At 42.5% G+C, this 445,105-nt stretch overlaps 9 protein-coding genes across 23 annotated transcripts in view; 4 read left to right on the top strand and 5 right to left on the bottom strand.

Annotated features, from left to right (window-relative positions):
• The window catches only part of LOC118391753 (dihydropyrimidinase-related protein 3), a 35,794-nt gene extending 27,885 nt beyond the window's left edge, over nt 1-7,909 (bottom strand). For 2 of the 4 annotated variants that reach the window (XM_052457623.1, XM_052457622.1), the window contains exon 1: nt 2,261-2,443. In XM_052457623.1, the coding sequence (XP_052313583.1) occupies nt 2,261-2,308 (48 nt within the window). In that variant the 5' untranslated portion in view covers nt 2,309-2,443. Of the gene's footprint in view, nt 1-2,260; nt 2,444-7,500 lie in introns of those variants that run through there. The other 2 variants (XM_052457621.1, XM_052457620.1) reach the window with 2 other exon arrangements.
• A 9,916-nt stretch (nt 7,910-17,825) lies between these two features.
• LOC118390883 (janus kinase and microtubule-interacting protein 2-like) lies at nt 17,826-56,050 on the bottom strand. Of its 4 annotated transcripts, none has more exons than XM_035781605.2 (22): nt 55,427-56,050; nt 41,361-41,583; nt 40,370-40,867; nt 37,275-37,520; nt 35,229-35,327; nt 34,803-34,949; nt 34,263-34,409; nt 33,819-33,875; nt 33,557-33,679; nt 33,049-33,177; nt 32,713-32,796; nt 30,757-30,819; nt 30,411-30,509; nt 28,093-28,194; nt 27,922-27,975; nt 27,764-27,829; nt 27,577-27,645; nt 27,179-27,256; nt 26,574-26,777; nt 21,592-21,657; nt 20,420-20,496; nt 17,826-19,944 (listed from the first exon to the last, which is right to left on the bottom strand). In XM_035781605.2, the coding sequence occupies exons 2-21, from the start codon at nt 41,487-41,489 to the stop codon at nt 20,446-20,448; spliced, it is 2,511 nt and encodes an 836-aa protein (XP_035637498.1). In that variant the 5' UTR covers nt 41,490-41,583; nt 55,427-56,050; the 3' UTR covers nt 17,826-19,944; nt 20,420-20,445. The 4 variants fall into 4 exon arrangements, with proteins under 4 accessions (XP_035637498.1, XP_035637499.1, XP_035637496.1 ...); XM_035781606.2 differs by having other exon boundaries at nt 37,311-37,520; nt 55,427-56,049; XM_035781603.2 differs by lacking the exon at nt 20,420-20,496.
• A 15,147-nt stretch (nt 56,051-71,197) lies between these two features.
• LOC118391754 (sodium- and chloride-dependent GABA transporter 2-like) lies at nt 71,198-89,641 on the top strand. Its single transcript, XM_035783242.1, has 14 exons — nt 71,198-71,441; nt 71,766-71,900; nt 72,704-72,844; nt 73,804-73,891; nt 74,015-74,147; nt 75,856-75,990; nt 78,604-78,707; nt 79,325-79,449; nt 84,958-85,070; nt 85,348-85,485; nt 87,417-87,519; nt 87,659-87,759; nt 88,847-89,017; nt 89,486-89,641. The coding sequence occupies exons 1-14, from the start codon at nt 71,246-71,248 to the stop codon at nt 89,639-89,641; spliced, it is 1,839 nt and encodes a 612-aa protein (XP_035639135.1). The 5' UTR covers nt 71,198-71,245.
• Nucleotides 89,642-106,888: 17,247 nt separating this feature from the next.
• On the bottom strand, nt 106,889-117,335 carry LOC118391755 (prolyl 4-hydroxylase subunit alpha-2-like). Its single transcript, XM_052457628.1, has 14 exons — nt 116,820-117,335; nt 116,547-116,643; nt 115,870-116,027; nt 113,972-114,103; nt 110,079-110,318; nt 109,682-109,869; nt 109,291-109,467; nt 109,131-109,201; nt 108,746-108,845; nt 108,573-108,623; nt 108,434-108,493; nt 108,263-108,331; nt 107,807-107,903; nt 106,889-107,298 (listed from the first exon to the last, which is right to left on the bottom strand). The coding sequence occupies exons 1-14, from the start codon at nt 116,905-116,907 to the stop codon at nt 107,228-107,230; spliced, it is 1,599 nt and encodes a 532-aa protein (XP_052313588.1). The 5' UTR covers nt 116,908-117,335; the 3' UTR covers nt 106,889-107,227.
• Nucleotides 117,336-119,772: 2,437 nt separating this feature from the next.
• LOC118390885 (prolyl 4-hydroxylase subunit alpha-2-like) lies at nt 119,773-152,465 on the bottom strand. Of its 4 annotated transcripts, XM_052457626.1 has the most exons (16): nt 152,298-152,465; nt 137,869-137,971; nt 135,146-135,242; nt 134,790-134,941; nt 131,762-131,899; nt 130,808-131,047; nt 129,577-129,776; nt 129,079-129,255; nt 128,792-128,862; nt 128,572-128,671; nt 128,294-128,347; nt 127,175-127,228; nt 127,047-127,112; nt 125,603-125,671; nt 123,609-123,705; nt 119,773-120,283 (listed from the first exon to the last, which is right to left on the bottom strand). In XM_052457626.1, exons 2-16 carry the CDS (start codon nt 137,951-137,953, stop codon nt 120,213-120,215), a joined length of 1,671 nt encoding a protein of 556 aa, XP_052313586.1. In that variant the 5' UTR covers nt 137,954-137,971; nt 152,298-152,465; the 3' UTR covers nt 119,773-120,212. The 4 variants fall into 4 exon arrangements, 3 of the variants coding, with proteins under 3 accessions (XP_052313586.1, XP_052313584.1, XP_052313585.1); XM_052457624.1 differs by lacking the exon at nt 127,175-127,228; XM_052457625.1 differs by lacking the exon at nt 127,047-127,112.
• A 34,722-nt stretch (nt 152,466-187,187) lies between these two features.
• LOC118391648 (solute carrier family 22 member 2-like) lies at nt 187,188-314,812 on the top strand. The gene is made up of 16 exons (XM_052457618.1): nt 187,188-187,534; nt 207,999-208,150; nt 227,123-227,210; nt 238,994-239,256; nt 239,981-240,156; nt 248,908-249,061; nt 249,723-249,912; nt 263,204-263,377; nt 302,970-303,073; nt 303,176-303,586; nt 303,758-303,884; nt 310,831-310,931; nt 311,046-311,260; nt 311,347-311,529; nt 311,668-311,803; nt 311,896-314,812. Exons 1-16 carry the CDS (start codon nt 187,442-187,444, stop codon nt 311,963-311,965), a joined length of 2,637 nt encoding a protein of 878 aa, XP_052313578.1. The 5' UTR covers nt 187,188-187,441; the 3' UTR covers nt 311,966-314,812.
• An 8,719-nt stretch (nt 314,813-323,531) lies between these two features.
• LOC118390889 (long-chain-fatty-acid--CoA ligase 6-like) lies at nt 323,532-402,505 on the top strand. 2 transcript variants are annotated; one of them, XM_052457634.1, is made up of 22 exons: nt 323,532-323,680; nt 356,755-356,831; nt 370,504-370,724; nt 371,348-371,465; nt 372,409-372,473; nt 373,163-373,264; nt 373,490-373,589; nt 374,377-374,555; nt 377,838-377,870; nt 378,874-378,925; nt 380,344-380,417; nt 380,715-380,792; nt 384,012-384,146; nt 384,375-384,509; nt 385,537-385,632; nt 385,787-385,859; nt 394,812-394,900; nt 396,129-396,245; nt 396,469-396,612; nt 399,756-399,857; nt 400,109-400,180; nt 400,320-402,505. In XM_052457634.1, exons 3-22 carry the CDS (start codon nt 370,521-370,523, stop codon nt 400,458-400,460), a joined length of 2,109 nt encoding a protein of 702 aa, XP_052313594.1. In that variant the 5' UTR covers nt 323,532-323,680; nt 356,755-356,831; nt 370,504-370,520; the 3' UTR covers nt 400,461-402,505. The 2 variants fall into 2 exon arrangements, with proteins under 2 accessions (XP_052313594.1, XP_052313593.1); XM_052457633.1 differs by lacking the exons at nt 323,532-323,680; nt 356,755-356,831 and adding an exon at nt 359,522-359,946.
• Nucleotides 341,423-345,934, bottom strand: irf1b (interferon regulatory factor 1b). The gene is made up of 8 exons (XM_052457635.1): nt 345,770-345,934; nt 344,325-344,416; nt 343,980-344,079; nt 343,599-343,810; nt 343,005-343,239; nt 342,850-342,884; nt 342,584-342,713; nt 341,423-342,110 (listed from the first exon to the last, which is right to left on the bottom strand). The coding sequence occupies exons 2-8, from the start codon at nt 344,409-344,411 to the stop codon at nt 341,971-341,973; spliced, it is 939 nt and encodes a 312-aa protein (XP_052313595.1). The 5' UTR covers nt 344,412-344,416; nt 345,770-345,934; the 3' UTR covers nt 341,423-341,970.
• A 4,090-nt stretch (nt 402,506-406,595) lies between the features above and the next one.
• On the top strand, nt 406,596-441,311 carry LOC118390892 (folliculin-interacting protein 1-like). 5 transcript variants are annotated; one of them, XM_052457653.1, is made up of 20 exons: nt 406,596-406,751; nt 406,843-406,908; nt 407,328-407,414; nt 422,610-422,739; nt 425,367-425,513; nt 427,212-427,312; nt 427,721-427,795; nt 427,970-428,061; nt 429,268-429,351; nt 430,183-430,254; nt 431,350-431,485; nt 432,006-432,207; nt 433,082-433,167; nt 435,062-435,208; nt 435,649-435,818; nt 436,320-438,048; nt 438,229-438,394; nt 438,547-438,747; nt 438,857-438,972; nt 439,278-441,311. In XM_052457653.1, exons 5-20 carry the CDS (start codon nt 425,391-425,393, stop codon nt 439,354-439,356), a joined length of 3,579 nt encoding a protein of 1,192 aa, XP_052313613.1. In that variant the 5' UTR covers nt 406,596-406,751; nt 406,843-406,908; nt 407,328-407,414; nt 422,610-422,739; nt 425,367-425,390; the 3' UTR covers nt 439,357-441,311. The 5 variants fall into 5 exon arrangements, with proteins under 5 accessions (XP_052313613.1, XP_052313612.1, XP_035637509.1 ...); XM_052457652.1 differs by lacking the exons at nt 406,596-406,751; nt 406,843-406,908; nt 407,328-407,414 and adding an exon at nt 408,119-408,327 and having other exon boundaries at nt 425,370-425,513; XM_035781616.2 differs by lacking the exons at nt 406,596-406,751; nt 406,843-406,908; nt 407,328-407,414 and adding an exon at nt 408,120-408,327.
• The last annotated feature ends 3,794 nt before the right edge of the window (nt 441,312-445,105 follow it).

Here is a 445,105-nt window from a genome sequence, read left to right on the forward strand (position 1 = left end):
GGGCGGGCAGGCCGAGACCAATGGAAGGGGAAAGCCTTCCTGCTGCATGCGCGCCAGTGCCTCTGCTTCCCTCAGCCGTGTTGCTTAGTGACAAAAATATTGACTTTTCGCTCAAAAGCACATGATTAATTTCTTTCTGCAGAAAAGTCCAAACAATAGGACATTTCAATTGAAATAAATTGCCTAGCCACCACATCACAGAGGCAGGTCTCCAGCAGTGTGATCTTGTGATAGGCCAAAGTACACTCAAATCTGGTTCCGATTGGGCCTGCCCACCATCTCCTTCCAGAATGGGAAAATGGCCTCGTGTCAAGAGGCTAGAGCTAGGGAAACAAGGTTAACCGAGGTGCTATGTCTCTATGCAGGTTACCATGGAGAGTGGATGGCAATAGCTGGGTGGTTACTGCAGGATGTTTTGATTGCAGTCAGGCCCACTTTGCAGACAGTGTGGGGATGGAGGCGCCCTGTTTTGAGGTGCCGGTTGGGGGGAATCGTGTTTTTTTTCTGGGTAAGGCCTGTCAGTCCTGCCCACATATACAGGTTCCAGCTGGAGGGGGTTATTGATGACATGCACGGCACTACAGTGGGCTACTGTGAGGACATGGAAAAACCATAACCACACCTAGAAATCTGACATGGCCTCCACTGTTCCCAGACATAGGGAAACAGCTGGAATGTAGGGGGTAGAAATAAACGAGGAAAATCATTCCCAATACAATATCTTTGTCAGATTGTCAGGCTATAGCCTACATGTAATTGCACTGTAAAGAACTGTCTATTAATAATTGTTTAAAGGATATTAGATTCTCCATTATGTCAAGTTGGTGCTATCACACATTATTTTGGAGTCAGGTAAATATTGTACATATTGTACAGTAGGGTAAAGTCATAGGTCTACAAGAAGGTAGATATATGTAGAATTGATGATAAAGCATAAAATAATGCCCCCAGGGGCCAGTACAGCCTGAGGTCCTAGATTTAGCAGCAGGTGTATTACCTTTACAGGCCACACAAAGATGTTCAAAGCCCCCACAAAATAAAATATGTAAAAAAAATATACACATAGAAAACGTGCACAAACGGTTCCTAAAACATTATCGTGGGTGCTGATGCTTTACATATGAGAGGACCGCTGCAAGCCAGCCGGCATCCACCCCCAATCAGTCAGTGATATCAGACGAGACAAAGGGCGTCTCTCCTGGAATAAAACATCACCCTTAGCCGCAACAATGAACACGCAGCCATTTCAGACATACCCAGAGCTGTGCTGCAGCATCAATCCCGGCCACCACGTTGCTTTTGCACCGATTTAAACTCCCAACCCCTTTAAGCACCACACCGCACCGGCGAATTCTGTTACATTATGTTCTAGTGATGCAGAATTCGAAATGACCCATTTTACAGGCGGGTTATCGCATCTGATCACACATGGGCGTGGGAGATTCTTTTTTTCTCTCCCTGCACCAGTCCAGACGCTCAGATTGCCTACAGCTGGACAAATACATATGTATTTAACAGAATTGGTGTGTATAACGTGGTTTATTATGATACATAATTAAAGTTATTCAATAATGAAAACGAATAGGCTATATATTTCCTCGATTCACACAGTTATAACTTGTTTATTCCTTTGTATTCGTTTTTTCTTATCATAGGAGGCCGAGTTTTCAACATATTTGGCCCTGTAGGCTACAAAAAAAAGAATCCAAAACGCGATAATGTTATTTATTATTTATTTGAAAAAATAATATGATTTCCTACAGCATTTTCTCTCTTTCCTCAATCGTTCCAGTTGCCACAATTTAGTTTAAAAAAAACGAAAGTTCTAACAATTACAGTCCAGTGTGAAGATGTAGGTTATTTGATTTATTTCATTATATATCTTGCACATGAGCCACATGCACTGCGCACGGGTACCATGCCATCCTCAACAAAGAAGATGCAAGTTACCTTTAAGAAAACGCCTTGTTCTGTCTCTCCGGCTGTCACTATTGTGGCCAATCATGCCACCTCATTCCGCACTACTTAGCACTGTATTTCATTTTCCAGCGGCTATGTTCAATAGACTATCATAATGGTTAGGAAAATATTCCAAACGGATGAGAAAAGCCTGTATGCATCGGCCCATTAATTACTATTGCCACAGCTCTGAATAGCGGTTACATTTAAAAAAAGGAAAGACAAAACCAATGCACTGATTTGCATCAATCAAGCATGCAAGTTTCAAGAATAATTGAGGCAGATATTACTTTCTACTTACTGTGATCTTTGGAATATTCTTTTTGCCTTGATAAGAATGCCCAGACATGATTGCGACTGAAAACTGATTCCACCTCTGAACAAAGCCTTGAAATATTCCCCTCTGGATGCTTCTGCGGCTACAGCCTGGATGGGAAAACTAGGGAATGGTCGCCTCTCTCTGCAATGTAAAGTGCGCTTCGTAGTGAGCAAGAAAGTCTACTCTGATCATCCGGTGGACTCCTCCCTCAAAATACAGTCTAATTTGTAAAGCTGCAATGCTCAAATCATTCCACAAGAGGACGCTCAACAGCAGGTGTTGGCGACCACGATGAGCTCGCTACTTTATAGCTTTGTTGTGTAAACTCAATGGTGTGTTCAACATGCTATGCATGCAGCGCTGATAGATCCCAGCAGGCCAACAATGCACTAGTTAATTCACGGCTGAATTGATCATAAGAACCGGTGCGGCCGTGGATAGCCAATGGGCAGAGCATGAAGGTACCACGCAGTAGACTCGGCCTATATACTGTATTCTCTGTGGAGCTGAGACAAGAGGGGCGTGGGCCTGACAGGTTAGACTACTGTACCAAATGAGCTAGAGGAGGGTGCAACTGAAGCTAAGGATGGGGCAGGCTGTCCTATCTGCTTCAGCTGTGTAGTCCTATTTCTAAGCTGAGCAAGTGACAAATCCACTTTTTTTTTTAACTGGAGGTTGGTGTTTTCACTGTAAAGCAACTTATGTCAAGGGATCTTTTTTTCCAGCCAAAATAAAGTAGAACGGCTCTCAAATAGGCCTACCATTTATATTATTTTACTGGGAGTGGTCTAGCCTTCAGACACCATACAAATGGTTACCCATACACAATAGAATGGACGACTTCCGGAGTATCCACAATCCACCAATCATGTATGATTTCATGTAAAGGCAATGCACGAGTTTCTTCAGTGTCATGTGATAACTAGGAAACACTCTAGAATTCCCCACTTTTTCCATGTTTTATGGGCTACAAAAAAAATGAGATGCAGTATTTCAGGGAGAGCTGATATCTGTGTCCATGATCTCGGTAATTATTGGGCTAGACTGGTCGACCTGTTATTATGAACAAAGAGGGTGGAGCTTGCTGGCGAGTAACAGCTGTCGGACCCACAGAGCCTGTCACTGTCCCCACCCTGCCATGTGTCTCTATTGTCTGGGCCTCAGTAGAGCAGACCCCCTTCCCTAATGTACCGATAATGAGGTTCTGTGAATCAAAAACAACACTGTGTGTGTGTGTGTGTGTGTGTGTGTGTGTGTGTGCGAGCGCGTGCGTGCGTACATCTGTATGGTGTATGTATCTCAAAGTACCAATTGATTATCACAAGTTTAAAAGGGGCTATGAGAGATGCAGTGTACATTAGTCCAGTAAATATCAGTACAATATAAACAAGAAAACCGAGGAGGAAGTCATTTAGTGAGGAATGATAAGGTGCTTCCTAATAGCACACCGTTGACATGTCCGTTCATGGATGTGGACAGACCATTTATTACTTCAGCATGTTACTATCCCTGGAGAATGCATCAACAAAGCACTTAAAGTTGGCTGGATATTTCCTCTGCAAGCGCAGAAGCCACACTGAATGACACAGATGGAAATGTATGATATTCCCATTAAAATCCAAATACAGTAATAGACAGTAATTATTGTCTTTGATGTTCTGAAAGTAATGCACTAGAGCATACTCATAGGTACAGACAGGAAGCTGGGTATCATGTACAGGCCAGCCACAGAGGGGTGTAACAGACAGGAAGCTGGGTATCATGTATAGGCCAGCCACAGAGGGGTGTGACAGACTGGAAGCTGGGTATCATGTACAAGCCAGCCACAGAGGGGTCTGACACACACCTTCCACCCTGTGGGCCAAAGGGGATTAAACCCCCTAACCCCTATCCCCCTATAGCCCCAACCCCCTGGGCCGAGCCCCTAACCCATTACCACCATGACAGGAATTTCACGGATGCTGGGGGAGTGTGGAGAGAAAGGCCATCCCTGGAGCATTACCCTGACGAGCAGAGGACAAAGAGAGGGCCCTCCCATGGTTTGGCCACCTCCCTGAATCGAAGACAAGGCAGGGCACGGAGACTCTCCATCCCTGGTTGTTTGTATGAAGAGGTACCTACCGTTCCACTGAGACACAAGCCTTAGTGATGTTGCTTCACAAATCAAGACGTTCAATGGAGTAGAGAAAGGGGATTAATTCCCAGTGTGCTCATGTAAAGTTTAGGCGTGTCACAGGAGACTTAAGAGCTGCCGAAAAAAAAAAAAAACATTTTATGAAGATGGTTATAAATTCTTAAATATGCATTCTTAATAAATATTGTATTGTGAGGCTTCATACTCTGGCCTCATGTGGTAGGGCATGATTATAACTTCATAATGAAACATTGATTATATAGGGTACTGATAGGAGTGCACATTCGTGTGAAACAGAACTTGCATTAGCTCGACGTTTCAGCTGAAGTTCCATTTGGCAATTCGCTTGCATGAGAGGGCAGAGCAGAAAGAAGCTCCCAGGTTTAATTTGGCTGACATTAGTTGTCAGACTGATATGTCACCACCACAAGATGGGAGCAACACAGGACACAGCAGACTCAGATCAGACGGTCAGATCAGGGCTGCAGCATTGCAGTTCCACATCGGTCCACATGGGGACCCTAGCAGCCACAAGAGGTATGTCATGGCTAGATGCAGCTGATTTATTATTATTATTATTATTTAACATTTTAGATAACCTCGACTCTTTTCCTAACCTTAAACTAATTATCCTAACCTGCTACCTTTAATCCTGACTTGCTACGAAAAGTCCATTCTGACCGTAGCTGTATACCATCTAGTCAAAACCGCATATCAGTCTAGGATGACACACCACTATTCCTCCCCGTGATGCCTGGATAGAAATGTCGCCTTGATTTATTATGCAACAGGAGACAATCTGCCGTCACAGCACAAACTGGCAGAGAGTGAGAAGACACTTCACTGCGCTGAATCAGCGCCTCACGGAGTGCAGTTAGTGACCTTGGTTTTGCTTGGTCTGTCTCTTGTTCCGTGCTAACTTTGGGTGTGTGTCTAGGACTGACTGACACAGCTATGACTATATAGTAATCATCCTCACTCAACCTAATGGATTTTCTCATCTCTGAGCCAAAGGGATTACGGTATAGCAGGGCAGGATACAGTGTCTCAGCCCCAAATGGCACCCCATTCCCTAGTGCACTATAAAAGGGAACAGGGTGCCATTTGGGAAACACACCGTGAATCATCACTTTGTGTGGCCCACAAGCTCAACTGAAGTATTCAAATTGAAATATTAATTAAACCAACTTTATGAAGGTTTAAAGGACAAGTGATGTTATACTGTAATTTCCCACCAATTGCATTATAATAGGAATAAAAATGACTTCAGACACAGGATGGATTCATAACTCACATCACCTAGTCTATATTAACCATCTGAACTTCCTCACTCAGCACGAGACAAAAGAGAGACTGTTGTTGCTTGCTAGTATACCAGAAAGTGTCCATCCTGGTACACCTCCAACATCCATTCTAAGAATTAGTGCACAGATTCCAAAAATAACAGTGAGAGATATTTGAAACCCTTCAATGCTTTAATACGTTGTATTCATTGCTCAAACCTCAAATAAACTCCACGCCGATAAGTTCTGAAAGAGATGTAAAGTGGAACATATGACATAAAAAAAATTAAAAACTCACAGAATAATTCCTCAAAAAGATCCTACTGGATTCCTTTTATATGCTCCTTGTAACCTGCAAGGTCGATGTATGATCATTCAAATGCATTTGTTTTTATTTGAGACGAACAATCATCACATATGTGGCTGATATACGATTGATCGGACTTGGCTAAATGTGTTCATTTGTGTTTTGATTGGAGTGGCGTGAGTTGGCCACAAATCATAAAGGCTGAGAAGTAAAGGGAGAAAGTACAAGTTGTTTGTTTATTCCATGAGACTAAAGACTAACGCCAGGCTCAACGTGCGTTGGCAGCATTGTAAGTGGTCAATTGAGTAAAGCATTTCACATGACCAACTGCTCTGTGTCCCTTTGTGTGTGGCCAGAGTGAAGCAACCAAAGGATGAAAGGGTTCTTATGTCTCCCGCAGGTGATCCAGAACCACAGACCAATCTAATCAAATGCAACCAGATTTATACTGCAGCCTTCATCAAATTCCAGTATTTATAGCATTTCATTATCTTTCAGATACCTCTGCATCCCAAACATGTCCCATTGATACTGGTTGTTCCAAGTTCCCTTTTACAACGTTGTTAACTTTCCACAAGCCTGTTGAGAGGCAGAATCACACACGCACGTACACACACACTTGTTCTTCCCACACACATATAAAATACTTTATTTGAATCCACAAATCACATTACAGTCGAGAAGGATTAAAACATTTCCTAGTTCATAGATATATGGACACTTGTGGATCCAGAAAGCACCTTTCTCCATACAGCAAGGCTGCCCATGGCCGCTGACACAGAGCAGTAGCTACCTCACTAGCTGCGTTGCGTATGTCCTACGCAGGCCTGCAATCTGAAGGCCACTTACTGTCAGCCTACAGTATGTACCTGGCCGAGACTCCCAAATATCAGCACAAGTTTGCGCTCATAACCAAGGCTGTTCAGGCTTGACACACATGCAAATATTGTAACAGTACAACATTACCATCATGCAATTTATGTAAATGGGTGACACGTGGAAGTTTGTCTACACCGTGTGATGTACATTTTAAGCCGTTTAAACTGGATAACAAAAAAATAATTTGAGGAAAGCTAAGTAGATAGGCAATTAATAGTCAATCGCTAAAAAGAGGGAAGGAAACGTGATTGAATATTTCGCATAAACCTGTAATTCGTTGGATTGCGTATTGTGCTGTATTGATACTTTTAGAGTGTCAAACTGACTCCTTCTTACATCATTCATTATCCGGATGCACTTACAATGTAGTTGGCATAAACCCAACCAACCATTTTAGGAAGACAAGTTTCTCAAGGAGCCCTTTGATATGAGGAAGAACAATTTGTCAAATGTCGGTTGCCATGACACAACATGAATTCATCTGTATGCTCCTCTGAATTTAGAGTTGTGTCAGCTGCTGTGCGTCTCTTGTGTTGTACTGTATTTAGATCACTATTTTTTAAACTGACGGGTACATTGATTACTGCAGACATCTGTGGCACGCAAGAGTAGAACTTACCTTTTCATCACCCAGGTTCTGTAGGACTTCCTTGCCTCTGGTACATTTTCTCTCTGTGCCAGAGTCTCTCATATCGTGCCAAATTACACTTTCTTTACATGGAGACCTCTCACTTGTAGGGCTCCTCGCCTCCTGCGCGGTCTCCGGTTTAGCAGTCCTAGGGGTTCTGTTCCCACGCTGACCGACGCTCAGAGCATCAAAATCAATGGTTTTGCTCTCGTATGCTCCCTCAACGTTGCAAAACATACCTCCGTATTTTTGCCGGGGTACCTGGTCGGCCGTTCCGGGACGGGCGAGATACACCGGTAAGTCATCATTCTCCTCCCTGATCCAATTCTGCTTACGCTCGGCCATAGTGCGCTGTAGTGAAAGGAAAGAAGGCGAAAGTAGTTCTGAAACTGTTTTAGTGTGTAGCTGCACAGGGCAGGAGGAGGCAGGGGGAGTAGGCGCGAGTCTCCAAACCAGAGGTGGCAGTGCTGCCCTGGGTCTCATGAAAACAAAGTGATACTACAGTGCTACCTTTTCACCCCCTCGTGCTGTTCAGTCACACATTTGAGATGTTAGCTTACCACAGACGCACCAAACATCTTCATTGCATCATCGAGGAAAATAACTGCACCTGATATGGTTTTTGTCTAGGCAACTGCCATCTCCTCTAAATAGGCCTATATTGAATATCTTAAGACAAAATATCTTGCTTGTTATATTAAAACCTTAACTGATTACTGGGTATTATTTTGTACGGGAGTAGCCTAAGATAAGCAATTTATTCAGGGACACTTATTCAGGCAAGGGTTGTTTCTAATATTCACGTGTTTTGGCCACACCCATCTTTGGCGCTGTCCTTTCAGCACCATGCATGCTACCAGGCCAATAGCGCCTGTGATTGTCGTGGCCTCATTGCTTTTATCTAGGTCTACACGACATGGCGGTTCAACTTTCAAGCACACAATTTACCTCCATCACCCAGAAGAAAGGGACTATATCTTTAAGCTTCTCCTGAGCCTGCAGATGACAGCGTCACTGTTCTCAGACACTGGCCTGATTACTTAGCAGAAATTAGACAGACAGGGGCCTGCAGGAAGACAGTTTCTAGCACGTCTCAAAGTGACAAAGTGCTGAGTGCTGAGACAAGCGCAGGCAACAACTGAAGGATCAGCTTCAAACCTCATTCAACTGGCTAAGTAGAAACACACAACCGTTGGTAATAGTCCCTGACACTCTCCCCAGCCGGGAGACACACAGCAGTTTCTCACAAGGTCTGTTTGGGGGCTTTCAATTGGATTTGACCTACTTAGAAATACATTTACTGAGCCAACACAAAATACTTTCTGCTGGATACAATGATGCCATGCCGAGCTGTATAGCTGCATCCTCAAGTCCAACCTGGTCAGTCATTCCGTCTGTAAATCGAAAGCACTCCATATGTTACGTTTAGTATGTCATGTATTCGTTTTGTGGAAGTCCACCAACCATTTCGCACGATATGTTATGAGTTACAATCTATATTACGTGTATACGTTGCGATTTTGCAAAATGTACAATAGGTTAATCATTTGTACAAATTCTAGCTAACATCTCAGTCATTTAGCAGACGCTCTTATCCAGATTGACTTACAGGAGCAATTAGGATTAATGCCTTGCTCAGACAGATTTCTCACCTCATCTGCTGAGGGATTTGAACAAGTGACCTTTAAGTTGCTGGCCCAGCAATCTTAACCACTAGGCTACCAGCAGCCTTAACTGCAGCTAGGCTAGGGGTTAGGTTAGGATACCAAGCAAGTTGTCCAACTGAATGGATTCACCAGAAAAGTGTATTCTGAATTGAACCCAAACCCCTCTGAATGAGAGAAGTGCAGGGGGCTGCCTTAATCAACAACTACATCTTCGGCACCCAAAAGTTTGGACACACCTACTCTTTCAAGGTTTTTTAAATGTATTTGTTTATATACAGTATATTTTCTACATTGTAGAATAATAGTGAAGACATCCAAACCATGAAATAACATATGTAGTCAGCTGCATACCACCCTGCATCCCACTGCTGGCTTGTTACTGAAGCTGGGTTGGTCCTGGTCAGTCTCTGGATGGGAGAACTGGTGGTGTTGGAGGGCTAGTAAGAGGCACCCTTTCTTTTGATCTAAAATATCCCAATGTCCCAGGGCAGTGATTGGAGACATTGTTCTATGTACTGTAGGGTGCCATCTTTCGGATGGGATGTTAAACAGGTGTCCTGACTCTCTGTGGTCACTAAGGTCCCATGCCACTTATCGTAAGATTAAGGGTGTTAACTCTGGTGTCCTGGGTAAATTCCCAATCTGGCCTTCATACCATCATGGCCACCTAATCATCCCCAGCTTGCAATTGGCTCATTCATCTCCTCTCCCCTGTGACTATTCCCCCAGGTCTTTGCTGTAAATGAGAATGTGTTCTCAGTCAACTTACCTGGTAAAATAAGGATTAAATAAATGTAGTAACCAAAAAAGTGTTAAACAAATCAAAATATATTTTATATTTGAGATTCTTCAAAGTAGCCACTCTTTGCCTTGATGACAGCTTTGCACACTCTTGACATTCTAGGGAAGAAAAAGCAGCCAACAAGTGCTCAGCATATGTGGGAACTCCTTAAAAACGGTTGGAAAAGCATTCCAGGTGAAGCTGGTTGAGAGAAGAGTCTGTAAAGCTGTCAAGGCAAAGTGGCTACTTTGAAGAATCTAAAATCTAAAATATATTTTTGATTTGTTTAACACTTTTTTGGTAATGATTCCATATGTGTTTTTTTCATAGTGTTGCTGTCTTCACTATTATTCTACAATGTAGAAAATAGTAAAAATAAAGAAAAAGCCTTGAATGAGTAGGTGTGTCCACACTTTTGACTGGGACTGTATGTAAATAAGGTATTCATGTAAGGTATTAATTTGCAACATTTCTTAATAACCTGCTTTCACTTTGCCATTATCGGTTATTCTGTGTAAATTGCTGAGGATTTTTATTTATTTAATCCATTTTAGAATAAGGCTGCAACATAACAAAATGTGGAAAAAGTCAAGGGGTCTGAATACTTTCTGAAGGTACTGTACATCAGAGTGTTACTGAACCTACACTTGGCAACCAACTATAGGGTATAGTTGATTAACTTTGGTTTGGTTACAACTCAATGGACATGATACTGTACCTAAATGTAATAGTCAGTAGATTTTTTCCTCAGTCCCATTAGAAATGACACATGTGGCTGTGCAGCGGGATTCACATTACAGTTGCAAAAACAAGGATGTGTGAGTAGAGAGACAACTCTGGCTCACCCTGGTTCTAGCCAAGTGAGATCAAACAGACTGTGAAATGACACCCTATTCCCTATGTAGTGCACTACTTTTGACCAGAGCCCTATGGGGCACGATATAGGAAATATGGTGCCATTTTGTGTTGCTTAGACATACTGTGTACAGTCACCAATCTCATGACATGAGAATGCTGAACAGGGAGCACATGACAACAGAGATACTATACTGTAAGATGCTTCAAAGCCTTAGATCATTTCCACCGTTTAAACTCAATCCGACGTGTTTTTTCTTATTCAACTTCTAAATGCAGTTTTCCTCAGCTCAGTTGCATATTTGCCCACAATTCTTGGCAGACTATTGTCAAACATTCTTAAAAATGCAATTATCCCCTGTACCAGTAAGTTTAGCGAAAAGATTACATTTAGCCCACCGACATGTACGAACGAGTAACAGTGTTTTTCTGTCACATGCATGTAATTAAGGAATGAAGATTCTAGAAAAAAAAAAAAGCAAATAAAACATTATAAATTTTTTTTTTTTTTTTAAATCCTCCTGTTCTGACCGCTAACTGTTTCCTCTCTCACTTAGCATTACGTCATTCTGTTTCTGGGAGTTATAGTATAGTTGGTGTGACGTCATGGCTGCAGAGCTAACAGATCTAAATAAACGGCGCTGGATATTACGGGCACGTCAGAATGAATGACAAGAATGGTTCTGTCGGGATTATGTGGAGTACACATAGCCCTGAAGCATATACAGTAGGTTGCTCAAGTCCCATTACAATGCGTAAGTCTAATAATAAATATTCCCGTCTGATGATATATTCAGATGATTTATCAGACTTTTCCACATGAATCATGAGATCACTTTTTGTCATTTCGACTTCTATGGATGAAATATTTGAACGTCGTACCTTTAAGCCAACACAGCCCTAAAACATGCAGAATTCCATTTGGCACGTTTTCAAGGACACAGCGATGGCTGCAAGATGCTATTGTATACTCAGTGAGGCTTTTAAGCATGAACACGTGCCCACATGGTAGCATATGGAGTGTTATCAGCTATCATACTATTTAAAATGGATGAGGGGGCTTTTGACATGAATGCCCCTAAAAAGATAACAGGTCACATGTCTCCAGGGCCCTAAGTGCATATTCGGTTAGGCATGGTACATCGATCCCTGATAACACAATGCACAGTCAATCCTCTTCATGCCTCTTGGCACCTACATTTACATATGTCATTCAGCAGACACTGTTTTCCGGAGTGACTAAAAGTAGTAGGTGCGTTCAAGTTAATGCTAGTAGCAAAAGCCATTTAAAAAACAAAATATGCTCTTTGAAGAGGTAGGGTTTCTGACGTTTTCGGGAAGATGGGCTGGGACTCTGCTGTCATACTGTATCTTCAGGGGGAAGCTGGTTCTACCATTGGGTGCCAGGACAGAAGAGCTTTGACTGGGCTGAGCGGGAGCTGACCTCCCGTAGGGGTGGGAATGCCAAGAGACCAGAGGTGGCAGAACAGAATGCTCAGGTTAGGATGAAGGGTTTGAGCAGAGCCTGAAGGTAGGGAGGGGCAGTTCCTCTTGCTGCTCCGTAGGTAACCACCATGGTCTTGTCGTGGATGCAAGCTTCGACTGGAAGCCAATGGAGTTTGCGGAGGAAAAATCAAATCCAATTCAATTGTATTGGTCACGTACACATATTTAGCAGATGTTATTGCAGGTGTAGCGAAATGCTTGTGTTCCTAGCGCTAACAGTATCTAACAATTCACAACAATACACAAAAATATAAAGTAAAAGAATGGAGTTAAGAAATATAAATAATAGGATGAGCAATGTTGGAGTTGACATTGACAAAAATATAGTAGAATTGAATACAGTATATACTGTACATATGAAATGAGTAAAGTAGTATGTTAACATTATTAAAAGTGACTAGAGTCCAATTATTAAAGTGACCAGTGATTCCATTTGTCACGTCCTGACCTGAGAGAGCCTTTTTATGTCTCTAGTTTGGTTTGGACAGGGTGTGATTTGGGTGGGCATTCTATGTTTTGTTTTCTAGGTTTCTTTGTTTCTATGTTCTGGCAGGGTATGGTTCTCAATCAGGGACAGCTGTCTATCGTTACCTCTGATTGGGAATCATACTTAGGTAGCCCTTTTTCCCTCCTTTGATTGTGGGTAGCTAACTTTGTTTGTGGCATTAATGTCCTGTAAGCTTCACGGTTGTTGTTTTGTTGGCAACATTTTAAATAAAAAGGGAAATGTACGCTCACCACGCGGCACCTTGGTCTTCTTCCAGCATCGGCCGTGACACCATGTTTATGTACAAAAATCAAATTTAATCAAATCAAATGTTATTTGTCACATACACATGGTTAACAGATGTCAATGCGAGTGTAGCAAAATTATTGTGCTTCTAGTTCTAATATCTAACAAGCAATCTAACAATTCCTCAACAACGACCTAATACACACAAATCTAAAGGGGTGAATGAGAATATGTACATGTAAATATATGGATGAGCGATGGCCGAGCGGCATAGGCAAGGTGCGATAGATGGTATAAAATGCAGTATATACACATGTGATATGAGTAATGTAAGATATGTAAACATTATTAAAGTGGCATTATTTAGAGTGCATTATATAAAGTGACTAGGACAGCATCCTCTAAGGTACAGGGTTGAGTAACCGGGTGGTAGCCGGCTAGGGATGGCTTTTTAACAGTCTGATGGCCTTGTGATAGAAGCTGTTTTCAGTCTCTCTGTCCCAGCTTTGATGCACCTGTACTGACCTTTCCTTCTGGATAGTAACGGGGTGAACAGGCCGTGGCTCGGGTGGTTGATGTCCTTGATGATATTTTTGGCCTTCCTGTGACATTGGGTACTGTAGGTGTCCTGGAGGGCAGGCAGTGTACCCCCAGTTATGTGTTGGGCAGACAGCGCCACCCTTCTGCGGTTGCGGGCAGTGCAGTTGTCGTACCAGGTGGTGATACAGCCCGACAGGATGCTCTCAATTGTGCATCTGTAAAAGTTTGTCAGGGTATTAGGGGCCAAACCAAATTTCTTCAGCCTCCTGAGGTTAAAGAGACGCTGTTGCGCCTTCTTCACCACACTGCGTGTGTGGGAGGGCCATTCCAGATCGTCCGTAAACACTCCAGCCAGCTGGTCTGTGCATGCTCTGAGGATGCGGCTAGGGATGCCATCTGGGCCAGCAGCCATGCTGCAAGTTTAAATGTCTTACTCACGTCAGCCACCGAGAATGAGAGCCCACAGTCCTTGGTAGCGGGCCACGTCGATGGCACCGTGCTGCCCTCGAAGCGGGCAAAGAAGGTGTTTAGCTTGTCCAGGAGCAAGATGTGTGTCCGCGATGTGGCTGGTTTTCCCTTTGTAATCTGTGATTGTCTGTAGACCCTGCCACATACGTTGCGTGTCTGAGCCGTTGAATTGCGACTCCACATTGTCTCTGTATTGACATTTTGCCTGTTTGATTTCCTTATGGAGGGAATAACTACACTCGTTGTCTTCGACCATATTCCCAGTCACCTTGCCATGGTTAAATGCGGTGGTTCGCGCTTTCAGTTTGGCGCTAATGCTGCCATCTATCAACGGTTTCTGATTTGGGTAGGTTTTAATTGACAACATCCACTCTATACTTCCTGATGAAGTCAGTCACCGTGTCAGTGTATATGTTGATGTTATTCTCAAAGGCTACGCAGAACATGTCCCAGTCCGCATGATCAAAACAACCTTGAAGCATGGATTCCAATTGGTCAGACCAGCATTGAATATACCTTAGCACAGGTACCTGTTTGAGTTTCTGCCTATAGGAAGGGATGAGCAAAATGGCATCATGATCTGATTTGCCAAAGGCAGGGCGGAGGTAGCAGTTGTAGAGTATTTTAGAAGTGCGAGTAGTACAGTCAATGTGTTGATAGACTTCGGTAGAATTTTCTTCAAATTTGCTTTGTTAAAATCCCCAGCTACAATAAATGCGGCCTCGGGATATGTGGTTTCCAGTTTGCACAAAGTCCAGTGTAGGGCTGTCGTGGTATGGGCTTGAGGGGGAATATTCACAGCTGTGACTATAACCGAAGATAATTCTCTTGCGGAGGTAATACGATCGGCATTTGATTGTATACTAGGTCGGGTGAACAAAAGGACTTGAGTTTCTGTACCTTATCACAATCACACCATGAGTAGTTAGTCATGAAACATACATCCCTGCCTTTTTTTGTGAGAGTTCTTTATTCCTGTTTGCGAAATGTTACTGAGAAACCAGCTTGCTGTATGGACGGGGACAGTATATCCGGAGAGAGCAATGTTTCCGTGAAAAACAGTATGTTACAGTCCCTGATGTCTCTCTGGAAGGAGATCCTCGCCCTGAGATCGTCTGCTTTATTGTCCAGAGACTGAACATTAGCGAGTAATATACTGGATGGTGTGCATGCCTCCTGAGTCGGACTAGAAATCCACTCCAAATACCTCTTGGAGCAGCCTCTGGGATAAGTTCAATTGCCCTAGGAGGTACGAACAAAGGATCCAATTCGGGAAAGTCGTATTCCTGGTGAGTTACGGCCACTCTGTATGTATATTTAATTGCCTTTCAATGGGGAATGGTAGTAGCTGCCAGGAGCACCAGTTTGAGTAAAGAACTGCAACGCTGCTGGGTTTTTCATGCTCAACAGTTCCCCGTGTGTATCAACAATGGTCCAGCAACCAAAGGACATCCAGCCGACTTTACACAACTGTGGGAAGCATTGGAGTCAACATGGGCCAGCAACCGTGTGGAACGCTTTGGACACCTTGTAGAGTCCATTCCCCGACGAATTGAGCCTGTTCTGAAAGTGTTCCTAATGTTTAGTGCACTCAGTGTATATTTTCACACTACAAGGTTAATGAGAATAATACTGTGAAGTTGTGAAAATGCACTTTTAGTGTAAGAGCTGTTTGAAAATAAAATTACAGCCTATTTTGTTGGGGTGGAGTTTTGGCCTGCCTGGTGTGATGGAGTGATGAATCACGATCCACCAACTGGCAGTCTAATTTTTTCAAGATCGGTGTGGAAGAATGGCCTGCAGAGCCCTGACATTAACCCCATCGAACACCTTTGGGATGAATTGGAACGCTGACTGCAAGCCAAGCATAATCGCCCAACATCCGTGCCCGACCTTACTACTGCTGTTGTGACTGAATGGAAGTCCCCACAGCAATGTTCCAACTTCTAGTGGAAAGCCTTCCCAGAAGAGTAGAGGCTGTTATAGCAGCAAAGGGGGGGACCAACTCCATATTAATGCCCATGATTTTGGAATGAGATGCTCGACAATCAGGTGTCCACATACTCCTGGTCAAGTAGTGTATTTTTGTCACAGTAAGGTACTTAATTGTTACACAGAAATTATTTGATATTGAGATTTAAAAAACTACTGCATGTCCTTTAACAATGTTTTTCCATTTCTCCTGTCACAAGGGGATTTAAGATGAAATCGTCAACCCTGTTATGGTCAAACCTGTTAGATTATTTGGCACTTAATATGCTCTTACCACAGTAATGTTTGTATTTAACCTCTTGAGATGGGAAAACGTTTATTTCTATTTTTATGAAGTGGAACATAATGCTCTCCGTGACAGAATGTTTTTTTTAACCAAACTGCACATCTCAAAAGTCACCAAATTATGGAATAACCCACTGCAAGATCAAATGGCTGTTTGATTATTTTTGTCCAAGAAATCATTCAAATAGGACACACCCTTTACAGGAGGAGTGCATCAAAGTGCATATTCATCCATTTCTCCCATCCTATTTGACTCTCAGCTCCTCCCACACCTGAAGGACTGGCTGGGGGTGGGGATGACTGATGGATGTGCTGACACACCATCATAACCTGGGCGGAGAACAATGAATACTGAGGCCATTCATTCATAGGGATCCTGCATAGAGATGAGGGCAGCTGCATCCGTTTGTAACGGCAGAGCCTGCAGAGCTGCTGGGACTGAAATCGAGTTAGAATATTGGTAATGACATAAGTGACTCCCGGGACACTGTTCTGGCCAGCAAACCGGGAGTTCAGTTTGGTCTGGAGATGACCTTTCTATAAAGCACATCCTTGTTCATTCCCAGCATGAGGTGCAGCTGACAAATACGTCTGTTTATACACAGCAATACGTTACCTGGGATTTCGTTACGAGCTGATAACAGCTCTGCAGAATTAAGCCATGCTGTTTTTTATACCAGCTCTGTCTCTGTGAATGACCTTTCTTTCATTGAGAGTACATGCTGAAAGGTAGATGGAGAGAGAGAGAGATTAAAGTTTACTCATTGGCAGATAGCCTCTGGCAGAGGTGTACGTCCAGAGCTCTCAGTGGTTCCATTCGATTCTGGCAGAGCTTGGGACAGAGTGGATAAGTTAAAAGACTGACTCTTAGCCTGGATTGACTTTGTTCTGTGTTGAGATGGCCAAGGTATAAACTCAGTGCCAAGGAGCTGAAACATCTCCTTTTTCTATTAGTGGGAGAACAGGGACCTTTACCTCTGCTTGGGTGAAATGCCCAAAAGCACTTGTTATTCCCATAATGTTACGTCCTCAGTAACCAAGTCAACTGGGTTTCAAAACACAAACAGATGTCAATTGTTTACCTATTCAAAAAAGCAAAAGGGTCAAAATACACAAAGAACATCATCCAACAAAAACACATGTACAGTACGTGAGGTTGATCATGTACAGCAAATAAAAAGAAACAATTGTGTCCCTAACTTACAGGTAGGTAGGTAATGGCTACAGTATGAGGGAAATGTTTTGGAAACCCTTGCCAATTGATGGCCCAAGTGTAACATATGCAGAGCACATCACACACAGTAATATGCCTTAATGACCAGACCCTATTTTCCTTCCCCACCTCAGTCAGTGCCATAGGATTCCATGAGTCCTATTAGTTGAGCTGGAGCAACTGAAACACGCTGCAAAGACAGGTCACTGAGAAGTCAATCGCCACCGAAAATGACATTCGGAAACAAGGTGGCACCGAAACACAGACACTTAAAACTGAACTCCATTCACTTTTATTTTCATCATGATCCCTTTTTTAAATATTGTTTTTTTATATACTTGAAAGAAGAGGAGGGGGTTAAATTCTCATTGGAAAACAGGAGGGTAAAGATTTACAAAACAATGTCCTCGGTGAACAGAAATGTACAACGTTACATAATCATATGAACGGGACCAAAAACATAATCATTAAAAAGTAAGTACAAATTGATGGGGATAGCGCATTTAAGGCAATTGCTAGTTCGCGGAGTTTGCTCCAAAATAGTGTCAATCATTCCCCCTACATTGTAACGTAACAGAAGTGGGCCACGTTCATGTATGTACAGGTATGTAATGGGATGCCTTAGGTTCCTAGGCCTCTGAATAGGGTCGGGAGGGGAAGTTAGCTCGGGTGGATGTGGGTGAGGCGGTTGGACGGGATAGGTAGTTAATATTGCAGCACCAGGACATAGTCAGGGTGAAAGGAGAGAAGCAGAACCAGGCAGGTATACATTGCATCAACTTTCTCCTATTTCAGTTTGGAGAAGGGGGGGGGGGGTAGGAAGGTTAGAACCAACCCCTGTGGTGTCCATGGTGCTGAAAAAGGTGTTAGTGAAATAGAGCAAAGCAAATGACACGTCATTGCTGCAAGAGGTCCTGTGCAGTATTCATGGTCACTTTGCTGAGATGACAATGACCATAATCAGACAGAAAGCTGTTTAGGATGTTAGTAGGTAACCAGGATGTAGAATTTACAGCTTGTTCTGTTCTTTTAAAGGGAGCGTTAAACGTCATTCAGTATAAACCACGAACCTCCTGCTGGTGGGCTACAGTTGATTATCTTGAATTATGATTATCTCCAAAATAGAGGGAGTGTGACAGGGAAAAGGGGGGAGGAAAATATTATTATACCAATTCTTTTAAGTTCAGTACAATCGAGGAAATAGAGTTCATTTGCAGCTGTCGCCACAATAAACAGAGCAATTCATACGCTGTGGTACTTAGAAACTGCCGAGCAGCTCTACTGTAGAGGGGACTGCGTTCATATTCACAGAAGGAAGGAAAGAAACGACAGGAAATCATCAAGACACAATGTACATATCAACACATGTATATAGAGAGGGTCTTTTTTTCTCCGTGGAAATCTTGGTACATGGGGATCGACTGGGACCGTTGGTTTGTTCCGAAAGGAAAAGAAGTAGAACCAGAGATGTCCACTCTGTCCGCCGGTTTAAAACAAAGAAAGTGAAGGTCTCAAAACAGAAGCCCGGTCAGTGTGTGAGCACATAGTGGATCCTCTCTCTCCCATCCTTCTCTCTCGCTCTGCCGTCCCCTGATCTGCTTCCGACCAGAGGAGACACATTGTCCTGAGTGTCCCATGTCCCGCGTCTCCTGGTCAGAGAACAGTCAGTCAGTCACCATCAGATCAGTCAGTCACCATGCTCACAGGCCCTGAGTCAGGTCTCGTCGCTCCTGTGAAGGGGTGCGTTCACACATACGAGTGTCTGTTCGGGTTTATAAGAGGGAGAGGGGAGGGAGGGAGTAAGGACTCTGTAGTCTGGTGAGGCCTATTGATGAAGCCTACAGCAGCCTTTCCTTTCCTCTCTTGTCTGAAGTCTGGGTGTAGTCTTGGTGTAGTCTGGGTGTAGTTTGGGTGTAGTCGGACGGTGGTAGGTGGTGTAGCGTTCCCCTGCATGGCAGAGATAAGATCTCCCGGAATTTGGTTTCCACGATGTCTGTGAGTGAGTTTGGTGTGTGTATGTATGTGTGTGTGTGTGTGTGGGGGCGCGCACATGTGATGTGTGTGTGCCCCTGGTCTGCCTGTGTATGTGTGCTATATTTGTGTGTGTGTGTGTGTGTGTGTGTGTGTGTGTGTTTCCAGTATGTTTGTGTTAGCGTGTCCAGTGTATATGAGTATATGAGTTCCAGTTACCCCACTGAGTTTAGGGAAGTTCCATGTTCCAAGGACCAGGACAGTGCAGCATACATGGTGTGTATCTCCAGAGTGAGGTCCCAAATCAAAGAGGTGTGAATTCCCAGCCATGTCCATTACCACTCACTATTACAACACGAGCCAAAAAGATGACTCGCTTCACCAAAAAATGAAAACCACTGCGGCCACAAACACAATCTCCAGGCTGCAAACAAAGAGAGAAAGAGAGAGAGAGACATAGAGAGACCGTATGAGATCAATGTAACAACGGCGGTAGCATTATCCATAGGGAGAACTATGAAGCTGAAATGGAGCTGGTAGACCAAAACGAAGCTTGCATGCCAAGGACACAAAGTCACAGTCTGACAAAGGTAAGCACTAAAGTAATGCTGTTATTCATAACTTTTAAGGAAGAATGGGTTGGCTCCCAGGGAATAATGGCTTCCAGTGTCATTAGGAAAATGATTAGCTACATATAGCATGATTCCCTAAACAACGAAACTCTATGAATCACAACTGTGAAAAGACATGTTGGCCACACAACATAGATGATTCCACTCCTATGACTATCACAGGTCCTGATGGTCGCTAGGGAGATGGAGAACAACAGGGGAAACAGACAAGAGTGCAGAGAGGAAGAAGGGAAGATTCTCTGTGTTTGTCGACCAGGACAGACTTACCTCTGCTGCAGGAGATGTCAACGACATCAAGGCCAAATGATAAAGGCAAGAGAAAAGAATAAGAACAGAAACAAAAACTGCAGAGAGAGAGAAAGAGAGAAAGAGAGAGAGAGAGAGTGAGTCGGGAAAACAGAAGACGTGTTAGCCACAGTCAGGAACAAAGGAAGCTTTAGGAAGTTACAAAGACACTGTGCTACTAAGTAGGGGGGAACTAGTCCGGATAATGGCTAGCCTTAGCCTCTATGGTGAATAACAGAGCCTAGCTATAGCAGTACTATAGTAGAGCTTGGGTTACCTGGGAATGTCTGTGGACTAGAGCATAAAACACAATCTGCGTCTCTGAGTCGTGTACATTCTCGACAGTTTTTACCCCCAAGCCTCCTGAACAGGTAATCAAATGGCTACGCGGACTATTTGCATTGTGTGCCTCCCCCCTCTTTTTACGCTGCTGCTACTCTCTATTTATCATATATGCACAGTCACTTTAACTATACATTCGTGTACATGCTACCTCAATCAGCCTGACGAACCGGTGTCTGTATGTAGCCTTCGCTACTTCTATAGCTACTGTATATAGCCTGTCTTTTTACTGTTGTTTTATTTCTTTACCTACCGATTGTTCACCTAATACCTTTTTGGCACTATTGGTTAGAGCCTGTAAGTAAGCATTTCACCTGTTGTATTCGGCGCACGTGACAAATAAACTTTGATTTGATTTGATTAAAACTTTAAAAGTCCTGGCATAACTGAACCACTCATTTCCCTCAGTGCTGTGCATCAAGGGAAGGAGAACTACAGGCCACGCCTCATTATGTTTGGCTCGTTAACCAGTCAGTGATGTGGGGTTCAGAGAGGTCTGCCTGATGCGTGACTATAAGGAAAGGGTCGTCTGAGTGTCAGTCAGCGTGAAAACCTTAGAGACAACCACACATTATATTACATCTTTTAACAGACCCCTTCAGGTCACAGAAGCATCACAGGGCCTGAGTCCCAAATGGTACTCTATTTTCTTTATAGTGCTCGACATCTGGTCAGGGCCCATTGGGCTCTGGTCAAAAGTAGTGCATTAGATAGGAAATTGGATGGCATTTGGGATGTAGTCGGTTTATAGCCGACGGGAGAGGAGAGAGAAAAACCTTTCTGACGGTAAATATCTCTGCCGGCCATCTTACCTTCTCCTCCAGATCCTTAATCTGTCTCCTCTGGATGTCTGTCTTATCCTCCAAGTCCCGGATTCTCTGAAAAGATTGTAAAGCAAATATTGTTGTTCCCTTAGCGAAGATACAAAATCTATTCAACAGTAACATTGCATGCTATAGCTCAACTGTATGCCAAGCCAACACAAATATGCTCCATACATTTATATTTTACATAGATTTCTGAATCAGCACTGGGAAATATAAATAAATGTTTGAGAAAACATTAGGAAAACAGTCATGTACAGTTGTATTTTCAGTATTACAGTTTTGGTGTATCAGTAAAGATTATTTAGGTACATTTCGCATTTCATTGGAGCATCTGACTGTGGCATGGTTTATTGAAACAATACATGTTTTCTGGGGAACCATGGGACTGGTGATGCTGACAGCTTTGCCCTTGGAGTGGCCTGGTAAGTGGTTCACCAGCTGGGTGCGTGTGAGAGGCTGGCACAGTGCTGCGACCCCTGGAGTGACTCAGTCAGTGTAAACTGTAAATAAATGGAGCATCGCCCTCTTCTGTAGCATTGAGGAACTGCAACAGCAGCATCATCTCCCAGCCTGCTTTGTTCCAATGTTAAAAACTACAATTTAGAATTGAAACACCTTGTGTTTCATTCAAGTAAACATATGATGTGTTCTATTAAATGTTTCAACTGCTGTTTCAACTGAGTATCAATATCATGTCAATGTCAGGTGTGAGTGTGTGGGACTCTGTTTTGAACAGACGTTCGGGGTCTGTGAAAGTCCTGTCATCCAGCTGTTCTTAATGGACATATTTTGGCCGGGTGCAGGTGTGAATCCCTCAAGTTAAATTATCAAAGGGAGTTTATGCCATATGTTGACTTATACAGGTACAGTGCCTTGCAAAAGTATTCATTGCCCTTGGAGTTTTTGAATATGGCACCACCACAAATCTGCCAAGAGAGGGCCGCCCACCAAAACTCACGGACCAGGCAAGGAGGGCATTCAGCCGAGTGGCAACAAAGAGACTAAAGATAACCCTGAAGGAGCTGCAAAGCTCCACAGCGGAGATTGGAGTATCTGTCCATGGGACCACTTTAAGCCATATACTCCACAGCGCTGGGCCTTATGGAGGAGTGGCTTAAATTAAAAAAATAAGCAAACACATTCAGTGTTCGCCAAAAGGCATGTGGGAGACTCCCCAAACATATGCAAGAAGGTACTTTGGTCAGATGAGACAAAAATTGAGCGTTTTGGCCATAACGGAAAACGTTATGTCTGGCCCAAACCCAACACCTCTCATCACCCCGAGATGAGAGGCATCATGCTGTGGGGATGTTTTTCATCGGCAGGGACTGGGAAACTGGTCAGAATTTAAGGAATGATGCCTGGTGCAAAATACAGGGAAATTCTTGAGGGATACCTGTTTCAGTCTTTCGGAGATTTGAGACTGGGACAGAGGTTCACCTTCCAGCAGGACAATGACCATAAGCTTACTGCTAAAGCAACACTTGAGTGGTTTAAGGGGAAACATTTAAATGTCTTGGAATGGCCTAGTCAAAACCTAGACCTCAATCCAATTGAGAGTCTGTGGTATGACTTAAAGATCGCTGTACACCAGCGGACCCCATCCAAATTGAAGGAGCTGGAGCAGTTTTGCCTTGAGGAATGGGCAAAAATCCCAGTGGCTAGATGTGCCAAGCTTGTAGAGAGATACTCCAAGAGACTTGCAGCTGTAATTGCTGCAAAAGGTGTCTCTACAAAGTATTGTCTTTGGGGGTGAATAGTTATGCACACACAAGTTCAGTTTTTTTGTCTTATTTCTTGTTCGTTTCACAATAAAAAATATTTTGCATCTTCAGGTAGGCATGTCCTTTTAATTCCAGGTTGTAAGGCAACAAAATAGAAAAATGCCAAGGGGGGGGGGGTGAATACTTTTGCAAGTCACTGTATGAAGGTGCAATAGGCCAGGGTTCTCCTGGTGTAACCGCTACCTTGGCGTAACCAGCAGGTATCGACCCTGGGATGTTTGTTTGACTCAGAAATGTCCACTGAGCTGGACATTAGCTCTGGGGACTAACACAAACTTTCAGGGCTAAAGTGTCAGACAAGGCTACTCATCGAGCAAACATATATTTGGGTGGTTCCACGAAATAAGTGCCTTTTGCATCCCTCTGATATTCTAAGTAGAAATTGTGCACCATTATCGAATTGTAAAAGCCAGTTATATTTAATTAAGTGAAATTTAACCTCTTGAGATGGAAAAACATGTTTTTCATTGAGCTTGCCCATGTGCTCTTTATGACAGAATGTTAAAATGAGGTGAAATGAACATATATATATATTTTTTTACCAAGTTACACATCTCAAAAGGCACTGAATTGTTGGAATGACCAAGTTCACTGAACCACTTTATCTACAAGTCCAATTGGCTGGAAGCACCTGTTGAGTCATCCCTCATGTTAAGTCATCAAATGGCGTGTGCAGTGGTTCCTCTTTTAAAAGTTGCGTCATACCGCAGCACAGCTTGCTGGATGCCGCGCTCTGGTACATGTTACAGTGCATGACGTCATAGTATTTTATCGTTGCCGTTGATGCTCGTTTGAAACCACCAAAGGACATCTTTGAGGGCGTCTTTCATGAAGCTTCTTGGCGCTTGCTTACTTACTCCCAAATAATCCTACAGAGGTCCATGCAGAGGTCCTTCCTAAACAAAATATTAATGGATTTCTTTGTGATTGTGTATATGAAATTGATTTAATTAGACTGGCGGCTATTGGCAGGCTACTCGTTTTTAATTTTACTGCTAATATGTATACCGCGCAGCAGACCTTCATGGCGCTTCGAGGATTAAATGCTCAGTAAGTCTTTGTCTTTTATGATATGCATCATAATGTAGGCCTACTGCTGGAGTGTAAAACACACATATTCCGGTAAATTCAGGGACATGTGGGTTAAACGTTTTTCTTGAAATGACCTGGAGCGGTAGGACTTAAGGGCCCTGTTTACTGTAGCTGTCTTAACAGAACTTACATATATATTGTCCCAAAGGCCTACTTCAATATATCAATCCGATCATTCGTGCATTTGTGCATGTCATCACCCCAGGCAGCACACTGTGCATCTCGCCCCGACTTCTGCCCGATGTATACAAAATACATTGGGCCGATGTAGTATGGAGAGCGTTTGCACGTTGTCAAGACGTCGCTCGAGACGTCGGCATTAGATCGTCCTTCAGCCGTAATTTGGACGATGCATGTCAAAGCTGCTAAATCACACTGCCGATAATAGAACACAATATGATTGACTTTTTTTTTGTTGTCATTTAGCAACTTGCAGTAGCAAAAAAATGAAGGGAGATGAGTCGAGTTAATGTGACGTTTAATAGGCTATCGCTATACCATCAAATTCTTAAAAGCACTCCAGCACAGAGAAGAGAGCCGTGAGTAAATAAACAACACAAACAACAACAACATGTCAGCTAAAGAAATTGAATTCAGGAATGAATTCAGCTGTTTTTAAATCTTGGCTCCACTAAAGACTTTAAAACCTTTTTCGTCAGAACGGGCTATATAGGATTGATTATAATTTGTTTGTAAATTATTATTGTATTTGTCGTGTTCACGCTGTTATACGAAATGGTCAGAAAACCGATTAATCGCACGTACTGGCACGTACTGTAATAAGCACGCAGAGCTTGCTCCTCCCACCCTCCGTCTTGATCTCCTTCGCCATGTCATTGTCATTAGTAGGCAAACATCCATTAATACATGTCCAAGTCCTTAAAAATAGAAATCAACTTGGCAAACGTCTATTATCCTTCTAATAGCCCATCATGTGTGGACTCGTTAACTCTGTCTTTAAATGCTTTTTGTTAGGGTTGCATCACTCATGGACAGAAACTTCTGAGACACAGTATTCAGAGTTGCAAAGAAAAAGCCATATCTCAGACTGGCCAATAAAAATAAAAGATTAAGATGGGCAAAAGATCACAGACACTGGACAGAGGAAATCTGCCTAGATGGCCAGCATCCCGGAGTTGCCTCTTCACTGCTGACGTTGAGACTGGGGTTTTGCGGGTACCATCTAATGAAGCTGCCAGTTGAGGACTTGTGAGACGTCTGTTTCTCAAACTAGACACTCTAATGTACTTGTCCTCTTGTTCAGTTGTGCACTGGGGCCTCCCACTCCTCTTTCTATTCTGGTTAGGGCCAGTTTGCGCTGTTTTGTGAAGGGAGTAGTACACAGCGTTGTACGAGACATTCAGTTTCTTGGCAATTTCTCATTTCTCAGAACAAGAATAACCTGACGAGTTTCAGAAGAAAGTTATTTGTTTCTGGCCATTTTGAGCCTGTAATCGAACCCACAAATGCTGATGCTCCAAATACTCAACTAGTCTAAAGAAGGCCAGTTGTATTGCTTATTTAATCAGAACAACAGTTTCAGCAGTGCTAACATAATTGCAAAGGGGTTTTCTAATGATCAATTAGCCTTTAAAATTATAAACTTGGATTAGCTAACACAACGTGCCATTGGAACACAGGAGAGATGGTTGCTGATAATGGGCCTCTGTACGCCTATGTAGACATTCCATTAAAAATCATACTTTTCCAGCTACAATAGTCATTTACAACATTAACAATGTCTACACTGTATTTCTGATCAATTTGATGTTATTTTAATGGACAAAAAAAAGTGCTTTTCTTTCAAAAACAAGGACATTTCTAAGCGACCCCAAACCTTTGAACGGCAGTGTAGCTCTCCAGTAGGTGCAACAAAACATTCACGGGCCATTCTCTCAAAAGTGGGGTTACAAGTTTATCAACTTTCAAAGCAGAATGACTTTCTCACTGATCCTCAACTGCAGTGTATGTTACATGAAATGTTTCTAGCTCGGAGTCTCTAGTTTTATCCAATGTAGGAACACAGTATTTCAAACGTTGCTACATAGGAACGGACCCAGGTGGTGGCTCACATATGATTGTATATTGTACCTGATGGGCCTGGTGGAGCAGCTCCATCCTCTCAGCCAAGACCTGACAGTCGAACTCTCGGCTCTTCCTCAGCATCTGCCTGCGTAACTTCTCCACGGACGTACGAAGCTCATCCTTCTGCATGTCACTGAGAGGCTCGCCGTATCCGATCACCTTATCCTGCTGCAGTGCGTTGTACAGTGTAGCCTCCAGCTCCTGGATTTGCTGCGGGGATGGGGGGGGGGGTAAAGGGCGGTAGTTAGCTACAGTGACGATAATGATACGTGTAGATATTCATCATTTATAGTAAGTCGGTACTGGCTAGGGGAGATGTGTATGGATTGCATGCACGAATGCACAAACGCATGCACGCACACACACACACACACACACACACACACACACACACACACACACACACACACACACACACACACACACACACACACACACACACACACACACACACACACACACACGCACACACACAAACACACATTTATGTTACCCTCACAGTATGTTCAAACCGCATATTAAATGTAATACCTTTGAGGCCAATAAAAAAGTAAGCCTGTATTTAAAGGTAGGTGGCTGAATGAGTAGGAATGCATCTGGGGGGCACTAACCACGTAGGCCTGATCCAGGGCTGACTTCCTGTAATCCAGCTCCTCCTCCAAATAGCCTTTCTGCTTGCAGAACATCTCCTGTGGAGGACAGTTCTCTCCGGTCAGTGCTCTGATCTCAATACTGTGGCTGAAGAACTCCGCTACCAACCTCACCGGTCAATAACATCACACAACAGTTAGTGATAGGTAATGTCGTCTATACGCCTTCGAATTCGGAAGTCTTTTTTTGTACTTATGTACGACGCAGGAATTACAGTTCCCTCGAGCATCTCTTCCATCGTGTTGTGCACAGACATCTGGCACTTTCATTTCATGGAACCGAGTAAACACTTCTCAAGTCAAGCCCAGTCCGTGTGAAGTGACTGTGAGTGAGGGATGTGAACGGAGAAGGGACTCACCATCTCTAGCTCCAGATCCATCATCTTCTGGTGCAGCGCTGCCTCTGTGCCCTCGATCTGTTGTATCCACTAGGGGGAGACAAAGACAACAAAACGCAGATAAGAAACAATGCCATACAAAATGGCTATTCTATTGCTTACAAGTGACTCTGAACTAAGCATCAATATTTGTACTGTATTTGCATACCTTTTCAGCAAGAGAGAGGACAGTGCTAGCTTGAATAATGGCCACTTGCTCCTCATTTCGCAAGTTCTAAAAAAATAAAAAATAAAAAGGTTAAAAAGGAGGAGTGAATTTTTACTTGCAAAAGCATCAGTATTAACATCCCTTCCAAGCAGGCTTACCCCGTTATCACCCAGAATGTCTAGCAGCTTGATCAGGTCAGGTATACAGACATCCTGGGGAAGGATCAAAATGAACAATCAGCATCGTATTTCACCTCAAAATTGCTTTAGCAGAAAGACAAAATATGATGTCTTGTAACACTAATGAGATACTATTGATTCGGGTTATACCTTCACTCCTTCCTTCATGCAGTAGATCTGCAGGGCGCTGACACCCTCGGAGAACGGATGCATGCGGAGATGATTAAACGGAGGGGATTTCCGCTCACGCTCCTACAGGAGGAACATGTCATTTACTTAATCCGTTAACAGCATTGGTTAAATTGATTGAATGGTTGGACAAAGAAGGGACATTTCCTGCTGTTTTATTCTCTGTCCAGTAGATGGCAGCACTGTTATTTTGGGGGCTTATTGCAGTATCTGCACTGCAGCACAGAATGCACAAAGCCCTGTGTTCTGAGCCTGTCTGAGACTGGCCATGGGGGGAAGGGGAGGAATACAGAGATCCCAGAGACAAGACTGATATTAATGCTGAGCGATTAGTACTTTTTGAGGTCGGTTCGGTTTCAGTTCGATTATTTTAAAAACTATCACGGCTTTCAATTTTTTATTTTTTTTATTTTGGAGGGGGGACATTAAATGCACTTTGCATTATTTGGGTTGAATGTTGTAACAACATAGAATGAAATAATGACTAAAAGTCCCATGATGGTAGTGACTGCCCATTACTGCTTATCACTTATTTAACATTTATTCACATTGTGTTTCTTACATTTGTTTTAGGCCTATTTGACGACTAACATTTAATTCCATCATCTCATCTCCAAAGAGCTGCTACCTATGTTGTCTGATAAAATCACGATTTAGTAGTTCTTCAAATTAAATAAGGCATACTTGATTGACTGCTGAATACCAACTATGAATCGTAGATCATGTATTTTCAGATAAAGATACCTCACAAAAGCAACTGCTCTCCATCCCTCTTAATCGCACATTCTTCTGTCTGTTCTCCCAGTCTCAGACAGGACAAGGAGTCGCGCAATTGATTATGGTCAATGTAATTAAATTGGAGGAAAAACCTATCTGAAAACCCCACCTCAAACTTGTATCTCAAACAGACTGTTTAAAAAAAATTATTGCTATTTCCTCATAGAGCATGATGTCATACTCCTGAGGAGGATGAGGTGGCCAATCGGTGGTCTACTCTCGTGAATAATTTTAATAACCGGTATTCGCCCATTCTGTTGTTGGGGTACGCCCACATCCTTCCAACACGAAAAGGCTGCTTTGTAACATACTTAATTACAATTTTTTTGGAAGGAAGACTGTTTCACTCATGAGTGAAGTAATTATATATAGGTCATATTTCATAGAGATCTGGAAACACTGGACAGTTACATAAAAAAATGATTGTTATAAATATAATGTATATTCCTAAAACATGAATTGAAAATTATACTGTTGCTACTTCCTGTTGTCATGGATTTTTCATTTACAGTCCAGTGTCAAAATACTGGTTTTAAATGTCCAAATTCATAATAGTCTGAAATAGGTCATGAAACATAAAAATTACCCCGTACACATACGTGTCACACTTGTGCTCAGAGTATTTGTATTTTTTTTCTAAATGAGTACCTTATTAACTACACGCACCAGCATTTTCCAAGCGTTCTCAAATTGATTAGCATGTTTTATTGTAATCAATAGTGCACGCAAATTAATCGCGTAGATATTGTATTGAAATCAATGGAACTGGGACAATAACCACAGTCACATGTACCATTTGTGCTCTTCTAAAAGACAAACCACAACAAACTTGTGTATATTACATATACCTGATGATAGATGAGAACCTATAGTAGCCATGTATCAACTAATCTGTTTACGGTAGATGGCCAATACGAAAAGGAAATGCAACACTTTTTTGACTGGATCATTTCAACGAATCGTCACCTCACATCCGTGTATTTGTTTGTGGTCATTGACTTTTATACAGAGATTGCTCCGAATGATTTATTGCTCCGATATTATTTATTTATTTGAGTTTTCTAAGTCATGCGACAGACAGGCGTGTATGATAAAACCGACAGTACCAGACCAAAGATATCGTAGCATCAATGTAGCATCATCTCGATGACTAAACTTATATTAAAATCACTAAACTGAGGTAAAAAAAACGATGTGCGATTCCACTAAATATTATGTTTTGAAAATGCAAGCGCGTGTAAGTAAGGTAGTAACACAAATTGTCCACGTTAGGTAAATAAGCAGTTTAAAAATATATATATATGGACAAATATAACAACAATTCAATTTAAGATGACAGTATATGTCGCCCACTCACAAACCATTCCAACAATGACATCTATTTCTCACTCATTTAACCATTTAGAGTTTTAAAAAATGCATTGAAACACAATTTAAACGGGCATTCTAGACTAGAGCTTCCATAGTGTCTGTGCAGCAGCCTAAACGTTCGACGTCCTCACCTCTAGTTCCAGTATTCTGAATTCCAGGAGCTCATTCTGGTCCTTAGAGTCTTGCAGCTCCTGTTGCTGTCGACTACATTTTCCATCCAACTTCTCCACCTGCAGAAGACCAGAGGGATAGCATGAAGGTCAAAGCCTGCCAGTAGCATGGACTTCCATACCCTATACAATATCAAGTGGTGCATGGTGAATGTTCAGATCCAAAATGACTACCGTGTATCACCCTTCCTGCTAGCAGACATTGGTGGAGGACAAAGTGAGTTGACTTTAAAATACAAAAGTAAATAATGATGCATAGTGTAATGCAATATTGCTATCATATCGATGATATCATAGCAGGACAGACCTTATCCAGCAGCTCCTGGTTCCTCCGGAAGAACAGCTGTTTCTCCTCTACCCACTTGGAGTCCTGCGAGAGGAGAACCAGGTTTCAATGAGGGAAAAATGTTCTTCTCTTGCAGATGTACTTAACTAGATCACTCTGTTGTCGAAAATATCATTTTTCTGCGCTGCGGGAAATGTAAACCTGTAGTGTTTTCGAGTTTTACAAAGTATTGTAATTCCCACTTTAACATTTCGGACTTGATTTGCTCATATAATTATAACACACAGAATAATTCAAATGTCCTGTTGCTGCTGTGAGAAACTGGTCAAATTAAGATAGTACATCTATACGTGCAGCCATATAATTAGAATGAGTGTACCAATGAGTTTTCCAGTCAAATTGCCATGGTCAGAGGTTCTATGCCAATTCTACTCATTCTATTTCTATGGTTACAACATACTAAAATGCTATACAAAATCTAACATATCCCGCAGATAGATATCACAGCTATCCCATCATGGATAGCATTTAAGTTTGTTAACTTAACTGACCCACACTGTATTAAATACTAGCGTCAATCACAACCCAAACTCAAAATTGTTCTTCACTGTTGTGCGGCAACAGAATCAAAACCATTCGTTGACTTTTCCTCTGTCCCCAAGACTAATCACTATTGACAGTCCAACTCTGGAGTTGTAATTACATTTTCACAGCCCCGTTACATTTGGTACTCCTAGTATGTAAATAATTGCATTATAACTATGGTCACATACAGTGCAAGCCATCCATGTGCAGTTAGAGACTGGGACATTGTGTATAGCCTTCCTCTATGTCGTAGGATGTGTCCCAAATGGCACCCCATAGTGTACTTCTTTTGACCAGACATAGCCCTATGGACCCTGGTCAAAAGAAGTACAGGAGGGATGCGTCACTTGAGTGGGTTGAGTCACAGACCTGAACTTCCTGTCTTCGATGCAGTGGAGGGGAACTTTGTGGGCTATACTCGACTTTGTCTCAGGGTGGTAAGTTGGTGGTATGTTGATATCCCTCTAGTGGTGTGGAGGCTGTGCTTTGGCAAAGTGGGTGGTGTAATATCCTGCCTGGTTGGCCCTGTCCAGGGGTATCGTCGGACGGGGCCACAGTGTCCCCCGACCCACCCGTGTCTCAGTCTCCAGTATCTATGCTGCAATAGTCTATGTGTTGTGGGGTTTGGGTCAGTCTGTTATAATTGCTGTAATTCTCTTGTCTTATCTGGTGTCCTGTGTGAGTTGAAGTATGCTCCCTCTAATTCTCTCTCTCCCTCCCCTCCCAGAGGACCTAAGCCCTAGGATCATGCCTCAGGACTACCTGGCCTGATGACTCCTGGCTGTCCACAGTCCACCTGGCCGTGCTACTGCTCCAGTTTCAACTGTTCTGCCTGCGGCTAGGGAACCCTGACCTGTTCACCGGACGTGCTACCTTGTCCTGGACCTGCTGTTTTCGACTCTCTCTCTCTACTGCACCTGCTGTCGACCTCTGAATGCTTGGCTATGAAAAGACAAATTACATTTACTCCTGAGGTACTGACCTGTTGCACCCTCTACAACCACTGATTATTATTTGACCCTGCTGGTCATCTATGAGCGTTTGAACATCTTGAAGAACAATCTAGCCTTAATGGTCATGTACTCTTATAATCTCCACCCTGCACAGGCAGAAGAGGACTGGCCACCCCTCATAGCCTGGTTCCTCTCTAGGTTTATTCCTAGGTTTCTGCCTTTCTAGGGAGTTTTTCCTAGCCACTGTGCTTCTACATCTGCATTGCTTGCTGTTTGGGGTTTTAGGCTGGGTTTCTGTACAGCACTTTGTGACATCTGATGATGTAAAATGGCCTTTACAAATACATTTGATTGATTGATAGTATATAATATGAAATAAGGGTGCCCTTTGGAATGCAGCCCATGTCTTAGTGTTGGTCTGTGGGACAATGTCATTTACCTGTCCTTTGTGGGCAAGCTCCTTCTCCAGGTCTTCTATCTTGGCCTTGTACCTGAGAACGTCTGCATGGAGCTGCTCCTGAGCCTGTGACCCACAACATATCCACATTAACATCAACCGTTGGATACAGCCGTATGTGACGGATGCTGTTGTTATAGAACACATGGGCAGTGATAGTTGTAGTGGAGTACATAGTCTGTATGCAGTCTTATACACCATTTTACTGAATACAGAAACAAATCTGGCATGACTGCATCCCAATTGCCCCAGATAATGCAAAAATACAATCTTATGCGGGTGACATTTAACTGAAAATGAATGGCAGGTCTACTGTACCTTAGCTTCCATCTCAGCGTCTAGGAGGCCCCCTTGATGTTCCTGTAGCAGGGCGTATGCCCTCTGTAAGGCCTGGTACTCTCTGGTCAGCTGCCTGAAGCGCAGCTCCGACTCCTCGTTAGCCAGTCCCTGAGTTGATGGACGGACCCCAGGGTTAGAGAGAAGGCATTGGGAACAGGAATGCCAGGATGAGAAATGATAGATAAGAGAGATTAGAAACACATTGGTTCAGAAAGACAGAGGTGAAAGTACATGACGTGGTGAAGACCATTGGGCCGCTAACCGAAAGGTCGCTGTTTCGAATCCCCGAGCCGACTGGGTGAAAAATCTGTCAACGTGCCTTTGAGCAAGGCACTTAAACCTAATGGATAAGAGCGTCTGCTAAACTACTAAATATTGCATGGATGCTGCTGGTGCTGATGCAAAGGTTATTGATCACTTATCGTAAATAAGGTTCCCTCCCCACCCAGGGTCTGTGTCTATTTCCTGTGACGTGAACAGGTCTCACCTCATCCAGGTCTTCGTCGGGAGTGGCTGGGGTGCGGTCCATGCGAAACGAAGCCACGGAGGACGTCTCCGAGTCCATGGATTCCTCATCGTATCCGAAGAAGGTGTCCACTACAATGTGCCTCTGCGTAGGGAGAGATCATAGGATTGTTTGGAAATCTGAGATTTACCACGGCAGATGACTGTATTATGGTATCGATCTCGTTTATTTGGTCTCTCCTATGAGGAGAAACACATTAGCGTGCAAACGTGGCTTCCTCTACCTTTATTTGCCTGTTGCTTCGTTTATGCCTCTTCTTCCGCAGGAGCTTCTCCCTGTCCTGAAAGACACAGAGTATATCAGGACGACCAACAAACAAACATACAACATTAGCAACCATGGATGTGTTTCATTTGACCATTTGTATCTGGCAAAGAACAAATACTGCGTGTACACCAGTTCTCTCAATGCTTCATTTAGATAGTACAGCAATTGTCTCTTGTGACAGACTGCTAATATACAGCAAATGTTATCTGGCCAGTACACACAACTTTTGGTTCTGGGTACCACCGAGATTAGTAAATCAACACCTTTGATCGTTTTAGAAGTGCAAGCCTATTTGACTAAATGTATTTGCACGATTTTTCCATTGAAAAAAAAAAAGTGAACATCCCCAAAATAAACCTATTGTTGGTGGCGAAGTCATATTTCTAAAAAGACAACTCACTCTTGTCAGCTCGTCGATGATGCTCTGCTGCTCCAGTACCTGCAGCTTAAGGAACTCAATCTCCTGGTCGTCGTGTGCCTGGTCCAGGTCATTCAGAGACTTACAGTTGGATTTCTTCAGTGGTGGGTGGGAGCTGATCTTCTCCTTCTACACACACAGAGTGGAACCAGTTGTTGCGGGAGTTAGAACCTTCTCTATCTCTCAGTATGTGCTCATCATGAATAATGAATACGTGTGGTGGTTAGGGTACCGAGGCCCAAGCCACAATGTAATGCACTTCTAAATCTACAAGACTAATGCAGACCTGAATGCTTTGGTTCCATTTACTTGACTTTGACAAGGACTGTAATCATAGCCAATGTGTTGCAGATCGTCTTTGTTAATACAGAGCTATTGAGGCATGCTATTCTTGTACTAAACTATTGGAGCCCTGGTTGTGTTGAGATCTGTGTGATGATGACACTCGACATATAGAATTACTCGAGTGGGAATTCCCCCATTTAAGTCAATGGTCTGTAATTCTATTTCTATGCCACTCACCATCTCCAGGTTCTCCTTGGCCAGGCCTTTGAGTTTCTCTTCCATGCGCTGCAGGGTCTGGCTGAGGTCATCGTTCCTCTTGTTCAGCATCTTGTTCTTTTCCAGCATGGGCTTGCACTGCTTCTCCGACTCCCGCACACGCTTTAGCTGAGAGAGAGGGGGGGGGGGGGTAGAGAGGGAGAGAGAGAGATGGCAGTGACGATAGAATAGAAGGGGAGGGAAGAGAGGAGGAGGCATAAAGAGTTCAGCTCAGTCCAGTGTGTCAACTTGGCAGGGGACTCCATACTGTATTTGTAACCCCTTAGCAGGTAAATTCATTGCATGTTTAAGGAATCCAGATTAAGACGGATTGTTATTGTTCAGTGATAGGGGATTACGATGTGATTCTCTGCCAGGCATGGAGAGTTCAGAGTGACCAGGTCATACCAGTTCATTCCTCTCATCCACTAGCAGTGAGTTGCGGTCCTCCAGCTTGCGGATGGTGGAGTTGAGGTCAGCCATGCGTCTCTGGTTCCTGCGCATGTCCTAGGTTGTTCAAACCGAACGCACTGTTAGCTCACTGGTATCTTGCAACACACTACATTCACTCTTGGATGCAGTTTTTTGGCCCAGCGACACAACAGTACAAAGTTAGACTGTGTTCTATATATAATATATAATATTATATCTCTAATATAATCAATTATTTCAACGACATGTATTACACATTGAATAATAAGATGTTTGTGGCATTTCTTCAGGGGAATTAAGTGTGATCATTTTGTACGTTTCTGGGACATTTATTTTCGGAGTTCACTTATTGGGTAATTCTTTCTATTCATCAAGTCACATCTCTCTAGAAATATTGGACAAAAGCAGTTGTTTTCGGTCATGTAGTGATTTTCAAGGAGACCACTAACCCAGAATGTGAGACTGCATTGAAACCTCACAGACTTATTGACTGACCAGCAGCCTTCAGAAACAATGCTCTTCCGAGCCCTTCCTTCAGTTCTTTGTTCAGTACCAGACAGAAGCTTGTTTTATTCTAGCAGGTAGGCCTCTAAATACTTGTTTGTTGTGGTTTTCATTTGATAAAATATCTAGTACTACTGTTTTTGTCATGTTTTATTGCTCTCATAGAAAGCAATTCCTTGAGCACTACACATGTAGCATAAAAAAGTGATATTTGCACATGAAGAAATTAAGGGATGCATTTGCCCTACATTTAGAATTTTGTTGGTGGGGCACTATGGAGTAGACGTCTTCACGGGTCCAAAAAGTTGGACCTGTTCCGAAATGGACCTGGGGCTTTCCCACCCGAATCCGATATTCATATTGAACTGACCTAATCAGACCCGGTCCGATCCGAGTGAGGGAAGCAGCATAAAGGTCATTTTTTAAAGCTACTTTAAGCTACCAGAGCTGATAAAGCGGGAGAGGAGGGAGAGAGAGAGGTCCTGCTCTAGCATGCGGGGGAAGGGCCATACTGTGAGTGAGGGAAGGGATGAGGGAGGAAGAGATGAGAGACAAGCAACCAACTAAGCCGACTCGCACTATAGTAAACTAGTAGTTGCCATAAATAGGTTATTTACCATGATATATGATTACGTAATATCTGTCTTGACAGCATCAACCCAGGTGAAGCCAGTTAAGCTAGCTAACGTTAGCTAGCTAGGCTAACTGAGGCTGCAGTGCATGCACTTTCTCATCCTACAGTTACAAATAACAACAACTCCATTCAGAATATTAAGTAGCAGCCTCCCTGTTGGCTCTTGGTCATTGTAGCCTATCTTTCTCCTTTAACTTTTTAATTCCGTAATTTTACCTTGGGATTGGCCAACAACATCAACAACAACAAGCTACAGTACATGCACCACGCTCCACTCTTGTGAAAAGCAAGAACCGCAGCATAAATGATACAAATTATCTCTCCTGTAGCAGTAGCGTTCGGATCTGAACGGCCTTTCAGACAAGTGAAAATAACACATACCCGAGCCCCGTGACAATCATATCAGATCCGACCCAGACCCGTGACATTGTTTAGATTTCTAGATCCGCGGATCGGGTTTCGGGTATCCGGGTACAGGTGGATCTGTGAAGACTTCTACTACGGAGTGCGGCTTTTGGTAGTCAAATTGTGGTATTATATGAGCGATACAACTTTCATGTAGAGAACGGCCACAGCCAAACTGCGTTTGTTTGACGCTGTGTGAAAGCAGTTTGATCATTGTCCTGCAATGTGCAAAGACCATGTCGCTCTGTGTGGATGAGGTGATCGGCGTGATTCGAATTGCAGGCTAATTTAATCCTGTCCTTAAAAGTACATTTCTGACCACTTATTCATGTCATTCTTGTTAAGCTTTTTCTACATAAGCTGCGTAAACTAGTGTAGGCCTACAGTATTTTACCGCTCATTATCGGTTAATTGTCCCATTAATTTCCATTTGCTTTTGGATTGGCTTCATTATTACATTTCTATAATCTGTTTAGTACCATTTCCAAGTTCCCCTCTGCCTTTCTATGTCGTACCGGGCTGCCACAGTGCTCCGCCCCGTCCCCAGCCCGCCCGGGGATCTCTCTCTTGGGGCTGCCCAGGTTACACTCTGCCTCCTTGACCAGGAATAGCTGGTCATCCAGGGCATCCTTTTGCATCTGCATCTTCTGCTGCAAGCCAATGGCATTCTCCAGCTCCTTCTCCAGAGAGAAGATGGTGCGCTCTTTGGATTTGATCTCATCCACCTGAAGGAGGGCATAGCAAACAGGAAACTCCGAGAGTGGTTAATGAGACACAGAGAGATGGACAGGAAGGATGGATGGATGGATGGATGGATGGATGGATGGATGGATGGATGGATGGATGGACGGACAGACAGACATGTGCACAGTTCCTTACAAAAGAGCAGGGGTGAAAGTAGATTTAATGTATTCATGGTACGGGACAACCTATGTGTTCACGCACTTGCGGCTGACCGGAGATGATGATTAATTACGGTGTACTAACCTACAGTTTTCTTGTCATCTTTGTTTTAATTATTGTGATATGCTCGTGTTTTAGCGGTACGCTGTACCAGCACAATTTTTTTGTCAGGTACTCCATACCGGACCGTATTGGCTTACTTTGACCCCTGCAAAAGAGTAGCACGTGAAAGAATGATGTATCATATCGTGTAACATATGTCATTTGATGATGACCATCACAACTAGCAAGAAAAGGTCAATGGATCATTCCACGAAATGAGTGCCTTTTGCATCCCTGATATTTGAAGAACAAATTGTGCACCAATATTGACTTGTAAAGCCTTTTGTATTAAATTAAGTACCTTTCAATATAGACCACATGGAGAATTCAATAAATCAAATCAAATTCAGCATATTGACATGGCCCTCCATCAACCATGCGTCACTTATAGGAAGATTTTAAACCACTTAACCACAAACCTACTCAAAGTTTTCACCATCATTGTAAAGCACTGGTTATTTTGTTGCTTTGTCAAAGTAATTTCTGAAGATCATGATTTATTTAATGTGATTAGTGATTCATTTACACTACCGTTCAAAAGTTTGGGGTCCCTTAGAAATGTCCTTGTTTCTGAAAGAAAAGCACATGTTTTGTCCATTAAAATCACTTCAAATTGATCAGTCATACAGTGCAGACATTGTTAATGTTGTAAATGACTATTTTAGCTGGAAACGACTGATTTTTAACGGAATATCTACATAGGCGTACAGAGGCCCATTATCAGGTGCTGCAGGGTAGCCTAGTGGTTAGAGCGTTGGACTAATAACCAAGAAAGAAAGGTTGCAAGTTCAATTCCCTGAGCTGACAAGGTTGTTCTGCTCCTGAACAGGCAGTTAACCCATTGTTCCTAGGCCATCATCAAAAATAAGAACTGACATGCCTAGTTAAATAAAAGTAACAAATCAGCAACCATCACTCCTGTGTTCCTATGTTAGCTAATCCAATTGTATCATTTTAAAAGGCTAATTGGTCATTAGAAAACCCTTTTACAATTATGTTAGCACAGCTGAAAACTGTTGTCCTGATTAAAGAAGCAATAAAACTGGCCTTCTTGAGACTAGTTGAGTATCTGGAGCATCAGCATTTGTGGGTTCGATTACAGGATCAAAGTGGCCATAAACAAAGACTTTCTTCTGAAACTCGTCAGTCTATTCTTGTTCTGAAAAATGAAGGCTATCCCATGTGAGAAATTGCCAAGAAACTGAAGATCTCGAACAACGCTGTGTAGTACTCCATTCACAGAACAGCGCAAACTGGCTCGAACCAGAAAAGAAAGAGGAGTGGGAGGCCCCGGTGCACAACTGAGCAAGAGGACAAGTACATTAGAGTGTCTAGTTTGAGAAACAGACGCCCCACATGTCCTCAACTTGCAGCTTCATTAAATAGTACCCAGGATGCTGGCCTTCGTTCCTCTGTCCAGTGTCTGTGTTCTTTTGCCCATCTTAATATTTTATTTTTATTGGCCAGTCTGAGATATGGCTTTTTCTTTGCAACTCTGTCTGCAAAATGGTCTTCTAATGATCAATTAGCCTTTTAAAATGATAAACTTGGATTAGCTAACACAACGTGCCATTGGAACACATAAGTGATGGTTGCTGATAATGGGCCTCTGTACGCCTATGTAGATATTCCATTAAAAATCTGCCACTTCTAGCTACAATAGCAATTTACAACATTAACAATGACTACACTGTATTTCTGATCAATTTGATCTCATTTTAACGGACGTAAAAATGTGCTTTTCTTTTCAAAAACAAAGGCATTTCTAAGTGACCCCAAACTTTTGAACGGTAGTGTACATCTGTCCCTCATTTTAATGTCCGCCCTGTTACATGAACTTAACTCTCAATTTAAAATGGTGAAACTATTCCTTATAAAATTATTTTTGAAATAACAGACATTAAACATATAATAGTCAAATTATAAAGTAAAAGCAGATTGTTCTACTCTTTTTGGCAATTTGATGGTGTTTTATGGTGGAAAACTGAGCGGGTCAAGCATAACACATCCACCCTGTTACCCATAGATATGTTTTTAAAAATTCATTTTTGGGGGGTGAAGCTTGCAATAAATTGCCACTCCCTGTTGCACACAACAAGCTTCCATTCCCCCTGTAACAAGGGGATGTATGGCTGATTTAAGAAGAAATGGTCAACCCTGTAACTTTATTTGGCACTTAATAAGCACTTAGTATAAACCATTTTTTATTTAACCTCTTGAGATGAGAAAATGTGTTTTTGATGAAGTTGAACATGTGCTCTTCATGATAGAATATAACAATTTGGCACCAAATTGGTGGAACGACCCCAATGTTCTGCAGACTTGCATAATTGGTATGACGTAATCCATAGAGACATCACTCCGTCTCAAAAGACTGAGACTCTACTAAACTACTCTATATGCTGCTCAGAACTTCTCTGACAGATGATTTTCCTGGGCCAACTATCTGTATGGAGCAATGAGATGTATAGACCAGCTACGGCTACGTCTGGTATTCAGCAAGACATGTATCCATAATCAGACCCTCTGCTCTACCCTCTACCCATCCTCCAGTCAAGACAGTTGTTACCAGTCTGCGGATGTCCTTCTCGCTGTCCCACTTGATCTTGGAGATCTGTTCCTGATGCATCTGATGCTCGGAGCGCAGATCCCCGGCCTTCATCTTATCCGCCTGAATCATGGTGCTGAGTGCCTCGTCCGTCTGCTTTTTGTTCTGCTTGAGCTCCGAGATCTCTTGTAGCAGCTTGACCCTCTCCACGTCGAAAAAGCGTCGTGCCTCCTCCTTGGCCTCTAGGGTCAACGCCGTGCGCACCTTCTCTCCGCTGCCGTCCCGCATGGCGCTCAGCGCCGCCTTGAGCCGCTGGTTCTCCTGGTCCTTGATCTTGGCCACCCGGGCCTGCTCCTGCTCATGCTGGCGGACCAGGTTCTCCCTGAGTGCCTGGAGCTCTTTTTGCTTCTCCTCGTGCCATTTGGCTCGCTGCTCTGTCAGCGTGGCCGTGTGCCGGTGCTGCTCCTGCTCCCGGATCCGCTTGCACTCTTGCACCTTCTCACGCTCCAACTTACTCACCTAGGCCCCGGGAAGAGAGGGAGAGTAGACAAAGAGAACTGGGTCAACATCATAAAAGCAGCAAGGTTAGAGAGATACTACAGACAGCCTGAGGCCATTCTCTTCATCTAGCACCTATTACGTAGATAAAAATATGTAATTACGGTGTCAGATATAATTCAAAACAACAGATAATGGCAGATAGGGCCAAGCAGAGATCTCGATCTGCCATCGTAGAGCAGGTGAATGTACAACAACAGCCATAGCCTACATCTACTGTGTGCCAACTGTGAAGGGGGTATACCTCAGCCAGACCAGGTCAATATATAACTCAAAACATCACTGTACATCTAGGTGAAACCTTGTAAAATGTTGAAAGCGAGCTGTATGTCAAAGGTTGTGTGTAGTGACTATAAGTTCAATGCCACACCTCATCTGCAGTTGAAACCCACTGTGACAGGTGCATTTGAGAAGGGACGGTTTACATGCAACGTAGTGTTACAAAATGGCCTACCTTGCATTTCTCTTGATGCAGTTCTATTTGAATGTCAGTCAGTTTGGACCTGAGATCTTCGTTAGCCGCCTGTAGGGCAGAGATGAGCGCTTCGGGCTTCTCGCCCTTGGTACGGCCCTTCTTCGCCATTGAGTCGAATACTACAGCTCCTCCAATGCTTTCATAGAGACTTCCCGAGGTTTCCAGTTCTTCCTCTTCCTCATTATCTTAGTAGACAGTAGAGCTGTGTGTGGGGAGGAATAAAATAAAAAAAACATTTTTGACAATCGTAATTGAAGGATATGGAGCTCAACTCAACTTAACTGTTTACAAACATTGATTGCTCAAGTATAATAGTAAAGCAGTTAATTGCATGGTGCCGGCAATGTACCGTACAGTATTGGCAGTAGCCACTGGTCAGGAGTGGCTCATTGACTTAGACAGGTCAGGCAGCTGCACAGTGAGTAAACATTGACCAGGTTTCCATCCTCACAGATGACCACAAAGGGACAGTGTCAGCCAGTGGTTTTCGATGCCAAATGTTCCAACCTGTTAAGACTGATGCAGACCAGCGCACATAATTGAACATCAGCATGTGGAAGAACCGGTAGGCTACATCCACAGCGCGTTATACATAAGGTGAGACGCAACTTGATGCGACAGGGTCTAAAGGAATTGTATTTAAAGAACATAGTTTGTCTGATCTGAGCGGTCTAGTTTTATAACGTCTCGTGTCGTCGGCTGGAGTTTCCAAGATTCAACATGTCAAATCTTTAGCTATGGATCTTAATTTGATCACTCTTTTGTTGCTGAGAATTTTCCTGCAGAAAATGCAAACTTGTAGTGTATTGGAGGTTTTAAAAGGCTTCTAAAGTTTGTAATTTCCACTTTAAAATGTCAGTCTTGATTTGCCCTTATGTCAAACCCAACAACAACAAAAAATCCATGAATTATAATCCACATAATAAATCACATTTCCTGTTGCGACAGGATTATTTTCCTGCCGTAGGAAACTAGCTCAAATAAAGATCCTACCCTGTAGATTGCTGATATTTAAGTGTGTATAAAAGTGTACCCTGTTTCTGGTGCCTATATTTCTTAACACTCGATTGCTACAACACCTTGCTACAACAAGTGGCAACTTTGTTTTAAAGTTTCATCACGTCATTGAAAAGAGGCACCGTTACCGTGGAAACGGTCTCACCCGAACGTCTCTTCTCCTTGATCTGAATGCCCCGTCTTTAGTCAGCTGTTATGCAACACAACATTCTAAAACGGGCAAGTTTAAAAAAAAAAAAAATTATCTCGCCTCATCTCATGACAGCTGTTGTATCTGAACTGACTTTAGAGGTGAACATTCTGAAAAGTCACTGTTGAAACAACTTTCTTTGTCTAACTGTACAAATCATGTGGTAGTCATGGCAATTTGATGTATGGCACTCTGCATGTGTTATACATGTTGTTTGATGAGAAAAGAGTAGAGAGTGGGGGAGTGGGGGAGAGGAAGGGCAGCTGTATATACACTGGTAGTGATGCATAAAGTAGGGCTGCATAAGGAGATATATCCTAATGGAAAAGAAACACCTGAAACTAGATTCCCTACATACTGGTCTTGACGAGGAGAGAGACAAAAAAAGTTGGGGGAGGTTCTCTTCAGAATCTCTCTTTTTTTTTAAAAAGGAAAGTGGAGAAACACTCTCTTCATATTTTTGGATGCTATGTTGACAGACAAATGGGAGTGAGGTGGGAGAGAGGTGTAGGGAAGTCACATTGAGAAAAGAGCACACAGAGATTGAACCGCGGTCCCCAAGGGGAGTCATATTTGTGCATGGAGCCAGGAGTGTCACCACCGGACCACTGTAGCACATAGCCGAAGTCTCTAACGAAGACTGTATAACCCATGCCCTATAATCTCAGCGGTTGTACACACACCGTGCCATAACCCCCTTGCATCATTTCCTTATCATCAGAGACAGAGGCCTAATGATGATTCAAATATTACACTAAGATTTCAGATGAAAATTACAAGGTCACGTCTCTTCCTCGTGCGCTTATCAGTCCACTATTGCTAGGCTTTTTAATCGCTGGTGAGTGTTGCTCATGGCTTCTGACCAAAGGACCATGGCTTGTTTTGTTGAATTACTGTTGATATTATTTGCAGAGTGTGAATGTGCAGACAGCAAGAGACAATGTCTCATCCACTGTTCAAAATCATATCAAAGTCATATAGGCTATTCTCTGGAGTCTTTACGACCATAGCAAATGGGTCTGTTCTGGAACATTTGATCCTAAAAGAAAAAGGAGGACATGGCTAGAATAACTGTGGTTCCATGCCACATCAGAATGTCAGAAGGCGTAACGCAACCTAATAAACGTGCCCGAAAGTCATCCTAGTTGTTGTCTGAAAACATTATGGAATCCTAACTTCTAAATACAACGTATTAAACATTGTTCATTGCGGGCTAATCAACAGTTACAAGCACGGATGCATGCGAGACAGATTCAAGGCACTAGTTTTGTTCAAAGCACTTCTGGGCAAGGGCAGGAAAGCGTACACGAGTAGGCCTACTATTCACCGAAAGTGTTGTAAAATAATTTAAAATAATCGCAGAGAATTAGGTATGTATGAAACGCAAAACTAATGTAAGGGAAGTCAATGAAATGGTATTGAAATGAATGCTGACAGACACTGCTACAAGGTCCACTAGTATTGTGGCTGGGTGAACACATGCAGATACTTTTTCAGTGAAGGGCTGTCTGGCTCCAATGTCCTCCGTTACACTCTGTTGCAAACTCCAGATTTAACGTGCATTATTAACATTTAGTGTAATTACTGAGTTGAAAACCATTCATAGGATTTTAGGTAACAATCAATAGCTCAATAATGTAGGGCTGGATGATACTGACAAAATATAAAATCACAATATTTTTCAAATCTTTGACGGTATGACAGTATTTGACGGTATTTTATGTTTTTAGAATAAATGTGCTAAATGTGATTCATGAATAGTGCATGACCTTAGGGTGGAAACAAATACTGTACATCCTAAATGTTTTTAATGGGGCTTTTCATTCTTCTGATTGTTCTACACATTTTGCTCATGGATCCCACCATGTGGAACAAACCAATTATCTGTCGGCATTTATAAAATTACCCTCGAAACTTTCCTGTTTCCTGTTTCCATCACAGCTGTCGTGATTTTTTTCTTATATGACTTTTCGCATAAATACTGTGGTTAGTGACCATGTATTTTCAACAGATTCAATGGCAGTTCTTACTAAAGCCACAGGGTGATTCTGGCACCCGAACTGCCACACAAGTAAGTTTCATTCCAAAAAAGTATATGTGCCAGCGCTGCCTCACAGGCACTAGTGATGAGCATTCAGATTGTTTTCAATGAGGCGGATCTTTTGGCTCTGTTCATCTAAAAGAGCCATTCACTTGGCTCCCAAATGGCTCTTTGTTCAGTAGAGCATAGAAATGGATGAAAATAACCATGAAAAATGTACAGTTCTGTGAAAATGTATTTGCCCCCTTTCTGATTTTCTCTACTTTTGCATATATATTTTAAATGAATGTTTTCAATGGTCGTGTTACTTGTTCATTCAGGTTTCCTTGATCTAATATTAGGTTGAACATATGATAACATTCAGCATCAAAAATAGTTTTCCTAATTTTGTTGTGATTAAATTGAGATGTTGTGTCACTGGCCTACACACAATACCCAATAATGTCAAAGTGGAATGATGTTTTTAGAAATGTTTACAAATTAATTAAAAATGATGTGCTGAAATGTATTGAGTCTAACTATTCAACCCCTTTGTTATGGCAAGCCTAAATATATTCAGGAGTGAAAAATTGCTGAACAAATAATATGTTTTTGAATGACTTCCTCTGTACCTCACACATACAATTATCTGCAAGGTCATTCAGTCGAGCAGTGAATTTCAAACACAGATTCAACCACAAAGACCAGGGAGGTCTCCCAAACAGACATTGAATAATATACATTTGAGCATGGTGAAGATATTAATTACACTTTGGATGGTGTATCAATACACCCAGTCACTCTCCATATTTTCAAGCATTAGTGGTGGCTGCATCATGTTATAGGTATGCTTGTATTCGTTAAGGACTGGGGATTTTTTTCAGGATAAAAAAGAATGCAAAATCCTAGAGTAATAGGATGGCTCAGTCTGCTTTCTACCAGACACTTGGGGATTAGTTCACCTTTCAGCAGGACAATAACCAAACACACAAGGCCAAATCTACACTGGAGTTGCTGACCGAGAAGACAGTGAATGTTCCTAAGTGGACGAGTTACAATTTGGACATAAATCTACTTGAAACTTGAAAAATCTATGGCAAGAACTGAAAATGGTTGTCTAGCAAAAATCAACAACCAATTTGACAAAGCTTGAAGAATTTTGAAAATAATAATGGTCAAACATTGCACAATACAGGTGTAGAAACCTCTTAGAGACATACCTAGAAAGACTCACAGCTGTAATCGCTGCCAAAGTTGCTCCAACAAAGTATTGACTCGGGGTGTGAAACTTATGTAAATGAGATATTTCGGTATTTTATATTCACTACATTTGCAAACTTTTATAAAAAAACACGTTTTCACTTTGTCATCATGGGGTATTTTGTGAAGATGGGTGAGATACATTTTGAATTCAGGCTGTAACACAACAAAATGTGGAATAAGTCAAGGGTTATGAATACTTTCCGAAGGAAATGTATCTGGAAGGCCTATGCCAAAACGTTTCAACCTCCTGAGGGGGAAGACGTGCTGTCGTGACTTCTTTGTAACTGTTAGCGTGTGAGAGGACCATTTGAAGTCATATGTGACTTGGACACTGAAGAACTTGAAGCTCTTGACCAGCTCCAACCGTTTTACACTACACTACACACGAGGGCTAATGCTGCATTAACCCAGTAACTAACCATGCTAGAGGAATGCTGCGGTAGATTACAATCGGTCAGAACCAGGTGGCGACGGTTAAACGAATATGTAGACTCGTAAATCAGATTATTGTCCTATTTCATATTTGGTGATGGGACATAATCCCAGCTCACACGTCAGGGAAAAAATTATATTATTGGGTCACACCCAGTATGTGTGTGCCACATGCTGGGTTTACGAAGCATGTGACTAATTACATTTCATTTGATAGACTATTGGCATCAGCTCCCTTCCTGACATGTGACACAGAGAATGTGTGAGCATTAGGCTTGGGCGGTATCCAGATTTTCATATTGTCATACCGTCCTTCTCTCATCCCGGGATTTACAGTGTTACCGGCATAGCACACAAGGGGATGCTAAAACGCAAGAAAAGCCAATTGGGCATCTATTACCAGAATGCTAACAAAGGTAGCACAAACTAATAGCAAAATCATATGGACACTTTTAGCTAAATGCTAACAAATGAAAAGGAACAAAGTCATTGCAAAGACAGGCAAATCCAGCTCATAAAGTTATACAAGCACAGCTAGTAGCTACAGAATGTCATTTTTGGTGAGTGTGGACATTTACAAGCGGAAGTGAACGAGAGAATTTGTGCCACTGATCAAAGCGTCCTGCATGCTGATGAATTGTTTTGTATTATTACGATGTGTTAATAATAAAGTAGTTAAGTCTCTGATTGGTTCGGTTACAAAAACAGTTACAGTTATTACAGTATAGTAACTACGTATAAGGGCCAATATATATAACTGCATAGTTTCCTAAGGACCTGAAGTGAGGCGACCATCTCTGTCGGCGTGTTACCAACATCAAGGGTGTTACCATAGGTTACAATGGTGTAACAATCAGAAACAATATAGTGTAACAGTAACATAACAAAACAAAACATTAAAAAAGAAAGGGCAAAAAAAATAAAAAATAGTACAAATATTAGTTAGTTGCCCAACTCTCTGCACAGGCACACACCTCACATTTCACCAATAAGCGTACATTTCGGCATCCCCTCACTCCCTTTACACTGAGTTAAGGTTGACATTTCGAGCGCCAAGCCTCATCATCTCTGCCCCTCTCTAACAGGTCAACGAAATCTCTAGGCAAATGCTCCAGCATCAGCTGCCACACTCAGTTAGTATAAAAGTTTTCATTTCCTTTCATCCTGCTAAAACCTAGCAGTGTCCCGGACACATTTTGCATAACCGAGGCATTCAAACAAGGCTGCAATGAAAGCTAATGGGACTGTAGAGGCTGTGTTGGCATCAAAACCTGGGTTGTAAACTACGTTTCTATTCGAGCGTTGACGTAGCAATGGACCAATAGTTCTCGAGCAAAGATGGGAAAAAAACTGACCCCTCTGGCTTCACGTTTACAACGCACGGCACGCAGTATGCGACCCATTGTGTGCCGTACAGCGTCTTCAGCCCCCTGCTTCTGGAGACTGTGTCCCACCCCTGAGATAGTCTTGCATCCATTCAAAAATGGATGCAAGGTATGGCATGCCCAATTGAAGTTCAGCATATTGGGCAGAGCTAACCCGCCTGTGTCTTTGGGTAGATGTAGCGTCCTCGTTTTAAGTCTAGCTCTTTTACCACACCAAACGATTTAGAGAGGTCCGTCTCTACACTCTTCACCATTTTTCTAGTGAAATGTCCTCTTATTTCATTAATCAAATCTCAGGGCCAGTTAGAGTGCAAGTAGTTAGGCTCAAACAAGCAGTAAGAGAATAGGTCTATCTCCTCGTAGCACATTCTGGCATTAACACATCTTCCCACTGGATTTAAGCCTGAAGCAGAACTCCAAGACATAAGGCAAGTAAAGGCTTATGAACAATGAGAAAGGGGAGAAGGCAGTGAGGTTCCCGCAGCAGGAGTGGCCTGTTTCCCAGCTCTGATGCATGGTGAGGGTTGAACACAACATCATTAAGCACACTGGCATCATGACCCACTTAACTCTCCACTGAGACATCAAATCTGTGTCGCTACCGGATTCTGCAGATGATGCATTGTAGCTGCCCGCCACAGTCATGAATAAAGATTTCTGGTGTTCGAGTAGCATTTGACCAATTTTCGCTTTTGATAGAAAATGTAGGCCGTGTATTACGCTGTGTTGAAGTACTCATGTCATGTTTGTACGGTAAATTCCTAAGCACCACTGCTGTTTCATACCACTTTGTTTGTGATAGTAATTCCTAATTGAAGAGTTTCCAAAACACGATGTATACATTTTCCGAAATTTTAGCAAATCCGCTTTTTTTTAATGGGAATTACGTTTTTTTTGACACATCTAAATTATGCATTGTTAACTGACGGACATGTTTGTTTGAAATCTATCACTTGACGGTTTCTTTTCAGAGACAAACAATCATGTTTTTTTCCCTAAACGAGATATATCCACATCACTCTCATAGAAAAAGGTAGTACCGCAAGGATTTACACAGTCAAACGTGACAAATAATTACATTTTGTATTAAAGAACTGTACAAATGATACATTTGTGACATTGATATATATATATATATATAAATATACATTTGAAGTTGGAAATTTACATACACCTTAGCCAACTAGATTTCAACTCAGTTTTTCACAATTCCTGACATTTAATCCTAGGAAAAACTCACTGTCTTAGGTCAGTTAGGATCACCACTTTATTTTAAGGATGTGAAAAGTCAGAATAATAGTAGAGAGAATGATTTATTTCAGCTTTTATTTCTTTCATCACATTCCCAGCGGGTCAGAAGTTAACATGCACTCAATTAGTATTTGGTAGCATTGCATCAAATGTTTCGGGTAGCCTTCCACAAGCTTCCCACAATAAGTTGGGTGAATTTTGGCCCATTCCTCCTGACAGAGCTGGTGAGTCAGGTTAGTAGGCCTCCTTGCTCGCACACATTTTTTCAGTTCTGACCACAATTCTTCTATTGAATTGAGGTCAGGGCTTTGTGCTGGCCACTCCAATACCTTGACTTTGTTGTCCTTAAGCCATTTTGCAACGACTTTGGAAGTATGCTTGGGGTCATTGTCCATTTGGAAGACCCATTTGCGACCAAGCTTTAACTTACTGACTGATGTCTTGAGATGTTGCTTCAATACATCCACATAATTTTCCTACCTCATGATGCCATCTATTTTGAGAAGTGCACCAGTCCCTCCTGCAGCAAAGCACCCCCACAACATGATGCTGCCACAGTTGGGATGGTGTTCTTCGGCTTGCAAGCATCCCCCTTTTTCCTCCAAACATAACGATGGTCATCATGGTCAAACAGTTATATTTTTGTTTCATCAGACCAGAGGACATTTCTCCATGTGCAGTTACAAACCATAGTCTGGCTTTTTTATGGCGGTTTTGGAGCAGTGGTTCTTCCTTGATGAGCGGCCTTTCAGGTTATGTCGATATTGGACTCGTTTTACTGTGAATAGAGATACTTTTGTACCTGTTTCCTCCAGCACTTTCAACACGTCCTTTGCTGTTGTTATGGGATTGATTTGCACTTTTCGCACCAAAGTACGTTCATCTCTAGGAGGTACACCTCCAATTGACTCAAATTATGTAAATTAGCCTATCAGCAGCTTCTAAAGCCATGACATAATTTTCTGGAATTTTCCAAGCTGTTTAAAGGTACAGTCAACTTAGTGTATGTAGACTTCTGACCCAATGGAATTGTGATACAGTGAATTATAAGTGAAATAATCTGTCTGTAAACAATTGTTGGAAAAATTACTTGCACAAAATGGATGTCCTAACCGACTGGCCAAAACTATAGTTTGTTAACAAGAAATTTGTGGAGTGGTTGAAAAACGAGTTTTAATGACTCCAACCTAAGTGTATGTAATCTTAAGACTTCAACTGTATATATAACCTTCCAGAAGGACAACCATCTCTGCAGCACTCCACCAATCAGGCCTTTGTAGTAGAGTGGCCAGACGGAAGCCACTCCTTAGTAAAAAGCACATGAAAGCCTGCTTGGAGTTTGCCAAAAGGCACCCAAAGGATTCTCAGACCATGAGAAACAAGATTCTCTGGTCTGATGAAAGCAAGATTGAACTCTTTGGCCTGAATGCCAAGCGTCACATCTGGAGGAAACCTGGCACCATCTCTATGGTGAAGCATGGTGGTGGCACCATCATGCTTTGGGGATGTTCTTCAGCGGTAGAGACTGGAAGACTAGTCAGGATCGAGGGAAAGATGAACAGAGCAAAGTTCAGAAAGATCCTTGATGAAAACCTGCTCCAGAGCCCTCAAGACCTCAAACTGGGGACGAAGGTTCACCTTCCAACAGGACAATGACCCTAAGCACACAGCCAAGACAACACAGGAGTGGCACTGGGAAAAGTATCTGAATGTCCATGAGTGGCCCAGCCAGAGCCCAGACTTGAACCTGATTGAACATCTCTGGAGAGACTAGGGCTGTGGCGGTCACAAACTTTCGTCAGTCTGTGATTGTCAAGATAATAATGGCCGGTCTCACGGTAATTGGCTGGTAATTGACATAAACACATTTACCATCTCCTGGCTTCCACAAATAACCTACAAGCCACTGATGCAGACCTTTGGAAGGCCAGCATCCGGGGGTTGCCTCTTCACTGTTGACATTGAGACTGGTGTTTTGTGGTATTATTTAATAAAGCTGCCAGTTGAGGACTTGTGAGGCATCTGTTTCTCAAACTAGACACTCTAATTTACTTGTCCTCTTGCTCAGTTGTGCACCGGGGCCTCCCACTCCTCTTTCTATTCTGGTTAGAGCCAGTTTACGCTGTTCTGTGAAGGGAGTAGTACCCAGCATTGTACAAGACCCTCAGTTTCTTGGCAATTTCTCGCATGAATAGACTTCATTTCTCAGAACAAGTATAGCCTGACGAGTTTCAGAAGAAAGTACTTTGTTTCTGGCCATTTTGAGCCTGTAATCGAACCCACAAGTGCTGACGCTCCAGATACTCAACTAGTCTAAAGAAAGACAGTTTTATTGCTTCTTTAATCAGGACAGTTTTCAGCTGTGCTAACATGATTTTAAAAGGGTTTTCTAATGATCAATTAGCCTTTTAAAATGATAAACTTGGATTAGCTAACACAGCGTGCCATTGGAACACAGGAGTGATGGTTGCCGATAATGGGCCTCTGTATGTAGATATTCCTTAAAAAATCTGCCGTTTCCAGTTACAATAGTAATTTACAACATTAACAATGTCTACATTGTATTTCTGATCAATTTGATGTTCTTTTAATGGACAAGAAATGTGCTTTTCTTTCAAAAACAAGGACATTTCTAAGTGACCCCAAACTTGAACGGTAGTGAATATATATATATATATATATATATATATACACTACTCAAAAAAATAAAGGGAACACTAAAATAACACATCCTAGATCTGAATGAATGAAATATTCTTATTAAATACTTTTTTCTTTACATAGTTGAATGTGCTGACAACAAAATCACACAAAAATGATCAATGGAAATCAAATTTAGCAACCCATGGAGGTCTGGATTTGGAGTTACACTCAAAATTAAAGTGGAAAACCACACTACAGGCTGATCCAACTTTGATGTAATGTCCTTAAAACAAGTCAAAATGAGGCTAGTAGTGTGTGTGGCCTCCACGTGCCTGTATGACCTCCCTACAACGCCTGGGCATGCTCCTGATGAGGTGGCGGATGGTCTCCTGAGGGATCTCCTCCCAGACCTGGACTAAAGCATCCGCCAACTCCTGGACAGTCTGTGGTGCTACGTGCCGTTGGTGGATGGAGCGAGACATGTCCCAGATGTGCTCAATTGGATTCAGGTCTGGGGAACGGGCGGGACAGTCCATAGCATCAATGCCTTCCTCTTGCAGGAACTGCTGACACACTCCAGCCACATGAGGTCTAGCATTGTCTTGCATTAGGAGGAACCCAGGGCCAACCGCACCAGCATATGGACACACAAGGGGTCTGAGGATCTCATCTCGGTACCTAATGGCAGTCAAGCTACCTCTGGCGAGCACATGGAGGACTGTGCGGCCCCCCAAAGAAATGCCACCCCACACCATGACTGACCCACCGCCAAACCGGTTATGCTGGAGGATGTTGCAGGCAGCAGAACGTTCTCCATGGCGTCTCCAGACTCTGTCACGTCTGTCACATGTGCTCAGTGTGAACCTGCTTTCATCTGTGAAAAGCACAGGGCGCCAGTGGCGAATTTGCCAATCTTGGTGGTCTCTGGCAAATGCCAAACGTCCTGTGGACGTTGGGCCCTCATTACCACCCTCATGGAGTCTGTTTCTGACCGTTTGAGCAGACACATGCACATTTGTGGCCTGCTGGAGGTCATTTTGCAGGGCTCTGGCAGTGCTCCTCCTGCTCCTCCTTGCACAAAGGCGGAGGTAGCGGTCCTGCTGCTGGGTTGCTGCCCTCCTACGGCCTCCTCCACGTCTCCTGATGTACTGGCCTGTCTCCTGGTAGCGCCTCCATGCTCTGGACACTACGCTGACAGACACAGCAAACCTTCTTGCCACAGCTCACATTGATGTGCCATCCTAGATGAGCTGCACTACCTGAGCCACTTGTGTGGGTTGTAGACTCCGTCTCATGCTACCACTAGAATCAAAGCACCGCCAGCATTCCAAAGTGACCAAAACATCAGCCAGGAAGCATAGGAACTGAGAAGTGGTCTGTGGTCGCCACCTGCAGAACCACTTGTTTATTGAGGGTGTCTTGCTAATTGCCTATAATTTCCACCTGTTGTCTATTCCATTTGCACAACAGCATGTGAAATTTATTGTCAATCAGTGTTGCTTCCTAAGTGGACAGTTTGATTCACAGAAGTGTGATTGACTTGGAGTTACATTGTGTTGTTTAAGGGTTCCCTTTATTTTTTTGAGCTGTGTATATTTATCATCAATACAGTAATATGAGATCTGGGCTCTGGTCAAAAGTAGTGGGAATAGGGGTGCCATTTGGGACGAGTCCTAACTATAACCAAACGCTAAAGCAAGAGGCTAGATTTATGATGGGTTGAATTTATGCAGTATGTTAAACATACAGGATACGCACACTCCTTTCAAGCTAAACAATGGATATATGGCATTTTGCAACAAACCCCATTTTGATACACATCTAAAAATATATTTGTAAAAAAAATCTTAGAACAATAATATGTTACACACACATACATATAGCCATGAGCAATCATTTCTGATCAAAAACCACAACTGTGAACAATTGGTGGATATAGCGTTTCGGAAATAACCTCTTCAAATTCTACTTTTATACCAAAGACTACCCTTCAGGTAGGAGCAGCAAATGTATGTCTGTCTGTTCGCAAGGCATTGGCAGGTGTCCAATTTCACCTTCTGCTCACAACAACTCAAACAACTTTATTTCCATTCTGACATAAACAATGACAAGTAATAAAATATATACATGCCACATAGTATACTATACATCATATTGATATAACCATTCTATTCACATACAGTACATTTCATTGCATACAACATATACAATTGCAGCTTGTTTTGCAAGGCTCACTGCATTTGCCAATGCATATATTGTTCAGATTGCATGCTGCTGGAATATAATACATTTCCCAATGCCAAGCCTAAACAAGTTGGATTTCAGTTCGCTCCAAATTGCCCCTGTCGAGTTATGCCCATGTCATTTCCTGATAAATATTACATTTTGAGACACATTTCTAAAGAAAATCCAGGTTATGCAATCTTTGCAGATGGTGCAGTTGGGCCACTCTTGTGTGCACCAAATGACCCCCTATTCCCTTTGCGCCCTGGTCAAAAGTAGTGCACTATATAAGGAACATGGTGCCATTTGGAATACAAGCCTCTGACTCCAGTGCTGGCTGTGCCACAGGACCTGGGGTTTAATCACTGGGGTTTAACATTATCCTTCCTGTCTGATTATTTGGGCTGGACAGCACTTGTCATTGGATTACCACTGTGCCCCCCTTTCCTTTTACATCATTATTGTTAGTATTCACTGTACTCAACATACTATTTCCATGTGAACTATTAGATCCATATGAACTATTAAGATCTCTCTGACCAGGATTGATGAGAAAGCAGACCTTTGCTCTGAGGGTCGGCTGGTATGGACTGGGCCTGTATTAACATCTAATCCCCAAACTATCAGCCATCCACAACAATGACCACAACATCCCAATGGTTGTGATCCCACAACAAACTGCTCTCCAGATATTGAGGCCTATTACACAATGATTTGAAAAAGGATGTTGTGCCCAGTATTGGATAACCTAGCGGATGGATTGTGATATATCTAGGCCTCCGTGCATGCATACAAACACTGTAGTACGCCTAACATGTCATATGGTTATGTTGTATGTACATAGTTGACACGCTTATTACAAATGTCTTCAATCAGATTGGTTTCATTTTTGAGAACACAATTCCAGATCTTGTTAGATCTTGTTTTTATGGTAACTATTGTTCTTATGGCTATATGGCTATGAATATAATGGGCCTAGTCCTATGTGTTGTCATATCAATATCACACACAACAATAAGCATACCAGATGGGACAGGTAGCCTAAATTATGGAGACAACAGCACCGTAGCACTAGCGAAAAAAAGAGCAATCCAAGTCGGTTTTACCCACGGCACTTCAACAACTGATGATGATTTATCCAACGTGTGATTAGCAGATGTCAGTTACAGTAACTAACAGAAAGACAGATGTTGCCAATTCATCGTGTGAATTCATAGTTTAAAATGGCCCTGGCCATAATATGCCTAAGCACCCAACAGCAATTTCCTCTCCATCTTTGAAAGGCTGCATGCTTCCTTGTGCGCAGGCCAATACTGTAACTTCCGACAGTTAGCTACAGCTACACGCTCATTTAAAAATGCCTACATAACAATTACCCGACGCATGAACTGCGAAAAGCATACAATTACATATAAACTCACCCATTTATAGATGCACTGCAATGCCCTGACATAAGATTGATAATAACGACAGTAACAACACACATATGACGCTTGCGCTTCATGATAATTCCTATCAACCTGCTGCAAAAGCAGATACCTCTCTCCTATCGCTCTATTAGTCATACCTTGTCAAACAGTTTAAATAACATATGAAACCAATAGAAACAGAGCATTCTTACCGTGTAATTAATCTCCACGATGTATTAAGGCCTAAGGTTTTTAAAACCGTATCCATGGCCCTGGGTTTTTTTTTCCTCCTCCGCTACTGCTCAGCATCAGCAGCCGACATACAATGAGAGCGCTGATGCTACGAGACCCCGCCCTCCGTCCCTTGCAGAGAAAATGAGCTCTCGTGTCCGTCTTCAGTACCGGGAACTGCGGTCTCTGCTGCTCCACCTTGTATTCGCCGCCGTCCTGTGCGCTACGGCTATACACGAAGAGAAAGCTATTGCCCTCTATTTCTTTCTCATTTTCAGCTCTCTGTCCCCGTTCAAGGAAACGGTGTCAACCGCTCAGACAAAGGAATGATAAGCCCACAGTGTCGTTCGTTGAAGTGTATCCAGCCGTCACTGTCGTTTTCAGGCACAAGGAAAATGAACGATATACATATTTAGGCTAGGATATGCCTTAGCTGGGGAGATTCCCTAAAAATACGCCACTTCGATACAACTACGTCTTTTTCGTATCCGTTTATGAGAACGTATGCAGCAGGTTAGCATAATACACGTAGCAGGTTAGGATAATTAGGTTAAGGTTATGACAAGGTTTAGGGTTAACGAAAATGCTCTCCTAACCCACACTGTTACAAAGAGTCACTTTGAAGTGGCGTGTATTTAAGGAGTCCCTTAGCTGGGTTTCTCAACTACACCATAAGTACATATCAGAGGAGTCATGTTGTGACGACTGTGTGGGCGGAGTGTACCTCCGACAACATCAGTTGTTGTCAGTCAATACGGGGCAACAGTCAGAACAAAAGTTTCATTAAAAAGTATGGATTTCAGCAAATAAAAGCACATCGCTACAGAGGACAAACATAGGTACTGTACATGCAATGGTTTTAAAGTAACTGTCGAGGGTTTCCAGATTTCTATGAAATATGACCTGTAATTAAAACAATATGAGTGGAATAGTTGTCGGATAATCATGAGAAGTGAATACTGATGAGTGAGAAAGTTACAGAGGCACAAATATCATAACCCCAAAACATGCTAACCTCTCACCATTACCAATAACAGGGGAGGTTAGTATATTTGGAGATATGACGAAGTCATAAGTCAGTGACAAGTCATTGCGTGCTAGGAATATGGGACCAAATGCTAAACATTTGATTACTTTAATACATATATAAGTGAATTTGGCCAAATCCTTATGACACCTTCAAATGTGGGGACTAGATACATAAAGTGCTTTAATTCCTAAACGGTAAAACAGATATCTATGAAAATAACCTCAAATAAAAGGTGGCATTATGTACTGTAGCCTCATAACAAACATTTGATCTCAAATTCAAAATGTTGGAGTATACAGTGCATTTGGAAAGTATTCAGACCACATTTTGTTACGTTACAACCTTATTCTAAAATGGATTAAATAATTATTTCCCCTCCTCAATTTACACATAGTACCCCATAATGATAAAGTGAAAACAGGTTTGTTGAAATGTTTTCACATAGGGCCGTGGTTCCGAGGTGGGAACATAAATCAGCGGAAATTTCAAGTGCGCCACGTATAGTTTTTGATGAAACTCAAACTTTCATTAATATGCACATACAATATACTGAATTAAAGCTACACTCGTTGTGAATCTATCCACCAAGTCAGATTTGTAAAATGCTTTTCGGCGAAAGCATGAGAAGCTATTATCTGATAGCATGTATCCCCCAAAATACTTCAACGTCACCTAACGACAGATTTTGCGATAGCCGGGGGCTACTCAAAACGCAGAAATAAAATATAAAACATTCATTACCTTTGACAAGCTTCTTTCTTGGCACTCCTATATGTCCCATAAACATCATTTTGGGTCTTTTTTCGATTAAATCGGTCCATATATAGCCTAGATATCGATCTATGAACACTGTGAACAACGGAAGAAAATAGAGTTTTCTAACGTAACGTCATTTTTTTTTATTAAAAAAGTCGACGATAAACTTTCACAAAACACTTCGAAATACTTTTGTAATGCAACTTTAGGTATTAGTACACGTTAATAAGCGATAAAATTGATCACGAGGCGATGTCAATTCTATAGGTGTCCGTCTGGAAATGCTGTCCTGATAAATCTCAACCAAAATATCCGGTCGGATACAAGAAGAAATGGCTTGTCTCTTCTTTGTTTGACCAAGAAACAAATCGTAGGCAAATGACAAGACTGTTGACATCGTGTGGAAGCTGTAGGTATTGCAACCTCGACCTTATTTAATCCAGTTCACCTTTAACAATCCTTGGAGGTGGCGCATTGATATTTTTTTCCATTTTCAGTGATCAGATTTTCCTGCACTTTTCGATGAAACGCACGTTCTGTTATAGTCACAGCCGTGATTTAACCAGTTTTAGAAACGTCTGAGTGTTTTCTATCCACATATACTAATCATATGCATATACTATATTCCTGGCATGAATAGCAGGGCGCTGAAATGTTGCGCGATTTTTAACAAAAAGCTGCGAATTTTCGCAGCTTCCCTAAGAGGTTTTTAATTAATAAATATAAAAAACAGAAATACCTTATTTACATAAGTATTCAGAACCCTTTGCTATGAGACTCGAAATTGAGCTCAGGTGCATCCTGTTTCCATTGGTCATCCTTGAGTTGTATCTACAACTTGATTGGAGTCCACCGGTGGGAAATTCAATTGACGGGACATCATTTGGAAAGTCACTTAGCGTCTGGCCACTCTACCATAAAGGCCTGATTGGTGGAGGGCTGCAGAGGTGGTTGTCCTTCTGGAGGTTCTCCCATCTCCACAGAGGGACTCTGGAGCGCTGTCATAGTGACCATTGGGTTCTTGGTCACCTCCCTGACCAAGGCCCTTCTCCCCCGATTGCTCAGTTTGGCTGGGTGACCAGCTCTAGGAAGAGTCTTTGCTGCAGAAATGTTTTGGTACCCTTCCCCAGATCTGTGCCTCTTCACAATCCTGTCCCCGAGCTCTACAGACAATTCCTTTCGACTTCATGGCTTGTTTTTTCCTCTGACATGCACTGTCAACTGTGGGACATTATATGCAGTAGACAGGTGTGTGCCTTTCCAATCAATTTGTCACATCTGCTCCTACAACACCCCCTACTGCTCTTCCTGTGTCTCCTTGACCCGCCGCCTCCCCCAGTGCTCTTTCCCTCTCTCTCTTTCTGTATGTGTGTGTGTTGTTGTGTGGGCGGAGACATGTGTGCTGGATTCAGAGCAGATCCCCACCAGCTGCAACCTGTTCCATAATCAAGACCTCTACTAATACTAATCCTCAGCCCTGCCACTTTCAATTTCTGCCCACTCTGACTTTGGTCCCTGTCTCCAGTCCCACGTCTCGTCATCCTGCTACTCTGTCCTGGATTCCCCACTCTACTACTCTCTTGGATTCCCCTCCGGACCTGCTTACCCTGTCTCAACCCCTCTCACTCCAGCCTCAGCCTCACACCTGGTTTACAGCAACCCGCCCAAGCTTCCCCTGACCTGCACTCCATCTCCCCCTGTGTGTCAATAAATACCTTTCTTACTTCATCTCAGTCTCCTCGACCGAGTCTGCTCTTGGGTTCCCCTGTTCCACTCCGTGTAACAGTACAATCTGGCCAGAGAGATGAACCCAGCAGACTCTGCTACTCTCCACCAAACCCTTGTCGGCCAAGGCACCCTGCTCGAGCAACATGACCCAGACCTGAAGACCCTTTTGGAGCACATCAATCAGTTTTCACAGAGCCTGTCTGACCCTTCGCCCAGAGCTCACAACCAGTTCCAAATACTTTTCCTCTGCTCTGGGAGCCGTTTGTTCTGACTCCCTGTCACGTTATGTCCTTTATTTCCTTTGTTTTGTATTCATTATTTAGTATGTTCAGGGCGTGAGTTGGGGTGGGCAGTCTATGTTTGATTTTCTATGATTTGGGGATTTCTATGTTTCGGCCTAGTATGGTTCTCAATCAGAGGCAGATGTCATTAGTTGTCTCTGATTGAGAATCATACTTAGGTGGCCTGGGTTGCACTGTTTGTTTGTGGGTGATTGTCTATGTTGATTGCTTGTTTCAGCGCAGTTCGCATTAGCTTCACGGTTGATATTTAGTTTATTGTTTTTGTATAGGGTTTCAGTGTTCAGTGTTTTCTTTATTAAAATTAATGATGAACACATACCACGCCGCATTTTGGTCCTCCGATCCATCTCGCCTCTCCTCTTCAGATGAAGAGGAGGACGACCGTGACAATGTCTCGACACCGGTTTAAGTAGTCTCCCTGCCCTTGACCTAATACGACCCAGAAAACCTTCAACTACACATGGGGTGACAGTGACATGTGCTGTGGTGTAGAAGGTGCGTGTGTAGCTGGTCAGGTAAGGAATGGTCAGAATTTGGTATGTCAGTATGGAGACTGGTCAGTGTGCTCAGTCACTACACTTAAGTTCTTGGGCAGTCATGAGGACTCTCTGATTGAGGCAGGCCCTCAGGCTGTGATACAGCTTGAACAGAATCAAGGGGTGGAATGTCCTGAGCATCCAAGCATCGCACATCATCCTCCAGGCTCATGTCATCTGTTCCTTCAGAGGGAAGCTCTGACACCCACACTTTTGTTCTGTACTCAGCATCAATATTATCATCATCATCATCATCATCCACTGCAGCATCTATGGCAGCTGAGGTCAAAAGGCCATCATATATGTCCTTTTAATCCAGACATCGGTTCCATTATTGGAGGCAGCATGGGGAAGAGTGAGGAAGTTGACTGGCATTATCAGTTTGCGATGTGCCGTTTTCTCCTGGCCAGTGGAGCTGTTCTGAATCTTAAAGGTGTGACTGTCAGCATTCATTCCAGTGACAAGGTAGATGGTATTCTCCCAGCAGTCAGCGATCTTCTGCTTTCCACGCTCCTCCTTGTTGGCCAGCAACACTTGATCACCAATCTCCACTGGTGCTCCTCTGACTCTTCTGTCGTATAGGTCAGCATGCCTGTTCAACTGCTTCACTGCAGATGCTTGTGCCTTATCCATGGCCTCCTTCAGATCTCTCCTCAAGGACCGAACATAATGGTCATAGTTGACAAACTCCAAGGTACTCTAGGAAGGAGCTAAAGTCTATATCGACAGGCAGTCTTTGCATTTTCCCCGAACATCGGTCTCATGGATTGTACAGTTGTATGCAAATGTGAGAGACTTCAGCGCCTGAAGCCATCTGTGCTTTGCTCTCACCGGCAGGGCCCGGATTCTATTCCTCGTTTAACAGGACCCGTTGTGTGGGACTGGATGCCTGCAACGCTCAAGAGCTCGGCAAATAGAGTGCTCTTAAAGTTGGCTCCCTGATCTGAGTGTATACGGCGAGGCAACCCGTAGACACAGCCACAGATTTAGCAGACTGGTTCGGACTCAAGAAGGCATGAGCCAACATGGTAAAGTGGTCAGTAATAATGAGCACATCCAGGGACTTGTTTGTGGAATCTTCTGCAGACCAAAAGTAAATGCATACTAGTTTGAGAGGCTCAGTTGTGATTATGCTCTTCAATGGAGCTCTGGCCTCTGAATCAGGAGTCTTGCTCTTGACGCATCTCCTGCAGTACCGCACATACTCCTTGACATCCCTCTACAGACCATACCAGAAGAACCTTTGTCTTGTCAGGTACATCGTCCTCTGTTGTCCAGCTTCATCACGGACACCCTTCAACACCATGGCTCTCATACAGACTGGGACCACATACAGGGATGTTTTTCCTCTTTGTAAACACGTTCTTAGAAACACAATACGTACTGTACCCATCGTAATGGTCAACTCGTTCCAACTTCTCAGAAGACGAGAACCGAGACAGACTTGTGAGGATGCTCTCCTCATGACAGTCTTCGCCCCCTCTCCACAAAGAAGATCACTCTGCTCATCACATCGTCATCACGCTGCTTACCCATAATTTGGTCATGTGGCAGGTCATTGACATTGGACTGCTCTGATGGCATCCCAGCCTGTAGAAGCTGTGGCAACAGCAGTGCATGGGTACTCACATCCCGCACCCAGCGCCTGTGTGAGTGAAGAACGACAGCAACTTCCTGTCTTAATAAAGCACAAGATTTGTATTTTTTCTCATCTTTACCTAGCAAAGACTTATAGATGACCTGGAACCTTTATTTAACTAGGCAAGTCAGTTAAGAACAAATTCTAATTTTCAATGACGGCCTAGGAACAGTGGGTTACTGCCTGATCAGGGGCAGAACAACAGCTTGGGGGTTTGAACTTGCAACCTTCCGGTCACTAGTCCAATGCTCTAACCACTAGGCTACCCTGCCACCCCGATGACCACCTCATTGGTGTTAGAGGCTTTGTCAAAGGAATGAGTGGACCAGCGAAATAAATCTTGCACTCAGTCTGTGGGCACAGCGTTAGCTTCGGTTAGTAATGTCTCGTACTGAACCCTCGTCAGGGGGTGGTGTGCACTGGGTTGTACGAAGGGCTCTCTGCTCGTGTATCTGCAATGACATTTTTGGGACCAGGGATATACTTGATATCAAACTTGTACCGTGCCAGCTTGGCCACCTATCTCTGCTCACAAGCATCAAGCTTTAATTTTGTCAGGATGTATGTCAATGAATTATTATCCATCCATATGGTGAACTGCTGGCCCCGTAGCCAATGATGGAAGTTGTCGCAGATAGCCCATTTCATGGCAAAGAACTCAGGCCTGTGTGCAGGATACCTTGACTGTGCATAACTGGGTGACTTTACTTTATTTATGTGATATTGGTTTAATGGGTAGATCAGCATTAATAGTGCAGATATGGAGTGACTTCTATATATTGTGCATTCGGAAAGTATTCAGAATCTTGACTTTTTCCACATTTTGTTATGTTACTGCCTTATTCTAATATCTACACAAAGATAACTGTTTTTACAGCAGATGCTGTCTGCTGTGAATTACAAATATCTTTCATACAAATCCTAACCTTGTGACGCATTCTATACATCTGTTGTTTGTCATGTAGGTTGAAAGGGGTGTATCTTGAGTATAAACGACCTGTACTTTTGTCTCGGGACTTTAAACGAATCATCTGAGGGTGATTCTTCGACCAGCCTTTATTATCATAGAGTACTCAATCGATTCACTTTATACTACAGTTAAAATCGGAAGTTTACATACACCTTAGCAAAGTACATTTAAACTCAGTTTTCACAATACCTGACATTTAATCCTAGTAAAGATTCCCTGTCTTAGGTCAGTTAAGATAACCACTTTATTTTAAGTATGTGAAATGTCACATTAATAGTATAATAAGAGAATGATTTATTTCAGCTTTTATTTCTTTCATCACATTCCCAGTGGGTCAGAAGTTTACATACCGTAATTGCTGGACTATAAGCCGCTACTTTATTCCCACACTTTGAACCTCGCGGTTTATACAATGACGCGGCTAATTTATGGCTTTTTCCCGCTTTCACAAGACAAGCATTTGTATAAGAGTATTGATAGCTAGCATAGCATTAAGCCTAGCATTCAGCAGGCAACATTTTCACAAAAACAAGAAAAGCATTCAAATAAAATCATTTACCTTTGAAGAACTTCAGATGTTTTCAATGAGGAGACTCTCAGTTAGATAGCAAATGTTCAGTTTTTTCCAAAAATCTTATTTGTGTAGGAGAAATCGCTCCGTTTTGTTCATCACGTTTGGCTAAGAAAAAACCCCAAAAATTCAGTCATCAAAACGCCGAACTTTTTCCAAATTAACTCCATAATATCGATAGAAACATGGCAAACGTTGTTTATAATCAATCCTCAAGGTGTTTTTCACATATCTATTCGATGATAAGTCATGCGTGACAGTTTGGTTTCTCCTCTGAATCACATGGAAAAATACATGCAGCTGGAGATTACGCACCAATTTCGACGGAGGACACCAGCCGGACACCTGGTAAATGTAGTCTCTTATGGTCAATCTTCCAATGGTATGCCTACAAATACGTCACAATGCTGCAGACACCCTGGGGAAACAACAGAAAGTGTAGGCTCGTTTCTGGCACATTCACAGCCATATAAGGAGTCATTGGAACACAGCGCCTCAAAAATCGGACTCACTTCCTGTTTGAAGTTTCATTTTGGTTTCGCCTGTAGCATTAGTTCTGTGGCACTCACAGACAATATCTTTGCAGTTTTGGAAACGTCAGAGTGTTTTCTTTCCAAAGCTGTCAATTATATGCATAGTCGAGCATCTTTTCGTGACAAAATATCTTGTTTAAAACGGGAACGTTTTTCATCCAAAAATGAAATACTGCCCCCAGAGGTTCAAGAGGTTAAAGCCTATTTATTTTTGTTACAAGCCGTGTTTCGTTTAAAGGCTGTGTAAAGTTAATTTGTTTCAATGTACCGGTAGGCACCTGCGGCTTATAGACATGTGCGTCGTATTTATGTACAAAATACATATTTTTTAATAATTCAATGGGTGCGGTTTATATTCAGGTGCGCTTAATAGTCCAGCAATTACGGTACACTCAATTAATATTTGGTAGCATTGCCTCTAAATTGTTTAACTTGGGTAAAATATTTTGGGTAGTGTCACGTCCTGACCTTAGTTCCTTTTTTATGTCTCTGTTTTAGTTTGGTCAGGGCGTGAGTTGGGGTGGGCATTCTATGTTTTGTGTTCTATGTTTTCTATTTCTATGTGTTTGGCCTGGTATGATTCCCAATCAGAGGCAGCTGGCAATCGTTGTCTCTGATTGAGAACCATACTTAGGCAGCCTGTTTTCCACTATGGGTTGTGTGGGTGGTTGTTTTCTGTGTCTGTGTTTTTACCATACAGAACAGTTTTGATTTACGTTGTTTCAAGTTTGTTATTTTGTGTTCATTTGAAATAAATTGAGCATGGACGCGTACCACGCTGCATGATGCCATCTATTTTGTTAAGTGCACCAGTCCCTCCTGCAGCAAAGCACCCCCTCAAAATGATGCTGCCACCCCCATGCTTCACAGTTGGGATGGTGATCTTCAGCTTGCAAGCCTCCCCCTTTTTTCTCCAAACATAACGATGGTCATTATTGCCAAACCGTTCTATTTTTGTTTCATCAGACCAGAGGACATTTCTCCAAAAAGTACAATATTTGTCCTCATGCGCAGTTGCAAACCGTTGTCTGGCTTTTTTTATGGCGGTTTTGGAGCAGTTGCTTATTCCTTGCTGAGCAGCCTTTCAGGTTATGTCGATATGGGACTCGTTTTGTACCTGTTTCCTCCAGCATCTTCACAAGGTCCTTTGCTGTTGTTCTGGGATTGATTTGCACTTTTTTTAAAAGTATGTTCATCTCTAGGAGCCAGAACACTCCTTCCTGAGCTGTATGACGGCTAGTTTGTTATTTAACAAGAAATTAGTGGAGTGGTTGAAAAACAAGTTTTAATGACTCCAACCTATGTGTATGTAAACTTCCGAAAAATCTTGCATATCTTAATTTATTTCCACAATTAACTAATAATATGTCTAATGATGTAGGCACTTCCTACGAAGGATTGTTACCTATAACCAGGACTGGCACAACTAAAATTCAATTTTTGGCAAGCAGTTATTGTGATTCAACCTATACTGCCCCTAACATCATTACCCCATAGCAACATATGTTGTATACATACATGCACTCTCCCCATCCTTTCCCCACAAACAAACACAAGCTCAGATGTTCAACAGTTGTTCCATCCCAGAGCCCAACTCAAGAGAATACTTGATGTCTGAATGTGTGTACAGTTGGAGCTGTTTGAGAAGGCATTCCAAATTTGACAAGAATGGGGAGATTTGATTAACCAATGTCTAGTTTTAACGGATGGAGCTTGGATACACCCCTATCCCCCGAAACACACACACACACTGGTCCCCCATTGTGACCATTTTCCCAAGCACCTCTGTGCAGCCAGACCACTCTATTATTTTGTGCCACTAGGGTCACAATTTGTCCCGTCTTATTGTCCGAGTGTGACCCCCCTCCCCATGGGTCCACCGGAATCCCCACAGGCTAGGTACAGAGGTCATCAAGGTTCTCATTAGCAGCTTTGAGAAATTCCTTCTATATTATGCTCATCCATCCGTGGGCTTCGGCTTTGTTTTATCAACCCTGCCAGACAGGCTCAGACTCTTGAGGGGGCAGTGCTGCTTTAGTGGGTCTCTGATCGTGTTTATCTTTCTGTCTTGGCTGTGTATAGGCTACTTGCAGTAGGCATTTAAAACAAATAAGGACTTCTCCTTAGTTTGTGGATCTCTCAGGTGGGTGTTTAGGATATAGGGTTGGGGACCATTCCATCATGATAGGACAATACATTTATTTAAAATGTACATCCCATATCTGCACAAATTGAAAACTCTCTCTCTCTGTCACAACTCCTGCTCGCGGACACACATGGGCTCTGGCTTTTGCAAGCATTTTCTTTTTCACACTTTTTCAATCACACAAACACACACTCCATCGTCCGTCACAGCCACAGCCTGAATTGCTCGTGAAGGCTATTGTTCTCACTGTATATCCCCCTTTTTGTACCCGGGACAGCACAGCACCGAAGCCATTGCTGGACGAATCCACAGACAGTAAGAAGTGTTTGTTGAAGTTGAGGTGGCCCATTAAGACCTTGTCCAGCAAGGCTTGCTTTAACTGGAGAAAGGGCTACTTTTCCAGTCAGCCGAGCGTCACTGCTTCATTGTGCAGCGTGGAGCCTTGTGCCCAGTTGTCAACCCAAATAGAGGCTTTGCAATGGTTGCGCAGCTTTTAATGAACTGTTGGTAATACACCACCATCATGACCTCAGTTTCTTCTGAGAGGGGATGTCAATTCCGTCTTCCATCAGGTCAGCTTCCATCGGCCCTTTACCTTTTCAGGAATCTTAGCTATGCCATCCGCACTGATGACATGCCCCAAGAACATCACAGACCTTCGCAACAAGTTACACTTTTTTTGGATCCAGCTTTAGGTTGTGAGCCTTAAGATGTTCAAAGACCAGGTCTTCAGTGGCCACATATACCAAGACATCATCAAGGTAACACAGCAGGCTTCTTCCAGACAAGGACAAGGGGTGAGGCAAAATCACTACTGGACTTCCTTATGATTTCACATTCCTCCATCTCATTAAATGCTTGCTTGAGCTTCTCATGCTGATTAAGTGAAAAGAGTGGGTATGGCATCCAAAAGGGTTTCTCACCACTGAGTCGGATGCAATGAAAACAGCCAGCAGCTTTTCCACAATCCAACTTATGCCTGGAAAAGATGGACTGGTACTCAGCTATGAGCTGGATAAGCTTCTCCTTACCAGCAGGAGACACTTGACAGGAGTTGACGTCAAAATCAGTCAAAGGTAAGTCACGTAAAACTCCCAAACTGATTGAACTCTCAGGTCCGTCAGTATCGTCAAGTCGGCTGGAACCGTCATCAGTCAGAGTCAAGTCATCTTGACGGTCAGTGAGTATGTCAGTCGCTCTCTGCACATGCCGCTGCAAAGCTGTTGGTGAATCATCAGTCACGCGCAAACAATCATAGGCCTCTAAAGCCATGCAGGATAGGACATTGGATAGCGTGGCATTTTGTCTCAATATCACTGCCTTCTGAGAATGGTTGATCACTCTAACAGGAAGCCACCCATCCCCCCACAACATAGCTACAGTCCTCGCTACCATGACATACCTTGGTGTTGTACTTGAACTGCTGGGCTCGCAAATGACAGCACTGCCAGGTTCTGAGTGTTTCGTAGTCTGCCCCAGACTAAGTGCTCTTGCGTAAGCTCTAGCGTCCCAGTCCCTTAAAGTCCCGTAGTTCCAACTTTGTCAGATACTTCACTGTCTGTCCATCTCTCCACATTAGCCATCATGCTGATTAGCTAGCTCTCCTCACCACTGATACTCTCCGGAGTGAAAACCATCTTGCACCGGTATCCACTTGTCTTCAGCTAATGAAGTAAGTGCTTTAGGAGATTACTGCCTAAGACGATTTCATCTCTCTGGCCCTAAACCACCAGTGTAGGCACGGCGACACTACAGCCGTACGCCTCCAGCTCACATCCTCCTGAAGGACTCGTCTTCGACCCACCACAACCAACCAAAACCACCTCTGTGGGACACAATGAAGGGCTTTTCAACACTCCTCCATGCAATAGCTCAGGTAAGACACTAGAGCTCAGGGTACAGGCCATCAACCCACTGTCAAGCATAGCTCATACTTCCACTTTGCCTCCGATTAACACATTAGTATAGAATAAATTATCATAGGGAAGTCTCTGTGTGTTCTGCATTATGCTGCTCTGCTCCATCTTAATTCCATCACAAACACTGTTATATACTGACTCCAAATCAACATATTTCACTGATGGGGACTCCACAAAAGGCCCAACACTGTTAGAGTTTACATAGCTGGCCATAAATGGATGTTGCATTTTACTTGATGGGTAATGTACGCTTCTTCTAACCCATTGCTTTCTACTTCAATAGGATTAGGCTATATCTTTACATTAAAAACCAAAGTTAGTCCGATATCCAGTCGTTCTAATGAATTAAAATGTCCCTTGATCTTCAAGAATAGGACTTGGACATATTGTTTTACCTGATCATAACTACAAAAGGACTTATTAGCCTACTCTGTTTATGATTTTGTAGACATGGAGCACTGATTGGGCTCATTGCTTTGAGTTGCTTCTCTCATGAAATGATCTGCTTTGAGCTCTACTGAAAAGTGCTATTTGCATGTGAAAAATGAATGCCATATGCTGCATTTGCTATCGGCCCACTGTTTACGTTGTTGGTGACGCTTTGATATCTTGATAATTTGCAGCTGTTTAAGTCTATCAAAAAGTGTGTGAGTTTAAGCATGTGTCCATTAGGCATATGTTTAAAACATTTCATCAGCATAAATTAGATTGAGCAATAAAACAACCAAGCATGCAAGTAATCCAACACTTTGACACTCGAGTTTCTGCTTTCACCTGCCCATTGGAGGGTGCAGGAAATACTCGGGGTACAGGCAGGGTGTGACAGAGTACAGGAAAGATACAGAGTAAGGAGCAATGATTTCTGGCTACAAGGATGGACCCTGGAACATCACTTCCAACTGCGGATGAAGGGCATCATGGCAAAGTCCCAGAACTGGAATGTAAGAATTTGGTACCCTTTAAATCACATACTTAGATGCAGTGTAATTGACTGTTGGTTAATTTGGACCATTTTAACATTATTTTTCATTTAATTGCCTCTAGTTTGACATTTATACTTTGTGCTGAAGAATGATAGATGGCGCTAAATACTGGGAAAGTCTCGAGGGAAACCTGTTTCAGTCTTCCAGAGATTTGAGACTGGGATAGAGGTTCACCTTCCAGCAGGACAATGTCCCTAAACATACAGCTAAAGCAACACTCAAGTGGTTTAATGGGAAACATTTAAATGTCTTGGAATGGCCTAGTCAAAGCCCGACCTCAATCCAATTGAGAATATGTGGTAAGACTTAAAGATTGCTGTACACCAGCAGAACCCATCCAACTTGAAGGAGCTGGAGCAGTTAGATGTGCCAAGCTTATAGAGACATACCCCAAGAGACTTGCAGCTGTAATTACTGCAAAAGGTGGCTCCACAAAGTATTGTCTTTGGGGGGTGAATAGTTGTGCGTGCTCAAGTTCTGTTTTTTAAAGTCTTATTTCTTGTTTGTTTCACACAAACAAATATTTTTTCATCTTCATAGTGGTAGGTATAAATCAAATGATTACAACCCACCCCCAAAATCATTTTAATTCCAGCTGGTAAGGCAACAAAATAGGAAAAATGCCAACGGGGGGGAATACCTTCGCAAGCCACTGTAAAAGCGGATTTAGCTAATTCAGTGGAGACGAACCTCAAGAGTTAACCAATCCTGTGAACGTATTTGGTATCTCGTGTTTGTGTAGGTGTAATCTGTTGTAAACAAAAAGGAGTAATGAAGGGATCTACGGGAGTTTAATGAGGACCAGCCAACCTTTTCATCATATACGAACGCACTCGTGAGTATTAAAACTGTAACCTGTGATAAAACTAATGGCGTTATGGTAGATGACATCCAAAGGTTTAGGAGTAGTGGTTGCTGCAATCTGGTAAATGGTGTCACCATAGTCAGGAACTGGCAGGAAGGCTGACTATACAATTTGCTTTCTGGTATTTAGGGAGAAGCAAGATCTATAAAAAAAAATAAGCCCACTTTAAACCTTTGATTTTTTAAACATGAAATCTTTGTCAATCCAAATGCCCAGATATTTATATCGATGGTATCAATGGGAGAACCATCCAATGAATAAATATGTAGTCCATGTGATTTTTTTGTTGTTGCGAGAATTAGAGAACAACATGTATTTAGTCGTCTTGTCCGAATTAAGTAGAAGGAGTAAACCAATCAGTGCTTTTTGTAAGGCAACAAGGTCATATTGCAGCTCTCACATAGCCTGGTCAACCGTTGGGGCACATTGTCTGGATACAGATTAATATTACAAGTTTTAACAGATCGAAGTCTTAATGTAGTCTTTCAGAGTGTTTCAGACAAGACTGTAAATGACAATGTAATTTATATGACATTTAAATATGGCAAGATATGTTTGGCAAATCAAGTGGTTTCATCACTTTTCATTAGCATTTATTGAAACCTCATCTGTACGTTTTCCTTGTCTTCCCGTGACAGATGATCAAACCCGAACGATTACTTGGATAGGATTTTACAAAACATGTTATAATGATAATAAATATATGTATTTATATAAAACAATAACTATTTATTTACAACAAAAAACTTGCTTATCAAAATTAATCACATTCTCATGTTTTATGTCAAATGTATGCACACATGACTGTAAGTCGCTTTGGATAAAAGCGTCAGCTAAATGGCATATATTATATTATTATTATTATTATAAATTGCATAATAAGAAAATGGACAGATTTGCCAATGTTGTCTACTAATGCGTTTGTAGCCGTGCACAAGCCAACAACACAGATATGCATACCACTGTAGACATACACTTTATGGAACGGTGGGGACTGTGAAGGGAAACACACAAAGGCCCAGACATACGCACTCTACACACACGTACAGTGCAATATTGTTGTAATGTTGGTATTATACATTTTGTATTGTAGATATGTAGTGGTGTAACAATGTTAAATGATGTACTGTTTAATATTTTGTTATATGTAAGTGCTTTAATGTGGTTGGACCCCAGGAAGAGTAGCTGCTGCCTTGTCATCAGCTAATGGGGATCCCTAATACATATGAATACAAATACGGTGATTCTCTCAGAATACACATGAAATACACATATACACATGTGTATTTGGAGTGTATAGCCAATATTGGGGACTGTGACATCGTTTCCCAGGAACAGAAACTGACATTCAATCTCGGTTTTTACTCTTTACCACAGCCACAAAGTAAAAATTGTCCATATCGTATAAATGCATGAAAACAAAAAGTGTGGTTGAAATCACATTTTAGGAAGATAAATTGTAGAAATAGGTGGGCTTTATGACTCGCCCTATCTCTTCTCCCCGCTCTTTTCACCCCCCCTCCTCTCTCTCTCTCTCTCTCTCTCTCTCTCTCTCCCTCTCTCACACACATAAGAAACCACACTCCCTCAGCCCCCTCTCTCGCCACTGCTCTTTCGATCTGCCAGTTTCATTCATATGAGGATTGGTCCTGCACAGTTTTCCTCTAATCCCACCCTTGACCCCATTTAGGACAGGATTGGTGGGTTTGGTTTACACACATATCCTGTCTATATAGCCTTCCGACAGTGCCAACATCAGCTACAACTTCTCAAATCCAAGGAAAACTTGACTTACGCATCCTAAAAAGTATCGGGTACCACCATGAACTACAACGAGAAGAAAGACCCCAAACTGCAAATGATGCCCAGCACAGCCAATAGCCAAGCAAAACTAAAGGAGCTGGAAGTGCGGGGAAACTGGGGGAGTAAAGCCGAGTATATTTTAACGGTGATGGGAGCTATAATTGGACCTGGAAACGTGTGGAGATTCCCTTACTTGTGTTACAAAAACGGAGGGGGTGAGTGAAAACGGTTGTCACCAGTTACCACAGCCACAAATTCATAACCCCACCTATTTCTACAATTTATCTTCTTAAAATCTAATGTTAAACCTAACTCTAAACTTAAATTAAGACCAAAAAGCACATTTCAGTTTCATTAGTCTTTATGGGAAGCCAATTTGGACTTTGTGGCTGTGGTATCTAGTGGAAACCAGTAAAACTCTGATGTCGTCCAAACGTCGGTCATTGCATTAGAGCAATGCATTTGATACACTGTGCGTAATTTCATTAACAGTGACATTGGCGCATATCTTGATTGAGCTGATTCTTCGTGTCTGGCAGGTGTGTTCTTCATTCCATATGTTTTGTTCTTGGTGACGTGCGGGATCCCGCTATTCTTCCTGGAGACTTCTCTGGGACAATACACCAGCCAGGGAGGAATCACATGTTGGAGGAAGATGTGTCCGCTATTTGAGGGTAAACCTTTTTATGTTGGCGCATGGGGAAACATCAAATACTTATTTTCTAGTTATCCTAACTATTCTTATTTTCTAGTTATCCTAACTATTCTTATTTTCTAGTTATCCTAACTATTCTTATTTTCTAGTTATCCTAACTATTCTTATTTTCTAGTTATCCTAACTATTCTTATTTTCTAGTTATCCTAACTATTCTTATTTTCTAGTTATCCTAACTATTCTTATTTTCTAGTTATCCTAACTATTCTTATTTTCTAGTTATCCTAACTATTCTTATTTTCTAGTTATCCTAACTATTCTTATTTTCTAGTTATCCTAACTATTCTTATTTTCTAGTTATCCTAACTATTCTTATTTTCTAGTTATCCTAACTATTCTTATTTTCTAGTTATCCTAACTATTCTTATTTTCTAGTTATCCTAACTATTCTTATTTTCTAGTTATCCTAACTATTCTTATTTTCTAGTTATCCTAACTATTCTTATTTTCTAGTTATCCTAACTATTCTGTCATTTACCCACAAAGGCCCATCGGTGCTCAAGAAAATGCCTAACCTATGCACAGGTTTCCCAAGTCAGGACCCCAATGAATGACGTACAACTTATTATATGCATTGTATGAACAGTAGAAAGTATAGCACACAAACTACAGTGTTGGTTTTGGACAAGTTAAACCCTACATTTAATCTACTTGTACGTTTTGATTAAATATATGTACCGCTACAACCATTTTGGGACAATTAAGATTTTCACAATCTGTATTAAAATGGTGCGGAGTGCTAAAACATGTTCTTTTCCACAGGTATGGGCTACGCCTGTAACCTTGTCATCTCATTCAGTGCCATCTCCTACATTGTGATCTTGGCATGGGCCTTTTTCTATCTCTTCTCCTCCTTCAGTGCAGAGCTACCCTGGGCAAGCTGCGGAAACTGGTGGAACACTGGTAAGAGACTCACTGACAGTTGTGGCTGCTATGCGTGATGTATTGTTGTCTCTATCTTCTTGCCCTTTGTGCTGTTGTCTGTGCCCAATAACGTTTGTGCTGCTACCATGTTGTGCTGCTACCATGTTGTGTTGCTACCATGTTGTTGTCATGTTGTGTTGCTACCATGCTGTTGTCATGTGTTGCTGCCATGCTATGTTGTTGTCTTAGGTCTCTCTTTATGTAGTGTTGTGTTGTCTCTCTTGTTGTGATGTGTGTTTTGTCCTATATTTTTATTTAATGTATTTTTCTTTTCATTCCCAGTCCCCATCCCCACAGGAGGCATTTTGCCTTTTGGTAGGCCGACGTTATAAATAAGAATTTGTTCTTAACTGACTTGCCTAGTTAAATAAAGGTGAAATAAAAATAAATAAAATAAAACAAGGCATGGGGAGAGGTCATAAGAGGCATGGGGAGGGGTCAAAGAGGCATGGGGAGGGGTCAAAGAGTTTGAGTTACCAGTGTACAACATTAATTAACAACAGAGAGGGGCCATAACTGGCAGTTAACCAAAGTGAATTAGGTGGACCATTCCTTTGTGATTATTACATTTGTTTATTAAAGTTTAAGCTGTTGTACCCTGTTATTTTATTACACCAACTTGTTATCTCATTACCATTAACTATTGCCAAGGAGGAGGTACAATGTAAGGAGGGTCAATCAAAAAGTTTAATTGTCCATTTCCAATGTGTGTTACATGTACCAAATCAACTGGCCACCCACATAGCCTGGTTCCTCTCCAGGTTTCTTCCTAGGTTTTGGCCTTTCTGGGGAGTTTTTCCTAGCCACCGTGCTTCTACACCTGCATTGCTTGCTGTTTGGGGTTTTAGGCTGGGTTTCTGTACAGCACTTTGAGATATCAGCTGATGTACGAAGGGCTATATAAATAAATGTGATTTGATTTGATTTGTCTGCCCTAGACTCGTGCATGGACGACAGCAAGCAGAATCGCAGCACCAACCTGACATCAAGAGAGAATACCACACTACCAGTCATGGAGTTTTGGGAGTAAGCAGCCCCCCTTACTTTACGCATGTGACGTGTTGCGCAGGATTCCCAAACCTTCACTCTCGTATTAAGTTCCCCCTTCCTCACTCTCTCTCACTCACTCACTCACTCACTCACACACAGGCGCAGGGTGCTGAACATTTCCGGGGGGATCGAGGAGATGGGCAACATCAGATGGGAGCTGGCGCTGTGTCTCCTTCTCACCTGGGTCATCTGTTACTTCTGTGTCTGGAAGGGAATTAAGTCCACAGGCAAGGTGAGAATCAATTAATACTAACCGACCTCTATGAACATCCCCACTCTATTTCCACAGTGGCATTGTGTGTGATATCCAGTATCACACTATTGTAACTACTACATCTACTGGTTAGAATGTGGTATGGTTATTTTTTTTATCTACGTTTTATCTACGTATTTTGTATGTGCAGTAACTGATGCAACTGATGTCCTTGAGCCCCCTGCTTGTACCTTCCCAGCAAACATGACCCAATTAGCCCCATGTGGGTATTATTTGGGCACGGGCTAGCCCACGCCAAGCCCACACCAACCGATACTGATTAGCCCACACCAATCCCACATCAGCCCAACATGGACCCTGTTCTTTTTATGAATGGCTCTGCCCTGGTGTGAGTGGTCAGCTCCACTAAGACTCTGTTCAGCTCCAGTCAGTTACGTATCACCATAAGAGAACACACTGTGACTGGCGGTGGCTGTAACACATAATGAAAAGTGAAGGCTGTCACGACTGCCGAGGCGACGTATGCATGGTACTCCATTCACTGTGTGAACAGCTCCAAACCCGTGTGAATGTTTGTTCCTTTTTTTAATAAACAACTCCACCAGCATGAGACCCACTTTGAGAGACCCACTTTGAGAGACCCACTATGAGAGACCCACTATGAGAGACCCACTATGAGAGACCCACTATGAGAGACCCACTATGAGAGACCCACTATGAGAGACCCACTATGAGAGACCCACTATGAGAGACCCACTATGAGAGACCCACTATGAGAGACCCACTATGAGAGACCCACTATGACCCACTGGGTGGAATCTGAAACATATTACGATAAACAAAAGTGGATGTATGTGTAATGTAGCGTTATTAAGCATGGAATGTTAGACTTAAGTGCATGAAAGTGTGAATTCTGATTTTAAATTCAGTTTTGTGCTGAGCTGTATCTCCAGAGGTTTTGTGTAAGTGTATGAAAGTAAGTATTCTTATTTTAAATCTATGCCGTTTTGTCCTTAAGTTGTTATTGTCTATTACTGTTCTGTATTATGTCATGTTTTATGTTTTGTGTGGAACCCAGTTTGAGTAGCGGCTGCGTTCATATGTCCAGAGAGGACGTATAAAAAATATTTAAAAATAGTTCACGATCACGACATAACAAAAGTTATTTTGTCGAAATCACAATTTGTTTTTTCTTGTGATCACGACATAACAAAAGTTATTTTGTCGAAATCAATGTTTTTTCTTGTGATCACGACATAACAAAAGTTATTTTGTCGAAATCACAATATGTTTTTTCTTGTGATCACGACATAACAAAAGTTATTTTGTCTAAATCACAATTTGTTTTTTCTTGTGATCACGACATAACAAAAGTTATTTTGTCGAAATCACAATATGTTTTTCTTCTGATCACCACATATTGTCAATCTATCGTCAATGCGTTTACTCCTATTGATAGAGTTAATCTCATGGTCTCAACAAAACAACTTTTGTTAAGCCGTGATCATGAGAAAATGATCTTGTGATCTCGATAAAACAGCTTTAATGTACATATCCGTAAGTTTATCTATAATAGTGCACATTATGACTTGTTGTCTTACTCAATGACTTCACTCTGACTGCATATAGTCTCCACCAATTCAATATGACCATAACTACCTCTACAAACTGACAGGGTTGTGTAGATTACAATGTACTAAGTTATTTCTGTTATCTCTCCTGTCAGGCTACTTACTTTACGGCCACATTCCCATATGCCATGCTCCTGGTCCTGCTGATCCGCGGTGTCACTCTGCCTGGAGCCATAGACGGCATCATCTTTTACATTTACCCTGACATCTCTCGCCTCACAGACCCACAGGTAGACCAACAGTACATGGCTTGATACACTCCACACACAGAAACACACACACCATCATTATAATCATCATCATCACCGGCGATCTCTCGGGGTCGAGTATGATTGTTCTCCTGGTGGATCCTGCTTGTGGGTCTTCAGATGGCTGAAAATGCCAATCCGGGAGCCGCACATTTTGGTGCGGCTGTGGGCAGGGTTGAGTAGTGGTGGTGGATGGCGGTTGGGCCTTCTTGATGGAAATGTTCTTCTTTCGAAGTTGCCGCTTGTCATATGCTGCACGGCGAAAGATCTTCATAAGTGCTTCTCCCTCATGGAGAGTTTTCCTCCATTGTCGACCTGTCTTTCTACAGTGTGCTCCCAACTGGAATATGTCTTGATGGCACTTTTTCAGGTTTGTTTTGATGTTATCCTCGTACCGCTTATTTTGTCCGCCCAGGGGGACTCTTCCCTTAGTTTAGTTGTGAGTACAGCACCTGTTTCTGGAGGCAGGAGTTGGGCATCTTGACAAAATGGTCAGTCCATCTGAGCTGGTTTTGGGTGGTGGTGATGCTCTTCGTGTTCGGGCCACCTCCAGGAAACTGGTGTTTTGTGCGCTTGTCTTGAGAATGCTCCACTGGCACAGCTTAGATGGTGGTGTATTAACCAGTTGTGTCAGTGTTATTTCCTGGTAGATGCTGGTTGAAAATACAATACATACTACACAGGACCTTCTTTTTGAATGGGCGTCAGTTTCGGGTTTTCATGGTGATGGTTAATAGACCAATAACAAAGAGGGTTCCATACATCTATGCAAATAACATATCGTATTAAGTTCCCCCTTCCTCACTCAGACCACTCCCAGACAGTCCTCGCAAAATTCTTGCTTGAGAAATAGCTCTTTGCTAAAAAAGCTATTTTTGTCAATTTTAATTAAACTATTACAGTAAGGTACTTACTTCATTGTTACCCATAAATTATTTGATATTAACATACAGTAAAACAAATACTGCATTTTGGGCCTTTAATGTTGAAGAGTATGCTGTCTATTCTGTACAGCATTTAGACTCACTGAGGCAGATTTTGGCCTGTGAGGTGGAGGATGGCAGCGATGAAGTTAGGGGAAAGGGTGGGTGCAATGATGCTGGAATTTTGCATTGTTACTGAGCACTGTTGCTGACATGTCATACATCAGCTGCAGTATTCTGGTGGATTTGTCAGGGCAGACACATTTTGAAAAACATAATCAGCATGATGGTTCACAGAGTCAATGGCTTTTGTAAGGTCTTTACAGTGGTTGCTTCTTGCATTTGCCACGCAGTGAAAAATCATGTCCATTGGTGACTTTGTTGGGCGAAAGCCACACTGACAGTCTGGGAGGATTTCTTCTGACAGGGAAAGGAGTCAGTTGCCCAGGATGCGGGAAAGTGTTTTTCTGGTGGTGGACATGTCCACCCAAAAATTGTGATGATTAGGGTGTCCCTGAGTTCTGCAGGGATTTCCTCCTTGTCCTAGATCTTAAAGAGCAAGGCATGTACTGTATGTGATCTAGGAGATGTGGCCCGCTTTCCTTTAGGATTTTCTCTGGAATCCTATCAGGACCAGCGGCCTTGTTGTTCCTCGTCTTCCTGATGGCATCTTGCAACTCCTGCAGGCTGGGTAGTTATCCCATGTCCTCCTTTGTGCTTCACTCTCAACTGCCCTCTCAACCGTTGTTTTTCTGTTGAGGAGCTCTTTGAAGTAGTCTTTCCAATGGGATTGGATGGATTCGTCATCCTTTAGCAGCTTTGGCCCACCTTTGGAGGGGATTGGTTTTAGGCCGCGGTAACTGTTAAGTTCATGTTTTAAGTATCCCAATATTTCTGTTTACGGGGCTATCACTCAGTCAAGAGTGCGCATGCGCAGGAAGTCTAGTCGGTGATGGACTTAGCCTCGAGTGTAATGGCGACCTTTGGTGGTGTTCATACGGTTTAGTAAACTTTGTTAAACTGGAACCTTGTCATTTCGAGTTAACAGTAACTGGGTCCACATACCACCTTCATGGAGTCGAAAAAGCCCCCGGAATGTCCAGAGTCTGCTAGTTGCTGGATCTCCAACGCCTTTCCTGTCCATTTGTTCTTTAGTTCCCTTACCCGGTGTTCTTTAGTTCCTTCTTCCCCATGGCGTGAGCTTCTCTTCTGGCTCTGCAGTTGATGTCGTTCTGCCAGGCGCAGGAGGTTCTCCGCTTGGTGTTAATGAGCTGTTCAATTTCTGAGTCCTTCTTCATCATTAGGGTGTTCTTGCAGGTATTGAGGATGGTGGACTTGGTCATGCTCCACTGTGTTTCAGTATCCTCATATTCTTTGGGCAGTTTTGCACTGAGAACAGACTGGAGGTGTTGCCGTTTGGTGGCGTCACCCAGACTTTCGATGTCAAGCCTTTGCCGGCTCAGCACACACACACACACACACACACACACACACACACACACACACACACACACACACACACACACACACACACACACACACACACACACACACACACACACACACACACACACACACACACACACACACACACACACACACACACAAACAAGAATCATAATATCTCCATGAATTGAATGTTATGTGTAATATACTATTCATCCCATCTAAGGTGTGGATGGATGCAGGCACACAGATTTTCTTCTCCTATGCTATCAGCTTGGGCTTTCTCACATCCCTGGGCAGCTACAACAGTTACAACAACGACTGCTACAAGTGAGTCATTGGCATAGGGATGTATAGAGGACACACATGCCACAAACCTCACTTTTTTAGTATGGGCAGCACAATTGAAGTATTTCAGCATTTTAAAGTAGTCAACCGGGTGGGACTTCCTATGTGGGATCACAGGTCAGTAGGAGGGATCAGCCAATGACTTCTGGGGCGGCAAGGTAGCCTAGTGGTTAGAGTGTTGGACTAGTAACCGGAAGGTTGCAAGTTCAAACCCCCGAGCTGATAAGGTTCAAATTTGTCGCTCTGCCCCTGAACAGGCAGTTAACCCACTGTTCCGAGGCCATCATTGAAAATGAGAATTTGTTCTTAACTGACTTGCCTGGTTAAATAAAGGTAAAATAATAAAAAATAAAAACATTCCTGCACTACAGGTGGCAGTAAATCACCAACCTTAAAGCTGCCCTCTGCCCTGCACTCACAGAAGCAATACATACAAAGATCTTTCCAACTCTATGGTCTCCGGAGTGTCAGTGAAACCCACCCCCAGTCTGACTGCTTGACACTGACTAAAAATAAATACTGCAAATTTATAAATTATCTCCAGGCCAAAGATAGATCACTATTTCCCCTAACATGTAATTTGGTATTTTTTTCCCCAGGGACTGTTTTTACCTGTGTCTTCTAAACAGTGGCACCAGCATCGTGTCAGGCTTCGCAATCTTCTCTGTTTTGGGCTTCATGACCTATGAACAGGGGGTGTCCATTGAAGAGGTGGCTGAGTCAGGTAAACGTTGATACTGTAACAGACAAGAGAGATGGATTTTACCATTAGAATGTTTGACATTATTCCATAGAAGATCATAATGCGGTAAAAGCCAAAGGTCGCAGATAGTTCACACCAAATTCATCCACAATGACTGTGAAAACTTCTTATAGTAAGTTATCTTCTTTAACTAAAAAACGTTTATTTGGTTTCTATATGTGACCGACCACCTCGATTTGGTCTTATGTAGCAACATTTGAAATGGTTGGAAACTCAGAGCTACAAAATGGCATATCATACACAACAGTTGAGGAACAATGGGAAAGTAATTCTGCTTTGAAAGTAGATTGATTTTTAACCCCACTTTTGAGAAAATGGCTCTTGAATGTTTTTGGTACACCTACTGGAGAGCTCTTCTTCGTCTACACCTATTCAGCATCGTTCACACCCTCTTAAGCCTTAGCTCCACCCATCTCTTTAAGGATTCACATGTCAGGCCATGTGCTAAACAGAGTGAGTAAGGAAGTGTAGTAAACAACCAAAGATGTGAAGACTAAAAGTGGTGAAAGAGCCTACAATAAGGAAAAACTCCAGGAAAAAATGCACTTTATCTAGTCCTTGGCCTATATCCTAATCTGACTTTGGTGCAGGTCATGTTGTTCTTCACATTACCGTTTCTAGTAAACACACACTATATCAAATAAAATCAAAGTTTATTTGTCACATGCACATGATACAGAAGGTGTAAATGGTACAGTGAAATTGTTACTTGTAGCAATATCAATAATAGAAAGTATTAAGTATTAAGTATTTTAAGATAAAAATATTGTATAAATATTTGATCATTATTAGAAGATGCTTGAATAGTGTCATAAATAATTGCTATAGGCACCCCCCAGCCACATCTAGCTAACTGGATGGGACACTATTGTCTAGACACGTTCATGAAATACAATAGATGGCCGTAATCACCCCCAGATACACCTGGCTAACTTGATGGGTCATGTAGCAGGCTCGCTAACATTAGGCTATAACTAGCAATGCCAATGGATTTCTGAGATACAAATAAAATGACAACACATCATACATGTAACATTAGCTAGCGAGCCAGCGAGCTATTTTCGCTAGTTAGTGAACAGTATGCTTTACCTTGCAATTAAAGTGACTTTCTGGTAAAATTAGACTCGTAATTTAATAATTTTATTTGTATTACAGATGGCATTCAGGTTTGTAATTAAGGCACATGAAAGTTCACATGTGCCAAAAGGTAATTCGCATTTTGATAAATAATAAAAAATAATTACGTTCAAATGCCTCTCCTGTGAAGTAGTGACGTGCGACATATGCCTAGCTTCCTGAAACGGGTCACGTGTGTGTAACGGTTTTCCTCCTCTTCTGAGGAGGAGTAGGAAGGATCAGACCAATAAGCAGCGTGGTACGTGTCCATGTTAATATTGATTTAAACTGAACACAAAAACAAAATAACAAGAGAACGAATGAAAACGAAACAGTTCTGTCTGGCAGACACAGAGACAGAAAACAACTACCCAAAAATCATAGTGGGGAAAACAGGCTGCCTAAGTATGGTTCTCAATCAGAGACAACCATAAACAGCTGCCTCTGATTGGGAACCATACCAGGCCAAACACAGAAATACAAAAACATAGAACACATAGAATGCCCACCCCAACTCACGCCCTGACCAAACTAACATAGAGACATTAAAAAGGAACTAAGGTCAGGATGTGACAGTGTGTTTGTTTACTGAGCCATTTGTGTAACAAATTGGACATACAGTATATCATTTCTGAGGATAATATTTCCGCAATAGAGTTAACAAAAAAATGTGTCCATTTGTGTGTGCCCATTAGAGTTAAATATTTCCCGTTATTTTACAAATGTTCCATCCCGGGAATACATCCCTTTTCTCCAAGGTATTTCCCTCAAACCGGGAAGTGTAATTCAAAAGCATTATGAAGCATATGCAGTTCCTTCGGAAAGAATTCAGACACCTTTACTTTTTCCACATTTTGTATTGTTACAGCCTTTTTCTAAAATGGATTCAGACCCTTTGCTATGAGACTCGAAATTGAGCTAAGGTGCATCCTGCTTCCATTGATCATCCTTGAGATGTTTCTACAACTTCATTGGAGTCCTCCTGTGGTAATTTAAATTGACTGGATATGATTTGGAAAGGCACACACCTGTCTATATAAGGTATCTTAGTTGACAGTGCATGTCAACTAAGCCATGAGGTCAAAGGAATTGTCCGTAGAGCTCCGAGACAGGATTGTGTCGAGGCAGAGATCTGGGGAAGGGTACCTAAACATTTCTGCATCATTGAAGGTCCCCAAGAACACAGTGGCCTCCATCATTCTTAAATGGAAGAAGTTTGGAACCACCAAGACTCTTCCAAGAGCTGGACGCCCATCCAAACTGAGCAATCCGGGGAAAAGTGCCTTGGTCAGGTAGGTGACCAAGAACCCAATTGTCACTTTGACAGAGCTCTAGAATTCCTCCGTGGAGATGGGAGAACCTTCCAGAAGGACAACCATCTCTCTAGCTACCAACCAGGCCTTTATGGTAGAGTGGCCAGACAGAAGCCACTCCTCAGTAAATGGCACATGACAGCCCCCTTTTAGTTTGCCAAAAGGCACCTAAAAATTCTCAGACCATGAGAAACAAGATTCTCTGGTCTGATGAAACCAAGATTGAACTCTTTGGCCTGAATGCCAAGCGCCACATCTGGAGGAAACCTGGCACCATCCCTACGATGAAGCATGGTGGTGGCAGCATCATGCTGTTGGGAAGTTTTTCAGCGGCAGGGACTGGGAGCCTAGTCAGGATTCAGGCAAAGATGGAGCAAAGTACAGAGAGATCCTTGATGAAAACCTGCTCCAGAGCGCTCAGGACCTCAGATGAAGATTCATCTTCCAGCATGACAATGACACTAAGCACACAGCCAAGACAATGCAGGAGTGGTTTTGAGACAAGTCTCTGAATGTCCTTGAGTGGCCCAGCCAGAGCCCGGACTTGAACCCGATCAAACATCTCTGGAGAGACCTGAAAATAGCTGTGCAGTGACGCTCCACATCCAACCTGACAGAGCTTGAGAGGAACTGCAGAGAAGAATGGGAGAAACTCCCCAAATACAGGTATGCCAAGCTTGTAGGGTCATACCCAAGAACACTCAACGCTGTAATCACTGCCAAAGATGCCTCAACAAAGTACAGAGTATAGGGTCTGAATACATATGTAAATGAAACTCCAACAGGCTCGAGAGGTGAAGGTTGAGTCTTGCGTCCTCCGAAACATGACCCGCAAAACCACACTTCTTAACACCTGCCTGCTTAACCCAGAAGCCAGACACACAATATGTCGGAGGAAACACTGTTCACCTGATGACGTAAGTAAGCCTGCAGGCACCCTGCCCGAAACAAGGAGTCTCTAGAGCATGATGAACCAAGTAAACCCCTCCAGCCATACCCTCCCCTAACCCGGATGATGCTGGGCGACTTGTGCGCCGCCCTATGGGACTCCCGATCACGGCCGGTTGTGATACCGCCCGAGATCGAGCCAGGGTCTGTAGCGATGCAGTGCCTTAGACCGCTGCACCATTCGGGAGCCCTTTGATTAGAGCTTTGATCAAACATTTTATCCTGATGCTACCTGAGCCTGATGAGCCATATATTAAATACATTTTATGAGCCCTACATTACAGACATTTCATGAGCCCAAGCCCAAAAAAGCCCAAATGATTGTGCCATTATCCAATACATACTGTATATGTTATATTGGCAAGTGCACATTAAGCCTAGAAAACCCCCATAAAAAGAAACATAAAAGCCCATAGATGGAGCTAGCTATATGCTCTCTTGGTTAAAAACATTTAACAAGCTCCAGTCGGCTGATCATTTTTAGTGTGAACTGTATTACTGTAATGTATTATACTGTATTATATGGACTGGAATTACGCACCTCGTTTAAAACCATTAAAAATAAAGGAAAGAACATGTGATTCTGGTGCAGCTCATGTGGTTTACAAAATTACAAGTATAGGCTAGCAAATGTGATTTTAATTTTGAAATATAATGGAGCCTATTTGTATAATTAGTAGGCTGACTCATATATACCTTTCATAATATTTCCTCCAATGTTATTAGCCGACCTCCTTTTTCTCTCTCTAGTGTTGCTTCATGCCTTCCTTGCTTTCAACAGTTAAATGAAATACGTTTTGTTCTTATCTGCATAATTCTAGTGACATCCTTGAATAATATAGGACTAGGATGAGATGCAGAAGGTTTTCACTTCTCTTCACAAATATTGAATGGTTATGGGTCTGAATAAATAACTGTTATTATAGCCTACCGCCATCGCGGGTTCCCTCTTCTTTCAAACTACCCGAGAGTTCTATTGGCTGCTGTATTTAACATTCAGCAAACAAGAGCTTGCGTGCCTCTTCGAATATTCAAGAAATGCTCCAAAAAAAAAGAATGTCCAGCAAGCTATTCGAGTCTAGCTTTTCCTGCATGGGACTCCAAGAGCTAAGGATCGTTTTTTAAGGAGAGAGGCCAGAGGAGCACATGTGCGTGCGTATTGCGCCATGGACAGAGGCTATACATTAGAAGTTTATGTCACACCCTGGCCATAGAGAGGCTTTTATTCTCTATTTTTGTTAGGCCAGGGTGTGACTAGGGTGGGCATTCTAGTTTCTTTATTACTATGTTTTCTGTTTCTATGTTTTGGCAGGGTATGGTTCTCAATCAGGGACAGCTGTCTATCGTTGTCTCTGATTGGGAATCATACTTAGGCAGCCCTTTTTCCACCTTAGTTGTGGGTAGTTGACTTTGTTAGTGGCCTGTATAGCCCTAGTAAGCTTCACGGTAGTTTTTGTTGTTTCTTGTTGGCGACGTTCATAATAAAGAGAAATGTACGCTCACCACGCTGCACCTTGGTCCGGTCATTTCCCTGATGATGTTCGTGACAGCTTATTATGCATTATATTACTGTATCATAGGCTACCTGTCAAAATAAAAAAAGTTACCATGATGAGATGATAGGTCTACCTACATGCATTGTGAACTGCGTTCCACACGGAGATAGGCTGTCTGTCTCCAACCTGTGCGTTGATGATTCATCATGCATTAAGCAGAGAGAAGGCCATAGAGAAGCCAGATTTATATTTTAACAGTTCAATTTCATGTCATGCTGTTCATATAAATAATAATATTTTACCAATTTCTCGCAGTTATTTTTCCCGGGAGAAGGAAATGGTTTTGGGTGGTTAATATCTGTAAATCTTGGCAACCGGGTTCCCGCCATTCATCCCTAGTGAGCATGCCTACATGCATGTGTGTGTGTACGTTACATGTACATGCTGGGCGAGGCCAGTCAAGGGTGAGGTCAGGTTTAGGCCATGTGTTCAGTCAGTGTGTGCAGTTATGTGTAGTCAGCGTGCACTGTAGTGACACAAATTGCACTGTGTGCAGTGATTGAGTGTACTCAGTCAGTGTTCCTATCTTTGTACAGGTCCTGGGCTGGCATTTATTGTGTACCCTCGAGCAGTAGCCATGATGCCCATGTCTCAGATCTGGTCTGCCTGTTTCTTCATCATGATCATCCTTCTGGGTCTGGATAGTCAGGTAAGTGTCCCTCTTGCACACTGAAGCTTTTTCTAACAACATGAACTTAGTCATTGTCAACTGTTTGGTCAAACGTGGCTTAACAGGTCTGGGCTTAAATTCCGTTTCAATTCAGGACTGAAGTCAACTCCAATTGTATTTTGTTTCAATGTGTTTACATTTTAAGGAGAAAATGTAAGTTTGTCTTTAATTGAAATGGAATTGACCATAACGGACATAAACTCAAACTATACATCTGGTCTCGCTCTCCCTATATTTCTCCCCTCTCCCTCTCTAGTTTGTTGGGCTGGAGTGTTTGATGACATCTGTTGTGGATCTGTTCCCTACCTATCTGCGCCGTGAGTTCAGGAGAGAGCTGCTGTTGCTGGCTATCTGCACAATAGGCTTCATACTGGGGCTTGCCCTGGTCACAGAGGTAAGAGACCAATGCATCACCCATACTGTTAGTCTATGACTAGTGCCCGGTGTTTTACCAGGGGTCGTATTCATGAAGTGTCTCAGAGAAGGAGTGCTGATCTAGGGATCATAAACTGATCCAAGACACAGGCCCTTGACAGGTCTTGTTCCTGAACATGCCCAAACTGTATTCATACACCTACACATGTTGTTGGTTGGTATATAAGGTTTGTGAGTAGTGACTATAAGTGTGTATAGGTACAATGCAGTCGCTAAGTATTCAAGTCCCTTGACTTGTTCCACATTTTGTTATGTTACCTTATTCTAAAATGTATTAAATTGATTTTTTCCCCCTCAATCTACACACAATACCCCATAGTGACAAAGCAAAAACAGGTTTAGAAATTTTACATATTAAATAAAAAAAAACTGAAATATCACATTTTTATACAGTAAGTATTCAGACACTTTACTCAGACTCCCCTTTTTTCTACTGTGTTATTGACTTGTTAATTGTTTACTCGGTGTTGTCTGTTCACACTGATATGCTTTATCTTGGCCAGGTCGCAGTTGCAAATGAGAACTTGTTCTCAACTAGCCTACCTGGTTAAATAAAGGTGAAATAAAAAATAAAATAAAAAATTACTTTGTTGAAGCACCTTTGGCAGTGATTACAGCCTTGAGTGTTCTTGGGTATGACGCTACAAGCTTGGCACACCTGTATTTGGGGAGTTTCTCACATTCTTCTCTGCAGATCCTCTCAAGCTCTGTCAGTTTGGATGTGGAGCATTGCTACAGAGATATTCAAAGTCCAGGCTCTGGCTTGGCCACTCAAGGACATTTGGAGACCTTTCCAGAAACCACACCTGCATTGTCTTGGCTTTGTGCTTAGGGTCGTTGTCCTGTTGGAAGGTGAACCTTCGCCCTAGTCTGAGGACCTGAGCGCTCTGGAGCAGGTTTACATCAAAGGAACTCTGTACTTTGCTCTGTTCATCTTCCCCTCGATCCTGACTAGGCTCCCACTCCTTGCCGCTGAAAAACTTATCCACAGTATGATGCTGCCACCCCCATGCTTGACCGTAGGGATGGTGACAGGTTTTCTCCAGACGTGATACTTGGCATTCAGGCCAAAGAGTTCAATCTTGGTTTCATCAGACCAGAGAATCTTGTTTCTCATGGTCTGAGAGTCCTTTACGTGCCTTTTGACAAACTCCAAGCAGGCTGTCATGTGCCTTTTTACTGTGGAGTAGCTTCCATCTGGCCACTCTACCATAAAGGCCTGATTGGTGGAGTGCTGCAGAAAAGGTTGTCCTTCTGGAAGGTTCTCCCATCTCCATGGAGGTACTCCACGGCCAGCTCTAGAAAGTGTCTTGGTGGTTCCAAACTTGTTCCATTTAAGAATGATGGAGGCCACTGTGTTCTTTGGGACTTTCAATACTCCAGAAGTGTGTTGGTCCCCTTCCCAGATCTGTACTTCGAAACAATCCTGTCTTGAAGCTCTACGGACAACCTTCGACCTCATGGCTTAGTTTTTGCACTGTCAACTGTGGGACCTTATATAGACAGGTGTGTGCCTTTCCAAATCATGTCCAATCAATTTACAATTTACAACAGGTGGACTCCAATCAAGTTGTAAAAACATCTCAAGGATGATCAATGGAAACATTGTGCACCTGAGCTCAATTTCGAGTCTCATAGCAAAAGGTCTGAATCCTTATGTAAATAAGATATTTCTGTTTTTATTTGAATAAATTAGCAAAAATGTCTAAACCTGTTTTCAGTATCATTATGTGGTATTGTGTGTAGATTAATGAGGATTTTTTAAAAAGTTTAATACATTTTAGAATAAAGCTGTAACGTAACAAAATGTGGAGAAAAAAAACATTGGGTATGTTGAAGTGTTGTGTTTGGTGTGGGTAAAGTCATGACAAGGTTTTGTTTTTACTCCAGGGAGGGATGTACCTGCTTCAGCTGCTAGACCACCATGTGTGCAGTGGGACCACCCTGCTACTGCTGGCCATTTGTCAGTCTGTCTGCATCGCCTGGGTCTATGGTGAGTCGTACACTGCCTATAGGTCATAGCAACGTACTCACTTTAGAATAACGGCATCTGTCTGAAGGCAATAGGGAATTCAACCAATGGTGACATGGTGATTTGTGACTTTTTGTGACGTGCCCCCTTTGAACTATAGGTGCTGAACGTTTCTATGGTAACATCAGTGATATGATTGGCTACAGACCTCTGCCTTTGATGAAGTACTGCTGGCTCTACATCACTCCTACAGTGTGCACAGTAAGGATTCAGTAATCAAAGGGCTAATATTAATACTATGCATGCCAATATCACTTCTTGTTTTTATAAGAAACATTCATTCCAAATTGTATGCCTAGTCAACTGTCATGGAAATTCAACACCAGGGACAGCTGAAGTCAATATTAAATGAATAATTATGTATTGTCAGCAAGCTGGAGAGGTTCCAACAAACGTAGTGCACCATAGTACAGGTCGGTCAGGAGCTCTGTCGGGGCAGTCCCATTGGTTCTCTTATATACTGCTTACACAGACACGTTATATTAGCATGATTTACAATATCCTTTATTCATCGTTAATTCATCAAACATTTACTTGGATCGACTTCAATTTTGGACACTGTTCCACGTAATGGAAACAGATTATTGTTTTAGATGACATTACGTTCATACTTAAATCACTGGTGTTAACCCAAACTATAGAATTGAGTAATAATAATTTGAAATGGTTAAAAAAAAAATTATCTTATTAAATTATTCATACAGCACACAGCACTGACATGCACACTTACCCCACCAGACATGCCACCAGGGGTCTTTTCACACTCTCCAGGTCCAGAACAAATTCAAGGAAACGTACAGTATTATGCAGAGCCATGAGTGCATGGAACTCCTTCCATCTTATATAGTGAAAGGAAACAGAAAACCTGGTTTCAAAAAACAGAGTAACACCTCACAGCACAATGCCTCTCCCCCATGTGACCTACTTGTTGTGTGTATGTACTGACATGTATGTGTAGCTGATAGATTCACACACACACACACTACATGTTCATGTTTTTAAATGTATGTAAATTGCAAAGTCTTTTGTCTGTAATGTCTTTTTCGTTACGTGTCGGACCCCGGAATGACTAGCTGTCTCCATTGGCGTCGGCTAATGGGGATCCTCATAAATCAAAACACTGTCTCACTGTCTTGTCTCGCTTTCCGTAGCACCTCACTCTCTGTGTTTCTCTTTCTGCTTCTCTCTCTAACACGCAGACGGTCTTGCCTCATGTCAGATCTCTAAGTTGAGAGCGTGAGTGTTAATATTGTTTTGTAATGAGTTGCTTTTCTCTCCCAAACATTAGGCTACCTTCATCTTCTCCATAGTCAAGTACTCACCATTGAAGTTCAGCAACACATATGTTTATCCTGTCTGGGCTAACATCATTGGCTGGTTCATTGCCACTATCTCCCTCTCCTTCATCCCGCTATGGATGGTCTACAAAATGGCCAACAGCAATGGAACCCTGCGCCAGGTGAGCTCAAGTCAATACATTTCAACATCTTTAGACAGGCTTGTCTTGTCTAGTTTCGGTTAGACTAGTTTATAGTCCCATTCTTTCACATGCGCCCCTATTATGATCCTGCAAAATGATTTTCCTGCTGTGAGAAGCAGGGTCAAATTAAGATCCAAATCTGTAACAGAACAGAACTTAAACCAGTTGGACATGTCAGTAATAGCGATTCGTCAAGCTACACAAATATGACACAAACATGTTGGGGCTGTCTATTCAATTCTTAACACATACATTGTTTCTTATCATGGAGTATAAATAATTGTAATCAACCACTTGAAACTCATGGAAACAGTGAATACTTTTTCAGTTGGGTCTGCTATTTCAGATCCTCATTTTAAGTTGTTTTCTTTTCTCCCACCTGTATGAGCTGTTTGTCACCCGTCTCATGGTTCGACAATATCAGTTTACTGTCTTTATACTTCTCAGCGGTTCTCTGTGCTCTGTCGGCCTGTAGACGACCTCCCCGCGAACCACACATGCAGAACAGATGGCCCTCTTCATCTGGCGACCTCTGACGTCATGAGCTCCAGCATGGAGCTGAAGCCTCTGTCCTTCACAGCGGGAGATAAGGACGCACTGTGAACTCTCACAGGGAGATGTAAATCTTTAGTCCATTGGCGGTGCCAATGTATAATGTTTTGCACATGCAAAAAAAATACACGTTTCTTTGTGCTTAGTCTTCACATCGGCAGTGGCGCCATCCAGAAACAGCCACCCTCTTCACCCACACATGCCTTGTTGGATTTTAGTTTGACGTTTGCCTATACAGAGTGATGTGGAGAACACAGACTCAGAGTCATGTATAGCATCTCTGAATGCAGCCTTTACCTGCACTGCAATGCATCAATGGGACATTGTGCTCGTATTCGCAAGATTTCTGGCTCTCACAGACCTGTAACTTCTTCTTTAAAACCTCTTGATATTCCCCATCCCGGATCCGGGAGCGTAATCATCGCCTGACAATAATTAGCATAACGCAACGGACATAAATATCCCTATTCATGAAAATCACAAATGAAATATATTGAGACACAGCTTAGCCTTTTGTTAATCACCCTGTCATCTCAGATTTTCAAAATATGCTTTACAGCCAAAGCTAGACAAGCATTTGTGTAAGTTTATCGATAGCCTAGCATAGCATTATGCCTTGCTGGCAGCAGGCAACCTTGTCACAAATCAGAAAAGCAATCAAATTAAATCCTTTACCTGTGATGAACTTCGGATGTTTTCACTCACGAGACTCCCAGGTAGATAGCCAACGTTAATTTTTTCCCAAAATATTATTTTTGTAGGCGAAATAGCTACGTTTGTTTGTAGGCGAAATAGCTCCGTTTGTTCTTCACGTTTGGCTGAGAAATCGACCGGAAATTGCAGTCACGAAAACGGCGAAAAATATTCCAAATTAGCTCCATAATATCGACAGAAACATGGCAAACGTTGTTTATAATCCATCCTCAATGTGTTTTTCTAATATCTATTCAATAATATTTCCGTCGGGACAATTCGTTTTTCATTAAGACCGATTGGAGTAATGGCTACCTCTGTATTTTACGCGAGAATCTCTCTCGGAGCCACCATGTGACCACTTACGCAATGTTGCCGCTTACGGCTATTCTTCAACATAAATGCGTAAAACTACGTCACAGTGCTGTAGACACCTTGGGGAATACATAGAAAGCGTAAGCTGGTTCATAGCATACTCACAGTTCAATAGGGACTCATTGGAATGCAGCGCTTTCAAAACCTGGGGCACTTCCGGATTGGATTTTTCTCAGGCTTTCGCCTGCAACATCAGTTCTGTTATACTCACAGACAATATCTTTACAGTTTTGGAAACGTTACAATGTTTTCTATCCAAAGCTGTCAATGACATGCACATTCTAACATCTTGTCCTGACAAAATATCCTGTTTAAAACGGGAACGTTTTTTTTCGCAAAAAATAACCCCTAGCACCAAGAGGCTCCTATGTCCTCCAATCGTTACCTGTATTAATGGCACCTGTTTGAACTTGTTATCAGTATAAAAGACACCTGTCCACAACCTCAAACAGTCACACTCCAAACTCCACAATGGCCAAGACCAAAGAACTGTCAAAGGTCACCAGAAACGAAAGTGTAGACCTGCACCAGGCTGGGAAGACTGAATCTGCAATAGGTAAAGCAGCTTGGTTTGAAGAAATCAACTGTGGGAGCAATTATTAGGAAATGGAAGACATACAAGACCACTGATAATCTCCCTCGATCTGGGGCTCCACGCAATATTTCACCCCGTGGGGTCAAAATGATCACAAGAATGGTGAGCAAAAATCCCAGAACCCCACGGGGGGACCTAGTGAATGACCTGCAGAGAGCTGTGACCAAAGTAACAAAGCCTACCATCAGTAACACACCTAGGACTCAAATCCTGCAGTGCCAGACGTGCTTAAGACAGTACATGTCCAGGCCCGTCTGAAGTCTGCTAGAGAGCATTTGGATGATCCAGAAGAAGACTGGGAGAATGTCATATGGTCAGATGAAACCAAGATATAACTTTTTGGTAAAAACTCAACCTGTTGTGTTTGGAGGACAAAGAATGCTGAGTTGCATCCAAAGAACACCATACCTACTGTGAAGCATGGGGGTGGAAACATCATGCTTTGGGGCTGTTTTTCTGCAAAGGGACCAGGACGACTGATCCGTGTAAAGGAAAGAATGAATGGGGCCATGTATCATGAGATTTTGAGTGAAAACCTCCTTCCATCAGCAAGGGCATTGAAGATGAAACGTGGCTGGGTCTTTCAGCATGACAATGATCCCAAACACACCGCCCGGGCAATGAAGGAGTGGCTTCGTAAGAAGCATTTCAAGGTCCTGGAGTGGCCTAGCCAGTCTCCAGATCTCAACCCCATAGAACATCTTTGGAGGGAGTTGAAAGTCCGTGTTGCCCAGCAACAGCCCCAAAACATCACTGCTCTAGAGGAGATCTGTATGGAGGAATGGGCCAAAATACCAGCAACAGTTTGTGAAAACCTTGTGAAGACTTACAGAAAACGTTTGACCTCAGTCATTGCCAACAAAGGGTATATAACAAAGTATTGAGATAAACTTTTGTTATTGACCAAATACTTATTTTCCACCATAATTTGCAAATAAATTCATAAAAAATCCTACAATGTGATTTTCTGGATTTATTTTGTCTGTCATAGTTGAAGTGTACCTATGATTAAAATTACAGGCCTCTCTCATCTTTTTAAGTGGGAAAACTTGCAGAATTGGTGGCTGACTAAATACCTTTTTGCCCCACTGTTTAGAGGAATAGTGATTCGTGGGCCAAATATTTTATTACTCTGTCTTCTACAATGTATTTGTATTTTAAATGTATAACGCGGATCAATGTTTGTCAAATCAATCATGTAAACTACTCTATGGACTACCCGCTAACAATATAATGCTCAACGATTACTGTATAAAACAAAATGCCACACAATTCAAATGTCAGCTTAGTATTGTTGGCATCTTGTCCTGCTTCACTGCACAAACACTTGAAAGGTGGCCAGCTGAGGCCAAGGAGAGTAACAATGGGGAAATGTGCAGCAATGTGTAGGTAAACTGAGGGGAGAATCCATCCTGGCTCCAGTCTCAGTCCATCTGGGACAAAGAGCATCTTCTCCTGAACTCCTGTCCGTGGACCCGCACTCATTTATTGGCAACTAAAGCCAGGGAAGAAATAAGAGTCAAGTTCTGTGCATTTCATTTTTTGTAATCTCTCATTTACCCATTATATTATCTAATTATCTTATTATCTTATCACTTTATACCATTTTCCCTTTATTATGTACTGATCAGCTGATAGGTTGTTTTCCCATCTGACTGTAATGCTGTTAACATACAACAGATGTTATGGCTCAAGTTCTCTGTACCCTTTTGCTTTAAAGTACCATCAATGTACTCTACTTGTATTTGAATACTTTTGTTTTGGTTATTATATCTCAATATGTCTATTATTGATTCTGTTGTTATTATATGGATTATTAGGTCTTCATTTCAATAAAATTGTTATAAAAAGTGATGAGATATTGTCTTTTGTCATTACTGATAATGATTTTCAACCTTTTTTTATGTAATTGTCCAAGCACTACTCACATGTTTACTGGTTTAGGGCAGAGATGCACAGCTCCAGTGCTCATTAAGGACCACCTATAGCGTATGAGACTGATTTCTACCTGAGAAACTGGGTACATGTACTGTCCTGCAAATCAGTGGCATTAATCAACCAGTTCAGGGCCAGGGAAAACCATAAAGCTGCGGGCCTGAGTTCTGCATCGCTGGCTTTTGGACAATGCACATGGACACCTGTATTGTTTAACGTTGCTGTCACTAATGTTGTGACTTTACTGATGACTGTTATTCATCGAATCAACTAACTACGTTGAATTGTTACCCGATTAAATTAGTCACTTAACAATTGACTCATTAGGAATTGGGGCACCATGAGAGCGGTTGTTTAAAGAGTTACCATCTTTAACCATCACATCCATAAATCAGTCAATGTATTAATCATAACCTCTTATCATATTATCATTCTGAACAGTCATAACCTACATCATCTGCAAAAACCCCAGCCTTACTTATGATTCAGTACTACAAAAATTGGTTTATTTATTTATTAGCTAACTTAATGATAACACAGGATAACATACACACTTAATACTCCAGGAAAAGGTCCCTAGCGGCATTGAGAGGGAGGGGGAGAAAGAGAAAGAAACACTTAAATGTTGATAGATTTGAGAAACTATTCCTCACTGTAATTATATACTTTGCACACGAACCACCACCCGTTTGGAGTAAGAAATCAGTCATGTATTTACGTGTTAATGCCTTCATTCGCCGTTTATCTCTGTCGGAACCAGCCCTCCTTAGGACGGGTGATAGGCCTTTCAGCGCCACACTTGTAATGCTCTGATTGTCCGAAAGGGTCCGGACCCATCTCTTCTACTGTTGTTCACTCTGTTCGATGCTCCTTTTGAAGATAGGCTAGCCAGCCATGTTGATTGTTCCCATTGGGTAATGAGAGTAGCATACTACAGTGATTTGAGAAGAGTAGTACAGTGGTACCACTTACATTCACTTTTCTAGATACACTTCTTAGGATAGCTAATCAGCTGTACCAGTGATTCTCTGAGAGGGGATTTTTCTTCTCCAAATCGTGTTGGTATTCAGGGTTCAAACCTGGCAATATTCTGGTCTATGAGATTCAGTATTCAAACCACGTGGGCTGCAACTCCCCTTCTTTCTTTGTCTAAATGTTCATTTCTTTACCAATCCTTTTATGCACTCTGGTTGAAAGGGAAAGTTCCACCAGGCTGACACGCTCTCTGACCTCACTCGGGACGTGGCTACTTAGTATGCATAGTTTATATGAGACAAATGATCTCAAAACTCCTAAAATCGCATCCATATCTTATCAAAAGTACTTTCATAATTTTAGCAAATTTCATGTACAACAGAGGATGGAGACTTCGTACATGTAGTGCATATACTTTTCAAGTTACAGTATTTCCTTTATAACACTTTATATGACATCACAAAATAAAAAAACAATGTGACATTCGTTTTCTATAGATCACCACTGACCATTCCCCACGTTCTCTGTTTGGAATATTTTTCCAGTATTCCCTTTTTGAACGTGGTAGATTTTCAGCGTGAAAGGTCTATTAACAAAGTACATTCCTTTGGTTAATACTGGGGGGGAGAGAGAGTCTTCTTCTCCTTTAATTTACAACAGGGTGTGAGCTGTAAACCCGGCAGTAGCTCCCTCCTCTCCTCTACTGTGGGTGAGAGGGACTGGTTACTGTCATCCATTGCCAAGCTGATCTGACCCATTCGGATCCCCTCAGGAACGTCATGACACTAACTATATAACACTGAATGATGATGAATCAACTTTGACTGTACCTTGTGTGGTCATAAAGCAGCCACCTATATCAGCAAACACAGTTAATCCACCCACTTCTCGCATAGATCAGAGGAGAGAGACATTATATATAACACAGTCACATGTTTCAGCACTGTGTCACATTTTAACCAGAGATATCGATATAGGATTTAATATTTTCCTGGTATTTAAAAAAAATGATATCCTGAGAATAAATCACTTTTCTTCCCAGGAACCCGATATTTCTCACCAAAAATCAGAAGTGTCATTCAAAAGCATTATAAAGCATAAAAATATGTCTGGATTTGATTAAACATTTGAGCAGGAAGAAAATCAAATCCTGATGCTACCTGAGCATAATGAGCTGTATGTTAAATGCATTTTATGACACCTACATTAATTAAAGACATTTAATAAGCCCCCAAAAAAGCCCAAATGATTGTGCCGTTATCCAATACATAGGCTACTAGCACATTATGCACAACAGAAAAAAATAAAAACCCACAGATATAACTAGCTATATGCTCTCTTAGGTAAATTAATGAAACTACTAACAGTAGGCTAATCTTTTTGGGTGTGAACTGTATTACTGTTTTGTATAGTATCATACTGTATTATATGGATGGGAATTATGCACTTTGTTCAAACCATGATAAAGACAGAGAACATGTGATTCTGGTGCACCACATGCAGCCTACAATGTAAGAAGTACAGGCTAGCGAATTTGATTGATTCATTCATTTTTAAATATAATAGGGCCTATTTGTATAATTAGTACGCTGGCTCACATATACATTTTATAACATTTCCCCTAATGTTATTAGCCTACCTCCTCTTTCTCGCTCTAGTGTTATTCCATTACTTCCTCACTTTCAGCAGTTAAATTAAATATGTTTCATTGTCCTTATCTTCATCATTATAATGACATTATTGAATAACATAGAACTATAATTAGATGCAGAAGGCTTTACCTTCTCTTCACAAAGATTGAATGGTTATTATGGGTCTGAATAAATAACTGCTATAGCCTATCGCCATCAACCGTTCACTCTTCTTCCAAACTACCCGCGAGTTCAGTTGGCTGCTGCACTTAACATTCAGCAAAAAAGAGCTTGTCTCCCTCTTTGAATAGTCCATTAGTATAAGAAATGCTACAAAAAAATAATGTCCAGCAAACTATTCTAGTCTAGCTGTTTCTGCATGGGACTCCAAGAGCTAAGGAGCATTTTTTTTAAGGATAGCACAGGTGCACAGGTGCTTGCGTATTGTGACAGACGCTATACGTTAGAAGCTTATTATGCATAACACATCATTAATTAGCTAAATATAAAGCTAATAGTGCATTGAATGTATTACCTGAAAAGGGTAGGCTCCGAAATCTATATATAGGGCCATACAGTGCTTCCAGAAAGAATTGCGAACACTTTACTTTTTCCACATTTTGATACATTAATTACAGCCTTATTCTAAAATGTATTAAATAAAACAAAATCCTCATCAATCTACACACACCTAATGACAAAGCGAAAACACATTTTTAGAATTGGTTGCAAATGTACTGAAATACCTTATTTAGATAAGTATTCAGACCCTTTGCTATGAGACTCGAAATTGAGCTCAGGTGCACCCTGTTTCCATTGTTTCCATTGATCATCCTTGAGATGTTTCTACAACTTGATTGGAGTCCAACTGTGGTAAATGAAATTGATTGGAAAGGCACAGACCTGTCTACTGCATAAAAGGTCCCACAATTGACACTCCATGTCAGAAAAAAACAAGCCATGAGGTCAAAGGAATTGTCCGTAGAGCTCAGAGACAGGATTGTGTCCAGGCACAGATCTGGGAAATAATTCTTAAATGGAACAAGTTTGGAACCACCAAGACTCTTTCTAGAGCTGGCCACCATGGTAAACTGAGCAATCGGGGGAGAACGGCTTTGGTCAGGGTGGTGACCAAGAGCCCGATGGTCACTCTGACAGTGCTCCAGAGTTCCTCTGTGGAGATGGGAGAATCTTCCAGAAGGACAACCATCTCTGCAGCACACCACCTATCAGGCCTTTATGGTAAAGTGGCCTGACAGAAGTCACTCATCAGTAAAAGGCACATGACAGCCCACTTAGAGTTTGCCAAAAGGCACCTAAAGACTCTCAGATCATGAGAAACAAGATTCTCTGGTCTGATGAAACCAAGATTGAACACTTTGGCCTGAATGCCAAGCGTCACACCTGGAGGAAACCTGGCACCATCCCTACGGAGAAACATGGTGGTGGCAGCATCATGCTGTGGAGATGATTTTCAATGGCAGGGACTGGGAGACTAGTCAGGATCATGGGGAAGATGAATGGAGCAAAGTACAGAGAGATCCTTGATGAAAACTTGCTCCAGAGTGTTCAGGTCCTCAGACTGGGGTGAAGGTTCACGTTCCAACAGTACAATGACCCTAAGCACACAGCCGAGACAACACAGGAGTGGCTTCGGGACAAGTCTCTGAAATTCCTCCCCATCCAACTTGTCCGAGTTTGAGAGGATCTGCAGAGAGGAATGGGAGAAACTCCCCAAATACAGGTGTACCAAGCTTGTAGCATCATACCAAAGAAGACTCAAGGCTGTAATCACTGCCAATGGTGCTTCAACAAAGTCCTGAGTAAACAGTCTGAGTACTTACATAAATGTAATTTTATACATTTGCACACATTTCTAAAAACCTGTTTTTGCTATGCCATTATGGGGTATTATGTGTAGATTGAAATAAAGCAATTAAAAAAAATAAAGCAATTTAATCAATTTTAGAATAAGGCTGTAATGTAACAAAATGTGGAAAAGGTCAAGGGATTTGATTACTTTCCGAATGCACTGTGTCAATCTACATCAGCATTCAATTTGAATGGAGTTGATGGAGAGAGAGAAAGATTGCGAGAGAGTGCTCATGCATGCACAAATATTCAAGTGATAGGCTGTTTCAAAACTTTGCAGCTTCAAATAAAAAATTAAAAAATCTTTACAATTAAAAAACAAGGTGACCCCAAAAGCCAGATGGAGATGGGTCAATTAGACGTGCATTCGGTATTTATATGACTGTATATTACTGTATATTACTGTAGCATAGGCTATACTGCAGCAAACCTACCTGTCATAAGAAAGAGAAGTGACCATGATGAGATGATACAGTAGTAGGTCAACATACATTGTGGACTGTGCTCCATCCTGAGATGGTCTGTCCCCACCTTGAGCGTTGATTCAACATGCAGAGGACGTAGAGAAGACATATTGAGACATTGCATATAATTTAACAGTTCCATTTCACACCATACTGTTCATATAAATGATTAATTATAATTGACCAGTTTCTCACAGTTATTTATCCCGTTGAAAAGGGAGTGGTTTTCAGCGGTAAATCTCGGCAACCGGGATCCCGCCATTCAACCCTAGTTGCGATCCTGCCACCCCTCGTCATGTAGTCTGTGTCATTGGTCAGCTGTGGAGCATAAGAATATTACTTAATATGCTTGTTGAACCAACAACACATACCATTATCAAATTATTTTAATGCTTACCTTGTTGTCGAAGTGTGGTTCATATTGGCCCCCAATCCCATAATTAGCAACCTGAAAAAAATCGGACATTTGAGACATTTGAAAAATTCCACACCCTAATCCCTTAACCCTATCCGTATCCTCCAGCCAACACCCGGGCTTAACCCTGAGCTCTGCCTCCAGCTGTCACCTACCTGGAGCATCTCTGCTGCCTCCATGTCCAGCCCAGTCAGGTCAGCCATTCTCTGGGTAACACGGGAGATGACAGGGTTGTCCTCGTCAGCCAGCCATGCACTGGCCACACAGCACAATGGGTTTAGATAAAGTCATAGGGTCACATAAGGTCAGAGGATATCACAGAATCGTTGGTCTGTGATCGATCCTGATTGTCAAGCTTCACAAGTGGAACTTGCAAAAATAGAGGATGTGTAGAAAAAAACAAAGGCTTTATTGTGTAAACAGTAAGTAGCTATTCAAATAGAAGTTACACATTACATCCTGTCTGCTTAATGCATAGTGGAATTCAATACACTAATCAAAAGGCACTATTTTATAACATAAACAGAACCAACCTTTTAGCCACGCAGGTTTCAGCTGAAAATCTTGGTCACAATGCACAACACAGAATTGAGTAATGGTCTGATTTACCAGAGTGATTATTTACCAAATGTTCCTAGACGTACAGTTCCCGGTTTAGTCTCACCTGACACATCCACTGTAATGATTTGCAGTTGTCTGTATATATCCTGTAGACGTATAAGACCCAGTGCAACCCCATCCATGTCCTTCTCACTGGGGAGCCGCTGGGAGACCAATGATACATTAGCCAGGAAATCTAGATTTATGGAAAGGTTTAAACACGGCAGGAAAAAAATGGAACAAGAGTTAATGGACACTGGGTCTAGTCACTTTTAACACGTTCATATCCAAGCATAGACAACTGATTTAGTAATGGAGTTGTGTAAAGGTTCAATAAGTCTGCGTACAAAATGCCACACTGTTCCCTAGCGCACTGCTTTTGACCAGTAGTGCACTATATTAGGAATATGGGGCCATTTGGGACAGAACTTGGGTCTTGTAGTCACACTTAAAATGTCATGACCAAGCATAACTGGTTTTAGTAAGGGTCTTGTGTAAGCTTGAGTTAGTTTGAACAAGGTTATTTAAGACACACTTATACAACCAATAATTATAATAAGATGAACATAGATTCTATTACAAGCCTTGTAGATCATATCTGTGATATTTAAAGAAAAGAAGATCACTTTGTGGAGGACGCCCTATGTGAGGGGACCCCTATACCGGTGGTTCCCAACCAGGGGTATTAGGACCCCTAGGGGTAATTGGCCTAGCCATAGGGGGTACTTGAGAAGACTCATGAGACCACAGGCTTACTGGTAAAATGCACATCAGGGGGTACTTCAGTGGTACACCAGGGAGAGCCAAATTCAGTTGATGGTAGAGTAAACAAATAAGATTGGGAAGCACAGCCCTATACAATGGGATACATAAATACTAACATTGGGTATTAAAAGTGCCATAGCGGAGGCCTGTGGGATTTCCAGTGTAAAGTATAGTACAGATCTCAAGCAGTGTGGGAGAGGTGCAATTCATATTTTGGGGCGAACAAGTACCCATATTGTGGGCCAGAATCAGCCGAATTCACCCCTCTCTGTCGGTCTGAACTATATGTCAGAAGCACATGCTCAAACTGCATGCAGACCAAGTCAATAAGTAATGGCAGCACTCTTGTTCTTCATGTCCAAAGAGGAGGCCGTGACATTGAGCCATGAAAACATGAAGTTGTACTAACACGCACACGTACACACTGAAAATAAAGACAATCCCTCCTAAAGTCAAAGCTTAAATAAACAGTGGAAGAGTGTATATCAAGCAGAGTGTATATTGATATATGAAGAACATGTCCTGGTAACTTGTTCCACCATGTTCCACTACAGCCTCAGTCTCCACACAAGCTTGTATGCAGTGAAAGGTTTGCTGATGTGTTTTTCCAGACACTCTGGGAAGTCTCCAGAGGCATTTTCACAGGCTTCAACAACACTGTGTTTGATTATTATAAAATATGATTAACTGAAAGCCCATTTCTAAGACCAGCAGCAGAGTAGATCTGTGGCACCGGAGGCCAAAATAAAGAAAATTAAAAAAAGAGAGAAAAATATTTCAATACAAAACAACCAAGTAACTCCTAGATTACAGTTGGAAAATATTAATTTTCTTTCAACAGCCACGTACTGTATCTACATGTCCATCTACCATGGTGAAGGCCAGAATGGGGCTGAAACACACAGGAAGTTATTTTTAAAAGTAATCCGAGAACTAATCATCTAGTTTTTCAAAAGGAACAGGATCCGGCCCTGTCCTTTTTGGACTGTTTAGATATGGGACCTGATTGGCCGGATCCGGTACCTCTCATGGCATTAAAAATCATTTTCACATTCTGCAATGTAAAACTTTGAGTATAAGTGAACAAAGTTAATTTGAGTTGCATCTTTGTGAGTTATCCTAACCCCCCCCCGCCCTATGGGATCAAAATCATGCCATGTATTTGTAAATGTAAATCACTTTCCACAAATGTAAATCACTTTCCACAAATGCAGGATTTCTTATAAGCTTCCGGGTTAGAGTCCCGCTCCTTGAAAGCGGCAGCTCTAGCCTTTAGCTCAGTGTGGATGCTGCCTGTAATCCATGGCTTCTGGTTGGGGTATGTACGTATGGTCACTGTGGGGACTACATCATCGATGCACTAATTGATGAAGCCAATGACAGATGTGGTGTACTCCACAATGTCATTGGAGGAATCCCAGAACATATTCCAGTCTGTGCTAGAAAAACAGCAATGTAGCTTAGCATCTGCTTTTTAATTGATCTAGTCACTGGTGCTTCCTGCTTTAATTTTTGCTTGTAAGGAGGAATCAGGAGGATGGAATTATGGTCAGATTTGAAAATGGAGGGTGAGGGAGAGCTTAGTTTGCATCTCTGTGTGTGGAGTAAAGGTGGTCCAGTTCTTTTCCCTCTGGTTGGACAATTAACATGCTGATACAGCTACAAAGAATATAGATGAAAACTCTCTCGGTAGTTAATGGGGTCTGCAGCTTATCATGAGAAACTCTACCTCAGGCGAGCAATAGCTCGAGACTCCCTTAGATATCGTGCATCAGACCTCCGCCACTTGCCTCATCAGACACCGCTGTTCTATCCTGCTGGTACATCGCATAACCAGCTGGCTATATGTTGATATTGTCGTTGTTCAGCCACGACTCCGTGAAGCATAAGATGTTACAGTTTTTAATGTCCCGTTGGTAGTTTAATCTTCCCAATAACTTGCCCATTTTATTTTTTACAAAGATTTCAAGTTTGCTAGCAGAATTGAGGGGAGTGGGGGTTCAGAAGGCAGCCCGCCCTTCGGCCTCTCTTTCTATGCCTCCTCTTCACGCAGATCACTGGGGTCGGGGCCTGTTCCCGAGGGAGCCGTATATCCTCCGCCTCGGGCTCGTCAGAGGCATGAAAGAAGAAAAAGGATTCTGCTATTCCGTGGTGAGTAATCGTAGTTCTGATGTCTAGAAGTTATTTTCGGCCATAAGAGACGGTAGCGGCAACATTATGTACAAATAGTAAAAATAGTTTAAAAAATAGTTTAAAAAAAAAAGTTACAAACAACGCAGATAAACGAACAAAAAAACACAATTGGTTGGGGCCCATAAAACGTCTGCCTTCTGCTCTGGCACCATCTTATTTGGATTATTGATGGATTCAAGACAAGGTCGTTTTATTGATCTCAGATTCTCAGTGTCAAAGTAGCCTGTCATTTCAATCATTTGTTTGGAATTATGGTGCTTTCATGACAACTGGGAACTCGGGGAACAAACGAGGTGGAATAATGACGTCAGTGATCTTCAGGTCTAAAAATGTCGGAGCTCTAGACAGAGGCCTGAGTTGAAATTCCGAGTTGAATAATCGTTCAAAACAAATTTTCCCAGTCGGAGCTAGTTTTTCCCAACTTCCCAGTTGTCTTGAATGCACTGATGTCGGAAGTTGGAGATTTCCCATTCCCGAGTTCCCATGTTTTGAATGCGGCATTCAAAAAGATTATGCTAAAGTCCCCTGTCATGTAAAATTACATAGCATTGCATGAAATGCGTTTATAAAAGGCCACAAAAAATCTTCTCCATGTGTGCAACTTCTCTAATTGCCTCTACTCTACTGCTCTATGCCACTATGCAAATGCGATGATATATGCATGCAATTCTTTATTATAAAGATGATTTTTCTGTTACCTCAGAGCTCGCTAGATTACCACACTCTCGCACTCACATTTTGCTCTGGCACCTCACGATTTACATATTAAACACTGCTGTAATCTGATTACAATATTTTTGCTGTTAACATAACAGTTTAGGTACTGTTTTTTAAATCAGTTAAATGTCTCCAGGCATCAGTAGTGTGAGGCTAATCTCTCCCCCAATTAATGCAAACTATTCACATACGCAACATGTTCCTTGAAGCATATCTTTTTGCAAAACTGTACCAGATTGGCACTTATCTGCTGATGCCAAGCTGCAGCCATACAATATACAACGGGGCAAAAAAGTATTTAGTCAGCCACCAATTGTGCAAGTTCTTCCACTTAAAAAGATGAGAGAGGCCATAGGTACACTTCAACTATGACAGACAAAATTATTTTAAAAATCCAGAAAATCACATTGTAGGATTTTTAATGAATTTATTTGCAAATTATGGTGGAAAATAAGTATTTGGTCACCTACAAACACGCAAGATTTCTGGCTCTCACAGACCTGTAGCTTCTTCTTTAAGAGGCTCCTCTGTCCTCCACTCGTTACCTGTATTAATGGCACCTGTTTGAACTTGTTATCAGTATAAAAGACACCTCTCCACAACCTCAAACAGTCACACTCCAAACTCCACTATGGCCAAGACCAAAGAGCTGTCAAAGGACACCAGAAACAAAATTGTAGACCTGCACCAGGCTGGGAAGACTGAATCTGCAATAGGTAAGCAGCTTGGTTTGAAGAAGGAGTGGCTTCGTAAGAAGCATTTCATGGTCCTGGAGTGTCCTAGCCAGTCTCCAGATCTCAACCCCATAGAAAATCTTTTTGGAGGGAGTTGAAACACAGTTTTCATGTTGTGCTTTTGTTTTGTGTCTAGGTGGGATGAAAAGGCCCTAGCAGCAACATTCAGTGCCAACAAAAAAAATACAAAATAAAATAAAAGCAAATGGAGCCAATTATTTGATGCATAAATAAGAAGTTTATTTGAAGTTAATACACTGAGTGTACAAAACATTAGGAACACATTCTCTTTCCATGACATAGACTGACCAGGTGAATCGAGATGAAAGCTATGATCCCTTATTGATGTCATCTGTTAAATCCACTTCAGTGTAGATGAAGGGGAGGAGACAGGTTAAATAATAATTTTTAAGCCTTGAGACATGGATTGTGTGCCATTCAGAGAGTGAATGGGCAAGACAATATAATGAAGTGCCTTTGAACATGGGTATGGTAATAGGTGCCAGGCACACTGGTTTGAGTGTCAAGAACTGCAACGCTGCTGGGGTTTTCTTTACACTCAACAGTTTCCAGTGTGTATCAAGATTGGTCCACCTATCATGACTCAGGGTATGACCCAGATGCAGACACAGGAGGCAGATGGTTCAGCTCTCAGATCATTTATTATAACACGGGGAGCAGGCATCGGGCAGGTTGAGGACAGGCAAAGGTTCGTAACCAGAACAGAGTCCAACAGGTATAGGACGGAAGACAGGAAGAAGTTCATAAACCAGGTCAGAATCACCCAGGTAAAGAACGGCAGGCAGTCTCTGGGTGGTCAGAACCGGAAAAGCCAGAAACAAAAAAAACTAGACAGCAGGGAAAACCAGGAAACACGCTGGGACAACCTGACAATAGAAGACCAACTGGCAGCAGACACACAGAAAGCGCAGGAATAAATACAGGGGAAAATGGTGAAACAGATCAGGGTGTGACACCACGACCCAAAGCACATTCAGCTAACATGACACCACAGTGGTTAAGCATTGGAGTCAACTTGGCCAGCATTCATGTGTAATGCTTTCAACACCTTGCAGTCCATGTCCCGATGAATTGAGGCTGTTCTGAGGGCTTAAGGAGGTGCAACTCAATAATACAGTAGGGCGGTGTTCCTCAGTGTATTTATGGGACAGTATACAGATACATGACACTTTGACACTCGAGTTTCTGCTTTCACCTGCCCATTGGAGGGTGCAGGAAATACTCGGGGTACAGGCAGGGTGTGACAGAGTACAGGAAAGATACAGAGTAAGGAGCAATGATTTCTGGCTACAAGGATGGACCCTGGAACATCACTTCCAACTGCGGATGAAGGGCATCATGGCAAAGTCCCAGAACTGGAATGTAAGAATTTGGTACCTTTTAAATCACATACTTAGATGCAGTGTAATTGACTGTTGGTTAATTTGGACCATTTTAACATTGTTTTTCATGTAATTGCCTCTAGTTTGACATGTATACTTTGTGCTTTGGGTCATTTGAAAGCTGGCTGTTTGTTAGATTGCTCAGGTGGTTGAAGGCATAGTGCTGCATGACAGCGTCGATTAAATTCCTGCATTGGGCTTCAGAAGGTAAATATGTTTGTAAACCATCAATCACTTTGGAAACATGAATCAAACTCGTCAGCGACCATTGTTTTGCTAGTTGTAGTGTAGCCTGTCATTTTACACAAGACATTCTCAGATTTATTCATAGCTTTTTTTTTGTCAGGTTGCATAACAAGACAGATAATGTGATTCTCTCAGCCCTAATTAAAAATTGTATTCGAAGTGTGTAGCCAATAGTGAGGACTGTGACATAGTTTCCCAGAAACTTAAACAAGGAAATTGCCAATTGCCATTCAATCTCTCTCTCGCTCTCTCCTCCCCTCTCTTTTCACAGCAAGTGGAACTGGTGGAAACCAGTAAAAATGGATGATTTGTCCAAAGTCGGTCATTGGGTTGCATCAGAGCAATGCATTTGATTTCATGGGCGTAATTTGAATGGGACGATGGTGATAAAAACAACTAACAGTGCCATTTGCGCATGTGTTGAATCACCTGGTTTTGCTTGTCTGGCAGGTGTGTTCTTCATTCCATATGTTTTGTTCTTGGTGACGTGCGGGATAAACTTGGATTAGCTAACACAACGTGCCATTGGAACACAGGAGTGATGGTTGCTGAAAACGGCTATGTAGATATTTCATCAAAAATCTTCCGTTTCCAGCCACAATAGTGATTTACAACATTAACAATGTCTACACTGTATTTCAGATCAATGAGATGTTATTTTAATGGACAAAACAATGTACTTTTCTTTTAAAAACAAGGACATTTCTAAGTGACCCCAAACGCTTGAACGGTAGTAGAAATACATTAGGCTATAGGCCTATTTCAATCATATTGAAATACATTTTAATGTTATATTTAGCTACTTATTGGCTACAGTCTGTAGTCTAATTGGTCTCGATATAAACTACATGACCAAAGGTATGTGGACACTTGCTCGTCAAACATCTCATTCCAAAATCATGGGCATTATTAATATGGAGTTTGTCCCCCCCTTTGCTGCTATAACAGCCTCCACTCTACTGGGAAGGCTTTCCACTAGATGTTGGAACATTACTTGCTTCCATTCAGCCACAAGAGCATTAGTGAGGTCCATCACTGAATTTTGCCGATTGGGCACGGCACGCAGTCGGCGTTCCAATTCATCTTAAAGGTATTCCGATGGGGTTGAGGTCAGGGCTCTGTGCAGGCCAGACAAGTTCTTTGTCTCTCCTTCACAGTGGAGGACGAGAATATACTGTGTAGTCTCAGAGAAATATGTAAATCTCTGGTGCGTCGGCGGCGCCAAAAGCACGTGCAAAAAATGTTTGTTTGTGCTTAGTCTTTACATCGGCAGTGGCACCATCCAGAAACAGCCACCCTCTTCACCCACACATGCCTTGTTGGATTTTAGTTTGACGTTTGTCTATACAGAGTGATGTGGAGAACACAGACTCAGAGTCATGTATAGCATCTCTGAATACAGCCTTTACCTGCACTGCAATGCATCAATGGGACATTGTGCTCCTTTTGTAACCTGGTTCCAAATCTGTTAGTGCTCTTGTTAACTCCATTGCTGTCATTTTCATGCCAAAAATTCCATTAGGCATGAGAGCAGAAACAGACATAGTAGCAATTCCTCTACATTAGTTTTTACCTCTTCTATTTTCTCGTGTGTGTGTGTGTGTGTGTGTGCTGCAGATTAAGTGGATGCTAAAATCAAAACAGCAAGCAAAATATATTCTGTAGTATGTATAGAGGAACAGTGATTCTTGGTCCAAATATTTTATTACTCTGTCTTCTACAATGTATTTTAAATTGATCATGCGGATCTAATCAATCACGTAAACTACTCTATGGACTACCCGCAAACAATATCATTTTCGACAATCACTGTAAAAAAAAAAAAAATGCCACACAGTTCAAATGTCAGATTGGTATTGTTGACATCTTGTCCTGCTTCACTGCACAAACACTTGAAAGGTGCTTTCGTGTGATTCAGTGAGTCCCTCCCCCAGGTGGCCAGCTGAGGCCAAGGAGAGTAACAATGGGGAAATGTGCAGCAATGTGTAGGTAAACTGAGGGGAGAATCCATCCTGGCTCCAGTCTCAGTCCATCTGGGACAAAGAGCATCTTCTCCTGAACTCCTGTCCGTGGGACCGCACCCATTTATTGGCAACTAAAACCAGGGAAGAAATAAGAGTCAAGTTCTGTTCATTTCATTTTTTGTAATCTCTCATTTACCCATTATATTATCTAATGATCTTATCACTTTATACCATTTTCCCTTTATTATGTACTGTTTTCCCATCTGACTGTAATGCTGTTAACATACAACAGATGTTATGGCTCAAGTTCTCTCTGTACCCTTCTGCTTTAAAGTACCATCAATGTACTCAATGTACAATCAATGTACAATGTACTTGTGTCTTGGCAAATTATTATACCGGTTACTTACATTACAATATATTTTTTTTAATTATTTGAATACATTTGTTTTGATTATTACATCTCAATATGTTTTTAAATTCTTCTTTTTATATTATATGGATTATTATGTCTTAATTTCAATAAAATTGTAATAATAAGTGATGAGATTTTGTCTTTCGTCATGACAAACTGTGTTCTAACTTTTTTTCAAATGTAATTGTCCATACTATGAGGCATAGGTTTTGATGGGAACGTACCCCATTTATTGCCCACAAATACAGGACATGCAGCGTGTAAGGTCCTCGCGTCCTCCTCTCCATTCTGCAAAAGGTTGTACCACAGCACCGCTGAACCCTATAGCAGATTACACAGGTAACAATGAGTTCACAGATATACCTCAATCCAGATCTATAAGCACTACTCACATGTTTACTGGTTTAGGGCAGAGATGCACAGCTCCAGTGCTCATTAAGGACCACCTATAGCGTATGAGACTGATTTCTACCTGAGAAACTAGGTACATGCACTCTCCTGCCAATCAGTAGCATTAATCAACCAGTTCAGGGCCAGGGAAAACCATAAAGCTGCGGGCCTGAGTTCTGCATCGCTGGCTTTTGGACAATGCACATGGACACCTGTTGTGTTTAACGTTGCTGTCACTACCCATGTAACCATGAATGATGATGATGATGATTAGTCAGCTTTGAATGTACCTTGTACGGTCGTAGAGCAGCGCCTATATCAGGGAACACAGTCGATCCACCCACTTCCACATCACTCATCTGACATGGGATCAGAAGAGGGAGACATTATGTACAACACAGTCACACGTTTCATTACTTTGTCACGTTTTAACCAGAGATGTCGATATACAGCAGTCTTACATAGATTAAGATCGTTGCGATCCTGCCACCCCTCGTCATGTAGTCTGTGTCATTGGTCAGCTGTGGAGCATAAGAATATTACTTAATATGCTTGTTGAACCAACAACACATGCCATTATCAAATTATTTTAATGCTTACCTTGTTGTCGAAGTGTGGTTCATATTGGCCCCCAATCCCATAATTAGCAACCTGAAAAAAATCGGACATTTGAGACATTTGAAAAATTCCACACCCTAATCCCTTAACCCTATCCGTATCCTCCAGCCAACACCCGGGCTTAACCCTGAGCTCTGCCTCCAGCTGTCACCTACCTGGAGCATCTCTGCTGCCTCCATGTCCAGCCCAGTCAGGTCAGCCATTCTCTGGGTAACACGGGAGATGACAGGGTTGTCCTCGTCAGCCAGCCATGCACTGGCCACACAGCACAATGGGTTTAGATAAAGTCATAGGGTCACATAAGGTCAGAGGATATCACAGAATCTTTGGTCTATGATCGATCCTGATTGTCAAGCTTTTACAAGTGGAACTTGCAAAAATAGAGGATGTATAGAAAAAACAGAGGAAGACTTTATTGTGTAAACAGTAAGTAGCTATTCAAATAGAAGTTACACATTACATCCTGTCTGCTTAATGCATAGTGGAATTCAATACACTAATCAAAAGGCACTATTTTATAACAACACGAAAACAACCAACCTTTTAGCCACACGGGTTTCAGCTGAAAATCTTTCCCCTGTCACATGGTCTGACACCTTTGCTCTGTCAAGCTTGGTGACGATGCACAACACAAAATTGAGTCCAAAAAAATAGACACTTGTGAATATATTCTTAGTAGTTTAAAATCAAGCTACAGTACCTTTGATCGGGATAGGTGTTTTATGGTCTCAATCTCCCTTTCAGATACAAGGTCATGATAGCGTATTATTAGTGGATGGTCCCATTCCTGCTCCTCTTTTATAGGTGCATAGATGAGTCGAGGGTTGCCTCTACCAGTGCTGTACCTGCACCGCAATGTCCTCTGTCTCCTCGGGGTCTGACCATCACAGACACAGCATCTTTTATTCATACACTCACAAGACAGGTAGACAATGAGTATAGAATTCATGGAAAAGTTCATGTTGGCACCTCAGAAGCAAATCTTGTGTGAACGCTGAACTATGGCCAGCTTTGTTACGGGATGTTAAGGACAGACTGTTCATTTACATTCATGGTATGTTGCTATTTGTAATTGAGTACGAGGGACTTGCCATTTTGACGCCCTCCCCTCTGCAAAGAGATTCGTATGAGGTTTCGCTTGCTGGTTTGATTAGTGTTAAGATGTCCACTGGTGCATCTAATGGCAATGAGGGTGTTTGTGTCTGGCTCCCACACCGGATGCTCTCTCTCAGGGTTCTGTAGTAGGCCAGGTGCACCTTGGTCTGCATGCAACTGGGGTCTAAGGGGAGGAAGTGTTTTGACAGACACACACTGTTATGGAGCACATCTTAGCTAACTCTCAAACTTGAGTCCAGATATCAAATTAACATGGTAAAATACTTCACAGGAATTTGGGTTCACTCTCTAGTGATTAATGATCACTGTATTGTTTTTGAAACCAGTGCATAAGAGAAACAACTGCTCCTTTATGTAACACAGGCCACATACCCAGTTCCTGCAACTGTTGCGTTAGCTCCAACGCTAAAGGCAGGTTACCCATCTGAAAGGCTAGGGGACCCAGGTAGGTCAGAACCTCTCTCCTGGTCACCAGGGCGGGAATGCCATCCTCCAGCTGCCTGAAGGTCTCCTGGAGCCAGAGCAGGGCATACTGAAACTTGTGGTTCTGCAGGGCCACCATGGCAACGTGGAAGGAGTCATCTGGATCCAAGGGTGTCACATTTACCTGTCCTGTGAAGCAAATCATGCTACATTGTATTTATACAGCACTTTTCATTTAAGACTGAACACAGCAACAACCTTCAAAATGTTTTTTTTATTTTTTTTAAGTATTTTATTTAAAAGGATATTGGTCAGATACTGTACAAGAAACACAGACTATTGGAGGCAGCATAAGACTAAATGGCAAAACTTTAAAAAACGTAACCCCTGTAGATCTACGCTCTTTGATCGCAATATCGACTTAGCTAACGTGGAATTGCTTTATGATGGCTGTAAAATGTATCATTTAGCTATTTGATTTGGAATTGTAGGACCCCTATAAGTATGGTGGTCCTTCTGTAGCTCAGTTGGTAGAGCATGGCGCTTGTAACGCCAGGGTAGTGGGTTCGATCCCCGGGACCACCCATACGTAGAATGTATGCACACATGACTGTAAGTCGCTTTGGATAAAAGCGTCTGATAAATGGCATATATTATTATTATTATTATAAAAAAAAATTATACAAAATAGATTGATGAAATTTTGAATTTGGTCCCACATGTTTTGAGCCACTCATATGGCGGTGCTGGCCTTTTTTCCATGTTATTTTGCAAACAATGTAAAAAATAATCTATATATCATTGAGTTAATAAAGCCTCATACAAACATGGTCTCTTTTTTGTTTTCTTGAGTAAAGTAGCTCCAAAATGCAGATGTTTCAGCCTAGCTCAGTGCTTTCTGTGGTGATGGGGCAAGTCAGCAGAAAATATGGAGAGTTGCGCCGTGATTGGCTCAGAGTTCTGTCACTCATGGGGACTTTACGTCACTGCCAAGCGTAAGAAGAGTCCTTGAACATTCTAGCCCTTCGGGGTCTGCCATAGAGTTACATTAAAAGTGCCCATCCAAGAAGGCTCAAGGTCATTGGCCACAAATAAAATGTCAAATCACGTTATATCTACAGTAGCTTTGATTGGACTGATCATGTCAACATCATACTTTCACAATCTTAGCTAGCAGTCATCATCATGAATCAAGTCAATAATCTACTGGCAAACCATTTTTAATCCTTGTCATATGAAGAGAAATAATGAAGTGGTTTGGAAGGAATCAGTGACAGTGACTGTGTGGTCCCAAATCTGGGATTAATGGGCTCATTTCCAAATTTAAAAATGATAAACATTCAACATTGGCCCTGCTGTCAATGAAGCATGATTTGTGCCACGCTCACAACAACTGTTCACCTCGGAACTGCAAAATCTTGAACTCAAGTTAACTGGGAAGTCAGGAATAAACGAGCTCCGACTGGGAAAATACGTTTTGAATGGTCATCCAACTTGGAATTGTAAACCCGTCCTCCAGTTGTTTTGAAAGCACCATAAATCCAGACAATGCCGGACTTTGAAGACAAAATTTGCCCCACGAAGGACAGGCACGCTAACTTCCTGTCCAAGACCAAAAATGCATTGTATGCTGCTGCATAAATTATGTAATATGCAAGGAAGATATGTATACTGTAGCTAAGAAAGTAATACTAAATGTATGTTCTCTGTATACATCAATTATGTCGCTCTTGCTGCTGGTGAGTCTCTGATCCACCTCTACGCAGACGACACCATTCTGTATACTTCTGGCCCTTCTTTGGACACTGTGTTAACAACCCTCCAGACGAGATTAAATGCCATACAACTCTCCTTCCGTGGCCTCCAACTGCTCTTAAATACAAGTAAAACTAAATGCATGCTTTTCAACCGATCGCTGCCTGCACCTCCCCGCCCGTCCAGCATCACTACTCTGGATGGTGCTGACTTAGAATATGTGGACAACTACAAATACCTAGGTGTCTGGTTAGACTGTTAGCTTTCCTTCCAGACTCACATCAAACATCTCCAATCCAAAGTTAAATCTAGAATTGGCTTCCTATTTCGCAACAAAGCATCCTTCACTCATGCTGCCAAACATACCCCCGTAAAACTGATCATCCTACCGATCCTCGACTTTGGCGATGTCATTTACAAAATAGCCTCCAATACCCTACTCAATAAATTGGATGCAGTCTATCACAGTGCACCACTGTGAACTGTATGGTCTCGTTGGCTGGCCCTCGCTTCATACTCGTCGCCAAACCCACTGGCTCCAGGTCATCTACAAGACTCTGCTAGGTAAAGTCCCCCCTTATCTCAGCTCGCTGGTTACCATAGTAGCACCCACCTGTAGCACGCGCTCCAGCAGGTATATCTCTCTGGTCACCCCCAAAACCAATTCCTCCTTTGGCCGCCTCTCCTACCAGTTCTCTGCTGCCAATGACTGGAACGAACTACAAAAATCTCTCGAGGGCGTTGTATTTTTTGGATTGTGCCATACCTGTGTTGGTGGACTTGCCAATTAAAGTACGCTTCTCAGACATCTCTGCTCTCCTGCGCCCGACTCCTTCACCTACCTAGGTCTGCGTCCGTGCATTGATTATAGAGGTCTAAATTCCATCAGGGTGGGGTTTAGTTACCCACTACCTCTTATCGCCACAGTGGTGGTATCATTTCACGGGGCGCATTTCTTCACAAAACTGGACCTTAGGAGTACGTATAATTTGGTGGGTATCCGGGAGGGAGATGAGAGCAAGACCGCGTTTAGTACCACATTTGGCCATTTAATAAAGTCCTGAGGAGGATAAACGAGGTGTGTTATAGGTTACAGCTTCCTACTTACTATCATATTAACCCCTCGTTTCATGTGTCTCTCCTCAGGTCAGTGGTGGCTGGTCCCCTGCAGGACGGTGAGGTGCCTGAGGTCCCTCCACCCCCTCTGGACCGCAGGGGTCCCCAGTGTACACAGTACGTGCTATTCTGGACTCGAGACGCAGGATGAAGGGCCTACAGTACCTCGTGGACTGGGAGGGGTACGGTCCGGAGGAGAGGTTCTGGGTACCAGTGGGGGACATTTTGGACCCTTCACTTCTGATGGACTTCCACCACCTCCACCCGGATCACCCGGATCACCCGGCGCCTCGCCCCCCGGATCGCCCTCGAGGCAGGTGGTGGCGCGCTGTGGGGGCCGTGCATGGTATAGTCACGACTCCCACCGAAGGTGCCTCCCCTGCCTGTTCGGGGCGGTGCTCGGCGGTCTACTAGCCGCCACTGGTCCCTTTTCCTTTTCTGTTAGTTTAGTCTTATTAGTTGCACCTGTTCCTTTTTGTGTTTCTGGATTTTTGTCTACTTAAACCTGTTAGGCCCGGTTAGGTTTGTGCGGGATTATTTTGTTACTCTGGTGGTTGTGGATGTGTTCTCGTTTTGTTTTTTGTTTTTGGGCTGGTCAGTGGTATGCGCCCTGTAATTTGGCGTGACCGTTTGTGCTGGAGAATAAATAATTACATTTCACCAAACCCTCTGCTCTCTGCGCCCGACTCCTACCCAACACTCCTAGTGATAAGCCCAATGTTACATTAAAGGAAAGATACTACTAAAATATGACATCTTTTCTTTTGCCCAATAAAGCAAAATAATGATTAATCTTACAGAAATCATCAAGCAATTGTGGCCATTGGATGATCATTTTAGGTATATTGCTATCAAGAGAAAATGCCTAGAAAAATGACTATTCATAGGAGGCTTAAATTGCAATGGTCTGATTTACCAGAGTGATTCTTTACCAAATGTTCCTAGACGTACAGTTCCCAGTTTAGTCTCACCTGACACATCCACTGTAATGATTTGCAGTTGTCTGTATATGTCCTGTAGACGTATAAGACCCAGTGCAACCCCATCCATGTCCTTCTCACTGGGGAGTCGCTGGGAGACCAATGATACATTAGCCAGGAAATCTAGATTTATGGAAAGGTTTAAACACGGCAGGAAAAAAATGGAACAAGAGTTAATGGACACTGGGTCTAGTCACTTTTAACACGTTCATATCCAAGGGGCCATTTGGGACACAACTTGGGTCTTGTAGTCACATTTAATATGTCATGACCAAGGGTCTTGTGTAAGCTTGAGTTAGTTTGAACAAGGTTATTTAAGACTCACTTATACAACCGATAATTATAATAAGGTGAACATACAGTTGAAGTCGGAAGTTTACATACACCTTAGCCAAATACATTTAAACTCTGTTTTTCACAATTCCTGACATTTAATCCAAGTAAAGATTTCCTGTATTAGGTCAGTTAGGATCACCACTTTATTTTAAGAATGTGAAATGTCAGAATAATAGTGGAGAGAATGATTTATTTCAGCTTTTATTTCTTTCATCGCATTCCCAGTGTGTCAGAAGTTTACATACACTCAATTAGTATTTCGTAGCATTGCCTATAAATTGTTTAACTTGGGTCAAACGTTTCAGGTAGCCTTCCACAAGCTTCCCACAATAAGTTGGGTGAATTTTGGCCCATTCCTCCTGACAGAGCTGGTGTAACTGAGTTTGGTTTGCGTGCTCAAACACGCTTTTTTCAGTTCTGACCACAGATTTTCTGTAGGATTGAGGTCAGGGCTTTGTGATGGCCACTCCAATACCTTGACTTTGTTGTCCTTAAGTAATTTTCCCACAACTTTGGAAGTATGCTTGGGGTCTTGTCCATTTGGAAGACCCATTTGCGACCAAGCTTTAACTTCCTTACTAATGTCTTGGGATGTTGCTTCAATATATCCACATCATTTTCCTTCCACATGAAGCCATCTATTTTGTGAAGTGCACCAGTCCCTCCTGCAGCAAAGCACCCCCACAACATGATGCTGCCACCCACGTGCTTCACGGTCGGGATGGTGTTCTTCGGCTTGCAAGCATCCCCCTTTTGACAATGGTCATGACAATGGTCATTATGGCCAAACAGCTCTATTTTTGTTTCATCAGACCAGAGGACATTTCTCCAAAAGTATGATCTTTGTCCCCATGTGCAGTTGCAAAACGTAGTCTGGCTTTTCTATTGTGGTTTTTGTGCAGTGGCTTCTTCCTTACCGAGCGGCCTTTCAGGTTATGTGGATATAGTTAGGGTTAACCCATCCCAAGGATGAACCAGACTTGTGGTGGTCTACAATTTCTTTCTGAGGTCTTGGCTGATTTCTTTTGATTTTCCCATGATGTCAATCAAAGGGGCACTGAGTTTGAAGGTAGGCCTTGAAATACATCCACAGGTACACCACCAATTGCCTAAAATTATGTAATTTAGCCTATCAGAAGCTTCTAAAGCCATTACATAATTTTCTGGAATTTTCCAAGATGTTTAAAGGCACAGTCAACTTAGTGTATGTAAACTTCTGACCCACTGGATTCTGACCCCTATTATTGGAAAAATGACTTGTGTCATGCACACAGTAGATGTCCTAACCGACTTGCCAAAACGATAGTTTGTTAACAATACATTTGTGAAGTGGTTGAAAAACGAGTTTTAATGACTCCAACCTAAGTGTATGTAAACTTCCGACTCCAACTGTATCTGCATCATCAATCCATAAAAACATGAGGTTGTATTAACAAACGCACATCAACAGCTGAAGTGTGTCTATCAAGCAGATAGATAATATGTGGATACTGTATACTGTGGATACTGTATCTAATGATGTTCATTTCAATTGAAGATATTTAGATCACTACCTGCAATATATGAAGAACATGTCCTGGTAACTTGTTCCACCATGTTCCGCTCCAGCCTCAGTCTTCGCACCAGCTTGAATGCAGTGAAAGGGTTGCTGATGTGTTTTTCCAGATCCCCTGGGAAGTCTCCAGAGGCATTCTCACAGGCATCAACAACACTGTGTTTGATTATTATAAAATATGATTAACTGAAAGCCCATTTCTAAGACCAGCAGCAGAGTATGTAGGAGTTATGGCACCAGAGGCCACAAAACAAAACAAAAAAGAGAAAATACATTCTGTTTTGAAAAACCAAGTAACTTGGTTGGAAAATGTTCATTTTCTTTCAACAGCCACATACTATATCTACATGTCCACCTACCCTGGTGAAGGCCAGAATGGGGCCGAAACCACACATGCAACATTGAATTTTTTTTTCATAATATGAAGATTTCCGACAGCAGTCTAGGAGTATTCCGTTTTTTTCTCTTTATTGCCAAGAAGATCAATAAAACAACTAAAATTGATTCCAACTCTCTTTTTAGAGGACTTAGACTAGATGACTGTGCCAAAAGATATAACTTTCAAGTCAGAAACTGGGTACTTCTGATTCCTTAATGGATAGATGAGGTTAATTGCTGAATATTATGTGACAAAGTGGAGATTTCCCATAAACCCACTACCCTCTGCACGGTCACCTGTTAAATCGGTCTATGCATTGTTTCTGTGCTGTGATGAAATCTCTGAGGCTCTGGATGAGACTCCGCTCAATGACAAGCAGTTCCATCATGTGATCTGTCAGGAAGGGGAAAATGCCGTTCCCAATGAATGTCATCTGACGCTCATAGACACAGAGGTGCACATACACTAACAGTGAATCCTCTTTAATCAAAAATCTGTGAATTACCTCAATCCTGACTTTAAAAGTTTTGATTCAGTGAATGTGCATCTAAAAAGTAACATAACTTTACCTGTGGAGGAGTAGAACTCAGTCTCTTCAGCACAGAAAGTCCAGCCTATCAGCAATAATAAAATCACACGAAGACAATTTGATTCCATTTCCTGGCCAGTCGCACAGCTCTCGCCCTATTTTAGTAAAACTCCAAATATACCCAATGTATATGTTATATATACATTAAGGAATACCCAATGTTGATGTTGAACCAGCAAATACAATCGTATGCTTGTCAGATTCCAAGACGAGAGTCCAACGCAGAAATGATGTGGTAAAACACAACGACTACGTTCTGAAAGACACTACTCCAAAGTCAGCCTAGAAGCCAAACATGTCCACGTCAACGAGTCTTGTCAAACCCTTTACATCTCGAGTCACCTGCACCTACAGTTTTCATAAAGCACAGTCATGGCAAATAGAGGATCTTTTCATTCGCACTAATCTCAATTGAGTAACCTACTGTACAGTTTAAGGCCACAGATTATGGCACTAATAAGAGTGTGATAGCCACATTGTCTATCTCTTGTCTACAGTATTTGTAAGAGAGGTAGTAAAGTGCCAGGAAGTTGTGCAAAACCATGTAGGCGCTAAATCCCTACTACTGTAACTCCCTGATGGCCTATGTGTCATAACACCTAAGTAGAAGTGCGTTTAGTTTAACTGCGTATTTAGCGTTGAACTGAACCAGGGTTATGGAGATACCACCAAGGGCTTCTGTTAATCCTTTAATGACAGGGTGTGGACATGGCTTCATTTATGGTGAAACACCAGAAGACATAAAGCCATGCTTAGCAACATGAATCATAGGCTGAGTCCCTCTTACACAAACTCTTCAACTCTCTTACCCAACACATTTACTCTGTTAGGGTGTCATCTGTTTGTCTCAAATGAACCACAAAGTGCACCCTCATCAACATACAAACCTGTCATGAGAGGATCTCTAGGGAATTTTGACAGCAATTTGACATAATAGCCAAACAAGGCTAAGGGAGCGGTAGAGAGAAAGGTATTTATGAGTGTGGAGGGACAGTAAATTAGACTTGTGCGGTAAATTAACTTTCCTGTGTTCAGTCAATACTAAAATAAAAGCACATGGTAAGCTGCCCCACAGTCATAGTAGGGTAAGGGAAAGTTATGGAACAAGACAGCTTGGCGATATCATGGCAGAGAAGAGGGAATGAGACCTTTACCTGTAGGCCCACAGCTGATCTCATCTATGGTACATGGGTTCCCATATACACTGAGTGCACAACACATTAGGAACACCTGCTCTTTCCATGACATAGACTGACCAGGTGAATCCAGGTGAAAGCTATGATCCCTTATTGATGTCACTTCTAATTCAAATTCAAATCAGTGTAGTTGAAGGGGAGGAGACAGGTTAAAGAATTATTTTTAAGCCTTGAGACAATTGAGAAAACAATTGTGTATGTGTGCCATTCAGAGGGTGAATGGGCAAGACAAAGATTTAAGTGGCTTTGGATGGGGTATGACAGTAGGTGCCAGGCGCACCAGTTTGAGTGTGTCAAGAACTGCAACACTGCTGGGTTATTAATGCTCAAAAGTTTCCCGTGTGTATCAAGAATGGTCCACCACCCAAAGGATATCCAGCCAATTTGACACAACTGTGGGAAGTATTGTCAACATGGGCCAACATCCCTGTGGAAGGCTTTCACCACCTTGCAGTCCATGCCCTGACGGGGTGCAAGTCAATATTAGGAAGGTGGAAATGGAAAATGTTGACACCAACACTGCTGTAATGAGTTACAGGGTAAAGGCTGAGATGTTACCAAATCGCAGTCTGCTCGGAAATGTGTCCCTGTCCATGAGCTCTTGTCAGAGCATTCTCAAACAGTGTTTTAAATAATCAATGTGACATGCGGAAAAACACTCAATGTTTTCAGTGTGGTGCTTAAAAGGCTTCACATTTTAATAGTGAATGTCTGACTTGACTTTCGCAAAGTGAGAGGCCGTGTTTGAGAGTGTCAAAACCGTGATGTAGCATGGGTAAATTGTGACTGACTGATTTACAAATAATATTGAATAGTTATTTTGTAGGTGATTTGACTAGTCAGTCTTGACTCGTCTTTAAATTCGACTGCAATGTTGAACACGCCCATAGAGTTTGGTCAAGTTCCCCTGCTCAGACATCGCATCCATCCACCAATGGTTGCGTACCAGGTCATCAACTTTCCTGTTGGACACCACATTGCTATAACATATGACACTTAAAATACCTATCCAGGCGTTGTAAGATCTAGCATGCATCATCAACGCCTGGGCAGAGGAACACGCCCCATGTGTCGGAAAAATGGCACCCTCATCACCGCTTTGCTACAATTCTCTGTTGTGAACAGTTGGGATGTGTTCATCTGGAAAAAATGTCATCCTTACTAGATGGTGGCATGGCTTTACATTTAAAAAAAAAAAACATTTGATTTATCTAGGCAAGTCAGTTAAGAACACATTCTTATTTACAATGACGACCTACACCGGCCAAACCCAGACGACCCTGAGCCAATTGTGTGCCTCCCTATGGGACTCCCAATCACGCCCGGTTACATACATGAATAGCCTTTCTCAATGGTGGAGGTGATGACATTATGAAACAGTAATGTTAAACAACTTTGTTCACAAGGTTACAATATAGGCCTTCCAATGTAGCCTGGTCTCACATCTGTTTGACAATGACTGACAAGGAGTTGGCAGGATAGCACAAACAGACTGACCCTCTAGTGGCTAACTCCTGAAGTGGTTCATATCGGATGATGACTAGTCCTTTTTTCTTGCACTTAGATCATGCAGGCAACGTTGATGGGATTTATCAGGCAGTCCGATTTAAATCATGAGCCTTAGCCGATTTTAGGCTAATTTAGAAAAATGTCATAAAATAGGTTAGGGCTCGGCAAAACCTCATAACAACGTACATTTGACAGAGCCGTCAAGAGATCAGCCATCACAATAGTGAATGTAGGCCTACTGCACTTTTAATCAAATACACCGTTTATTCTGCTCCACATTTTCCATCTTTTAAAAATGTCACAATCATACAGTGTAATAATTTAAGAAGTCTATAAATACAAAATGTAAATGGACAGGAATAAGATGAAGCAGTATGTTCTGATAGGGTTGTGCAGTCAGTATGTGGTTATGCATAAGTCATTTTTGTATGAAACATCTGAATGCTAAACAAACATGTAAACAAAACAAGAAATCAGAGACTTTAATGCTACATATCCATTTCTCTTTATCTGCATAGTTACTGCAGACTCCCAAGCTTCAGATCATTGTTAAAAGCCATAATGGATACCACAGTAGGTGTGTGTGTGTGTGTGTGTTCAATCAAAAGTTCAGGCACTGCAGGTGGAGTGTACTCCTCCAGCCAGGGGTCAGGGGTGAGAGGTCAAGTTCAGTCCACTTCTGTCAGGCCACATGGCCTCCTGAACTCCTGACCTCGTTCGTGGATCCATTTGTTGGATACTGGCAACAGATAAAATAAAAAAGTACAGTATGTCAATGTCAGTCTCAATTCAGTGGAAGTCTCAAGTATCTCCAATGTGTGAGATTAGGGCTCTGTTAAAACCCACAACTACCAGGAAGACTCCACTCACAGGTAGATGCTTCCTATTCCAGAAGTACAGTGCCTTCAGAAAGTATTCATACCACTTGACTTATTCTACATTCTCTTGTGTTATAGCCTAAAATCCAAATGGGCAACAAAAAAAAAAAAAGAGTAAAATCTCACCCATCTACACAATACTCCATAATGACAACCTGAAAACATGTTTTTAGAAATTATGGCAAAGTTATTGAATATGAAATATCTTATTTACATAAGTATTCACACCCCCCGAGTCAATATTTTTGGAAGCACCTTTGGCAGCAAATACAGCTGAGAGTCTTTCTGAGTAAGTCTGTAAGAGCTTTTCCACACCTGGATTGTACAACATTTGCCCATTATTCTTTTCAAAATTCTTCAAGTTCTGTCAAATTGATTGTGGATCAATCCTAGACAATAGTTTTCAGTATACTGAACAAAAATATAAAACGCAACAATTTCAAAGGTTTTACTAAGCTACAGTTCATATAATTAAATTAAATCAATTTAAATAAATTTATTAGGCCCTAATCTATGGATTTCACATGAATGGGAATAGAGACATGCATCTGATGGTCACAGATACCTTAAAAAAAAAATGGTAGAGATCAGAAAACCAGTCAGTATCTGGCATGACCATAATTTGCTTCATGCAGCGTAGAGTTGATCAGGCTGTTGATTGTGGCATTGGAAGGTTGTCCCACTCCTCTTCAATGGCTGTGCGAAGTTGCTGGATATTGGCGGGAACTGGAACATACTATTGTACACGTCGATCCAGAGCATCACAAACATGAAACATGAGGTGATGGCGTCGGATGAAGGGCACGACAATGGGCCTCAGGATCTCGTTATGGTATCTCTGTGCATTCAAATTGCCATCGATAAAATGCAATTGTGTTTGTTGTACGCAAGTTATGCCTGCCCATACCATATCCCCACCACCACGGGGCACTCTGTTCACAACGTTGACATCAGAAAACTGGTCTCCCACATTACGCCATACACTGCTATCTGTGCAGTTGAAACTGGGATTAATCCGTGAAGAGCACACTTCTCCAGTGTGCCAGTGGCCATGGAAGGAGAGCAGTTGCCCACTGAAGTCGGTTACGACGCCAAACTGCAGTCAGGTCAAGACCCTGGCGAGGACAACGAGCATGCAGATGAGCTTCCCTGAGACGGTTTCTGACCATTTGTGCATGAATTCTTCAGATGTGCAAACCCACAGTTTCGTCAGCTGTCCGGGTGGCTGGTCTCAGATGAACCGTCAAGTGAAGAAGCCGGATGTGGAGGTCCTGGCGTGGTTACACGTGGTCTGCGGTTGTGAAGCCGCTTGGACGTACTGCAAAATTCTCTAAAACAACGTTGGAGGCAGTTTATGGTAGAGAAATTAGCATTCAATTATTTGGCAACAGCTCTGGTGGACATTCCTGCAGTCAACACCCCAATTGAACACTACCTCAAAACTTAAATCGTCTGTGGCATTGTGTTGTGTGACAAAGCTGCACATTTTAGAGTGGCCTTTTATTGTCCCAAGCACAAGGTGCACTTGTGTAATGACCATGCTGTTTAATTAGCTTCTTGACATGGAACAGCTGTCAAGTGAATGAATTATTTTGGCAAAGGAGAAATGCTCACTAACAGGGATGTAAACAAATTTGTGCATAACATTTTAGAGAAATACGCTTTTTGTGCATATGGATAATTTCTGCTATCTTAGATTTCAGATCATGAAACATGGGACCAAACTTTACATGTTGCTTTTACATTTTTGTTCAGTGAACACTTTGTATTCAGGACAAATGGTTAATTGCTTTGCCACAATTTTTTTGCAGACTCCATGCAACTTATTATGTGACTTGTTAAGCAAATGTATTTAGGCTTGCCATAACAAAGGAGTTATTTATTGACTCAAGACATTTCAGCTTTTCATTTTGAATTAACTTGTAAAAATTTGAAAAACGTAATTCCACTGACATTATGGGGCATTGTGTATAGGACAGTGACAAAGAAAATCTGAATTTAATCAGGCTATAACACAAAAAAGTTATTTCTGAAGGCACTGTAAGTGTATGTGCAGGCAGACTTTCAAAAAACAAACACTGCAGGTCATTCCATGTCATTTCCACAAGCCATGAAACCCACCGTCTCAGATAAGATAAGCATTCCGATAATTTGATCTTTGAGAATTTAAGCTAACTGATTATACATAAATTGGCCATTTTATTTGATAGAATTCATATATTATTCAATAAATATAGTACCCAACCTCCAAATTGGACCAAACTTCTTCTTACCAATAAGTAAGACATGAGGAATCCAAAAATGGTTGCTAAGAGAATATCAACAACATCTATTTCATGTAGAACTGTCTTGACTTGTAGGACCAGATCATTTACAGTATTTTTACCATGAGCAATTCCTTTTCTACCCAAAGGTGCAAAGAAAATGTTGTGATCCATTTAATATATACAAGTGACCAGCAAAATTAGTAAAAAGGTGTGACAGTATAGCTGGAACAGAACCATCTAGTGGTCAAAACCTGGTACTTTCACAAAGTTTAACAGGAAATAAGGCAAGTGACTTCACTGACTAATTTCTCTGAACAGGGGGAAATAACCGTCACCAGATTCACAGGGAATACATTACCTAGTATGAATAAACAATACTCCAAGATGCAGCTGCATACTACTTGTCAAACACAGAGAACTGATTCTGAACACTGGTTGCTGGGGTGGGATTGGTGTGAGGTGTGGGGATGGCTTTCGTCATTTTTTGGGGATTCCTCGTGGCTTTCTCATTGCTTGGAAGAATGTAGGTCCAAAACAGATATCTATTGAATATTATATGAATCATATAAATTAAAATGGCCAATTTGGGTGCAATCAACTGTCTTCAATTCTCAAAGACTAAATTATATTTTGACCTAATGTTTCAGGAATGCAAATCCTACCTGTTTCTAACTACAGAAACTATTTCAAACCAATCTGATATGGTGGGTGTCAATCTTCTTGTGTTTTTTGATGTGGAACGACCCTGAGGTAACATTCCTATGAAGGTTTGATTGCAGCCTATGTGAGAGATACATACAAGGAGCACCGACTAGGAAGTAGACAAAGAAACACATCAAATGACTGACACCAATTAATTGATTGATATTGAGATTAGACGCTGCTTGTGAGTTTGGATTAAACTCTCCATCCAACTCACCCCATTTACATCCCACTAACACAGGACAGGCAGCGTGTCTGGTCCTGTAGTCTCCCTCTCCACTCCTAAAGAGGTTGTACCAGAAGACTGCAGTTCCCTGTAGACACATATAGAGGAGACATACCTGTTCAGTACATGTAAGTCACCACTGCATCGACATGATGGCCCACTATAAGATAGTGTGTGCCATCTCAACCCAGGGTTACATACAGTGCCTTGCGAAAGTATTCGGCCCCCTTGAACTTTGCGACCTTTTGCCACATTTCAGGCTTCAAACATAAAGATATAAAACTGTATTTTTTTGTGAAGAATCAACAACAAGTGGGACACAATCATGAAGTGGAACGACATTTATTGGATATTTCAAACTTTTTTAACATTTCAAAAACTGAAAAATTGGGCGTGCAAAATTATTTAGCCCCCTTAAGTTAATACTTTGTAGCGCCACCGTTTGCTGCGATGACAGCTGTAAGTCGCTTGGGGTATGTCTCAATCAGCTTGCACATCGAGAGACTGAAATTCTTTCCCATTCCTCCTTGCAAAACAGCTCGAGCTCAGTGAGGTTGGATGGAGAGCATTTGTGAACAGCAGTTTTCAGTTCTTTCCACAGATTCTCGATTGGATTCAGGTCTGGACTTTGACTTGGCCATTCTAACACCTGGATATGTTTATTTTTTAACCATTCCATTGTAGATTTTGCTTTATGTTTTGGATCATTGTCTTGTTGGAAGACAAATCTCCGTCCCAGTCTCAGGTCTTTTGCAGACTCCATCAGGTTTTCTTCCAGAATGGTCCTGTATTTGGCTCCATCCATCTTCCCATCAATTTTAACCATCTTCCCTGTCCCTGCTGAAGAAAAGCAGGCCCAAACCATGATGCTGCCACCACCATGTTTGACAGTGGGGATGGTGGGTTCAGGGTGATGAGCTGTGTTGCTTTTACGCCAAACATAACGTTTTGCATTGTTGCCAAAAAGTTCAATTTTGGTTTCATCTGACCAGAGCACCTTCTGCCACATGTTTGGTGTGTCTCCCAGGTGGCTTGTGGCAAACTTTAAACAACACGTTTTATGGATATCTTTAAGAAATGGCTTTCTTCTTGCCACTCTTCCATAAAGGCCAGATTTGGGCAATATACGACTGATTGTTGTCCTATGGACAGTCTCCCACCTCAGCTGTAGATCTCTGCAGTTCATCCAGAGTGATCATGGGCCTCTTGGCTGCATCTCTGATCAGTCTTCTCCTCGAATGAGCTGAAAGTTTAGAGGGACGGCCAGGTCTTGGTAGATTTGCAGTGGTCTGATACTCCTTCCATTTCAATATTATCGCTTGCACAGTGCTCCTTGGGGTGTTTAAAACTTGGGAAATCTTTTTGTATCCAAATCCGGCTTTAAACTTCTTCACAACAGTATCTCGGACCTGCCTGGTGTGTTCCTTGTTCTTCATGATGCTCTCTGCGCTTTTAACGGACCTCTGAGACTATCACAGTGCAGGTGCATTTATACGGAGACTTGATTACACACAGGTGGATTGTATTTATCATCATTAGTCATTTAGGTCAACATTGGATCATTCAGAGATCCTCACTGAACTTCTGGAGAGAGTTTGCTGCACTGAAAGTAAAGGGGCTGAATAATTTTGCACGCCCAATTTTTCAGTTTTTGATTTGTTAAAAAAGTTTGAAATATCCAATAAATGTCGTTCCACTTCATGATTGTGTCCCACTTGTTGTTGATTCTTCACAACAAAATGCAGTTTTATATCTTTATGTTTGAAGCCTGAAATGTGGCAAAAGGTCGCAAAGTTCAAGGGGGCCGAATACTTTCGCAAGGCACTGTATATTTGATGAAAAGGGCTAGGAGTTTTCCCTGACCATGTGACCTGACCAGGAAAATCTAGAGCCTTTCATCTAGAGTTTTTCATGACCTGGTGACATGGCCCTATAGTGATGAGGGCTGTACTTGTCTAAGAGTAGGTGAATGGTTTATCTCTCACCTTTTTGGGATAGATAGCTGCTCCAAAGTCTGGGAACACAGTTGCTCCCCCCGCTTCAACATCACTCATCTGTCAGGGAAAACACAACCCTGTCAGCTGGCTTTACTGATATACAGTTTACTATACTGTAAGAAATGTGTACTGCCTTTAAAAGGATACACTGTTTTAACAGGCGCGTAATGATACAAGTTACTGGCGCCCAGTGTGGCAGTCCCCTGCTCCAACCTGTACATGTGTACTTGTGTCTTTCAGAGGGGTTGGGATAAAGCAAAGTGACATTTCTATTGGACCATGTGACCAATGGAAGAATAAAGTGATCTTAATTTTTTTTTAAATAACATGTAGCAACATAAAGACTACTGACGATCTAAATAAAATAAAAAAAACATGTAGCAACGTAAAGACCACTGACGATCTAAATAAAAAAATAACATGTAGCAACGTAAAGACCACTGACGATCTAAATAAAACAATAACATGTAGCAACGTAAAGACCACTGACGATCTAAATAAAACAATAACATGTAGCAACGTAAAGACCACTGACGATCTAAATAAAACAATAACATGTAGCAATGTAAAGACCACTGACGATCTAAATAAAACAATAACATGTAGCAATGTAAAGACCACTGACGATCTAAATAAAACAATAACATGTAGCAACGTAAAGACCACTGACGATCTAAATAAAAAAATAACATGTAGCAACGTAAAGACCACTGACGATCTAAATAAAACAATAACATGTAGCAATGTAAAGACCACTGACGATCTAAATAAAACAATAACATGTAGCAATGTAAAGACTACTGACGATCTAAATAAAACAATAACATGTAGCAACGTAAAGACCACTGACGATCTAAATAAGTGTCTTGAAAGTCTTGAAACTATGGCAAATTGTTCAATGACACTAAACATAATGTTTATTACACACCATTATACAGCAACACCAAGTCCATAACAGCCAGTCATTCAATTATACAGAAGTGCAGCAGAAAACTAAGTGATCCAAAAGCACTGTAGTTTTGCAAAGCGTGGCATTCTTCTTCTATTTACACTCACATCACACATACAGTATTAAGCATGGACCAAGAAACAAGGGAGCATGTTGTGGGGTGGGGGGGTACAACACGACGCAATATGCACTGAAATTGACTGACAGAGACTCCAAGGGGAAAATGTCCTGTTTTTGATCACCTTTTTTCCCCGACAACCATCAACTAGGTTAGTGATGGTATGAGTATGCGGTAACACGGATTGTCAAATGGTTGAGAAACATGGAAATGTCAATCAATTGAAGTCCAATATTCAAATAGAGTTCATGGATCTGCCAAAAACAATAATTATGCAAAATGGAGACCCAAAAAAGAAGAGTCAAAATCTAAAATCAGTAACTGCTACTGTAAATTGACGGCAGCAACTGGATTCGCATACTTACGTAATTTAAAAAAGTAGCCACGCGATTTCCAGTGCCTAATGTTTTGAAAGCATCAGGTTCATCTTTCTATGAAGATAAAATTTGAGAGTAAAACACACATTGGAAAAAACACAGAGACATGTACTTACGTAGTTCAGGAAGGTAGCAAGTCTATTTCCATCGACCATGATGTCCTGAGGACGCTGCAACAAATGTGTATAACTTTTAACCCAGACTGAAATGAATAACTCTCGGATCCCGCCACTAGGGCACTAAATCAATCATCTATAACTAAATAGATTATTAACAACTGTTTGACTTGTTAACATAGTCATTGAAGAATTTGTGAGGCCTAACCAATTTCACACAATATGAGCTACTACTGAATATTTAGCATATTGAATATAATATAGAATAATGTAGATCATTAGATTTGATTAATATGGATATATTTAAATGAAGTTAATTGATACTTTGTGCACTGTCTACAAATGGGTGGTGGCCCCGGGAATCTTGCGTTGCACAGTCTGAAACCTTCCAGACAGAAGAAACCTACACACATTACTCACGATAAAACCTTAAACTGTGCCCGAGTTTAAAAATGCAATCTTCATCCTGCTGTGATTTTTTGTGTGCCAGAAACATAAAATAAAACAACTTCTGACCGTGTATTGAATGTGTTTTTAAAGACTTCCATAACTCAATCACCACATATCAAAGCCAGCATGCATGGACAAACTTGATCATGTCCAAAAATGTGATGATTTTCTAAATTACAATTGTATATTATTACTAGAGACTCTTCTCCTTATAGGAAGATGCACTCGGGGGTTATGGACATGGTTGAACTGTGACTCAACCCTTCATCTAGGGCCGCGTCCAAGAGCCCTGGTCAAAAGTAGTGCACTATATAGGGAATATGGTGCCATTTGAGATAATACCTAGGTCTCGTTTGTCAATCTGCCATATAGGAATTCAGGGCCTCTCTTAGATGACACTATTCTAGCAGTGGATGATGGTCAATGAGATGGAGAACCCCCGACAAAACGTTATAGGTCTACATTTGTCTTAGACAATGTCTTGCATGTTGACTGCTAACACCGTAAACGTGTGTGCTACGGAAGTCATTTTTTTTAGCACAGGTCAACATACAAGGTAAAAACATACTTTCTCCATAGAACCCAGCAGGATAAACCATTGCGTGCCTGCTGCATCCCTTCTCAGATGCAACAGAGAGCAATTGTAGGCCGTCTAGAGGTTACCCTTACCCTGGAGAAATCAAAATGTGGCTCATATTGTCCTCCGACCCCATAGTTAGCAATCTGTTCAGTGAAAAGAGAGAAGAAGCTGAATTATTTAACAACATCTGAAGCTTAAGACTAGTCACACAAAACCAGGTGTCTGTTAAGATTGTCAGTATAGTTTCAAAGAGTGAACAGGGGTATTCTTGCAGTGGGCCACCACAAAATAGTATCCAGTGTTAGGTAATATGCGTGTCTTAACAGGTAGAATGCATGTACAGTCTTTTATAGTATGTGGTGTGTACCTGGAGTAACTCGGCAGTCTGCGTCGTCAGGCCTGTGATGTCCTCTATCCTCTGGTTGACACGCTCAATAACAGGGTCCTCCTCCCCCTCCAGCCAGGCACTGAAGGACAACAGATCCACTGACTCGACACGACAACACTACTCATTCACCCAGACATGAAGCATAGCTAAACATGAACCACAGAGGGCGCCAATACCCTGCTTACCCATAATGACTCACCTTTTTGACACCCTGTAGTTCGCTGTGGTCAGAACGCCTGTTTTGGGGTCTCGAACAGTCGCTCTCGCAAGCTATACAAAGATTTACAGACAAGTAGGAATAAATATTGACATACAGCACTTGTAACATCTCATTTTCCCTTGGACATTCACCATCTTATGATACAATGTTTCAATACTACCACTGAAACACACAGTAAGTACAGTGTTATATCTAAAAAATATATATCATCTGTGAGGTAATAGTGGCCCTGCTGGTCCGGTTTGCTGCTACTCTGCTCTTCTCACCCTGGGCTTGGCCAGCTCCTTAATCTTCTCAATTTCTGAGTCTGAAAGGGCGTTGAGGTAGCGGACGATGTGTGGGCTGTCCCACTCGTCCTCCTCCTTCATGGGCTGGAGCAGCAGGCGAGGGTTCCTGTTCCCGTCATGGTAGCGGCAGTACAGCCGGCTGCGCCTCGCACTGGTCTGGATGGGGTGGGATGGGTCGAGGGTGTGGGAAGTTAGACTGGAACTCACAGCTCCTCTCCAAAACCCTGTCAAATTACCGCACCGCTCTAAAAGTTCCCTCACAATAACTGTCTCTTTTAGACATCACCCTTTTGACACCATCTCATTTAGCTCCCCGTCTGCTTCTGCTCTCTTCTCAACTCCATGTCACTCCTTGTCACACCATGACAACGAGTGACAAGGAGTTGACATGATATCACATACTGGGAACAGGCTACATCTCATGCTCCTTACTTTTAAAAACACTGTCTGTGCGTTATAAGAGTCAGTCGGTCTCACCATTTTGACTCCCTCTCCCCTACATAGGCCCTCGTAGATCTCCCTCTCAGGTAGGTAGTCCTTGGGTCTCTTGTAGGTCCCCAGCTGGATGGGCTCCTCTGTGGCCGGCTCCTGGTCCTCTTGGTTCAGCTCCTTCAGCTGCTTGGATAGCAGCTTCTCAAAGTAGCGCAGGTTCCCTCCTGCCCTCTGGTGGCTAGAGTCTGTAAGGACACCATGGGTAATGCAGTTCGGCAGATTAACAGGACATGGGGGAATATGAGGGAATTGTGTGACGGCACGGCACGGCACGGCACAATTCAACAACATTTAACTCTCGTCAATGGTTTGAGTGAAAAGGAACTGTCTCTCTCTCTGTGTGATGCTACTTCAACCATACAAAATGAATCCGTTTTGAGTATCAAGGGAAATAGGCCTAAACACGAACATTGAATGTCTGAAATAAGATGCGGTGTGGTGTTTGGAGTCAGTCGTTTCAAAATTGCCATTACATGTTATGAGATGAGAGACATGATAAAGCATTTAATTCAGTATAGCAAAAAGGCATTCAGCTACTTTAGTTAGATCCAGTTGTCTTTTCAGTTTGAATTACAGGAACCTCTAAAACAAAAATGTTATACCATCTCCCTAGTACGGTATTTCCCTTTGTTAACTTCAAAGGCTTTGAAGAGTTAAAAGTAGCACTTTTCCTGCCACAATCACACTGGGGATTGGGGGTCACAGACAGCTGTAAAAAAAGATACCCAAAATAGAGACAACTACCCAACAATATGTTGCTCTAGCTAACTACAGCAGCTAATGTTATTATTTTAAATCTGATTCTTTACTTGGTAAATATGCTGGTAGATCTTAGTAGTTGTTGACCTTGGGTTTGGTTCATTGAACTTCACATTTAAGCAAAGTAACCAGAACTCCATAATTGCAGCCTTTAACAAACAGCAGCATTCCTGATGCAGCTCAAATTAGCAAACCATGAGCACTCAGAGTTACACCCTGTAACTCTGGACAAATACGAGAGGTTTTGAGAGGGTGATTATGTGAGAATGTGCCAAAATATGACAGTATGCGAGGGAGAGCGAGTGCGTGAAAGAGAATGTGTGAGGGAGAGTGAGAGTAGAAGAGATTGAGAAAGTGAGAATGTGTGTGAGAGATGGTATGAGAGAGTAAGACGTCTCTCCTGTTGTCAAACACCTCAAACACAAGAAACAGCGGAAACAGGGCGTGTGAGTCCTACCGATGGCCACTAGGCGGCGTGTCAGCTCGATGGCACGGGGCAGGTCTCCCATCTGGTAGACGGAGTAACTGAGATAGTCCAGGACGTCGGCCTTGGACACCACGTGCTCCTCCCCTGCATCCATCTGCCTGAGGGCCTGCTGCATCCACAGCACCGCGTGGTAGTAGTCTGCCTCGTTGTACGCCGTCTTCCCCATGTCGTAACAGTCATCCACTGTCAGGATGGCGTTGTGGTGCACACCTGCAGGTATGGTATAGCATAGTATAATGCACCCTTTTGGCAATACAGCACCATTCTGCTCTGTTTGAGGTCTCCTGGTAGCATGTCATAATAACATCCATTAATAAGGCAGCTGTTTATGAGCAGTTTATCAACTGCTTACGAGGTTACGACATAAGAGTGCTCCATAAATCCACAATGGTGTTATGATACTGTAGTGGACGTTGCTATAGCAGCAGTAAGAGGGTCATATCAAAACACGTTGCTTTTGCAACCTTTTTCTGACAGACCTCCCAGACATGGTGGGGTGTGCAATATTAGGATAAGATGCACATTTGTCCTAAAATATATACATAGTGAATGTGTGGCCACAGCATTTGCTCCCGGTATCAAAACTGTTCTGTTTGAGCTTGCATTTCTGGAGAGGGTAAACATCTGGCTGGATGAAAGAGCAACCGTTCTCTGCAGTCTGGTAGTGGTGGAAGGGCAGGCTGAGAAATGCTCAGCTCACACAACGTCTACATCCCAAATGGCACCCTATTCCCTACATAGTGCACTACTTTTGACCAGCGTTCTGATCAAACGTATTGCACTACGTAGGGAATAGGGAGCTATTTGCGATGCAACCACTGTGCTGAACACATCTGGAGGCTTCTGGAATCTTCCATGGCAGAGTTTCAGTGACTGTTCACACACAAAGAGTAGGGATGTGTCAAGGAGATGATAGAGCCTCACCAGGCAGTTTGCCCTTGGAGAAACTCTCTGAATCCAGTTTGTACGTGTCCTGGAGACGCATCAGTGCCTTGGCAGCACCTTTCTCATCCTCCTCGTCAGGGAAGTACTGCCTGTGTACAGTCATGTTGGAGATGAACCCTGAGGAGGGAACACAGTGATAAGGACACAGAGTGAAGCAGTGAAAAGGTCCCAAATACCACACTACCCACTACTTTTGACCAGGGCTTTGATAGGGACTTTGGTCAAAAGTAGTGTACTATATAGGGAATAGGGAACCAAACAATGAGTCGAAGGCATCAGAGCACAGAACATCTGCATTGGAGTTGCCTGGTGTGCACTGCTATAATGTGTGATAATGTAGTGTGAGGTCAAGACAACTAGAGAATGTTTTTATTTATTTTTTATTTAACCAGGTAGGCTAGTTGAGAACAAGTTCTCATGTACAACTGCGACCTGGCCAAGATACAACAAAGCAGTGCGACAAAAACAACAGTTACACAAGAGTTACAGACAAACAAACGTACAGCCAATAACACAGCAGAACAATCTGTGTACAGTGTGTGCAGATGTAGTAAGGTGAGGGAGGTAAAGCAATAAATAGGCCATAGTGGCAAAATAATGACAAGTTCACATTAACACTGGAGTGATAGATGTGCAGATGATGATGTGCAAGTAGAGATACTGGGGTGCAAGTGCAAAAAATGTATTAACAGTATGGGGATAGTGTAGTTGGGTGTGCTATTTACATATGGGCTGTGTACAGGTACAGTGATATGTGAGCTGCTCTGACAGCTGATGCTTAAATTTAGTTATGAGTCTCCAGCTTCAGTGATTTTTGCAATTCGTTCCAGTCATTGGCAGCAGAGAACTGGAAGGAAAGGCTGCCAAAGTAGGTGTTGGCTTTAGGGATCACCAGTGAGATATACCTGCTGGAGCGTGTGCTATGGATGTGTGTTGCTATGGCGACCAGTGAGCTGAGATAAGGCGGGCTATACCTAGCAAAGAATTATAGATGACCTGGAGCCAGTGGGGTTGGCGACGAATATGTAGCGAGGGTCAGCCAACGAGAGCATACAACGGTGTGTAGTATACGGGCTTTTGTTGACAAAACGGATGGTACCGTGATAGACTACATCCAATTTGCTGGGAAGAGTGTTGGAGGCTATTTTGTAAATGACATCGCCGAAGTCAAGGATCGGTAGGATAGTCAGCTTTACGAGGGTATGTTTGCCAGCATGAGTGAAGGAGGCGTTGTTGCAGAATATGAAGCCGATTCTAGACGTACATTTTGGATTGGAGATGCTTAATGTGAGTCTGGAAGGAGAGTTTACAGTCTAACCAGATACCTAGGTATTTGTAGTTGTCCACATATTCTATGTCAGAACCATCCAGAGTAGTGATGCTGGACGGAAGGGCAGGTGCGGGCAGCAATCGGTTGAAGAGCATGCATTTAGTTTTACTATTTTAAAAGAGCAGTTGGAGACCACAGAAGGAGTGTTGTATGGCATTGAAGCTTGTTTGGAGGTTTGTTAACACAGTGTCCAAGGAAGGGCCAGATGTATACAGAATGGTGTCATTTGCGTAGAGGTGGATCAGAGAATCACCAGCAGCAAGAGTGACATCATTGATATATACAGAGAAAGAGTCGGCCCGGGAATTGAACCCTGTGGCACCCCCATAGAGACTGCTAGAGGTCCGGACAACAGGCCATCCGATTTGACACAGTGAACTTTATCTGTGAAGTAGTTGGTGAACCAGGCGAGGCAGTCATTTGAGAAACCAAGGCTATTGAGTCTGCCGATAAGAATGCGGTGATTGACAAGAGTCGAAAGTCTTGGCCAGGTCGATGAAAACGGCTGTACAGTACTGTCTTTTATCTATGGGGGTTACGATATCGATTAGGACCTTGAGCGTGGCTGAGGTGCACCCATGACCAGCTCGGGAACCAGATTGCATATTAGGGAAGGTACGGTGGGATTCTAAATGGTTGGTGATCTTTTTGTTAACTTGGCTTTTGAAGACCTTTGAAAGGCAGGGTAGGACAGATATAGGTCTGTAACCGTTTGGGTCTAGAGTGTCTCCCTCTTTGAAGAGGGGGACGACCGCAGAAGCTTTCCAATCTTTAGAGAAGTCAGACAATACGAAAGAGGTTAGAACAGGCTAGTAATAGGGGTAGCAACAATATCGGCTTGTAATTTTAGAAAAAGAGAGGGTCCAGATTGTCTCGCCCAGCTGATTTGTAGGGGGGCGGGCTTGGGCAAGTAGGTGCGGGGGGTGCAGAGCTGTTGGCCGGGGTAGGGGTAGCCATGTGGAAAGCATGGCCAGACGTAGAAAAATGCTTCTTGAAATTCTCGATTATCGTAGATTTATCTGTGGTGACAGTGTTTCCAAGCCTCAGTGCAGTGGGCAGCTGGTGCTCTTATTCTCCATGGACTTTACGGTGTTCCAAAACTTTTTGGAATGAGTAAACTGTGATGCTAGTCACGCAGTGGCTAAGAGCTCTCCAGGGACACACAAGGGAGACTAGCTGATAGAATTAAGCAATAAGGCACGATGGGGTGTGGTATATGGCCAATATACCACGGCTAAGGGCTGTTCTTATGCACGAGGCAACGTGGAGGGCCTGGATACAGCCCTTAGCCATGTTACATTGGTCATATACAATTAGAAATACATTTGATTTGATATACCGCAAACTCTGAGGTGCATATTGCTATTATAAACTGGTTACCAACGGAATTAGAACAGTAAAAATAAATGTTTTGTCATACCAGTGGTATGCGGTCTCATACACTGCAGACGTGGCCAATGTCAACAGAGGAAAGATGCAGCTGCACATGAAAGACGACAGCCTGTGTTCTCTCTCAGCTCCACTCTACTCACACCAACTCTACTCTGCAGATGTCGGGGAGGAGCATGATGGATCAGAATTGGCCTCACACCTTCTTTTCCACAAGCCTCCTCACACCCACACACAGAGGAGCTATATAGAAGCTGTAACCTCTCCCTCCCACCGACCCTATCTTACCATCTGAGGGGTCCTGCAGCACAAGGCTCTCCAGCTCGGACCACTCGGTGTTGAGTCTCTTCATCAGCTTGTAGGCGTTGACGGGGTGGGCCAGGTAGACCTCTGGGTCTGAGGTGGAGGCAAGCGTCAGTACATCCAGCTTGTTAGCCCAGCTACAACACAGCACAGGGGGGGAAAAAAACTGTCAGGTTCAGTATAGTACACAATGATCTCTTATCGTGCTACAATCTGATTATTGATAATTCCTCAAAATGGGCTTATTCTGTCTAGTCTTATTTTGGCAAATTAACATAATTGAATACATGGCTATCAAAGTGGCCTTTATTAGCACTATGGTTACAGAGTGCCGTGTTCACCTTTTCACAGCAGCAAGCTTGGACTCTTCTGCTTGAATATATTCTTTCAAGGACTGAACCAACTCCTTCTCTGTGTATATCAGGTCTGTCATTTGACCTAATGGAAAGTGGAAAGAGAAAAAAAGGGCCATGCTGAATATGAAACTGGAGATGACTCATTAAATACACTGAAGCTTTTGTGTTCTGTGTTATAGACTACTGCATCTATGCAATAAATGTGTTCGGCAACCAGATCAATTATTTTTCCATGATCATCATTTCCTGGAGGGAAAGTGGAGGACGTAGAATATGCTTTGGTTTCATTGTCCGGAAAATAAAAGGTTTCCTCACACAGACTTCAGTAAGTGAAAAGTTTCAACCTGTATGTGATTGTATAGAATTACCGGTATGTGTCCAACCACACACACACCACTCTAAATACCCATGGTTCTTGGGGTAAGGGGGTGGGAATGCTGCTGTTTGCAGAATTCAATTCCATAGCAACACTAAACAGTCAAGAGTGAACTCAATGCTGTTGCCAGAAGGAAAGCGAAACGGCTTCACGCAATATTTATATCTTAGGGTAGTGGCAGCCAACGTAAGTATATACATGACACAGATTACTTTAACTGACATTATGCAGGCTGATGGTGCCACTTTCAGTGAAATTATGCTCACCGTGTTATTTTAGAAATTGGACGAAAAAAATGAACTGCTGCTACTTGCTTATCCTGTAAACTATCCTAAGTCTTGTCTATAGCAGGTGTTTCCTTCATTTGACAGCTATACAGATGTGAGGCGAGTTCAGAGACTTCGCTAATTGTTTTCCAGACACTTTTTAGAAGCCTGTTGAACACTGGAGGTTTGGCGAGAGAAAGAACGTCAGTCAACTCTAAGACAAAGAAGCTCTCTCTTCTCAATAGCCATACTGGACACAGCAAATACAGCGTCATCAACATGCATGGAAAAAGCAGGAATCCTGAATTCAATATCCTATAGACTTAAGAATTCTAAATGAGATGATTTATGACAGGAATTGGGTCATGCAGAAACTAAGGTTGACTGGTGTCATGTCAGATATACAAGGGTAATGGTATAGGCCTACTTATAGATGTGTAATGGTAAAGGGTACCAACAGAGCCGTAATGGTAGAACCATTGTGGGTACACACATCACACACTACCATTCAAAAGTTTGGGGTCACTTAGAAATGCCCTTGTATTTGAAAGAAAAGCACATTATTTTTTGTCCATTAAAGTAACATCACATTGATCAGTGTAGACATTGTTAATTTTGTAAATAATTATTGTAGCAGGAAACAGCTTTTAATGGAATATCTACATTAGGCGTACAGAGGCCCATTATCAGCAACCATCACTCCTGTGTTCCAATGGCACGTCGTGTTAGCTAATCCAAGTGTATCATTTTAAAAGGCTAATTGATCATTAGAAAGCCCTTTTGTAATTATGTTAGCACAGCTGTCGTACTGATTAAAGAAGCAATAAAACTGGCCTTCTTGAGACTAGTTGAGTATCTGGAGCATCAGCATTTGTGGGTTCGATTACAGGCTCAAAATGGCCAGAAACAAAAGCACTTTCTTCTGAAACTCATCAGTCTATTCTTGTTCTGAGAAATGAAGGCTATTCCATGCAAGAAATTGCCAAGAAACTGAAGATATCGTACAACGTTGTGTACTACTCCCTTCACAGAACAGCACAAACTGGCCCTAACCAGAATAGAAAGAGAAGTGGGAGGCCCCGGTGCACCACTGAGCAAAATGACAAGTACATTAGAGTGTCTAGTTTGAGAAAGACCCCTCACAAGTACTCAACTGGCAGCTTCATTAAATGGTACCCACAAAACACCAGTCTCAACATCAACAGTGAAGAGGCGACTCCAGGATGCTGGCCTTCTAGGCAGAGTTGCAAAGAAAAAGCCGTATCTCAGACAGACCAATAAAAAGACAAGATTAAGACGGACAAAAGAACACAGACACTGGACAGAGGAAGATTGGAAAAAAAGTGTTATGGACAGACAAATCTAAGTTTGAGGTGTTCGGGATCACAAAGAACATCAGAAAAAATGAAAAGATCCTGGAGGAGTGCTTAACGCCATCTGTCAAGCATGGTGGAGGCAATATGATGGTCTGGGGGTGCTTTAGTGGTGGTGTTAAAGTGGGAGATTTGTACAGGGTAAAAGGGATCTTGAAGAAGGAAGGCTATCACTCCATTTTGCAACGCCATACGCTGTGGATGGCGCTTAATTGGAGCCAATTTCCTCCTACAACAGGACAATGACCCAAAGAATAGTACCAAACTATGCAAGAACTATTTAGGGAAGAAGCAGTCAGCTGGTATTCTGTCTATAATGGAGTGGCCAGCAGTCACCGGATCTAAACCCTATTGAGCTGTTGTGGGAGCAGTTTGCCTATCAAGCCAATCCAACTTGTGGGAGGGGCTTCAGGAAGCACGGGGTGAAATCTCTTCAGATTACCTCAACAAATTGACAACGAGAATGCCAAAGGTATGCAAGGCTGTAATTGCTACAAATTGAGGATTCTTTGACAAAAGCAGTTTGAAGGACACAATTATTATTTAAAAAAAAATGTAAATCATTATTTATAACCTTGTCAACATCTTGAATATATTTCCTATTCATTTTGCAACTCATTTCATGTCTGTTTTCATGGAAAACTAGGACATTTCTAAGTGACCCCAAACTTTTGAACGTTAGTGTAGGTTTACCTATAGAGGTGTAGACTTCAGCCTGAATGCCCCAGAAGCAGCAGCAAACCAGAGCCAGGGCTGGGAGAGACAGGTGTTTCCTCATTGTACTGGTAGATAAGACCTGCAATGACATCATACAATCACATCAATTAGTCATTATATTTAATTCAATACAACTTTATGTATCCTCTCATGGGCAATTAAGACAGTCAAGTCAGTCGGTCATATCCATTTTAATGATCCACACTGGCTACTGTACTATCAGAGATGTGATGTTGAAACAATTTTTAAAAAACAGGTCATGTCTTCATCATGAAAAAGCTTGCGGTGCTGTGTGTTCATAGTTTCCAACAGGCTTTTTACTATTCTGTTAGCCATTACCCACCAGCTGGGAGGCCCTGTGCAGTCTGGTGGTTTGTCATCCGAGTCTAAAAATGGCTGCAAAAGCAAAACCGAGGGCTGGGCCGCCACATGACTGATGAGAAATGATGACTCATAGGGTGAGTCTATAAATCAGTCTTTTCTGATCATAGGATCTTAATTTGTTCACCCTGTTGCAGGAGAACTTTCTTGCAGCGCAGGACATTTTTAACTTGCAGTGTATGAGGTTTAAAAAGAGTTGGAAAGGTCCACTTCGAAATCTCAAGACTTGATTTTCCCCTTACGAAAAATTGGTCAACGCATATAACAATTTTTGTTCATTATAATCCGTATGATTCACATTTCCTGTTGCTGCAGGATGATTTTCCTGCTGTAGCAAACCGACTCAAATTAAGATCTTACATCTGTAGCAGAGCATTGGGTGAAGACTCACAAATTCCCTGCTAAAAGGCGGCGGGTAGCCTAGCGGTTAAGAGCATTGGGCCAGTAAGCGAAAAGTCGGTGGTTCAAACCCCGAGCCGACTAGGTTAAAAATCTGTCAATGTGCCCTTGAGAAAGTCACTTAACATTAATTGCACCTGTAAGTCGCTCTGGATAAGAGTGTCTGCTAAATTACTTAAAATGTTCAATGGAAAAGGTCTGGTTACCAACTATTGTATGTCTGGGTCATGGGTTAGGGGACAGGGCAGAGTGTATTATTAGAAAGCAGTCACATCTGCTTCCTTAATGGTTAAGAAGTCTGTAAACCTGTCTGGCTCACACATACAGAGAAATTACAGTACTTGATTGATAGAAGTAGTCTTTCGACCAAAGACAAAACAACCTTTTCCGCTTTCTCTTTCCTGTATAAAATCCCAAATACTGTTGACATAGACACACATGACATAGTTCAGAGAGGGAGTTTACAGTGAGGTTATACAGGGCGTGAAGCAGCATTGCACAGAGTGTCTAAACTCTCCCCAGCTGCTTCACCACAACATTCCTCAGTGAGGACTGTTTACCCGCAGGTCTGTCTAATTAAGCACAGCTCACTTCACACTCCGTCTGAACCACTGTACTCCTAGCTTCTCCTTAATCCAACTCTAATTTTGGATTATCGCCAACGACCTGCTGAAACACAGTATGATAGATACCCAACTGTCAAAACTACCTCATTTGAAGCATAATTGCTAAGTGATTGTCAGGTTTTTACAAAGTTTTGACAATAGATTTAAACATTCTTAAATATTTGTCACTAGTCCTACATTATGCTTCAAATTGTTTACACTGACTGTGGAGAGCAGAATGTATAGATTTATGTGTGGAAAATGCCATGTTTTGGCAAATCATAGTTTTTTAAAATCTAAATAAAACCAATCCCTTGAGCCTTTCCAGATGAGTCCAACATCATTTTTTTGTGAGGAATGGAGGGAAACAGTCACTTCCCAGAAAAAAGAGATCTTTCTGGGACAATGACAGATGCTATGAGAAAGGGGAGAGGAGGAGGAACAGAAGTGACTTCGAGCTAAAGCACTACGTAGGTGACTGTGGCAGTCTTTCAAATTTAACAGATTAAAAGAAATGCAAAAAGGTAAAGCAATTGTGGAATTTGATACATTCATGATAAAGGCAGATATTTGGTTAGAGAACAGCTTACCAGTACTAAATGGTATTTACCAAATGTCCGAACTAGTGTGTAGATGTGGAATTGCTGAGTAACTGAATACTGTGCACTGTGAATTCAGCACCATCATCCCACGCCTCGAGTTCTTCTGACTTCCCACTCACAGTTTTGCTAGTCATGGGTTAGTCCTGCAGTTCTGACCATTGGCAGGGTTTCCCCCTATATTCATTTAGCAGCTACTGCTAAACTGTTGCCTTGCCACCGCTACAAAGAATATGATGTCATTATTGCCACCATTGGTATTGAAAGGACAGAGGACAACGTGTGCAGTAGGAGCTTACTTTGGAGGACATAGTAAAAGGTTTCTGACTGAGAAATCAGGAAAAGTTTACTTAGCAGATGCCTCCATCTGGGGCATGTTCTAATGCTGTTGGAGCTCAGCTGAAAGAAGTTCCATGGAAGAGCATCTGGCTTGTACAAGCAATGGTTGTCTATGGCCAGTCAGATTCCAGTAGGGGAAATCTCCAATTCACAAGTCCAATTAGAGAGTAAATAATACACTACCGTACTCTTTGTGTACTGATACAAGTGAAAATACTACAGTACATTTTGCATTAACACAAACAGGCTTATACTGTATCATATTTCTTTCAACTTAACATTGTCCTCGGGCTGGGATGAACTCACAGTGAAACTGTTGTGTAGAAATATATCATCAGCTTAAGTGAATCAGTGAAGCTGGATAAAAGGGCATGATCATACACAAACACACCACCCTCCCCAGGCTGAGATAATGCAGAGACAACCCACCCAAGCCTCAGACTTCACCTTTCCAGATTTCTGTCATAGCCTAATGTTAACTCATTCCTCACAACACACTGCTAGAACATACATCCCACAACCCCTTTCACCTAAGGAGGTCCCAACAGGGAGGCCCGACTGATTTCTCCCTTCCATCTCTGCAGCACACCGGTCAAATTTGTCATATTTTTTCACACTTTCTAGGTGTTACTTGAGTTGACAAGAACACATCTCTGAACCATTCCAGAGCAGGATAGGGTAGTGAGTGACCTTTCCAGTATTTATTATGAGCTGAGATCCAGTAAGCCCCAGGGGTTAAATTCGTCCAGGACCTGGTACGTATGATCCAAATTGAGAGCCAGGCCGAGCTAAAAACATTTCAAATGTTGTCCACACAAAATTTTCCACAGCCAACAACACGAGTAAGCAACAGCGGAGTCAGACAACTCCATAGTAGAATAGTTGACCTATTCAATTGTTCAGCCTGTCACATTCTGCGCGAGAACATAACATTCCTCTCGAGGTGTATTCAAATTGCGAGTGCCGAATAGGGAGAGAAATGTGCATGCCCAGTTATTGTAGCCTATAACATTATGAATGCAGTCGAGAGAAAAAAAAAACACCTTTGAAAGCTTTTTTGATGGCCACTGTTAAAAGAGGAGGATTCACTGAACTTTCTTATGGATGCCCTGAAGCACAAGGCAAAAAAATAAGTCACTTAGACTCTAGGAATTATTTAGTTAGTATCTGGTTTGAGCAACTTAGTAAAAATATATTTTTTTAACTAAATTGTTCAAGATACTAAGTCGTTTGAATGACTTATCTTGTTTGAATGACATAATTGTTGTTTTATCTATATTAGGCATCTTTTGTTATGCGGCTTGTCAGACCTTTTAATGGTTGCTGCAGCCATTCATTCACTGATTCTATTCATTGACATGAGTTGGCTGCTTTTGGATGCCAGAGCATGTAGGTGGGCGAGTGTGGAGCGAGGAGCAGAACAGAATTTCAGCAGATTTTTAAAAAATGGTCTCTTCCGCTCCAATTTCCCTTTGGGCATGCTCTGCCGAGCATTTTTTATTTCCTTTGTCACTATTCTTTGAATTACTGTGACCCCACCCACAGTAGCCAATGTCTAGTTTATATTCTACCATCAATATATGTAGTTTATATTTTGAAGGACTTAAAATGTATTAAATTATGTTTTAGCTAGGCAATACATTGGCTACTGAAAATATTACTTTTTTCTTTGAATACAAACACCATATGTAAATCAATTTAATGGAGCCAAAATCTCATGAACACCACATTCATGTCAATAGGAATAACAGTAATTCTGTCTTCCATTTTGTATTCTCTCACTATTGAAAAATGATTAACACGCAACAACAAAAAACCCTAGTGTATTAAAATTAGTAAATTTGACTAAATTACTCACTCAAAATGTACCAAGTAGAATATATTATTATTTATAAATGTTTAATGTGACCAAAGGACAATATTCAGAAAATATTTCAAAACCCACACAACGCAGGCTATTTGATTGACAACCATTCTTAATGTAAAAATGCTAAATACTATTTAAAAATGTAGGTAACCTCTCTCAATAAGATTTAGTACAGACTAGGCCTTACACAAAATGTTATAATAATAGCCTGCTTTGACAACAATTCAGTGAATGCAAAGAGTATTAGATAGAGACCGAATAAAGAGAGAAGATACAAAACACAACAACTGGTCAGAGACCAAATATTTGTAGGACAAATTCATATTTCACACAGTCACTTTAGTGTTTGCATTTAGCCGACAACATGTCATGGAACTTCTGGAAGCGCGGCCCCATCCTGTAAAGTGGCACAGAACACATAGAGTGCACAAAGGTTTCTACACATCTCCCAGTCTTTGCCCTGCGTCCACTCCGAATGCACACCACACACCCTCTCTTGCACCTTTCAAACTGTGAGGATTGAAAATATGCTTGGCCTATCATGAGGGTGTCTGTGTATGTTAAAAGCAACATTTTGCAATATATGGTGTGACTAGCGGAAGGGCTGTGGCTGGCCTTGAGGTGTAGGCAGCTATCATGAGTTGTGGGAGACACGTACAGAACGTAGGCAGTTAAAACAGACTGTCTTTTGTTAGAACTCAAACTTAGCAGTAACAAGAACCAGATGTGAGATAACGGTATTTAGGGTATGAGCGCATAGATATTCTGCCCAGCAACAACTACACCTGTCAATGGGAGCGCCCGGGGGCTGGGACCAGCCTGGGCGCCAACAATCAACATAGGTTGAGTAAGTTTAAACCACACTTGATCTCTACTCTGACAGGCCAGATCGGAAGCAGGAACTACTACTGTCAGAGTATTTAAAGAAGATATCTTTAGGGTGTTGGCCAGTTCTCTGTTCTACCCTGCGTGGTGTTATAGCAGACCCATATATACGAAAATTGCATTGACCATTTATTGATTAGCTAATAAAAAAAACATAGTATACAATCGGTGACTCAGTGTAATATTTATCCTGATACCAGATTCGATTGACGCAACCCTTTACAAAACTTCACCTGCTTTCAAATGAGCTACAACTCGGTCCACACACCCTGGTACCACACTTTTGCTTCCCCTCTTTCTGCCACATCAGAAAGTGAATGCACAAGCTGCATTTGAATGCCTTCAGGGACCAGCGCCTGCGGTTTCTGGTAGAGGGCCTTTTTGCAGGGGTTTCCCACACAATGTGGACATTTACGATGGCCATGTTGAGCCTCCCCCAAAACACATACTTCCACCATTTTCCACCTGTGCATCCTTGTAAATAGCTCCTCAGTTGGTCAACCCCACCCATTTTCCTGTTGTAATCCATCACAAGCACAGGAACAGATATAAATTACTACCACTTTTAAGAACAACTCCAAAACTTCTGCCTCTGTCACTTTAGGCCCAGGCGGTGTGGTACAAGGGTGAATGCTGGAACTTGGGGCAGAGACAATCCATGGAAATGTAGGCTCCCCTCTTGGATGTGCTCTACCTCTCCCTCCACTTCCTCCTCTTCTCCCTCCACTCTCGTCTCCCTCTTCACTCTCCTCTTCCTTTATCCCTCAATTCAATGGGCTTCATTGGCATGGGAAACATATGTTTACTTTGCCAAAGCAAGTGAAATAAATCTTAACCTTTCATGTTCCAAATATCTCCAACGGTCTCCCCAGCGTGAGTTTTTTTATGCACGTGATGTTAGAACGTTCTCTCCTTTTCAGAATGTAATTGTTACGCAACAGTACATTTAAATCACATTGAACTGTGCAAATTGTTTGCGCAGTTCAAGTCTGCAGACACTTGCACATGTCCCATCAGAATAGGATCTGAACACGTGTTCAAATGTTCCGTTTGTTGCCCGCATAGCAGTCATTGTTTTCGTTACCGATAACAACTTTGGAAATGTGTACGTTTCTATCAAAGTAAGTGCCTTATTACGTTATTATAACATAATAAAAACTATTATAATAGTTTGTCATTTCTACTGTAGCTCACTGTATGTATGGAGCATAGTATATTTGTGTATATTCCTTATAACCACGGACAGGCGAGGTAACGTTACTAATTTCATAACCTTTATGGTGTTATTTTCAATCGTGCTTATGTAGCTAGCTACATTATTCTATTAGCTCTGTAAAACAATGCTAATAGCATCAGAGAAGTATTAGCTTGCGTTGTATTTTAAAGCTACCCTGGCCTTGGCTCCCAAGTAGTACAGCGGTCTAAGGCACAGCATCTCAGTGCTAGAGGCGTCCCTACAAACACCCTGGTTCAAATCCAGGCTGCGTTTCTGTCAAAGTAAGTGACCTATTGCGGTAATAGTTTCTGTATGTGATTTGAATGGGAACTGTATATCTCTTTACAAAAAAATACCATTTTCAGTAATCATCTCACCTGCTAGTTGGACTATGTGGCCATTGAGGGCAGCAGCGATCAGATTGAAAAATATCTTCTTATACCACTTGGTCGTATTCCAAGTGCGTCCCACAAAGCTGTGTATCATGTCCACCTTATCCACTGCCCCCGTGTTGAGGTTATAGTCAAGCACACAGTCTGGTTTGATTTTTCTCTCTCCCGTCAGGTGGTCCACCTTCCCTGTGGCCAACATGGTGGCTGTATGGACAGTGGAGGACATGGACGTCTCGCTTGTCATGCCACTTTACTGCCAGCTGTTGACCGTTCTCCTTGAACTACACCTACCCTCTCTGCATCTTCCTGCCTCCGAATGCCGGCATCCCCTTCCTGTTGGACCTGACTGTGCCACAGGCCCCTGTGCTGTTGAAGAGCAGATGCTGGAAGAGTGTGGGACTGCTGTAACAATTGTCCACATACAAAGTGTGTCCATTGCTGAGATGAGGAGCCAGCGTGGTCATCACCACGGACCCAGACACCCCAAGCCGCTCATAATGTTGGATGTCAGTGGTGGACCCTGTGTAAGCTATAATGTCCTGGACAAATCCTGTCTTCACGTCGCACATGAGAAAGAACTTGACCCCAAACCTGTGCTTTTTGGAGGGAATATATTTACGGATCGCCAGCCTACCTTTCCCTAACAATCAGGTACTCATTAATGCATAGGTTCTTGTATGGTACAAAGACCTGACCAAATACTGATGTCAGGCTGGTAAGAACATTTCTTATTTTTGATAATGGGTAATTTAGGATGGAAGTAGCATTGTTGACGAAATGCAGGCATCGCAGCAGAACTAGGAAGCGTTCTTGGGAATAGAGGGAGGCAAAGAAGGGAGTTGCAAAGATAGGATCTGTGCTCCAGTATTCTCTTAGGGAGTTCTTCTTTACTATCCCCATGAGAAGGACTGTCACCAGGAAAGTACATTTTTCCGGTTTGGATGATTGTTTTATGCTTTAGATACTTCTGTGAATGTCTGAACATTGCATCCAAAACGAAACTGCTCACATTCTGGACATAACTTTGTAAGGACGGTGTCTGTGTAAATAGTTTCTGAAAAAAGTGTTGATTGTTGCGTCATTCGAAACTGGCCATTCTAAATAAGTGTTCTAATCACACCGGTGTGATCGTTAATATACCACTTTGTGGTTAAAGGATTTCCTGCCTCAGGCTCCTCCATTCCTCTGTCACCTGACCCATGACCACCTGTTCCCCTTCACCATTGTCAGTCATCCCACCTGTCTGGCTACACACACAGATTCCAATAATCTTTCAATGGTCCACCTAGCTAGATGATGACTGAATAAAAGACAGGTGAAAAGGAAATGGAGGAGGAGAAGGAAGAATTGTCTCCACTGGAAGGGAGGAAAGATGAGGAAATAGCAGCTGAGGCTAAAGTCCTGGAATTAATAAAAAAGATTCAGGAGCTAAGCCTAAAGCACCGAAGAAAGATTAATCCTCAACTACCAGCGTCACCAGGAGAACAAACGAGCAGACAACTATCAGGTTATTTGAAGGATTATGTGGTGAGGTTTCTGCTACCAAAGGGCAAGCCCACTAAATCAACTGTTATTGGTTACATTCACATGATAAGCAGATGTTATTGTGGGTGTAGCAAAATGCTTGTGTTTCTAGCTCCAACAGTGCAGTAATATCTAACAATTCACACAATACACACAAACCTAAAAGTATGGAATATATAAATATTAGTGGGGAAAAAAACTGTTTCAGCTACAATAAATGTGGCCTAAGGCTATGTGGTTTCCAGTTTGCAGAAAGTCCAGTGAAGTTTTTTGAGGGCTGTTATGGTATCGGCTTGAGAGGGAATAAACAGGAATTATTTTGGGAGGTAATATGGTTGGCAGTCCATTCTGAATACCTCTTCTCCGCTGCCAGCAGTGTTTTGGATCAGCCTCTGGAAACAGTTCAATTGTCCTGGGGGGAACGAACAAAAGATCCAATTCGGGAAAGTTGTATTCCCGTTCATAATGCTGGCGAGTTACCATCGCTCTAAAATCCAAACGATCTTTCCAGCCGTATGTAATAAGACAAAACATTTCCTGGGCTAATAATGTAAGAATTAACACATAAAAAAATGAAATACTGCAAAGTTTCTTAGGAGCTAGAAGCAGAGCTGCCCTATCTGTCGGCACCATCTTGCCATCTCATCACAAAGGCTCAAAGCAGCGATGCATAAAACTGTATGTTTCAGCCATAAAACATCCCGTCCAAGCTAAAGACCGGAAACTGCTTAGGAACAGGAGGGTGGTCTACTGGGAGAACCCATGGAAGAGGTAACTCCCACAGCACAGTTGGACCAGCTCTCCAAGGTGGGGTTCGCTCAACCCTCAAGTCATGGGAAATCATTGAGGCACTCTAGATGGTGTGACTCAAGACGGAGTGAGAGTTCGACCAGTGGATACCCCCTTTGGAAGTGGCCCTGCCAGCCTCCATTCACTAGATTCACAGACCGCTGTCCTACAAGAGAGAATGAAACTACTAGCGTTGGAGGAAATTGAGGAGGAACTACAGACTGATGAATGATGTCACCTATTGGACGTGCAGGCCCGTAAAGCTATACAGGAACAGGAATTGTCAAAGACTTGGCACAGCAGCAGCATCAAGCAAGAACAGAATTGGAGGCACGAATAGCCTCATCTGTCCTGGAGAGGAACAAACAGTTCAGAGGTGCCCAACCATCCTCTTCTGTCAATCACAACACGGGCTGTACTTCCACTACTCCGTGGGACAGAATGGTGACTCCTGAAGAACCCTGAGATTGCTGAAGTTCATAAATGGGAGATTCATAACCTTGTGAAGGCAGGATGTCACCAAAGTTACCGCTCATGAAGAGGGAAACCCACCCAGTGAATCCTGGTATCTCCCTCCCCATTGGTATTGCTGGATAATATGGTAAGTACCGATTTGTCTTCAACTGTTCATTCCAGGATGCTGGTCAAAGCCTAAATGACTGTCTGCTGCCTGGACCAACCTTTGGTCCTTTCTTGCTCGGTGTCCTTCTCCGGTTCTGGCAGGACTCCACAGCCATCAGTGGAGACATCAAAGCCATGTTTATCTGATTTGTCTGCTGCCTTCCGACACCGCACTGCCGACACCGCACTGCTCTTGTCGGTGGTCCTTCTGTAGCTCAGTTGGTAGAGCATGGCGCTTGTAACGCCAGGGTAGTGGGTTCGATCCCCGGGACCACCCATACGTAGAATGTATGCACACATGACTGTAAGTCGCTTTGGATAAAAGCGTCTGCTAAATGGCATATATTATTATTATTGTCCAAAGGGGGATTCGAGGCCTGACAGAGGGCAAGTAACACAGCAGAGGTTATCCAGCACCTCCCGCCACAAGCTAGGACAAGTAGCATTGAAGTATGGCTGTCACAGTCTGGCACCAATCCACAAAAGCCCACTCTAGGTCTGAGATGGAGCTGCACACCGGATACAAGTGCCACTCAGCCCTGAGCACCAAAATCCCTTCAGGTATATCTTGCCTTACACAACCCAGGCCAAAGTCTTAGTCCAGGATCTGTGGCAGACCAACAGGGACTGGGATCAACCAATCCACCCAGCTGACCTAGTAGAAAGATGGATATGTTGAGAAACAGTTGTCGGCGCTCTCCAAAGTCCAGATGCCAAGGTGTTATGTCCCACCCTATGATGACCAACTAGGTCCAAGCCAGGAACTTCATGTGTTCTGTGACACTTCAGAGCAGGATTATGGAGTGGTTTCCTATCTCTGAGTGGAGGATGATGCTGGCCAGACCCATGTCTCCTTTGTCATGGCCAGGGTCACACCCAAGAAGCAGTTGTCAATGCCTAGGCTGGAACTCAGCGCTGCCCTTTCTGGCACCCAGTTGGCCTCCACCTTGCAAGCAGAGGTCACCTTGCCAATCCAAAGGGTAATCTACTAGGGTAATTCGGCCACGATACTGACATGGCTCAAGTCGGAGTCCTACAGGTATAAGGTGTTTGTCGGAACTTTTGGAGTTCAATGACTGGAGGTATGTTGATAGCGCAAACAAGCCTGCTGATGACACCACTAGTGGTAAAACTCTCCAGGAACTGGCTCAACCCCATGGCCGGTTTCACTTTGTCATTATGGAGTTCTGTGTGTAGATTGATGCACACTTTTTTTCTCATCCATTCTAGAATAAGGCTGTATTGCAGTTAAATGTGTAAAAAGTTGACCAATGGAAACACTTTCATTGGCATAGACAACACCGTTCAGTCAAGAGTGTCTAACCCAGAGCTCTCCAACCCTGTTCCCAGAAAGCTACCCTCCTGTAGGTTTTCAATCCAACCCCAGTTATAAGCTGAATCAGGTTAGTTACAACCAGAAAATTATTAATATCAGGTGCGTTAAATTAGGGTTGGAATGAAACTTTTTGACACACCCACTCCTTTCAACACAGCCATTACTCCGAGACCAGTCCAGGACACAGCTACCTATATACTCGAGCTTTGCTCCTAATGTGAGGCACTGAGGCTAGCTAGGTTAGTTAGCTAGTTACCTATACCGTTAGACTACAGTATATTTTAGGTATAGCAAACACAGCTAGCTAACTAGGTTAACTTTAATAGCTTGGTTTGTAGTGGTACTAGCATGTCCCGTTGTGTTCGAAACAATCACCAAATTGTACTCTACAACACTGCTTAATTTAAAAGATACCTTATATTGCTAGCTGCAGACAGCAAAACAACTCCTGGTCCAGCTGGTCTAGGCTGGTGCCTCTGCTTGCTGGTCTCGCAATTATTTTTCCTCGCTGTCTGAACTCCTTTTCAGTTTATTCCAGCTCAAATTAATTAGTCTGTATGTGAAAGACAATCTAAAAATGTTTCGTCATCCAGCTTATCTTGGAAAGAGGAATCATCAGAAGCAGCCATTGTAGCTAATTATTTAGCAATCTCGGATAGACAGTACACAGTAACATAGACTGCATTCGAGGGTGAGAACAAGGAAGAAGGGGTCCCATCAGGCTGTACAAATTCCCGTCTTTACAAAGCCAGGGGAAGTGAGTAAACCTAGATATCCTGCAATGTCCTGGCAGATAGGAACATCGTCGAGACCAATGGCTCTATTGAACAAGGACAACAATATCTATCGTTGCCAACGTGACCGTGCAATCAGAGAAGCACAAAGGCCACAATAACTGTTACAAAACATGCATGAGACAGCAGTCTCAATCAACCAAAGCGAGGTCCATACATAAATGGTTTGTTAAGATCGGTGTGGAAGAACGTGACTGGTCTGCACAGAGCCCTGACCTCAACCCCATCGAACACATTTGGGGATGAATTGGAACGCCGACTGCAAGCCAGATCACCGTACATTAGTGCCCGGCCTCATGAATGCTCTTGAAACTGAATGGAAGCAAGTCCGCACAGCAACATTCCAACATCTAGTGAAAGCCTTCCCAGAAGAGTGGAAGCTGTTATAGCAGCAAAGTGGGAGGCCAACTCCAAAATAATGCCCTTGATTTTGGAGTATATATCATTTGGAGAGTAGTCCAAATGTCACTTTCCTATGGCCGGATATGGACTCATTCGATATCCAGAGATGTGTAACATCCTATTTTCCCTCTTCATGTTGACAAATATCCACTGTATATTCAAGATAAGAAGCTATATTGAGTCAAGATATGCAGAGGTCCATATCTGGATCTTGCAATTATTTTTGATAGGCTGAAAATAAGTATGATTTCTGAGTTATCATATGAAATCCATATTTTTCTTTCATGAACATATCATTTTTGAATTCCCTCCGGATATCATACATGGTATGGCCGGATAAGGACTCGATAGATAGACCTATGTGGACATCTTATTTTCTAAATAAGGACAATGTGATGCTTATTTGAGTTGAGGACATGCTAAATAATTTAACAAATATTAAATCCATATAAATCTTTCTGACACTATAATGTTTTATTCCCTCTGGATAAAAATGGTCACTATTTACCCCAGCCACAAAATTCTAAACCCGGCTATTTCTAGAATTTCCCTTCTTACAATCTGATTTTAAACCTAACCTAAAGCACACTGTCAAGCGTATGCCTAACCTTAAATTAAGTGGTAACTAGCAGGGGTTGGTACCGGTTCAGGGGACAGAACCGAAAACCGGAAAATAATTTTATTTTTCTAGGAACTGAAACTGAAACTGAAAAGAAAGGGATCCACACTGTTCCGAAACAGAACCGTTATTTTAGAAGCATGGGAACCAGTTAATAACGATATTTTACGTTCCAGGCATTTTTTTTCTAGTGTTGGGATTGGAACTCTGGATTTGCTATGCTGCATTTATTTAAATAGAAAAACGAGATGAGTTTTGGAAGTAGCAACTTGGATGGAATAGGTTGCCTTTTTGTGCCTTGTATAGCCTACTACTGAAAATGATGCAATGTATGCTCAGATGTCACCTTCATGTCAAGAATTGCGTTGATTTCCGGTGCCTGAACAATGTCCATCACACAAATTATTTTACATTTCATAAAATCAGATTTAGCCTATTTTCGATCAGACATACAATGATGAAACATTAAAATATCTATGATCCACATTGATTCACATATCATGTAAGGATATATATTGAAATAAATCAGGTCAGGTAATGATTACAGATATGATACATTTCTGAAAATATGTGGATTCGTTCATGCCTGAGTATAAAGGCTTAGACATGTCAGCATGTTGACACATACCCTTTCCGGAGTTAGAATATTCTACTAATATGCATCAGGCGCGTGTCTTGAACCTATATCACTCCAAATCTCCCTGGATCCATATGGTAGAAAGGATAATTCAAATCCAGATTACAGAGAATATTCTAGCTCTGTATTATGAAATTAAGGACATGCTTATCTGGAGTAGTCTACTCCTTTCGTGTAATAAAATGTCAGAAATATACTGATAAAAATATCCCAAAGGTATTGACCCTTTTCACTCAGTCTTCCCACTGGGCAAAAACTGGTTGAATCAACGTTGTGTCCATGTCTTTCAACCAAAAAAAAATATATATATATATATGATGTCATTGAACCAACATGGAAAACTGACTGGATTTGCAAAAAGTAATCAATGTAAGGGCATTTCATATTTTTTTCACATTGAATTCACGTTAGCTGGCAACAAATCTAGACGTTGAACTGACGTCTGCGACCATGGGTTCTTGCTACAGTACTTTACTCGGTTACAATGCCTGAGACGTCAGCCAAGACGGCGACTATTCTATAAATCCCCGTTTGAACACATATCAGGGTCTTTCTTGTGAAAAAGTTTTTTGAAAAAAATAATGTCATAAAAACAGTTGAGAGAAAGGTGACTGCCAATGTTACGTTCTAAATACATATTGCCTACCTACCCCTCAAAACTCTGAAGTTATAATGGAATTCTGTAATGTTGGCTAAACCTTCCAAAACTTTCTGTCAGTGTTGATATGTTGTTGCTGCAGCTACAGTTGCCAACAAGGCATGTAAAGCAAGCGAATGCGCAAAATAAGAGCACGCCAGTATAAGGCCTACCCAATTCACGAGTTCATTAAATTATTTTGCTGAAATCACAGGTTTAACAACAAGAATGTCCCAAAAAAGGGGTCAGTTGTTATTGACAACAATAGGCCTACACATCATGTTACAGGAATTACATGCTGCGCTCCTCTGTGCAACACACAGATTTAAAAATAGATTTGACAGTATGCATATGTACGCTTACCTTTCGTTCCCTTGTGATTGTAAAATAATCCTACACCTTTAACAGTATGTGCAAATCTATTGTAGACGCCCGAGTTAGTGATCTGCAGAGATTTTTTCTCTGCCACGTACAGACCCTGGTCAAAAACCTTCTACGAAATGCGCACTTCATTCTGGTACCCCTCAGCTCAAACCGTCGTCTTTGCAGTAGGCTAAATCAGAGCCATATATCTTGGCTACTGTTGGCAACCATAAAATAAGGGCTATCATGTTGCACCTAGTAGGCAGATCCTTATTACCAAAGTTATGTATTATAAAACAGAAGGCCTACCGAGTGCATCAAACTACATTTTGACACTATCTGTGGACATGACTAAATTCCTATTGGAACTTGTCTGTACTTGACATTTGTCCGAAGCCAGTTAAACTGGAATATTCTGTACAGAATGAGTTCGACACGTCTTGGAGGAAGAAATACATTTGGGTATATTATGTTACATGATGCAACCTTCACAAATGTATGATGCTCTCTGGACCGAACGTAATTACGGTAATATAATAATCAAATCAAATCAAATTGTATTAGTCACATGCCGCCGAATACCTTACAGTGAAACGCTAATTTACGAGCCCCTAACCAACAAAGCAGTTTAAAAAAAAATACGGTTAAGAATGAGAAATAAAAGTAACAAATTATTAAAGAGCAGCAGTAAAAGAACAATAACGAGACTATATACAGAGGGGTACACCCTTCTGCAAGTTTACAATTTTATATACAGTTGAAGTCGGAACTTTACATCCACTTAGGTTGGAGTCATTTTTCAATCACTCCACACATTTCTTGTTAACAAACTATATTTTTGGCAAGTTGGTTAGGACATCTACTTTGTGCATGACACAAGAAATGTATCCAACAATTGTTTACAGACAGATTATTTCACTTAGAATTCACTGTATCACAATTCCAGTGGGTCAGAAATGTACATACACATACACAATGGTCCAATTCACACACATATTTACAGACATTCTTCTTCAGAGGAACTGCATACACTTTCATAGTGGTCCCCGTGGGACTCGAACCCACAAACATGGCATTGCAAGCGCCATGCTCACAACTGAGTCACACAGGATTTATCTAGAAAACATCCCTAGTTATTGCTACTGGCTCTGATCTGCCGGAGTCACTAAACACAAACACTTTGTTTATTAATTATGTCTGAGGTATGGAGTATGCCCCTGGCTATCCATATATTAAAATAACAAGAAAACTGTGCCGCCTGGTTTGCTTAATATAAGGAATGTGAAATGATTTATACATTTACTTTTGATATTAAGTATATTTTAGCAATTACATTTACTTTTGATACTAAGTATATTTAAAATCAAATACTTTGAATTTTACTCAACTAGTATTTTACTGTGTGACTTTCACTTTTACTTGAGTCATTTTCTATTAAGGTATGACAAAGAGTCACTTTTTCCACCACTGCATTGTAGGACTATAAAGTGCCAATCTCATAAGTCATTTGGTTAATGATGATTAATTGCTGACCCAGTCATGAAGTGATCAATTACAAAGGACGGATTCAGATTATCCAAACCAACCACTCCACTCACTGGACTCTTTTGATCACTCGACTAAGGATGCCTCTCCTTAATGTCAATATGTCTTGTCCATTGCTGTTCTGGTTAGTGTTTATTGGCTTATTTCACTGTAGAGCCTCTAGTCCTGCTCACTATACCTTATCCAATTTATTAGTTCCACCACCCACACATGCAATGACATCTCCTGGTTTCAATGATGTTTCTAGAGACAATATCTCTCTCTTCATCACCCAATACCATACCTTTGTCTGTATATTATACCTTGATGCTATTTTATCGCCCCCAGAAACCTCCTTTTACTCTCTGTTCCAGACGTTCTAGACGACCAAATCTTATTGCTTTTAGCCGTACCCTTATTCTTCTCCTCCTATGTTCCTCTGGCGATGTAGAGGTGAATCCAGGCCCTGCAGTGCCTAGCTCCACTCCTATTCCCCAGGCGCTCTCTTTTGATGACTTCGTAACCGTAATAGCCTTGGTTTCATGCATGTTAACATTAGAAGCCTCCTCCCTAAGTTTGTTCTATTCACTGCTTTAGCACACTCTGCCAACCCGGATGTTCTAGCTGTGTCTGAATCCTGGCTTAGGAAGACCACCAAAAATTCTGAAATTTTAATTCCAAATTACAACATTTTCAGACAAGATAGAACTGCCAAAGGGGTCGGTGTTGCAATCTACTGCAAAGATAGCCTGCAGAGTTCTGTCCTACTATCCAGGTCTGTACCCAAACAATTTGAGCTTCTACTTTTAAAAATCCACCTCTCTAAAAACAAGTCTCTCACCGTTGCCGCCTGCTATAGACCACCCTCTGCCCCCAGCTGTGCTCTGGACACCATATGTGAACTGATTGCCCCCTATCTATCTTCAGAGCTTGTGCTGCTAGGCGACCTAAACTGGAACATGCTTAACACCCCAGCCATCCTACAATCTAAACTTGATGCCCTCAATCTCACTCAAATTATCAATGAACCTACCAGGTACCCCCCCAAAGCCTTAAACACGGGCACCCTCATAGATATCATCCTAACCAACTTCCCCTCTAAATACACCTCTGCTGTCTTCAACCAAGATCTCAGCGATCACTGCCTCATTGCCTGCATCCGTATTGGGTCAGCGGTCAAACGACCTCCACTCATCACTGTAAAACGCTCCCTGAAACACTTCAGCGAGCAGGCCTTTCTAATCGACCTGGCCGGGGTATCCTGGAAGGATATTGATCTCATCCCGTCAGTAGAGGATGCCTGGATATTTTTTTTAAATGCCTTCCTAACCATCTTAAATAAACATGCCCCATTCAAGAAATTTAGAACCAGGAACAGATATAGCCCTTGGTTCTCCCCAGACCTGACTGCCCTTAACCAACACAAAAACATCCTATGGCGTTCTGCATTAGCATCGAACAGCCCCCGTGATATGCAGCTGTTCAGGGAAGCTAGAAACCGTTATACACAGGCAGTTAGAAAAGCCAAGGCTAGCTTTTTCAAGCAGAAATTTGCTTCCTGCAACACTCACTCAAAACATTTCCGGGACACTGTAAAGTCCATGGAGAATAAGAACACCTCCTCCCAGCTGCCCACTGCACTGAAGATAGCAAACACTGTCACCACTGATAAATCCACCATAATTGAGAATTTCAAAAAGCATTTTTCTACGGCTGGCCATGCTTTCCACCTGGATACTCCTACCCCGGTCAACAGCACTGCACCCCCAACAGCAACTCGCCCAAGCCTTCCCCATTTCTCCTTCTCCCAAATCCATTCAGCTGATGTTCGGAAAGAGCTGAAAAATCTGGACCCCTACAAATCAGCCGGGCTAGACAATCTGGACCCTTTCTTTCTAAAATTATCTGCCGAAATTGTTGCCACCCCTATTACTAGCCTGTTCAACCTCTCTTTCGTGTCGTCTGAGATTCCCAAAGATTGGAAAGCAGCTGCGGTCATCCCCCTCTTCAAAGGGGGGGACACTCTTGACCCAAACTGCTACAGACCTATATCTATCCTACCATGCCTTTCTAAGGTCTTCGAAAGCCAAGTCAACAAACAGATTACCGACCATTTCGAATCTCACCATACCTTCTCTGCTATGCAATCTGGTTTCAGAGCTGGTCATGGGTGCACCTCAGCGACGCTCAAGGTCCTAAACAATATCTTAACCGCCATTGATAAGAAACATTACTGTGCAGCCGTATTCATTGATCTGGCCAAGGCTTTCGACTCTGTCAACCACCACATCCTCATCGGCAGACTCGACAGCCTTGGTTTCTCAAATGATTGCCTCGCCTGGTTCACCAACTACTTCTCTGATAGAGTTCAGTGTGTCAAATCGGAGGGTCTGCTGTCCGGACCTCTGGCAGTCTCTATGGGGGTGCCACAGGGTTCAATTCTTGGACCGACTCTCTTCTCTGTATACATCAATGAGGTCATCTACAAGACCCTGCTAGGTAAAGTCCCCCCTTATCTCAGTTCGCTGGTCACCATAGCATCTCCCACCTGTAGCACACGCTCCAGCAGGTATATCTCTCTAGTCACCCCCAAAACCAATTCTTTCTTTGGCCGCCTCTCCTTCCAGTTCTCTGCTGCCAATGACTGGAACGAACTACAAAAATCTCTGAAACTGGAAACACTTATCTCCCTCACTAGCTTTAAGCACCAACTGTCAGAGCATCTTACAGATTACTGCACCTGTACATAGCCCACCTATAATTTAGCCCAAACAACTACCTCTTTCCCAACAGTATTTAATTTATTTATTTATTTTGCTCCTTTGCACCCCATTATTTTTATTTCTACTTTGCACATTCTTCCATTGCAAAACTACCATTTCAGTGTTTTACTTGCTATACTGTATTTACTTTGCCACCATGGCCTTTTTGCCTTTATCTCCCTTCTCACCTAATTTGCTCACATTGTATATAGACTTGTTTATACTGTATTATTGACTGTATGTTTGTTTTACTCCATGTGTAACTCTGTGTCGTTGTATCTGTCGAACTGCTTTGCTTTGTCTTGCCAAGGTCGCAATTGTAAATGAGAACTTGTTCTCAACTTGCCTACCTGGTTAAATAAAGGTGGAAAAAAAATACAAAATTATGAGGTCAATAGTGTGCAATGACGGCCTATCAGGGAACAGTGGGTTAACTGCCTTGTTCAGGGGCAGAACGACAGATTTTTACCTTGTCAGCTCAGGGATTCAATCCAGCAACCTTTCTGTTACTGGTCCAATGCTCTAACCACTAGGCCCCAAAAACCTGCTCACAAACTAGTAAACTGTTTGCAAAAGTATCATATTGACAATGACATTAGGCCTTATTCATCAGTGCATGTTTATTACAAAAACCTGTAATAATCTACTGATCATAACCAATCTGTACATTAATAATTAATAATTCAATGAACAAAATTAAAATGTTTATAAAACAGCTTATTTGAAAGGAGACTTTCAAATGAAGTATTACTTTTTTCTTGTGCAGTTTAGGTTATTTCCATATAAACATCTACATGGGATCTATACATAATTTACATCTGAAATAAAGATATGTTGTCTCCCCTGAATTACTTATAACCCTTTAAAAAGGCTTGTTGTCAAATAAACTCAGCAAAAAAAGAAACAACCCTTTTTCAGGACCCTGTCTTTCAAAGATAATTCATAGAAATCCAAATCACTTCACAGATCTTCATTGTAAAGGGTTTAAACACCGTTTCCCATGCTTGATCAATGAACCATAAACAATTAATGAACGTGCATCTGTGGAACGGTCGCCAAGACACTAACAGCTTACAGACGGTAGGCAATTATGGTCACAGTTATGAAAACTTAGGACACTAAAGAGGACATTCTACTGACTCTGAAAAACAGCAAAAGAAAGATGCCCAGGGTCCCTGCTCAGCTGCGTGAACGTGTCTTAGGCATGCTTCAAGGAGACATGAGGACTGCAGATGTGGCCAGGGCACTAAATTGCAATGTCTATACTGTGAGCCAGCGCTACAGGAAGACAGCTGATTGTTCTCGCAGTGGCAGACCACGTGTAACAACACCTGCACAGGATCGGTACATCCGAACATCACACCTGTGGGACAGGTACAGGATGGCAACGACAACTGCCCAAGTTACACCAGGAACGCACAATCCCTCCATCAGTGCTCAGACTGTCCACAATAGGCTGAGAGAGGCTGGACTGAGAGCTTGCAGGCCTGTTGTAAGGCAGGTCCTCAACAGACATCACCGACAACATTGCATATGTGCACAAACCCACAGTCGCTGGGCTAGACAGAACTGGCAAAAAGTTCTCATCACTGACAAGTCGCGGTTTTGCCTCACCAGGGTGGATTGATGGTCGGATTTGCGTTTATCGTTGAAGGAATGAGCATTACACCGAGGCCTGTACTCTGGAGCTGGATCGATTTGGAGGTGGACGGTCCATCATGGTCTGGGGCAGTGTGTCACAGCATCATTGGACTGAGCTTGTTGTCATTGCAGGCAATCTCAATGCTGTGCATTACAGGGAAGACATCCTCCTCCCTCATGTGGTACCCTTCCTGCAGCCTCATCCTGACATGCCCCTCTTGCATGACAATGCCACCAGCCATGCTGCTCGATCTGTGTGTGATTTCCTGCAAGACAGGAATGTCAGTGTTCTGCCATGGCCAGCGAAGAGCCCGGATCTCAATCCCATTGAGCACCTCTGGGACCTGTTGGATCGGAAGGTGAGGGCTAGGGCCATTCCCCCCCATTTCCCTCACAGCAAGAACTGGCAAATCTGGTGCAGTCCATGAGGAGGAGATGCTCTGCAGTACTTAATGCAGCTGGTGGCCACAACAGATACTGACTGTTACTTTTGATTTTGACCCCCCAACCCCTTTGATCAGGGACACATTATTCCATTTCTGTTAGTCACGTGTCTGTGGAACTTGTTCAGTTTATGTCTCAGTTGTTGAATGTTGTTATGTTCATACAAATATTTTACACATGTTAAGTTTGCTGATAATAAACGCAGTTGACAGTGAGAGAACATTTATTTTTTGCTGAGTTTACTATCCTTATCTATGGACATGTCAAACTGTTATATTCACTGGTATTTATTTTATTCCTCTCTTCAATAGTTCACCATTGACTTAAGAGTTCATGTTCCGTTTTTGAGAGAAATGCATTATCTTTGCGATGTTCTGTGTCCAGTAGGCGTCACTTTGGTTCCTCTGAGTGCATCCTCCTTAGCTGTAACCTCATTTAGTAGGCGTAAAAAGACAGCAGCGTTGTACTCCAGCAGAGGGCATATTGTTCTCACCGCTAGCTCAGGACGATATCAGACAGTCAAAGTTTTATGACAGTAGATGTTTTAAAACCTTTCCTTAGTGTTTCCATGATTTGATAGATGTAATTCAGTGTTTACCCCAGATTATTTTCCAGGCAGGGGCAAAGATCCCCAAAGCAACACCCAGAACTGCTGGCACCAAAACTGTCAATTGAAACCAGTTGACCACAGTGGATGCTTAGCTAGATAGTACTGTAAGACTTACCTTACCTTTCATCAAAGTTAATCAAAGTACCACAATCTCTTCCTGTCCAACAGTAATAGGGGTAGAATAAAGTACAGCTATATAGCAGTATCTCCCCACACAGAATCAGGCCATTATTAATTTATGTCCATTAGGTGTCAGTAATGTTCTTTGTATGAGAGAAGACTTATACCTGAAATGGTCAGTCATCTCTCAAGTTAAGGACCATGTTCTTTCCCAACTGTAGTGGGAGTAAAGCTTTCCATCATGGTATTGGTTATTTACTTTTAGTTTTTTTTTTTTATGCGTAACGTAGGCTATATAGTATGAGTTGTAATCTGTGTCAGTGTGATTGTATTGAGCGGTTAACAAGTAACATATTTGTAATAATTTATTTACATAAGGCCTCGTCTTTCGGGATTTCTCAATGTGCCGATGTACCATGAATCACAGCTCGTTGTAACAGTTGTTTAATTTATTCTAGCGAAACACAAAGGTGTTCAGTCACCTCTGTTGGATTTGAACATGCCATTGGGCATTCATTTTTACACCTGAGCAGAGGCACTGAAAGCTCTGAGACGTTGTGAATGCATGGTATGTCACGCATAGTGACATACAGAAACCAATTACCACAGGGACGTGAATGTAGAGAATCGAGACTGTGGAATGTGTCAAAGCTGATTGCTATAGTATGTTCCATCATCTGATGATGATGCCTTTGTCTACTTTGGCATCTGGTAGCAGAGTACTGTGCATATGGTGACAGAATTTGCTCGAAAAGTGGCATCCCTTCCACCCATTCATTTATACTGAAGTTAAGTTTTTCCAGATGTGCAAATGGTTCCAGACGCTGTTTTTTTTTTAGTTTGCCTGGTTAGTCATGCACAAGCAAGGCCAAAAGGTCAAAGACGCACTCTGCTACAGAGTCAGGAATGATGATTGAGGAGGGACACACAGCCAGCATCAGGTTTCAGCCACTGTAATCAACTTACGTCAGTTGAACTGAAGGTACTTGAAGGTATGTATACCTCTACTACTCCAGCACCATTTCTCCAGAGCTGATTGTTCTGCCTTGGCCTCCAGAACACGGAACAAACCAGAAAAACAAAAGGCAGGGAACAGGGAGATTTAGGCTGGGGTATTAGTGTGTCCAGGTGCCCAGCCATGGAATGACTCAAGGGCGATCCCTCAAAGAGGAGGATCGGGTTACAAGCTGCGCCAGTCATCACAGCCAAAATGAGCTCCCTGGGGAAAGAAGTGACAGTGGTGTTCACACTCTCTCTCCGGCAATAGGGCTAATAGTTTTGTTGTTGACGTTGAGCTGGTTGATTCCTTCAATCAATTGGTGAAATCATAAATAAAGTAAGATTTCTGTGAATGTGTTCATATGGTGAGCAGACTTTTCTGGTCCTGGTGCTAGTACTTTTATCTGGAGTACTTATATCTGGAGTGTTTGCGTGTGTGTGTGTGTGTGTGTGTGTGTGTCACTTGAGTACGCCTCACTGCAAATCAATTTGTGTGTGTGTGTCACTTGAGTAACGGCCCTGTCACACAAGCATCCCTTACTGTTCAACGTATCACTGAGTTACAGCTTCACTAATATTGACTCAGTTCTTTCCTGAAAGGACATGTAGCTAAACCAGATGTAGAAGCAGGTTGCCACCCATTACCGTGGTGAGATACGGGTGAAAACAAGGGGAAAGGCTTGTCCTTATACCAGAATAACCACTGTGCACTGACCCAGGTCAGAGAAGAAGCTCCCAGTAGGGAGCAGCTCTCAGAACGAAGCCTCTAATTCAAAAGCCTCTAATGAAAATGTTCCCGAAGTGGTTTATAGTGGGAAGAACACCTAAGGCAGAGGACCCAAGAATAAGAACATGTGCTTGGAATAAGACAACCTAAAGAGACTCTGGAGGGCCACTCAAGTCCAGCCGGGGTGCGCTCACTAAACGCTAGTACCACACAAGGATTGGAAACCACCCTTCTGGCATCCCCAGAAGTCTCCCCACAGCAATATAAACAATGAATGAGAAAGACAGATTGACAGGCACTGCTGAACAACTGCTTTTCTTTCTGACTCGCGTATGGATAATGGCAAAAATCTTGACCTTAGGTTTGGTGCAGGCACTTATACCTTCAAATTACATCTACGATATGTGGCTATTCTCTCTTGGAACGAGTGCTTGACTAGCAACACTCAGGGAGTAATAGAAAAATATACTTCCTGAGACATGTGCTGTAGTAATCAGCAGCCAAGAGAAGGCATGGGCAGCCTTTCAAAGAGGAGCTTAGAGAGGGAATCCAGACCCCCAGGTCTTCTGTGCATTTCACTCTAAATCGTATTTGACCACTTAAGACCAGAAACCATGTGTATCCACAACCTGATATAAAAAGCCAATGTAGTTCCTTCCTGAGTGAAAGATTCTACCACTCGGCACAAAACCCTTAAGGCCTGCCACTCAAAACAAACATGCTATTGTAATACGTTAAATGACTAGCCAATTCTACGATACCCAAGCCAGCACACCGCAAATTGAAGGGAAATAAACGTTTCAGAGATATTGCTTTGGGCTTTTGTTTCATTGGCTGCCTAATGTGAAACATACCAAGACATGTTATGTCATACCTACATGAATAAAATATGTAAAGTACTGTACCTGAGAGAATAAGCAGAACGTAATGGCAAACATTTGTGCACCTATAATTACATTTCCTTTGTATGCAGTAGCGGATATTAGATTTCCACAGATATTGAATATAGCATTTTACCAAAGGGTTAGACGAGGACGGTACAGTGGACAGATTTTTGAAGCTCATCTGTTCGAATCTCTGAAGTTGGCCATAAAAGGTTGTTGAGGACGTCTCTCACTGAAGATCAACTCACTGATGTTCCTTGACAGAGGAATGCAGCTTAACGAGATGGAAAAACAGCCGATAGTCTGGAAGTAATTATGCAAAGAAGGTGAAGGCATTGACCTGCAAACTTCCCCTAAAGCAACAAAAGTCCTTCCGTAACTGGAGCCTGAGGCCACAAATAAGGTACACAGCTGCATACCTTTCCATCAGTCAAAGATACCTTTGGCCTGTGTCTTAAATGGCATTCCCTATAATTATAGTGAAATATTTTTGTGCAGAGCTCTACTTTTGTACTGCACAACATAGGGAATAAGATGCCATTTGGGTTGCAGCCTTTGAGTAGTTCTACCACCCATACCCAAACACATGGCAGAAGGAACCGACAACAAACTGGAGACAAGCTGAGCACCAGCAAACAAACAAACCCATTGAGTCTGGAGAGCATCAGTGAAAGGCTAGCGGCTCACAATGGACAACGTGTGGAGGGGGGGGGGGGTCTCAATAAGGGAGATTGATTGCCCAAACCACATTAAATAACAAACAGTGTATCCTTTCTTTCTCTGTCCTCTGTTCTCTCTATTTAGAAATGAACGCACTTGTGGTAGCCTACAGAACAAAATTAGGCCACTAGCAAGGTACAGTTAATTCCTCTGAAGCACAGTTGGTACTCGTAACATAGTAAATGTAAATCCGGGACACAATTAGTATGGTATGTTACATTTCATATGGTTTGTATTAATTTGCGGATGTCCATCATCCACTTCGTAAGATATGTTACAAATGACAATTTGGACAATATGTTACAAATTACAATTCATGCAATATATTGCAAATATTCAAAAACGTATGATGTTACAAATTCCAACATGTATTTGGTCAGTTGGCTAATTCTAATGTTAGCTAAATGGCTAACATTAGCTAGGCTAGGGTTTAGGGTTAGGGGTTAAGGTTAGGGTTACATTTAGAGTTAGAAGTTAGGTTAAAGGGTTAAGGTTAGGGGAAGAGCTAGCTAACATGCTAAGTAGTTAAATATACTGTGTCTGTAAAATGTATATGATACGGTTAGGGGAAAATAATAAAGGAAAAATATATATATATATATATATACAGTGCCTTGCGAAAGTATTCGGCCCCCTTGAACTTTGCGACCTTTTGCCACATTTCAGGCTTCAAACATAAAGATAGAAAACTGTATTTTTTTGTGAAGAATCAACAACAAGTGGGACACAATCATGAAGTGGAACGACATTTATTGGATATTTCAAACTTTTTTAACAAATCAAAAACTGAAAAATTGGGCGTGCAAAATGATTCAGCCCCTTTACTTTCAGTGCAGCAAACTCTCTCCAGATGTTCAGTGAGGATCTCTGAATGATCCAATGTTGACCTAAATGACTAATGATGATAAATACAATCCACCTGTGTGTAATCAAGTCTCCGTATAAATGCCCCTGCACTGTGATAGTCTCAGAGGTCCATTAAAAGCGCAGAGAGCATCATGAAGAACAAGGAACACACCAGGCAGGTCCGAGATACTGTTGTGAAGAAGTTTAAAGCCGGATTTGGATACAAAAAGATTTCCCAAGCTTTAAACATCCCAAGGAGCACTGTGCAAGCGATAATATTGAAATGGATGGAGTATCAGACCACTGCAAATCTACCAAGACCTGGCCGCCCCTCTAAACTTTCAGCTCATACAAGGAGAAGACTGATGATCACTCTGGATGAACTGCAGAGATCTACAGCTGAGGTGGGAGACTCTGTCCATAGGACAACAATCAGTCGTATATTGCACAAATTTGGCCTTTATGGAAGAGTGGCTAGAAGAAAGACATTTCTTAAAGATATCCATTAAAAAGTGTTGTTTAAAGTTTGCCACAAGCCACCTGGGAGACACACCAAACATGTGGAAGAAGGTGCTCTGGTCAGATGAAACCAAAATTGAACTTTTTGGCAACAATGCAAAACGTTATGTTTGGCGTAAAAGCAACACAGCGCATCACCCTGAACACACCATCTCCACTGTCAAACATGGTGGTGGCAGCATCATGGTTTGGGCCTGCTTTTCTTCAGCAGGGACAGGGAAGATGGTTAAAATTGATGGGAAGATGGATGGAGCCAAATACAGGACCATTCTGGAAGAAAACCTGATGGAGTCTGCAAAAGACCTGAGACTAGGACGGAGATTTGTCTTCCAACAAGACAATGATCCAAAACATAAAGCAAAATCTACAATGGAATGGTTCAAAAATAAACATATCCAGGTGTTAGAATGGCCAAGTCAAAGTCCAGACCTGAATCCAATCGAGAATCTGTGGAAAGAACTGAAAACTGCTGTTCACAAATGCTCTCCATCCAACCTCACTGAGCTCGAGCTGTTCTGCAAGGAGGAATGGGAAAACATTTCAGTCTCTCGGTGTGCAAACTGATAGAGACATACCCCAAGCGACTTACAGCTGTAAGCGCAGCAAAAGGTGGCGCTACAAAGTATTAACTGAAGGGGTCTGAATAATTTTGCACGCCCAATTTTTCAGTTTTTGATTTGTTAAAAAAGTTTGAAATATCCAATAAATGTCGTTCCACTTCATGATTGTGTCCCACTTGTTGTTGATTCTTCACAAAAAAATACAGTTTTATATCTTTGTTTGAAGCCTGAAATGTGGCAAAAGGTCGCAAAGTTCAAGCAGGCCAAATACTTTCGCAAGGCACTGTACATACACACACACTGAACAAAAATATAAACGCAACTTGCAACAATTTCAAAGATTTTACTGAGTTACAGTTCATATAAAGAAATCCGCCAATGGAAATAAATAAATTAGGGTCATTTTCAGCTTCCATGAACTGTATACAGATCCTGGCAAAATGGGGCCGTGCATTATCATGCTGAAACATGAGGTGATGAATGGCACGACAATGGGACGGTATTTCTGTGCATTCAAATTGCAATCGATAAAATGCAATTGTGTTAGTTGTCCGTAGTTTATGCCTGCCCATACCATAACCCCACGAACACCATGGGACACTCTGTTCACAACATCAGCTAACCTCTCGCCCACACAACGCCATACACGCTGTCTGCAAACTGCCCAGTACAGTTGAAACTGGGATTCATCTGTGAAGACCACACTTCTTCAACGAGCCAGCAGCCACCGAAGGTAAGCATTTGCTTACTGAAGTCGGTTACGACGCCGAACTGCAGTCAGGTCAAGACCCAGGTGAGGACGATGATCATGCACATGACATTCCCTGAGACGGTTTTTGACAGTTTGTGGAGAAATTAATTGGTTGTACAAACCCACAGTTTCATCAGTCCGGTTGGCTGGTCTCAGACAATCCCGCAGGTGAAGAAGCTGGACGTCGAGGTCCTGGGCTGGCGTGGTTATACGTGGTCTGCAGTTGTGAGGCCGTGTGGACATACTGGTATAGAAATTAACATTCCATTTTCTGCACATTTTAGAGTGGCCTTTTATTGACTGTGGCACATGGTGCACCTGTGTAATGATAATTCTGTTTACTCAGCTTCTTGATATGTCACACCTGTCAGGTGGAAAGATTATCTTGGCAAAGGTGAAATGCTCACTGACAGGGATGTAAACAGATTTTTGCACAAAATTTGAGAATAATAAGCTTTTTGTGAGCCTGGAAATGTTCCACATTTCAAGAACTTTGAACGTTTCTTCAAATGCATTCGCAAAAACCATCAAGCGCTATGATGAAACTGACTCTCATGAGGACCGCCACAGGAAAGGAAGGCCCAGAGTTACCTCTGCTGCAGAAGACAAATTCATTAGAGTTACCAGACTTAGAAATTGCAGCCCAAATAAATGCTTCACAGAGTTCAAGAAACAGATACATCTCAACATCAAGTGTTCAGAGGTGACTGCGTGAGTCAGGCCTTTATGATCGAATTGCTGCAAAGAAACCACTACTTAAGGACACCAATAATAAGAAGAGACTTGCTTGGGCCAAGAAACACGATCAATGGACATTAGACCGATGGAAATCTGTCCTTAGTCCAAATGTGATATTTTTGGTTCCAACCGCTGTGTCTTTGTGAGACGCAGAGTAGTTGAATGGATGATCTCTACATGTGTTTCTCTCCGTGAAGCATGGAGGAGGTGGGATGGTGTGGATGAGTGTGATGGTGTGGGGTTGCTTTGCTGGTGAAACTGGCATTGATTTATTTAGAATTCAAGGCACACTTAACCAGCATGGCTACCACGGCAGTGATACGCCATCACATCTGGATTGCGCTTAGTGGGACTATCATTGTTTTTCAACAGGACAATGACCCACCAAACCTCCAGGTTGTGCAAGGGTTATTTGACCAAGAAGGATAGTGATGGAGTGCTGCATCAGATGACCTGGCCTCTACAATCACCCTACCTCAACCCAATTGAGATGATTGGGATGAGGTGGACCGCAGAGTGAAGGAACAGCAGCCAACATGTGCTCAGCATATGTGGGAACCCCTTAAAATACTGGTACTGTATATATGAGTTCCTTCGGGAAGTATTCAGACCCCTTGACTTTTCCACATATTGTTACGTTACAGACTTATTCTAAAATGGATTAAATAAAAAAAATATCCTCAGCAATCTACACACAATACCCCATAATGACAAAGCGAAAACATAAAAAAACTAAATACCTTACTTACATAAGTATTGGACTAAAAATTTAGCTCAGGTGCATCCTGTTTCCATTGATCATCCTTGATGTGTTTCTACAACTTGATTGGAGTCCAGCTGTGGTCAATTCAATTGATTGAACATGATTTGGAACGGCACACACCTGTCTATATAAGGTCCCACAGTTGACATTGCATATCAGAGCAAAAACCAAGTCATTGTGTCAAGGCACAGATCCGGGGCAGGGTACCAAAAAATGTCTGCAGCGTTGAAGGTCCCAAAGAACACATTGGCCTGCATCATTCTTAAATGGAAGTTTGGAACCACCAAGACTCTTCCTAGATCTGGCTGCCCGGCCAAACTGAGCAATCAGGGGAGAAGGGCCTTGGTCAGGTGACCAGGGAAGGGCCTTGGTCAGGTGATCAGGTGACCTTTAACCCGATCTTTAACCCCATTAACCCATTAATCCGACCCATTAACCCGACAGAGCTTTAGAATTCATCTGTGGAGATGGGAGAAACTTCCAGAAGGACAACCATCTCTGCAGCACGCCACCAAAAAGGCCTTTTATGGCAGAGTGGCAAGACAGAAGCCACTCCTCAGTAAAAGTTCCAAGATTCTCTGGTCTGATTAAACAAAGATCGAACTCTTTGGCTTGAATGCCAAGCGTCACATCTGGAGAACTTGGCACCATCCCTACGGTGAAGCATGGTGGTGGCAGCATCATGCTGTGGGTATGTTTTTCAGCTGCAGGGACTGCGATACTAGTCAGGATCGAGGCAAAGATGAATGGAGCAAAGTACAAAGAGGTCCTTGATGAAAACCTGCTCCAGAGCACTCAGGACCTTAGACTGGGGCGAAGATTCACCTTCCAACAGGACAACGACCCTAAGCACACAGCCAAGACAACTAAGCAGTGGCTTTTCGACGAGTCTCTGAATGTCCTTGAGTGGCCTAGGCAGAGCCCGGACTTGAACCCGATCGAACATCTCATTTACAGACTTGAAATAGCTGAGCAGCGACTCTCCCCATCCAACGTGACAGAGCTTTAGAGGATCTGCAGAGAAGAATTGGAGAAACTCCCAAAATACAGGTGTGCCAAGCTGGTATTGTAGCATCATACCCAAGAAGACTCGAGGCTGTAAACGCTGCCAAACGTGCTTCAACATTAGTACTGAGTAAAGGGTCTGAATACTTATGTGATATTTCCGTTTTTTATTTTTTATACATTTGCAAAAAAAACTATAAACCTGTTTTTGATTTGTCTTTATGGGGAATTGTGTGTAGATTGATGAGGGGAAAAAAACTATGTAATCAATTTTAGTATAATGCTGTAATGTAACAAAATGTTGAAAAGTCAATGGGTCTGAATACTTTCAGAAGGCATATATTTACAAAGAACATGTATGAGGAATGATGCAGACAAATACATTTGTAAAGCCACAATCTATCTGCAATATTGAAGCTATTCTACCCCTAAATATGTGTTTTTAAATCAAATTAAAACGTGCTAAGTAGTTGCAAAGGAGCATGTTGTAGAAGGTATCCGTGATGAGATTTGAATCAGGAACAATTGGATTACTAGACATTCGCATTATACGCCTACCCATCCACCTCGACCAACCACCCTACTTTTATTTTTGTGGAGAAGTAACCTTCTGTATTCACATCAAACACAACATATCATACTAATTTGAGTGTCCCATATGTACATTTACTATGTTACGTGTAGTTTATGAGACCAGGCTCGTCGGTGAGGCAGGTACGGTATCCCAAAAAAACTGGATTGTGGAAATAAAAACACCAGCCATTTCCTGTATGTGTGTAACTTTGGCAGACCCTTTGTTCCTTTCTCACAAGTGCTGTTTGGCCTTTCTGAGGAAGACTAGACCAAAGGCTTGGGCATGGAGAGGATGAATGCCTCCTCCTTGAGATAGCTATTGTTGACCGTGGCTCCTCGGCTGGAGCCTGCCCTGTGTTATCGGAGGATAGAGAGGGACACTAGGATAAACAGAGAGACAGTGCTTTTTTCAGCCTCACAGTTGTTGTTTTTTTTCTTCTTGTTTCAAACCCTCTCAACTGCTTTGTCTTTGAAAGTAGGCCGGTGATTTCACAGATGGTTTTTAAAATATATCTGGGAGAAAAACAAACCTTGTTAACCGTGATTGGCTAACACCAAACTCCTTGTCTAAACAGGGACCTCTCACTGGTTTAACTAGTCCTTTCCCTGTTGTTCTGTTCTCTCTCCTTCATCTGCTCTTTTAAAAGTGTCAGTATTCCAGTATTCCGGCAGTATTTCATCCAGTGTTGTAGACCAGGTGTCTGCTGACTGCCCATCAAAGGTATGCTCTCACATTATGGACAAAGCTAAAGCTACTGTACCAGCCATTCATACACACACAGCTCCGGTGGAAAAGACATGACCTGAGGGGAAGTCACTACTAGCTAACAACCTCTGTTATGGCTGGGCCTTGGAGGTAACATGACTCCTGTTTGCGGACATTGTCCTGCTCTCCTCTCATAGGTGAAGAGCTCTCACTCTCAATGAAAGACCGTGATTCTGCCTGGCCTTCCTGCTAAGTCTACCGTATAATCTCAAATGCAGGACTAGACTTGTGTCAAACACCCTGCTGTCCTGTCCTGTGTCCTGTGTGGGTGGGCACTTCACTTTAGATTGGTTAAGATGGAGCTGAGTCTGGCTGACTACTGTGATAACTGTTATCCCACTTCCATTCTAACTCTGCTTTGTCAGTTGCTTTGTCAGTTGTGGATTGTTGGGGTGACTTAAAGGGGAGGGGACTAATGATGCGTGGGTTGGGCGGGTTTAGGGTCATGAAATATTGTGTGGATGAAGGGCAGGTGGGTGGCGGGCATTAAAAATCCACAAGTGTATAATGTTATGCAATTCATACCTATAGGGTGCATTGAGGTTTTTCTTTCATAATGTGTACAGTATCTGCCATTAGTGCATAGCCTAAACCTAAACTTTAGGGCAAGGGTTCGCCAACTGTCGCATATTTTATTTGGCCCCCCCATGTTTTCTGAGCAAAAAATACATTTTATTATTATTATTAAATTCTTGCGGTGAATTTGCAGTCGACAAAGTATTTGTAATTCAATTGAAAATCAATAGAAGCGAAGGCTAGTACAGTAGTCTAATGTTTGGGAAATATTTGGTGAAGTGGTAAAAGAGAATGATATCAGTTCCGGATATGTTATGTGTGATGATTATGAGGGGCATAAAAAATAGACAGTCGCAAGATGGGGACTTCAAATGGTCACTTTAAGGGAACTGTACTGTTCAAATGGGTTAAACGTCCACACCAGAAGAAATCCACCTTTTCAAGCTGAAAGACGATGGCCAGAGCTTACCCATTAACTCAAATGGTACTCACATAACTTTCATTAGCTGGCTAAGGTTAGCATGCTAGCTAGTTACACTACAGCTGTCAGTCTGTGCCCTATTTGTTGTTATTTCTCTGCTACATGTGGAATTCACCCCAACACCCCCCCCCCCCCCCCCCCAATTCCTGAATATGTATTTGCAGCCTGCGTCAGTCTTTGAGGTGGAACCTAAAACAAGAATTTCCGCTCTAGGACAAGAATTTGACTTGAAATAGGAATTTTTATTTATTTTTTATTTTATTTCACCTTTATTTAACCAGCTAGGCTAGTTGAGAACAAGTTCTCATTTGCAACTGCGACCTGGCCAAGATAAAGCATAGCAGTGTGAACAGACAACACAGAGTTACACATGGTGTAAAGAATTAACAAGTCAATAACACAGTAGAAAAAAAAGGGGAGTCTATATACATTGTGTGCAAAAGGCATGAAGAGGTAGGAGAATAATTACAATTTTGCAGATTAACACTGGAGTGATAAATTATCAGATGGTCATGTACAGGTAGAGATATTGGTGTGCGAAAGAGCAGAAATGTCACGCCCTGGTCGTAATATATTGTGTTTGTCTTCATTTATTTGGTCAGGCCAGGATTGTGGTGTGTTTTGTCTTGGGGCTTAGTGGGGTTATCTAGCAAAGTCTATGGCTGTCTGGAGTGGTTCTCAATCAGAGGCAGGTGTGTATCGTTGTCTCTGATTGGGAACCATATTTAGGCAGCCATATTCTTTGAGTGTTTTGTGGGTGATTGTTCCTGTCTTTGTGTTTGCACTAGATAGGGCTGTTTCGGTTTTCATCGTTTCTTCATGTATAGTTTTTTCCTTCATTAAAATATCATGAATCATCATCACGCTACATTTTGGTCCGACTCTCCTTCTTCGACGGAAGAAAGCCGTTACAAGAAAAGTAAATAAATATAAACAGTATAGGGATGAGGTAGGTAAAATTGGGTGGGCTATTTACCGATAGACTATGTACAGCTGCAGCGATTGGTTAGCTGCTCAGATAGCAGATATTTGAAGTTGGTGAGGGAGATAAAAGTCTCCAACTCCAGCGATTTTTGCAATTTGTTCCAGTCACAGGCAGCAGAGAACTGGAACGAAAGGCGGCCAAATGAGGTGTTGGCTTTAGGGATGATCAATGAGATACACCTGCTGGAGCGTGTGCTACGGGTGGGTGTTGCCATCGTGACCAGTGAACTGAGATAAGGTGGAGCTTTACCTAGCATGGACTTGTAGATGACCTGGAGCCAGTGGGTCTGGCGACGAATATGTAGTGAGGGCCAATTACTTGAACGTCCTCCGAGGTGGGCCTTTAAATGAAATAGTTGCCTAACTAAAATCTGGACACTGACTGGACACTGACTCTCACTGATATAATATCAACTACTGCAGAATCAAGCATTTCTTGCAGTAAAATTATATCCCAAATGTAGATTTTGACTCAGGAACAGGAGTGGAGAAATATTATTGATATATTTCAGCATATTGAGAGAATGAATGAGCAGTTAGGTGGCAGCCTGTAAAGGTGGTGGTGATATCCTTATCAGTGTCATTAAAGCTGATAGTATTTCAACCATATAAAATATGCATCCAAGCCAAACTCAAATCTTACCATAAACATGTTGGGTCGTTTTAACAGCTTTTAGTTTCATTAAAACCCTTCAAACTGATACCATTTGGACATTTTGCACTGAAAATATTCAAAAAAAAAAATATATATATATATATATATATATGTATATATATATAATTGCATTTTATCGCCGGTCCCTAAATGTGTTTGTGGTGTAAGAGAAGCAGAGATGAAAAAGGAAAGAACTTTACAAATCTCAACTGGATTGAATCATTTATTCTATCGAATTCTGACATTATTCTGGTGATTATGGGTTTATTTAGTCTTCTAGGGCAACAAGTAATGACAGAAGTGAAGCTGCATGTAAGTAATTATAGACAAGTTGACTAACAAATAGCCTACCAAAATAACGGAAATTGTCAGCAGAAACATAGGCCTGTCTAAAAGACCTGACTGTGTTTTCTTTTTGCGGGTCAGGGTCGGGTATGGTCCTCACTTTTGCACTTTATCACATATAGTCAGGTGGTTGCAGCTGGGTTATTAGCAATTGCAGGCGGGTGCGGGTGAACAAACCAGCCAGGTCACCCATGATACAAATCAGTATTCGAAGTCACCCCGCTATCATCCAGAAGGCGAGGTCAGTACAGGTGCATCAAAGCTGGGACCGAGAGACTGAAAAACAGCTTCTATCTCAAGGCCATCAGACTGTTAAACAGCCACCACTAACATTGAGTGGCTGCTGCCAACACACTGACACTGACTCAACTCCAGCCACTTTAATAATGGGAATTGATGGGAAATTATGTAAATATATCACTTATAGCCACTTTAAACAATGCTACCTTATATAATGTTACTTACCCTACATTATTCATCTCATATGCATACGTATATACTGTACTCTATATCATCGACTGCATCCTTATGTAATACATGTATCACTAGCCACTTTAACTATGCCACTTTGTTTACATACTCATCTCATATGTATATACTGTACTCGATACCATCTACTGTATCTTGCCTATGCTGCTCTGTACCATCACCCATTCATATATCCTTATGTACATATTCTTTATCCCCTTACACTGTGTATAAGACAGTAGTTTTGGAATTGTTAGTTAGATTACTTGTTGGTTATTACTGCATTGTCGGAACTAGAAGCACAAGCATTTCGCTACACTCGCATTAACATCTGCTAACCATGTGTATGTGACAAATAACATTTGATTTGATTTGATGTCTGAGGACATCGGGAGATTACATGGAAACCGGTCACTAGGGGCAACAGTGAGCACTGTAACTTTAAAGTAGGTTTCGGTTTTGCAAGAACATTGTGGATTGGGGTGGCAAATGTACATAAGCACCTGATTCTAAGGATTGCAGGTTCAATCCAGCAACAGAAATGTGTTTTTTGAGATTTTAGTTTTAAGCCTATCTCAACCCTTAACCTTTACCAGTCGGAGTTAATGACTAACCGTAAGATTTCGGACTTAAAAGGGAATTTTACCCTGGCTCTGCCACGGCATATAGAGATGACTATATTGTCAACTTTAACGTTCTTATCATAAACATCATAATCTAGAACAAGCACGTTTTCAATTCACTGATAGGATCATTAAATTTCGACTCCATTTTTGAAATCTTTATTTAACTAGGCAAGTCAGTTAAAAACAAAATCTTATTTTCAATGACAGCCTAGGAACAGTGGGTTAACCGCCTTGTTCAGGGGCAGAACAACAGATTTGTACCTTGTCAGCTTGAGGATTTGAACTTGCAACCTTTCAGTTACCAGTCCAACGCTCTAACCACTAGGCTACGCTGCATAGTGGTTAGAGTGCCAAGTCTAGGACCAAAAGGCTCTCAACAGCTTCTACCCCCAAGCCATTAGACTGCTGAACAATTCATATAAATTGACATTGACCCCCCCTCAGTGGCTTGCAGCTATCAAGTATGATGGGGTGACCAAAGATTATCAGAGTGATTTTCAGGCTGAACTGATGGAGAATCTATTTAGACGACAGCCTAGAAGCGACAAGAAACCAACCATTTTTTTCCTTCACAATATTGTGAAATATTCTCAGTTAGAGGTAACCTATCGTTAGCTAGCTTGCTAGCTTAGATAGGTATGTTAACTAGCTAGATAACGTAATCTGTCAAAGTCAATGGGCTGGGGGAGGTTTACAGACAATACTTTGAGATGAGCAAGGGGTTTTTGGTTGTGCTTAGGCAGTAAATGTATTGTTGTGTATGAGAGTGATTGAGGTGCCATTTCTCCTCAATCGCCCATATGCAACAATTCATACTGTGTAAAAATTGCCTTCCTAAGACTTTTCATACCTTCTTTAGGCCCCCTAGCCCATTCACTTTGTTGACTAATTTTTCTCCTCAAAAGCAGCTCCCAATGTGCCCTAAATGTCCCTAAATAATATGGTTTTATTCAGTTGATACCTTTACCAACAAAAGTGTGTTGCCCTACGTCCCTTCCACAAAAATGGTAAAACAATTAACACCACAACCGTGTCTTTCCAGGAGACACGCAGTACCAGCATATCTTCTGCAAGAGGACCAAACCTCAGAAATCCTACTCCATGTTCATCGCAGAGAGGACAAGCCGTCGCCATAAGCACAAAGAGTCTCAGCTTCCCCAGCCCACCATGCCAAACACCATTGCCAGTGTACCAAAGTTGGATAAAGGACAATGGCTGTGTTTACACAGGCAGCTCAATTCGGATCTTTTAGTGGAAAATAAATCGGAATTGGCTGCCTGTGTAAACGCAGCCAGTGTGGCTCAGCATAAGACCCTGTAAAACATAAGGGCAGACAAAGTTAGGAGATCTATAGAAAATAGCCATATTTATTTTATGGTGGTTCTACATCAGGGCTCTCCAACCCTGTCCCTGGAGAGCTACAGTCCTGTAGGTTTTCACTCCGTTCCCCATTGTTACTAACCTGGTTCAGTTTATCAACCAGCTAATTATTAGGATCAGGTGTGCTAGAATAGGGTTGGAGTGAAAACATACAGGACTGTAGCTCTCCAGGAACAGGGTTAGAGAGCCCTGATGTAGAACCCCCATATCATAGCTGTGCATTTATTGGCTGCAATGACTGCCAATTTAATGAATATGATTTTAATACAAATATTAACTGGTAGAACAGAATAATCTCAGAGAAGAATAAGGGAAGGATTTAGTGGTACCGTTATATTAGTGACCTGTGATAAGATCTGATTAATGTCTTTCCAATAATTGCCTCGTTCAGGGCAGGACAAAAACATAAGAATAAGTGTTCCCACTGCCGTTTTACATTGGGCAAAATGGTGAATATTTAGAATTGATCTTATACAGTCCCTCTGGTATAAAGTAGACCCTATGTAAATTATTGAATTGCATCAACTTGTGCCTTGTGTTAAATGAAAGACGCCGAGCATCTAAAAAAAAGCTTTCCCCATTTCTCATCCTTAACAATGAGACCAAGGTCATCATGCCACTTCATGCATGATTTCAGAGGTTCATCGTTCCCCAACAGAGTTTGAAGCCTAGAGTACATGCAAGAAATGAAACCTTTCACCCCTTTCCTTTCCAGCCACAGTTGATCAGTTATAGGTTTACTCATGGGCTAATCCTACCTCCCTGCTGAGTGGCAATGTAATGCCTAACCTGTAGCTACTTGAAGAAATGAGTTTGAGGTAACTGAAAATGAGATGCCAGTTGTTGAAAGGATAGTAGTTCAACTCCTCTATAGAGATTGTTTTAATTCCTTTGTTGAACCAACAAAATGTAAAACCATCTCTCAGTGCTTTGGGTAAGATGGGGTTATTATAGAAAGGTGTTCGTTCATATATAGATCTAAGCCCTTCTGTTTGTTTACAGACTTCAATCCATATATTTAAAGTGATTTTAATGAAAGGGTTGTTTATGAGACCTAGCAAAGCTTTAGGTGGGCTAATATAAGGTATAGGCAGGTAGCCTAGTGGTTAGAGTGTTGGACTAGTAACCAAAAGGTTGCAAGATTGAATCCCCGAGCTGACAAGGTCAAAATCTGTCCTTCTGCCCCTGAATAAGGCAGTAAACGCACTGTTCCTAGGCCATCATTGAAAATAAAATAGGAATCTTAACTGACTTGCCTAGTTAAATAAAGGTCAAATAAATGTAGCAGGGCTCAGATACTCCTCCTCTATCTGTCTCCAAGAGGGTGAACTTGTTGTTGTATCTTGCCATACCCACATCGCCTTTAACTGAGTGAGGTAAAGCAAAACGTCATCGGATAGCAAGACCAGATGTTCACTCCCACCAATACGAACACGATGGATGGATGGATGGATGGGATCATAAAGCTTCTGTCAGTGGCCCTACAGCCAATGAAAAAAGGAGAGGACTTGAGGGACAAACCTGTCTTGTGCCACAAGGTCCAATATTCATCCTCTGTAAAACTTCAAACAGGTTTCTATGCGGTCAAAAGCTTTTTCCACATCTGATGAAGCCGCCACTACAGATTCTTGGTCATTCTCTACATAATGCATAATATTAAATAATCTTCTGATATTATCGGGAGATGAGTGGTTTCTTACAAAGCCTGTTTGGTCCATATCAACTAAGTCCAGAAGAACCTTATCCAGTCTAAGAGCTATGAGTTTCACAAGAATGTTATATGAAGTGTTCAATAGAGATATTGGTCTATACGACCCACAAAGCAGAGGATCTTTCCCAGTTTTTAACAAAACTGTGATCAGTGCCTGTTCAAGTGTGTCTGGGAACTTTTCTGTCTCTATGGCATAATTAAACATACTGCAAAGAGGCTCAATTAGTTTGGGTAAAAAGGATCAATAGAATTCAATAGGGAATCCGTTTAACCCTGGTGATTTTCCCCCAGCAGTGTTTGAAAATGGATTCTCTAATTTCCTCTGATGTAATCTCTTTTTCCAAGTGCTCTCTATCCTCATCAGTTAAAGTTTGTAAATTGAGTTTGTTCAAAAACTCAAGCATTGTGACCTGGGGCATCCCCTTCAGACTTATATATAATGTTTCATAAAACTCCCTAAAGACTCGATTAATTTCCTCAGGACTGTGAAGACCTGTGTTATTGGGCAAGCAAGCAACTTGCTTTATCTCCATGTTCATAGTAGTTTTGTTTTGTTCTCCTAAGAGCATTTTCCACTTTATGGGTCGTCAGAGGGTGTTGTATTCCAATCGCTTTGAGTCTAATTTTTGTAGTTGAGTTGTCAAATGTTACACTATGTTCATTTTCCAGATCTATGATTTCATTCTCCAACGAATCTACTTGAGCATTATACATCTTACGAGCACTCAAACTAAAGGATATGATCCCCCCCCCCCAAGGAGAGCTTCCCATAAAATTAGGGGGGAGGCAGAGATGTTATTTGTGCTACAAAATATGTTTATATGAGGGTTCAGAAATGTTACAAATGTGGGATTATTTAGTAAGTATGTGCCAAACCTCCATCTTCTTGAGGGTGGTTGTGTTTTCCTGACTGGTACTGAAGCCAGCAGGGCAGAATGATCTGATATACATCTTGGTAAGTACTTACACACAGTAGTTAAACTTCCCTTGGCTGCATGAATAAGAAATAAGTCAACTCTAGAGTAACTGCTTTGGACAGGGGTGTACAATTAGTATTCGTTAACCTTTTGGTTGTGAAATCTCCATAAGTCCACAAGTCCAAAATGTTTCATTTCTGCTTTTAAAATTGTAATTGTCTGTGTGAGGTTGATACTATTAGAGGAAGATCTATCACTGGATGGGTCCAGTACCAAGTTAAAATCCCCTGCCATTATTATCTCTGATGATGGGCATGTTAGCTTCAAAAAGATGTCTTAGTAAAATTTAGAATCATCATGGTTAGGCCCATACACATTCACAATGGTAATGGGCTCAGTGTTAATGAAACCTTGAATGATCACAAACCTACGGGGGATTTGTCTTTAATCTGAGATTGTATCTGAAAGGGGCAATGCTTATTAATGGGTATGGCCACCCCTTTTGCCCGAGAGGTGAAAGATGAATAGTACAGTTGACCCACCCACTCTCTCTTCAGTTTATCATGCTCAGAGTCAGTCAGGTGTGTCTCCTGAAGAAGAGCTATATCAACCTTATGCTGCTTTAGATCATTCAGAATGCGCTTGCGCTTGACTGGGCATTTAGTACCCCTCATGTTAATTGTCATAATGTACAGTTATTAGGTGCCGACATCTTTGAAGAAAATAAGAAATAGGGAAAAGGAAAGAAACAAAATTGCGATGAGTGTATACAACTTGTAAAAAATGAAATGATAAAAGTACAAAGTAGTAAACATCTCGCGAGCTAATACCCTGACTCTACCACAAACCCACCCAACCCCCTCCCCAACTGAGGGAGTTAAAGAACCCATACCCTTAGATGCTAGTCTTTAAGCTAGATGTACCTGCTATGCATAGCATCGCTCGACTTAGGTTCATTCTAAATTATATGTATATGGAATTAGAAGTACATTGACTGTTCCTTGTAGCATGAAAATATTATTAGTCAAGTAACAAAATACAATTTGATTACAACAATAATGACCGGGAAACCTTGAAGTCTTAAATTCGAGCGTCTTTGAAAATGTTCGTAATCTAATTTCTCCTCGAGTTTAGAGATGGCGTCTTCCAACTTCTTGTATTTTTGGTCCACTTCCTTGCGGACGTCCAGGATGGCAGCCTGGTCTTTTTCTAACTTTGTCACTCCATTTGTGACTTTCTGGTCTTCGTCGAATTTATCGACCAGTACAACAAATTTTGCTTAGGTATTCAGAAAGTGTCTCTTGGATTTTTGTTATGCCCTGGTCCATCTCCATTCTGAACCATGCTGGTGCTTCTTCTGAGCTAGCATCCGTCAAGGCCAAAGAAGGGCTGTCAGAGAGGGAGGGGCATTTTTCCATGACTTGGGAATCTTTTGCTTCGGCAATACAATAGATGTTTTTACTTCCAACTCACTATTAACAAACAAGTAAACTGTGTCAAAATGCCTTCAAATTGTTCGAAAGTTTGAGGACGCTACGCAGATGCGTCTTGTTAGAGCTTCACCATTGCATGAAGTCTAACCTTAAACATTTTGAGTTCATGACTAAACTTAACCTTACACACTTTCAAATTTGATGTTCAACTTCTAATTATGATATGAGACTGTAAGAGCTAGTTGGAACAAACAGTTGACCTGTGCATCACTAGAGTCACTTTTAACTTTAGCATTACGATTTCCTGAAATCAGCTACTTTTTAAAAATGTATCAGAAAATAACCTCTATAGTACTTTAACCACGAATTCCCTGTAAAATATTCACATCAAGCACTTCCTTTTGGTTTGTAGCCTGTATAATGTATCATCTGTAGTGCTCTATCCGGCGCCGACAGAGATGGCCGCCTCGCTTCGCGTTCCTAGGAAACTATGCAGTTTTTTTTTTTTTTTACGTGTTATTTCTTACATTAGTACCCCAGGTCATCTTAGGTTTCATTACATACAGTCGAGAAGAACTACTGAACATAAGAGCAGCGTCAACTCACCATCAGTACGACCAAGAATATGACTTTCGCGAAGCAGATCCTGTGTTCTGCCTTTCACCCAGGACAACGGAATGGATCCCAGCCGGCGACCCAAAAAAACAACTTCGTAAAAGGGGGAAAAGGGGGAAACAGCGGTCTTCTGGTCAGACTCCGGAGACGAGCACATCCTGCACCACTCCCAAGAATTCTTCTCGCCATGTCCAGTCTCTTGACAACAAGGTTGATGAAATCCGAGCAAGGGTAGCATTCCAGAGGGACATCAGAGACTGTAACGTTCTTTGCTTCACGGAAACATGGCTCACTGGAGAGACGCTATCGGAATCGGTGCAGCCAGCTGGTTTCTCCACGCATCGCGCAGACAGAAACAAACATCTTTCTGGTAAGAGGAGGGGCGGGGGCGTACGCTTCATGGTTAATGTGACGTGGTGTGATCATAACAATATACAGGTACTCAAGTCCTTCTGTTCACCTGATTTAGAATTCCTCACAATCAAATGTAGACCGCATTATCTACCAAGGGAATTATCTTCGATTATAATCAGAGCCGTATATATTCCCCCCCAAGCAGACACATCGATGGCTCTGAACAAACTTTATTTGACTCTTTGCAAACTGGAATCCATTTATCCGGAGGCTGCATTCATTGTAGCTGGGGATTTTAACAAGGCTAATCTGAAAACAAGACTCCCTAAATTTTATCAGCGTATCGATTGCGCAACCAGGGCTGGAAATACCTTGGTCACTGCTATTCTAACTTCCGCGACGCATATAAGGCCCTGCCCCGCCCTCGTTTCGGAAAAGCTGGCCACGACTCCATTTTGTTGATCCCTGCCTACAGACAGAAACTAAAACAAGAAGCTCCCGCGCTGAGGTCTGTTCAATGCTGGTCCGACCAATCTGATTCCACACTCCAAGACTGCTTCCATCACGTGGACTGGGATTTGTTTCGTATTGCATCAGACAACAACATTGACGAATACGCTGATTCGGTGAGCGAGTTCATTAGAACGTGCGTTGAAGATGTCGTTCCCATAGCAACGATTAAAACATTCCCAAACCAGAAACCGTGGCTTGATGGCAGCATTCGCGTGAAACTGAAAGCCCGAACCACTGCTTTTAAAAAGTTCATACCATATTTTAAAGACCCACTGCAGGCAAAAATGTGATTTCCCGTGTTTTATAGTTTATTAGGTACACCCAGTTTATTAGGTACACCCAACTACTACTTGGTCAGACCCCCTTTGCCTCCAGAACAGCCTGAATTTTTCAGGGCATGGAAATGTTGCTCAATTGGTATCAAGGGACCTAACGTGTGCCAGGAAAACATTCCCCACAGCATTACATCATGGCTACCAGACTGTACCGTTGACACAAGGCAGGATGGGGCCATGGGCTTATGCTGCTTACACCAAATCCTGACTCTGCCATCAGCATAACGCAACAGGAACCGACATTCATCGGACCAGGCAATGTTTTTCCACTACTCAATTGTCCAGTGTTGGTGATTATGTGCCCACTGGAGCGTGTTTGTGGCCCGCTTGCACGATTCTTGACATTCTCCTTTGACCTCTCATCAACAAGCTGTTTTGCCCACAGGACTGCCGCTGACTAGATGTTTTTTGTTTGATGCACCATTCTCGGTAAACCTTAGACACTGTTGTGTGTGAAAAGCCCAGGTTCTGAGATACTGGAACCAGCGCACCTGGCACCACTGATCATATCACATTTAAAGTAGTTTATGTCACTCGTTTTGCCCATTCACACGTCCAATCAAACAGTAACTGAATGCCTCGATGCCTGTCTGTTTACTTTACATAGCAAGCCATGGCCACGTGACTCACTCTCTGTAGGAGCGAAACATTTTCGTGAACAGGGGGGTGCACCTAATAATCTGTGTATTTCCACATTATGAGGTTGGAATAATACTGTAAAATTGTGAAAATTATGATAATGTATTATTATTTTTTTACTGCTGCTCTTTAATTACTTGTTACTTTTATCTCTTATTCTAATCCATATTTTTTTTAACTGCACTGTTGGTTAGGGTAAGCATTTCACTGTAAGGACTACCTACACGTGTTGGATTCGGCGCATGTGACTAATACAATTTGATTTGATTTAGTATAAGAGTTGTTTGAATAGACCGCCTGAAATTTCACCATGTTTTGGTGGGATGGAATTTTAGCCTGTCTGGTGACATCACCAGGCGGTAAATTAGTTAATAGACCAATAAGAAAGAGAGTTCCAAACTTCTCTGCAGATAACAGCAAGTTTTCTGTTTTCACCTCCCCACTCAGGCCACTCCCAGACAGTCCTAGAAAAGTTATTGCTTGAGAAATTGCTTTTGGCGAACAAATTATTTTAGTTAATTTTAATTTAAAAACAATCCCAGTAAGGTACTAAACTGTTACCCAGAAATGGTTTGATATTGATATAAAAACAGCTGCATTGGGCCTTTAAGCTATGCCTTATTAATGTTTAACCACTGATTGTTAATGCTTATTATGAGATTTAGAAAGTTTACTGTACTTAATCCCACTGCCTGCTAATTGTTGTAATTGTAAAATGCTTTGTTGGTTTACAGTAATGTTACTTAGGCCTACTCCTAATTTTCCATTTGGTGCAGTGTATCATGTATTTGTAATGTCAAGTTCACTGGATTAAACAAGTGTTACCTAACAAGCTTTGTGTACACGTAATGGAAGCTAAATCAGCATACATACTGTGTCTGTTTGTTTATGAAAACTACTGTTTGACCTACCTCTAAAATTGACCTGATTGGCAAAGATAATAATGACATAATTTCCTCTCCTGTCCTCACCCCTCTATCTGAGATGTCAGTGGACATTATACAAGTCCCAATCCAATGAATGACCTACTGTGGTGTTTGTTAATCAAATGATTAACCACAGCTCTTTGACCACCAGCTGCTACACAATCTGTTTGGATTACTCATTCAAGATGGCCACCGTTGACGAGCGAGGGAGAGAGCTGGCATCAGTGGCACTCAGTTGTATGGTTTTGAGGGAAAAACAAAGCAGTGAGAATCCAACACCGGGGGTGGTATATGTATATGTATGCGTGCGTGCATGTGTGTGTGTGTGTTAGCCAGAACCTGCATCATAGCCAAGTCTAGTCTCGTCTATATGGTTCTCCCTCCATCACTAACAAGGGTTTATTTGAAGCATCCACAAGCGGGAGGTAATGAGAAGGCTTGGTGTCATTAAACATTTATATGGTGACCCGGGAGAGATGCAGCTGAAGCCAAGACAGAGGTTATCAGAGCACAGGGTTCAAATGAACTCTTTAGTATACTATTCAAGTAGTGTATCTTACTATGCATGTATAACTAGTTTGTGTATAACTAGTGTGTGTGTGTGCGTGTGTAGTGTTTACAGTGATGCCTGATCCTCGGGTTAAAACAAACACATTGATGCATGACCTTGCTCTTACTTCCATTTGATTAAATAAAACATTAATGTGCATGCTCAGAGATCCACTCACACCTGTTTATTGTTCCGGGAACCTTAACTAAGCGCCACGTTAAACATTCAACTGGAACACCTGGTGTGTGTATGGGTGACTGAAAAACACAACTGTTTGATTAGATATGAAGAGTTTATTTCCAAAATGCTATATCCATAATGTTTCACATTTGTGTTTTTTTCTCAAAAATGATTGCTTATGGGTACCTTCACGTGTGTGTGTAAAATATATATATATATACATTCTTTAGCTGGAATGGAATGTTATGCTGTATATTTGACAGGTACAGTGCAGTATTCAGACCCCTTGACTTTTTCCAAATTTTGTAACGTTACAACTTTATTCTAAAATTGATTGAAATATTTTTTTAACCTCATCAATCTACACATAATTGCCCATAATGACAAAGTAAAAACTTTTTTTTTAGAATTTTTTTGCAAATTTATTGAAATGAAAAAACGTAAATACTACATTTACATGAGTCTTCAGACCCTTTACTCAGTACTTTGTTGAAGCACCTATGGCAGCGATTACAGCCTTGAGTCTTCTTAGATAGGACGCTACAAGCTTGGCACACCTGTATTTGGGGAGTTTCTCCCATTCTTCTCTGCAGATGCTCTCAAGCTCTGTCAGGTTGGATGGGAAGTGTCGCTGCACAGCTATTTTCAGGTATCTCCAGAGATGTTAAATCGGGATCTAGTCCAAACTCTAGTTGGTCCACTAAAGGACATTCAGAGACTTTTCCCGAAACCACTCCTGTGTTATCTTGGCTGTGTGCTTAGGGTCATTGTTCTGTTGGAAGGTGAACTTTCATCCTAGTCTGAGGTCCTGAGCGCTCTGGAGCTGGTTTTCATCAAGGATCTCTCTGTACTTTGCTCCTTTCAGCTTTCCCTCGATTTTGACTAGTTTCTCAGTCATTGCTGCTGAAAAACATTGCCACCACATGATGCTGCCACCACCATGCTTCACCGTAGGGAGGGTACCATGTTTCCTGCAGACGTGATGCTTGGCATTCAGGCTGAAGAGTTCATTCTTGGTTTCATCACTCCAGAGAATATTGTTTCTCATGGCCTGAGAGTCTTTAGGTGCCTTTTGGCAAACTCCAAGTGGGCTGACATGTGCCTTTTACTGAGGAGTGGCTTCCGCCTGGCCACTCTACAATAGATGCCTGATTGGTAGAGTGCTGCAGAGATGGTTGTACTTCTGGAAGGTTCTCCCATCTCCACAGAGGAACTCTAAAGCTCTGTCAGAGTGACTATCAGGTTCTTGGTCACCTTCCTGACCAAGGCCCTTCTCCCCTGATTGCTCAGTTTGGCTGGGCAGCCAGCTCTAGGAAGAGTCTTGGTGGTTCCAGACATTTTCCAAATAAGAATGATGGAGGCCAATGTGTTTTTGGAGACCTTCAATGTTGTAGATGTCACGTTTTGACCTTAGTTCTGTTATTATATCTTTGTTTTAGTATGGTCAGGGCGTGAGTTGGGTGTGTTGTCTATGTTCGTTTTTCTATCATTTGGGATTTCTGTGTTCGGCCTAGTATGGTTCTCAATCAGAGGCAGCTGTCAATCGTTGTCCCTGATTGAGAATCATACTTAGGTAGCCTGGGTTTCACTTTTGAGTTGTGGGTGTTTATTTTCTGTGTTTGTGCCACACGGGTCTGGTTTGTTTGTTTCACGTTGTTTGTTTTGTATTTTGTAGTGTTCGGTTTTTCTTATTAAAGTATGGACACTTACCACGCTGGAAATTGGTCCGATCTATCTTACTCCTCATCAGAGGAAGACGACGAACATTACAGTAGAAATGTTTTGGTACCATTCCCCACATCTAGGCCTCACCACAATACTGTCTTGGAGCTCTACGACAGTTCCTTCGACCTCATGGCTTGGTTTTTGCGCTGACATGCACTGTCAACTGAGGGACCTTATATAGAAAGGTATGTGCCTTGCCAAATCATGTCTAATCAATTAAATTTACCACAGGTGGACTCCAATAAAGTTGTAGAAACATCTCAAGTGATGACCAGTGAAAACAGAATGCACCTGAGCTCAATTTTAAATCTCATAGCAAAGGGTCTGAACACTTATATAAATGAAGTATTTCTATGTATAAATTAGCGACGTTTTCTAAAAACCTGTTTTGGCTTTGTCATTATGGGGTATTGTGTTTAGATTGATGAGGGATAAAAATGATTTAATACTTTTTAGAAAAAGGCGGTAACATAACAAAATGTGGAAAAGTTAAGGGGTCTGAATACTTTCCGAATGCACTGTCTCATCCTAGCTATCTTAAGATAAATGCACTTACTGTAAGTCACTCTGGATAAGATCATCTGCTAAATGACTAAAATGTCAAATGTAAATATTTTACAAACAGATTTCATATTATTGTAAAAAAATATAAATAATATTGATGTCCTAAATCATGTCCTTTATTATTTAGTTGAAATTATGTGGAAACAACATTGATTTAACCAGTGTGTTCCCAGTGGGAAGTGATAGGTTTGAAGCAAATACATGTCTGTCATTGATCAACCCCATGCCATGATTAGATAGTGAAAAAACACACACATCTTTCATAATGTCTTTAAACAATAAAAGCTCATTTACCAATATTTCTGAAAACTGATATATAACATTTTGAAATGAAACTCTTCAAATACAGTGATGGATTGCAAAGTAAATTGACCATCAGCAGGCAGGGAAAAGCTGCAAATAGTTTATTTTCATCTTTACCATCATCACATTCCTATTCATTGTCACTCTCACCATAACTCACTCTCCTGACGAGTCGTGGCTGATGGGCACATTGTATAGACCTACTCTATAAACTGAGGTTAACTAGAAATAATTTGGCTCTGTGGTTGTCAAACCATTACATCTGCTTCTAATGTTCCACTCAGCATTTTCTAACCACATGAATTAAACTGCATCATTTCCATAAAAGTTTTAATTTCCCTATGGGACCTTTAGACAGTGAATTTGTAGTGCCACCATTGTTCTCACTGTCTGTAGTACTGTCTCATACTGTACCACGAAGCATCCGCAACGCTGGCGACATACATCTCTCAAATAAGCTGAGACACAAAGACAAACCTTCGATTTTTTACTTTACCGAAAATGTTACCTATTGTACATCTGCAGGCCATAGACAAATCCTTAAACTGGGGGTGTTGAGACATTTCAACTGTGTTTAAAAGAGAAGAATGGGCATAATTTACATATATTGTTTAGAAACAGAAAGGCTGTTGACCAATAGTTTGTGCAACACTTGCATTGACAGAGATTCTCCAGACACTGGCATTGCGATAGAGCTGAACAGCTCCAGGTTGCAACACAAATGACTAATCTCAGTCTCTTACAAGTGTACTATGGCTCCTTAGTATGTAGGACACTTGGTTGGAGAGGCTCTCATTGACAATCGCATTCCTTTTAATCAGTGTGTATACCTTTCAAACCCATTGAATCATATTTGATTGAGAAAAGAGACAGAACAGCAAAATGCTGCCAACGGTTGTGATCACAGACAAACTCACGCACGCAAGCATGCACACACGTACGATACCATTCCAAATGTTATCATTAGACATCAGTTACATCAGTCCCTTGTATACTCTGAGGCAGGTATAGATAGATATGTTTCCCTCTGACTCACTCTGACTCAATAGTATTCACCAGTATACACTGAGACTCATCTTCACTTCCCATGTCTGTTTTGTTCGGAGACAGGGCTAGCCTAGCCATGCTGGAATGTCTATGAGGTCATAGACTCACACACAGAAATCATACTCTGTGAGTCACTGTATAATCGCCTGAGGAAATGAGGGAAGAGACCAGATGATCCCACAATAAATTGACATGGTGTGTTTTTGAATGTATCCACATTGTCATTTTTTTCAATCAATGTCAGCTGCTGACATGATCATTTTTCAGTTCCATCTATTGTTCAGTTGCTTTATCTGGATAGGTTATAGTCCACAATGGATTTTCTCTCCGTAGTCTGAGTAATGGTGATGGTGGTGTTTTGAACAAATAATGCTGTCCCACAATCTCACACACACACACACACACACACACACACACACACACACACACACACACACACCTAACTGGACCCTGGGAACTGTTTTATAGTAGCCATCCCAAACATTTACTTTTCTTTAGTTAAAAAAATACAGTAGGTACTTCTAGACTAGAGTGTCTGTCATCCTCAACCTATAAAGAGTGGACTTGTTTCCATAGAGCCGCGTTTGCCTGGCTACACATCCACATCACTCCGGTCAACTGACGTTTCTTTGTAACGATCGATGGAGCAGCGGAATTAAATTCAGGGTGAGTCGTCAGGCAAGCGTTTCGTTGCACTCACGTCCCTCCCATTCAGTCAACTCTGTACGAGGCGGGCAGTCAAGCGTCTTCACCGTGCAAATCCCCATCACACGTCAGAGACGACATCATTATCTAAGGTTGAATCAAGTAGGGAAGAAAGTTTTGCGACAGACAGTGTTGCCAAGCAGCTCCTAGGTAGTGGACCTAGTTATTTCGCCCAGTTTATCGCCCAGTTCTTACGGATATTATTTTTTATAGATCAGCAATGCCCCACACCGTGACATTGAATGGACCCTCACCGTGGGGTTTTCGACTGGTCGGTGGAAGGGACTTCAGTACACCGTTAACTATTTCGAGGGTATGTAAATGTATTCCCATGTATTTTTTCTCATGTCGAAATAGGATTGCTTTACCCTCATAATGCGTTTGGGCTAATGTCTTTCATCTAGCCTAATTTGGCACCACCGCATAGGGTACTAGGGGGTAACTAGCCCCACCTAAGAACAATGTCTAATTGCTGACACAAAAAAAAGCAACGTTTGGAAAAAAAATTGGTATGTGGTTAGGCAAATAAACTATAAAGGGAAATAGATGGCTACAGTTTACACTTTCTTTGTTTTTTCATGAAATGTTGTTTTAGAAAAGGGGCATTTAAAAAAAAAGAATTTCTAAGTAAAACTGATTAAATGGATTTTAACACACTTGTGTGAAACCCTATGCCATAATCCTCTACCGGGGTAAATCATTGGAATGGAATATAAATAAAACCATTAAATGACATTGGAATATAACATTTAATAACAATAGCTTAACTCAGTGTTACATTGATGTGGCAACTCTCTTATGCTCTGCTATTGCACAATTGTAATTTGTACCTGTAGGTCACAAGTAAAGCTATCCCTAGTAAAATTGGAGCACAACTCATGAGCCCACATCCTGCACTGCTCACACCTTATCCAGTCCCCACTTGTCACTGAAAACAGGGGAAGAGATGCCAATTGAAAAGCTCTCTCTTAAAAATGTAGGTAGCTAACTAGCTATATGACATCAAATACTTTGTAAAATAGCTAAAAGGCTATAAAGTTGCATTAACTGTAAAGCTATCCGTCACTAATGGAAACATTTACAACTGAAATTAAGTTGTGTTATCTTTTTTAATGTATTTTACCTCAGACGATCTGGAAATAAGATTGCTAGCTAGTACTCCTAGCATATTATGCTAACTAGCTAGCTGGCTAGCATTTACTGCTAGTGAAGTTGCTAGCTAGCAAGTTAGCATAAACTAGCGCTAACTGGGCTAGTCATTTTCTAAATTACAGTTATAAACAGGGGCTAGTTGGGGTGTGTGTGTGTGTGTGTGTGTGTGTGTGTGTGTGTGTGTGTGTGTCTTAAAGCGTTGCTTCTTGTATATTAAAAACAAGTTATAAATCTAATCTCATTGGAATATATCTGCAAAAAAAATGATAAACTTATCACAAAATTGTGTTGTTGAAATATCTCCAAAAGTTGTGATGACACAGCGGACATACCCTAATTGTGAATTCAGATGGCTATTTGCCATGGAATAATACCAAAATGTATACAAATGGGGATCCACGTAATGCTTACCAGTCTAATGATCTAATGCACTCCTTCAAATTGAATAATAGAATATTAGTTTACATTTCTCAAGTTCTCCATTTTCTGATCCACTTGTTCAAATTTAATAATGGAAAACTGTTTTAAAATTCAAATTTTTCTACACTGTAAAATTGAGATTTTAATCGTTTTCAATTTAATTTTGAATCGTTTGTAAAATATATATATTTTTATTGGTGTGGCTGGGGAAACTGATGCTTTCTAAGTATGTGGTTCATTTGGATGCTACCACTTCAGTTTGGGGGGAGATTAGCCTTGCCTACACTATACAATAAAGTGGTAAATTAATGTGGTCCTTGGAGCACGCACGCACGCACGCACGCACGCACGCACGCACGCACACACACACACACACACACACACACACACACACACACACACACACACACACACCAGATATCCCCAAAGTAATGCTATGCCATTCTAACGGCCATGGTCCGGCCACCAAATGGAGTTTACTCTCTTCTTACTGTCACTGACTGGGAACACATGGAGTTGTGTGCATCGGTCCCTGCAGGCTGCCCTTCAAATTCGCTACAACGTTATCCTCAATCCCCTGTGCCTATACCAACACTTTGCATAGAGAGTCTAACAGCTAGGCCTAGCCTATTATGTTGAAACGAAAGGTTAATTTACAAATCTGTGCAAAATGGCATGGTCTTTTATGTACATTTCCAGTGAAGTAGCCTCATAGGTCTAGGTTTATTATCTTGTTAATGTAGCCGAATGCACAGATTGCATCGAGAAGAATTGTGAGTCCCTGTCTGGCTCTCGGGCTACCCCCGAACCATTGTGATGGAAGACACCTTGCAGCCTGCATAGCCACGTCTGAGACAGTAATTTTACGGTCCATTATCATAGCCTGTTATAGGTCTAGAGTTGACAATAGCCTCTATATGATGATCAAGTAGCCTAAGCTTGCGGTATAGCTGAGACAAAGGCAAGCCTATAATCGAGACTATGCCCCTGTTTTGAGATAACCTGTGCATCCTTCATTCGTCCCATCCTTGAAGACATCACCGATAGATGTGTGAAAGGAGATATTGCGCTCATCATTGATCTAATATATACTGTATATTTAGATCAATGATTATTTCAAGAATGGGAGAATCCACCCATGAATATATTTAAATGGCGCCTATATGCTGCTTTGTAGGAGTGATCCATGAGTTGCCTCTCCTTCCACAGACACTTAAAATCCCTGCTTCTCTCCTCTCGCAGCTGTTGGATAGGCCGACAGGCCTATAATGCCGATATGCTATAGTCTAATTTACTTTCACTTGCCCACTTTAACCTACTGTTAGTCTACGGGTTATGGGTACTCAATCTAGTGGACGGCTGTAGGTTTCATCTTGGATTATAATGGGCTGCAAAATAGCGGTGTTGTAGAAAATTTGGAGGGTCTCCAGGATCACAAGATAATTAACCTACAATCGTCAGAAGGATAGTTGCCAGGGGGGAATACTGTTAATAAAGCACCATGGATAAGGTCCTTAGTATCTTTTACACACAGATGTTTTGTTCCCCCCCTATTCTGAACGTGCCTCTCGTCATGTAGACCTAGCTGTTAGACTTTTTAAGCTACTGTAGGCTATGCAAGGTATTTGTCGAGGCTACGCAGCAGAACTATGCAGCGAATATGGAGGGCAGACTGACAGGGGCTCAGTCTCAGGTCTCTTCACGGTCAGTGACAGTGCCAAGAGAGTTTCTTCATTTGGATGTGCTCATCGTGTATAATGTCCATTTTGAGTGTACGCCTGCAGTCTGAAGTTGCCAGGAGGGAACTTGGTGTGTGTGTGTGTGCGCACAGGGACACCTGTTTTTGCAACACAATCTCGCACTCAATTCTTGCAAATATGTACGAAAAGTATTTCAGCAGATTTTGTGCATTCTTGTGCGTTTTGTGTGACTTAATTCGTAGAAAAATACATACATTTATGTGTGACTTCATTTGAAAAATTAAGGGGGCAAACTTCGGAAAAATCTTTTGAACGTTTTTGGAGCAACGCATTTTGGGCAATGGTGTTCTTTGTTTGTGTCCCACACGTATTTATATTAACAAACACGCGTGTTTACAACCCAATATTGTTAATCAACCAGGTTGTCACTGAAATACATATAATATAGTAGCTTCACATTTCTATTTTTGATTATTAATGCCAATGCTCTTTTCCATTCTTGTTTTTGCTTAATACTTTGGGATACTGGTGTGGTGCAATGTCGGATTTTATGAAGGTTGCCAGATTGGATTTTTTTGTTGTTAAGATGAAGATATTTGATTGGGGATGCATTTTCACGTTGGGGAATTAATTCATCAATAAATGTGGGGAAACAGAAGTCTTACAAAAAAAATCTGCCTGGTTTTAATTTCCCTGGTGTACCTGCATGGTATTTGCAACTATAACAAGTCAGGACTATGATCAACTATCAATATCATTGCAGTTAAACAGGTTAATGTAAAATCATGTATTATGTTGGCTTGCACTTACGACACTTCCAAGGTCGTTTCATGATGATTATTACGGTTGTGTCAATCATGTTATATACTTAAGCTGTTGTAACAAGGTATATGCCAGCATTGTATGCCTACTGCCTCTGCCCAGAGGCCTACTGCCTCCGCCCAGAGGCCTACTAGGCTTTCATGACAACGGCCATTAGAGCTCACTTTTCCACGCATGAGCCCTGGTTCCCTTTTGCAGCTTTCACTTTCTTCTTCTACACTGATGGCAGGGTTGGGATCACGTCCAGCTAACGTCTAGTTATGTGATCTGTGCTTTTATTAGATTTTTATTTCACCTTTATTTAACAAGGTAGGCCAGTTGAGAACAAGTTATCATTTACAAATGCGTCCTGGCCAAGATAAAGCAAAGCAGTGCGACACAAACAACAACAAAGAGTTACACATGGAATAAAAAAAACATACACTCAATTAAACAATAGAAAAAGTCTGTATACAGGGTGTGCAAATCAGGCAAGATAAGGGAGGTAAGGCAATAAATAGGCCATAGTGGCAAAATAATTACAATTTAGCAATTAAACACTGGAGTGATAGATGTGCAGAAGGTGAATGTGCAAGTAGATACTGGGGAGCAAAAATAAATACATTATTAACAGTATGGGGATGAGGTAGTTGGTTTGGCTATTTACAGATGAGCTATGTACAGGTGCAGTGATCTGTGAGCTGCTCTGACAGCTGGTGCTAAAAGCTAGTGAGGGAGGTAAGAGTTTTTGCAGTTAGTTCCAGTCATTGGTAGCAGAGAACTGTGGTGATCTGTGAACTGTTCTGACAGCTGATGCTTAAATTTAATGAGGGAGATATGAGTCTCCCGCTTCAGTGATTTTTGCAATTCGTTCCAGTCATTGGCAGCAGAGAACTGGAAGGAAAAGTGGCCAAAGGAAGAATTGGCTTTGAGGGTGACCAGTGACATATACCTGCTGGAGAGCGTTCTACGGGTGGGTGCTGCTATGTTGACCAGTGAGCTGAGATAAGGTGGGGCTTTACCTAGCAAAGACTTATAGATGACCTGGAGCTAGTGGGTTTGGCGACGAATATGAAGCGAGGGCCGGACAACGAGAGCATACAGGTCGCAGTGGTGGGTTGTATATGGGGCTTTGGTGACAAAACGGATGGCACTGTGATGGACGGCATCTAATTTGCTGAGTAGAGTGTTGGAGGCTATTTTGTAAATGACATCACCAAAGTCAAGGATCGGTAGGATAGACAGTTTTACGAGGGTATGTTTGGCAGCATGAGTGAAGGATGCATTGTTGCAAAATAGGAAGCTGATTCTAGATTTAAGTTTGGATTGGAGATGCTTAATGTGAGTCTGGAAGGAGAGTTTACAGTCTAACCAGACACCTAGGTAAGTCAGAACCATCCAGTGGAGCGATGCTAGGCGGGCGGGCAGGTGCAGGCAGCGATCGTTGAAGAGCATGCATTTAGTTTTACTTGCATTTAAAAGCAGTTGGAGGCCACAGAAGGAGAGTTGTATGGCATTGAAGCTCATTTGGAGGTTTGTTAACACAGTGTCCATAGAAAAGCCAGAAGTTTACAGAATGGTGTTGTCTGCGTGGAGGTGGATCAGAGAATCACCAGCAGCAAGAGCGACATCATTGATGTGTACAGAGAAAACAGTCGGCCCGAGAATTTAACCCTGTGGCACCCCCATAGAGACTGCCAGAGGTCCGGAAAACAGGCCCTTTGATTTGATACATTTGATACATACTGTCTGAGAAGCAGTTGGTGAACCAGGCAAGGCAGTCATTTGAGAAACCAAGGCTGCTGAGTTTGCCGATAAGAATGTGGTGGTTGACAGAGTCGAAAGCCTTGGCCAGGTTGATGAATACAGCTGCACAGTATTGTCTCTTATCGATGGTGGTTATGATATCATTTAGGACCTTGAGCGTTGCTGAGGTGCACCCACGACCAGCTCGGAAACCAGATTGCATAGCGGAGAAGATACGGTGGGATTCGAAATGGTCAGTGATCTGTTAATTTGGCTTTCGAAGACCTTAGAAAGGCAAGGTAGGATAGATATAAGTCTGTAGCCGTTTGAGCCTAGACTGTCTCCCCTTTGAAGAGGGGGATGACCGCGGCAGCTTTCCAATCTTTGGGGATCTCAGACGATATGAAAGAGAGGTTGAAAGAGAGGTCTAGTAATAGGAGTTGCAACAATTTTGGCAGATAATTTTAGAAAGAGAGGGTCCAGATTGTCTAGCCCAGCTGATTTGTAGGGGTCCAGATTTTGCAGCTCTTTCAGAACAGCAGCTATCTGGATTTGGGTGAAGGAGCAATGGGGAAGGTTTGGGCTAGTTGCCGTGGGGGGTGCAGGGCTGTTGACTGGGGTAGGGGTAGCCAGGTGGAAAGCATGGCCAGCCGTAGAAAAATGCTTATTGATATTCTCAATTATCGTGGATTTATCGGTGATGACAGTGTTTCCTAGCCTCAGTGCAGTGGGCTGATGGGAGGAGGTGCTCTTATTTTCCATGGACTTCACAGTGTCCCGGAGCTTTTTGTAGTTTGTGCAACAGGATACCAATTTCTGTTTGACAAAGCTAGCCTTTGCTTTCATAACTGCCTGTGTATATTGGTTCCTTACTTCCCTTCTGTATACCACCCCTACCTTGTCACAACACAACTAATTGGCTCAAAAATGAACTTTTAACAAGGCACACCTGTTAATTGAAATCATTCCAGGTGTCTATCTCATGAAGCTGGTTGAGAGAATGCCAAGAGCATGTGAAGATGTCATTAAGGCAAAGGGTGGCTTCTTTGAACAATCCTTGTATAAAATAGCCTTTAATATCCTTGTATAAAATGCCATTACGAAAGAAATGGTGTAATGTACACTAAAAAGTGAGGACCTTATATTAAAAGTATTTAGAAGAAAATGGAGTAATGTAAAAAAAATGAAATGCTATAATATTATAACTATTTTGGTGACAACCTGGTTGATTAACAATATTGGGCTGTTAACCCATTTGTTTCTTTATATAAATACATGTGGGAGACAAAAAAGGCAGTGTAGAAGACCATTGCACATTGTGCATTGCTTGAATAACTTTCAAAAGATTGTTCCGAAGTTTTTCACCCCCAAAATCATTTTCCTATGAATGAAGTGGAAATTGGTGTATTTTTCGACAAATTCAGTCGCACAAAAATGTGTCTTTTCGCACCAATTAAGCCACACAAAAATGCACTAGATCTGTTGAAATACTTTTTGTACATATTTGCACAAATTGAATGTGAGATTGTGTTGCAACTGTCCACCAGCTCATGCTTCAAAATGTATTGAAGTGTGCCAGACACACCACTTTGTTATGGCTGCTGTTTGTTAGCCCAAACACCCATAAAGTCTGAATCTATTAGGTGTTCTGTTCACTTTCCATTTATTATACAATTTGAAGTGGTGAGGCCCTCTCGCATGGGAAAGTAGCCTAGTGTTGAATGAATGAAGTGTAGCGTGCTGCCATGCTTTCATTGTGAATTGTGACCGTTACCACATAATTCTGCTCTGTCAAGAAGTCCCAAACAAACCTGATACATTTTTGCTACATGACACAGGACAGACTGTCTATGTTGTCATATCTGTTGTACTTTTTTCAACACCCACATTATGATGAGGCTACTAACAAGACAATAGCTTACTGTGGGGGTCAAATTATATCAATATAATAAGCTTTAATACAGTATAATATCAATTTATAATACTATATAATACATATATATTTATACATTTTCATAACTCACTAAAAGCTCATCAACAACCTTACTTTACCTCAAAATATGAGTCATATGGGTCAATTTCTATGGTTCTGAAAGAGTCAGGGGGCCAGCAGGGGACTTGGCATTAGCCAATAGTCAGTCAGGGTAAACAGTTGTGGCGTCCTGGAGTGTGCCGGGCGTTGACATTTGTTTTTCATCAGAGATTGTGGTGCTACTGAGGGATTCCAGGTGTTGTCTCAGCTGCAAGCCTCCAGACTCTTTAACTACCACTGCAACCATGGGTGTAATTGTTAGATTCACAAGGGGAGACTGACTCAAGTTCACTTGAAATGGCATATTTCATGTTCTAGGCCAGATATTCCCAAACTGGGAATATCTTCACATTTTCAAACCATCCATTTATATTTTCCGACGGTGCTAGACATTTGGGTGAGGTTTTTTTCTCCCCTGTGTAGCATCGTTTCACTGGAAAAAATCCCCCAAATGAAACCATCTAGTGTTCAGAAAAATAACAACACAATGTCAAATAGAGGTAGACTAGTCAAATAATTAACATCCAATCGTATTTACCGTTACTCGCTCACTGGAATTCCACTAACGGTCCGTATGTAGCCAAACGTAGCTGCTGCTCATTCCGTTTGCTCGATAATGGATAAATGGTCAAACAAAAAAAAGTAAGGCCCGCGTCCATAGAGACACATACCAGCTCTACTGGTATTACTGCTACTACCAGCGGTACTACACCTGCACCTGTCGATGACACAAGTTGCTCTGCTTCCACGAGCACGTCCAATGCTAGCATCAGTAATTCTACGTTTGTTGTTAGCCCAGCTAGTATGGACACTGACAGTTGTGAATCTGATGCAGCCGAAGAGCTACTGCCCACTTACCCGGGAAAGCACAGAACAACAGACAGGGATGTTGGACCAATGAAGAGGTGCAATTAGGATGAGAACTACATTGATTTGGGTTCACTTATGTTGAGAGTTGTGCCTTTCCTCAGCCACAGTGTGTTATATGTTCAAGTTCAAGTACTATCTCCCAACTCTATGAAACCTTCACTCGTGTGCAGACATTTAGAAAGAAAGCATGCCAATTTGAAAAATTATCCACGGGAGTTTGAGTGAGAATTAAGATGATTTTTGAGTAGTAAAACATGTATAAAAGCAACAGATACCATTAATAAGAAGGGGCTGGAAGCGTTTTACATGGTGAACTACGATATAAGGAGGACTTAATTCTTCCTGCTGCTGCGGATATGGCTGGGACAATCCTGGGGGAAAAGGCCAAAAAACTATACGGACAATGTCTTCGTCAAACAACACTGTTTCATGACATATCAGTGACATGGCAGGAGATTCTGAAACAATTACTGCTTCAATACAAGCCAGTGAATTCTATGCGTTATAGCTGGATGACGGACAATGTCAAATGTGATATAGTTTGGTGTGCAATTACGCAGGTACTTTCCCGAAACGGATGACACAAACAACTGGATTCGTTATCCCTTTCATGTTCTGCCTCCAGTCCACTTACCGATATCTGAACAAGAGAGCCTCATCGATATTGCAACAAGCGGTTCTGTGAAAATTGAATGTCCACTGCCATATTTCTGGATTGGGCTGCTCTCAGAGTATCCTGCCTTGGCAAATCGCTCTGTTAAGACACTGATGCCCTTTGCAACCACGCACTGTACCTATCTGCCCTCACTAGCATGAAAACTCAAAACAGGCACAGACTGTGTGTGGAAAATGATTTAAGACTGAGACTCTCTCCAATACAAGCCAACATTGCAGAGTTATGTGCATCCTTTCAATCACACCCTTCCCATTAAACCGTGGTGAGTTATTCACTATTATCGATTAACAAATACAGTTTTATATGTAAGATGGTCAAATAAAGAGCAAAATGATTGATTATTATTTATTTGTGCCCTGGTCCTATAAGAGCTCTTTGTCACTTCCCCCGAGCTGGGTTGTGACAAACTCACACTCATTCTTATGTTTAATAAATGTATCGTAAAGTGTGTGTGTGGCAGGCTTACAATGATGGCAACAAAACAACATTTGAGAGTGCGCTGAGGGGGTACGCAGCTCGAGGTTGAACGTTTGAAGGGGTACGGGACTATACAAATTTGGGGACTACTGTTCTAGGCCATTGACATCCTTGCTTAGCGTACATAAAAAAATAGCTTTCAAGGGTTTACAGTACCATGACTTTGTGCAGTGCAAGTGCTGATCATCTGATATCATGCTTGTGGATTTTATTGTACAAAGACATTATTAGACAAGGCTTTCTATGAAAAACTTCCTTTGGCCAGTTAGACCCATACCCAAACTGCATCGCTGGCACTATAAAAAGTCACTGGTGGCATCCCAAATGACACCCTATTCCTTATGTGGTGCACTACTTTTGATCAGGGCCCATAGGGGTCTGGTCAAAACTAGTGCACTATGGGAAAAGGGTGTGATTTGGGACGTGCCCACTGACGAATCACAGGGTGGCAGGTAGCCTAGCGATTAGGAGCGTTGGGCCTGTAACCAAAAGGTTTGCTGGTTCAATTCCCCTAGGTGAAAAATCTGTCGATGTGCCCTTGAGCAAGGCACTTAACCCTAATTGCTCCAGGGTCGCCATCAATAATGGCTGATCTCTGACCCCTCTCTCCATTCCATTGTTTCTGCAACCTCACCATAACAAGCAAAGTTTTAAATGTGTTCTTTCCTCTTGTTGCATTGAGTCTCTAGTGACTCTTGTCAAGGAATGAAGTTTAAAGAGTGGGATATGCAAAAAACACATTTCCAAATCTCACTTGTACATGTGTGAAATATGACAAATGTAAGCACCTAACATCTTATCTACAGTGCTTAAAATAACATCAGATCCACTCCATATCAAATCAAATCAAAGTTTATTTGTCACGTGCGCTGAATACAACAGGTGTAGGTAGACCTTGCAGTGAAATGCTTACCATAACACACAATGAAAGTGTCTAATGTAGTCATCTCCAATTTAAAAAACAAGGAAGGAATCCAGCTTGGATCCAGCTTGGATCACCCATGGGGCTAGTTACAGTGCCTTCGGAAAGTATTCAGACCCCTTTACTTTTTCCACATTTTGTTACATTACAGCCTTATTCTAAAACGTATTTTAAAAATAATCCTCAGCAATCAACACACAATACCCCATAATAACAGGTTTTTCAGAAATGTTTGCAAATGTTAAAAAAAAAACAATCTAAACATAAATACCTTATAAGCAATACGTATTCAGACCTTTTGCTATGGGACTCAAAACTGAGCTTGAGGGCATCCTGTTTCAGTTGATAATCCTTAGATGTTTCTACAATCCACCTGTGCTAAATTCAATTGATTGGACATGATTTGGAAAAGCACTGACCTTTGTCTGTATAAGGTCCCACAGTTGACAGAGAATGTCAGAGCAAAAACCAAGCCATGAGGTCGAAGGAATTGTCTGTAGAGCTCCAGGACAGGATTGTGTCGAGGCACAGTTCGGGGGAATGGTACCAAAAAAATGTCTGCAGCATTGAAGGTCCCCAAGAACACAGTGGCCTCCATCATTCTGGGGCGGCAGGGTAGCCTAGTGGTTAGAGCGTTGGACTAGTAACCGAAAGGTTGCAAGTTCGAATCCCCGAGCTGAATCTGTCGTTCTGCCCCTGAACAGGCAGTTCACTGTTCCTAGGCCGTCATTGTAAATAAGAATTTACAAAACTGGGCAACCGGGGGAGAAGGGCCTTGGTCAGGGAGGTGACCAAGAACCCGATGATCACTTTGACAGAGCTCTAGAGTTCCTCTGTGGAGATGAAAGAACCTTCCAGAAGGACAACCTTCTCTGCAGCACTCCAACAATCAGACCTTTATTGTAGAGTGACCAAACGGTAGTCACTCCTCAGTAAAAGGCACATGACAGCCCACTTGGAGTTTGCCAAAAGGCACCTAAATACTCTCAGACCATGAGAAACAAGATTCTCTGGTCTGATGAAACCAAGATTGAACTCTTGAGGAAACCTGGTACCATCCCCACGCTGAAGGATGGTGGTGGCAGCATCATGCTTTGAGGATGTTTTTCAGCGGCAGGGACTGGGAGACTAGTCAGGATCGAGGGAAAGATGAACAGAGCAAAGTACAGAGAGATCCTTGATGAAGACTTTCTCCAGAGTGCTCAGGTCTCCAGACTGGGGCGAAGGTTCACCTTCCAACAGGACAACGACCCTAAGCACACAGCCAAGACAACGCAGGAGTGGCTTCGGGACAAGTCTTTGAATGTCCTTGAGTGGCCCAGCCAGAGCCCGGACATGAACCCAATCGAACAGCTCTGGAGAGACGTGAAAATTGCTTTGCAGCAATGCTCCCCATCCAACCTGACAGAGCTTGAGACGATCTGCAGAGAAGAATTGGAGAAACTCCCCAAATACACCTGTGCCAAGCTTGTAGCCAAGAAGACTCAATACCCAAGAAGACTCAATGCTGTAATCGCTGCTAAAAGTGCTTCAACAAAGTACTGAGTAAAGGGTATGAATGTGATGTTTCAGTTTTTATTTTTAGTACATTTTAATTTTTAATGGGGCGGCAATACATTGTGGAGTATTGTGTGTAGATTGATGGGGAAACATGTTTTAATCAATTTTAGAATAAGGCTGTAACGTATCAATATGTGGAAAAGTCAAACGGTCTGAATAAATTCAGAAGGCTCTGTATAAACCACAGTAGTTGCAGAGAGTCAAAGATCATATCCCCCAAGACATGCTGACCTCTAAACATTACAATAACAGGGGAGGTTAGCAGGTCTTGGGGGTATGATCTTTGACCCTCTGTAACTTTCTCACTCAACATTATTCACAATTTATTCTGGATTGTCCGTAATCATGGTAGCATCCGCATGAATGTAGAAGTGTTTAGAAACATATTCTGTTCTTATTTACAATAAAAGTTACTCCAAAATGACACGATAATTTTTTTACCATTCACTTCTATTGGGCACAAAATAATCTGAAACACAACTAAAACCAACTGGAAGTGCACTCAACAAGTTTATAGAGTCACAAGCTTGTAGTCATTGCGTGTTAGGAAATATACGACACCATAGTTATAAGAATCTTTAGGGGTTTCAATCATTTTGACCCTTACCCTTTTTTGATTAAAAAAGTATGACTATATTTTTTTCTGAGCAGTTTAATTCGTATAAAATAATATAATTTCTGTTTTTTTGGCATATAGCTCAGTATTTGAATAATGTATTTTATAGAGTCATTATTGCTCATCTTTGTTAAGGTTTTAAATCATTTCAATCCAGGTCCTCGGCAGTCCTCTATTTTACACAGACTGCAGATATGCCTTTGCGTATCTCTGAGTTAATGATCTAGAACACCTGCATTCTTATACAATGAAATACTGGGTCCCAGTACACCATCCTGATTGCAATAGCTGATTTGTAGGTGCTAATTAGGCTTGAGATGTGAGTCTGTGATCTAAATTGCCAACCAAGGGAGCCAGCCAGATCTCTGATGTAATTGTCAAAGCATTTTGAAGGGATGTGCAGAATATATCAGTTAGGGGATAAAACCTTGTTAAATCAATGTCAATTCAACTCCCATATGCAAGAGGTGACATAAGTCAAGAACAGCTAATGGTGCTAATTCATAAACAGAATTCCTCTTGGACAGTAGTTCGCAACGCCATATCATGTCAAATAAAAAACTAAAATGTGTTTGTCGTTACGGATTTTTTTACGAGTTTCCTTTAAAAGGCTCCAGTCCAAGCTGTATGTCCTGTTGTGTGGTCCTGAAAATGGATGATTTCCCTAAAGATTCTCCTTTGGACATTTGACAAATAAGTTTCTCAAAGTGTTCTGCATACCAACATTAGCTAGGAAGGCTATACAGTAGTAGGTGTATACTCTTATGCCAAGGTCAGATCCTGTGCATACGGTTTATCAAACCTTTTCTATATATTTGACATTTCAATCGATGCTCATATGTATTTTCTCTACTGAATGGGGTCACTGATGTTTACTTTATCAGATACATATTATCTGAACAGTTAAGGCGTCTTCTGTATTTGGAGTCTTCTGTATTTGACTCCCAATGTCTGAGTTTCCTTCTTTCAAATGCAAGGAGAGATTTACTTCACCGACATTTGGACTCTGTTATATTTTCCTTTCCTCTGAAGTTATCTTTTATCAGAGAAAGGAATGTATCTGGGTCCTTCTATGAAATGAGTGCCTTTTGGTAGAATTTGTGCACAAATATGTTATATTAAATCAGGAATGGGCAACTTCAGTCCTTGGGCCTGATTGGTGTCCACCTTTTTTGCCCCAGCCCCAGCTAACACACCTGACTCCAATAATCAACTAATCATGACCTTCAGTTTAGGACGCAATTAGTTTAATCAGCTTTGTTTGCTAGGGATGTGGAAAAGTGACGCCACTTCAGCCCCTGAGGACTGGAGTTAGCCATCCCTGTATTAAATTAAGTGCCCTTTAAAATAGACCACATGGAAAATTCTATAAATCTGTATAAAACAAAAACAAATCAACAAAGACTTGCTGAAGTGCCAAAATTCTTCCTTTTGACGTGTCCCTCTAAGGATACTCTGTGACTTCTAGGAAGATTTTACCCACTTCACCACAACATTTCTCAGAGTTTTCACCATCATTGTAACGCTCTACTTATTTTGTTGTGTTGACCAAGTCATTTCTGACGATTATTGTTTATTTCATGTGATTAGTGATTCATTTTAAGGTTAAAAAACAACAACCCTGTCTCTCATTTTAAGGTCAACCCTGTTATGTGAAATAAACTCCCGTTTTAATTGATGGGTTGGTTGTTTAGCAACTAAACCAATGTGGGTGCAACTATGGGGCAAAACAGACAGGGTTGGCTTAGACTGTTGACAACATGTAAACTATATTTAGTCTCTAAATGTTTATTGAAAACATAAATCAATTTGCACAATGAGCAATTGTCTCTCAGATACAAAGTTTCAGTTGTTGGTTAGCTAGCTAGCTAATTTGAGCCATATTAGCATAGACATTACATCAGTCAAATCACCTCAAAACAAGACCTGGTACTTGTGTGCATGGCCAAAGAGCTCTATTTTCATGTCATCCAACAAATGTAAATGCCTGGTATTTGCTAAATGGCATTGGCACTTGGATTGGAACCGGTGCTTTGGTCACATGACATGAAAATTTACCCAGTACCAGGACATTTTGGCCCAAAACATGGTTACCTCTGCCAGGAGGCTGAAACTTGGCCACAAGTGGATCTCCCAGCAAGACAATAACCCAATTAACACTTCAAAATCCACAAAGAAATGGTTAATTGGCCACAAAACATTTTGCGATGGCCATCTTAATCTCCAGACTTGAAAACCCATTGAAAACCCGTGGTTTGAATGGAAGAGGGCAGTTCATATGTGCAGAAAATGGATATCAAGAATCTAGCAGGATTTTGTGTTCTCCAAATATTAAACATTTTTGAAAAAGGCTCAGTGCCATTATCCTCGCAATTTAAATATTTAAAGGTATTGAAAACAGGGGTGTCAATCATTTTGATCCCTACCATTTTGAGAATGTTTTTTTTATTGTTTATACTTGTTAAACAAAATATAGAAAACAAATAAAAATTCGGAGCAATTTCCCCATTATTTGAACATTCAATATATACTGAACAAAAATATAAAAGCATCTGAAGTTACAGTTCATAATAAGGAAATCAGTCAATTGAAATAAATTCAATAGGCCCTAATCTATGGATTTCACATGACTGGACAGGGGCACAGCCATGGGTGGGCCTGGGAGGGCATAGGTCCTCCCACTTGGGAGCCATGCCCGCCCACTGGGGAGCCCGACCCAGACCCAGACCCATCAGAATTAGTTTTCCTACACAAAGGGGCTTTATTACAGACAGAACTACTCCTCAGTTTCATCAGCTGTCCGGGTGGCTGGTCCTGCAGTTGAAGAAGCCAGGATGTGGAGATCCTGGGCTGGCATGGTTAAAGTGGTCTGTGGTTGTGAGGCCGGTTGGACATACGGCCAAATTCTCTAAAACGATGTCAGTATGCCAGTTGCATGCTCCCTCAAAACTGGAGACGTATTGTGTTGGGTTAAAAAGCTGCACATTTTAGAGTGTACTTTTATTCTCCCCAGCACAAGTTGCACCTGTGTAATGATCATGCTGTTTAATCAGGTTCTTGATATGCCACACTTATCAGGTGGATGGATTATCTTGGCAAATGAGAAATGCTCATTAACAGAGATGTAAACACATTTCTGCACGTCATTTGAAAGAAATAAGCTTTTTATGCCAATGGAAAATGTATGGAATCTTTTATTTCAGCTCATGGACCAACACTTTACATGTTGTGTTCATATTGTTGTTCAGTATTCAGTAATTCAGTATTTGAAATATATATTTTATACAGTCATTTTTGCTCATCTTTATTAAGGGTGTCAATAATTCCGGACCCCACTGTACAGTAGATTATTCCTTTTTCCTCCTAGTTCCTCCTAAAATTAGATTTACAGGCCTTTCTCGTTCCCTTGCTGTTTTATGATCTGTGCTTCCCTAATACCATAGTGGTGAACACATTGTCCCTGTGCCCCAAAGTTTTCTGTCTGTCACTGTGCCACATATCTAACAAGAGCCATGTGACATACAGCCAAATGAGATTTCCTTGTTGTCGGCCAAGGCGTTCCTGCCGCCACTTCCTCCAGGTTTGAAAGACGTGACATGAGAACCTCTAGAATGAGGCACAAATAGCTGCCACTTCTATCAGCACTTAACGCGTTTCATAATGGTTTCAATTACCTTCAAACAAATGGCAAATGAATGTATACAATTCAGGCACATACTACCGTATTACTCAGTGAAGTGTCACAAAGAAAGGAGATGGATATTGGTCAATGGAGCGCAGAGGAGTGGACTTTCACTTGCAGAGGAAGGAACAGACATTCAGCTACACAAATTAGATTCAGAACATTACACGCAATGACTAACGCCGCGGTCATAATGGGCGACGGCATTCTTCCTCGGCTGCATTGAAGATCAAGCAGGCTCTCCCTGGCCTTGCCTTCTCATTAAAGAAAGAGCCAATGCATTTACTCGACAGCTGCTCCATTGTTTATGGCACTGGCACATTTGAACCTCTTTGTTAGAGTGCAACAATCAAACGGCGTTGGGAATTTTGTAACCTAAAAAGTAATGATTTTCCCCAAATGTCCTCAAGGCCAAGGCAATAACCTTAGTTTCCATCATCCAACAAGCAAGCAAACAAAAGTGGTTGTTTGTCCGGTTGCCAGCATTATTCCTCTATTGCACCATGTGAGCCTGTATACAGCAAAGTATGTAGCCTTGCCTAACAGCCAATCGGGACCACAGAGTTAACGGTTCAGATGAATTTCGCCTGTATTTTGGCACACGATGATGACATGACACAATACTATGACCCTGCCCCTTTTCACATCCCACCAAAACTGTTAATCTTGCAGTATCCTAAAAAAAAAAAAACATACTGTATGTATTTTGGGTCGGAGCTCAGTCTTTGGCAGGCCCCATGGCTTATCGGTGTGACATTATAATGTCATATGCTAACCACCGACAGAGTGTGTTACTGATTAACTGTGTCATTCTGTAAAGGGACCACCTCATAGAGTGACTCAGATTGTTTAGATTGCTCCAGCAACGCACTGGATCATGATGCAATCAAAGTCAGTTAAATATGCCTAAGAAGGGGTCTGGACTCTGAAATGTTTTGTATTGCCGATAATTAAAGGCCTGTTGTGGAGATTTAGTGAGGGAACGTGAGTGAGTCACGTCTGGATGGCCATTCATGGCCTGACCCGTAGGTGGTCTTTGTCTCTCTGCAATAACAACACAACCTCCTACACTATGACACAGCAGCAAAGCCACATCATCTACAACATACAGTGCATTCGGAAAGTATTCAGGCCCCTTTACTTTTTCCACATTTTGTTATGTTACAGCCTTATTCTAAAATGGATTAAATAAATAAAGTCCCCATCAATCGACACACATTACCCCATAGTGACAAAGTGAAACCTGTTTTTTAGAAATTATTGCAAATGTATTAATAATTAAAAACAGAAATACCTTATTTACATAAGCATTCAGACCCTTTGCTATGAGACTCGAAATTGAGCTCCGGTGCATTCTGTTTCCATTGATCATCATTGAGATGTTTCTACAACTTTATTGGAGTCCACCTGTGGTACATTCAATTGATTTGACATGACTCGGAAAGGTAAACACCTGTCTATATATTGGTCCCACAGTTATCAGTGCATGGGAGAAGGGCCTTGGTCTGGGAGGTGACCAAGAACCCGATGGTCACTCTGACCGAGCTCCAGAGTTCCTCTGTGGAGATGGGAGAACCTTCCAGAAGGACAACCATCTCTGCAGCACTCCACCAATCAGGCCTTTATGGTAGAGTGACCAGACGGAAGCCACTATTTCAGTAAAAGGCACATGACAGCCCACTTGGAGTTTGCCAAAAGACACTTAAAGGACTCAGACCATGAGAAACAAGATTCTCTGGTATGATGAAACCAAGATTGAACTCTTTGGCCTGCATGTCAAGCATCACATCTGGAGGAAACCTGGCACACTACGGTGAAGCATGGTGGTGGCAGCATCATGCTGTGGGGATGTTTTCCAGCAGCAGGGACTGGGAGACTAGTCAGGATCGAGGGAAAAATGAATGGGCAAAGTATAGAGAGATCCTTGATGAAAACCCTGCTTCAGAGCGCTCAGGACCACGGACTTGGGTGAAGGTTCACCTTCCAACAGGACAACGACCCTAAGCACACAGTCAAGACAATGCAGATTTGGCTTCGGGACAAGTCTCTGAATGTCCTTGAGTGGCCCAGCCAGAGCCTGAACCCGATCAAACAACTCTGGAGAGACCTGAAAATAGCTGTGCAGCAACGCTCCCCATATAATCTGACAGAGCTTGAGAGGATCTGCAGAGAAGAATGAGAGAAACTTACCAAATACAAGTGTGCCAAACTTGTAGCGTCGTACCCAAGAAGACTCGAGGCTGTAATCGCTGCCAAAAGTGCTTCAACAAAGTATTGAGTAAATGGTCTGACTACTTATGTAAATGTATTTTTTATTGCAAAAATGTCTAAGAACATGTTTTTGCTTCGTCGTTATTGGGTATTGTGTGCAGATTGATGAGGAAAAAACCCATTTTAATACATTTTAGAATTAGGCTGTGATGTAAAAAAAAGAAGGAGAAGAAGAAGAAGAAGAAGTCAACAGGTCTGAATGGTTTCCAAATGAACTTTAGCTCTGTTTACTCAGACCTAGTCAGATCCCATGCCAGTGACCCCTCAGTTTACCGAAACTGGGACTGCCTGTGACTGAGAAGGGAGTCAGAGACTGTACATTTCGCATTTAACACTGAAACACATCTCAACGATGAGTTTTTCATGGACAATGAATTGACGTGCATTTCTTCATATTAAAGCAAAGCACTGCTCAGTGTGCCAGCCTACTCCCCTGTTGCAGAAGCACTTTTTCTCTGTAGATAATGCGAGGTGATGTCGATAATCTTCAGGTCATTCAGCAAATTTAATTTGCATAATGTGAGACATTAACATTGTTTTCACAGTTCATGTACTCAAATCGTTAAACAGTTGGCTGCCATTTATTTGATGTATTTTTGTCAAAATGTTCTTTTAACACAAAGTTGTGTTTCAACCATTGGTTCCAATGATAATACATCCTAATGTCACTTGCAGACAGCATCAGGGTAATAGGCCATATTTGTTATGAGATCGCGTTGTGATTGCTCTTCTATAAAGATGAATGGCTGTGAGACACTTGAAGACATTGATTACAGAATAGTGCGTCTGACATTTTAACAAACTGGAGCTCCATTAGTTGTATGACCGGTTATTAAACCTCTTCCTTCGGCCTGATGTATAGATTGGTTTGGGTTCGGTCCAACGGAAAGTTTACATGTTGCAGGGGAGGTAAAAGAATCCATTCATACGGGCAGGTCATAGAGTAAGACTGGCCTGGTTGTATGAGGGGACGGAACATTGTGATGCTCTTGGTGGTTTTGTTTTACTGCCAAATCCAGATGTCCGGTGATGCAGGCACAGAAAGAGAAGGGAGGATGGCGGGAGGGAGGGGGATCGTTATGGAAAATTGCTGTCATGTGTAAACAATTGTTTCTGTAAAAGGTACAATGTACCCAGAGGAAGGAAGATAAATCTCTCTCTCTCTTCCCCCCGCCCTCTCTCTTTCTACCCCGCCCCTCTTATGGGGCCCAGAAAGACATCCACAGGGGCTTTGTATATATCGGGAGTGAGAGATGACGGAAAGGAACCTGCAATGTATCTCCTAGTATTAGACAGAGGCTATGTGTGTGTTCTGATGGACAGCACTCATGGGCTTAGTGCATCTCAAATGGCACCCTATTTTGTATACATTGCATTACTTTTGACCAGAGCCCTATGGGTCATAGTAGTACCCTATATTTAACTAAGCAAGTCAGTTAAAAATACATTCTTATTTACAATGACTGCCTACCGAGGAACAGTGGGCCTTCTTCAGGGGAAGAACAACAGATTATTTTTTACCTTGTCAGCTCGGGGATTCGGTCCAGCAACCTTTTGGTTACTGACCCAATGCTCTAACCACTAAGCTACCTGCCACCCTGCTATCACTGTATTAACACTCACTTCAATGTTGTCAAAATTAAAAGAGTTCGAACTGCCAGGCTTACCAATAACGCTTTAAGTGTCTGCTTTCTAATTTTGCTGTGTCACTCACTGCAACTGGCAATAGAAAATGTAAACCTATAGTTCTGGGGTGGGTCACATTACAGACAGAATAGACTGGCTGTATTATTGTATTTTGGCTGGGTGTGGCACTTCCACCCTAATATTTTCTCTTTTGTTTGGTGGTAAGGTGACACCGGGCAGTAAGGCAGCACAGGGGGACCTGTGTCCTGGAGACACCATCCTGGTCATCAATGGGGACAACACAGAGACCATGACACACATGGAGGCCCAGAACAGGATCAAAGCCTGCATTGGGGAGCTCACACTGGCCATCTGCAGGTATGTCTATATGGGAGTGTGACTGTGGACTCTATTTGAACAAACATAACGCCATGGTAAATCTATGCGTAGGTTCAGGGCAAACATATTTTTGCTATTATCACTATAATCGGTGCACTTGCTGGTGTTGGCGCAAAAGGGCTGGGTTTTAATGAATAAACAAGTTGTGGGTGGATTAAGGCTTGGCCCCTCACTGGCCAATCAGAACATGCTCCATGGTGAAATATATATACTTTTTTTAACTAGGCAAATTAGTTAAGAACCAATTCTTATTTACAATGACGGCCTACACGTCCCAAACCCGGTCGACGCTGGGCCAGTTGTGCTCCGCCCTATGGGACTCAATCACTGCCGGTTATGATAGAGCCTGGATTCAAACCAGGGTGTCTGTAGTGACACCTCTAGCACTGAGATGCAGTGCCTTAGACCGCTGCACCACTCGGGAGCCCAAATATCTGGCTGCTTCAGGTTGTGTATTTATGGTCTTATGTATGGTCTTGAAATCAACTCCATTTCCAATGTTAGTCCGTTATAGTTTGCGAAAAATGGCGTAAAGAAATGAAATAACAATATCTAGACCTATCCCATTTTTGCTAAATAGGTTCATTTGAACCCATTTGCAGTCCACTTTGTTCTAAGCAATTGCATGGTTTCAATAGCATTCGCACTGATATAGTGGCTATGCCTACTGTTAATTGCATTATGGCTGAGCATGGACATGCCAAACATTGTCAATAAGCAAGGTTAAATTAACGATTGATAAGGCCTAAAAAGAGAATTCTAATCTAATTCTATTCAAAACTAAATAACAACTTGTTTTAAATAGGCTATGTCACACTTATAGGCACCATCATTTCTCCCCAAAGAGAAATGCATAGATAAAAAGGGAATGTCAGCTCACTGTTTTACTCCTCTCAAACTTGATATTTTAATAAAGCTTTGGTTATTACGATTTATTTCCAAGTGGTCTCAGGAGCCAAACCCTTTATCGACAGTCTTGACTACTTTGCGATTGCATTGGGCAGACAAATAAATGCCTAAATTGAGAGCCTTCATTTAAATCCTCTGTCCAGTATCTGTGTTCTTTTGCCCATCTTAATCTTTTTTTTTTATTGGCCAGTCTGAGATATGGCTTTTTCTTTGCAACTCTGCCTAGAAGGCCAGTATCCCGGAGTCGTCTCTTCACTGTTGACGTTGAGACTGGTGTTTTGCGGGTACCATTTAATGAAGCTGCCAGTTGAGAACTTGTGAGGCGTCTGTTTCTCAAACTAGACACTCTAATATACTTGTCCTCTTGCTCAGATGTGCTCCGGGGCCTCCCGCTCCTCTTTCTATTCTGGTTAGAGTCAGTTTGCACTGTTCTGTGAAGGGAGAAGTACACAGCGCTGTACGAGATCTTCAGTTTCTTGGCAATTTCTTGCATGGAATAGCCTTCATTTCTCAGAACAAGAATAGACTCATGAGTTTCAGAAGAAAGTGCTTTTGTTTCTGGCTATTTTGAGCCTGTAATCGAACCAACAAATGCTGATGCTCCAGCCACTCAACTAGTCTGAAGAAGGCCAGTTTGATTGCTTCTTTAATCAGTACGACAGTTTTCAGCTGTGTTTAGCATATTTGCAAAAGGGTTTTCTAATGATCAATTAGCCTTTTAAAATGATAAACTTGGATTAGATAACACAACGTGCCATTGGAACACAGGAGTGATGGTTGCCGATAATGGGCCTCTGTATGCATATGTAGATATTCCATAAAAAATCAGCCGTTTCCAGCTACAGTAGTCATTTACAACATTAACAATGTCTACACTGTATTTCTGATCAATTTGATGTTATTTTAATGGACAACAAAATGTGTTTTTTTCTCTCTCTCTCTATATTTATATATATATATTTATACATTTATATATATATATATATATATATATATATATATATATATATATATATATATATATATATATATATATATATACTGCTCAAAATAATAAAGGGAACACTTAAACAACACAAATCAAACTGTCCACTTAGGAAGCAACACTGATTGACAATACATTTCACATGCTGTTGTGCAAATGGAATAGACAACAGGTGGAAATTATAGGCAATTAGCAAGACACCCCCAATAAAGGAGTGGTTCTGCAGGTGGTGACCACAGACCAATTCTCAGTTCCTATGCTGATGTTTTGGTCACTTTTGAATGCTGGCGGTGCTTTCACTCTAGTGGTAGCATGAGACGGAGTCTACAACCCACACAAGTGGCTCAGGTAGTGCAGCTCATCCAGGATGGCACATCAATGTGAGCTGTGGCAAGGTTTGCTGTGTCTGTCAGCGTAGTGTCCAGAGTATGGAGGCGCTACCAGGAGACAGGCCAGTACATCAGGAGACGTGGAAGAGGCCGTAGGAGGGCAACAACCCAGCAGCAGGACCGCTATCTCCGCCTTTGTGCAAGGAGGAGCAGGAGGAGCACTGCCAGAGCCGTGCAAGATGACCTCCAGCAGGCCACAAATGTGCATGTGTCTGCTCAAACGGTCAGAAACAGACTCCATGAGGGTGGTATGAGGGCCCGACATCTACAGGTGGGGGTTGTGCAGGAAGTTTTTCATTTGCCAGAGAACACCAAGATTGGCAAATTTGCCACTGGCGTCCTGTGCTCTTCACAGAGGAAAGCAGGTTCACACTGAGCACATGTGACAGACGTGACAGAGTCTGGAGACGCCGTGAAGAACGTTCTGCTGCCTGCAACATTCTCCAGCATGACCGGTTTGGCGGTGGGTCAGTCATGGTGTGGGGTGGCATTTCTTTGGGGGGCCGCACAGCCCTCCATGTGCTCGCCAGAGGTAGCCTGACTGCCATTAGGCACCGAGATGAGATCCTCAGACCCCCTGGTGCGGTTGGCCCTGGGTTCCTCCTAATGCAAGACAATGCCAGACCTCATGTGGCTGGAGTGTGTCAGCAGTTCCTGCAAGAGGAAGGCATTGATGCTATGGACTGGCCCGCCCGTTCCCCAGACATGAATCCAATTGAGCACCTCTGGGACATCATGTCTCGCTCCATCCACCAACGCCACGTTGCACCACAGACTGTCCAGGAGTTGGCGGATGCTTTAATCCAGGTCTGGGAGGAGATCACTCAGGAGACCATCCGCCACCTCATCAGGAGCATACCCAGGCGTTGTAGGGAGGTCATACAGTCACGTGGAGGCCACACACACTACTGAGCCTCATTTTGACTTGTTTTAAGGACATTACATCAAAGTTGGATCATCCTGTAGTGTGGTTTTCCACTTTAATTTTGAGTGTGACTCCAAGTCCAGACCTCCATGGGTTGATAAATTTGATTTCCATTGATAATATTTGTGTGATTTTGTTGTCAGCACATTCAACTATGTTGTGGCAGCGAGGCAGGTCGTTATTGCGTTGGACTAGTTAACTGTAAGGTTGCAAGATTGGATTCCCCGAGCTGACAAGGTGAAAGTCTGTCTTTCTGCCCCTGAACGTGGCAGTTAACCCACCGTTCCTAGGCCGTCATTGAAAATAAGACTGTGTTTTTAACTGACTTGCCTAGTTAAATAAAGATTAAATAAAGGTGTAAAAAAAAAAAAAGAAGGCAAATCGTCGCCCAAATATACCGGTTTCCGATTGTTATGAAAACTTGAAATCGGCCCTAATTAATCGGCTATTCCGATTAATCGGTCGGCCTCTAGTTGGAACATTACTGCCGGGCTTCCATTCAGCCACAAGAGCATTAAGGTCGGGCACAGATGTTGGGCGATTAGAGGTCTTAGGCACTGCATCACAGTGCTAGAGGTGTCACTAAAGACCCTGGTTCGATTCCAGGCTGTATCACAACCGGCTGTGATTGTGAGTCCCATAGGGCAGCGCCATCATTGTATTTAGGAATTTGATCTTCACTGACTAGCCTAGTTAAAAAGGGTTAAATAGAATTTTAAAAAATAAATTATTTGACCTGGCTCGCAGTCGGCTTTCCAATTAATCCCAAAGGTGTTCAACAGGGTTAAGGTCAGGACTCTGTGCTGGCCAGTCAAGTTTTTCCACACCGATCTTAACAAACCATTTCTTCATGGACCTTGCTTGGTGCACGTGGGCATTGTCATGCTGAAACAGGATTAGGCCTTTCCCAAACTGTTGTCACAAAGTTGGAAGCACAGAATCGTCTAGAATGTCATTGTATGCTGTAGCGTTAAGATTTCTCTTCACTGGAACAAAGGGGCCTAGCCCGAACCATGAAAAACAGACCCAGTCCATTATTCCTTCTCCACCAAACTTTACAGTTGGCCCTATGCATTCGGGCACGCAGAGTTCTTTTGGCATCTGCCAAACTCAGATTTGTCTGTCGGACTGCTGCTGAGCTCTCCAGGAAGTCCATTATACTGCCAGTGTTTTCCTATGGAGATTGCATGGCTGTGTGTTCGGTTTTATACACCTGTCAGCAATGGGTGTGGCTGAAATAGCCAAATCCACTCATTTGAAGGGCTGTCCACATAGTTTTGTAAATATTGTGTATAATGCTATTTTCAATCACTCGTGGAAGCCAGTCAAAGTGATCAATTCTCTACCCCAACAGAGCACCCGTGCATCACATTCAGTAAGGCATACACATTGTGGCAGAGCATGGACTCCTACATGGACCGTTAGATTGATATTGTATATTCAGCAGCTTATGATGGGTGAAAGGGCTTTTTCCACTGCTTACAGCAATGCATAATTCTTAGTTCAGGAACATTGGGGATGAGTCTTTGGTATTGGAGAGGACAGGAGCATTATGATGTAATGCAACACAGCAAATTCTCTATTTCAATGGAAATCGTCAGTCTAAACAGCCAGTTGCCATTTAGAAGGGAGAACTCAGACATGGAATTGAAGCAGAGTGGAAGATTAGTATTTTTCTCAGCTTTCCAATAGACAGTTTGAAACTCCCAGATGAGAAGAGTAGCCTACTGCGGTTTGGAATAGGTTTGGGATGACAACAGATCCAGGATGAAAATGTCCTCTTTCCTTCTAGGGTAGTGAAGTGAACATTAGACCCAGAATGGTACTAATCGTCAGCCTGCAGCAGACTTTGCACATGCAGTGGAAAGGAGAATCAGCCTGATTTCCACATCCATGGGTAACCTGATCCATCAGACGAGCAGGAGACATGGAGTTGTGTTTGAGCTCAACGTTTTATCCTGTCAGAAGAAACTTTCCGTTTTTTTGTGTAGAATCCAGATTGTGCTTTCCCTCTAAATGCTCCGGCCTCTCTGTGAAGCGGTCCGTAAATCAGAATGAGCGTTAAGTGGTACAGTATATCCACATAGGAATAGGACATTTATTTAAGGATACACGAGGTTGAGTTAAGTGCAATCTCGAGTGGGAACCGAAAGGTCCACTGCTGTAGAGAGCCACAACACAAGGTAAGCGATGTCGAGTTTACATAAAGGTACTTTCATGCTTTTAAACGGATCTTGACTGATCTTGAATCATAACCTGCATCAATCAAAATGTATCTTTATTTTATTAGCCTCTACCTCATGAAATTCATGCACTTTTCAATAGGTCATGAGCAAATGATTAGGGAAACCATAACTGGAGATTAGAGATGGAATGCCAGCCAACCACTCCGGCAGGAGCAAAAAAGTTAATGCTTTTTCGCATTCTTTACTATTCTCCACGGCGTAATGAGAACATGTGAAATTCAGGTCACATGACGGCATGGTGAACACAGCAGCAGCCCCGGTATTTACTGGTATGTGACCTTTTTCACTACACCATTGGGTAATTGCTGTTGGCCTGGGCTGCTGAATCCAGGGAGTGTGTGTTGCGCAGATGAGTATGTACCCTTTGCTCCAACCCCAGATGCTAGCATACATGTGCAGTTAGTTTCAGTGAGAGGTATGAGGGAGTGAGCAAGGGAGTGAGGGAGCGAGAGCAAGAGAATCCACTTGGGCATAAGAATGTTATTTTGCGGCCCAGATTTTACCTGTGTGTGTAGATGGAAATTCAATTACATAGATTGCATGCATCATGTAGCTTAGCTTTGGATTTCTGTCCGAGGCCTAGAGGATATAGGGCACTTCAAGTCCTTCACTTTATGTCATGTAAAAAAAATATATATATTTTAACTGCATGTAACCTCAGTCAGTTGGAAGACGGAAGGGAAATTCCATTCACACTTACAGTAAGCACAAGGGAGGGGAGATTTTGCGTGTCTCAATGCGAATAAAGATGACTTGATTGATTTCTTGACAACAGGAATGTTGTGCTATATGTATAATGACTGATAATGAATGATAATGTTTCCTGGAGAGTATTGAACTAGTGCAACCAAAATGAAGTTGTATTTTTGTTTGGAATGACCAGAAGAGGCAGGGGCCAAGTTGACTTACCCAGAAAATAATATTTTTGAGAACAACAGACCAAGCCTTCATTAAAAGTCTCAGCTATGAAGGACTCAAACTGTCAGGCTGCTGAGGCCTGTACTTTCCTGGTGCTGCCATTGGATAAATACTGTATATAAGCCTACAGGTCTGCTTGTGAACCCAAATTACATTGGTTGCAGCGGAGCTTGAGGCACTTATGTACAAGAATGTCTTACTTACGCCACTGAATTCATTACTTTCATTACCTTATTTTTGAAATACTTTTTTCATAACCCGTTTTTTAAAGCAACTATGAGCCCTTGGTAGCTGACCAGAGAGCCTCATGAAAGCAAGAGTCAAATAAATAAATGTTCAAAAAACCTGGGCTTGGAAGAGCATCTGTTTTTTGAAATGACACTGCCTCTGAATCAAGAAATGGTGTTATTAATGCATTTGTCACACAGCAGTTGGAAGAAGAGAGGAGGAAGAGAGCAACAGGCCAGCTTTAGTAGAGCTTGACACTGAGTCACCACTTCAACCCATCCAACTTTGCTGCTCCATTTCCAGTCCTTGACAGGTTCCCTCGGGCCTGCGCTGTGAGGTCAAATGGCTCTGCTAAGTTCGGCAGCCTGATCAAAAGGTTGTTTCTAAACAGGCCCTGCTCCAAGTTCAGGGTGGTGTCAGCGCCCGGCGGACAGAAACCCAGCAGGCCAGGGTCTTATTGAAACATGTCACGTTTCCCTTAGATGGCCTGTATATCTTCGGCCTATTGAGTCTCAATGAAGACATGGACCGGCTGTGGCGAATCTCACCTCCCAACCCCTGAGTCTTCCCTCCTCACGCCCACACTCCTCGCCTCCTTTTCCTCTCTGATCCCTCCTCACGCCCACACTCCTCGCCTCATTTTCCTCTCTGATCCCTCTTCACGCCCACACTCCTCGCCTCCTTTTCCTCTCTGATCCCTCTTCACGCCCACCCCTCCCTCATTTTCCTCTCTGATCCCTCGTCACGCCCACACTCCTCGCCTCATTTTCCTCTCTGATCCCTCTTCACGCCCACACTCCTCGCCTCATTTTCCTCTCTGATCCCTCCTCACGCCCACACTCCTCGCCTCCTTTTCCTCTCTGATCCCTCTTCACGCCCACACTCCTCGCCTCCTTTTCCTCTCTGATCCCTCCTCACGCCCACTCTCCTCGCCTCCTTTTCCTCTCTGATCCCTCTTCACGCCCACACTCCTCGCCTCCTTTTCCTCTCTGATCCCTCCTCACGCCCACACTCCTCGCCTCCTTTTCCTCTCTGATCCCTCTTCACGCCCACACTCCTCGCCTCCTTTTCCTCTCTGATCCCTCCTCACGCCCACACTCCTCGTCTCCTTTTCCTCTCTGATCCCTCCTCACGCCCACACTCCTCGCCTCATTTTCCTCTCTGATCCCTCTTCACGCCCACACTCCTCGCCTCCTTTTCCTCTCTGATCCCTCTTCACGCCCACACTCCTCGCCTCCTTTTCCTCTCTGATCCCTCTTCACGCCCACACTCCTCGCCTCCTTTTCCTCTCTGATCCCTCTTCACGCCCACACTCCTCGCCTCCTTTTCCTCTCTGATCCCTCTTCACGCCCACACTCCTCGCCTCCTTTTCCTCTCTGATCCCTCTTCACGCCCACTCTCCTCGCCTCCTTTTCCTCTCTGATCCCTCTTCACGCCCACTCTCCTCGCCTCCTTTTCCTCTCTGATCCCTCCTCACGCCCACTCTCCTCGCCTCCTTTTCCTCTCTGATCCCTCCTCACGCCCACACTCCTCGCCTCCTTTTCCTCTCTGATCCCTCCTCACGCCCACACTCCTCGCCTCCTTTTCCTCTCTGATCCCTCTTCACGCCCACACTCCTCGCCTCCTTTTCCTCTCTGATCCCTCTTCACGCCCACACTCCTCGCCTCCTTTTCCTCTCTGATCCCTCCTCATGCCCACTCTCCTCGCCTCCTTTTCCTCTCTGATCCCTCTTCACGCCCACTCTCCTCGCCTCCTTTTCCTCTCTGATCCCTCCTCACGCCCACTCTCCTCGCCTCCTTTTCCTCTCTGATCCCTCCTCACGCCCACTCTCCTCGCCTCCTTTTCCTCTCTGATCCCTCCTCACGCCCACTCTCCTCGCCTCCTTTTCCTCTTTCCCTTGAAGAAAGAAGTGGTGGTTGCAAAGAGCTGCGAGACAGACAACGGTTATTCGTTTCCACGAGAGCCTGTGGAAAGAGCCCTGCTGGGCTGGCAGGTTCAACATAGAGAAGTAATGAGACCTGAGGAAGGAGAGAGACTGTAGGGAGATTGTTATTTAATGCTGCTCTTTAATTGTTTATTCTTATCTCTTACTTTTTTTTGTGGTATTTTCTTTAAACTGCATTGTTGGTTAAGGACTTGTAAGTAAGCATTTCACTGTAAGGTTGTATTCAGTGCATGTGACAAATAAGATTTGATTTGATTTGAGAGAGAAACAAAGAGAGACAGAGAGACAGAGAGAAAGATAGCCTGGTGGAGGTGCCTCTGTTTCCCTGGTCTGACTGCCTGGACAGTGAGTCAGAGCTGAGGAATTATGAATGGGACAGGGATTGTAAATATAGTACTCCTACTAGGAAAGAGAAGAAAAAAAACAGCCAAAGATAGGGAAAATCCCTCCCGTCCTCCACTTCTGTTGTGGTCGTAAATGGCACATCAAGGGAGCCAGTGGAGTCAGGAGGGGAGGCAACAGCTCTGCTGCAGTCATTGATCTTGTCATCTCACAGACCAACAATCTACTAAGTGACCGCCAGGTCTGGTGAGAAGACCCCATACGTGTGGTTTTAAAAACCACTTTGTCTCCCGAGACCAGAGACGACATTTGATCTCGTCTCATATTACACCAATAACGAAGTAGCAGCTTGATGGTTTTGATTTATAACAGTGTATTATTAAAAAACTGGTTTCAGTTAGGGATCAAGAGGAGTTGAGATGCATTTGATAACAACAGGGAGGCCTCAATCTGGCAAGAGGTAATGCTGTTGATCAGCATCTTGGTCTGAGGGTAGTTTCTCCCCTTTAGTCAATGCAGCATGAAATCCCTGCACAGCCAAAATAAACCATCCACATCCACCGCCTCAACCAAATCAGGAAATTAAAAACCAGCAGAGTCAGACAGCGGAAAATCTGACCGAAGGGAAGGTTTGTCGAAACTCATAATGATACCCTGACACTGGGCCATTTCATTTGAGAGACTTCTCTCGTCTTTATTCGACAGTGATATACACACACACACTCTTATTTATGAGCAAGGGGAGTAGGAGAAGGATATTCAATTTGACGTAAAATAAAAGCGTGCTCATTGACCAGTTGTCTCTTGGCACTGGAGGCCAGCGAGGAGAGAGTAAAAGGCCATTGGTCTGCACGGCTCTGATCACTCGCAGACCGTCTCCACTAATCCCTCACACACTGACTCAATATTGGAGGGACACGCTAAACTGGATCACGAAAAACAATATGCTCCATTGTGCCTGTCCTATTGGTGCGTATCAGATTGTCTGCTGCCTACTCCGTCAGTCTCTCTGCCTCTCAAACGTTTCCACTCATAAATCTACACTACATGACCAAAAGTATGTGGACACCTGCTCATCATTCATCACTCCAGAGAACGTGTTTCCACTGCTGCAGAGTCCAATAGTGGTGAGCTTTACACCACTCCAGCAGACGCTTGGAAGTGCGCATGGTGATCTTAGGCTTGTGTGCGGCTACTCATCCATGGAAACCCACTTCATGAATCTCCCGACGAACAGGTATTGTGTTGACCTTGCATCCAGAGGCAGTTTGGAACTCGGTAGTGAGTGTGACAGATGATTTTTACATGCTTCAGCACTCGGTGGTCCTGTTCTGTGAGCTTGTGTTACTTACCACTTCGTGGCTGAGCCGTTGTTTCTCCTAAATGTTTCCACTTCACAATAACAGCACTTGTCTATGGAGATTGCATGGCTGTGTGCTCAATTATATACACCTGTCAGCAACGGGTGTGGCTGAAATAGCCGGGTCCCCTTATTTGAACGGGTGTCCACATACTTTTGTATATATAGTGTGTGTCCTCCTTGACATGTTCTATGGTTCCTTGTATTAAAGCAAATGTAATGTGCCACCAATTGACTTGCTCAATAGAGCATTCATAATATGAATTCATATTATGTATCCAAGGAAACAAACATCCTGGGATATAAAGTGTTGTATCCTTGGAAAAGAGAGAGGGTTGGATGGATGTCCTCGGCATAGATCGTCCCACTCTGTCTGCAGCTCATCCATCAAACACTTACCCATAAAGCAGCCTTGATACGAACACCTCTGCGATCATTTCTGAGGCATTGCCTCACCCGCCACAGCCATGCCAGCTGAATCCGGAGTGACCTCATCCTTCAGTTGTGAAATTTCCACTAGTGGAGAACTCAGAGGCCTCATTGTTGCCTCCTGCTCCAGAGGCCTGCCTGCGTTCACGTACGTAGGTGAGACTACTGACCGACTGATCAGGTGAAGGAGTGGAGGGAAACACGTCTTTGTTCCTCTACACACGCACATTGCACTCTGCTGCCTCGCTGGGGCCATTGTGATGTCATGGCATTGCCCTTTTGAAAGCTGAGCGGTTGGCCCATATACTGTCACAGCAAATGGTCTAGCAACGAGACACCCCCCTTCGACATGATTCAGGAATTCCAAAAAAGCATTAAAAACTCCCTCAGAAGTCTGTTTTTCTATGTGGAGGCGAGAGTCATTTACTTCCCCCTTCCCAACGGTGTGCCATTAAGCAAGCTATATAATGCCATTTCATTTGTATTGCATATATTTTTACTCCCCTATGGTTTCATAGGAATCTTGCTAAAGCAATTTTCTCTCCATGTCTGGGGTGTGGAGCACAGGCCATACATTAAGACTAGTCTATTGTATTAACACAGGAAAAAAGTACAATACAGTATAAGAATTGCAAAATATTTTGTATTTACAGTACATGGATTGGCCCAGCCATGATAGGCAAACTACTTTGTGATGAATGAAAGACAATGGGGTTTATTGTACAAAGTCACCTGACACAGAGCACACAACAATTTTTGACCCCTTTACCATCTTGTTGTTCACTCGGATGGCTGTCTCAGCATGGTGAACTAAACTAATAACAAGGAATACTGTGGGATTATGCTACAAATATCTGTGCCTGTATTCGTGTTAGACACAGTACAGGAGATTGGGACTAAGATTCTCTCTGCATTTTTGTCAAAATTGAGTTATTGTCATAGTCTTGTTCTGTTCAATGTTATCTACCTTCAGTGCCTTCAGAAAGTATTCACACCCCTTGCCTTATTCCAGATTTTGTCACTGGCCTACACACAATACCCCATAAAGTGAACGTGGAATTATGTTTTTAGAAATGTTCATAAATGTTCAAAAATTATTTTTAAATGAAAATTGAAATGTCTTGAGTCAATAAGTATTCAACCCCTTTGTTATTGCAAGCCTAAATACGTTCACTAGTAAACATGTGCTTAACAAGTCACATTATTGTAAGGTTCTGTATTTATTTTCTTAGTCAACCTTGTGTTCTGTTTCTTTGTGTTCTTGAACGTAGCCTGTTACTTTGTGTTCTTGAACGTAGCCCTGTCTTTAATTTTTGTTCATTGATTTCACCTGTGTTAGTTACTCACCTGGTCTCATCAGCTGCTATTTAGTTCAATTCATTCTGTTTGTGCCTTTGAGGTATTGTTCGTTTTGACTCTACTAAGCATTTTCGTAGCTTGTTTGTGAGAACCAGTTATAGCCTTCAGTCCTAGTTTTGATTCCCTGCCTGTTTGCCTACCTGTGTATGACCATTGCCTGCCTGTGACCATGATTCCTGCCTCCTGCGAAGGCAAAATCAACACCTGCCACGCTCTGTGCGTGAATCTACAAATTTTTCTCCCTGAGTATTCATTACAGAATACCTCACCTAAAGATGGAATGGATTCAGCGGAGCTACAGTGGCGCCTAACCCAGCAAGAGGAGCGTATGGTGGAAATCTGCCTTCTTCTCTGCCAGCCTATCCCTACTCCTCCGATGCCAGTTATCGTAACCCATAGCCCTCCTCCATTCATATCCATGCCTGGAAAATATGACGGTTCACCTGGGAAATGTCAGTGATTTCTGATACAATGCAGCAAATATATTGAGCACAACCCCACTAACTTCGCCACTGACAAGAGCAGGTTGGATTTTGTTGTCTCTAATCACAGGCAAAGCCCTGGATTGGGCCACCACCATATGGACTGCCAACAGCACAGAACTCGGATCCGAGACCCATTTCCACACTCTCGTCAAAGAGGTATTCGCTCACTCTCCCTCAGGTCGTCCTATAGGAGACCTCCTCATAGAACTTCAACAAGGATGCAATTCAGCTGCTGAGTATGCCCCCGAGTTCCGCACCATGGCTGCAGGGAGTAGATGGAGTGAGGCTGCTTTACTTACTGTCTACTGACGAGAGCTCAACAGGGAACTTCAGACGGAGCTGGCCTGTGGAGTCGTTCTTCAGGATTTAAATCAATACATTCCTATGACCATCTCCATCGACCACTTCATCGCCAACAAACTCTGCCACCCAGGAACCCGAAACCTTCTCTTTCCATGATTTCTCCTGTCCGAGTCTTCCAGAGCCCATGCAGTTGGGCCATGCTCCTCTCCCATGTATCGAACGTCAAAGGTGGATCCAAGAAGGGCTCTGCCTATACTGTGGAGGGAAAGATCATCTACTCAGCCGTTGCTCTGCCACCCACCCACAGAGAGATGAGAAGGGTCCCTCTGCGGCCATGCGGGTAGGCGTGTCCTTACTTCCAAATATCTCCCAGAAGCAATTCTCCACCCCAGTATTGATAACCATGAAGGGGGTTACTAACTACATAGATGGCTTGATAGATTTGGGAGCAGCAGGTCATTTTATCGATTACCAGCTCGTACAAGAGCTTACATTGATCTAACACGGTCACCCCTCCTTTAAGGATTAACACCCTGGACAGGCAGCCATTGGGCACGGGCTTCATTATACACCTGACAGTGTGTCAACCTCCATACCATCTGAATCCACCCAGTACAGCAAAATGAAGGGCTCCACTCTGCCACCACATCACCCAGGGGGATGAGCTATTGACTTACTTCCTGGAGTGTACCCACCGAAGGGCTGTGTTTACACCCTATCCTGGAAAAGGAGGCAAAGGAGAACTACATTGACACACTCAAACGGTTTCATTCGTCCTCCTTCCCCGGCTGCGTCCAGCTTCTTCTTCGTTGGAAAAAAGATCAGTGGTCTCCGTCCATGTATTGATTACCTTTCCCTGAATTACTTCATGATCAAGAACCGATTCCCTCTTCCTCTGATCCCAGCGACCCTTGAACAAGTGGGCCGCGCCAACATCTATACACAACTCAACCTGCGACGGGCATATAACCTTGTCCGTATACGTGAAGGCGACAAATGGAAGACTGCCTTCATCACCGCACAAGGGCACTACGAATACCTGGTCATGCCCTACGGCCTTACTAATGCCCCCCACTGTCTTCCAATCCTTTATGAACAAGGTTTTCCAGGATATGATCAACCGCTCCTTGAAGGAACACTTGCGGCATGTGCAAAAGGTTCTTCAACGGCTCCTTGACCATAACCTTTGAATACTGAAAAGAGCACCTTCCATGTAACCTCTGTAAACTTCCTCGGTTTCGAACTGACACCTGGAGGGGTCAGCATGGATGAGCACAAAGTCACCGCCATCAGTAACTGGCCGACACCCTCCACCGTTAACCTCGCTAGGGTATGTGGGACGCTAGCTCATTATAAAAATTCAGAAAACAAAACATATTTTACATAGGTTTAAATATTAAGTTCTTGTTAAACCAACCACAGTGTCATATTTCTAAAATGCTTTTCGGCGAAGCATACCTAGCCCAGAACATACCTAGCCCAGAACATACCTAGCCCAGAACATACCTAGCCCAGTTGACAAATTATTACAAACCGTAACCAGCCAAGCAGAAGCGTTACAAAACTCAGAAATGGAGATAAAATGAATTCCTTACCTTTGATGATCTTCATATGGTGTCAATCAAAAGACATTCATTTACTCAATAAATATTCCTTTTGTTTGATGAAGTCTCTGTATATTCAAAAAAAAAGTTTTGTTAGCGCGTTTTCTTCAGTAATCCACAGGCTCAAACTCAGTCAAAACAATCAGACAACAAATCCAAATTGTATCCGTAAAGTTCATAGAAACATGTCAAACGATGTTTATATTCAATCCTCAGGGTGTTTTTAGCTTAGTAATATTTCAACCGGACAATAACGTCGTCAATATAAAAGGTAAACAAGAAATGCACATGCGCCTGAAAAAAAAACTCTGGTCTTACTCCCTCATTTATAAGAATACAAGCCTGAAACGATTTCTAAAGACTGATGACATCTAGTGGAAGGCATAGGAACTGCAAATGGAGTCCTAAGTCAATGGATACTGTAATGACATTGAATAGAAAACTACAAAAACAAAACTACTTCCTGAATGGATTTTTCTCAGGTTTTCACCTGCTAAATCAGTTATGTTATACTCATAGACACTATTTTAACAGTTTTGGAAACTTTAGTGTTTTCTATCCAAATCTACCAGTTACATGCATATCATATATTCTGGGCCCGAGTAGCAGGCCATTTAATTTGGGCATGCTTTTCATCCAAAAATTCAGAATGCTGCCCCCTACCCTAGAGAGGTTAAGGAACTCCAACGTTTCATTGGGTTATCCAACTACTATTGCCGGTTCATTCGGAACTTCAGTTCTACTGCCACTCCCATCATTGACCTTAGCAGACCCCGGACCCCACCCTGACTGCTTTCAACAACTTGAAACACCTCTTCGCCTCAGCTCTTGTCCTTCGCCAATCTGGTCCAACCCTTCCTTTCACACTGAAGGTGGATGCCTCTGGAGTAGGAGCCATAATCTCTCAGTGGGTGGGAACACCTCAAATCACATCCCTGTGCCTTCTTCTCCAGGAAGTTATCCTCCGCTGAGAGGAATTACGATGTGTGGAAAAGAACTCCTCGCCATCAAGCTGTTCCTCATGGAGTGGCATCACTGGAGGGCACACAACATCCCTTCCTCATCCTAACAGGTTGTACTCTAGAATATATCAGAGGGGCCAAGAGTTTAAACTCCAGACAAGCTCGCTGGGCTCTTCACACGCTTCCATTTTCATGTTACTTACATCCCTGGAAAGAGAAACGTAAAAGCTGATGCGCTCTCCCGCCAGTTTGACCTTCCGACCAGTAACTCAGACCCTACATCCATTCTTCCTTCCTCTTGCATTATGGGACCGGAACAGTGGGAGATTCACTCTGCCATACAAGAAGCCCTAACCTCAGACCTGGCTTCTCCTGAGACACCAGCTAGGAAGAGCGACGTACCAGCAGCTGTTAGACCCCCAACTGATGCAATGGTGGCACACGTCCTTGGAGTCAGGACTTCCAGGCATTACACGAACCACGAACTTCTAGCTAGTAACTTCTGGTGGTCCTCACTGGCATTTTGAAGTAAGGGATTACGTACTCCTGTCCAGTCTGCTCCCAAACCAAATCCCTCGTCATCTCCCTTCCGGTAAGCTTCAGCCTTTGCCAATCCCTTACAGACCCTGGTAACACATAGCTGTTGACTTCATCACAGACCTTCTGAATCCTCTGGTAACAGCACCATCCTTGTCATAGTAGACAGTTTTTCAAAAAAGTGTCTGGTTCCTCTGATGCACTGAGGTAAAACTACAAAAAATGTAGCGAAATTCACTGTCCTGAATACAAAGCGTTATATTTGGGGCCAGCACATCACGGAGTACCACTTCACATTTGCATGTTATGGGTATGCTTGTCATCAGCAAGGACTATGGAGATTTTTAGGATAAATGTAATAAAGCAAAGTACAGGCAAAATCATAGAGGAAAACCTGGTTGTCTGCTTTCCAGCAGATGAGATGAATTCACTTTTCAGCTGGACAATAACCTAAAACACAAGGCCAAATATACACTGGCGTTGGTTGCCAAGATGACATTAAATGTTCCTAAGTGACCTATTTACAGTTTTGACTTAAATCAGCTTAATCTATGGCAAGACTTGAATGGCTGTCTAGCAATAATCAACTAACTTGGCAAAGCTTTAATTTTTTAAAATAAATATTGCAAATATTGTACAATCCTGGTGTGGAACTCTCTGAAACTTAACCAGAAAGACTCACTGCTGTATTCGCTGCCAAATAAATTAGCAAAAATGTCAAATATATTTGAACTTTGTCATTGTGCGTACATTTGGAATAAGGGGGGTATGAATACTTTCTGAAGGCACTGTAGTACTCTAAATCCCCCAATTTATGTTAAAGAGAATGCAAGATAAAAAAAAAATAGCTGACACCATTCAAACCAATGAGGGTTTTGGAACTTTAAAGACAATTATCTCAAGATAGAACCTTATAGTCCCAAGTTTCATGCTTGACGAAAGACCGGCATACAGCGAAGCTATGTTTTGCTATATTACACTTGTTCTTTCATGAAAATTAAATATTTTTAGTAATTTAATTTGAATTTGGTGCTCTGCAATTCAGCAGATGTTGACTATAATGATCCCGCTAACGGGATGGGTGCATCAAGAAGTTAATGTGAGTCTGGAAGGAGAGTTTAGTCTAACCAGACACCTAGATATTTGTAGTTGTCGACATATTCTAAGTCAGAACCGTCCAGAGGAGTGATGCTGGACGGGTGGGTAGGTGTGGGTAGCGATCGGTTGAGGAGCATGCATTTAGTTTTGCTTGCATTTAAGAGCAGTTGGAGGCCATGGAAGGAGAGTTGTATGGCATCGAAGCTTGTTTGGAGGTTAGTTTAACATTGTCCAAAGAAGGGCCAGAATTATACAGAATGGTGTCGTCTGCATAGAGGTGGATCAGAGAATCACTAACAGCAAGAGCGACATCATTGATGTATACAGAGAAAAGAGTCGGCCCGAGGATTGAACCCTGTGGCACCCCCATAGACTGCCAGAGGTCTGGACAACAGGGCCTCTGATTTGACACACTGAACTCTGTCAGAGATGTAGTTGGTGAACCAGGCGAGGCAGTCATTTGAGGAACCAAGGCTTTTGAGTCTGCCAATAAGAATGTGATGATTGACAGAGTCGAAAGCCTTGGCCAGGTCGATGAATACAGCTGCACAGTATTGTCTCTTATCGATGGCAGTTATCATATGGTTTAGGACCTTGAGCGTGGCTTAGGAGCACCCATGACCAGCTCGGAAGCCAGATTGAATAGCGGAGAAGGTACGGTGGGATTCGAAATGGTCGGTGATCTGTTTGTTAACTTGGCATTCGAAGACCTTAGAATGGCAGGTTAGGATGGATATAGGTCTGTAGCAGTTTGGGTCTAGAGTGTCTCCCCCACGGCAGCTTTCCAATCTTTGGGGATCTCATACGATACGAAAGAGGTTGAGTATGCTAGTAATAGAGGTTGCAACAATTTCTGCGGTTAATTTTAGAAAGAGAGGTTCCAGATTGTGGCCTGGCTGATTTGTAGGGGTCCAGATTTTTCAGCACTTTCAGAACATCCGCTATCTAGATTTGGGTGAAGGAGCAATGGGGAGGCTTGGGCAAGTTGCAGTGAGGGGTGCAGGACGGTTGCCCGGGGTAGGGGTAGCCAGGTGGAAAGCATGGCCAGCCGTAGAAAAATTATTATCGAAATGATCAATTATCGCAGATTTATCGGTGGTGACAGTGTTTCCTAGCCTCAGTGCAGTGGGCATCTGGGAGGAGGTGTTCTTATTCTCCATGGACTTTACAGTGTCCCAAAACCATTTGGAGTTAGTGCTACAGGATGCACATTTCCGTTTGAAAAGGGTAGCCTTTGCTTTCCTAACTGGCTGTGTATATTGGTTCCTATCTTCCCTGAAAAGATGCATATCGCGGAGGCCATTCGATGCTAATTCAGTGGGCTTGGTTCAGTCCTAAAGTATGTAATCAGAGACTGTTATATTGAGTGGTATTGAAGTGAATAAAAAAGGAATCATGAGAAATTTTTGCCAAGGGTCGTGAGTTCATGCCATAGTTTTCCTGTTGATGTGCAGTAGAGATGACATTATCACTAAAGTGTATTGGAATGTGGCCCGTGTTACGCCTGCTAAACACAAACACATGCTGAGAAGAAACCTGACCCTTGATACTGTGTAAAATGAAGAAGTGAAGCTTATTTTGGAGCACAGTCAAATATTTCATCCCCGGATCATATCCCGGTAATATTTAGCAGTGGTTAGTGATATTTAATACGAAAGTTCAAGTCATCATCTTTTTTTCGCTTACTTAACTGTATTATGGTGTATGTGTCATGAGTTTAGTCCATTTTCATTCCACTCCAGCATAATCATATCCAGTAATAACAGAATTTAATAGCATCTTCTTAGTGACTGCTGTGAGCAAATGACCTGTGAACACAAGTTGATACGAGCAGATATGACGGCTTTAAAAGCCCCTTAGTATTTTATAGATACAAAGTCCTTGTTTATCTAACCCTAGCCTCTCTTTCCTGGGTATTGTCTTTCAGGTCAGGAGACAAAGTCTGGTCTCCAAATGTTATTGAAGATGGCAAGACAAGTCCATACATGGCCACATTGGAGTCTGAGTCACCACAGGTATGAGCTGCACTTGTTTACATGCAAATAAGAGCCATAGATACGATTATATACACTGAACCAAAATATAAATGGAACAATTTCAAAGATTTTACTGAGTACAGTTCACATAGGGAATTCATTAGGCCCTAATCTATGGATTTCACATGACTGGGAATACAGATATTGATCTGTTGGTCATAGATACCTTAAAAAAAGGTAGATGGATGGATCACAAGTCAGTATCTGGTGTTACCACTATTTGCCTCATGTAGCGTGACACATCTCCTTCGCATAGAGTTGATCAGGCTGTTGATTGTGGAATGTTGTCCCACTCCTCTTCAATGGCTGTTGCTGGATATTGGCGGAAACTGGAACACGCTGTCGTACACGTCGATCCAGAGCATCCCAAACATGCTCAATGGGTGACATGTCTGGTGAGTATGGAATTATGTACAGATCCTGGCAACATGGGGTTAAAACATTAGGGTATGGCACGAATGAATGGCACGACAATGGGCCTCAGGATCTCATCACAGTATCTTTGCATTCAAATTGTGATCGATAAAATGCAATTGTGTTCGTTGTCTGTAATTTATGCCTGTCCATACAATAACCCCACCGCCACCATGGGGTACTCTGTTCACAACGTTAACATCAGCGAACCGCTTGCCCACAGAACGCCTGTGTAGTTGTTTACGACACCGTACTGCAGTCAGGTAAAGACCCCAATGAGCACGCAGATGAGCTTCCCTGAGACGGTTTCTGACAGTTTGTGCAGAAATTCTTTGGTTGTGCGAACCCATAGTTTTATCATCTGTCTGGGAGGCTGATCTCAGACAACGCAGGTGAAGAAGCCAGATGTGGAGTTCCTGGGCTAGCGTGGTTACACGTGGTCTGCGGTGTGAGGCCGGTTGGACCTGCTGCTAAATTCTCTAAAATGATAATGTAGAGACGGCTTATGGTAGATAAATTATCATGACATTTTCTGGCAACAGCTCTGGTGGACATTCCTGCAGTCAGCATGCCAATTGCACGCTCCCTCAAAACTTAAGACATCTATGGCAGCGTGTTGTGTGACAACTGCACATTTTAGAGTGGCCTTTTCTGCTTCCTAGCACAAGGTGCACCTGTGTAAAGATTCTGTTTAATCGGCTTCTTGATATGCCACACCTCTAAGGTGGATGGATTATCTTGGGAAAGGACAAATGCTCATTAACAGGTATGTAAACACATTTTTGCATGAAACTTGTTTTTTTGCGCATGCAACATTGCGCATAAAACATGTGACCAACACTTTACATGTTGTTTATATTTTTGTTCAGTGTAGATTATCTTCTGATACACTGCTGCCTCGATGGTTCCCAAAATAAATGGTCCAGAAGCCGAGGCGTGCCCGGTGAACTTTGCAGCGTTTTCTGATACTGAATAGAGGGTGAAGCAAAGTGTAACCAAAACAAGCAGACAATGAGCGTATTGTGGCTGGGACTTCTGAGAAGTGACCATTAATCTCTTATTGTTGCCATTGGTTGTCATGTTGGGGCGCTTTCCCATGTCCCAGTCTCTTCAGTGTAGCGATCCCTGTAAACTGGGCTGACTGGTCACACAGAGGCCTGAAATGATTCCGTCACTTCATCAATTGAATGTTGACGCGATACACAGCAGACAGATTTATTGAGTTCCGCTTCAGTAGGCAGGCTGGTGGACATGTTGAATGAACGAGCTATACGAATGGTGGAAGGTTCAATAAGAGAACAAGTTAACTCTATCCCTGATGTGCATACGGTGAATGTTTTTTTTCCATGTAGCTGCGCCTAAGTTTACATCGTCTTTTTTTTTGTCTTCAGAAAGCAGCATAGACATTTTATTGCTTTAACACGCGTGACATCTAAGTCAAAGCCACTGATCCTTATCCTAAATATTCCTAATGTTCTTGGGTTACATGGTTGATATACTGCTCTTGTAAGCGTGGTAGTCATAACATATACGTCTTCCTAGTGATAAAGGAGGTGAAAGACCAACCCATTACAGCCTTCAGGCAATCCAGTGAGCCAGGCAGATTCCCTGAGAGGGGTCCTGGGGATTGGGAACGTTGTATTTCACCGTCTCGACACAAGCTGAAGTCTGAGCGAAGGGGGAACTATCAACTCAAACTCTGTATGTAAACGGAGACAGGCATGCTAGCAGTGCCTCCTGTGTGCGTATAATCGGAGAATGCTGCTCTACCTCCTGGATAAGTTAGAGGGAGGTTTGGAAACCTTGTATCCACTCTCTGCTCTCTACTGAAAGACTATCTACTTTTTAATAGACTTAAAGTTGAGAGCTAGAAACGGCAGAGTGAGTAAGTATCATTTGCTTTTGCTGGAGGCGTGTTAACATGAAAGGGAAACAGTTGGTTGGTCGGTCCCTTGAGCTAGGCTAAATGAGGACCTGAAATGGTCTCACCACACCAAGACCGTGGTGACGAAGGCGCAACAGCGCCTATACAACCTCAGGCTGCGGAAGAAATTTGGCATTGCCCCTAAAGAGCCTCGCAAATTTCTACAGATGCACAATTGAGAGCATACTGTTGGGCTGCATCACCACCTGGTACGGCAACTGCACCAACCTCAACTGCATGGCTATCCAGAGAATGGTGCAGCCAACGCAGCTCCGGGGCCCCGCTGCCTTCCCTCCAGCACTCGTGTCAAAGGAAGGGCAAGAAGATCATTAAGGACCTCAGCCACGAACTGTTCACTCAGCTACCGTCTGGCAGACGGAGACAATACAGGTGCATCAGAGCTAAGATGGAGAGACTAAGAAACAGCTTCTATCTCCAGGCCATCAAACTGTTGAACAGCCATCACTTGGTGATGCACACTCATTCACACAACACACACACACAAACTAGCACACACACACCTCGTACTCACAAACACATGCACATACACTCACACACATCACTCGCACAGTCACACACAGTCACACACAGTCAACGCTGCTGTCCCGTATTGTAGAGACATTAAACCACTGGACACTTCCCGTTTCACACTGTGTTTATATACACTCTGTATTCTCTAAATGGCTCTAATATATCTACTTCTGTACATCGTCATTCTTGTGTAAATTAATCTGGTGTATATACGTAGATTACATTTGGATTACTGTTACAGTGCTATTTGGGGTTTTAATTGAGGTCGTTACGACACTATTTATTTAATTGGATTATTTGCGTACTTGTTTCACATTTTACCGCATTTAGGAGCTAGTAACATAAGCATTTCACTGCACCTGCTATAACATTTGCTAAACTGTGTACCCAACCAATAAACATTGATTTGATTTTGATTCGATTTTGATATAAATGACCATGGTTGTTTCCTCCTCCAGGCTTGTTTTCTGTAATTTACCTTGAAAGAGATTACCGGCATCTAACAATGCTGATGGTGCTCCAAACACATTAGACACAACATGTGAACTCCCTACCAGCATATGGGAGTTCTCGCTAGCAGAAAGTAACACAAGGAAGTGGTGGGATGTTTCCTTGAACAAGGGGAACGTGGGAGATTCTCATACAGTTGAATGATACATTTTTGGATCTAAACCTGAACAGTTACGAAACTAAAGCTATTTGTGGCGTCCTCGTACTGGAAAGAGGTGAAAAACAGGAGGAAGATATTGATTGTTTCCATGTACTTATCTTACTCATCAACAGACTAGAATATTGTAAGATTACCAGAGAGGATCATGACTAATTTTGAAATTATTATTAGAATAAATAAGGGAAAATAGGCCTGTGGTCTATAGTATGTTAAAGTAGGTCTACATATGGCTACAGCTAGCCACTGTATGCTATTCTGCATATTTCCTCAGGCTAAATAAAATCACCATTGTGTCTTTAGCAGGGGCCTTGGAAACTATGGCGCTTTAGAATGCCGGAAACGCTGGAACTCACGTCACTAAGGTTCCATTCTCAAGCCGCACTGCCAAGCTGGCAAGAGGGAGAGGATTATCCTTCCTGGAATTTATGAGAGCTGACAGTGAGGATCCACACATGGCTTAAGACTGTCAATTTTTTCTTGGAATTAGTTTCACTTCATAGAATCCGTTTGATACAGAATCTGTTTTATGAATGGAACAAGTCCACTGGTTTTCCAGTATACCTGTCAGATTAAGATCGTCTGCCTGAAAAATAACATTACAGAACCCTGACAATAGAGTCTAATTGTGACGTGCTTATAGGTTATTTTTCTATAGTGATTGTGTGCTCCGTTCCATAGAGGTCATGCTCTACCCTCTGTCAAATATGTTTAGCGGTTCAATTAAAACATTGTTCTCTGTAAACAAATATATATATGTATATATATATCCAATCAACACAGTGCCATTGAGAGTTCACATTCACTGCACCACATTCATCCAGGACTTCGGATCATAAGCTTGTGACCCAACTTATTTAGTTGTTTGTTTCCAGTCCTGGGTGAAGTAGTACCAATCAGACGGTAATGCCCAGAAATGTCCATCTATATTTGGGTTGTCCCAGAGAGGTCTCTCTCTCCCTCTGTCAGCACGCTGTGGAGCGGATGGGGCCCCTTGGCTGTCTGCTTGCTTCCAGCCAGCCCTGGACCCACCATCCCCGGGCTTCTCTTAGCCCTGCACTCCGGGATAGGAACAGGGACAATAACGAGCTGGTTTGTTTGGTTAGTGGTGCAGAGCGCCATGTGAAAAGTTGAATTGCCCAGGTCTGGGGATTACTGTGAGAGGGGGAGGGGAAGTTGAATCTGAGAGAGAGAGGAGAGCTTTAGGGCCCAGTCAGAAGCAAGCATATGGTTTCAATTAGGCTCCTCTTTCTCCTCCTCCTCCTGCTTTTCCTCCTCCTGCTCTCCTCCACCTCTCCCCCTCCTCCTTCTCCTCCTCCTGCACTCCTCTACCTCTCCCTGACCAAATTCTGCAGTCTGTCGACTGAGGTAGCAGCAGTAAATCTCCTTCCCCCTCCCCCTCCTTTCTCGGCGCTTATTATTACGAGTAGCTTTAAGTCAGGCTGATTTCCCCAGGAGTCCTGTGGTTCTGTCTAAACGGGCCCCAGTCTAAAGGCATAACTCCAACACAGCTCCTCCCCCCTGGCTAGGCACACAGGCTCAGCATCCAGTCACCCAGAACCAAGGGCCATGCTTGGCCACCATTGTAAAACAGGTCAGTGAAATCTAATGACGGTCTAAATTTACGAGCAGACAGAACTGCTTCTCATAAATACTGCTTTCTCCAAGTCTTTTTTTTTTTTTTTTTTTTTTGTCGTAGTCAAGGCTCAAAGAATGTGAGAGTATTTCATAGATTATCTTCTGACAAATGTTTTTTTTCTTCAGCAGTCGTTCCCGTTTTGGAACTCTATGTGAGAGACTCAACGAGTGACTGGTCATAATATAGCAACATTAGGTTTGATTGCGTTAGTTTGAAAAACAAGATAAGGTTACTAAGTGATTTATCTGGTGATTAGATATGATTTAACAAAGCACACACTATATGTGGAAGGAACTCTTTGTGGAAGGAGTGTCACCAGTCGCTACAGTTTCCATTAAATATATTTTATGTGTGCTGTTTTAAAAACACCACTTCAGACCGGCATAGGTACGATAAATCAGTTTAATGGGACAGTCTGCTTACTGTGATTTATTTAATGAAAATAATGGTAGCCTCCATACATACCTAAGAGCAACTTGAAAGCACTTACAGGTCCTGAATGTTACCAAACTGGCACTTTTAAAAGCTATTCACCAGATGTACTGCCTTGTAAATCTGCCATTCACTGAAAGCAAATACTGTATCTATTTGCTGCAGACACAAGGCCAACAGTGTACATTATGGAAAAGTGTGCCATCTTAAGTAGTCTCTGCACTCAACTGAGACAGAAACACGCAACAAATGCGTGCCAAGCAGGGCTGGCTTTATGGGGGAACCTTAGGGGGCCCATCCTTCCAAATAAAATGTTGAAATATGGATCAGAAATGTGGACATAAGGACACATCAATCTCAGATCAAGCATCCTAGCAAATTGAACAATGTGATGATGTTTGGACAAAAATAGTATGGCATGTCGTCATTTTTAGCCAGACAGCATCAGATACATGGGCTACATGTACATTAGTAAAACAGAGGGGTCGACGTTTTGCTCGCTCGGATGCTTTCTTCAGTGAGCTCATTTCAGCAGAGAGGAAGCGGGAGGGCTCGCTCTCACCAAAATCTATCCAGAATAAGCCCAATGCATTTCTATGGGCTTTATATGTAGACCTAAGCTTGCCCGCCTGCCTTCCCGCCTTTGGGACAACGACTCCCATTGTTAGGGCAGAGACGTCATTATATATAGATCTCTGGTTTCAGGGGAGCCACTTGCGAATTGGAAAGGAAAGTTGACATGTGCACCCAGCACTGTTCAGATCATGGCTTACCCTACAGTGAATTCATGTTTTGACAAATTTATATAATTACTCCTGACTAAATAAAATCATCAAAAAGACTTGACCAGACAGCATGACGTAGCCACAGAGAATCATTAGCTTCTTTAAAACAAATAGCTGTGGATAGTTTCACAAACGCATAGGCCCATGAAGCCCGCGTGGCAATAGACCGAGCTGATTATTTGCGACTGTCAGTGAAAAGCATCTAAAATATGTGTGAAGATAATGTGTCTTGAGTATAATTTTGGCGAAGATATGCCGCAGCTCTCCAGATTTCATGCACTCAGCTCTCCAGAATGTGCTCAGTTGTCTCCCACCAATTCGTGCCTATTCATTGTTTTGTTGTGTGAATTGTTTGCCCTTTGAGTGTTTTGGTAGGCCTATGAAGTGTACTTAATCCCGTCATTTGGTGGTTTACAATTCTGTTAATTAGGCTACAGTCAATTACCGTTCTCATTCTTGGAATGGAAACGTTGTTTGCAGAGTTCACAACCTGCTACACTTGTGAGAAACACGTTTTTTGGTTTATTTCATAAACATAAATGACGAGTTTTGTCAATTTTTTTTCATTGTCTTTTGTTTGGAGTGCTGCATGTGAGCAATGAGCATGTCTCTGGTTTCTCTGTCCTGATAATATTGATGGAGCGCTCGCCTGAGCACACATAGAAATAGCCTACCTGCCCTGAGCACAAATGTAGGAAGGTGCCCATCTGGGGACGTCAGCAGCTACTCTTCATGGAGTCCAGCAAAATTAAGGCAGTTGTACATTTTTAAAACATTACCATAAATTCACAACAGATTTCACAACATGTTAAGTGTTTGCCCTCAGGCCCCTACTCTACTACCACATATCCACAACACAAAATCCATGTGTATGCGTGTGTCTGTGGCTATGTTTTGTCTTGCTTCACAGTCCCCGCTGTTCCATGAGGTGTATTAAAAAAATATATGTTATTATTTTGTACTTTATAACCCTTTTTCTCCCCAGTTGGTAGTTAGTCTTGTCCCATCGCTGAAACTCCCGTACGGACTCGGGAAAGGCTAAGGTCGAGAGCCGTGCGTCCTCCAAAACACGACCATACCAAGCTGCACTGCTTCTTGAAACAATGCTTGCTTAACCCGAAAGCCAGCCGCACCAATGTGTCAGAGGAAACGTACAATTGTAAATAAGAGATTGTTCTTAACTGACTTGTCTAGTTAAATAAAGGTTTAAAACATTTTTATTTACATCAACAACATAGGAATTGCTACAAAACTTATTGTATAACCTTGTATAACCAACTTTTGGATCTTTGGTTTTCCTAAGCTACTATATTGTGATCAATATATAAAATGGATTTGGATACGGCTTTCAATCAAATTTCTGCAGAATTAGTAAAGATGTGATCAATACATGTTGATGATTTCATTGCGGTGCTGTTTGTAACTACCCTGGTATGTTGATTGAAAACCTGAAACAGGTTGCAGGCACTAGTGGGCAGCCTGATGAAAGCCAGTCAATATTTAAATCACCCAGAAAATATACCTCTCTATTGATATCACATACAAGCCTTTCACACATGCTGTCCAGATACTGACTGTCAGCACTTGGGGGTCTATAGCAGCAGCCCACCAGAATGGGCTTTAGGTGAGGCAGGTGAACCTGTAGCCATTTTCCTTTGACGGCATTTAACATTAGATCCTCTAAGCTTTACAGGAATATGGTTCTGAATATAAACAGCCACACCTCCACCTTTGGCATTTCTGTATTTTCTGTAGATGTTATAACCATGTATTGCTACCACTGTATCATCAAAACTATTATCTAAGTGAGTTTCAGATATTGTCAGAATATGAATGTCATCTGTTACTAGCAAATGATTGATTTCATGAACTTGTTTCTTAAGCTACTTATGTTAACATGGGCAATTTGTAATACTTTTCTGGGTATCTTAATCACTTTTCTTGCTTTACTGGGAGGCTTAGCAGAGGTAGACATGCACAGGCTATTTATGTTAGTGCAGGGGGAGCTGCACACAGTGGACTTCCTGCTATGGCACACCACCTCCATGCTAACAATATAACTCTGGTTCATAGGCATATGATTATGAGCTGCTCCTCATAATGTAATTCGACCCCACATGAACCATGACAGTATCAGCCCCCAGTGACTGACGCATAGCCTCGGGAAGCAACCTGTTGATATTATTAACTTTTGTCCCAGGAAAACACAAAGGTACAGGTATATGCCTTACTATCGAACTCCCTATCACAATAGCCAGAATGATCTGGCTTCTTCCGTGTCTCGATGTTGATTACGAGGCCAGAGCCACAGAACTCACCTGAGAAGAAGGCTGCTGAGATGCCGGCTGCGTGCAGGCCACAACAGCCAAAGGGACAGAGCTCTGAACCAGAGAGCACGGCCCAGCGGAGGGTGGCCACGGTGGTCCAGGCTGTGCCCAGGCAATTGATTGACTAGGATAGGGAGAGGTAGCTGAAGGGATATCCACAGCCATGGAGGGAACACCCAAGTCCCTGGCAGAAGACAGCTGGTACAGGTGCTCAAAGTGATTTGAAAGTCTTAAGTCTGGACACGGGGGAAGAAGGCAGGCGGCCAAGAATGATTCTTCTTCTTCTTTCTGGTTCCAACACGCATCAATTTACGCTCACCTGGAGTCGAACAATGAGCAGCCATTTTCTGGTTCAAGCTAATGGAGGAGTGCAGTAGCGGACAAGATGCCGATATTCTCATGGAATCCTTATTCCCTTCCAGGTGCTTGGTCAAATGTTTCTTTTTTCTTCATGAAGAGTAATAATTATTTCTTTAGCTGCATCAAGATCAATACATTTTTCACAAATGAAGGTATCCATCGGACCTTTCCCCGTGACAACAGGTCGCTTGCTGTTCCTTGCTACACACCGGCCGGCTGCGTGTTAGCATTTGGTGTAGCCTCTTAGAGCTGTGTCGGAAGTCTATGTAGTCTTGGGGGATACAAAACATACAGTTACAGTATGTACTGGCCAACGGTTGGAGTCACACTCACACGCTGGATGTAAGGACTTAGTTCTATTGTAGTTCTATAGAGACCGTTGTATGAGTTGAGCTCTTGGTAGCCTGGCTCGGTTGTTGGGATCCAGGTACTAAAGCGTCCGGGGTGAAAAAGTTGAATGGAAAAAGTTGAGCGTGGAAAAAACTAAGACGTTGGTAAATGTGTTAAATGAAGAGTTTTGATTGGACCGTTAACAGTAACAAACTAAGTTTGGCAGGTAGCCAAGTCGCACCAAACAGCACAGCAGCATGATAACGCGGAGGTGTGACCTTTTCCCACGTGAGACTGTAAGCTCTATAACATGCTTCGTCATTCCAACAGAAACACGTGCAACAACAGATAGTATTTTGGGGGCTTCTGAGGCTTGTGGGTGCCCTAGAGCAAAACAGAGAATGACATCGTGTTTGTGACAGTCTCAACTTTCAATAGAATGGTCATAATACTTTGTAGCCCAAACCATTTGGACACTACAGGCAGAAGATAGCAGAAGAGGCTGTACCGACTTTAGACAAGTCTTGTGAGGCTTGTAGGCATCCTAGAACAAAACGGAGAACGCCATCGTGTTCATAAGAGTCTCATATTTCAATAGTGTCCATAAAACTTTGTAGACTGTTTGAACACTACGGATGTTTTTGTGAGAAGATAGATTTTCAGGAAGTCTCATGGTCTGACAAACACTATTCTAGCTCTGCCACCTTTCATCACGGATGCGGAAAGGCAATATTGGCGGATGCAGAGGATTGAAATGCAGCCATTTGCAGAAAAGTCATTAAATACCTGAACATGTTTCCCTTGCACAAAAACAGCTGTCTGTCCAGAGCTCACTGGCGAGAGAACTAGAATACAGGGCCCAGAATACAGTTCCATTTTCTTAGCCGCCAATGGATCACGGTTTATCAATGTGTCCATATGGCAGAGGTTAGTGCTCTCACATTAGTTTAAGTTTTACTTTTAGATTTGAATCATTTTAATTCAGATTTTTATGATTAACCACTTGACAATGACTTTCAAAAATGAAAAGGTTGTTATTGAAACGAAAATGCACATGTGAAAACCATAATTGGCACGCAGATTGGTAGAAATTGTAGTAAAAGTTGTAAACTTTCCCCAACTTGAAATGTGTGCACAAGCAAGCGCATGCACACATGGGAAGTCCAGTGAAGAAAACATGCCCCCTATGGAAATCAAATAGCTGTCCAACTGATTCGTTCTGGCGCCGGCCCTTGTGCCAAGGATTTGAAGCAGGCTTTTCTCTCTACCTCTCCCTAGCTCCATCTGTTTATGTGAAAACGACCACTCTACTGTAAATAGGCAACATCAAAACGTTTGTGTTAATTTGCCGTGCTTGACACAGCAAATCATCACTGATGTTATCTGCACTCACTCTCATTAGGGTACGGTATAGCCAAGGTGTTTGCCAAGCCTTTCAGCAGTCCTGTCACTCTTCCCCTTGGTGATCTCAGGGCTCTGTGGCTCCTATTGTAACTGTTTGAAGGAGGCGCTGGAATCCATCCACACGTCGTAAAAAGGCCAAGTTTACTGTCGCTGCAGGAACACTTGGTAATACAATACACTCAAATGTTTGCTCTGCCTCTCTTTTACTGTTGTTGCCGAGAGGGGACACGGCTTGGAGTAATGGACCAAGCCCAGGGTTGGCGAAGCAGCTTGGGGTAGGGCTGTGGGGTGTGGGATCAAGGGCTCAGCAGAGTGGTGATTAGCGATGGCCCAGGCATGGGTGGTCTGGGCCAGGGAACAAAGACCAGGCCATCTGCTGCCTGCCTGCCTGCCTGGAGAGTCTGTGAACCTCTGCTTCCTGGGACCAACCACTCAAACTAACCCACCACTCAATGTGCACACACAGGTTAATCAACAGGCTAGCTGTGAGGGATGACAACTTTGTCTCCAGTACTCTCATTGCACAACCGTTAAACAAGTCACTCCAGTTTAGATTACATATTTACAGAGGAGCTAAGATTGTGTGCAGCCCACAACAGCCTTTAAATAACTATATTTTGGATGACAGTCATACCACTAAAACCAGCCATTAGAAAAGTGATGACGTAAACAAAATGTTTGCAACCCATCCTTATCTGTGGCTTGGCTGGAGAGATGACCACGCATGTCACACGCAATATACGGTCGATTACCAGTGTAGTTCATGGATGTCTGCAGTTAATATTTGTTTACTTCATTGGATAGCTGACGCAGGTCCATGCAAAATGTTTTTGCCTCTGTGCAAACAGTCACCTTAATGTTGCCATGAATAGACTATGACAACGACATAGAAGTGCATTGGGAATCATCATACTTTTCTTAATGACTCCTCTGCTCTGTCCTTCTCTAGAATTTCCGACCCATTAGCACTGGAGCAATGACCAGTGGTTACAGCAGCAGCTACAGCAGGGGGAACAACAGCAGCGGTTACAGCCGAAAACCCTCCTACACTCCCGAGCTGCCGCACCTCAACAACGGCACCTCCAAGCAGTCCAACCATGCGCAGTACAACAACCCAGCCAGCCTGTACGCACACAACAACGGCAGCAACGGAGACAGAGACAGGGTCTTGCCAAAACAAATGAGCGGCCTGAGCCTAGGGTCTCCTCACAGGTAAGGCATGTGGAGTGGAAAATCCATTTGTTATCGCGTGGTCTCTCGGATGTGTGATAAATGTGTGTGTTCTCCTAGGCTACAACCTACAGCGCCCAGAGATGTCCTCTGGGCCCTGCTGTTTGTGCTGACTGCACACGTTTCCCCCTCCCAAGGCCTCCCAGGGCCTCACAGTGAAGTTTACCTTGTAGGGTCCCTCCGGAGTGGAGGAAGACCGGGATCAGAAAATATAGATCAGCCGTGCTGATATTCACAGAGCAGTGCTTAATGTTATGCACTATTGGCATAATGGAGCTTGAGGATTCTTTCTGGTGGGTTTTGTGGAAAGACTGTGAACAGCAAATGGGGTCTATCTCCTGTTTGGACTAGGAATACCAAGGTGGAATGGATGAACCTGCAGCATAGTTTACTTCAATGGAAAAAAAGGACCTGAGACTACAGTCATTTCAAGATATTCTGGTAGATGTACCATGTCAATGTGAATATGTCAGTGTGAGGACCACATTGGAAATACGTGTTGTATCATGTTTTCATGTGTTGTACTCTAGATCTCAGTACTACTGACTAGGCATCCCCTTTTCCCTTTCCCTTCTTTAAACTGCATTTGTTTTACCCCCAAATCAAGTCACAGCATTCACAAATTAAATCAATGAACAGCGCAGCTGTTGGTCACACTGAATTCAAACTGAAAACAACTTTATTTGTTTGTCTTCGTCTCTTTCAGCCCTGAGCCTCCGATGCGTTCTCCTATGGGCCGTAATGGAAACGGTCATAGTTTTGAAGTCACCACAGAGTCAGATGTGTACAAGATGCTGCAAGACACAGAGGAGCCAGTCTCCGCACCCAAACAATCAGGCTCCTTCAAATACCTACAAGGCATATTGGAGGCAGAGGATGGAGGTACCCTTATTTGTTGCTCTATACGAGTCTCCATTCACCCAACAGTTTACCTAAACAACATGCTTGTTTATGTATGTTAAATATATGTTTAAACATTTGAGCTAAATAAGTTTTCTGCAAGTGGAGCGTGTGATGTTTTCCAACCTCATGACTGTGTGTGCACTGTAGCACGTGTTGTCCCTGAGAGGAGAGGGAGTGTTGGCATAGTTTTCCTTTTATAGGCCCGAGAGAGGTGAAAGTCAAATGATAAAGCGGGGGAAGAAAGTTTACCGCAACACAGCCTTATGAAAGACAATAAAACAGAGAAATATGACTTCCTGGTGTTTCTTTCAAACTTTTTTCGCCGTTTTCCTTAGAAGTAATGCGTTGTGTTTTCGTCAGGGTCGTGGACACATCTGACCTCTTCAAGGAGAACCCAAACAGACAGGCTTATCCCCAGGAACAAGTCATGCTGTCTGTTGGGGATTATTGAGATCGTTTTGTATCAACACCAGTACCCTGTTATTCTTTGAATTTGGTGCTAGTCACTTGCAGGTGTGAAAAGGGATTAAGGAAGAGCAAAAAGACAATAACGGTTTTAACAGAATTAGATTCATCGGCACCGATTCGTCTCCTGCACAGTTGTTATTTTTTTCACGACCGCAAAAGGCGTCATGGACACTGGGTTTTAGCTTCTGGTGCGATGCTTACACACCTTGGGGCTTATACAAGACTCGCCGTAAAGCTCTGTCTGCCTGTTTCTGGTTGTTGCTCTCCGTCTGTGGGAATGCTTGCATTATCTTCTGCTGAAGGAGTTTTTTTTCTCTTTCTCAGCTCAGCTTTTGACATTTAGAAGGAGAGGGGCATTTGACTGCATGTGATATTGTCAATCCTCATCCTTTAAAAGGAAGACGCTCTTGTTTTGAAAATGTCGGCTGTTATGATATAGCCCCACAGGCACTGATTTGACCATCTGTGGTGTCAGACAGTGCGAGGGTGAAAACAAGAGGAGGGGAGACGTTTGCATGATGAGATTCCCAGCTTATTATTACACTGAACTCCCCAGCTATACCAATCACCGAAGAATCCACCACTTATAGTGGTCAAAGATACTGTCGAAGACAGAAATCGGAGGGAAGCGATCATGTATTTACAATGTGCTTTACTTTTGAGGATGAGCAGATGTGATGAGCACATTGTACTGCCTGTAGTTGAACCCCCTGTAAGAAAATAAGAAATAAAGACAAGGTTACAGCATGTTTATTTTGTTTGTCTGTTTATCCAGAAATGTGACCCCCATTAGCCATTGCGGGTAGCTATCTGTTTTATAAAAAGCTGCTCTAATAACTAAGATAAATGGGTGGAAACTCCCTTTTTAGTACAGATTAGGGTCGATCGCATGCTATGAACTTTATTCATATAGACTTGTAGTCTTTGTGACTGAAGCTAGTTTAGCCTACTCAAATACCCGGCTCAAAAAGAGAAGGATGCTATGTTTAGCTAGCTGGCTATGGTTATCCAACACGGGAACTCTTCCACGTTAAGGTTTTATTAATTTATTGCCACCGGGCCCCTCCGGTGTAACTGCTAAATTGTTTGCTGCTAACTGAACACTGTAAAGCATGATTGTAGCGTGTTAACTAACGCATTAGTTCTAATAGGTATGTTGACAACGATGTAAGCTGTGTGTAGTATTTACCGATTACGATATGAAGGTTTGGCTTGGAAAGGTTTTCTCACCTGGTCACAGACAGCTGATGTGTTGTGCACAAATCAATTTGTATTTGTCACACGTGCCGAATACAACAGGTGTAGATCGTAGCGATAAATGCATACTTACAAGCCCTTAAAAAACAACAAAATAAGAGATAAGGAAATATTTAGTAAATGAACTAAAATAAATAAACGTACAAAATAAAAATAACAATGACAAGGCTATATACTGTGGGTACCGGTACCGAGTCAGTGTGTGGGGATATAGGTAGGTCAAGGTAATTGAAGTTATATGTATAAGGAGGTAGAGGTAAACTGACTATGTGTCCATAATAAACAGTGAGTAGCAGCAGTGTAAAAATAAAAGGGGGGGGCGTCAATACAAATATTCCGGTTAGCCATTTGATTAATTGTTCACCAGTCTTACGTTTTGGGAGTAGAAGCTGTTAAGGAGCCTTTTGGACCTAGACTTGGTGTTCCGATACCACTTGCCGTATGGTAGCAGAGAGAACCGTCTATGACTTGGATGGCGGGAGTCATTGACACTCTTTTAGGCCTTCCCCTGACACTGCCTAGTATAGAGGTCCTGGAAGGCAGGAAGCTTGGCCCCAGTGATGTACTGGGCCATATGCACTACCCTCTGTAGTGCCTTATAGTTTGATGCCGAGCATTTGCCATAACAGGCGGTGAAGCAACCGATGGTGCAGCTGTAAAACTTTTTGAGGATCTGGGGACCTCAGATCTTATCAGTCTCCTGTTGTGTCTTCAGCAAACTTAAGGATGGTGCTAGAGTTGTGCTCGGCCACGCAGTCGTGGGTGAACAGGGAGTACAGGGGGGAAATAAGCACGCACCCCTGAGGGGCCTACGTGTTGAGGAACAGCATGGCAGATGTGTTGTTGCCTACCCTTGCAGAGTGCAGAGTGAGGTGTTTAGTACCAGGGTCTTTAGCTCAGTGATGAGTTTTGTGGGCACTATGGTGTTGAACGCTGGGCTGTAGTCACTGAACAGCATTCTCTCGTAGGTATTCCTTTTGTCCAGGTGGGAAAGGGCAGTGTGGAGTGCAATAGAGATTGCATCATCTGTGGATCTATTGGGGCGGTATGTGAATTGGATCTAGTGTTTCCAGGATAATGGTGTTGATGTGAGCCATGACCAGCCTTTCAAAGCACTTCATGGCTATAGACGTGAGTACTATGTGGCGGTAGTCATTTAGGCAGGTCACCTTGGCGTTCTAGGGCACAGGCACTTAGTGGTCTGCTTGAAATATGTAGCTATTACATTGTCAGTCAGGGAGAGGTTGAAAATGTCAGTGAAGACACTTGCCTGTTGGTCCACGGATGCTCTGAGTACGCGTCCTGCCCCGCGGCCTTGTGAATGTTGACCTGTTTAAAGGTCTTACTCAAATCTGCTACGGACAGCATGATCACACAGTCATCTGGAACAGATGGTGCTCTCATGCATGCATCAGTGTTGCTTGCCTCAAAGCGAGCATAAAAAGCAATTAACCCGTCTGGTAGCCTAGCGTCACTGGGCATCTCGCAGCTGGGATTCCCTTTGTAGGCTGTAATAGTTTGCAAGCCCTGCCACACCCAATGAGGGTCAGAGACAGTTTAGTAGGATTCAATCTTAGTTTTGTATACAGTTGAAGTTGGAAGTTTACATACACTTAGGTTGGAGTCATTAACATTTGTTTTTCAACCACTCCACATATTTCTTGTTAACACACTATAGTTTTGGCAAGTCAGTTGGACATCTACTTCGTGCATGACACAAGTAATTTTTACAACAATTGTTTACAGACAGATTAAGTCACTTATAATTCACTGTTTCACAATTCCAGTGGGTCAGAGGTTTACATACACTAAGTTGACTGTGTCTTTAAACAGCTTGGAAAATTCCAGAAAATGATGTCATGGCTTTAGAAGCTTCTGATTGACTCAAATGATTTTAATTAGCCTATTTGAGGTATACCTGTGGATGTATTTCAAGGCCTACTTTCAAACTCAGTGCCTCTTTGCTTGACATTATAGAAACATCAAAAGAAATCAGCCAAGACCTCAGAAATAAAATTGTAGACCTTCACAAGTCTGGTTCATCCTTGGGAGCAATTTACAAATGCCTGAAGGTACCACATTCCTCTGTACAAACAGTAGTACGCAAGTATAAACACCATGGGACCACGCAGCCGTCATACCGCTCAGGAAGGAGATGCATTCTGTCTCCTAGAGATGAACATACTTTGGTGCGAAAAGTGCAAATCAATCCCAGAACAACAGCAAAGGACCTTGTGAAGATGCTGGAGGAAACGGGTACAAAAGTATCTATATCCACAGTAAAACGAGTCCTATATCGACATAACCTGAAAGGCCACTCAGCAAGGAAGAAGCCACTGCTCCATAAGCATAAAAAAGCCAGACTATGATTTGCAACTGCACATGGGTACAAAGATTGTACTTTTTGGAGAAATGTCATCTGGTCTGGTGAAACAAAAATAGAACTGTTTGGCCATAATGACCATCGTTATGTTTGGAGGAAAAAGGGGGATGCTTGCAAGCCAAAGAACACCTTCCCAATCATGAAGCACGGGGTTGGCAGCAGCATGTTGTGGGGCTGCTTTGCCCCAGGAGAGACTGGTGCACTTCACAAAATAGATGGCATCATAAGAGTGGAAAATTATGTGGAGATATTGAAGCAACATCTCAAGACATCAGTCAGGAAGTTTGTTCGCAAATGGGTCTTCAGGAAGCTTGGTCACATGGGTCTTACAAATGGACAATGACCCCAAGCATACTTCCAAAGTTGTGGAAAAATGGCTTAAGGACAACAAAGTCAAGGTATTGGAGTGGCCATCACAAAGCCCTGACCTCAATCCTATAAAGAATTTGTGGGCAGAACTGAAAAAGTGTGTGCGAGCAAGTAGGCCTACAAACTTGACTCAGTTACACCAGCACTGTCAGGACGAATGGGCCAAAATTCACCCAATTTATTGTGGGAAGCTTGTGGAAGGCTACCTGAAACGTTTGACCCAAGTTAAACAATTTGAAGGTAATGCTATCAAATACTAAGTGAGTATGTAAACTTCTGACCCACTGGGAATGTGATGAAAGAAATAAAAGCTGAAATAAATAATTCTCTCTACTATTATTCTGACATTTCACATTCTTTAAATATAGTGGTGATCCTAACTGACCTAAGACAGGGAATTTTTACTAGGATTATTTGATGGTTTGTCTGAGGACATTGAAGAATTTCTTATATGCGTAGCTCTAGCCTGCATGGTGCGGATGTTGCCTGTAATCCAGGCTTCTGGTTGGGATATGTACGTACAGTCACTGTGAGGATTATTTCATCGATGCAGTTATTGATGAAGCCTGTGACTTAGGTGGTATAGTCCTCAATGCCATGGGATGAATCCCGGAACATATTCCAGTCTGTGCTAGAAAAACCGTCCTGTATCTTAGCGTCCACATCATCTGACCACTTCCATATTGAGCGAGTCACTGGTACTTGCTGCTTTAGTTTTTAATTGTAAGCAGGAATCAGGAGGATAGAATTATTGTCAGATTTTCCAAATGGAGAGAAAGGAGAGCTTTCTTTGTCTCTGTGTGCGGAGTAAAGGTGTCTGGATGTTTTTTCCCCCTCTGGTTGCATGTGACATGCTGGTAGAAATGAGGTCAAACTGATTTAAGTTTTCTTGCATTAAAGTCCCCAGCTACTAGGATTGCCGCTTCTGGATGAGCATTTTTTTTGTTTGCTTATGGCCTTATACAGCTTGATGAGTACAGTATTAGTGCCAGCATTGGTTTGTGGTGGTAAATAGGCAGCTACAAAAAATATAGATGAAAACTCTCTTGGTAGATAGTGTGGTCTACAGCTTCTCATTAAGTAATTTACCTCAGGCGAGGAAAGCCTCAAGACTTCCTTAATATTAGAGATTGCGCACCAGTTGTTTATGACAAATAGACCACCTCCACTCATGTTACCGAAGGTACTGTAGCTGTTCTGTCTTGCCGATCCACGGAAAACCCAGCCAACTGTATATTATCCATGTCATCATTCAGCCACGACTCGGTGAAACGTAAGATATTACCGTTTTGAATGTCCAGTTGGTAGGATAGTCTTGAACAGAGCTCATGGGTCGAGGGAAAATTAGAGTATCATGTGCTAGCCTAAAGCTATCGATGTTACATTGATTTGGGTGAAAGGAATATTAATTACAGTCATCCAATATGCTTTAATCAAAATAAGGCGATGCTCATCATTTCTTTTTTAAACGTCCTCCCTCCACTGGTATAGACTGTACAAGTCTTATGACTAAACCTCCCTTGTACAGTGTTTGTGAGAATCTCATGAGAACTCCTGACTAGGTCTTGGAAGAGACTGCAATGATTACTAGATACTTAGTAATACAGTAACCTGGACTCAACCTGAACGTAGTAAATGTAAATCCGGGACACTCCAGTTAGTATGATCCGCTAAGTTTCGTATGGTATGTATTCATTTGTGGCTGTCCATCAACCATTACCTATGATATGTTATGAATTGCAATTATTACAATATTTTATGAATTTCAAATCATACAATATGTTACGAATTTGTACAATATGTTAACGAATTTGCAAAAAGTATGACATGTTATGAATTCAATTTTTTTGTCGCTAACATTTACTAAGTGGCTAACATTAGCTAGGCTAGGGGTTAGGGTTAATGGTTAAGTTTAGGGTTCAATTTAGGGCTAGGAGTTAGGTAAAGGGTTAAGGTTAGGGGAAGGGTTAGTGTTAGTTGAGAATTATCTGTTAATTGAATGATTAGAATATTCCGCCCTGAAACATATAATTGTATGGAATTGATTAGAATGTATAAAATCATAATCAATAAATGTGTAGTCCTAGTCAGAATTAGGCTAAAACAATATGTCTTTATGGTATTGTATACATAGACTGTCTGAGCTTGGTGCCGACCTGACTAGAGGTTTGGGAGAGAACGGGGAATACGTCTCAAGGACAAGGTCACTAATCTCTGTCGGCTGGGTAGTGAGGCAGTTTGTGGGTAGCAGGACATTGTGTGCGTCTGTTTGTGTGTATGTGTGTGCGTATGTTTGTGTGTATGTGTGTGTATGGTTGTGTGAATGTGTGGGCGTGAGAAGTCAGTATAAAATGAATTGTTTTGTATTCTTGACTTTAGAACGTTCCCGTGAATAAACCTTTTTGACTATTTTAGCTGGGCCTCCGTCTGTTTCATTCGACCAGGATCTTACAAATTCTGGTTTTCGGACTGAGTAATACAATTAAATTGGGTTTATGTACCTTGAGTACAAAATGATCTTATCAGTTAGCTAACATGCTACAGTGGTTCCTCCTTTAAAAAGTTGCTTCACACTGCGGCACACTCATTCTGTGGCACGTCATTTAATTGTCAGACATTTTTTTCTGTTACTGCATGTTAATCCTAGTTTGACCACCAGAGGGCATTTTTCAGAAGCGTTTGATAGTATTCCGTATTGGCATTACCAGAGAATGTAAAACTTTTTTTGTAATAACATAGTAGACGGGATTGATTTTTTTTTAATGGCTTAATTAATTTGATTAATATTACGGTATTTCTCTTCAGAGGAAAAACAAAATGGAATAGGATGGAATTGAATATATGGCACTGTACAACGTGACAGTCGGGAGTAGGCTACAGGATTGTAAATTGTTTGCCTTCATTAGACAACTTTGTTCCAATATTTCTGTAAATAAGTGATATTTATTTATTTTATTTTATTTTCATAGTAATTTGTTATGGATCCATAACTAAATCAACATCTGCATTTTGAAAAATTACATTTTATCATTATTTTATTAACGAAATGTAGTTGCAAAGTTACTAAAAGTACTAAGTAGTTGTAAAGTTGCTAATGCTAAAGATGAGATTCAAACATGCAACCTTTGGGTTGCTAGAAATTTGCGTTATACGTCTACCCATCCCCCCCGACCAACCACCCTACTTCCATTTTTGCCTTAAGTAAGCATCTGTCTTATGTAACCATACCAAATATAACATATACTAATTTGAGTGTCCCGGATTTACATTTACTATGTTACGTCTAGGCTATGAGACCAGGCTGAATACAGCGATTATTACAGTAAAAATAGACCCCGTTATTACTCCAACCTTTTAAACGGTCAAAGCATTAGTGTTTAAGTGTTGGAGAGATGTAAACTTCTTTGTGCCAGATAGTTCACCAGTGTGATGGGTAGGCCATGCCAGAGCCAGAGCCAGAGGCAGTGGCATGCTGGGTCAATGGAGCCTGCTGGCACCTCATCACTCCGTGGTTCAGGGAGAGTGTGATTGTGGCACTCTGGTGTGATGATGATCTGCTCCTTAATGTGAAATATTTGCTCTGCCAGGCAGCTGCCTCTCTCTCCTCTCCTAATTGATGTGTTCCTGCTGTGTGCCAGGATCTCACATCAGCCCTGGCATCCCTGAAATGTGAATGGAGGGAGATAGATAGGGAGTGAGAGGTAGAGATAGGGAAAGGAAGATAGAGGTACGGGGAGGGGGAGCGAGAGAGAGGGGAGGGTATGGTAGTGAGAGAAAGAGGTAGAGAGGCTGACAGCGTGTGAGCACCACCCTGGCCCTCTGCCTGTACCCCTGCCATGCCCTCTGAGGTTAACACACACCAGTGAAGGTAGTGCTTACTGAGGAGTGATGTCTCTGTTGTGGCCAGTAGCTGACCTTGGTGCCGCCCTGAGCCAAGTGTGAACACCATTCATTCCTCATGCTTCATGCTTTCACCCATGGCTGACTGCTGCCTTTCTAGCTTAGGGTATAGGGTGAAGTTGCCCCTAATTCTTGGGTCAGTTTTGCATTTTATCCAACTGATATCGTAGATTAGGATTGGGGGACAGGAAGCTGATCCTAGATCTGTACCCAGAGGAAACATCTCCCCGGTGGAACTAAGTTGATTTACAATATCTAAACGTGTCTATGTTGAATAAATAATAATGCTAATTATAAAAATGTGTTTTTTTTTAAAACTGAGGTGTTGTTATTTTGTGTGTCTGTGTCCACAGGTGTGTCCCCTACTGACATGTCTGGAGTGAGAGGCCTTAGGACCCCGGACCGATCCCCAATCCCTAAACTGGGCAGCCCCATCCCCGGCCACATGGGCCCCATGCCCGGCCTACAGAAACTCCCCCAGTGCACGCGCTGTGGCAACGGCATAGTGTAAGTCATAAAAAACAGAGATGACTCTGCACACTAGGAGTGTGTCACAAATGGCACCGCAGTCCCTATATAATGCACTACTTTTGACCATAGACTACAGGTGATACAGGGTGCCATTTGGGATGCTATCTAGTCCTGCTCCAACAGGCCCAAGCTAATAACAGAGAGGGAAAATGATCTCCATATATCACTTTGAATGAATAAACCTCTGTGCCACGCCCTCCTCCTCAGGGACCCAGAGATGCCGGTAATCCCCACACCGTTAAAGCACCATGGGTAAACAGCGATGTCATTTGGACAAGAGACTGTTGTGGAGGCTTAGTACCTTGGATCTGTTATATAGACTGTTTACACAGGTTTTTTTTAGGCAGGGCACTAAAGCATTTACCTACTGTTATAAGCAGTAGTGGTTAGGATAAAGGCCCGGATACAGGGGATATTCAAATTCAACCAATGAGTTCTGGCTGTTGTGAAGCTATGTAATCCTTATTGGTAATGCAAATACCCACATCCATGAATAGAATACTGGTCACTTGAATGCACCGTGACATAGTTAAATAAGAAAATGAATGCTAATCCAATAGCTCTTTATTTACATAACCTTGAAAACCACTTATCTTTGACATGACACTAACAACCTGGTTATGTTCTGTCCGTATAGGGGAACCATCGTGAAGGCCAGAGACAAACTGTACCACACAGAGTGCTTCATGTGTGATGACTGTGGCATGAACCTCAAGCAGAGGGGCTACTTCTTCATCGAGGAGAACTTGTACTGTGAGACCCACGCCATGGCCCGCGTACAGCCTCCTGAGGGATATGACGTGGTCGCCGTCTACCCCAACTCCAAGGTTGAACTGGTCTGAAGTTGTCTGACTCTCACACAGCCCCCCCCCTCAGACATGTGCCTGCAGTCTTATCCACAGCTCCCAGCCCGTATAGATGTGTTCCATTTCCAATGCACTACATGTCCAAGCTGTTGCCAGGAAGTATCAGTTTAGAGTTGGATACTAGAGAGTGGGAAAATGTAGTTTCCAGAGGTTTTAAGTCTCTCTTTAATTCTTTCACACTTACAGCATACTCTTCCTATTTTGGACGGATTAACATTTTTACACCTGCTGAGTAAAAAAAAAAAAATGTTTTAATCAACCAATTAACTACAATTGAGGGCTTTTCTTTGTGTCAACAGCACTTTTAGATTATGTTGAAACATAAGCAATATTCAACCGAATGACCTCTCACATCTTGGGATGGTTTTCTATTTTTTTTTTTTTTTAACTCTGCCAACTACAATACCGTTAGCGGAATGGAATAGGGTCAAGCACCTGACTGAGAATGGAATTCATCTTTCACTGCTTCTCATACTGTTACTGCTACAATTAAAGAACCCCAGCTTTATTACATCTGTTGAAGTGCAATCCAGTGCCACGCGAGAAAGCCTTTTGTCTCTCCACTGTAAGCAGCTTTTAAAAAGCTGTGGGGAGCAAAGACGCAGGACAAGGCCATGGAAAATATCGAAATCCAGCCGGTGAATCTAGAAACATATGGGAATAATATACATTTGTTTAGTGTGGGTTTTTTTGGGGCACATTTGGTTGAAATAGACAGTTGTTTTTGGCTAAGGGAACATATTTGAAAGAGTTTGTCGCTTTTTTTCCTTATTTGATTTGAACATATATCTAGTCACAACCAGGTCCACTGAATGAATCACACTTCCACATTTCGAGGGAGGGAGGGAGGGAGGGAGGGAGGGAGTTTACAGTACCAGTGAAATGTTTGGACACACCTACTAATTCCAGGGTTTTCTTTATTTTTACTATTTTCTACATTGTAGAATAATAGTGAAGACATCAACACTATGAAATAACACATTATTTTGATCTAAAATATCCCCATGCCCCAGAGCAGTGATTGGAGACATTGTTCTATGTACTGTAGGGTGCCGTCTTTCGGATGGGATGTTAAACAGGTGTCACTTATCGTAAGATTAAGGGTGTTAACTCTGGTGTCCTGGGTAAATTCCCAATCTGGCCTTCATACCATCATGGCCACCTAATCATCCCCAGCTTACAATTGGCTCATTCATCTCCTCTCCCCTGTGACTATTCCCCCAGGTCGTTGCTGTAAATGAGAATGTGTTCTCAGTCAACTTACCTGGTAAAATAAGGATTAAATAAATGTAGTAACCAAAAAAGTGTTAAACAAATCAAAATATATTTTATATCATAGATTCTTCAAAGTAGCCACCCTTTGCCTTGATGACAGCTTTGCACACTCTTGGCATTCTCTCAATCAGCTTCATGAGGCAGTCACCTGGAATGCATTTCAATTAACAGGTGTGCCTTGTTAAAAGTTAATTTGTGGAATTCCTTTCCTTTTTAATGTGTTTGAGCCAATCAGTTATGTAGTGACAAGGTAGGGGTGGTATACAGAAGATAGCCCTATTTGGTAAAAGACCAAGTCCATATTGTGGCAAGAACAGCTCCAATAAGCAAAGAGAAATAATAGTCCATCATTAATTTAAGAGATGAAGGTTAATTTCAAGAACTTTTAAAGTTTCTTCAAGTGCAGTCACAAAAACCATGAAGCGCTATGATGAAACTGGCTCTCATGAGGACTGCCACAGGAAAGGAGTTACCTATGCTGCAGAGGACAAGTTCATTAGAGTTACCTGCCTCAGAAATGAAATGCTTCACAGAGTTCAAGTAACAGACAAATCTCAACATCAACTGTTCAGAGGAGACTGTGTGAATCAGGCCTTCATGGTCGAATTGCTGCAAAGAAACCCTTACTAAAGGACACCAATAAGTAGAAGAGACTTGCTTGGGCCAAAAAACACGAGCAATGGGCATTAGACTGGTGGAAATCTGTCCTTTGTTCTGATTAAAGATTTCAAATTAAAGATGTCCATGACTTTGTGACACGCAGTGTAGGTGAACGGATGATCTCTGCATGTGTGGTTCCCACCGTGAAGCACGCAGGAGGAGGTGTGATGGTGTGGGGGTGCTTTGCTGGTAACACTGTCTGTGATCTATTTGTAATTCAAGGCACACTTAACCAGCGTGGCTACCACAGCATTTTGCAGCGATACGCCATCCCATCTGGTTTGCACTTAGTGGGACTATCATTTGTTTTTCAACAGGACAATGACCCAAAACACACCTCCAGGCTGTGTAAGGGCTATTTGACCAAGGAGAGTGATGGAGTGCTGCATCAGATGACCTGGCCTCTTACAAACACCCGACTTCAACCCAATTGAGATGGTTTGGGATGAGTTGGACCGCAGAGTGAAGGAAAAGCAATCAACAAGTGCTCAGCATATGTGGGAGCTCCTTCAAGACTGTTGGAAAAGCATTCCAGGTAAAGCTGGTTGAGAGAATGCCAAAAGTGTGCAATACTGTCATCAAGACAAAGTTATTCTACAATGTAAAAAAAAAATATGAAAAAAAATATAAAAAAATAAAGAAAAACCCTTGAATAAGAAGGTGTGTCCAAACTTTTGACTGGTGCTGTATGTGCTTTTGGAAGTGACAAACATATCTGTGTTAGGAGCAAAAAGTCTCTACCCCTGAAAGTGTTGGATTAATTATGATCACTTACATGTGTCATGCAGCCTTAGGGACAGCAAACAGTGAACTGAAATAGTTGCATGAAAAGTGCTTTTTTAAATTTGAATGAAAAACTCAATCTCAAAGTGCTTGTTATTTCGATATCCACCGTGACCCTAATGTTTAGCTACTGCAATGCCAACTAGGACAGTAGTTCTTTGTAAATTATGTGAAATGATGTTGTCATGATGTTGGTGTTTTAGTTCTAATTGTACATATTTGTTTCGTCTTGGCTGTTTAACAAACATGTCTTGTCAGTCTGCCTTCACACGTCTGTGTCATTTAACAGCTTACCGTGTTTAGTCACAGAATTACCGTGTTTAGTCACAGAATCCTCTCATTTTTAACTTATTGTTTTGTTGGCACATTTTGTTTTGGTTTCTTCTATTTCTTTTTTAGCATATAATAAAGTGAAAAAAGTTATTAAAATCATACCCATGATTGAACATTTCTTTTACAGGCATGCTGTATTTGTTGTGAAATATTTGGAGAGTAGTACTTTAGCTTGTCTGTGGACACACTACATAGATATAGGGTTCCATTTTGTGGATTTCTATATCCTGGCTATGACAAGGCACTCTACCCACAGCATGTACTCAGACCTACAGCTCGGAGTCAATGCCCTGCGTTCCAAATGGCACACTATTTCTTACATAGTGCACTGCTTTCCCACTGGTCACCGACGTCGAATAAACTTCTCTTTCACGTTGGTGCAACGTAATTTCATTGACATGACGTGAAAACAACGTTGATTCAAACAGTGTTGTGCCCAGTGGGTTGGTGCCATTTTGGATGAACACAAATTGACTGATCCAAACCCAGAGACATCCACTTCCTAGGGCCTGTGACAACAAGTACTCCATGTTTCAATTTGTTACAAGCAGACATTGAACACAAAACTGCCTTTTTTGGATTATGTTCGAAATGTGTCATCCAAAACCTACACATAATGATTTTCTTCACATTTTACCCCCACAAAATGTTTTTGGAGAATATTGTGTGGCACTTGATGTAATATGAGAAGTTTGTGGTTTGTTTAAGATCAAATGTCAAGTTTACCATACAGTTGTGATGTATGGCTGAGATTCAATGGTTAACTATAATCAGAAACAGAAGGCAGGAGCCCTTCATACCCCATTAAATATGTCTTAACACCTTAAGAGAGAGAGCAAAAGGGGGGGGGGGAGAGAGTGCAAAAGGGGAGAGAGGGAGAGCGAGAGAGCGCAAGAGAGAGAGAGAACAAAAGGGGAGAGAGGGAGAGCGAGAGAGCAAGAGAGAGAGAGAGTAAAAGGGGAGAAAAGGGGAGAGAAGGAGAGAGAGCAAAAGGGGAGAGAGAGAGAGAGAGAGAGAGAGAGAGAGTGCAAAAGGGGAGAAAAGGGGAGCGAAGGAGAGAGAGCAAAAGGGGAGAGAGAGAGAGAGAGAGAGAGAGAGAGAGAGAGAGAGAGAGAGTGCAAAAGGGGAGAAAAGGGGAGAGAAGGAGAGAGAGCAAAAGGGGAGAGAGAGAGAGTGCAAAAGAGGAGAGAAGGAGAGAGCAAAAGGGAAGAGAGAGAGAGAGAGAGAGAGAGTGCAAAAGGGGAGAAAAGGGGAGAGAAGGAGAGCGAGAGAGCGCAAGAGAGAGAGAGAGCAAAATGGGAGAGAAGGAGAGAGAGCAAAAGGGGAGAAATGGGGAGCGAAGGAGAGAGAGCAAAAGGGAAGAGAGAGAGAGAGAGAGAGAGAGAGAGAGAGAGAGAGAGAGCAAAAGGGGAGAGAGGGAGAGCGAGAGAGCGAAAGAGAGAGAGAGAGCAAAAGGGGAGAGAGAGAGAGTGCAAAAGGGGAGAGAGGGAGAGCGAGAGAGCGCAAGAAAGAGAGAGAGCAAAAGGGGAGAGAAGGAGAGAGAGCAAAAGGGGAGAGAAGGAGAGAGAGCAAAAGGGGGGAGAGAGAGAGAGAGAGTGCAAAAGGGGAGAGAGGGAGAGCGAGAGAGCGCAAGAGAGAGAGAGCAAAAAGGGAGAGGGAGAGCGAGAGAGCGCAAGAGAGAGAGAGAGAGAGCAAAAGGGGAGAGAAGGAGAGAGCGAAAAATGAGGGGAGAGAAGGAGAAAGCGAGAATTAGGGGAAGAGAGATACAGAGGGAGGGAGAGAGAAGGAAGAGAAATTGGTCTGTTTTTGGAGTCCCAGTCATTAATTGAAATGATTCAGTAAATATAAGAGTGATGTGGTTTAGCAACGTGGCCAACAGTGAGTGACTAATCCAAGGCTTTGAACACTCATCTTAACAGGCAATAGGGTAACATTTTCCACATTGGTGACACATATGTTATGCTGCTGGTCACAAGTCAATCCCCAAACAGCTGCAGCAAGGAACATGGCGTTTAGGAAGTCGTCTCATACTGTAATCAAGCATGGAGAACATGATAAAGACTGACAACTTTGTATAAAAGAAAGCTTTCACAGAAGCTTAACATTTTTCACCATTACAGTTGAAATGCATTACTCTTTACATTCATATATTTGCAATGCACAGTAGCATGTACAATTAAGTGGAATCTATTTTAATGATAGAGATACTGGTCATCTCTGTATACCTGTCACAAGACACACTGGTTGATATTTATTTATTAACCCCCCCCCCCCTAGCTGAGAAACAAACTGCAGCCCTCATCCTCCACATACAACACCCATTCTCCCAGTCACATTCTGTTCAATGTCTCTAAAGCACACACATCCCTGGGTCGCTCCTCTTTCAGTTCACTGCAGCTAGCAACTGGAACAAGCTGCAAAAAATCACTCAAACTGGACAGTTTTATCGCAATCTCTTCATTCAAAGACTCAATCATGGACAATTTCTGATGTATGCATGATGTCTTATTGTCTCTACATTCTTGCCTTTGTGCTGTTGTTTGTGCCCAATAATGTTTGTACCATCTTTTGTGCTGCTACCATGTTGTGCTGCTGCCATGTTGTGTTGCTACCATGCTTTGTTGTCATGTGTTTCCGCCATTTGGTGGTGTTGTCTTAGGTCTCTCTTGATGTAGTTTTCAACTCAAATTTGATTTCTTTCATGCGCCGAATACAACAGGTAGACCTTACCGTGAAATGCTTACTTACAAGCCTTTAACCAACAATGCAGTTTAAGAAATAGAGTTAAGAAAATATTTACTAAATAAACTAGGGTAAAAAAATTAATACAAATAAACACAATAAAATTAATAACAATAACGAGGCTGTATACAGGGGGTACCGGTTCCCGAGTCAGTATGCGGGGGTACAGGTTAGTCAAGGTCATTTGTACAAATAGGTAGTGGTGTCTCTCTTGTCGTGATGTGTGTTTTGTCCTATATTTTAATTTTAGTCCCAGTCCATGTCCCCGGAGGAGGCCTTTTGTCTTTTTGTAGAGGGTCATTGTAAATAAGAATTTGTTCTTAACTGACTTGCCTAGTGAAATACAGGTTAAATAAAACAAATATAAAAAAATACCAGAGGCACATAAACACTAACTTCGGAAACTATTCAGACCCCTTGACTTTTTACACAATTTGTTAAGGTACAGAATTATTCTAAAATGCATTAAATAGTTTTTCCCCCTCATCAATATACAGTACACACAATACCCCATAATGACAAAGCAAAAACAGGTTTTTAGAAATGTTTAATAATATATTCAAATAAAAAAACTCATAACACATTTACATAAGTATTCAGACCCTTTACTCAGTACTTTGTTAAAGCACCTTTGGCAGTGATTACAGCCTCGAGTCTTCTTGGGTATAATGTTACAAGCTTGGCACACCTGTATTTGGGGAGTTTCGCACATTATTCTCTGCAGATCCTATCAAGCTCTGTCAGTGTGGATGGGGATTGTTGCTGCACATCTCCCAAAGCCACTCCTGGGTTGTCTTGGCTATGTGCTTAGGGTTGTTGTCCTGTTGGAAGGTGAATCTTCGCCCCAGTCTAAGGTCCTGAGTGCTCTGGAGCAGGTTTTCATCAAGGACCTCTTTGTACTTTGCTCCATTCATCTTTGCCTCGATCCTGACTAGTATCCCAGTCTCTGCCACTGAAAAACATCCCCACAACATGATGCTGCCACCATCATGCTTCAACATAGGGATGGTTCCAGGTTTCCTGCAGACGTGACGCTTGGCATTCAGGCAAAATAGTTCAATCTTGGTTTAATCAGTCCAGAGAAGATTGTTTCTCATGGTCTAAGTGGGCTATTGTGCCTTTAACTGAGGAGTGGCTTCCGTCTGACCACTATACCATAAAGGCCTGATTGGTGGAGTGCCGCAGAGATGGTTGTCCTTTTGGAAGCTTCTCCCATTTCCATAGTTGAACTCTAGATCTCTGTCAGAGTGACCATCGGGTTCTTGATCACCTCCCCGACCAAGGCCCTTCTACCCCGATTGCTCAGTTTGGACTGGTGGCCAGCTCTCCAAACTTCTTCCGTTTAAAAATGATGGAGGCCACTGTGTTCTTGGGGACTTTCAATTCTGCAGAAATGTTTTGGCACCCTTCCCAGAACTCCCACATAATCCTGTCTCGGAGTGCTACGGACAATTCCTTCGACCTCATGACTTAGTTTTTGCTCTGACATGCACTGTCAACTGTGGAACCTTATATATATTTTTCAATTTCACTTTTATTTAACCAGGTAGTCCAGTTGAGAACAAGTTCTCATTGACAACTGCGACATGGCCAAGATAAAGCAAAGCAGTGGGACACAAGAAACAACACAGAGTTACACATAGAATAAACGAACGTACAGTCAATACCACAATATAAAACATCTATATACAGTGTGTGCAAATGATGCAAGATTAGGGAGGTAAGGCAATAAATAGGCTGCAGTGGCGAAGCAATTACAATTTAGCAATTAAACACTGGAGTGATAGATGTGCAGAAGATAAATGTGCCAGTGGAGATACTGGGGTGCAAAGGAGCAAAAAATAAATAACATGGGGATAAAGTAGTTGGATGGGCTATTTGCAGATGGGCTATCTACAGGTGCAATGATCTGTGAGCTGCTCTGACAGCTGATGCTTAAAGTTAGTGAGGGAGATATGAGTCTCCAGCTTCAGTGATTTTTGCAATTAGTTCCAGTCATTGGCAGCAGAGAACTGGATGGAAAGGCGGCCAAAGGAGGAATTGGTTTTGGGGTGACCAGTGAAATACGCCTGCTGGAGCGCGTGCTATGGGTGGTGGCTGCTATGGTGACCAGTGAGCTGAGATAAGGCGGGGTTTTACCTCGCAAAGACTTATAGATGACCTGGAGCCAGTGGGTTTGGCGACAAATATGAAGCGAGGGCCAGCCAACGAGAGCATACAGGTCGCAGTGGTGGGTAGTATATGGGGCTTTAGTAACAAAACGGATGGCACTGTGATAAACTGCATCCAGTTTGCTGAGTAGAGTATTGGAAGCTATTTTGTAGATGACATCGCCGAAGTCGAGGATCGGTAGGATAGTCAGTTTTACTAGGGTAAGTTTGGTGGCGTGAGTGAATGAGGCTTTGTTGCGGGATGAGGCTTTGTTGCGGAATAGAAAGCCGACTCTTTGGTTTTAGATTTGATTTTAGATTGGAGATGTTGTGATATATACAGAATGTCTGGAGAGGTGGATCAGGGAATCGCCCGCAGCAAGCAACATCAGTGATATATACAGAGAAAAGAGTCGGGCCGAGAATTGAACCCTGTACCCCCATAGTTGAGGTCCGAACCAACTGAACTCTATCTGTGGATGCCAACTTTGCTTTGCGAAATAGGAAGCTAATTCTATATTTAATTTTGGATTAATGGGAGTCTGGATGGAGAGTTTACAGTCTAACCAGACACCTAGGTATTTGTAGTTGTCCACATATTCTAAGTCAGAACCGTCCAGAGTAGTGATGCTGGACTGGTGGGCAGGTGCGGGCAGCGATCGGTTGAAGAGCATGCATTTAGTTTTACTTGCAGTTGGAGGCCACGAAAGGAGAGTTGAATAGCATTGAAGCTGGTCTCGGGGTTAGTTAACACAGTGTCCAAAGAAGGGCCAGAAGTATACAGAATGGTGTCATCACCAGCAGCAAGAGTGACATGATTGATGTATACAGAGAAACGAGTCGGTCCGAGAATTGAACCCTGAGGCACCCCCATAGAGACTGCCAGAGGTCCGGACAACAGGCTATCCAATTTGACACAGTGAACCAGGCGTTAGTGAACCGGGCGAGGCAGTCATTTGAGAAACCAAGGCTGTTGAGTCTGACGATAAGAATGTGACGATTGACAGAGTCGAAAGCATTGGCCAGGTCGATGAATACGGCTGCACAGTACTGTCTTTTATTGATGGCGGTTATGATATCGTTTAGGACCTTGAGCGTGGCTGAGGTGCACCCATGACCAGCTTGGAAACCAGATTGCATAGTGGAGAAGGTACGGTTGGATTCGAAATGGTCAGAAATCTGTTTGTTAACTTGGCTTTCGAAGACCTTAGAAAGGCAGGGTAGGATAGAAATAGGTCTGTAACAGTTTGGGTCTAGAGTGTCTCCCCATTTGAAGAGAGGGATGACCGCGGCAGCTTTCCAATCTTTGGGGATCTCAGACGAAATGAAAAAGAGGTTGAACAGGCTAGTAATTAGAGGTTGCAACATTTGCAGTGGATCATTTTAGAATGAGAGGGTCCAGATTGTCTAGCCCAGCTGATTTGTAGGAGTCGAGATTTTGCAGCTCTTTCAGAGGTTTGGGTGAGTTGCTGTGGGGGGGTGCAGGGCTGTTGACCGGGTTAGGGGTAGCCAGGTGGAAAGCATGGCCAGCTGTAGAGAAATGCTTATTAAAATTCTCAATTATCGTGGATTTATCGGTGGTGACAGTGTTTCCTAGCCTCAGTGCAGTGGGCAGCTGGGAGTAGGTGCTCTTATTCTCCATGGACTTTACAGTGTCCCAGAAATCTTTGGAGTTTGTGCTACAGGACGCACATTTCTGTTTGAAAAAGGTAGCCTTTGCTTTCCTAACTGCCTGTGATAATTGGTTCCTTACGTCCCTGAAAATGTGCACACGCGGTGGCTATTCGATGCTAATGCAGTATGCCACAGAATGTTTTTGTCCTGGTCAAGGGCAGTCAGGTCTGGAGTGAATCAAGAGCTTTATCTGTTCCTGGTTCTATTTTTTTTTAATGGGGCATGCTTGTTTAAGATGGTGAGGAAAGCACTTTTAAAGAATAACCAGGCATCCTCTAATGACGGAATGAGGTCAATATCCTTCCAGGATAACCGGGCCAGGTCGATTAGAAAGGCCTGATGGCTGAAGTGTTTTAGGGAGCGTTTGACAGTGATGAGGGGTGGTTGTTTGACCGCAGACCCATTACAGATGCAGGCAATGAGGCAGTGATCGCTGAGATCTTGGTTGAAGACAGCATAGGTGTATTTATAGGGCAGGTTGGTCAGGATGATATCTATGAGGGTGTCCGTGTTTACGGATTTGGCGTTGTACCCGGTGGGTTCCATGATATCTGTGAGATTGAGGGCATCAGGCTTAGATTGTAGGATGGCCGGGGTGTTAAGCATGTCCCAGCTTAGGTCAGCTAATAGTACAAGCTCTGAAGATAGATTGGGAGCAGTCAATTCACATATGGTGTCCAGAGCACAGCTGGGGGCAGAAGATGGTTTATAATAAGCGGCAACGGTGAGAGACTAGTTTTGGAAAGGTGGATTTTTAGAAGTAGAAGCTCAAATTGTTTGGGCACAGACCTTGATAGTATGACAGAACTCTGCAGGCTCTCTCTCTGCAGTAGATTGCAACTCTGCTCCCCTTGGCAGTTCTATCTTGTCGTAAAGTGTTATTGTTAGGGATGGAAATTTCAGGATTTTTGGTGGCCTTCCTAAGCCAGGATTCAGACATCTGGGTTGGCAGAGTGTACTAAAGTAGTGAATAAAACAAACTTAGGGAGGAGGCTTCTAATGTTAACATGCATGAAACCAAGGCTTTTACGGTTACAGAAGTCAACAAATGAGAGTGCCTGGGGAATGGGAGTGAAGCTAGACGCTGCAGGGCCTGGATTAACCTCTACATCACCAGAGGAACAAAGGAGGAGTAGGATAAGGGTACAGCTAAAGGCTATAAGAACTGGTCGTCTACTATGTTCGGAACAGAGAGTAAAAGGAGCAGGTTTCTGGGCACGGAAGAATAGATTCAAGGCATAATGTACAGACAAGGGTATGGATGTGAATACTGTTGAGGTAAACCTAGGCATTGGGTGATGATGAGAGAGGTTTTGTCTCTAGAGACATCATTTAGACCAGGTGAGGTCACCTCATGTGTGGGAGGTGAAACAAAAGGGCTAGCTAAGGCATTTAAGCAGGGCTGGAGGCTCTACAGTGAAATAAGATAATAATCCCTAAACAAAACAGCAATGGACAAAGGCATATTGACATTAGGGAGAGGCATGCATAGCCGAGTGACCATAGGGACCAATGGGTAGCTAGGCGAGCTGGAGACACGGCGATTCAGACAGCTAGCGGGCCGGGGCTAGCAGGCTAGCAGAAGGGCCTCAGGGGGACGTCGTGATGAAAGAAGTCTGTTGTAGCCCCTTCGGACGGTTACGTCAGCAGACCAGTCGTGTTGGATCGACAGGGCTCCGTGTAGGTAGTTCAAGGGTCCAGGCCAATTGACAAAATAGTTATTGTAGCCCAAGGAGTGGCTGATGGACCTCTTCAGCTAGCCTCCCGGCTGATCTAGCACAAGGCTAGTTCCAGGCTCACTGGTGCTTGTTTCGGGACAGAGATGTTAGCCAGGGGTTAGCTACTCAGACAGCAGCTAGCTAGCTGGAATAATCCAGGTGAAAAGGTTTAGAGCTTGCGGTAGGAAACCGGAGATGTGGAGAAAAAGCAGTCCGGTATGATTCTAGGTTGATTCGCGCTGTGCAGACTGGCAGGACTTGACCGGGCTAAGGTTAGCTGATGACCGCTAGCAGTGGCTAACTGACTACTAGCTAGTAGCTAGTTAGCTGGCTAGCTGCTGTTGTGGGTTCCGGTTCTAAAGTATAGAAAGTAGCAGATCCATACCACATTGGGTGAAGCAGGTTGCAGGAGAGTATGTTGAAACTGGGGTTAAAAATATAAAAAATATATACGAAATATACACAGAGGAAAAAAATATATAAACACGAGACACGACAAGACAAAGACGTCTGGACTGCTACGCCATCTTGGAAATTGACAGGTGTGTGCATTTCCAAATCATGTAGAATCAATTGAATTTACCACAGGTATCTAGTTGTAGAAACACGTCAAGGATGATAAATGGAAACAGGATGCACCTGAGCTCAATTTCGAGTCTCATAGCAAAGGGTCTGAATACTTAAGTAAATAAGGTATTTATATTTATAGTTTTTTATTTTTTAATACATTTGCAAAAATGTCTAAATCTATTTTTGCTTTATTATTGTGGTGTCTTGTGTGTAGAATGCTAAGGATTTTAATCCATTTTAGAATAAGGCTGTAAAAGTAACAAAATGTGGAAAAAGTTGAGGGGTCTGAATACTTTCCGAAGGCACTGTATGTAGTAATGAAGTTACTTTACGTGACAGAGAGAGAGGGAGAGACATAGAGTGAGAGACCTTTACTCCATGGAAATAATACTGAGCTCCAGTGTTTCAACTCATCTCAGTTCTACTTTAAACACTGAGCCTGAGCTGAAAATAAAACACTTCATGTCTCTCAGTAACCGTCTGTGTTGTGTATTGTGGCCAAAATCACTACTTCAGCATCAGCTAGCTGACTGTCCATCAGAATAAACTTGATGTGAGGAGTGTGTTCTGAGAGCTTCAAACTTAGCGACAAAATGACCGGCTTGGCGCATGGCGCCAACAAAACACCTGAAAATGGCACCAACAGACAGGGCAGCCGTGCGTCTAGCTCCTAGGCAACATTGCAGTGTTTCGTTTTTTATGTGTTATTTCTTACATTATTGTCCCAAAAATCTTGTTATTACATACAGCCGAGAAGAAAGCTAATGTTCAGTCTTTGGATAATAAAGTTGACGAGCTCAGGGCAACGATTTCCTTCCAGAGAGACATCAGGGATTGTAACATACTCTGTTTCACGGAAACATGTCTCTTTTGGGATATACCGTCTGAATCTGTACAGCCAGGTGGGTTCTCAGTTCATCGCACAAGCATGAATAAATAATTATACGGGAAGAATAAGGGCGGGGGTGTGTGTTTCATGATTAACTACTCATGGTGTGATTGTGATAACATACAGGAACTCAAGTCCTTTTGTTCACCCGACCTAGAATACCTCACAATCAACCATATTATCTCCCAAGAGAATTCTCTCCGGTTATAGTCACAGCCGTGTATATTGCCCCTCAAGCCGTTACCATGACAGCCCTCAAAGAACTTCACTGGTCATTTCAACAAAGCAAGTTTGTATAAAATGCTACAGAAGTTCTATCAACACATTGACTGTAGTACTTGCGCTGCTAAAACACTCGACCACTGCTACTCCAACTTTCAGGATGCCTTCAAGGTCCTCCCCTGCACTCCCTTCTGCAAATCTGATCACTACTCCATTTTGCTCCTCCCTTCCTACAGGCAGAAACTCAAACAAGGACGGTTCAATGCTGGTCTGACCAATCAGAATCCACACTTCCAAACTACCAGCCCTCCAGACTCCTACTGAACCCGATGTCACAGGAACTCCAAAAAGAACATCAAGGACAACAACCACCCGAGCCACTGCCTGTTCACCCCGCTATCATCCAGAAGGTCAGTACAGGTGCATCAAAGCTGGGACCGAGAGACTGAAAAAAAGCTTCTATCTCAAGGCCATCAGACTGTTAAATAGCCATCAGTAGTACCTTAGACGCTGCTGCCTACATACATAGACTTGAAATCACTGGCCACTTTAATAATGGAACACTAGTCACTTTAAAATGTTTTACATATTTTGCATTACTCATCTCATATGTACAGTATATCACAGAAGTGAGTACACTCCTCACATTTTTGTAAATATTTGAGTATATATTTTCATGTGACAAAACTGAAGAAATGACACTTTGCTACAATGTAAAGTAGTGAGTGTACAGCTTGTATAACAGTGTAAATTTGCTGTCCCCTCATAATAACTCAAAACACAGGCATTAATGTCTAAACCGCTGGCAACAAAAGTGAGTACACCCCAAATGTCCAAATTGGGCCCAATTAGCCATTTTCCCTCCCCGGTGTCTTGTGACTCGTTAGTGTTACAAGGTCTCAGGTGTGAATGGGGAGCAGGTGTGTTAAATTTGGTGTCATCGCTCTCACACTCCCTCATACTGACTGGTCACTGGAAGTTCAACATGGCACCTCATGGCAAAGAACTCTCTGAGGATCTGAAAAAAAGAATTGTTACTCTACATAAAGATGGCCTGGGCTATAAGAAGATTGCCAAGACCCTGAAACTGAGCTGCAGCACGGTGGCCAAGACCATACAGCGGTTTAACTGGACAGGCTCCACTTAGAACAGGCCTCGCCATGGTCGACCAAAGAAGTTGAGTGCACGTGCTCAGCGTCATATCCAGAGGTTGTATTTGGGAAATAGATGTATGAGTGCTGCCAGCATTGCTGCAGAGGTTGACGGGGTGGGGGGTCAGCCTGTCAGTGCTCAGACCATACGCCGTACACTGCATCAAATTGGTCTGCATGGCTGTCGTCCCAGAAGGAAGCCTCTTCTAAAGATGATGCACATGAAAGCCCGCAAACAGTTTGCTGAAGACAAGCAGACTAAGTACATGGATTACTGGAACCATGTTCTGTGGTCTGATGAGACCAAGATAAACTTATTTGGTTCAGATGGTGTCAAGCGTGTGTGGCGGCAACCAGGTGAGGAGTACAAAGACAAGTGTGTCTTGCCTACAGTCAAGCATGTTGGTGGGAGTTTCATGGTCTGGGGCTGCATGGGTGCTGCCGGCACTGGGGAGCTACAGTTCATTGAGGGAACCATGAATGCCAACATGTACTGTGACATACTGAAGCAGAGCATGATCCCCCTCCATTTGGAAACTGGGTCGCAGGGCAGTATTCCAACATGATAACAACCCCAAACACACCTCCAAGACGACCACTGCCTTGCTAAAGAAGTTGAGGGTAATGGTGAAGGACTGCATGTCTCCAGACCTAAACCCTATTGAGCATCTGTAGGGCATCCTCAAACGGAAGGTAGAGAGGAGTGCAAGGTCTCTAACATCCACCAGCTCCGTGATCACGTCAAGCTCTGGTGAACTCCATGCCCAAGAGGGTTAAGGCAGTGCTGGAAAATGATGGTGGCCACACAAAATATTGACACTTTGGGCCCAATTTTGACATTTTCACTTAGGGGTGTACTCACTTTTGTTGCCAGCAGTTTAGACTTTAATGGCTGTGTGTTGAGTTATTTTGAGGGGACAGCAAATTTACACTGTTAAACAAGCTGTACACTCACTACTTTACATTGGTAGCAAAGTGTCATTTCTTCAGTGTTGTCACACGAAAAGATATACTCAAATATTTACAAAAATGTGAGGGGTGTACTCACTTTTGTGATATACTATATATACTGTATTATATTATATTCTACTGTCTTAGTCTTTGCTGCTCCAACATTGCTCGTCCAAATATTTATATATTCTAAATTGTGTGTGTGTATTGTTGGATATCACTTGTTAGATATTACTGCACTGCTGGATCTGGAAACGCAAACATTTCACTACACCCACAATAACATCTGCCAAACACGTGTATGTGACCAATAACATTTTGATTTGATGCATATACAACATCTAAGCGAATGATCTTCCATTGAATCAAGTGATATTGTCTTAGATTGATTCAGCTGGAGGGTTCTAACTTCTAACACCTAAAAAAATATATATATATATTCTTCCAAGGTTCAGAGGGAGATTAAAGTGCTGTATCTGGAAAGCATTAGGTGTGTGGTTCCCTGTCCTCTCCCTCCACATTCCCCTGGTGTAATTGATGAACAGGATCAAATGGGAACGCAGCTCCTTCACTTGATGTGCAGGATTCCTTTCAGTCCATTGTGCTTATGGAGCCCACTGTTAGGCTTTGTTCCATTTAGTGTCTGAAACCAGGCCTCAATCATTCACTCAGTCACTCCATCTCTCCTTTTCTTCAGTCCATTCCTCTCCTCCCCTTCCATATGGTACCAACCTGTTTTTTTTTCTAACAGTTGTGATTTGTAGTGAGTTATTGGATGGGTGCCTGTGAACAGCCTGGCCTCAGAGCCATACAAAATATACTTTACCTATTTCTGACAGTATGTTACTGTACCTACCAATGGTGTAGTCACTTGAGACAGAACCAAAAATAAGGAGGTTGGTTTCAAGAGGATGGGTGGGCGTAATCCGTGACAGTCGAGCAATCCAAAGGTTGCATGTTCCAGTTGCAATTGGCTCAACTGTAGCATTTTATCTAACCCTTCCCCGAACCCTTATTCTAAATGTAAACCCAATTCAACCTACCTGTTGCGTAAATTCACCTAACTTTTGTTGTGTATCGTATCGTTACGTGTCTATGTGTCCATTAGTAATTATCCTTTGTAGCTACAGCGCAACAAGCAACCTGGTCTCAGATAAAGACGTGCATTACTATACATCCTCCAAGAGGTATGATAAATGACATCATCCAATTCGTATGATATTCTACGGCCGGGTCAGACGTATGATACTATACGTCCTCTAATTTGTATGATTTTGTATGACCGCTATTCCCTTCATAAGGTAACCTAACGTAAACTATTATATTTGTCACAGATTTACATACATAATAATAGGAATTGCCCTGAGGTCACATTGCTGTGAAACCTGGGGTTAAGCGCTCTAGATACTACGGGTATTAAAGAGTGGTATGTTTGTTATTCCCAATCTACCATCAGAACAATGCAGCTTGAAAGATGAAATCGTTTCTAATGAGGTGGAATCATCTTAATCTGTGATCATTCTTTGAAATAGTTAAATTTCCAAAATGATTGAAGTGAATACGTACAGTAATGTAATGGTGTGTAAACATAGTTTGGTTGACGAAGAGAGAGGTTGTAGATATGAACTATTTCTCTCTCTCTGTCTCTACAGTATCAGAGGACATTTCTGAGAAGCAACCAAATTCCATTCCAATACACCTGTCACACAACATAAGAGAGCGCTTGCTTATTTGATACTTACACACAGCCTTGCAAATAACACTTCGGTTTCGATTGCGTTATTGTGCAATGCAAGAACGCAATAATAACAAGGCTGGAGGAGCATCATTCCCCATCTTGTGCATTTGGCTTGGTTTTTGTAACCATGTTTATTCCACCCACTGCTTTATGAGGATTTATAAAGGACCCCTTGAACCTCCAAATGTTTGGCTAGTTCTTATTGGCGGGGAGCTGTGCTCTTAGACTCATCAAAATGGGATTGAGAATAAAGAATGTCCTGGGTTTGAAAACGTTCACAGGCCGGGGGATCTTGACCTCCCTTAACGCTTGGGAAAAGAATCTACATTACCAGAGAAGAAGAAAAGAACGGAATGCTGTCCATCAGTGGAACAAGCATAGAATGCACACGGTATTTTGGCATTGTTAAGGACACGTTGATCATCCGTTGCCCCGTAGTTAATATGACACAGAGGGAATCTATCCTTGGGAGTTTGTTTACGTCCAGCGCGAGCAGCCAAGATCTGAGAGTGGCTGAGATCCATCTATGAGATGAGCTATGTGTTTATAAACACATGCAATACACTAAATATCCACCTTCTTATAGTTATGTATATAAAACTGGATATAAAAACTAAACAGATGGCTTTAGGTTTGAGAAACATGTCAGCTCCACCAAAATTGGCTAAAATCCGAGGAAATTTGTCAAATGGGATGACACCGAACACATCCTCTCCTGTGGAGTACCTTTCACCAAAACATCCCATTCTCATAGATCATCCCGCTTGTTGTTTCTCCTTTTCCAATCTATGACAACACTGCTTAGATAGAGTAAACCATAATCCAAGTGCTATCAAACAAGTACAATATATCCCAAAAATTAATTTTAATTCACTGTAATTCGAGAATAATTTAATATTTTGGTATCGAAGTTGTACATTTATCAGTGACAATGTGCAGTCTGATTCCTGGTCAAACATACACATTAGAGAGCATAGATACTTTCATTAACCTTTGAAACAACTACCAGGGCAGACTTTCCTTCGGTCTTTTTTGGTCATTATTGTTAGAGTATGAGTCAGTATTTTCCTCAAATTCCTACAGATTGTCTAAGGGGGTGGCCAATGGACTGATGGAGACAGGAAACAGGAAAGACCAGCTCAGCTGTCCCAAACATTAGGCCAGAAAAGACTGTCCGGCCGGAGGTCGCCTCTCAGGAACAATACTGGCAGGAGCTTCTCTCTCTCTATAATTCTCTCTCTCTATATGTCTTTCTCTCTCTGACTCTTTCCTGTAACAGCTCGCCCTCTCTTTCAATCTCTCTCTCTCTGACTATCTCTTGTACAAGCTCTCTCTCTCTCTCTCTCTCTCTCTCTCTCTCTCTCTCTCTCTCTCTCTCTCTCTCTCTCTCTCTCTCTCTCTCTCTCTCTCTTTGCTTGCACCCCCCTCTTTCTGTTTTTTCTTTCACGCTCATACACTCGGCCTCTACCCCTCCACTCTCTCCTCCTCTCCCTTTCTCTCTCTCAGAGCAGCGGGTGAAGTGTTTTAGTGGTGTCCATAGCAACTCCATGAAAAGTGCAAGACAAGCGGGCACTGAGATTAACAGGCCAACCGTGGGACTGCCACCTTGGCCTCTCTGTGAGAAATGAGACAAGGCTTCCCTTTCCATCAACAACTTGGCATCAACTTCATGAAAGAAGATAGCTGTGATACAATTGCCTGTGCGGTCATGTCTGGACTAATTATGTCTGGGTTTTTGAGTGGCATAGCAGTCTAAGGCACTGCATCTCAGTGCAAGAGGCGTCACTACAGTCCCTGGTTTGAATCCAGGCTGTATCACATCCGGCCGTGAATGGGAGTCTCATAGGGCGGCGCACAATTGGCCCAGCGTCATCCAGGTTTGGCCGGGGTCGGCCGTCATTGTAAATAATCATTTGTTCTTAACTGACTTGCCTAGTTAAATAAATAAATAAAAGTACAGCAGGGAGTGTCTTCGATCTTAAAGACAGAGGAAAGAGAAAGAATGATTATGTAATGCCTTTGTCATTTTGCCCCTGTTGACACAATTGGACAAGTTCCGACTTCGCGTACTTGAAGAGTAAGGGCTCGATTCAGTCAGTATGGCAATTTACAGTTGAAGGTCATTTCTGATTGAGCCGACATTTGCAGCGTTTGCTATGAATGCAGTCTCCGCGAATACGGAAGCAATGTCTTTACATTTCAATCCCTCTGTACTGTGGATCTTTGGCACTAGGTATTGAATCTAGGCCTTAGTCCAATTTAGCCTCGCTTTTTATTCATGAGATTTCCAAGCTGCACACCACTGATAAGAATGAGCACATTGTCTTTTTACGTGGAACGTATGCAGCTTCCATAAGATTTTGCAAGCATCATTATTCGTTCTTGGTATGACTACTACGTTATTCTCTCTCTTCCTGATTTTTGCAGCAACTGAAACACTGACCACGATATGAAGTTCATGAAAAGGAAAACTCTTGGACGTACATCCAGAACACAAAAATCCCCAACATTTCTCATCCAGAGTGCTATTCTTCGAAATGACATGAGTGGTGTAATTATAGACGAGTTAATATGACATAATGGCCGAGCCCTCCGCAGATGTGCTGGGTTTCCTAAAGACAGCCTGAGTAAAACCAAGTCAGTATATTAGGTTGTTAGAAAGCATGAAGTCATTACCAGCCAATGGCAAAATGTGAATCGCAGCCCTGGGAGACTGAAAATGTGAACATTGAGCAAGAGGGAGAGGGAGAGTTTGCTGAAACAATGAGCCGTTATTGTGAGAATGCACAAATCATGGCATGCCAGTAGAGAGGATGCTGCAATACCCTGCAGGGTAAATATGAGGTGGCTGGATTAATAGAACCAGAACCAGAGCATGAAGGCAGGGATCCAGACATGCTACTTGGGCACAGACTCCTGGCATGGGACCCTGTACTGAGCCCTGAGGAGCACCCAGCCAGGCTCCACCTGTTACTGCAGGTGTTCCACACACTGGTTCAAATTTCCCTGGATCTACTTCTTTAATATGTCGACATATCCTGGTGCCACATTGTTCATATCTGCTACGAATCAACATCCTGAGAGACATGTAACTTATACCATCACCCCCTCTAACTCCATCTCCCCCCAGTGCTGCTTGTGTAGCCTTGCTGCTTACAATGGTAAAGACATTCCGCTATGCTACTATTTAAAGAGTAAAATGAATACTTGGTCCATGGCTTTCTTTCCCAGAAGGGGACAGAATGTATTTTTGTGTTGGCCGACATTATTTTACCAATTAACTTATTCACCTAAATTTAAAAAACAGGACGGGTCTATTTTTTGCATTATGCTTTTTATATGGTCAAGCATTGTGTTAGCAAGTCTACACCAGATGGTTGTATATAAAATCAGCTAGTAGACTAGTGCTGTCTACACTACTAATAGTTTCTACTAAGCTCTGTACCAGGGGTGGGCAATTCCATTCCCATGGAGGGCTTAGCGTCTGCAGGTTTTTGGTTTTTCCTTTCAATTAAGCCCGAGACAACCAGGTGTGGGGAGTTCCTACCTAATTAGTGACCTTAATTCATCAATCAAGTACAAGGGAGGAGCAAAAACCCGCAGACACTCAACTCAGCCCTCCCATGGAATGAGTTTGACCCCAGTGTCATATGGAAACCATTTTAGTGCCTCTGAAGAACCCTAAATGGGATTGTTCTTTGAAGACTTGTGAAGAACAGGAAGGCCAGCACACTGTTTATGCTCCCAATTCACTGCTTTATTTGTCAAGTCAAGGTTTGGCGGATGCCAGGAGAACGCTGCTTGCCGACTGCAAACTAAGATTTGGTGGAGGAGAAATAATGGTCTGGGCTGTTTTTCATGGTTCGGGCTAGGCCTCTTAGTTCCAGTGAAGGGAAATCTTAACTCTATAGCATTAAATGACATTCTAGACGATTCTGTGCTTCCAACTTTATGGCAACAGTTTGGGGAAGGCCCTTTCCTTTTTCAGCATGACAATACCCCTGTTCACAAAGCGAGGTCCATTCAGAAACGGTTTGTCGAGATGGGTGTGGAATAACTTGATTGGCCTGCACAGAGACCTGACCTCAACCCCATCAAACACCTTTGGGGTGAGTTGTAACGACGATTTGAGCCAGGCCTCAGTGCCCAACATCAGTGCCCGACCTCACTTATGCACTTGTGGCTGAATGGAATTAAGTCCCCACAGCAATGCTCCAACATCTCGTGGAAAGCCTTCCCAGCAGCAAAGGGGGGACCAAATCCATAGTAATGCCCATGATTCTGGAATGAGATGTTCGACGAGCAGATGTCCACATACTTTTGGCCATGTAGTGTACATACAATTTGGTCCAAGTTAAGACCTAGGCAACAATAAAAAAAATATAATGCTTCAGAAACTGTTGGAATACCGACGCATATAACCATTATGCGCAGAACACAGATATAGATATAATTAGATATAATTATAGTTTCAAAAACAACTAACACATGTAGTATTTACAGAAAGTCTAATATATACAAACTGACCCAGTGGATTGCAGAACAAATCTACATATTCATGTAACAAATGCTCTGATATTAAACCTTTGGTTTAGACCTTTAGGAGACATAGCGGTGAATCCAATACAATTCTCGTCTCAGTATAGATTCTTTATTTTTTTTTACCCCTTTTTCTCCCCAATTTTGTGGTATCCAATTGTTTTTAGTAGCTACTATCTTGTCTCATCGCTTCAACTCCCGTACGGGCTCAGGAGAGACGAAGGTTGAAAGTCATGCATCCTCCGATACACAACCCAATCAAGCCGCACTGCTTCTTATCACAGCGCATCCAACCCAGAAGCCAGCCGCACCAATGTGTCGGAGGAAACACCGTGCACCTGGCAACCTTGGTTAGCCGCAGGAGTCGCTAGTGCGCGATGAGACAAGGACATCCCTACCGGCCAAGCCGTCCCTAACCCGGACGACGCTAGGCCAATTGTGCATCGCCCCATGGACCTCCCGGTCGTGGCCGGTTACGACAGAGCCTGGGCGAGAACCTAGAGTCTCTGGTGGCACAGCTGGCGCTGCAGTACAGCGCCCTTAACCACTGCGCCACCCAGGAGGCCCTAGTATAGATTCTTTGAAGAACCATACAAAAATCCAAAACCAGAAACGTTTCCGCACTCCAGGAACTGAAATGAATAGCCCTGCTGTAGGGTTTTAAGAAGGCCTCTGATAACTCAGTATATTGTCCATCCTGGTTCATTCTAAATGCTTAACTAGTACTTTCCCAGGAGGGCGTTGTTGAGACATCGTGATGTATTGATGAGATAACATTGCTTCGTTTCACAGTAAGGGTGCAAAGATATCTTTATATGTAATTTGGCAAGTCATTCCAAATGTGATCTCAAAAGAAAAATAAACAGTTACCAGAGGATGACATAAGAAGTGTGCGGGCGTTTGGATCTGATTTGATTCCATTCTTACCTTACATTGTGATTGTCATCATTGCTCATTGTCTCATCATGTCGTTCTGCCCCTGAACAGGCAGTTAACCCACTGTTCCCAGGCCGTCATTGAAAATAAGAATATGTTCTTAACTGACTTGCCTGGTTAAATAAAGGTAAAAAAAAAAAAAAAAAAAATGCTCTCGTGCTATTGACTACTACTCCCCTCCCAACTCACTTCTGGATCACGATCGCCATCTAGTGGAGAGGGTGTGCTGTTACAAATGTCACCTGACTCACCAGCATCTCTAAGAAGCATCGTCTTGTTGTCTGTACCTTTGTGCGTGTCTCTTCACAGCCCCCACTGTTCCATAAGGTATATCTTTATCTGAATTTTAAATCTGATTCTACTGCTTGTTATCAGTTACATGATGTGGAATAGAGGTCTGTGCAGTTGCGGGGCGGCAGGTAGTCTAGTGGTTGGATCGCTGCTGCTCCAGTTTCAACTGTTCTGCCTTACTATTATTCGACCATGCTGGTCATTTATGAACATTTGAACATCTTGTCCATGTTCTGTTATAATCTCCACCCGGCCCAGCCAGAAAAGGACTGGCCACCCCACATAGCCTGGTTCCTCTCTAGGTTTCTTCCTAGGTTTTGGCCTTTCTAGGGAGTCTTTCCTAGCCACCGTGCTTCTACACCTGCATTGCTTGCTGTTTGGGGTTTTAGGCTGGGTTTCTGTACAGCACTTTGAGATATCAGCTGATGTACGAAGGGCTATATGAATAAATTTGATTTGATTTGATTTTGATTTAGAAACCGAAAGGTTGCAAGATCGAATCCCTGAGCTGACAAGGTAAAAATCTGTCATTTTGCCCCTGAACAAGGCAGTTAAACCACTGTTCCTAGGCTGTCATTGTAAATAAGATTTTTTTCTTAACTGACTTTCATAGCTAAGTAAAGGTTTTTAAAAAAATGATCAATGTAGTACTGTGCACCTCCCATAGTCTGTTCTGGACTTTGGGATAATTTTTATTTTACATTTACATTTACATTTAAGTCATTTATTTCACCTTTATTTAACCAGGTAGGCAAGTTCAGAACAAGTTCTCATTTACAATTGCGACCTGGCCAAGATAAAGCAAAGCAGTTCGACACATACAACGACACAGAGTTACACATGGAGTAAAACAAACATACAGTCAATAATACAGTATAAACAAGTCTATATACGATGTGAGCAAATGAGGTGAGATAAGGGAGGTAAAGGCAAAAAAAGGCCATGGTGGCAAAGTAAATACAATATAGCAAGTAAAACACTGGAATGGTAGATTTGCAGTGGAAGAATGTGCAAAGTAGAAATAAAAATATTGGGGAGCTAAATAAATAAATAAATAAAATAAAATAAATACCGTAGGGAAAGAGGTAGTTGTTCTGGCTAAATTATAGGTGGGCTATGTACAGTTGCAGTAATCTGTGAGCTGCTCTGACAGCTGGTGCTTAAAGCTAGTGAGGGAGATAAGTGTTTCCAGTTTCAGAGATTTTTGTAGTTCGTTCCAGTCATTGGCAGCAAGGAACTGGAAGGAGAGGCGGCCAAAGAAATAATTGGTTTTGGGGGTGACCAGAGAGATATACCTGCTCGAGCGCGTGCTACAGGTGGGAGATGCTATGGTGACCAGCGAGCTGAGATAAGGGGGGACTTTACCTAGCAGGGTCTTGTAGATGACATGGAGCCAGTAGGTTTGGCGACGAGTATGAAGCGAGGGACAGCCAACGATAGCGTACAGGTCGCAATGGTGGGTAGTATATGGGGCTTTGGTGACAACACGGATGGCACTGTGATAGACTGCATCCAATTTGTTGAGTAGGGTATTGGAGGCTATTTTGTAAATGACATCGCCGAAGTCGAGGATTGGTAGGATGGTCAGTTTTACAAGGGTATGTTTGGCAGCATGAGTGAAGGATGCTTTGTTGCGAAATAGGAAGCCAATTCTAGATTTAACTTTGGATTGGAGATGTTTGATGTGGGTCTGCAAGGAGAGTTTACAGTCTAACCAGACACCGAGGTATTTGTAGTTGTCCACGTATTCTAAGTCAGAACCGTCCAGAGTAGTGATGTTGGACAGGCGGGCAGGTGCAGGCAGCGATCGGTTGAAGAGCATGCATTTAGTTTTACTTGTATTTAAGAGCAATTGGAGGCCACGGAAGGAGGGTTGTATGGCATTGAAGCTTGCCTGGAGGGTTGTTAAAACAGTGTCCAAAGAAGGGCCAGAAGTATACTGAATGGTGTCGTCTGCGTAGAGGTAGATCAGAGACACACCAGCAGCAAGAGCGACATCATTGATGTATACAGAGAAGAGAGTCGGTCCAAGAATTGAACCCTGTGGCACCCCCATAGAGACTTCCAGAAGTCCGGGTAACAGACCCTCCAATTTGACACACTGAACTCTATCCGAGAAGTAGTTGGTGAACCAGGCGAGGCAATCATTTGAGAAACCAAGGCTGTCTAGTCTGCCGATGAGGATGTGGTGATTGATAGAGTCGAAAGCCTTGGCCAGATCAATGAATACGGCTGCACAGTAATGTTTCTTATCGATGGCGGTTAAGATATCGTTTAGGACCTTGAGCGTGGCTGAGGTGCACCCATGACCAGTTCTGAAACCAGATTGCATAGCAGAGAGGGTATGGTGAGATTCAAAATGGTTGGTAATCTGTTTGTTGACTTGGCTTTCGAAGACCTTAGAAAGGCAGGGTAGGATAGATATAGGTCTGTAGCAGTTTGGGTCAAGAGTGTTCCCCCCTTTGAAGAGGGGGATGACCGCAGCTGCTTTCCAATCTTTGGGAATCTCACACACACAACACAGCACAGCTGGGGGCAGAGGGTGGTCTATAGCAGGCGGCAACGGTGAGAGACTTGTTTTTAGAGAGGTAGATTTTTAAAAGTAGAAGTTCAAATTGTTTGGGTACAGACCTGGATAGTAGGACAGAACTCTGCAGGCTATCTTTGCAGTATATTGCAACACCGCCCCCTTTGGCAGTTCTATCTTGTCTGAAAATGTTGTAGTTAGGTATGAAAATTTCAGAATTTTTGGTGGTCTTCCTAAGCCAGGATTCAGACACAGCTATAGCATCCGGGTAGGCAGAGTGTGCTAAAGCAGTGAATAAAACAAACTTAGGGAGGAGGCTTCTAATGTTAACATGCATGAAACCAAGGCTATTATGGTTACAGAAGTCATCAAAAGAGAGCGCCTGGGGAATAGGAGTGGATCTAGGCACTGCAGGGCCTGGATTCACCTCTACATCACCAGAGGAAAAGAGGAGGAGTAGGATAAGGGTACGGCTTAAAGCAATGAGAATTGGTCGTCTAGAACATCTGGAACAGATAGTAAAAGGAGTTTTCTGGGGGCGAGAAAATAGCTTCAAGGTATAATGTACAGACAAAGGTATGGTAGGATGTGAATGCAGTGGAGGTAAACCTAGGTATTGAGTGATGATTAGAGAAATATTGTCTCTAGAAACATCATTGAAACCAGGAGATGTCATCGCATGTGTGGGTGGTGGAACTAATAGGTTGGATAAGGTATAGTGAGCAGGACAAGAGGCTCTACGGTTAAATAAGCCAATAAACACTAACCAGAACAGCAATGGACAAGGCATATTGACATTAAGGAGAGGCATGCTTAATCGAGTGATCAAAAGGGTCCAGTGAGTAGTGAGGTTGGTTGGGGTCACGGCGATTCACACAGCTAGCCGGGCCATCGGTAGCTAGATAGCATAGTATGGAGGTCTGTTTTTAGCCACCTCGTGCATTTCCGTCGGTAGGATTAGTGGGGTTCCGTGTGGTAGAAACAAATAGATATAGTTAGAGGCCCAAGAAAAAAAAACAAGAAAAAAAAGAATATTAATTGTCCGATAGATCTATTCAGATAGCAGCCGATAAGACAGCTAACGATTAGCAGGCGTTCAGGTAACGTCACGACGGAGGAGCCAGCTGGATAACTCCCTCGGGCAGATAACGTCGGTAGTCCAGTTGTGAAGGCCCGGTGGGGCTCCGCGTTGGCAGTAAAACGGGTCCGGATAGGTGATTGTATCCCAGGAGTGGCTGATGGAACTCTTCAGATGGCTTGCTCCGGAATAATTGATGTTTGCTCCGGGATAGACGTAAGCCGATCGTCACACGGATAGCAGCTAGCTAGCTGCGAGATCCAGGTATAAATGTCCAGAGCTTGCGGTTGAAATCCGGGGACATGGAGAGAAAAATAGGTCCGATATGTTCCGGTCTGAGCCGCGCCGTACAAAACTGGTGATAGATTTTCGAGGTAAAGGATAGCTGATGACCACAAACCGTGGTTAGCTGAATACTAACGATTAGCCAGTAAAGAAGCTAACTAGCTTCTGGCTAGCTTCAGGCTAGCTTCTGGCTAGCTTCTGGTTAGCTTCTGGCTAGCTTCTGGTTAGCTTCTGGCTAGCTTCTGGCTAGCTTCTCGCTAGCTTCTATGGAGCATTACAGATTGAGGTAAATAATACTTTCTTTTGTTTTATAAATTGGTGAAGCGGGTTGCAGGAGAGTGTTTTGAAGTTGAGTTTATGGAAAAAATATATATGTATGAAAAGGTATGCGAAGAAAGTTGTAAATATATATGTATATATACGGGACACGACAAGACAAGGACAAAAGACGTCTGACTGCTATGCCATCTTAGTGACAAATAATGAAGAGATGTCTGGTGGCATGTCTTGAGGGGTATGCATGGGTGTCTGAGTAGTTTAAACAGACAGCTTGGTGCATTCAGCTTGTCAACACTTCTTACAAAAACAGGTTGTGATGAAGACAATCCCTCCTCCACTTTGAGCCATGGGAGATTGGCATGCATATTATTAATGTTAGTTCCCTGTGTACTTTTAAGGGCCAGCCGTCCTGCCCTGTTCTGAGCCAATTGTAATTTCCCTTAGTCCCTTATTGTGACCCCTGACCACACGACTGAACAGAAGTCCAGGTGCGACAAAACTAGGGACTTGTTGGTAGTGTTGTTAATTAAGAAGGCAGAGTAGCGCTTTACTATGGACAGACTTCTCCCAATGTTTTGACCATGACAGTTTTACAATGAAGGGTTACTCCAAGCAGTTTAGTCACCTCAACTTGCTCAATATCCACATTATTCATTACAAGATTTAGTTGAGGTTAAGGGTTAAGTGAATGATTTGTCCCAAATATTTGAAATATATTAAGTGTTAAGTGTTGCAGTCATTTCAGTCGCTGTAGTAGCTGACATGAATAGTGTTGAGTCATCCGCATACATACAGTTGAAGTCGGAAGTTTACATACACTTAGGTTGGAGTCATTAAAACTCGTTTTTCAACCACTCCATAAATATCTTGTTCACAAACTATAGTTTTGGCAAGTCAGTTAGGACAACTACTTCGTGCATGACACATGTAATTCTTCCAACAATTGGTTACGGACAGATTATTTCACTTATAATTCACTGTATCACAATTCCAGTGGGTCAGAAGTGTACATACACTAAGTTGACTGTGCCTTTCAACCGCTTGGAAAATTCCAGAAAAGGATGTCATGGCTTTAGAAGCTTCTGATAGGCTAATTGACATCATTTGAGTCAATTGGAGGTGTACCTGTGGATGTATTTCAAGGCCTACCTTCAGACTCAGAAGAACAGCAAAGGACCTTGTGAAGATGCTGGAGGAAACAGGTACAAAAGTATCTATATCCACAATAAAATGAGTCCGATATTGATATAACCTGAAAGGCTGCTCATCAAGGAAGAAGCCACTGCTCCAAAACTGCCATAAAAAAAGCCAGATTATGGTTTGCAACTGCAGATGGGGACAAAGAGCATACTTTTTGGAGAAATTTCCTCTGGTCTGATGAAACAAAAATATAACTGTTTGGCCATAATGACCATCGTTATGTTTTGGAGGATAAAGGGGGAAGCTTGCAAGTCGAAGAACACAATCCCAACCGTGAAGCACGGGGGTGGCAGCATCATGTTGTGGGGGTGCTTCGCTGCAAGAGGGACTGGTGCACTTCACAAAACAGATGGCATCATGAGGCAAGACAATTATGTGGATATATTGAAGCAACATCTCAAGACATCAGTTAAAGCTTGGTCACAAATGGGTCTTCCAAATGGACAATGACCCCAAGAATACTTCCAAAGTTGAGGCAAAATGACTTAAGGACAACAAAGTCAAGTTATTGGAGAGGCCATCACAAAGCCCTGACCTTAGTCCTGTAGAAAATGTGTGGGCAGAACTGAAAAAATGTGTGCGAGCAAGGCGGCCTACGAACCTGACTCAGTTACACCAGCTCTGTCAGGAGGAATGGGCCAAAATTCCCCTTACTTATTGTGGGAAGCTTGTGGAAGGCTACCTGAAACGTTTGACCCAAGTTAAACAATTTAAAGGCAATGCTACCAAATACTAATTGAGTGTATGTAAACTTCTGACCCACTGGGAATGTGATGAAAGAAATAAAAGCTGAAATAAATCACTCTCTCTACTATTATTCTGACATTTCACATTCTTTAAATAAAGTGGTGATCCCAACTGACCTAAAACAGGGAATGTCTACCAGGATTAAATGTCAGGAATTGTGAAAAACTGAGTTTAAATGTATTTGGCTAAGGTGTATTTGAACTTCCGACTTCAATTGTTTCTGATATTGGCAGAAAGCTTAAATTGTTGTTAATCTGACTGCACTGTCCAATTTACAGTAGCTTTCACAGTGAAATAATACCATGCTATTGTTTGAGAGAGCACAATTTTGAACATGAAAAGTTATTAGTAAACAAATGAGGCACATTTGGGCAGTTTGTATTATCTTTTACCAGATCTATTGTGCTATATTCTCCTACATTCCTTTCACAGTTCCACAAACTTTGAAGTGTTTCCTTTCAAATGGTACCAATAATATGCATATCCTTGCTTCACAGCCTGAGCTACAGGCAGTTAGATTTGGGTATGTCATTTTAGGCAAACCACTTTTAAAAAAGAGGCTAAATTAACCAGCCGGTGATTCCCTACCACCTCCACTTGTGTGGTGGTAACCCCATCTCTTGCTGTTAGTTTGGCACTACAGCGTTCTTCACTAGTGATAGGCTTAAGGCCACAAAGGCACTCAGTGTTATCCCTGACGAATGGTTTGCTAGGGCAAAGGTAGTGGACGTCTTTGGTTGGAGTACACATTAAAACCTATTTGGGATAGGGGGCAGCATTTTCAGTTTTGGATAAATAGCATGCCCAATTTCAACTTCCTGCTACTCATGCCAAGAATATAAAATATTATTAGTAGATTTGGATAGAAAACACTCTGAAGTTTCAAAAACTGTTTGAATTATGTCTGTGAGTATAACAGAACTTATGTAGCAGGCAAAACCCCAAGGACTAACCATTCAGAATAAAAACATGCTTCGGTCTCTGTCTGTTCAGTGACTTCTCATTGGGAAACTATATTTTTTAGGCACTTGTTTGCAGTTCCTACCACTTCCACTGGATGTCTCCAGTCTTTGGAATTTGGTTGAGGTTATTCCTTTGTGCAATGGAGAAGTATGGCCATCTTGGAATTGGGTAACGTTATGTGTACTGTTGAGAGTTGCGCAAGTCTTGAAAAGTAGCGTTGGTTTGTGATACTCCTGTATTGAAAACAGATAGACCCGTCTTCAATTTGATCGATTATTAACGTTTAAAAATACCTAAAGTTGTATTACAAAAGTAGTTTGAAATGTTTTGGCAAAGTTTACAGGTAACTTTTGAGATATTTTGTAGTGACGTTGCGCAAATTGGAAGCTGTTTTTTCTGGATCAAACGCGCCAAATAAATGGACATTTTGGATATATATCGATGGACTTAATCGAACAAAAGGACCATTTGTGATGTTTATGGGACATATTGGAGTGCCAACAAAAGAAGCTCGTCAAAGGTAAGGCATTATTTATATTTTATTTCTGCGTTTTGTGTGGTGCCTGCAAGGTTGAAATATGTTATTGTCTCTTTGTTTACTGTTGTGCTATCATCAGATAATAGCTTCTTATGCTTTCACCGAAAATCCTTTTTGAAATCTGACATGTTGGCTGGATTCACAACGAGTGTAGCTTTAATTTGGTATTGTACATGTGTGATTTAATGAAAGTTTGAATTTTATAGCATTTTCTTTTAAATTTGGTGCTCTGCATATTTCCTGGCAATTGACCAGGTGAGACATTTGGGTCCCGCCTATCCCAGAGACGTTTTAACAGGCTAGGGGTGAGATTAAAATCTGGATTGTTTTCTTGATAAGCTATGAGTGGTGGTGTGGGGATTTTCACGTGGGTGTTGTCGCACCAAAATCCTTCATTTAGAACCCTTTCAACCTATAGATGTTCTCTAACAATTGGCAGCATCAGTAAAAATCCCACTTCCTTACGATTAACATCAACGTGTATTGGAATTGCAGACCCCAGACTATAGACCAGGTGTGACTGTAATGGCTTTATTGTGGTTGTGGTAGCTGAGGTCAATGTATTGTGCACCATTGAAAGGGGCACTCAATATGAGGGGATTCTATTAATTGCCAGGTGATCCATAGAAGAGCTAACATCACAGAGATAATCCTCCAACAACAAGCGAACCAATTAGACATGGGCATAGGCATGGTTCATGACCTCTTCTAGCTTTCCTACCGACAGGAGGGTTTTGTTCATGAGAGTAACGTGCATATTTACCACCAGAATAGTGTCCTGGAGAGACCTTCCCACATGCTTGAACACAATCTCGTGTGGTCCAGTGGGGCAGGATCATTTTGACGATGCCCACAAGTTTAGTGTACATGTAGTACCAGACCTTATTCCCGACCTCAAACTCCTGGTGTGAGGCCTTTTTGTCATAATGGGTCTTGTCACCTTTTGCACCTCTTTCCATCTTTCCTTGAGCAAACACAAAGGTAGTCTGGAGATGGGTTTGCAAGTCAGCCACGTATTGATGAGCCGTGTATGTGGTGGCTGCGGCAACATCTCCCGGTTGGTACAGGAGATGCAATGGAAGCGTCTTCTCGAATGATGTTATTCCTGTAGACCTATTGTGTGTGGCTCTGATTTCCATCAATACCAGTGGGAGTTTGAGGTCCCAATCTTTGTTGTTGGCTGCCACATATTTCCTCAGGATTCTGACGATTGTCTGATTGCTCCTTTCTACTCTGCTGGAGCGATGCGTACCACCCTAGGAGTGCCGTGAATTGCACCAGATTTCGGTATGGTCGTTGCCAAGTTTGTCACAACCAGGTGATTTGGAGTGTCCCTTGACTTTCTTCTAATGCACCTGTAGGTTGTGTTTGGTTATTAGGTCGTCACAAGCTCGAATGAGCTCTATGTTCTTTACTCCTTTACCACTTCAAGTAGTCATGTGCTTTTGTTTCCAAAACAGCAAGTGGCATAATAAAGTGAGTCTGGCATAGTTTGAATCAGTGCAGATTGCAAGTTCTGACAAGTCGTGTTCCACAGCAGTTTGCAGGGTGATAAGTCCACCAGTAACTTCTGCATATTGGCTGGTCTTTTTGCCTAGCTGAAATTGAAATGGTTTGCATGGAGCAAGTCTCCCAAGCCAGTCTCTTCTTATTATTGGTGTCTTTAGAAGTGGTTTCTCTGCGGCAATTCAACCTTGAATGCCTGATACTTCCGGCGCTGACAGAGATGGCCGCCTCGCTTCGCATTCTTAGGAAACTATGCAGTTTTTTGTTTTTTTACGTGTTATTTCTTACATTGGTACCCCAGGTCATCTTATGTTTCATTACATACAATCGAGAAGAACTACTGAACATAAGAGCAGCGTCAACTCACCATCAGTACGACCAAGAATATGACTTTCGCGAAGCAGACCCTGTGTTCTGCCTTTCACCAAGGACAACGGAATGGATCCCAGCCGGCGACCCCAAAAAACTACTTCGAAAAAGGGGAAAACGAAGCGGTCTTCTGGTCAGACTCCGGAGACGGGCACATCGTGCACCACTCCCGAGCATTCTCCTCGCCAATGTCCAGTCTCTTGACAACAAGGTTGATGAAATCAGAGCAAAGGTAGCATTCCAGAGGGACATTAGAGACTGTAACGTTCTTTGCTTCACGGAAACATGGCTCACTGGAGAGACGCTATCCGAGACGGTGCAGCCAGCTGGTTTCTCCACACATCGCGCCGACAGAAACAAACATCTTTCTGGTAAGAAGAGGGGCGCATGCTTTATGGTTAACGTGACATGGTGTGGCCAAAACAACATACAGGAACTCAAGTCCTTCTGTTCACCTGATTTAGAATTCCTCACAATCAAATGTAGACCGCATTATCTACCAAGGGAATTCTCTTCGATTATAATCAGAGCCGTATATATTCCCCCCCAAGCAGACACATCGATGGCTCTGAACGAACTTTATTTGACTCTTTGCAAACTGGAATCCATATATCCGGAGGCTGCATTCATTGTAGCTGGGGATTTTAACAAGGCTAATCTGAAAACAAGACTCCCTAAATTTTATCAGCATATCGATTGCGCAAACAGGGCGGGAAAAACCTTGGATCATTGCTATTCCAACTTCCGCGACGCATATAAGGCCCTGCCCCGCCCTCCTTTCGGAAAAGCTGACCACGACTCCATTTTGTTGATCCCTGCCTACAGACAGAAACTATAACAAGAAGCTCCCGTGCTGAGGTCTGTTCAACGCTGGTCCGACCAATCTGATTTCACACTCCAAGACTGCTTCCATGACATGGACTGGGATATGTTCCGTATTGCGTCAGATGACAACATTGACGAATACGCTGATTCGGTGTGCGAGTTCATTAGAACGTGCGTTGAAGATGTCGTTCCCATAGCAACGATTAAAACATTCTCAAACCAGAAACCGTGGATTGATGGCAGCATTCGCGTGAAACTGAAAGCGCGAACCACTGCTTTTAATCAGGGCAAGGTGACTGGAAACATGACCGAATACAAACAGTGTAACTATTCCCTCCGCAAGGCAATCAAACAAGCTAAGCGTCAGTATAGAGACAAAGTAGAATCTCAATTCAACGGCTCAGACACAAGAGGTATGTGGCAGGGTCTACAGTCAATCAGGGATTACAAAAAGAGAACCAGCACCGTCATGGACCAGGATGTCTTGCTCCAGGCAGACTAAATAACTTTTTTGCCCGCTTTGAGGACAATACAGTGCCACTGACACTGCCCGCAACTAAAACATGCGGACTCTCCTTCACTGCAGCCGACGTGAGGAAAACATTTAAACATGTCAACCCTCGCAAAGCTGCAGGCCCAGACGGCATCCCCAGCCGCGCCCTCAGAGCATGCGCAGACCAGCTGGCTGGTGTGTTTACGGACATATTCAATCAATCCCTATCCCAGTCTGTTATTCCCACATGCTTCAAGAGGGCCACCATTGTTCCTGTTCCCAAGAAAGCTAAGGTAACTGAGCTAAACGACTACCGCCCCGTAGCACTCACTTCCGTCATCATGAAGTGCTTTGAGAGACTAGACAAGGACCATATCACCTCCACCCTACCTGACACCCTAGACCCACTCCAATTTGCTTTACCGCCCAAATAGGTCCACAGACGATGCAATCTCAACCACACTGCACACTGCCCTAACCCATCTGGACAAGAGGAATACCTATGTGAGAATGCTGTGCATCGACTACAGCTCGGCATTTAACACCATAGTGCCCTCCAAGCTCGTCATCAAGCTCGAGACCCCGGGTCTCGACCCCGCCCTGTGCAACTGGGTACTGGACTTCCTGACGGGCCACCTCCAGGTGGTGAGGGTAGGCAACAACATCTCCATCCCGCTGATCGTCAACACTGGGGCCCCACAAGGGTGCGTTCTGAGCCCTCTCCTGTACTCCCTGTTCACCCACGACTGCGTGGCCATGCACGCCTCCAACTCAATCATCAAGTTTGCGGACGACACTACAGTGGTAGGCTTGATTACCAACAACGACGAGACGGCCTAAAGGGAGAAGGTGAGGGCCCTCGGAGTGTGGTGTCACGAAAATAACCTCACACTCAACGTCAACAAAACTAAGGAGTTGATTGTGGACTTCAGGAAACAGCAGAGGGAACACCCCCCTATCCACATCGATGGAACAGTAGTGGAGAGGGTAGAAAGTTTTAAGTTCCTCGGCGTACACATCACAGACAAACTGAATTGGTCCACCCACACAGACAGCATTGTGAAGAAGGCGCGGCAGCGCCTCTTCAACCTCAGGAGGCTGAAGAAATTTGGCTTGTCACCAAAAGCACTCACAAACTTCTACAGATGCACAATCGAGAGCATCCTGTCGGGCTGTATCACCGCCTGGTACGCAACTGCTCCGCCCACAACCATAAGGCTCTCCAGAGGGTAGTGAGGTCTGCACAAAGAATTAAAGGAAAGAAATTCCACAAGTTAGCTTTTAACAAGGCACACCTGTTAATTGAAATGCATTCCAGGTGACTACCTCATGAAGCTGGTTGAGAGAATGCCAAGAGTGTGCAAAGCTGTCATCAAAGCAAAGGCTACTTTGAAGAATCTCAAATAAAAAAGCCTCAAATATAAAATATACTTTGATTAGTTTAACACTTTTTTGGTTACTGCATGATTACATATGTGTTATTTCATAGTTTTGATGTCCACTATTATTCTACAAATCCCTTGAGTGAGTAGGTGTGTCCAAACTTTTGACTGGTACTGTACGTTCTCTTCGAAGGAGTGATGGTTCGAAGGCAACGCCGGAGCTACGTCAACTGTGGACGATTTGAAGTCGGTGTCATCATCACCACAGCTTTGACACACCGCCAATGCCCCACCCAAAGGCAGGTATTTCACTTTTGCGTAGTTTACTATCACATCATGTCTCTGCAGTGTCATTCGCCAAATCCGCAATCCTGTTGTTGTGTACCGCTCCCTCCTGAAGTTGTTGGCTCGTCAGAAATTTCACCGGGTGGTGACATGTTTCTATGATCAATTTGTGTCCGCCAACTTAACTGGTGAAGTGCTTGACTGCCCAGACTATCGACAGCAGCATATTTCTACCTTTGAGTACCTATTTAGGATAAATCACCATGAAGCGATTGATATTCATAACCGTACTTATAGATTTCTGTGTAAAGCTTTCCGTTGCCGTGGATTTGCCCTTAGTAGACCTTCACGTCATAGGAATTTCACCTCTCTGCTTTTAATGCCGTCCTTAATCTCCCAGGACATCGATAGGACCACTCCACCATTAGTTCTCCACTCTTGCAGTTACTAGAGACAGAGACACCATGGAACTGGACTGCCACTTGTCAGGAGGCCATAATGCCATCTGGAAAGAGCTGGCCTACATTACCCTCATACATGTACGTACCCATGACGCTACCACCCATAGTGTAGCTCTGGGCTTCCCAAACTCCCCAACTGCCCAAAATAAAGGTTTTTTAAAAACTCGGTCCTGGGGTCACCCCTGGACCCTAACACAGCTGATTCAAATAATCAAAGCTTGATAATGAGATGGTTATTTGAATTATCTGTGTATTGCTAGGGTTATGCCAAAACGTGCACCCAGGGTGGGCCCCAGGGACAAGTTTGGAAACCCCTGCTGTAGCTGTTGGAAACGGATCACCCCACGGCCCAAAAATCCAGTCAAACAGGAAGGATACTGCACTTGTCTCTACAGTTTGCCCAGAATGACCAGTTACAGCCCCTTTGCTGCACTCTTCTGGAAAGGTTTTCCACTAGATGTTGGAACATTGCTGCGAGGCCTTGCTTCCATTCAGCAACAAGAGCATTAGTGAGGTTGGGCACTGATGTTGGGCAATTAGGCCTGGCCCAATTCATCCCAAAGGTATTCGATGGGGTTGAGTTCAGGGTTCTGTGTAGGCCAGTCAAGTTCTTCCACACCAAACTCGAAAAACCATTTCAGTATGGATCTCGCTTTGTGCACAGGGTTATTGTCAGGCTGAAACAGAAAAGGGCCTTCCCCAAAAGTTGGAAGCACAGAATTGTCTAGAATGTCATTGTATGCTGTAGCATTAATATTTCCCTTCACTTGAACTAAGGGGCCTAGCCATGAACCATGAAAAACAGCCCTAGACCAATATTCCTCCTCCACCACCGAACTTTACAGTTGGCACTATGCATTGGAGCAGGTAGCGTACTCCTGGCATCCCCCAATCCCAGATTCGTCCATCGGACTGCCAAATGGTGAAGTGTGATTCATCACTCCAGAGAACGCATTTCCAAGATATCTTTGTTTCTTCATTTTTATTCATTTTAGATATTTTCTATACATTTTATTTTACTTTGAAAATGTGGAGTAGGTTGTATTGATCATTAGGAAAAAAAATGTTTACATCTTTGGCAGCAAACTGTGAAAATTCTGCAAAACTTTCACTAGGCAAAGCTGTTTGAGTGTATTCATGTTGGTCAAATCGGATTCAGAAAACAATTTATTTACACCAAAGCAGTCTTTATGGGAGGGCAATGTACACAATTCTGAAAAAATGCCTAATCTACAAAATTCATATTTACACTTGATTTAACCTCCAACAAATGGTATTATGGCAACCATATTGGATTTTGGACTCTATATTGGATATGGGGAAAAATCTAGGGTGGCCCCAAAATCAAACTGTGGTGTCCCCCTGACTTAATTGCAAGAGTAGGGGTTAAAGATACAAAATCCTTCAACCATAACCTTGGACCCCCAAAAATTTAATTTATATATATATCTGAGCCCACTTGTTTTCCTTAGAGCCAACAAACACGAGCAAAAATACCATATAAAATAAATACTGAGCTATAAAAATACTGAGCTATACAGTATTGCATGGTCAAATAAATTGCTCAGAGAAAGACGTTTTATTGAACAAATCTATAAAAGATAGGGGTCAAAATTATTGCCACCCTTTTTTTCAGGACTCCAGCACCCTCCCCTTGCGAGGATAACGACACTGAGCAGAAAAATGGTTTATGAGGTTGGAGAACACATTGGAAGGCATCTTAGACCATTCCTCAATGCAATACTTTTTCAGTTATTAACCATTTCTTTGACGATGTTGATGTGTGCTTGGGGTTATATCCTTGCTGGAAGAGCCACTTGCAGCCAAGTGTCAGCCTCCTAGCAGAGGCAACCAGGTTTGTGGCTAAAGTCTCCTAGTACTTGATAAAGTTCATGATGCCGTTGACCTTAACAAGGACCACAAGACCATTGGAATCAAAATAGCCAATGCACCCCCATCTTTTACCATAGGTACAGTATGAGGTACTTTTCTGCTTATGCTTCTGTTTTTCAACGCCAAATCGACCAGTGGTGTGCGTGGCCAAGAGCTCTATTTTCATGTCATCTGACCATAGCACCACCTGGAGTTTGATAAATGGCATTAGCACTTGGATTGGAACTGGAAGCTATGGTCAGATGACATGAAAATAGAGCTCTTTGGCCACGCACACCACTGGTGGGTTTGGTGTTGAAACACAGAAGCATACACATTCAGGCATTATTCTTCACTTTTTAAGTTGATGGGGTGTGTCACAATATCTATCAATTTAACCACTTTTTCCCCAAAAATATTTTTTTACACAACCATTATTTTAATAAATAGGAGCCATGGTTGTGTTTTATGTTCTGACTCCGGTAGGGGTGTCAAACATTTTTAGGGGCCTTACCACTAGCCTATTAGTAGGTATAATACGTCTTGGAGGTGCTCAGAAATACATACAGTAGGCTATGTTTTGTATGGCTTTGAGCCAGGCTGACTGTTGCTATGGTGAACAATATGTCACATGATCATTCATCGTCTTGTTATAAATTGCAAAGGAGAGTTCAATACACTTTTTTTTCATTAAAAAAACTAGCTAGCTATATATAAAATTATGTGCACCCACCTTTATCTCCTCCTTCAGTAGTTTGACTACTCGATATGTCCCGAGTAATATCAAAATGCTGCAGGATTTGTGCTGGAATTTACTTGGTTGTGCAGCAATTGTCAGGTCCTGCAGGAATTGCCAAATCATGCAGGAAATATCAAAATCCTGCAGGTTTCGGTCCTGCATGATTCCAGCAGGGATTGTCATGGTTGTACAAGATTTTCAAAAATTCTGCAGGACAAGTCATACTAATGCAGGAGTTCTGCAGGAGCATCAGGGACTTTTCCTGCAGGATTTTGTCAATCCTGCAAGATTCCTGTGGGACTTTTTTGTAAGGGTACGAACAGGAACATCGCTTCCCAGAATTCTCAACCTCTCATGAGAATGTCATCTCCTCTGTGATAAATGCAAGTATCAGTAATTCTATATTCGAACATTCCCTTTGATGCTTGACAAGATTGAAGTGTGTATTTAAAGACCATGAAAGCAAAGTGTGCCAAATCGGTTCGGGACTCTATGAAAACTGACTGGGACAACTGGCAGCAGAGCTTGGAAAAAGGGGCAGTTTTGGCAGTACATACAACAGTCCACTGGCAAAACCCGGACTGGAACAGAGGGAAGTGAAACGTTGTTAATGCTATTGGACTGTGGAAGGTCCGATCTAGCATGGAATAGCTTTCATTTCTCAGAACAAGAATAAACTGACGAGTTTCAGAAGAAAGTTATTTGTTTCTGGCCATTTTGAACCTGTAATCGAACCCACAAATGCTGATGCTCCAGATACTCAACTAGTCTAAGGAAGGCCAGTTTTATTTCTTCTTTAATCAGTATGACAGTTTTCAGCTGTGCTAACATAATTGCAAAAGGGTTTTGTAATGATCAATTAGCCTTTTAAAATGATAAACTTGGATTAGCTAACACAACGTGCCATTGGAACACAGGAGTGATGGTTGTTGATAATTGACCTCTGTACGGCTATGTAGATAGTCCATTAAAAAATCAGCCTTTTCCAGCTACAATAGTCATTTATAGCATGAGCAATGTCTACACTGTATTTCTGATCAATTTGATGCTATTTTAATGGACAAAAAAAATCGCTTTTCTTTCAAAAACAAGGACATTTCTAAGTGACTCCAAACTTTTGAAAGGTAGTGTGAATACAAAAAAAATGATATATCATATATATACTCGGAAACCATGATGGCATGTTATTAAAGATGATTACTTTAATTTATGACACAAAAATAAATGCACATCATTTCTAAAGCATTCTATGGGAATTTAGCCACCCTCTGAAGTCACGATAAAAACACTTCATCCAAGACAAATGTATTATGTATGGCCAAATATTTACATTTTTATATGGTGTGTCGATATAGGAAACAAACATTTGGATATGGTTTGGTCAATTTTCACAAAATATATCAGTCTTTTTTTATCTCAGGGTTTATATTTTATTGTGTGCATAGTAGTAATGCCACGACATTAAAAAAAATAACAATGAGTAAAGTATTAAGTTAGTAGCATTTCCGAGTACAAGTAGCTAGATTGATACCGTAACAAAGGAATATGTAGTCTGTCCTGCTGCTCGCATACACTAAAAGCTTGGTTGCATTCATTTCACAACGTAATTGCAATGGAATATATGTTCCATACCTTCCACATACCCACACAACCTCCAAACTGCTATTCAGATCTTAGCACAGACATTTGATTTTGTAAGTACTACAATACTCCAGTTCTGTTAAATTGGTGGTATTTGTTGATAATCACAGATAAAATGTGTATCTCTGACTCACAGGTGAGATGAGGGAAGTGGGAAGGTAGGCCACTAAATGGTGCCTGAGGAAGACTCTAGTAGTACAGGGAATTCAGAAAGTATTCAGACCCCTTGACTTTTTCCACATTTTGTTAAGTTACAGCCTTATTCTGAAATTGATTTGTTTTTTTCCCTCAAATCTACACACAATACCATATAATGACAATGCAAAAATGTAAGCAAATGTATATATATAAATATATATATTACATTTACATAAGTATTTAGACACTTTACTCAGTACATTCAGGTCTCTCCAGAGATGTTTCGATCAGGTTCTGGGCTCTGGCTGGGCCACTCAAGGACATTCAGAGACTTGTCCATAAGCCACTCCTGTGTTGTTTTGGCTATGTGCGTAGGGTTGTTGTCTTGTTGGAAGGTGAACCTTCGCCCTAGTCTGAGGTCCGGAGCAGGTTTTCGTCAAGGATCTCTTTGTACTTTGCTCCGTTCATCTTTCCCTCGATACTAACTTGTCTCCTAGTCCCTGCCACTGAAAAATATCCCCACAGCATGATGCTGCCACCACCATGCTTCACTGTAGGGATGGTGCCAAGTTTCCTCCAGACGTGACGTTTGGCATTCAGGCCGAAGAGTTCAATCTTGGTTTCATCAGACCAGAGAATCTTGTTTTCTCATGGTCTGAGAGTCCTTTAGGTGCCTTTTGGCAAACTCCAAGCAGGCTTTCATGTGTCTTTTACTGAGGAGTGGCCACTCAACTATAAAGGCCTAATTGGTAGAGTGCTGCATAGATGGTCGTCCTTCTGGAAGGTTCTCCCATCTCCACAGAGGAACTATGGAACTCTGTCAAAGTGACCATCAAGTTCTTGGTCACCTCCTGACCAAGGCCCTTCCCCGCCAATTGCTCAGTTTGGCCAGGTGGCCAGCTCTAGGAGGAGTCTTGGTGGTTCCAAATGTCTTCCATTTAAGAATGATGGAGGCCACTGTGTTCTTGGGGGCCTTCGAGGCTGCTAAAATATTTTGGTACCCTTCCCCAGATCTGTGACTTGTCACAATCCCTTCTCAGAGCTCTACAGACAATTCCTTCAACCTCAAGGCTTGGTTTTCGCTCTGACTTGCACTGTCAACAGTGTGACCTTATATAGACAGGTGTATGCCTTTCCAAATCATGTCCAATCAATTGAATGTACCACAGGTGGACTCCAATCAAGTTGTAGACATCTCAAGGATGATCATTGGAAACAGAATGCACCTGACCTCAATTTCGAGTCTCATAGCGAAGGATCTGAATAAAGTATTTTTGTTTATTTTTTATATACATTTTCAAACATTTCTAAAAAAACTGTTTTTGCTTTGTCATTGCAGGGTAGTGTGTGTAGATTGATGAGGAAGAAAACTAATTTAATCAATTTTAGAATAAGGCTGTAACGTAACAAAATGTGGATAAAGTCAAGGGGCCTGAATACTTTCTAAATTCAATAGTTCACTAAAGTGTATTGCAACGTACTTGTCGTCTACTAGTCTTCCTTCTAAAATCTCTGACTAAATTGTTAAAATGTCTGTCAAATTTGACTGCATCCATATAATGTATACCACATTGTCAGTAAGTAAATGTTCAATGTTTACAGTATTATGTTCAATAGAATCCACCAGAATCTGAGGAGCTTTTGTCATCCAGCGTTTGTCAGTACATTTACATTTACATTTAAGTCATTTAGCAGACGCTCTTATCCAGAGCGACTTACAAATTGGTGCATTCACCTTATGACATCCAGTGGAACAGCCACTTTGCAATAGTGCATCTAAATCTTTAAGGGGGGGTGAGAAGGATTACTTTATCCTATCCTAGGTATTCCTTAAAGAGGTGGGGTTTCAGGTGTCTCCGGAAGGTGGTGATTGACTCCGCTGTCCTGGCGTCGTGAGGGAGTGTGTTCCACCATTGGGGAGCCAGAGCAGCGAACAGTTTTGACTGGGCTGAGCGGGAACTGTACTTCCTCAGTGGTAGGGAGGCGAGCAGGCCAGAGGTGGATGAACGCAGTGCCCTTCAGTAGGCCTATTCTGTTGTTTTATGTACTCATTGAATATGACATCACAACACATGCTGTTTTATATGTTACAGGATAACAGATTAGTAAAATATTTGTCTTGGATTAAGTGTTTTTATCCTGGCAAACTTCAAATGGAGAAATTATGTGACTAAACTCAACAAAAATAAAATATCAATTATAGAAATTGGGGCAGAAAGACAAATTCAACTACATCTTTCATCGAATCAGATGGAAATGATGTTACCAATTATTTGAATGATTACTTCATTGGCAAAGTGGGCAAACTTTATTATAATGAAAGAAAAGTATTGTACGTTTGCATTTTTCAAAGTTAGTGTGGGAGAGATGGAAAAATGATTGGTATCGATCAAAAATGACAAACCTCCTGGCATTGACAACTTAGATGGAAAGCTACACAGAAAGGTACTGCTGTAGATAGCCACTCTTAACGGCCATATATTTAATCTGAGAAAAATGCTTTCCTCAGGCCTGGAGGGAAAACAAAGTAATTCCGCTACCCAAGAATGGTAAAGCGGACTTTACAGGTTCTAACAGCCGAACTATCAGTTTGCTGAAAGGTCAGCTGTTGGAATAACACATATGGAATCATGTCGTAACCAGAAAAGTGTTATATTTTAGATTCTTCAAAGTAGCCAACCTTTGCCTTGATGACAGCTTTGCACACTCTTGGCATTCTCTCAACCACTGTCATCAAGGCAAAGGGTGACTACTTTGAAGAATCTATAATATTAAATATATTTAGACTTTTTTGGTTACTACATGATTACATATGTGTTATTTAATTGTTTTGATGCATTCATTATTATTCTACAATGTAGAAAATAGTCAAACTAAAGAAAAATCATTGAATGACTAGGTGTGTCAACTTTTGACTGGTACTGTACATTTTATATTTGGTTAATTTACACATCTGCATTTTCCTATTTTCTGTATATTTGCCTGTCTCTAAAGCATAATAACTGTATGTAAAGTAACTATTAATGCATCCATTCCATAGTCTACGTGTTTATTTTTGATAATCCACTCCGTTTTTGTTTAGAATTCCAGGTTATTTAACCTAAATCTATTAGTATTTCCAATATGTCCATTTTCACCATATTTGACCTTTGACCCATTAAAAATGGCCTTAAAAATCAACATTTCACGGGACATCAGGCCTAACTATGTGTACCACCTCATAATTGTTTTTAAGAAGCACATTTTTTTCAAGCACTTTTTCTCTGTTGACTGGTCATTATCAGGCCCACTCAGAGGAGTGGACAGAACCAGAGTAAAACGTGGAGTGGAGCTGATGTGCAGGCTGCCTGAGATCCCCCATCCCCTAGAACAGGAGAAACACAATTTTTCCCTTTTTGTGGAATTGATTTCCACCCTAAACCCTTTAGTGGATGACCTACATCATTTAGCTACATTTCCAATATACCATAATTTTGATACATTTCCAAAATAAATTTGTTTTTCCTTTTTGTTGGAATCTTGCCACTTTGTGTTTTATGGTTACAGTGGTTCCCAACTGGTCACTGCTAAATGAACCTGAAGTTATTAAGAGTCAAGGTGCTCTGACCCTCCACCGGGTGGTGTAGTCGGTACTTTGTGACATATGTTAGTCCTGCTGTTTTTCATATTTTATAGGTTTAACAAATTTGAGCTCCAGCACGTAGTACCTTTTTCTCCAGTCCGTACATTCTAATTGGTCATTTCAGTCCATTACCGTGGGTGTAAAACAATTCTTCAAAGGCATAACCATACAGCCATCTAGTTACAGGTATTGTCCTCTGATTCACTGTTGGCCAGGATTCTGTGAACCACACTTGAACACAGTTCAGAAAGGGAATTGTAATGATTAACCTTCACTTTTAATGGCCTTCCAATACATTAGCACTACGGAGTGGAGTAATTCAAGATGCGTTAATACTGTATGTTATCTTAATGCCTCCAAGTGAGGGGATGGCCCATAAAAGGAGAGAGCTCTGATGTTTAATGTCAATGTCAGATGGGGACAGATGCTATCCAACAACACTACAACAACCTCCGGAGCAGCTATATGGTTCAGGCAGTTTGCTTTAAGTAAAGAAGTTTCTTGACTATAAATAAAGGTTAACTGAACACAGCACCAATATGAGAGATTACGATGGAATTACAGCTTTCTTGGGAACATGGGGACCCTTTCAGCAGACAATCTTCTTGGCATTGGCCATCAGCATCCTGCCCAATGGATTTACTGGTATTTATATAGTGTTTGTAGGTGATACCCCGCCACATGAGTGCTTTATTCCTGAGGATTATAATGTCAGTGACATGTGGAGAAATGTGACCATCCCCATGGTGACAACGAATGGTGTGTCACAGCGTAGCTCGTGCTCAAGACTCAAACTGGAGACGGTTAAAAACTACTCTCGCCTGAATATCAATCCAAATGTGGATATCAACGTGAGTGAAATTGAGCTGGAGAGTTGCTTGGACGGTTGGAAATACAGCAAAGAGGTCTACCAGTCAACATTTGTCACGGAGGTGAGAAAAAATGTATTGCAAATCACTGCAAACATGATTGACTATTACCAAGCACCTAAAAAATGTGTGTATGATAAAAAAAAGAGAATGAAATGATAATATGATATATATATATATATGATTTAAAAAATGATGATAATGATAATGTGCATGATAGACATCCAATGCTTACAGAAACAAAGATTTGCAGTTACAGTCAGAAAGGTGCAGCTATACATCAAAATGTATCTTGATACAAATACAAGATACTCTAAATTCAATTTTTATTCAACCAAAATACAATATACTTTTGCAAAGTATTGTATTTACATAAAATACAGGTATGTTGAGGTATTTTGTCATTTCGAAAAACACAAAATAGATTTGCATTCACTACAGCAACATTCTCAGTAACAGTAAAAAATAAAACACTTTTTATTTGCTATGACTGTGAAATGTGCTTGTATGACAACCTTAGTTGAATGCACTGACTGTTAGTCACACTGTATAAGACCCACTGGGCTAAAAACTGGTACACGTCATTTCAACAAATAAAATCGGTGTGATGATGTTGTATCAATGTGGAAAATTGATTTGGATCAGGGACATCAGGGAATTGTATTTTTTTCTATCCAACTCTTTAACCTAAAACCAATGACATGGTGACATTCTGCTGTGACCAAAATGTAAATGTAAAAATGTACAATTGCTGTCACGCCCTGGTCGAAGTATTTTGTGTTTATCTTCATGTATTGGGTCAGGCCAGGGTGTGGCATGGGGTTTTTGTATTGTGGTGTGTTTTGTCTTGGGGTTTTGGTGTTGGTATTGGGATTGTAGCTTAGTGGGGTTATCTAGCAAAGTCTATGGCTGTCTGGAGTGGTTCTCAATCAGAGGCAGGTGTTTATCGTTGTCTCTGATTGGGAACCATATTTAGGCAGTCATATTCTTTGAGTTTGTCGTGGGTGATTGTCCTTAGTGTCTTTGTTCCTGTTGCTGTGTTAGTTGACAAGTATAGGCTGTTTCGGTTTTCGTTACGTTTTGTAATGTTTGTGTTAATTCGTGTTTATGTTTGTTGATTAAACATGGATCGCAACCTACACACTGCGTTTTGGTCCGACTCTCCTTCACCACAAGAAAACCGTTACAATTGCACACTGGGTATTATTATTGACTCATTCACATCCTAGTGCCATCAGACTTCTGATACCAATGCAGGGTGAAAAGGGGCCACAAAATTGTGAATCACAAAAAAATAAATGGTATAGAAAATGATTTTGTATTTTCAAATACAAATTACAGGTCTCGAAAGTATCTTGTTTCAAAATACATTGGATTGTAGTTCATACAAATACAATGACAAAATGATCAAGTGTAATTTTAAATATGTATTTCAAATACATGTAACAGAAATACTGTTTAGAGGTCGACCGATTAATCGGAATGCCCGATTAATTAGGGCCAATTTCAAATTTTCATAACAATCGGAAATGGGTATTTTTTGACACCGATTTGGCCGAATTATTATTTATTTTTTTTACACCTTTATTTAAACTTTATTTAACTAGGCAAGTCAGTTAAGAACACATTCTTATTTTCAATGACAGTGGGTTAACTGCCTCTAGGTGGGTTAACTGCCTCTAGGTGGGTTAACTGCCTCGTTCAGGGGCAGAACAACAGATTTTTACCTTGTCAGCTCGGGGGATTCAATCTTGCAACCTTACAGTTAATTAACTAGTCCAACGCTCCAACCATCTGCCTCACGAGGAGCCCGCCTGTTACGTGAATGCAGTAAGAAGCCATGGTAAGTTGCTAGCTAGCATTAAACGTAATCAATCATAATCACTAGTTATAACTACACATGGTTGTTGATATTACTAGATTATCTAGCGTGTCCTGCGTTGCATATAATCGATGCATTCGCGAAAAAGGTCTGTCGTTGCTCCAATGTGTACCTAACCATAAACACCAATGCCTTTCTTAAAATCAATACAAAGAAGTATATATTTTTAAACCTGTATATTTAGCTAAAAGAAATCCAGGTTAGCAGGCAATGTTAACCAGGTGAAATTGTGTCACTTCTCTTGCGTTCATTGCACGCAGAGTCAGTGTATATGCAACAGTTTGGGCCAGCCTAATTTGGCAGAATTTTACATAATTATGACATAACATTGAAGGTTGTGCAATGTAACAGGAATATTTAGTCTTATGGATGCCACCCGTTAGATAAAATACCGAACGGTTCCGTATTTCACTGAAAGAATAAACCTCTTGTTTTCGAGGTGATAGTTTCCACATTCGACCACATTAATGACCTAAGGCTCGTATTTCTGTGTGTTATTATTTCATAACTAAGTCTATGATTTGATAGAGCAATCTGACTGAGTGGTGGTAGGCAGCAGCAGGCTCGTAAGCATTCATTCAAACAGCACTTTCGTGCTACATTGACACAGTGAAGAGGTAAAAACGACCCAACAAACAAGTTCTGTCACTCATGTCATCATCAACTATGACCTCATGAGGTTGAAGCCCATCTCCTGATCCTCTCTACAGAACCACCTGACTTAACTAAGCAACAGGGTTTCCAGCAGCTCTTCGTTGTGCTTCAAGCATTGCGCTGTTTATGACTTCAAGCCTATCAACTCCCGAGATTAGGCTGGTGTAACCGATGTGAAATGGCTAGCTAGTTAGTGGGTTGTGCGCTAATAGCGTTTCAAACATCACTCGCTCTGAGACTTGGAGTGGTTGTTCACATTGCTCTGCATGGGTAACACCGCTTCGAGGGTGACTGTTGTCGATGTGTTCCTGGTTCGAGCCCAGGTAGGAGCGAGGAGAGGGATGGAAGCTATACTGTTAACACTGGCAACACTAAAGTGCCTATAAGAACATCCAATAGTCAAAGGTTAATGAAATACAAATGGTATAGAGAGAAATAGTCCTAAAATTCCTATAATAACTACAACCTAAAACTTCTTACCTGGGAATATTGAAGACTCATGTTAAAAGGAACCACCAGCTTTCATATGTTCTCATGTTCTGAGCAAAGAACTTAAACGTTAGCTTTCTTACATGGCACATATTGCACTTTTACTTTCTTCTCCAACACTTTGTTTTTGCATTATTTAAACCAAATTGAACATGTTTCATTATTTATTTGAGGCTGAATGGATTTTATTGATGTATTATGTTACATTAAAATAAGTGTTCATTCAGTGTTGTTGTAATTGTCATTATTACAAATACATTTAAAAAATCGGTATCAGCTTTTTTTGGTCCTCCAATTTTTGGTCCTCCAATAATCGGTATCAATATCAGCGTTGAAAAATCATAATTGGGTGACCTCTAATACTGTTACAGCACAGTACATTGTAGTTACAGTCCCCTAATGTATTCATTTGGACAGTGAAGCTAAAACGTTTCATTTGGCTCTGTACTCCAGCATTATGGATTTGAAATAACATGTTTCATATGACGCAACACAATCTGTGGAGGACTCGTTTAAAGAGAGAGTGATGAATCTGCATAGAATAACTGAGGGAAATTAATTGATTCTCCACAAACGATCATGGGCTACACAAGATTTTTTGATGATCATCCATGAGGTTTTCCTGAACTTTCTAATACCTTTCTGATGCAAATCATACCAAAGCATACTTCCTTCGGGCTCACATTTGCCATTACCTGATTTGACATACAGTATATTGTGCTATAACTTTTATTGAGATTATAATAGTGACTAATAAAGTCAGATTCGAAAGATTCGTCAAATTATTTTACACATTTGTTTCTGATACCCCCAGGTGTCCTAAAATAGAAAATCAGATAATCAAATAGCTTGATGGTCTATGTTAATGGTATCTTAAATATGAATCCATTTTATATCATGTATGAATCTATTTGACTTTGTGACTCCTCAACCCCCCTTCTCCGAAGGGTATAGCGGCTCACCCAGTGATATTGTTTTACAAAAGCGGCTCCCTCTGTAACGACTTCCGCCGAAGTCGGTCCCTCTCCTTGTTCGGGCGGCGGTCGATGTCACCGGCCTTCTAGCCACCGCTGATCCACTTTTCATTTTACATTTGTTTTGTCTTAGTCTTACACACCTGGTTTCACTCACCAAATTACCTGTTTATTATTTAACCCTCTGTTCCCCATGTTTGTTTGTGAGTGATTGTTTATTGTATTTCCGGTCCATCATTTTGTGTGCTTGTGATGTTACTTTGTACATTTGTCATTTTGAGTAAAAGTACGTTGATTACTCATATTCGCTGTCCTGCGCCTGACTCTCTACACCAGCTACACACAGGACACTTACACCCTCAGAAATACTACAGACTACCACTGCCCTACAGGTACAAATCAAAGGATTCTACCTTAAACAGTGCGCCCAAAGAAACAAATGACAGAACTCTGTAACCGGATGGTTCTTCATGACCAACATCATATCGTAGGAAAACGTTATCCTGTCATTAAAGCTTCTGTCAATTGGGCATGCTTCTAGCAAGGCTTTGCGGTGCTAATTGATGCTTATGTCAAAGATGAGCATCAACCCATTAATACTTATGTCAATACATTGCATTCAATATGAAAAGTCTCAACCAATTGACGCGTATATGAATACATTTGCAGTCAATGGATGAGTGTCACGAGGTTAACACTTATGTCAATATATTGCATTCAGCTAGCGGCCATATTGAATGACGTTGGCAGCAAAAACGAGGCGCAAGGAAAGAAGGGAAGACAGTGACGACGCTGGGGTTCGCGGCCTCAACGAAAGCCCAAAGAACAGCACCAAGAAAAATAAATTGGGGGGCACTTGGGGTGGTCGGCAGGGCCGAGGAGTGAACCAGGGCCAATCTGGGTGAAGATGGAGAAATTGGAGGAGAGTGAACGGAGAGTGAACGGAGAGAGTCAGAGACCGTCAGTGAGTTGATGGAGAAATTGGAGGAGAGAGAAATGAGAGAGTTGTTGTGTTGGTGTATGTTGCACGACATTCGCCCTAAGGAGCGTGTCATCAGTTTGATGCCACCTGAGTCAGCTCTCTGTACTCATCCTGAGGAGCGTGCTAACAGTCTGTTATAAAATGTGCCGGCTCCATGCACCAGGTCTCCAGTATGCCTCCACAGCCCAGTACGTCCTGTGCCAGCTCTCCAAACTCGCCTTGAGGAGCATGTCACCTGTCCGATACCATGTGTGCCGGCTCTATGCACCAAGTCTCCAGTACACCTTCACAGCCGAGTATGTCCTGTGCCAGCTCCCCGGACTCGCCGTGCGAAGTGTGTCATCGGCGCAGTTCCAAGGCCGGAGCCTTCCTCCAGGCACGGCGTCCAGTCCTGCTCCACGGCAGGAGCCTCCCTCTGCGCTGGTTCCCAGCCCTGGTACTGTGTCCAGTCCAGCTCCATGGCCAGAGCCTTCCTCTGTGCCGGTGCCCAGTCCAGGCATGGCATCCAGTCCAGCTCCAAGGCCGGAGGCTTCCTCTGCACCGAAGTCCAGGTTAGGTCTGGTGTCCAGTCCCGCTCCATGGTCGGAGCCTCCCTCTGCGCCGGTACCCAGTCTAGGCACGGAGTCCAGTCTCGCTCCATGGCAGGAGCCTTCCTCGGCACCGGTGCCCAGTCCAGGCACGGCATCCAGTCCCGCTCCATGGCAGGAGCCTTCCTCTGCGCCGATGCCCAGTCCAGGCACAACGTCCAGTCCCGCTCCAAGGCCGGAGCCTTCCTCTGTGCCGGTGCCCAGTCCAGGCATGGCGGACAACTCAGCTCCATGTCCGGAGCCTTCCTCGGCGCCGGTGCCCAATCCGGGTGCACTGATTATCCGTTGTTCGGTTCTGAACCAACAGAGTAAAAACTCAAACGGACGACTAAGAAAATCTCAAACCAACTTTATTCATCCACTGGGCCATACAGCTGCAAAGACAAAGACAATTATATATATTTATACCCTCCTACTAGGCGGAGTCAACTCCTTGCACATCTAGACAGCCAACACATCTCTGTTGCTAGTCAGGAACTTAATTGGTTCCTCTCACTATAGTATAGTCATGGCTCTGCCTGATGCTAGAACCTTCGTGGGCGTGGAGGTATACTGTATGTGTGTGAAATAGAACTGTTCCTTCTTCATCTGACCTGACCTCGGGCCGAATTCCTCACCTCTCCCTAATCTACAAATGTCCTACCTTATCAGTGACTGAAACCAGACTGTTGCCCCTTGCCTCCCTCCTTGGGAGCCATGAGATTTAACAATAACATGTTTTGACAGAAGTTAAAACGTTCTGCACTCCCCCTTGTCTCACTCAGTAAAAGTAATCAATACATTATAGTATGATAACAAGAATTACTCAATTTCAAGCTAGAACCCAACAGTCCCTCCTTTTTTAATAGTAACTCCATACTGTTCAACTATATATAAACTTCTAAACTTTGAAAAAATGAACCATATTCTCAGTTGATTTGTATGTTTACACCGCTGAGACTTATAACTTATGACTTACTATGTACACTCTTATTCCCCTCCTTTTATACAACTGATCATGATATTTCAGCTGGAGCTTTTGACTTTCTCTTCCTAAGAGAGTGATAACAAAAGACTTGAAAATAAATAAAAACAAGTATTAAAAACACAAAACAAGTATTAGTAAAGCGTTAAGCTATAATCGTATATGGCAAAACACTGAAGTTTGATAACAGGACGATTCCTGCACTCCCTTAGCCTGACTCCATACCTTTGGGATACTGTTCCGCTGGGGTCCACAAAAATGAAGGCTCTATACACCCCACGCTTGTACCCAGACTTCCTCTTCTTCCTCAGGCCACCTTTGTTCCTGGCCTCTGGCCTTTTTTTAGATGTAACTTTTATTTAACTAGGCAAGTGAGTTAAGAACAAATTCTTACTTACAATGACGACCTACACCGGCCAAACCGGATGGCGCTGGGCCAATTGTGCGCCGCCCTATGGGACTTCCAATAACGGCCGGATGTTTTACAGCCTGGATTCAAACCATGGGGTCTGTCGTGACGCCTCGAGCACTGAGAGGCACTGCCTTAGACCATTGCTCCACTCAGGAGCAAAGATCATTCCATCTAACCCATAACACATTAATAACAACTGTTAGGTCACTTATAAAGTTATAAATGTACTATAACGTTTTCAAGTCAATTAGTCAGTTTCCCCCAAAAAAACTATTACGAATTCCTGCGCCTGTCTCCAATCATTTATACAACGTGACAGAATAACTGACCCTAAATGGAGACAGCTGGAACTGGCCCATCTGACGCAACTTCGGCCGCTGTAACTGGCACATCCGAAGCCGCCGCAACTTCGGCAGCTGCAACTGGCCCATCCGACGCTGCTGCAACTGGCCCATCCGACGCTGCTGCAACTGGCCCGTCCGACACTGCTGCAACTGGCCCGTCCGATGCCGCCTCAATTTCGGCAGCTGCAACTGATCCGTCCGGTGGCGCCGCAACTTCGGCAGCTGCAGCTGGCCCTCTGATGCTGACACAACTTTGGCAGCTGCAACTGGCCCTCTGATGCCGACACAACTTCGGCAGCTGCAACTGATCCGTCCGGTGGCGCTGCAACTTCGGCAGCTGCAACTGGCCCTCTGATGCTGGTCGTCCTCGAGGCCCGTGTCGTCCCGCTACTGGTGCAGCGCGTCAGGGGAGGGGTACGGCCCAGAGGAGTGGTGCTGGGTTCCTGCGGTGGACATCCTGGACACTTCGCTGACCAGGGATTTTCACCATCAGCTCCCTGACCGACCCGCACTATGACCGTGTGGTCACCACGAGGCCAGTGGTCACCCACACCGCATCCCTGTTGTCATCCCCGATTCCGTTCACGTCCGCTGCTCTTGCAGCGTGTCGGGGCAAGCACCAGTTCCGGAGGTCTATGTCACCAGCGTCTAGGCATCACTGAACTGTCTCATTACGCACACCTGATTCCAATTCCCCTGATTAGTAATTAAATGTCTCTGCCCTCTGTTCACCATTGTCTTGTCGGTTATTGTTCCCATGTCCGTTGGTCTGTGAGTACCTGTGCTTTGTTATTTCGGCTTTCGTGCTGCATGTATTGTGCACTTGTTATTATGGGTCTCGCCCTGTGTACTGTATTGTGAGTCTCGTTCCGTGTATTTATTAGAGTTTTTTCCTCGCTCTTCTGTTTGGGTTACTTCGATGTGTTTTTGTATACGCGTTTGTTTTGGGCTTCGTCCCGTGCCTTTTCGTGGCATGTTGTATATTTTGGGTGGATTATTAAACCCCCCTATTACGAATTCCTGCGCCTGTCTCCCAATCATTGATACAACGTGACAGGCAGTGTATGTTGCAGTTGTACTGCAATTACTGCATCCAGAAACTAACTGATGTGTTACTATGTTGTCTTGTCATCATTTTGCAATTATACTGTGATTATTTTTGCAGTTACAGCATACGACAGTTACTGGGATTCAGAATAACAGTTACTGTACTGTAACTGCAGTTTCACTTTTTGTAAAGGGTAGATAAAATACATTTGTGTAAATGTGGAAATATGTGTATTTTGCAGTGGGATGTGGTGTGTGATAACGCGTACAAAGTTCCTTTGACCACATCAATTAACTACTTTGGTGCGCTTGTGGGAACATTCATCTCTGGCCAGATGTCCGACAGGTCAGTACTGTATCCTGTCATACTGTATACTCTCATACTGTGACCCTCAGTGCTAATGGAGAATCATGTGAGACGTGACCTTGCATTCTTTTTCATCAATAGGTTTGGAAGAAAGCCAGCACTCTTCACTACTATAATAATCCAGGTTGTGGCCACATTCGCACAAATATTCTCCCCAAACTGGGAGGCATTCAGTATTATTTTCTTCTTTGTTGGTGCTGGATCAGTCTCCAACTATGTCATAGCGTATGTTCTTGGTAGGTTGAAAATAAGCATTCCTTGTAAGTACTGTATCTCTTGTACATTTGGTGAATTTACTGAACTTGCATATCTGGTCCTAGGGACAGAAATACTGAGCCCTGGAGTTCGAGTGGTATTCTCCTCTCTCGGAGTTTTCCTGAGCTCTGCGATTGGCTACATGTTAATGTCACCTGTGGCATACTTCATCCGTGAGTGGAGGTGGTTGCTGGTGCCCATGGCAGGCTCTGGACTCATATACATCCCTCTATGGTGGTAAGCACAATTTATCCCCACAAAAATGTATTTCCCGCAAAACCTTCTACTTAGTCAATGATCTGTGGCCTCTTCTTTCAGCAAGGTGCATTACTTCTTGCATACTTCATTAGCCTGACTGCACAAAGGGCTTCAGTTTAGTTTTTTATGACTGTGTATGAATTGGTATAGGGTCATCCCAGAGTCTCCCAGATGGCTGCTCTCTCAGGGAAGAGTTGAGGAGGCTGAGGCCATACTGAGAGACGCTGCCAGGAGGAACAGAATTGAAGCCCCAGAGGTCATCTTCACTCCCTCAGAGGTGAGCTACCTTACTTAGCTACAGTTTAGCTTACGTCATTTCATAAGATAAACTTCCTATGGATATGGAGTAACAAAAACCATCCACAGAAGAATTACAAAAGTGTTTATGTATTTGAATCTGATGTCAAATATATATTTTAGGTACCAATCCAATTGAAGTCAAAGTCCGTTTTTGCTGCAGTACATAACCTGAATGAAGTAGATCAACCAATGGTAAATCATTTGAGAGGCTAATGCATTCCTTCCTGTTTTATGGCGTAATCCAGGTCATTCATCAGAATACTCTAGTTAAGGTTTCTGATGTGTTTTAACCAATGCAGTGAATCACTGCAGAATAACAAACGTGAGATAGATGGTGGACTCTGTGCTAACGGAGATAAAGGATATGCAGGTGATAGAATGCAGGGGCAACCTTCCCATTCATCACCATCTCTAAGACATGTCTTGAGACATATGAATGCGGCTGCCACTGTATTGAAGACATTGTACGCAGTGTATCATAGTGCACTGCGCTTTATTACGAGCGATATGTTGGCTGGCCCTCTTTGAAGTCTCATAGACTGATGCATTCAACTGTTGTTGTTGATAAAGCCCCGCTGCATACATTTCTGCCTTAACTTTCTTCATTGTTAACTTAAAGACGTTCTGTACAGGATACCAGACCCGGTCTCAGGGATGACTAACTCTGGAGATCCCCCTTCTATTTCCAATGAGTTTGGTATATCTGCTCTTAGTAAAAGAAATTGCATCATTGTCACGCCCTGACCTTAGATATCTCTGTTTTCTATATATTTTGGTTAGGTCAGGGTGTGACTAGGGTGGGTACTCTAGATTTTGTATTTCTAGGGGGGTTTGTATGTCTATGTTGGCCTGATATGGTTCCCAATCAGAGACAGCTGTTTATCGTTGTCTCTGATTGGGGATCATATTTAGGTAGCCATTTTCCTCATTTGTGTTGTGTGATCTTGTCTATGTATAGTTGCCTGTCTGCACTATTTGTATAGCGTCAAGTTCCATTTGGTTCCGTTTGTTGTTATGTTAGGTGAGTTTCAAATTATGTGGAACTCTACTCACGCTGCGCCTTGGTCTCATCATTATGACGAACGTGACAATCATGTGTGGAATGATCTCCAACGTTCTTAAACATTTTAGGAATTGGTGCCTCTAGGGTGTTTCAGAAAGCTGTTGGGGGACGTTTTATCTTGAAGAATGTGTTTTTTTTATGATTGTATTTTGCTTTTTGTGTATTGTGTGTAATTACGTGTATTTTGTGTATATGAATGTGTAGTTTAATGTGTACATTGTATTTTTATGTGTATTGCGGTGCTATACAGGGCTTATCTGGAATAGAGACCTTGGTCTCAGCATTGACTCCCTGTCAATGTAAAGGTTAGATAAATCAAAATGTAAAAAATGTAAAATAAGACATCTTAGAAATAAGACATTAAGACACTAACTCAGTTACATTTTTTATTTGGGGCTATGGCAGTCAATTGAAAAAACAGTATTTCTGTCTTCTCAACTCACTATCACATACTTTTAATGTGGGGCTAAGACAGTCAATTGCAAATTAGTCTTACATAATGTCTCATATCTCACCACTACTAATGAGATGGGTGCGTTTGATGCATGTCGGGTCGGAGCTTCTCAAAGTCAGGGGGCGTGGTCGACAGTACGCACCTCATCTCTGCTGTCACATTCAACCTGGATTGATAATTGGTTTTAATGCAGACGAGAGCACTGGATCCAGCTTCACACAGATACTGTATGAGCCGACGAAGGGTACCAGGACTTTTAATGCTCACAAGGAGACGGCAGGGTATTCCCTTTGAGTCAGGAACCAAAACTCCTCTGTCGTGACCCGTGAATGTGTCATAAAGTAACCGCCACCGCCACCTGGTGGAAAGTTTGCGCACCAGGACTCTAAAGATTCAGGTTCAGACTGGCCAGTTGGGAACCACATCAGTGACCAAAAACACAAGGAGGCAGAGCTTCAACAAACAGTATAGATTGTTGGGGGGAACAGAGGTAGGTACAAATTTAGGCCACACACAAATGGCCGAAAGTGAAATTTTATTCCACAAAAAGAAAAAAAAGTTATTTCTTCAGTTTAGGGGGTGGGGAAATCCATTCATGGTTTTCCTTCTGCTCTGTCCATTCCAGAAACACCCCCGGTGGGTTAGGCCTGTAAGCACAAATAAATGATGTGCAGTACAATGCTACACATTTAACTTTGAATATATGGTTAGAATAAACCAGAGTCTACTCATTAAAATGAGAAATCCGTTCATTAAAATCCAGTCCAATGGAAAAGAGTTAAACTGTGAACGCCCCTGTTACTCCAGTCTGTGTTTTCCATCAATGTGGTCAGAGCTCCGCCCCTTTTCCAGTTTCTGAGATCCTCCCCCTTAACCCATCTTCCTCTACTTTCTTCACTGCCTCAGCATATGACAACTTCTGCTCTACTCTAACCCTGGAAACCTCAACCTGCCTCTCTTTTGCACGAGACATTTCTGATCCCAAGGTCCATGGGCACCCCTACAATTAACACATTCCACTACTTTCCCCAATACTACACATTCCTTTGTCTCATGCCCTTCTGCACATTGCTCATACCTTGGACCTTGAACCCTCCCTCCTACACACTGCTGCCAGTACGCTTGAAACCTGTAACATCTTAATGTATTTGGCACATACGCTCGTATAGGATAACTTATATCCTAACTTCACCTTGTCAGGCAAAGAATCAACTAAAGAACATACATTGACTCTTCTGTTTCCCCACTCTCGCCACCCTGTCTGTGTCACATCAAACGACGAGCATCACATAAACAGGGAATCTTTGCCGTAAGCTGGTCAACGTTTATATCTACTGCTACCCCAGTTATCTTTCATTGGTTCCCTTTTCTTGCCCCCATTTGTTCGAGCGCATTCTTCCTCTGCCCAACAGAAACACAAATCACACAAAATGCGCACACACAAAAAAAGAGTGAGAGCAAGCCATTTCCTGGTAGAATTCAAAACATTTTATTTAGTCATATCATGACTCTCCACTTTTCGCCGCCTGTCCTCGGGTGCACTTTGCAACTACTTTAGGCCCATGTATTTTTCTCACTGTTGGAGTTGGGAGGGTTGTCTTCCCATGTTCCTCCTTGGTGACCGTCTGGGCTATTGGACATCGGTCTGCCCCTGGTTCTCCACCGGGGTCTCTCGTCAGGGGCATGCTCTGGAGTACCTTCCTCTGTTCCATAGCATCAGCCATTGATAAGACATGGTTTGGATTTGACCATATTGGCTTAGTCTTCCTCTGGGCATCCTTCCCCACTTTTCCACAGGCAGAGGTAGATTTTTCAGGGGGTAGACTCACCAGGTCCTCTATGGATTTATGAAAAGTTTTATTGCACACATGTTCAGGTTAAGATGTTACATCCACCTCGACTGCCCTTTCCTTTTCTGTGTGCATCTTGGCCATTCCAACGTGGCCATTTCTCCCATGGATTTGGCTGCATACTGATGCTTTTCTGGGTCCAAAACCTGACGAGTGAGTACCCCATTTTTGAGCTCTAGACTAGCCCTCTCCAATAGGAGGCGGCGCACAGCTGCAGTCTCCCAGTTATTTTCTTCATCGGCAGGTCTTGCCCCTTGGGCAACATATGGGTGTCGACGTCTGAGGGTGGGATCTCGTTCTTGTAGCTCCTCCCAGTGCTCAGGGTCCTGGCCCATTTGGACAATATTCACCATGGTTGGTTCTGTTTGACAAATGAGAGGTACCAGAGCATCCCAACATAATCCAATGACATTCATTCCTAATATGGGTAGATTTCCAGGGTTATGAATTTGATTTCTTGAAATCACAAAATCTCTGTTCCTCAACACCAAGGTCTTTACCTCTGCCAGCACATACCCTACATAGGGGATTTGCAAACCATTTTCTGCACTCAACGTCAGCTGACCAAGGTCCTCCTTGGGGCCAATCTCCTGTGAGGGTGTTAAAACAAGCTTCTGTCATCAGGGCAAGTTGAGATCAAGTAAGGATTAAAAGGTTCACATTTATTCCATTTGAATGAGTTCAACTTCAGGGCATGTGCCTACCAAACTTGGCCTGTAGGTATAGTCTTGCTTGGGCCCTTCAAGCCTTCTCCTGTCATAGTTGCCGCTTCAGGTCACGTCAAAAAATAAACAATCATACTGTATATCCATTGTTTTGTAAAAAAAATTGCTCAAGCCCATTACATTTGGTTGGGAATCATTGATGGACAGCAATAATTCAACCTTGCCTCTGATTTTCAATTCTTGCCCTGACTTCTAATGAGGCCATATCACCCTAAATGCAGCATGGCCAATGCAGACGTCAGATTGACCATACATCCAGATGCACAATGCACTTCTCTCTCCAGAATGTGCGCTCACCCGCCAATCTGTGCACATTCATTGTTTCACTGCATTGTGTGAATTGTTTGCATTTGATTGTTAGTGTCTATCAATTCCCCATTACATATATCAGTTTAAGTTTAAGTAGTACATTCACAGTTAATTCATGTAATTTCTAGTCTACAACGTTTATTACTTTGGTTACGGTTACGGTTTAGCTTTAATGCATTCAATATTATTATTCCAGTCTTCCGTTCTCATTGTCGGAGTGGACACATTGTTTGCAGAGTGCACAAACTATGCTCCACTTGTGAGAAAGTTTTGGGTTTATTTAATTCCATTTACGAGTTCTGTCAATTTAGTCATTGTCTTTGTTTGGAGCGTTCCTGTCGATGTTGAGAAACACAGACGCATAGAACTAGGCCTATAAGCTACAGTACCTGGCCCGCGGGCAAATTTAAGCATATACATGTACCCATTTGGGGATCTGATACTATTTGTCATTGGTTTAACACACCACCTCTAATGACCTGTGGAGCTTCTCAAAGTAATGTTTTCTTCACCTTAAACAGCAAGGAAACAAAGTGTGTTTTTACCAGGGGCGCATTGGAGTCAACATCCCGGGGGAACGCTTTCGACCCCTTGAAGAGTCCATACCCCCATGAATTGAGGCTATTCTGAGGGCAAAAGGGGGTGCAAATCTTAGGAAGAAGCATCTAATGTTTCGACACTCAGTGTATATATATATATATATACCACTCCACACATTTCTTGTTAACAAACTATAGTTTTGGCAAGTCGGTTAAGACATCTACTTTGACACAAGTATTTTTTCCAACAATTATTTACAGACAGATTATTTCTCTTATGATTCACTCTATCACAATTCCAGTGGGTCAGAAGTTTGCATACACTAAGTTGACTGTACCTTTAAAAAGCTTGGAAAATTCCAGAAAAATATGCGATGGCTTTAGAAGCTTCTGATAGGCTAATTGACATAATTTGAGTCAATTGGAGGTGGACCTGTGGATGCATTTCAAGACCTACCTTCAAACTCAGTGCCTCTTTGCTTGACATCATGGGAAAATCAAAAGAAATCAGCCAAGACCTCAGAAAAAGATTGTAGACCTGCACAAGTCTGGTTCATCATTGGGAGCTATTTTTAAATGCCTGAAGGTACCACGTTCATCTGTACAAACAATAGTACGCAAGTATAAACACCATGGGATGTGTTCTGTCTCCAAGAGATGAACGTACTTTGGTGCGAAAAGTGTAAATCAATCCCAGAACAACAGCAAAGGACCCTGTGAAGATGCTGGAGGAAACAGGTACAAAATGATCTATATCCACAGTAAAGCGAGTCCTATATCGACATTACCTGAAAGGCCGCTCAGCAAAGAAGAAGCCACTGCTCCAAAACCACCATCAAAAAGCCAGACTATTGTTTGGCCATAATGACCATCGTTATGTTTGCAGGAAAAAGGGGAAGGCTTGCAAGCCGAAGAACACCATCCAAACCGTGAAGCACAGGGGTGGCAGCATCATGTTGAGGGGTGCTTTGCTGCAGGAGGGACTGGTGCACTTCACAAAATAGATGGCATCATGAGGAAGGAAAATGAGGTGGATATATTGAAGCAACATCTCAAGACATCAGTTAAAGCTTGTTCGCAAATGGGTCTTCCAAATGGACAATGACCCCAAGCATGCTTCCAAAGTTGTGGCAAAATGGCTTAAGGACAACAAAGTCAAGGTATTGGAGTGGCCAACACAAAGCCCTGACCTCAATCCTATAGAACATTTTTGGGCAGAACTGAAAAAGTGTGTGCGAGCAAGGAGGCCTACAAACCTGACTCAGTGACACCAGCTCTGTCAGGAGGAATGGGCCAATATTGTGGGAAGCATGTGGAAGGCTACCCAAAATGTTTTACCCAAATTAAAAAATGTAAAGGCAATGCTACCAAATACTAATTGAGTGTTTGTAAACTTCTTGACCCACTGGGAATGTGATGAAATAAATAAAAGTAAAATAATAAACAAATCATTCTCTCTACTATTATTCTGACATTTCACATTCTTAAAATAATGTGGTGATCCTAACTGACCAAAAACAAATCATTTTTACTAGGATTAAATGTCAGGAATTGTGAAAAACTGAGTTTTAATGTATTTGGCTAAAGTGTATGTAAACTTCCGACTTCAACTGTGTGTGTGTGTGTGTGTGTGTGTGTGTGTGTGTGTGTGTGTGTGTGTGTGTGTGTGTGTGTGTGTGTGTGTGTGTGTGTGTGTGTGTGTGTGTGTGTGTGTGTGTGTGTGTGTGTGTGTGTGTGTGTGTTAAAATGTTGTCAAGCGCTTTGCATGTCTTCGTGACGACATGGCACAAAATGTCATGGTGTGTAATGAGACACAGTCCATGTCTCGAGACAAGTCTTAGAAATGTGTTTTAAGATGACTCAAGACATCTTGAGACACAGGGGATGGCTGGGTATGAATTTACTCTTAACAAATGTCAACCATTATGCATTTTGCTTTTTAAAATGACGTATCCTGATGATGACTTACCCACATATCACCAGGTAGAAGATGCTCTGGCCATGAAGGACATGAAACACAACATTCTGGATGTCATGAGGAGCAGCAACATGCTCTCAATCACAGTTCTGTGTTCCCTTCTGTGGTAAGTCCTAGCAGCTGAAGTCCTAAACAATATCAATGGCTCTGAATATGACTTTGTTTGTGCCTGTTCATCATGCTCAATAGGCTCTGTATCTTTGATTTCCCTTCTCTGCAGGATGATAATCTCCTGTGGTTACTTTGCCCTAATTTTGAACACAAACAACCTCAATGGAAATCCCTATATCAACTGCTTCCTGTCTGGAGTTGTAGAAGTGCCCGCCTATTTCATCGCCCTGGTGCTTCTCAGATACTGTTCCAGACACTTATGCCAGTCCTCCACTCTCTTCCTAGGTGGCACTGTTATTCTCTTCATTAACATTGTCCCAACAGGTAAAATGAATTGACAGTCTCAGAGGGAGTCTCATTTACAGATATTTATCACCCAGTTTACACCTGGCTGTCTCTCTATGTTTCAGATCTCCCAGGAGTGGCAATCTTTCTGGAGATGGTGGGGAAGTTTGCCATCACCGCAGCATTCTGTGTGGTGTACGCCGTCACGTCGGAGCTCTTCCCCACCGTGGGTAGGAACATGGCTATGGGGACGTGCTCCATGGCAGCACGCACAGTCACCATCCTCTCCCCCTTCATCATCTACCTCGGTAAAACCTGACTCATGGTCCCTTTCTTTGATCAGTGGAGATGAACAAGATTGACAATGTCTCTCACTGTGAATTTGCTTTGCTGATATTCAGACCCCTCCCTTGGAACTGAAAACGTATTGATGTTGTTATTTGCAGGAAATTACTACAAGTACCTCCCATACATAGTTATCGGTAGCCTGGCAATATGTGGGGGTCTGTGCTGCTTCAGTTTACCTGAGACATACGGGAGGGTGTTGCCAGAAACCATCTCACAGATGCAACAAATCAAAGGGTAAGTTTGACTGTCCGTCCCTCTTTATGTCCATCCGTATAAAATATGAATGAAGAATTGTTTCAAATACGTGTTTTTTGTCTGTTCTACAGGTGTCGATGCAACACAGACCAAGATACCAAAAACATTGATAGCAAATCTGAGTTTCGGGAAGGAGTCTAAATTGTTTTCTCTTGGATGTGTATTAAAACTAAAAAACAGTATTCCGGATTGAAATTATTAGCTATCTTTTACTTTATGAAATTGTACAGTGCATTCGGAAAGTATTCAGACCCCTTGACTTTTCCACATTTTGCTACATTAATAATAATATATGCCATTTCGCAGACGCTTTTATCCAAAGCGACTTACAGTCATGTGTGCATACATTCTACGTATGGGTGGTCCCGGGAATCGAACCCACTACCATGGCGTTACAAGCGCCATGCTCTACCAACTGAGCTACAGAACCACATTACAGCCTTATTCTAAAATTGATTAAATTGCTTTTTTTCTCTCATCAATCTACACACAACACCCCATAATGACAAATCAAAAAGAGTTGTTTTTTTTGTTGAAAAAGATATCAACATATACTGAAATATGATATCTACATAAGTATTCAGAACCTTTATACAGTACTATGTTGAAGCACCTTTGGCAGCGATTACAGCCGTGAGTCTTCTTGGGTATGATACTACAATCTTGGCACACCTGTATTTGGGGAGTTTCTCCCATTCTTCTCTGCAGATCCTCTCAAGATCTGTCAGGTTGAGCGTCGCTGCACGGCTATTTTCAGGTCTCTCCAGGGATGTTCGATCAGGTTCAAATCCGAGCTCTGGCTGGGCCACTCAAGGTCATTCCTAGACTTGTCCAGAAGCCACTCCTGCGTTATCTTGGCTGTGTGCTTAGGGTCATTGTCCTGTTGGAAGGTGAACCTTCGCCCCAGTCTGAGGTCCTGTGCGCTCTGGCAAAGGTTATCATCAAGAATCTGTCTGTAATTTTGTTCATCTTTCCCTTTAATCCTGACTAGTCTTCCAGTCCCTGCCGCTGAAAAACATCCCCACAACATGATGGTGCCACCACTATGCTTCACCGTAGGAATGGTGCCAGGTATCCTCCAGACGTGACTTTTGGCATTCAGGCCAAAGAGCTCAATCTTGGTTTCATCAGACCAAAGAATCTTGTTTGGTCTGAGAGTTCTTTAGGTGCCTTTTGGCAAACTCCAAGTGGGCTGTCATGTGCCTTTTACTGAGGAGTGGCTTCCCTCTGGCCACTCTACCATTAAAGCCTGATTTGTGGAATTCTGTAGAGATGATTGTCCTTCTGGAAGTTTCTCCCATCTCCACAGAGGAACTCTGAAGCTCTGTCAGAGTGACCATCAGGTTCTTGGTCACCTCCTTGACCAAGGCCCTTCTTTCCTGGTTGCTAAGTTTTGCCAGGCAGCCAGCTCTAGGAAGTCTTGGTGGTTCCAAGCTATATGGGCAGTTCCTTCGACCTCATGGCTTGGTTTTTGCTCTGACATGCACTGTCAACTGAGGGACCTTATATAGACAGGTATGTGCCTTTCCAAATCATGTCCAATCAATTGAATTTACCACAGGTGGACTCCAATCAAGTTACAGAAACATCTCAAGGATGATCAATAGAAACAGGATGCACATGAGCTCAATTTAAAATCTCATAGCAAAGGGTCTAAATATGTATGTAATAAGGTATTTCAGTTTATTTTATTTTATATAAATTAGCAAAAATGTCCCATTATGGGATATTGTGTGTAGATTGACAAGGAACAAAATGCATTTAATCCATTTTATAGTAAGGCTGTAATGTAACAAAATGTGAAAAGAAGTGAATACTTTCTGAATGCACTGTATACTGCAGAAATGTTCCATATGCACAAAAAGCTTATTTATATCAAATTGTATACACAAATCTGTTTACATCCCGGTTAGTGAGCAGTTCTCTTTTGCCAAGATAATCCATCCACATGACAGGTGTGTCATATCAACATGCTGATTAAAAAGCATGATAATTACACAGGTGCACCTTGTGCTGGGGACAATAACAGGCCACTCTAAAAATGTGCCGTTGTGTCACACAACACAATGCCACAGATGTCTCAAGTTTTGAGGGAGCATGCAATGCAACAGTCATGCTGACTGCAGGAACGTCCACCAGAGCTGTTGCTAAATACTTTTATATTGTATTCTCTACCATTAGCCTCCTCCAATGTTGTTTTAGAGAATTTGGCAGTACGTCCAACCAGCCTCACAACCACAGACCAAGTGTATGGTGTCGCCTGGGCGACCGGTTTGCTGATGTAAACGTTGTGAACAGAGTGCTCCATGATAGGGTTATGGTATGTGCAGGCATAAGCTACTGTACGGACAACAAACACGATTGCATTTTATCGATGGCACAGAGATACCATGACAAGATCCTGAGGCCCATTGTCGTGCCATTCATCCGCCGCCATCTCCTCAGGTTTCAGCATGATAATGCACGGCCACATGTTTCAAGGATCTGTACACAATTCCTGAAAGCTGAAAGTGTCCCAGTCCTTTTCTGGCCTGCATACTCACCAGACATGTCACCCATTGAGCATGTTTGGGTTGCTCTGGATCGATGTGTACAATAGCGTGTTCCAGTTCCTGCCAATATCCAGGAATTTCGCACAGCCATTGAAGAGGAGTGGGACAACATTACACACAATCAATAGCTTGATCAACTCTATGTGAAGGAGGTGTGTCGAGCTGCATTAGGCAAATGGTGGTAACACCACATACTGACTGGTTTTCTGATACACGCACCTCCCTTTTTTAAAGTTATCTGTGACCAGGAGGTGCATATCTGTATTCCCAGTCATGTGAAATCCATAGATTAGGGCCTCACAAATGTATTTCCATATATGAACTCAGTAAAATCTTTGAAATTGTTGCATGTTGCATTTAGATTTTTGTTCAGTATATATAGCCAAGTTAACCTTACTCATTGTGTTTCTATTTGATAAAATCGTCTGGTACATGGCATATATTGTTATTCCTTTTTGTGTTTTACTTTTCTATTGCTCTATTTTCTTTCTCTCTGCATTGTTGGGGAGGGCCCGTCAAAGTATTGCACTGTTAGTCCACACCTGTTGTGACAAATACAATTAGTTTTGAATTGAACACTCTTCCTGTGTGGTGTTGAGGTTACGTCATGTATTTAAGTGAAATGACAATCATTCTTATTTGAATTGAAATATGCACTTTTATGATCATATTTGTTTTCCGTAGAGCAGATTGTATTGAATTCTATGCATCAAGATTGTTGCAGGTTACTTAGATATCAATTAGAACCTATTGAGATGACTAAATGCTCAGTATTTTGTTTGGGTCCTTTGTAAAGTGTATGAATCATTTGAGGACAGAGGCTTTTTCTAGATATCATCATCGTGGCCTACTATGCACTGCTATTCAATACCAATAACCTGCATGGGAATTCCTATATCATCTTCTTCCTGTCTGCAGCTGTAGAAGTGCCAGCCTATATAATCGCTATGTTACTGCTGAAATTTTGCTATCGAATATTCTGCCAGTCATCCACTCTGTTTCTTGGCAATTCTGTTAATCTCTTCATCCAGATTATCCCAGCAGGTAATGTTAAAATGTAATCTCTAGTCTAGGGGATACACAGTCAACATTGGACTGTTAATAAAGTGTATCTATATAATCTTGCCCTCTTTTACCAGGTAATTATTACAAGTATTATATATTATATATTATATATTATATATATTATATTATTATTATTATTATATATATTAAACAAGTACCTGCCTTATGTTTTGATTGGGAGTCTGGCTGTGTTATCCAGCCTACGTTGTTTCGTCCTACCAGAGAGTTTTGGAAAGGTTCTCCCTGAGACAGTACCACCGATGCAGAAGCTTAGAGGGTAATTCATGTATTTCATAGGTGTTATAATAGTTAATAGCATATGGTAACGTTTCATAGCTTGTTCTTATGATGGCATAATGATAATAGCAACAATTATGAAAACAACCATGTTTATTAGTATCATAATTACAGCAATTATCATGAGGAATAGCATTAGAATTATAATAGCAGTAGTACGAGTAGTAGGTTGCAAGTATACAGTGGGGAGAACAAGTATTTGATACACTGCCGATTTTGCAGGTTTTCCCACTTACAAAGCATGTAGATGTCTGTAATTTTTATCATAGGTACACTTCAACTGTGAGAGACAGAATCTAAAACAAAAATCCAGAAAATCACATTGTATGATTTTTAAGTAATTCATTTGCATTTTATTGCATGACATAAGTATTTTGATACATCCGAAAAGCAGAATTTAATATTTGGTACAGAAACCTTTGTTTGCAATTACAGAGATCATACGTTTCCAATAGTTCTTGACCAGGTTTGCACACACTGTAGCAGGGATTTTGACCCACTCCTCCATACAGACTTTCTCCAGATCCTTCAGGTTTCGGGGCTGTCGCTGGGCAATACGGACATTCAGCTCCCTCCAAAGATTTTCTATTGGGTTCAGTTCTGGAGACTGGCTAGGCCACTCCAGGACCTTGAGATGCTTCTTACGGAGCCACTCCTTAGTAGCCCTGGCTGTGTGTATCGGGTCGTTGTCATGCTGGAGGACCCAGCCACGACCCATCTTCAATGCTCTTACTGAAGGAAGGAGGTTGTTGGCCAAGATCTCGCGATACATGGCCCCATCCATCCTCCCCTCAATACGGTGCAGTCGTCCTGTCCCCTTTGCAGAAAAGCATCCCCAAAGAATGATGTTTCCACCTCCATGCTTCACGGTTGGGATGGTGTTCTTAGGGTTGTACTCATCCTTCTTCTTCCTACTAACACGGCGAGTGGAGCTTAGACCAAAAAGCTCAATTTTTGTCTCATCAGACCACATGACCTTCTCCCATTCCTCCTCTGGATCATCCAGATGGTCATTGGCAAACTTCAGACGGCCTGGACATGCGCTGGCTTGAGCAGGGGGACCTTGCGTGCGTTGCAGGATTTTAATCCATGACGGCGTAGTGTGTTACTAATGGTTTTCTTTAAGACTGTGGTCCCAGCTCTCTTCAGGTCATTGACCAGGTCCTGCCGTGTAGTTCTGGGCTGATCCCTCACCTTCCTCATGATCATTGGTGCCCCACGAGGTGAGATCTTGCATGGAACCGCAGACCGAGGGTGATTGACCATCATCTTGAACTTCTTCCATTTTCTAATAATTGCGCCAACAGTTGTTGCTTTCTCACCAAGCTGCTTGCCTATTGCCCTGTAGCACATCCCAGCCTTGTGCAGGTCTACAATTTTATCCCTGATGTCCTTACACAGCTCTCTGGTCTTGACCATTGTGGAGAGGTTGGAGTCTGTTTAATTGAGTGTGTGGACATCAAACAGGTGCAGTTAATACAGGTAATGAGTGGAGAACAGGAGGGCTTCTTAAACAAAAACTGGTCTGTGAGAGCCAGAATTCTTACTGGTTGGTAGGTGATCAAATACTTATGTCATGCAAATTAATTACTTAAAAATCATACAATGTGATTTTCTGGATTTTTGTTTTAGATTCTGTCTCTCACAGTTGAAGTGTACATGTGATAAAAATTAGAGACCTCTACATGCTTTGTAAGTGGGAAAACCTGCAAAATCGGCAGTGTATCAAATACTTGTTCTCCCCACTGTATGTTGTATAATGTGCTACACTTATACGCCTCTCATTTTGCAATAGGTTCGGAAGTAAGAAGAAAACTGCAAATACAAGTAACAATCGCATTGTAGAAAAAGAACAAAGATTTTAACTGACACACGTTGTTACTTCCCACAAGACACTGTACTGTATATCTCATATGTCATTGGTCATACATACTGAGTGTACAAAACACTAGGAAAATCTTCCTACTATTGAGTTGCACCCCCTTTTGCCCTCAAAGCAGCCTCAGTTTGTTGGGTTATGGACTACAATGTGTCGAAAGCGTTCCACAGAGATGCTGGCCCATGTTGACTCCATTGCTTCTGACTGTTGTGGTTGACTGGATGTCCTTTGGGTAGTGGACCATTCTTGACACACACAGGCAACTGTTGAGCTTGAAAAACCCAGCAGTGTTGCAGTTCTTGACACACTCAAATTGGTGTGGCTGGCAACAACTACCAAACCCCACTCACCCTCTGAATGGGCACTGTAAAATGGCACCGGAGCAGAAGGCAGACATTTTACACACCCCCCAACCGATTGTGTTTTTTTGTTTGTTTATATGCATTGTTTGTAACTTATTTCTTTACTATTTTTGTACATAATATTGCCGCTACCGCCTCTTATGACCTAAAAGAACTTCTAGAAATCAGGACTACGATTACTCACCACGGACTGGTAGAATCCTTTTTCTTATTTCATGACTCCAACGAGCCCGAGGCGGAGGATATACGGCTCCCTCGGGAACAGGCCCCGACCCCAGTGATCTGCGTGAAGAGGAGGCGGAGAAAGAGAGGCCGGAGGGCAATTGAATAAACCCCCACTCCCTCAATTCTGCTAGCAAACATGCAATCTTTGGACAATAAAATGGACAGATTATTGGGAAGATTAAACTACCAACAGGACATTAAAAACTGTAACATCTTACGATGTACCGGCAGGATAGAACAGTGGCGTCTGGTAAGACAAGGGGCGGCGGTATATGTATTTTTGTAAACAACAGCTGGTGCACAATATCTAAGGAAGTCTCAAGCTATTGCTCGTCTGAGGTAAAGTTCATCATGATAAGCTACAGACCCCGTTACCTACCGAGAGAGTTTTCATCTATATTCTTTGTAGCTGTTTACATACCACCGCATTCAGAGGCTGGCACTAAGATAGCATTGAATGAGAAACTTAAATTAGCTTTGCCAAATCAGCATGTTAAATGTGCAACCAGAGGGAAAATAACTCTGGACCACCTATACTCCACACACAGAGATACAAAGCTCTGCCTTGCCCTCCATTTAGCAAATCTGACCATAATTTCATCCTCCTGATTCCTGCTTACAAGCAAAAAATTAAAGCAGGAAGCACCAGTGACTAGATTAATAAAAAAGTGTTCAGATACAGGACTGTTTTGTAAGCAGAGACTGGAATATGTTCCAGGATTCCTCCAATGGCATTGAGGAGTACACCACATCTGTCATTGGCTTTGATGACGTCATCCCCACAGTGACCGTACGTACATACCCCAACCAGAAGCCATGGATTACAGGCAGCATCCGCACTGAGCTAAAGGCTAGGTGTCACGCCTTGGTCATTGTATCTTGTGTTTTTTGTTATATGTTTGGGTAGGCCAGGGTGTGACATGGGTTTATATGTTGTATTTCGTATTGGGGTTTGTATTAATTGGGAGTGTGTATTATTAGGGGTGTGTCTAGTTAGGCTTGGCTGCCTGAGGCGATTCCTAATTGGAGTCAGCTGATTCTCGTTGTCTCGGATTGGGAACCGTATTTAGGTAGCCTGAGTGCGCGTTGTATTTCGTGGGTGATTGTACCTGTCTCTGTGTTAGTCACCAGATAGGCTGTAATTAGTTTCACTCGTTTGTTGTTTTCTTCTTCAGTTATTTCATGTACCGCATTTTCTTCATTAAAAGTCATGAGTAACCTACACGCTGCATTTCGGTCTGACTCTCTTCAAACAACAGACGAAGTTCATTACACTAGGACTCTAACCCAGAAGCTTATAACAAATCCCGCTATGCCCTCCGACGTACCATCAAACAGGCAAAGCGTAAATACAGGACTAATATCGAATCGTACTACACCGGCTCTGACGCTCGTTTGATGTAGCAGGGCCTGCAAAACATTACAGACTACAAAGGGAAGAACAGCCGAGCGCTACCCAGTGACACGAGCCTACCGGATGAGCTAAACTACTTCTATGCTCGCTTCGAGGCAAATAACACTGAAACAGGCATGAGAGCACCAGCTATACCGGAAGACTGTATGAACACGCTCTCCGCAGCTGATGTGAGTAAGACCTTTAGACAGGTCAACATTCACAAGGCCGCAGTGCCAGATGGATTACCCGGACGTGTACTGAGAGCATGCGCTGACCAACTAGCAACTGACATTTTTCAACCTCTCCCTGTCCGAGTCTGTAATACCAACATGTTTTAAGCAGACCATCATAGTGCCTGTGCCCAAGAACACTAAGGTAACCTGCCTAAATGACTACGACCTGTAGCACTCACGTCTGTAGCCATGAAGTACTTTGAAAGGCTGGTCATGTCTCACATCTACACCATCATCCCAGAAGCCCTAGACCCACTCCAATTTGCATGTCGCCCCAACAGATCCGCAGATGCACTCCACACTGCCCTTTCCCACCTGGACAAAAGGAACACCTATGTGAGAATGCTATTCATTGACTACAACTCAGCATTCAACACCATAGTGCCCTCAAAGCTCATCAATCAGCTAAGGACCCTGGGACTAAACACCTTCCTCTGCAACTGGATCCTGGACTTCCTGACCGGCCACCCCCAGGTGGGAAGGGTAGGTACCAACACATTCGCCACGCTGATCCTCAACACAGGGGCCACTCAGGGGTGCGTGCTCAGCCCCCCCTCCCCCTGTACTCCCTGTTCACTCATGACTGCACGGCCAGGTAGGTAGGCCTAATCACCGACAACAATGAGATCTGGCCATGTGGTGCCAGGACAACAACCTCTCCCTCAACGTGATCAAGACAAAGAAGATGATTGTGGACTGCAGGAAAAAAGAGGACAGAGCATGCCCGCCCCCATTCTCATCGATGGGGCTGCAGTGGAGCAGGTTGAGAGCTTCAAGTTCCTTGGCATCCACATCACCAACAAACTAACACGGTCCAAGCGCACCATGACGTTCATGAAGCGGCACGACAAATCATATTCCCCATCAGGAGACTGAAAAGATTTGGCATGGGTACTCAGATCCTCAAAAGGTTCTACAGCTGCACCGTCGAGAGCATCCTGACTGGTTGCATCACTGCCTGATATGGCAACTGCTCGGCCTCTGACCGCAAGGCACTACAGAGGCTAGTGCGAACAGCTCAGTACATCACTGGGGCCAAGCTTCCTGCCATCCAGGACCTCTATACCAGGCGGTGTCAGAGGAAGGCCCTAAAAACTGTCATAGATTCCAGCCTCCCTAGTCATAGACTATACTCCCTGCTAACACATGGCAAGCAGTACCGGAGCGCCAAGTCTAGGTCCAAGAGGCTTCTAAACAGCTTTTACCTCCAAGCCATAAGACTCCTGAACATCTAGTCAAATGGCTATCCAGATCATTCGCATTGCACCCCCCCTCCCCTCTCCACACTACTTCCGCTCTCTGTTGTCATCTATGCATAGTCACTTTAATTAACTCTACCTACATGTACATACTACCTCAACTAACTGGGGCCCCAGCACATTGACTCTGTACCGGCACCGCCCTGTAAATACTGTTATTTTTTACTGCTGCTCTTTAATTACTTGTTACTTTTATCTCTTCTTATTCTTATCCATATTTTTTTTAACTGCACTGTCAGTTTGGGGCTCATAAGTAAGCATTTCACTGTGGAATTTGGCGCATGTGACGAATAAAATTTGATTTTATTGTGACACATACATAATCCAAGTCTCAGTTGTCTCAAGGCTTAAAAATCATTCTCTAACCTGTCTCCTCCCCTTCATCTACACTGATTGAAGTGGATTTAACAGGTGACATCAATAAGGGATCATAGCTTACACCTGGATTCACCTGGTCAGTCTATGTCATGGAAAGAGCAGGTGTTCCTAATGTTTTGTACACTCAGTGCATATACAGTGCCTTTGGAAAGTATTCAGACCCCTTGATTTTTTTCAACATTTTGTTACATTACAGCCTTATTCTAAAACGGATTAAATAAATACAACTCCTTAGCAATCCACACACAATACCCCATAGTGACAAAGTGAAAATAGGTTTTATAAACTTTTGCAAATGCATTAAAAATGAAAAACAGAAATACCTTATTTACATAAGTATTCAGACCCTTTGCTATGAGACTTCCATTGATCACTTATTTATTTGTATTTAACCTTTACTTAACTTGGCAAGTCAGTTAAGAACAAATGTTGTATTTACGATGACGGCCTACCCGGGGAACAGTGGATTAACTGCCTTGTTCAGGGGCAGAACAACAGATTTTTACCTTTTCACCTTTCAGTTACTGGCCCAACGCTCTGACCACCAGGCTACCTGCCGCCACTAGGCTACCTGCCGTCCCATCATCCTTGAGATGTTCCTACAACTTGATTGGAGTCCGTCTGTGGCAAATTCAATTGATTGGACATGATTTGAAAAGTCACACACCTGTCTATATAACTTCCCACAGTTGACGGTGAATGTCAGAGCGAAAACCAAGCCATGAGGTTGAAGGAATTGTCCAAGACGGGATTGTGGTTTGAGGCACAGATCTGGGGAAGGGTACCAAAAAATGTCTGAATCATTGAAGGTCCCCAAGATCACAGTGGCCTCTATCATTCTTAAATGGAGGAAGTTTGGAACGACCAAGACCCTTCCTAGAGCTGGCCGCCCGACCAAACTGAGCAATCAGGGGAGAAGGCCTTGGTCAGGGAGGTAACCAAGAACCTGATGGTCACTCTGACAGAGCGTTAGAGTTCCTCTGTGGAGATGGGAGAACTTTCCAGAAGGACAACCATCTCTGCAGCACTCCACCAATCAGGCCTTTATGTTACAGTGGCCAGACGAAATCCACTCATCAGTAAAAGACACATGACAGTCCACTTGGAGTTTGCTAAAAGGCACCTAAAGTCTCTCAGACCAATAGAAACAAGATTGTCTGGTCTGATTAAACCAAGATTGAACTCTTTGGCCTGAATGCCAAGTGTCACATCTGGAGGAAACCTGGCACCATACCTATGGTGAAGCATGGTGGTGGCAGCATCATGCTGCGGGGATGTTTTTCAGCAGCAGGGACTAGGAGACTAGTCAGGATCGAGGCAAAGATGAAAGGAGTACAGAGAGATCGTTGATGAAAACCTGCTCCAGAGCTATCAGGACCTCAGACTGGGGTGAAGGTACACCTTCCAACACGACAACGACCCTAAGCACACAGCCAAAACAACACAGGAGTGTCTCCGGGACAAGTCTCTGCATGTCCTTGAGTGCCCCAGCCAGAGCCGGGACTTGAACCTGATCAAACATCTCAGGAGAGACCTGAAAACAGCTATGCAGCGATGCTCCTAATCTAACCTGACTGAATTTGAGAGGATCTGCAGAGAAGAATGTCAGAAACTCACCAAATATAGGTGTGCCAAGCATGTAGTGTCATGCCCAAAAAGACTCGAGGCTGTAATCACTGCCAAATGTGCCTAAACAAAGTACAGAGTGTATGGTCTGAATACCTATGTAAATGTGATGTTTCAGTTTTTTTTGTACATGCTTTTTCATCATGTGATCCACATTTTGTAAGGTTACAGCCTTATTCTAAAATGGTATTGTGTTTGAGGGATTGATGATGGAGGGCAAAAAACGATTTAATCGATTATAGAATAAGGCTGTAACCATACAAAATGTGGAAACGGTCAAGGAGTCTGACTACTTTCCGAAGGCACTGAATTTGCAATATCATCACACTTACATCTACATTTCCTGAGCGGATCAAATATACAGCTGGTTTTATAGAAGCAAAGAGTTTCCATGCCAGGGCCCACCCCAACGGATCACAACAAAAAGTGAAAGTAAAACTGACTGCCAATGAAAACACAGCGCAAGCCTGCTATCCTTGGGTCCCTCGATCGTTACTTATGATAAGGATATTTTCTGTATATTTATGGATGTATTCATTGAAATGCGTTTTACTGTGGAATATGATCTTCTCACTGCATTGAAGGTGAGTTTGCATGTAGATGTCCAAGGATATGATACAACTATTACTTAGGCCTTAGGGATTGCCAAAGCAATGTTTTCACAGAAGATTGGTCAACACATAGTTGTTTATTTCTGTTGTACATGTAAGAATGTAATACTAAATACACTCAAATGTGTGTATTGGTAATAAAGCATTTATTGACTTGCTCCATGGTTTCATATAATCTGTTACCCACAATGCTATGTGAGAAAGTGGAAGTGAGGGACTGTAAAGAAAAATTAAATGCCCTTGTCTCGTAGGCTTCTATGCTCTTTTTGAAACTCGTCCACCCATACCTTGAATTGCTGTACCACGTAAGCAGCATAGATTAATTCTGGCTGTTTATAACTGATCAATTTTGATGGACCTCTGTTTTAGAATGTATAGATGTGTGTGTGTGGAGGTGTCTGTGCTTGCGTACGTGTGTCCGTGCCTCTGTGCCTGTGTGTGTACAATTTGCAGATAAATGCGAATATCTTTAAAGAACATTTGTATTTCTGTTCTTTAATGTCTCTTTGGTGTCAGAGTTTGTGTATATTGGAGCCCTAGGCAAATTGTCACTGGTAGGGTTTAAGTGAAATGTGTCAGGTGCCATTTTATACATTTCCAAAGAATTGATTACATCACTGCTTCCTCTTTCTTTCCTTGTGACATGTGATTGATACCACAACACAAGCTTTATTGGCACAAAAACAATGCATCACTTCACACTTCAAAAGTTTGATAAAAGACCACAAGATGTCGCCAAGAGTATACTGCAAAAACATTGATTGCCCTAAAACGGGTTCATGCAGGGACAAGGAAACTCTCGTTACTCTCACAGTTTATAACAATAAAGGTAAAAACTCATCTTTTAACCAGGTGTCATAATGTTTTACTATGACAGTGCTGTCAATGTGAAACAATGTGAGAGGTATTTGCATGATTGTGAAGAGTTTTGTCACTAAGCCTAAAGGTAGTTCGAAATGACACGCTTGTCTTCAATGCACTGGTAGGCCTTTGTGCATGCAGGTCATTCTCTAGTATTAAACATGCTGAATCCTAAATAAAGTCCTATTGAATGTATGTATCAAAGTTAGGATGAGGATCTCTAATGCTATTTTTATGACAGAGCCAGAACAGATGTGTTTTTTTTTATAGTGTTTTGGATGTGGAATGCTGCCAAGCAAGATGTTTTCTCTCTCAATTGTATGACAGTGATAGTGATCAAGGAAATTGTGACCAACTTGGTCAGACAACGCAATGCACCCAGACTTGTGAGCAGTGGTGGAAAAAGTATCAAATTTTCATACTTGAGTAAAAGTAAAGATACATTAATAGAAAATGACTCAAATAAAAGTGAAGTAAAACTTGAGTAAAAAAAAACGACTTGAGGAAAAGTCTACAAGTATTGTGTTTTAAATATACTTAACAATCAAAAGTAAATGTAGTTGCTAAAATATCAAAAGTAAAAGTACAAATGATTTAAAATTCCTTATATTAAGCAAACAAAATGGCACAATATAATGGGTTTTTTTTATTTGCGGATAGCCAGGGTCACATTCATCATTTACTAACAAAGCATTTGTGTTTAGTGAGTCCACCAGATCAGGGGCAGTAAGGATGTCCAGGGATGTTCTCTTGATAAGTGTGTGAATTGGTCCATTTTCTGTCCTGCTAAGCATTCAAAATTTAACAAGAACTTTTGGGTATCAGGGAAAATTTGTTGACTAAAAAGTACATCATTTTCTTTACGAATTCTAGTGAAGTAAAAGTAAAAGTTGTCAAAAATCTAAATTGTAAAAAGTAAAGTACAAATACTCCAAAAAACTACTTATGTAGTACTTTAAAGTATTTTTACTTAACTACTTTACACCACTGCTTATGAGCCAGAATTCCAAATAATGTGATGCCTAGTACTGGTGTAATCCTGATGTCAACAAGTATTCACCTCAAACAATTAAACTACAGAAAACAAACTACAGTGCTTAAATGCCCATTAAGATTCACATTAAGGATCAAATATTTTTTTAATCTGTTTTAATGCTGCTGATGCAGAGATAAGGGCATTTCTCTGGTACGTGTGTCAAGTCAGCCACCGGTATGTAGCCTAGTTCTTATGTAACCTGGTATTTGTCAATGTTGTGTAAATCGCAGTCATTGCAGTAATTATCTGACTTTGGTTTATTATATCAATTGGTGTGGTTGGTTCTAACGATGAACTTAGCCTTAAGATGCTTTTGGCATATTAATTTGTCCAGGCCCTGGACAATTTCAACATGTGTGCACAGGTAATGGATGTGGACCCATGACAGGGTCCATAGTTTCCTGCAAATGCTTCTCTCTTCTTCTCAGTGGTGACACTCCTCTTCTCAGTCGCGACACTCCCTGGCCAGAGGCCCACACTGCAGCCCTAGGAAAAGTCACGTGATTTACAAGAAATCGGACGTGCAGCTCAGAGCAGCAGTCACAGCCTGCTACAGACAACAACAACTGTAGATGTCTGAGCTTGTCCACTGAGATTGTTTTATAGCAGCATCCTTCCTGTATGACGATTGTATTTTATTACTCTCAGTTCAACCTTCGATTTATCAAGTCAGAAGGAGAGTGAAGAAAAGTTCAAGGTTGTAATTTGGATACCTTGTATAATATTTTGCTTATACAAAAATCGTCTATTTGTGGTTTTGTCTTTCACTGCTCCTACTGTAAACTCTTCATTCTGGTTTCTGCACGTGATTTTGATGTTTCAACACTTAAGCATGTGAGACCAAAGACTGTAGGTGATTGTAGAAATGTCTGGGTTGAAATTGCCCTCTGCAGAGCTAGAGTTATTTTGGTTGTTTAGCAAAGTGTATATGCAACATTGGCTAAATTGCCACAAGGTTGGGGGAAATGTTCCACTTTGGGCAGCAAAACAGTACAACTCCTCCTCTTTCTCAATTTTAAAACAGAATGGGGTGTGTCTTTGGTGGTTTATCAATGTGTCATTCCGGTCATTCATGCCATAACCAAGGTAGTTTGTTCGTTAACTAATGCCCCAATCACGTGCTAGTCGGAACTGGTTAACTCCAAAATGTCCGACATGCTAACTGCTTGTAGTTATGCATGTGCAGAGTTCCCTATTTCCGACTAGCACATGAACGCGGTTTAAGCTTGCCACTTGTAGCTAGCCTGTAACTCCTGTATGTTTTGGGATTTGTTTTTGGAGAAAAGCTATAAAGATTGGTAAATAAATGGCACTTCTGTAGCCAATTATCTTATTCATTGATTTTCTTTTTCATTCTTAAAAGTCTCTTGAAGCACATGTGAAAGAAAGAAACATATATATTTTTCAAAGATATTACGTTTTTTGCATAGGCTGCGTCTCAATCCATCGCATCCGCCTATGTCGCTCTTCCGCCTCTGTGGTGGAAGATGGCCGAGCGACAGAGGTGTGTGTCAGACCATAAGACATCCTAAAAATGGGTCTTCTCACGAAAACGTCGACAGCATTCGAACAGCCTATAAACTATTATGACCACTCTATGGAAAGGGGAGACTCTCACGAACACGATTGTTTTTTTCCCCTCATCAATCTACACACAATACCCCATCATGACAAAGCAAAAACAGGTTTTTATACATTTTAGCAAATGTGTCAAATAAAAAAATGAAATATCACATTTACATAAGTATTCAGACCCTTTATCCAGTACTTTGTTTAAGCACCTTTGGCAGCGATTACAGCCTTGAGTCTTCTCGGGTACGAGCTTGGCACACCTGTATGTGGGGAGTTTCTGCCATTATTCTCTGCAGATCCTCTCAAGCTCTGTCAGGTTGGATGGAGAGTGTCGCTGCACAGCTATTTTCCTGGCAGGTTTTCATCAAAGATCTCTGTACTTTGCTCTGTTTATTTTTTTAACGATCCTGACTAGTCTCCCAGTCCTTGCTGCAGAAAAACATCCCCACAGCATGATGCTCCCACCATCATGCTTTACCAAAGGTATGGCACCAGGTTTCCTCCAGATATGACTCTTGGCATTCAGGCCAAAGAGTTCAATCTCGGTTTAATCAGACCAGAGAATCTTGTTTATCATAGTCTGAGAGTCCTTAAGGTGCCTTTGGCATCCTCCAAGTGGGCTGTCATGTGCCTTTTACTGAGGAGTGGCTTCCGTCTGGCCACTCTACCATTAAGGCCTGATTGGTGGAGTGCTGCAGAGATGGTTGTCCTTCTGGAAGGTTCGCCTATCTCCACATCTCTGGAGCTCTGTCAGAGTGACCATCGGGTGCTTGGTCAACTGCCTGACCAAGGCCCTTCTCCCCCGATTGCTCAGTTTGGACAGGCGGCCAGCTCTAGGAAGAGTCTTGGTGGTTCCAAACTTTTTCCATTTAATAAGAATGATGGAGGTCACTGTGTTCTTGGGGACCTTCAATGCTGCAGACATGTTTTGATACCCTTCCCCAGATTTGTGCCTCAACATAATCCTGTCTCGGAGATCTACAGACAATTCCTTCGACCTCATGGCTTTGTGTTTGCTCTGACATGCACTGTCAACTGTGGGACCTTATATAGACAGGTGTGTTCCTATCCAAATCATGTCCAATCAATTGAATTTACCTCAGGTGCACTCCAAGTTGTAGAAACATCTCATGGATTATCACTGGAAACAGGCTACACCTGAGCTCAATTTCGAGTCACATAGCAAAGCGTGTGAATACTTATGTAAATAAGGTATTTCTGTTTTTATGTCTAAAAAACAGTTTTAGCTTTGTCATTATGGGGTACAGTGTGTATGTAGACTGATGAGGAGATTTTTTTGTTGATCCATTGTAGAATAAGGCTGTAACGTAACAAAATTTGGAAAAAGTCAAGGGGTCTGAATACTTTCCGAATGTACTGTAGTTTTGTGCCAACAAAAATAACAGGTTAAATATGTGTCCAAAAAAAGACAAATGAGCTTTTGTTAACTCCAAGATATGGTATAGGACAGACACTTCAAAACCTTGTTCTTTATTTATTTATTTATTTATTTTTGACTGTCTTTTTTTCCGCTTTTCCTCTGGATGAGCATTTTCCTGTTGGCTTATGGCCCATGAACAAAAATATAAAAGCAACATGCAACAATTTCAAAGATTTTACTGAGTTACAGTTCATGAGGAAATCACTCAATTGAAAAAAAAATAATTCAGCCCAAATCTATTGATTTCACATGACTGGACTGTTGGTCAGAGTCTGATACCTTTAAAACAAAACAAAAAGGTAAGGACGTGGATCAGTATCTGGTGTGACCACCACTTCCTTCCCATAGAGTTGATACGGCTGTTGATTGTGGCCTGTGGAATGTTGTCCCACTCCTCTTCTGTGAGAAGTGCCTGGATATTGGCGGGAACTGGATAACGCTGTCATACATGGCAATCCAGAGCCACACGAACATGCTCAATGGGTGACATGTCTGGTGAGTATGCAGGCCATGGAAGAACTGGGATGTTTCTGCTTCCAGGAATTGTGTACAGATCCTTGCGACATGGGGCTGTGCATTATCATGCTGAAACATGAGGGATGGCGGCGGATGAATGGCACGGCAATGGGCCTCGTCACTGTATCGCTTTGCATTCAAATTGCCATCGATAAAATACTATTGTGTTCGTTATCCATAGCTTATGCCTGCCCATATACCATAAGTCCACCACCACCATGGGGCACTCTGTTCACAACATTGACATCACCATACCGCTCGCCCACACAAATTCATACACGCTGTCTTCCATCTGCCCGGTACAGTTGAAACCGGAATGGCCTTTTATTGTCCCCGGCACAAGGTGCACCTGTGTAATTATGCTATTTAATCAAATTTTTGATATGCAACACCTGTTAGGTGGATGGATTATCTTGTCAAAGGAGAAATGCTCACTAACATGGATATAACCAAATTTGTGTAAAACATTTTCTGGGAAGGCGTTCCACTAGATGTTGGAACATTAGTGCGCAGACTTGTTTCAATTCAACTGCAAGGACAGTAGTGAGGTCGGGCACTGGTGTTGGGCAATTAGGCCAGGCTCACAGTCGGCATTACAATTCATCCCAAAAGTATTTGATGGGTTGAGGTCAGGGCTCTGTTCAGTCAAGTTCTTTCCCACCGATCTCGACAAACCATTTCTGTATGGACCTCACTTTGTGTATGGGGGCATTGTCATGCTGAAACAGGAAAGGGCCTGTTGCCACAAAGTTGGAAGCACAGAATAAAACCCCTTCACTGGAATTAAGGTGCCGAGCCCGAACCATGAAAAACAGCCCAGGCCATTATTCCTCCTCCACCAAACATTACAGTTGGCACTATGCATTCTGGCAGGTAGCGTTCTCCTGGCATCCACCAAAACCAGATTTGTCCATCGGACTGCCAAATGGTGAAGCGTGATTCATCACTCCAGAGAAAGTGTTTCCATTGCTCAGGAGTCCAATGGCGGCGAGCTTTACACCACACAAGCCGACACTTGGCATTACGCATGGTGATCTTAGGCTTGTGTGCGGCTGCTCAGCCACGGAAACTAATTTCATTAAGCTCCCGACAAACAGTTCTTGTGCTGACGTTGCTTCCAGAGGCAGTTTGGAACTTGGTAGTGAGTGTTGCAACCGAGGACAGGCGCTTTACCACTCTGCGGTCCCATTCTGTGAGCTTGTGTGGCCTACCATTTCGCGCCAGAGCCGTTGTTCCTAGACGTTTCCACATCACAATAACAGCACTTAAAGTTCACCGGGGCAGCTCTAGCAAGGGCAGGAATTTGACGAACTGACTTCTTGGAAAGGTGGCATCCTATGACGGTGCCATGTTGAAAGTCACTGAGCTCTTCAGTACAGGCCATTCTACTGCCAATGTTTGTCTATGGAGATTGCATGACTATGTGCTCGATTTTATGCACCTGTCAGCAACGGGTGTGGCTGAAATAGCCGAATCCACAAATTTGAAGGGGTGTCCCCTTTTGGTCATTTAGTGTAGTGTAGTATAGCTAACCATGAGCTATCTAGCTAAATAACAATATTCCAACAGATGCAATGTACCTTGATTTATCCGTTGTTGTTTTTTTTTATCAACCCACACCCTTCCACTACATGGTAGATGTCATTCCAGGCATTCCTGGTCTCTGTGTGTTTCTGTGTGTTTCGGAGAAGCTCTGGTATTTCTAGTAAATCAGCAGACAGACATAGGGAGGCTTAGAGCCTGAGTCACTCAGGGATCTCTTCCTCCTCAGCCATAGGGCCCTGGTCAAAAGTAGTGCCCTAAATAGGGTGCCAGTTGGGACGCACATACAACCGTGCCACATCAGATCACGTCAGATCATTCTGTTAGTCAGTATTCATACTTGTGTGTCGTGGGTGCATTGTTGTGTTTTTGTTGTAGTGCATTTAGTACCCTGAGTCATCATTGGGAGGAGTAGCTGCCAGTGGGTAGGTGTGTGTGTCTGCCCGGAGAAGGGTTTCCAGCGAAGCCAAACAAAAGCATCAAAGTCAAGTCTAAAGACACAGTAAACACAGAAACTAAACCTGAAAATCAACCTACCCCAGCCGGGCTCTATTATGTTGTTTTGTTTGGCCCTTGTTGTGATTCCTTGTATTCATTTCAATCATTTTTCCTTGACACATCACATGTTATTAGTTTGACTATTCGTTTGAGCAGGTGAGTTTGAGGAGGGATTTAGTGGTAAAGGAAGGGATTTAAAGAGAGGGGTTTAAAGTGGTGGGGATGGTGTTATGTTCAACAAGATCATGCAACATCTCATCGACAGTAATATCACCACCATGCCAGAATGATTATGGCACTTCCGTTGCTACATGTCCATCCAATTTGATTATAGGCCATAGTGTAATAATTCATCTATAATAGCAGAGTTTGCATAGACAGAACTGAGTTTAGTAGGAACACATTTACATATGTTCAAAAGGCATGCATATCAGCTGAGTCTTGCATTCCCATTGCTGAGCATTGGTATTCAGAATCACTGCCCTAAATTTGTCCTAATGCTCTCTACTCTACTTTATCTCTGCCTATTGACATCCTGTCATTCAGAAAAGCCTGTGGTTATTATCAACCCTGTTGGCTTTTTCAAACTATCTGGTGCAAAGACAGGTGATAAAGCCAAAGTGTGTTTGTCGAGTCTGCCTTTCCAGTAAAATTGACTTAATTTAAATGAAAGGCATTGGACATTGCCATATCCCCCTTCCTCCTCCTCACTATTATCCCAGGTGAGCAGAAAAAACGTACCATCTGGTTATCTCTGATCATCTCTGATTATCATCAAACATCTGAGTTGTTGTTTCCTTGGTAACCCTTGGCTTTGATTGAGCGAGAACAAACGATAATTCATCACTTTGAAATACAATTCAAAATCCCATTGTTGATATTGTTCAAATAACAACCTCACCCTCAGTTTTGTTCCCGTTCTGAGATTAGATATTTGCTCAGTCAATTCAGAACCTGCACACACACACGAACACACTTCTCACCTTTTCTGGCGCTCGCTATGTTTGTTTTACCTGGGTCATTGAGTGTCTTCACCCTGATATCCTTGACCCCCCCCCAATAAGGACTATATGTTTTGTTTGTTAATGAGTTGCATGGGTGGTTAATATTTCAGCTCTCACCCTTTCTGTCACATGCTTTGTGTGCTTGATATGTGACAGTAGGAGTCAATATTACAGTACTAGACCTACTAAAACATTTATGTCAACACATCATGCTCTTACAGTCATAGATCATTTATATTCTCTCTGGGCAATGCTTGCAGAAGACCAGAGTTGCAGCGTAAACTCACCCCTGGGTGGAGAGTCAGTATGTACAGCCATGCTGGGGTCATTAGGGCTGAAAGTTTTTGGAAATACCAAACAGACTTTTCTCTCCACGTGATAAGGGAAGTTACCCATGCTGCTGTGTTGTGGTGAGGTTGTGTTGCCCGTCTCATTTCACAACCGTCAAAACAAATTCATGTTCAACTTCTGCTTGTTCAGAAGCAATAAATCATCACTTTAAAGTGGTAAAGTGTATGTCTTCAACAAAATATGAAGGTGTATACTTTTATTCCTGACAATACATCTTCAGGTCGGGTACTGTAATTGTCAACTAAGATACTGTTTATCTGTACCTGATACTGCAGGTGAAACCGACTACCAGACTACCACTTTGCTGGATAGCATCTTAATGATAACAGTAAAATGATCTCATTATAGACATGACGAATAGCCCCTTTGGTCAATGAGAAATACAGTCACATAGGTTAGAGGGTTCTTTTTTTTGTCATGGAAATGCTGTTCTTATGGGACAGCCTGTGTATCAGTTAGACATTATATGTACACTACAGTGTGTGTGTGGATTGGAAAGCACCTCAGTTTTTCATCTGTCACATGGTTTTGGTACACTCCCTCCTTTCCTCCCTCCCTCTCTTTGTGTGTTTGTGGTTACATATGAGCTACTGTGACAGAGCTTACTGGTTCTTTGCATGGGCAGGATGGATCATGGATTAAGTCTATTGTAATACACATGCTTGAAATAAGAAATGAAGCCGTGTAAAGGTTATGTATACAGATGATAATGAAGTGATAATGCCATAGAAGCCGGTGTTTGGAGCATATTGTTCACGTTTTCATTTTCAGAGTACAAACTCAACGGACTCTATGAAAGCTTACGCCAAGTTTATTATTCCCAGAGGGCCTATACAGCTGCATCAGACAAAGTTTCACCTGTGGTAGTATACATACCCCACTTTGGATGGAGTCTCCTCCTTATCACTAAACATTGAATTTTAATTGCTAGGCAGGGGGCTGAGTGATACGGGACTTAAACGGTTCCTCCCCTTTTTCTTAATTTAACCTTTATTTAACGAGGCCAGTCAGTTAAGAACAAATTCTTATTTACAATGACAGCCAGGGAACAGTGGGTTAACTGCCTTGTTCAGGGGCAGAACGACAGATGTGAACCTTGTCAACTCGGTGATTTGATCTATCTAACTTTTGGTTACTGGCCCAATGCCCTAAACACGAGGCTACCTGCCGGCCCTTATCAGTACTGCCTCACGTGACCGTTTTCCCTGCACTCAGCCCCTCCCCAGCTTCCTTATGGCATCCCTCATGTCTCTTTTAAAACAAATTATTCATAATAGTTCAAGCTCAGAAACCAAACCTATCAATAAACAATATTGGCACGGGTGTTGTTAAGCCCTGAACGAAGTTGAGGGCTGGCAAACCGTGCCAATATATCCTCCAAACATAGGCTTCGAAAGTCGGAGAGACAGACAACAAGGTTTATACAAATCTCTGCTGTTGGCAGCTAAATGTTAGTCTAAAAGAAATGTCAGATAATGTCCAGATGATTTTTATAGTCGAGATCAAGTTTATAAATTGCTTGGCTGGGCTGATGAGACAGTAGATGGCGCAGTCAAATAGAACAGAGTAAATAGGCATTATAATGTCATAGATTTAGCCAGTGGCAACTTGTCGATTAGACACCAGCTGGAATGCGGTTTTAACCAATCAGCATTCAGGATTGGACCCAGCCGTTGTATAATGTCTAACAATCCAAAATGCAATGTTGTCTTGTAACATCAAAGGGATACATGCTTCCTCCATGGGTATATTGGAGATGCCCATCCTAAACTGCATACACTGGTTTCCATACCAATTTACTAATGCTGAGGGGTTCCTTATTTTTATATCTTCCCATGCAGAATACAGTCTACAAGCTGAAACAAAATGTGTGGGAGACTTGTCCTCAAGGGCAAACTGAACTGTAGGAATGCATCTCCCTCTCAAAGACAGTGGTGGAGTTGTGATTTTGTTTAACCTTTATTTAACTAGGCAAGTCAATTAAGAATACATTCTTATTTTCAATGATGGCCTAGACACAGTGGATTAAATGCCTTATTCAGGGACAGAACAGATGTTTACCTTGTCAGCTCAGGGATTTGATTTTGCAACCTTTCAGTGACTAGTCCAATGCTCTAACCACTAGGCTACCTGCCGCCCCATAGTACAGTACCCGAGAAAATGACAAGTTAGGGAGAATGTTTCCGACATGAATCAGCTAAGCCACATGAACATTTAGAAACTAAGACCCAACTTATTGAGAAGCAGCTGAACATGCATGAAGCCATATAATAAACTCAAATGACCAGGAAAAACTCAGGGCCCCATTTATAAGTATAAGTCAGATCAAATTATGACGTTATGAAGGGGAAACCGTATGGACTGTGAAAAAAACTGTAAAAGTATAGTTTTGATACCTCTAACACCAACTCCACTGCATGTATGGACAGCCGTTTTAACAAAAATGCATAGAATTTGATATCAATATTTCCCATAGGATTCAATGGAGAAACCTATTTTTGAAATTGCTAATTTAATTATTGAAAACAAGACTGTGATCCTGTCTATGTAAAGCTGCTTTCACATACAGTGCATTCAGAAAGGATTCCGGTCCCTTCCCCTTTTCTACATTTTCTTATGTTGCAGCCTTATTCTAAAATGGATTCAATTAAACATGTTCCTCATTATTGTACACACAATACCCCATAATGACAAAGTGAAAACAGGTTTTTAGAAATACCCTTTGCTATGAGACTCGAAATTGAGCTCAGCTGCATCCTGTTTCCATTGATCATCCATTGATGTTTCTAGAACTTGATTGGACTCCACCTGTGACAAATTCAATTGGTTGGGTATTATTTGGAAAGGCACACACCTGTCTATATAAGTTCCCACAGTTGACAGTGCATGTCAGAGCAAAAACTAATCCATGAGGTCGAAGAATATGTCCATAGAGCTCTGCGACAGGATGGCGTCAAGGCACAGGTTTGGGAAGGGTACCAAAACATTTCTGCAGCCTTTAAGGTTCCCAAGAACACAGTTGCCATCATCATTCTTAAATGGAAGCAGTTTGGAACCACCAAGACCCTTCCTAGAGCTGGCCACCTGGACAAACTGAGCAATCGGGGGAGAAGGGCCTTGGTCAGGGATGTAACCAAGAACCCGATGGTCACTCTGACAGAGCTCCAGAGTCACTCTGTGGAGATGGGAGAACCTTCCAGAAGGACAACCATCTCTGCAGCACTCCACCAATCAGGCCTTTATGGTAGAGTGGCCAGGCTGAAGCCACTCCTCAGTAAAATACAGATGACAGCCTGTGAGAAAACAAGATTCTCTGGTCTAATGAAACCAAGATTGAACTCTTTGGCATGAATGCCAAGCATCATGTCTGGAGGAAACCTAGCACCATGCTTTTGGTATGTTTTTCAGCTGCAGGGACTGTGAGACTAGTCAGGATTGAGGCAAAGATGAATGGAGCAAAGTACAGAGATACCCTTAATGAAAACCTGCTCCAGAGCGCTCAGGACGCCAGACTGAGGTGAAGGTTCACCTTCCAACAGGACAATGACCCTAAGCACACAGCCAAAACAATGCAGGAGTGGCTTCAAAAAGTCTTTGAATATCCTTGTGGCCCAGCCAGACACCCGGAATTGAACCCGATCGAACATCTCTAGAGAGACTTGAAGATAGATCTGCGGCAACGCTTCGAATCCAACCTGACAGAGCTTGAGAGGATTTGCAGAGAAGAATGGGAGAAAATCCCCAAATACAGGTGTGCCAAGCTTGTTGCCTCATACCCAAGAAGACTCGAGGCTGTAAACGCTGCCAAATGTGCTTCAACAAGTACTGATTAAAGGGTCTGAATACTTTTGTAAATGTAATATTTCATTTTTTTATTTTTTTATATACATTAGCAAAGAATTCTAAAAAACAATGTTTTCTTTTACATTATGGAGTATTGTGTGTAGATTGATGAGGGGAAAAAAACATTTAACATTTTAGAATAAGGCTATAACGTAACAAAATGTGGATTAAGTCAAGGGATCTGAATACTTTCCGAATGCACTGTATATAATTACTATACCGGTACTCCCTGTATATAACCATGTTATTTTCTACTCCTTGTTTTATTCTTGTGTCACTATTTCATTTATTTTGATTTTTTGGGACCTTATCTTTAGCTCTGCATTGTTGGAAAAGGACCGGTAAAGTAAGCATTTCACTGTTAGTCTACACCTGTTGTCCAGGAAGCATGTGAAAAATAACAGTTGATTTGATTTGATGTATGGATAAGGCTCCTGTTGCCGTGCTAACAGTTGCCTGAAGAAAGTGTGGTGATTTCTCTGTACCAATTCCATCCTTGTCAAGTATTCTGGACAGGTCACTACTTATGAGGAAAATATCTCAAACTCCATTAGCGTTATTGCACAAGTATTTGAATAAAAAATGAAATGTTTAAACAACTATACTCTATATCTAAATATTATTATGATTCTGTATTTCTAGACTAACTAGCTCAAATTCAGCACAGTTCTTTCAGCTCCAGTTTTAGAATGTAGAACAAGATGGTTCAATACAGTCGTGGCCAAAAATTTTGAGAATGACACAAATATTAATTTTCACAAAGTCTGCTGCGTCAGTTTGTGTGATGGCAATTTGCATATACTCCAGAATGTTATGAAGAGTGATCAGATGAATTGCAATTAATTGCAAAGTCCCTCTTTGCCATGCAAATGAACTGAATCCCCCCACAAAAACATTTCCACTGCATTTCAGCACTGCCACAAAAGTACCAGGTGTGAGTGTTGACGAGGACAAGGCTGGAGATCACTCTGTCATGCTGATTGAGTTCGAATAACAGACTGGAAGCTTCAAAAGGAAGGTGGTGCTTGGAATCATTGTTCTTCCTCTGTCAACATGGTTACCTGCAAGGAAACACGTGCCGTCATCATTGCTTTGCACAAATAGGGCTTCACAGGCAAGGATATTGCTGCCAGTAAGATTGCACCTAAATCAGCCATTTATCGGATCATCAAGAACTTCAAGAAGAGCGGTTCAATTGTTGTGAAGAAGGCTTCAGGGCACCACCAGTACAGAGCTTGCTCAGGAATGGCAGCAGGCAGGTGTGAGTGCATTTGCACGCACAGTGAGGCGAAGACTTTTGGAGATTGGCCTGGTGTCAAGAAGGGCAGCAAAGAAGCCACTTCTCTCCAGGAAAAACATCAGGGACAGACTGATATTCTGCAAAAGGTACAGGGATTGGACTGCTGAGGACTGGGGTAAAGTTATGTTCTCTAATGAATCCCCTTTCCGATTGTTTGGGGCATCCAGAAAAAAGCTTGTCCGGAGAAGACAAGGTGAGCGCTACCAACAGTCCTGTGTCATACCAACAGTAAAGCATCCTGAGACCATTCATGTGTGGGGTTGCTTCTCAGCCAAGGGAGTGGGCTCACTCACAATGTTACTTAAGAACACAGCCATGAATAAAGAATGGTACCAACACATCCTCCGAGAGAAATTTCTCCCAACCATCCAGGAACAGTTTGGTGATGAACAATGCCTTTTCCAGCATGATGGAGCACCTTGCCATAAGGCAAAAGTGATAACTAAGAGGCTCGGGGAAGAACAAAACATTCATATTTTGGGTCCATGACCAGGAAACTCCCCTAACCTTAATCCCATTGAGAAATTGTGGTCAATCCTCAAGAGGCAGGTGGACAAACAAAAACCCACAAATTCTGACAAATCTCCATGCATTGATTATGCAAGAATGGCCAGCCATCAGTCAGGATGTGGCCCAGAAGTTAATTGACAGCATGCTAAGGCAGATTGCAACGGTCTTGAAAAAGAAGGGTCAACACTGCAAATATTGACTCCTTGCATCAACTTCATGTAATTGTCAATAAACACTTATGAACACTTATATGCTTATAATTATACTTCCGTATTCCATAGTAACATCTGACTAAAATATCTAAAGACACTGAAGCAGCAAACTTTGTGGATATTAATATTTGTGTCATTCACAAAAATGTTGGCCACGACTGTTTAATACAATGGACAATAAAATGTATACCTTGTATTAAGTACACTGCGATGATTTGACAAACTACCGAAATAGGAAATGAGAACAATTATAAAACATGGATTGTCTCCACCCACCTGTTTATCTGCTTGCCTGCCTTGACTCTGAACCCACCTGCCTGACATACTGCCTGCCCTGACCTCGAACCTGCCTGCCACTCTGTACCTCCTGGACTCTGACCTTGTTATGATCTTTTGCCGGTCCACAACCATTCTCTTTGCCTGCCCCTTGGATTATAATAAATATCAGAGAATCTAACCATCTGCCTCACGTGTCTGCATCTGGGTCTCGCCCTGTGCCCTTATAGCTTCTGTGGAAAGCAGTTGCAAAAGTAGTTTGACCCGTTTCCGAGAAACGTTACAAACCTGACATGAAAAAATGTGCATCGGTATTCAACAGTGTTTTATATGCTTGAGTCTGAGAAAGTAATTCCTCTTTAATTTATATAGTAGTGTAGTTTACAACAGCAGGGAATAATCATGTGATTTACACACAATGCTGTGTTAAATCCCCTTAACCATTAAAAACAACTTTTATGCTCTGTTAAAAGCCCTGCCACTTTGAAGAATGGCAATAAGACTCCCTTCAAAACCAATCTGTTTCCAATAAAGTGTTATTCTACAATTATTACATTGTAATTTACAATGTTACTATAGACTTGCATCAGGCTTGCCTGTTGCGCAGTGATGCATTGGACACTGTTAGCTCCCATGTCTTAGATAGCTAACTCATCCGGTTATATAGGCTGTTCTCCCCTCATCAAAACCTCTCTAAAAGTATGTCATGTCAGATATAAATATTTTTAGATATTACGTATAGTATACAATATATGAACTATACAGTATACACACAACTCACAATAGGTTGGCATTTAATTTAATTTGTACAAACAAAAACACAATGATATAAAATATATATACAAATATACACAAAATGACATCTTTAACACCTTTCACCAAATGAACAGACATTTTCTCAAAATAGTTCGGTATGAATGATTATCGTCCGGGAATATACTGCTGTATACCATATAGTGTGTAATTAACGGAACATTTTGTCACAGTGAAACATAAAAACCTGATGTTGCTCATCCAAGCGGAGAGTTGATGTGACGTTTTGGCAACGGGCTAGGTGCCATCATATCAACTGTGGATCTTGTAAATGAGCTATTCATACTGAGTACAATACAGCTATGACCACGATTTAACAAAGAGTGGAAACACAGTAGAGAGTACCAGACATACTTCCTTTCAAAAATGCTACCAAAGGTTTTAGAGATCCTCCAACTGTCACAGAGCAGCATTCGTCAAATGCCAAAGATGGTGTAGCTTGAGGTCATGACTTCAAGAAAAAGTCGGGAATGAAGTCTTTTGGTTCTGTTCAGGGTCTGAGAGAGCGGGCCTCAGAGTGGGCATGTGATCTGTTGGGGATAACTGGATGTGTTGTTGTTCAGTGACCAGTAGTCGGTGTAAGAGAGGATGTCGTCAATGATCGGTAGTCCTGAGTTGAGTTCTGTGTACAGCCGCAGCTAGAATTTCTAGTATTCAATACAGAATATGATCATTAAAAAAGCACACTGAACTTGTAGTGGTAGAGACAAACTTACCTCAATAAGGGTTTCTTGGTGACTGTCTTCATAGTCTGTAAAGTTGAAGAAGGGCAATTGGCATGAGCATTGTGCAAACCTCAATTACATTCGCAGCCCACACTCAAACACAAAGAGTTTAGTCAAACCCAAGCATCTAGCAAGGTTAATCTTACCCGTGGGGTGGTCTGGTGACACTTGGAAAGATGTGTAGAAGTTGTTGGTGCTGTCTGGGCCTATTTCCACACTGGTGGAACACTCTGGAGCAAATGTGAAATCATCTAGGTTGTCTGTGCTGTCTACTATGCTTTCCTGTGTCATACTGTCCTCCTGCGGGTGTGTGTTGGTATTGAGGTCCTCGGGGCAAATGGTTTCACTGTACACCATTCCCTCTGTCTTGATCTGTGACCCCTAGAAGAGACAATAGCAAAACATGAAGTAAGATTATAATGTTCATCTCTGTTGACACTGGCTTGGATACAGCCCACCTGCCTACCTACCCACCTGCCTGACATACTGCCTGCCCTGACCTCGAACCTGCCTGCCACTCTGTACCTCCTGGACTCTGACCTTGTTATGATCTTTTGCCGGTCCACAACCATTCTCTTTGCCTGCCCCTTGGATTATAATAAATATCAGAGAATCTAACCATCTGCCTCACGTGTCTGCATCTGGGTCTCGCCCTGTGCCCTTATAGCTTCTGTGGAAAGCAGTTGCAAAAGTAGTTTGACCCGTTTCCGAGAAACGTTACAAACCTGACATGAAGAAATGTGCATCGGTATTCAACAGTGTTTTATATGCTTGAGTCTGAGAAAGTAATTCCTCTTTAATTTATATAGTAGTGTAGTTTACAACAGCAGGGAATAATCATGTGATTTACACACAATGCTGTGTTAAATCCCCTTAACCATTAAAAACAACTTTTATGCTCTGTTAAAAGCCCTGCCACTTTGAAGAATGGCAATAAGACTCCCTTCAAAACCAATCTGTTTCCAATAAAGTGTTATTCTACAATTATTACATTGTAATTTACAATGTTACTATAGACTTGCATCAGGCTTGCCTGTTGCGCAGTGATGCATTGGACACTGTTAGCTCCCCATGTCTTAGATAGCTAACTCATCCGGTTATATAGGCTGTTCTCCCCTCATCAAAACCTCTCTAAAAGTATGTCATGTCAGATATAAATATTTTTAGATATTACGTATAGTATACAATATATGAACTATACAGTATACACACAACTCACAATAGGTTGGCATTTAATTTAATTTGTACAAACAAAAACACAATGATATAAAATATATATACAAATATACACAAAATGACATCTTTAACACCTTTCACCAAATGAACAGACATTTTCTCAAAATAGTTCGGTATGAATGATTATCGTCCGGGAATATACTGCTGTATACCATATAGTGTGTAATTAACGGAACATTTTGTCACAGTGAAACATAAAAACCTGATGTTGCTCATCCAAGCGGAGAGTTGATGTGACGTTTTGGCAACGGGCTAGGTGCCATCATATCAACTGTGGATCTTGTAAATGAGCTATTCATACTGAGTACAATACAGCTATGACCACGATTTAACAAAGAGTGGAAACACAGTAGAGAGTACCAGACATACTTCCTTTCAAAAATGCTACCAAAGGTTTTAGAGATCCTCCAACTGTCACAGAGCAGCATTCGTCAAATGCCAAAGATGGTGTAGCTTGAGGTCATGACTTCAAGAAAAAGTCGGGAATGAAGTCTTTTGGTTCTGTTCAGGGTCTGAGAGAGCGGGCCTCAGAGTGGGCATGTGATCTGTTGGGGATAACTGGATGTGTTGTTGTTCAGTGACCAGTAGTCGGTGTAAGAGAGGATGTCGTCAATGATCGGTAGTCCTGAGTTGAGTTCCGTGTACAGCCGCAGCTCTATTTCCGCCCCTGTCAGACGAACAAAACAAAGGAGGTCAGGGATGCAAGAGAATCACAGCTGAAAGATGGTACAGACTTCGTCTTACGTTTTGCAATAGTGACAGCGGCCTTGTTCGATGATTTGTGATGCAATGGTAAAAACTGAAGCTTAGGCTCTGGTCAAATCATTCACTTGTATGTCTGCCATCTATTTACCATATATGCGTTATCATGTTTCACACCTTATGCACATGAGAAAGAAATATTATTGATTGAAGCACTGTCCTCAATCGTCTCAGTGTTTTACATGTGACAGATTTGTTTAACAAATATGTTTACAATGGCCGACAGAATCCAGAGTTTTCCTATTCCTTTTCCTGTTTGTAGTCTTTCATTTTGACTAACAAATGTTTTACAAAAACAAAGCATGGAGACAGGACGAAAATCCTGCCATTGAATACTACAGTATAATTAACAGCCTGATTCCATCTAGCATAATTTACCTGAGTTATCACTCCATTGGCTCTCTGGACTGTGGTAAGACTCTGCAGTGTCGAAGGACTCTGAGGTGTCTACTTCATTGCTCAGGAACCCCTTGTCGTTTACACTGCCTTGCTCCCAATGCTGTGTCATCTAAATGAGCAAAACACAGGTGATGAGTCTGGTTGAATTTTTGTTAGGTTTAACTGTGTTAGAATTTCTAGTATTCAATACAGAATATGATCATTAAAAAAGCACACTGAACTTGTAGTGGTAGAGACAAACTTACCTCAATAAGGGTTTCTTGGTGACTGTCTTCATAGTCTGTAAAGTTGAAGAAGGGCAATTGGCATGAGCATTGTGCAAACCTCAATTACATTCGCAGCCCACACTCAAACACAAAGAGTTTAGTCAAACCCAAGCATCTAGCAAGGTTAATCTTACCCGTGGGGTGGTCTGGTGACACTTGGAAAGATGTGTAGAAGTTGTTGGTGCTGTCTGGGCCTATTTCCACACTGGTGGAACACTCTGGAGCAAATGTGAAATCATCTAGGTTGTCTGTGCTGTCTACTATGCTTTCCTGTGTCATACTGTCCTCCTGCGGGTGTGTGTTGGTATTGAGGTCCTCGGGGCAAATGGTTTCACTGTACACCATTCCCTCTGTCTTGATCTGTGACCCCTAGAAGAGACAATAGCAAAACATGAAGTAAGATTATAATGTTCATCTCTGTTGACACTGGCTTGGATACAGCCATGCACAGGTCTTTATATAGCAGAGGGAATACATTACTACAATGATGATAGGGATTCTAAAGTGGGTTGAAGGGATTCTAAAGTGGGTTGAAGGGATTCTAAAGTGGGTTGAAGGGGTTCTAAAGTGGGTTGAAGGGATTCTAAAGTGTGTTGAAAGGGGTTCTAAAGTGGGTTGAAGGGATTCTAAAGTGGTTTGAAGGGGTTCTAAAGTGGGTTGAAGGGATTCTAAAGTGGGTTGAAGGGGTTCTAAAGTGGGTTGCAGTTAAAAAAGGAATATCACCTTACCTTGTTATTTTTCTTTACAGTGTTTGCTTTTGACCTCTTGTTATTTGGCTTGGAGTGGACGTTCTTCATCTTGTAGACACGCACCGCTCCACTCCCTCTGTTGATGCTTTTGTCTTTCACTTCCTCTATGTCAGGAAGGGAGTTCATTGCACAGCGGAAATTAGCCTTCCATGTCTTAGGGTCCGGTTTAGTCTCGCCTTGTATGAATTTCCCTGCATCCACAGACAAGTGACATCATTGTTATTACGATGCAGTAAGTATATTGAAAAACCTTACGGTGCTGAAGTGCATATTGCGCAGAGCGTATGATGCATCTAGGTGAAATGACATTTTATTATGAGGGGCTATAGTAGGTAGTCTAGGTATGTGTTATTTGCTCACCTGTGTGCATGGCCCATTGCTTGAACAGACATGCGTCCTTGTTCAAGTCCCATCCATGACGTGCAGCATGCTTCCATGGGATGGAGAAAATCTTATTGTCCTGGACAAAAACCACAAAGCAAATGGGTTTAAAATGAGCGCCTCCTATCTCTCACCTCAGCTTCTCCTCTACATGCTTGGTTTTGAGTAGTCCTTCTCATGGGTAATAGTGCTTAATATGCTTGGAGCTGTCAATGTCTGGACTAAGTTCTCTTCTTACAATGAGTGTCCGCCACTGCAATGTTTCAGAGAGTATTTGTTTCCTTTGTACATAAAAATGAATTAGATGAGTCTGATGAGTCTTACCTTGTCCACCCATACCAATCCACTGATGGTGTTAGACTCAATCTTTTCCTCCAACCAAGGTCTCATTCTCATCCTAGACACAGGCATGGTTCCTGGGAGAGCAAGGAGAATAGATTAGCTGAGTTTTAGCCACATGGAATGTGGGGTAGATGTACAAGCATGTTACTCAGGCCCTCCCACTGCCCTTCTCAGTTAGTGCAGATGTTTAGTCCAGTGAAGCTGATGACCTAGCCTTGGCAGACTATAGTCTGAGATTAATGTGCATTCCCAGTAAACACTCCTATCCCCCTTGGACCAGCTCATACATAAAGCATCCTCCATTCAGGCTGCAAAGGCATCATTTCTTTCCGTAGCTATCATTAATGGCGAGCTGCCAGAAAATATGTGTACTGTCTTAATAAAACACAATTTTCCATTAACATTTCGTGCTTTCGAACAATTTAGGATGTTGAACAACGCGTTCAGCGAACGGTGTACAACATCCTAAATTGCCCGAAAATACAAAAATGGTGGTGGCAAATAATTGTGTTTTATTAAGACAGTACACATATTTTTCGGGGGTTCGCCATTAAAGATAGTTAAGGAGGGGAATTGTGCCTTTACAGTCTGAATGGAGGATGCTTTAAGTACGAGCCGGTCCAGGAGAAACACGAGTGTAGTATCTGGAATGCACATCAATTCTAGACGATATGCAGCTCAAGCGCCCACTACCGGATGCCTAGTCTCGTCATGACCAGGAAGTGTGATGTTGCCATGACCATTGTCAAAGACTGTCAAATTACTGGACTATCCAAATCAGTGAAAGAAAGCAGTACTAGTATTTCTGTCATGTGCATTTAATAGGACTACATTGAACGTCTTTAAAAGTATTTTTCGTTGTTTTATTCAAGCAGATAAAGAGTTTGGTTATACCTAGTGCATCCCAGGTTAAATGGAGCAGGTTCTTTAGAAGTGTTTAAAAAGAACACGATGGACATATTCAACAAATAACATGCACACTCTGATCGTGCACCGAGCAAGCGAACGGATTTAAACCAATGCATTACAGTGCCTAGATACGTTACAAACAGTGTTACACCTAGACCTACTAAAACGTGCAATTATTTATATTTTAACTAGAACTCTTGAAAAGTCATAATATACTACTGCAATTTTGTATTAGCTACTTGCATTACTTCGGCTAGGTTAATTCACCAACAGGTTTGCTTCAAGGCGCGTTCGTGTCAGTGTAATATTATCTGTCAAAATATGTGGACAATGCCCAATGACAAGATGCACGCTGCTGCACACACGTAAAAACAAATGCGAGTCCCTATTTTTTTTTAAATGCCTACAGGCCTACTATAAATACAAACCATATTGTCTATAATTATGTAAAAGAGAGCTATGAGCACTGTTTATACGTGGCCTAGTAGTGCATGCAAAAATCAAATGAAATCACTTACAGCTGCAATATGATGTCGCTTAATCCGATTGATTAGAAATGAATGTAGCCTAAAAGCAGGTCTTCTCTTTTGTAAAGATGGAGCGAGAAGTTGTTCCTCTGTTAATGCCTTGTAATATCCACTCTGGTCTTCATTGACAGTGTGTACACTCTGCTGAAGGAACAGTGGTTTTTATACAGAGATGCTGGGACTTCCCCACTTAGTAGCATGCATACCGGTTTGGCAGCAGTCCGCATCTGCGCCGAATGTCACAACAAGGACGGCGCGCTCAAACTACAGGCAACCTGATTTCCGAGAAATCATGCAGTTGTGAGCGAAGCTATGATAGCCATGATAAGGCGTGAACAGACCCAATAAAGTAGCTATGCATGTTGATCGTAGCAGTATAACGAAGTATAATTTACAATATCTAGGCTTTTTTATTTCTTATTGTTTTCAGTGAAAATGTTAAATTCTGCATGACTATTGATAGTTTATTAATTTAACTTGTGTTTATAAAATATATAGAGATGATGCATAGTAAACAGGCTATCTTACCAGTTAAGTAATCCTCCCACACGTATTCATATAATTTAATTGAATTATATTAGAGAAAACGATTCCATGATTTAATTGCATAACTATGCCACATACAACCAGTGGGTTGTATTTCTATTCTATTATTGGTGCAATTATGTCCCGCCAAGCATCAAAAGCCCAGGCATAGGCAAGTCCTTTTAAATAAATCGCAATCGAACTGAGAAGTCGCGCTTTTCCGGGAAATGGTGTAGGTATTAAAAGCACCGACAGGGGAAGTGTTGACTTGTTCAGTTGGTACAGGGTGCCACAGACTCCAGTCAGACTTCATGTAAGTCACTGCTGACACGAGCTGCTTGTTTACAAAAGAAAGCACTTATACCAATTGCCAACTGCTACACAGTTAAGTAATCATGTTATGCATTACTATTCAATAATCGCCAATGTTCGAATGTTAACAGCATGAAACTGCCATGCACTTTATTATAAGGACTTGGAGTGATCTGCTTTCATCTCAATTGTCTCATATTGCATAAATACAGAAACGCGTATTTAACAGTGTTCTGATTTACAGTGCAGAGGTTAATCCGTCAGGAAACCCTTCGTCAAGCAGGAACACGTCACCCGTCTTTTCCATAAAATTACTGTTGTGTTTGAGCTCGGAACGCGCGGGGGAGTTGTGTAATACAGTGTGTGGGTGTGTCCCAGTCCAATGAGGAAAAGCAGGGTATTTTCCTGCTGCGGAGTTTTTGCTCCGTTAAAAAAGCCCAGGGTTTTCCCAATAGAATAAAATGATATCTCTCTTTTAATGGTGGTCAATATTATTTGTCCTTTATACAAATCATTTGCATTATCACCAACCCAATGTGTGTATAATTAACTATTTGGTATATGTTATCCAGGAGGCTTCTCACATGCAATGGGTAGCCTAGTACTTCAATATGTTTTACATGGTTGCTAAATCCCAACCTGGATGCTTTGTAAGACATCCCTTGCATTTGTATAGTGCTTTCATTTCACTACTTCTCAAATTGCAACTCACCACAAATCTGTCTGAAGAGCAAATATAGACAGCAAACTTCTTCACGTCTTTAATTGCAACTCTTTTGAGGGCATGAGCATATAATGCATGAATACAATTTTTGGTTGATTCGTTTAAAGGCCTTGCGAACGTCCAGTATGTCTATAGAGCTCGCCAGCTTGTAGTCCGAAAAATCGGAAATGAACACCTCTGGTTCCTTCAGCCATTCCAATGGGGGAAATTAATGGGGAAAGAGTAGGGTTTGGTAATAAACACCGAATGTATGGTCTGAGGTCAACACAGACTTATATTTGATATTTTTTGTTCTATGAAATAACACCAGTCAGTTAACATGACCTTTATGAATTATTAAGGTTTTTTGTTCTTTGTGTGCTTATTTTGATTACTTAAATGCTTCAAAATGTTGTTTTTTTTTTAAAGTGACTGACTTTTAAATCAGTCACAGAATATGTATCAGAAATCTACACTGACGCCCCTGGGTCTTTATAAACCAAAAACTCACATTACATGTCTGAACAGATCAGATGTATAATATAATAAATGTCGGAATGTTAAACTGATGAGGAAAAAGTAGCCTCCATGCCATGCTTTGGAGATGAAGGAACTGAGAATAATAAATAGTCTGTTTGCAAGGAGAAATTCCCTCAAATGGGCATCTAAAGCTCTTCCTACAGAGGTCATACTACTAGAGTGAGTACATATACTGTATTGTCCCTGTCTGTCTGTCCTGCCTGTCTGGCAGTCTTCAGTGGAGGACAAAAAAAAATAAGTAATATCTACCCTGCTCCAGAGATGTTCACCCTGACACCATCCAGAGGGTCAATGCCAGCCTGTCTCAGACGGTGTGATATGCCCAAATCTACACCTGGCCCACCAGCCCATCTTCAGCCTGAACTGTCTTTAAAACAATGTATACCTGTGCAAAGAGTCAGTCCCCACCTTAAACGATGTTGCTGGTTAGTTTTGGTTAGCCTCCCTACTCCCATCACCAGGACAGGCCTGGGACACTCCTGCAGACTATGGTAGACCCAACCATGCAACAAGAGCTACACCAAGGCCTCCTGGGCACACCCAGAATGAAGAATTGGCAGCCACTCTGATCACCTGCAGCAGCTCCACTCATTTGGCAGGTGCTTCATCAGGGTGGACTGAAATCTGCCAACACTGCTCTCCCAGTTCCCGCACTAGCCACTGCATCCAGCGACTTGAGGGAGGTCTGTAAAGTGTTCAGTCTGCTCTGCTCTCATGTGGTTGACCAGGGACCTTGGCAAAGTCCCAGTTCACTCAACAAATAGCTGCAGATAACCCTATGCCTGTTAGCTCTTATGGGACTGAGCTGGGGGCTTACGCTAATGCACCTAAATGCGCAAACTATTGTTTCAAAATGGACACACCTACTCATTCAAGGGTTTTCTTTATTTTTACTCTTTTCTACATTGTATAATATTAGTGAAGACATGAAAACTATGAAATAGCACAAAAGTGTTAAACAAATCAAAATATATTTTTTATTCTTCAAAGTAGCCACCTTTGCCTTGATGACAGCTTTGCACACTCTTGGCATTCTCTCAACCAGCTTCACCTGGAATGCTTTTCCAGCAGTCTTGAAGGAGCTCCCACATATGCTGAGCATTTTCTGGCTGCTTTTCCTTCACTCTGCGGTCATAGCATCCCAAACCATCTCAATTGGGTTGAAGTGGGGTGATTGTGGAGGCCAGGTCATCTGATGCAACACTCCATCACTGTCCTTGGTCAAATAGCCCTTACACAGCCTGGAGGTGTGTTTTGGGTCATTGTCCTGTTGAAAAACAAATGATGGTCCCACTTAGCTCAAACCAGTTGGGATGGCGTATCACTGCAGAATGCTGTGGTAAATAGGGCTATTTTCTGTATACATTACAACCCCTACCTTGTTACAACACAACTGATTGGTTCAAACACATTTAAGAAGGAAAGACATTCCACAAAATAACTTTTAACAAGTCACATCTGTTCATTGAAATGCATTCGAAAGTGACTACCTCATGAAGCTGGTTGAGAGAATGCCATGAGTGTGCAAATCTGTCATCAAGCCAAAGAGTGGCTACTTTTTGAAGAATCTCAAGTATATATCGGTTTGTTTAACACTTGTTTGGTTACTACATGATTCCTTATGTGTTATTTCATAGTTTTGATCTCTTCACTATTATTCTACAATGTAGAAAATATAAAAATTAAGAAAATCCCTTGAATGAGTAGGTGTTTCCAAACTTTTGACGGCATCCAAATCTTTGCATTTTTGAGTACCCGATAAATGTTAGCTCTTGGTTGTAAAATGTGTCCATAAACCAGAATATACATTTATTTATTGCTGGGATTTACCTACCCCCTGCTGCCATGATGGATGTTATTGGTGCTATTTCCAAATGTGTAACACCTTTTCTGTCCTCGGAGTTGGTCACTTTAGGGGATTTGAATCTGGATTGGCTATCATTGGCCTCAAATCAATTTAAGAGTATATGCATTGATTTTAAACTAACTCAACTGATCTCAAAACCCACATAGCTAAATATGAAAAACCCTGGCAACTCCTCATTCATTGATTTAATTACATCACAACTCAGGATATGAGCCAGATGCAGACACGGGAGGCAGAGAGTAACGTTCACAGATGATGTTTTTATAAACACAGGGCAGGAAAAGGGCAAGTCGAGGGCAGACAGAGGTTCGTGATCGGGTCAGAATCAAGCAGGTACAGGACGGCAGGCAGGCTCGGGGTCAGGAAACAGGAGACAAAGGGCTGTGAGACATCGGTTTAATCTTAGACACATGAAAAGTGGGATGTATACGGAGGGTACGGGGCAACAGAAGACAAACAGCATAAGATCCTTAGCCCTACGGATCTTTGAGATGGGAAAGGGACGATAAAACAGGGGGATAAGTTTGCGGGCATCTACCCGGAGGGGCAGATGCCGAGTGGACAGGCGACAACGGGGAGCCGGGGTCCGGTGGCGGTCCGCCTGTCGTCGATACTTGGTGGTGGTCTTGAGAAGAGCCAACCGGGCCCTCTTCCAGGTATGACGACAGCGGCGGATGAAGATCTGGGCCGAGGGTTTGCTTACCTTAAAACTAACAGGTCTGTGAGAGCCGGAATTCTTACTGGTTGGTAGGTGATCAAATACTTATGTCATGCAATCAAATGCAAATGAATTACTTAAAAATCATACAATGTGATTTTCTGGATTTTTGCTTTAGATTCCGTCTCTCACAGTTGAAGTGTACCTATGATAAAAATGACAGACCTCTACATATACATTTACATTACATTTAAGTCATTTAGCAGACGCTCTTATCCAGAGCGACTTACAAATTGGTGCATTCACCTTATGACATCCAGTGGAACAGCCACTTTACAATAGTGCATCTAAATCTTTTAAGGGGGGTGAGAAGGATTACTTTATCCTATCCTAGGTATTTCTTAAAGAGGTGGGGTTTCAGGTGTCTCCGGAAGGTGGTGATTGACTCCGCTGTCCTGGCGTCGTGAGGGAGTGTGTTCCACCATTGGGGAGCCAGAGCAGCGAACAGTTTTGACTGGGCTGAGCGGGAACTGTACTTCCTCAGTGGTAGGGAGGCGAGCAGGCCAGAGGTGGATGAACGCAGTGCCCTTGTTTGGGTGTAGGGCCTGATCAGAGCCTGGAGGTACTGAGGTGCCGTTCCCCTCACAGCTCCGTAGGCAAGCACCATGGTCTTGTAGCGGATGCGAGCTTCAACTGGAAGCCAGTGGAGAGAGTGGAGGAGCGGGGTGACGTGAGAGAACTTGGGAAGGTTGAACACCAGACGGGCTGCGGCGTTCTGGATGAGTTGTAGGGGTTTAATGGCACAGGCAGGGAGCCCAGCCAACAGCGAGTTGCAGTAATCCAGACGGGAGATGACAAGTGCCTGGATTAGGACCTGCGCCGCTTCCTGTGTGAGGCAGGGTCGTACTCTGCGGATGTTGTAGAGCATGAACCTACAGGAACGGGCCACCGCCTTGATGTTAGTTGAGAACGACAGGGTGTTGTCCAGGATCACGCCAAGGTTCTTAGCGCTCTGGGAGGAGGACACAATGGAGTTGTCAACCGTGATTGCGAGATCATGGAACGGGCAGTCCTTCCCGGGAGGAAGAGCAGCTCCGTCTTGCCGAGGTTCAGCTTGAGGTGGTGATCCGTCATCCACACTGATATGTCTGCCAGACATGCAGAGATGCGATTCGCCACCTGGTCATCAGAAGGGGGAAAGGAGAAGATGAATTGTGTGTCGTCTGCATAGCAATGATAGGAGAGACCATGTGAGGTTATGACAGAGCCAAGTGACTTGGTGTATAGCGAGAATAGGAGAGGGCCTAGAACAGAGCCCTGGGGGACACCAGTGGTGAGAGCGCGTGGTGAGGAGACAGATTCTCGCCACGCCACCTGGTAGGAGCGACCTGTCAGGTAGGACGCAATCCAAGCGTGGGCCGCGCCGGAGATGCCCAACTCGGAGAGGGTGGAGAGGAGGATCTGATGGTTCACAGTATCGAAGGCAGCCGATAGGTCTAGAAGGATGAGAGCAGAGGACAGAGAGTTAGCTTTAGCAGTGCGGAGCGCCTCCGTGATACAGAGAAGAGCAGTCTCAGTTGAATGACTAGTCTTGAAACCTGACTGATTTGGATCAAGAAGGTCATTCTGAGAGAGATAGCGGGAGAGCTGGCCAAGGACGGCACGTTCAAGAGTTTTGGAGAGAAAAGAAAGAAGGGATACTGGTCCTGTAGTTGTTGACATTGGAGGGATCGAGTGTAGATTTTTTCAGAAGGGGTGCAACTCTCGCTCTCTTGAAGACGGAAGGGACGTAGCCAGCGGTCAGGGATGAGTTGATGAGCGAGGTGAGGTAAGGGAGAAGGTCTCCGGAAATGGTCTGGAGAAGAGAGGAGGGGATAGGGTCGAGCGGGCAGGTTGTTGGGCGGCCGGCCGTCACAAGACGCGAGATTTCATCTGGAGAGAGAGGGGAGAAAGATGTCAGAGCACAGGGTAGGGCAGTGTGAGCAGAACCAGCGGTGTCGTTTGACTTAGCAAACGAGGATCGGATGTCGTCGACCTTCTTTTCAAAATGGTTGACGAAGTCATCTGCAGAGAGGGAGGAGGGGGGAGGGGGAGGAGGATTCAGGAGGGAGGAGGATTCAGGAGGGAGGAGAAGGTGGCAAAGAGCTTCCTAGGGTTAGAGGCAGATGCTTGGAATTTTGAGTGGTAGAAAGTGGCTTTAGCAGCAGAGACAGAGGAGGAAAATGTAGAGAGGAGGGAGCGAAAGGATGCCAGGTCCGCAGGGAGGCGAGTTTTCCTCCATTTCCGCTCGGCTGCCCGGAGCCCTGTTCTGTGAGCTCGCAATGAGTCGTCGAGCCACGGAGCGGGAGGGGAGGACCGAGCCGGCCTGGAAGATAGGGGACATAGAGAGTCAAAGGATGCAGAAAGGGAGGAGAGGAGGGTTGAGGAGGCAGAATCAGGAGATAGGTTGGAGAAGGTTTGAGCAGAGGGAAGAGATGATAGGATGGAAGAGGAGAGAGTAGCGGGGAGAGAGAGCGAAGGTTGGGACGGCGCGATACCATCCGAGTAGGGGCAGTGTGGGAAGTGTTGGATGAGAGCGAGAGGGAAAAGGATACAAGGTAGTGGTCGGAGACTTGGAGGGGAGTTGCAATGAGGTTAGTGGAAGAACAGCATCTAGTAAAGATGAGGTCGAGCGTATTGCCTGCCTTGTGAGTAGGGGGAAGGTGAGAGGGTGAGGTCAAAAGAGGAAAGGAGTGGAAAGAAGGAGGCAGAGAGGAATGAGTCAAAGGTAGACGTGGGGAGGTTAAAGTCGCCCAGAACTGTGAGAGGTGAGCCGTCCTCAGGAAAGGAGCTTATCAAGACATCAAGCTCATTGATGAACTCTCCGAGGGGACCTGGAGGGCGATAAATGATAAGGATGTTAAGCTTGAAAGGGCTGGTAACTGTGACAGCATGAAATTCAAAGGAGGCGATAGACAGATGGGTAAGGGGAGAAAGAGAGAATGACCACTTGGGAGAGATGAGGATCCCGGTGCCACCACCCCGCTGACCAGAAGCTCTCGGGGTGTGCGAGAACACGTGGGCGGACGAAGAGAGAGCAGTAGGAGTAGCAGTGTTATCTGTGGTGATCCATGTTTCCGTCAGTGCCAAGAAGTCGAGGGACTGCTTACATGCTTTGTAAGTAGGAAAAACCTGCAAAATCAGCAGTGTATCAAATACTTGTTCTCCCCACTGTATATCTCTGACTCTGCTGGTGATCCTTCTAAATTGACTGAAGTGTGCAAATTCCTCTTCTTCTCTGTCTAAGCAAGTTCTGTCTGACTCTGGCATCATAACTTAAAATAATGCAATAAGTGATCATTTTAATCATCATTTTATCCCGGGAGGCTTTTTATTTGAGAGAAACTGTGGTTTAATTGACCCTGGTCAGTCATTCGACTGATATTTCCTCTGCCAGCCTTGAGCTGACTCAACGTCAACTTCTATTTACATTTAATTTCAATAATTGACGTCTGTATTGTACAAGATGCCTTGCTTAAGATTGATATAAATAAAAATACGCTGGGACTGATATGCTTGATCCATTTTTGCTGCAGCTCTCTGCCCCCCTGATTGCTGAATCATTAACCCATATTTTTAACCTGACGATTATATCTGGTACTATCCCTAAGGTTTGGAAATCTGCCCATGTACTCTCCCTTCACAAAGGTGGTGACTCTTCTGACCTAAATCATTATCATGCTATTTCTAAACTTTCTCATCTGGCTAAAATGTTACAATCCTTAATCAATTCTCAGCTAAGATCTTTCTTATCTTTGAAATGTATTCTAAATGTACATCAGTCAGATTTTAGACCAGGCACTATGTCTGCTGCATCCCTAGTTATAAATGATGTGATTAACTGTATAGATAAAAGGCATACCCTTTCATTATCCCGTCCTTGACTTTCAATACTGTTGATCACGGACCTCTAATTCAGAGGCTTTCCTCAATTGGCTTAGACCGGGCTGTAACTGATTTACAAATTACTTGACAGATATAACTCGATGTGTATCTGCTGATGGTGTTAAATCAGGTTTCCTGGATATTATGAAAGGTGTCCCGCAGAGGTCGATTCTGGGTCCTGTACTTTTTACTGTTTACATCAACAATATCGACTTGTCTGTAAAAAAAAAACTGTAACCTGCACTTGTATGCTGATGGTACTGTTGTGTATTCTATTACGGTAAGGACTGGTGCTGGAGACGAGAAGCAAGTACAGGGAGTGAACATTTAATGGAGAACGGACATCACACAAAAAAAGAACAGCGTCTAGACGGGGGGAACAAAATGATATGATAACAATAATGCTGACACGGGGAACCACCTGAGGAACAGACAGATATGTAGGGGAAGGTCAAACAAAGTGAAGAAGTCCAGGTGAGTCCAATGAGTGCTTATGCGCGTAATGATGGTGACAGGTGTGTGTAATGATGAACAGCCTGGCGTCCTCGAGCACGAGAGAGGGGAAGCGGGAGCAAGCCTGACAATTATCCCGCCGGTTGACCAGGCTCTATCTGAATTACAGTCTGCCTTCATAGCATAACAGAAAAACTGTATTGGCCTGAAATTAGTATTGAATGCAGGTACAACTAAGTATATGCTGTTCACTAGAGTGCATAAAAATAACTCTGATGATTTAAACGTATGTAACGTCCATATTGATCATGTCCCTGCTTACAAATATCTGGGTATCTGGATAGATGAAAAGCTGTATTTAAAAAAAGCATATTGATGAGTTAGTAAAGGTGAGAATAAAAATGTGCTTCTTCTATAGAAGTAGGTCCTGCCTCTCGTTAAATAGTAGAAAGCAGATTTGGTATTTTATTAGGATCCCCAAGCAGCAGCTACTCTTCCTGGGGTCCACACAGAACATGGAACATGACATAATACAGAACATTAATAGACAAGAACAGCTTAAGGACAGATTATTCAGTTGACATTCCTATTGGTCCTAGACTGTGGCGACATCATCGATATGAATGCAGCTGCCACTTCATTAAAGCCGTTAGATGTAGTTTATCACTGCGCACTGCGCTTTATTGCAGGAGACCATTCTTGTATCGTCACTGCATTCTCTGTCAGAAAGTGGGTTGTCCCTCTCTGATGTCACGTAGGTTGATACAGTGCTAATGTTTTCATTTATTAAGTCCTTTTACACAAAGTCCCACTGTACCTAACATCTTTACTAAACTTTAGACCACACCCGGTCTCAAGGATGGTTAACTCTGGAACTGTTTTTGGTCTCCACGAAGTAAGGTAAGTCTTGCATCTTATTTGTGGAACAACATTTGATATGTTGGTGCCTTTTAACGAGAACCTTTTACTGATGAATGTGTTTGTTTTTTATGACCAGGTTGTTCTTTCTACTTGCATTTTGTATTTATATTTTGCTGCATGTATTTTCTGTCATTTCTGTCATTCAGGGCTCATCTGTAAAAGAGACCTTGGTCTCAGTATGACTCCCTGATAAAAAATAAAGTTTAAATAAATACAAATCTGCTTTGACAGCTCTGTGACTTTGGATCAAATCAAAGCCACTGCTGATAATTCATGGTGGCGGCCCTGCCCCCCTTTAACAGCTGCTCTGCAACAGTTCTCCACTTCCTCCTTTTCCTCTCTCTCTCCCTCAACTCTCCCCCTTCCACCATGGCCACATCCCTCTCCATATACATGTTGAGTGGTGAGATAGGCAGGCCTGAAGATGCAATAGATAACCTGACATTCTTTATGGACATGGGAGATAGGGGAGGAGGAAGAGGAATATTGTATGGGAAGATGTTTTATGTGTGGAGCTTTGAAATCACATGGACAGAACAAGCTTCGGGGGGGGCATGCTGTCTTTGTAGTACAAGACACATGTCATCTTTTGAAGGAAATATCCCTTTCACTCTCTTATCACTTAATTCCATGTGTGTGTTGTGTACCCTAACATCTATGCAAGGGGCATTGCAATCATGCGATGAAATCCCTATTGTCCATCAGTAGGTTTTTGTCTCTTGCAACTCTTGCATGACCTCCCTGAATTCTCTCCTCAGTCTGTGGGTGCATTCCAAATTCCCTATATAGTGCATTACTGTATACCAGCCATATGGAGAGTAGTGCACTATAAAGGGAATAGGGTGCCATTTGGGATGCAAGCAGTATCCACCTGTGTGATCTGGGGTGTAATCATTAGCCAAACAGTTGCAAAACAAGAGTTTTGCAACAAATTCAGGTAGATCCCTCCCCGTTTAGTTACGTTTGCTTCACTTTAAGAAACGTTTCGCAACATAATCGACGTAATGAATACGCCCCTGACTGCCTGCCTCTGTTTAACATGTTTAATGTGGCCATGTTTGTCTTTTCTGCAGCAGGAGGAGGAAGATGTGACTGGTGGCAGGACAGGAAGTGACAGATGGGAGGTCCTGACAATGACCCACTTGATAAGGTCAGTCACGTGATGCAGGCATCACAATAACACAATTAGGCCTAATTTGTCATGCACTCCTCCCCCTCCCTGGCTCCCTCGGGAGACTGCCTCCAGGAAGTGTTTTAGGCTGCTCAAAATGTTTCAGAAAAAAATACAAAGGGGACATGTGTAGGCTAGGGCTAATCAAGATGTGTCCAGACTCCAGATTAACAGTTGCATAAAATATGCTGCAGTAGGCTTGACATTTTAAGGTGCAATATGATATACTGTATGTGTGACAAACCAGAAATCTAAAATGATCTCTGTATGTCCTTTTAAATGATCATGCAAATATTATGGTTGCAGCAGCAGGAATGCTTGCTTAGGAGGGAGCCATTTTCAAGGTGATGTGTCATGTCACGTGAGGAGTGTATCTCCAACCCATCTCCCTCTTGGGAAAATTTGAATCAGCAGAACACAAACATTCCCCACATTGAGATCCACTGAAATGTACTAAACCCAACTCCAGAATCCACTGTAACTCGCATAGCCTATATACTGTAGGTTTACGATATACAGTTGAAGTTGGAAGTTTCCATACACTTAGGTTGGAGTCATTAAAACTCATTTTTCAACCACTCCACACATTTCTTGTTAACAAACTATAGTTTTGGCAAGTCGGTTAGGACATCTACTTTATGAATGACACAAGTCATTTTTCCAACAGTTGTTTACAGACATATTATTTCACTTATAATTCACTGTATCACAAGTCCAGTGGGTCAGAAGTTTACATACAGTAAATTGACTGTGTGCCTTTAAACAGCTTGGAAAATTCCAGTAAAGGCTTTAGAAGTTTCTGATAGGCTAATTGACAATATTTGAGTCAATTGGAGGTGTACCTGTGGATGTATTTCAATGCCTACCTTGTGGTCCTTCTGTAGCTCAGTTGGTAGAGCATGGCGCTTGTAATGCCAGGGTAGTGGGTTCGATTCCTGGGACCACCCATACGTAGAATGTATGCACACATGACTGTAAGTCGCTTTGGATAAAAGCGTCTGCTAAATGGCATATATTATTATTATATTATTATTATATTATTATATTATTATTATTATATTATTATTATATTATTATATTATATTATATATAAACTCAGTGCCTCTTTGCTTGACATCATGGGAAAATCAAAAGAAATCAGCCAAAACCTCAGAAAAAATTGTAGACACAAGTCTGGTTCATCCTTGTGAGCAATTTCCAAACGCCTGAAGGTACCACATTCATCTGTACAAACAATAGTATGCAAGTATAAACACCATAGGACCATGCAGCCGTCATACTGGTCAGGAATGAGACGCATTCTGTCTCCTAGAGATGAACGTACTTTGGTGTGAAAGTGCAAATCAATCCCAGAACAACAGCAAAGGACCTTGTGAAGATGCTGGAGGAAACAGGTACAAAAGTATCTATATCCACAGTAAAACGAGTCCTATATCGACATAACCTGAAAGGCTGCTCAGCAAGGAAGAAGCCACTGCTCCGAAACCGACTATGGTTTGCAACTACACATGGGTACAAAGATTGTACTTTTTGGAGAAATGTCCTCTGGTCTGGTGAAACAAAAATAGAACTGTTTGGCCATAATGACCATCGTTATGTTTGGAGGAAAAAGGGGGATGCTTGCAAGCTGAATAACACCATCCCAACCATGAAGCATCGGGGTGGCAGCATCATGTTGTGGGGGTGCTTTGCTGCAGGAGGGACTGGTGCACTTCACAAAACAGATGACATCATGAGGTAGGAAAATTATCTGGATATATTGAAGCAACATCTCAAGACATTAGTCAGGAAGTTAAAGCTTGGTCGCTAATGGGTCTTCCAAATGGACAATGACCACAAGCATACTTCCAAAGTTGTGGCAAAATGGCTTAAGGACAACAAAGTCAAGGTATTGGAGTGGCCATCACAAAGCCCTGGCCTCAATTCCATAGAAAAGTTGTGGACAGAACTGAAAAAGTGTGTGCGAGCAATGAGGCCAACAAAAACCAGCTCTTTCAGGAGGATTGGGCCAAAATTCACCCAACTTATTGTGGGAAGCTTGTGGAAGGCTACCCAAAACTTTTGACCCAAGTTAGACAATTTAAAGGCAATGCTACCAAATACTAATTGAGTGTATGTAAACTTTTGGCCCACTGGGAATGTGATGAAAGAAATAAAAGCTTAAATAAATCATTCTCTCTACTACTATTCTGACATTTCACATTCTTAAAATAAAGTGGTGATCCTAACTGAAAGGGAATGTTTACTTGGATGATTGAATGTCGGGAATTGTGGAAAAACTGAGTTTAAATGTATTTGGCTAAGGTGTATGTAAACTTCTGACTTCAACTGTGCATTCCCTGATAATAAAATGCCGGTATGTAGAGCTATTATATGACAGGACAGAGACTACATAGAACTATGATCGAACATCATGCATTATCAACGTTATTTAAATGTACGAATCCACAAATCTAACCTAATCCTGTACCATTATTCAACATACGTTTGATCTGTTAACTCATTTATACTCAGCATCTATGCTGTCATGCATGTTGGTAATTGAAATGTATTTGTCTGTATAGAATCAAAAACAAAAGAAAAATAAATCGAGACAGTATAATATCGCTGTATCCTAATAGTGCACGTCACCCAGTACAGTTATCTCTGCGTAACCTTACTCTCCGCGCATCTCACTTGCGACGTCGGTGAAACGCTTTCATTTCAGTCGGTACTCCGCTGCGCAGGGAAGCGCCTAGAGGTGAAATAAAATACATAGTCCAGGGGGGATGGTAGGCTATATTCGTTCATATTTGAGGATGCATTTTTTTCTATCTCGTGCGCACCTATAGCTATGTATGTACTCCAATGCAAATAGGTATAGCATAGGTTGTAACCGGTTGGACGTTTCAATCTGAATTGACTGGCTAGCAGTAAATAGACTAGTAGGCTATTACTCCGTGATTGTTATAATCTCCCAGATTGTCGGCGAGTTACTGCAGTCGATGCTGCAGTTTTAGGCTCTTGCACCGGGCCGTGTGCTGCGACCGCAAACTCAATGAGAAAGACATGCTTTCCTTCGTTCTGGTCTCTGGGTCTGTCTGGATAATATTAGGTGAGTTTCAAATATTTTCATTCGTTGTGCTTACCATAGAATAGCAAGTGCCATGTATTGTATGGGCGCAGCCTCTCTGAAATTGTGAGACATGTTATGTTATTGATTTAGAATTCATATAGAATAGGATGCGTTTTTTTTTACAGGTGCCGCTTCCATATTTAGAATAGCCTATAGAGCGGCCTGGATGATACATTTTCAGGATACATTTATTCGCGTCCGGCCTACACGGAATGAGCTGGGAAAGGTTATCTGTATGTGCGTATCTGACGGCCTGACAGTTAGTGCACAATTATAGTATAACCTATTTGATGTAACTTATAATAATAACCAGTTGTTGAGACATTTTCACGGAATAACGATTTTATTCTAAACGGGCCTTGTAATTACAGGCATATGGCATAGCTTCGGAAAGCGCATAGCGCAACATAATGCAATAACCAATGTGTATAGGACAACTGGGTCGAGTTTTTTTCTGAACATATATATATTTTGTGTTTCAGCGAGTTATTTACATTTCCGGTATTTGTATGCTAAATTATTCCACATGACGGGCTTCAGTGTGAGAAATTCGTGTCTGCAGGTTATTAAGGTCGTGCAAGATACTGTTGGGTATATGCCTAAACCGGAAACACGTAAATGAAAAAGCTAATCTCTCAACCATTTAGCAACTGTATATCGCTTGCCAATGGCTCAGTGACAGCTGCTAACATGCATCAGCGTAAATGTAGGCTATTCTCAGACAGCCGGATAACACGTAGCTAGCTAGATCAACAAAAATATACATTTTGCTAAACAATTGCCTATATAGCAACGTGGCATAGTGGTTGCTGATGGATGTCTTCAGAATCTACCCACGCCATAGTGGGTAGTGTGACGTGCGATTTCACGCGTTGAAGAGGGCATGTCTGATTGGTAGGAGCTGTCCAGGGGTGAGGGGTCCTGAATCACTGCAGCCAGCTCGAGCGTATTAGCAGTTTCTTGGGTAAGGCTCTGTAGAACACTATTTTATTCCGCCAGTCAGGGGTGTGGGGGAAAATGGGAAAATGTAAAAAACGTTTTATATTAATCAACATTAGGCACATATTCCACATATCAGCATGTTTGATCTATAGTAACCTCGACTGCAAAAGATACAGTAGCCTAGGGCCCGTTAAACGGTTGTGTTGTCAACATTTGCTTTACAGCCATTGTGCGCTGTCAAAAGTCATCGTCATGCGTAATGCATTGTTTTAACATCTGAGGTAGGCTACTAAACATACTCCATGAGCCAAACCCCCCGGATTTGGTCTATTGTGCTCACTTAGGTCGACGATGTCTCATAGTAACTTTTTTGAAGGTCTATGTCCCTAGAGTTGGAAAATGTGCAATAGCAGCTTTCTCCGTGTTATCACTCTTTCTTTCATCCCTCCATCCTATTAATTTTCCCCATAGGGATTTTACCCTTTGACAAACAGGGTCAATATACAACAAGTTATTGCTCAGTTATACCCTTTAATAAATACATCATCGGAAAGCTTAGATTCACAGCTATCCATCAGACACATTTTCAGGGAATGTTCAGGTCAACAGAACTCTGACCTTTGACCTCTAGGGTACATTTCAGAATGACCTGTACAAATTGCTTTACAAAGGAAACCCTGACACATTTGAAACTTTTTTTGGCAAGTGGTTCTGAAAGATCATGAAATTACCTTTCAAATGATAAAAAGCACCAGATACAACTGTTGTTTAAATAGCCCATATTGTGCCATTGAAATGAGAATGTTGGAAGCTTGGCCATAGAATTCCATGTGATAGATAGAGGCATGTTGCACAGATACACACACACAACACACACACACACACACACACACACACACACACACACACACACACACACACACACACACACACACACACACACACACACACACACACACACACACACACACACACACACACACACACACACACACACACACACACACTAACCCTACATAAACTTTTTTTCCAATATGGCCACCAAACGACTCAATGGGATCTTATTGGACAATTCTGCATGACCATACCTGAATGAAATATAATTGTAGTATGCCCCAAAATATCTTAAAATGTTCATAGTAATGTAAAATACACATCCAAATGAGCCAGGTGTGCCAGATATAATTGTGTTAACACAAACTGTCCAAATCGCTGATTTTGGAAGATGTTATGATCAGTAATTGCAATATGTCACTTTCAAATGTAAAATGGATATCTACATGTGAATAGTCATTGATGTGACTGATAAAAACGATATACAATGTTATCCTTGTAGCGGTTTTCATTATGAGGACTATAAACCTGCCCATGACATTCCATTATATTGTCGTAAAATCACATTTTGGCGCTTTTCAGGCCAATTATATTACGTTTAGTATTCTAGTAACAGACCAATCTGCTATGGCTCTATAGTAAGAATACATCTTCATTTAGATGAACTCTGTGGAATGGTTTGCTGTTTTCATCGTCAAGCGAAAACTCATTGGCGTTCCTGTAGAATATTTCATTGTTAATGTATGTGTAACGGATGTGAAACGGCTAGCTTAGTTAGCGGTGTGCGTTAAATAGCGTTTCAATCGGTTACGTCACTTGCTCTGAGACCTTGAAGTAGTAGTTCCCCTTGCTCTGCAAGGGCCGCGGCTTTTGTGGAGCGATGGGTAACGATGCTTCGAGGGTGACTGTTGTCGTTGTGTGCAGAAGGTCCCTGGTTCGCGTCCGGGTATGGGCGAGGGGACGGTTTAAAAGTATACTGTTACATTGATGCTGTTGACCCGGATTACTGGTTGCTGTGGAAAAAAAGGAGGAAGGTCAAAAGGGGGGTGAGTGTAACGGATGTGAAACGGCTAGCTTAGTTAGCGGTGTGCGCTAAATAGCGTTTCAATCGGTTACGTCACTTGCTCTGAGACCTTGAAGTAGTAGTTCCCCTTGCTCTACAAGGGCCGCGGCTCTTGTGGAGCGATGGGTAACGATGCTTCGTGGATGACTGTTGTTGATGTGTGCAGAGGGTCCCTGGTTCGCGCCCGGGTATGGGCGAGAGGACGGTTTAAAAGTATACTGTTACATATGCGTCCTCAGTTTTATGAAAACAGTTAATACGATAACATTTATATCATTTTAATCCGCTGACTTCCATGACTATTCACACGTATATATCCATTTCACATGCACGAAGATGAAATATTGCAATTCTTGATCATAACACCTTCAGAAATGAGCGATTGGGACAGCTTTTGGGCACATTCGTAACGCAATTCTGTGAATAGTTACACTTCTTTATAGATCTGACACACATGGCTCATTTGGGTGTGTATTCTACATCACTATGAACACTTTAAAGGTCAAATGTATCCCTTTTAATCACCATATCAAATAATTTCTTGGTGACATTTAAGTACCTTAATGTGATTGTTTTAGATTAAAACGGTCAATAAGAAAACATTTTACTTCTTAGCAAAGGGCAATTTCTCAAGCAGAAACTTTGCTATGACTGTCTGGGAGTGGTCTGAGTGGAGAGGGGAAACTGAAAATGAGCTGTTATTGGCAGAGAGGTTTGGAACTCTCTTTCTTGTTGGTCTATTAACAAATGTATCGCATGGTGATGTCACAATGGAAGGCCAAAACTCCATCCCAACAAAACAGGCTGAAATTGCAGGCGGTCTTTTCAAACATCTCTTACAATAAAATAACATTTTCACAATATTATTCCAATCTCATAGTATGGAAATATATATAAAACACAGGAAAATCCCATTTTGGACTGCACTGGGCCTTTAAGATATAATTGGGAATACTACAATTATATTTCATACAGACATGGCCATGCGAAATTGTCCAATAAGAGCCAATTGAGTTGTTTGGCAGCCATATTGGAAAAATGCTTCTGTGGGGTTGAATTCTGTGAGATTTTTAAAACCCTGGTCTAGCTGTGTGTGTGTGTGTGTGTGTGTGTAATTTGGTGCCTCTATCACCAAAGTTAGAATCCAAAAACATAGCTGCCCCATTACATTAAGTCTAAGTTTCCAACATTCTAATGTTGATGGCACAATAATGTTGATGTTGATGTCTAATGTTGATGGCGACCTTCTAGCAGCTGATGCTTCCAACGTTGGTTATGTTATACATCATTTGAAAGGTCATTTCATGACCTTTCAGAACCACGTGTCAAACATTTACAGGTTTCCTTTTTAAAGCAATTTATACAGGTCATTCTGATATGTACCCTAAGAGGCCGATGGTCAAAGTTCTGTTGACCTGAACATTAAGAGAAATGTGTCTGATGGATAGCTATCTTTCCAAATATATATGATTAAAGGGTATAAGTTAGCAATAACTTGTTGTATACTGAAATGTTTCGTGATTTGGGTCAAATTCCTATGGGAGAAATTAATGGGATGGAGAGATGAGACATTGTCACCCCTAGTGAGACCGACCAACCCCCCTGGCTCATGGACTAACAGGTAAACCTATCATTTTCCCCCTCTTAATAATTCAGAGGATGACCCACATGCTCCACCCATGACAGAGTTACAGACTGAGAAAGTATATATGAGTGCTTCTCAGTTGAAAAGTTTGGCCAAAAAAATGCAGTATTTTTCGGAACATTGTAGACTACATTTGTAAATCATTGAATGACTTTTTAACGTCGTCATGGAACCTAGCTAGGCTATAGCCTATTTAGTGAACGTTATACTATACCAGTGGTAGTTTAGTGTTGTCCCTGTCATTTAGAAACATTGCATGAGAAGAGTGTGGATAATATCAAGCATAAAACCTTTGGCCATTACCCTATCAGCTAGATTTTGGCCCCTGTAGCTATGCTACTGTACATATGTGAGGTGTTCATTTACAGGTTCATGTTTACAGTATGTAAGTGCATTCCAAGTTTAAAGAGAGGAAATTCTATGATATTTACATGCTGGAATCTCATATGATCCATCGCATTAATCGTATTAATGGATGTTGCCTCACTTAGACAGTTGTGAGTGTTATGAAGAGTAAGGGTGGATGGTGTGGATCTTCCAGCATCCCAAGCATTCCCATTGCTTTTAATGTTGGTTATTGGACTGCAATGGCTAAATGGAAAGTGCTGAACAAGGGTTACGTCCTCTCCTGATGCACCGCATGCTTTACTCGGTATCTTTAGATCAGTCTTAAAGGCACTCAAAAAAACGTGATTTTCTTGTGTATTATATATATTTCAACACTATGAAGTTGGAATAATACCATGAAATTGTGAAAATGGTGAAGAGCAGTTTGAAAAGACGGCCTGAATTTTCAGCCTGTTTTGGTGGGATGGAGTTTTAGCCTGCCTGGGTGACATCACTAGGCGGTCAATTAGTTAATAGACCAATAAGAAAGAGAGTTCCAAACCTCTCTGCCAATAACAGCTAGTTTTCCCCCGCTCCGACCACTCAAAGACAGTCATAGCTAAATTCTTGCTTGAGAAATGACTCTTTGCTAAGAAGCTATTGTTGTTTCTTTTTGACCATTTTAATTGAAAACTAAAATTAGAGTAAAGGTAGTTAATTGTTACCAAGAAACAATTTGATCTTTAGATAAAAACTACTGCATTGGACCATTAACTAAAACCCCATTGCCTGACATCCCCCATCTCTTTTAAAATGACTCATTGATCTGCTCACTGTATGACTCAATCCTGTATGTTTGTATATTAATGTGTTTAATTGAGTCTGCACTGTACGTACGTGTCTGTTTTGGTATCCTGAGTGGTACAGCGGTCTAAGGCACTGCATCGCAGTGCTAGAGGCGTCACTACAGACCCGAGTTCAACAATTGACCCAGCGTCATCCGGGTTAGTGGAGGGTTTAGCCGGGGTAGGCCGTCATTGTAAGTAAGAATTTGTTCTTAACTGACTGCCTAGTTAAATAAAAGTTCAATTGAAAAAAAAATCAAATGTTAGCTTTTAAACTTGCATGTGTGTGGTTGTTTTTGTGCTGAGGTCTCCATGTGTGTGTGTATGGTACATACAATATTTATCATTTGCTGGCTTTAGGGAGGGCGGAGGAGAGAGAAAGGGAGGGGAGGGGGAGCGAGATAGAATAGCTGGAACGTCTGCTGAAGGTGGTGTGATACGGTGGCCAGCCAGGCACAAACTAGGCCAATTGCGCTTCTCCTTTTCCCACCTCGCTTCCCTTGCTGAGCATAATCTCCCAGCGGTGGGAGGTAATCAAAGGTTTGCAGAGGGCAAAGTAAGATCTGCCCGGGTGCCCAGACAGACAGACTGACAGGTTACTGCACTGCCTTGCAAGTCTTCACTAGTGCGTGGATGTGCGCAGCACGCATAGAACATGGGCTTAATGTGACTGTGGGTTTGCGGAGGTGACACGGTTGAGATAAAATGACTGGATGGTTGCACAGCTAGAGAGAGAGAGAGAGAGAGAGAGAGAGAGAGAGAGAGAGAGAGAGAGAGAGAGAGAGAGAGAGAGAGAGAGAGAGAGAGAGAGATAAATAGACAGAGAGAGTGAGAGAGAGAGAGAGAGAGAGAGAGAGAGAGAGAGAGAGAGAGAGAGAGAGAGAGAGAGAGAGAGAGAGAGAGAGAGAGAGAGAGAGAGAGAGAGAGAGAGAGAGAGAGAGAGAGAGAGAGAGAGAGAGAGAGAGAGAGAGAGAGAGAGGTGACTTTAAATAGAAACGTCAGAGCCGGGGGGTGGGGGTTACTTCTGTGCATCCGTCTCTGTACTAATAGGCCATAATCTCATGGCAGAATAGCCTAATTGCTGGTGACGCTCTGCAGATGGGGAGAGAGGGGGCGGGACTCAGGCATCTGAGGTTAGTGTGGTCAGCCAATAGCTTCTGTTCCCAACCCTTACGCTACCGGTAGGTTACATGTACAGTATCCAAGGATTCAGAACATACACAGTAGGCCTACATATGGAAAGAAACAGTACATCTAGGAAAATCAGCGCTGGAAAAAGTTCCCAGTTGTCATACTTGAGTAAAAGTATACAGTAGATACCTTAATAGAAAATGACTCAAGTAAAAGTGAGTCACCCAGTAAAAATCTACTTGAGTAAAAGTCTGAAAGTTTTTGGTTCTAAATATGCTTAAGAATTAAAAGTAAATGTAATTTAAAAAAAAAAAAAATATATATATATATATATATATATATCAAAAGTAAAAGTATACATCATTTCAAATTCCTTGTTAGGCAAAGCAGATGGCACCATTTTCTTGTTTAGAAAATGTACGTGTAGCCAGGAGCACACACTCAGACATCTTTTACAAATGATGCATTTGTGTTTAGTGAGTCTGCCAGATCAGAGGCAGTGGGGATGACCAGGTGTTCTCTTGATATGTGCATGAATTTGACCATGTTCCTGTCCTGCTAAGGATTCTAAATGTAACAAGTGCTTTTGGGTTTCAGGGAAAACGTATGGAGTAAAAAGTACATTATTTTCTTTAGGAATGTAGTGGTAAAAGTAAATGTTGTCAAAAGTATAAATTATTAAGTAAAGTACATATACCCCTCAAAAAACTACTTAAGTAGTACTTTAAAGTATTTTGGCTTAAGTACTCTACACCACTGGTGTTCCTAATGTTTGGTATACTCAGTGTATATCTTTCTGTCTGTGTACCCCTCCAACCAGAAATATCATGAGCTCACTGTGTCCCTAATGACCCAAATTAGGCTGTGTTAGACGACTTATGTGATTGGTCCATCTGATCAAGGTAATTATTGTTGATGAGGACGATGTGGGGGATTGGGAAGTGGTGGTTGCCTGAGCAGCTCTTCCACTGTCCTCTGCCCAGTAGTACTCTTCCCAGGCTAAAGATAGCTGGCTCTGAGCTGTGTGTGAGTGATCCTCTGCTAGCCTAGCATAGGGGCAGGTTACTATAGGACAAAGGGTTAGATCAGAATGTTTCTCTCATTACACTACTAGGCCTATGAAGTCTCTCTCAAGTTTTTGTAAACACTTTACATTGTAGGCAATCCATATCCTTGTGATTTATTCTGACCTTTCCTGTTCGTCTGTGGGTTTTCATGCTTAGTATGTGTGTATAATGGCAGGTGTACCTCTGCTCTTAGATCTACCTGGCAGCAGTGGCATAAAGGGTTAAGTTGAAATATTTGGGGTTAAGTTGAAATATTTTAAAGTACTGCTTACTTAAATATTTTGGGGAGTATCTGTATTTTACTTTACTATTTATATTTTTGACAACTTTTACTTTTACTCCACTACATTCCTAAAGAAAATAAACTTTTTTTTTTGACAACTTTTACTTTTACTCCACTACATTCCTAAAGAAAATAAACAACTTTTGACTCCCTACATTTTCCTTGACACCCAAAAGTACTCGATACATTTTGAATGCTTAGCAGGACAGGAAAATGGTTCACTTGTCACGAGAACACCTGGTCATCCCTACTGCCTCTGATCTGACGGACTCACTAAACACAAATGCATCGTTTGTAAATTATGTCTAAGAGTTGGTGCGTGGCCCTGTCGAGCCGTAAATAATAAAAAAAACAAGAAAATGGTGTCGTCTGCTTTGCTTACCATAAGGAATTTTAAATGATTTATACTTTTGATTCTTAAGTATATTTGAGCAATTACATTTACTTTTGATACTTCAGTACATTTAGAACCAAATACTTTTAGAATTTTACTCAAGTATGACAATTGGGTACTTTTTCCACAACTGCCTGGCAGTATAATTCACCCTCATCAAGGCTGAAAACCCCCCACCAGAGATAGATATCGGACAGCGACAGAGTTCTAGCCTAATACTAACACAGCAACTGAAACAAGGAAGGTCAGGATGGTATAGAATTGCAATGTCTGTCAAATAAATTGCCGTAAAAAGCACCATGTACCACATACCACTATGAGCAATAATAGTATTACCATAATGTTGCACATGACTCATCATTGTAACCTTGCTGTAGCCTTTCAATAGAGATGGTAGTGAACCATAGGGATGTAGTTAAACACACTCACAGATTATTTAGAGTCTACGCGTGTGAATGTGTCAGTTTTGTAGTGACAGAAGAGGAAGTGCGGCCTGTTCTGTTCTGGTAGATGGTTGATTCACATGGTGGCTGCTGTAACCGTCATTTCTGATGTCTCTCTCTGCTGCATAGTGAAGCAAGAACGAGGAGGAAGTGATAGTGATTGGCTGTGGGCTTGTGGTTCTGTGTGACTCATACCATTAGGGAAGAAACACAAATTCAGCATTTCCGTCTACAAACCAACCATAAAGAATGATGTATATTATTCAGTGTTATTCAGTAATGTGTATCTTAAGATAGCTAGGTGGGACAAAAGCATGCCTAAGTCATAGTAAGTACATTTTTCCTCAACAAGGTACCTTTCAGCAAAGTCAGCAAAAAGTCCATGCTTTAAGCATAGCCTGAAGTTAGGGAGGGGCAGTTCCTCTTGCTGCTCATCAAAGCTGGGCTGACTTCCAGGCTGACATACCTGCCTGGTATGCAGAGATGCGTGTCGCCACCTTGATGTCAGAAGGGGGGAGTAGTTGACTTCTAGTGCTGCACTATACGATAAATACTTCATATAAAGTGCAGTGAAAAAGTATTTGCCCCCGTTCTGATTTTCTCTATTTTTGCATAGTTTTGATTCTGAATGTTATCAGATCTTCAACCAAAACCTAATATTAGATAAAGGGAATCTGAGTTTACAAATAACAAGAAAAAGGTGTACTTATTTGATTTTTTTTAATAAACTAATGACACCCAATTTCCCTGTGTGACAAAGTAATTGCCTCCTTACACTCAATAACCTTTAGCTGCAATGACGGAAACCAAATGCTTCCTGGAATTGTTGATCCGTCTCACATTACTGTGGAGGAATGTTGGCCCACTCTTGCAGAACTGCATTAACTCAGCAACATTTGTGGGGTTTCAAGCATGAACTGCATATTTCAAGTCCTACCACAACATCTCAATTGGGATTAGGTCTAGATCTAATCCAAAACTTCAAATGTATTGCTTTTTAACCATTTTCATGTAGACTTGATTGTGTGTTTTGGGTCATTGTCCTGCTGCATGACCCAGCTACACTTCAGCTACAGCTCACAGACGGATGGCCTGACAATCTCCTGTAGACTTTTATGATACAGAGCAGAATTTATGGTTCCTTCTATTAAGGCAAGTTGTCCAGGTCCTGAGGCAGCAAAGCATCCCCAAACTTGCTTGACTGTTGGTATGAGGTTCTTACTGTGGAATACAGTGTTTTGTCTTCGCCACACATAATGGGACCAATCTCGTCCAAAAAGTTCTCAAGTTTGCCAAAAAAGCACCTGGAAGCACCTGAATGATCATCAAGACTCTTGGAAGAATGTTCTATGGACAGATGAGTCCCATAATGCCTGGCGGCCGAACACTGCATTCCACAGTAAGAACCGTATACCACAGGTCAAGCATGGTGGTGGTAGTGTGATGGTTTGGGGATGCTTTGCTGCCTCGGGACCTGGACGACTCTCTCTGCCTCTCCTTTTCACTGACTCTCCTCTCTACCCTTCTGTTCCCCCCTCCACCCTCCTCCTCTCCCACCCCAGAGCTGAGTTCCACCCTGATGGAGAGGATGCAGGCCCAGGAGCTAATGAGCAGTCTACGGCTGCCTGAGCTGGATGAGTTAACCCAGTTCTTCCGCTCCCTGCCCACCTCCACGCTGGTGGGAATCGGTGCTCTGACTGCTGTGCTGGCCTACTGGCTGGCCACACGGCCACGCGCCATCTCTCCTCCCTGCAACCTCCGGCACCAGTCTGAGGAAGTGCTGGTAAGCCAGAGATACGATGCGATCAGAGGAGGCTGGTGGGAGGAGCTATAGGATGATTGGCTCAGTGTAATGGCTGGAATGAAGTCAAACGTTCTTTCCAAGCGTTTGATGTGTTTCGTACCATTCCATGTATTCCATTACAGCCGTTACTCATATAGCTCCTCAAACCAGCCTCCTCTGGATGCGATACTCCACCTCGGCCCGTATTCACAAAGTGTCTCAGAGAAGGTGTGCTGATCTAGGATCAGTTTAGCCTTTTAGATCATAAGGAATAATACAGGATGTACCTGATCCTAGACCAGCACTCTGAGACAATTTGTGAATATAGGCTCTGGGCACCAGGGCAGCACACAACAAAGGGGGCTGACGCAGACATAAAACCACACAGAGGTTTACCTGAGTGTTAACACAATACCACTGTTACACCTACTCCATTTACCCTCATACACACATCATCACATCCTCACGTAAGTAAGAGAATAAAGGGTAACATGTTGGTTATCGACCCTACTGTATATTTGGACCTCATTCAGAAATAGTAATGTTTTTACTTTGGTGTGTGTCTGTGTGCGTGTGTGTGTTCCCTAGCCTCATTGTGTCTATCTCCCCCTGTCGGTCTCTAGCATGAAGATGGGGTTCGCAGGTCCATGCTGGGGGACAGCCCCAATAAGCTGCTGACACACTACCATGAGGATGCCAAGACCATGTACGAGGTGTTCCAGAGAGGCCTCCACATAGCCGGTGTGTACACACACACACACACACACACGCACGCACGCACGCACGCACGCACGCACGCACACACGCGCGCGCACACGCGCGCGCACACACGTGCACACACACACACACCTGCACACACACACACCTGCACACCTGCACACACACACACACACACACACACACACACACACACACACACACACACACACACACACACACACACACACACACACACACACACACACACACACCTGCACACACACACACACACACGCACACGCACACGCACACGCACACGCACACACACACACACACACACACACACACACACACACACACACACACACACACACACACACACACACACAAACACACATACTCTTACATGTGCAGACACAGTCGCAGACAGACAGACGCATGTGTGCACACATGCACACACACATGCACTTACTCAGACCACAGTGTCTGCAAGAATGTCACATACGGTACATGCACACACACATGCGCTGTGGTCTGAGTAATACACCCACACATAGACATTGTGGTCCGACAAAGTGATGGTGCCCTGCCTGTGTGGTCTGTCTGTGTGAGTGAAAAAGTGCCATCTAGGTTATCATGTCGACCGAGCGCTTGGGAATGAGTGTGTGAGGCCGAAAGTTAAACTGCAGACAGACGAGACCGTATATAAAGTAGATAGTATCTCTCTATATCTGGTTCTGAATGGGCTGAATGACTGACTGACTGAAAACCAATGCTGAGGACCAACTGTCATGTTATTGTTAGTACACAGTGAAGAGATTGCCGAAGAGAACTAAATAAAAGGATTAGATAGCGGAATCAAAATGTACTGTACATGCGTGGTCATAGGTGTCAGTCAAGAACTTCTGTGTTTTCATGTGATCGTTTGGGGGTTTCTGTGTTTTCGTTTTTTCCCTGACTCCTCCTGTTGTTGTATTGTTTCTAGGTGATGGACCTTGTTTAGGCTCCCGGCTACCCAACCAGCCTTACACATGGCTGTCCTATAAAGAGGTAAAGCACACAGTTGAACTACCTTTGGTACAGAACACTGAAGCACAAGAGCAGCTCTCTGCTTTGCATACAGGCTCTGTGTGGTCTATTCCTTCATAGGGCTAGTGTAACCTATAGCTCTGTGTGGTCTATTCCTTCATAGGGCTAGTGTAACCTATAGCTCTGTGTGGTCTATTCCTTCATAGGGCTAGTGTAACCTATAGCTCTGTGTGTAACTCACTCCTTGTGGTTTGTATTGCATTTGGAGGTGTAGCACATGGTTTCTCGACAGATCCACAGGTTCAGTTTACAGTCTCCCCTACCTCAAGGAGAGACGTCTGCTACTACTCAAACCTCTGTAGTAACACAGAGTTGAATTTGAAGTTGATTTACACTGAAGCTTTCTGCACAACTATTGAAATACTGGCCTTTCTTACGCACACATTTGTAGGGATTTTGGCTTCCAAACACAATCAAAAGTGAGGAACTCATTTTCAGCTTTCTGTATATGGAATTCTTTAATAGTATGTTCTCCTCAATGTTACTGAAAGGGATTTATTTAGGAGGCTTATTGGAATGCTGCAGCTGGAAGGATTCTGCTCCAAATTTGAATCTATGACATCATGAGAGTTGAGCAGAGGATAGTATGTTTCTCTTTCATATTTCTCGTTTCCCAATATGCTCAGCTGCTATTTATTTGTCACTTCCAGGTCACGACCCGGGCGGAGCACTTGGGGTCGGGGCTGCTGAGCCAGGGCTGCACGCCAAGCCCAGATCAGTTCATCGGAGTGTTTGCACAGAACAGGCCAGAGGTGAGGTCATCATCAATGCGAGACACTGTGTGTGCATCTCAAATGGCACCCTATTCTCCACATAATGCACTATATAGGGAATAGGGTGCCATTTGGGACAAAACTGATTCACAAATGTTTTGATGTGATGTACAGTCTAACAGCCCCGACTGCTCACGTAGAGGCTTTTTTATTCTCTTTATGGCGACACTGACCTCCTTTTGACCTGTCTGTCTGTACTTGCAGTGGATCATTTCGGAGCTGGCCTGCTACACCTACTCTATGGTGGTGGTGCCTCTGTATGACACACTAGGGCCTGATGCCATACAGTACATCATTAACACTGGTAAGACTAGCAGCTTTCTGAGGTTTGTGTCCCAAGTGGCACCCTATTCCTTACACTGTTCACCTATGGCCCTGGTCAAAAGTAGTGCACTACATAGGGAATAGGGAGCCATTTGGGACTGAAACTTACTGTAAGTGTACTGCTGTCTACTCTATTTGCCCAAAGCAATAGATCTTAGAATGTTCCTTTTGGTTTCATGGCCCAGTTCTTTTAATTATTTTCTTGATCAAGTTGCGTTGGCGATGTCATGAAACACATACTACCTATAGATGTGTCTGAAAAGATCAAAAACTGAGACACTCAGCCTTCCCTTCCTGAATAACAGTTTTACCTTGACCAGAGAATTGTGTTTTGTCATGTTGAAGTTACACAATCCCTTTAACTCCGCATACTCACTCACAGGAATCAGGCAAGGGCTCACCTTCGCCTTATGCTGGAGGTAATGAGCTCAGCTCAGTGGGTTTGGGAGGGAGCAGGTCTTGAGATCTGTCGTTACACTCTCCTTCTTTCCCATGACCTCAGGGCTTTCCATCCTTTATTTTCACACTAATCAGACAGATAACATTAACTCACTTTCATCATGTTATTCATCATTTCCAATTGCCCCTCAGTGACATAGTACGTTGGTTTTGGCTCAGTGCCCCAACAGGATTTGTCTCTGCTCCAAGGCCGTGGAAGGGGAATCTGTTTGTAGAGCAGTAGTTAGTTAGCTGTGTGTTTACTAGCTGATTGGATCATGTATGTGTGTTCTAGTTCTTACAAAAGGATTTCGTGTGCTGTCTTTCAGCCGACATCATCACAGTGATCTGCGACAAGCCTGAGAAGGCCCAGGTGCTGCTGGGTAACGTGGAGAGGCAGGAAACCCCCGGGCTGAAGAGGATCATCCTCATGGACCCCTTTGACCCTGCACTGCTGGAGCAGGGGGAAGGCTGCGGGGTCATCGTCCAGTCCATGCAAGACGTTGAGGTACATAGGGAGAGTGTAAGGGGGCAGGGGGGGTAGAGGAGTAGTGTAAGAGGTTAGGGAGAGAGGAGGGAGGGAGTGGGGAGAGTAGGGGCAGATGGAGATGGGAGGGAGGGACCTCAGGTGGGGAGGGAGAAGTGACTCAGCCCAGGTAATATACTTTACCGAGTGGCTACAGTTCCGGATTTTGTGGCTATTGATACAGATTCTGCGCAGGTGCAGTATTCTTTTCTTTACCTAGCTGCTACCCACTCTGCTGCCTACTTGGCTTCTGCTCAGTGTTCCCACTACTGCACTGCTGCTTCCGCCTCCTTGACATGAAGGGGGAAACTTTATCTTGTACACTAAAGCAACAACTCGCTACGATATGACAGCATAATTATGAAGATTATCCTTGCAAATAGTAGGCAGCCGAAAGTAGTAGTTGACAAACGATGTGAGGAATAATACCTCACCGGGTGCCAGGCGATGCAAAACAAGGTCGCCCATTATCAGACTCTGTTTCCCGGTCTGGATACACATGCTCGGGCTGCCTAGAACGTTCGGCTGCCCAGAGATGGAACAGCTAGGTAGCCTACTCATGTGGTACTTGCATGATCATTGAGAAGCAAAATAGCAATTAGTAGTGCCTACATGTGGTTAGAACACAGATTGTTTTTTTTCCCCAATGCAAAACTCAATTTGGGAGTTACATTAGTTTTTACAGGAACTAGTGGCTAAAATATGGCAGCAACTATAAATATTAGCCTAAGAATACAAATATGATTCACCAAACTATATTTTGAAAGAGCAGGCAAAGTGCTTTAAGCATATGTTTTCATTTCAGTCTTCTCCATCTCCACTAACTGAAGTTAATTGTAAAGATTTTTTTCCATTAATAGTGTAAAATTAACAGCTGTACAGAAAGAGTCAAGTGAAGGCCTAATTACAGACGAAGAACTTCTAGATGCAATTAAAGTCTTCAAGTCTGGGAAAACTCCAGGGCTGGATGGCATACCAGTTGAGGTATAGCAAATATTTTTCCATGTACTCAAAGGTCCGTTATTAATGTGTTTTAACCACTCCTACAAAAATTGTAGACTATCAGGCAAGAAGATCTGATTTCACTATTACTGAAACAGGACCCAGGTGGTAAATATAAAGATCCAGTCCACCTAAAAAACTAGAGAGACCTTACACTTCAAAGCCTAGCAAAATGCATAACGTGTAGAATTACAAAGGTATTGTCAGATATGATTCATCCTATTCAGACAGGTTTTTTTACATGGACATTAAATTGGAGATAATATAAGACAAATACAGAAAACAAAGGAACACTATGACAAATCTGGGAAACCAGGCCTGGTATTCATAGATGACTTTGAAAATCCCTTTGATAAAGTACAATTGGAATTTAATTTCAGACAACGGGTTAAAGTTATGAGAAAGTACTTTCTCAGAAAGTTTTACATTGTCAAGAGGAGTGAAACAAGGTTGTCCACTTTTGGCGTATCTATTTATTATGGCCATCGAAATGTTAGCTATTAAAATCAGATCCAGCAATAATATCTAGGGGCTAGAAATCCAGGGCTTAAAAACAAATGTGTCATGGTACGATGACGATTCATGTTTTCTTTTAAATCCACAATTTGGATCCCTGCACAGCCTCATAGAGGATCTAGATATTTCTTCTAATCTCTCTGGATTAAAAACGAATGATGATAAGTGCATTCAGTCTATTACATATTGGATCTAACAAACAACAACAACTTTTATATTACTGTGTACCAATAAAATGTTCCGACAGTGAAGTGGACATACTTGGATTTAATATCCCAAAATAAATAAATAATCTCACTGCAATACATTTTAAGAGAAAGTCTATTTGTGGAAAAAATCACCTTGATTAACTATTTGGTCATAGCCCAGTTTACTTATTTAATTATAACCCTGCCTACACCTAACAGTGAAGAGGCGACTCCGGGATTCTGGCCTTCTAGGCAGAGTTGCAAAGAAAAAGCCATATCTCAGACTGGCCAATAAAAAGAAAAGATTAAGATGGGTAAAAGAACACAGACACTGGACAGAGGAACCCCACCTTGAAGGCCAGCATCCCGGAGTCGCCTCTTCACTGTTGATGTTGAGACTGGTGTTTTGCAGGTACTATTTAATGAAGCTGCCAGTTGAGGATTTGTGAGGCGTCTGTTTCTCTAGACACTCTAATGTACTTGTTCTCTTGCTCAGTTGTGCACCGGGGCCTCCCACTCCTCTTTCTATTCAGGTTAGGGCCAGTTTGCGCTGTTCTGTGAAGGGAGTAGTACACAGCGTTGTACGAGATCTTCAGTTTCTTGGCAATTTCTCACATGGAATAGCCCTCATTTCTCAGAACAAGTATAGACTGATGAGTTTCGTAAGAAAGTTCTTTGTATCTGGCCATTTTGAGCCTGTAATCGAACCCACAAATTCTGATGCTCCAGATACTCAACTAGTCTCAAGAAGGCCAGTTTTATTGCTTCTGTAATCAGGACAACAGTTTTCAAGCTGTGCTAACATAATTGCAAAAGTGTTTACTAATGATTAATTAGCCTTTTAAAGTGATGAACTTGGATTAGCTAACATAACGTGCCATTGGAACACAGGAGTGATGGTTGTTGATAATTGACCTCTGTACGCCTATGTAGATATTCCATCAAAAATCGGCAGTTTCCAGCTACAAAAGTCATTTACAAGATTAACAATGTCTACACTGTATTTCTGATCAATTTGATGTTATTTTAATGGACAAAAAAATTGCTTTTCTTTTAAAAACAAGGACATTTCTAAGTCACCCCAAACTTTTGAACGGTAGTGTAACTCTGCAAATAGCACTGCTGGTTAGTCATAGTCAATCAATCAATAGTATAATAATACTCTTAGCAAATGTGTTTATGTTTCATTTACAATCTGTTAGAAACTATGTATCACGACTCAGGATTTGACCCAGATGCAAACACAAACACGGGGCAGGCAAAGGGCAGGCAGAGTTCCTCTGTCCAGTCTCAGCGTTAACAGTAAAGAGGTGACTCCCGGGATGCTGTCCTCCTGGACAGAGGAACTCTGCCTAGGAGGACAGCATCCCGGGAGTCGCCTCTTTACCGTTGACGTCGAGACTGGTGTTTTGCGTAAAACTATGCAAGCCTCTCTTTTGTTGGGACATTACAGTTGTTCAGATATCCATCCCCCTCTACCTCATCATGGATGTAAATTGTATTTCATGATTCTTCCAATGATTATCTAACACAAGATGATGTGTTTCTTTTCATCTAGGCACTGGGCAGAGAGAAGCATAGAAATCCCATGGTAAGTGCAGTCTGTATGTCTGGTTTGATTGTTTGACTGAGTAAGCATCTCTGTATCATTAGCTGTGTTACATCCACACTGTCATAACCTGCCCAGCTAGGGAAATAATGAATTAGTTGAGGAAAGTTCACATCGAGGTCTTCTCTGTAATCTTGTCTCTCAGTAATTATTCTCTAATCTCACACATTGGAAAACACTGCACGATGCAACGTTGTGTTTAGGCAGCACAGAACACAAATTAGCATCTTCGAATAGCCTTGAGATGGATATTGTCTGCCCCTGTCACGCTCTGCACAGGCAGAATGCAGGAAGACCTCAGTGTCGTGTTGACTATGTTTTGGATATATTGCAGACTCAATATCTCTGGCCTGGTGACAGTTCTTCCGCCTTGACCCATTCGTGTTTGGAGAGAGAGTATTTGAATATGTTTACTAATCTCCATCGAACATTTGTTATTTTGAGTACAAACCGATTGGTTTCCTTTGATTGCCATAGAGAGCACTGAGCTATGTGTGCTATCATGTAAGAATTGAGATCACACAGCAGACGTAAGGTCTTGCAAACATTCTTCGGTTGTCTTTTCCCGTAGTAACCGCTCTTTGATCTCAAAGAGCACTTGTGCTTGTGTTCTTCAATGGTGGAAATAGTACCCAATTGTCAGTCCTACTTGACTCGAGTAAAAGTAAAGACACTTTAACAGAAAATGACTCAAGTCAAGTAGAAAGTCACCCTGAAAATACTACTCGAGTCTATTACTTTATCTCTCTCTCTCTGCTGTGTGTGCGTCTTCTCTACAGTCACACGTTGCTTAAAATGCTCTACAGTCACACGTTGCTTAAAATGCTCTACAGTCACACGTTGCTTAAAATGCTCTACAGTCACACGTTGCTTAAAATGCCAGAGATGGGCTATTGTGAGGGCGATTCTTGTCTAAAGGGGATGTCAACGAGTTAAAGATCTCCTTCAGACTATATATCCTGACTGAACGTTTGTTCCCCCACAGCCACCTACACCAGAAGACCTGTCCATTGTGTGCTTCACCAGTGGTACCACAGGTATGGTCATCTAGCCACCAGACAAACTAACACCCCAAAGTGTATTTTGCTTTCCAGCTAAAAACAGTGTTCATGTGTATTATCACAGTGGTGTACTATCTTAAGAGTTTAGCCCACTTCATCCACAATCCCTGATTGAAGTCCAAACCTTGGAAGTGTGTCTATTGCTTCTCTCATTGTGCGTGATGTATTATTAACAGGAAGAGACACACCCCCCAGACCATTTCAGGGCCAGTGCCAATGCCACATATCAGAGTTAATAGTATGGTCATTGTAGGGCTCCTAACACTGATAGGCTTCCGAGGGAAAGACATTTAAACATCAAAGAGGAGTTGTCTGAAATCTTAACCTGTTATTACATTCTGGCCACAAACACAGTCACAAAGAAAATAAGGAGTAAGATTAGGAGAATCCTGGTATTTCCAGACGAGGGTGGTAACCACAGCTTTAGTCACAGGCAGCGAAGCGGCCCACTGCAGTAGTGGAAAGAGTGCCACCTGTTGGTCTTTCAGTGTAACTTCCATTAGCCTGAAGCCTGTTTTCCCCTGGTGGATGTCTCTGCTGGTGCAGTCTTATCTGTCTGTCTCTGAGTGTGTGTTCCAAAAGTTGTTACAGGGTGGTATAACTCAGGCATTTTCCACAATGGCAAATACATTTTATTTTAAAAAGTGAATGTGTAATTTGAAAAAATTACATTCATCCGCCGCCATCATTTCATGTTTCAGCATGATAATGCAAGGCCCCATGTCGCAAGTATCTGTACACCTGGAAGCTTAAAATGGCTTGCATACTCACCAGACATGTCACCCATTGAGCATGTTTGGGATGCTCTGGATTGACGCGTACAAGAGATTATTCCAGTTCCTGCCAATATCCAGCAACTTTGCACAGCCATTGAAGAGGAGTGGGACAACATTCCACAGGCCACAATCAACAGCCTGATCTATGCGAAGGAGATGTGAACTCTATGCGAATGAGATGTGTTGCGCTAAATGAGACAAATAGTGGTCACACCAGATACTGACTAGTTTTCTGATCCACATCCCTACCTTTTTTTAAGGTATCTTTGACCAACAGATGCATATCTGTATTCCCAGTCATGTGAAATCCATAGATTCGGGCCTAATGCATTTATTTAAATTGACTGATTTTCATATATGAACTGTAACTCAGTAAAATCTCAGAAATTGTTGCATTTTGCGTTAATATCTTTGTTCAGTGTATATCTACCTTGGTTATTTTCCATGGATTGATACTGTATGCGGCACCCTTTTCTCTATATAGTGCACTACTTTTGACCAGTAGTGCACTATAAAGGGAATAGTGTACCATTTGGGACAGAGCTAATGCTATCCATTGTTGAGAGCAGGTATAAGGGGAGAAGTCCATTGAGTTTTTTCTGAATCCTTCCTCCGTAGGAAACCCAAAGGGAGTCATGCTGACACACGGGAATGTAGTGGCTGATTTCTCAGGCTTCCTCAAAGTCACAGATGTGAGTTCAAACAGACTATGGTGTCACAGACCCTTTCTTTGGGGAAATCTGCCTTGCATTTATCTTTAGTAGGTACTTTCCTCTCATTTCTGTAACTCTGTTAGAGGCATGGCAAACTAAATTGCTTCAAGTCCCATATCTTACATGGGACAACAAGACACAGATGTGTTTATTTTTTTGTGCATCATTTATGTTTCTCATTAGTATCATATTTGACAGTTTAGTGGTGGGAAACAAGTGGTTCTGAACCTGTCTAACTACCGCTTCTCTCCCCCATGCTTGTCTGGCGTGCCACAGAAAGTCATATCCCCAAACCAAGACGATGTTCTCATCTCCTTCCTGCCTTTGGCTCACATGTTTGAGAGACTCATCGAGGTAATGTCCCAAACAAAGTCCATACGAGGCTTTGAGTTGTATTATTACAGTTGGTGTGTGTGTGTGTGCGTGCGTTTCCAGACATGAAGGATCTTGGCAATTGCCCTGGTCCTCGGCCGCAATTGACCTTGCTATTTGGGATGTTAACTTTGCCAGAACCAGTCAGCTCTTTACTGATACCCTATCTGCTGCCTCTGTAAAAGCTGGCTCATACGGTTAAGGGTGTGTGCTTTATTTCACTCGTTTCTCACAGCTACAGGAAACTCGAGTCCCAATTGGCACCGTATGTTATATATTGCACTACAAAGGGAATAGGGAGCCAATTTGGACCACACACTTGGTCTGTTGTTTTCTGTAGCTAGGGTTTCAAATGGTTTCCTGTCCCTAACTACTCATTTAGGATCTGTCAGGAACGACCCTATTCTTTTGATTGACGACAATGGGAAAAACAACAGAGCTGGCACTGGACCAGCTGCAGTACTGAGGGGGTAAAGGAACCACACGAGTTCGACCAGCGTGCCTGTTTTGTCCCGCTGCAGTACGTGTTCTTCTACTGTCAGCGTGTGAGAGGCGGACACAGACACAGGAAACCACCTCTCAGACATGTGCTTCACGTTCACGAGAATACACACATCCAGGCACTGTTAATGCGTGGGACTTCTATGCAGCAACGCAGATACCCACAAGTTAATCCTCAGTAGGAACACCTGATGTTCTGTGTAGAACTCTGTGAGTAGGCTGTGCCTATGCTGTGATATTCCTAGGGCAGCAGGTGGCCCAGCGCTTAGAGCATTGGGCCAGTAACCAAAAGGTCGCTGGATTAAATACCCGAGCCGACAAGGTGAAAAATCTGTCAATGTACACTTGAGCTAGGCACTTAACCATAATTGCTCCAGGGATGATGTACTACTATGGTTGACCCTATAAAACAACACATTTCACTGCAGCTATCCGGTATATGTCACAATAAAACATTTAAACATGTATGCCACATGCAGTCTTATGATACCTGCCAGGGTGCTGCAGTCCTATTATGCAAATCATGTCTGTCAACACGGAGAAGAAGAGAAAATGCGGCCCCTGCAGAGCCTTTCCTCCAAAGTAGGAAATGCTCCAAAGATGGGATTGAATTAGGGTCATGGCTAGAAGGGAGTAGCAGGTTAGGAGGATTAACATAGCAGGTTAGGATAATTAGCTTAAGGTTAGAAAAGGGGTTAGGGTTAGCTAAAATGCTAAACATTTCCACTTTTGACGTTTATTTGACAAAAGCTGGATCCCTTCTAACCATGACCATGTATTAGGTCAGATCCACTTTTAACCAAATGTCTAATTGTTAAGAAACAGAGAAGAGTGAGGAGGTTATAAATGACTATCAGCCATTTGGTTTTTAGGAAGGATAAAAAGGTACTTCTAAAGTATATATAAACAAATATGAACAACTTGGACAAAAAAGTACACAATGCTCACACTATTCATTGGGCTATTCAATTGCTCTATTTAATTACTCTGGAACCAAGTATCATGTTATAAAAAGAAATACATTCAGCATCACTCTGTCAAGGGAAATATACTGTACACGGAACAAAAATATAAACATGTAACATATAAACAAGTGTTTCATGTTTCATGAGCTGAAATAAAGGATCCCAGAAATGTTTATTGCGCACAAGCTTATTTCTCTCAAATGTTGTGCACAAATGTGTTTACATCCCTGTTAGTGAGCATTTTTCCTTTGCCAAAAATAATCCATCCACCTGACAGGTGTGGCATATCAATCATCTGATTAAACAGCATGATCATTACACAGGTGCAACTTGTGCTGCGGACAATAAAAGGCCACTCTAAAATGTGCAGTTTTGTCACACAACACAATGCCACAGATGTATTAGGTTTTGAGGGAGCGTGCAATTGGCATGTTGATTGCAGGAATGTCCACCAGAACTGTTGCCACTGAATGTAATGTTAATTTCTCTACCATAAGCCACCCCCAACGTCGTTTCAGAGAATTTAGCAGTACGTCCAACCGGCCTCACAACTGCAAACCCTGTCTATCGCTATCGTGTGGACGAGCAGAGTGCCCCATGGTGGCCGTGGGGTTACGGTATGGGGAGGCATAAGCTACGGACAACGAACACAATTGCATTTTATTGATGGCAATTTGAATGCACAGAGATACCGTAACGAGATCCTGAGGCTCATTGTGAGGCCCATTTTTTTTTAAAGGTATCTGTGACCAACAGATGCATATCTGTATTCCCAGTCATGTGAAATCCATAGATTAGGGCCTAATGAATTTATTTAAATTGACTGATTTCCTCATATGAACTAACTCAGTAAATACAATGAAATTGTTGCATGTTGCGTTTATAATATTATTTTTAACAAAAACATCTACATATATTTCAGGATGTTGCGCATTCCTGGAAATCATCAGAATTCATGTAAACATTACAGTTTTGAAAACATAGCTTATATGGTGTAAATTGAGCCTCGGGATTGGGTAAATTAAGCCACCTACACATTTCTGTACTTAATGAAATATTACCACTTCCTTTTTAAATCTATGTCTATCTTTATTTTCCAAACACAATTCAACACAATCACAATCACTTTTTTGAGTCTTTTAATAACTCTTATAATCTTTTAACACAGGTTTAACAAACACTTTGTACTTTTTCTAATCACTTTTAGCATAGGCCAGGCCCTGTTGTTATCTCATATCCCAGCGATAATACCTTGCATTACACGTGTGAAAAAAACACTTCAGTTTTCTTAACTTGCCATATGCTTAACCATTGGCTCAACTTACCCTAAGACAAACATTTTGACTATATTATCCCACACAGCTACAAGGATGCACTTTCATGCTAGATTTAGGACCTCATATTAAAGCTTATAGAGACCGCAACTGATGTATAGAACAATCTTAAAATTATCTACTTTGGTTTACTTACAAGCATCATGAAACCTCTTAACACAATAAATTCATTTGACTTGGTGGAAATGTTTTTAGGTCCTAACTTACTTACTTACGACTTTTTCCATGTGGTTTCTTCCTCCACGGACTCAAATGATTCATTTTGCGTATGGCTTCCTAGCAACTAGGGGGGCTCTACTTATCCCTTTGGCTCAACTTACCCCACTCTCCCCAACTCTATGCAATAAGTGCTTTTTGAATCAACGGTCACTGTTTTGTCTTCTTTCTCTCTAATTCCCCAGTCTGTGGTGTATTGTCATGGTGGCCGGATCGGCTTTTTCCAAGGTGACATCCGCCTGCTGTCTGATGACATGAAGGCCTTACGGCCCACCATCTTCCCTGTGGTGCCTCGATTGCTCAACCGCATGTACGACAAGGTGAGAGAACCACCTACCCACACATGCACACGCATAGACTCACACACCTCCCCTCATTCTCCATATCTTATATCAACTCACCCTCTCTCTTGTGTGTGTGTGTGTGTGTGTGTGTGTGTGTGTGTGTGTGTGTGTGTGTGTGTGTGTGTGTGTGTGTGTGTGTGTGTGTGTGTGTGTGTGTGTGTGTGTGTGTGTGTGTGTGTGTGTGTGTGTGTGTGTGTTCCACAGATCTTCAGCCAGGCCAACACCCCATTGAAGCGCTGGCTGCTGAACTTTGCAGCTAAGAGAAAAGGGGCAGAGGTCAGCAGTGGGATCATCCGCATGGACAGCCTGTGGGATAAGATATTCTTCAGTAAGATACAGGTATCCACCTCACCTCCTCCTCTTGTCCTCTCCTTCCTATGAGTGGCCTGACACGGTTGATGTATGAATGGATGGACGGATGGACGGACGGATGTGAAGATTGATACATAGATGTGTGCTGTGTGTGTGTTCAGACAATAAAGGGGGAATATGCCCTGCTGTGGGGGAGGGTATTGGGGTGGTGGGGAGTTGCTCACACACAATCTGCTCTCCTGTTATTCCGAAGCTCATAGCCCCATTCAGCTGGCCCGCCTGTACACTTAGAACAGGGGCCTGTATTGCAGGCTGGGTCCCGGTGAGGAAAGGGTTCCCATTGAATGGGTTGTGAGACGGGCCTCGTTGATTATGCCCCATTGAGTATGGTGGAGGTTGGGCCACCTCTATTGGTATTTCTGGATATAGTGTGGGAGGAGCAGACGCCGTGTTGGTGTTGTCAGCTTGGGGGGCTGTGGGAGAATAGTCGTGTGGAGCTTTGGTATCAGAGACCATGCACATCATATCTGGTTTGTTCTTCGGCTGCACCCTCCTACTCTCCTCTATATCGCCCATGTCCCTATCTTTAGCTCCGCTTCTGCTCTCTCTCTCTCCTGCCCTCCTTTTTGAACATGTGTATCTTGTTCCTCTCCGTCTCACTCGCTCTTGCTTTCTCTACTGCGTCCTCTAGTTCTCTCTGCATAGATTGGAGTTTCCCCCCTGTAGGGGGTCCCCCGCTAAAGTAACCTGCTTGTGTCCATTTTAGTTTAATCCCCTCCCACACTTTCTTCACTTTCCTATACGGTTCTTTTCCTCCCGCTCTATCGAGCATACTCTGATCTAAATATTCATTGAATTTGAGTTTGGGCGTGGTGGCTGCAGACATTCGATCTAATTCGTCTGATGATATGTATAATGCGTTATCTGGTGGTGTTTCATCATACATTTGGTGTTACTGAATATGCCCTGTGTATGTCCCCAGTGTGACCCTTTGGCAGGCGGAATCGGCTGTTGTTGGAGTTTGGATTGTAATAATATTGTGTTCTGTTGGCAGGCCAGCCTGGGTGGGAGGTTACGTATGATTGTGACTGGAGCTGCTCCGGCCTCCCCCACCGTACTGGGATTTCTCAGGGCAGCACTGGGTTGTCAGGTGAGTGACACACACACAAACGTGTATGAGTGCTTAAACCCACACAGACACACACAAGAAGGCACACATACACAAACACATGAGCATGTGTGCACACAGACAAACCACACAAATCACACCCTCCTAATATGCTGTCTATCCTTGCTGGCTGTAGGTGTATGAGGCGTATGGTCAGACGGAGTGTACTGCTGGTTGTACTTTCACCACTCCTGGAGACTGGACCTCAGGTTAGCTTATATTCCCTCTCCTCTTCTTCTCCTGGTATTCTTGCTCACTGGCCTAGAGTAGGGGTGTGTCCCAAACGGCTCCCTTCATATTAACTACGTTTGTCCAGGGCCCGATTCCCTAAATAGTGCACTTCTTTTGACCAGGGCCCATAGGACTCTGGTAAAAAGTAATGCACTATATAGGGAATAAGGTGCCATTTGGGATGCATCCCATATTATAAGGTTTGTTGGGTGCCTCGTAATATCAATCTTCTTACCATCCATTTCTTTCAGCCAATCATCAGTCATTTGTGTCAGTGCCGAGCATGTTGAAAGTGTGATGTTCATTTGTTTTCTGTAAAATATAAACACCTTATCCTGCACCACTCGGCGCAAGTCTCCAATTTTACTATAGTGGAAACAAAATGACACAGAGATAGCATGCTGCGTGTCGGGAACACATTATCGTATATCGCCCGCCAGGAGATAGTGTTATTAGTCAGTGTTATTAGTCAGAGTCACATGCTTTCAGCCTCACACAACCGTTGAGGTTTTATGTTTTCAGCTCTGCGGCTATGGGACGCAGGGGCCACCTTTCTGCACCACAACCATTTCCCATCTGTAACGTGTGAGAACAGGGCTGACGGGTCGGTAGACCTGACCAGATTTGGGTCAAAGGCCTGTGGATCACATCCAGTATTTACCCACGCACCCTGTTGTTGTTCTGTGTTTTACAACAGGTTCACAACAGGTTTACAACAGGTTCGGAGTTGCAGTATGATAACGAATATGTATTATCTCGGTGAAACAGCCATGGCCAAAGGTTACACTGGGAAAGTAATGAGCTGCGGTACTTGTGGGTTAATGGTTGTTAAAGGAACTGAAACACCGAACCCAGACATCAACCCATTAAATCCTCTGTGCGTCCCAAACGGCACCGTATTCCCTATATAGTGCACTACTTTAAACCATGCACTATATAGGGAACAGGGAGCCATTTCCGAACGCAGACGTCGATCATCCCCTGTCTGCCTCTTGTTATTTCACGAGGCAGAACTTGCTGTTGCGGTTACCAGTAGATAGGTCCTTTCTTCACAGGGCAGGAGTGGATCATGTTGTTCAAAAAGCGAATCCGTTCACGCTCATAATAAGGCCCTGTGCTCTTACAGTACCTAATCAGTGGGCTAGCTCAGTGTTAGTTTGGATCAGACAACTGAATGTGTGAAACGACATCAGACAAAACTGAATCAGGGGTGTCAGGGGGAATGACAAGTCAAGATCATCAAATGCCCTAGAATTGGTCTTTGGTTTTGTGCCATGCATTTTTTAAATGTTTAGCCAGTGTGGATAGACGTATGACTTCAACTGTTGTGCAGGCCTGATTGTCAAATGACACGAAGTATTGCCTATTTCCACAAAATATTGTCGTGGCTCATATGCACATTGTAAGTTGTAAAAGTAATGTAGCTCGTGTCCCATCCATAACATCAACATGTGAAAGTGGTGCGTTTCTATATTTTGTAGTAAAAAAAAGAGATCAAGATAAGTATTTCCAATGACATCAACCAATCAGTAGGCAATGCCTACTAAAATCACGACGCTCACCAATGATGTCATTGGAAATGGTGTCTCTTTTTTACTACAAAACCAAGAAATGCGCAATTTTCACACGTGTTGATGTTGGGGGTGGTGCTGAAGCAAGGTAGTTAACCCACTGCTCCCCGGGCGCCGAAGACTTGGATGTCGATTAAAGCAACCACCGCAACTCTCTGATTCAGAGGGGTTGGGTTAAATGCGGAAGACACATTTCAGTTGAATGCATTCAGTTGTACAACTGACTAGTTATCTCTTTCCCAATTAGGGAGAAAACTATTCCACGGGTGATGCTAACGAAAGGGTAGACTAATCAAATCACATCAAATGTATTTATATAGCCCCTCGTACATCAGCTGATATCTCAAAGTGCTGTACAGAAACCCAGCCTAAAACCCCAAACAGCAAGCAATGCAGTGTAGAAGCACGGTGGCGAGGGAAAAACTCCCTAGAAAGGCCAAAACCTAGGAAGAAACCTAGAGAGGAACCAGGCTATGTGGGGTGGCCAGTCCTCTTCTGGCTGTGCCGGGTGGAGATTATAACAGAACATGGCCAAGATGTTCAAATGTTCATAAATGACCAGCATGGTCAAATAATAATAATCACAGGCAGAACAGTTGAAACTGGAGCAGCAGCACGGCCAGGTGGACTGGGGACAGCAAGGAGTCATCATGTCAGGTAGTCCTGAGGCATGGTCCTAGGGCTCAGGTCCTCCGAGAGAGAAAGAAAGAGAGAAAGAGAGAATTAGAGAGAGCGTACTTAAATTCACACAGGACACCGGAGAGGACAGGAGAAGTACTCCAGATATAACAAACTGACCCTAGCCCCCCGACACATAAACTACTGCAGCATAAATACTGGAGGCTGAGCTAGGATGGGTCAGGAGACACTGTGGCCCCATCCGATGACACCCCCGGACAGGGCCAAACAGGAAGGATATAACCCCACCCACTTTGCCAAAGCACAGCCCCCACACCACTAGAGGGATATCTTCAACCACCAACTTACCATCCTGAGACAAGGCTGAGTATAGCCCACAAAGATCTCCGCCACGGCACAACCCAAGTGGGGGCGCCAACCCAGACAGGAAGATCACATCAGTGACTCAACCCACTCAAGTGACGCACCCCTCCTAGGGACGGTATGAAAGAGCCCTAGTAAGCCAGTGACTCAGCCCCTGTAATAGGGTTAGAGGAAAGAGGGGAACCGGCCAGGCAGAGACAGCAAGGGCGGTTTGTTGATCCAGAGCCTTTCCGTTCACCTTCACACTCCTGGGCCAGACTACACTCAATCATATGACCCACTGAAGTGATGAGTCTTCAGTAAAGACTTAAAAGTTGAGACCGAGTTTGCGTCTCTCACATGGGTAGGCAGACCATTCCATAAAAATGGAGCTCTATAGGAGAAAGCCCTGCCTCCAGCTGTTTGCTTAGAAATTCTAGGGACAATTAGGAGGCCTGCGTCTTGTGACCGTAGCGTACGTGTAGGTATGTACAGCAGGACCAAATCCGAGAGATAGGTAGGAGCAAGCCCATGTAATGCTTTGTAGGTTAGCAGTAAAACATTGAAATCAGCCCTTGCCTTGACAGGAAGCCAGTGTAGGGAGGCTAGCACTGGAGTAATATGATCATTTTTTGGGGTTCTAGTCAGGATTCTAGCAGCCGTATTTAGCACTAACTGAAGTTTATTTAGTGCTTTATCTGGGTAGTCGGAAAGTCGAGCATTGCAGTAGTGTAACCTAGTAGTGACAAAAGCATGGATTAATTTTTCTGTATAATTTTTGGACAGAAAGTTTCTGATTTTTGCAATGTTACATAAATGGAAAAAAGCTGTCCTTGAAACAGTCTTGATATGTTCTTCAAAAGAGAGATCAGGGTCCAGAGTAACGCCAATGTCCTTCACAGGTTTGTTTGAGACGACTGTACAACCATTAAGATTAATTGTCAGATTCAACAGAAGATCTCTTTGTTTCTTGGGACCTAGAACAAGCATCTCTGTTTTGTCCGAGTTTAAAAGTAGAAAGTTTGCAGCCATTCACTTCCTTATGTCTGAAACACATGCTTCTAGCGAGGGCAATTTTGGGGCTTCACCATGTTTCATTGAAATGTACAGCTGTGTGTCATCCGCATAGCATTGAAAGTTATTATTATGTTTTCGAATGACATCCCCAAGAGGTCAAATATATAGTGAAAACAATAGTGGTCCTAAAACGGAACCTTGAGGAACACCGAAATTTACAGTTGATTTGTCAGAGGAGAAACCATTCACAGAGACAAACTGATATCTTTCCGACAGATAAGATTTAAACCAGGCCAGAACTTGTCCGTGTAAACCAATTTGGGTTTCCAATCTCTCCAAAAGAATGTGGTGATCGATGGTATCAAAAGCAGCACTAAGGTCTAGGAGCACGAGGACAGATGCAGAGCCTCAGTCTGATGCCATTAAAAGGTAATTTACCACCTTCACAAGTGAAGTCTCAGTGCTATGATGGGGTCTAAAACCAGACTGAAGCATTTCGTATACATTGTTTGTCTTCAGGAAGGCAGTGAGTTGCTGCGCAACAGCCTTTTCTAAACATTTTGAGAGGAATGGAAGATTCGATATAGGCCGATAGTTTTTTATATTTTCTGGGTCAAGGTTTGGCTTTTTCAAGAGAGCCTTTATTACTGCCACTTTTAGTGAGTTTGGTACACATCCGGTGGATAGAGAGCCGTTTATTATGTTCAACATAGGAGGGCCAAGCACAGGAAGCAGCTCTTTCAGTAGTTTAGTTGGAATAGGGTCCAGTATGCAGCTTGAAGGTTTAGAGGCCATGATTATTTTCATCATTGTGTCAAGAGATATAGTACTAAAACACTCTCTTGATCCTAGGTCCTGGCAGAGTTGTGCAGACTCAGGACAACTGAGCTATACAGGGTGAGGGGTACTGTGGTCAATGTCTCCACCTAGTGGTAAAATACAGAGAAGCAAACAGTAAAACAATTGGAAGGGGAGCATATTTCAACTGCAGTAAATATAATTGATGTAAAACCACTACTATAATTTTTTTTTTTTTTTTTTTTTTGGGGGGGTGACAGTTAAACAAAACTAGGGAGAACATCAAAAGCAAAAAGGACTAACTGGTTCTAACAATAGTGCGCTAGTGAGCTTTTCTCATGAATGTATATGAAGTACAAATGGCTCCAATAGCCAAAGTATCACTTTGTTTAAGGGGGAGGCATTCACAAAAACACACTATAGTCCTTCTCTAGGTTAAGACCTCTGGGGACTAAAGTATTGATCCAGAACATCTCTCTGGGCTGTCGATGTTTGTCAACGTCAACGTCGCAACAGCGTTTGTTTTTGCTAACTCATTCAATTCCAAAATAACTCACAAGCTGAGTGTCCTCTCTTTTTTAAACAGAGGGACACTGGGCTGTTGAGGTCATAACATTGAATGGCACTTCGGCGCTCACACATTCTAGTGCGTAACTTCCTTGAGGTCTCGCCTACGTTAAATAAGTTGCACAGGCAGCAAATCACATAGATCACACTGCGAGAATTGCAGTTGATGGTACCTTTGAATTTAGGGTCACGATCCGATCTGGGGTGCAGGAAACATCATACATTTGGTGTTACTGGCATTGGGTACAATTGCCACACGTGCAGTTGCTGGGAGGAACAGGCAGGATGTTGGTCTTGTTTGCGCTTTGGCTTAGATCGGACAACATTGTCTTACATGTTTTTAGCGCTATGTCAAGCAGCATGGGAGGCTGCTGAAATGTATTGCCTAGAGCTGGGTCTAAGCAGAGAATATGCCAACATGTTTTGATGATGCCTAGGAGTTCTGGACTTTGCTCAGTGGAGGTAGTGACCATTTGGATGGAGGATCTAGCTCTTGGGCTTGCTCAGTGTAGGTAGTGACCATTTGGATGGAGGATCTAGCTCTTGGGCTTGCTCAGTGTAGGTAGTGACCATTTGGATGGAGGATCTAGCTCTTGGGCTTGCTCAGTGTAGGTAGTGACCATTTGGATGGAGGATCTAGCTCTTGGGCTTGCTCAGTAGCTGCGCTATAGGAATTTCCACGAGTTTACTTGGTTTAACCATGTGTAGCCCTTTGCTCTAAATCTGTAATCTTCTGTCGAATGCACTTTGACTGAAGCAGAAGCTCTGACCCTATGTTGTTAATTAACTTTGAGCATGGAGGAAGTTGTGTGTCGGTGCTCGTTCTGAATAGATGAGGGAGGTACCGGTTTTGGTGACGCCTATGTCCGGGAAGTCCAGACCTCCCTCGCAGGTGTCCCGTAATGAAATTCAGAAATTGGTGAAAGGACACCAGGAAGTTTAGGTTACCCTTGTAGACAACAAACATGTCCTCAATGTAGCATTTCCAAACGTGTCCTCAATGTAGCATTTCCAAACAACCAGGCTCTCAAAAAAAAAGGTTAATTCTAAACGTCTCGTTTCGAATGAACTTTTTCCCCACTTATCCCGAGGTGCAGTTTAGTGAAGTCGGTTGCCATCCTTGTGCCCATGGCAGTCCTACTACACTGCAGGAAGTCGGTATCGTCAAACTTAAAGTAGCATTTGGTGACCATCAACCTCATGGGTTCAGCTAGGAAAGAAGAGGTTGGCTTGGGTTCTCCTGTCAAGGAAAGGACAGCGTTCAATTCCCAGTTCATAAGGAATGACGGTGTACAGGGACTGACCGTCAAAAGACACTAAGAGACACTGTTCTGTTATCCCAATCAGTCAGTCAATAGTTTTAGAAAGTCACTGATGTCTTTGAGATAAGATGGCAGATTTGAGACAATGGGTTTCAGGTGGTTGACAGAGTGAGCTATTCTAAATGAGTCTCCCAATCCCTGACATGATGGGTCTGCCCAGAGGGTTATCCGTGTTCTTGTGTAGCATAGGCACCATGTAAACTCAGCAACAAAAAAAACATTGTTTTTTCAGGACCCTGTCTTTCAAAGATCATTTGTAAAAATGCAAATAACTTCACATATCTTCATTGTAAAGGGTTTAAATGCTTTTTCCCATGCTTGTTCAATGAACCATACACAACTAGTGAACATGCACCTGTGGAAAGGTCGTTAAGACACTAACAGCTTACAGATGGTAGGCAATTAAGGTCACAGTTATGAAAACTGTTAGAACAGGGCGTGTGAGTTTAGAACAGGGCGTGTGAGGTTGTGTTGGAAATACCTTAACACTCGTACTTTTTCATTTAAAAAAAAAATCTATGATTTTGTGATTGAATGCTTCCTCCAATGTCTCCGATCTGTTCATTGTAGGTGGGGTCAGAGGGAAGTGGCATGTAGAAGTTTCAGTCTGAGCCTCACTTCTCAACAACAAAAAACTCCTGTAATCTGATTGTTCTGAAACATGTCTGAAGGTCTACAGAGATGAAGTCATTAATGGGAACAAAAGACGAACCTCGATTCAGGAGGGATACTTCCGATGGTTCAAGATGCTTTAGGGAAAGGTTGACTATTTGGCTTTTTGTTTGTGTAGTGTTGTACCGGTGCGTAATTTTAGTTTCCTCCTTGTTTTTCTGGTCTCATCTCATCCGCCTGTCCATTGGTTCACTGTGAATTGTGCAGTTCACCCGCTTTGTTGTTCCATTGGCATCTGTAGTTCAGTGTCTGTTGTACTAGAGGTGGATACTAGAGTTTACGGGGTGCATGGAATTGTCACAAACAACTAGTCTCCCCTAGCTGGGTTGACGCGGCCTCTTTTATGTCTTCTGGATTGTGCTCTAGGGGCTGACTTGGATAACCAAGAGTACAGATAAACCTCGTTGTAATCTCGTTGTCCCTGTGGAACTTCTCCTTTTTGCACTCTCTCAGCTCATTTTAGGTTTGCTGGTTAGTTGCCCATCTTTCAAACACTCTTCTAATTGCGTCTCCTATTAGGGTTTGTTCTCCTTATTTTGTAGGTAAGAGATTGTGGCTGCCTTCAACACGAAAGAGCATCTATTCAAGGTGTCAGTCCAGGTGTTGGTTAGTCAGATAATGTCACCCCAGGTAGATGGGTTTTGTCCAGTCCTAGTTGGATGTCTTTCCATTCAGAATGGAATACATTACTTGTCCGTCCTCGGTGACTCCAGCATAATAGCATTTTCAAAGGAGTTATCGCTTAAAAGGGTGTCCAAAAATGTATTGGAATGATTGATACTGTTATTTACTCCTTGGGCTATGGTTGGGAGCAAGCTGTCAAATCTTATATGTTAAGAAATGAAGGGTGATCTATAAATGTGAATTGAGGTGCAACCAAAATGTTTCATCACAAGGCGCATCATTCACTCATCATTTAAAAAAGAAGGACATTTCAGCCTTCATCAGAATAATTACGCAAAGGGAATGGACAAGTTCGTATTATAGGGCATTATAGTGTCAAACTGTATGCTGGTTTTCATTATTTCCTTTCAATTTGTGTCCAATTAAAACCTAGACACCCAGGTGACCTTATTGATCAATCAAGTACAAAGGAGGAGCGGAAAAACCCACAGAAACTCGGCCCTCCAAGGAATGAGTTTGTCACCCGATATAGGGCATGGGGAAGACAATTAGGGTGAACTCTTCAGCTGGTGGTGCTAATGAGAGAGGGTGTGGTAGGCTATACAGGTTGGTCCTCAGTGTGAGGGGTGTGGTCAATGTATCCACCTAGTGGTAAAATAGCAGAAAAGGAAACGGTTAAACAATTGGAAAGATAAGGTGAGCATATTTCAACTGCAGTTGATATAATAGATGTAAAACCATTACTATAGAATACATGTTGAATATGTTATATGTCAGGGGTATCAAACGCATTCCATGGAGTGCCTAGTGTCTGCAGGTTTTTCCTTTCAATTAAGCCCTAGACAACCAGGTGTTGGGAGTTCCTTACTAATTAGTGACCTTAATTCATCAATCAGGTTCAAGGGAGGATCGAAAACCTGCAGACACTATTTTATTTATTTTTTATTTCACCTTTATTTAACCAGGTAAGCTAGTTGAGAACAAGTTCTCATTTACAACTGCGACCTGGCCAAGATAAAGCAAAGCAGTGTGGCACAAACAACACAGAGTTTACACATGGAATAAACAAGCGTACAGTCAATAACACAATAGAAAAAAAGAACGTCTATATACAGTGCGTGCAAATGGCGCTAGGCCCTCCGTGGAATGAGTTTGACACCTGTGTGTTAGGTATTGAAAAATAAACAAGAGGGCTAAGTTTTTCAGCTTTTATATATGCTTTTTTTGGGGGCATTCTACTGTAATGCATATATTTTTTGGTGGCAGCTAGTTTACTGTGTAATGACTTGAATCAAACAAATGAAGACATCAATTAGTGCTGTCTGTAAACTCCAAAAAAATGTTGCTCATATTTGTGCTTGTTTTGATGACTAACTAGGTCATGTGGGGGCACCACTACCATGTAACCTTATCAAGCTGGTGGATGTGGCTGAAAAGAACTACTTTGCTGCCAAAGGAGAAGGAGAGGTGAGTTGAATGAAACGTCAAGGATAGTTTTGTTGTTGATCATCTGTACTTGAACAGGGTCACAGACAGTTGGTCATTGAGGCTACTATAGTGGGTATCATAATTATTCACCCCATCGTGGATTTGTTCACATTTTGTTCCGTGACAGTAGGATTCAAATGGATTTGGTTGTGATTTTGTTGTTGTTGTTGTTCTTGTAAATAAACCTACACAAAGTACTCAATGTCAAAGTGGAAAGAAAATTCTACAAATGTTAACAAACTAAGACAAATGTAACAACTAAAATATAGTTGCAAAAGTGTTCACCCCTTTTGTTTGGGTAAGACTTTATTATTTCAGGAGTAGAATTTGGCTTAACAAATCACAAAATAAGACTCCCTCTGTGTGAAATAATAGGGGTTGACATGATTTTTGATTCTATCCCTTCCTCTGTCCTCCATGTGTACGTACAACGTACTGTAAGGTCCCTCAGTGAAGTATTGAATTTCAACTACAAAGACCAGGGAGCTTTTCAAAAGCCTCATGAAGAAGGGCAGTGATGGGTAACCATAACATATCAGACATTGAATATCTCTTTTTAAGAATGGCCACGTTAATAATTATGCCGTGGATGGTGTATTAAACCACCCAGACACAACACATATACAATCATCCTCCTGATCTGCTGCAGGAAAGAAGGGTGTCAGGGATGTCACCTTGAGGCCAATTTGGTGAATTTTAACTGCTACAGAGTTCAATGGCTGTGAAGGAAGAACTGAGGGTGCATTAACAACATTGTAGTCCACAATAATTGCCTAAACGACAGAGTGAAAAGAATGAAAATGTACAGACTAACAAATATTCCAAAACATGACAGAAGGCACTAAAGTAATACTGAAGAAGGGAGAGAAAATGAATACACCTTTTGGGCTTAATGCAAAGCCTTAGGTGTGGGGCAAATCCAACACAACCCATCAATGAGTAACTCCCTCCTTATTTTCAAGCATAGTGGGGGCTGAATTCATTTCAATCCTACTTTGAAACACAACAAAATGTGAAACGATGCAATGGGGGGGGTGAATACTTCTGATAGCCACAGTATGTACAATATGTTAGCATTCGTCAAAATGATAGTTGGGTGCTGAACATATTCTCCTTAATTATCACTTTGTTTTTCTCTCTCTCTCTCTCTCTCTCTCTCTCTCTCTCTCTTTCTCTTTCTCTTTCTCTCTCTCTTATCATCCATTAGGTGTGTGTGAAAGGGCCCAATGTTTTTAAGGGCTACCTTAAAGACCCAGGGAGGACGGCTGAAACGCTAGACACAGACGGTTGGCTCCACACCGGAGACATAGGGAAATGGTTACCTGTACGTACACACGCTTGTCTATGACCCTTCACTTGCAAAGACAATTCCTCAAACATCTCTTTTCCATCCTTGTACAATATTCTATTTTATGGTTGAATCCGATCCACAAGTATCTCAGTTAAAATGTAAGGTATGAGCGTATTTCAAGACAGGATTCAGACCTGTTTCCCACTATCTCCTTATGACGTCTGCCCTCTTCTCTCCTGTCCCCTACACTCCTCAGAACGGTACACTAAAGATCATTGACCGGAAGAAGCACATCTTTAAGCTGGCCCAGGGAGAGTACATCTCCCCTGAGAAGATAGAGAACATTTACATCCGCTGTGAGCCTGTGACCCAGCTCTACGTCCATGGTGACAGTCTACAGGTGAACTAACCTACCTCCCTAACCACTTCTCTTCCTTATCACATCACAGCACGTGGTTTCGTTGCTTGAGCATTATGAGAGATGGTCACTGGACCCAGAACCACCTGAGGATACCTAGACGTCTCAGTGTCCAGACTGTACATGTACCCATGTGCTCTAAACCAAACCCATGCAGTTTTAGTTTTTCTGTTTGTTGCCAGAGGACATAGATAATCAGGTCAAGCCAATTCATTATATATGTCGCTCAATTTGTTTATAAACCACTTATCCAGTCAAGTCAGTAGTGGATTTTCTTAATGCCACAGTATATGCTTGCCACTGTTTATTTACAGCTAGTTTCATAGAGACACAGACTTACTTAGGTCCATACTGTTGCTCCTTTGGGAGCATTGGTCATCGACGACTTGAACACACCCAGTTCTAGTCAGTCTTCACCAGCTCATTCCCTCCCGTGATGTGTGTGTGTGTGTGTGTGTGTGTGTGTGTGTGTGTGTGTGTGTGTGTGTGTGTGTGTGCGTGCATAGAGAGATGTATGTATGAAAATGGAGTCACAGGAGAATTTCCATAATCCAGAAGGAAAAAAAACATGTAAAATGATATATACACTACTGTTCTAAAGTTTGGGGTCACTTAGAAATGTCCTTGTTTTTGAAAGAAAAGCACGTTTTTGTCCATTAAAATAACATCAAACTGATCAGAAATAGGGTGTAGACATTGTTAATGTTGTAAATGACTGTTGTAGCTGGAAACTTCTGATTTTTATTTTATGGAATATCTACATGGGTGTACAGAGGCCCATTATCAGCAACCATCACTCCAGTGTTCTGTTGTGTTAGCTAATCCAAGTTTATAATTTTAAAAGGCTAATTGATCATTAGAAAAACCTTTTGAAATTATGTTAGCACAGCTGAAAACTGTTGTTTTTGTTTAAAGAAGCAATGAAACTGGCCTTTAGACTAGTTGAGTATCTGGAGCATGAGCATTCGTGGGTTCAATTACAGGCTCAAAATGGCCAGAAACAAAGCAGTTTCTTCTGAAACTCGTCAGTCTATTCTTGTTCTGAGAAATGAAGGCTATTCCATGCGAGAAATTGCCAAGAAACTGAAGATGTCATACAACGCTGTGAACTACTCCCCTTCACAGAACAGCACAAACTAGCCCTAACCAGAATAGAAAGAGGAGTGTGAAGCCCCGGTGCAAAATAATTCACTATTTATAACCTTGTCAACTGCTTGACTATATTTCCTATTCATTTTGCAACTTATTTCATGTATGTTTTCCAAAGAAAACAAGGACATTTCTAAGTGACACCAGACTTTTGAACGGTAGTGAATGTTTGGACACACCTACTCATTCAAGGGTTCTTTATTTTTACGATTTTCTACATTGCAGAATAATAGTGAAGACATAGAATAATGTAGTAACCAAAAAAGTTTTAAAAAATAAAAATAGATTTTATATTTGAGATTCTTCGAAGTAGCCACCCTTTGCCTTGACAGCTTTGCACACTCTTGGCATTCTCTCAACCAGCTTAATGAGGTGGTCACCTGGAAGGCATTTCAATTAACAGATGTGCCTTGTTAAAAGTTAATTTGTGGAATTTATTTCCTTAATGAGCTTGAGACAATCAGTTGTGATGTGACAAGGTAGGGGTGGCATGCAGAAGATAGCCCTATTTGGTAAAAGACCAATTCCATACTATGGCAAGAACAGCTCAAATAAGCAAACAAAAATGACAGTCCATCATTACTTTAAGACATGAAGGTCAGTCAATCCAGAAAATGTCAAGAACTTTGAAAGTTTCTTCAAGTGCAATCGCAAAAACCATCAAGCACTATGATGAAATTGGGTCTCATGAGGACCGCCACAGGAAAGGAAGACCCAGAGTTACCTCTGCTGCGGAGGATATGTTCATTAGTTAACTGCACCTCAGATTGCAGCCCAAATAAATGCTTCACAGAGTTAAATTAACAGACACATCTCAACAACTGTTCAGAGGAGACTGCGTGAGTCAGGCCTTCATGGTCGAATTACTGCAAAGAAACCACCATTAAGAAGAGACTTGCTCGGTGCAAGAAACACGAGCAATGGACATTAGACCGGTGGAAATCTGTCGTTTGGTCTGATGAGTCCAAATGTTTGGTTGTAACCAGTCCGTGTCTTTGCTGAGGTGGTGATCGTCATCCACACTGATATGTCTGCGGACATGCAGAGATGCAATCTGGTCATGAATGGGGAAAGGAGAAGATTAATTGGTCTCTGCATGTGGTCCACCGTGAACCATGGAGGAGGAGGACTGTGATGGTGTGGGGGGCTTTGCAGATTGACACTGTCTGTGACTTATTTAGGAATTCAAGGCACACTCAACCAGCATGGCTACTCGGAGAGGGTGGAGAGGAGGATCTGATGGTTCAATTCTGGTCTAGAAGGATGAGAGCAGATATGCCATCCTGTCTGGTTTGCAGAGAAGAGCTTAGTCCCACTATCATTTGTTTTGGATCGTCAGGACAATGACCCAACACACCTCCCGGTCTGTAGTTGTTGACATTGGGCTAGGTTTGACCAAGAAGAAGAGTGATGGAGTGCTGCATTAGATCTCCTGGCCTCCACAATCACCAGACCTCAACCCAATTGAGATGGTTTGGGATGAGTTGGAGCGCAGAATAAAGGAAAAGCACCCAACAAGTGCTCAGCATATGTGGGAACTCTTTCAAGACTGTTGGAAAAGCATTCTAGGTGAAGCTGGTTGAGAGAATGCCAAGAGTGTGCAACGCTGTCATCAAGGCAAAGGGTGGCTACTTTGAAGAATCTTTTCTCTCAAACACCACTAAAATTATAATTGCTAGCCTTTCCTTTGAGTTTGAGTCAAAACCTTTTTGGTTACTACTAACTTTTTTTTAGTTACTACATGATTCTATATGTGTTAATTCATTGTTTTGATGTCTTCTCTATTATCCTACAATGTAGAAAATAGTAAAGAAAATTAAGAAAAACCCTTGAATGAGTAAATTATGTAAAAAGGGCTTCATAAAAACATTTGATTGATAGGTGTGTCCACACTTTTGACTGGTTCTGTATATATTTATTTTCTCCTCTTTCTAACTTCTAATGTTCATATGCTATATGGTCTGTTACTCTTCCAGTCCTGTCTGGTTGCCATAGTTGTTCCTGACCCAGAGACAATGCCTGCTTGGGCCCTGAAGAAAGGCATGGAGGGGAGCTATCGGGACCTCTGTAAAAATACTGTATGTGATATTAAATTAGTCTACATTCAATGGTGTGTTTGTTCCATTTGTTGCCATGATGAAAAGTGTCAACTATGTGTTATGTGAATAGAGAAATAGCCCTAGATTCTCAGTAAACTGATTAAACAAAATGAAAGTGTGCCCTGTTGAACACATTTTTGTTAGGCCCTTTGTTGAATAGGTTGGCACAACACACGGTATCATCTTCGAGAGTCATAGTGTGGTGGTGTTGTGTCTCTGTTTGTGTAAAGGTCCTGAAGAAAGCCATCATGGAAGACTTGCAGCGACTGGGCAAGGCGAGCGGCCTCCACTCGTTTGAGCAGGTGGGTGTGTCAATTGGGAGGTGTTCATTGGTGGGGGCAACTGTCACTCCGTTTTAACAAATGACAAGTATCTGAAAGAGAACTCGATGATGACACAGGATCCTGTCTACATTTTATAATGTCTTCATTCTCTCCTAAGGTGAAAAACATCTACGTCCATAATGAGCTATTCTCGATACAGAATGGCCTGTTGACTCCGACACTAAAAGCAAAGAGACCTGAGCTGAGGGAGTTTTTCAAGGAGAAGATTGAAGACCTGTACGAAAACATCTCCATGTGAAACACGATCCACAAACTAAAAGCCTGGTTCTCAGCAACATCACTCCTCATTCACATTTACCCTTCACTCCACTTCACCCCTATGAAACCACAAAAAAACAGGCTCAAAATCAGCCAAACAAGTTACTGACTGTGGTTCAGGAAGGAATAATCGATTTCTCTTTTGACGCCCGCTGACCGAGTGTTGCCCACTGCCCCACGGCAGCCAATGTAGATCTTCAACCAAATCGGCCTCCTCTCCATCTGGAAACGGCAGCAACAGACAGTCAACAGCCTGCACGTTCCTCTTTCCTTTGTAGGCCTATCAAAACACAACTTAAAAGATTGCATCAGTTTTTCCCCCGACATGATGTGCTCAGAGTTTGCCTGGTGAGAACATGCATACATGGGCTAAGGGCAGTGCATGCAGTGTGCTCTGCATCGTTGGGACTATTGTTACATGATACTTCAACATTTGTCCTGGGATTTTCTGGCCGGCGACAGTCAAACTGTATGGCTTTCTCATGTAGTCGATATCGACAAGCTCCACCCATTTGACGGAGGTTAGAACAAAATGGACAGTGATATTTTGAGTTTACATAGTACAAATGTATAGGCTTTGGAGTTCATTTTGGTCGCAAAGTATCACTATGTAGATGTAGATGTAAGCATATGAATGGATTTTTTTTGTTTTGCGTGTAGTGAGATGAATTGTAACTTTTATTGAATTTTCTGTCATATGGAATCATCACCATATCCTTGTATTGAATGAGTGCATCGATAGGGATTAGGGGGTGGGGATGGGGCAGATAAATCAAATAAATTCTGGAATGATTTATTTATTTTCCATGTCAAGCGATGCTCAATCAAACTAAAACAGGATTATCTTTGCATTGCAACACTGACTCATTTGGCTGGGCGATATAGACAAAGTGTTAACTATGATCACGATCGAGATAAAGGGTCATATGTTTACTATGGCACAAGAAAAGTCTACGTCGAGCTAGCAGATGCTAGTGCCTGCTTCTTCTCAGCAGCCAACAACCACAATGTTGAGCGCCGAAGGTCTATAGGGTATATTTTCTTCAAGTACCTCAGATGATGTTTCATCATCATATTTGATGTCTGATTTTAGTGGGGGAAAGACTGCACTTACAGAGCCTCTGAAATATGTTTGTGGGCAGTAGAACCTCACATTGTCTGTTACAGCTAACCAATTAACCTCCATATCGAAGTTGCATGGGGGTAAGGGTTTCGACTCAAGCTCAAAGGAAAGGCTAGCAATTGTAATTTTACTGGGTTTTGAGTGAACCGAGGCCTGAAGACTAGCCCACAAAGTACATGCCTACATGATTTAGCTCTGCAGGCTAACACAGTGTTGTGACAGTCAGCCAGGGCTCAAATCATAGTGTCCATCACATAGATTAATATAATGTATTTGCAACATCCAGCTCATTTTATTTGGTAAAACGCTATTTACATTTTTAACACTGTGTCCAAAAAAATGATTGACTTAAGCCCTTGGCTCCTATAAGGACCATAGGCCGTTGATGGTAGTCCTCCATCTCACTTATTTTGGGTCAAGTTTTTCAACTTTGCACCAATTGAGGCCGCTCTCAGTCATTTCTGTCTGGACAAATACACCTGTCAGATAAATATCTAACCGGAAATGTTTTTATTTTTAAAAATCCTGAGTCACAATCACAAGTCTCTGCTTACCAACAAGCTGTTCAGAGGATAACATGAATCCACTTCACAGATAAGATGTGATTGACATATGTAGGGGAGAGTATGAGGATTGTGTACATTGCATCTGGCAGAACAAGCATGCTTGTACAGCACTTTTGTAAATTAATGTAAAGTATAAAAGGTAAACATTTTTTCTTTGCATGTGAAACCATGGGACAGGTGAGGAATCAATAAAAATGTATAGTCAAATTCCAACTTATGAATGTAAACAGGGCAGAATATAAATAATCATGTAGTATGTTTAAAAATATATAAATAGTATGTTTTATAGTAAATCTAAATGATGGGCAGGAGAGGAATAAAGCTGTACATGTTGGATATTTGAATACTCTGTGTTTTTCCTTCTTTGACTAATGACACGACCCCAGGTGAGGTCATGTTTCAAACCTGGTACAGCGTTAGGACAGATAGAACAACGAGTTAGTTATAAAATGGGGTGATTATAAAAAATGATTTAGTGCAAGTGTACTCTATTTTTGCATCTCACTTTTATGACCAGCAGGGGTCGCAGAAATACATTTTAGGGGGGTTCACCGCCATTCAAAATCATTTCTGAATAGCTCGAGAGGCTCAAGCTCATTCAAGTTGCTGAAGATCCAGAATGGAAATACTCGCTATGGCCAATTACAATATTTTAATAATTTAATTAATAATATTTTGTTCAAACTATCTTTCTGATTCGCTGGCTTTCTAATTTGATCTAACAAGTGAAACACTTGGGCAAAAACATGATGTTGCCTAGCTAGCAGTAGCTAGTTTAGCAGGGGTCATTCCCTGGTCACTCAAAAACGTTTGTTAGCTCGTATTCATATTTTGTTTGAACAATTACAGTATGAGCTACTATGATTATACCTGAAGGCCATATCTCCCTAGACTTATTTTAATGTATTCCTACACAGATAAGATATACAGTAGCCATCTATAACATTATTAGAAAAAAAAAATTCTGACAACCAGCTTCACACATTTACCTACAGCACAACTGGTGGACAAAAAAATAACCCAAGCCCAATGTGCTCATTACCAAACTAGTTTTCTACCTTGCAGAGAAAGTTAAGCCCTGCTCATAGCTGATCAGTAGGTTTTCCTACTATGGTTGCTGTTCACTTGCCTGGCAGAAGCAAATTGGTCTGGATGCCAGACAAGCTGGTCATTAAGCACATCTTTTGTTTAATTCTCAGACCTGAAGTGACTCTTCGCTAAACCCCTCTCTGTGTAACGGATGTGAAACGGCTAGCTTAGTTAGCAGTGTTCGCGTTTAATAGCGTTTCAATCGGTGACGTTACTTGCTCTGAGACCTTGAAGTAGTTGTTCCCCTTGCTCTGCAAGTTTTGTGGAGCGATGGGTAATGATGCTTCGTGGGTGACTGTTGTTGATGTGTGCAGAGGGTCCCTGGTTCGCGCGAGGGGACGGTCTAAAGATATTCTGTTACATCTGCACAGCAAAAAGGTCCCAACACCCATAAATGAATCAACATGCACTAACCACAGGTGAGCTGCTTCATCGGCTTAGCAATTAATAGCAGTCATAAGGCTTGAGTCCCAAATGGTACCCTATTCCCTATATAGTACGATATTTTTGAGCAGAGCCTGGTCAAAAGCAGTGCTTTAAATTGGGGAATTTGGTGCCAGTTGGGATGCTGTCAGGTAAGATTTGGAGCTACAATAAAGTGACATCCCATTACAGTGCTTACCTCAACAGATCTGTCTCGTCAACTGCTCCCCTCATTATTGAAAACATTCATTAAAACCAGTTTGCTTCACGTCCGATTTACTCTAGTGTAAGAGGTGCGTAAACTGGCTGCAGGGAAGTCAGGCGCAGGAGAGCAGACATAGGTAACAACCAGAGCAGTTTATTTAGGCAAAACAAACTGCACCCAGAAACAACGGGTTGAAATAACCTGTCGCAAACCAGTTAGAAATGCACATACACTTTACAACAAACAATTCCACACACAGACATGGGGGGGAACAGAGGGTTATATACATGTCACGTAATGAGGGAATGTAAACCAGGTGTGGGAAAACAAGACAAAACAAATGGAAAATGAAAAGTGGATCGGCGATGGATAGAAGACTTGTGACGTCGACCGCCGAACGCCACCAGAACAAGGAGAGGAACCGACTTCGGGCAGAAGTCATGACATCTGGCTTATCACTGCACAGAAGATCGTGCAAGTTGAGTTTGGAACATGTTTTTTGTTGTTGTTGTCAGTGAGTCAGTGAAGGGATAGAGGGCCTTTGCTCCTTTTGGTCTGTGATGTTTTGTATTGTAATTGTGTTAGAAAACTGACCACTGAATGTAATGTATTTTCTAGGTGCAGTTTTGCCAATGGGTGTTTCCTCCCTCCTGTTGGATTGTGATGAAACTGACAGATGCTATTATCTCAAGCGACCAGCACCAGCAGTCTAATCTCACCTGAGGTGTTCCACAGAGAGGAAGTCTATGGTGTGTATGTGTGTATGTGTGTTGGTCTGGGACTCAGCAGGCACTGTAAAAATACCTGGCTGACAGCCTATGCTGTAAGAAGTTGATTGACATGGGTTATTAAATCTAGTGTTGCATGGTATACCGGTACCATGGTAATATCATGATACCAAAAATCATGATACTTATGACACCAACATTTTTAGAATACCATAGTACTGTTTCATATGATACTACTGAAGTTTTCAACCCTACCGATCTAAAGAACCTGCTGGCGCCTGTTATAAAATCCAATTATCCAATAATATCCACTTCACTTTCATGCTCATATCATGTGTGGCAGCTGTAATAAACCAGCTGCATCCTCTACCAGCCCTCACTCAGCTGCTTCTCCCAGTATCCCTTACCAGCCCTCACTCACCTGCTTCTCCCAGCATCCCTTACCAGCCCTCACTTACCTGCTTCTCCCAGCATCCCTTACCAGCCCTCACTCACCTGCTTCTCCAAGCATCCCTTACCAGCCCTCACTCACCTGCTTCTCTCTGCATCCTCTACCAGCCCGCACTCACCTGCTTCTCCCAGCATCCTCTACCAGCGCTCACTCACCTGCTCCTCTCCGCATCCCCTACCGGCCCTCACTCACCTGCTTCTCTCCGCATCCCCTAACAGCCCTCACTCACCTGCTTCTCTCTGTTTGCTCTTCTATTCCTCCATCAGTTTAATTTTTATTTATTTATCTGTCATGCTGAGCGGGGATGCAGACCCTACTACTCAGTATCGTGATACTTGGTAATGTATTGTTAGTCAAATTTTGGTATCGTTACAACACTAATTCAATCCCATCGTTCTTGCGGTTTAGAAGAGACAGTGGCCTTCCCTAGTGAGGAGCATTTGGACCTGCATGTGAAGAACTCTATTATCCTAGATGTCAGCAATGCTGAGGACATGAATATGCAGCAGCCTTCTAACCTGTCCTCCATCATAGGTAAGGGATACAGTGCACTACTGGACATACTGTACAAGCTGTGTCCCAAATGACACCCTATCCCTACATAGTGCACTACTTTTGACCATGACTCACTGGTCTCTGGTCAAGAGTAGTGCACTATCTAGCTAATAGGTTGCCATAGGACACAGACAATGTGTCGTTTTTAAAAGGAAAGTGAAACGTTGCCAACCTGGGATATAAAGTATTCCATGCTTCTTTATGTGTGCACAATGTTATTTGTATCTTTACAGACATCTCCAAAATGAATGATAGATAAGATCAGGAAAAGAGGTATATTGGATTCAATGTATTAGATGTCACATTCAGTTTTTTCATAGAATGAAACAGTATATCCTAACAAATGACATTTCTTTGTTCACAGCCATTTAGCACTGCCCATTAGAAACACATTTTTAGGGATTTGTTTATCATTGATATTTTTTGTTTATAATATATAATTGCCTTATTTCTGTCAAACACCTAACAAAAGCAGGAGGACACATATCGAACTGATGATTTATTTCCCATGTATTTGTAGACAAGCTGTACAGTGCCTATTTCCATTGAAAGAGCACCCTTACCAGGAGAAGTAACTGTGCCCTCAGTCCCCAAGGAAACAACACGAGTATGAAAACGCTCACCTGTCTTTTTGTATTTCTCAGAATCCGACTGTATCTCAGTGGCATTTAAAGAGAAATTGTTTCATTCTCAAGAGAAATTGTGAATCGTCTGAAAAAGAGACTCTGAGTATCAAGGGGCTTTTCCTGGTTGAATAAAGGTTAAAAAAAAACACACACACACAAAAATAGTGTATGAATGTTAGCAATGAAATCTTTCTCTCAAAGTCAGTGATGATTAGACCCAGGAAGATCAAATGCAGGAAGAGAGTAACATTCAGTGACTCTGTTACCACTGAGAAGATGGTGGTGAACAATGTGAGCCTGTCAGTGGCCACACGGCCAGTGAAATCACTGAGAGGACCGGAAACGCAGGGGGCGACAGAGAGACGTCTGCCCCTGAAGAAGCCCCAGAAGTCCAGAAAAGACCCACACAACACTCCACGGAGCAAACCAAGTTCTTTGACTTTGCAGACGTGAAAGAAAATGACACTTCTTTCAAAAATTGTGGCAGAGGTACTCCTCCCTGAGGGTAAGCATTCTCTCTGAATGGTCAATCTGGATGAGTCGCTGTCATAGAATGTTGTTTGACTGACCATGGGCCTGGTATTTTTCACCACCAGATGATATTCACCAATGTTGGTGTACCTTCGAACAGATGCATTTGAAGATGAGGATGAAGCTGTTTGGTATGCTCACAATTTCTACACAGGATGACACAGGATGACGTCAGATTTTTGTAAAACAAACTGTGAATTCCACATCCTCGGTCTTTGTTTACCCTGCACTGAAATGTCTTGAAGAAATATGTCATTACTCAAAATGTCCATTAGAGGTCATGCCTTTCTCATGAGACCTTTCATCATGTCCTTTCAAGCATTTCCATGAGTAGGGCCAGGAGCTTTTCCTGACTATTGTGACTGGGCCAGGAAAAACTTTTCTCTATTTATTGGCTGTAAATTGGGCTCAAATCCTGCCACCCTTTCCATGAAACATATTGTTTTGTTATAATCATTTATAGTGGTGGTTATTGAGTATGATTAATCTGCTGCTACATCTGTTCATTTTCTATTGTTTTATTGAATATTGTGCTTTATTCACTCTGCAGTTCCAGAACCAGCTGTGCAAGGTGTGCCGGTTCCACCCCTCCAGGAAGGAAAGCTACCACAACTTGTTAAAGCTGTCATCAATCGAGGTGAGAAAGCAAACAAACCACATTGGCTGAAGCTCATATATAACCTTATTTTACCTGTCATTTTCACAACACATTCATCTCACAAGGCCCCGTAAGCATGTTTTGAAATAGTTTTGCAAACTTGTAAGTCAATACACAATTGTAAAAGATATACAACACTAATAAAAAGTTTGTACATTTGTTTAATTATTTATTTTAGGACAATTCTGTAAAAAAAAGAGAGAATGTTTTCACAGTCCATGTACAGGTTGTCTGTTTGTTTAAAAATAATAATTAAAACAATAAACATGTATGAAATTCTTTTGCTGTAATACATAATGTACATTGATTTTGTTTAACTAAATACATTGATTATATTACTACCCTGTTGGAGAAGAGCTGGTATTTGAGCTATTTGACATGTGACATACAGTATGTTTCAGGCTAGGAATTGAATATGAACCATATTTAACTCATCAAAATATGTAATCTTCTACGGTGTCCTGGCCTGGGATATATATATGGATTCTTTATTTTGTTTTAGGAGTTTTAAATGTACATTTTATTTCGTATCTCGACCAGATGGTAACTTTAAGCCAAAACATCAACACAGCATTTCTATTGACCACGTGGTGCTTGTCCAAAAATATCAGCCAATCAAGTATTTTCGACAAGGAGCAGTGGATCATCGTCCAATCAGAAACATGTAGTGGGTTTCCAAGCAGCTCGTGTGACTAATGCTTGTCATATGACTCCGACACAAATGGAATTAGTTTCAAGGAACTAGCGTTGCTCTTGGATTTAAAAGAAAGCGAGACGTTCTGTACCTAAATATTTGGTACAAAATGCCTCCAACTCTTTTCCATAAACTTTTTAATAAAAGAAATGCCTTTTCGCCGCCCCCAAGATGCAACAAAGAGGATCCCGCGTTCAGGTACGTGCGCATGCTATCCATAATAAACTAGCTAGCTAACGTCAGTTGACCAGCTCATCTTGTGAAAGAGGTGAACAGAAGATCCGGAGCCCTGTGTTAGGATACTGCTATGCAATCCGTATTAGTGTAACTAATGTCTGATGACAGCAGCTGAATGCGGCCCTTATTGTTGCCACCGGCTAGCTAACGTTAACCCACCTTGTGAACTCGCTCGAGGAACATGTTGGGTCTTGGTAGGAAATAAGGCAATGCCGCCACTCTTGGTGGAAATTACTTGAAGACGTTTCGGTAACACGAGACAAAGCAAGTGTTAACTTCTAATGCTACTCATTTGGGCTGGTAGGGTGTTCATAATTGGGGTGTGTTACCGTGGAATAAATTGACGATTTTTAAAATTATTAAATATTCATAACTAGCTTGCTACAATTCCAGATTACTATCAACACTCGGTGCAATGTACAACGGCGCTGCAGACATGCTACTGTACCAATGTGTGTGTATATATATAAATCATTGTACAGTAGCAGGCATTGAGATGTGGTCACAAGCCAGCCAGTCAACCAGGGACAGTATGTGCTCTGTGCACGTGACTGTTCAATGGGCCTATGACAAATGGATGGATGGCTGGCAAGCAGAAGCTGCTCTGTGAAGGCGCAGAAAATACTACATTAGTTGTGCTATAGTTTCTCTGATTACTATGGAAATTACAAAACGTTTGATATTTATCTTCTGTTACTGCGCATTGGGATATCCTTTTATACATTCTTTAAAAATATAGATCTTATGAATTATAGGCCTATCATTTTAAGAGATGTCAATGAATTCAGGTGGATTCCATTTATATCTGTCACTCATGAGAACCCATGATACTAAATACCCTCCCCTATATGTGTCAAATCCACATTCATAAAGATGTCCAGGCTGAGAGAGAGATGCAGGGGAGATAATTTTGCACTGGCCCCCATCGTGGCATGGGGGGACTGATATAGTTCACTTTAACACACACTCAAGCACTTTGGTGTCTCCTACTACAAAATGATTGATTTGCTTATCTGACAGTAAAACGACTCAGATACTGACACTGGACTGACTAAGAATACCAGGCAGGGCAGCAGGTTGGTTGACCCTCTGAGGAAAACCCTTAACAGAGCTCATATTTCCCTGGCTACGTGTGACCAAGGGCAGTATACTGTATATCGCTGAGAGATACCTGCCAAAGGCTTTGTTTGCTTCCCAGCCTGCCCGAATGCAAACGGCTTCCTTCCTGTACCACAGAACAACACACACAGCCTTGAGTCAGAACTCAAAACACACTGCTCCTTCCCCAGTCAGAAGGTATTCACACCCCTTTTACCTTTTACACATTTTGTTGTGTTACCGCCTGAATTTAAAATTGATTAAATTGAGTTTGTGTGTCACTGAGTTTGTGTGTCACACTGCTATGCTTTATCTTGGCCAGGTCGCAGTTGCAAATGAGAACTTGTTCTCAACTAGCCTACCTGGTTAAATAAAGGTGAAATGAAATAAAATAAAATAAAAATAAAATCTACACACAATACCCCATAATGTCAAAGTGGAATAATGTTTTTTAATTTTTTAAATGTTTTTATTCTCCAATTAATGAAAATAAATGTCTTGAGTCAAGTGTTCAACCCCTTCGTTATGGCAAGCCTAAATCCGTTCAGGAGTAATAATCTGCTTAACAAGTCACATAAGTTGCGTGGACTCACTCTGTGTGCAATAATAGTGTTTAACACAATTTTTCAATGACTACCTCATCTCTGTATCCCACACATTAAATAATCTGTAAGGTCGCAGTAGATCAGTGAATTTCAAACACAGATTCAACCAGAAAGACCAGGAAGGTTTTCCAATTTCTCGCAAAGAAGGGCACCTATTGGTAGATGGGTAAAAAAATGTTTTTAAAAAATACAGACATTCAATATCCCTTTGAACATGGTGAAGTTATTCATTACACTTGGATGGTGTATCAATACACCCAGTCACTACAAAGATACAGGCGTCCTTCCTAACTCAGTTGCTGGAGAGGAAGGAAAACGCTCAGGGATTTCACCATGAGGCCAATTGTGACTTTAACCGCTCCGGGATATGTGGGACGCCCACCTGGCCAAAAGCCAGTGAAAATGCGGAGTGCCAAATTCAAATAAATTACTATAAAAATCAAACTTTCATGAAATCATACATGTAAGATACCAAATGAAAGCTACACGTGTTGTGAATCCAGCCAACATGTCAGATTTCAAAAATTATTTTTGTTCGAAAGCAAACAATGCTATTATTTGAGGGTAGCACCTCCGTAAACAAAGAAGGAAAACATATTTCAACCCTGCAGGCGCTACACAAAACGCAGAAATAAAAAATATAAATCATGCCTTTGTGACAAGCTTCTTTTGTTGGCACTCCAATATGTCCCATAAACATCACAAATGGTCCTTTTGTTCGATTTAATTTCGTCGATATATATCCAAAATGTCCATTTCTTTGGCGCGTTTGATCCAGAAAAACACTGGTTCCAACTTGCGCAATGTGACTACAAAATATCTCAAAAGTTACCTGTAAACTTTGCCAAAACATTTCAAACTACTTTTGTAATGCAACTTTAGTTTTTTTTAAAGTAAATAATCGATCAAATTGAAGACTGGATGATCTGTGTTCAATACAGGAAGAAAACAAACTGACGCCAACTTTCTGGTCACGCCCCTCTTATCTAACAGTACGCTTGAAGTGACCCTTGTTATGAACAGGGCTACTTCTTCATTACAAAAAGGAAAAACCTCAACCAATTTCTAAAGACTGGTAACATCCAGTGGAAGCGGTAGGAACTGCAAGAAGGTCCCTTAGAAATCTGGATTCCCAATGAAAACTCATTGAAAAGAGAGTGACCTCAAAAAAAGAAACTCTGAATGTTTTGTCCTCGGGGTTTCGCCTGCTACATAAGTTCTCTTATACTCACAGACATGATTCAAACTCATAGACATGATTCAATATGCATATCTTATCTTCTGGGGAAGAGTAGCAGGCAGTTGAATTTGGGCATGCATTTCATCTGGATGTGAAAATACTGCCCCCTGTCACCAAGAAGTTAAAACAGTTACAGAGTTGAATGGCTTTGATAGGAAAAAACTGAGGATGGATCAACATTGTATTTACTCCACAATACTAAACTAAATGACAGAGTGAAAAGGAAGCCTATACAGAATAAAAACATATTCCAAAACATGCATCCCGTTTGCAATAAGGCACTAAAGTAAAATAAAATAAAATTGCAGTGAAGAAATTAACTTCATGTCCTGAATACAAAGCATTATGTTCGGGGCAACACAACACGAAGTGCTACACTTCATATTTTCAAGCATGTTGGTGTGGCTGCCTCCATGTAAAAAAACAAAAATTAGTTGAAAACCTGGTTGCTCATAGCCAAATAATGTTGTTGACTCGACATTTACTTATTGGCCAAAGCATAAATTAGAGAAAAAACACTCGCTTCTAGTGATGCACTGATATGACTTTTTGGCTGATACCGATATCTGATATTTTCCATGCCAAAAACAAACAAACTGATATCCGATATTTACAATTTTAGCGGCCTTTTAAGCATTCCAGTACAGTTAAATAGTTAACACACACACGGACGCTGCGGTCAAAGGCACTGCATTTCAGTGCAAGAGGCATCACTACAGTCCCTGGTTTGAATCCAGGCTGTATCACATCTGGCCGTGATTGGCCCAGTGTCTTCCTGGCCATCATTGTAAATAAAAATGTGTTCTTAACTGACTTGCCTAGTTAAACAAAAGTTACACACACCACTCTGACCAAAAAGTTATTTTGTTGGCATTTATGTATGTTCCTATTACCAGTAAAACATAATCATAACCTATTTCTTTCATTTACTTGCTGTGCTGATTAGAGGTCGACAGATTACGATTTTTCAACGCCGATACCGATTATTGGAGGACCAAAAAAAGCAGATACCGATTAATCGGCCGTTTTTTATTTGTAATAATGACAATTACAACAATACTGAATGAACACGTATTTTAACTTAATATAATGCATCAATAAAATCAATTTAGCCTCAAGTAAATAATGAAACATGTTCAATTTGGTTTAAATAACGCAATAACAACGTGTTGGAGAAGAAAGTAAAAGTGCAATATGTGCTATGTAAGAAAGCTAACGTTTCAGTTCCTTGCTCAGAACATGAGAACATATGAAAGCTGGTGGTTCCTTTTAACATGAGTCTTCAATATTCCCAGGTAAGAAGTTTTAGGTTGTAGTTATTATAGGACTATTTCCCTCTATACCATTTGTATTTCATTAACCTTTGAGAATTGGATGTTCTTATAAGCATTTTAGTATTGCCAGTGTAACGGTATAGCTTCCGTCCCTCTCCTCGCTCTTCCCTGGGCTCGAACCAGCAGCACAACGACAACAGCCACCCTCGAAGCAGCGTTACCCATGCAGAGCAAGGGGAATAACCATTCCAAGGCTCAGAGCGAGTGACGTTTGAAACTCTATTAGCGCGAGCTAACTAGCTAGCCATTTCACTTCGGTTACACCAGCCTCATCTTGGGAGTTGATAGGCTTGAAGTCATAAACAGCGCAATGCTTGATGCACAATGAAGAGCTGCTGGCAAAACGCACGAAAGTGCTGTTTGAATTCATCTTTACGCGTCTGCTCCTGCCTACCACCGCTCAGTCAGATACTTAGATACCTGTATGCTCAGTCAGATTATATGCAGCGCAGGACACGCTAGATAATATAGTAATATCATCAACCATGTGTAGTTAACAAGTGATTATGATTGATTGTTTTTTATAAGATAAGTTCAAGTGCTAGCTAGCAACTTACCTTGGCTTTCGCGTAACAGGCGTAACAGGCAGTCTCCTTGTGGAGTGCAACGAGAGAGGCAGGTCGGTATTGCGTTGACTAGTTAACTGTAAGGTTGCAAGATTGGATCCCCCGAGCTGACAAGTTAAAAATCTGTCGTTCTGCCCCTGAACAAGGCAGTTAACCCACAGTTCATAGGCCGTCATTGAAAATAAGAATGTGTTCTTAACTAACTTGCCTAGTTAAATAAAGGTATATAAAAATAAAAAATCGGCTCCCAAAGATACAGATTTCCGATTATGAAAACTTGAAATCGGGCCCAATTAATCGGCCATTCCGATTAATCGGTTGACCTCTAGTACTGATTCATTTGTTTTAGTTTCATTCTCAACCAGCATTTCTATGGAATGCCGTTCAGGTCTTTGCGTGTCAAAAAATATACACGTCAAATAACACTATTTGATGTGTCAAATAACATGACATCTATTTCAGTAGCTATCGTTAGCTAGCTAACTATATAGCTAGCTGTCATCTAAAATAACCCTAATTTATAAGACGGTTCTTATTTGATTAATGGTGGTCAGACCATCTATGTGAAGCTAGCCACAATAAGGATTAGCCACAATGGTGGACTTTGCAGTTAGTCTTCAAAATAAAAGTATGGCATAATTCTACTATTTGTATTCATTTGCATTACTGTCAATGGCATACATTTTATTTTGAAGGCAAACCGCAAATTCCACTATTGTGCCTAATCCTTATTGTGGCTAGCGTCACATCACAACCCGTTGCGGTCGAGCCTTACTAGTCAGATGAAGCCAGCTGGCCGCTTTATAACGTTAGCTTTAGGAAACAGGGTTAAGTTGCGGTCATGTACCTACTTTATAGGTATGCATGGTACCTTTGACATCGGGTTTTGCACATCGGGGCGTTAAACTAGACATCCGATGTTGGCATTTTTAGCTAATATCGTCCGATATGTTCACCGATATATCGTGCATCCCTCCCCAGTACACTTGTTTTTGAAGCAAACCGTAATTTTTTTTTTTTTTTTCAAACACTTGAAATTTGCTTAGATAATGACATCATCCTCTTTGGCCAAGATGTGCCCTTATGTGGTTAGTCAAGCAGCTTCGTGCACAGAAATGTTTTTCACAAGGGAAGCCAAAGTCTACACTCTTTCGTCAGTGATTTGTCAACAGTAGGGGTTCTTCAATGAAGTGTTTGTCATTCAATGACACTTTATATGCAACAAAAAATTACTTGAGAAATACTGCACCAAACATCTTAATGTAAAATTGGACGACCATGATCTCTTCTGCAGAAAGGTGTAAATTCATGACAGATTATCTCCGATTTAATTCGGAATATTTTGAGGAAGTGTAAAGCTGGACAAACAGTACACGGACCGCTTTTCTTGTTTTTCAAGCAAAGAAATATAGTGACAAAGCAAAGGACAGAAACGACTCACACTTGTGAAATGAACAGTCTGCATTTATTGCTGTTATGGTAAAGTGCACTAGTAGTTCCATCAGTGTTTCCAAATCCTGAATCTATCCATACTATTTGACTTGGTCCTTCCGGGCTCAGGCAGACTGCCCCAGTGCCCACACATGGAAGCTAATTTGAATATCCAGGTGTATGCAAGTTTCATTGGATGAGCTGTCAAAGCAGTTTTCTTATTTACCAGTATACTCCCAAACCACTCTTTCCTAACAGGCCAAGCAGAGGCACAGAGAAAAGCTGCTTTTTAACATCCTTAGTTATATTTTTGGGGAAGGACATCTATTTAATTAATGTTGTAATTAATTATAGGTAATATTTCATAAACATTCTCGAACACTGGACAAATACTTTAAGATGTAGTAGTGGAATGGTTGAGAGAGGCGAAATCTAGGCTCAAGTTCCCTCTGCACATGGTTTCATAACAGTGTGTGTGTGTCATGTGCGGGATCATCAATCATAACGTCTGTCACAGTATCACTTCTATTCCCTAGTCAGTCACAACCTGTAAAAGTAGCTGCCAGGTTAGATGATGGAAAGTTGTTGCTTTCAATTTTTTTTAATTTTTTTTTACATCTAATCTCCTGCTTCCCCGTCTTGAGTTGTGGTTTGGCTACTTGTTTTATTTATTTTTATGAATTGATCTAGTGAGTGTGTTGCATCTCATTAGGCAGGCCAGTAAGACAGTTTGTCGACATGTTCTGCCTATCAGTGCTATTTTAAGTGACCCAAGCGTTCTCAGAACAGCAGGGTCATGGTAAAGATATATATTTTGCATAAAGGACCCTACCCTGTCTTTGCCTATGGTACTGGCATGGTAAGTACTAATAGTTGCCTATGTCGTAATTAAAACAGAATAGCCTATTTGTGTGAGATTTAGGCTATCAAATGTAAAGTTATCTAGTCTACTAGGCCTGTTTCTGGAGCTCTTCCATGCTCTCTTAGTTAGCAGCACAATCAAGGTTTCCTCATAAACCACATCAAAGCCTTTGGAAAGCTGGTGTTTGAATGGTGTAGGCCTACCAGCATTTATCCTAGATTTTAATATGCTGGCTTAAAAGCGTCCGCATGTTTCCCAGCTGATAACAGTTCGGAACTGTTTGTGCGTATATTATGACACATTTTATCTTAATTTGGTCTTCGGCAAGTTTTTTTTTGGGGGGGGGGTTGGTTGTTCATGCACATTATACTTTTTCTCGAGGCAAGCTGAGGCCGGCAGCCGGCTATGTGCCTTCGTCTGGGAATGGTCAACAGTAGGGATTCTTCCATTTTTGTCATTCAACGAAATGTTTTCACACACTTAAAAAAAATATTAAAATAGAGCACCAAACATCTTTGATGGAAAATTATGCAACTAAGATCTCCTTAACTCAAGAAATGTGTCATTAATTAACTTAGATTTATTTAGACTTTGAGGAAGTTCTCTCAGAATAGTACTGTTGGTCTTTTAAGGGAGTATGCGCACGCGCGCACTCGTTCGTTTTGCCTAGCCGAGTTCAGCAAGGTGCCAGCTGAACTGAAGCATGCTGATGGCTTAACTCCCCTCAGAATTCTAACCCTAACTAAAATACCAACTTTGCCAGAAACCCTTTTTGCTGTTTCTCAGAATTGGCAGTCAGAGCTTGTCCCAAATGGCACCCTATTCCCTATATAGGTCAGTGCACGACTTTTTAACTAGAACCCAATGTGTCCTGGTCAGAAGTAATGCACTACATAGGGAATAGGGTGCTATTTGGGTTGCTGTGAGTCATGGAACTGGGCTTGTGGTATCAGTAATGTTTAAGATTTTACTGAGTTCATATAAGGAAATCAGTCAATTAAAATCAATTAATCAGGCCCTAATCTATGGGTTTCACATGACTGGCAATACAGATATGGATTTGTTGGTCACAGATGCCTTACAATGGGCCTCAGAATCTCATCACGGTATCTCTGTGCATTCCAATTGCCATCGATTTGAAATGCAATTGTGTTCATTGTCCGTAGCTTATGCCTGACCATACCATAACCCCACCGCCACCATAGGGCACTTTCAATGTTGACATCAACAAACCTCTCACCCACACAAGGCCAAACATGTGGTCTGTGGTTGAGGTCAGTTGGACGTACTGCCAAATTCTATGAAATGATATTGCAGGCGGCTTATGGTAGAGAAAATAACATTAAATTATCTGCCAACAGCTCTGGGGGACATTCCTGCAGTCAGTATGCCAATTGCACACTCCCACAAAACTTGAGATATCTGTGGAATTGTGGTATGAAAAAACTGCACATTTTAGTGGCCTTTTATTGTCCCTAGCACAAGGTGCGCATGTTTAATGATCATGCTGTTTATCATCAGCTTCTTGATATGCCACACCTGTCAAGTGGATTAATTATCTTGGCATAGAGGAAATGCTCATTTAATTAGGGATGTAAACACATTTGTGCACAACATTTGAGAGAAACATGCTTTTGTCAATCATGTTCATGTGTAATGTTACACCATAAACTGATATGAACACTTAAAGGCCTCTCGGAATGTAATCTAGGTCTAGCCTATTTAGTTGAGAGTCCCATATCAGTGATGTATCCCATATCACCTGACAACCTACTTTCTGTACAGTCTGGCAAAACAGAGACACTCAGTATTGTAGGGTCTTTCAGACAGCCATTTATTGGTCTAGAACTGAAGGCCAGAATTAGGCATAGTCCCCTTGCACTCAGCTTGACTTAGAGTAGAATAACTATATTCCCCAGAGAGAACGCGAGTTTGGCAATCATGTAACAGCAATAGCATTCCACAACGTTACACCGTTCTTACACATGTGTGATGCAGCATGATCCACTCAGTCATAGACACACAGCCCCTGGGTTTGTGGTTTCCTCTGGCATCCTTTCCATTGGACAATCAGGGGTTGAACTTGGGTTGATGAGAATGTGGATGTGATCCACACACATGGATCATGTGACTCATGGAGTGGAATGCAGAAGTGAGCGGTCACCTGGCTGAAACCAAGGAAACACAACAGGTTGTGGGTCAGGTGTCGAAGTGAGTCAGCCGTGGTGGGGACTTGGAGCTTTCAAGCTTCCTTGCATTAGCATCTTGTGGCTTCTCTGGGGCTGTTGAGAGAGATTGGAGAAAGGTTTCCCCCTTCAGCTCCCACTGACCCCTCCCCAGTTCAGACGCAGTCACTTGTGTTTTTAGTTTTAGCAGGGAGGGTATGTGTGTGTGTTGCCCACAGATCCAGTTGTGTGTGTGAGAGATGGTGTTTGTGTGTTGGAGTCGGTAAGCAGGTGTCCTCTTTCACCCATAAGAAAGTGTGATTAGGTTATTCTAGCACCCAGCGTCCTAAAGCAGGGTTTCATTTTCAGCCCAGAGTGTTTATAATATAGCCTAGCTGGACTGGTTCACCAGAATGCTTATCTGTAAAAGTACCCTCTGTGTATTCAAAAACAACCCCCATTATCAGTCAGAGGAAAAGCGTCACAGCTTAGGTTGATTGTTTATGTAACATGCATGTTCACCCCACTTGGCTGCCCACCACACACACACACACACACAGTGTCCCAATGGCCTCTGCAGCGTGTGCCTTTCTGGTGGGAGGGAGGGCTGTTTTGCAGTCACAGCGAGGAGGACATATTATTCCCTGTGAAGACTTCCAGTGGATGGCTGTGCCTGTCACTTTCTTTAGTTTCAGAGGGTGACTAGACTCCCGCCCAGTGGGCAGCGGCAGTGCCGGGATGCCTTTGTCCAGGCGCTGTCCAGCACAGCGCAAAGATCACCTGACAGTCTCATGTTGTTGTGTGAATTTAGTTCAGCGCTATTCTTAGCCACGCAGTGGATGAGAGGGCAAGGAGAGGGCCGGGGGAAAGACTGGCAGATGCACAATGATGCCCAGGTACCTAGTAATATTTCAAACGGCTTGCTGCTTGTGTGCATGATTATTGGCAGGTGTTTGTGATAGTGTTCAGGATTTGACCGTGTTGGATTTGAATGTGGTTAGAATACCTAACTCAAGGTTACTTTCAGCTTCAAAGAGAGAGAGATGCAGCTGTGTGTCGCGGTGCTTGAATCTACTTGTTTTTACGTGGCGCAAGGCTATATATTTTCACTATAATTGTGGTGACAGTGTGCTGCTGTGTTATGTAATGTGGTGATTAGTGCTCTGACAGCTTGCAGTTGCTTCTCGATTTGGAACCAGTGTGGATGCAGTGTTTACCGCCTTTCAGTCAAAGGCTGTACGTCTTCTGTAATTTTTAGGGAGTTTACTTTGGCACTGCAGGGCTCCGACTCACACAATGCTTCTTTGTAGATTGTATGCTCTGATTGATACAGCTGAGCTATAAGCAAATTGTTGTTATTACAAATGCCCTAGTCTAAATGGTACATTTGAAGCATTCATAGACTGAGGGATAGAGAAACACATTAAGAGGTGGATACTGCAAGGAAATTAATGTTTATAGGCCTTTTTTGTAGCCTATTTTATACGCTCAGTCTGAATTGAGGTCAGCACTGTGCTGCTGTATGTAACAGTCTTGTGTGCTGCTGCTTTTATGAATGGCTCATAATAGCCAACTGTCACAGGGTCTGTTTCCTTGTTTCTCCCTGCTCCCTTTCTGTCCCTGGTTGATGGACACAAAGTTCTTAAAACTGCTCCACTTTCTCTCGTCTGCTGACTTCTGTTCTGATAAGATGGAGAGCTGCGTTGTCTGTTATCCTCTGCTGAAAGGATTTGCCAAGCTCATATTATGTTTTTGTACTCCCTTCTGTTTGTTAGGCTGAATGAATCCTATTACCAGCTTTAGCTAGGCCTAGTCTATATGTAAATGTATCATGCTAAGGAGTAATGCCATGGTCCTTAAAACATATTGATGGGCTCTAGGCCTGCTACTGTCATTTGATCCTATCATTTAGTCCAATTATAGGACACTTCCGTTCACCTACTAACAAATTGACACTTCTCAACTACACGATAACTCACGAAAGAGAGAGGACTGACTTTTGCCCCAATGAGAAAAGTGAATGCCTCATGCATAACTCAGAGCCAACATCATTGATGACTTGGTTGTCTGAGGGGAATTGGATGTTTCTGAACAGAATATATAGGCTAGCTATGGAGAGCCTGGGGTGTAAACGGGCTGTTTGCATCCCAAATGACATCCTAATCCCTATATAGTGCACTACTTTTGTGGAACAAGTAGTGCCCTATGTAGCGAATAGGGTGCCGTTTGGGACAAAGGCGCATTAACTTTGACTAGTCTGCTCTTTCCTACGCTCTACAATGGGTAGGGGAGTATTCCTGGCCTGCCATGGAATGCTGATTCCCGCCAGGGTAGGCCTTGCTTTCAAAATGGACAACTTTTGCACTCCTGAATGAGTCCAAGGATTATTACTTTATAGGATTTGTATACCATCACCTCATTCGCTTTCAAGGTTTATTTTCTTGAATGTTGTTTTTCGTTTAGCCGACCTCTTCGATTAGTGCTGTCATTGAGTGAAGGTCTGATGGGCACATAAAGGGAATATTGTCCTCGGACTTAGATGTTATCAGGGTCCTCACAATCATTTCTATCATTGAAATAGATTCCTTATGTTAGGCCGATGTGATACGAGCTAGGCTTGGGCAGTATCCAGTGTCATACTTTCCTACCGACCGTGTACCATACTGGGATATTAGGTAATATTGGCACTGAACACAAGGGGCACTGTTTTCAACCCCACCGAGGCTCTAATCCGAAGGTTATCAATGCTAACAAGTACATGTAAGCATTCTCTCCGGAATTTAACTAAATTCAAACAAAGGCATTGCAAACATTGTATAGTTTCCGACATAAACTATACAAGTAACTAAAAAATGCTACTCAAAGTTTGCTGCACATACAAAACAAATATTAAACAGTATTAAACAGTTAGTCCAGGAGGGGATTCTCTGCTGTTACCAAGCAAATCTTGATTTTGGAAGTACTGTAGCTAATCACTTAGCTAGATAGCTAACTAGCTACTAAATTAGCAAACCAAATGCACAACTGCGGAGTATTTGGCATATTTTAGACCATTAACTTAATAGTAATAAGATACCTGGCTGGCAAACATTTAGTTGTGAATTCCATACTGTAACTAGATCATCTGGCGCGTGCAGCACAACAGTGGGTGACAAACAAGGCTCCTGTCTTTTGTCGTTGTGTGCTTGTAAACAAACACCACGTGAGGCTTTACCTGGGGACTGCAGGTAAGCCTTCTAATAAAAAATTGTGACAGGTGAAATGAAGAACACAGTCTTCTTTATCTTCTGAGGTACTGCACAAGTTGTCTGCAAGTATTTACTTAACAAGTATCTGTAAATATTCAAATGTATTAAACTTCAAAGAAATAGTTTCAATGGTATTGACTGTGTTGAAAAAACATCCGGTGGCTTTTTCCCAAATCCCCCGGTATAGTGTGTGTGTGTACACGCAGTAGAGGTCGACCGATTTAGTAGGAATGGCAGATTTTCAAGTTTTCATTACAATCGGAAATTTTGGGGCGCCGATCTTTAGAAGAACATTTTATTTTTTATACCTTTATTTAACTAGGCAAGTCAGTTAAGAACACATTCTTATTTTCAATGATGGCCTAGGAACAGTGGGTTAACTACCTTGTTCAGGGGCAGAAAGACAGATTTTCACCTTGTCAGCTTAGGGGATTCAATCTGGCAAACTTAGTTATCTAGTACAATGCAATAACGACCTGCCTGTCTCTCGTTGCACTCCACAAGGAGACTGCCTGTTACGCGAATGCAGTAAGCCAAGGTAAGTTGCTAGCTAGCATTAACTTATCTTATAAAAGTTTCCTATAAGAACATCCAATAGTCAAAGGTTAATGAAATACAAATGGTATAGAGGGAAATAGTCCTATAATAACTACAACCTAAAACTTAACTGTATTATATTAAGTTAAAGTAAGTGTTCATTCAGTATTGTTGTAATTGTCATTATTACAAATAAATCTAATTAAAAACCGGCCGATTTAATCTGTATCTGCTTTTTTGGTCCTCCAATAATTGGTATCGGCGTTGAAAAATCATAATCGGTCGACATCTAATATACAGTGTACCACCCAAGCCCCTAATAAATTATCAAACGACTTGAGATGAGCAAAGGATAATTTGATTAAAAGTTCCTTTAGATTAGAGGCTTAAGAAGACCTAGGAGTGTAGGTTATAATGTGACTGACACCAGTGTTTTGGTAAACAGCGCGTCACACAACACACATGTACTTAGCCCAGACCAGTACACATCCCAGGTCCTGATGGACCACAGTAATGCAGAGAACAAATACCAGTGGGCTGTGACTTGGGGTATTGACAGGGAGCTAGGACAGCTAAGCCCCCTCACCCCTCCTCAAAACAGTGGCATTTAAGAGGACCCCTCACAGACTCTCCAATAAACAGCTTGAAATAGGCCTATCCACTCCCTGTTTCCCATCCCTCAGATTTGAGAAAAATCCTCCTCTGTCTCGTCGTTCTGTCCATCACATTTTTTTTACGGCCCTCCAAACCAAGCAGGCCCTGTGGTGGAGGCCGGGAGGTGGCCATAGCTGTCTCTGCTCCCCATCAGGCAGGCGGCAGAATGAGGGGAGGAATGACAGCAATGGCACGACAGGCAGGCCCACCGACCGAAAGGGCTGACCGCTTCAGAGGACTTATTAACCAACTGTCAGTCTATCACTGTGAACCTGAACTTCTCCTTTTATTTGATGGTGTTTACCTGGGCCATTATGGACCTCTGCTTGGTTCTGGTATTCTGACTGGGTGAAAACAGGTCTGACTGGGGAATGTCTGTCTTTACACACTGCTGATATTTTGGGAGTCAGTTTGATAGTTTGATTAACAGGTCTACATTCATTGCTAGTAGTGCCAGCATGGTCATATGCTTCATGCTTGTCCCTCTCTCGCTCTCTCTCTAGCTGGTCATCCCCACAGCTGGACCCTAGCCAGATCAGATTGATAGTGTACCAAGACTGTGAGCGACGGGGGAGAAATGTCCTCTTCGACTCCAGTGCCAAAAAGAGGAGTGCAGAGGAAGCCCCTGCCTCGGTGAGTGACACTTCAGTGAGGGCTATGGGGAGGTTGTGTGTCTGTCTTGTCTGGGGAAGGTGTTTTATGATGCTGTACACCATAGCGTGGGGGAAATGGGTAGTGCTGTCTAAAGCTCCTGTGGCTATATTAGAGAGGGCTTGACCGGTTTGAACTGGACCTCTTATCTCCAATAATAATAGCATCAGCTGACACCCGCCACCGATGTGTAAACATTCCTCCAGACTCACATGACCACAGTCTCTGACTCTCTCTCACACATCTTTAGCCCTTTTGGCATTGCACTGTCATGGGTTGCTGCAATGTACTTTGGTTTTGACAACACCCCAACCGCTTGACCTGTATCACCCTTGTGTCCAAATAGAACATGTGTATTTACTTTAACAACCTATTGTACATTTTTGCATCAAAAAGCAATATGAGTTTATTGAATAAGGGCCACAATTAGCTAGGCCTGTCTATGCAACAAGTGTTGGTACTATGTTAGTCATTGCCTTTCAATGCATTCTGCAGCATGATTAAGGTTTAGTTCGCTCCTGTGTGACCCCTGTCACATGATGGTTTTTTGCCTGAGGATATTGTTTCTCCCTAGAGAGGTGGAGAGCAAGTTAGAGTGAGCGAGTTGGCTTGAGAGGTGGAGAGGGAGAGGGGAGCAATGAGGTTGTACAAGCTACAAAGAGGGTGAGCAGTGAGTGAGCCGAGAGGGGGAGGGAGTGGGTGCTGCAGAGAGGGAGGGGGAGGGAGAGCAAGAGAGAGCAAGAGTGCGGTTGCAGCTCCAGCTCACGAGTTCCTGAGGAAGTCATATGACAGGCACTCGCATGTACCAAGCCTTTGTGTACTCTATCAGGGCGTGGCGAGACATTTGTTTGATGTGAGTCATTACTAAAGCAAAGCAACACACGCAGTCCAGTATAATAGGGTGCCATTCTCTGCAGACAAATTAAGTCACATCACATGGGGGGGATACGATTTGTGTTTTAATCTGTATGGATTTAAGACCAACAGAAATAACTTTAAATGCTCTGACATCAATTTCATTTTGTGAGATACAGAAAGGCTCTATGTTGGTTGTGTTTGCGTAGAAATATGAGATAAAGCTTTGATAAAGGCTTGATTTTTTTAAAACATTTTATTATTTACATTTAACGTCACTAACACTATTTGGTTTCTTAGGAAATTCCTCAATGCACTGTGTTTTTTATTATCATTATTGAAGCAATGTATGTCTGTAAAACATCAATCATTCAAACATGAACAGAAGAACATTTTTGTCGCTCTATATCTTTTGGGGGAAAGTTTGCACCGCTAAACTATTGAATTCCATCCAGGTATGTGTAATTATACTGTCAGACAATTCCTCTAAATGTGCCCTCTGTGCAAAAGATATCCAGCATTTATGTTTAAAGATCAGTCAGAAGCTCATCAAACCTAGGACAGAGGCAATATGCTTCTTATTTATGTGATAGGCCATGACAAATACTAGTGTTTTTTTGGGGGGGGGGGGTGTATGTGTTAAACTCCAAGGACCAGGGCCTTATTCTACAATACTACTACATACATTACCAAAAGTATGTGGACACCTGCTCAAACATATCATTCCAAAATCATGGCCATTAATATGGAGTTGGTCCCAACCTTTGCTGCTATAACAGCCTCCACTCTTCTGGGAAGGCTTTCCACTAGATGTTGGAACATTGCTGCGGGGACTTGCTTCCATTCAGCCACGAGCATTAGTGAGGTCAGGCACTGATGTTGGGTGATTAGACCTGGCTCGCAGTTGGCGTTCTAATTCATCCCAACTGTGTTTGATGGGTTTGACGTCAGGTCTCTGTGCAGGCCAGTCATGTTCTTCCACAATGATATCGACAAACCATTTCATTATGGCCCTCGCTTTGTGCAAAGTGGAAGCACAGAATCATCTGGAATGTCATTAAGATTTCCCTTCACTTGAACTAAGGGGCCGGAACCATGAAAAACAGCCCAGACCATTATTCATCCACCAGACTTTACAGTTGACATTGGGGAAGGTAGCGCTCCCCTGGCATCTGCCAACCCAGATTCGTCCATCGGAACTACCAGATGGTGATGCGTGATTCATCACTCCAGAGAACGCGTTTCCACTGCTCCAGACTCCAATGGCGGCGAACTTAACACCACTCCAGCCGACGCTTGGCATTGCACATGGTGATCTTAGGCTTTTTTTCGGCTGCACGGCCATGAAACCCCATTTCATGAAGCTCCCGCCAAACAGTTATTGTGCTGACGTTGCTTCCAGAGGCAATTTCGAACTCGGTAGTGAGTGTTGCCATCGTGGACAGATGATTTTTACACGCTTCAGCACTCGGCGGTCATGTTCTGTGAGCTTGTGTGGCCTGCCATGTTGCGGCTGAGCCGTTGTTCCTAGACGTTTCTGTCAGCAACAGGTGTGGCTGAAATAGCCGAATCCACTAATTTGAAGAGGTGTGTGTGTGTGTGTGTGTGTGTGTGTGTGTGTGTGTGTGTGTGTGTGTGTGTGTGTGTGTGTGTGTGTGTGTGTGTGTGTGTGTGTGTGTGTGTGTGTGTGTGTGTGTGTGTGTGTGTGTGTGTGTGTGTGTGTGTGTGTAATTTGTTTGGTCCTCTCCCTGCAGAAGATATGCAGTAGTGAGGCCCAGATGAAGGTGTTTGGGAAGTGCTGCCAGCTGAGGCCTACAGGGGGCAGCTCCAGCTCTCTAGACAGCTCCTCCTCCTGCGCCTCCGAGCCCCGGGAACCCAGGGAACAGGGCCTGCGCTTCCAGGTGAGAACATACTGTTGGATAGAGAGGCGCACTTGGCTCAAGGCCTGTTTTGGCATGCGAAACACCATTGGAAAGGAGATTTAACTCTAGTACATCTCTATGGGTAAGAATGGTCCCTCTGACACCTCACACGCTGTTCGGATAGATGGGCCACAGCTCCTCAAAGCATACCACTGAGAGCTATTTCATGATCAAAAGACACTGGCTTGAACCCTAATAGTTTGACTCTTGCCTGGGGCAAGTAAACTGAACAGTCACTCATGGACAGGTGTTTTTTACATGCATACATGCATACATACATACATACATGCATACATACATACATGCATGCATGCAGTTGAAGTCGGAAGTTTTACATACACTTAGGTTGGAGTCATTAAAACTCATTTTTTCAACAACTCCACAAATTTCTTGTTAACAAACTATATTTTTGGGCAAGTCGGTTAGGACATCTACTTTTTGCATGACACAAGTAATTTTTCCAACAATTGTTTACAGACAGATTCACTTCTAATTCACTGTATCACAATTCCAGTGGGTCAGAAGTTTACATACACTAAGTTGACTGTGCCTTTAAACAGCTTGGAAAATTCCAGAAAATGATGTTATGGATTTAGAAGCTTCTGATAGGCTAATTGACATAATTTGTGTCAATTGGAGGTGTACCTGTGGATGTATTTCAAGGCCTACCTTCAAACTCAATGCCTTTTTGCTTGACATCATGAGAAAATCAAAAGAAATCAGCCAAGACCTCAGACTAGACCTCCACCAGTCTGGTTCATCCTTGGGAGCAATTTCCAAACGACTGAAGGTACCACGTTCATCTGTACAAACAATAGTACGCAAGTATAAACACCATGGCACCACGCAGCCGTCATACCGTTCAGGAAGGAGACACATTCTGTCTCCTAGAGATGAAGTACTTTGGTGCGAAAAGTGCAAATCAATCCCAGAACAACAGCAAAGGCCCTTGTGAGATGCTGGAGGAAACAAAAGTGTCTATATCCACAGTAAAACGAGTCCTATATCGACATAACCTGAAAGGCCGCTCATCAAGGAAGAAGCCACTGCTCCGAAACCGCCATAAAAATCCAGACTACGGTTTGCAACTGGACATGGGGACAAAGATGATACTTTTTGGAGAAATGTCCTCTGGTCTGAGGAAACAATAATAGAACTGTTTGGCCATAATGACCATTGTTAAGTTTGGAGGAAAAGGAGGGAGGCTTGTAAGTCGAAGAACACTAGGATTAAATATCAGGAATTATGAAACTGGGTTTTACATGTATTTGGCTAAGGTATATGTAAACTTCAACTCTGTGTGTGTGTGTGTGTGTGTGTGATTGCGAAAAAAGAAAAAAAACTACAACGACTTCCAGTAGCCTACAACTTATATTTCTGGTTCCTCCCCATTTGAGTGAAAGACAGACCATTTATGGCAGTCAGGCAAGTTGAGCCTGCTCTTAGAATTGTTTTACGAATAGTTTCTTATTTGTCCCCTATGTGTTGGTGAAAGGCAGGCAATATATGGTTCTCTGCATGAAAAGCTCATTTACATTTGAGGGCAAGTGATCAAAGTGTTTGGGCAACCAAAAAAATAAATGCCTTTCAGACTTTAATGTCAATCCAATGTATTATGGTTGTCTTGATGGTAGAAAACCATGCAGTTTACTCACCCTCTCCTCTCCTGTCTCTCAGGGGTCACGGTGCTCCTCTGACGCCAACATGTTGGGGGAGATGATGTTTGGCTCTGTGGCCATGAGCTACAAGGGCTCCACACTCAAAATCCATCAGATACGGTGAGATTCAGGGGAGGGGGGGAGAGATTGTGTCCCACCGCACTTTGAACTGGAGAGCTAAGAAATGTACACAGCAGCTGTCTTGATGTGATGTCATTATTGAATAGTGTAATAATAGTGAAGTCATCATAACTATGAAATAACACATATGGAATCATGTAGTAACCAAAGAAGTGTTAAACAAATCACAATATATTTGAGATTCGTCAAAGTAGCCACCCCTTGCCTTGATGACAGCTTTGCACACTCTCTGCATGTCTTCAATATTAGAAAATAGTGAAAATAAAGGAAAACCATTGAATGAGTCCAAACTTTTGACTGGTACAGTACATCACACATTAGGAGCACCAAGTCATCATTAATTCCCCCCTCCATCTTTCTCGCCCCTTCTCCCTTGTCTGCCCACAGGTCGCCCCATCAGCTGATGCTGAGTAAAGTGTTTACAGCCCGAACAGGGAGCAGTGTCTATGGCAGCCTGAACACGTAAGCCCTACTACCACCTGCCCTCATGTCTCTCATTCTCTCTCTCTCCTGTCTCTCTCTCGTCTCTCTCCTGTCTTCCTCTTCCTTCTCCTCTTTCTATACTTGCTCCATCTATCTCGATCTCTTCTACTGATGCCCTTTGAACCTGTGCCATTGTCTGTGTGCTCCTGGCAGACTGCAAGACAGCCTGGAGTTCATCGGTCAGGACCCCAACGCTCTGAGGCCGGATCAGAACACTGTGGCTAACGGTCTCCTGGGGAACATAGGTAACCACAACCACAGTACAACTGACTGGTCTGGCACCTACAATGTCTCACACATGAATGGCTGTATACTGTTCATATCGACACCTATGGGTTTTATTTTATTTTGGTTGTACTGAAGCACTGTTTTGTTTATCTATCATGTCTTTGTTTATCGTTTTATCCACGCATAGACACAGTTAACTTCCAAAATAAAGGAAACGCCAACATAAAGTGTCTTAATAGAGCGTTTGGTCACCACAAGCCAGAACAGCTTCAATGCACCTTGGCATAAATTCTACAAGTGTCTGGAACTCCACTGGAGGGATGCGACACCATTCTTTCACAAGAAGTTCCATAATTTGGTGTTTTGTTGATGGCGATGGAAAACACAGTCTCAGGCACCACTCCAGAACCTGTTAAATTGGGTTGTGATCTGGTGTCTTGAGAGACAGACACACCCTTGAAAACCCCTATGCTCCTCTGAGACCCCTCTTTCAAAGTCCCTGAGAACTCCTCTTTTAGCCATGGTGGCCAAAATGAATGGCATTTTTATACATTACCCTAAGACTGATTTGAATGTTAATTGCTTAATTAACTCAGGAACCACAATTGTGTGGAAGCACCTGCTTTCAATATACTTTGTATCCTTCATTTCCTCGTGTTTCCTTTATTTGGGATGTGATCTGTGTTGCAAATCTTTATCAGACACTGGCTCTCTTTTTACGTGTGTTTACATGTAAATTGACTGTGTATTCTCCAGTCAAACGGTTTGTTCCCTTTCCTCGAATGTCCATTTCAGGACCGTTTTTAAAACGGGCTGAATTGAATTTGAGTTCTCCGCTGGAGCCTGTGCCTCTAGAGATTTATGATGCAAACACAGATCTTTTGGCAAATTCATCTCTTGTTTTCTCTCTGTCATCCCCACAGAAAATACACTCTCCTCTACAATTTCGGGAATGTTTTCTAAAAAGTATTTCACTGAGGTTGTATTTTCTGTGCGGGATCTTGGGGCCACCTGACCGACTACTCTCCGTGCCAACTAAACATATCCGACGGACGTTGCGGTTCCGGTGTGGTCACATTGTGGTCCCGGACCGCTCCAGGTTGTCCGTCTCTCCGCCCGGGTTAGAGTGCCTACATGGTAGTCGGCCTCCTGCTTCTTTACTAATAGTGGTTCATGTCCGGTTTTGTTTTGTCTCTTCTCTCTGTCCGTTTTGTGCTGCGCAGGTTTATCTCAGCTCTGCAGCCCGCGGCGGGCCTTCTCTGAGCAGGGCCCTCTCCGTCTCATCAAGAGTGCCTCTTTCTTTTCAGGTTTGCGATGTGCTTGTGTGCAGTTGCATGCATGTGTACGCACGCTGCATGTGTCAGCAAGTGTATTGCGGGGCATGGTCAATATCTGCTTAATGGTTGTTGTACCCCTCACTTTCTTCACTCCCTCTGAACCATAACCTCTCCACCCCCTCCCCCGCCTCCTTTTCCTCCCTCCCTCTCCAAACCGCCGAAACCTCTCCCCTTGTTTTAATGGAGTGGTGGCAGGGGTGGTGATTTACGTATAAATAGCCTCCATGTGACCCTCTGTAAGCCACTGCTAGGTGGCACGGCATGTTGCTCCCTAGCTATGCTATAGTGGAATGTTCATAAGGTGGTGGGCAAGGGGGGCAACGGTGCATTGCAGCCAAGCTTGTGTTGATTTGACCGTAAATCATATCAACAGCACCACACCAAACAATGCCTTGGCCACCACATTTTTCTGCACTCGTAAACTATGGCGTGAACTTTCCCCTTGTCATTTAGCCCATTGTGTTCACGCCAAGTTAGACCTCTGCGAACGTACATGTTGTGTATCTCCGATGCTACTGCTGCTGCACCTGCTTCAACAGAGTGGGGTTAGAGTGAACACAACAAACCACAGTACCCTAGTAGAGGGCCCTGTAGGAAGTTTCTTGCACTGTGGCGGTATGTAATTGGTGGACTTGGTCATTGGGAAATGAAGGTTGCCCCTTGCTTTGAGAGCGGTGGTGGGTAAAGCGCTGGCACCCCTCCCGGCTTGCGCTCCTCAGTGGGCCGAGTCGACCTGGTCTGTTTCTCAGTCTTTCCCCTTCTCTCTCTCCCCCTTTCTCTTTCTCTCGTTCTCTCCTGCAGGCCACAGTAACCCCATGGATATGCCGGGCAGAAACCTGTACGACGAGAGAGACAGTGGAATCGCCAGATCAGGTAATGCCTATTAACTAAATCCAGGATTAGCCTTGCTAGACACCCTGAACTGATCCTAAGCCTTATATGTCTCTCTCTCTCTCTCTGAGATGCTGCGCCTCGGTTACTGGGTTTTAGTACTAGATTCATCTCACTGGTGTGTCCTCTCTCGCTGAACCATCTCTAAACAAGAGTGCTATAACAACTAATGGGGTTTAGATGAAGCCACATTCCTCTGGGTCACGACTGTAGACCAGGCAGCTCCACACAGCGTTTCTTTCTCTTCAAGGTCAAACTGGATTGATAGTGTCACCACGGCTGCATCCCAAATGGCACCCTGTGCCCTACACAGTGCATTAGGTTTGACCAGGGCCTTTCTAATGGAGGCATGGCGCAGATGTTAACGGCCACCCTTTTTTCCATTCATTGACCCCCACTGCCACCATGTAGCCATCCTTCATGGGGGTGTGGAGGAGAGAGATGCTGGAAAATCTTTTGCAGTGGAAACTGACCCCCAGCCCTGGCATTGCCAGCATGAGAGGAATCTCACTTTCTGTCAACCACCCGCGTCACAGGCAGATGCTTAAATATAGCACCTCTGAAAACCTGGTACTAGTAAATGAGGTTCTAATTTGGTCCCCTCTACCGCGTACACACACACACACACACACACACAAAAAAAGCTCCCCTTCTCCTGCACTCATACACCTCCCTAGTCCTCAATCACAAACATTTGGCATGCCTCCATTGATCTATGCCTACGTGGTGCCTGGTCAGCTTTCCTTGTGACTGTGAGGTGATATTGAATGTCCCAGCCATGCTGTAATAATCAGGGAGGGCTGTGGGAAGCTGAACGAATGCAGTGCAGACGTCTGCTATGTGAGTTTCCCCTGTTCTGTTGTGTATGAGTAACCTTCCTGACTGACTCACTCTCCCTCTTTTCTCTCTGTTACCCTCCCCCTCTCTTATATTCTCTCCTTTTGTTCTCTCTCCTTTCTCATTCCTCAACTCCTCTCTTTTGCTCTCTACACTTCTATGGCTCTCTGTTACTCCCATTTCCCCCTCTGTCATTCCTCTTCTCTTACTCCCTCTATCCATGCCTCCCTCCCTCCACAGCATCTCTGAGCAGTCTCTTGATCACTCCGTTCCCCTCCCCGGGCTCCTCCCTCACCAGCAGCCAGGCCAGTAGCTACCAGAGACGCTGGCTCCGCAGCCAGACCACCAGTCTGGAAAACGGGGTCTTCCCAAGATGGTGAGACAGCAGCTCAACACAATGACACACATTCCCCTTCTGGTGTGTCCCCCCCATCCCCCCGTCAGGGCCTCTCGAACGCCCGTGTGAAGTGGAGCCCCTGTAGGCCTTCCTCAAATTCCAGCAGGCATCGCTACTGTATATACAAATGACTGGACTGGAGGATCATAAAACTGTGTAATACACCGACCGATCAATTACAGGACACCAAACTGCATTGTCACTGGTATTGGCTTAATAGTACATGACCAGTTGCAAATGACATTTAGTTATTTCAGCGCATTGTTTATTCTGGGAGTTGTCCCTGTTGAAGAGTATCAACTACTCTTGGTGTTCTATCTATCCTGCTTAGTGAGTTCTATTGCTCTCCCCCTTTTCCAGGTTGAGATCTTATGTCATCTGTAAGGCATAAATTAACTCTCTCCTTTTGCCTGTTAAGAATACTGATGTTCACTTCATAGTCGCGATGTCTCTTGTGTCCCCCGTAGAATTTCTGTGTGTTTTTTCTTCCCTGCCCCAGGTCTGTGGAGGAGAGCTTTAACATGTCGGACGAGAGCGGCGGTCCGAGCTTGGGCGTGGCGAGAAAGAAGAAGATAGCCATTGGCGTCATCTTCCTCCTCTCCCAGGACGAGGAGGAGAACAGCAAGTTCCAGGACTTCTTCTTCTCCCACTTCCCCCTCTTCGAGAGCCACATGAACAAACTCAAAAGTGCCATTGAACAGGTGAGGAGCTGCTCTCATAGATATTGTTGTCGGTGTGTGGAGAAGTCTCCCTGGCGTATTTGACAGTGATGGTAGATATACAAAAATGATATGTTGTGAACGGAGAGGGGGAGGCATTTCAATCCAATACAACACATTACTGAGTACCACTATTGATATAGTGGTGGCTACATCATGTTATTGGTATGCTTGTAATCGTTAAGGACTGGAGAGTTTTTCACAGGCAAAATCCAAGAGGAAAGCCGGGTTCAGACTGCTTTCCAACAGACACTGGGAGATGAATTCGCATTTCAACGGGACAATAACCTAAAACACAAGGCCAAATCTATACTGGAATTGCTTACCAAGAAGACAGTGAATATTCCTGAGTGGCCGTTTTGATTTAAATCTGCTTGAAAATCTATGGCAAAACCTTGTTATCTAGCAATGATCAACAGCAAAAATCATTTTTGAAAGAATAATGGCAAATGTTTCACAATCCAGGTGTGGAAAGCTCTTCGAGACTTACCCAGAAAGACTCACAGCTGTTATCGCTGCCAAAAGTGATTCTAACATGTATGAATTCTTATCTAATCAAGATATATTAGTTTTATTTTTCATAAATGTTTTACAAATGTTCAAATTGTTCTTCTACTTTGACATTAAAGAGTTATTTTTTTGTGTAGATCGTTGACAAAAAAATGACAAATAATTTTTAATACCACTATGCAACACAACACAATGTGGAAAAAGTAAACGGGTGTGAACACTTTCTGAAGGCACTGTATCCAGTCTCTGTTCTTGTCCGTGTGTGTAGTCTCGGGGGGGTCCCCTCTCTCTCTTCTCCCTCTCTTAACTACATGCCTCTTAACATGCCTCTGTTCTCATTTACAAGGCCATGAAAATGAGCCGGCGATCAGCTGATGCCAGTCAGAGGGCTCTGGCTTACAGCCGCATGGTGGATGGCCTCAATGAATTCAGGTGAGTTACTGTTACTGTCATGCGTTTACTGAGACCGAGGCAAACCACACTGACAATGAGGAAGAGGCAAATCCCTTAGCTTGTTACCTAGGAGCCTGGGCAAGGAGGGAGGACAGGTGGAGGCATAATTTGTTGCCATCGGGACTGTATATTTCCTTTTATGTAACATATATCAAAGTGTCGGAGAGCAGTAGATCATTAATCCACACATTAGTTCAAGTTGGTGTGACGTAGATAGCTTTTGACCTTCCTAACAGTGGGCAGTCCCCACAGGGTGTTCTCACATGCCCGGCCAAAATAAGCTCATTAATAATCTGCACTGTAAGCAGAGAGGGAGCATGCAGTCCCTACCTGTCCTGTCCACACTCGCACACGGTGAAGACAGGCCAGCTATACCCCTGCTGCTCCCAGTGCATGCTGGGAAATCCCCTGCTGCAGAGCCACTGACGCTGTGGGAGGGGAGGGAGAGACGTGTTGGGCACAGTGTGAAGTCTTCCTGTTGCTGCAGTCATATGCCTGTTGGCGCTGTGCCATGGCAACCCAAGCCCCTGCGCTGAGGAAACACGATCTCCCTCAAACAGTGTCCGGGCTACCAGAAGAGTAAATAATGTCAGTGCCATCAGCAGGAAGGCCAATATAGTTGCAGATTTATATTTGTGTTTGACCTTTAGGTCTCTGAGGTCATGGAAACATAATGGCGCAAAATGGAAGAAATGCTGCTTGATGACGAAGTCGGGTGTAAATTTCCGCAGTCTGGTATAATACACACCCATACCCCCCCCAAGGCAACATGGAAACACACATACGATGCCAATTGGATATCTCCTGGATTGGGATATGATAAAAACCGATCAAAGTCTCTTCCTTCTTTGACTGACTTAAAATGCTCTGCCCGCACAACAGTGGTATGGAGATCACATGGAATGAATGAAGTATAAACTTAGACTCAGTCGGTTTTATAAATGTCCAGTGGACTTGACGTTCCTTCACGTCCGTCGCTCCCTTAATGTTCACCTGGAGGGCTGGTCAGATGGGCCGTAAGGCTAGACCGTGGGCTGGCTTCTCCACGTCAGGGGAAAAAACCTCACTACCCATGCCATGGGCTTTTAATAGGGTTCTTCACACTGGCGGCTGAGAAGTGTTGCTGTGATGAACTTTAGTAAAAGGTTCTGGATTTATGTGTTCGTTGAATCATAACATATGGTAGAGTAGGGTTGAAGGGATATTAGTTAGGCGATGTCTGCATATTACCTAGCAGTGTGTCAAATTGTCCCAGTCATTTCAAACCAAAATCTGATGTTTAACAACACTACTGCTGTAAAAGGAGACACAATATGCCTCTGGCAACTTGAGCCCTGGGATCAAGTGGGGTTATTTGTGTTCATCTTTTAGTTTCTGTGAATTAAATTCAGGGAAAGACCTTTTACAAATCATCGATCTCCTCACTAGTTTAGTTTATTTTTACAGGGACAGTGCACATTAATCAACGTTTCAGTAAAAGTGCCGGTTTTAGCCAGCCGGCTAATTTTCAACCGCAGTCCCTGGGCAGGTTATTAAAAACAATTACAATATAGACAATAGCACCATAGACATAGCAACATAGTCATCTCCTTCCTATTACCTATAGCTCTTGTTCGATAGTTACACTACTTGTTTTCCCTGCTCACCAGCAAACATCTGGGATCTAAAACTATAATGCCGCACATTCCTCCATCCTCAGAGATTCCCTCAGTTCTGTGTAAAACTCTGGACTTCTTCCCGCTGTGGAATTTCCAGACGCTGAATTGCCTCAGAGAGAGGGTCTCCCTTGTAAGCAGGGCCTGGACCTAGAACTGTGGCCCTCTTGTTCACCCCGAGACAATGATGGCTTGTGTTTCTCCCTCCCCCTCTCCAGGACGACCATCGTCAACCTTTACACCATGCCCCGCGTGGCCGAGCCCGTTTGGCTCACCATGATGTCTGGAGCCCCCGAGAAGAACCAGCTCTGTGGACAGTTCATGAGGGAGCTCTCCCTGCTCATGGAGCAGGCTTCAAAGAACCAGTTGAGTGCTCCTGTCTGTCTGTGTTTCTCTGAGTGCTGTATGTGTGCAATAGTGAACGAGCTGAAAAGTCAGGGATCCCTGCCAATCTTTAGCTTGTTTTTTTTCGAGGTTACAAAACCAAGCTTAATCATTTGCCAATGTAACAAGACATTCATAGAACTCACTGTATTAGGATGCAGTAGTCTACTGCCACGTGATTTAGACTGACCACTATGATGTATTTCGGAATGATCATGAGTTCGAGAAGAGGGGAAACACGAGGCTGCGGAGGGGGTGGAGATTGAGAAAAAATGAGTCAGACAGAGAGTGGAAGCGGTAGACAGTGTTTGCGTCCAAAATGTCACCCTATTTCCTATGTAGTGCACTACTTTTGACCAGAGCCCTATGAACCCTGGTCAAAAGTAGAGCACTAAATAATTCTCTCTTCCTCTTCTCCCAGGTTCCTCCCTGCCCTCCTCACAGCCATCCTCACCAACCACTTGGCCTGGGTGCCCACCGTCATGCCCAACGGACAGCCGCCCATCAAGATCTTTCTGGAGAAACACTCCTCTCAGAGCGTGGATATGCTGGCCAAGACCCACCCCTACAACCCACTGTGGGCCCAGCTCGGTAAGGACAGACCAAAATGTTACCTGGGTTAGTAGAAATCGCAGTCTACTAAATCGGCTGGCCAGTGCACACAATCCTTAAATTTCATCCCATCGTGGCATGTCAGGATCCTTTTTTTTTTTTAAGCTGTTAAATGCTACGAAATTCATCATCACTCACTTCATGTTAAATAACATGGCAGAAATATATCTGTATATTTGACTATTAAAAGACTCTCTTATACTTAACAGTAACTAGCTGTAAATACCAAATAGTGGGCTTCATTTTAGCACATGTAACTTTAGTGTACAACTCCACCTAGTGGCTGAAAAGGATCAAATGCAGCACAGAGCGCTGATTCCCTCTCTCCCAAATGTAATAGGGAAAGAATAAGTTATACACTTTTGACCACATTTTAATCTTTTAATTGTAGCTGTACATATGTAACAAAGTGAAAATGAGAAATATGTAGTTAATTGGGATGAACTGTAGTTAACTGTGGTGTTTGTTTTGTGCCTGTAGGTGACTTGTACGGGGCCATCGGCTCCCCGGTGCGTCTGTCCAGGACGGTAGTGGTGGGTCGGAGACAGGAGCTAGTCCAGAGACTCCTCTACGTGCTCACTTACTTCATCCGCTGCTCGGAGCTGCTGGAGACCCACATGCTGGACAGCGCTGAGGACGAGGCTATCGTCATCCCCGGCTCCCTCATCACTACCTCACTGCGGCGCGGGGAGGTGGAGGAGTCCGACTATGTGCTGGTCACCATGCACAAGCCTAGCGGAGACTACCTGAGCCAGGGTCCCGAGTCCCGAGAGGACAGCAGCTACCCCTCAGACAGCAACAACAGCCTGCAGAGCAGCACCTACACAGACACTGACGCTGGCAATGGGCCTGAGGAGGACGACGAGGAGGGGGACAGTAATAAGAACAGTCAGGGCTCCAAGAGCAGCGTCCTGCAGGCCCTGGCCCACTCCAGCCACAACACCAACGCTGTGCCCATCATCGTCCACACGGAGGATGATAGTGAGCCCGCGCCGCTGAAGGAGTCACCAACCTCCTGTGTGGATGCCAAGCTGGAGACGCTGGTGCGTGTGGGCTCAGCCTCCCCCGGGGAGCAAGCCTGTGTGCTCCTGGAGACCGAGCCTGAGGCAGAGCTGGAGGTGACAGAGGAGATGCCCATCAAGGTGTTCCACTCCTCAGGGATACCACTGGAGAAGAAGCCCCCTGACAAGACCGTACCTGTACCTGTACCCGGCCCCTTTCTGTCAAACCACCAGGAGGAGCCTGCCACCAAAGTGCTGTTTCTTATCGGCGACCCCCAGTCTCCAGGGTCAGACACCGAGAACAGGAGGAAGAAGGTGGAGGAGGACATTAAGAAGCACAAGAAATACATCATGGAAAAACAGAGGCAGCAGCAGCTACTACATCAAGCTCAACAACAGCTGCTACAACAACAACATCAACAGAAACTACGACGACAACAACAGCAGCAACAGTTACTACTACAGCAGCAACAGTTACTACTACAACAGCTACTGCAGCAGAAACAACAGCAGCAGCAGAGTGGGAGCGGTAGCGGTGGTGATCAGCGGGTGAAGTCCACAACCGGCACATCAGCGGACCAAACCAAGGCCAACGTTGGGGGGGAGAAGACTCTGATGCGCGTCTCCAGTAAGATGCCCCAGTGGAACCCTGTCAGCGAGGAGGAGTGCTCGGAGCTGTTCGACGAATACTTCAGTGACGACAACCCTGTCGAGACCAGGACTATAGACGACGTGGCGAAACGCCTAGAGTTGTCGAGCGGCACGGACAAAACCCAGAAAGAGCTGCTGGACCCTTCGGGGGTCCAGAGCAGCAGTAGCACTAAGGGACAGGAGGGTACGGGACAGGGGGTTATGGGACAGGTAGGTGGGGCTGGAGGGGGGGCTGATGTCCAGACCAGGTGTAGGTGTGGCTCCACAGACACGTCCGAGGCAGGCTCCTGTCGGAGCTGTTCTGCTGAGCAGGACAAGGGCATTGTGATTTCAGTAACTGTCCGCAAAGGGGACAACATAGAGGACCAACAAAAGAAGGTGGCCCCGCTTAATGACTGGGAGATCCCCCGGAACGAGAGTTCGGACAGCGCGTTGGGGGACAGCGAGAGCGAAGATGCAGGGCAGGACATCCACAGGCAGAGCGAGAGCGACATCTACTACAGAGAGGATCAGGAACCAGACGAGTGGCAGGAGGAGGTGGAGGTCCCCTTCCCTGGGTGAGATACACACTGCCTCTGAACCAATGACTTGGCCACTTTCACACAATATACGTCTTGAGTTTTACAGGGCATATTGATGTCAACATTAAAAACATTGTTTTCAATTCACATATCAACCTCTGACTTATGTGTCAGAATATGTTCTGATGTCGTCTATTCCATGTCTTAAATCAACAGGTCAAAGCTAGTGGAGAATTTCTCCAAACCGAGCATTGCCAACTTTGGGAGGTCCCTGTTCGGAGGGTACTGTCCGACCAACGTGCCGGACTTTGTTCTGCAGGGGATGCCCAACGATGACAAGTTAAGGCAGGGCCTCATGTCAGAATTGGCCCACGCTGTACAGGTAAAAGACTGCTATATACCTCAAGCACTAAACAGCTGGATTGTGAGGCTTCATGAGACCCTAAAGTCTAACTCGCTTAATCCTCTACATGCTGTATCTAATCTGCAGCCGTCTGAGCCCAAAGTCTTCTCCTATTTCTTTTTTTTTTGCAGCATCCAGTGTTGGATGAGCCCATTGCGGAGGCTGTCTGCATTATCGCAGACACTGATAAGTGGACGGTGCAGATAGCCAGCAGCCAGAGACGAGCAATGGACAACAACAAACTGGGGAAGGAAGTCCTGGTGTCCAGCCTTGTGTCCAGCCTCCTCCAGTCCACCCACCAGCTCTACAAAATGAATGTCTCCCCCAACTTTGTAAGTTCATACAAATGCCAAATTAGCATGCAGTTATTAGCAGTGTGAGTACTCCCTACTTTGGCTACTCGGTATCACAAACATGTAACAAGATTATAACTCTCTTCAGTGCATAATGCACCTTGAGGACAGACTCCAGGAGATCTACTTCAAGAGTAAAATGCTGGCAGAGTACCTGAAGGGACAGACTAGAGTGCACGTCAAGGAGCTGGGGATGGTCCTGGGGTGAGCAGCTAAACTGTTCTTATACAATGGCATTCTGTCCCAAATGGCACCTATTCCCCTATATATTGCACTACTTTGGACCAGCGCCCTATTGCCCTGGTCCAAAGTAGTGCACTATATAAGGGGGTAGGGTGCCATTTATTGTCAAATATAAATGTTGTGATCAATGTTCTTTCTGTTCTTAACATGCTGCACTTTGTTATTTACATCTGAATAACATTCACAGTAACGGCGTTAGAATATACCCATGGCTTGTTGCTCAGCTACGTACAATAATCTAAGCATGGCTTTTCTTATCATTTCAGTATTGAGTCCAGTGACCTTCCACTGCTGGCAGCCGTGGCGAGCACTCACTCTCCCTATGTGGCCCAAATTCTGCTATAATAGATGGAACCAAAGCCAGAGGTGGAGTATGACTGATACTGTGCTCTGCCCTGGCCTAACATGGAGGCTTGACCCTGTCCGCCAACGCCCTGCTGACGTTCTCCGAGAGGGTCTCCTGGACAAGATCTGCATCCTATTCAAAATTTGTGTACTATGTAGGGAGTATGGTGTCATTTGGGATGAAGAAAGGGCCACCTCGATGAATGCGAGACCTCGGTGGAAACTGCTGTTGCTGCCACTGGGCATACAAACACACTGCCACAAGGGGGCAGCCTAGCCCACAGTCTACTCTCCGCTAGTAAGTGCTGAAGCTCTGCTGGCTAACTCCAGGCCAAGGAGGCATGCTGCTGCTGTGGAGCGTCCCTAAATCGTTCTCTTCTTTTTGAATGTTTTTTTCCCCCACTTCCAGACTATTTTAACCCTGTTAAAGGACAAGAAAGCCAAAGTCAGACATTTTCTGTTGAGTATGAATAATAAAGACAGCGATACTAAAATATGATAATTTTTTCATGTACTTTGTTTCTGTACAATCTTTAACCAGTTCATAGGAAGCAACGGACTCCGGAGATGGATAGGATGCTTTTTTGTTGTTGTAAATATCATAGAGAATATTGTTACTTTATGCCAGTTATGTTTGTGTTCTTCATGTATTTGTTTACACGTGTACTTGTCCTAAAATGTCTCTCTAAATGATCCATAATTCATTGGATTTCATTTGAAAATTAACTACATCTTTTCACTAATTATAAACATAGGCCTAGAGGTCATATCTGGGTAATCGATAGTCATTTGAATTATTAACAGAGGTTGAAAAATGCTTAATATGGCTTTGTCATACTTTATCACAGGTACAACACTACCTCAGATCTGCTTTTTATAGTTGCCCGCTAGAAATGCCTGAGGGAATAATATTTAGTTATTTTTAATCGGAGGAAATAAAACTGTGCGAACACAATGCTGTGCTTTATTGAAAAAGGGATGTTAATTGAATTCTTGAAAATAGGAAAACTATTGTATTTCTCTTGAGTACAATGAGAGCCCATTTCTACTGCGGTATGTTGAAAAAATACTAAACAATGATCTACATATATTTTCAAACTGAAATATTTTCAAGGTTTAAAACTTTTTTATCGCTTTGCCACCATTATACCATGTTTACGGCTGTATTGAATGCTACAAAAGGAGAGTTTGTGGAATATATGTTGGCAATATGTGTATCAGTTCATTACACTATACTCCAATGTTTAATTATGGCTAACTAAACACTGCGTTTGATTTTACAAAAGCAAGAGGTGAAACCACAAATCAGTTTTATTGTTTTTTTAACAAATATTTTTACCAACCAAGAAATTGATGTTGCATTTGATTTTGAAGTACTTTGTCTGGAGAGAGAATGCCATGCAATGGATTCTCAGCGAAATGACGTTGCCATGAGCCGCGCCGGAGATATTGAGATGGAACAGTCACACTGTGCTGTTCACAGCATGGTAGCCATGGCACAAAAACAGCAGAGAAGTTGAGCTTCAGAAATTGAGCTTCGCACTTCAACACTCTTAGTTGTTGTGGAACTTGACCCGCTATGCTGTTTACTTTCTGCATCTACGTCATATCGCTGAGTCTACCTTTTAATGGACATGTAGCGTGAATGGATCAGGGGCTTCTGAAGAATTTATTTTGCTGTAAACATTTTTTTTACATGCTTATCATGTATGATGCTAGGCCACTGCAGGATATGTTGTACTTATTGCATTTTGTAAAATCCCTGATTATTTCTCGGAGGTATGACTTTATATCTACTTTTCTCTTTATACATGAATATGAATAAATAATTTAGTATGGTGTGTAATGGTTAATGTAAACTATACATATTCATTTTATTTCAATATGAATTGTTTCTCAAATTATCCTTTCCCAATTTTATGGGAATGTTGTGCAATAAAGATGCCAATGTTATAGATGCAAGTGTCTCAGGAAATACTTTCAGTATACATTTTTCATTTCAAATTCATGTTTCATTTCAGTACAAAGTATTCGGACCCCTTAACTTTTCCACATTTTGTTACGTTACAGCCTTATTCTAAAATGGATTAAACTGTTTTTTCCCCCCATCAAACTACACACAGTACCCCATAATGACAAAGCAAAAACAATTTTTTGCTAATATATTAATCATGAAAAGCATCACATTTACATAAGTATTCAGTATTTGCCCCAGTCTGAGGACCTGAGCGCTCTGGGGCAGGTTTTCATCAAAGACCTCTCTGTACTTGGCTCCGTTCATCTTTGCCTCGATCCTGGCTAGTCTCCCAGTCCCTGCCACTGAAAAACATCCCTACAGCACGATGCTGCCACCACCATGCTTCACCGTAGGGATTGTGCCAGGTTTCCTCCAGACGGGACGCTTAGCATTCAGGCCAAATATTTACATCTTGGTTTCATCAGAACAGAGAATCTTATTTCTCATGGCCTGAGAGTCTTTAGGTGCCTTTTGGCAAACTCCAAGCGGGCTGTCATGTGTCTTACTGAGGAGTGGCTTCCGTCTGGCCACTACCATACAGGCCTGATTGGTGGAATGATGCAGAGATAGTTGTCCTTCTGGAACGTTCTCCCATCTCCACAGAGGAACTCTGAAGCTCTGTCAGAGTGACGATTGGGTTCTTGGTCACCTCCCTGACAAAGGCCCTTCTCCACCGACTGCACAGTTTAGCCGGACAGCCAGCTCTAGGAATACTCTTGGTGGTTCCAAACTTCTTCCATTTAAGAATGATGGAGAACACTGTGTTCTTGGGGATCTTCAATGCTGCAGAATCTTTTCTGCCTCGACACAATCCTTTGTCAATTCCTTCAACCTCATTGGCTGGCTAATGCTCTGACATGCACTGTCAACTGTGGGACCTTGTATAGACAGGGGTGTGCCTTTCCAAATCATGTCCAATCAATTTAATTTACCACAGGTGGACTCCAATCAAGTTGTAGAAACATCTTAAGGATGATCAATGGAAACATGGTGCACCTGAGCTCAATTTTGACTCTTAGAGCAAAGGGGCTGAACACTTTCAATATTTCTGTTTTTTTATGAAATCAAATCAAATGTATTGATATAGCCCTTCGTACATCAGCTGATATCTCAAAGTGCTATACAGAAACCCAGCCTAAAACCCCAAACAGCAAGCAATGCAGGTGTAGAAGCATGGTGGCTAGGAAAAACTCCCTAGAAAGGCCAAAACCTAGGAAGAAACCTAGAGAGGAACCAGGCTATGTGGGGTGGCCAGTCCTCTTCTGGCTGTGCCGGGTGGAGATTATAACAGAACATGGCCAAGATGTTCAAATGTTCATAAATGACCAGCATGGTCGAATAATGATAAGGCAGAACAGTTGAAACTGGAGCAGCAGCACGGCCAGGTGGACTGGGGACAGCAAGGAGTCATCATGTCAGGTAGTCCTGGGGCATGGTCCTAGGGCTCAGGTCGTCCGAGAGAGAGAGAGAAAGAAAGAGAGAATTAGAGAAAGCACACTTAAATTCACAAAGGACACCGAATAGGACAGGAGAAGTACTCCAGATATAACAAACTGACCCTAGCCCCCCCGACACATAAACTACTGCAGCATAAATACTGGAGGCTGAGACATTAAAAATCCCAAAAATGGTTTCGCTTTGTCATTAAGGGGTATTGTGTGTAGATTGCTGAGGATTTGTTTTAAATCCATTTTAGAATAAGGCTGTAATGTAACCAAATGTGGAAAAAATCAAGGGGTCTGAATACTTTCCGAAGGCACTGTACATGCATACATACATATACAGTAAGCTACTGCAACTTACTGCGTTACCTTTTAACCTGGGGAAGTGCCTTGGGAGTTTTGTCATAGCCTGGTATACAAAACCACCTTTATATTATCAGATAACATATATTGAGGGTTTTCAATGTGCCAAATCACTGCTAAACAACTAATATACTGTAGGTGTTTTTACTCATGGTCTCTCATGCCTGATTTAGCCACTATAGACTCTCATAGTGGATTTTCATAATGGATTTTCAAACAAACTACTAAGGATGCTGCTGGGTTATTATTTTCGATCAAGGAAAGGTGGAAGTTTTTCAGATGTGCCGATGCAGCATCTCTACACTGCAGTTTTACAAATAATTCCACGTCAGAAAATTACCGACTTGAAATACTGTACTATATTCGCGATTAACTAATTTATTTATACCTGATCTGCACAGGTATAGAAATGCCCGTTGCCAGTGATGCAATTAGTGGGATACGTTTTTCTCACAATAATTTGGAAATGAACGAAGTTATGCAATCAAGGTTTTACCTTTTCAATGCATAACAAAAAAATATGCTAATACAGTAAACTAATATTTCATTTATGGAGGAGTTTAACACGTGTAGTATAATGTCATTTCTTACAGAAGAACTCGCCAGCTCTGCCAGGTCGTTCAAGATTGACATTGAAATTGGAGGATGTCGGGAAATGCCTTCAAAACTGTCCACTAGGGGAAACAGTGAGTGCTATTATCATCAAGTAGGCTTGGGTTTTGTTAGGGCGTTGTGGACGGAGTGGTGAAAGGGCGTAATCCTATGACTCTGGATCAGGTTGTACATTCAATCCTAGTCGTGGACGCTGGTTTTAACCCTATCCCAAACCTTAACTCTTACTCTCAGTTAACATGACCTTTATGAATTATAAAGCCTTTATGTGCTTAAAATAAGTCTGCTGCTAATGAGTCACTGACTGTCAGAGAAATGGAACTACAACATTAGTTGCAACATTTTTCACGTCACGCCCATGCAAACTAGTCTACACTACTGTTTGACAAAAAGCTAGTTAGTTTAGTAAACTTTTTGCTTCCCAGCATGAACGAAAACACAAGGAGTGGGATGGTGCTCATTTGGTTCCTGAACAATGCTGTCCAGAGGAGACTTTAGGTCTGTTTTATAAGGTCAGCTAAAAGCGTCCGCAGACATAGGTTCGGTTTGCTCTTAGCAGAATTCGGCTAGGCATAGCGAACGTCTGTGTCTAGCATACTCCCTTAAAACACCTTCGCTTGAAAAACTGCAATATTACTGTATGTCCCTCTTGAGATGCTGTAGCAACAACATAGCCCGTATACACTTCTCCAGAACAGTTTTCGTGAGGTCCGGAGTTGAAGCGCTTTAAATGCATTTCTATACAATTTATAAACTCTAAAGTGTTATTTGGAGAATAGCAAAAAACAAGCAAAAATTACCCCAGCCATTATCACATTGGTTTCTGTAGCTTCATTCACCTGAGTCAATCTACAAACACCTAGCATATTTATATATATATTTTTTTTTATTGAATATTTAAAAAATACAACATACTTGCAGTGAAGCCGCTCAACAACCACATCACAACAGTCATCTAACAGACACCCATCCAGAGCGACACACACAAGCAACCAGGGTCAACGTCCTGCTCAAGGGCACGTCGACAGTTCTCCTTCAAGAACTGAAACAGGGACCCGAACCAGCGATCCATCAGCCACCGGCCCAAGGTCCCAATCGCCAGGCCACCAGCCCTGCAAGATCCTCCCCACAGTTCCCCAAGAGCTGCCCTTCAACCATCCGTGACCCTCCCCCCAACAGTCCACCCCACAGAAAAATATATATAAAATAAAAAATTCCATTCTCCACCCCCAAGACCATCAACCAACAAAATGAATGAAAGGCAAATACAAAGGTAAACAGAAAACAACAATGCAACAAACAAAAGACAAAGGAC

This window comes from Oncorhynchus keta, chromosome 12 (genome assembly GCF_023373465.1).
Source record: "Oncorhynchus keta strain PuntledgeMale-10-30-2019 chromosome 12, Oket_V2, whole genome shotgun sequence".
NCBI classification, from domain to species: domain Eukaryota; kingdom Metazoa; phylum Chordata; class Actinopteri; order Salmoniformes; family Salmonidae; genus Oncorhynchus; species Oncorhynchus keta.

Excerpts from the sequence above, each read along its gene's own strand:
- LOC118390883 (XM_035781603.2), bottom strand. The coding sequence starts at position 41,489 with ATGGCGAAGAAGGGCCGTACCAAGGGCGAGAAGCCCGAAGCGCTCATC. Across the intron at positions 34,950-35,228 it reads TGGATGAGAGGAATGAACTG|CTAAAGCGTGTGCGGGAGTC; the intron begins GTATGACCTGGT and ends CCTCTCTCTCAG. Across the intron at positions 21,658-26,573 it reads TGCTCCACCAGGCCCATCAG|AGAATCCGGGACTTGGAGGA; the intron begins GTACAATATACA and ends CAATCTTTTCAG.
- LOC118391754 (XM_035783242.1), top strand. The coding sequence starts at position 71,246 with ATGAACTACAACGAGAAGAAAGACCCCAAACTGCAAATGATGCCCAGC. Across the intron at positions 72,845-73,803 it reads CGGAAACTGGTGGAACACTG|ACTCGTGCATGGACGACAGC; the intron begins GTAAGAGACTCA and ends TGTCTGCCCTAG. Across the intron at positions 73,892-74,014 it reads CCAGTCATGGAGTTTTGGGA|GCGCAGGGTGCTGAACATTT; the intron begins GTAAGCAGCCCC and ends ACTCACACACAG.
- LOC118391755 (XM_052457628.1), bottom strand. The coding sequence starts at position 116,907 with ATGGAATCAAATTGTCTTCGTGTGATTTTATTATTGCTGATAGGCTGG. Across the intron at positions 109,468-109,681 it reads GAGGGGAGGGCGTCAAAATG|ACCCCGAGGAGACAGAGGAC; the intron begins GCAAGTCCCTCG and ends TGTGATGGTCAG. Across the intron at positions 109,202-109,290 it reads AACACCTATCCCGATCAAAG|CTTGACAGAGCAAAGGTGTC; the intron begins GTACTGTAGCTT and ends ATCGTCACCAAG.
- LOC118390885 (XM_052457626.1), bottom strand. The coding sequence starts at position 137,953 with ATGAGGAAACACCTGTCTCTCCCAGCCCTGGCTCTGGTTTGCTGCTGC. Across the intron at positions 129,256-129,576 it reads GGGGAGAGGGAGTCAAAATG|ACCAGTGCGAGGCGCAGCCG; the intron begins GTGAGACCGACT and ends CACCCCATCCAG. Across the intron at positions 128,863-129,078 it reads AGGAGCTGGCCAAGCCCAGG|CTTGCGAGAGCGACTGTTCG; the intron begins GTGAGAAGAGCA and ends ATCTTTGTATAG.
- LOC118391648 (XM_052457618.1), top strand. The coding sequence starts at position 187,442 with ATGCCCCACACCGTGACATTGAATGGACCCTCACCGTGGGGTTTTCGA. Across the intron at positions 263,378-302,969 it reads ACCCCGCTATCATCCAGAAG|TGGGATGTGGTGTGTGATAA; the intron begins GTCAGTACAGGT and ends TGTATTTTGCAG. Across the intron at positions 303,587-303,757 it reads ATATACATCCCTCTATGGTG|GGTCATCCCAGAGTCTCCCA; the intron begins GTAAGCACAATT and ends GAATTGGTATAG.
- irf1b (XM_052457635.1), bottom strand. The coding sequence starts at position 344,411 with ATGCCTGTGTCTAGGATGAGAATGAGACCTTGGTTGGAGGAAAAGATT. Across the intron at positions 344,080-344,324 it reads GATTGGTATGGGTGGACAAG|GACAATAAGATTTTCTCCAT; the intron begins GTAAGACTCATC and ends GTTTTTGTCCAG. Across the intron at positions 343,811-343,979 it reads GCAATGGGCCATGCACACAG|GGAAATTCATACAAGGCGAG; the intron begins GTGAGCAAATAA and ends CTGTGGATGCAG.
- LOC118390889 (XM_052457633.1), top strand. The coding sequence starts at position 359,901 with ATGCTTTCCTTCGTTCTGGTCTCTGGGTCTGTCTGGATAATATTAG. Across the intron at positions 384,147-384,374 it reads TCAACCGCATGTACGACAAG|ATCTTCAGCCAGGCCAACAC; the intron begins GTGAGAGAACCA and ends TGTGTTCCACAG. Across the intron at positions 385,860-394,811 it reads TCCTGGAGACTGGACCTCAG|GTCATGTGGGGGCACCACTA; the intron begins GTTAGCTTATAT and ends ATGACTAACTAG.
- LOC118390892 (XM_035781616.2), top strand. The coding sequence starts at position 408,239 with ATGCCTCCAACTCTTTTCCATAAACTTTTTAATAAAAGAAATGCCTTT. Across the intron at positions 422,740-425,366 it reads CAGAGGAAGCCCCTGCCTCG|AAGATATGCAGTAGTGAGGC; the intron begins GTGAGTGACACT and ends CTCTCCCTGCAG. Across the intron at positions 438,748-438,856 it reads TGAATGTCTCCCCCAACTTT|TGCATAATGCACCTTGAGGA; the intron begins GTAAGTTCATAC and ends AACTCTCTTCAG.